The following is a 568,503-nucleotide window of genomic DNA, read 5'->3' as shown; positions in this document are numbered from 1 at the left end:
AAATATTATACGGCATAATTAAGTTAAATAACTTTTATTTAAATATCATTAAATTACTTTTATACACACAAATAAAATTTGAAAAACAAAATTTTATGAACGATGCGGGACTCGAACCCACGACCTCCGGCGTTCCGTGCCGGTGCTCTAACCAACTGAGCTAACCGTTCGAGTACCGCCTCGTTACAAAATCCTGTTTGGTTTGTTTAACTCTCAGGTTGTGGCTTCATCTACAGGATCTACTTTACAGTTGATAACCTGCTCAACTCCAATATTTGCATATTAGGAAATTGACTTGAGATGTCGCTCTTGTAAATCTAAACAATATGTTATGTTTTTAAAGTGATAACCCTCACTTCTAGGATTAATACACAAATAAAATTTGAAAAACAATTTTTTTTTTATGTTTATGTTGATTATGTTAAATACAATAAATATTTTTTAATTTAACTTAAATTTATTTAAGTCTCGTCCATTGGCTGTGGTTTATGTATAAGCACAAAGGATAGATAATTATGTATAAGGTATCGCGTTTGTCTGTCTGTGTCATCAGATTATTTTTCCCTAATACGCCAAAAGATGTTTTCAGGATCGTGTTTAACAAAAGAAAGGTCAGTTAGGTCACATGGTTTTTTGGCTTCCCTTTTGCTTCGCTGGAAAAGTTTTCGAACTACCATAGGGAAGGTTTTAAGTCGGTACGGGGTATCAAACCACCCGAACCCGACATATGGGCCTCGGTTGGATCTAATTACGTAAATGTATTTTCCTCTGAAAAAAAAAAAAGGTTTTTCTTAGCGGTATTAAGCCTCTGAAAATTTCACAATATGTAGGTAGATAAAGAATTTTCAAGTTAAAATTCTAATTCAAATATTTTTATTCAAAATAGGATATAAAATCACTTATTGAAAGTCAAAAACTACCAGCTCGTCCTGAGAAGAACGTGCGCAACAAACTTCTTTTTTTGTATAAAAATATGGTTACAATGTAAAATCGTACAATAAATTTATTATTTAATAGCCTGTGGGTGGTCGCTCCATTCCCAATCAATGGTATCACTCACAAAGCCATTTATGTTATAGTTAATTCTTTTGAACAACTGACTTACTAGCTCGACTTAGCCGAGTAGTAGGCATTATAAGTTTAGGTTTGTTCCTGGTGTTAACATTATGGGTATGACAGTTTCTAGCAAGTTCTCTAATGTGCCTATGTAGGTACTTCACTTTCTCGAATCATGAATCTCTTTTATTCTATGTTGCTGGAATCTTAATGTCGAATTATTCATTGTTTTTGCGGTAGAAGATCATAATTCCAGTTGAAGGTAACTTGGTCAGTCGGTCGGTAGTTAGTCTAGGTAATGATTTTCAGTTGTACATCGAGTTGAAAAAAACGTCAAGATTAAATGATTCTGACATTTAAAATGTATTTTTAATTTTCTAAATAACAACTAACAATAGTTAACAACTACAATGATTAAGTAGTTTTGAAAGTACAGCATTCTTCAATAGAATTATTTAAATATTTCTTTTATTAAATAATATTATAAAAAATGCTTTTTTTTAAACAACCGATCGTTTGTTTAATTACCGCCACCTTTGGTTTGAAGAACCAAAGGAATCACTGGAGCATTGCCGTCCTTTTAGAAAAGTGTACGCGCTCTTTTTGAAATTACACATGGGTTTTTAGGAATTCAATTTTATTGTAAATTCACTCACATTGTATTTAAAAGATATTCGAAATTAATATATTCATTCAAATACATACTTATTTCAAATTATTTACACATGACTTAATAATTAATAACACTATTTATATAAAAATTAATAAAAAAAAGGAAATTCAAATTCAATTTTGATTTATATCAAATGAAAAGAAAAATGCAAAAATTTTATATATAAGTTAGTTTAAAAAATATAGTTAAACAATGCTGCTGATTTTTCAGCTTAGTTTATAGGAGCATTCACGATATTCACAGTGATAAACTACATTTTCTTGTTTTAAGTGGGTTTTTCTTAATCCACCAGGTGTTAGGAATTATTATTTTTATTTGCAATATATATATATATTTATTTATAATCGCTTATAAAATGCTCAAAGAATACATTTATTTATTTACGGTGTGTGGATGATGCAGCTACTGTACTCAATAACTTTTGTATTAATTTACATTTACTTTTTTGACTTACTCGTGTAAGACATTGACTATTTGACGTTTGAGTGTGTCTGTTGCATCATTTTACATATTATATTAAATATTGTAGTAATTGAAATGATCTGTAAATCCTGATATAAAAGAGTGGAAATGAGTTTCTTGCTACTTCTTCTCATTAGCTCAACCCTTTACGAAATAGCGATAGATTCAATAAGATTTTTTTTTTGACATTCATAAGTGTCATTTCCGTGACCTATGTGAATAAACTGATTTTGATTTGATTTATAAAAGGGGTTATGAAATACTCTAATCGTATAATAAATACATTTTGAAAATATACGGAGATATAGATAGATCAAGACAAGGATACACAGAAAGCGTCACATTAATTTAATTTAAATTAAGCGTCATGTGAACATTATTCATATAAATATACAAATTATATTAATTAATAAAAAAATATTCAGAAACTTTTATAGCGGACTCACAATTAGCCCACGAGTAACACCGACATTATTGAGTCATGCACCCTGTGTCTACTGTCGTAGTGTTAACATAAATTTTAAGGTGCAGGTCAAGAAACTGGCTACGTCTCATGCGTGATGCGTCTGCCGGCTTGGCTCGAGCTGGTTTTGTTTGAGCAGCCGCTATGCGACCTCACACTGGCACGCGGCCGGCTTCCGGTGACGCACGCTCTCACGATACCTCCACAGCCTTCACCCTACGTAACAAAACATACATTGCCACTAATGCAACGTTGTTAGTATAAAACCCTTCAGTAGAACCAGTAATGTATATTGCTTTCGATATAAGTTCAAACTTCACCTATGCAAGGCATGTCCGGAGTAGCCCCGCCTGCGCTTTACCAAATACTTGTTTCACCGTTAAATATTATTGCATTGCATTGCACTATTTGTTGACACAACAGTATTCCAACTCCAGCAAAATGCAGCAATGTATAAAGTATGGTAAGTTACTGCGTTGCACCTTCGACCTAAATTCCCACCTCTTGATAACCTTAGTTTTTGTATCTTCTGAGAATTATTGCAAGATTTAAGTATGGAAATTTACCTGGAAACATTTTTACATCATAATAGGACCTTTCCCTCTGATGCCAGATTATATGTAGTTACATTCTAGGACACCCAAATATATTTTGGAAATAAAATTGGACAGAAAAAGTTTTAAGAGTGAAATGTCATATTCGTTTTGCGGACCAACAACCATATTAAACATATAGAGCAAAGAAAAGTTTGTATCCGTATTAAAACACAAAAAAAAACAAAATAATCACAAACGGTGAATAAACATTAATAATTCACAATCACACGAGACTTATAAAAGAATATATATTTTTGCGTGGATCGGTTTCACTCGTAAAGCATTTTGCAAAAGAAATGTGAACATATAAAGAAAACCACCAAAAAATAAGTAACACATGTTTTAGGAAAATAAAAATGATATTGTGGGTAGAGTGACGACAATAAGTTGGGGTCATAAGTGTAAAAAGTAAAAAAAAAGTACAAAAAAGGATAAAAATGTAACATAATGTTGGAATTCATTGTCGTGAGGACTTCCGAGGAAAAGTTGGATAGATATATTCGTTCAGTCTTGAATCGCACGGGATGTCCACAGTCATTGACAGAAAGTGTTGGAAACGAATTGGGGAGGCCATCATATTAAATAAACTACATTGTAATAGAATAGATATATATTCACTTACCATAGGGAGTGACAGTAAATGCAGTAGAAATGACAAGAAACTCCCAGCCCATCTTTAAAATCGTATAAAAACAATTGCAAACACCAAAATTGGTTAGCTTCTTAATCTTTCTTAATATATAAAATTCTCGTGTCATGGTGTTAAACATTGAACTCCTCCGAAACGGCTTGACCGATTCTCATGAAATTTTGAGTGCATATTGGGTAGGTCTCAGAATCGAACAAAATCTATTTTTCGTCCCCCTAAATGTTAAGGGTGGTCCACACGAATTTTTTTTCCTTTTTTTTTTAAATTTGTTCGATTATGAGTCAACATTAAAAAATACATACAACTTCAAATCTTCACCCATCTACGATCAACAGTTACTTTTGTATCGCGATTTTAATATCGGCAATACAACGTTTGCTGGGTCAGCTAGTTTTTAATATAATAAGGTGTATAATTTATAGTAGTATAATTATATAACTATACAATTTAAGGTAGGTTGCGCAGAACCAGACAAGAACCATGCATCTTTATCCACTATATAATCAACAACATATATCTTATAATATATATAAATTACGTGACACGTTGTTTGTCCGCGATGGTCTCCTAAACTAATGAACGGATTTTAATGGGGATGACTGCATAGAGTGCGGTTTAGTCCAACTTGAGAGATAGGATAGTTTTTATTTCGATTTGGGAGCAATAATTTTTTTTATTTTCAATATTTGTTTTGTATGGACATATTTTCTATGAAAGAATTTATTGACGCACGGTTTGACAGTTCCGCTGTGAAACAATGACACCAGGGAGCATCTTTTACGAAATAATTCTTGATGTTTTGAAATATTATTGGCAAATTATATATATAAAACAGCAGTTTTTTTACTATCTACAGAACAACGTCTGTCCGTCGGTCTAGGAAGCTTTAATATATCTTGGTTATGGTCATTTAGTGCTCAGTAAGTCCTAGTAAACTTATGAAGGCAGATACGTTATATTATTTCTTATTGAATTAAATGAATTCAAATCAAATCATTTATTCAATCGAACTAAGAGTTCAGTATTTTTTATTTGAAATAAAATCTAAATGTTTCATTCAAAGGATCAGTATATGTAGCCTGAATGCTTGGTACACTACCTCGTAATGACAGTTTTAACTTGATGTACTTAATCATAATATTAAGTATTGTAATTGAAATGTATGTAAAACATAACCACACTCGAACTATTATTATTATATTACGCTAGCGCTTATCAACTAGGCCAATTAGCTGGCTATTATAAGCATCAACGCTATAAGAAGACCTGTGTTACTGTGTCAAATTTTGCGAAAGTAGCTGCATTAAAAGTATATAATTCATATCAACATGCACAAGAAAGATGAGTCCAAAAATTGGTAGCAGTGTACTTACAGTTTCCTGAAATTCACTCTACCGGCGATCGCTGACCACAAAAGTGTGTTGAAGGCAGTCGTGCTTTCTAATGGTGGATTCTTTACCGTTTGTGCTTCTGTTAATACTTAAAAAAATTGCGAGATACATACACATTTCGGCAATATGAATTGGAAATATTCAGAATCTAATGATTCAAATTCAAATAATTGAAATGTAATACAAACGTCAGAGAACATATAAAATTATTCATACCTCAAACTATTATTTAAACTTATAATAAAAATGTAGAGATCGAATTTCTGTACAAAGAAAAGAAATGCTCAAAACCGAGTCAGGGGGATGTAAGAAGAGACATAGAACAAGTCTCGATTTTTTCAAATTTTTTGTTTCTCTGTCTGTTTGTACGGACTAATCTCTGAATGTAATGGACCGATTTTATAACCGGCCATACTAAAAAAAAGATGCGGCCGAGTATCTTCAATTTGCTCCTAATAATCGTGTCAGCCAAGATAGGTTTGTAACTACATACATAGTTATAGGTGAGATGTGCTTGAGTCGTGAGGCGAGAGCGGGTCGCGGCGGAAGGACACCGATTCCAAAAATAACAATAATCGTAACTAGAATTAGATTGTATTAAAATACGCAATAATTTTTATACTTTTTAGTGCATATTATATCTATTGTTTTGGAATAGCGTTTTATACGTCGGTTGTTTGTTTGTTAAATTTTATTTCATCTCTAAAAGTTAAAGAGTTCCCGTTCGATAGTTAAAAAATAAAAAAATAACTTCAAAAATAACGTCAAACATTATAAATATGTACATACATCGATATTCTATCTTAAAGCTTTCCAAAGTAGTATACATACATAAATTTAAGTGTTGCATTTTTGAATTTCAAATATTATTATTCAAAGTAGGATTTTAGATCACTTATGAGCGACAGATACTACCACCCATTCGACAATTTATGCCTCAGACCTGAGAAGAATGCGCAAGAAACTCGACGGGCTTCTTTCGTTCTATTACAATAGAAAAATATTATTAGTTCTATGTTCTCAGTCATGTGTGTACGCGGACGAAGTCGCGGATATCAGCTAGTTTTATATAAGTATGGACTGCAAGAATGTGCCAGCGAGGCTTGCGGACGCGTCATGGTCGGGACTTAGGAGATGTGCGCCTGATTTCTGGTGAACTAGATGCGTCAGCCGCGGTGCCGCTCGCCCGGTGGTCCGTCACCTGTCACCTGCCACGTCGCACCTCGCACCTGGCTGCGAGCGAGCGCCACCAGCATGTACAATGAAGCAACCCCACACGCAGATCTCTGTAAAGGAACTGGTGACTCACGATAGACAGGCCGCCGCGATTATGTAAATTGTCCGCAATTTCTACGAAAGGATGATACATTCAGACATAGCAGATCACAAATTAAACTCTGCAAGTCTTTTCAATTTCTAAAGCATTTTTTTTATTGCCACCAATATTACGTGTAAAAATTCTATATCGACAAAGTTTAAGAACCTTTGAACAATTGAACATCAAGTTAAGATCGAAAGTGACAAATACTCAACTTATACATATATTTAAATTTCGGAAAGAGTAACGTATTGTATTAAGTTGGTAGTGTATTGCCCATTACTTTACAGAAACAGCTTTTAACACAGTATTAGTCTTACTTGAATATAGATAGCACCACCCTTATTATTTTCTTAGATAATTTGTACTTATTCATAGTCCAGAAAATAAGATAAGAAATATATAAATGTTTCAACTCACTAATTGATGATTTATAGTTATATATTTACACTAGCGGAGCCAACAGACGATGTCCTAATTTAATTAAGTTTCTATATATCCTACTGCGGTGAATCTTAAAGACGTGCCAACTAGCTCCGTATATTTTCATAATCTTGTGCGCGTGTGTTGTTAAGAATAGTGAGTTATAATAGAAAAACGGGATAGAAAAACTTCAATAATCTATTTGTAAGTCATTTAAGTATGAATATATATTTTCCCTTTTTAAATTATTATAATATTTAAAAATCAGTCAGTGGATGTAATCAAAAGATATTGACATTCAACTTACCATTTTTGACCGCAATCAAAGTTTGAATGGTGTTCACATGTTTCGTATGTATTAATGAAGCACAGTGTTGTTTAGATTTTGTAATGAACTTATATGTTAAAGATCAGGGTGAAGTGGACATTTAATTGTTAAAACCAATAACATAACAGAAGAACGATCTCCAATCACTGCATTATACAAGTACCCTCATCTTTTTTTGTGATTTCAACACGAAGTGATCTCAACAAAGAGTATATATCGGAGCATTTATTAATGTGCACATCATATTAATATTAATATTTTATTTAGTAGGGCAGCATTTATAACTGTGCTTAGATAAAAAATTAAAGTTATAAAAATGAACGTGTGTGATGGCTGTAGAAAATCAGTTTTAGCCAACGAAAGTATTTCCTGTAGTGGATGTAAAAATATTTTTCATCATTGAGTCAATATTGCAAAAGTAAATTACAAAAAATTGTCTAAAGAAAAAAAAGCTGCATGGAAATGCCCTGCATGTAAGATTTCATCAAAACGACTTGGAGACAATAGTGAAACCCCTGTACGGAGTCAAAAACAATGGCACCAACGAGGACTCGGAAGAAGAAGAATGTCAACCCACAATTGATCAAGGCCTGTGTGATCTTATTCGAACTGAGATTAGGAAAACGCTAAAAGTTGAAGTACCGAGAATAATCCGAGATATACTGTCAACCGAAATAATGCCTCTTAAAAGTGAAATAACAACTTTGACAGAGGCAGTAAATTTTGCCGCTATCAAGTATGATGAAATGAAGTCGCTCGTAGAAAAAAGGGATTCTGAAGTCAAAGAACTTATTTTAAGTAATTCAATGTTAGATAGAAAGGTTAGGGACTTGACAGAAAGCCTATCAAACACTGAGCAATACTCCAGAAACACCAATATCGAGATACATGGTTTGCCTGAATTCAGAAATGAGAACTTACCTAAAATAATGTCACGTATCGGCGAAGTCGTATCCGAAAAAATTGAAGATAACGACATACTTTGCACCAGAGTTGCTAAACAAAACCCAAAAAATGGGCGGCCAAGATCTATTGTCATGAAGTTTCGTACTAATCGCTGTCGTGATAATATTTTGGCTGCTATTCCAAAATACAACAAAACCAACGCAAACAACAAACTTAATACACAACTGCTTGGTATTGGAGGAGAATCAGCTCAAATATATGTATCAGAGCATTTATGCCCTGATAAGAAAAATCTTTATGGTGCCACCAGGATAAATGTAAAAAGTTGGGCTACAAGTTCATCTGGGTTCGAAATGGTCAAATTTACATTCGCAAGGATGAAAAGTCACAGGCAGTACGTATATCATCCCTAAAGTTTTTAGATGATATTAAGCAATAGTGTCGGAAGTCACTTAGCCATTGATCCCTGAACGTAGCTAATCTTCATGCTTAATATTTACTATCAAAACGTCCGCGGTCTAAAGACTAAATTGACAGAGTTCTATTTAAGTATTCTGAATCAAAATTATGATGTAATTATTCTAACCGAAACATGGCTAACAGCTGATATACATCATGAAGAATTATTTGATCCTAGATATGCTGTTTACAGAAAAGATAGGAATTGCTCCCAAAAATCTAGAGGAGGTGGAGTCCTAATAGCAATCCTAAGCTCCTATGCAACCAAAATAATGATAAATCTTGAAACCAAAGATGAAAATTTGTGGGTATCCTTAGGCAGTCAATATAATAGTCACCAATCAAGTTCGAACCAATTAGGTATATGTGCTGTTTACCTTCCCCCGCCACTAAATAGAAGTGAAGTGAAAGATTTTTTTGAGTGTGCAAATGAAGCTGTCTACTTTCAGGAAGTTATAATCGTGGGTGACTTCAATGTGAGCTCAATATCATGGACTAACAGTAATCAACCTAATGTTTATGAACCCAGGAACTATGATAATTACTTTGGGTTTAATTTGGTCGATTTTTTATCATTAAGTGTAAAAACAGTAATGTAATGAATTGTAATGACAAGATTTTGGATTTGGTTCTTTTCTCGGGTAGAAAGAAAGCTCGGGTAACTAAGTCTAACATAATCATTAGTAAGCTAGATCCTTTACACCCACCTCTTAATATTCAAATAGATAAAATAAGCTTACAATTTATGAAAAAAAGACAAGAATTTAATTTCTTTAAAGCCTATTATAACACTATAATATCAAGTCTAATAAAGGTTAACAGGAGGGAAAAACTTTGTACAGCTAAATGCGTAAATGAAATGTTGAATATATTTTATCAAGAAATTAACAAAGTCATAAATGATAATGTGCCCACTCACACTGTTAATAATTCAAATAATTTTCCGGCTTGGTTTGACAGAAAAACAATAAAACTACTAAAAGAAAAAGAAAAGGTTAGAAAAAAATGGCGTAAATTCAGGAATCCAAGAGATAAGTATGAATATGATTTGCTCAGAAAACGATGTAATAAAATAATTCGCAATAATTATTCAGAATACTTTAAATTAACAGAAAATAATATATGTAATAATGTCAAATCATTTTGGAAGTATGTTAATGATGAAAAAGCTACAAAAAGTAATTTACCGCATGAAATGTATTGAGGTGATGTAAATGCCATTGGTAGTCTAGACGTAGCAAACCTTTTCGCCACACATTTTAGCTCAGTTTACTCAGACTCCACTGTTTCTTTTTCTCATTGTACCAATATACCGACCCATGAATATAACAATATGTCACTTAATACCATCAACTTTACAGAAAGAGAGGCCCTAAAAAAACTGAATGGCTTGAATTTTAATAAAGGATCTGGGCCTGATAACATTCCACCAGTATTTATCAAAAGATGTGCTATCGGTCTTTCATATCCACTAACGATAATTTTCAATAAATCTCTCGAAACAAGCACATTCCCGGAAGAATGAAAAAAAGCTCGCTTTGTACCCATTTATAAAAAGGGTGAGATTAACAATGTCAAAAATTATAGAACAATTTCAATTTCAAGTACTGGTAACGCCAATTGTCCAAATAACACACAACCTTTTCCTTAACCCTAGCAACTTAGCCGGTACAAGTTAAGAATAAAACGCGAGCAGCGACATCTATGGTAGTATGGCGTAACACACATTCCGTCAAGTAATCGCACGCGAAGGTTGAGCTCCCGCAACATTTAAGTATAAATCCAGGAAATCCTTGTATTCCTGTTGATTTGCCGCCGTGAGATCGTAGTGATTTCTTCGATAAGTGTCCCGCGATATATATATTGTGGTTCGCCAGCACACTCAGGCGAATATAGAAGAACCCAGGATCTTGCAGAAGAGGTGAGTACCGGCTATTCCCTTTACTCCAATAATTCCTGTTCTGTTCACCTGAGTACCCCTTTTTATTAATACAGTCCACTTTAAATTCCCTGGCGCAACCATATTTGTGGTTCTTCGAGCCCGATTTGAGGCTTTAGCATTTTATAGTTTAGGTTATGTACCTACCGCATAATCTTAAATCATACCGCGTTACAGCCGGTTATCGGCAATTATTCCGCATAAAACATTATAACCGCCCTATTGAGTACATTAAATAGGTCTTAATTAGTGATTTAAATAAGTTAATTTGATTAAATATCTATAGATTTCTTTAAAAGTTACAACTGTGTGCACACGTGTTTGCAATAGTATATTTAACTTCCCGCCGTGTTAATTAGTAGCACGTATCCCCGCATAATATTATATAGTTTATTGTTAATTAAATAGTAATTAGATAAATTGATATCAAATAATACCTAATTGCAATTTGCATACACATGGCACAAAATTCATTCATTTGAAGTGTCATGCATTATAATCCGCCCGCGTAAGGGAGTCGAGAGCAAACAAAGATTAAAAGCGACATACTTAATTTCGTCGCATTCTCATTATTAGAACTACCTTCAAATTTGATTTGTATTATTTTAGATTATAAACAATGCCACCTTAGAAAGATTTTCGTATATCTTCGGATTCCGAAGGCGAGATGGATTCGGAATTTGTCATGCTACAAGCTGAACGCGAATTTAGCTTTCAAATAGTACAAAATATATATGATTTATCACAGAAAAGTATTAATATTGATACCGCCGCTAGGGAAAGATTCCTAGATGAATCCGCGAATATTGACGAACTTCGTAATGAGTTTAAACAAACATTAAAGAAATATAACGCCCGCTTATTATATTTAACGCCATCCGCAAAGCCTGACTATAATAGTCTAGTAGCATTTGAATCTTTATATAGTCGCGTTAAACGATTACAGACTCAATACACAGTTCAATCGAGCGTCGCGTCGCGTTCTAATGATAATATGAACGTTATACATAAGTCTTGACCTAAGTTAGCGCCTATAGAATTACCAAACTTCTCGGGTGAAATTCGCGACTTTCCTTTGTTTTATGATAGTTTCAAGGCTACCGTGCATGACAATCCGTTGTTATCAGATACTGAAAGGCTATATTATTTGTTAGGAAAACTGTCATCAAAGGTTCTTAGTGTGAGTAGTTCTCGAGTATTTCTCCGAGCGCTGAGAATTATAACTTAATCTTGAAAACCCTAACAGACAAGTACGACGACAAGCGGTTGCTCGTCTCTGCTTATTTAAATCAAATGTTAGGATTTAAGACAATACAATCAGGTTCCGCGTTTAACTTTAATTCATTTAAGGCGCTATAGTCCTAAAAAGTAACATTTTTAAAAATCTACTTAAAATACTTCTACAAATACTACGGTTCCAATTTTTTGACATGTTTATCTTCATTTCTTTATCTAAATTATCGCTGTTTCGAAAACACGATTACGAAAAAAAATCTCGATAGATTTATTTTTTAAAAAATAGTCTTTTTTATTTGAATTGTTTATATTATCATAAAACTATGATAGCTATAAACACAAAACTTATTTTATTCGATAGTTTATTAGTATTTATAAGTTTTAACTGTGGGATTTATCAATACGCTTTGTGAATAATTTTTATATTAATTTTTTTCGTAATAAACTAAACGCGACGCCTGATAATTTTGTAAGTGCAGTGCGCGCCTTGCAAAACTTAAAGTTAGAAAATCTCAGTGATTTAATATTAGTACATATTGCATGTAAAAGACTAGATTATGAAACGGTGCGTGCATTCGAGACCCAGTGTGGATCCGAGATGCCTAGCTTTAAAAGGTTGGTCGAATTTATACATTCCCGCGTTAAAGTGTTGGAACGTTCGCAAGGTACTACGGTGACTGTTAGTACTTCGCGAAGTAATAATAATAACCGCCGTTCTAATAACACCGCCCCGACTTATCAAACGTATCTCAACACTGCCGCTGCTTCCCGCAAATGTTTGTGTAAGAACATTACTCATCAACATTTATTCAAATGTCAGGAGTTCGGTAAAATGTCTCCTCAGGAGCGATTTAAATTCATAAAAGAAAACCGGGCTTGTATAAACTGTAGTCTTAGCCACCGCGCTAGTAATTGTTCTTCTCGTACATCATGTCGCGTTTGTAAATCAAACCATCATACAATGCTACATTTTACCAGAGAAATATCACCATCCCAGCTATCAACGCGAGATTCGACACCCGTGGTGGCGAGCATATCGCCGTGCGTAACAATGTTGCACTATGTGCGAGAAATCATACATCCCGCGCTCAGAATATAAACACCGCTGTATTATTACCAACCGCTCAAGTTATTGTTTACGATATTAATAATAAACCGCAAGTCATTAGAATACTTTTAGACTCCAGATCGCAATGTCAGTTCATCACGCAGGAATGTTGCAATCGCCTAGGATATCAACCGCTAAGCCCCGAACGTATTATTGTGAAAGGGTTCGGTGGCGAACAAAAAATAATTAACAATTCGCTTATTAATTTAAGGTTTTATTCCCGCTTTGACAACAACATTTATTTTGATTTTTCACCGCTCGTTTTTGATCAGATTACTGATCTCTTACCTACCGCTGCGATAGACCAGTCCGTGTTATCATGTCCTTCGGAGTACCTAATAAAATTGATGCCTTAATAGTTGCTTCTATATACCCGCATTTATTTCTCTCTCAAATAATATCCGCACCCCGTGGCTCACCAAGACCTTCCGCGTTCCGCACGTTGATAGGGTACGTGTTAATGGGTTCCGTACCTACAATATCTACATATCATTCACAACATGTTCTGACTTGTTGTGCTGCTCAAGAGCCTGTCGCTATTGACTCCTTAGTCAAGCGAATCTGGGAGCTTGAAGATTCTCCCTCCACGCCGCCCATTCAACACCCAGAAGATGTTGAATACGAAATATTTTATAAAGAAACCACGATCCGCGATCCCAGTAGTGGGAGATACATAGTTGCCCTTCCGTTCAAAGGGGATGTGTACACACTTGGTGACTCTTTCGATATCGCACGTCGTCTACGGCACGTCGAAAGAAAATTAGAAGCATCACCGAAATTAAGATTGGCTTATGATGATGTTATACGGGAGTATATCGCGAGAAATTACATAGCACCCGCGCCGCGCTATGATGCTCACGGTCCGATTTACGTTATTCCGCATTTTGGTGTAGTGCGTGAAGACAAAATATCCACTCGTTTGCGTATTGTTATGGACGCCTCCACCCTTACTACTGGAAGTTAGTTATCGCTTAATGATATATTACATACAGGGCCGAACTTGCAAGGCGAATTAATAAAAATTATTTTGAATTTTCGTTTTCATGCTTTTGCTATGACGACAGACTGCCGCCAACAGTTCTTGCAGCTAGGAATGCGCGAATCTGACCGCCGCTATCAATGTTTTTTATACCGTTTTCATCCTGACGAACAGTTGCAGTTATATTGTTTTCAAAGAGCTTGTTTCGGCTTAGCGTCGTCCCCGTACCATGCGTTGCGTACAGTAAGGCAACTCATAGAAGACGACGGAGAAAAATACCCGCTTGCGAGTGCAATAGCGCTTTCATCTCAATATATGGATGATCACGCATTCTCGGTTCCCACTGAACGAGAAGCAGTCGCTACTGCACATCAACTTATTGACTTGTTCAAGGGCGCACAGTGGGAACTCGTCAAATGGATAGTAACAGTCAAACTGTTTTAAAACATATTCCCGACTCACATAAAATTCCCTGTGATGTTGAATTTGATAAATCCATGCAACACAAGATATTAGGCTTGCCTTGGCATAACGATGCGGATGCTTTCTATTTTAAAGTTACCACGACCGCCGCAGATGAGAAGTGCACTAAGCGCTCCATCTTGTCGTCAGTTGCCCGCCTATGGGATATAATGGGTTTCGTTACTCCCACCATTGTATACGCCAAGTTATTGATAAAAGAACTTTGGCAGCTCGGGCTCCAATGGGATGATGAACCGCCTTCTTATATTATAAAAAAGTGGAAACTATTCTGTTTAGAGTTGCCGTCTCTTAATGACATCCGCGTACCGCGACACATTGGTGTATTTATTGGTTGTAAAGTTACACTCTTAGGATTTTCAGACGCTAGTGAACGGGCTTATGGGTCGGTGATCTACGTTCATGTTAACGCGTCATCAGGCAACGCTGTTCGATTAGTATGTGCTAAATCTAAAGTCAGCCTGACAAAACCCGTCACAATTGCACGTTTAGAACTATGTGCTATGGTTTTAATGGCCAAGTTACTCCGCGCTGTCCTCGACAGTTATTCCAATTATGGTCCGATTGATGTATACGCCTTTACCGACTCTAATGTAGCGTTATATTGGACTAAAAGCTCACCGCATAAGTGGCAAACATTTGTCGCCAACCGCATTGTTCAGATTACGGAAAACATTCCGGCTGACAACTTCTATCATGTCTCAGGTATCGAGAATCCTGCTGATGTGCTCAAAATAAAATACTCCGCGCTCTGCAAAGCAAATATTTTGCAGTAGAATATAATAACATAAAAAATAATAAACCTTGTTCACAAGCTTTTAATCGCCTGAGGCCCTTCATTGCCAACGGTATAATCCTTGTAGGTGGTCGACTATCCAATTCCACTTTAGATTATGCTTATAAGCATCCCGTTATTTTACCGCGCAGTGATCATATAGTAAGTATGATTATCGACCACTATCACGTAAAAAATTTACACGCCGGACCAGAACTACTGATGTCTCTCTTGCGCCAAGAGTTCTGGATCTTGTCGGCACGCCGCATTGTGATACAACGCGTCCACATGTGCAATCCTTGCTTTCGCTTAAAACCGCGCCTCAATTACCCGCTAATGGCAGACTTACCCGATTGTCGTACACGCCAAGTTATTAACCATATTTGTGGATATTCCCTTTACTTCAATGATTCCTGTTCTGTTCACCTGAGTATCCTTTTTATTAATACAGTCCACTTTAAATTCCCTGGCACAACCAAGTACATTTTCAAAATTATTAGAATCTCTAATTTGCCCGGTATTAATGTCGCAATGCAAAAAATACCTCAATGATAAGCAGCATGGTTTTAGATGTGGTAGATCTGTAGAATCTAGTCTGTTCCATTATATTAATAACATCGCACAAGCCATGGACAATGAACGACAAATTTATAGCATATACATAGACTTTTCCAGTGCTTTCAACAAAGTGAACCATAAAATCCTTCTCTCCAAACTTTATAAACAATATGGCATTGGAGGAAACTTATTGAAATGGTTCAAGTTGAATCATATCTTACAAATAGGTATCAATTTGTTTCTATTAACGGCGAGTGTTCGTCCAAATTTATTGCTTATACTGGAGTGCCTCAGGGATCTAACCTCGGACCTCTACTTTTTGCATTATTTATAAATGATATAAGTTCATGCATTAAACACTCAGAGTATTCATTATACGCCGATGATATGAAACTATATAGAATAATCCAAACAGAGGACGATGCTATGTTACTTCAACAAAACTTAGACCGAATTCAAGTATGGTGTGATATAAATAAAATGATTATAAATGTTTCCAAGTGCCATCACATATCATTTACCAGAAAACAGTCCTCACTTCAAACAACTTATAGTTTAAATAATGTAAATTTAAGAAAAGTAGAAGAAGTTAGAGACTTGGGTGTAATTTTAGATTGTAAACTGAACTTCATTCCACATTACAATAAAATAATTTCTAAAGCTGCTCAGATATATGGCTTTATATGGCGAGTGACAAAAAATTTTAAGAGCACCAAACCTAAAATTATTTTATATAATGCACTCGTGCGGTGGATTCTCGAATTTGGCAGCACAATATGGAATCCATACTATTCGGTACATAGTGACCGAATCGAGAGGATTAATCGTACGTTTACTCGACATCTGTGTAAAAACAATAAAAACATAAGCAATAGAAGTGATTATTAAAGCAGGTTACAATTCTTTAATTTACAAAAATTAGCAGCTCGTCGGCGTATGCTTGACAGTACATATCTGTGCACAATTGTAAACAATAAAATAGATTCTGTGGACATATTAAATTGTATAACATTTCAAGTACCTCAACGTAATACTCGAAATAAAACAATTTTTTTCTATTTACCGGTTACTAATATATATAACTAATATTGGACGGAATGCACCTATCTATAGGATTTGTTCCACATATAACTCTATAATTTTGAATAATGCTGATGTAGATCTCTTCCACGACAATTAAGCGGATCTCAAACGAAAATTACTTGCAATTGCTTAATATTGTCATAAGATTTTCTTGTATATATTCATAAATTGTTAATTTCTATCATATTTTGTAATAAGTTTAATTTAATTTACTAGCATTTTGTTTTAATTTTTAGTTGTTTTTGCCAATTGTAAATATCTATTATGAAATGCTGTGAATGCCTTTAATTAATAGATATACTAGACTATATAGAATCTTAATATTGTGTAAGCAAATGTCATGTATACCTATTGTTGGTGTTCCAATAAATAAATATAAATATATAAATGTCCTGTACACACGAAAAGTTAAATTTGAAAAATCGGTCCAGACGTTAGGAGGAGATCACTAACATACGTAGGAGAATTATCTAAACCAATCTCAAATTCACTGGAACACAAAATCATCAAAATCGGTCCAGCCATTTAGGAGGTAGTTCAATTGTGAACCTAAACCATCCTCGAACCCACTTGAACACACACAGAAAATTTCATTGAAATCGGTCCAGCTGTTTTTGAGTTGACTGTCAACACACGTATAGAAGAATAATATTATATATAAAGGATTACAATATCGAATTTTATGCCCGTAAGAAAAATTGCAGTCTCAATCTATCCCCAAATGCTTAAAGATCTATGCTGTTTATACATACAGCATGGCTGGTAAGACATTAGCCATGTTCGAGGATATGATATTTGGCGATCATATATGAAAAACAAAATAATTCATTTTTTTTTTCAAATCAAAATAAGTTCATTCATGTAGGTCACGGAAATGACACTTCTGAATGTCAAAAAAATATTTTTCTTATTGAATCTACCGCTACTTCGTAAAGGGTTGAGCTAATGAGAAGAAGTAGCAAGAAACTCATTGCCACTCTTTTATATCAATATTTACAATTCCATCGATTTACAAATCATTTCAATTACAATATAATATGTAAAATGATGCAACAGACACACTCAAACGTCAAATAGTCAATGTCTTACACGAGTAAGTCAAAAAAGTAAATGTAAATTAATACAAAAGTTAATGAGTACAGTAGCTGCATCATCCACACACCGTAAATAAATAAAGGTATTCTGTAATAAATAAAGGTATTCATTAAAAATAAATATGAATAAATATAAGGAAATATGCATGCACTCGGTGATGGATACATATTTGTTCCCTTTGGGGTGGAGACGATGGGTCCTTGGGGTTCATCGGCACAAAAACTCGTAAAAGAGCTATCCAGGCGTCTAACCGATTTAACAGGTGACCCAAGATCTGGTACGTACCTCTGTCAAAGGATAAGTTTGGCTATACAAAGAGGTAACGTTGCCAGCTTCATGGGCACCTTACCTGCCGATAGCGATCATTATGATTTTTTCTATTTATAATTAATTAATTTGTTTGATTATTTAAGTTTTATTTTATTATTATTTATATATATATATATATTCTTGATAATGTTATGTATGTACAGACACATAAAGTGAATTTGCTAGAAACTTTCATACCTAACTATAATTTTAACACCAGAAACAGAGATAAACATATAATGTCTACTACTCGGCTAATGGCCGTTCCCAATATTCAGTCTATCTCTTACTTGAGATAAAAATCGTAACTAACTTTGACTTTTCTGTCCCAATAACCTTAAGATGGTAACTCACCTTATCGGTACACGCTGTCTGTATGACGACGTATAGTTGACCAGCGATAGAATTTTGTATGGAAATTCACGCAATTCACGCGTCCCAATGCAATAAGGATGACTTATCGGGTATATTGGGACAGCTTCAGATTATTGACAGCGAATAACTGAGAGTAGAAAGTATTAATTTATTATTATTAATATATTAAATAATAGAAAGAAAGTATTAATATATTATTAGTAGTAATTTATCTCTATCTGTAGATAGTATATTGGGAACGGCCGTAAAGAAGCGCGGTGATGTATCCACGATACATTTATTAGTCCAGTCATTTTAGGTTGTATCTGCGGAAAAATTCCTACTTAGGTGAATTTTTATATACGCCTTTATTACGGCGTTGTAATGAAGATTTGAAAAATGGATATGCTGACTAAAAAAGTTATAAAGTCACAAAAATCAGCGATTATTTTCAAGGAAATTTCTTCCACGTACTACATAGCTGTAGATACAGCTTTCTTGTGCAGTGTTTGTGTGACGATACGACATGGGTACCTTATAAAAAAGCACGTACCTACACCCTTCTTAAAGGCTGGCAATGCTATTGTAATTCCTCTGGTGTTATAAGAGAATGTAGGCAGCGGTGATCACTTAACACCAAGTACGGGTACGCTGGTTCGTCCTCCTCTTCCATGAAAAAAAGAATAACTTCACTCTAGTGCAGCATCCCAGTATTACCACTAGCAATTTATTTGACTGCGTGTAACGTACAGTTGCTGGTACTGTAGGTGATTTTTTTATGAAAACAAGGGATGAGACGAGCAGGAAGTTAAACTGATGTTAATTTATACGCCCTGCCCATTGCAATGCAGTGCCGCTCAGGATTCTTCAAAAACCCAAAATTTCTGAACGGCACTACAATTGCGCTCCTCACATAAGATGTTAAGTCTCATTTGCCGAGTTATTACCCAGCTACGTCGCCCTTCAGACCAGAACACAATAATGCTTACACAATACTGTTTCACGGCAGAAATAGGCGCCGTTGTGGTACCCATAATCTAGCCGGTATCCTGTGCAAAGGAGCCTCCCACTGGTAGGAGGACCAATTTACCAGCGCGGCTATAATGGGCGCACACCCAGTGAGTATAAGAAACAGACAGGTATTATTTTACTTTCAGCTCTATCAAGTGCTATGTAAGGTCATCTTAGATGAGCTAATGAAGGCCGACTCGACGCCATTTGTATGTACTCTGTAAATAGTTTACATCTTTTTACGGTTCATAAATCCATTCATCCACGTGTGTATGGCGCAGACCGTTCCAAAAATTATTAAATTATTGGATCTAAATCTATAGCCAACTTTCGGCATCGCTCCCCAAGACAGAAAGAATTTATACAATATCATCAACAGTGCGATACCATGGGCACCTCCTCAAATGTAAATGTTTTACAGGTTACCGGCAACCCCGGACGCCTGGCATCATTTCTGTTACTCATCTGGCTTACAAAGTGGACCGCATGTTCATTTCTCTCCACTCCATAAAATCCGACTCCTATTTTAGTTTGTCGTTAGTCAATACCGAATTATTATGAGCAATCTTTGATCCTATAAGTGAATCATGAGTAAAGTAAATATTGATGTTAGCGGGTGCGCCGTTCCTGGCGGATGGACTATGTGCGGCTACGGTATGCCGGATCACGGATGTTCACCATGCAGTGTGCACTGAAGCCTACGCCACACGACTGAATACTGCTGAATCATCGCACAATACGTATTTCTTGTAAACTGGATAAGTTTAGATGGAGCGCACAGCCAGCACATCAATGATGTGGTCCAAGGAGTGAAAAGAATTTAAGACGTATTTCTTGAATACAAAATTCCCAAGAATAGACTAAAATATGAAAACTTATTAATCCTATTAGAGAAAATTGACTCATCTTAATTGTTGTTTATCGTTGAATTCTAAATATCTAAAAGCTAAAAAGGAAGTAAGATAGTTAGCCGTAGACGACTAGATCCTTTAACAAGTATTATGCAATACATGCACCTGATGCATAATGTCTGCTAAACATCTCTCTCTTTAGTTTAAAAAAAAGTGTGTGCGTGTAATCTTTACGCGCGATTGAAGTAAATCTTAATTAAAATTAACTTTAGGAATAATTAATTAACATATACATATATAAATATATACTTTTTATGCTTATCTAAAAGCTCATAGACAAAATATGTTATTTTCGTTTGCCCTTGTTTGTCCCACCTATTCTAGGACATCCAGTATATAACAACTTCTACTTCAAAACCTATTAAATAGTTTTAATGGACATTTTTGATAAGCAACGCTACATGTTTGAGCGGCCAGGCTTATTCTGTGTTAGAGTATCTAGAGGTGCGTATCGAATCATTTTAAAGCGACTCAGCCATTGCTTTATGAGTGCTTTTGCTGACGGAGAATCCTCTATGAACTTCACATTCTATGTTTTAAGTAGCTTCTGCCACCTTAATATCAATTTCAATATAAGAATGTTTTAGCGTACCTACGCATGTCGCGACTCTATCCAGCAGTTTCCCAGGACGATATGACTGTTATAATATATTATATTATATTATGTAAGTCACTTGGCTCTTGAGCTGACACGTTAAGGACAGCAAGCTCTGCCACTACGGCTTGAAGGGACAACCACTCTAGCCGCAAAATTATGGCAATGGGAAAGATCAAGTTACCTGAAAGCAGTCCTTTGATAGTCGTAGGAGTTTTTATTTGTATAGAAGCTAGAACCGTGAAGTTATGTGAGTAGAAAACTTTTCGGAATTTGTTTCAAAACCTAAGGTTTAAGTCAACATATTCATCTGTACATACAATTTCTATGTATACTTAACGTCTTCGGTACAAACACTGACCTTAATTACGAGGAGATAATTTGTCCACACAGCTAGCCAATGCAGTGAACAGAAGATAGAAATGCTGATAAAGATAAATTTGAAATTTTGCGGATGCCTATGCCTTGACTTGTAAAGTCTGTAAATCAAAAGAGGGATATTAAATACTCATATTGCCTCCAATAGCGCCGTCATCTAATTAGCATATATTTAAAGATAAAATAATTGCTTTTTTAACAAGACTATCAATGGCCGATCCGAATGTGTGATTTATTTTCATTTCCTGTTGACATCACTAGAGAGCTTCTACTGAGAAACTGGCTCAAATTATCATGAGCAGCTTCCGACAACGGGCAAAACTTGCGCGTTCTGGACTAAAACCTGAAAGTTGCTTGCCGATTTTAAGGAGGTGCATGCATTTTGCTCAAGTGATATGCCACTTTAAAGTATCCAGTATCCGATGGCGTGGTTCTAATTCCTCTTTAGAACCTTGTAGTTCGTATCCTTTCTGCCAAGTCCTGCAACGCAAGTTTGATACGGCTTTTGTTTGTAATCAGCTGTTATTTGGATTTAAGCACTGAACCTGGGATGTCATCTGCTATCGATCGGTAAGTATCAAACAAACCCCACCTAGGATGTTAACATGTAGTGGTCACTGGTGTCCTGCGATGCGGACATCTGATTAGACGATGTTTTGAATTACTAAGAGGATCATCGATATAGATCTTCAAAAAAGAAGGCCTCTTCATGTCTGGGCTGGTACTTCATTTGGATGTATCTTATGGGCGGGTATTGACTTGGTCGCTACTTGAGGCGTTATTCCATGTTGTGGTACTAATCCTGTCGAGGATAGATCATTCACGCTGTCACCGTAAGGCAGCAGCGTTCTCTCCAACATATAAAAGTCCTCACACGCTTTTTACGGCACTGATAAACCTATTATTATTTCTTCTTTCAGCTGAGCAGGTAAAATAGATCGCTTAATCATATCCTTATCAGGTCTATGTAACAATTATAACAAGTCAAGTATGGCGTTAAAGAAGCTCTGTCTACAAAATTTTAGATAAGGGATACGGGCGTGGCAACAACGCGGCGTGAGCACGAGCCGGGATTCCCCACGTGCGTTTACTACGTCACACATAACATATACACCGAGCTCTGCAAATATATACTTAATATAATATGTATTCACGAGAGATTAAGTGCTCCACTTGTCGTCACTTCGCCGCTTCACTCGACATCGACAATGTTACTGCAGCGAATGTACAAATATTGCTTAGTCGTTTGACGTAAGTGGTTTTTGCTGATGAATAACTAAATAACTGAGAATTGTTTTGCCCAACTATTGACACAAATGAGCTAGTTCTCGTAACTCGTTGCCAATTAGAAATAAACGCTAAATAGGTAAGTTATACAAGAGGCGAGGTATTGTGAGAATGAGGTGCAAACTCTTTGGAACCAAAAATAAAATAAACACTGGCTGCTAAGTATTGATAAGTTTAAAAATGATCAATAATTAGAATATCTTTCGTTTTCATACATGGGAGAATTTTGTTTTCAGTTTGTCGGAACGTGGTGTCGAAAATGAATAAAATTGAATTCTGTGCGATTATTAAGTATTCACCAAAGATGACTCTCGCGTTGCTCACGGTCGCCCAACAATGGTTAAAATAGTTGAGGAAATTGCTTTAGCAGTTCGTCGTGTCACAGTAAAGAACGGTATCGACTGAAAGTATGCATAGCATATTACACGAACGTTTTGGGATGAAAATGTTACCTGGGTTCTCAGAATGTGTTCCAATGTATGACTTTTACTATATAAAAACGTTTGATTCGTTTTAAATTATATAAGTTGGTTTTAAACATAATAACAAAATTAAAGCTTCTTTCATTCGTCATTTTGAGAAAGGAAAACAATTACAGGATCTTTCCTTTAATTTTTTGAGCATAGTATAATGAAATCTTAATATATATAAATCCAGTGGCGTAACGTTTGTATGCAGTGAACTCCTAAACTAATTTTAATTGAAACTGATTTTAATGTAATTTTTTTTTTTGACATTCATAAGTGTCATTTTCGTGACCTACTTGAATAAACTGATTTTGATTTGATTTGAATGGGGATTTCACGGAGTGCAGCTTAGTCCAAGAGAGATAGAATAGTTTTTATTTCGATTTGGGACCCATTATTATTTTTATTTCCAATATTTGTTTTGTATGTACATAATATTTTCTATGGGAGAATTTATTGACCCGTGCATCAACAGTGACAGTTCTGCTGTGAAACAATTTCATTATGACACATAAGGAGCACATTTTACGAAACAATTCCTGATGTTATGAAATATTATTGACAAAATCATAAGTACTATATTTATTATGTACAGAAGAACATATGTCGGGTCAGCTAGTAAATTAATAAAACGAAGTGATCATGTTTTTATTGCAGTTAACTTCCTTGAAGAAGTTTTAAATAAGAAATTCTTTAAGTATGCACTGAAAATGACTTACGGCCGTTCCCAATATACTACTATATACAGATAGAGATAACTTACTACGTTCTACTGTCAGTAATTAGCTGTCAATAATCTGAAGCTGTCCCAATATACCCGATAAGTCATTGTTATCGCCTTATATTGGGTTGCGTGAAATGCAATTTCCATACAAACTTCTATCGCTAGTAAGCTATACGTGGTCCCATTGACAGAGAGCGTGTACGGATAAGGTGAGTTACCGTCTTAAGTTTATTGAGACAGAAAAGTCAACGATAGTTACGATTTTTATTTCAAGTAAGAGATATTGGGAACGGCCGTTTGATAATCTTCTAATGAAAAAGCTTCTTCCGTTCGGCCCGCTTAAGATTTTATTATCCACATTATGAACCGAATGATTCAATAATTACATGACAATGTGATTATTATATCAACAACAACAAAAACCTGTCCAAATTTTATGATTTACCTACTACTAGGTTGCGTAGTCCGACACACACTTGGCCGCTTTCTCTGTTTGTATTGTTCATAAAGATTGTAAATTTATCGTCTGCACTATTTCACTCCACTAATGACTTCAAAAAAGGGAGGAAATCCAAGAAGAGATCTGGAAATCTTCTTGGAGTTTTTTTTTATATTCTGAATATCGTAGTTATTATGTTTAATTTGGCAACAACTCCAAAATGTTGTTAAAAGAAGCCTTTATTGAAGTAGGCGTTACTTTGTGGAAATCCATAATTATACAAATTATTTGAGTTTTCTTTAGTGTTAAATCCGCCAATAGTCTCGTGCCAGATTTTGGCGAGACAACACGTCCTGAGGATGCCTCGTGTAGAGGCGAAACACGTGTCGAATTGTTTGAAGACAAATATTGGCGGAATTAACACTAAAGAAAACTCAAATCATTTGTATAAAAGAAGCCTTGTAAATGTAGGTTTTACGTCGGTTTTCTTTGTAAAAATTCCATCAGTTCTGACATAAGTGCGTGCAACACAAGCTGATCGAATTGTCAGGCATCTAGTGCTCTGTTAGATAGCTCTGTGAACGGTGAGATCGCCTGATCTTTCGTAGAGACGTGGATTCATTGTGTGACTTCTACCGCTTTTATCACGGGGAGTGTTTCAAAGAGCTGTTTCCCACCTTCGTATGACACGCCACAAATTAGGATATCATCGCCTTCTGGATGCGTGGCGTTTCTACACAGTGCGGTTGTCAAGGAACTTTCGTCAACGTACAACCAAACTACGGAATTAGCTGTCTTGTGCGGTGTTTCAATACGACATGGATACCTTCACCTTGGGCGCAATTGATCAGCTTCCAACATTTGAACATGTTTGTCCTCCTCTTCTATAAAAAATGTAAGTTTCTTAATTTTTCACTCAAAAGTTTTGCAGCAGTTAAGAAGTTAAGTTAAAATTGTTGATGTCAGCATACAAGAATCAACACATCCCTAATATCAAAATTAATTTTTTTAAGTGATTTATTTTTATTTCACAACATCGCTCAAATTATTAAGACCGCGACGTAACGTAGGATGTGTTATAACATATTATTAATTTTATGGACCCGATTTTAACATTTTTCTATTTATAGCTCCATATTATTATGTCAATGATATGTTGAGCTCACATGTCGGCGCGCCGGTCTTGTTTGTGTGTGTGGTCTGTGGTCTAGAGCACGCGCCGCGCGCCTGTGTTGGTACGTTGTAGATGCTAATAGCCTAAACACATGATAGGATTTGGTCCGGCCGACCATCGAACGTGGTCCGGTACTGGACCTAAATCTTTTTTTTTATTGAAAATAAGGGTCGAGACGAGCAGAACGTTCAGCTGATGGTAATTGATACGCTCTGCCCATAACAATGCAGTGCCGCTCAGGAATCTTGAAATACCCAAAAATTCTGAACGGCAATATAACAGCGCTCGTCACCTTGAGACATAAGATGTCAAGTGTCATTTGCCCAGTAATTTCACCAGCTACGGCGCCCTTCGGACCGAGACACAGTAATGCTTATACATTACTGCTTCACGGCAGAATATTCGATGGTATATCCCATCGCACTCAATTATTTTTACTACCGTCCGGACCGTACCGTGTACGACACCGGACCAATTGGTGCGAGGCGCCCATCGGACCGTCCGATGGTTCGGCGATACCAAATCCGACCATTTGTTTAAGCTATAATAAGTATGCGAGTAATGGGGATTTATCACCGACTCACAGATTCTCGTATCGCGAATTACATAACAGTGACACAGCCTGCCTGACAACTGTAGGTTTTCCCGGTAACTACGTGAACGCGTGCGCGCTATAGTTATTCAATCTTCATGTTTTGGTATTTTGAGGAAACGGCCAATACTGTATGCATAGTTCCGCAGATTGATAAATGAATGAATAAAATACGACAAAAATTAACGACAGCTGTCTTATAATCAACCGTAAAGTAGATCCTATAAATGAATCCAAAACCTGAGACATGAACCACAATGCATACAAGATTTATCAACGATACGTCACCCGAACGGAATGCGGGAACGCGGGTTCTAGTCCCGCATCGTTCATAAATCTTGTTTGCAAATTTAATATGTGTTACCAATATTTCTAAATTCTCCCTTCAATATGCAAGAACTACATGCTGTTTTAGCTACGGTCAAGGACTGTGAAGATGGTATTCCATATGCCATTTTAGCGAATCTTAGTCATACTTCTCTTCAGTACCCAAATCAGTACCAATTACTTGTTTAATAGACTAATACTAGTTAGTAGTAGTTGTTATGTTGTTCTAACTTAAAACATAAAGTTGAAAATCAGACTGACATGACAAGCACACGCATTCTATAGATGGACCCAATTAAAGATCCAAATTCAAACCCACATGCACACACTCAATCACACACACACCACACACACACAGTTTTCAGACATGTTTTCATTGTGCGATAATTGTAAAATTTGGTTTTCAATAATTACTGTTTATTTTTATATTGTTTATTAAATAATATGTATCTGCTAAGGAAGTTGCGAGTTATTCCCAATACAAGTGTCCTAAGACAACTTAAGTCTCTAACACTAAAAATGTATATGTAATCTTTGAAATAAACGAAATTTATTATTATTATCATCATATACATATGCACAAATTCATTAATGTTTTTTCGACAGCCAAAGCAATATTATTGATCAAGACTTGGAGTGACGAACATGTGAGTGAGTCACAGATTCCTTGACCCAGCGAATATAACGCAACGAAAGAACGGGAATCAAATAGAGCATAACATCCGACGATCGATCACGCCACCCTCGCGTGATGCTCGACACGACCACATTGTGGATATCAAGCAAATACATCACTGTAAGTCAGAAGTATATGAACACAAATTGAACGTAATTCCAGAAAAACGTTCCAAACCACAATCATGTTGAAATTGAGTTAAGAACACAAAACTAGTCAAGTGATTTATATTAACGGCAATTAAAATGGCAGCCCTACTACTGTCACTCTTTAAATGACATCATAACTTAGTATCCCAACCCACTTAGTATAGAATACACTAATATTTATAAAACTTTAAACATGAATTCCTTAAAATGTGATGTTTGTGGCTTGGAATGTTTTTCAGGAACTATGTCTCATTAAACGATCCATATAAATTTATCCCCTTTGAGCAACTAAAAATAGTCAAAACAGAATAGTTCTAAGACAATGAAGTTATAGTATTACCCCCTTATTCATAATGGTAGCCGCTTAGGAGTGTTTTTTCTCATTCTGACTTAGGTCAATAGAAGAAGACAGAGTGAGAATTAGCAATGCTTTAAGTTAGCAGACTATTATGAATAAGGGGGTAGTATACACATAAGGAGATATCATTCGCAGTCTGATATCGAAACGGCATTTTAGAGCACTTTTCCCCTTAGATGTTTGTCAACTGTCTCTGACTGAATCGGTTCTAAATTCAATTTACCTGAACTGAATAAATGTTTTAAATTACTGCTTTTTTATGAAAATAAGGGATGAGACGAGCAGGACGTGCAGCTGATGGTAATTGATACGCCCTGCCCATTACAATGCAGTGCCACTCAGGATTCTTGAAAAACGCGCTCGTCACCTTGAGACATAGGATGTTAGAACCATTTGCCCAGTAATTTCACTAGCAGCGGCGCCGTTCAGACCGAAACACAGTAATAATATCATAAATATACTTAGAAACTAAAGAACTACTCAAGATATCGAACTTATAAAAAAACGTAAATTAGTATTTGTACATACTGTTTACATTATCTATTTATTATTGGAAGATTCTGCAAATTAAAATGTTATTAAATACTTTCAGTGTATGTGTGCTCGGCTATTTTAAATAATGTTATCTTAATCCAATGAGCTAATGGGCTAGTGAAGAAACATCATCTACTTATTACCCAAATCTAATATATAAAATTCTCGTGTCACGGTGTGCGGGACCGAACTCCTCCGAAACGGCTTGACCGATTCTCATGAAATTTTGAGTGCATATTGGGTAGGTCTGAGAATCGGACAACATCTATTTTTCATACCCCTAAATGTTAAGGGTGGTCCACACGATTTTTTTTTTAATTTTTTTTGACATTTTTTTTTTAAATTTGTTTGATTATGAGTCAGCATTAAAAAATACATACAACTACAAATTTTCACCCATCTACGATCAACAGTTACTTTTGTATCGCGATTTTAATATCGGCAATACAACGTCTGCTGGGTCAGCTAGTTATTATATAAAAATCAGCTTTTATACTATGACGTAAGTAAACTTTTTAATTTCTTGAACATTAAGGGTGTCTGGCAAGGGGTTGCCACGATTAAGTGTCTGGTAATGAATAACGTGATTTTTAAAAATATTCTGAAGATAATACCAAAAAATCGCACTTTATTATTTCATGTATTTACATCGGTATTTTACACACCTTTAGTACCGTGTACCTGCCAAAGCCACTGTAACACAAACTCCATAATGGTCCATCGTTCTTACCTGTGGTGGGAAGCATGCGCTGATAAACTTTCAGCGTTTATAAAATAACGTAGGTCTGAGGTCCACGGGCTCTTAGACCACAATAAAAGTTGATTCATGCGAACGCTGCTACCCATTAAACTAGTAAGGCTGACATCTATAGCGTACTTAGACATTTCTCAGGCTTTACTTTGTTCATTGACATTGACATTGGCTGACATTAGGCTGACATTGTTCAGTACTTGGTGGAGATGATAAGTAGACTTCAACTCTTTTGTTGTTCGCATCCCGACAGAACATATACCAACCTTCCTGGACGTGCAGCTGTGGCCGAAGGGGGTCGTGTTCCGCAAGTATCGCGGACGTCGCCGACCGCCGGAAGTTACCGAACCCGCGCCTCACAATGCCGCGAAAATGTGACGTAGATTTAAGTTATATATCATATGCATATTAGACTATAAGGTATTTATTTTATGGGCCTTGTAGCCTGAAATAAAGGAATTATTATTATTATTTACTTACTTAAAACTTTGCTGATTGTGGTAAAAAGCGAACTTGACTTTTGTATTCGACTGTCTTAACTTAAGATCACAATAATTTCAGCTGTCAAATAACTACAAAAACGAAATAAGAAATTACGCTCAGAATACACTTGGCTATGTTTTACTTAAGTAAAGTCTGAGCAAAGTCTAAGTACGCTATATATATCTCTCAACCTTAGATCTTATCTTATAGCGTCAAAAGATACATAATAGCTTGAAGGGTATATGTATATTTACACATTTATAATAAAGTCTCAGCCACTGTTCAGGAATGCCTGAACAGTGGCTGAGACTTTATAGACTTATAGATAATGATCTTTAAATAAATTTAAATGTTTTATTAAAAAAAGGCTCTGTCGTAGATCCTATTACTCCACAGCTGAATATCTAAGTGATCGGACAGCCTGCGACTAGATTGTGATTATTATATAGCAATAGCAATGAAAGTACAATATTGTATATTTTTATTAAAAAGAGCGCAAAAAAAGAATGCTGAGAGAGTTTCTTGCGCCTCTTCATTTCTCTCAGAGCGTTATTTGTTTACGGTAGTAGTCTAGTATATTAGAAATGACATCAAAAATATTTCAAAAGGAATCAATTTTCAGAAAAAAAATTTCTTTAATGCCTTTATATGCGTTTTATCATCGGTATCAGTGTGGAGTATTTTAGATAAGAATATTTTTAATACTATTTTAATTATATATTTTATTCTTAAGTGTTGTGGACCTCTGTTTTTGTAAAATAATGTTTATTATATAATAATAATAATAATAATAATATAATAATATTGACACACTCTTACACAAATTATCTTGTCCCAAACTAGGCATAGCCTGTACTATGGGTACAAAGACAACGATATATTTAATACAATATACTTACTTAAACATACATAAATACATATAAACATCCATGACTCGGAAACAAACATCCATATTCATCATATAAATGATTGCACCTACCGGGATTCGAACCTATCATTATTGTATGAGTATTGTTTTACGTCAATCATGACCGCTATCTTTATGTCTTACTCATTTACAACATGATTGAATAAAGCGAAAAATTAAGTAATCTTCTACCGCATTTACCACGGGGAGTATTCCGAAGAGCTGTTTAACCTGATTCCTGCCACCGAATTCGACACGCCACAAGTTAGGATATCATCGCCACCATCTGGAAGTGTGACGGTTTTCAAGGAGCTTTCTTCCAACTACTACAAAGCTGTGGAATGAACTTCCTTCTGCGGTGTTTCCGGGACGATACGACATGGGGTACCTTCAAAAAAAGCGCGTACATCTTCCTTAAAGGCCGGCAACGCTCTTGTGATTCCTCTGGTGTTGCAAGAGATTGTGGGCGGCGGTGATCACTTAACAACAGGACCCGTACGCTCGTTTGTCCTTCTATTCCATAAAAAAAGTCTTTTTGGATTTCACCAACGAACGAAGCAGTTCCAATGAATATGTATTGGGTATTAACTTATTAATGATATACTGAATTACCGTTATGTTCGTATATCGGCTGTTTCACGCGATAGCTGACTGATTCATGACTCACTGGGAAACCTTCATTAATAATCCACCAATTGCTTGTGAAACACTCTCTAATATTATGAAATCATTACGATCCATCCGTAAAGGTGGATAATCATTATATTCTTGATAATGTTATGTATGTACTAGCTGACCCAGCAAACGTTGTATTGCCGATATTAAAATCGCGATACAAAAGTAACTGTTGATCGTAGATGGGTGAAAATTGAATGCTGACTCATAATTAATCAAATTTAAAAAAAATGGCAAAAAAAAAAAAAAAAAACGTGTGGACCATCCTTAACATTTAGGGGGATGAAAAATAGATTTTGTCCGATTCTCAGACCTACCCAAAATGCACTCAAAATTTCATGAGAATCGGTCAAGCCGTTTCGGAGGAGTCCAAAGTTTAACACCATGACACGAGAATTTTATATGTACTCGTATGTATATAGACATATAAGTGAATTTGCTAGAAACTGTCATACCTAACTATAATTTTAATACCAGAAACAGACATAAACATATCTACTACTCGGCTAACGGCCGTTCCCAATATTCAGTCTATATCTTACTTGAGGTAATAATCGTAACTATCGTTGACTTTTCTGTCCCAATAAACTTATCGACGGTAACTCACCTTATCCGTACTCGCTGTCTGTCAATGGCACGACGTATAGATTACCAGCGATAGAATTTTGTATGGAAATTTCAATTCACGCGTCCCAATATAAGGCGATAACAATGACTTATCGGGTATATTGGGACAGCTTCAGATTATTGACAGCTAATTACTGACAGTAGAATGTAGTAATTTATCTCTATCTGTAGATATTATATTGGGAACGGCCGTATGTTGATAAGTTATTGAAATGTAAGTAAGCGTATAAGGATAGTTTTGTCTACCTCTAGTAAGTAGTTAAACTAAGGATAGATTGGTTATTGAAAACGGCCGTAAGTAAGTCTTTTGTGGAGCGATGTTTCTCCTTTTACAACAAAATTCCAGAAAATGTTCAAAACAAATGTATTACGAAATTCAAAAGAATTTTTATAAAACGTTTGTGTGGTAAAGGTTACTATAACATAAATAACTTTCTTAATGATACCACAGATTGGGAATAGAGCGACCGCACTCAGGCTATTAAATAATAAGTTTAATTGTACGATATTACATTGTAACCTTTTAGGACATTTGAATACCAAATTTGCCCCGGACGATCAACCTTAAAAGCATTCATTATAGTCTATGATTTTAAAAAAAATTCTGCACTATGTTTTTTCACCTCTTGTTTCTTGACCATAAATCAATATTTTGTTATATCCAAAAACCCCCTCTTCATCTAGTTTCTCGCCTTCCCTGCCCAATACAGTATCTGGTCCCCGTCTGGTTTTTTAGATTGTATCACACCTCTTCCCACGTGTAAGGTGATTTTGCAGTGGTACTTAGGATCTGATAGTAGATTTGTTTTGACTGTAGATATTTTAAGTGAATTATGTGTTATGTAATTACCCTAATGCTACACATTACTGCTTCACGGCTGAAATAGGCGCTGTTGTGGTACCCATAATCTAGCCGGCAGCCTGTGCAAAGGAGCCTCCCACTGGTTTAGTCCTCAATGTTTGTACGTAAATAAAACACGGGACTATAAAGAACAGCCTTATAACAACGCTACACCCTCAATTATAACAGTCCTGTATTAATTATAAGGCTCATATCAATAAAACAAAAGCGCCAAATGGTATTACCCGCCGCGATGGCAAACGTCCTGATGGAATGACGCTGGTGGCTTGGCCACGGGGAAGGGCGCTGGTGTGGGACGCTACTTGCGTCGACACTTTGGCTCCTTCTCATGTCCAAGTTACGTCAGTTGGTGCTGGGGCTGCTGCTTCGACTGCCGAAGACAGCAAGCGTCGCAAATATGTTGGTCTCAGTGAGTCATACATCTTTGTGCCGTTTGGCGTCGAGACACTTGGCCAATGGGGCCCAGACGCGCGGAGAATGTTATGCGCTGGCAGCTATTTCGGTCAACGGATCAGCTATCCAACGAGGGAATGCTGCCAGTATTCTTGGTACGCTTCCACGTTATGATAGTTTTATTTTATGTAGTCATAGTATTGTAAATTTAGTTATAATATTTCAATTAGAAAAAAAAAACAAAATAAATGTGTATTCGTCGGTTTGCGAATATGTGGTCGCACTCTGTCTTTTTTATACGTACACATTTTAGTCACCGACCACTAGATTTATTTTTAAAATAGCAAAACACTTCTAAATAATTACGAGAACTTATCGATTGCACAATTTAACATATAACTTGTGTGAACAAAATGAAATAAATAAAACTTAGCTTTTGGCGATGCGCGCCATTGTTTTTTTTTTCAACTCGCGACAGTCGACACATCACATTTCAAGCACCGCTGAGTCATGACCCTTTCGGCGCTGTGAAAATCCCATTTGTTTCAAACTGTGTAAATTCTAATTTCACAATAAGTTAATTAATTGTAAAATACGTAAAATATATTTTTACATAAGTTATCTCTAGAATTACTATTGGAAGAAATAATCTTGTTTTAATGAAACTTAGACAAATTGTCGCCACCTGAAGGTGTTAGTAAAACCGGTGCAACGACCCACCTGTTCACGTAGCTTATATTACTGGTTACTATTCGTAAATTTATTTTTATAATAATAAGGGGCAAGACGATCAAGACGTTTAGCAAATTATAAATATACTTATAAAATCGACACGCCATAAGTTAGGATATCATATCATATCATGGATGTGTGGCGGTCCTCCACAGTGCGGTTTTCAAGAAGCTTTCTTCCACGTACTACAAAGCTCTGGAATGAACTTCCTTGTGCGGTGTTTCCGGGACGATACACCATGGGTACCTTAAAAAAAAGGGTGTACACCTTCCTTAAAGGCCGGTAACGCTGCTGTGATTCTTCTGGCGTTGCAAGAAAATGAGGGCGGCGGTGATCACTTAGCACCAGGTGACCCGTACGCTCGTATGTCCTCCATTTCCATAAAAAATATGCAAAAATAAACATATAGATCTTAATCAAAATATTATTAATACGTTGTAAAAGCTCTTAGGAGTTAGGTACTCGTATATCGTTAATTTGTACAACTACATACACAATACTTACTGCCGCATTAATTCATAATTATTAAAGGAAAGCATTGAACCCACCATGTTACTACATTGAATATATATAACATAGATATAACGAAGCGTCATTTTACGTCATTATTACGTGCTGTTCTCTGGTCAAGGCGGTTAAGTATTGGTGGAGCTTACGACATGCTGCTCTATCGTGACTCGTGAGTCACCAAAATATTAAATAATTGGTATCAACGATTGAATGTTCGAACTACTACAGGAAAAGGATTATAATACCGGTAATATATACACTGATTATCGGCAAATAGACATAGAATTGAAGATCTTGACAAACGACGTCATTTAATCTGTTATAAGTCTATCTGTAAGTTTCTGTAAGTTAGTGTCTGTAATTCTGTATTATGATAATTAATATTTATTGTTTCTGACATGTAGACATATATCATCTAATCTTGTTATGTGTTACTTACCTAATACTATTAACTGTATTAAATTAAATTGCATGCCTAGTTAAGCCTGGCGCAACATGTGAAACTGTAACATTATACCATCGTAACATACCATGTTTATACGCAAATAAAGAATTTGATTGATTGATTGATTATTGATACTGTTATTTTGTAAAAAATAATTAATAATATTATGGATTGTCCCTCGTTGTTGCAATGTATAAACATAAAAATACCTCGCCTTCAAAAACGCACATGTCATTCAAACGAATTATTTCATGTAAATTCTTGTTCTAGTTGTTATGTAGAAAATAGTTTTGTTCGTCGTGCGAGTATTACAATAATATTACGATTATAGTGTAGATTGTAGTGTGTATAGATTCCTGTTCCAGTTTTTCAAAATTTAAAAAACAAATTAAAATAATCTTATTTAAATTCTCATAGCATTTGTTTGATCTTATCTCTGATCTTAAAGTATTTTATATGTTTGTATAATTATAATAGATTGTTCGCTATTAAACTTGTTAATTAAGGAAACTATAGGTCTAGTATCTGTTATTTAATTTAGTAATTCATTTAGAAGACTGTCTGTTTCTGAATAAATAAATAATAATATAAAAGGATCGAGGCGAACGCGCTCATAATAAAAAAAAAGTTATAAAGCCAAGCGTTATCCGAAGCCACTTCCCGCCCATTTCGCTGGAAAAACCGTTGAGCTACGATAGGGGAGGCTTTTAGTCGGTAGGGGGTGTCAAGCATTCGGCCAAAATTAAAACTTATAACTTTTAGTATTAAAATTTGAAATATAATAATGTTTAAATATGCACAGAATGTACACATTGAACTTTTCAGTAAATCAATTTTACATCATGTACAGACAATTAATTTATTAATTTCAATTTATTCTTAAAACTTACTTTTCAATATTATACTAATCAAACAAATACGTTTTCACCAATGTTGCACAATACGTCCGCTGTATAGCTACAGATATACTGCTATAAGCATTTCGAAATCGCGAGATTGTACCCATTAAAAAGGGTCTAACTATATATTTATCTATATTTTTTTTAATTATTCACTTATCGCGTTCACCAGTCATGAGCACGTCGGTGACGCGAACCATAATATTGTCTCCTACCAAAAAATTGGCTAAAGAAATTATCACTTCAATGAAAGTTCAAAACCACATGTCGTGCGTCGCAGCTCGCGGCAGACAGCTGGGCGCCGCGATAATATGCTAATGCTCCCACTGGCCGCAGCCTTCGTAGCGAAAGCGAGCGCACGTGGCCGCGCATGGTGCTTCGTTGCGGACACATAGAGATACTCGTACATACACATACCGAACAATTTTTTTGCAATATAAGTATTTATTGATCGTAATACTATCTCGGCGTTTCCAGACGTGCAATGTCAATCGCAAGTGGCAATAATGTCGTAAATGGTAACATTTACAGGTGATATTTCTTGACCTACTTTTTTTTTTAATGAAAATAAGGGACGAGACGAGCAGGACGTTCAGCAGATGGTAATTGATGCTGCCCATTACAATGCAGTGCCGCTCAGGATTCTTGATACACCCCAAAAACTACTTGAGACATAAGATGTTAAGTCTCATTTGCCCAATAATTTCACTAGCTATGGCGTCCTTCAGACCGAAACACAGTAATGCTTACACATTTCTGCTTCACGGCAGAAATAGGCGCCGTTGTGGCACCTATAATCTAGCCGGATTCCTGTTCAAAGGAGCCTCCCCCCACTGGTAAATATTTAATAAGTACTTCAGTAAAATAAATGTGATTTTATGCTGATAAGCGATGATCCCATATGATGGAATGTCCTCTAATCGGCCCACTTTACCAACATAACATTACATAAACGATAGAAGACCGGAAAAAATATTTCATTTACCTTATTTTCAAATTGAATGGCTGGATAACTGGTTCGTATAGTTTCCAAGTTCCAACGCAGATTCTAACATTCCTGCTCTTCAGACGTTGTTAGTTACGTCATATCTAGCAAATGTTCTATACATACTAACGTCATAAAATAATTGACAGTAATTATTACATCACACATTACGGCTACAACTTTCCAGTTTAATTGAAATCACAACACAGCACATAGCTTAATATACGTCAGTAGAGATAACCGATGACAATGGATGACACATAACCTGATGACAGCTCCAATATATACTCACAGCATATCACAATTAAAAAAAGCGCCCGAGTACGAGTCGGACTCGCCCATAAAAAGGCATAAAAAGGCATTTATTTTCTCAAAATTGATTCCTTTAGAATTCTTTTTGATGTCATTTCTAATAACTACTAGATACTACTACCGCTTCGGAAACAAATGGCTCTCTGAGAGAGAAGAAGCGGCGCAAGAAACTCTCCCAGCATTCTTTTTTTGCGCTCTTTTCAATAAAAATATGCAATATTGTACAGTAATTTTTTTCGCTATAAAATAATCACAATCTAGTCCCAGGCTGTCCGATCATTTAGATATTCAGCAGTGGAGTAATAGGATTTACGACAGAGCCATTTTTTTATAAAACATTTAAATTTATTTATAGATAGTGCCTGAACAGTGGCTGGGACTTTATTATAAAAGTGTATACATTTACCCTTAAAGCTATTATGTATCTTATAAAGCCTACTAGAATTAGTTACAAGCAATCCCTTATTTCTAGTGTTATAATAATGAAAATCACTATTAAGAGCAAAAAGGTGACGATTTTTGTGAACATTATATTAACATGGAAGTGTCTCTCGCGCAAACTATTCAGTTTAGAAAAAAAAAGGATAGTGTGGTTTAATGAAACCACGGTAAAAGTAAAACTTTTTTTTCACATAATAGACATTTAACTAAAAATTTTTGGAATAATATTCCATTATGGGTATAAAAATCGCTTTATCAATCTTAATTTTATACTTGGAAAATTGGAATGATAATGGGAAATAATAAAAGTAGACTAAGTCTCCAACTAATATTTTTATTGAACTCTGTGTCTTAGCCCTGGTTAAAAAAATTTATTGAAAAGGATTAAAAATGATGAAATTTGAATACTTTTGAATACTTTCAATACTTTTTCATGTATATATAGATATACAGCTTACGACGGTGACTAATTACCAACACTTTTCAATCAATATTTTTAATCAGGGAGAGTGTGATATATATAATACTTAACAATTATTTAGATTATATACACATATTAAAAAACAAACAAAATAGCGTGGAGCACTGGCGCAAATGAGTAATAGTCTATACACTAAACGGTCAGATGCTGCGAACTATAGGCGCCGCTCGACCGTCACGCGACATGCAACATACAGACGAAAAGTTTAAGACGACGAACGACAGAAAGACGAACTTTTATTACAAGTTTCACATAAAAAAATAATATTAGAAACCTCAATATCATTTTTGAAGACCTATCCATAGATACACTTATGGCTTTGATGAAAAAAAAATTTACTGTTTATAACCCCCAAAATTAATTGTTTTTTTTTCTTTTTTTGTGTGAATATATTATTGGGGTTAGCAGAATACATCTTGTTAACAGTATAGTTGTTATAGTTTTGGAAAAAACTGGCTGTGACATACACGGACAGACAGATAGACATGACGTATCTATAAGGGTTACATTTTTTGACATTTGGCTACGAAAGCCTAATACGATTTATTTGGACCTATTCATCGTTACACAAGGATTCTCTTGTTCTATAATAAGATTATATTTTTCTTAGAATCTGTTCCATTTTTATCCATAACATCATTCTTAGTTTATTACGACAGTGTTGTAAGCGATATAGTCGATTTGCATATAAAATACTGTTTATATTGTATTCGTTTTACATTTTGCATATTTAGGTATAACTTTATACCAGTTTTTTTGTAAGTGTAGTAATCTAAGACTATCCAATCGCAGCAGGCGATATTTTAGTGTGTTTCGTGCCTTAGCAGTCCATTATTTATTACTTTAAACATCTCTTTTCTTATAATGCGGACAAACGAGAGCTGATGGTAAATGATCACCTCTTAATTTCTTGAGAGATGCTCTGTGAAAGAACAGACTATTCATAAAATTTAAGGAGATATAGTTCCCTGGACACACAGACCAGTAACCAAAACACGCTTGTTGAGCGTTAAGGCAACGTCTCCAGAGTGCAGTAATATTAATAATAATAATCATTTATTTCAGGCATAACCCATAGAAAATACAAATTAAAATCAAAATTACAATTAAATTAACACTAAATCCAATTAACTAACCATACAAAAAATTAAATTAAATATATTACAATTACTTACTAATATTAAATAGCTTATTTTCTATTTTTATCAAGATGGATGTCCATCCATCTCTTGAAAATATCGTTATTATATACATTGTTAGAGACAGTCATCAGAATTCCGTTGCCGGAGCGTCTCATTCGATCCCAAAAAGAAGCAATTCTTGTGCGAATTATTGCGAAGAAGTCGGGCACTCTCGCTCTCTAATGTCAACATCACATTTACGAACAAATCTTTGATTGGTGTGTCTATTCATAAAAATATTAGGTAATACGTAGTACATACTATATTTCACACATAATATTAACATGTTTAAGACATTATACTAAATATTTAATGTCAACTTAAGCTTAAGTAATTTGCTAATATGCTGCTTGGTATATTCTGTATATTTCACATTTCCCGCGTTGGCCGTATGGGACCATTGCGTATGGAATCCAGTCGCCAGAGTTAATGTATGTATACAAAAAATTCTTGTTTCATTTATAATTACCTAGTCGTACAAAAAGTATTGTATGCGACATGTATAACTAACTCAATTAACGCTCGTGGCGTCATTCATTGCGATGTTCGCAGCCCACGCCACTCCTGTTTTTTGACCCTCCGTATACAACTGTTGTTGTATGGTCACTATGAGATGTTGCTAGCCTTAGAGTTTTGATAATCCGTCAGTCAGTCAGTGACAAAATTAAGATACTTTGACTAGTTATAATTCTTAAGCTACTGGTTCAAATTGAATGAAATTTTAAAAATATTGTGTTTTTTCAATGCCTTCTTCAGGATTCTAGTTTTATTCACAACGAAATTAAAGTGGGTAATTAAAAAGCATAAAACAAAATTATTTTATTATTATTTAATATCTAATATCCGTAGGGGAACCAAAGTTACCGACATAGCCCAAATGATTGCGAAACTGAAGTGGCAGTGGGCAAGGAACATAGTTCGACGGACAGATGGCCGTTGGGGCAGTAAAGTTCTCGAATGGCAACCACGTATCAGAAGACGAGTGTTGGTAGGCCCCCCACAAGATGAACCGACGATCTGGTCAAGATCAACGGAATACGTTGGATGAGGGCAGCGCAGGACCTATCGTCGTGAAAATCTTTGGGGGAAGCCTTTGTCCAGCAGTAGACGTCTTCCGGCTGTGGATGATGATGATGAATTTAATAACTCTGAAGTGATAACCCCGACTGCCCTGCCATCCTTGGAATCGACCTCTGTCCCCCACCGCACCGGCTCTTCCCACTTGTGTCGCCTCACGCCTGAATATTTCGAAGATGTTCTACTTATTTAATTTTTCTTACTTTACCAGAGGTCCACATCGTCTACAGAATATACGATCCCCACAAGTCGACTAGATTAAAATAGAAAAATCTAGACTCCTCTTTAATGTCTTTCTTGACCAGTTTGTTGACCTAAGAACGTGCTTGAAAAGTATTCGCAGTATGCATAAAACAGTTCCTTGTGCGGTGTTTCCGGGACAATACGACATGGGTACCTTCAAAAAAAGCGCGTACCTACACCTTCCTTAAAGACCGGCAACGCTCCTGTGATTCCTCTGGTGTTGCAAGAGAATGCGGGCGGCGGTGGTCACTTAACACCAGGTGACCCTTACGCTCGTTTGTCCTCCAACCGATGAAAACATGCCAGGTTTATTACTTTAGTGTGCGTGACAAACAACGTATTATACTCGCGATTTGTATGTCAATTTGCGTTAGTGTACGTGCATTACTCTAAATATAGGTTAACTGTCAACTTATATATTTTTCGTCGTTTTCACAGCTATCACAGTATATCTAAACATATTAATGATCTAAGGGGTCAAGTAGGCTTAAAACATTTTTCGGAGGTTATTTTAAGTGAAGTTACATATAAAATATGATGAAAGAAATATTTAGGTGCGCGCAGGTTCGTAGAAATGAATCAGTACGCCAACTGTCTAGTGAAAGAGACCGCGAACGGAGAGCGGAGATGTAGAGTTCGAACACTCACGGTGGGAAACCCCGGCACACGCGCGCGATACAAGTCTGACGTCATCGTGACCGGGCATCGCTCACTCAAGTTGTATAATAGTCAAGCAGAGCTATTCTCCTAAAATAAACGAGAATAGGATCGGAGCGTCCTTGTCAAAAAGTATATTTTCTGATTCTTGTATCACAAATTGACGGTTCAGTACCAATAATTGTGATGAAGTAACTTCCGATTTAGGGACATATTATGCATTTTTTTGTGGAAATGGAGGACACATTTGTCCTTACGGTCACCTGGTTTGAAGTGATTACCGCCGCCCACATTCTCCTGCAACACCAGAGGAATCACAGGAGCATTGTCGGCCTTAATGGTAGGTATACGCGCATTTTTTCACTGAAAAACCGCACAAGGAAGCTCATTCCACATCTTTGTAGTACGTGGAATAAAGCTCCTTGAAAACCGCACTGTAGAGGACGGCAATACCTCCAGATGGTGGGGATGATATCCTATTTTGTGGCGTGTCATGCGAAGGTGGAATTCGGTGACAGGAATCAGATGAAACAGCTTTTCGGAATACTCCCTATGATAAATGCGGTAGAAGACTTAACTTTAGTATTATCTTAATAAGGTCGAATATCAATTTTTGGAAAATGCATACTGTACAATTATCGCGAAATATTTCAGATTTGTTAGAGCAATAGAGGTGCGAGCTTGTTGTTAAAATGTCGTTGACGTCGCGGCGTCCATTCAGTTAAAGTTCTAGGGAAATGATAGGAGAATACCAATCTAGAACAAAACGTGGATAGGATCGAAACTTGACTTCAACGATTTTGAATAGCGTGAATAGCACCCCAGAAGTACGACAATAATTGATAATGTCGTCGTCTGTATAATAATTTTTAAGCATCGGTCGCGATAGATTGTACCGTTGTCTCTCACCACGAAGCCCCTGGTTCGATCCTCTCCCACCACCGACCAGTATCATTTACCAGTGGGATGCTCCTTTGCACAACACCGTAGCTATTAAAATTACTGGGGAATTGAGACTTAACATCTTATGTCTCAAGGTGACGAGCGCAATTGTAACGCCGCTCATAATTTTTGGGCTTTTCAAGATTTCTGAGCGGCACTGCATTGTAATCGGAGGGCGTATCAATTACTATCATCTGAACGTCCTGCTCGTCTCCTCCCGCTTTTCAAATTCGCGCTATTACGCTTATTTGACACTGTATAAGCACGAAAAGCCCTTGTGATTCATCTAATGTTACAATTTATTATGAACTGTGGTGATCACTTACACTCAGGCGACCCGTATGCTCATATGTCCTCCTCTTCAATAAAAAAAATGTATTTACATCCTACAAAAGAAAAGAAAAGGAAATCATTTATTCAATAAAGTCAAAATAATACTTACAAATGTAAAAGGATTTACCACCAATTTGGAAAAGTTGAGCTTTAGTTTATTTGAGAATAAGTGGCAAGAAACTCATTGATATTGTTGTTATATTATATATTTGTATGTGTATAAATTTTATATAATATATATATATATAAACATATATATAGCCTATATTGTTATGACGCGATGTTTCCAAATAAAACACAAACAAATTTCAGTCTACTAAGAAAAATACTTATAGTTACTTAATATTTGTGCAACACAAATTTTTAAGACTCATATTTTGGAAATAGAATTTACATATCTAATCATCAACAACAACAATCTAATATAGAGAAACACTGCTTTTTAGTTAAATATAAATTTATATATTGTTTATACACTCATGTTTATAAAATACATAATACTTGAATGAATAATTTATTGATGAATAAGCAAATAATCTTACGAATTGATTTTGATTTTCCACAGACGAACGCTGAAATTTTATATTCGATTTCCCCAAAATGTTCAATGGCGCACTCTGCGAGCTCGAATACGATTGGAACTCAAGAGGTCACCGCTCCAAGATTTTTTCTACCAAGTAAATACTGCTATAAGTAATTACCGTCTTAGAAACAGATCACAGAACCGTGAGCGACTGGCAGACATTACCACGATTGACTCCTGGAAGCCTTATCATTTTCAAAGACAATAAAATTATAACGATGTAAGAATGAACACTTCATAAAATTAATCAGCTAAATGATGCCTGCCGATTACAATAAGTAGCCATCAAAAACATAATTTGCAGAAAAACCAAGTCTCGCAACTCAGTTTTTCTATCGTAAAAAGTTGTGATTCATGTAATACCGGTCAATTTATTGTCCTTCTTTCTTTAGAGTCTTTCTGTCTTAAGTTACCTAGCAACATCTTATGGTGTCTACATCAATTTTAAAAATCCTTTATGTAATAAATAAATAGATTAACTTGTTTATACAATCTTAATATATATAAATCTCGTGTCACAATGTTTGTCCTCAATGGACTCCTAAACTAATGAATGGATTTTAATGGTGATTACTTCATGGAGTGCAGTTTGGTCCAACTTGAGAGATAGGGTAGTTTTTATTTCGATTTGGGACCCATAAATATTTTTATTTTCAATATTTGTTTTGTATGGACATATTTTCTATGAGAGAATTTAGTGACGCACGGTTTGACAGTTTCGCTGTGAAACAATTTCATTCTAACAACAGGGAGCATATTTACGAAATAATTTTTGATGTTTTGAAATATAAAACAGTTGTTTTTTTACTATCTACAGAACAACGTCTGTCGGGGCAGCTAGTATCTTATATAGATTAATTAACGATACACACACGTTGAATATCGTTGATTGCCTTTAGTTTTGATTATCTGTGGTTGATTGATAAACGAATCAATACTCATACACACATTTGTAAAAATAATAAGACTAATGAATGTCAAATGTCAATCTATCATTTACTTCCATATTTTCGGTAAATTTGAGCTTTTAATAAGAAAAATTGGCAAGTAACAACTCTGTGATTACCTCACAGACAAACATTAACAGGTTCAGTATCTGATAAAACTTTTATTCATAACCTAGAGTAAGTTAAAAAAAACTTAAATATAACTATAGACAAAAATGTGTCCGATTTAATGTCACACCATCAGCTCTTTACCAGATGCACTGCAGGCTAGCGAAACTATCTAACGGCCGTTCCCAATATACTATCTACAGATAGAGATAAATAACTACCTTCTACTGTCAGTAATTAGCTGTCAATAATCTGAAGATGTTCCAATATACCCGATAAGTAATTCTTATCGCCTTATATTAGGACGCGTGAATTGCAATTTCCATACAAAATTCTATCGCTGGTAAGCTATACGTCCTCCCATTGACAAACAGCGTATACGGATAAGGTGAGTTACCGTCGATAAGTTTATTGGGACAGAAAAGTCAACGATAGTTACGATTTTTATCTCAAGTAAGAGATAGACTGAATATTGGGAACGGCCGTAAGAATAAAGCGGCTTACTCGATTGTATGAAACGTGCAGTCATTGTTCAATTGTCAGATGACGGCTATAATCTTGTAAAAAACGGAGATAGCCGAAATCCACTACGTTTTAAGCAACTGTTCGCTTTCAAACTTAGCCGGATTATACTTCGTCGCCAATCGCCATACTGCAATTACTACTAGGTATTTCAAACTTATGTCAAATCACTGGACGCTTCATACTAAACTAATTTACAATTTTTACTTAGGCATTCCTGTCTCTTATTAGGTGGCATTAATATCCTCTTTCATGCTCTGTGAATTAATAATTTTTTTTAATATTCAGGCTAATCCTGGAAAAGTATGACCTGTTTGTGACGGGACTTTTTTTGTTAGTCTTGGTAGATTTGGAAACCGAAAAATAATTCTTACCAATTAATTAACGTTTGAGTACAATTTTTATTGAATCATAAAGGTTTTGTAAGATAATCGTGGCTAGAATGGTTTTTCCCATCGCCGAGTCATATGTCATAACATAACCACGGTTCAGTTCAAGTGATATTTACCAAATTTTTGCTTTACAACAATACGATCGCAAGTTATTCCATTTAGAATTAATGCTCAGTTCTAACAATCTCGTTTCGTCTCTTACAGAATTTATAAAAGAACTCCTTTTACTTTTACACTCCAAATGAATTAATAGGCAGTTTAAATCCCTGCAGAAATCATATATTGTTAAATGATGATCCACATATACCTGTGTTGAGTTGCTAGTTCGACCCTGCTCATTGAGCCAGAGGTCCTGGGTTTGGATCCCAATAGACGCACACATATAGATACATTTATATGACGAATATTGATGTTTCTTTCCGAGAGTTTTCAAGGAACTTTCTTCCACATACCACAAAGCTGTGGTATGAGCTTCCTTTAGCGGTGTTCCCGGGACGATACGACATGGGCACCTTCAAAAAAAGCGTGTTCACCTTGCTTAAAGACCAGCAGTGCTCCTGTGATTCCTCTGGTATTGAAAGAGAAAATGGGCGGCGGTAATCACTTAACACCAGGTGACCCGTACGCTCGTTTGTCCTCCTTGTCCATAAAAAAAATTATGTATGTGTAAGTATTTTATCGTTTTCTTGAACCCTAGTCTACGGCTACGGTTATAGGCTAGGTCTAGTGTGGGGCATGATAATTTGTGTAAAAATGTGTTAATAAAAAAAAATTGTATTGTGAACAGATCTACTTTAATTATCAGATTGCCTGTGGATCACGGGATCCGCTCGTTGAATCTGACTGTGTCAACCACAAATCTTGGGCTAATAAAAGTTTTTGGTTGTAGGTTCTATGCACCGATCAAAGTTATAAGTGGACCGTTATAGCAACACAAAAGTAAGTAAAACTATATCTTAATATATATAAATTACGTGACACGTTGTTTGTCCGCGATGGACTCCTAAACTAATGAACGGATTATAATGGGGATTACTTCATGGAGTGCAGTTTAGTGCAACTTGAGAGATAGGATAGTTTTTATTTCGATCTGGGACCCATAATTATTTCTATTTTCAATATTTGTTTTGTATGGACATATTTTCTATGAGAGAATTTAGTGACCCACGGTTTGACAGTGCCACTGTGAAACAATTTCAATATAATAACAGGGAGCTTTTATTTTTACGATATAATTCTTGATGTTTTGAAATATTATTCGCAAATGCCTATAAAACAGTTTTTTTTTTATTATCTACAGAACAACGTCTGTCAGGTCAGCTAGTGCATATATAAAATAAAGTAAGAAAGTAAGTGTTAGTTATTGTTCGTATACAAAAAACGACAGCGAGCGAAAACTACCTAAAGATCTCCTTTCTCTATCACTTGCGTTGCATCACAAACTCTTTCTGTTTCGTTCCAAAGCTTTTTTACACCGATGCTCGCGTGTTTAGCCCGCCTTAGTTCCCAAGCTGTCCTGATACAACAATTATATTAAACTGGTTTATTATTCAAGGGTATATTAAAAGTATTATCTCTTAAGCTCTTCATAATATATTAAAATTACAAACCTCCAGATTATTATTGGAACCCAGATGCGCGGCGAATGTACCTTCAAGTTACGCGCTTCTTTGTGCCTCAATAAGGCTACTGGAAACCCAAGCGCTGGCAGCAATTTCAGTCAACAGATCAGCCTAGCTATCCAACGCGGAAATGCTGCCAGTATTCTTGGTACGCTTCACCGTATTGATAGTTTTGATTTTATGTTCTGTATGTTCATAAGCACATTGAGGAATTCTCTAGAAACTGACATTCATAATGTTAACACGAGGATCAAACATAAACTTGTTATGCCTACTACTCGGTTGGGTCGAGTTAGTAAGTCTTTTGTTGGGCGATGTATTTGCTTCTACAATAAGATCCCAGAAAATGTACAAAACAAATGTGTTACGAAATTTAAAAGAATTGTTAAAAAACGTTTGTGTGGGAAAGTTTATTATAGCATAAACGATTTTCTTAATGACACCACGGACTGGGAATAAAGCGAACACCCTCAGGCTCTTTAATTATAAATGTTTATTGTACGAATCACATTGTAATCCATATTTTATATAAAAAAAAAGCCCGCTGAGTTTCTTGCGCCCATTCTTCTCAGGTCTGAGGCAGTCTCTTTCGAATGGGTGGTAGTTTTTGACGTTCAATAAGTGATTTTTAATCCTATTTTGAATAAAAATATTTGAATTTGAATTTGAATATGTAATCATAATATTGTAGATATATTTATTTAAGATTTGTTTTGTTTCAATATCCACTAAAAGTAGGTTTATTAATGTTTTTTTGTTATTAATTTAGTGCATCCATTGATATAGATGTAGTATGTATGTATGTATTACCTAGCTGAGACGAGTATAATCTAGATACTGCAGGCTTGACAAAAAAGTGTAAGGCACGTAACAAACCAGCATGTCAAAATACAAAACCCACATCTGTATGGTATGTGTGATGACGAGCGATCTGGTAAAGGGACTTCACACAGCCCGTCCCCACTGTTGAAACAGCGAACTGCGTCATGTGCTAACAATTAGCATTCAGATCACAGACCGTGCTCCGAATGTGAAAGTGCATGCTCGGAATATTATCAAAGTAATGCATGACGCGTCGTTTAACTTCTGAGTAAAACAAACTAGCAGATAGCGGTTTTACCACAGTTTTCAACACACTACTTATTATTGTACTTAGATCGGATCGGATAGTATCGGGCAGTTTTTGGTAGGGGACAATCTCATGGGTTCGTGTCACTAACACGCGCATGGTGCACGCGATAAATAAATAATTAAAAAAATAAATATAAATATGTAAATATATATTACAGACTTATTGGATGGGTAAAATCTTGTGAGTTCGCGGCATTGCTTACAGCAGTATATCTGTAGCTATACAGCTGACGTATTTTGCAACATTAGAGTAAACGTATTTGTTTGATTAGTATAATATTAAAAGTAAGTTTTAAGAATAAATTGAAATTAATAAGGTAAGTAAGTTTTCACTTGTATCGGTAGTCTCTTCAACTTTTTAAATACCTATATTTTATTAAATTAACCCTCGTCATTATAAACACTTTTCTTGTACATGATCATGAGATATTGAAGCATTGGATCTGGAGAGAGAATGTTCTGGACAGACGCTGGTCCTCTACTGAATGCTAGCCTCTTGGAAAGGTTCCTGTCACCTTTGGCTTATTTTATCTAAGCATGTCCAACGCAACTTCAAAAGCAAATCATAATATTATAACGTCTACAAAAGACGACTATATCGATACCTCAGTTCCAAAATGTAACAAGTCTGAAATTCAGTAAGTTTGAGACAAGTATGAGAAATTGTTTATGGAACATAATGCACCATTACCACAGAGAAACAAATCTATACGTGAATTCAGTTTAGTTTATACTTTCAATATTTCTTCATACGTCTAGAATATTTTCGTTTCAAACTATGGTCCGTCCAATGGTTCTGTCGTACTAAGTTCGATCATGTGTTTATGCTATAACAACAGTTAACACATATATTTATTTCTGATTATTTTTTAGAAATTACATGGTAACAGTAAAGTGCCTTAATTTGATAAGGGACGAGACGAGCAAAACGTATACCTGAAGGTTAGAGAAGTGATACACCCCGTGAATTACAATGACCTCTGAATCTGAGAAAAAATTTAAAGAAATAAACATTTTGACTGTTGCTTCTCAATACATTTTTGATAATGTTCTATATGTTCATAAGCACATTGAGGAATTTTCTAGGAAATGTGACATTCATAATGTTAACACGAGGAACAAACATAAACTTGTGATGCCTACTACTTGGTTGGGTCGAGTTAGTAAGTCTTTTGTTGGGCGATGTATATGCTTCTAAAATATGATCCCAGAAAATGTACAAAACAAATGTGTTATGAAATTTAAAAGAATTGTTAAAAAACGTTTGTGTGGGAAAGGTTATTATAGCATAAAGGCCGGCAACGCTCCTGTGATTCCTCTGGTGTTGCAAGAGATTGTGGGCGGCGGTGATCACTTAACAACAGGTGACCCGTACGCTCGTTTGTCCTCCTATTCCATAAAAAAAAAAAATCTTAATGACACCACGGACTGGGAATAAAGCGACCACCCTCAGGCTCTTTAATTATAAATGTTTACTGTATGATATCACATTGTAATCCATATTTTATATTTAAAAAAAAGCCCGCTGAGTTTCTTGCGCCCATTTTTCTCAGGTCCGAGGCAGTCTCAATGGGTGGTAGTTTTTGACGTTCAATAAGTGATTTTAAATCCTATTTTGAATAAAAATATTTGAATTTGAAATAATTGATTAAACCCAAAATCTTGCGCTCGTCATTTTGAGACATATGATGTTAAGCTTCATAATCCCAGTAATTTTACTAGCTTCGGCATTCTTCGAACCGAAGAGAGGAGGACGACGAGTGATCACCCCCTCCCACATTCTTTTACAACACCAAAGGAATCACAAGAGCGTTTCGGGCCATTTAGAAAAAAATCCGCGCTTTTTATGATGGTACCCATATCGTATCGTGCTGGAAACACTGCACAAGGAAGCTCATTATTAGCAAACCGCACTGTGGAATAACGTCACACATCAGATAGTGGGGATTATATCCTAACTTGTGGCGTGTCGTACGAAGGTGGAATTCGGCGGCAGGAATCAGGCTATACAGCTCTTCGGAACACTAGTAGTGATAAATGCGGTAGAAGACACACAGCATAGTAATAAACTTAATATTTGCGTATTATTGCTTCACTGCAGAAAACGGTATTGCTGTGGAACCCACCTGGCTGCCAGTGGGAAGCTCCATTGCACAGGATGCCGGTTAGATTATGGGTACCACAAAGGCACCTTTTTCTGCCGTGAAGCAGTAATGTGTAAGTATTACTGTGTTTCGGTCTGAAGAACGCCGTAGCTAATGTAATTACTGGGCAAATGAGACTTAAGATCTTATGTCTCAAGGTGACGAGCGCGATTCTAGTGCCGCTCAGAGTTTTTGGGTTTTTCAAGAATCCTGAAAGGCACTGCATTTTAATGGAAAAGGCGTACCAATTACCATAAGTTGAAATACATAAAAGAAATCTGAGAAAACTTTCTCACTGGTTCTATTGGTGACGTATTATTTGATAGACGATGGTGTTCTGCTGTTGTGTAAGCTAGGACCAGGGTCATCACCCGCCGTCAATTAAGTTATTTTCTCTCACTAGTTCATTCACAATTATCGAGATCTATGTGTCATAGAGTGACCACTCGCTATCAATGGCGGGCCACTCAGGATGAAGGTATTTTCTACTTTTTATTGGCGTCTACGTAACTGAACACGTAGCCGCGGCCGCACTGACTAAGAAGTGTGGAATGTTGCCAGTCCTCGGGCAATCCAAATAAGGTGGCTTTTCGTCCTCTAGGTAACTATATATCTGGACTCAGCTCTGATATTAATCCATTCGATATTTTTGTATCAAAAGCTAGTTATTAAAGTGTAATTAATTGGGAGATTTTATGTTATCACACAGCGTTTAAGTATCATAATATAATAACAAAAATATATAACTTTACCCATTATGTCAATTTAGTTTTAAGTGTGTATATTTTTATAGCGCAATATATCCGAATTGTAAGCGAATAAAATCGTAAGCGATCTTCGTTTTGAACACAGTAAAAGTCAACCATATGACTATTCAGTCTCATTAAATTAAAATTACCGATAAGGAAAGCAGAGACGAATAAGAGCTAAAGCTGCATATCCCGTACGCAGCACAGATGACGCCACAGCACGCCATTAACCCGGATATCATTCAACACTATCTGGATGTGTGGCGTTCCTCTACACCAAACTGTGAAATGAGTGTCCTTTCGCGGTGTGTCTAGGACAATAGTTTATAGTCTAGCATAAAAGGAAATGCGCTCGATCTTCTGACTTCATATCTAAACAATAGAATTCAGAGGGTCGACGTGAATGGCAGGAGATCTCCTGGGACTCCTCTCAGTATGGGGGTACAAGGGTCTATTCTTGGACCGTTCCTCTTCCTTATCTATAAAAATGATCCTCCTAATCTTACAGAGAAAAAACATAAGGTAGTATTGTTTACTTAATTAATTTGTTTTAATACGACACTTCACTGATTTTCAGTGTGAAAATAAACCGAGCTATGTATGACGAAGTGAACGATATTTTATCTGACATCGTGTACTAGTTTAGCGCTAATAACCTATTGTTAAATAGCAAGAAAACTAAATACATTAAATTTACCGTACCAAATGTCAAAAATGTAAATGCAAATGTTTTATTAAACGGAGAGGTGATAGAACCGGTGGAATCTGCTAAAAAAAATATTTGAATTTTGAATTTATAGTGTAAGATGGCTTAATAATGAAACACGTTAACCCCTTTGTGGTTTTAGTTAAATGCACAATATAACTGCTGAACTAGGTAAATACTAATTTAAATGATTTAATATTTCAACACGTTCACTTTTTGTGTGGTATGAGTTTAATGCACAATATAACTGGTAATATAATATTGATACACTTTTTCACAAATTATCTTGCCCCAAGTTAAGCATATATAGCCTGTGTTATGGGTTACAAGACAATGATGTATTTAATACAATATACTTACTTAAACATACATAAATTCTTATAAACATACATAAATACATTTAAACATCCATGACTCGGAATCAAACATCCATATTCATCATATAAATGCTTGCACCTAACGGGATTCGAACCCGGGCCCTCTACCTTAGTAGGTAGGATCGCTAACCACTCGGATTTACAGGTCGTCTAACTAAATTAAAATTAAACTGGTAAAATACTTATACTTATACATTTAAGCTGAAATCTAGCAGACTGATCAGCACCAAATGTCCCGTGGTTTTGTCGTAAACTCCCCTTTATATAAATTTTGTGTTAATTATTAACATATATTACTATATATATATTCTATCTATATATTCAAAAACCTTACAATAGAATATAAATAGATACCTTCAAAAAAACCATGTGTATAAAGGTGACGAAAGAGAAACCAAGATGTTGTTACTTTAGCGACCAGATTTATTCATTCATATACTTAATTAGATACATTAATTATTAATTGTTTTATATAAAAATAAACATATGTTTTACACTACTCTGCAACGAACCAGGAAAAGATCAATAAATAATATTATACAAAATGTTAGTTATTCATTCAAAATTTTAAGTAACTTCAGAAATTATACACTTACATTTAAACGAATATTCCATTCATGAAAATAATTTTGGTCAGTTGACAACAAAAACAATTGTGCCATTCTAACAAGAATAAAAAAATAAAAGATTTAATTTGGAACCTTAAACAAAGGATAAATTTCCAGTACTTATTTTACTGTACGTATAGATGTATTAGTAACGTACCGACATCCGTATATTTGTCTGTCCTCTTCAAAATAATGTGCTTTCATAGCGCGACCACTGACGTGCCACACGCAATTTCTAGGAACAACACAAAACAATTGTAAATTCGAGCTGTATTATAAAAAACTTTTGACAAAGTTAAGCCGGCATTATAACTCAATTCTGTTATTTCAGCACCTTTACTATTGTACCGTTGTTGATTCTAAACAATTACTGCACAATGCGAATTGCTGTGTAGCCGATAGGTTAGCGCCGGCGCCGGCAACTGGCATCTCATTCACGAATTCCACTAAACGTAAGAACATCCGGCGCCCTATAGTCCCGCCAAAGACCCTTCATTCATAACTATTGACAATAGATCGCTCAACACAACACGTCCGACCGCGACGACATAATACCATCCACCGCCGCGGTTACCGTTCATATCCATTCATCTCTCTAGTCATTGTGCTCCTTCATGAATCATCAGCCCTGTATTGATTTAATACTATTTATTATTTATTTATTTGGGAACAGATACATCCTTAAACATTAACGATATAGTGAAAATAGAAATAACGACATAAGGATGTTTTAAACAGTTTTACTGAGTACACTTACACCCTTATTCGTAATGGTCCGCTAACATTAAACAGCCGCTTAGGACTGTTTTTTCTTACTTAAGTCAATAGAACGAGACAAGAGTGAGAATTAGCAACGCTTTAAGTTAGCAGTCTATTATGAATAAGGGGTTAATATTTAAATTTACACTTAGTAGCAAACAACCAGTTAGCAAAATTGAAGATCTTGACATTATAATTAAGATCTTATAATTATGTAAAATAATAAATAAATCTAACATAATGCAATTATACACGTTGTTACAATTTAGAAGAAAGGACAATAGCAGAAAATCTGTAGAGCGTTGCACGACCTATTAAAATTCGTCTTCAAGCATGCCAATGCAGCATTTAATAGCTGTTTTATAACTGATTACCTAGACATTTAAACATACGCCTTTTAAACTTGCGGTTTCTTATTAAATCTAAGTTTAATCTAGTTCTATTTGCCATCGTATACATCCCAAACCAGGACGCGATATGACATAAAGTCAATAATTACAGAAGTGTTTTCAGAAGACGGAGAATACTTATGACGCTTGAATAAGAAAACATGTGGCCCATGTCCTTCATTGATAAGTAACATCCTGCTTGAAGCACAGTTCTGAAACGGCACAGAGTAATGAATCGCGCGTCTCTGAATCAGCAATGACGCGGCCGTCGTCGGTAGTCAGAAGTAGGACAGGTCGTGGGCGCCGGCCGGTCTTCGCTAATACGCGTGTGTGACGTGACCCGACGTCATAGTTAATACGTTTGTTGCGTCACGAAAACAGCCGAGCCCGCCGCAGTCCGTCCGGCCGTCTCGGATGACCTTACCACATTCTAACCGCTAATAAACTAGCTGTTAGGCCTAATCTTGGCTGATGGCCCGAGAGCCTCGTTCACTTACATAGACATATTTTTATTTCACATCACACAAGCAATAATTGTAAAATACTTACTTTGTGTAACTATTGCACCCGCGACGTCGTGCGAGTGCAATAGTTACACTGGCATTCATTATTTTTAATATACTCATTTTGCAAATAATAAATACACTACAAACTGCTGTGGCTAATAAATTTTTATAAGTGCCTAATAAAAAAAAAATCATGATGTTGTCTTCGATAATGACGAACTTTGATACAAATTACCACCCCCTATTTCACAACGCCAAGATTTTTATTCGCAATAAAAGGTAGCCTATGTAATTTCCCATGCTCTTGTCTATCTCTGTACTAAATTTCATCAAAATCGGTTCAGTGGTTTAAGGGTGAAAGAGGAACAAACAAACTTACATTCACATTTATAATATTAAGTAGGGATTACATTACATTTGCATAATAAAACAAAAACAGAAAGGTAAATCACAAAAAAATTACACACAAAAAACGCTTATAAAAACTTAACTAATCATAAATTGATATGAGTACTATTAATGTAATTTTAGTGAAAAAATAAAAAAAAATAGTACGTGAACGAGTGATGCGAAACTGGGTATCGCTCAGCATATGCAGCATGGGAACAGCGCTGGTTTTCAGTGAAACCTATTGCGACGCAGCTCGCGACATGGTTCCGAGACGTTTCAGCATAATTTATGAAATACGGTAGGATAGTAAAACACACAATCACTCACAAATGGTAAAATACATACAGCGCTAAAAAGAAAATATACAAAAATTATAAGCAATATCTAATCTAACGGTAACAATGAACCATCAAATGCATATTAGTTGCGCTTAAGATATCAAATATAAAACAAGCCACATAATACAGAATTTTTGTGTTTCATAATCGAAGATTATGACGAGATCGATTTCACCAGTGGGAGGCATCTTTGCACAGGATGACGGCTAGATTATGGGTACCACCGACAGATGATGTCCACGTTTGAAGGGACACGTTATACGTATTTCATTCACTACTTTAACTAGCGGAATATATATTTTTTAGGCTTGCATCAGATGTTCCCGTACAATTTGCAAATGAGACTTAACATCTTGTCTCAAGGTGACGAGCGCAATTGTAGTGTCCTTAAGATTTTTTTGGATTCTCAAGAATCCTGAGCGGCACTGCATTGTAATGGGTCGGGCGTATCAATTACAATCAGCTGACCTTCCTGCTCGGTTCGTCAACGTTCGTCATTAAAAAAACACATATCTTAAAAATTCAGATTCATCAGTAGTCCCGTGATTCCCGGCATGTGCAGACTTCTATATGGAAGAATGGAATGAATGGAAGAATTTAGACTAATCGCATGGTTTTTGGCTCTACATAACAAAAAAATGCAAAACGCAAACTCTAGATTCATTTTTTAAATTGAACAGAGTCAAAGAGAGCCAGTATCACATTACGACTTAGTTTTATGTTTGTAAAGTTTTTTTTTTTTTTATGAAGATAAGACGAGCAGGACGTTCAGCTGATGGTAATTGATAAGCCCTGCCCATTACAATGCAGTGCCGCTCGGGATTCTTGAAACCCCAAAAATTCTGAGCGGCACTACAACTACTCTCGTCACCTTGAGACAAGATGTTAAGTCTCATTTGCCCAGTAATTTCACTAGCTACGGCGCCCTTCAGACCGAAACACAGTAATGCTTACACATTACTACTTCACGGTAGAAATAGGCGCCGTTGTGGTACCCATAATCTAGCCGGCATCCTGTGCAAAGGAGCCTCCCACTGGTAGTCGGAGCAAAGTGTAAGTACGCTTTATAAATATAAATGTCAGCCTTAGCCTTCAGACTTTCCTTGCATAAAACTTTGCTGGGTGTGATAAAACTCGAAATTGACTTTTGTATTGGTCTGTCTTAGCTTTAGCTCAGCATACTGACCTCTAGCACTGGACTGGCGGCTTTCAAAGTGCTTCTGTTTGATATTCGCCATTTTGGCGCTGTTTGCAATGTAGCGAGAGTCTGTTGTACTAAAACTAGTGATGAGAACCTCAGCAAACATCGATAATGTGAAACATTTCCAAAAAAAAAAGAAATTGCGTACTTTATTACGTTGATTCTTGAAGTATAAATAACACGGAAAACGAACGAAATTAATTAAAAATGCAAAAAAATTCAGAGTATTGTGTACATTCAGGATTGTAATCCTTCGCAGCCATTTGTATTATACGTCAAAATTAGTTCTCTGGACGCTCGCGAGGGGTGCTTCACATAGGCACGAAAAATTTGTTGTCAAACATATGGAACAGCCTGTCCAGTAGTATTTATACAGGTCAGTCGCTCAGCATAATTTTAGCTGTCAAATGACTACAAAAATGAAATCATAAAAAATTATGTGGTGTCGTGGGACACCAGGTAGGAACGAAGTTCCTTCGGCTAATGCTAAACAATACTCGCTTGTGTATGCGACTGTCGCGCCTGCGCACGTCTCATTTAACGGTTTTATTCCACGCACTTTTTCCACGGATTTTTTCATACGGTTTTACTATCACATTTTTTCAGTTCGGTCGCGCAGCAAAATCCCTATCCCCTCCAAGCCTGCCGTAAGGATCTTCATGCCAATTATAGGTACTAAGCTTACACTCAGCTAAGTATAACGTAAGTAAAGTCTTAGCATAGTCTAAGTACGCTCTATAGATAACCTTAAACTGCTGTGTTAATTACAGTTGGCATGTGGCGTCACGTAAACATTCACTTTCAGATAATCTTGCGGTCACTCTTGATTTTTAAATAATGCCTTAAACAAACATACCGCCTTCACTTTCCCTAACATTTAAGATAACATATTACACAGCATATAATAACTGAATATACAAATTAAAGTGAAAACCACAATCTGTATATAAGAGATGATCCCGACCACAATTTGACAAACTCTTGTAGAAGATGTGGAGAGAGCTGAGATAATTTGTGGTCAATTTACGAATAATTTATAAGTAACCGAGGTCGTAGCAGAGCGTATTTGTGAAAGTTTGTGACCTCAACATCTAGTCGTACCAGTCCATGTGGTTTACTGGCTCTTCACAATTACCTATTTTTCCTAAAGACAATCTCTTAAATAAATATATATTCGGGATCCTTTTACTAAAACTGCGTGGTTTGTTTCAGCAGTCTTTATACATATTATAAGCCGTAATAGACAGTTGAAATAATAAAAGATTTACCTATTTCTAAGGGGCTAATTCTAATCGTAACTGATTGTGTGCGACTTGTTAATCAAAATCATTTTTAGTCACAATAGATTCGATTGACCTGTGGGAGGCTCCTTTGCACAGGATGCCGGATAAATTATGGATACCACAACGGCGCCTATTTCTGCCGTGAAGCAGTAATATGTAAGCATTACTGTGTTTCGGTCTGAAGGGCACCGTAGCTGCAGCTCAAACTCCTGCTCGTCTCGTACCTTATTTTCATAAAAAAAAGAGTACCTTTTCTATCTTAAGTGATCACCGTCGCCCACCTTCTCTTGCAACACCAGAGGAATCACAGGAGCGATGCCGGCCCTTTACAAAAGTGTATACGCTTTTTTTTAAGGAACCTACCCATGAAGTATTGTCCTGGTATCACCGCACATGGATACCCATTCTACAGTTTGGTTGTATGTGGAAGAATGTTCCTTGAAAACCGCTTTTTGGTGGAATGCCATACTTCCAGATCGTGGGGATGATATATATTAGGCAGGTAAGAATAACAATAAAATCAATCCATTTACATATACATTGGCATTTAATAACAATAAGTTTTAATATATTACAAGTTTTAACATAAGACTACATTGTCGATGAATGGTCACACTAGTCGAAGACTATCGTGGGATCAAATAAATTTATTAACAATAAACCATTTAACTAACCAGTCATCATTTGTCATTTCTATGACTAATTTTGAAGAGACTCAAAGATGTAAATAAAAATATGGTTTCAAAACAATTGTAAGAAATTGTATGTTTGAGTGTTTGTGTGTGAGGCTGAGATCGCTCTATAGAGCTTAACTTAACTTAGAACTTAATCTTAACTTACGTAAAACTTAACAGAGTGTAACCTTAGCATAATCTTTTATTTTGTTTTTAAAGTTATTTGATAGCTGAAATTATGCTGAGCTTAGAATTAGCTTTTAAGTAAAATACTATTATTTTTATGTGCTACCTATTGATAGGTTTGAAGTCGGTGCCATGCCAAATCTAAAAGCAGGTAACTACTCGCCACACGTGACTTTGAGCGGGATAGCTTCGTCTAGAACCATACAACCCAATCGGGCAAGCACCGACTTAAACCCTTTCAATATGTAGCACATACAAATAATAGTATTTTATTAATATTAAAGATATAAAATTTGTATAAGAGGTGTATTAAATTATATCTGTATTAAGTTATTTTATGCGTTTGAGTTTCCGAAGTCGGTTTTTTAAACGTAAAATCTGAGCATTCTGAGTACGCTCTACAGATCTAGCCATTATGTGTGTGGGTGTGTGTAAATGCGAGAAATTGAACGAGAACATCTAATTCAAGACTAAAAAATATGTATTGCGCCAGTTAAAGTAGTGAATGAAATCAGTATGACGTGTCCTTTCCAACGTGGACAGCAGTCGGCAGGCTTGAATGACTTGTCTGTGGTGATTCATCGCGGGGCACGTCATCAGCTTGCAGAGCGAGCCTGCGTGTTACGGACATGTTTCGATGTGGGACCTGTCCGGACCTGCACCGGTCGCAGGTCCCGACTCCCGAGTACCGGGAACGATAGCATTGTTCGCTAATCACCTGTTTGCTAATCACATGCTTTCTCACTTTTATGAATGCGCAAAATACTCGTTATTATGGAAACTGTTACCTTTAAAGATAAATGTTGTGAAAGATATTGTTTACTATTTATTGAAAGCACGGTCGCGGCTTATCTTAATCCGATGAGTTCTGAGTTTTACATATTTCATATTCTTCGGTAATATTTTGATCTATTTAACAATTTTATTTTATTTTGGTTAAAACTTAGTATTCCTTAGCACGAATTTGGATGTAAAAAATATTGTAGTTGATAGAGCTTTAGTCCACGATTACAATGATACCACTCTTATTACAAGGTAATGCACCGTTTTCAAGAAAATAACAAAAAAAAAATCTAACCTAAAACAGATAAATCACGTAAATAAACACTACTGACATCGCGGCGGGAGGCTCAAAACTGTCATGAAATGATTTTGGTTTCTTCGTAAAATATTTGGACAGGCAAAGGGTTTGAGACCATACAGCCATAAATTGTATGAAACCAAAGTCGTGCTAAGGGATACTAAGTCCAACCCATTTTTATTTAGTTGTGTTAACCCGGATTTCGGGACTATGTATCAACACGGGGTGTGTGTTCAGGATTCAGATTCATAACGCGTTGATAATAATAGTAACTATTACACGCGCGAAGAATACTCTATTACCTCTTATACCTAACTATAAGGTTTCTATAGATAAAAATGTATCTCGTGTTTACCAAAACTGTTTATTCAAAATCAAAATCACATGAATGTCAAAAGTTTTTTTCTTTTAACATATACCACTATGTCGGAAAAAGTTGAGCTTTAATCAGAAAAAGTGGCAATAAATTATTTTAATTACTTACATATTATATGTACGGTGATCCAACAGCGATATTGAAACGTCAAGAAATAATGTAAATTATTTCTTAATGTAAATTATTAAATTTAAATTAAAAATTAATGTAATTAACACAAGAGTTATTGTGTACCTACACTATATAATTATACATTAATCAAAACACACACTATAAATATCTAAAGGTGTTATGCGAGTACTGACGAACCATATACCTACCATACCCCATGGTTAATGACCCTGACAATGAGCTTGTGGTCCCGGGTTCGAATCCCGGTAGGTGCAAACAATTAAGTTGAATATGGATGTTTGTTTACGAGTCATTGATGTTATTTGTATTTTTATGTATGTTTAAGTTGTAGATGGTATTAAATAATCGTTCTCGCAACCATAACTACTGGTTATGACTACTTTGGGAGATAATTTGTGTAAAAGTGTATCAATATTATTATTATATTATAAGCGATTATTACTTTTTAACTTTCCATCATCCAGTCACCAGAATTAGCGCCCATTCAAAAGCATGACGCAAGGACCAGCCATCGCCTTCTTTGACCACGTTTAGTGACCATGGTTTATTTACTATATAATATGAAGTAATATTAAAGTAAATTAAATAAAAAAAAGTAAAAAAAACAGGTTATATTATTAAACTATATTATATATGTAAGTATATACAATATTACTTTAAAAACTTAGCAGTATAACTGTATAATATACAGATAGGTAAGTATTCACATTTATACTTTACTGTCATTTGACTCACAGGGCTTAGGAAATGTTGTGAAAACGGCCACACAATGTTTATACACGCGGCCGTCTGATGAGTGATCACGTGGACGGATGTGAATATCTACAGATATAGTACGTCGGCGGGCGTAATAGCCTAAACACATTGTCGGACTTGGTACGACGGGACCATCGGATGGTCCGGTGGGCGGTTCGCACCAATTGGTCCGGCGTCGTATTCGTACGGTCCGGACGATAATAATAATTATTTTGTGCTATGCACAAAGCGACATAGTACCATATAATCATATATTTTCTTTCTTTTTTGAATAATCTCGTACGCGTTTTGTAACTGTATACACAAGCATTATAACTAAAACAAAATTAATAATAATAATAATATTGACACACTCATACACAAACTATCTTGCCTCAAACTAGGCATAGCCTGTACTATGGGTACAAGACAACGATATATTTAATACAATATACTTACTCAAACATACATAAATACATATAAACATCCATGACTCGGAAACAAACATCCATATTCATCATATAAATGATTGCACCTACCGACATTCGAACCCGGGACCTCTAGCTTAGTAGTTTTTAATTGTATTATTATTACAATTAAAAAAATTTACATTATAACCATCAAATATGGTGCACTACCAGACCGCGTCCGATGATTCGGCCGTATCAAATACGATCATGTGTTTAGACTATAAGCTGTGTCGCGACTTTCAGATCCCGTTACGTTGGAGATCAATATTATGTCTGTTACGCTCGTCGACAAATATTGCACAACAAAACACGAAATGTGAATCATATCATGATATTACCAAAAAGCTCGAAAACTGTTGCGTGGATTAGGATACGTGGTAATGTTATGAAGTTCCGATGACTACCTCACGGCATTTTTTGCAGATGGTAAAGTCCTCGAATGTAGGCCCCCCACAAGAAGGACCGACGATCTGAATAAGATCGCCGGAATACGTTGGATGAGGGCAGCGCAGGACCGGTCGTCGTGGAGATCTTTAAGGGAGGCCTTTGTCCAGCAGCGGACGTCTTCCGGCTGATGATGATGACCAAACATGGTTTCGTTTCATACCAGTTTCAAATTGATGTCAAAAATTTAAAATTTTATTTAACTCCTCTAAAATACCAAGCCATATCTTCGCCGGACAAAAATCTTGTAACTAAACAAGTGCATAAGTGATTTTACCTTTAGATTCAACAATATATAATGCCATTTCAAAGGGTTGCCATTATACGAAGACAATAACTGCGTAATACCATTATATAATCGAAAATTTATTGAATTAGGCGTTACTTTGCGGAAATCCATAATTATACAAATGATTTAAGTTTTCTTTGGTGTTAATTCCGCCAATATTTGGCGCGAGACCTGTGTCTCGTCCCAGATTTTGGCGACACAACACGTCCTGAGGATGCCTCGTGTAGAGGCGAGACACGTGTCGAATTGTTTTAAAAACAAATATTGGCGGAATTAACACTAAAGAAAACTTAAATCATTTGTATAATTATATAATCGATTTTCTTATTGTATCTACATTAATTAAAATATAGACGTGCTTTATAATAATAAAAGGGGCATAATATATTATTTATATTTCAATTAGGTATGTATCACTTGTCAAAAATATAACCTAAATTCGTGATTTTCTTTAAACTTTGATTCTATATATATATCTAAAATTCTATATATTATTATTATATTAATTCTATATATAAAATTGTACCGATGAAAAAGTTGTACCGATCCATAAAGGTCAATCAAAGATGGAACCCAGTAATTACAGGCCGATATCACTATTAGGGTCTGTCTCAAAACTATTGGAGCGCATTGTGAACAAAAGAGTAGTCGCTTACCTTGAATCTAACTCCCTTATAGCGAATCGGCAGTTTGGATTTAGAAGGGGCAAGTCAACAGAAGATGCAGTGACTCTTCTCACAAAAGTTGTTGCCGCCCATTTAGACGAAGGAAGGGCCTGTGTAGGAGTTTTCCTAGATTTATCGAAAGCCTTTGATACAGTTTCAATTCCCATCCTACTGCGAAAACTTGAAGCATACGGTTTCCGAGGAATTATACTGGATTGGTTTACCAGCTATTTGACGGATAGAAGCCAATGTGTTAAAGTTGGTGATAAACTTAGTGACCTGAGACCAATATCCTTCGGGGTACCACAGGGCAGCATTTTAGGTCCTACTCTGTTTTTATTATATATTAATGACATAATTTTTATCCCATTACAAAATGCTGATATCCTGTGTTACGCTGATGACACAGCTATTGTTTTTCACGGACTCTCTTGGGATACCGTTTACGAATATGTCGAGCAAGGTATGTCACTGGTATCATACTGGCTGAAACAAAATATTCTAACTTTAAATTCTTCTAAAACTAGATTTCAATGCTTTTATAAGACTTCTGCTTCATCACCAAGCCAACAGCAAAATCTTAAAATTCACAGTACAAACTGTACAAGACGTCCAGCTCAAAAGTGCACTTGTGACCACATTAAAAGAGTTAACGCAATGAGATATCTTGGAATAGTCGTAGACGAAACATTAAGTTTCAGAGATCACGTTGCTGCTGTCTCAACTCGTTTACGAAAATTGGTATACACCATTAAATTGCTTCGAGAGTCCGCTGAGCTTTCATTATTAAAAAGCATCTATTTAGCCCTCGGACAATCAATCATAAATTACTGCATTCTAGCCTGGGGAGGTACAAATTCCACCAACCTCATAAAATTGGAAAGAGCGCAAAGAGCTGTGTTAAAAGTCGCTTTGAGGAAACCGATTAGATACCCAACGAATGATTTGTACAGCGACGCTCAGGTACTCAGTGTTCGAAAGCTGTACCTGATAAGAGTGGCGATGCATGTCCACAAAACAGCTCTGAACTCAAAAGAATACAACACATTGCTTAAAAACCGAGTTTACAAATTGCCTGTTACTAATGTCAAAACTGCATTTGCATGTCGCTTTCCAACCTTTTTGTACCCCCGGATTTATAATAAACTGGTCCAGCTATGTAAATTTAAAGAACACTCCATCTTTAAGGCTAAAAAGCTTCTATCAAAATATTTAATACAACTATCCTATATGGAAACTGAAAATCTTCTTAAGGTACAATCCTAAAAAATACACACAATACATATACACAATACACACACTTTCATACACACAACACATATACACACAATTAATACTTGTATAGTTATTACTGTTACTTTATTTCTTTATATGATTGGTAAAATTTTAGTAATCAGCTTGTTGTCACTAGCCGCTTGTATATCTTTATTTTCTGTTAATTCTACTATTTCCCCCACGAGACAGGCAACGCCTAGTGTGGGGGTCAGTATAAAATGTTAATTTGTATATGAAAAGTGCGAAATAAATGATATTGTATTTTTTTTTGTATTTTTTTGTATATCACTATGTCCTTGAATTACTTTATAAAATTGTAAAGTTCCAGTGGCACTTTGTGGTGCATTTAAAATGTTATGAATAATGACCCTGTGTTAATTCCGCTAGGTATCACAAAATCACTTCGACAAGTGTATCACCTCTACAAACTGACGTTGTAATATAATTATTTTATTAATTTTTATACTTATGGTCTTCGTTACCAGTTCTACTGCCGATCAAATCAAAATCACTTTATTCATGTAGGTCACGGAATGACACTTATGTATGTCAAAAAAAAATTCTTATTGAATCTACTGCTATTTCGTAAAGGGTTGAGCCAATGAGAAGAAGTAGCAAGAAACACATTGCCACTCTTTTAAATCATAATTTACATTTTCTTAGTTAAGAATCCATATCCCCTGCCCAGATTAGAGGGAAAAGCTTTCGAACTACCAGCGTAGAGGAGGTTTTTCGTCGGTAGGAGATGTCACCCGAGCTCAACGTATGGGCCCTGTTTCAGGGCCTAAATACGTAAATGTTTTTACTCCTCTCAAAAAATACAAATAATCATACGAACTGATAACTTATTTTTTCTAAGGTCGGTTAAAAATTTAATCGAAATTGACTATGAATTTACATTTAAATGAATGTATGCCCAATACGTTTTAGCCTATTTATTTTAGAGCTTACTAAATATTCATTTGTAGATACGAATATATTTTGTGTAACTAATTCAACTGTAATAGTATTTTTCAACCTTCTTCTGTCTTGGCGTAAGTTCTATCACTATTATAAAACTATCTTCTAACATTATATTATGACCTATTCTGAATAAATTTAAATAAATCGAAATCGGAAATACTAATAACACAGCAAAGTCGTATATAAATAACTACTTGATAGAACTGGTTTAGTATGAAAATAACCCACATATAGATGCTATGTGGGTTATTCGCAGATTATGCAAATTATACTATAATATGTCCATCAGTACCAACCAGATGGGTTTTACGGCGCGTGCCGGTCTGTCCTCGTGTGCGTGTCGGTGATTCCCCGCGTGTCGTGTGACGGACGTGATCGTGTTTACTGCCTAGCGCCACACCGCATATACTTACTTAGAGTGGAGTATGTGGAGTCACGGACAACTTATAGCATACCTAACAGTTCATTAAAGAGATCGACCTTTGTTGAAAAGTTACGTAATCTTAGGTGTTTTTATACCAAAAACAGATTTTGTTTCACTTAATGTTACGGGTAAGGCCTAGTCAATAGAGAAAACCCTTATGGCAAGGGACGAGCAGGACGTTCAGCTGATGGTAATTGCCCATTATAGTGCAGTGCCGCTCAGTATTCTTGAAAATCCTCTGAGCGGCTCTACAACTGCGCTCATCACCTTGACACATAAGATGTTAAGTCTCATTTGCCCAGTAATTTCAAAAGCTACGGCGCCCTTCAAATCGATACACAATGCGTACACATTACTGCTTAACAGTAAAAAAAAAACGACGTTGTGGTTAACATAATCTAGCCGATATCCTGTGCAACGAAGAGTCGCTCCTTATGACACACGATTTGGTTCGAAAGTTATATTGCATCAATTCTTATATATTATTTTTCTAAAATTTTCGAAAATATTGGTTACACTGTAAATTTACCAAGATTTGTTTTTGCTCCAGTTTTATAAATGGGAGTTATTTTAGCAATTTTTTGATTTTTTGGAAACAGTCCTTCTGAAAGTAATTTATTTAAGAAGCTTGCTAAATCTGAATAAATTAAGTTTTGTATGCAATTGAGGGCTTTGGTGCTAGTTTAATCAACACCTGCGCTTGTATTTTGATCTAAGGAGTCTATAATATTCAGACAATTTATGAAGCTGTGAGTTTGGATTGCGTGTAGGTAAGGTAAATATCGCTATTAAAAAAATTTGCTGGAATATTATTTGCTAGATCTGATTTGCTTATATCTGTGAAGAAGTTATTAAAAAAATGACATATTTCTTTAGGTTAACAAAAACAAAACAAATTAAAACAGTTAAACAAAACAAAGTAATCTACACGGGCATAGCAGAAGGCTCTTAATAAATGAATGAAGTTTTATTATAGATATGTGCAAGATATGCACAATATTGTAATAAGTATCTTTTAGAGTGAGAAATAGTTCAGAGGCAACTCGGGTTACTGAGTCAGACACGTAAAGCTCTGTTCAAACTGAGGCGAATAACGCGCGGGACGCGGAACGCGTTTTATAGTAATTCGCTCGCTCGCTTAGCCTCTCAAACTGACGCGACTTCCCGCGTGTCATTTTTAGTTCTTCAGTGAAGAAACATCATGCATTGTGAGACTCACCAATCCCGCCGGGCGTCCCGTTCTTGTTTCGCTTCAACTTGAGCGACTACTCGCGTCAATTTGAACACGTCCATACAAGTTAGATGACACAATCGGCGCGAGCGACTTCCATCCCGCGTCTCGCGCGTTATTCGCCTCAGTTTGAATAGGACTTTATGCGACCGCCGACCGCATTATTAATTAATTTACTAGCGACGTGCTGTATCGAGCTTATCTCACCGCACGTTGCTAACAGTCTACTGAGTACAGAATGAACAGCTGATCCGCTGATAAGGGACACCGTACACTAAATTATTGACTATATGTGTTTTCTTGGTCCACTCCTTCTTAGCAAATACACATTAAAGTTACCAATTTGTCGTCGAACTTATGCTTTGAGGAGATCTCCCACCGACAACTGAAGTCAAAATATTTAAATTCAAAGTTCGTAAGAAGCACTTTCAGTTAGTAAATTGTACTTTAAGCACTAGTTGCAATTTATTCGCAAAACTACCTAAGTCGAGTACAATCGACAAAAAACAGCAAAAAAATTGGCCTTTTTAAAATCATATAATATGTAATATCAATAACATTAAGTAAAAGCCAAAATATTTAGTTTAATTTAATACATTTTAAACGATTAAGATGCATGTACTTGTAAATGTATTTTTACATAAGTTCTAGAGCAAACATCACCTCCGAGGCAACAAATGGCGCTGAGCGCACCGCACGATATACACACACACACACGTACTAACGTACTTGCGCACGCGCGTATTACTTATTAAATAGTGGTTTCATTCAATAAAACTACATCGTTGATTAGCAGGAAATTTAATTACATAATAAATTATTAACATCTTACTATCATCAACTGTGATCATCCTAATAACTTTATACAATACAAGATGCGAGTTATTTATAATACTTATATAAAAGTGTTTAACATTAACAACTCTCGATAAAATTATCACAAATTAGTACAAATGTACTAAGGAAAGAATTGTACTATATTATTACTTTTTAATTACTCACGTTGTATCGTGTAAGTCTTCATTATTACTATAACTATAAAAACTAATTGAAAATTCTTACTGTAACATAAATGGACGTAATTCCAGTTCCAAAAAACGTTCCAAACTACAATCATGTTGAAATTGAATTAAAAACACAAAACTGGTCAGATGATTGATATTAACGGACTGACAAAAAATGGTAGCCCTACTGTCACTCTTTAAATGACATCATGACTTGTAGCCTAACCCACATGTATGGAATACACTAATATTTATTAAACTTATAACATGAATTCCTTAAAATGTCATGTTTATGGCTTGGAACGTTTTTCATTAATATTATGATGTAATTATACTGACGCAAGTTCATTGAACAAGGCACGAGGTAAACAGTTTAGCAAAGGTAACATCTAATAAGTTTTCTTGTCAGAGGGAATTATGTGAGGAAAGTGGTGCCTGTAAGTAGCCGGATGACGCAAGCCACACGCCGCTGACGTCACAGGCGGGCGCGTCACATCAATGCAAGAACCAAGGTGCCCGTACTGGCTCTATGAGGATAACGGATTAACTGTTGCTACTTCCGACATACCAAACCAACCCACCGATAAGCTGGTATCTACATTACACGAAAATTGTAATATGAAGTACTACATAATATGGGAAAAAAACTTTTTTTTTTAAAACTAGATAATTTGGAGAAAACACTAAAACAGGATTTTTCAATTAACAGTATTTTTTCATTGTGAAAATAAATTCTAAAAGTGACTCTATTTTAATTTTTTACGTCGAGCTAGCTCCATACTGGATAATTAATTTGAAATAAAATTTACGTCTTTGTATATGGATTTGGAGGGAATTTAATTTGCTAGAATATTTGAAAAAATAAACTCAAATAATTTTTTTTAAAACAAAAACTACAAAATTAACCATTTTAACAATGCTGCGTGTTCATCTATAATGAAGAGAAATTGCATATTTGCTTCGCCTGAGAATCCTCTTAAACCAAAATGGAGCATCATAGTTTTAGCAATAATTTAATTTAACAATGTGTGGTCGTACGGAGTATGATAAGAACATAATAATAATAGCAGACAAAAATGAATCCTTATTCATGAATCTTATCTAGTACTTATCTAAATACTTTATTGTCTGTGTGCCTCTGGGCAAAAGCCTCTCCTATTCTTCTCCACTCTTCTTTATTTGCAGATAGTCTAATCCAGGTTCTTCCAGCCATTTTCACTATTTCATCTTGTCATCTTCTAATTTGCCTACCTCTATTTCTTTTGTAACCTCTTTGGTACCATGTAGTGATAGTCTTCCTCCATTTATCAGGTCCTATGAAAAAGAAAAATATTTATTTCAGTAACAAAAATGGTACAAACATAATAGTGGATGTGACCTTCTATTAAGTAAGAAACACCTGTACCAGAAGGCCACGCTCTCCATATCAATTAAAATTAACAGTACCAAAAACTAGGGATCACAAATTAAGTCTAAAAATATAATGTAACAAAAGAAAATTTTTATATAAACAGGATGTCTGTGTGTGTCTGTGTGTTTGTGTGTGTGTGTATGTGTGTGTGTCATTGTTACTTTTCGTAAAACACTTCTTATTGTACTATCAAGAAGGTATAATTAAAATTTACTCTGCGTAGTTAAATAGCTCTTCCATCTCCAGAATTTCCTATCATCAGGTGTCCAGCCCATTTCCATTTTAGTCTCTTAATAGCATGACCATCATTGGCTATTCTTTTTTTGTCTCTCAAATTTTTACCTTGTCTGTTCTCTTTTTGATTTTGATAAGAACACGGGTTCTTTTAAATTTAAAAAGCCAGCTGAAGACTCAAGTTTGTGCTTGGACCATTGAAAACACCCCCTTTGTCATATCACAGCTCGGGTCTTCAGCAACATCTGGCCTAGTGTCGGATCACTGAGTCTTGAATTGCTGATTCCGCCATCATCTGGAAGGCAAAGCCAAATTGATTCGAAACTGGTTGATCCTTTATACGATATTTTATATATTTTTTAATGTAAATAACGGACGAGACGAGCAGGACGTCCAGCTGATGGTAATTGATAAGCCCTGCCCATTACAATGCAGTGCCGCTCAGGATCATTGAAAAACCCAAAAATTCTCAGTGAAACTACAACTGCACTCGTCACCTTTAGACATAATAATAATATATTAAGTCTCATTTGCCCAGTAATTTCACTAGCTACGACGCGCTCCAGACCGAAACACAGTAATGCTTACACATGACTGCTTCACGGCAGAAATAGGCGCCGTTGTGGTACCTACCCATAATCTAGCCGGCATCCGGTGCAAAGGAGCCTCCCACTGGTATATTATATTTTTATATTCGTACTGTCTTATTAATAAGCGCAATGTAAAGTTATTGCAAGTTCAAAATTACTTCTCTTTGTCATGAAGTGACGAAAGTAAGTTAAGACAAAAAGTTTTGAATTGGGAACAACTTTACTTCGCGTTTATTCATAGCACAGTTAGTTACAATTAATTTTTTAGTACTTTTTATGAAGTATTTGATATTGTATTCATTTATTGGATGCAGTGCCTTACAAACTATATTTTTATGGAGATATATTAAAAATAAAAATACTCATTGATCTAAAAGAGAAACCGCTCTTGAGTTTCTTGTATGTGTGTTTTTTTCTTCTCACGAGCTCTACTTTACCAAACATACAGTAATCAAAATTAAATATTTATGATGACGATTCAAAAGCGCTTAGTTTAAGCCTGTTTGAATAAAGTTTATTTGACTTTGACTTTCCTTAAAGGCCGGTGACGCTCCTGTGATTCCTCTGGCGATGTCAGAGAGTGTGGGCAGCGGTGATTATTTAACATCAGGTAACACGTAACCCGTACGCTCTTCGCTTACAAAAATTTATACGAATACATAAGGAAAACAAATAACTGTAATATATCCCTTAAATGAATTATCAAATCACTGCATTCTAATGGGTAGGGCGTATCAATTACCATCAGCTGAACATCCTGCTCGTCTCGTCCCTTATGTTCATAATAAAAAATTAAATCTTCCTAGATTTTACTTAAATAAGTTCAAAATATGACACTTATTACTGTAAAAGTAATATATTCTTTTACCACCACTTCGGATAAGGTTGAGTTGTTATGAGAAGAAGTAGCAAGAAACTCAATGCCACTCCTTAAAATCAATATTAATACAGCTTTGTTATTTGACAAATTATTTTAATTACATTATTTGTGATGTGATGCAATTAAAATACTCAAACGCCCAGTAGGTTAGTTAAAAAAAGGAAATTTATTTAAAAAGAACACATTCAGATAGTAAATTAATAAAACCCACACCTTATATTAAAAAAAAAATCTTCGTGTTGTAATGCAGAAGGATGGAGAATAACTTGAAATTTACTACAACGTAAGCTTTATAGAAGTCGCAGCGCTTTTTGTGATAAATTTAATAAAAATGCATAGCTAGGTATCCAGTGGAAAATAATTTTTCATTGTATTCTAATGCCCATGTAGCATGGAGATATGTAGTATGTATGTTGTACTCCGACTAAGTCATACAACCAGCGGTGGATCTACACTAGGGGCAGTTGGGGCAAGTGCCCAGGGCGGCGAATTTTATAGGGCGGCAAAATTTTGAAAGCGAAAAAATTTTTTTTCTTAGTCTTATCAAAATTACTCAACGTTTAGAGTGCGAAGATTTAATCGACTTATTAGCAATTGAAAAAGTCAGACGTGTTTGCCTGTGAAAAAATTGATGTAATATAAATAGTGAAGAGTCACCCTTAGGGCCAAATTTATAATTGTTAGAAAAAAACAAATATTTATTCATGTTTTAAGAATATATAAAATATAATAAAGTTTCTGCAAAAAAATTGTTATTTTAGTTTTGAACAATAAAATATATAAACTATAAGTTAAAGTAAAATTCCAGTATTGGGACGGATTTTGTTCCGGTGCCCAGGCGCGGCATTAAGTTTAAATTCGGCCCTGCATACAACTATTGAATCAATTGCGCCCTCTTGGCTTTTTTTAAATATTTTATCAGAGTTTGTATAATAATGTCTTTTAAATCAACAAAAAAATTAATATGTACCTAACTTTTTCATCATTTAAAATCGTCTTCAACCAAATCTTGAAATGTTTACCAACCATTATTTTTATTTAATGAGTTAATCTTTATTTTATCTATGAATTACATTGTGAAATGTGAGTGTGAGTGCGCAAAGTTTAATAAAAATTGTTTTACTTTCGTTTTATTTACACCTTTGTAAATAAATCAGCAACTATCCACTTATTATATATATATATAGCTCTTCTAGCTACTAGTACGGATGTGTACTATTTTAATCATTGTGATCCTTATATCTGGGGGTGAGGTCCTGGTGATCTGTAATACAGGGTCAACCTACTTCAGACACCAGCTCCTCACAAAATACTATCTGTTAAAAAAAATGTAACACTACTGTACTGTTTTAGCTTTAAGATCTTTGTGAGGAGAAAATAAATAGATATTATTATTATTATTATTATATAAACAAACGGATATCATAACATAAACCGCGAACGCATACGAAATATTTATTTGTATAAATGGCTATTTATAATTGGACGTAATTCCAGATAAACGTTCCAAACCACAATCATGTCGAAAAAACACAAAACTGGTCACGTGATTCATAATAACGGACTGACAAAAAATGGCAGCCCCACTGTCACTCTTTAAATGATATCATGACTTAGTAGCCCAACCCATATATATGGATTACAGTTTACACTTATATTTATTAAACTTTAAACAAGGATTCCTTAAAATGTTATGTTTGTGGCTTGGAACGTTTTTCAGGAACTACGTCCAATTATAATCTACTACATAATTCGTTGGGCGAACAAAATGCATTAGTAACAACACGACATAATATTTCATCGTGTTTTCACTCGATACAACACAACTCACAACTCACAGCACACACAACACTACGAGAGTGCGCGACACGTGCGCACGGCTCGGCGTCCCCGGCGCGACAACCCGCGTCCCGCACCTGGCAACCGACCGCGGCCCGCGACACTTCCCGCCCGTTCGCGATGCTCGCCCGCCGACACTGTTAAATATGGCGGCTCAGATATCGCACCTGCTATTCGCAACACAGAGCTACCACAGACGGACGTTCCCAACCACCTCGACATGTCACTAAACAAGGTTATTGTACTCGTGGCGGGTGTGTTGGTGCTGGGAGTCGCCGCCCTGGCGCTGCCGGCGCCCGCCCCACGCATCGTAGACCTGGACGAAGTGCTCAACAAGACCGTGTGCCCTATCCACGTGGAGATTGATGAAGACGAGGCGCGAGTGCCGCGCCGCATCAAGATGATCAAGTGCGCAACCGCGACTCCGGCGCATCGCTGCTGCCACCACGCACACCGCCAGCACGTGGCCGAGTGCGTGGAGATGCGTGACACCGTGCTGGTGTACTACAAGGGGGAGCGTCGCCCGCAGACCTTCGAGGTGTCAGTCGGCTGCTCCTGTGTCGTGGAGCAGAGTGCCCGCGCTGCGCCGCACCCTACAGGACCCACGTGAGCGTGCGCCCGCTATCACCCGCACCGTGCGACATTCGGAAGGATTCGTAACAGTTCCGAGCAGAAATAACGGCAGTGACAATAAGAGCCACACAGTCCGAAAGACGTGAAAGACGACCCGCCCTGACGCCGCAAGGAGTTCGTCTTGCCTCAATATTTGATTGTGTTTTAATGTTCTGTTTATTTGACAGAAAATGAATCTTGTTTATTGTTATATTCATAATATATTAGAAAAACTTTTATTTTGATAATTTTATTTCTCTTCATTCAATTATATTTTTACATATTTGAATTCCTCAAACTCTGATATTCTTTAATCAAACAGACCTAAGCTAAGCTTTTGAATAGATATTACATTCATTTTCATTTCCATGCGAGGTATATTCCACAATTTAGTCGTACGTGTAAGATAGTCCGAGCTACCAGTGAGACGCTACTTTGCACAGGATGCCGGCTTGATTATGAGTACCACAACTGCGCCAATTTCTGCCGCGAAGCAGTAATGTGTAAGCATTATTGTGTTTCAGTCCGAAGGGCGAATTAGCTAGTGAAATTACTGGGCCAATGAGACTTAATATTATCTTATGTCTCAAGGTGTCGAGCGCAAGTGTAGTGCCGCTGAGAATATTTAGGTTTATAAAATCCTTAGAGGCACTGCATTGTAATGGGCAGGGCATCTCAATTACCATCAGTTGAAAGTCCTGCTCATCTCGTCCCTTATTTTCATAAAAAATAAATGGACGTTACCTCATGAAAATAATTACCATGACCCACATACTCTGACAATACCAGAGAAATTCACATGAGTGGCCGGCCTTTTATAACAGTGAATGCGCTTTTTCTGAAGGCACTGATATCGTATTGTCCTGGAAACACTACACAACGAAGCTTATTTCCACAGCCTATTTGAACGTGGAAGAAAGTTCCTTGAAAACCGCACTGTGGAGGAACGCCACACATCCAAATGGTGGGGATGTCATAATTTGTGGCGTGTCGGGCGAAGGTGGAATTTAGCGGCGGGAATTAGGTCAAACAGCTCTTCGTAACACTCAATTTCAATAAAAAAAAAAACAACATTATTAAGTATTTATTTAGCTACCGTGTATCTTCACATCAACCACATAAGCCGGATTTACATGCAACTCTACATTATTACCCGACAGCAGTGGTCGGCAAACTTATTACTCAAAGAGCCAAATATGAAAATTACAACATTTAAAAAAAATGGGAGCCAAATCTACTTGTTGAGTAAACTTATATTTATACATTATACTAGAATAAATAAGTAGTACACTAGATTTCATATTTAATAAACAAATATTAAATGAACAGTGTGCTTGCATCTCCTTGGAAAGTTTGAGCGAATTTTAATTTATCAAAGATGAAATTTTTTTGTAACCAAATTTTTTAAAATGAAAAAAATATTGCGCCTTACGTGGATATTCGTGCCAGAGCCGTATTTAAGGAGCTAAAGAGCCACATGCGGCTCTGGAGTTGCCGACCACTGTCTTACGGATCTACATCAATCGTACCTAGGTAAGTACAACCTCTTTACCTCGAATCTCTGTCGATAGGGTAAAACTGGGAGAAATGCCGCAGTGGGATAGATGCCTCATTTTCAAAAAACATAACTTCCCAAACTCACAACTTAAAAATAAAGTACAGTAGGAGCTGCATTGACCCCGCACCACAATCACTCTAAGTATAAAATTCATAGAAATCTAATATATAAAATTCTCGTGTCATGGTGTTAAACATTGAACTCCTCCGAAACGGCTTGACCGATTCTCATGAAATTTTGAGTGCATATTGGGTAGGTCCGAGAATCGGACAACATCTATTTTTCATACCCCAAAATGTTAAGGGTGGTCCACACGATTTTTTTTTAACTATTTTGACATTTTTTTTTAAATTTGTTTGATTATGAGTTAGCATTAAAAAATACATATAACTTCAATTTTTCACCCATCTACGATCAGCAGTTACTTTTGTATCGCGATTTTAATATCGGCAATACAACGTTTGCTGGGTCAGCTAGTTATTCATATAAAATTAATATTTTTAAAACTAGGTGGCTATTTAAAAAAATTGGCCATGCATCCCGGTTTTAACCTAACCTCCAAAAACCTGAACAATTTTTATTTCTTCTTCCCTTTAAGCCCCAAATACCACCATTTTATAATATCTAAGCCTCTATATTTATTAAAGTAGGTAATCAGTCACTTCTAACAAGTCATTTTAATATCCACCTGAGAAACGTCGCAGAAAACTCGACAGCTCGGAAAATATTATTTTGTCGAATCTTACTCATGAAACCTGTCTAACTCGAAACTCTTAATATGTCAAAATCTCTGTATCTAATACATTTTCTATGCAAACTCCCTTGAAGTTCGTTCTACAAACGTCGTATGTGTTGTGTGGAGAATCAATGTTGAAGACAATATACAATCAGTATATATTATAAAACAAAGATCTCCGCGTCTGTCTGTCTGTCTGTTCACGATAAACTCAAAAACTACTGCATCCATTTTCATGCTATTTTCACTAATGCATAGCGTGGTTCTCGAGAAAGGTTTTAGTATAGATATAATTTGTTAAGTTTTTGTATACATGAACGATATTTGTTGGATGTGTCAGAAAACTAACCTGTCTGGAAGCTTTTAACGAAAACGCTGTAAAACCTTTGAGATATAACAAAATAATGTATGGTGGAATTGTGTATCTTATATACTTAGGTGTGTCGAAAAGTCCGCGATAGCATGTGTCTATCTCTTAAGGAGAACATACTATTTCTATCTTAATACTTAAAAAAATTGGCAATTATAAAGCGGTATTGTAAAAGCTGTTTACACACATACGATATATATTAATCCTTATAATTTAATTAAGTTACATATAGGTACTCTTTTACACCAATAATATTTTCTTTTCGAGAGGAGGAAAATACATTTACATATTGAAGACACCAAAACGGGGCCCATATGTCGGCCTCGGGTGTAAACACCCCCTACCAACTCGAAAAAACTCCTCTGTGCTGATAGCCCTAAAGGCTTTTACAGCGAAGCCGGGTGGGGGCTTTGGAGGCCGAAAATGTAACTCACAGGCGCGGGGCGTCTCGGAAGTAGGCTCGAACCTCTGCTCATTAGGTTAGATGGAGAGAAAATCACTAACGATCTAATATATCTGTTAGTCCAATGGGATAGAGTCTTTAAAACTAGAGTTTTGAAGAGATTTCGCACTCGCCGGCGAGTGCGGTAATATATGTAGATATGTGTGTTTGTAAATATGTATGTGTGAATGTATGTAAGTGTGTGACTATTTGTGTGTAGTGTTATTGTTGGTGTGTGATTTGTGATGTGAGTTTGAGTGGTGTTAAACGATTACAGGACGAGGACTATCTCGTCGGGCTTCTAACAAAGTGTGTACCAACCAATAATAATTGCTTGATGCGATACTACCCTTCCCCCCGCCCCGTCTTGCCTACTACAAACAAGGAACAGTAACGAAAGAAGGGTATGAACATTCAAAAATACGTTTTGTTGCATTTTTAACTAATTAAACATGATTACACATTCCCAATGGCCTTAGACTACATTATTCCCGAATACTTTCTTTATATTCTTTTTCTATTGACAGAACAACGTCTGTCGGGTCAGCTAGCATTGAATATAGTAACATAATTGACTAATAGAGAAATCGTAGTCGGTGCGAGGTGTCACGTGAGAGGCGGGGCGAGAGGCGGTCTCCACGATGGCCCCGCCTCACCGCCTGCGCATCGTTCACGATAATATGTTCACGACTGCTGCAGCGATTATCATCAATGCAGTTGGCAGTGATTTAGTTAGTGTAGGTATGTCAAATATACCTACATTAACGCGTCATTGCTGAAGAGGTTGCGGGGTAGCCTTAACATCATTCTGCAAACCATTGCTAGTCATTATGATGCGCCAATTATAAAGGCATTTATGCGGCTTCATGTGCCTGTTTAGTATAGTTATACTAACATAATATAGGACATTGTACTAACAATTATTATGGATATTTTTTTCTCTGAATTAAATTATTATTATTATGAATTATTTTCTTTTTAATTGTGATTATCTTAAATTTTTATCTGTAATTTAATTAAAATGAAATCAAACTCAACAATGTAATGTAATTTAAGTTAATATTGTTTGTAAATCTATGGGTGAAATGCCTTAAAATAAATGATTATTTTTATTATTATTAACCTACTCGCCTTATACCAGGGGCATGCATTGCTTTTCTAGCGAGGTAGGTACTGTAGATACAAGTAAGTTGACGTTGTGATTTACTTTTGTGGTTTTAAAAGTAAGTAAGCTATAACTTACTGGGTTATTTAGCTAAGTTCAATAGAAATGTTGTTATAGAATGATGGAACTAAAATATTAGCTAACACTAGTGATATATATTCGTTTTGGTTCTTATTAAGGTAGACATTGCCTTAAAGCCTATAAGTATAGAATGCACGCCTCTGCCTTATAACCAGTGGGCTACAACGGAAGGGCACAAACAATCGGATGCCCGTAACACCATTCACAGGAACCGGTAATAGGTCCAAGAGTAGGTATTACTCAGGTAGGTTAAATTTTAGTTTATTGGTACCTATGATTTTCATTTGTTTTTACTTTGATTTGGACGTAGTTAAGCAGAAAGGACTCAATCACACAAAGGCGCTTTTCAGAAGTCGCTCGCGCCAATTGTTTCAACTTACTTGTATGGACGTGTTCAAATTGACGCGAGTAGTCGCTCAAGTTGAAGCGAAACAAGAGCGGGACGCCCGGCGGCATCGTTAGATCTCACAATGCATGATGTTTGGTTAAAACTTAGCATCCCTTAGCACGAATTTGAGGTTGGACTTAGTATACCTTAGCACGAATTTGGATGTAAAAAATATTGTAGTTGATAGAGCTTTAGTCCACGATTACAATGATGCCACTCTTATTACAAGGTAATGCACCGTTTTCAAGAAAATCACAAAAAAATATTACCTAAAACAGGTAAATCACGTAAATAGATATCCCATAGCACAAATTTGGTTGTAAAAAATATTGTAGTTGATAGAGCTTCAGTCCACGACTATAATGATACCAATCTTATTACAAGTTAATGCACAGTTTCCAAAAAAATAATGAAAAAAAATCTACTTTTTTACTTCCATTTGATTGTTGTTTGATTTTCGCTGTGGCTCAGGTACATAAGTCAACAAGAAATTTGCCAGAGACCCCAGTTGTTTATGATGAAGCTCCACCTAGTATTATGATGTTCGTTTCCGAGTCATGCATGTTTATAAGTATTTTAAAAATTTAGCGTAATAGTAGGTAGGCACCTACTATATTCAGCATTGGTATAAGCCAACTGCAAAAGATTTCATATTGGTACATAGATACTCGAAGGATCGGAAATTGTGCACTCGATGCGTATCATGTACCTACGTAGGTATGATTTAAAGGGTTATCCACCATAAAATACTGCGTTAAAAGGACTGCTGCAAAAACATAAAAATATTACTTATACAGGACTGTCATTGACGATAGGTGTAATTGTCTTGAGGAAAATTCAGTATACTGCTTTGAACCTGAAAGAAAAACAATTCGGTGGTATGGGTCATTCCTTTTGAAGGTAGGTAGGTACTTATATAAGATTACGAAATTTAAGAAAAATAGAAACATTGATAAGGATACGGTTGCTTTATTATTCGGCAAATCTATTATACTACAGGAAAACTACAACACCAAAGAACAGTTCCTACATTTTGCCAATTTTTATGTAAATACGTGCATAGTTTAGGAAAATGTTTGTGGGAAACAAGCTTCTTTCTTCCTTCCAGCTAAGTCGACCATATATTTTTTCCCAAAGATTGAACGAATGAGTTTTTGAACGCCTCAAATGACACATCTACCATACAGTTCGAAACCGAGTGCTTTTTTTTTAACATTAAATATAAGCCTAGAGGTATACGATTAAAAAGCCCTAATGAGAAAGAATGTCAATGTCAATAAAAAGCGCAATGTACTCAACTGACGAAATAATACCTACCTACTCTATTGGTATTTCACTACAAGCCAACGCCTGTATAAACAACAACTGTATAAAGTGCAAATTCGGCCTAACAAGGAATCTGTACCCACCTCTAGGCGGGCGCTCTGCAGTACCAGCTTCTTGTATCTTGAAAGAACAGCTTGAATCATCGACGATCAAGTCATCTCCAATTGACTAGATTATTTGGTTCCGATCCGATGTGAGTTCTCATTGCATTATGTACCGTATGTATGTATGTATCTAAGCGCTCATAGGAGTTGTTCAAGACAATACCAACAGCTGAATTCCAGCCGATTTATGTGGCATTCTTCAACCGCGTGTTTTGAGAATTTCTTGCCTCGCACAGCCATTTTGTGGAATCAAATACCGGCTACAGTTTTCCCGGACCGATACGACTTAGGAACCTTCAAGCATAGACTGTAGAGTATAGCGTACCTATACTCCAAACTTAAGCCGGCAACGGATCTTTTAATCCCTGGTGTGGAAGATGTCAATGGGTGGTTGCCCCACCACAGACACGTCGTCGTTACTCATCAATATTCTCAATAATAAAATCGCTTTATACATTTTAATAACTTTGTTATAAGAAACTTATTTAATTATTATCATCCAATATGACGGAGATTGATGATAAAACGCAGTTTTCCATCACGAGAACCTTTTGCCCGTTTTCTCACTCTTATATATAAAATAATGTGGCATTATTAATAAGAATTCAGAATGTCACAGTCTCGCCTAAATAGGTATGGAGGTATATTTTATTACATGCAGATACAATCTATTCGGAGTTAAATGAAGTTAAATGCATTTTGTACTAAAAAAACTAAATTTTTTGTTGACAGGTTAGGTTAGTTTATTTAATCGAAGAATAACCTCCCTCCAATAATAATAATTGATCACATATTTCTGCCATCTCATGAGAGGTTATCTAATTATATATGCATTTTGTATGAAACTTATTTTTTTATATTTTTTATAATTATTATAATTACAATATTAGGATATTAGTGATACCTTAGATCAATATGTTTCTTGGCAGAGATTATGAGCTTATTAAAGAGCAACAAAACGCAACACACGATAAAAGATTTATGTACGGCCTGGTAAAAATTTCAAATTTACTTCATATACCATACACACAAACATAAAATCACGCCTCTTTCCCGTAGAGGTAGGCAGAGACCACTTCTTTCCACTTGCTACGATCCTTACATACTTGATTCGCTTCGTCCACTTTAGGGTACTCTTGACCTGGCCTTTTTTCAAGTCGTCCCAGATTTGATCTTGAAACGTCCGCCTAGGTCTACCCCTTCCGACACTTTCATTCACACTGGCCTTATACACTTTCTTCGTCAATCGTTCTTCATTCATTCTCTCGACATGTCCAAACCATCTCAGCATACCTTTCTCAATCGATTACTACGTAGTAAAAAATCTTGCATGTTCAGATTTCAAAGATAATATATTATTTATATTAATAATATAATGTGATCATTGGTATTTGGATTTTCAGATTCGTTGTCATGCTCCCAATTACCTACGTAAAGGTAGAAAATTAATGCTGAAAACGGCAACTGTGTAATTGAGTTTTATAGACCGATATTTAATTAATTTGCTAGTTTTTCTGAAAATAAAGTTTTTCTATTCTTTAACGATATTATATCTTCTAATAGAGAAAATGTATCCATGATTGTAGTTACCAAGTTAGATATTTCATCTTTAATTGAAATCCTATTTTGGTTGATTTGTTTAAAGTCTAAGTAGATTGTGACAGCTGTGAACACGTCGAAAAAAATTGCGGCGAACTGTTAACCTCTATTTTCAGCAACGCACGCACTCTAAAACATAGTGACATACTTATCGCGAGTGTAAGACTTAGCTTGCCATGTACACAAAAGTAATGAACCTGGCCTGTTTGGGTTGCCTAACATCAAGAGGCTGTATCAAGTATTATCAAGTAAATTATCTAGTATATCATTGATTTTTTCGAACTGAACTGGGGGCCTACCATGAAATCTTATTGCGATTCAATTGACAACCTAAAATGTACTGCTTTGCTATTTCGTACCACGACGTGATTAGAGCTATCTAATTTAGGTTGAAGTCAAATCAACTGACTAAATCGCAATGATGTCAACTGAATGTCAAAAATGATATCAATTGAATCGCAAACTGATTTAGTTCGTTCATTCATTTGTACCATATAGAGGTAATATTTAAAACTAAACTGGATAGCTTATGTGTCAAAGTGATCGATTCGAAAAAAGTTGCTACTTCCTAAGAAGGAAGTGAATCGTGTGGATATTTTTTTTTAAATATAGTGAAAAAATACAGAAAAGGAAAATTTTATTGATGAAGGATGAGATGAGAATACTTTATTGGACTTTTTTGTAAAACAAAATACTGAAAATAAATACCAAAAATAAAAATACTAAAGACGAGGCAGTTAGGGGCTCGGGCTATAGCCTGTTCGCAAGAACGAATTAAAAAAATGTACTCTGTGGTCCTGTCAAATCAAACATCAATGGAGGTGCGTTCATAACTCGTTATTTTTACGAAAACACCTAATCAAACATTTAATTTGTAATTTAAAGAACTATATAGGGCTTAATGGTTTATAATTTGACGCTAAAGCGCAATTTTAAAATGAAGTTTTAGTATTTTCTACACAAAAAATCCGCTATAATCATGTCATTTTAGGTTTCGAAACGCAACGCATATGGTTCGAATAAGAGAGATTAACTTTTGCAACGACTGTAGAGCGTCATCTCTTTCTCACACCGCGGACCACAGACAAATTTATTTCTTTCATTCTTCATAAGCGATCCAAACGCCATTGAGTAAAAGGCACTTCATGGTACGAATTTTAGTGATTCAGTTTAGGTACCTAAACTGAACTGTATCGGAATCGCATCGCTTATTAAAAGTTGATGGTAGACCCTCTGAACTTAAAATTTTTCCATCATATAGTTTTACTATTCAATAATAGATGTCACTATTTAGATATCTGTGCTCAAACGCTGCCAATACATTTTCAGTGACAGTATATCTATACTCTATAGACATAGTTAATGTGTAGGTAAGGTTTATAGAAATTTTGCTGCTCACCAATAGGTGGCGCCCTCGTCCATATTCAGAGAATGTGTTCAAGTACAACTAATATATTAATAGTTTTTTTACTTTATCGTATTCAGAAAAGAAGTTACTCACACCTTGTACTTCCTTTACGTTATAATATCTTGTATTAATGCGTCACGTGGGAGCTATTTTACTGCCGCTCCGGTATGCCTCTGCTTTCTTAATTATTCACAATATAATTTATTCTAGGCTTGAATTTTTTCATGTGGTTTGGACGAATAAATTCAAGTCAAACATGCCATTTATTTTTTCAGTAAATATTTGAAAACATGTAAAAAATATGTAAGTATTTTTTAGTTAGTTTGCCTTGCCTATCACAAATTGGTATTACCATATCGCCTTTTCTTTGGAGGGATCAAAATCCTTCAATTATAACTTCATGTGGATATTATTAATCTGTCATAGCCATGAAATAACTAATTTTTATTTTGTTATCTAAATACTGTTATCTTAACAGCTGCTAAGGTCTGTTTATTTATTGTTTAATTATTAGTCAAATAGTGTATCAATCTATTTTTTTATGGATAAGGAGGACAACCGAGAGTACGTGGACAGGTGACCACCTGGTGTTAAGTGATCACCGCCGCCCACATTCTCTTGCAACACCAGAAGAATCACAGGAGCGTTGCCAGCCATCAAGGAAGAGGTACGCCCTATTTTTGAAGGCATCCATGTCGTGTCGCTCAGAGACACCGCACAAGGAAGCTCATTGCACAGCTATGTTGTACGTCGAAGAAAGTTTCTACAAAACGACACTGTCGAGGACCGCCACAAATCCAGATGGTGGGGATGATAGCATTTAGTATAAATATAATTTTTATTTATACAAATATACCTTGTCTGGCCATGAAATCTATTTAAAATAAAAATGTACATATTTATTTTTTTAAATAAAAATAAATAATAAACAAAATCTATTTGAAATGACGGTTTGCCTTTATTGCAGATTTGTATCTATGGTTTTACGCACTATTTCTAGGCCATGTCTTCTATAACTGAACATAATATTTTGTAGTTGCACGGGTTCAGATCTGGGCTAGACGAAGGTCAGTCTTCTAGAAGTCCAGAACATTCAACAGCCTAGAGACTCTCTAAAAAAGAGCAATTCACTCAATTGTACGAAACGTTCAGTCATTGGTTAGATACATACATAAAATCACACCTCTTTCCCGTAGGGGTAGGCAGAGACCACTTCTTTCCACTTGCTACGATCCTTACATACTTGTTTCGCTTCGTCCACTTTCATTATTCCTTTCATACATGCTCTCCGGTTTAGGGTACCCTTGACCTGGCCTTTTTTCAAGACGTCCCTGATTTGATCTTGAAACGTCCGCCTAGGTCTACCCCTTCCAACACTTTCATTCACACTGGCCTTATACACTTTCTTCGTCAATCGTTCTTCATTTATTCTCTCGACATGTCCAAACCATGACGGCTATAATCTTGTAAAAAACGGAGATAGCCGAAATCCACTACATTTTAAGCAAGTGTTCGCTTTCAAACTTAGCCGGATTATACATAGTCGCCAATCGCCATATTGTAATTACTACTATTTCAAACTTATGTCAAATCACTGCACGTTTTATAATTACCAAATACCAAACTTAATTGTAATTTTTAATTGGGCAGTGTCCCACCTCTTATTACGTAGTATTTACATTCTCTTTGACATTGAATTATAGCTAGTTTTTCACGAAAATGAATTTTTGAGATTCCTTGATAAGACACTATCCACCAAACCATAACTGACGCAGCATGATAACCACTTGCAAAGTTTTGTTATTTTGCTTGTTGCTCTTTATCTGTGAAAATTTTTTCATCAGTGGAAAGGATATTTCTGTACTTTTTACCCGCGTAGGTATCGGGATCGCGTATTAAATGGCACCACATTTTATTATTAAACATTCATTAAATATTAAACTCTTCAAAAAACTGTAGAATGGGGAAATGATCAAAGTTTCCAAAATAATTAACACATTCCAACTTTGGATTAAAGATAGAAGCTTTATGTTGTTAAATAAAACGACTTTATTAGTAAAAACCATATACTTTATTCAAAACATTATAGCTATAATATATTATTACTTAACACAACATCAGTTAACAAATATCTTACAAAACTCAGTCACCGACCAGCTCTGTGTCACATTCAATTTTTTTCTGAGCCGCACTCCTGCTCAGAGTCCGCATTCTCTTCGCCCTCCTCCTCCTCGTTCACTCCCTCTGCAATGACAGATCATCATTAGTACCAGTAGACAACAATGAGGTCTATCGACAGTGAAGCTAGATTATGAAAGACGTTTCCGCGCGCAGGTTTGTGTAACACTGAGATGTATAGAGCGTACTTAAGATTTTGCTCAGGCTTTACTTAAAACTTAGCTGAGTTTAAGCTCAACGTAATATTTGATTACGTTTTAATAGAATTTACATCTGAAATTATTGCAGAATTTACGGCTGAAATTACTGCAGAATTTACTGCTGAAATTATTGCAAAATTTACAGCTGAAATTAAGCTAAGATAACCCAGTGCATAAACCAAGTTCGCGGTTTATCATACTCGGTTAAGTTTTACAAGTCTGAGCAAACTCTAAGTTCGCTCTACAGATCTCAGCCTAAGAGTCCCTCTCCCGCTTTGCTAATCGCCAGTCGTGTGTAATGTTTTGATAATTTACTAGCAGAATTACATGACAGGAGGAAGTAGTTTTAATTTTCTAAGTATCTACGATGTCTTTGCATGTAAAATTAAGTAGGACAGGGAGATGTCCTTTAGTTTCACCATGTCTGTCTGTTTGTTCGACGGGTTGTCATGTAATTACATAAGATTCAGGCAAACTATTAGCATATTGGTAACTATTTCGACTCATAAGTATTTTAAATGCTGTTTAGAAGTTTTCATTCTGTTCTCATACAACGAACGCGGCAACCGAAAGACAGATACGTCTCTTTAACTCGCCTCGCTACACATACTGTTTCAACTCGTTGGTCAATGGGGGGGTGGGGGTTGTTCAACGTACTGTTCTTGCGCGTGTAGTGTCGCCGCACGGGCGGCGGCCGCTCCTCGGGCGCGTCCGTCATGAGAGCGCTGCGGTACGCCAGTAGCGGCGCCCACTCGTCGCCCCACTGCATGGTGGTGAAGCGGGACTCCAGGAACTACCGGATCAACCAAACTCAAATTAGCAAACACTTACATTTAGCAATTTTTAATCGCCATTAAACATTATGTTAGGAAAAAATAGAGCCCACATGAACAAAAATAAGGCCTCGAACAAGCTTAATGTACTCAGTAAGGCGAGACAGTACTCCATAATAAGACACCGCCTGCAACTATACTGGAGTACTGTTTTCACCTCTGGGCGGGCGCTCCCCAGTACCAGCTTCTTCCATTTGACCGCATGCAACGAAGAGCGGCTCGAATCATCGACGATCAAGTCATCTCCGATCGGCTGGATTCTTTGGCGTTCCGTAGAGATGTGGGTTCTCTCTGCATCTTCTACCGAATTTATCACGGGGAGTGCTCAGAGGAGCTGTTCGGATTGATTCCAGCGGCCAAATTCCACCACCAGACATTACGTAAAAATGCAAAATACCACCCGCATCACGTTTACTGGCATTCCACAACCGTGCGTTTCGCAAGAACTTCCTTGCCTCGCACAGCCACTTTGTGGAATCAATTATCGGCTGCTGTTTTCCCGAACTCCCCTTTGCCCCCTCTCATATAAAAAGAAAATACAACCGGAATTTTAAGGCCACTCAATAATAGGTTTCCGATAGTAGTATTAATAAGAATTAACGCGCTAGTTCATAAGGTATATAGATTCTTAATGATTGATTCCAATATACAGATTCTTTCAATTGTGAGTAATAATAATATATGATTGAAATGATTAAATATAATAGGGACACCAATTATTAACCTTTACAACTTCAATTCATTGTTTATTTAAAGATGTTTTTAAAACATGATTGTCATGATATTTACTGTCAGGATTAATATACAAGTTACATAAAAACCAACGTTAATTGTATTAACTAATCAGTGTTTCAAACCATTCAATAAAATATTACAAATTTGAGAGGCAAAACGCAAGTGGCTCTCAGGAATAATATAACCAGTTGGTTATGGGCATCATCAATACCATTGCATGAGCAGAGTATGCTCTAGGCTTAAAGGCCTTGAGTCATATCAGTTCGGGAATACTGCAGCTGGTAATTGGTTCCACAAAGTGGCTGTGTAAAGAAATTTCTTAAGAATTTGTAGAATGAAACACAACAATGTGATTTTTTTACGTAATGTCTAGTTGTGGAATTCAGCTGCTGGTCAATCAACCTGACCAGCTCCTCTGAACACTCGCTTAGAAGATGGAAAGAGAACCCACATCTCTACGCAACGCCAAAGAATCAAGCCGAACGGAGATGACTTGATCGTCGATGATTCCAGCCGTTCTTTGTTGTGTTGCGGTCAAATGAAAAAAGTTGGCACTGGGAAGCGCCCAACATGACCCTGAATCATATACTGCCCGATTATTTGATGCCAAGTTTACATATTATCTAAATACAAATATAGATCATACAAATAAAATTTGTAACCAAAATTTATGAATGATGCGGAACTCGAAGCCCCGACCTCTCGGGTTCCGTTCGAGAGTTCTTACCAACTGAACCAACCGTTCCAGTGACACGTGATTCGTAAATCTTGGTATGTCTTATTCAACTCTCAGGTTGTGGACTATAATATATCATATGTGGCAATGTGTTTCTTGTTACTTCTTCTCATTAGCTCAACCCTTTGCTTTGCTGTAGATTCAATAAAAAAAATTTTTTTTTTTGACATGCGTAAGTGACCTACATGAATAAAATGATTTCGATTTGATTATATAGTCTCGCATTGTTCATAAATTTTGGTTACAAATGAAATCTGCATAATTAATCCCGGAAGTGACGGATATCACTTTTAATACAACAAATTGTTTACAAATACAGATATTAGTACAGATTACGAGGGACCACCTTGAGCACGTGCCGTTTGTCCTGTCGCAGCAACTTCGGACAGAACTCTGCGAGCGGCTCCAGGAACAGCAGGTTGGGCGGCGGCGCGTGCGTGTTGCTCTCGAGCGCCGCGAACGAGATGCCGGCGCGGTGCAGCGCCGTCAGCGCCTCGCGGTTGCGGACGGCGTCCAGACCGAACATCATGGAGAACCGCTTGGCCAGCTCCTGAGGACAAGAGAGGTATCGTCTAATAGTAAAGACTGCTCATAGGTACGAATACTTTCAATGTAAAAATTTACATATTTGTTTATAATATACATACATACACACTCCCGCCTTGTTCCCGTCGGGGTAGGCAGAGACAATAGAATGCCAGTTGCTTCTATCCTTACAAACCTCACGCGCTTCCTCTACATTCATTACTCTTTTTATACATGCTCGCTGATTGCGGGTGCTTCGGATCTCTCCTTTTCTCAAAACGTCCCCGATTTGGTCGACGAATGTTCTACGAGGTCTTCCGCCACCGACCTGCCCATACACACTCACCTTATATATTTAATGCGTCATTCTTTCTTCACTCATTCGCATTCATTCATCAATTCTTCATTCATTCACATAATATACTACTATTAATAATAAAAATAATATAATATTATGCTTGTTTTATAATTGAATTAAATTGATATTTAGCTAACTATTGATTTAATAATGTATAATGTACTTTGTATAATTATAATATCAGGTGTGATCGACGGAAGCCACGTCTGAAGATACCATTGACGACCCTTCCAACAGTCTAAATGGCGGGGCTGCATTCCAAAATCTGCCCATGAATGTTGAAATAAAAAAAAAATCACAAAAATAAATATAGATAATGCTACCTCGTAGGGTAGGGTACAAGTGAGGTTGACAGATCGTCAGTGTGGTCACCTTCAGCTCGTGCAGCTCGGGCAGCGCGCGGGTTGGCACGGAGTGCTGTGCTCGGATGTCTGTGAAGAGCGCCTGCATGGCCAGCTCCATGCTGAGGGCACAGTTCACCTTGTTGATCTCACGCGCCTTGCTGAGCGTGGCCTTGATGATGTCGCCGTAATCGTTGTAGCACTGTCGACAATTGCCATGTCAATTTACTATATTATATTTGTCACGGACGAGTAAAAAAAGAACGACTCCGCGCCCCGATATTAACAAATGAAACACCTTTATGCTAGTGTGTGTGCGGTTGCGGGAGATATCAGTTACACAATTTTTTCTCCCTTAAATAATTATGTATGGCCACAAATACTTTTATAGTATTGTTTTTACACTTTATCACAACGCAGTCCTTCTTTTTTTACTCGTCCGTGATATTTGTATTCAGTACAATTCCAAATACATCTACCATACCCACTGACATGTATAAATACCACTAGAGCGGCTGTTCCATATGTTTGACTGCAAATGCGTTTGCGTCCAGAGAACTAATTTTGACGTATAATACAAATGACTGCGAAGGAACGTATAATACTCTTAAGTATTTTTACATTTTAAATTAATTTCGTTCGTATTTAGTGTTATTTATACTTCAAAAATCAACGTAATAAAATACACATTTTTTTTTGTAAATAATTTCCCACCATCTATGTTGTCATCACTAGTTTTAGTACCGCAGACTCTCGCTACATGGCCAACAGCGCCAAAATGGCAAATATTAAAAACAGACACAAAAGCACTTTGACAGCCGCCAGTCCAATGGTATACAGTAAAGATCAGTGACCATACCTATACCATAGCCTACTTTCAAAAATATTTCGTTTTAAAATAAACGAAAGTTCCTGTCAGTATATTTTCCTATGCACAATGTATTATCCACTATCCACAGAGTACTTCTTTTTTATATCCAGTCTACTTATAAATTTATAATTCTATCTCATATGAATTAATTGAACCGGCCGGACTGTCCTATTGTCATCTATACTAATATTATAAAGCTGCAGTGTTTGTTTGTTTGTTTGAACGCACTAATCTCTGGTACTACTGGTCCGATTTGAATGATTCTTTCAGTGTTGGGTAGTCCATTTATCGAGGAAGGCTATAGGCTATGTTTTTTTTTCAAAATTAGGGATCCGTAATAAAATTGCTATTTTCTAACACAAGGTGTAAAATCGAAAACCTATTTTTGCGTGCGCTGCAAAAACTATTGACAATAGAACAAAATGATGTACAGGTTATAATATAGGCAATATTTTATTATTTATAAAACTATCGCGTGAATTATACTTTATATGGCAAAACAACGTTTGCCGGGTCAGCTAGTTAAAAATAAAGTAATAGCATAGCAATATAAAAAATAAAGGAGAATAATTGTTAAGAGAGTAATGAAATACACTGTCTTTGACAAAACATTATTTCGCCATGTGTAATATTTTATATCATGAAATATCTATTCATATTCAATCTAAAATAGAAAACTACGAACAGCATGAAAAAATCTTGCAGCTCATCACGCTCTTACAAGTTTGTGACAGAGAAATATAATTAAACTAAATAAAAGATTGTACTCGTTTGATTTACAAAAAAAAAAAATTATATTGTGAAAATGATGAAACTGCTCTCAAATGTTTTTCCATAACTTTTGTGTGAAAATAATTACATTTTACTTATTATTTTATTTAGGATTAAATTTGACTATTGTCTGTCCAAAAAAACGTCAACGCTGTAGCAGCAATAAACATGTTTGTTATATTTTATAGGTCATATTTATTTTATAGTTTTAAAGTAATATATCCTCTTATTAAAATTTATGTTTTATTTTATAGTAGGATTTTAAATCACATATTGTGACTAAAAATAAAACAGGACCTAGATGGGATCCCTGAGGGACTCCAGATGGAGCCATGAATGGATCTGATTGATAGCCGCAAACCTCAACTTGTAGTTGTCTGTACGATAAAAACGACGAGAGCCAGGACAGCAAAGTTCCTTGAATGCCAGCGTTATGTAGTTTACTTAATAAAAGTGAGTGGTTGACCCGATCGAAAGCTTTACTAATATCCATATATATAGCGTCCACTTGGTGTCCCTTGTCTACATTATCGATTACTTGAGTTGTAAATTCAGTTAAATTTGTTATGGTAAACATTTTATTGCTGAAACCATGCTATGGAGGGACTAAAATAGATTTCAAATGAATAGAAAGGTAAGGACATATCAGAGATTCGAAAATCTTACCAAAAATGGACAATAGAGAAATTTGCCTGTAGTATTTTTGAACAATAACGAAAAATAGCGGCCAGAATTGTGTCGGCTTACCTTGATGTAATGCTTAATGGCGTCCACGGCGCGACGAATGGGCACCACGTTGTACACGATGAGCTTGCAGTAGGCCGCCAGGAAGTTGCGCCGCTTGTGAAGCTCCTCGATGCGTCTCTCGTCTTGTCCGTCTGCAACACGGCCACGCTTAGCGTCCACCACAACGGCTGTGACGTCAACATTGTAACAACGAACTACTCTGGCGTTTGTACATTGTAGAAAAACGCGTAAGTTGTTCGTTGTTGTTGAACATGTTGCGACTTTCACTCGTTCTTGCTGACATATTATTAGCTTCCGCGGAAGACATCTAAAGCGAGTACGCGGAACGCGGGGACAAAAGCTCCACCGGATTTTGGTGACTTGTACGTCAAGTAACAGTTGAAGAGGCTGTATTGCAACATTGTGGATTGTATGACACATTAGTATCTAAAATTATCAGCAAAAACACAGCAGAGCAACCGCCGCGCGACACGTCACACATGCAGACAACAAGATACTTAAAAGTTAATATTTTTAGGAGTAGGTAGATCTCGGTTTTTCTGATGTATCACAATGTACTTAATTGAAAAAATATATAGAAACCAGTACGTGATTACAGTATTCACTTAAACATCTCATTGCTTTAATTTGTGTTAAGTACTCTTGAGATATAATATATAGAAGCTTTCTCGGCCTGGCGGATCTAAAATTATCATAATAAAATTTATGGACACACGCTTCCAGAGCCCAACCCCTCTGGTACTCAAACCAACGTGCGTTATCGCTATACTAGGCGTCCGTATGACGCATCCTTCATAACTGTTGTTGTATGTGAGACTCATCAGTCGAGGCTCCATCTACTGAATCTACTTCATAAGTAAGCCTGCTCGACTCTAATAATTATATATTATTTTGAGGTGATATCATACCGAGTTAAGTCTCGAACATGTGTAACGCGTATAAGGACGGTTAGCATAGCCAGAGTCGTCGACTCTGGAAGCGCAAATTCGAAACCTATACGATACGTCGTCCAGAAATTTTGTACGTATAAAATTTAGATAATATATTTCCAGAAGTAAGAGAAATCATCAGAAAAAAATCGTACGATCTAACCAATGACGTTCTATACATATGGACATGTCATTCGCAGTCTGATAACGGAACGGCAAAAGTGTGCTTAAAGACAATGTAAGCACACTTTTCTCCTTAGTCGTGTGTCAACTGTGTCAATCAACAAGCCTAAGTGTGCTATAAAAAGTGCTTAAATAATACAATAACGACTCAAAAAAAAGGTAAGGTTATTTTATTGATATAAGATTGATATGCAAACAGCATAAGTAATTTAATAAAACGAATATTTTTTCATTAAATATGGTACAATTATTGACAAGTCCCAAGACAAGACCCGGTTGTCAGAATGGGACAGATGTAAGGACACAGTCAGAAATGAAAACAATAGAGTCGCTCTTTTTAGCCGACTTCAAAAAAAGAGGAGGTTCTCAATTTGTCTGTATGTTTTTTTAAATTTTTGTTACCTGAGAACTTTCCGATATGATGATCAATGGAACTCCTCATTCCGACTTCAAAAACACTATTCCAAAACAATAGATATAATATGCACCAAAAGGCATAAAAATAATTGCGTATTTCTCTATCTAATTCTAGTAAGAGATTATTGTTATTCTTGGGGTCGGTATCAGCAAAGGTAGGTTTGTAACTACAAACACAGGACATGAATGATGTTACTAGAATTAGATTTATTAATTAGATTGTATAAAAATACGCAATTATTTTTACACTTTTTAGTGCATATTATATCTATTGTTTTGAAACAGTGTATTTGAAGTCGGTTGTTTTTTTTGTTAAAAACTTTTTAAAGGCCTAGGGAACAATGATTAGCAATATTGTATTTTGTGTAATGTGAACGGCTTACAAGAACGTGAACACTTACATTCTAATGCTATTTATACGTTATCGCGGAAGTATGGTTACCTAGTGATAATTGATACATATGTATATCGCAAATATGTAAAAGCTAATATTTTTCAGCTTTCCCGTACATGAGATAATGAAAAGTTCATTGATTTACGTTTTTTGGATTTAACCACATTTAAAATTTGACAAAAGCTGTCATACAAATATTTATGTTGATGTCCGCTTACACTACATATACCAAAAATATACCCTGGAAAAGATATTATCTAACAGACTAAAGTCTGAAAGACAAATTTAATTTAATTGAAGGAACTTGAATTGTCAGTTTAACTAATTATTTTATGTAAATAAAAATATTATATTTGAGTATTAGTTTCTCTCATTAAAGGTTACCTTAAATTATTCAATTAATCCACTTCACTTCATTTATTAAATCACAACCAAATTCATTTAGAACGTTAAGAAGTAACAAGTATAAACACAAGATCATAAAAAATTTAACTTTCCCCTTTATAATATGAGTGTAATTTTTTATTAAAAACGAAAAACACCTCCGACTGAACAGATCTTGATCGGAAAATAAGGACAGACTGACGAACGTGAAACTTATAGCAACCCCTAGAATTTTTCGTCTGGGGTTAAACATATACCTAATTGCTACTCCACTGATGTCACTGTCCAAATCAGGTTCTAAATTCAAAATACGTAGCTGAAACTGAAATAGTGTTTAAATTGCCTGCCTATTGACCAATAATATTTTAAACAACTGAAGTAAACGCAGAAATGTATAGACATAGCTGTCCCAGGTTATTATGGTGTCATTTGGGGCATGTGCCATATTTCAGGTTTGATTTTGTATAGGTGTATTGTCTATACGTATAGAACGTCATTGGATCTAATATATAAAAATCAATGGCTTCATGCATAATAGTATAACAAAATCAAAAAAGAAGCTCTAAAAGGAATTAGTCGTGCAATTACAAGTGTCCAATTATTATTATTATAAGAGAAAATTTTGTCATAAACATAAGCAATATTCAGAAATATGAACCTGCAAAAGAATTAGGAAATAATACTGCATGCTCAGAACTGAAAAGATCACGAGTTAACAAAAGTAAACGGCGGCCCGAGACCGCGGTGCTCGGCGCCCGGCTCCGGCTCCGAGCGCGCGGCGGCGCGGGCACCGTCGGTCTCGGGCCGCATCAAAGCGGACGCGATTTTCCCTTAGTAATGTTAGATTGAGTTAGCACACAGCGGACGGAGGCGAATCGTTGACTTGAGATAAAAAATATGCATTATACCGGCCGGAGCGGGGCGGGACGCGCGGGCGGCGGGGCGGGGCGTCATTACTAAGGCAAAATGCGTGGCGAGAGATAAGGGGCTTACCGGCGCCGGGGACGCGACGGCCGCAGACGGGACATGCAACCAAACACCGCACGTTACGGCCCGCACCCACCGCGCCCGCCCGGCCACACAACGTTCAGTTAAAAAAATACATTGGCATCGTTTCAAGCGAGGGGCGGGCTGCGCATTGAATAACTTGATAGAAGTGATTGCGTTGCCTAACGGATGCCACGAAGAAATAGATCTACTACACGCTTCACGTTACGGGCTTCGAGGCCTTCGGGCTGGAGTCATTCTCCAATACACAATAAAATATTGGGATGAGCTTATTGAATTTCAAATAATCGTATATAACTTTCCCAAATTCGTTGCAAGAGAGCATGAGCGGTGGTAATCACTTCCCATAAAGTGAAAAATGCAATATAATAAACGTACATCAAAAATTGTACTTTGTATATACCTTTTATAAACAATACAGTCGTTTCTTCCTTAACTTTACTTAACACTAGACGTCCACGAATGACTGATAGCAAATTTATTTGATGTATGATGAAACACGATTCACCATCGATGACGCGGGGCACGAAGTACTCTTCTATATGATACGGAGGGTGTAAGACAACGCAATCATTTGGGTCAAAGTATGCGGGCGGGGAATATTGTAAGTCTTAACAAACATTTTCGATTCGTATTACACGTGTTATTGAAAAATAATGCATATTTTTTCTCAATTTAAATAAAATATAATAACTATAATGCTACATGATGATTAATATTCATGAGTAACATATTCACCTTAGTGCACAGTGTTGATATATTTATCCCATGAAAACGCGTGGTCAGAAACATAAATATTCCAGAATAAATTTGTTTAAATGACCACCATACGATTATTAATACTCCAGAGACAAAATTAGACATAATATTATGATAATCGTGCTGACAGTGAGCAGGGCGACCTCCGCCACCGCTCGTATGAGAGAAGCAGACACCGTGCTTGTTGTTGTAAAACCATACATGGCACGACGCTGTTGTCAGTATAATGCATCCTCCCGTTACCGTAGTTGGGGTTGATGAAGACGAACTGCTGCACGGCGTTGTTGAGCAGGTCGCACAGGTGCGAGTCGGCCTCCAGCTGCAGCTGTCGGGAAGGGTCGTCACCGCCGCGCCCGCCCGGCGTCTCTATGAAGAATATCAGCAGGTCGCACAGACTCACGAACGCCTGCAACACACCGCGCAGTGACGTCGGACTGTGCTGAGAGCGAGGGCGGCTGGTGACGCCATCTCTTTTGCTAGTGTAATCTAATAAGTATAGACGACATGCCTACAGTAATCGTCTGAGGGTCACCGCGAATGAAGGTCGATTCGCATTTTCTACTTTAATACTTAATTATTAAAACAAATGAACCACCAGTAACAGTAATTGGTATAAGAAGAAAGCTTGTGATGAACACTGTTTCGTCATCGTCGAGTCAGAACAGCAGGCGGCCAATTGACCTCGACGTGCACATCGTTAAAGGTAAGGCATGACTTCCTAATTCCTCAATCACTGATTTCATCTATCTGTTTCATATTCATATAAATTTTTATTCAAAATAGGATTCAAAATCACTTATTGAACGTCAAAAACTACCCATTCAAAATCTACCCATCAGCTCCATCCCCAGTTTATGGTATCATTAAGAAAGTCATTTATGTTATAGTAACCTTTACCACACAAACGAAAAGGAACTTTACCTTAGCGGCGTCCTTGACGGCGGCGACAGATTCATCAATATATATGGTTCTACAGGCGTATTACCATCCTCCTTCTATATACAGTCCACTTAACACCCACCTCCTCCCGCAGCTCCTGCGTCACTCCGTCCACCACGACCTGCTTGCACAGCGCCACGTAGCCGTGAAGCCGCTCCCGCAGCACGCCGGCCGCGTCGCCGTCGCCCGCGCCGCCTCGCTCCTCCAGCTCGTGCAGCGACCACAGCAGGGAGTAGAAGCACGAGCGGATTACGTACACCAGCGACTGAAATGTCACAGATATTATGTCTTTAACTAATATTGCTCTCTGTCCCTCCAACGTTTACCACTACTAACGAAATCAGGAATCATAGTCATTATGGCATAGTCACATATGAAATAATGGCAAAATGGCAACCATTTCTTTTATCAACGAATGAATAGTAAGTAAGTAACCGAAGTTCCACATATTTACATACCTTTTGAAAAGTACCACAAGGATTAGGTCAGATTTAGCTTTGTATGTCGGTACTTACTTAATGTGTAAGTGACATAAAAACAAAGATTCAGATTACATTATTATATAAAAGAAGACAGCCCTAACGTCGTCAGAATAGATAAGAATCACGCGATAGAAAGGGAGGCAACATCTAGATGAATTTATTTAAATGTAGGTTATGCGATCTGAATTGCTCCTAGTTGTATCGCGACTGGAGTCCCCATTTCTTTAATTGAATTTGCGGAGTGAGCCTTCTGTACTTGCACTATTATATTCTTTGGTATGAGCACAGATTACGGATCGATACTTGTATTGGTATGATTAGAATTTAGAACTAAATGATACTTAAAGCCAAAAACGTTGCCCGGGGAATCTAATATAGGTAACTTATACTGGTACCATTACAATCTGCCATTTAATACTGATTCGGTATTAGTAACAACATCTTCACATTTACGATTTACTTTTTAAGTCGACGGATTAGGTTGCTTATTTTTTACACGTAAATGTCGTTTTTCTTAGATCATTACAATATTTATACTAACGGCTGCGTGACTAGCGTATTTTTGAAGTGAAACTTCGTGATTCCAACCTCGATGAAACGAAAAATAAGTCCAAGATGGCCGCCGCGCAAAATTATGATTTCAACATTATGGATATCGTATCCGAGGTTCTCGAGGGTGCAGAGAACGAATTTGGGATCATTTTAGAGATCCAAGATGGCCGCCGCGCAAATTTATCATTTCAACAATATGGATATCGAATCCGAGGTTCTCGAGGGTGCAGAGAACGAATTTGGGATCATTTTTTAAATGCAAGATGGCCGCCGCGCAAAATTATGATTTCAACAATATGTGTATCGTATCCGAGGTTCTTGAGGGTGCAGAGAACGAATTTTTTTAAATCCAGTATCTATATGCGCCAATAAGTGTCACGAAAATGTGTATTTGCATGTGCATTTGAAACAATTTCCTTTACTAGGGGACGTTCAACAACAGATGCAGGTGTTGAGCTTATCAAGAATATTTTTGATACCTGGGAGGAATCGCAGAATGCACTTGGCATCTTCTGTGATTTATCTAAGGCTTTTGATTGTGTTCAACATTCAACGCTGGTCAGGAAGCTATACCACTATGGCATAAAAGGAACTGCGCTCGATCTTCTGACTTCATATCTAAACAATAGAATTCAGAGGGTCGACGTGAATTGCAGGAGATCTCCTGGGACTCCTCTCAGTATGGGGGTACCACAAGGGTCTATTCTTGGACCGTTCCTCTTCCTTTTCTATATAAATGATCTTCCTAATCTTATAGAGAAAAAACATAAGATAGTATTGTTTGCGGACGACACTTCACTGATTTTCAAAGTGAAAAGAAACCAAGCTATGTATGACGAAGTGAACGATATTTTATCTGACATCATGTACTCGTTTAGCGCTAATAACCTATTGTTAAATAGCAAGAAAACTAAATTCATTAAATTTACCGTACCAAATGTCAAAAATGTAAATGCAAATGTTTTGTTAAACGGAGAGGTGATAGAACCGGTGGAATCTGCTATATTTCTTGGCATAACTCTAGATTCCAAATTACAATGGGGCCCCCATATTGAAGGATTGGCGAACAGACTTAGTTCTGCAGCATACGCGGTTAAAAAATTAGACAATTAACTGACATAGATACGGCGCGACTAGTATACTTTAGTTATTTCCATAGTATTATGTCCTATCGTATATTGCTATGGGGCAACGCTGCCGATATTAATACAATATTTGTGCTGCAGAAGAGGGCTATTCGCGCTATTTATAACCTAGGTCCTAGAGAATGATTGAGAGCAAAATTCAAAGAAATTAACATCTTGACTGTTGCTTCTCAATATATTCTTGATAATGTAATGTATGTTCATAGGCACATAAGTGAATTTGCCAGAAACTGTCATAACCATAATGTTAACACCAGGAACAGACCTAAACTGATGATGCCTACTACTCGGCTAAGTCGAGTTAGTAAGTCTTTTGTGGGGCGATGTATATGCTTTTACAACAAGATCCCAGAAAATGTTCAAAACAAAAGTATTACGTTATTCAAAAGAATTGTTAAAAAACGTTTGTGTGGAAAAAGGTTACTATAACATAAATTACTTTCTTAATGATACCACAGATTGGGAATGGAGCGACCGCCCTCAGGCTATTAAATAATAAGTTTAATTGTACAATGTTACTTTAATTGTAAAACATATTTTTGATGAAGAAAAAAAGCCCGCTGAGTTTATTGCGCCCATTCTTCTTAGGCCTGAGGCATTCACTTTGGCATGGGTGGTAGTTTTTTTGACTTTCAATAAGACAACATCCTATTTTGAATAAAAATATTTGAATTTGAAAGCAGCATCTGACTGCAAAAAACAGGCGTATCGAACTTGGTTTGCGGCGCTGAGCTCAAAGGATCCAAACTGCAAAGTTCTAAATAGGAAATATAACCGTGCCTCCAGATTTTTGAAGCGGCAAATCGCCCGTGCGAAGTCGAAGCAACATCGGCGAGCAGCTTTCCAGTTACCCGACCGGAACATGCAAGTTCTGGTTGTTGTCGAAACTCTTGGTAACTTCAAGCAGCCGTGCCTGCCACCGTTGCACATGAGGAATGACACCCTGGCCCACACGGAAAAAGAGAAAGCCGATCTCCTGTGCGTTCTTTTTGCCTCTAACTCGACTCTTGACGACAATGGAAAAACACCACCGACCATCCCGTGGTGTCAGAGCTCTATGCTTAAAGTACAGTTCAGACAGAAAACTGTTAGGCGAGCTCTGTTTTCGTTGGACGTCAGGAAGTCGAGCGGGCCGGATGGCATTTCTCCAACAGTGCGTTGAACGTGTGCCCCTGAGTTGACGCCGGTGCTAACGCGTTTATTCCGGCACTCTTATTCAAAACGCGTAGTCCCTGACTCATGGAAGTCAGCCCTTGTCCATCCGATCTAAAAAAAAAGGAGACAGTTCGGATCCGGCAAACTACAGGCCTATAGCGATTACCTCCCTGCTTTCCAAAATCATGGAGAGCATAATTAACCGCCAGCTCTCGGTATACCTTGAGGGTCACCAGTTGATCAAAGACCGGCAGTACGGCTTTCGCCATGGTCGGTCCACTGGCGATCTTCTGGTATACCTATTTATATATGGGCGGCGGCTATAGAAAGCAAGGGGGAAGGCCTGGCAGTTAGCCTGGATATAGCGAAGGCCTTTGATCGTGTATGGCACAAGGCGCTCCTCTCAAAACTTCCATCATTTGGTCTTCCCGAGAGCTTATGCAAATGGACCTCCAGCTTCCTGACTGGGCGCAGCATACAGGTCGTTGTCGACGGTTATTGCTCGAATCCAAAGCCTGTGAACGCTGGAGTGCCCCAAGGCTGTGTGCTATCTCCCACGCTGTTTCTTCTGCATATCAATGATATGTTGGACACCTCCAACATACATTGCTATGCAACAGCACTGGTGATGCTGTATACACGGGCCATGCAGGTCTCTCTCGGGAAATCGCCGACCAGTGCCGGGAGAAACTTGTGTCTTCTATCGAGTCCTCTCTCGAGAAGGTCGCGGAATGGGAATGGAATCTTGTTCAATTTAACCCCCAGAAGACTCAAGTTTGCGCGTTTACCACTAAAAAATCCCCATTTGCCGTATCACCGCTTTTCGACAACACTTCTTTGAAAGCGTCGCCTAGTATCGGAATACTGGGTCTCGAAATCTCGAGCGATTGCTAATTCCATGGCCATCTGGAGGGAAAAGCCAAATTGGCTTCGAAGAAGCTGGGCGTCATTAATAGAGCACGGCAATACTTCAAGCCGGCCCACATTCTAGCGCTCTACAAAGCGCAGGCCCGGCCACACATGGAGTATTGCTGTCATCTCTGGTCTGGCGCACCCCAGTATCAGCTCGATCCATTTGACTGCGTGCAACGCAGAGCAGCTCGAATTGTCGGGGACCCAGTGCTCTGTGAACGGCTGGATCACTAGAGCGTAGAGACGTCGCTTCATTGTGTGTCTTCTACCGCATTTATCACGGGGAGTGTTCCGAAGAGCTGTTTAACCTAATTCCTGCCGCCGAATTCCACCTTCGCACGACACGCCACAAGTTAGGATATGATCCCCACCATCTGGATGTGTGGTGGTCCTCCACAGTGCGGTTTTCAAGGAGCTTTCTTCCTCGTACTACGAAGCTGTGGAATGAGCTTCCTTGTGCGGTGTTTTTGGGACGATACGACATGGGTACCTTCAAAAACACCACGTATAAGCGCGTACACCTACCTTAAAGGCCGGCAACGCTCATGTGATTCCTCTGGTGTTGTAAGAGAATGTGGGCGAAAAAAAAGCACATGGAACCGCTAGTAAGTAGAACAACCTCCCTACTAGAGTTATATTGTACAGATTCAGCGCGCGGCAGCGAAAACGTAGAACATCTTCCCCACTAGCTTTGTATTGTGCAGGTTTAGCGCGCGGATGCGAAAAATTTGAAACATCTTCCTTACTAGCGTTGTATCGTGCAGGTCTAGCGCGTGGCCGCGAGTAAGTAGTTGGTTTAGGGAACAGATTATTATAATTGATAGAAACGAGATTTAAAAATTAGTTTTCCAAGGAAGTTTCACTTCTGACATGTGTACTTTGTACGCACGACATCTTTTTCATTACCGGATTTACTTAGTTTTTTGTCATTATTAAAAAAAAAAGGCATAAAAAGGCATTTATTTTCTCAAAATTGATTCCTTTAGAATTCTTTTTGATGTCATTTCTTATACTACTAGATACTACTACCGCTTCGGAAACAAATGGCGCTCTGAGAGAGAAGAAGCGGCGCAAGAAACTCTCCAGCATTCTTTTTTTTTTGCGCTCTTTTCAATAAAAGTATACAATATTGTACAGTTGCTATAAAATAATCACAATCTAGTCCCAGGCTGTCCGATCATTTAGATATTCAGCAGTGGAGTAATAGGATTTACGACAGAGCCATTTTTTTATAAAACATTTAAATTTATTTATAGATAATGCCTGAACAGTGGCTGGGACTTTATTGTAGAAGTGTATACATTTACCCTTAAAGCTATTATGTATCTTATGAAGCCTACTAGAATTAGTTACAAGCAATCCCTTATTTCTAGTGTTATAATAATGAAAATCACTATTAAGAGCAAAAAGGTGACGATTTTTGTGAACATATATTAAATTTTCATAAATGTACTGACAATAAACAGTCATAATATTTATTTCTTTAAATTTTTCTTTGAGAGACTGTCTATAACCAAGCTGATATATAGCACGAACAGCTCTCTTTTGCAGAGCAAACACTATATCAATGTCAGCAGCATGACCCCATAGTAATATACCGTACGTCATGATGCTGTGAAAATAACTAAAGTACACTAATCTAGCGGTCGCAACATTCGTGTACTCTCTAATCTTTCTAACTGCATATGCCGCAGAGCTGAGTCTATCTGCTAGATGGGTAATATGTGGACCCCACTGAAGCTTTTTATCTAACGTGATACCCAGGAAGACCGTAGTGTCCACAAGTTCCAATCTCTGGTCATTTATAAGTACGTTGGTTTGTACCTCCGCTGTGTTTGGTGTAATGAACCGTAAACACTTTGTTTTTTTACTGTTTAAGTGCAGATTATTCGTCTCAAACCAACGCACTATCTTTGAGAGTGCATTGCTTACCTCGTCATCAATATCCGCACGTCGCTTCACTTTAAAAATAAGTGAAGTATCATCAGCAAACAATACAATCTCATGGCTATCATCTACCACAAACGGTAGATCGTTAATATATATAAGAAACAAGAAAGGACCGAGAATAGAACCCTGTGGAACACCTATTCCCACAGGTTTACCCGAAGACCGTTTGGCATTTACATCGACTATCTGAACTCTTTCGCTTAAATATGATTTTAACAGATTTAGGGCTCTATTTTTCACTCCATAATGCTTTAGTTTTAGGAGTAAAGTTTCATGGTGGACGCAGTCAAATGCTTTTGACAAATCACAAAAAATGCCCAATGCATCCTGTGACTCTTCCCAGGCGTCAAAGATGTGCTCAATGAGTCTAATACCCGCATTAATTGTTGATAAACCCCTAGTGAAACCAAACTGATTTTTGTTCATTAATTTACAAAAATGCATTTGTAGCTGTTGAAGCAAAAGTTTTTCAAAAATTTTACTAAAAACAGGCAGCACTGAAATAGGTCTGAAATTAGCAAGGTCAAAAGAACTGCCCGATTTAAACAAAGGTATAACTTTGCTGTATTTCATGAGGTCAGGGAACACACCCTCATCTATGCATTCATTAAATATTATTGCTAATTCAGGTGCTATAATGTCAAGTATGTATTTAACAATATTAGTCGAATGGCCCCATAGGTCTTTTGTATTTTTTAGGTTAATTAATTTGAAGATTTTTATTATATCGCTACCTGTAACATACTTAAATTTCAAGTCAGTAGAAGATACTGGTACGTGTAATTTAAGCATATCATATGCTGCTTTTGGCGAAGAGTTAAGGTATTTGGTCGTGACAATCGGGATTTCGGAGAAGTATTTATCAAATTCATTTGCAATTTCTATTTCCGAATTTATAACGCGATTATTAATATTTAAACAGATAGAGGTGTTACGGCAATTCGATCTACCAGTTTCATTGTTAATTACACTCCAAGTCGCTTTTACTTTATTATTACTGTTTTTAATTTTATCTGCAATGAAACGTGTTTTCGCTTCATGACAAACTATTTTAAAAAGCTTGGAGTATTTTTTTACATATATTTTAAATTCTTCACTATTGTTGTAATGTTTCTCATAATAAAGGTCATATAAGCGTTTACGACTTTTGTGGATACCCATTGTTGCCCAATCATTAAAACTATGTTTGTTGTTTACTGTCACCGTTACTGGAGTAAAAATCCTGTCAAATTCCTCACAGAAGGAGTTGAAGACTAAGTTATAGTGAAAATTAGCAGTTTCACCACAGTGTAAAAATGGTATCGTATTTACCAAATTATTTCTAAACCTCTCAAGACGGCTACCCGTAACTGGTATAATCGTCACCTTTTTTGGTCTGACATTGTCCAATCTTGTATTTACTTTTATAAGTTGCCCACTATGGTCGGACTGAAGATTATTAATTATGAGTTTACTAGTAATAGTAACATCTGTAAAAATATTATCTAAACAGGTTGCTGTTGTAGAAGTGATTCTAGTAGGTTCCCAAAATACATTGAACAAATTAAAACTTTGAAATAAATTTTTAAGGCTAGTACAATTGGCCGAAGGTTCAAGCAATTAATCCGTTACTATTCGTTTTCTTATTCAATTTTGCTGTTATTGTGAGTAGTTGTTTATTTTAACTATGTAATCACATAGCTGGGCAACTCTAGAAACCCTTTGAAATGTATCAATTTTTTTCAATATTCAAAGATATTGATGAAAATGTATTGGACCCCTGATACTTAGTTTACATTCTTTATCTCGTCTACTATACTTAATTTAAGAATAAATAAAATTTTCTAACAAACAGGACGTACCATTCTCCGCGGCGTCACCGTCTCGCTTGTCTTGAGTGCTAGGGGCAGGTCCTCGTACAGAGAGTCCCAGATATTGGTGTCATTGAGATTGTGGCACATGTACATGATGGACACCTTGCGCAGTGAGTTCAACACGTTGAACACCTCGTCCGCATTGGGGGTCTCGCCCTGCGCACCACACAGAAATCGTGTCCATTAGGGCTATAATTCACTGGGACACCATGGTGTTCGTAAACTACCATACTAGACACCAGAGTAATGATGTGTCCGACCTGGTCGCGCAACCAAACGGACACCACCTGAGTAACTTTTTTTTTAATGAAAATTAGGGCCGAGACAAGCAGGACGTTCAGGTGATGGTAATTGATAAGCTCTGCCCATTACAATGTAGTGCCGCTCAGGATTCTTCAAAAAGCCAAAATTTCTGAGCGGCACTACAATTTCGCTCGTCACCTTGAGACATAAGATGTTAATTCTCATTTGCCCAGTAATTTCACTAGGTACGGCGCCCTTCAGACCAAAACACAGTAATGCTTACACATAACTGCTTAACGGTAGAAATAGGCGCCGTTGTGGTCTAGCCGGCATCCTGTGCGAAGGAGCCTCCCACTGGTAAAGGTCCTCTATACAGCTGGATACTTTTTGACTGGTTGCGCCACCATGGTGTCCCGGTGAATTATAGCAGTTTAACACATTCGTGTATATATACAATGCCGCTATTGTCGAAAACTTAAATAATTTGTATAATTATGGATTTCCGCAAAGTAACGCCTTATTCAATAAAAAATCTATCAAAGGTATATACATTACAAGCTGTCAGTCAATATTAGCAAACTCTAGTAAAAACGGACATACAGATAAGGATAAGATAATGACATTTATAGAGGAGCACAAAGACTGGTCAACAAGCTGTGGAATTAGCTTCCCTATGTGGTGTTTCCAGGATGAGACAACATGATCCAACACTTCTCTAAAGGACCGGCAATGCTTCTGTGATTCCTCAGCATTAGGTGATCCGAACGTTCGTCTGTCCTCTCTTATATAAAAAGTGAAGTGCATAGTGTTTATTTAAGGTCTTGAAAGAAAGACCTGCAGATAAATTGATGTTTCTAAGTTTAGATGATCAGAGTAATGACTTATTCTACTCAACTCAACACAAGTCAACAAGTTGTAAAATTATTTTTTTTTAATTTAATCTACACTAAACCTTTTTTCTGTCTCAATTTTCGGACATATAATTAGGCAGTGCAATTGTAAATAGCCGCCTGCTTATTGTCAGGTATACAGTGTTATTTTTGCATTAGCAATTGAGTTTATCAAGATCCTCCCCAATACACGACATTGGGTTTATAAATATAGAAACAATTATATAAAATACAACTAAGCTTCGAAGAACAGCGGATATCAATACAATTGTATTATCTTTGATTAACGCGAGTGTTACACATTTAAATATAATACTTTTAAAGTATTAAAACGCGTGTAATTGTAATTGTGTGTAATAATTTTTATTATTTTTTTTTGCTAACCCGATGTTTCGAGATGTTTCCAGATCACATTTTCATGGGGCATTCCATCTTTTTAGTCTTTTAAAAGGTATTTTATATGAATAGGATTTCAGATTAGACAGATACCCCTTCAAGGAGCGAGCGGTAGTCGTCGATGGCCTCCTTGTAGCGGTTGACGCACTGGTCGGTGACCGTGGCCCGCGCCACGTTGCAGCGCGAGTACACGGCGCAGCACTCGCCGCGGCTGCACAGCACCTCCAGTGTACGCGCCGCCGTCTCCACCACCTCGGCCTCGATATGCGCGCCCACCAGGTCGCGGATCTTGTTCAGCAGCTGTGTAAGAAGATTCTCCTGCCGCTGCGTGGTGTACAGCTCCAGCTCGAAGTGCTGCGGGATGGACAGCAGGTTCGTCAGCTTCTCCGGGTCGGCGCTGAACTTGTCCAACAAGGCCGGCAGCGTCACCATGAAGTGGGATGTCATCTTCACGCGATCGTCGCTCACCACCTGCACGCATCCAATAACATGCTGACTACGTTTGGCATCCAGATATTTTTATGCAACGTTTTGAAACTTAGAACATTTATACATCTAGAAACAGACTGTGAAAACGTCGAAAAAAATGTAGTTTAAAGTCAACCTCTGTTTTAAGCAAAGCACACACACTAACACAGCGACATACAAAGCGCGAGTGTAAGACATAGCTTGTCACGCACACTAAAGTATTAAACCTGGCCTGTTTTTATCGGTTGTCTTACATCAAGAAACTCCATCTAGATTCTAGACTTATAAATTATCTAAGTTTTGAAATAGCTTGTGTTTTTTCATTTTGACAGTCCAAATGGCGCACCTTAGCTTGCTCCTTGGTAAGCATGTGATGGTGTTTCCTCGCGGGTCCACGGCCCACGGGCGGCTCTCCCGTGCTCGCCTGCCGCACGCAGCATACCATCAACTCGATCAGCGACGACTCCTATGGTTTGGATATTCATATTAAAAGCTGGTTAGTGGACAAAAATAACGAAATAAAATCAAAAATTCAAGATTACGTCCTCCAATGAGCATAAAAATCCAATCCTAAACAACAGCATACATACTTGTTGTGTGAATCTTAAGGCATTGAACATTAACACATTCAATTCTCAACTCTTCAACGAAACCGAATTCAAAAGAGAGAGACAGAAATATATTTATTTACCATCCATAACTTAAATATATTTTGAATTTGAATTGAATTTTGAATAGGGAGAGACAGTAACATAACATATTGAGACAACATTTGGTGAATGTCATGATAAGGCTATGAGAGGCTATGAGATGGAGAGAAGAACTGATAAGAAACTCCCAGCCCATCTTTGAAATCATATATCAACATAGCATTTTTAATATATTTTTAAACAATTTTATATGGCAAGAACCAACTCCATATAATATACTAAAGTATTATAGTAAGCTTTCTTCTATAGAAAACCAATCTATCTTTGAACTTTTCCTACCGTTAGATATCACAAACAAGTTTTGAGGAATGTTTGTGTGTGCTGGAGTTACCTGTCGGTTGTCGAGCGCCTCCTCACCGGGTCCCGGGTCCTCAAGCAGCAGGTCAGTCATGCACTCCCAGTCCTTCATCATAGCGTTCGACTCGATTAGCGAGTCCACCAGATATGCGCCGTGTTCGTGAAGCTGCACAAATAAATATTAATATTATATATATCTTGTGTTCTATGTGCCATAGCTAGAGAACGGCAACACTAATTTTATTATTTTAAAGTAAAACATTTATTATATTGGTTAGAAAATAGGTTCGAACCCCACACCCCTGACCAAGGTTTCTTATTTCATTATATTTAAATTTTAATAAAGAAGTTAAGCATTCGTTTTTTCTTTAGGTTATTCTGCTGTGTTATTACACAGCAATATGTTATTCACGAAAGTTTCACTTTTTTTAAATATTTAATTTCTTAGCTTCACATAATATCTATTTAGAAAACATTTTTTATTTATATTTTAATAAATATTTAGGTTTACCATACGTAAGTGCATGGTTAACCTAATAAGCTTTAATTGTTATCTTAATCTGTTAAATTATGATTAACTTCTGATTGTTTGAGCTCGTAGTGGGAATTAGTGATGACAACAGTAAAAGCTGGCAGCCAAAAAGAGCAAGAGCTTTCCTTCATCTTGTCTAGTAGAGGTTTTTAGCAAATGCATTAATATGAGTGAATAGTGTAACACATACAGAAAGCTCCATTTTAATCATTGGACGAAAAGAAAATGCATGTTACTACTTGAAAATAAAAATAAATGTGTTCGGAGAGAAATATGATATGGAAGTAGTTAGAAGAGAAATAGAATTAGAAATTTACTTTAAATTTTTGGCGACACAGCGTCGACGGCGGAGTCAGCGGTTTTGATCGTGGTGACACAATATTATCAAGAGCCGGTTCAGCAAATATGTGCCCCCAAGCGCGGCTGCGTTGGAAAGTCATTTCTTATATTCGCGAGTGTCCCTACGGTCCCCTCCTCACAATAATAAAATAGACATTGTAGAAAAGTAATTAAATTAAACGGTTGGTACAATTACAAATATGCCGGAAGCTAGACCACCAGAAGATTTTTGCTAATTGATTGATAATTTTGATTTGTGTTAAGTCTCTTTTAATGTCTGTTCAACATCAGTAACATCATCAAAATCATACCTTCTCTCAGCACCATACAACGTAATGTAGCACAAACTATAATTATTGTTGTTTATATCAAACAGTTTCGGTCGTAGGCCAAAAATATTTCCCTACAAAGTTCGAAAATCTTTCTACATGACCTAATTTTAGCATAAAACGCCATCCAAATCACTTTGGTGCCTCAAATATTCGGCTCTCATATGAGCAGCCAGGCCACTCTTTTAAATTCAAGCCTATAATAGCTTGCACATTTACTTTCCGGTATTGGTACACTTCGAAATAGTAAATTACTTGGTTGAGAATTCAACAATTTAAGAATTTTAAGTTGCTCATTAAAAACAACAGTCACTTTCATTGTCATTTTGGCCTGTTCTGGATTGTGGCCTCATGTTGTCCTGGATTGTACGTCGTCAGTAAATAAAGTTAAAATTTTTGAAAACAGTAGATTGGATAGCAAATTTCGTGATGAGGTCTTCTTTTGACTCTTCACTGCATATCAAATGACTGTATTTTTTTTTTATTTAGTATATTTTGAAAACTCTAACAACTACAAAACTCTATCGGCCTGACAAATAAACTTAGTATAGTCATACTTGAGAACAATCCAAGAATGTGCAAAATGTTTTCAAATAGACATTTTGGTTATGATTGGTTTATTTGGTTACGTTTAACGTTTCTCGCGTTTATTGACATTCGAAAAACTTCATTATCATTGTACCTACCGACATTGTTATCAATGCTATAGTCAACATTTTGCATATTCTCGGTTCATAACTTTATACCAAGTTTATTGGTACAGCCGTATTATTTTACAGCGAACAAGGCGGAGTGTGCCTCTCACCTCAGACTCGATGAAGAACTGCACGAGGTCGCGCAAGAGCGGTGTGTTGGGCAGACGCGTCTTGCCCCGGCGAGAGCGCGTCGGCTCCTCTTCGGTCGTGCTGGGGCTAAACAGGCGCACGTTGAGGAACTCGCCCGCAGCTGTGGCCACGGCGCGCGACGACGAGTACACCAGCTCGTATACGTTCTCGCAGTCCTTGTCCGTGAGCGTGTCCGGGTGCATCCTGCGACAACGACACGTTGCAATAGTTTTTATTTCAACCCACAACTTTTAGGAACACTCCTCATGATTCAGGAAAATGGTACTATTATATCATAAAATGAGTAAATAAATTTTATTATTCATTTCAAATGCCAACTTCATGTTACTAATGTCGTAACATAAACAATAGATACTGCGTAATTTAAACAAATTTCATATAAAGTAGGGCTGTCATGTTTTTTTTAGATTTACCCACAGATTACATTTCGATTATTACTAATGAATGTAGTAATTTTTTATAACTAAAACATATTTCAAAGTTACTAATTAGTAATAGAATAGTTACTAAAACATCATAGATAATACAAAAAAGAATTTTTAAATCGACTGCTACAGATAATTTTTACGGCTGACCGCATTTTGACGGCTTGTCGTATTTTACACAGATAAAGATTTAAAATTAAATATTTTTACTATTAAAATTAGTCTGTTAAATTACCTTTCTTATGGTATATCGTGTAGCTTTTCTTATTCTGTGTATATTTAACGAAAAATTATCTTCTACCGTTGAGTGCCAAGCAGACATATTATATCTGCTTGGTACCTCAGGGGTAACCTAACAAAGCGCTAGCGTTCGATCGTTTTTAAAAACAAGCCCAAACACTTCAAAAGCAATAAATTTTATTTTGTAACCCGAACCCGTTGACCTTGGCGTCGGTAAGACACGAATGGCTCGTGCGCCATCGCGCCGTGTGGCAGCTTGGTACGCGAGCGATTAAAAGAAGAGTCGTGACCACGGATTAGAAAATAAAAGTGGAAGTGCGCATTAATTTCTTAGGACTGAAACGATACGATTAGCAAAACCAATGCTGGACAAACGCTTCCCTAAAAGATCTCCATTATGATCGGTTCTGCGCTACCCTCATCTAACGTATTCCGTATTCAGTGGACGTCTTCCGGCTGATATGATGATAATGAGCAAAACCACACATAGGAGTGCCTCCTCTCCTAGGGATATTATTAGTTTCAATCAGAATCAGTAGGTCTGGTTGCAACATAAATGGGCGAAGAATAGCACTTATCCAATAAGAGTCGAGGTATCCCTCCTCCCAAACACAAATTATACTGCATGAAAATATATGTAATGTAATATAACCTCGTATAGCAAAAAAAAAATTGTAGCAAATTATATTGTATTTTCAGGATGCCGGCTAGATTATGGGTCCCAACGGCGCCATTTTCTGCCGCGAAGCAGTAATGTATAAGCATTATTATGTAGCTAGTGAAATTATTGCGCAAACGAGACTTAACATATTATCTCTCATGGTGACAAGCACAATTACTATAGTGCCACTCAGAATTTTTCGGTTTTTCAAGAATCCTGAGTGGCAGTGCATTGTGGGCAGGCCGTATCAATTACCATCAGCTGAACGTCCTGCTAGTCTCGTCCCTTATAATCATAAAAAAACATATAATATCATTGATTTCTGTCTAGCAAATGTATTTTAATTTGAAAATGTGTGATTTCGGCGACACTTTTTCCTATAATTAGACATTTAAAGGGCAACTGCACTTGTATTTTGTATTCCTTTGGTTGAACCACTCACAAGAGTATAGCTGTGACGAGTTTGACGGCATGCACTGCCACATCGGTCTCCTTATCCAACGTCATGGCGACGATGCGGTCCTTGAACTTGGAGGTGAACAGCTCCAACTTGCCCTTGAGGTCCTCGCACTCGTACAGCGGGTGCAGCGCCTGCAGACACCGTAGACGCACTTCGCCCACCTGCGACCAAGTTGGATGATTTTTATCACACATTTACTTTGATAGAGAGATTTTTTATAGAAGGAGTAAACAGGAAAGTGGCGAATTTGATAGATAGTATAACTTTCTATCAAATGCGCCAACCACTTAAACCAGTTGTTCGGCGGTTCTGCTTTCAGCAATACCAGGTCTTAAAATGCCTTATCGTTTGAAGTGAGAGTTTGCTCTAACCTTATCATGAAGTGTCCACCCAATATATTTGAGATATAGATCGTCCAGGAAGTGTGCTGGAAACTTTTCCATCCAATTTCCTATTTCTGACATCGTGATTGCTCTTATGTCTGGCAGAGTATCCCTGAAACAACCAGCAACAATGACATTGATACGATACCATTCACGAGAGATGACAAGTCAAACAGATTCAGATATATATGTTGTTTGACAAAGATAATATGTTCAACTTCATGGAAACATTGAAGTAACTTGCTATCTTAAAACACGAGAGCTGAGATATTATGTGCAAAACGGGCCTCACATCTGCTGCTTCGTGTTATGTTCGTATAAATTTTAAGGAAGTAATCAGAACTATTATCTCAAGAACACTACGTTCTTGGCTTGTCAGAAACGCATCGCTTTAAAACTATCTTTACTACAATTATGGCTCCGTACATATGCACAGTACAGAATTTTAATGGTTTTGAGAGAACTAAACTCCGATGACATTGTGAATACGAAACCTAACGCCTTCGATGCTTTCTTTATTATTGAATCCATAATAAAAATAATTATTTTGAGTCGAAGATAATACGTAAGTCTCTGGTGCTTTTAACCCTGCTTAGGTATGGGTTTTTTAAAAGGTAGTTGTGGATGATAGGGTAATTACATTTACGGCCGTTCCCAATATACTATCTACAGATAGAGATAAATTACTACCGTCTACTGTCAGTAATAAGTTGTCAGTTGTCAATAATCTAAAGCTGTCCCAATATACCCGATAATTCATTCTTATCGCCTTATATTGGGACGCGTGAATTGAAATTTCCATACAAACTTCTATCGCTGGTAAGCTATACGTCGTCCCATTGACTGACAGCGTGTACGGATAAGGTGAGTTACCGTCGATAAGTTTATTGGGACAGAAAAGTCAACGATAGTTACGATTTTTATCTCAAGTAAGAGATAGACTGAATATTGGGAACGGCCGTTAGAAGTCAAGGGTTATAGCGTACGAGCTAGCTCGCAGTGGGTTACCTGTATCTGTGCACGAAGACCGACTTGAACATGTAGGACAGCATGTTCTTGATCTCCTCCATGTTCTCCTCCAGCTCCTGCCGCTTGGCCACCAGCACCTCGAGGCGGTCGGTGGCGCGCTTGTCCCGCGCCTTCAGTCGCTCCGCCTCGTACTGGCGCAGGCAGTTGTCGCAGTTAACACTCGTCAGGAGCGCCACATCCACCAGCGCCGTCATCAGCTTCATCACTGACACCATCATCCATCAGTCAATACAACCACACTTTCAATACACTCATTGATTGATTTCAACACACCCCAATGACCGCTCTCTACCCAGGTTGCGAAGATGTCGAATATCAAATATTATTAACGTAATTTTAAGGTTTTCTAAAAACTTTCATGCTGATTTCGTGTTTAGTTAATAGGTTTTTGGGCCCAGTCTGAATAAAAGTTACATCTAGAAAATCAGCCAATTATTGGCTTATAAGCTCGTTTCGCCCGCTCAGTGGCGATTTTTCCATTGCATGATGAAGTCTGCTAAAAACTAAAAATTAATTGCACAGATCACTTGTAAACATAAAAAGCAACACATACTTGTATGCTTTACTAAACAAACAAGAGTTTCAATTCTGGCTCATTGCTTTGGTTGAGAATAAAGCTCAACACTCCATCTAGACAAGTTAAGAAACAAAGTTTGTTATGAATCAATAATTTGACTATGAATTAGAAATATTTCACAAACCTGCCAGAGTAGCTGTGTGTCTAAAAGCCCGAACTTGAGAGTCGGACAACCCGGTAAGAAGAGAGATGATGTTGTCCATCAGGTACTGGTCATAGATAATACTGTACTGGCACATCTTTACCAACGTCTGGATAAACTCACAGAAATTGGAACGAAATTTCTTCCATGTTTGCCCTGACATTATGAGTGGATACTCTCCACTTTCCTGTTAACAACATTTCTCATTATGAAAATTTTATGGGTAGCTTTATAAACAATTTGTATTTTTAAAGAATATGACATGATTGCCGAAATCCTGGAATAACTGGAATACAAGTTTTGGCCAGAGATTAATTCCATCTATGTAATAGGTACCTTTTCACTGACTTATTGCTTGAAATATGGAAATATCTTAGTTTATATTCATTCAGCACTTACACACAAACATATTTAATTCAAATTAATTTATTATTAAATTAAAAATATTTTTTTTTTATATGAAACTATCACCGGCCATATTCTCCAGTAGCACCAGACAAATCACAGTAGTGTTGCCGGCCTTTAAAAAAATATACACCTTTTTTTGACAATGTATCTTGTGTATACTAATCTAGCTTATATGTATAGTTCAATAATCTTCGTTCATTTCTTTTATCATGACTGATCCTCTCATACATAATACATACATACATACAGTATGTATTGTGTGAATTTTTGGTGCAAATAATATATGGTAAATGGTATGTCAAGACTGCTTCCATGTTTTATTTGTGTTCACTGTGTGACCCCTAAACTTTAAAGTAGGGTAGAAGACAGAATTATATTACTAATATTTAAAAATACTGAAAGGGGCAAATTAAAGAGCAATGTTTTAATGTATTTGGTGTTAAAACATGGAAATAAAACCTTTTTTGCACAGCTTGTTTGTTTTCTACACCATTACATACCACTAAGATAATTTTATACAAATGATAACAAAAAATGTGGAAAAATCCTGAATATACTATAATATAAACATTAATTTATACCTACAGACATAATGACACTGCAATATTCTAATTATTAATCAAATGGAAACTTACCTCATCAAATTCTTGTGTCATTTTCTTTATAATAAGGGTGTGGTCCATCTGTGCCATGTCCGGAGTGACTTTGCCACGACACCCTGAGGAGTTGATGAAGAACTGCATCAGCTGCACCAAGGCACTCTCCTTACTAGTCTTGTACTCTTCTATCCACATGTCCACCACTTGCTAGTTTTTTGGAACACAAAAATCCATGTACATAGAGTTTAACAATGTTCATAATCTAACAGTCAAATTATAATGTGCCAATTCTTTTAGCATACTGCACATAATTTCATTTTTAACACAATACTTGTCAACTTAATATGGTCTAGCCACAATGGAGTATTGCTCTAACCTCTTGCCTGGTGCACCTTGGACAGTTGCCGGCCTTCTCAAGCTCTAACCATTTGCCGAATGCAATGCAGACTGCTGCAATTGTCTTAGATCCAGTACTATGTGAATGGCTCAATCACTTGCCATTGCATAGAGATTTTGCCTCATTGAGTCACACAGAACTCAAGTGGAATCACAATAGCCAGCAACACTCCTGTGATTCCTCTGGCGCTACATAAGAGAGTTGTTGAAGGTGATATTTTAAAATCTGGTAGCTTACTGTAATGCTCATTTCTCCTCTCATGTATAAAAAAATAACATACTATGTATATACTAGCCCCCTTATTCATAATGGTCCGCTAACTTAAAACAGCCGCTAAGGAGTGGTATTTCTCATTCTGACTTAGGTCAATAGAAGAAGACAGAGTGAAAATTAGCAATGCTTTAAGTTAGCAGACTATTATGAATAAGGGGGTAGGTATATATGTATAATATATTAATAAGAGATTTCCACTTATCACAATATCTCTAACAACTTAATGAGGCTTGAAATTTGGTAGGCAAGGGAGGTATGTTGTGTAGGTGTTAACTATACATACAATGAAATCGTAACAAAGTAATAACTTTACATTGGATATTTGTTAAAAGAATACTTGCTATGTGTTCTACAAGCAATACAGAAAAAAAGTACTTCATATGATTTTTTTCTGGTTGTCCATTGGTCGGTTTGTTTGTATGACAGAACATATTCTTTACAATAACACTTGAAAATCAAAGGAAATGGAGAAGGATACTATATTGGTATGTAATACTTTCCCAGATTTTTAATTCTATAACAACATACACACTAATACACTGTCATCAGTGTAATAAGGACAATGTCAGCTCCAACTAAAAATATTGATTTTAAAACTGAAATTTCAGTTTAATTCTCGGAAATTCTGAAATCAGTTTCCAATAAGGAAATATTCAGTGTCCTATTGTTTTGAAACACTAAAGAATACTTCTCAATAAAGAATCCCAAATGAGTACATAATTCATTACATTTATTTTAGTCTGCTTGTGTGGGACCCAAATATCAAGTATTTTTGAGTACCTAGTTTTTAGAAAACCATGTTGTGGTTATGATCCATATTTGAATATTAGAGTACTGTCTAGAACAGGAGTGCTCAAGCTTGAACTGCTGGCGATCTACCACAAAATTGTTAGACTATGATCGATCGGCTCTGAGAGGCTTCAAGTATGTGTGATGATGGATTGTCGTCTAGGTAGAGTGTCAGGTTTTTTTTTTATGGAATAGGAGGACAAACGAGCGTACGGGTCACCTGGTGTTAAGTGATCACCGCCGCCCACATTCTCTTGCAACACCAGAGGAATCACAAGAGCGTTGCCGGCCTTTAAGGAAGGTGTACGCGCTTTTTTTGAAGGTACCCATGTCGTATCGTCCCGGAAACACCGCACAAGGAAGCTCATTCCACAACTTTGTAGTACGAGGGAGAAAGCTTCTTGAAAACCGCACTGTGGACGACCGCCACACATCCAGATGGTGGGGATGATATCCTAACTTGTGGCGTGTCGTGCGAAGGTGAAATTCGGCGGCAGGAATCAGGTTAAACAGCTCTTCGGAACACTCCCCGTGATAAATGCGGTAACTTCACACAATGAAGCGACGTCTCTACGCAACGCCAAGTGATCCAGCCGTTCACAGAGCACTGAGACCCCGACAATTCGAGCTGCTCTACGTTGCACGCGGTCAAATGGATCGAGCAGATACTGGGGTGCACCAGACCAGAGATGACAGCAATACTCCATGTGTGGCCGGACCTGCGCTTTGTAGAGCGCTAGAATGTGGGCCGGCTTGAAGTATTGCCGTGCTCTATTGATGACGCCCAGCTTCTTCGAAGCCAATTTGGCTTTGCCCTCCTGATGGCCACGGAATTGGCAATCGCTCGAGATTTCGAGACCCAGTATTCCGATACTAGGCGCGGCTTTAAGAGAAGTGTTCTCGAAGAGCGGTGATACGACAAATGGGATTTTTTTAGTGGTAAACGCGCAAGCTTGAGTCTTCTGGGGGTTAAATTGGACAAGGTTCAATTTACCCCATTCCGCGACCTTCGCGAGAGAGGACTCGATAGAAGACACAAGTTTCTCCCGGCACTGGTCGACGATTTTCCGAGAGAGACCTGCATGGCCCGTGTATACGGCATCACCAGTGCTGTCATCTGCATAGCAATGCATGTTGGAGGTGTCCAACATATCATTGATATGCAGAAGAAACAGCGTAGGAGATTGCACACAGCCTTGGGGCACACCAGCATTCACGGGCTTCGGGTTCGAGCAATATCCATCGACAACGACCTGTATGCTACGCCCAGTGAGGAAGCTGGAGGTCCACCTGCACAAGCTCTCGGAAAGCCCAAATGATGGAAGTTTTGAGAGGAGCGCCTTGTGCCATACATGATCAAAGGCCTACGCTATATCCAGGCTAACTGCCAGGCCTTCCCCCTTGCTTCCAATAGCCGCCGCCCATCTATGTGTTAGGTATACCAGAAGATCACCTGCCGACCGTCCATGGCGAAAGCCGTACTGTCGGTCGTTGATCAACTGGTGACTCTCTAGGTATACTAAAAGCTGGCGGCTAATTATGCTCTCCATGATTTTGGAGAGCAGGGAGGTGATAGCAATAGGCCTGTAGTTCGCCGGATCCGAACTGTCTCCTTTTTTTTGGATCGGATGGACAAGGGCTGACTTCCATGAGTCAGGGACTACGCCTTTGGAATAAGAGTGCCGGAATAAACGCGTTAGCACTGGCGTCAACTCAGGCACACGTTCTAAGCACGATTGGAGAAATGCCATCCGGCGCGCTCGACTTCCTGACGTCCAACGAAAACAGAGCTCGCCTATCAGTTTTCTGTCTGAACTGTACTTCAGGCATAGAGCTCTGACACCGCGGGATGGTCGGCGGTGTTTTTCCGTTGTCGTCAAGAGTCGAGTTGGAGGCGAAAAGAGCCCACAGGAGCTCGGCTTTCTCTTCTGCCGTATGGGCCAGGGTGTCATTCCTCATGTGCAACGGCGGCATGGACGGCTGGTTGAAGTTACCAAGAGCAGCTTTCGACAACGACCAGTACTTGCGTGTTCCGGTCGGGTAACTGGAAAGCTGCTCGCCGATTTTGACGACGTGCTTAGACTTCGCACGGGCGATTTGCCGCTTAAAAAATCTGGAGGCACGGTTGTATTTCCTCTTAAGAACTTTGCTTTTCGGATCCTTTGTGCCCAGCGCCGCAACCCAAGTTCGATACGCCTGTTTTTTGCAGTCAGATGCTGCTTTAACTGACGCATCGAACCAGGGCTGTGATTTGCCACCGATCGGAACTACAGAGCTTGGTATAAAAATATCCATGCCCTGCAGTATCACATCGGCTACTGCAATGGCGCAGGCACTAGGATCATCCGAAGGGAAGCAAACCTTGCCCAAAGGGTAGGATGCAAAAAAGGAACGCATCCTATCCCAATCTGCTGACTTGTAGTGCCAAACGCGGCGGGTCGCTGGTGGTCTGCGACGTTGGCGTCGGATAGGCACTACACTCCTGACCAGGCAATGGTCGGACGTTCCGAGAGGGGCGTCGACAAAGACCTGGTAACCATCGGGATGTGTAGTCAGCAGAAGATCCAATAAGGACGGCATGTGGCTATCCACATCCGGGAGCCGCGTTGGCGACTCAACCAATTGGGACAGACCATACGCCAATGCAAAATTATGCACAGATCGCCCTGCGTAGTCTGTGGTACGTGATCCAAGCCATTCGGCATTGTGCCCGTTGAAATCACCCAAGACTACGATTTCAGCGGAGGGGATCTGTGCAAGCACGTCGTCAATTGCCGCTTGAACGCAGCCCATGAGATGATCGGTTTCTGCGTTACCACTATGGGACCTGTAGACACACGCATAGATACGGACGCAGTTGTGCTCAATTTTGTACCCGGGGTACATTAAATATGACGTATCGCTAGGTCGAGATATCTGCGTCTCCGTAAGGAAACACAAGGCCGGCTGCGCCGTCTCAAGGTGGTGGTGGACGGCGTTTAAGTTGGAGTGAATTCCCCTGATATTGCAAAAGTCCACGTTGAGCGTGGAGCGGGGTGCCGTGGTGTTACTGCCTCGTTTGTCCTCGGTCATGCGCGGTTCTGTGCCCACCCCAGAATACGAAGGGCAGCCCGAGCGAGAGTGCTCGGGGAGGGATTCCAGGAGGGTACCGGCTCTGGTAGAGCCAGTACCCTCCTGGAGTAATATCTTTTTACGGACCGCTCTCATATTTTGCTGGGAGGAGGGGGATGTTGAAGCGTGACACTGCATGTCCTGAGCATACTTTTCATAAGATGGTACGTAATTACCGATTTTAGTTTAATATACCAGATTTTTTTCTCAAGATCGACTCAAAACGCACTCAAGATCAACCTGTCGATCCCGATCGACCGTTTGAGCACCCCTGGTCTAGAAACAGTGTGAAAGAGGATGTATGCCTTACTAGGGCTATTATTTCTGCTATATCAACTCCCAGTAAAATTAAAACATATTTGAAACAATGGAGGCCCCTTAGCAAAGACAGATGAGATGAAGTGTCACAACACTTATATAAGTTTTATCCACTTCTTATCATATATTTATTTGGCCAGGTTAAATAAATATAATATCATTATATATGGCAAAATTTGCAGGAGTGTGTGAGTAAAATAAAAGGAAAAGGTTGGTGGAGGCCTATGCCAATTGGCATTCAGCAGAAGACAACCTAGATTTTATATAAATTGTATTCTTTATAGTTGAATAAAAGGCTTGAAATATAAATGTGTTAAGAGTGTGCAAAGATGCTTTATGTCTTATAAGATTTCATAGTGGAATAGCTCTCTAGTTTCAAAAAAAGGGTTAAAACGTGCTGTGATTCCACTAGTTAGATCTTTTACTTTTACACAATATTTTAATGGTAACATTGATACTTACTGTCACAGTTCCAAATAAATGTTCCTGCAAAGCTATTAATGCCTATTATATTTTTTTAGTACCACTATCCAGGACTGATCTGGGTCAAAACATACATTTCCAGGTTTTGTGGGTGATATGGCCACATCAAATATTGTTCTATCTCATAATCTGTGTTGAAACATCGTTTAAAATTATGAAAGCAGTGGTAACTTGTAATTGGATTTTTTTTATGGAATAGGAGGACAAACAAGTGTATGGGTCTCCTGTCACTGCCACCCACAATCTCTTGCAACACCAGAGGAATCACATGAGCGTTGCCGGCCTTTAAGGAAGGTGTACACTTTTTTTGAAGGTATCCATGTTGTATCGTCCCGGAAACACAGCACAAGGAAGTTCATTCCACAGCTTAGCAGTACGTGGAAGAAAGCTCCTTGTAAACCGCACTGTGGAGGACCGCCACACTGGGGATGATATCCTAACTTGGGGCTTAACTGCTATTCATATAATACTAAATATAAGTGTGCCAGTAAAGAGTTGCATTTACTAGGTGCCCTAATAAATAAATAAATATCAGTACAAAATGTGCATCTCCCTAATATTTTAACAGATGTATAACAATATGATCCTTACATTGATAGCAGCTTTGTTGAATCGTAGCAAGTTGTAGAGACTGTTTTCATCATCGCCAGGCAAGAGAACCGGTGGCGGTGACATGGCAGGCGGCGGAGGAGCGCCCCGACCTCTGCCGCGACCTCGACCACCACGTCCGCGTCTCGGTCTCGCCGGCGGAGGAGGTGGTGATTCTGCCAGGCGGCCAACATATCCGCCGTCGCCGCCGCGATTCCGACTCCTAGTAATACGCTTCGTGGGAACTGGCGATGGGGACCTCGCCTCTTCTTCATGGTCTTCATTCTCATCTCTAGGCGCCTCCACTTCAGTAGAATTTGCTGCAGGTTCAGCATTGATTGCAGAATAATTTATAATGGCCGTATCGGGTTCATGGAGAGATTGCCCTCCATAATCAGTAGCGGGAGTGGCTGGGGTCATGGGACTCACATATTCAGGAGGTGGGTCATCCATTCGGATGCGTTTACCGCCGCGTCGGTGCATTTTATATTTTTAATAACAACGGGTAATAATTATAAAATAAAACATCTAGTTATTAAAGGCACACTTAAGTAATCATTATCACTTTTTAGTTAAGTTTACAGTCACTAAGAAACATGACTATCTTATTTATAAAAAATTAAACAAATTTTATAAAATCAATACCAAAAAGACGGCATTACGCATCCGCCATTACCCGTTTCACCAAAGAGAATTTAATCCACAGAATACTTTGATTTAATCAATAAATCTCTATGTTCTATCTTCACTCAAAGAGGATGTAAATTACAGATTTAATCTATAGATTATAGTCGGATGGACACTAAAATGTCAGCGTACGTAAATGAGATAGCAATAGTCTGTGATATGTGTTATGTTTTCATGATTTTGTTCTGAACAAATTGTAGGTACCACGTAATAGAACAACCAACAACGTCCCATATTTTAATAATAACCGAATTCACACCAAATCACTCATTTACGCAATCAGAATTAGGATTCAATATTATTACTGGTTTCACCACGGAAGCCATTGTTTTTTGGGAGGCGGGAGCCGATGAACTGGGTTCAAACAAAATAATCGCTTAAGCGAAAGGGATAGCACATACTATAATGTATCTTGCTTACTCTCAATACCAATCTAATGTATGTGTCTCCGTCACATTATTATTGTCATTTTAGTGACGCCTCTATTGTTCATTTTCCATCTACGATCTAAATACTACATAATAAGAGGCGGGACCACAGAACACTATTACCTACTCTAACGATGGTGGGACTGCTAAGTAAAATTTAAAATTTGGTTTAGTATCAAACGAGCAGTGAGATTTGGCATACGTTTGAGATAGTAACTGGTATCACTGCTAAAGATAATCCTCTTCTTCAATTACATTCAAAGTGAAAAGAAGCCAAATTTTATAATATAACGAAGTAAACAACTATTTGATATCGTATACTGGTTTAGCACCAATAACCTACTAATAAATAGTTATAAAACTAAGGGGCTGTTTCACAATGACCAAATAAAGTTATGAATAGGCTACTTGCTACTAACCTATCGAATAAAGACATCATGTGCGTTTCACAATGTACAAATAGTGTTATCTATCAGTAAGCGCCATTTAAATTATAGGGTGGATGAAGTAGCAGATATTATAAATATCTTATGGATCTCCTGACAGAATGACAAGCATTCGACAAAATCATGGCAACTTATATACTCAAACTGGGCACTGGATTGATTAAGTGAACTCTTTTGCAGCCAAAATTATGAACGATTTTTCAAAATTAAAAAAAAATCGTGTCCATGAAATCATAATCTGACAAATAAGTGGAAGAATTCCCATAACCTTTGGACGGTTTGAAATGTTTGGTTTGAAACTTTGCGAATTTCCCATTTTTTTATCTAACTGTCAAATTGTTAGATTATTGAAATGCAGACTTTACTGCATATAATCTTACCTTACCTCAATATTATCTGCTCAAGTTATTCTTAGTAACGATTTTTTTATTTATTATATTGTATCGTAAATAAATAATATTATTCTACCAGTGTGTCTTCTAAGATGGCTCTATTGTAGTTATTTTTCAGGATTCTGCACTCAGAATGCTGCAATAAATGAATAGTTAGTCCAGAAAAATAACTGCAATGTAATGTTATCGCAGACTGAGAATGGAGCGAACACCGACAGGCTCTTTATTAAAGTGAAACTTCTTTAGAATCGTTGTGATTTCAAACCGGATGCAACGGAAAAAACGACAGGTAAGAGACACCAATACAAAAATGTGTAGGATGAAGCTGGCAAAGAATGAGACAGAAATATGCATACTATTGAAGTGAAAACTTCTTTATCATCGTTGTGATTTGAAAGTCGATGAAACGAAAAAGCGACAGTAAAAAGAGCAGTCACATCAATTCATAATATTTAACATGGGAGATAATGAGATAGGAAGCATAATACAATGTTTTGGTACCAGGCGATCATAGTTAAAGAAGAGATTGTCTTAAATATGGCGGAAGTATATTCTGAGTCCAACCGCACGACATATTACTTCATAGACACCAGGAGAACATATTATTATATATATTAGTGGTGGTAGGAATGTCTTTGAGGCCGCTGAGTATTTTGAATGAGTGTTGTGAAAGGTATGTTTGGAAGTTCAATGAGTGAATTTAAAATGCTGTAAAGTGACCTTGCATTAATCATTAAATCACTACTAAGTTTTAATACAATAGCGCTAGCTCATGCCAAAAAAAGCTTTAGTTAACTCTTTGGTATTTATCATTTTTTATGACATATCAAGTGTCAACTGTCATTCCAATTTTTTTTATTTGATTTCTAAATCTTGTCCATGTCCTTGTGATCCTTGTCCCTTACTTTATTCTTGTTGAATTACGTGAATCAATAATTATTGTTTAGTTTTTTTCTCAACATTGAACATTCTTAAATTTATTCAATTGTGAATATAATGGCTAAGAAAACCTATGATCTTCTTTTTAAACTTCTTCTCATAGGTGATTCGGGTGTTGGCAAAACTTGTATTTTATTTAGATTTTCAGATAACCACTTCACCTCTACATTTATATCTACAATAGGTACGATGTGTATTTATAAGATCATAACATAATAATATATATATTGTATTTTTTTGTAAGTTCAAACAATATTACAATGGTTTGCAGGCATTGATTTTAAAATAAAAACAGTAGAACTGAGAGGTAAGAAGATTAAGCTCCAAATCTGGGATACTGCAGGGCAGGAAAGATTCCACACTATAACTACATCATACTACAGGGGTGCAATGGGCATCATGCTGGTGTATGACATAACTAATGAGAAAACATTTGATGATATAGTGAAATGGCTAAGGAATATAGATGAGGTTAATTACAGCACTTACATATTATAATAGCATATATAGTGTTTTACATATTGCTTAAAAAACTGTAGGTCAGTCATGACTATTGAAATTGTAGTGAATTTGAATCTAGTATCATTCCCAGGTGGATATCCAAACTTTTTTGTATCCAGACATAGTATTCAATGTTATCCATTAGTTGAAAAGGGGAGATTCATGATCTGACAGCAGTCACATAATGAAGTATAGATTTTACATTATTAGGACGTGTTAACAAATAATTTTATATTTCAGCATGCAAATGAAGATGTAGAAAAAATGATATTGGGCAACAAATGTGATATGGAAGAGAAGAGAGTTGTGAGTAAGGAGAGAGGTGAAGCTGTAAGTTTTAACTTATTTTTTCTTTCAATAAACCTAGAAACACTTTAAGAGCATAAAGTGCTTGAACATAGAAACATAATATTTTAATTTAGTGAAGAATGTGTTAATTTATCTTCCATTATTGTAGACTGAAGTGTATTTGTGTAGTAATTAGCATAATTTGTGTAGTGTATGAACATTGGTGTTATGGTGAGTCAGTATGGTGTATATAACCATCATGTGAGGTATTTCACACAAGTTTGCTGATAGAGCAAGAGCCCATGGACCCCAGACCTACATTATTTTATAAAAGCTGAAACTTCATATAATAGTATAAACATCAAATATATAATTCAATGTATTTAGATGGGTATTTTACACAACTTTAGTACTGTTTACTTGCCACAGCCACTGTAACCCAAACTCCATAATGGTCCATCTTTCTTACCTGTGTTGTAAGCATGCGCTGACAAACTTTCAGCTTTTATAAAATAACATAGTTCTGTGGTGCACGGGCTCTTAGACCATGAAATTTTGTTATTTTAAATATTTCAGTTAAGATGATTCTACTATAGGCATCCCCAAACAATGGCCACCAATCTGACTTGCAGCAGAGGGCATTATGACATAATATGTACCTTGTGTCAGACCCATTTTCCAATTTATAACAACAAATTTATCAAACAATGATTTATTCTGAATTTTATCATCCAAATTAGTAATTAATTTGTTGTTTTGCTTAGAGAATTTATAATATGTTACTCCTCATATTTATAAAATTATTTATATAAAACATACAGATTCAGCTCATTAACAATCTTGGTTTGATTGACTATCTGCTTACTATCAGAAGTGACTTAAGTCATCTTGGATGAGAATCACTGAATGTGTGTATAAATCAGGAAGGAGCTGGATTTATCCTCCTTGCAGGGATATGCCAGAAAATGATATCTATTGAAATAAGTATTCATATTAACTTGGTTCAAGTTAAATGCAAAAAAAAGCCTTTTAAATAAAAAAAAAATACAATTTTTTAAATTTATTTATTAATTAAAGACCAAATTCATATTATGGTTTCAAAGCAATAAAACCACTGAGGTTTATATGTGGGTAACACTGACAATGTTTAGAACTGGCCAGTGAGAAACATTGCTACTGAAAATATTTTTTGAATTTCAATTTTAGAACTCTTTGGTAACCTAATTGTTTTTGTGAATTTATTGGGCGGCAAATCTAAAACTCTTGTTACACATGAAAATGAACCTAACACAAGAAAATAATAAAATGTCACAAAATAATTATAATGTTACAAATAAAAAAGGAATTATTACAATGAATTGTTAAAAGTATTAGCTAATTAAATTTACCTGATTAGGTAGATCCGTGGTCAGTCATTTCTCAAAAAGTATTTTTAAAACTCTGTTTTTAATTTGTCTTAGTCAAAGAGTCGGTCAAGTCATGTGGAAATTTTTTAATCAGTCTAGTAACAATGTAAGCTGTTGTTTTTTGACCGAGTGTGCTATTGCACTAGGCATATTTAGAGCAACAGCGGACGTTATACACAGGTTGATTGCAATTTGCTTAAAAATTTTATTGGTAGCACTTTACAATCATTAAAAAGCCCACTTTCGTTACCCTGAAATTTTCATTTATTTCATACTATTTTTAACCGACTTAAAAAAAGGAGGAGGTTCTCAATTCTTTGATTTTTTTTTTATGTTTGTTACCTCAAAACTTTCGACTGGGTGAACCGATTTTGATAATTCTTATTTTATTTGAAAGCTGGTGCTTCCCGTGTGGTCCCATTGTAATTTGGTACAGATCATGGCATCCATGAGAAAACCATAAAAGTCTTAAATTGCTATACATAATATGTATAGCAAAGTGGATGATAAATTTACTTATAACTCAATATCGCGCCAACCGATTTCGATGGATCTTTTTTTAATGGAAAGGATATTATGTACTTCAAAGATAGTTTGGTGAGTGTTTGGTTAGGTTCTGATTATGTAATCGATGACAAAGTAACGGAACTCTTCAATTCTTAGGACCAAATTAACGATACTCGGCCGAATCTTTTTATGCTATTCGGATATTTAATTCATCTACCATAACATAGTTATGGTCAAGTAAATTGTCGTAGTCAAATATGATGATAAATGGGAATACTTAAAAGGCATAAAAAGGCATTTATTTTCTCAAAATTGATTCCTTTAGAATTCTTTTTGATGTCATTTCTAATAACTACTAGATACTACTACCGGTTCGGAAACAAATGGCTTTCTGAGAGAGAAGAAGCGCAAAAAACTCTCCCAGCATTCTTTTTTTGCGCTCTTTTCAATAAAAATATACCATATTGTACATTCATTTCTATCGCTATAAAGAAATCATAATCTAGTCCCAGGCTGTCCGATCATTTAGATATTCAGCAGTGGAGTTATAGGATTTACGACAGAGCCATTTTTTATAAAACATTTAAATTTATTTATAGATAATGCCTGAACAGTGGCTGGGACTTTATTATAGAAGTGTATACACTTACCCTTAAAGCTATTATGTATCTTATGAAGCCTACTAGAATTAGTTACAAGCAATCCCTTATTTCTAGTGTTATAATAATGAAAATCACTATTAAGAGCAAAAAGGTGACGATTTTTGTGAACGTATATTAAATTTTCATAAATGTTCTGACAATGAACAGTCATAATATTTATTTCTTTAAATTTTTCTTTGAGAGACTGTCTATAACCAAGCTGATATATAGCACGAACAGCTCTCTTTTGCAGAGTAAACACTATATCAATGTCAGCAGCATGACCCCATAGTAAAATACCGTACGTCATGATGCTGTGAAAATAACTGAAGTACACTAATCTAGCGGTCGCAACATTCGTGTACTTTCTAATTTTTCTAACTGCGTATGTCGCAGAGCTGAGTCTATCTGCTAGATGGGCAATATGTGGACCCCACTGAAGCTTTTTATCTAACGTGATACCCAAGAAGACCGTAGTGTCGACAAGTTCCAATCTGTGGTCATTTATAAGTACGTTGGTTTGTACCTTCGCTGTGTTTGGTGTAATGAACCGTAAACACTTTGTTTTTTTACTGTTTAAGTGCAGATTATTCGTCTCAAACCAACGCACTATCTTTGAGAGTGCATTGCTTACCTCGTCATCAATATCCGCACGTCGCTTCACTTTAAAAATAAGTGAAATATCATCAGCAAACAATACAATCTCATGGCTATCATCTACCATAATTAACGAGTTATAGTAAGGGTGCGATCTGTGGCAGAATTTCTAACTGTCTGTAATCAAATTGCGATGCGCTTACTTTCACTGCTGCATTGAAAAATTTAGTATATCTACACATATTTAGACGAATTTTTAGTTAGTGTACTTCAAATTCACTAAAAATCTAAAAATAAAAAATATTTTAACAAAAAAACAACTGACTTCAAAAACACTATTGCAAAACAATAATTGATGCACTAAAGAGTATAAAAATTGCGTATTATTATACAATCTAATTAATTAATCTAATTCTAGTTACGATTTTACGATTATACGATGAATCAGAATTCTCTTTCCACCATATCAATTCTAAAACAATAATCAGCGCCTTTAATTCTTTACAAAAAAAAATACTGAAGACCTATGGGGAATATCGGTAAAAGACCTTAGTCATATAATATATATCATTGCGCCACATCTAGTATTAATATTTAACAAGTGCATTGAAAGTGGCACATTCCCAAATTTGATGAAATGTAGTAAAGTTATTCTCTTATTCAAGAATGGCAATTCAGAGGATCCAACTAACTACCGACCAATTTCTATTCTTCCCGCTATAAGCAAAATTTTGAAAACATTTTATTGGACCAACTATTGAGTCACTTTAATAGAAACTCAATTATACATAAAGAGCAATATGGTTTCACAAAAGGAAAATCAACTGTAGATGCAGATGGGTACAACTTTTATGAAACATGTTTTTGATGCCTGGGAAAACATGAAAAACGCTATTGGTGTATTCTGTGACCTCTCAAAAGCCTTTGATTGTGTACAACACTTAATTTTATTAGAAAAAATGAAATATTACGGTATATCAAATAAATCAGTAGATTTAGTGTCATCCTACCTCAGTGAAAGATTACAAACTATAGACATAAATGGTTCTAGGTCAGATGGATCTTTAATGAAAATCTGAGTTCCATAGGGCTCTATTTTGGGTCCATTCTTGTTTTTAATATATATAAATGATTTACCGTTTTATGCTCAATCTTTTTGTGATATAGTACTATTTGCTGATGACACCTCTTTAATTTTTAAAACTGATAGGTGTAAACAAAGCTATAGCGATGTTAACAATGCGCTATCTCAAATAATGAATTGGTTCAGCATAAATAATCTTGTACTTAATCCAAAGAAAACTAAATGCGTTAATTTTGCCTTGCCAAATGTGAAAGACTATGAAACAATCATAAATATTAACGACGAGCCCTTAGAAATTCTTGATAGTACTGTGTTTCTAGGCGTAACAATTGATAAAAAATTCCAATGGGGACCTCATATAACAGCTCTGTCAACAAGGCTTAGTTCAGCTGCTTACGCTGTTCATAAAATACGACAACTGACTGACGAACCGACCGGACGTCTTGTGTATTATAGTTATTTCCATAGTGTCATGTCGTATGGTATCCTCATGTGGGGCAATGCGGCTGATATAAGCAATATATTTGTGTTACAAAAAAGGGCAATCCGCTCAATTTTTCAGTTGGGTTCCAAAGACTCTCTTAGACAGAAATTTAAAGAAATTAATGTACTCACAGTACCCTCACAATATATCTATTCAAATATTATGTTCGTATATAAAAATATTAAAAAATTTGAAAAGAAAAGTGATGTACATAATGTAAATATAAGAAGTAAGCAAAAATTAGTTAATCCCTGTTTTAGATTAACAAAAGTGAACAACTCGTTTATGGGGAACTGCATACGATTTTTTAATAAAATTCCTGATGACGTAACTTGCTTAACGCTAAATAGATTTAAATCTCATGTTAAAAGTAAACTAATTGAGAAAGCTTATTATAAGGTAGTTGATTATATTAATGACAAGAATGCTTGGTCCTAAAAATATCATACCTATATTGCTCTCAAGTGCCCTTGATTAGTTTTTAATATATATGTTTGACATTAATGAGTGTAGTCTGTATCGATATTGTATAAATTTTAATTTAATTTGTAATGAATGACATTCGTATATTTTATATACATATTATTTGTATTTTTTAATGATGTCGTATAAATTATTATTGTAATTATTTGACGAGAAAAAGTGTATTTTGAAATACCTACTTTCAATAAACTGTATTTGATTTGATTATTGTAATTTTTGGAGTCGGTGTCATCCAAAATGGGTTTGTAACTACATACATAGTTATAGGTGAGATGTGCTTGAGTCGTGAGGAGGCGAGAGCGGGTCGCGGCGGAAGGTAACCGATTCCAAAAATAACAATATTCGTAACTAGAATTAGATTGTATAAAAATACGCAATTATTTTTACTCTTTTTAGTGCATATTATATATATTGTTTTTGATGTCGGTTGTTTTTTTTTTTAATTTGTTTTTTATATATTATATTTTGTCAAGGTACTAATTGTAAGTACAACCATTATTTGATAACAAGAAGAATATGACCACAAACTGAATGAGTCTTTCTTTTAACATTTCAGATAGCTCGTGAGCATGGCATCAGGTTCATGGAGACATCAGCCAAGTCCAATATTAACATTGAGCGAGCATTCTCTGAGCTGGCAGAGGCAATCCTGGACAAGACGGCCGGGCGAGAGGCGGACGCAGATCTCGCTCGCATTGCCGTGGAGCGCCGGCCTTCCCGCGCACCGCCTGCACGCGCGTGTTGCTCCTAACTGCCTCTCGGTCTCTGTGTTACTCAATTGTTGGTTTACTGGATTTATGGGTAGCAGTCAACACCGGCAGAATATTTAATCCAACAACAAACACTGCTTACAAACCGTTACAAAACATATTGTACATCTCGATGAGACTTGACAAAAAAAAAATCTCACTAAAATTTAACAGTCTTACCGATGAACTTGGTATAAAGTTATACCTGAGTATAAACCAAAAATATGCAAAATGATACCAAGTTTATTTGTAAGGCAGTAAATGTTTTTAATAAGTCATTGGTTATGACAAATTTTGTTTTAATAATTTTTAAATATGTTTTATACAACTTTTTGTAGAAACAGTATGTGGATGACATACTCCCTCCAAACAGTAGTCTGTGGGCCCAGTGGTGTGCAGCCATATCATCATAATGTATACAATATTAAGGGAAGTTTCTCTTTATTCTTCATTAATATTTACTTCTTTCATCAATATCATATAGCATGTATAAAAAGGCATGATTAAAACTTCACTACAAATGCTATTACTACTTACTGTACACACACTTAACTCAAAGAAAACCTAAATATTTTGCCTTATCTTTTAAATCTAGTTTAACATGAAACTCCAACACTGTTACATAAAATATATATAATTCAATCTTTTATTACAAATAAAAGTAGAGAAATATGAATGGCAATCAAATTGGTAAAATCCAAACTGGTCACTAGTATGACTAAGCTTTATAACATGAATGAACATACTCACCACCCACCGAGGTTACTTAAACAGAGCAGATTACGCACATAGACAAACCAGGGTACATTGACTGCACTGTAGATCAATAGCACTTGATGACAAAATATTAATGTCATCTTAATATTATGGTTTGTAGGATAGTGTGTTTGTTATACAAGTGGTTTGAGTAGTGTTGCTGCTGTAAATTTGAAATTATACTTTTTCTGGCACAGAGCTGTTATAAGGATGGTTGCGGCTCTTCTACATAAATTCTAGTTAGTGAAGAAAGTTTCACTAAAATATGTATAAATGTGATCTTGAACTAAAATCAATTACAGATATTTTTATTTTTTATATTTATTAACTTTTTTATTGAATATATTTGCCAAGTATCAATTGATTGCATTTGGTGTAAGTACATAATGTTTTAAGTAATAATATACACTGAATTATTCACGCTTATATCATTAATTGTATCCTCTTGTACACAATAAAAGTAACAATATTTATGTAGATAATTTAAATGTTGTGTTATTATTCTTAAATATAATGTTATTTGAATTAAATGCAATTTAAACAAGTTACCTGTATATAGGTACTTAAATATGAACAACATGTGTATGTGTGTGTGATGTTGTTGAACTTACATAACACTACACTGATTATTAAGCTTTCATGTGTTTTTGCCTGTCTTCATGAAGAAACACACATGGTATATGGTCACGGTCAATGACTAGAAATACTTGCTGTTTCACATGTTGTAATATGTATATCATGGTGTAATACGTAAATGTAGTTGTCGTCACTTACAACCAGCTGATGCCCATATTTTTGATATCACAAGTTACTCTCCGATGTTGTCATACTCTTTCTTTTATAGGTTAGCATGTTCCGAAGTAGTTGTAGAAGTAGACATGTCATTTTACATATTATGTTGTTGATGTAACTGGTTCACACTGACTCGAGTCTGGTTAATGGGAAGAAAGATTTGGTGTCCACAATACCTCAGTGGATATTCTCGGCACATGTTTTGGGAAAGCACCTCAACGTCATCACACCGGGCAGCACTTGGTTGTAAGTGAGTGTCGTGCTGCAGAGTGCAGTAGATCTGTATCGGGTGTAACTGTGTCTGTCTGTATGTATGTACGTATGTAGGTAGGCTTAGGTTAACGCGGTGCGTGTATCTTCTCCACGTTTTTATCAGCTTTTTATATAAACATTGGCGTTGTAAGTATATTATGTTCTTAAATAAATAATCTATTGTGATTATTGTTTTATTTCATTAAAACTGCGTTTAAGCGATTCTACACAAGAAATTGATGAGCATAATTAAAGCAAGACAATACTTCAAGCTGGCCATTGGCTAGTCCTGCTACGTCCTGCCACATCACTTTTCTGGCTTCCTCCATTGGCATTGTGGGGTTTCCATCACCAAACTCATACTGTGTTATAAACGCGAAGTAAAGTTATTCCAAATTTAAAGCTTTGTATCCTTATCCTACCTTTGTCAATACAGAATAACGTGACGGAGCAGTACTTTTAAATTTGAAGCAACTTTACATTGCATTTATTAATTAGACAGACAGAATACAGAACAAACCAGGAGTGTTCAGACTTCAGTCACATCTCTTCGCAGCGCATTGTGTCCATAATATCGCCCCGCCCGCGCCTAACCCTTGCGCTCAGTGCTACCAACGCTTCATACATTACCGATTTTAGGGCTTATTTAATAAATTCAATATTTTAATAAAATGTTATTAAAATATGTAGATAGCATTCGATTTCTTCGCATGATTTATTTCTTGCTTCGTACAGGCATTTTGTGAAATCAGCGGCTGCTGTTTTCCCGAACCGCTACGACTTAGGGACCTTCAAGAAAAGGGCATACTCCCTCCCATACCTTAACGCCCGGCAACCATGGGCGTAGCTACCACCGTATCAATTATAGGGGGCCCCGACGTGCGTAAACAAAAATTAATGAAACATTGGCTGCTTGCCGAAATAAAGGCAAGGAGAGTATATATTATGTTTTTTAAATAAAAGTATTTATATATATATACAAGTTTTTTTATGTTTTATAGGCTATAACTATTAAATACGAATATAAATTGTTTTAGTTTTGTTTGTTAGTATTTAATAAAAATATAAAAAACATAATGATTTTCATTTATTAATGGATTTAAAATTTAAATATCTTTAAACAAATCGGAATCCGCATCGCAAATATTTGCGTCCGCAACAACCCTGCTTCTTATAATATATACTTATATTAAAAATAATGCTGGTAGCAGTTTTGCAACACAACGGCGTATTTTTTTTTAATTGACTACAGAAGGCGGGTCGGCCATTGCTAATTGACAATTTAACGAAATACACAATTCCAGCGTTGTTTAGGTACACCACCTCACTATTGAGCGCATTGTCGGTTTATCCGGGTTTTTTTGTATTCTGAGATCAAACTATGGAATAAGCTTCATTGAACGGTATTCCCAGATAGATATGACATGACGTAGAATATACTGGCGTATAGACGACCTGACAGTCCGAAAAAGCGTGAACAATTTTATTTAACAGTGTGTGCGTTAGATAGTGGTATATATTATGAGTACCTATATGGAGGACCATAATGATGACATACCTTCAAAAGCTTTACACCTATCCGGCATTAACGCAACTATGTTCGTCGGAGTGGTCATGTCGCCCTTTATATTATATGTTCAAAGTTTCATTTCAATTGGGCGAACGTTTCTGGAGTTTTTTGGTGAACATACATACACACTAACACTCTGTTTTATAATAAATCAAATCAAAATCACTTTATTCATGTGGGTCAAGGAAAATACTAGTTATTAATGTCAAAAGTTTTATTTTTCTTATTTCCGCCATTTGGAAAAGGGTTGAGCTTTAATCAGAAGTGGCAAGCAACTAATTGCCACTCCTTTAAATCAACATTAACAGCTTCATCTTTTTACGAATCATTTCAGTTACAATATACGAGGAAGTAAAAACAAGAGTTATTGAGAACCTACAATAGATGCATCAATCCACACACACCGTAAATAAATAAAGGCATTTTGCGAGGATTTTAACCATAACATTACATACATTATTGTTTTATAAACCACCACTGTTTGTGAGTTAACAAGACTAATAAACAGTAATTGATTATAACAGGCATAGGTAGTACCTATGAAGAATGGGTCATCTTTAATAGAGCTATATAGTATAGCTCTATTAAAGATGACAGCTTGCAACACCAGCCTTGTCACAATATGTGGTGTGCAGGTCAGAGGTTATCACAGCGGGGTCTGCGGTCAACAGCTCGGGCCGCGCTCCTATTCCGTAATCTGTCATATACACACAAACACATCGGTGCTGAAGGAAACAAGATGCGGATTATAGTGCTGTTCACTTGTTTTCAAATTGCTTTCCTGACTGAGGGTAAGTAGATATTTAGGACGAAAAACCTTCCGTATTTATTGTGCTACATCATTGAACAAAGCGATGTTTTCTTGATGAGTTGCTCGACTTTGTACGATGTACGTACCTGCACCCATTTGTCGGAGATGTAATCTGTATAGCGTCTACACTAAAGTGCATGTTGAACCCCTAATCCATCGTGATTATTAGTTGGTCCAACATAACTCTTAATCTAGAATCTGATTCTAGTCCAATCTATCCAAATTAAAGTACTTAACCTAATACGAGTTTATCATAGTCAATTAATTGTGACGCAGAACTGATTATGTGTTAAGGGTGTGATCCAATTTAATTGCAGACTGGTGGAGAGTATCAAGAGCTGTAAGTCGTTTCGGAGGAAGGACTGAAATAGAACCGTGCGTCCAGATTCTTTAAGCGTGAAAATGCCTGTGCGAAATCTAATCACGTCGTAAAATTAGTGAGCAGCTTTCAAAGTAGTACGGTTCTGGGCGTTGCCTAAAACTCTTGATATCTTCAGCCAGGGCATTCTCGCCCATACGGAAAAAGAGAAAGCCGATCTTCTGAGCACTTTATTGTCTTCAACTTCTCTTAACAACAGCGGAAAGACATCCCACGGTGTCTCAAGTGGTGTGCAGAGCTATATTCCGCAAATACAGTTCAGACATAAACTGTTCGGTGACACTCCTCAAAAAAGAGCGCAAATATTCAACTTCAGCGATTGCATATTCCGCGGTCTTCTGGAAGGCAAAGCCAAATTGGCTTTGAAGAATCTGGGGTCATACATTTATGACCCCCAGCAGAAGTATTATAGGTAATAGATGTCCGATGATGCGGTGGTACCCACATAAAATTAACTTGAATTCTAGCGCCATGCGTGATAGAGCTAAGCTGCCTAGAATGCGTGCCGGACAACATGCCGCTGGTGACTTCGCACCGTGCCGCCAACGGGTCCGTCGTGGTGCCGGCCGGCGAGCAGCTCACGCTGTCGTGTGGCGGCGGCCGGCTGCTGGCGTACCCGCTGCGGTCCGAGCTAGTGGCGCGCTGCGAGGACGCCCGCTACCGCCTGGCGCATGACTCGTCGCTGCGGCACCTGCTGGAGCTGGGCTGCCAGGAGGACGTGTTCGAGGACGTCTTGCACGACGTACGTACGCTTGCGGACAACTAGAAACACGATATGTGGTACTCGAACCCACGTCTCTCGGGTTTAGGCCGAACGCTCTTAAAAGCTGAACCAACATCGAGTCCAGCATGGTTCGTAAATATTGTTATAAATTAAATTTAAATATTTAATCCGAGAAGTGATCACTTAGCACAATGATGCTTGCACATTACTGCTTGATGGCAGAAAAAGGTTCCGCTGTGTAACCGGCTCTATGGTTAGAAGAATTTCGCTAGGTGTATTAGTTTTTTTTATTTTTATAAGATTCTATTAATATTATTACTTTAATGAAGAGTGTACAAATAAATGTACCCACTACGTATTCTTAGTAAGTCGTGTTTCCGCCCCCAGGTCGAACACTGCTCCGCGCCGTACCAGGGGCGCGCGTACCAAACGCGGGACGCGGCCCGCGGCGTGAGCCACCTGGCCGCGCTCTGTTTCGACGAAGACAGTTGGCAGGCGCGGTTCGCCCACGTGTCCAACGCGCCGCACAACGCGCTCCGTCTGCCGGCGCACTCCGAGCGGCGCGCGCCCCTGACGCTGCTGGGCAACTTCAACCACATGTTCGACGCCAGCACGCGTCTGGCCGCCGAGCACCTGTACTCCGACGAGGTGCGCTTGAACCGCCGGCTGCATGAGATGTTCAAGCACGATCAGTACAATTTCGCGGACCAGCGGCTCACGAGCGGCAAGCTGCTGAGCGGCCGCTTCTTCGATGACCAAAACGTGCGCGTGACGGAGTTCGTGTCGAACGCGGTGCCGGTGTGGGGCAGCGTGGCCCGCGGCAACCTGCAGCACCTGCACGCCGACGTGGCCGCGCTGCTGGCCGCCGCGCGCGACCACGCGCCGCTGCACGTGTACTGCGGCACACACGGCGTGGGCTCCCTGCGCACGGCCGCGGGACCGCGCCCGCTGTTCCTCAAGCCGGGCCGCTTCCCCGTGCCCAAGTACGTGTGGTGCGTGGTCCACGACGAGCGAGCCGCGCGCGCCCTGGCCGTGGCGGTCACCAACGACCCGTTCGTGTCGGTGAGCGAGGTGCGCGACACGGTGGCGTGCGAGAGCGCGTGCGGCCGTGTCCGCTGGCTCCGAGAGCTGCGCGCGCACCGCCGGTACGAGACGCCGCTGTACGGGCTCACGTTCTGCTGCGAGGTGCACAACTTCACGGCGCTGGTGCCGGAGATGCCGCCGCAGGTGATCCGGGCGGTGCCGCGCGGGCCCGACGGTATGCTCACCCACTCCTACCAGTGACATACTCGCTTCTTTTCAGCTACACATCTTGAAAGTCAGCTATCCAAATTTACTAAACCTTGAAAATGTAAACAATCATAGTAATTCGAGCCGTGAGTCGACGAAATGAGAAAGGTCTTAACATACTCCCCCTACTTTGCTTGCTTAGACTACGTTTGTCGTGGTTAAAATGCATAATTATAATGGCAATAAGTATTCCATCAAAAACAATTTCATCGTAACAAGGTACATCGATTGATACTTGTTTAAAATTAGGTATGCTAAATTTAATGCACTTCATTTAATTACCATTAAATTATAAGTTATTAGCTTCAAACCAATGTACAATTTTAGGTAAAGTATTGTTAAACATCATCAAAATTTTGTAAACAACGGTGTTTTTTAAACATGAGTGATGTATGATCAGCAAACACACAATTCGACATTTATCCTTTGCGATATAAGGAAGATGATTTATATAAATAAGATATATAAAACGTCCTAAAATCGAGCCCTGTGGGACCCCCATTTTAACGATTGATCCAGAGCATCACTTTCCATTGACATCTACCTTTTGTAGTCTACAATTTAAATAAGATGTCATTAAGTCCGATGCTATATTTCTAATACCGTAATGGTAAAGTTTTCTGACTAATGTTTTGTATTCAATACAGTCTAAAGCCCCGGATAAATCACTATAGATGCCAAGCGCATCACGAGACTCTTCACAGGCCTCAAATATATTATATAAGTATCAAATCAACACCAGCATCGGTAGTTGAACGACCTTGGGTAAAACCAAACTGTTTGAAGTGTAATAAATCTCGTCATTTTCAATGGATTTAATATTAATTTTCAAAAATCTACTAAAAGTGGGTAGTACAGATATTAGTGTGGTGTATAAGGGTGAAGAAATTCACCATTGAAATCATCAATATCAGGGACCAAATAATCTTATCTGTCACGATGATGATGACTGGATGATGTCGAAAAAGGCTCACTTAGCTACAATTATGATTTTTGGAAATTGCACAGTTAAAATTTTGTAATTTGAAAACATTCCACGTTATTTATTATAATCGTTCTTACCTATATTAGTTAAAACTTTGTATGTTAGGTACATACATAAGGATAGTTTTCTAATTTTAATATGTATTTTATTTCGTTCTGTTAGAACATAAAAAAAAATGCATAAATAATGTATATCTACATTTAAAATAATTAACTAAATTTCGAAAGTGTGATTTTTACTAGGTACCTATAGTAATAGTTCATTCAATCTACTCCATTAAATTTACATTATAATATGTAGTTAGGACTGATTATGTATCTGTGATTATTTTGTATATAAATGAGGATTATTTTAAACCAAATAAACAAATTACACTATTACAGGTATTTTTATTACTCCGGTACCTACTCCCCTGAGTTGTTATGCTCGTTAATGGAACTTCTTGTGCGTATTTACTGTGTCTAGTAGACAGACATACCTACGGTTTTAATATATTAGGTACTAAAACTTTTAACTACGCTATGAAATTCGATGATAATCAAAAAATTGGTAAGTATTCTTTTTTGTCCCAGTTTTTTAAAAATCAACTCTATCTCAATCATCGAATCTCCAAGAATTGAGATATGATGACTTTGCTTTGTTAGAAACGGCTTCACCTGATATAGGTTTTCAATACTATTTGAACAGTTTTGGACTGGTACATTTTGAGAAATCTCAAAAATATTTTTTTTGGAATTGCAATGACAACGATGCCGATTGCTACAATTTGCGTTGGTGCGTTGAAGGGCAATCTTTGACGAAAATATAGATAAAAAAGTTTATTTTCCGAATAACTTATATATTTATACTTAGTGTAATCTTATGTTAAAGATAGATTTTAATGGTTCGTAAAATACCCCGTAAATTGCGTGCGTTTCATCTGTTCCCAAGCAATGGTTGTCAAAATATTTAAGTGTCTTTTTCATATGACTACAGAAGACAAATTTTACTATTACCTAATATAAGTTTGTAAATATAAAAATTGTTATTTGGTCAAATTTTCTTGGCAGGCTTCGTCATGCTTCCTTTAATTTCATTGCTTGTGGTGACATCGTGGAGAGAGTCTTTTTATCACTCATATATGGCGACCGGAGCGATGGCTGGTCATTGCGTTATGGCTGGGAGCGAGCGCTACTTGGGGTGACTGTTCGGTTCTATCAGTGCATCTTCTAGCAGACGGCACTCGACGAGTCACTAACCCTGATGCCTAACACAGAATGTCTTAAATGCCTGTTGTTACACTCAAATGGTACTGGCCACCGTGACACCTAACCACCAGCTCAACAACTCTGTATTCTACGACAGAAATAGGACCGTGTATTCTATAACAGAAATAGGTTTAGTATAAATAATAGATACTTATGTTATAAAGAAAAAAACCATTAGAGTTTCATAAGTTTTTTAATTATAGAAACAAGCTCCCATTATAATTATTTGAACCAGTCCCCTCAATCCTTTTCAGCTATGGCAGTTAGATGTCTGTCGATCTCAGTTTCAGGCAAAATTCTAAAACAAAAAAAAAACTATTGAACATTTATACTTACTGATTGACAATGCTTATATTTGGTTAATTTATTTTAGTTGGATCTAAAGTGTACTTTTATTATTTAAAAAGGAACTCAATTAATTTCCAAAATTTTTTGGTATTGAAAGAGGTGTGGGAAAACATTCAACTGTTTTGAAGTTACACTTGTTTTGGTGTGTTAGTGAAACATTATCAGAGTGCAATGTAGCTTTTGCGATTTCAATATGCTGAGCCCACACAACCGGGGTGAGTGCTGGTAAGCTAACATGTGTATACAACTGTTGAACTATTGTATTTGAACATCTCATCACGTGTCACGTCATCATGACACTAGTGGGAGGCTCCTTTGCACAGGAAGCCGGCTAGATTATGGGTACCACAACGGCGATTATTTCTGCCGTGAAGCAGTCATGTGTAAACATTACTGTGTTTCGGTCTGAAGGATGCCGTAGCTAGTGAAATTACTGGGCAAATGAGACTTAATATCTTATGTCTCAAGGTGACGAGCGCAATTGTAGTGCCATTCAGAATTTTTGGGTTTTTCAAGAATCCTGAGTGGCACTGCATTGTAATGGGTAGGGCGTATCAATTAACATCAGTTGAACGTCCTTCTTGTCTCATCCCTTATTTTCATAAAAAAAAGTCTCATACAGTAAACAATGATTGGTCACCTGAACTTTGGTGCATCATTACTGACAACACCAACTTCAATTTCAGAAGACTTGAAGTCGACTGAGAGAACTTGCGATAGACAGGAAATTGCCAGTTGGATGGCTTCGTCAGTGCTCAGATCTGAACGCTTCTTGAGCTTCTTCTCCAAGTAGGCATTGGCATCCGTTGCTTTTGACCCTGCTGCCACCGCCTTGTATGAGCAGTAGTAGCCCGAGGGGTCTGTCTTGTATACACTTGGGCCACTTTCATCATCATATGCTATCAGCATCATACCTGTGAAAACGGAAATAAAAACTTTACTATATGGCTACTGTATTTTCAAAATATGTATGAATGTGTTGGCTATGTAAAAGCAAAGTCATAAACACTTATGAATTTCTCAAGAGTGATTTCGATTTAGTGATAGTAAAACAACTGTCAGTAAATTATTCAAATACAAGCGACATATCACAATATTCATCAATGTATTGTGATTATAATTACTGTACTTCTGATCAAATCCACTGCGAAGATAAATGTGGTACTGCAGATATCACTCACTCAGATAAAAATGCATTGAACACGGGCTAGATTGTGGGTACCACAACAGCGTCAATTTATGCAGTGAAGCGGTAATGTGTAAGCGTTATTGTGTTTCGGTTTGAAGGGTGCTGTAGCTAGTGAGATTACTGGACAAATGACAGTTAACATCTTATGTCTTAAGGTGATCAGCACAGTTGTGGTGCCACTCAGAAGATTTGGGATTTCCAGAAACCTGAGTGGCACTGCATTGTAATGGGCAGGGCTTATCAATTACCATCAACTAAATGTGCTGCTCAATTGTCCCTTATTAACATAAAAAAAAATAAGACTGGTGAGGAGTAGCGATCGTTCAACTTACTGCAACCTAGAGGCCTCATCTCTGCATTCTGTGTGTACACTTGGGAGATGTCAGCAATGCGACGACACAGAATGTGGACTGGGATCTCTGTGCCATACTTATATTGCCAGTTGGCAGCTTCATAGCGGGCACGTTGCACTTGAGACTTGCTGTCAGCTGCAAAATAAGCTATGCTTAGACATGCAATATTTAGTAAAATGTAATTTAAATTCTGCTTCCACACTATCTTATGCTTATACACCATTATTATATTATGTTCACTTATACTTAAAATACAAAACATAAAAAAATTTACCTGTCTCTTATAAAATGATGAGCAAAGATGCTAGCTAGGTAATAAAGGGTAACAATGGATGAATGATCTTGAGAATATCTTGTCTAATGAAATCTAATACATAAAATTCTCATGTCATGGTGTTAAACTTTGAACTCCTCCGAAACGGCTTGACCGATTCTCATGAAATTATGAGCGCAAATTGGGTAGGTCTGAGCATCGGACAACATCTATTTTTCATCCCCCTAAATGTTAATGGTGGTCCACACGAAATTTTATTTAATTTTTTTGACTTTTTTTGTTTAAATTTGTTCAAATTTCCACCCATCTACTATCAACAGTTACTTTTGTATCGCGTTTTTAATATCGCCAATACAACGTTTGCTTGGTCAGCTAGTAATTATATGATAATTACATGTTTTCACAATTTACTTTTATAATTGTAAAATTACTGATATACTGAATTACTTACAGACAACCAGATTAAGAAAAAATCGTCATGATGTTGTGTTGTCAACATGGCTATGTATTTAATGTGAATACATACTTAAGTTGAAATTTTGTTTGATCCTATATTGTAATGTGTGAAATAATAATTTGTTTAATTTAATTGAATGCATAGATTTTATTTTGAAAGGCCTATCAAAAGTATCAAACAGGTATATCAAGATTTTTGATAAAAGTCTCGGTCACATGGTTTCCCAAGATATAATATGTACATAGCAGTGATAACTAACATCAAAGGTCATGGGATCTTGAGAGTGCAATATATATGTCTCTGCCATCAGTACATATTATCCTCTCACAGGAACTAAACATACATAATACCTAATGGAATGTTTGGGTGTAACTGTTGAATTTGTGTAATAAGTACGAGGGTGGCACTGAAAATTTCGGGAATCTAGGAAGTGACACAACATTACTATTTAAAAATGTATTTATTGCTTTTCGAAGTATTCTCCCCGAAATTTGACACATTTTTCCATACAATGGAACCAATCATTGAAGCAACCATTCCATTCGGAATTTGGGGTCTCCAAAATGGCCGTTTTGTAGGCATCCACAGGCTTCTTTGTACTTCTTTTTTTAAATAAATAAATGGTATTCGATTTTTAAAACCAAGGAGTTAACAATTAAAAAGATTTTAATATGACGGGAACAGTGTAAATATTCCATTCCCAATACTTTTAGTGCAGCCTATGTAGCTAGTTGGAGTAACCGGCTAAATCTGCACATGAAATGAGGGTCCATAAGGAGGTCTAACTATTCCAAAGCACCAATCCTACACCAGCAGCAGGTATATACTAATATTTTCAGGTCACCAGTTTGGTTTTAAGAAGTTTTCTATTTCTGCATAAAATAAAACACTCCATTATATTTACATTTGTATCTACAAAGATATATCAAAAGGATTTCGAAACACCCCAACATATTGGGCTCGGCCCTGATCAGCAGCGACTGTGTTCAGTTCACCCAAATAAGGAGACATAGTGTGACTCGCTTGCAAACACATTTTGAATATATCTGCATAAAATTATCCCTATATTTGATTTAGCTATTTGAGCTATTGATTTAGTATATAAGCAAATAAAGTGTAAATTTTTTAGTGTAACATTTGTATTTAGCTATGTATCTAACTAACTATAGTTATTATTATTATACACACTAAAATGTAATATTATGAATCAAAAGATCTTATTGATAGCGTACAATAAACAGTCAGAAAGTGTCATAAGTTTTCAAAGGCAAAAGTTATTTGAAGTGGTAACTATGCAATGCAGCAAAAGTACTTCATAAATGGGGGTGCTCCTCCCTCCACCCAGCACAATAAAACCAATCATCACTCTAATTAAAAAATCAAGTGGTAACCAGTCTTAGAATATACTAGCATATAATTGACCTGACACCCACATAATGTGTGACCAATTGTGAATTGACAATGTGTGTAAGCTAGTGCTTCCATATTCAAAATACTAAGACTAAGACAAATGCCAAATATGGCTGACTGTTAACAACTTGCAAATCAAAGTTGGTTACAGTAACAATAGATCTGCTTACCTTTTCTTGCTGTATCTCCATTAAAGACTTTCTTCTCTCTCACATATGTTGTTAGTCTGTATGCTAGTATATTGTAAGTCTATGTGTATAACAAAACTTCGGATGTTAACAATATATTATATGTAACTATAACACCAAACTGTATTAAACTATTTTTATCACCACTTTTCTATATTGCCTACTACCTACTATGGTAGGAAATTTTAAATTATACTTTGAAAAATTTTATTACATTTGTAGATAGTCTGATTACTGAGAATTTACTCTACTTAGGATATTTCAACCATATTGAAAAAAGGGTTGGAATATCCATATCAAACTGAGGAAATATGTAAGAAACTATGAAAAAGTTACCAATCATTCCCGTCATCACACATCCAATGCGGTCAGTGAGGTTGAACAGATGAGTGACAGAGGCCGGGTCTAGCAACCGGTCGGGAACTTTACGCTGGGCCGCAACTACAGCAGCTTCTCTGCCTCGCAGGGCAATAGACGTAAGACCGCCCTGGTTTATTGCTTTCAAAGCATATTCTGAAATAAGATAATATTAACGATATAATACACGAGTAGTCAATTTTTCACAGTGAAATAACAAATTTTTGGTAAAGTTAATGAGATTGAAACTATTGATGATACTAACCCACTTGATACAATCTTCCCTCTGGAGAAAAGATAGTAATGTGTCTATCAAAACCGGCACTACTTTCGCGAGCCATTATTTAGTAGTATTTAATCAATTCTCTAAGTAAATAAATAATGTAATTTTGTAATATAGCTTAAAAAATATGCACAGGTCACGCTTCGCCTGAAAGCTTTTTGACAGTTAATTTTATTTACTCTGAGTTCTGACAGTTATTGAATTTCAATTTATAATACTCATGTGTTGGTTTCGTTATACGAAACCATTTGTTTAAAACACAAGTCATTTTACTTATTTGTAAGGAATATTATTAATTAGTTGGGATATATAGTACTTAATAAAAAAAACAAACGTATTGAAGATTCGCTACCGTTTTTTATTTTATTGTTGTAATAATGCTCTTTTTCAATTTCTATCAAACAAATATTACATAGCAATTAATTAATATTGCCCAATTTTCACCATCGATATGTTACTTCACTAACTCACTAACAAATCTGTAAATCTAGTACACATGAACGTACATGAAGGAAAGTGTTTGTCTTTTACGCTAACATACTAAGTTTATATTCAATAACCACCAAATAAAGTGCTCTGAGAGACAAAGTTTTGAGTTCAATATAAATATACAAAAATTATATTTAAAATTCTACCAAAACGGAAGAAATAGAGGACCTAAAAAACCACCATCATGCTTACCTAATTTACGCAAAAAACTAGTTTGGGTCATTTAGACTGGTATTTATACTATAGGCTCATAAGCACTTGGAAATACTAGTTTTACATTTATTTATTCGGCAATACTGTTTTGACATTTTCGGTAATCCCGTGCCACTAAATAAATTAAAAAAAAGTCTTGCTTCATTTTTCTTATCAGTAGGTAGGAGGAAAAGCGCGGGAACTCTTGATAGCTTAGGGCGGTCTTTTTAACTATAAAATTAAATATTTCTATTATATTGTATATAATCCTCATATTTTTGAAAAGTATATAAGTATTTGTGTATGTGATAAACATATAATTTGTTTAGTATAAGTAAAAGTCTATATATTTAGTGATTTAGGTTTGTGCTAAGAGATGTCGAAAAGGCGGAAAAAAACCAAGCCGGAACGAGATAAAGGTGAGTCTATTTTAGATTATACCTCTGAAAGTAGCGAATACTCAGATTCGCGTACAGTTTTGGAAGACCACGAGGACTTTTATTTGCCATATAGGGTGGCCGACTATTGTCGCCGATATCCAGAAGACACAGATGCCGGCCATGAATTTATTTACTTATAGAGAGTGTCACTGAACAGCCACTTGGTAGTCGTGACATGCTGACTCTTAGTAGCTACTTATCGCGCTTCATTAAAGGCATTAAATATCTTAAGAAACTCAACAAATATAAGATAGGAGTGGTGTTTGAACGACCCAATTTGGCTAATACATTCCTAGACAACACGACATTTTTAAGGGAACAAAATATTAAGGCGTCCATCCCAGCTGGTGCCACTGAATTGTTTGGAGTGATTTCCTCCGTACCCATTGATATGTCCAACAAAAAAAAAAATCAAATCTTTGTCAAGTACAAAAAAAAATTATTTCTGTTCGGCGTATAATGAAAAAAAAAACAAATCCGATGGTGGTTTTATATTACAACCTACACAGGCAGTCATTATTACTTTTGCGTCATCTACTTCACTCCCAGATTACGTTCACTTAAAGATGTGGCGTCTACCAGTGCGACCTTATGTGCCGCCAGTTAAGCAGTGTTTCCGATGCTTTAGGTTTGACCACTTGGCTAAATTCTGTAAGAATGCTCAGCGTTGCTCAATCTGCACTGAAAATTATTCATATAAAGAATGTACTATACCTATTGACAAAGCAGTATGTGTGCACTGTAAAGGTAACCATCTTGCAGTATCAGGTCAGTGCCCTATAAAACAAAAAAAGATATTGGATAGTAAAAATAAAAGTAAAACACCATTATCAGATTTATTTAAACATCCAACAAACTTTCCATCACTCAATAAGACAGAGAACACACAAGAAATCTTGAAAATTTGATTTTATCCAATCCAGCAGCAATGAACCTAATCACAGAATCAATAATCAAAGTCATTACACTAAATAAAACACAGAATCAAAGCATTAGCTCACACGCAATTAGTTCAGCTATTAAAGATACCATACAAATTAAAAAAAAAATGTCACATTCAACTGTCACAAACTTAACATAGTACAGTGGAATGCTCAAAGTCTGTTGAGTAACAGACTTGAGCTTCAAAACCTACTTTATGAGCAGGACATACACATAGCACTTATATCAAAACTTGGCTTAAACCAAATATACAGTTTTCTATCAGAGGTTATACAATACTAAGAAATGATTGTGGTAATGATCACAATGGTGTAGCAATTTTTGTTAGAAATGGCATTTATTTTCAAAAGTTAGAAACATTTTCTGATAACTCCTTGCAAAATGTAGCAATCAAAATTAAATACAAACAAAAAGACATCTCAATTGTTAGCTTTTATAGTCCTGGCAACAGTGTACCTAACTTTGACAAATCTAAATTTAATAGACTGTTGCATAGTATTCCAAAACCACTAATAATTGCTGGTGATTTTAATGCTCACCATACCATTTGGGGTTGTAATAGAACAAATTCTAGAGGTAGACACATCATGGATGTAATGGACGATAATGACTTAATGCTCTGAAATAATGATCAACCAACTACAGTGGGTACTAATTATTGGAGACCAAATGGACTAGATCTAGATGGCTGTGAATGGCAAGTTCATCAGGACTCTTTGGGCAGCTATCACTTGCCTATAATCACAAAATTTTCCATGGTAGTGTCGGAAACTGAATCTTCTTCAATTCCATCCAAAATTCCTCCATACAGTATTCTGAAAATAGTAAATTGGGACCAATATGAGAACTTAGTAAATGACTTGTTACAACAATTTGATAAAAATAATTGTAATCTACAGAAGTCTTACAATAACTTCTGTTCCATAACTCTTAGAGCGGTAGAAAATTCAGTACCTAAAACCAACCACCACTGTAACAATATTACTAATCTACCTAAAAGAAAGCGACAACTTCCCTGGTGGAATGGGCAATGTACTAAAGTGGTAGAAGATTGCAAACAGGCTTATCTGACATTCAAATCAAATTGAAATATCCAAAACTACATTCATTTTAAGCAAGCTCAAGCAAAGAAAAAATGTATATTAAGACTTGAATGTCGTAAATCCTGGACAGATTTTTGCTCCACCATAAATAGGTTAACGCCAATGATACAGATTTGGACAAAAATGAGGAAATTTAAGAACTTATATTCTAATAATAATTGTTTCTCTAGCAATAATTGGATATCCAACTTTTTACACAAATATACTCCAGATACACCAACACCAACAAATAAATAGCACCAACTCTTTTATGATTGCGCCTTTTACTATTGAAGAATTAAAAGCTGGTCTATCATCAAGAAAGGACTCTGCATGCGGTTTGGATTGGCTCTCCTATAAAATGTTTAAACTCCTAAACTCTTCTAACTTAAATAAGTTTCTAAAAATATTAAATCTCCTATGGAAGAACTCCACTATTCCAGAAGAATGGAAAACAGACTGTCTAATTCCAATTTTAAAGCATGGGAAAGATTCTAGTTCAGCTGATTCATATAGTCCTATCACACTAAGCTCGTGTGTTGGTAAAATTTTTGAACAATTAATAAAACAGAGATTAATATTTTATATTGAAAGTAACAACCTCTTTCCTAATAATCAATTTGGATTTCGATGTGGTCATTCTGCTTGTGAGAGTATACGGCATTTATGTCTTGACATCCATAGTGTCCAGATTGACAATAAGATATTGGCTGGTGTTTTTTTGGATGTTGTAGGAGCATTTAATAATGTTGATTTAGAACAATTATCATCCATTCTTCTATCCTTAAATGTCCCTGAAAAAATATTTAGTTGGATATTCAATTTCTTGCATGGTAGTAAACTTTATGTTAGAGTCAATAACCAATTAATAGGTTGTCAATATTCATATAGAGGTGTATCACAGGGCGGAATTTTGAGTCCATTGCTGTTTATAATCTACATAAATCGAATTAATATTGTTTTGGGTAATAGAGTTTCTAACCTCCAATTTGCTGATGATCTAGTAGTGTATAGTTCAGGACTTAATTTATCAAATGTTGTGTTAGATCTTAATGTAGCACTCAAAATTGGAGCTTTATTTTCAATATCTTAGTCTTGAGGTCAGTATTGATTTCGCACAGAATACCGGCGTGAAGTAGCGGCCTAGTGCCGCTATGTTTCGCATAGATTAGTGTCGAGGACCGGAGGCCATTCCCCCCCGTCCTTTCCCCCCCCCCCCCCCCCCAACAAAATATGAGAGCGGTCCTAAAAAATAAATTAACCCAGGAGGGTACCGGCTCTTGTAGAGCCGGAGAATCCCTCCCCGAGCATTCGCGCTTGGGCTGCCCCTCGTATTCTGGGGAGGGCACAGTACCGCGTATGTCACAGGACAAACAGGGCAGCAACACCACGGCACCCCGCCCCACGCTTAATGTGGACTTTTGTAACATCCGGGGAATTCACTCCAACTTAAACGCCGTCCACCACCACCTTGAGACGGCGAAGCCGGCCTTGTGTTTCCTTACGGAGACGCAGATATCTCGACCTAGCGACACGTCATATTTAACGTACCCCGGGTACAAAATTGAGCATAATTTCATGCCTCATGCCGGGGTATGTGTGTACGTTAGGGAGGATATCTGCTGTCGCCGTCTCGGCAATTTTGAGGGTAGGGGCCTGTCTACTCTCTGGCTCCGCGTAGATTTAGAGGACCGCGTCCGCATCTATGCGTGTGTCTACAGGTCCCATAGTGGTAACGCAGAAACGGATCACCTCATGGGCTGCGTTCAAGCGGCATTTGATGACGTGCTTGCTCAGATCCCCTCCGCTGAAATCGTAGTCTTGGGTGATTTCAACGGGCACAATGCCGAATGGCTTGGGTCACGTACCACAGACTACGCAGGGCGATCTGTGCATAATTTTGCATTGGCGTATGGTCTGTCCCAATTGGTTGAGTCGCCGACGCGGCTCCCGGATGTGGATAGCCACATGCCGTCCTTATTAGATCTTCTGCTGACTACACATCCCGATGGTTACCAGGTCTCTGTCGACGCCCCTCTCGGAATGTCCGACCATTGCCTGGTCAGGAGTGTAGTGCCTATCCGACGCCAACGTCGCAGACCACCAGCGACCCGCCGCGTTTGGCACTACAAGTCAGCAGATTGGGATAGGATGCGTTCCTTTTTTGCATCCTACCCTTGGGGCAGGGTTTGTTTCCTTTCAGATGATCCTAGTGCCTGCGCCGTTGCAGTAGCCGATGTGATACTGCAGGGCATGGATATTTTTATACCAAGCTCTGTAGTACCGATCGGTGGCAGATCACAGCCCTGGTTCGATGCGTCAGTTAAAGCAGCATCTGACTGCAAAAAACAGGCGTATCGAACTTGGGTTGCGGCGCTGGGCTCAAAGGATCCGAACTGCAAAGTTCTGAAGAGGAAATATAACCGTGCCTCCAGATTTTTTAAGCGGCAAATCGCCCGTGCGAAATCGAAGCACGTCGTCAAAATTGGCGTGCAGCTTTCCAGTTACCCGACCGGAACACGCAAGTTCTGGCCGTTGTCGAAAGCTGCTCTTGGTAACTTCAACCAGCCGTCCATGCCGCCGTTGCACATGAGGAATGACACCCTGGCCCATACGGCAAAAGAGAAAGCCGATCTCCTGTGCACTCTTTTTTCCTCCAACTCGACTCTTGACGACAACGGAAAAACACCGCCGACCATACCGCGGTGTCAGAGCTCCATGCCTGAAGTACAGTTCCGACAGAAAACTGTTAGGCGAGCTCTGTTTTCGTTGGACGTCAGGAAGTCGAGCGGGCCGGATGGCATTTCTCCAATCGTGCTTAGAACGTGTGCCCCTGAGTTGACGCCGGTGCTAACGCGTTTATTCCGGCACTCTTATTCAAAAGGCGTAGTCCCTGATTCATGGAAGTCAGCCCTTGTCCATCCGATCCCAAAAAAAGGAGACAGTTCGGATCCGGCAAACTACAGGCCTATTGCTATTACCTCCCTACTCTCCAAAATTATGGAGAGCATAATTAACCGCCAGCTCTTGGTATACCTTGAGGGTCACCAGTTGATCAACGACCGGCAGTACGGCTTTCGCCATGGTCGGTCGACTGGCGATCTTCTGGTATACCTAACACACATATGGGCGGCGGCTATTGAAAGCAAGGGGGAAGGCCTGGCAGTTGGTCTGGATATAGCGAAGGCCTTTGATCGTGTATGGCACAAGGCGCTCCTCGCAAAACTTCCATCATTTGGGCTTCCCGAGAGCTTATGCAAGTGGACCTCCAGCTTCCTCACTGGGCGCAGCATACAGGTCGTTATCGACGGTTTTTGCTCGAATCCCAAGCCCGTGAACGCTGGAGTGCCCCAAGGCTGTGTGCTATCTCCCACGCTGTTTCTTCTGCATATCAATGATATGTTGGACACCGCCATCATGCATTGCTATGCAGACGACAGCACTGGTGATGCCGTATACACGGGCCATGCAGGTCTCTCTCGGGAAAACGTCGACCAGTGCCGGGTGAAACTTGTGTCTTCTATCGAGTCCTCTCTCGAGAAGGTCGCGGAATGGGGTAAGTTGAACCTTGTCCAATTTAACCCCCAGAAGACTCAAGTTTGCGCGTTTACCACTAAAAAAACCCCATTTGCCGTATCACCGCTCTTCGAGAACACTTCCCTTAAAGCCTCGCCTAGTATCGGAATACTGGGTCTCGAAATCTCGAGCAATTGCCAATTCCGTGGCCATCTGGAGGGCAAAGCCAAACTGGCTTCAAAGAAACTGGGCGTCATAAATAGAGCACGGCAATACTTCAAGCCGGCCCACATTCTAGCGCTCTACAAAGCGCAGGTCCGGCCTCACATGGAGTATTGCTGTCATCTCTGGTCTGGCGCACCCCAGTATCAGCTCGATCCATTTGACCGCGTGCAACGCAGAGCAGCTCGAATTGTCGGGGACCCAGTACTCTGTGAACGGCTGGATCACTTGGCGTTGCGTAGAGACGTCGCTTCATTGTGTGTCTTCTACCGCATTTATCACGGGGAGTGTTCCGAAGAGCTGTTCAACCTGATTCCTGCCGCCGAATTTCACCTTCGCACGACACGCCACAAGTTACGATATCATCCCCACCATCTGGATGTGTGGCGGTCCTCCACAGTGCGGTTTTCAAGGAGCTTTCTTCCTCGTACCACGAAGCTGTGGAATGAGCTTCCTTGTGCGGTGTTTCCGGGACGATACGACATGGGTACCTTCAAGAAAAGCGCGTACACCTTCCTTAAAGGCCGGCAACGCTCTTGTGATTCCTCTGGTGTTGCAGGAGAGTGTGGGCGGCGGTGATCACTTAACATCAGGTGACCCGTACGCTCGTTTGTACTCCTATTCCATAAAAAAAAAAAAATTGACAAAAGCAAAGTAGTAATATTTTCAAAGCATTCTATAAGAATAAGAGATGCAAAAATATATTATGGTACTCAGGAAATTTCAATAGATAATTCAATAAAGTTTTTAGGGGTTATGTTTTTAAGTAATTTTAGATGGCACAAATATGTTGAAATATTAGAAAATCGAGCATTAAAGGCCTGCAATATTCTGAAATCATTAGCTGGTACATATTGGGGTTCAGATCCACGCATCTTGCTAACACTATATAAGTCATTAGTCCGTAGCCATTTTGAGTATGCCTTCTTTTGTTATGGTGGAGTAATTACATTAGTGAATAAATTAGAAAAAATACAAAATAAATGCTTAAGGATCATAACAGGCGCTTTTAGGTCTACTCCTATTATATCATTACAAGTAGAATGTAATATTCCCCCACTAGCTCTTAGATTCAAAAATATCACTCCTAATAAAGATACAGGACTATATTAACCAAACTGATAATAATTCCTACTATCAAGTAGAAGGCATCTCTGATTTGTTACATTTTTCTTGTGATCATAATCTATTTTCTAGTATTCTTTGGCCATGTTATTTAAATTCTTATAATTCAAAATATACACCTATTAAAATAATTATTAATGAATCATTAAAACATAAGGAAGATGTATATAGTATGCTATCAGATAGGCAAAATTATAACTAACTTTATACTGATGGATCTAAAAGTAATACTGCTGTCTCTATGGCAGTTTATGACATACAACTGCGGAGTGGGTTTGGTCATAGGTTAAATACCTTGGCTAGTATATACACAGCAGAATGTGCTGCCATATATGCTGCTCTAGAATATATTGGAGAACAGTCATATAATAATTGGATCGTTATAACAGATAGCATGAGTGTTTTAAAAGCTTTACAATATCCTAAATGTAACGTTACAACTAATTTCATCATTTACAATATTAAAGACAAATATCAATGCTTATCCCTAACAAAAGATATTGTTTTATTCTGGTCTCCTTCTCACACAGGCGTGGAAGGAAATGAACAAGCTGATTATCTTGCTAAATCTATTGTGAATAGTAATCAGATACATACTGCTTTGAACATTCCCATACCACACACAGATGCACTGTCTCATTTTAAAGGTACATTCTTGCAAGACTTTCAGAATTATTGGCAACAAGTTGTTCAAACAAAGGGCAAATGGTTAGCCGACAATAAAAACGAAATCTTGCCTCCCTGGTTTGTTAAAAAGAAAAAATACTTACACATAAAATTTTACACCACAATTTGTCGGTTACGTCTGGGACATTCTCGTAGTGGTGCTCATTTATTTAGGATCGGTGTTTTAGATTCTCCAACTTGTCAATTCTGTAATTTATCCATCCAAACTCTTGATCACATTTTCTTTGACTCTCCACAATATAATATTCAAAGATTTACATTGATAGACTGCCTCTTGGATATTTATAAGAATGCTGAAGACATCCCGCGCTCACTTCAGCAGTTATTGAAAACTTATGACTGCTTCTTTTTTTTTTTTTTTTTGCGCCCAAGCAAGGGAACGGGCTACCCTCCGGGATAACGACGGGAGGGAGGTGGTGAATGCTCATGCATACCAACGCAGCCTTAGGCTGCGTTGGTTATGTGGGACTCACGTGAAAACCTAGGTGCCTACCCACTAAACACCACCTGCAGTTGGCTTTGGGCAGGTGCCCTCTAAGCCTACATCGAAGGCGACCTTCTCACGGGGAGAGAGAGGCGCAAGCGGCACTCCCTATGGAGTTTCCGCTGGGATAGGTATGACTGCTTCGTGCCGCTTTACAAATTTATAGTTTCAACGGTAGGCGAAATTTGAATATACGGCTTGGCTTTTGACACAATCCCTTACACAGACTTAAACATATTCGTCCATAAATTATTATTGGACTTGTGTTTATAATGTAAATTTTAATGTATAAATGTAAATATTATATTTGTAGTTATACCTTAAATTAGTTTCATATTATCTTATAATTATATTCAACTAATATTCATCATTATTATTTATAATTCATGTATAATATATTTCTTATAACGTATATGAGATTTATATTTTAGTATTATATCATAAAAGTTTATTATTAAAAATAAGGGGCTAAGCTTGATCTTAATTGGAACAAGAATATTATCAATAAAAGACTTGGCTTCGGCCTTTCATGCGAACCTATATGTATATGAAGAAAATGAAACATGAAGAACACGAAATACTACTTTTATGGGAAATTGTACTATTTATGTTTGAAGTTGAAGATTATATAAATACTTAGCTTGACTTTGAACAAGCTGTGTAACGTGAAGAATAGAAAAATAAAAATGAAGACTTGGCTGTATGGGCTTTTGACCCCTTTGCCTGTCCAGATGGTCGAACAGAACCAAAAAAAAAATATCGGTAGGTAGACAGTAGCCAGTAGATAGTCTGTACTCTGTAGTTGATGAATGAAACTTGAATTGAATTGTTGTGAGAGCGGTGTTATGGATGGTTGTGTGATTTGAATTTGTCTTTATTATTTTTGCAACAAATCGACTATTATCAGATAGAGTAGTGTTAAATATTGGACAATAATTAACATAACTTTCTTACCACCTTATTTAAAGCATTTTAGTTTAAATTTTGGTCTGAACGGATTATATTTTATTTCAAAATGGAAGAAACCGTTACAAACTCGACTGAGAGAACATCTTTCTTTTCTTCATTCCTTGAATTGATGGATGCTCGGGAGAAGCAGGTAGCAGCCGAGCGACAGCTTCGAGAAGAAAAGTATCAAAGAAGAACTCAAAGGATTTATGACTTTCACGGTAAACGTTTTGTAATTGCTTATCCAGTTCTTTACTATAATTTATTACTTAATTTTGAAATAACACTTAAATCTAAATTAGTACCTTGTCCACCTAGTAAATTTACGAATCGATTTTAATTCAAAACAACAATAAAAAATACAATTGCATTGTAAGTTACTAGTGGGATTTGGCTTGAAACCCCAAGATCTAAATATAAATAAATGTAGGTATATACAAATCTTAATTTTACTAATGTTGTAATTATATGTCTTTCAACCTTTAATTAACTTAAATCCAAAGCTCCAAAAAATAGGACTTCATAGAAATAAGTTCCTTTTAGAGCATCCAATAGTCCACATCTCTACTAGTCACAACAACTCTGCATTTAAAATATATAGATCTCTGGTATTTCTAGGATTGGTTGATATGATGAATACAGTCTTACCTTAAATATATTTTTTTCAAGCACCTTTGTTATTTTTTATTTAAAACCTCACATCTATTTATACAGGCTTTTTATTATTTAATAAAAAATATAAAACTGGTCTAATTCTCAAAATTTATATGAGTTCATGGACTTGGTCATGTAGTATTTTAAGTTAAAGAAGAAATTAAAACCTATGTTTTACTTTCTGTGCTCTGTCCTCCTATTCCATAAAAAAAAGGTGGAACCATTGAATTTCGATAATAATATGCTTTAATCTGATGGAAAGTCCTTTTAGCGCCTACAATATTATTGATGGCATTAATTTATCACAAAATATTGATGCACACATTATCTTGCCTTGTACTCGGCATAGCCCCAATTGATATACAAGACAACAATATGTATAATAATTTTCTATAATATAAAGTTTTATTCAATGTACAAGCAGTCAAGAGTTTAATTGACACTTCGGTGCTAACCCTAGAAAGGTTGAATGATCGCCGCCACCCACATTCTCTTGCAACACCAGAGGATTCACAAGAGTGTTGCAGGCCCTTTAAAAAAGTGTATATGCTTTTGGAGGTAACTATGCCATATTGTCCTGGAAACACTAAACAGCTATTTGGAATGCACCCTGTGATAAATGCGGTTGAAGACACACAATGAAGCGACATCTCTACGCAACACCAAGTTATCTAGCCGTTCACTGAGCACTGGGTCCCTGACAATTCGAACAGCTCAGTGTTGCACGCGATCAAATGGTTTGAGCTGATACTGGGATGTAACAGACAGATATAACAGCAATACACCATCTGACTGACTGCAATCAGCAACATTCCTCGCAGATCGGCAGCGGCGTGAGGTGGCAGAGTTGCGGCGCTGCCTGGACTACGTGTCCCAGCACGCGGTTGTTTTGGAGGGTGTGCTGCGCGGCGGGGCGGAAGGAGCCGGAGCCAACTCGGTGCCGCTTGGTGCGGCGCTGGTACGACAGGCGGCAGCGCTGCAACGTTGCATGGCTCAGTGCGTCGCCAACGCGTCGCGTATCCGGCACCAGCTGGCCGCCTCGCACCGTCCGCAGATGGACTCCGTGCTCGCTAAGATGGTAATTACGTCGCCAGATCTATATTCTATGCCACGATGAGCTTCACCCGCTTTGCTGTTCTTAAAAAAAAAAAAAAAAAAACTTTAAAAAACCACAATCCACCATTTCGTTATGACTACATATGTCTCGTCTTTTGAATGACTACTCATTCTGACAGATCAAGATAGAAAGCTGAAAGATCGAGTTCTGTTCATGATTTTATTAGCTCTTTAAAATCGTGGAGAATTCTCGATAAAGCAGAGAAGCCAATGGCTTTCCCTGACTTATTTTTGCAGTGTTGTCGATACGACATGGGCGCACTAAGAAGCGCTGTAATAATATTTGCTAGCCTATTAGCTTCCTTAATGTTAGGAGTTAAAGTATTAAAAACTGAAATTTGTTTTTTTTTTATTTAACATATTTATTTAACTAAAATAATTAGGTACCATTATCATGTAAACATTGCTGCCATCTAATAGGAAGGTCATTGTTCAGAGTTCGGCTCATCTGCCGTTATTGCTTGACCAGATCGGAGAGGATATAGTGAATAACACCATGCTGAGACCACCAAACAATTACCATTAGATTTTTTTGGTAAGCTTTGCTTTAGGACACTGTTGCAGCGCTTGACTTTGGGTCAGCCATTGCATTTTTCGCTTAAGGTAAACGTTAAGAATCAACTTTTCATAGCATGTCACAATTCGGTGCAATATTCCTTCATTTCTGTATTAACTCAACAAGGCAACACAAGGTTCAACACGCGTTTCTTTCTGCAGATCAGTCAAATCATCCGGCACGAATTTTTCATATTTTTTTATTTTATTGATTTGCCGCAAATGAGTCAATTTTGTTGGTAAGGAAACGTTAAACCATGCCGCTAATTCCTGGGTAGTTTGGCTCGGATCGGCTTCCACCATATCATTCAATTCATTGTTATTCTGTACCTGTACCTGTGTTGACGATCTTCCACGTGGTTCGCTCTTCAAATCAAAGTTTCCATCACGAAAGCGTTTCAAGTAAATTCGTACGGTTCGTTCATTAGTAGTCCCCTTTCCAAACGCAACATTGATATTGCGAGCTGTTCCTGCCGCGTTAGTTCCGCGTCGGAACTCGTATTAAAAAATCACTATAATTTTCGAAGTATCCATCTTTATTGTACAAGCTGAATAAAAAAAACAACTGAAAGTCGATAATCGAATGTTCCACATTTTTTAAAAGAAGAACTAGGTAGAGTAGCCTGGGTACGGTTGTCACAAATTTACATAGGTACCATGTGACAAAAGTTTCACTCAAAAATCCCAAACCATGAAGGTTCTATGTTAATTCGAAGTACCTATTACTATTACCACCAAACGGCAATTTCATGCATTAACCACTATCATTATCATTATCAAATTCAATTTCAAATATTTTTATTCAAAATAGGATGTAAAATCATACTTACTCGTTATCTTTAGATGTAATGGACGTTTTTTTTTTATTGAAAATAAGGGTCGAGACGAGCATATTGATACATCCTACCCATTACAATTCAGTGCCGCTCAGGATTCTTGAAAAAACCCAAAAATTCTGAGCGGCACTACAATTGCGCTCGTCACCTTGAGACATAAGATGTTAAGTGTCGTTTGCTCAGTAATCTCAATAGCTACGGCGCCCTTCAGACCGAAACACAGTAATGCTTACACATTACTGCTTCACGGCAGAAATAGGCGCCGTTATGGTACCCAACAAGTCCTGTTCCTCATTTTTATTTATGATATCCACGATTATTAAATCAAAACAGCTCTGTTATGCTGATGACATAAGTCTTTTTGTGTGCATCAAAAATCCAAGCAATGCTTTAGCTCTGCAAATTGACCTGTCGCATTTGGTAAGTGTTTGATCTTGTCCTTCAGTCGAACGTGTTATACAGTTTTTTTTTTTCAGAATTTCTTTTTTCTATAGGATCAATGTAAGCACTGTGAATCGTCAGGCTTAAATGCTAAATTGCTTGTAAAAATTAAATGCAAATTCAGCAGAGCACAAGCTCGTGAGCTAATCTGATTTGGGATTTCATACTATAATTAGTAACAGCGAGACCCAATATAAATGATTAACAGTAAGAATCAATATAATTAATTAAGAGGAATCTATTTCACTGACAAGGAGCCTTATAATAAATGAAATCATACTTTTACAAATTCAAATTCAAATATTTTTATTCAAAATAGGATTTATAATCACTTATTGAACGTCAAAATCTACCACCCATTCAAAAGAGACTGCCTCAGACCTGAGAAGAATGGGCGCAAGAAACTCAGCGGGCTTTTTTTTTATATAAAATATGGATTACAATGTAATATCGTACAATAAACATAAATAATTAAAGAGCCTGAGGGTGTTCGCTTTAATCCCAGTCCGTGGTGTCATTAAGAAAATCGTTTATGCTATAATAACCTTTCCCACACAAACGTTTTTTAACAATTCTTTTAAATTTCGTAACACATTTGTTTTGTACATTTTCTGGGATCATATTGTAGAAGCATATACATCGCCCAACAAAAGACTTACTAACTCGACCCAACCGAGTAGTAGGCATAACAAGTTTATGTTTGTTCCTCGTATTAACATTATGAAAAGTTTCTAGAAAATTCCTCAATGTGCTTATGAACATACAAAACATTATCAAAAATGTATTGAAAAGCAACAGTCAAAATGTTTATTTCTTTAAATTTTTCTCTTAATGATTCTTTAGGACCTAGGTTATAAATCGCGCGAATAGCCCTCTTCTGCAGCACAAAGATAGTATTAATATCGGCCGCACTGCCCCATAACAATATACCATCGGACATAATACTATGAAAATAACTAAAGTATATCCAAAATTCGCCACTACTAAAGTATACAATAGGCGTAACTCGATTTACTTTTAACATAATGTTTAAATCCAGTTACAAATTTGAATATCATTCGGTATAGTGTTGTAAAAACAAATACAGTTACTATTAAACTAACATTTTACATGAAAAACCCGATTATGAAAAATTAATTGGACAATGACTTGTGCGGAGCGGCTAGCTTTTAAACGACTTCCAAAAGGAGGAGGTTATCAATTCGATCGGTATTTTTTTTATGTATGTACACCGATTACTCTGAGGTTTATGATCCGATTTACGTAATTCTTCTTTTGTTTGATGCGAAATAGATGCCATTTGGTCCCATAAAATTTTTATATACTTTGGCTCAGTAGATTTCATTTTATGGACATTTATATGAAAATTTTTCGTCTACGTGGATAACATAATTGATTTCTGTGTACGGTTTTTTTTGAGTTTTCATTCAGGTTGATTATATATTATTATTAACTGACACTAAAACGTATAAAATAACATAAAAATTACGTTTAAAAAAACCGACTTCAAAAACTGAAAAGTTTCAAATACTTAACTAAAAATTTAATTTAAAACACCTCTTATGCAAACCTTTACCTTTACGATTAATAAAATACTGTTATTTGTATGTGCTACATATTGATAGCTTTGAAGTCGGTGCCAAGCCAAATGTAATAAAGGTACCTACACTCACCACGCGTGACTTTGAGCGGGATAGCTTCGTCTAGAACAAAACTACCCAAGCTGTAGTAAGTAAGCTGTTTATAATCTTAAGTTTTATTTTGTTAAGGGCTTGGCACTGACTTAAATCCTATCAATAATCAATAATGGTAAAGGTTTGCATAAGAGGTGTTTCAAATTAAATTTTTAGTTATTTGATACTTTTCAGTTTTTGAAGTCGGTTTTTTTAAACGTAGTTCTTTATTTAAAGGATTATGTCTGCTAATTTTTTGTACACTATATCGAAATATGAAGGTGTTATACGGACGTGACGGACACGAGGCCGTTTCACTAGGTGGTCTATGGGAATGAAGTGGGTAGTCTCCTTTAGATGTTAATGGATTGATGAGCACTAGTTGTGCGGTGTGAGGCTACCGGGGCGGTGACCCCGCTCATTAGCGACGCGGCTCAGGCAATCCTCCACACTTACACCTCGTTAGTGTTCATTGGTGATTACCGCTTTGCTTTGTAATCGCCGCTCATTGCTCACTGCTCATATCATCCGTTTCATTGTTCAATTTAGCACCGATTTCACCTATGACACTTTAAACTGAGTTTTGTAAAACTTAGTTTTACTTAAATAAGTTCAAATGCCAGGGTTGATCTCGATTAAAGACAAACGCGATTTGACTAATACATTTCACGAAAACTGAGTTCACATGTCAGAAACAATAAAATGTATCAAATCGCTATATTATGTCAAGTTTTCTGTCATGTTAACGACAGTGACAGCTTTTAAAGGTAGGTAGGAACAATAGATTAAAATATTATGTTAAACAACCAAAATTGGGCTGTTAGAATTTGAACGCGTTTAGGCTATAGTGCGTTTAGTTTGTTGAAATGCGAATTGAATCTGTAAATTAGTTTACGGGCGTAAGCTTAGTTCAGTGTTCCAGTCGCGTTCTAGATGAATGGTGAAATAAGCCCTTAAACGTATTGTACCTATCGCAACTATCTAGCTAGCACGATGTCGCATCGTTTTAGTTGTTCTGTTTTCTGATAGTATAAGTAACAGATTACGTGCTCTCTACATGAAGCAGTCTAAGCAGCAATGTATGAAATTCAGGAAACTGACATACGTATTCATATAACGTTGTTAATTAATGATTCACTTTTCCGATTCCTCAACTCATTGTCTTTGGTTATTGTTCTCGTCACAAAGGGATAAGGAAACAAAACTTTATTATAATAATTTCTCACGAAGCCCGATTAACCCGCGGTATCGAGGACACGCAGTGTGTGGTCACTGCTCTTGCTTGAGTAGGTGCCACTATAATTAAGATATTGAGGGCGCTCATTGCGGATTGAGAGCGGACAGTGTGGAGAAAGTGATGACTTCATTGAGTTCAAATGTTATTCAACCTCTGCTCCAGTCTCGGTGAACGAACGTGTATGTCCTCCCCTTTCCTGCGCGTCGTGAGGCTATCAACTACCTTACTGGGATTACGTATTTCGATTACGACCTAATATTATGTGTTCCATCCACCCACCCCATCCATAGTTGTAGTAAATGATAACAATGTGTGTTACCCGAAGAAAACTATCTATCTCAGTGCTGGAGAGTGTCCCACTCGTCAGGCAACGAGAACCTTATCCTTAGGCGGGATACACACATAAATACTGACAAGCTTTATGTAACCTCATGGGTAAATGTAGTTATTGATATCTTTTTTTTACTCAAATCAATTTTAATATTGTTTACTCGTTGTAATAATATTTTCCTCTAAAGCTTATTATAAAATCGACCCCTAATGCTGATAAATAATCTATCATCTTTACTCAGCCTAAAGTATGCATTACAGTTTATTTTTGTTTTTATGTATTCGTTATGTACATCATAATATGTGTTCTTAGATTTATTGACATTTCTAAGGGTCATACCTAATATACTAAATGTACATAATATTATAATATAATTATAATGGTTGTTAACTTATTAACACAAAAAAAAAAACTTAATCTATCTTAGCGGCTCTCGTGGTCCCATATTATATATGTATAGCCCGGACAACTCTTTTCTGTCGGACAAAAATAGAATCAATATCTGCAGCATTACCCCACGATAAAATACCATATGACTAATGCCGTAATATAACTAAAATAGACCAATTTTGCAGTTGGCAATGTTCGTTTAGGAATGAATATTTTGAGAGATGAGAAGAACTTAGTACGTAGGTCACACTAAAAGTTTTGCGTAACTTAACAAAACAACATGTTATAACCAAAATATTTTGTTTATTGCTTTTCATGCGATCGAACCATTTTTTAAAAGAGGAGTAGAGATCTGAAGGCATGTTTTCTACGTGCTGATTAAACGCTATCACTGCCTCTTCGGAATTGGTAGAAGTTAAACCTCTCATCAAATCTTTGATTTTGGGGAAAAATACAGAAATCACAGGGTGATAGGTCGGGGCTATGTGCAGGATGAGTGACGAGTTGTACTTTTTCGGAAGCTAAAAATGACTTAGTTTTACTGGCCGTGTGTGAAGAAGCGTTGTGATGATGTAGGAGAACGCGGCTTTTAGGTCGTCTTTCGGGAACACCCTGGGTAAACAAATGGTAGAATACCACTCGGCATTAACACTCTTTCGATCTTCAAGTGAAATTGTGCAGATGGGACCCGTAGCTGAGAAAAAAATGCGACCATTTTTTGACATAAACAGCATTAGAAAGTCCGTGGTCGTACTTCATGAGCACCATTCCACGCGAGCCCGCTTCTGCTCCGCTGTCAGTTCATGAGGGATCCAACGACAACAAAGTTTCCGAACTTTAATTCTTCATGTAAAATTTTCTGAATTTGGCTTATACCAATCCGCAATAGTCCTCGAATTGTCTCATAGGTAATCCGCGGGTTTTCTTCAATTAGCCGCTTACCAGTAGCCACATTATATTCGTTGAAGGCAGTTGAAAGCCGCCCTCAACGAAATTCGTCACAGTCTTGCGGAGAGAGAGAGAACTTTTAAAACCATAAAATATCATCGCTCTAAAATTACTTCGACTTAATTCCATTTTCGTTGCGTACGTAGAACTTTGATCTGTGGTAAAAAACAATTGGCAAATGATTTCCCGCCAATTGTTTTTTTTTATTACTAAGAAGGTTGCAACGTTTCAAAAAATGTAACATTCGAAATTCAAATAGTTTCGATAAGCTAGAAGTGCAAAACTTTTAGTGTGCCCCATGTATGCTCGATACGCTACCTATATGCCCATTGGAGTTTGGCATTTAACGTTATTCCAATAAAAGCAACGTTATTAACTATATCTAGTTTCTTGTTCTTAACATTAGGTAAAGTGAATTTATTACACTTCGTTTTATTAGGTACCATTAAGTATAGTAAATTATTAGCTTAAAACCACTGTACAACTCTATTAAGAGCGTTGTTCATTGACAGGATTATTTGAAATTGTTTCCTTCTTTGATCGCTCTATAACGGATAGTAGGTGGACATTGTACCTAGCCTAGGTAAACCCGGGTGTAAGAACTGACTTATTGCAGTCCTATTACTTTAACTCTCTTTCTCTCCAATATGATGAAGCGTTTTATAAGCGCCAGTTGCTGGTACTCCTTCCACTTGATTGGTAGATCCGCGGCTTTCAAAAGCAAGGGAAAAAGCTTGGTAGTTAGGCCGGATAAAGGGAAGTCCTTCCACAGTAGATGGCACAAAATCCAAACTCTACACTCACCCTTATGAAGGACCTCCGAATGGGCCGGTTTTAGTCGGTACCAAATTAATCGTGAATCAACGACTATCAATCGAAGCGTGAGTAAAACCGATTTAACACAAAATAATAAAATAATACCGTGATTTTTACTTGAAACTTGAAGATTCACGATGTTTTTTTTTAAATCAAACATATTTTATACTGTATACGCCAAGTGACTCTTCATTTGAAAAGTGATAAAAGCCTGCCCATGAAGTGAAAGTGTGCTCTCTGAGCTTGAAGGTCACTCACTAATTATACGATTGAAAATTCTTGGGGAACTACGATTAATGTAAATGATTGTGAGGCAAAACTTGTCGAAAACAAGTCGTGTGATCCGAGGTCAAACTTCGATTAGACTTAAATACATACACCTCTATTAAATATAATTGGCATGTTATAATGGAGTCGTGAGAACAACACAAGGCTCCGTGCCCGACCTGGCCTGCGCCTTCATCACCACTCCAATGGACATCGGTACGCAAGAGCTAGACAATACCAGTGGAATGATCCATTGCACAGAATGCCGGCTAGATTATAGGTACCGCTACGGCGCTTTTTTCTACGGTGAAGTAGTAATGTGTAATCATTATTGTGTTTCGGTCTAAAGGACTTAACATCTTAATGTCTCAAAGTGGCGAGCGGAATTGTAGTGCCGCTCAGAATTTTAAGGTTTTTCAAGAATGATGGGCAGGGCGTATCGTCCCTTATTGTCAAAATAAAAAATACCACATTGACGACTGTAAAAACTTGAATATAAAGATGTTGACGTTGGCACCCCGTGGGACGGTCGCGCATGAAGTTGTTCGATTATTATAGTACGGGACATACAGCAAGATAGTGTACTCACTAATGTAGTTATAAGTATTTCTGAGAGTTCAATGTAATCGGGCTGTCCTCGTTTTTTGTTCACAAATTATGTTATACGTACATACTCACTTGTGCTGTTTACTCAAATGTTTTTGGGACATATACTTAACGGTGTTATTACAATCTGTGTACTCAATATATTTATTAACAGTCGTAAATTATTTTTGTAAAGGTGAGTGGGTACCATATAGGTCTTAATGGTACATGTACTACCGGAGAACGATGTGATGGTTAAGATTGGTAGTTGTCAGGTCAATCCTGATGACATCTCCGTTTTTCTACACTGATTGCGTTTTACGTACTCTTATCAAATTATTTTACCAGTGGAAGGCACCTTTGCACAGGATGCCGGCTAGATTATGGGTACCACAACGGCATTAAGGTGTAAGCATTACTGTGTTTCGGTCTGAAGGGCACCGTAGCTAGTGAAATTACTGGGCAAATGAGACTTAACATCTTATGTCTCAAGGTGACGAGCTCAGTAATTGTAGTGCCCGTTCAGAATTTTTGGGGTTTTCAAGAATCCTGAGCGGCACTGCATTGTGATGGGCAGGGCGTATCAATTACCATCAGCTGAACGTCCTGCTCGTCTCGTCCCTATAAAAAAAGCTCATGCAACACCTTCAAAACCAATTTGTAAGGAGCTTAATGGAAAACTTGTTTTTTGGAATGACTTAAAAGACGCGCGCAACTAGATTTTTATTATATATGGAACAATCACTGGATTTGGCTCCAACAACGACCTTAATATATCCTATATTATTTAAGATGATTATAATGAATGACTTATCAAATATATAAGGCAAGTCTGTATGGGCAAGTCGCTCGCGGGTGACCTCGTAGAACATTCGTCGACCAAATTGAGAATGTTTTGAGAAAAAGAAAGGTCCGATGCACGCGGAACCGGCGAGAATGTATGAAAAGAGTAATGAATATAGAGGAAGCGCGTGAGGTTTTGTAAGGATAGAAGCAAGTGGCATTCTATTGTCCCTGCCTACCCCGACGGGAACATGGCGTGAGTATGTGTGTGTGTTTTAGACAGCTGCAGGAGAAATGAGTGTTCAAAGACTCAATGTCTTGCTGCTTAATATTTTAAGGAACACTAATTTGACAAAATATTGATTTACTTCTATTTACACCATCATCTACCGCGTCGTTTTAAGAATTAACCACGTAACCCGATATATATGATTTAATGTGATCAGCTGCAATATAAATTTCTCTTCCGCATCAGACCCCTTGTCGTATAACCTGGCGGAGTGTCCGTGGTGATCGTTGGGTATGTTGCGTAGTTTTACCAGGCTTCCTAGCCCTTATGAGCATAATGGTTAAACGACCGTCATAAGAGGTTGTGGTAACATTTGCAAATTGCTCTCATGTATGACTAAAATGATAGTCGTTTGTTGCCGGCATTGTGAATTATAATTGGAGGGGGCAATTGTAGTGTACAACCAATATATATGAGGGCAGGCGTGTATGCGTGCACTTTGCGTGTGTCATCTGCAATTTCCCTTGATGGACGATGTATTGTATGTGTTGCACGCACACTGAGCCGATTGTGAAAGGCACCTTGTAAGTACATCACCAACCAAGGTCTTCAGTAGGCTCGCTAGTCATTGTAATGTCCGGCAGCGTCGCTTAAAGCCAAAACACATGGTCGGATTTGTTACGGCCGAACCAACGGACGCGATCCGGTACCGGACAATACTCGATGGTATGTCTCATTATCCATCGCACAAAATGTTATATCTTTAAACGAGCAATTCTTGTATATATAATCTGAAGCTAAGAAACGGCTCCAACGATTTTCATAAAATTTAGTATACAGGGGATTTCCGGGGCGATAAATCGATCTAAGTAGGTTTCAATTTGAAAAAAAGTAGTTTTATCCGTGTTTGAATGAGAAACAGCTACAATAACATTAGAATACAAAAGTAAATTTCGCCACTATATACAAGCCTATAATAGCTCAGATATTAGATATTTATTTATTATTATTATTATCAATAGGACATTGGGTGATCCGGAAAGCAAAAGACCCCGGTTCGAATCCAGATGCCATATTAGATTTTTATGTTCATGTTCATGTACATTTTTAAAAATCCGAGCAATGCTCGGTCGTCCGGATGTTTAATATTACTACCGTCCGGACCGTACCGAGTACGACTCCGGACCAATTGGAGCGGGGCGCCCATTCACGCCCACTGGACCGTCTGATGGTCCGGTCGTAACTAATCCGACCATGTGTTTAGGCTATTAGATCGGCCCCCCTCGGTAGGTACGTCTCCCGTAACACTTTAATATGTTAAATCTTGATCTAGTTCGAGTGTCGTCAGCTATCGTCGTACTATCATGGTCATAATATAGGATTGGTTTAAATAAACTTGCGTTAATCAAAGAGAATACAAGGATTGGTTTGTCATTATCAAGCGGCTTCATTTATTATGAAAAACAAAGAAACTGAAAATGTTATCGCGTCCGATAACATGCTTTACACCTATTATGTTTTTCATCTATGCACACATGCATGTTGTACAGGAGTCGCTGACCGCGGCGACCCCCTCCCACTCCACGTCTAGCCATGCTCTGATTGCTCCACAAGTCTACACAGTCACCCCGTCTGACCCTTTTTTCATGACGACACAATGGCTTCGACGTTGACGCTCAATATTATTAATTAGTTTGACGGACGAGACAGTATCACTAAGTACTAAAGAAATTATCACCGTAATTTATACTCATATTAGCGGACCCGACAGACGCTGTTCTGTCAATAGATTTTTTTTGTGGGTATTTGGAAATGTGTAGACACTAAAACGTATTTCTTAACCGCTTTATATTAGCCAATTTTTTATTGTATTAAAATTGATATAGTATGTTATCCTTAAGAGATAGACATATGCCAGCACGGACTCTGTAGACCTTTATAAGATTAACAATTCTACCATACATTATTTTGGTATATCTCAAAGGGTTTAGATAGCGTTTTCGTTGAAATCTCACAGGCGGCTTATTTTTATCCGACACCACAAACAAATATCGTTAATGGATACAAAACTTAACAAATTATATACTTAAACCTTCCTCGCGAACTACGCTATCCATCCAATAAATTAGCATGAAAATCTGACCCTTCCAATTAAAATTATGACAAACAATATAAGGCCCCGGCTCATGATCACCGGAATAGGTTGGATCAGAGCTACGCAGGACTGATCGTCATGACTATCTTTGGGGAGGCCTTCGTCCAGCAGTGGACGTCTTCCGGCTTTTATGATTAACTTATTAAATCAATTATATGGAGTAACATCTTCTTGAACTATATATAGGCTAACTATGACTTGGTATATTGTGTTATTGAATATTATGTTGTAAATCCGAATCAACCAACGTAAGAAAATATTGTTTTTATTTTGCAAATTTGCCACTTCAGATGATCTACATCAAAATCGTGATGTGCTAGATGTGAGAGTAGTGACGATGAAATGTGCAGAAAGAACAAAGTTAAAAATATTAACAAAACAATAACGAGGTTATCTCAAATGGTATAATATCTTATCAAATATTATATCGATCGGGAAACCATTCTGCGCAAGTATCGCCGTGCTACTCAGAATGTGGGCTGCGATAATGTTCTGCTTTTTGCCTCTGTGTCTACCGAGACGCCACTAGACAGTTCTAATTCAAATATTTTTACTGAATCTAGGATGTGACATCACTTATTGAAAGTCAAAAAATACTACATCCCAAAAAGAATGCCTCAGACCTGAGAAGAATGGGCGCAACAAACTCAGCGGTCTATTTTTTTCATAAAATATATGTTTACAAAGGAATATCGTACAATTTAACTTATTATTAGCCTGAGGGCGGTCGCTCCATTCCCAATATGTGGTATCATTAAGAAAGTCTGTTATAGTAACCTTTACCACAAAAACGTTTTTTAAAAAATCTTTTGAAAATCGTAATACGTTTCTTTTGAACATTTTCTGGAATCTTGTTGTAAAAGCATTTACTTCGCCCTACAAAAGACTTACTAACTCGACTTAGTACAGTAGTGTTAACATTATGGTTATGACAGTTTCTAGAAAATTCACTTATCTGCCTATGTACTAACATTACATTATCAAGGATATATTGAGAGGCAACAGTCAAGATGTTAATTTCTTTAAATTTTGCTCTCAATGATTATTTAGGACCTAGATAAATAGCGCAAATCTCTTCTCTTCTGCAGCACAAATATTGCATTAAGGCGACACTAAATGCCAGCGACCTTGAGCGATATGAGTTCACGGCTGCCGGCCCGCCATCTATGTACCAAAGCCAATATTTTCAAAATTCTTGCGTGGAAAACAGATATGCTTACAATCCTCGTTATTCACTACTAATCTGAATAAATGAACCTACACAAAAAAGTACAAGCTATAACAATAACTTTTCTGAGAGAAATACCAAAAAAGTGCGTCACGCCATGCCAAAAAACTTGATTATCTTCAAAGAAAAGTGGTAGTTCAAAAAGGCTCGGCAGTGTTAACTATAACCAACAGCAAGCATTAGCAACCTACAAATAAGACTTAAGGATATGTGTAACAGGATTAAGTAGTGTTCATAGCTCGAAATGCTATACTTTCACTACAAAACTTGTCTAAAAACACCATGCTTGCGTGTTTTCTGCTTACTCTTCGCCTTAATATTGGCAACGTTGCCCCGTTACAAAAATTTATTAATACATACCGGGACACAATGTATATACGCGCTTACATATACTCCTACATTGAAGATTAATTTTGCGTTGTGATCTGTCGCTTACTTTAAGATTCAAAATAAATGTTACCATAATCATTTTTGGTATAAAATCTACAAGCAGTAGTAGTTGAATAAAAAATAATTTTAAAGGAATCAATATTGATAAAAAAAACTATCAGGTACATTTACGATTATAACGAGGCGAGATCAATAATACGAAATAAGTACATTATTATTGCTCTGTATTCATAAAATAATAATATTTACATACTTCTAATAAATAAAATTCTCGTGTATGAAATTTTGTGTGCACATCGTGTGGGTCAGACCTACACAAAATCCGCCAACATCTATTTTTTATACCCCAAACATTTTTTTTGGCATTTTTTTATTCATTTATATGGCGATACAACGATTGCTGGGTCAGGTCAGTGTGATTATAATTTTGTGGATACGTTTATGCTCCTATTTTTGTTGCTGTTCTAAATGCAGCTATCGTGCGTATTTGATCGAAAGCTCCGTCTGGATCAGTTGAACGTAGACCTTTCGCGTGTGACTCAAAACAAACTTGTTTTTAAAGGAATCATATTATAGTCAAGGGCAGTAACTTTAGTCGCTAGTTTAATAATATCACTAATCAAATGGAATAAAAGAAAAGTGTATGTGTGTAGGTGTATAATTATTAATTAGTGATGAATATATTGATAAATGCAGTAGAGGTGATTGAACTATAATGTCAATTAGACGCCGCGTGTGTCGTGCGAGGTGGGGCTTGTCACCTGCCACCTGCGAACTCCCGCACGCGTGTCCCACTTTCACTCGTTAATCTTATTTGTTTAGTCGTCACCGTAACTGGCCCCACTGCCCCGCTATTGTGTACCATCTATCTACTCAACAACGTATGGGTTTCGGTCTCGTATAAGTGTGTTGTTACCTGTCCATATAATTCAGATATATATATATTTGTTATATATATATATACTAGCTGCCCAGACAGACGTTGTTCTGTAGATAATAAAAATGTGTAAAAATAATGTTTTATAGGAATTTGCTAATAATATTTCATAACATCCAGAATTATTTCATAAAACATGCTCCCTGTTGTTATAATATTCGCAGCGAAACTGTCAAACCGTACGTCACTAAATTCTCTCATAGAAAATATGTCCATACAAAACAAATATTGAAAATAAAAATAATTATGGGTCCCAAATCGAAATAAAACTAATCCTATTTCTCAAGTTGGACCAAACTGCACTCCATGAAGTAATCCCCATTAAAATCTGTTCATTAGTTTAGGAGTCCATCGCGGACAAACAACGCGTCACGTAATTTATATTTTATATTAAGATAAATATATATATCAAACAAAACAAATCTTATAACTATATTTACAATACTATGACTACATAAAATTAAAACTAACATTACGTGGAAGCATACCAAGAATACTGGCAGCATTTCCTTGATAGCTAGGCTGATCCGTTGACCTAAATAGCTGTCAGCGCTTGGGTTTCCAGTAGCCTTATATTCTATACAATATCCTAGATATATAAGAATAAATGAAGTAATATATGAAATATTGTTTTATATTTACAAACTCTTCCCATATAATAAAGTATCTAACAATATAACTTTTTAAAAGTAATGATCGGGGCAGTAATCTATCATAAAATTCGTGTGATGATTGTGATAGACCATCCAATATTTATAATCACGTCCTGGATGTGATTGATATTGTTCTACTTGACAGCAAAAGGTTTTTTTTATGACAATATGGGACAAGAGAAGCAGGTCGTTGAGCTGATGGTTATAACAATGCAGTGTCTCTCAAGATTCTTGAAAAACGTAAAAAATCATGAGTATTTAGTGCGAACTAGTTATAATTGCGCTCGTCACCTTGAGACATAGTGTTCAGTCTCATTTGCCCCGGTATTTCACTAGCTACGACTTCACAGCAGAAAAGGGGGCCGTTGTAATACCCATAATCTATCCGGCATCCTGTGCAAAGGAGCCTCCTACTGGTAAATTGGTAATCGCAGGAAATTTTGTAAACCACTATTCTGATATTAGGCGAAGCATTAAGGCGCCGAGTGTTGTCAAAAAGGGTATACGACAAAATGGAGCTGATCTTGTATTAAGGGCATACACAAAATGCTATACATCTGCATTTTAACTATATTATAATCTTTGAGTAGGTATATTAAAGAAGATGAAACACGATTATTTTTTTTTTATTGTAAAAAAACCAAAGTAGAGCTCTTGCGCAAGAGGATACACTTCAACTACTAAATTGTATGTATACGAGTATATTAATCCGTTAAATTTAATTGTTAGATTTGTACTGTAATTTAAACTTTATTCATTCATTTTTAACGGCGCTTACGCAGATGATACTTTTCTAGAGTGTTGAGTTACTTGCTCTCTACCTACCTCTTGCCCTAAACCCGACAGTGAAGCCGCATATGTCTTCCTGTCTGCTTCATGTTACAGTCATAACTTTGGCTACTTTGTTTTTTAAATCATCAACATCATATATATATTTATTATATTTATTGTAGCTTAAATTAAAGGCTTAGCCAATACTCCAAAGCCGTCTTTCGGACTTTAACGAATTTATGTCTAATTCTAGGAGAGACCGATGTTCGACAGTCAAACGCAGAAATCCAAATGCTGGCTATATGTAGACTTTGTAAGCTTACGAAATCCTAAATACATTTAATTAAGTAGCAATCACCAAATAAATAACAAAGAACTTTGTTCGAAAGACCAAAATACGTCACACAAAAGTTTATGTATTTTAGTAAATAATTATCTTTTAGATCAGAAAATAAATTGTAGAAGCAATGATCTCCACAAACCTTTTTCCCGAAAAACCGGGAATTCATAACTTTTGCGATTTCCTAGCGGGGTCAAGCCACACCCACATTACATAATTTATTTAGAATAGCCTTGACTTGGCCCACACCAGCTGAATCTTCTGGGGGTTAAATTGAACAAAGTTCATTCACTTACATTACGTATGGACCTGTTCACTATTCCTTTTCAGAACAAACGCAGTTTTTGGCCTGCGTATTATAGTTCTCAGTACTTATCGTTTGTAACAATTGACGTCTAACGGCTGTTCCCAATATTCAGTCTATCTCTTACTTGAGATAAAAATCGGAACTATCGTTGACTTTTATGTCCCAATAAACTTATCGACGATAACTCACCTTATCCGTACACGCTGTCTCTCAATGGGACGATGTATAGCTTACCAGCTATAGAAGTTTGTATGGAAATTGCAATTCACGCGTCCCAATATATGGCGATAAGACTGACTTATCGGGTATATTGGGATAGCTTCAGATTATTGACAGCTGATTACTGACAGTAGAAGGTAGTAATTTATCTCTATCTGTAGATAGTATACTGGGAACGGCCGTAAAAAACTCGATTTAGTTTGATGGGGTCCTATCACGACGTCCGCACCTCGCGTGTACACAAATGGTTGGAGATATTAAAATGTCCATCTGCAGGTAACATATTATATTGAAAAATACCTTTTTCTACCGTAAAGCAGTAATATGAAATCATTATTATGTTTCGATTGGCAGGGCACCGTAGCTGTGGAATAACTTGGTTTGAGAGAGAGGGACTTAACATATTATGTGTCAAAGTGACGAGCGTTATTATAATGCTGTAAGAAGTTTTGGGTTCATTGAATAATCTTGGTAAAACTTTTTGTTATTAAAAAAACTCCATACCATGAGTATAAATGCTGCGGCCGATACGCTGCATGATGTGGGGCCGGTGAGGGGCGGGAAGCGAGGGGGGCGGGTGCTGCCGGAGCCGGGAAACTGCGCGGGCGGGTCCTTAACCTTGTCCCACGCCGTGACCTAGTTCCCGGTGTGCTCTGGGACATTGTGCGCCCCAACATCGGCATTGACCCCGCTCCTTACGGTATTGAGTTAGATTATTTACTTAGAGCCTTGGTAACAAGACCATCAGCTCAAACCAAAATACAAAAAAAGAGGAATATTTAAATCATTTTTCAATACACCCGATTACAAGTAAAACCGTTAGGTTTATTGAAAAAAAAAATCTTGTAGGTTATACCTCCATATTATGACTCTTTCACGATATAAATTACAAATGACTATCAACTTAAAAATAATACACAGAAAGATTAATGACTTCTGCTTAATATATGACAATAAGGGACGAGACGAGCAGGACGTTCAGGTGATGGTTATTGATACGCCTGAAGTGTCGCTCAAGGATTCTTGAAAAACCCAAGTATTTTAAGCGGCATAATATGTTAAGTATCATTTGCCCAGTAATTTGACTAGCTACGGCGCCCTTCAGACCGAATCACAATAATGTATACACATTTTTACGAATGTTCGACGTGTTTTAGATCAAAATTTCAATGACGCGGTGATGATTATTGAGCCGTGACGTAATACTTAATAGTATTATTTACTACTAGAATTTAATATTTTTATTTAATTAAATATCTATCTTATTAAGCTCCCCGCTAATATCAAAACAGGTTAATTTACCGACCGACCGAAACACAATAATGTTTATACATTACTGGTTCACGGCAGAATAAAGCGCCGTTGTGATGTGATATATATATTATGTATTCGGTATCGCACATATCTTAATATATATAAATTACGTGACACGTTGTTTGTCCGCGATGGACTCCTAAACTAATGAACGGATTTTAATGGGGATTACTACATGGAGTGTAGTTTGGTCCAACTTGAGAGATAGGATACTTTTTATTTCGATTTGGGACCCATAATTATTTTTATTTTCATTATTTGTTTTGTATGGACATATTCTCTATGAGGGAATTTAGTGACGCACGGTTTGACAGTTCCGCTGTGAAACAATTTCATTATAACAACAGGGAGCATTTTTTACGAAATTCTTGATGTTTTGAAATATTATTGGCAAATTCCTATAAAACAGTATTTTTTTTTATTATCTACAGAACAACGTCTGTCTGGGCAGCTAGTGTATTATAAAAATACAAGAGTGGCATCTTGGGCTGACATTTCACAAAATGTTTACGAATAAAGATGAAAGTATGAAACGAATTCTTTAGTAAAGATTACCGCCCTTTCCGTAACTCCATTTCGGAGATATCGGGGGTGTGGGACGTGCGGCCGGGCGGGGGGAATATTGTTTGACATTGATCGTCCCGTACTATGAGTGTTTCGGAGTTAGGCTCCATTTCAACTTTACTGTTTTTCTGAATTAGTCAAACATTGAAAAAACTAACCAATAATTACTTTAATTTCGTTTGTTGACTTATAATCGATTACAAGTAAGTTTACAAGTTACGGTAAACGTAATGAAGCATGGAAACCAATGCTTCTTGACAATTTATTTAAACTTACATATTTTAATTATTGGTCAATGTTTTTTAAGGATAATAATTAACAAAACATAAATTATAAAATCAGTTCAACAGACGTAGATTACTTTTTATTAATTACTACTGCTAATTAATTAGTAAATTACCCATAATTCTATGACTACAGGTCTTGAGAAAACGACTCGACCTGATGTGCTATTGTTTTGTCGATGGACATGATATTCATGTGCTGAATCTGCGTACCATCGTCAGAAAATGAACCCATTGTCCAAATTGCTTACGTATTTAGCTTCACTGTACGCAATTTTCACTGGAGAAGTTTCGCCAAATGCACATACACACTTACTTTGCAAATTCGACTATTGTTGCAATTTTAAGTTTCTAGACCTGAGGGTTTGGCCTGTGCCTTTTTTTAAAACTTTCACCCCCTTAGGGGTAAAATAGGGGATTTTATCCCCCCCCCCCATTGGGGTTGAATTGACGAAACTTAGAAACACATAACTCATTATTTTTGTTATAGGTAGTTAATTCATACGAAATTTCATGCTAATATGTCCAAGGAATAAATAGTTTCATACAAATTTTATCCCCTATTTCACTCCCTTGGGGTTAAATTTTGGAAATTCTTTCTTAGTGCACATACAGTGTGGGATAATTTTTGTGTAAAATTTTGTGGTTCTAGACCCAGCGGTTTCTACTTTTATAGGCATATATAATAGATTGCTGGTATACGTAATACTGTAAGCAAGATTACGAGGCCCATTTCTCGGGCGATGCTACCGTATGAAGGTGGTGAACCAGAAGCACTCCATCGAGAGCGTCTGATGACGTACCAGGAGTAATGTAATCACCCAGGTCTACGCTCTCTTAACCTGGCCCGGCTGTCGGACGGAGCCATGAGCCATAGTGGCCGATGTATCACCACTATTATTAGTGTATCACGTCACCACAAATTATGAAGCGTGGTGTAACATGCGCGGGCGCCGGACACCTCGTCTCTCCCGCGGGCCACGGGCACGTCCTTGACCGCCACGCTATTTATGTTCGCGATCGCTATCGAGCGAGCGCGCCCACTTGGCGTTTCCTATCCGCGGTCAGCACTTGAGGAAGTGTTTCCATGCAGCGACTCCTAACTACGTTACCACTTTAAAAACTTTTTTTTAGATTTGAAAGAGCAATTATTGGGCTTGAGCAGGCTATCAACTAAAGTAGATCCTGTAGATGTAGCCACAACTATTTCTGACGTGAAGCAGTAATGTGTATGCATTAATGTGTTTCGGACTGAAGGGCGCCGTAGCTAGTGAAATTACTGGGCAAATGAGACTTAACATCTTACGTCTCAAGGTGACGAGCGCAGTTGTAGTGCCGCTCAGAATTTTTGGTTTTTACAATAATCTTGAGCGGCACTGCATTGTAATGGGCAGGGCGTATCAATTATCATCAGCTGAACTTCGAACTCAGTTGGTAAGAGCGCTCGGTCGGAACCCGAGCGGTTGCGGGTATAAATTTAATTTGTATAATTAATCGCAGAAGTGAGAGACATCACTTTAATTATAACAAATTGTTTAATCCGAGTTACCGTCAAACTTTACTGTTACTTCCATAAAAAACGCTGAAAACATAAAAAATCATTTACGGCGGAAATATGAGGTAAATAATGTAAAAAAGTACATTCAATTTGTATAGATACTATTATCCCCCTTATTCATAATGGTCCGCTAACTTAAAACAGCCGCTAAGGAGTGTTTTTTCTCATTCTGACTTAGGTCAATAGAAGAAGACAGAGTGAGAATTAGCAATGCTTTAAGTTAGCGGACTATTATGAATAAGGGGGTATTATATATATATCTCCTACATTCATTTTTGAGTCCTATAATCCGCGATGTTAGGGACTAGGGGTGGTCCGTGGTTAGGACCGTGGTGAGATTCGAGGTCCCCGGGCCAGTGTCCTCGTCACGGCTCGCATGCTGCGGACAATGGTCGCCGGAGACGCGACCCCGACTCTCGGCAAGCCATCGCCCTCGGAACTGTGGCTGGTGACAAATTCACCTGTTTCCTGTGACTATTTTTTGCACAAGTTTGCGATTCCTTTATGTATTTTCCGTCAACTTCTACTTAAGTCAATAACTAATGGTAATTGATGAGGACATTACAGTACATTCTGGTCAAGTCTCCGGGGTAGGTAGGTATCTAATCATCTTTATTTGCAAGATAAGGTGATAATAAGATGTTGTTGGCTTATAATTAACAGGTGCTCTTCTCCAAACCCATAAGGCATGCAAACTTATGGTGGAATACATAGTCAGTTCACGTTTTAATTTATGTAACAATTATAATATACTGTACTATACTTAAAAAGATATACATCCCAAGCAAACTTAAATTAACATCAATCATACAATAGTTATTATTTCATAGGCTTATTCATTTTAATTTATAATACAATGTCATTAGCTACACAAAATGATATTGAGTTCAGTCGAAGTTAATTTTTATTATTTACTATTTTATCGTCAAGAGAATCTTTTAATGAGTAGTATGCTTTTTTTTTTTAAGATTTGAGTGACTTTTTAAAGTAGAATAGATTTTCGCGCTTAATATTGTCCGGTAACTTATTGTACATTGTTGGTCCCATGCAAAAGATGCTGTTTCGATACAACTTTGTTCTGGACTTCAAAGGTCGTAATTTGTTGTCGTTTGGTTTCGATATTAGGGTTTCATATTTATTGATACTATTCTTTACCATAACTGCTACTTCATAAATAAATATTGATGGCATGCTAAGAATATTTAATTTAATAAAGTGAGGCTTACATGATTCGGTTGCTTTTAGTGAGCAGATCTGACACATTTCTTTTGAGCTTTGAATACTTCATAAATCCCTGGAGGAATTCTAGGCTTCTACTTGCAGTTATTTCCATTAATGATCGGTTAATATTCCTATTTATTAATAAGACCGACGTCCCTCCATCATCTCTGTCCCAAGCACCAGCTTAAACTTCCCGAGTTTTTAATTCATTTTATTAAATGACTTGAGAAGGTAATTTTGATCAAAAAACACCCGCTGAGTTTCTTATGACTGAGGGCTTCTTCTCAGAGCTGAGGCATACATTATCAAATAATGATGTGCAATAGCTATGTCCACACTCTGCCTTTTTCTTTGTTCAATAGCACACGTAATGCATGCTCGATGGCAGTAAAAGCGAAGCGAGCTCTCTTATTCAAGTTTTTCCCACGTCGGGTAAACTTCTGTGCCATAAAGCGTTCAACAACAAGATAGCGAAAGAACAAAAAGATACAATACTGCTGTTTATTGAAGATTACAGAAGATTTCCACCTTTGATATCCAAATAATATTTTTTTTACATAAATAAGGTATAGAGGAACGATGATTGGCAAGTTCTGGCTAGTAAATGTTCTCGTAGCACATGTTTTCTAAAGCTGACAGAAATTGGTAATTGATAGGCCCTGCACATTATATTATGCCGCTGAGGATTCTTGATAAACCCAAAAATTCTGAGCGGCACGAGAATTGGGCTCGTCACTACGGCGCCCTTCAGACCGAAACACAGTAATGTTTACACATTACTGCTTTACGGCAGAAATAGGCGCCGTTGTGCTAACTATATATAGCATTCAATTATTGAAAGCGCCACACGAAAGTAATATAGAAAGATGAAGAGGAAGATAAAAATGCATAGTGTGGATAAACTTTATAAGTGATTTCAAATCATGTTCTAATAAAAACATGAATTTGAATGAATATCATTCGATTGTTGCGATGCTCGTCAGTAAAATGGTGTGTTCGGTTGCAGGAGCGTGAGTTGAGCGCATGGACGGCATTTGTGCAGCGTGCGGTGGACGCCACCAACAACTCCGAAGTCGTCATCGACAACCTGCAAAACCTCATCGGTGAGTACTAAGTTCCAGTTGCCGGGTAACCGGCGCCGACTGTCCGGTAACACTTTCAGCTTTCACACGACCCGATTTTGTATCCAGTGACGTTCTTACCTTCGACGCTACTACAGTGGCGTACTGACTACGCATTCATAATTTAAGTTTCAATCTTCTCTAAAAATGGAACGTGATCAATTAATTCCCATGTGGATTTTGTACCGAAGATACTATCGCCGGAAAAGGGAGTCAAGAAATTATTTGGTTCACCCGATTAACATGAAAAGTGTGGAGTATTGTAGAGGATCCGTATGAAGAAGCACTAATGTTGCGAGCAAAAACGAGATTCGTTGTGTCTTCTTCTTCTAACGAATTTATCACGCGGATTATTCCGACTGTTTGACCTGATTTCTGCCGCCTAATTGCACCACCTTATTACATGCCATGAACTTCAATAATAATATCATCTTCATCACCTAAATTCAACTAGTCATTCAAGTATTTGATGTTTGAGTGTTTTTGTTGAACCGCTTTACATACATTGTAATTACAATAATTTTTAAAACGACGAAGCTGTAAATGTTAATTTAAAAGAGCGACAATGGGTTTTATTGCCACTTCTTCTCATTAAATCTGAACCTTTTTTGAAGTGGTGGTAAATGCTAAAATGTATTACTTTTATTTTTTTACTTTATTGGAGACAAAAACAGAAACAAAAGATTAAATACACATTCAAATTATAACTAACTATAATAATTACAATAATTGTTCCCTTGGAACGTCTCACTGAACGAAGAAGAATAGATGTTAAAGATAAAAGCGACAGTTGCTTAGGTGCAAGCGTGCACGCACAATTTACAATGTAAGTTAATCGCCGCAAATGTTTGATTAGTACTGAATATTTTTTTAATACTTTTTGACATTCATAAGTGTCCTTACTTTGACCTAAATGATGCGATTTGACTCAAGGATCTAGATCATAGGTTCTTAACGTGGGCGATAACGCCCCCTTGTGGGCGTTTGAGACTTTCGGGGGGGGCAGTGGAAGACCCAGAGAAAATTAGGGCGCATTGAGATTGCGCAGATGGGGCGTGGTTAGATTAAAAAATATAGTCTAAAAAGGCAAAAAAAATCACGAAAATACTCTAGAAAAAAAAACATATTCTCAAAGTGGGCGGTGAGCAAAATAAGGTTGAAAAACTATGATCTAGATGCTTTTGCAAAATGTTGAAACGTCGAACGACCAAAGCGAATGTTTGTGCACCGTCATCACACCGGAGACTTGACCAGAAAGTACTGTATTGTCCTCATCAATACCAGCAGTTAGACTTAAGTAAATACCTAAAAACATTGGAATTCCGGACTGGGCATATTTTTATCGATTATGCCACTACGTCACAAAGACACAGAATATCGCCAATAATTAACAGATAATGAACTATATAGATAAATTTTTTCAATTTAAAATTATGAACAGTAAACTTCTATCAGCATTCTTGTTAAGACTTATTAAATTTATAGCACCGCGAACCTTCTCTCATTATAAGATTACTTTTTATGTAACACCTTACAAAACCAATTATGCAAAAAATACATTTATGAGGCGGTCTTGTAGTTTTTACAATTTATATCTTACTGAAATTGATATATTTTCATTAAATATACAAAAATATAAGAAAATAGTATATAATAATAAAATCATTGTTGTTATGTCCTGTTCTTAACTATAATCCTGTAGCTGTTGAAATTTTCGTTTAGTTTATTGTAATTTTCACTTTTGGTTTAAAATATCTTTGTTGTTTTTTCATTACTGTCCATTGAAACTTAAAAAAATATTAGTATTTAATTTATGGAACTATTTCGTCTTCTAGTTTATGTATATTTGTAACATTACCATTATCCAAATGTTTTTAGTTTTCTTTAGTGTTAATTCCGCCAATATTTGTCTTTAAACAATTCGACACGTGTTCCGCCTCTACACGAGGCATCCTCAGGAGAGTTTGGCGAATCAACATTCGCCAAACTCTGGCACGAGACTGACTCAAAACCAGTCAGTCATAGACAAATATTGGCGGAATTAACACTAAGGAAAACTAATAACATTTGGATAATTATGGATTTCCGCAAAGCTACGCCTACTTCAATAAAATCTTACCTTTGTTTAAACTTTAAACCAACCAAAGACAAGAAGAAAACAAGAAAAAAATTCAAAAGATTGTTGTTTTGTTCCTGAATAAATCAATAAATAAAATAAAAGTATTTGTTGGTCGTTGTTGTTGCAGCGGAGCAGCGGCGTTGCGTGCGAGAGGTTTCCAACAGCAGCGTGTTCGTGTCGCTGTGCGGGGAGGGGACGGATGCGGATGCCGACACGGACACGGGGGCGGATGACAGTCAGGGCGGCGCGGATGTTACGCCCGGGTCGCCGTTGTCGCAGTGCGCTCTCAATCACCCTTGCAGCACGCCCAAGCCGTTGGACTAGCGCTCGTTATTGATGGCGCTGTGTTGTCGCCCGCCGCGCCGCCTTACACTACCCGACCCACATCGCTGTTAGGATTAGTGTGTTTGGATTAATACTGCCCTAAAACAGTGGATAGCGTGCCTCTGAAGCTGTGCCGCGACCTTGCTGACTATGCCCGTGTTATGTATGCGCTGCCAATTTTTATCGAGTGGCGCGCAATAACATCATATGAAACATCTTGTTATACTATATTAGTTAATCTCTGGCTGCCTTACTCTTTTATAATAATATTCGATGTTTATTCAGAATGTCGTGCTCTTCTCATTGAGAAATTATATTCTGTGTTATATTCTTCTAGATCTTTAGATGTTTGTGCGAGTTTCGTTTTTAATATTTAGTAAGAAAACGGGCGCGAAGTGTTAACCGACTGATCGTATACCACACACTACTTTGCATTTATCTATATTCCGAGTGTGTGGTGTGCTCTTTGGTGATTCGTACATATAAATATATATATACTCTATAGTACAGCTAGGATATCTTTATGGATGATGTTCGGATAGTTTGTGTCGCATGAGAAGCATTGCTATACAAATTTAATTTGTACCAATATTTATAGATTATGCGGGACTCGAAACCGCACCTCTCGGATGCCGTCCGAGCTCTGTTGCCAACTTAGCCAACCGTCCGAGTGACGCATCGATCAAAAATCTTTGTATGTCTTGTTCAACTCTCAGGTTGTGGCTCCATCTACAGGATCTACTTTACAGTTGATGAGCTGCTCAAACCCAATAGTTGTATATTAAGAAATTGACTTGAGATGTCGCTCTTTCAAATCTAAACAGTTTGTTATGACAAACCCATAAATTTTGGTACAAGTTTTAATTTGTATATTTAATCCCAGAATCATTTAAAAATAACAAGTATTATGTTATGTTGTGTCGAATTTTGATATATATTTACAAATGAATGTTATATTAACAACACGCATAATAATATGATGAAATGGGTCGTTCATTATTTAACGAACGTTGTACATAAACTATATAGCGTGGCGTTATAATAGCCAATGTGGCGGTTACTAAGCCGTAATCATAAACAAATCCATTAACTAAAGTACATAATTCATATAAGGAAATTTATTTACTAAAATATAATTTCGGAAAATCCTGTTAGTTAACATCTGCAGCGTAGAATTCATTGCGGCTGTTGGGATCACGGTTCATGCCGCTATTAGCAATGCCGACACGGGCGCTGATCGACACCCGGATCATAATCTTCTTAGTCTAAATGCGTAGTCTAATGTCACAATACTGTAATAGAAGTCATTTAACGTCATTCTAGGGCGATCGAATCATGGTACGCACACATAAACACGATTTGCACGGCCGCTAAGCAATTTCGGAGAGACAAAACTTGAGTGCCACGCCCAGGGTTGGGACAGACGCCTTAAAGTGAAGTTTTCAGAAGACTGTAGTGCCATCTGTTAGTTGGCCCGAAAATGAAAGCTTTGTCAGCTGTCACTCGCTTTGAAACCTTTCAACTTTTCTTTGTTTGTGTCACTGCCATAAAATGGCGGCTACTTCTAGCGTTTGCGCATGTATGTAGCTCTCATGTTCCATTTTGCATATTTACACTACTAAATCTATCCTTTATGTTCTATGTTGTGACAAAATTAAATAACTAACTCTACGCGCAATTTCATCATGATAAAAAAATTGCAATACCTACATTAAAAAGTAGAGTTTGCGTCACAAAATGAATTTTATAATTTCGAGCATATATATAGTTATTTTCGGGGCCAATCTCCAGATGGCGCTAGTTTTCAAATAGACAGCTTAAAATGCGTAGAGAGAGCTCTCTTTTCCCTATATATTATTATACTCTTTGGCCACGCCGTACGCCGCTGAGACTGGTCGCTATCCGAGTTAAATTAACTGCGTCGCGCCGTCCGCCTCGTCGAAGTTCGTTTTGTATTACTAATGTCTAGTGCAGTACAGGATGATGCCATTGACACCCAAATATTTGCAATATTGTAGCGCCACGTTGTATAAATAGCTAGTTGCGTGTGTCCGCTCTACCTCTGCTCAAAGACGCGGCCGTAGCCTCCAGCTCGTAGTACTGCCGCGGCTGGACTCTGCTCTGTGTTATACTTACTCTGTGTTCTTCTAGGTTACGTGTGGATATGCAATTGATTACTATACGCTTGTTAATATGTATATAAAATAAGGGAGTGTGAATCTTGATATATAGTAGGTAATCCCAGACACTATGTATATCTATTGTTACCACATCACAGTCAAATTCTTATATGAGTTGTTGTGATTCATGGCCGTAGGCATGCTTAGGTGATTTATTCGTCTAGATTCTCTTGCTGTTCGATAACTGATAAAAACTGCCCAGGATTAATAGTAAAGTGTGCGTGACAAGCTACGTCTTACACTCGAGATTTGTATGAGTTATGACACTGTGTTAGTGTGCGTGCATTGCTCAAAATAGAGGTTTATTATAAATTGAGTTTAGAAAAACTCAATTTATTTAGACGTTTTCACATCTGTCATAGTCTAGCTAGACGCATAATGATCTAAGTATCTACGTTACTGTGAGCTTGTGATACAGCCAGTTTGTAGCTCGCAACTGCGGTTATATTTTATTTGTACTCGTTGCACATATTTTATTAATCAAGAATTGTTAAATTTAGCCCGTTTTATATTTATATTTTAGGAGTGGTTACACTTAGCTGTTTTGTATGTTGGAAGAGCTTTACTATTGTCTTTTAAATAAATTAGTCGTATAAGTATTTGCCAAATGTTAGCAGCGGCCGACCTCCGAAACGATACGTCTCTCCTGTCATTGAAATGTCATGCCATGAAATACATCACTAGTTTTTAATTACCTACCCCAAAAACAGGCTGTCTACATACAAAGATTATTGTACTGGAAAAATTACAAATTTATTACAAAATTTAAATTTTTGATAATAATTATGTATTCATAATACTCACGAACAACATTTACTATGAAACTATATTGAATAAAGTACGTGTTGTTTTATTAATGAATGTGTATCAATGTAATAGGCTAAGCAAATAGTCGGATTTGGACCGACACTATCTGTCCATCGGACAAAATCTAGTACTTAGTAATAATAATTTTGTGCGAGCGACAATGTACATACCATTGAATATGATCCACTACCGGACCGTGTCTGATGGTTCGGTCGTACCAAATCCGATCATGTGTTTATAGCTTAAGAAAACTGCAGGAAGCGGGGACAGAATGGAGGGCGGGAGGTGGGCGCAAGGTAAGCTAGCCTACCGATTGACAAATTCAATAATTGTTATTATACAATAAGTCTTTGGTCAATGAATTGCTATTTTAGTCGGATATATTTGTGATTTTTTTTTTGTAACTTAATTTCGGTAATTATAAAATAATCGTGTTAATGTAATATTATGTATAAGCGACAGCTCTGCAGTGATACAATCTATCTCAATTATAAATGTTACTATTTTTATCTCAATATAAATATATTTGGTACCATTTTGTAATATTGAAGTCATTGTTAATTAAGACTTTGATCAATGGTTGTTAATGCTTCAGTTTACTGTAGTCGAATGTATTATTGTAGGTAAGTGTGGCCGGCTCTGTGTTCCGTAGAGTATCGAGGAAGAATTGGAAGGAACCACGAACGTTTTACAACGAACTAGGACCGTCGCAGGTTGCAAGTCGGAGTCGGCCACATTCAATCGTATGAGTACCAATAAAAGTGATTTGACAATGTTTCATTTATTTAATTTCCTTACATCTAAAAGCAATATATCCCGTAAATACGCAGTCGATACATTCACGTTAACGTTTTCAGACTCATATTGGCAAGGGGCGGGAGCCAGCTCGTGGGACGCACGCGCCACTCGCCGCTCGGCATGCGCTCTCGGTCCGCCCAAAGTGTCCGTTCACACATACCAGCTCGGAGAGAGGAGATTTTCATCACATTAAAAAAAGTTTTTAATCATCATCATAATAATAAGGTTTATTTTTTGAATTTCACTTCTTCTGTTATTGACAATGCTTGTTAGCAAACCTACGCGCTTACGGCCGTTCCCAATATACTATCTACAAATAGAGATAAATTACTACCTTCTACTGTCAGTAAATTCTATTCTTCTACTGTAAGTCAATAATTTGAAGCAAGCTGTCCCAATATACCCGATAAGTCATTCTTATCGCCTTATATTGGGACCCGTGAATTGCAATTTCTCTCCCATTGACAGACAGCGTGTAGGGATAAGGTGAGTTACCGTCGATAAGTTTATTGGGACAGAAAAGTCAACGATAGTTACGATTTTTATCTCAAGTAGGCGACAACCGGAGATGGACAATGTTGGGAACGGCTGTAAGTGTCTTGTAGATGACGTAATCTTCCGCGCTCACGTAGCCGAAGGGCTCTGTTTGCATGCTCCGAGCACATCCATGCTCTTCCAGCCGGTCTATGTGAAACGGCATGGTCCAGTTACAAGCGTATAACTCGCGCCGGTCTGTGTGAAAAGAGCCGGTCTGTGCGAACGGACACAGAGACGTCAGACTACTCTAGATATATTTTACAATACTAGAAAACAAAGTAAATCACAGTACATACATATAAGTAAAAAAATAACTCAAATAGACCTAGTGTTATAATATACAACATGTGGCTTGGACATATTAACCACTGGACAAGAAACCCAAGAAGAATATAGGTATAGTGGAAATGAGCACTTCAAGCTCTATGTGAAATAACAAAATGATTAGTGAATGAATAATCTAACCAAATTACATAGGTATATTAATATAACGTATTACTTTTTTTACATACCAAATTTTAATCATTTACAAAAAAATAAGTACCTTTATTAGGTATTTTATATAGCTTGAAAGTATACTCAGATATGAAAAGAAACATTTTTTAATTTTCCGCTATTATTTATAAATAACAAACTAATAAAGATAGTGTTTCACTTCTAGATCTCGCGTCATACTAACGACGCCATATTGCTTACAGAGGCTATCAGTCTCAGTATGTGGCTAAAGAGCTATCGTGACGGCTCTCGTTAATCCACTAGTTAATTCGTCCAAGGATATTGAACATATTCATTGCAACTCGATACAAGCCAAGGGGAAGGGGGCATGATGGGGTAACGTAAGATATTGAGAAATTCAAAACCGCTTAACAATATGTACAGAATATTTGAATAAAGTTTATCTGACTTTGACTGATAAACATATGCGTATTCGCATTTTTATAGAAAGCAATAAGACTCACTCGATCAGCGGATCAGACCATAGATAAATTATCGTACTGACATTAGTAAATTGGCAATGCAAATCATCAATAGAAACTAAAGGCTTCTTCTTGGATGAGTTATATCCAGGTACAGTACACGTAAAATTTTCAGACCAGTTCTTAATCTACGGAGTCTTTTCACAAATGCGAGATTTGTTTCGCTAACGACAAACATCAGGCGTGATAGCGTGTACGGAAACGGTCTCGTCTGTCTATCTCGCTCTAACACAATCTTATGCTATATGCTGTCTCTTTCGCATTGCCAAGCTCTTACTTCAGTTTAATACATCTATGGTAAGGACATTGTTGTTTGTTTGCCAACGGAAAAATAGTTGAACTCGTCCTTCTTATAATTATTACTCAGAAGAACATTAATAGAATAGTATCAAAATTTTCAGGGACAAGATTTTTTCTCTCTTTCCTTTATGTAACAAAATGTGATAAAGTTTATGAGAAGGAAAATACTATGCCAGATGTAGTTAGATAAACAACATATTTATTGTCATAAATAAATAAGAGTAGGAGACAATATTTCACATTATCAAGTTATTTTCGTTTTAACTGTTCAATCATGCCCCTTCCTTTCCATACGTACCTACTTACTGGGATCAATTAAAATATGGTAACAGATGCAGAAGAATCGGTCATCTTTCGACACTGCTGAAACAGTTTACAATGCCAAATAGTTCTATAATACTTAGATAATTTACGTTCATACGCTTACATGCCGTTATAAATAATAATTCATTTTCAAGTTTCATATAAATATACTCCTTTATTCCGTGCTACTTGTATAGGTAAGCGCACACGAATTACAGAGTAACTACTTGCTAAATTGCTTACAATGTTAGTGCAATCAGGCCACAGGTAGAGGCGCTAGTATCGCACCGCACAGCGCGCTCGCTCGAACTTCACATAAATAATTTAATCTAATACATTATATACATAAGGCACCATGAAGTCTCCTAGGCCTCTAGAACCAGCCTCCGGTTTCTACTACTCTTATTATAAGTCCCATAGGTACATTCTTTCTTCTGTTTGGGTTCCTTCAATTATTATCGGTGCCGTGTTTTAACATAGCAAATGTTCGTGTGAAGAAAAAGTCCTTACATTAGTTTAAAATGTATTATCTACTTTATTTAGGATAGTTTTTACGTTAATATTGTCACTGCTATTGGAAATTCGAGAAGAAGTTACCTTCTTAAACTCATCATGTAGATTGCCGCACCACTATTTGACGTTTCAAGTATATTGTCTGTAGGAAACCGCGTTATACCTAGACATCGTTTTAGTACGCCATATTACGGCCGCTTTGTGTTGGCCTCCAATTTTCTTGGAAATCATATAACAGTGGCAATAATTTCCGATGTTGACTGAGAACAGCAACCCGCTATTATAGAGTGACTGCTCTAGATGGGCGGCGGGGCAGGTGCGGGGGGAGGTGGTGGAGGAGCAGGCCGCAGGGCACGAGGCGGCGCCAACACGCCGTGCGGCACGGCCACGGTGCGGCCGCAGAGCTGTGGACACGGGGACACGGAGTCAGGCGTTTAATATGAATAAATTTAAAAATATTGACACACTTTTACACAAATTATCTTGCCCCAAACTAGGCATAGCCTGTACTATGGGTACAAGACAACGACATATTTAATACAATATACTTAAATACTTATAAACATCCATGACTCAGAAACAAACATTCATATTCATCATATAAATGTTTGCACCTACCGGGATTCGAACCCGGGACCTCTAGCTCAGTAGGAAGGGTCAATAACCACTGGGCTATAGGGGTCGTCACGTCATTGGTATTCGTTGACACTGAGTCAAAATGTATACACTTTTATAATAAAGTCCCAGCCACTGTTCGGCTATTATCTATAAATAAATTTAAATGTTTTATTAAAAAATGGCTCTGTCGTAAATCCTATTACTTCACACAATATCTAAGTGATCGGACAGCCTGGGACTAGATTATGATTGTTTTATAGCGATAGAAATGACTGTACAATATTGTATATTTTTATTGAAAAGAGCGCAAAAAAAAGAATGCTGGGAGAGTTTCTTCTGAGTTCTTCTCTCTCAGAGTGCCATTTGTTTCCGAAGCGGTAGTAGTATCTAGTATATTAGAAATGACATGAAAAAGAATTCTAAAGGAATCAATTTTGAGAAAATAAATGCCTTTTAATTGCCACGGCAATGAGGAGACCAATCGTGTAAACACGATCCTGCTCATGATCTGGCCACTAAAACTAAAGCGGCCCAAATCGGACGTTATTTGTATCGCAGGCAAAGGCAGTGCGACCGACAGTCCATAATATTGACTTTCAGTCGTGTCAACACTGTAATAAATACATCAGATTACATTAAATTTATCGAAATGAAGAAGAGTTCTCAATAACAGAATCATCCAGCCACCACAATTAGCGTCATTCATGAGCATGACGCGTGGACGACCCAACGCGTCCCTCGACCATAAAGAGAAGTGAACGACCCGCCCCAAAACACTGCCACAAACAATGACAAGGAATCATGATCAAGCATGCCACAAGAACTCAACGAAATAAGATAGAATGTGTATCTTTACAATATGTATTATAAAATGCTCATTAAATACCTCTACTTGCATTAAAAGTTGACCATTTTGGTTAAATTCATATAGTTAATATATTCATAAGTAACTAATGATTAATAATAGAAGTATGTACCTATCAAAGTGCTGTTTTAGCGTATAAACCTTTTTGCTGAGAGTTTTTTCACATGACAGGTAGAGCATTCTAGATTTCAAAAATGTACAACATGGGACTGTTTTACTTTCAATTTCTTTTTTATCAGCTTTAAAAGTAATTGTAAATGAAAACTTAAGTAATTTTCGAATACGAATTCCGGTAAGGAACAAATGGCAGAAAGAGCTCACAATATCAGTGCTGTATTTGGTTAGGCTTATGAACTCTCCGTGCCTTATTCGGTTAAATCGCTTCCGTATAGAATATACTTATATTTGAATAATAATATCTAATTGTATGTATATTGCCAGAAGACCAGGTGCGCTGCAACATCGACGTCTGCCACAGAACAGGTTGACGTCTGCCACAGAACAGGTTGACGTCTGCCATATGTAATGGGGAGAGTTCTGTCGATGATTAATTGTGATAATAATAATTGTTGTTTCAGTAATTTGACTCTAAGGTATTACTCGTACTAGAATACCCTTACCGGAAACTTGCTTATTCAACATTCTTACAGATTATAATTAAATTACTAATAAATGTAATGAAATGTTTAAAATATTACAAATTTATTGTTAAAGTGCTAAAGCTAAAGTTAAAAATCATGAAGAAAATGAAAAACCCAATTACACAATATAACGGTTTTTTTTAAATTGTTAGTGAAGAATAACTCAGTATGTATTTACATTCAACAGAAAGATTCGCGAAGAAGTTGAAGTTCCTGTATTGAAATGTATAACCCAGAAATGTATACTGTCTTCCATTTAAAAGGCATGCACGGAAGGGTATAAAATATTTGTAGGTAATGACGGCTGCAAGCATGCGCAGTTGAGGGTTAACATTTGAACTGTCTGGACTCTGTGGTGCTATACTCCCAGATAGAACGCATACCTGCACCGTGACGTGTCCGTCGGGCGCGGCGCCGAGTGCCAGCACAGAGTCTCCGGCTCGCAGGCGCACGCCCGCCTCGTCCCAGTCGGCAGCCACGGAGCGCAGCTGTGGGTAGCCCAGCTTCACGCCGTTGGACACGATGTAAGCGCGCGACGGGGGCAGTGGCGGTGGGCGCTCCTGTCACATTACAAGTTATAGCACAGTAGCGTAACTCAGCGGCCTCTTTGAAATTTATACCTACACAAATAAAATTTGAAAAACAAAATTTTATGAACGATGCGGTACTCGAACCCACGACGCTCTGGCGTTCCGTGCCAGTGCTCTAACCAACTGAGGTAACCGTTCGAGTGACGTATCGTCATAAAATCTTGTATGCTTTGTTCAACTCTCAGGTTGTGGCATCATCTACAGGATCTACTTTACACTTGATAACCTGCTCAACCCCAATATTTGCATATTAGGATATTGACTTGATATGTCGCTCTTGTAAATCTAAACAATTTGTTGTTTTTAAAGTGCTAACCCTCACTTCTAGGATTAATACACAAATAAAATTTGAATTTATACCTACATCTGGGCGAAGCGCTGGGGTTAGTACATACAAAAAGATTGACGGCGCCACGGAGCTAATTTAACTCGGATAGCGAACAGTCTAGGAGGCGTATAGCGTGGCACTCAAAAGTTTTGTCTTTCCCACATTGCTAAGCCTTAGCGGCCGCGGAAAACGCGTGTATGTTGTGTGTGCGATGATGAAGATGAAGATAAAGTACTGTTCTATTACTGAATTGTGCTCCTTTGCCATAGCGCGTCATCACACATAATATAAGAATGTCTCAAGCGAACAATTTAAGTAATATTTTAGTTCTAAGACAAGCAGTAGCTACTCTTAGGTATATTTTTAACAATTCCTATTACAATTTTCGGAACGGATTCTTATTTAGGACTAGCTGCCAGTTACTTCGTCAGCGTGGACTTAAAGGAGAATGGGACTTTTGGGTTATGGTTAACAAGTTGAAATATACTTTTAAAAAAAGGGTATATTTTTCTGATGTAAAATACAAAAAACTAGCTCATTTTGCAATCTACAAACCGAAAAAACGTTAAAATAAAGAAAAACGATTAAAATGACGTAATCGAATGAATATTTAATCGATTAAAATAACATTAAGACCCAGTTGTTTTATTTCAATAATATTAGTAAGGTGCATAGTTTATGTTCGAATTATTATTATGAATAAAATATATTATTTTCTCAGGAAAAAAACAGAACTGAGCAATTATTTTATTATCAATAAATCGATTTACATAAAAAATCGATACTAGTGAAATCCTTGTTCCTCAACGCTAACTTCACTTTGACAATGACAGTCTGACAGATCATTTCGTTTCTTCGTCATTGTCACTTCGTTTTTTGTTGTACCTATTCGTTGAGGAACCGACTTGTTAAAGTTGTTAACTCCTACCCAATTGATTTCCAAGGCAAGTAATTTTCTCTAGCAGGCTGTTTTACAGTTCATGTATGAGCTAATGAGTATATATTATTCTTATCTGAGCAAATAAAACTATCTTTTAATTTAGGTATACTATATTATATTGTCGTATAATTATCATAATGCAAAAAAATGTCGTTACAGTAGTAGATAGGTATACGTAGATAGGTAGGTATTTTTTTTCTAAAACAAAAAACAAGGTTATCCCCATATATATACCCATCTAATATAAGTGTGTGATAAATCCTTAGCAGCTAGGCAATTAATAAACCTAGCATAGGTGAGCTGTCAACATATAGTTTAAGAGATAACCTCATTTTTATATCTTCGATTACTCAGCTCCTAGACACAAATGTTGCTAAATTTTCAATTATGGATCATTTAAATGTTATCTTTTAAATGGTGCTACTTTCATCTTGTTATCACCTGGGCACAGGAATGTATGGAAGCGTTTCAATCTCCTTTAATAATACTTATTTCGTCATTATTGATATTAGGAAATACAAACACGGCTTTGTTTGTAGTAAAGCCATAAAGAAGAAGTAAATAAATCAATTCAACTCTGATTTGCGTTTTTCCAAAGAAGCTGTACGCTTCTGGACGAAATAACGTATTTTCGACGTTCGAAAATTAAACGATTTAACAATAGAAGATACTGACCCGATCTCTAATTTTATGTACGTATTAGATTAGATAGGGCTTAGTAAATATCTACTCTCGACCTCGCATCTGGTTTCCAGAAGATTCCCATAAGTTAAGAATACCGCACACCAAACCTTTGACGATGGCCAGCGACCCGCCAATTAGAATAATGCAAGTCACACTTGAGACGAGAGTACTTGCTACTCCTGTAATAGTTTCACACCACATATTAACACCAATCACATACACACACACATACAACATACACACTTGCTAACGCATTAACACTAACGTACAAGCACCTACTCACTCAAGCATACTCATATCTTCTGTACTTGCCGGAAGGTACGATGACTCTTCAAACTAGAAGTCCAAAGGACTAAGAGATTTATTAGAACTTTAGTGATCCTTTCTCCATCCAGCCTAGCACACAGTTGGTTCAATGTTCAAGACTGTGCTATTGCTGATATATTAGTGTGTAAAGAGTTATTTGTATCTAGTTAAAAGTAGGTTTTTTTATGGACTGGGGCGTGTAATATATTATTTTGCGGAATTATACTGGTGTTTTAAGGTTGCTGTCCTGACAGTTAAACTAAGATAATTTATAGGTTACGTCTTACACTCGCGATTTGTATTATTGTGCTTGCATTGCTAGTAATAGAGGTTAACAGTCAACCTCAATTTTTTTTGTCGTTTTCAAAGATGTCTCAGTCTATCTAGACGTATAAAATGATCTAAGCACGTAACACTAGAAAAAACAACTCTGGTAGTCAGACGCTGATTATAAATACCTAAGTATTATACATTAATAGTATTCTTACGTTCACGGGGCACACTAAAAGTTCACTTCTAGCTAATCAGAACTACTTAACTTTCGAATATTATATTTTTTGAAACGATGCAACCTTTTTAGTAATAAAGAAAATAATTGGCGGGAAATCATTTGTCAATGTTTTTTTTTCACACATTTAAGTTCTACGTACGCTGATAAAATGGACTTAGTCGAAAAGATTTTAGAGCAATGATTATTTATAATTTTAAAAGTTCTCTCCCTCCGCAAGACTGTGCCGTTCGTCTTCAAAATGATTGTCGTGTTTGTTTAAATGAAGGGCGGCCTTCAACTGCCGTCAACGAAAATAATGTTGCTACTGTTAAGCGGCTAATTGAAGAAAACCCGCGAATTAGGATATTGTTGCATATTATAATAACAATTACCAAGTCGAGTCCGAAAAGTGAACAGGTCTTCTTGACGAGCGCGGGGTCGCACTTGGCGGCGAGGGGCGGCGGTGGCTCGGGCGGTGGCGTGCCGGCGATGGGAGCGGGGCGAGCGCGGCGCGCGGGGGGAGCGGCCGGGGGAGCGGGCTGCGGCGCGGGGGCGGGGGCGGGCGGCCGCGCGCGGTGCCGCCGCCACGCCGACTGGACGCACAGGGCCGCCGCCTCGCGCCGCGACCGTCGCATGCGCTCCAGCACCTGAGCGTTGCATTGGATTACTTAGCTTATGGTGTCGTGTTAATTTTATTTATTTAAAAAATAAAGAAAGACAATTTCTTCATTTTGAACACGCTGGATAAGATTCTGGTTTTTTTTAACCAAGGACCAACTACTGTGTCCACGTAGTTGAGTTTTGAGAGAATTAGTGACTCAGCTAATTGAACACGTAAACTGTCATTAATGTAGCATCTTAAACGATACAATATTTTCAGCGTATAGGAGCAGTTCTCAACTGAGTGTGCAACATGCTTCTCAAATCGCAATTCACTGTCCATTATCAACGCTAAATTCTGTACTTCATATATTTGCTCAAAGCCTTTAAGCGTCACTTTCTCTACTGTACTGATTTTACTAACTTGACGCTTACCACATATCATAAACTTGGTTTTATCTGGGTTGAGTAGCAGGTCATTTTTCTCGAAGCACATGGCTATTCTAGCCAGGTCTACATTTAGCTTTTGTATAGTTTGATCAATTTCAGCAAGCAAGTAAGAGATATATACCTGTATACCATCTGCACAAATGTGAAAATTGCAGTACTGTATATTGCTTTTAATATCAGCAGCATATAAAATGAAAAGAATGGGACCCAAAATATAATCCTGGGGAGTACCCCAGGATTAAATATAAACCCCTGTTTATATTTACCTTATTTGATAGTTATGTAGTACCATCATTTTTCTGTATTTTAACATATTGAAAACGATTGCTCAAGTAACTATTAAACCATTTTTAAAGCACTGTTAGCAACACCATAATATCTGAGTTTGGATAACAGCAAAGTAAAATTAATTCAGTCAAATGCTCTAGAAAAATCTAGCAATACTAGTACTGTACACATCCCATTGTCTTGTACATGTAGTATATTGTCTGTAACATCAAGCAAAGCTGTCACTGTACTTCGACCTTTTCTGAATCCTGACTGTAGTTCAGGTAAAATATTATTCTCTTCAAGATATTTTGTAAATTGTGTACAAACAGCTTTCTCTAACACCTTTGATAAACATGGCAATACACTTATAGGCCTGAGATCTTTAATCTCACAAGGGTTTGAATTTTTTGGTAAAGGCTTCACAATTGCTGTTTTCCATATGTAAGGGCATGTGGATGTACTAAAAGACATATTTTTGGAAACAGTAGATACATATCTTAAATCTAGATTATAAAATAATATATAAAGTAATAAATATTTTTTTTTTCAGAATTTTCAATAGTTTAAATTTTTAGCAAATCCCTAAAAATTATCATTTCATCTAAACCTAGGTCTAAGACAATAATTTATAGATATTCCTAGTTCCTAGTAGATGACGACCTCTCTATCACCAGTCACCACCATTCCGTCGATCTACTCCTTACGGGATACGAGTAAGTAATTAAAAATAACATGTTTGTAATCTTGAAAATGACGTGTTTGACTCTTGCAAAAGAAATTTTATTTTAAGAACAACTATACCTAGTCTGTCTAGAAGTTCTGTTACAAATGAAAATCCATTTATTTATAAAAACGTACGATATGTATTAATTCATTGACGGCTCAGCAATAATTAAAAATAATTCTATTCGAATCAAAATCTATCGGGATACGAATTTGCCCTTCAGAAAGATACACTTTGGATAATTATATAATAGATATATAAGTGACTTGCAAATTGAAGATAATAATTGTAATAGCGGCACCTGTCGCATTCCCTCGGTGAGGAAGACGTGCCGCTTGCCGATGGCCCAGCGCACGGCGGCGGGCGAGCCCGGAGCCAGCGGCGCGGCGGCGGCGCCAGCTGCGGCGGCGGCGCCAGCTGCGGCGGCGGCGGCAGCTGCGGCGGCTCGCAGCACGCGCGCGGCCCACGCACTCGCCTCGCTGGCGTCGCGCTCACCTGCGCCCGGCGCCCGCCCGCGGCACAGCGCGCGATAGCGGCCGCTGAACGCGCGGAACCGCATGCGGTGCGGGTACCCGTTGGCCATCAGCTGCACGGTCTCCAGCACCTGCAGCGCGCGCACCTGGGAATACGCGGCGCACGATTGAGACTATACAAGTCACACTAGTGGCACATTTGTAGTTCATGTTATAAAATACAGATTTCTGTAGGTCATATCTGCCATTAACAAAGGAAGATGGCGAGAATGGACCCACATAATTTAAATATTAAGGAAGCATCGTACAAGTACAAGTTTATATTAATTATAAATATGAGTTTATACGATGTTTATATAAAAATTATTGAGGCGGTAAGATATGGGAGTCAAAAGACATAAATTATTATAATTTATTAATATATAAATCATCTTGTACTAACGGAACGTTTTGCGCAATTGTCACCTACATTATTTCGACATGATAGTCCTTGTGATTATTAATATGGATGTTCTGACACCATCGAACTATCTTTTCCTATTGAAATTAGTAGTATTTCACAATAAGATTATTATCGTTTATTGATACTAAAATCAGTAGGTAAGTATCTTGAGAAGATTCGATACGTTCTTGAAAAAAGAATAAAATTGTGAATGCTCAATGATTAGCTGCTGGCCAACCTTCCACATATTATATATTATAATATTATTTTTTAGCAGACAATAATTAGGCATAGACATAAGATACAAATTATTGATTGAACAATAGATATTGATTAATTATTTTCGGTTATATTTTACTTTTAGGTATATCTTTTTTTCCTATTTTTTGGACTTACTTACGATTTACTTTTTTCTTAGTATTGTTATGTTCTACAATTTTTAATAAGTTTCCATGATGTACGCTACTTCTTTCAGTGAGTCCCAAAATACATCCATTCTCGCCATCCCCGTTTGCGAAAGTTGTCTCGCTCTATTTATGGCACATAGTTTCTCCAAAGCCTGGGCTCTAAGTAATCTCTCTCTCCGAGGTAATAAGGTGTGAGTGTTGTTGAAGAGCGATGATACGACATATTGGTTGGTTTCTGTGGTTTACGCGTAACAATATATCAGATACATTATCTTAAAATGTATTTTCAAATAAAAAAAATATTTAAGTACCTCCACCTTTTAATAAAATACTACATAATAAAAAAAAGTAAAGTGGAGGAAGCGGAACAGGGAGTGCTCACCTGGGCGGCGACTGTCTTTCTATCGAAGAGCATGGGCGTCTCGGTACTGTTGGCGCGCAGACAGCGCACGAAGTGCGGTCGCGCGTGCACCAGAGTACGCAGCAGATTGTCCAACCGCGTGTGGAAGTCCTGCGTGAGCGTGGAGGAGCCCGCGCCTGCTGCCGCAGCCGTAGCGCCCGCCGCCGTGGGCGACGCGCGAAACCACGCACCCGTCGCGCCGCCAGCCGCAGCCAGGGCCTGTTGCAAGTGGATCATTCAGGCAAGTGGAAAAACTCTTCGTTCTGCATGATGTCAAATGTGAAGGTAAATTATTGAGAAAATAATAATAATGAGAATTTACCTTCAGTTCAGCCCCAAACAGATGTGTAGCAAACCCAAACTCGCAGTGCCTGGTGTCGAATGCGGCGATCAGATCGTCGGGCACGGCGTCGCGGTTGGCGTCCAGAAAGTCGCTCGCGTCGTAGGTGACTTCGCCCGCGTAGTGGCGCACCGCAAACCGTCGTCCGCCCCGCGCCTCCCCTAGCCGCGGGTGTCCTCTGTTCAATGGTGATGTTATTACTTGATGGGACCACAAACAAGACAATTAATAACGATGAAAAAAATGCCTATTTATTTTTATTACCATCATCGTCATTAGAATACTTACATTGGAATTCATACAATACATTAAGGGAACTGCGAATAAATCGATTTTTCGCAGTTTCCTTAATGCCTGAATTGAATGAATTTCCCTGTGATGCTCTCATGTCGTATCATGTAGGTATAGGTTTACGATGTATGGGATGTGTGCACGCAGTTGACTACGGTTACGGCATTGATATCTTTTAAAATGGATTTCAAGAAAGTAAGGTTTTTTTTGTTTAATACAATTAACATAGTATTTGGTAACTTTTTTATAAGCCTTTTTAAATGTTTTAAGAGCACCTCCTCCAAAACATATCTTAATAAAAACCATTTAATTATTAAATTAGTAGGTACATTTTATAATATTGTGTTTAATCTTAAAAGTGCTACTGACGCTAAGTTTGGATCATCACTAACCACGAGATAGTCACTCACTCACCTGTGCGCAGCTTCAATCCTAGCGACATAGTGCTCAGGGGAGCCACGGGCCGCACACTCGGCGTCGAGCGTAGCCAGTAGACCACTGCGCAGCGATGACACCAGGTCTATGCATGGCACGTTATCTACGTACTCCACCTCCAGTGCACCGGTAGATGCCCACACGCCCTCCTCGCGACAAGCCTCCGCCGATGACTGGAATTAAGTATATTATGATACTGAAATGAAAGGAATTCCCCATATGTGGTTGCATCTATTTATGATCCGTTTTCTTGTAGACAATAATAGCTTTATTATGGTTGAGGTTTCGAAATTAATTATTGGTGGATAACCTATACAATAGCTTCGCTTTCCAGTTCCATGAAATTCCCCGTCGTCACTTACCCGAAATTTTGAATCCTGTATTAGAATAGGAGGCAAAAAGCCGAGGTTGCAAGAGGAGTAAAAGTAACACTAAAGAAAACTCAAATCATTTGTATAAGAGGAGTGTTGTAAAAGACCTTAACAAGTGGGGTTTTCTTAGCATCTTCTGGTATTAAACTGAACAATGTTCATTTGCTTTTATTCCACCATTTTTTTATGGAATAGGAGGACAAACGAGCGTAACCTGTGTTAACTGATCACCGCCGCCCACATTCTCTTGCAACACCAGAGGAATCACAAGAGCGTTGCCGGCCTTTAAGGAAGGTGTACGCGCTTTTTTTTGAAGGTACCCATGTCGTATCGTCCCGGAAACACCGCACAAGGAAGCTCATTCCACAGCTTTGTAGTACGAGGGAGAAAGCTCCTTGAAAACCGCACTGTGGAGGTGGGGATTGTGGCGTGTCGTGCGAAGGTGGAATTCGGCCTTGTGCTATATTCGATCAAAGGCCTAAAAAACTAGCAAACCCCCTTGTGTTTATGACTTAGGCAATTATACTAGAAAATCGTTAGCCAATCTATTATGGCAAAAGCCTTTTTCGGCCACTGTTCACCTATGTTCACTGTGATTCTCGGATCGGAGGCGGATTTTCTTTGTGAAAGGTTACCTTCCATTAATTAATTTCAAAACCTCTATCATAATAAAGCTCATAATAAAGGATTACGAAAGATATTAATTGGTTTCATTTAAACTTGATGTAAATCGTACTTTAAAAACGTGTGTATTGTAAAAATGCTGCATCGTCTCCGCGCAGAGGTTGGCACACAGATGCTCCAGACGGCTGGGTGCGGCGTCCTCAAACCCGAACATGTCGAGGATGCCCACGAAGCCGTCGGTAGCGTGCCGCACGGCGTCGTTGAGCGCGGCCATTGACCTCGCCCCCGCCGCCCGCGCCCGGGCACCTCCACCCGCGCTGCTACCCGCCGTCGACGCGCGTCGCGACGCCGCCGCCAACTGAACCTAACACGTTCCACATTCATTTAAGTACTACCCTCGGTATAATTTTTTGTATATAAATAAATAATCATACGAATGTATGCATAACTAGAACTTGCTTAAATGATCTTGTATCGACTTGGAAAGACATTTATTCACAAGGAAACAATACGTTATATAATTATATGATGTAAAAACAACAACAAAAACAAGTTCATGTGACTGTTTGGTTGCTCGGGGAAGAAAGTTTCTTGAAAATTTGGTAACCATATGGTGAGGATGAATTAATTTATGGCGTGCAAATTAAATTTGTAATAATCTAATGAAGCAACGTATCTACGTAATGCAGAGCAAAATATGAGTGCTAGATCCCGACAATTCTAGCATACACTAGACCAGAGAAAGATGAGAGCAATTATATATACCGCCAAAACTGCACCATTATATAATTAGGTATCTCAAAGCCAGCTATTGGTATATTTATATCTATAGAAATAGATCACAGATTGAGGCACACGCTGATACTAGAACAGTTCTTTTATATTATACATATTTCGCCTAGGCTACACCTATGACGAATATCTTATGACTTATCAAAGGCGTTTGACTGTTTTGTTTATACTACCCTTAAAAAACTCAAACACAGTATGGTGTTTAATATAAAGTTATCAATCTTATGACATCATACATAGAAAATAGAAGACAATCTATCTATATAATGGAGCGAAAACCATCTGCTGTCGTAATGAAATTGTTTCACAGCAGAACTGTCAAACGGTGCGTCAATAAATTCTCTCATAGAAATTATGTATGGACACATCAAGGGAAAAACAAATTTGTTGTTTTTATTTAATTTAGCAGCATTTTCCTATTTATTCACCTTTTAAATCTTCTCTGGACTTCCACAAATAATTCAAGACCTAAATTAGCCAAATCGGTCCAGCCGTTCTCGAGTTTTAGCGAGACTAACGAACAGCAATTCATTTTTATATCTATAGATATAGATTAGGGATGTCAGCAACTGCCCACAGTTATCTACTATAGATTAATATATTTTGTGAATAGTAGTTTTAAAATTTAAAAAATTTAGAATATTCAATCAACTTTAAACAACTGCATACACATTTATTTTGAGAAATAGGAATGAATCTCTGGAGCCACTATCATACCGATTTAAAAATTAAAATTTTAATATTTACTAATCAACTCATTACATTTAGGAAGATAACTTATATACCATTGAATGTTTAATAAATATAAAGAAGTTAAATTATTTTATTATTTTAGTTTCATTTTAGCCAGCCACTATCGATGCTTCTACGTTAACTACATAATATATTTAAGGCCCGAGATCTGCATTGTGATATCTCTAAGCTTTTAGATTGTATTGAATACGAAACATTGGTCTGAAAATTTCACCATTACGGTATAAGTAATATAGCATTCAACGTGATGATTTCTTACTGACACTGTAGATTACAAAATATAGACTAGAATGGGAAAAGGTCATCTGGATCAATAGGTGAAATGGCGGTTCCGCAAGGTTCAATGGGAGTACCCGTCACTGGCAGATTCTGTCACATTGGATTACAAGACAAGTATCATCGGTTCAAGGCAATTATGATTTATTTGGTAACTATAATCGTTATGGCCTCTGACAAACATGACCAACGATTTGAAAAATGGCGAAGAAATCCTCCGGTTGTGAAAGGTCTGACATAGACCACGTGGACCCGTCCTTGATATGCGACACTCAGATGGCGACAGAAAATTGCGACTATTACCTATTATAATAGATTATTAATAGTTGTAGCCACGTACTGATTCATTAGAGTCCGAAGATAGCGTTCCAAGCGTGGAGCCGAGCCGCTTGAGCGAATTGGCGCGGCGCACAATGGTGGCCACGGTGCGGCAGTAAAGTGCCTTAGCTAGCGCGTCGCGTGCACGGGCTGCCGCCGCGGGCGTGGCGGGCGCGCGCGCCGGAGACCGAGCCCCGCGCGGGGCCACGCGCCAGCCTGCGCCTCGCACCAGGGCCGCCGCCCCCACACCCAGTAGAGCACCAGCCGCAGCCAGCTCCGCCTGGACATAACATTTGTATATAGTACCATCGCACTCTATTATAAAAAATCTATTACTGAATGTACATTTTGTCAAATTTGGAAATCAGCTGACTTTACACCAATACACAAAGAAGGTTCTTAAACGGATGTATTTAACTACATACCTATATCTAAGCTATGCCTAATAGCCAAAGTCTTTGAGACATAATACACACCCAGGTTTACGACTCATTAAAAAACTTCTTCCACACATCTCAACATGGATTCCATAAAGGGAGATCTACTGTCTCCAACCTTATATTGCTCAGTGAATTTCTCACTGAAGCCATGGATAATAGTAGCCAGGCATATGTAATATATATCGATTATAGCAAAGCCTTTGACCGAATAGACCATAAGACGCTTTTATAGAAAATTCAACTTTTCGGCATTGTCGGGGACTTGCATCAGTGGTTTTCATCTTATTTTGACCAAAGGTCACAAGCTGTGGTAATCATTAACTATATCTCGAGCTGGGTAACCATTCCCAGTGGGGTTCCGCAAGGATCATTTCTTGGTCCTATTTTATTCACCATCTTTATAAATGATATTTCCATCTGTTTTTGTAACACTCGCTTGCTCTGTTTTGCTGATGATATGAAGATATTTAATACCATTGCAACTCTTAATGATGTTGTGAACCTTCAAGCTGACTTAGATCGACTGGACAACTATTGACAAACCAATATGCTTGATCTTAATCCCTCCAAATGCTGTGTAGTTACTTTCACACGTAAATATAACATTATACCATCGGATTATAAATTCAAAGTCAAACATCAACAAAAAATACTGTCGTGCGTGATCTTGGAGTTTTATATGATTCTAAACGGTTATTTGATGATCATATTGAACATATAGTTAATAAAGCTTCAAGCGCCCTGGGATTGTACAACACACATGTGCTTCAAAACATTTAAAATTCTTTACTGCACATTCGTACGCAGTGTACTCGAATATGCTTCCCAGGTGTGGAACCCATAACACGACACATATCTTAGACGAATTGAGAGAAGACAATTAAAATTTATTAAGTATTTATGTTTTCGACTGAAAATTTCTTTTAAATCAGAAAACTATTATAACCTTTGCAAACGATTTAATATACTCCCTCTCTCCATGAGAAGAGAAATAGCAAATATATCTTTCCTCTTGAAAATTACTTCCAATTTATTTGACTGTCCCGAGCTATTAACTTCGATTAAATTAAATACCCCTGTTAGTCTTTTGCGTTTCAATCCTCTTATACATACACCATTAGTTAAATCCAAATACAGGCAAAATTCCTCCTTGTGGCGAGTGAGCAGTAACTTTAATAAAATCGATTAGCGAGTAGGCTTAGATCTATTCTGCACAAGCGTAGCATTGGCCAGGCACAGGTCGAGTAACGAATTCTTTCATTGAATTGTTAGAGAATAAGTATGTAATTATGATATAAGTATATCTATCACAATCATTGACAGTTTTAACTTAAGTGTTCGTTACTATTCTAAACTAATATGTTGCTATCCGTGAGGGCGTTTAATTGGCTTTTTGTCACTATTAGATTTTATTTAAAACTATTATACGCTGTTGGTCTTCCTATATGAAATAAATAAAGAATGGAAGGTTATAAAAGAGTTTTATAATAAGGGACATTAAAACACATGTGTTTATGGGTGCAGTTTCATAAACCACTTTATGTACGCTAAAAAATCTCTAATTTCATAAATAAGTCTAAGTTCGACTTATAGAGTCGAAACTATAAGAAACTTTGTAAATAAAGGGACGAAATTCTGACTTGCTGAGTTAACTAACCATTTTGAAGGTATACTATTACATTTTTAGAGACCATTAGTTCAAACACAAAAAAAGATATTTTCAATAGGATTGGCCACATTTGGTTATAAATTGAGCTGATGGCATGCGCTGATGTCATATGTAGCAATTAATCTTAGTACGAAATACCTAAAACATTTCTTAAAATTTTCAACAGGATTGTCTACAGTTTTGTAAATTCTACTTTAAATAATTCTTTAAATTTTTTACCATTTGCTAGGGACTTAACATTTCGAATATCACTTCGTATACTCAACAAATTGTTGAAGAAGCAAATACGTTTGTCTACTATTTTTAGGGATGACAAGCCTCTCAGTCCTCTCAGCGCAGCCAACTCTATTTGCTACTAGGGCCAAAGCATACATAACAGTAAAAGTACCGACCCTAGAACCTACACTTATAGGTATGAAGTCTATTGTAATAAAGTTGAAATGGTTCAAAAAAATATCCCAAAGTGTGGTGGATTGTCCTGAACTCCTCAGCATGATTGCGTTATGAACTCCAAATCGAACAGAAAGCATGATTTACTTTACGTACGTACCAGTCATACCTAAACAGTTACATACCATGCGTCACCAAACTATTCAATATGTATAATTGCGATAGCCGAATTCATCTATTTATCGGTACTAAAAGCATAAAAAGTGTATTCGCAAAAGATTTTACGAAATCAAAAAATGTATCACAAGTGTATCTTTATATTTGTGTATGTATAAGTGTTTCTATTCTAAATCTATAGTTATAGTTAGTTAGACTAAGCAAATTTCTTTCTATATTTGGAAGCTTGTAATCGGCATTAAGAATTATGTTTACTTGACTGATTTGTAAGTGTTGCTGTAAGCTCCCAAAAAAAAAAAAATCAATAATGCTACCTCGCCGCCGGGATCGGGCGCATCTTCGGAGAAGTGCACGTTGCCCAGAAGTAGCACGGCGGCCAACACGCGCACTACATCCAGGAAGGGTATCCCCAGCACCCCCAGGCAGGATCGCCACGCCTGGAAGCGCGCTGCCTGTTCACCGTCCGGAGCCAGCGGTGCCAACGGCCCGCACGCAGCACCCGGGGCCGTCGCTGCAAGGTATCTGTCGGCCGAAGGCACATATATATTATCATAACTGTTACATATATACACACACATAGTCTGATCACAAATAGCGGGCTGCGGTAGTCTCACGCGTAGCCCTTCCCCGCAACATCACCCGTCACCCGCTGACATCATATGTAGTACCCCGTCCCGCCACCGTCTGTCACCCGGTCACGGTCGCGCACGTCGCAAGTTGTCGGACTACAGATTCAGCGTTCCATATTAACAGAGCTAAAGAATATGGCATTAGTAACCTAATACGCTGTCCTATATTTTTTCTTCTTATTTTATAAAAGTACTTATTATAATAATAGACAGAATTTTGCTTTCTTTTAAGGTTTAGTTTCGAGTAGGGGCATTGAAATGTGACCTCGTAAAATAACAAGTAAACTAATAATATAAACAATAATAGAGTTAAGAAATTCAAAAGAGCCAAGTAAATAATATAATAATTTAAGCGCAAATGTTTCAAAGAAGATAGTTTTTCTACTCCTCCATTCTTTATATCTGTCATTTAAACTGGCCGTTTAAATCACGATCGATCGGCCATCACTAATTTAAGTATTTACTTTATTGAGTCTTTGAAAAGTCTATACAGCTATGGCGTAGTATATTTTTTACAATGGCTTTTTTAATATTATATTGCGTTTTTATCCCCCTTAAATGTCGCTAAAAAAGCACAGTTTTTTGGTGCCACAGAGAACTAAATTGAGGTTAGGTAATGTAACCGTATACATATAAACGTTAAACATAATACGTGGTACATACATATTTTACTAGTGGCTTCTTTGCACAGGAAGCCGCCTAGGTTATGGTACCACAACGGCGCCTATTTCTGACGTGAAGCAGTAATGTGTAAACATTACTGTGTTTCGGTCTGAAGGGCGCCGTAATTAGTGAAATTACTGGGCAAATGAGACTTAACACCTTATGTCTCAAGGTGACGAGCACAATTGTAGTACCGCTTAGTATTTTTGGGTTTTTCAATAATCCAGAGCGGCACTGCATTGTAATAGGTAGGGTGTATCAATTACCATCAGCTGAACGCCCTGCTCGTCTCGTCCCATATTTTTATTAACTACTACTTACTATATTACATACATAATATTTCCATGTTTAAATCCTTTTTTAAATCATAAAACTAACCATTTTAATTTCAACTTAATTCACCTGGTATGCATATTCTGTAATAACCACATTTCCCGCGGTGGCTGTATGGTTGTACTAGGTAACTAGGTAAAAAAACGCTCGTGGCGTCATTCATTGGCATTATAAAATTAATATTGTGTATTAGTCAACTATTGAGTAGTCAACAGTTGTATTACGGCCGGCCCAATATTCAGTCTATCCCCGATTGTGGCTTACCTGAGATAAAAAATTGTAACTATCGTTGACTTTTCTGTCCCAATAAACATATCGACGATAACTCACCTTATCCGTACACGCTGTCTGTCAATGGGAGGACGTATAGTTTACCAGCGATAGAAGTTTGTATGGAAATTGCAATTCACGCGTCCCAATATAAGGCGATAAGAATGACTTATCGGGTATATTGGGACAGCTTCAGATTATTGACAGCTAATTACTGACAGTAGAAGGTAGTAATTTATCTCTCTCTGTAGATAGTATATTGGGGGCGACCGTTAGTCATCTTGGGAACGCGATTGGTTTTGTGGTCACAAATTATGTTTTAAAATTTACCGTTAAAATAAAATATTCCCGCCGGTAGCAATTTGCCTTCGTTTAAGAAAAATTACCCTAATTGGCAACGTCGCGTCGGCTTATTTTCCGGTACTTACGTTTTTGCAGTTACAAATTCTTCAAAGGCATTACAAGTATTGTATAAGTTACACAAGTAGCTGTCACCTTAAGTCTTGCGGCGAGTAACCATCGAGATGCAGCTGCGAGCGTTCATCAGCGGTCAGGCCGGCCAGCATCTGGTAGAAGATGTGGTAGTTCCGCTCCCCCGCTGGTGGTCGCACCACTCGCGTCTGGTCAAGGAAGTAGCAGTGGATCTTGGTGCGGTAGAGCGCACCATCCGTTACCTGAACCTCTATAAAGTGGCCCTGAAACCCAGTGGTTGTGTTTAATGGTTAATTCATAACAGACCGTCCGCGTCCTCCGCGACTGGAAGATTGTGATTTAGCTTGAGATTGTCTTATAATAGTTTAATTATTGATTATTTTCGTAAACGCCTTTGTACGTTCAAATATCTACTACAATAATAGATAAATAACAACAATAGTATGAGATGGGATGTTATCGCGAACCCACTGCACTTCTCCGAATTGTCCGAAACTAGTCGGGACCCATACCGATAAAACGTGAGTAAAGTCGTGTTAATAAATAATGTCACACGAGAATCTTAGTAATTTTATAATAGAAAAAGTATAATGCTAATACTGAAATATATTTAGTGAAACAAAGCTTGGCTACGTTAGTTAGGAAAACACCTCGCCTTCGTGTATCTGGTAACAGAAGGAGAAACTTTGAGGAGAGTTTGTATCCGTTTGTATCTTGACCTGATTGCTAAGAATTCTCATTTATTTATCTGACCTCTTTAGACGATAATGGAAATTCTATTAGCATCTTCTTTCAAATTCTTATTATACCACCATTTTCATAGTGCGAAGCATACGTTAAGTATAGGGGATTACCCTTATTATTTGGAGTTATTGCTTGAATTTCCAGACCATGAAATCTTGAGGTCTACAGGCACACGAGCCTATTGCTGTTTCTGTAACATCAATTTGGTGGTGAGGTTTACCTTGGTTCTTTAGAACCAAGTTGGACATACTGTCTAAAGTGTACAAAAGAAAGAGGGAGTGAAAGGGGAGAGCTGTGTACGTTAGATGTGGGCGTACTTACGATGCGACTGGAGTTGGAGTTGGCTCTAGTGGCGGCTGTACCGAGTGATCGCAGCACGGTGAAGGCTGCGGCGAGGTGCTTGAAGGCGTCCGTCTCAGGACCGCCGCCCGCCACGTCGAACAGGCGCCGCAACAGCGCCATGGACGCGTACGTCTTGCCGGAGCCCGACACGCCTGCACCACACGACACATATCAATACGATCCTTCTTTGTGGTAACATCATAAATATTGCCTATCGTAGCTAATATACCATTGACTACTTTATGATTATGCTCACTTCCGGTATTACGTGGTTTTTAGTTCTTTACATACTCTTGGTCTTCCGCATCGGCCATATCTTGACAGTTCATAACAGTCTTTGTTATATAGTGCTCCTAATATTAATTTGTACAGTATATTATTAAGCAATAAACTTAGTGGAAAAATCAGTTTTAATTAACACAGTTCACTCTATCAAGTCTCAGTGACAATAGTTGTTAAGTGAATAACAAACAGTAAGTAACATCTGATTCTAAAGTTGAAATAAGTTACTGATGGAATTAGTAGGATAAACGAGCTTTCGGGTACTTGGTGGTAAGTGGTCACAACTCTTTATAAAATATATCCATTGCCTTGTATGAACTTTTCATTAATAACAATCTCATAAAAATATAATTGGTGGCCGAGAACAAATTTGTCATCATTTTTAATTAAGTAATGTAAATTTTTTGTTAAATGAATAATGTTTACTTGTGGTGTTTGTTTTCTCGGTGTGCCGAGATATTTGTCTTTTTTTATTTTAACCTCAAAAATGTTTGCATATATATATATATATATGTTTTTTATGTAGGTACAATTTTATAACAATCTAAATTTACAGTTTTAATAAAAAACGAATACTGCGAAATTATAAATAATAAACCGCATTAAGGTTGCAATCTGCAGGTAATGTGCCCAAGAACCTGACAACGTTGCCTCTTTGAATTGCCAAACTTATTCGTTGGCAAGGGTAACTCAAAAATAATAAGTTGTGAATAAATACGTAGATAATGACCGGAGACGTGAAGGCAGGAGCGTACCAGAGAGTATGATGGCCTGCGGACAGCCGGTGTCGCCCTGGTGTCGCACGGCGTCGTGCACCAGTCGCGCCAGCTCGGGTCGCTGGGCTCGCGCTGCGCTCGGAGTCAGCGCGTTCGTTGTGTCCGTGTACGCGTTTAGAGCCAGCACTATACTTCCTACACACGTCTGAAACATACATCTGTTTTCATACATTTTTGTACTACTGTACAGTTTTTGCACATTATCTTAATAAAGATTGATATTGGTTGATAACACTACCGTATAGATATAATATATATAATATTGTCTGATATTGTCTTATCAGACAATATTATATACCTACCTGCGATTTGAGTAAGGCATTATATAGAACTCAAATAAATAATTAATGATAATTTAGAAAAAAGTATGTTTACCATGGAAGACTTAAGCCATATGCTCGATGGCCGCAATACAGCTTCCCAAGGAGTAGGTTTAAAAATTAACATGGACAAGACGAAGATCATGTCAAATGTCCATGTCGCACCTACTGCGAGATCCAATCAGAAATGAGGAGATCCGTAGGAGAACCAAAGTTACCGACATAGCCCAAATGACTGCGAAACTGAAGTGATAGTGGGCAGGCACGTAGTTCGACGGACAGATGGCCGTTGAGGCAGTAAAGTCCTCGAATGGCGACCACGTACCGGAAGAGGCAGTGTTGGTAGAAGCACAAGATGGACCGACGATCTGGGCAAGATCACCGGAACACGTTGGATGAGGGCAGCGAAGGACCGACTGTCGTGGAAATCTTTGGGGGAGGCCTTTGTCCAGTAGTGGACGTCTTCCGGCCGATGATGATGATTTTTACTATTTTTACCATCGATCGACCTTTGGAAAGAAACAATTGGCTTGTTTCGACTTTGTAGAGCGCTATCACTGTCGTACACTACCAATATGTAATGTGACTGTGTACAGAGTGCCAACTGTGAGATTTTTTACATATTCGATCTCGTAAAAGTTAACGACGATTTGTATGGCACCGAAAGAGCGCTATGATGTTTTCCTCTACTGTCACTAGATGGCAATGATGATGGCCACTCAAGCAAATAATGAAAAGCGGTCATATCTCCAAACAAATAAAGACAAAAGTTTAATAATACGTGTATACGGTCATACATGACTTATGGGTGATAAACTGGGTCTCTCACAAATAAAAATTCAAACAAATTAAGTAAGCCAACACGGGATTGAGCGCAGTATGTTGAAAATAAGAAAGCAAGATAAAGTAAGAATAACAAAAATAAGAAGGAAAACAAAAATTGAAAGTGTGGAAAAAACAGTAAAACAGCGAAAATGTAGCTGGACAGGACTTGTGATGAGAAGTAAATAAGGTAAATGGCCAAAAGATATCATAGAGTAGCATCCAAGATATGGAAAAAGAAATAGTCTCCCTCTATTTATTCCTATTAACAATACGATGGAAAGACGATTTCACATAGCGAGCAATGAAAGAAGAATAAGAATGCAACAGTTAACTTTTTTTCTCTTAATGATTCTTTAGGACCTAGGTTACAAATAGCGCGAATAACCTTCCTTTGCAACAAAGATGGTATTTATGTTGGCGTCATTGCCCCATAACAATGCACCATATGATTGTTGATAGATACATTGGATAGTGACAGAGATATTGGTATCATGAAGAATACAGCTAGTTAAATGGGAAATGAGAATTTAGGTTATTAAAAAGATTTTACCAGTGTTTATTGAAAATCATAACTGTTTTAACATTTCTTTATGTATACTGGACAGCTATTGTTTCGTACTACAGAAACAAGACTATACGAAGACAAAAGTAGCTTCTCTTTTCAAAGTTTTATGGCAAACTATTTTTGTAGTAAAAATAAGCGCTGAGAAGGACCGACTGATATATTTTATATATTGACACACTTTTACACAAATTATCTTGCCAAAGTAGGCATAGCCTGTGCCTATTTACTGATATATTTGCCACAATATACTTAATTAAACATACATATATACTTATAAACGTCCATGTCTCGGAAACAAACATCCATACTCATCATATAAATGTTTGCACCTACCGGGATTCAAACCCGGGATCTCAAGCTCAGTAAGCAGGGTCACTAATCACTGGGCTATATGGGTCGTCAAATGTTTGATTTTTGTGATGTTTCTATCTGGAGCAGACCAGGTAGGGGTTTTGGCGCCACGATTGTACCTAATTGTATTATGTACTTAAGAATAAATTAAAAAAAGTAGAAAGCACTCACATAAAATTTGTTTTGATAAAACCTAGCCTGTAGAGTCCTGACGAGTGCATCCTCGGTGAGAGGTCCTCGCAGGTGGATGAGATCGTCTACGTCGCCGCCCCCCGCACCACGCCATCGTACCTCTGGAAGTTGTTAAATACAGGCGCAAAACTACACTTCAAATAAAACACTTATTAAAGGATTAAAACGATTATTGTTATTTTTATATTGGGTTTTTGCGTAGAAGTTATATTTTTATTAGATATTATTTCATTTAACCCAACGTTTAGTGATCTTTGCAGAACACTTATCCAGGGGGACCGCAGTGACAGAAGTTGAGAATAGTATTTGTCAAACTGTGAATATCATGTGAAGTTTAGCGCCATTTGTTGCCTCAGACTTATTATACGCTTTATATTAGCTTCACCTGTATGTTTGTATGTTTGTAACCGACTTCTTTGGGCGCGATTTTGACCCACTTTAAACGGCTAGATTTCGTTTAAACTTTGTAGATTTATCGAGGACCGATGACATTACACTAATTTGACTAAAAAATGAAAAATAAATAATAGTTAAAAAAAACTAAAACGCACGCTTTATATAAAATTCAACTAAAAAATAGAAAATAAATTTAAATTGAAAATAGTGTCAAAAAAATATATTTTATCGTAAAAAAAGCGTGGGGTGCTTTTTAAGATATTATTAAAATAACGCTTTTTTTTTACTATAAAATATATTTTTTTTACACTATTTTCAATTTAAATTTATTTTCTTTTTTTTAGTTGAATTTTATATAAAGCGTGCTTTTTAGTTTTTTTTAACTACTATTTTTTATTTATAGGTTAATCTTATTTTTCTCTCACCAAGGGATGTGACGAACATTCCTGCTCGCAATAGTAGGTACATCCTGACCTACCTAAATCGTTTCGGTGGTGATGTAGTACGAAAAGGACTTAGGTCTTTACGTTTTTACAAACATGTATTTTTCATACAAATTCAAAAAAAGCCATCCAACGAAATTTCACGACATTAATTCTTGGCTTTTGCACCCCATATTTCTAATATCAATAATTACCCCAATCAAAGGATCTAAAGCGTTAAAATGTTTGTAACCAGCAAAAACTACCGCGCACCATTTATCTTAAAATATTATGTTCGGTATAGTAACATGCGATATCTTGCTGAAAAATATTTGTTTAGCCGTTCAAGGTGATGATATCCTTGACATTGTATAGAAAATCATCTTCCACGTCCAATATTCCCCTAAAAAAATACTGGCGAATGATCACCTTTTAACAGGATTGCGAACTCGCTTAATAGTTTTATTATTAATTGCTTATAAGATCCTTTTTAAGTTAGTTTATTTTGGATTTTCCAGCATTCGTTTTGTCTGGTACCGATTTGGAGTAGTATTTCAGGTCGATCAAGTAGGAAAGAGATACTTCTTCGGGCGCACTGTGCAACTCATAACATATACAAACACATAAAATACATTTTACATTAACATGTATATGATTTTAAATTGCCCATTCGAATTAGTAAATGAGGTCATTGGAAGATGTAGTATAATAATTTATAGGATTAATCTACTGATTTTTATTAGTTAATAGGTGGCACATAGTTCAACAATGTTCGTTGGGGCAGTAAAGTCCTAGAATGGAAAAACCACGTACCGGAAGACACAGTGTGGGTAGGCTACCCACAAGATGGACCGATAATCTGGCCAAGATCGCCGGTATACGTTAGATGAGGGTAGCGCAGGACCGATCGTCGTGGAGATCTTTGGGGGAGGCCAGTGGGGAATGTGCAGCAGTGGATGTCTTCCGGCTAATATGAGGTAACAAACCGATTATGTAAATTTGAGGTTCGACTAGGGAATATAGGAAGGGAGTATAGGAAGGAGGTTGGTGTTCTTGTATAGATTGGTAAGTGAAGTGAGATGTGTACCTGGTGGTTGTGGCGGCGCTTGGGGCTGGTGGGGGAGCGGCGGCGCGGGCGGAGCTAGCAGCAGCGGAGCCCGGGGCGGCACGGCCGGCTGGCAGCCGCTGGGGCCTGGAGCCCCGGGCGGCACGGCCGGCTGGCAGCCGCTGGGACCTGGCGCCCCGGGCGCCGCACCAGCTCCCACGTGCAGGTGGTTGCGGAGCGTCACCAACTCGGAGCTGAGGCTCAGCAGCCGCCTCTGCAGGTGCACCGCCTCGTTAGACGATGACGCGTCTGTGCCAACAAACAAACAGTTAACAATCAAATACAGGTATTGTGCTTCCAAATGTTCTAGAGATGCAACGGAGAATAAAAGAAAAAAGAGAAGAAGAACACGAGGCAATGCCTGTTACAGTGCCACAATTGCAATAATATAAAAGTCAGTGGTAGAAATCACTTTTTACAATAACACATTATATGTATAATTGACCCCACCACCAGGCATGGAAGATCGACAACCTCATTACATCTGATGGTAATTGATACGCATTATCTGCCCATTACAATGTAGTACCGGTCAGGATTCTTGAAAATCCCAAACATACTGATCAGCTAGTCTTTCTAGTCTAAGGTTTAGCTTTCTTTTCCAATGCTTCTTACGTGATTGATCACACACAATTATAATAATCAGTTAATCGCCACCTCACCGCACTAATGGCGTCGTATTGACAATCCAGACTTTCTTTTTCTCATCATAATTATTATTTCAATAATTAATTTACTCATTGACAATGGGCTGGCTGGCGAAGTAAAGAAAGAGGCAAACGCATTGCCTACATGCATGTTAAGTTATCAAATTCAAAATACATTTTAATTTTGTTCATAATATATTTTTTTTCAATTGGCTGCTGGGGAGTAGATCCAACCATCTGTTCAGGTGGATTAAGTTCTTAACCATTTTGTAAAAATTAAGTCAAGATTTTGAAAAAAGTGGACTTAGAAGAGCATTGTTCGAAGTAAATCCATCGAACAGCATTATATTACAAATATTGCTTAGTAGATAAAATTAATTGTAATAAAACCATGTGTTGCCTTTAGTAAGGCAGTACGCGGGTGACCATTGATCGGGCCGGTCCTGGTTACCATTGACCATTACAGGACCGGCCCGAGTAACCATTTTAACCATTATTATTTATTACCAATGCATAGTAGAGATGCAGTACGCGAGTAACCATTGATCGGTCCGGTCCTAGTTACCATTAACCATTTGCCTATAACCATTACAGGACTGGTCCGAGTAACCATTTTAACCAATTAATAGTAGAGATCCGCGTACTCCAGTTAATATTTAATTTAATAACCATTAAATATAGTAATTTAGCAAGTATCATAGATAAGTTTAATAACTTAAGTAAATAAATACTTTTACCATAAAACCAATCTATATAACTACCCCAAAGTGCAACCCCTTTTCAAGCATGATCCACAGTGCATCTCCATCGGGAAAAGTCCTGAGCATCTCCCTTGATTTCAATCCAGGTCTTTCCGATCTCTTTCGCTTCGTCAATGACAGTCCATCTCTAGGTTTGCTTTGGAAGGCTGCCTAGGGCTTGCCTCGGCATATGGTTGGAATCCCTTAGAAGTGTGCCTATGCAGCTCCATTTACGGCGTTTAATCATTGGCAATTTTGTCGGGCCAGTAAATACCGAAAATATTGCGAATGCATCTGTTAATGTTAACCTGACTGACTTGGTGACCTTCCACGTCTCACACCCATACATCAATACGGTCTTCACGTTGGACCGGAATATCATGAGATTAACTCTACGGTTGTCCGTGATTGCCATACGAGTCGAAGCCGTGCAGAGATTCCTCGTGCTTTGGCGCTCCGTCAAGTGGTATTCTGTTCAGTCCTGAAGAACGGACTGAAGAGGTTATGTCATAGGATATGAGGATACGTGTTAGAAAAAGTCGATCCTGAGACAAATAATATGTAATAGTACAACCATAGATAAGAAAATTTGCGGACGCTCTCCACTACCTCTGCGCCAATGAGCAACGGGCCTGAGCTCGATGTTTTAGGAGTTAACCTATTTAGGATTAGCGTAGCAATTTTTTCGATGGAAACAATCACGTCGCGAATTAAGTTGGTCTTGTAATACTCGATGACTGTACGTATACATAAATAAATTTAAAAAAGGTAAATCATCGATCTTCTAGCAGTAACGTCCACCTGCCGTTACTCTCCAAATACTACAAATAATTATAGATTTGAATTGCGAATATTTTCAATATACTTTATCAAAAATTTGCAAAAATCATGCCATGGCATCATCTAGCTCTCATCCGGCTCTCGTAAATCAAGTGGTATACTGTCCGAGCCAATCGTTTGCTCGTTTTGTCGTCTTCTTATATTTTATTGGAAAATCAGTTAATGGGTTAGTCCTAACAGTTGTGACGTGTGCAAATGTATTTATTTTGTATTTTATTGTAAAAGGCACTTAGTTTTTCTAATGATTATTGGAAAGTTACAGAAAAGCTTTAAAATTTAAGGTTGATTCTTGGAGAAAATCTTTAATTTCAAAATATGGTTTATTCGTTCTACCGTTGCTAGTGTAAATATTTACAATTTATGTACCTGTTCCTTCCAATTAGAACAGTCATATTAACTCCCTTATTTGGGTGCGCTAGAATTTTAGAAAACTTTGTGTGATTGTTATGTTATATTGCCAGATAACATATATGTTCAGATTTAAATTTAAATTCAAATATTTTTATTCAAAGTACAATTTTAAATTAGCTATTGAACGTCACAAACTACCACTCTTTTGAAAATTTATGCTTAAAACCTGAAAAGAACGGTTGCTAGAAACTCAGCAGGCTTCTTATTTTTTTTGATAAAATTTCATAAAAATAGCAAGTAGCCTGAGAGCGGTCGCTCCATTCCCAATCTGTGGTATCACTAATTGGTATAATTGTAAGCAGCAACTGTGAGTGTTGTGTAAGTACATCTGTTATTGGTACTCGCATCAGTAATGTAATTTCCTAGATAGTGTAGTGTAATTGTTGTGTGTACTGTTGATGTATCATTAAGAATAAATAAATCACTAAGAAAGTCAGTCATGAGAAATACCTGTAAAAGTTTTGTTTTGTTCTTCGCAATTATCACACCAAAATGTAAATTATTTTATAGTATCGTATTTTTTTAACAATTTGGTATGTCAACGGTAATGTACTGACCCCAAATTAAATGTTGTGAAAAATTATTCACATTACGTTTTCATTGTAATAAACCACGCTTGTTGGGCGTCCGTCGTTAAGATTTTCTTGTAAGTCGTGTACAATGTTCACAGTTTCTTTTATACTTTAGGTATTACATTGTCTTTTTCTTTCAAGACATATCTCATTGTTCTTTCATTAAATGTGAAATAACAAGCCAAACTTAAAGGGAATGAAAGTCATGTATTTTCTCAAAAACACAAAAACATTCAAATTCTTTTCTATGTCAAATAAAGCACTTCTACCGCTTCGAAAACAAACACTACACTACTCTTTTTTATTTCCTGATTTATTCCTTTATTTAACAAAATACAATTTATATTACTTGTACTGTGCCAATCCAATTGCTATTTATACATAACAAGTGCTGATCCGGCAAACGTTGTTTTGCCATATAAATTAAGTACCCTGTGCCCGCTCATTGTATATCATATCGTAAATTATTTATTCAGGCTGCATCTTATGGTACAAGTATCATTCCGATCGGTTTTATACTTTTCGCAGTATAATCAAAGGAAAAAACCATCTCTCCGTTTATTAGAGTAGATAGATTGTATATGCAGTTGTAGTTACAGTATAACGTAGTTTAAATATGTAGGTTCCAATAGTCTTACAATAAATGCACAACATTTTAAGAACGTAACAGCATGTGAAGGAAAAAGTAACATGCGTTAATTATTAGTAATAAAACGAATATCTAGGTGCACAAAACATAATATATAATTTGGAGAAAGTGAATTCACTCGTTCTCTCTCAACAATCTCAAAACAGAAGAATTTCGGTGATATGTCAACAAATATGATATTATGGTGGAGAATTTATATATTTTTAATGCTAAAATCATTTTAATTTAATTACTTATAGTAAACGCCTAAACAGCAGCTGTAACTTAATTACAAAAGTATAGATTTACCCTTAAAGGTATTTTGTAAGCCTGCTGGAACTAGTTATAAGCAATTTCATATTTCTAGTGTTATAACAACAAAGATCGCAATTAAGAGCAAAAACAGACTGGGAATGGAACGACCACCATCAGGATATTTAAATTATTTGTTTGTAACGAAATTAAATAAAAAAAGAAGCATTCGCCCGTTCTTCTCATTTCCGAGGCATATATTTCGATTGGGTGGTAGTTTTTGACGTTATCCTATTTTGAATAAAAATATTTCAATTGTTTTTAACCGATTCGTTTGTATTTATCACGGAGAGTGTTCCGAAGAGCTGTTTCACTTACTCCCTGCCACCCAATTCCAGCTTCTGCCGACATGTCACAAAATATTATACACTGACTACATATGTGTTAGTTGATTGATAAATTGGTGTGGTTTTGTTTGTTTGGTGGAAGCACAGGTTTTTTTCACTGAACGAGGTGTATTGCCTTGTCGTGCCCTGATTACAGATTCTAATCGGTTTATGTGTATTAACTAGATTTTTATCCTAAAACATTATTGTCATATTAATTAACTCAAAAGTGTTAAATTAAAAAGAACGGGTCTTCAAACTTACATACATCAAAAATATAGGTAAGTACAAAATAAAAAAGTTGTTGGTATTAGTTGCCTCAAGCTGAATATAATTCGTATCGACATAACATTGTATTGAATTGTAATGTTTAACTTGGCAACAACTTCAAATTTTTGTAATGAAAATTTATTTTTTATGTTTAAGTAAACGAGTTTTAAAGTTATAATATGATTGAAGTTGGTAAATAAACGGTTTTTGTAAATAAATATTCAAGGCACATTTGATTCTCATTCAGTCGTGGCAGGTTCGGATCATTTGATACGAGATTACGAGGGAAAATTGACATTTTATTAAAGTGACACTTTTATTACATCGTCTCAAACTTTTTCGTCTGTGTGTTGGATGTCGCGTGATGGTCGGACGGCGCATATAGTTCGCAGCATCTCACCGTGCAGTGTATAGACTATTGAATGAAACATTTATAAAATATTGGTTTCAGTTTATTAATATGTGTATATAATCTAAATAATTGTTAAGAATTATGTATGTCGTACTCCCCCTGATTATATTGATTGAAAAGTATTGGGGATTAGTCACCCCATGTAAACTGTATCCCCCTTATTCATAATAGTCTGCTAACTTAAAGCATTAATGCAAATTAATGACCTAAGTCAGAATGAGAAAAAACACTCCTTAGCGGCTGTTTTAAGTTAGCGGACTATTATGAATAAGGGGGTAAATCTATATATAGGTACATGAAAAAGAATTGAAAGTATTCAACAGTATTCAAATTTCATAATTTTTAATCATTTTCCATCAATATTTTTAACCAGGGCTAAGGCACAGAGTTCAATAAAAATATTGTTATTATATTAAATTTGTAATTGGAAAACAGGTTATAATTAATATTTAAACGTCTGAATGTGAAGTGGACGCGGCTTGGAATCAAAACCGCCCGTCTTTTATTATGTATTGTGTTGTATTTCCAGCATATTTGGCATCGCGAAGACAATCTTCCGTTCGTCGACATTTCTGAGCTGTTCTTGCTTAGTCCATAGAGCGGAGGGCGGGCGGAAGGGGTCGAGGGACGCGGGAACCGGTTACCGAAGTATTTCCTCGCGCGGAGCCAATAGCGACCTTGTCCCACTGATCGTAGAACACACTTCGCTCAAGAATTCCAAACACGTGCCTTCAACGTCAAAAACCTTTTATTGTTGCGCGGACCAAGGACGCGTCTGCCACTGCACGCAGCGCACTGCTGGCAGCGGTAAGCGGACGATCGCTCGATCTTATGAATTTCAAATCGTATCTGAATAAGTAAGCGTCTCGTGGTCGGGTTTTAGAGAAATTACTACCGCTGTCGAAGTCTCGAGCGCCGAAATATAGTGTGTCCTTGTGTTATTTCCAGGTCTTCCTGTAGGTTACATAGAAAATGGAGCTTCGGAGTTTACAGACCATATATATTATATTCAATAAAATGCATAAAAATCTAAATTATATCTCTAATTTCGGAGTGCCTATTGGCAAAGGCTTCCTCTAATTCTCTCCAATGTACTTTATTATTAACATTTTTGTAAATTTTCGGAGAAATAAAGGCTAATAAAGGCTATTTTATTTTTATATTTGTAAACAAATACAGATAGATACATTTTTAAACACAAAATAGATATAACTTTATATTTAATTTACTTTTTATTATGGTTAATACATTTTATAATAGATCATATACACTATACAGAAATAAATTTAAATTGAAAATAGTGTAAAAAAAATATATTTTATTTAAAAAAAAAGCGTGGGGTGTAGAAGAATTATTATTTTAATAATATCTTAAAAAGCACCCCACGCTTTTTTTACAATAAAATATTTTTTTTTTACACTATTTTTAAATTTAAATTTATTTTCTATTTTTTAGTTGAATTTTATATAAAGCGCGCTTTTTAGTTTTTTTTTATTATTTATTTTTCATTTTTTAGTTAAATTTTCTATAAAAGCGTATTTTTAAAACTATTAAGTACTTTAACATCAATTCCTGCCTTATAGTAGATATAATTATATATTATATAATATAGATTAAAATTATATAAATTAACAAAAATCATATTTTGCAAATTGAAAAATTGAATAATTTTATCAAATTAGTGTAATGTCATCGGTCCTCGATAAATCTACAAAGTTTGAACGAAATCTAGCCGTTTAAAGTGGGTCAAAATCGCGCCCAAAGAAGTCGGTTACAAACATACAGGTGAAGCTAATATAAAGCGTATAAAAAATATACTCAACATTATATCAATGAACCTAAAACTAAAACCCTTAAAAAATATAATTAATAAATTTAAATAGATTGACATTAAGTCGGCGAAGTTAAAGATGTAGCCTTATCTGTTCTACGTTTAAAATGGAAATGGACTAGACATATGCAAAGAACAAAAGACGAAAGATAGTCCAAAGTAGTAATTCACTGGTACGCGATAAATAGGAAACGAAATCGAGGCAGGCCTACTAAGAGATGGACCTAACAAAACAGCAGGAAAGTTGTAGACAGGATTTGCAAGAGATAAAAACGGCCGGAAATTAATGGAGGAGGCTTTTACTGCTAAAGGCGATCCTTATATCGTAAATAATGGCTAACCATACGAACAAAATACTTTATTTAAAACAATGAAACATTAACACATTCTAATACATTCAATTTATAAGTAAATACCTAAATGTATAGATGTAAGGAAGTAAATATCTAAATAAAATATAATATAAGGCGACGAAGTAAAGCCATGTACAAAAAATTTTAGAAAAGTAGGTGAAATCATCTAAAGAATTTCATTGAAGTCTAGAAGCTCCTACAGCAGGACCCCAGAAAATGTAAAAAAAAAACATTAAACAACATTGTATGGTAGCTTAGTTGTTAGAAATTCTAAGATGTAAAGATATTCTTATGTTACACTGTAATAAAACAAAAATCTCCAGGGAAATATCGAGACAGTTACGAACAAACTGCATAACTAATTACTGTACGTTTTGTTGGCGATATAATTCGTATTAAAAAAACGATAAAAGCAAAGCTGAAAGAATTCAAACAAGTCCTGTCCGAAAAACAAAAATAAATTCAGGACTTTTTTTTGTGGAATAGACGGACAAACGAGTGTTCGGGTGACCTGGTGTTAAGTGATCACCGTCGCCCACATTCTCTTGCAACACCAGAGGAATCATAAGAGCGTTGCCGGCCTTTAAGGAAGGTGTACTTTAGATTGAGATTGTCATAACTAAACCGATATTTATTACCATAGGGGAAAATTTTAACAATCAGAATTAGGAAGTTCAAAGCTCTTTCAGGACTTCTGAATTAGTGAGCAGAGCACAACGTGGGCACTATCCGACTTCAGTAATGGTTTGCAGCGGTGGTAGCTAGAATATTTGCTTTATTTATTTATTTAAAGACAAAAAAAGTGAACACAATTTACACCCTAATTTATAGACTAAAACTCATGGCTGGTGATTGCTACTGGCAGTCCAATTAGATCGTAGCCTGTGCTAGGGCTGTTAAAATATTCTCGGCGCAATTGTATTGAATTTTTAGTAAAGTTTTAATCTAAATTTAAATTTTATGAAATATATACCTAACTAAAACTAATTATTATTAGGTTTTCTTGGATTATCATATATACTTATACTTAAACATAAAATATATGAAAAAATAAATAAATAAGTACTTAAAGTTAAAAAAATAAGTAAAGTTACACTAACTTAAGTTTGTGTTACTGTACTGATACAGTATCAAATCTTAATTTGAAGTATAGTTACTTGTACATATTAGATATGTTAAAGTGTCCGTTAAAATGGAGTTAGCATCAACAAATCTTGTTATAAGACATTCAAAGTTTTCAAAAGAGCATTCTAGCAGATATTTCTTTTAATTTTTTTTTTACAGAAAGGTTTCGGGCACACAGAATTACATTAGATGCCTCCGGAGGAAGGCTGTTGAAAAATAATAATAATATATTCTTTTAGGTACCTAGCGTACATAGCCTCAGCCATATTTTTGTGAAAAAAAAAACAAATTTGATACATTTGTGCCGATTTTTGGACTACAATTTCGATTACAATTCTTCAGGAGGTCCTTTAAGGCCGGCAACGCTCGTATGATTCCTCTGGTATTGGCAAGAGAGTATGGGCAGCGGTGATCACTTAACATCAGGTGATGCGTACGCTCGTCCTCCACCATTAAGCCACCCAGGCGTGCTGCTTAGGTGGGCATTATTGTGTTTCAGTATAAAGAGCGCCACAATTGAAATATATGGGCTTATGATTCGTATATTCGATTCATATATTGGATGAAGCACTTGCCAAGCTAATTCGTTTGTATATTACAGCTATTATATAATACTATATTGATTGAAAAGAGTGGCTGTTGAGTTTCTTGTATGTTCTTTTCACTATCTCTACTTTTTCCGAACATATGTTAGATTCAGTAATATAAAAGAAAATTCTACGTACGCTCGTTTGTCCTCCTATTCCATAAAAAAAAAATTATATAGTGACAATTCAAAAGCGCTTCGTTTAAGCCTAATTGAATAAAGTTTTTTTTACTTTGACTTTGAATGGTTGCTGCTTGACCCGTCACTTTGTCTCAGAAAAAATCAGAACTAAGGATGACCGTCATCTAGGACCGATTTTAATCCGCTGGATTGTTTTTTTATTGATTTTTGGTTAGTTTAGAGAGCATGTAAAGGGCGGCTTTCAACTGCCGTCAACGAAGATAATGTGGCTACTGTTAAGCGGCTAACTGAAGAAAACCCGCAGATTACCTATGAGACAATTCGAGGACTATTGGGGATTGGTGTGAGCTAAATTCAGAAAATTTACACTAAGAATTGAAAGTTCGGAAACTTTGATGTTGTTGGATCCCTCATGGACTGACAGCGAAGCAAAAGCGGGCTCGCGTGGAATAGTGCTCACATATGCTAATGAAGTACGACCACTGACATTCTAATACAGTATATGACATTGTCACAGCAGACGAAACGTGGATTTATTGTTTTGAACCCGAGAAAAAAACAGCAATCTTGTGAACGGGTGTTTGAAAATGAGGACAGGCCAACAAAAGTGAGGCGGGCGAGAAACGTTGGTAAAAAAAATCGCATTTTTTCTCAGCTACGGGTCCCATCTGCACAATTCCACTTGAAGATCAAAAGAGTGTTAATGCCGAGTGGTATTCTACCATTTGTTAAAAAAAGTTCGCGAAAGACTACCAAAAAGCCGCGTTTTCCTACATCATGAAAACGCTTCGTCACACACGGCCAACAAAACTAAGTCATTTTTAGCTTTCGAAAAAGTACAACCCATCCTGCACATAGTCCCGACCCTATGATTTCTATATTTTCCCCAAAATCAAAGATTTGATGAGAGGTTTCACATTTACCAATTCCGAAGAGGCAGTGATAGCATTCAATCAGCACTTAGAAAACATGCCTTAAGATCTGTGGTACTCCTATTTAAAAAAATATTAGAGTATTTTGAAAAGGAATAAACATAATATTTTGGTTATAACATGTGGTTCTTTTAAGTTACGCAAAATTTTTAGTGTGACCTACGTATAAGCTACCGCGCACTAAACGCACATAAACGTTCAATGGTATAGCAAAAAAGGATATTTCCCTTATGACAATTTTTATCGTAAGACTAGGTGTTACTATTATTAAAATCTGACCCCACATATAGCGTAATTTTTATTGCTGTCGCTACTTCTTAAAATAAACATATCCTGAACAGAATGTAGAGCAATGAAATGTAGAAAAAATGAAATTCATTTATTAAGAGGTAATATTTATTTATATATAATTTCTGCTAGAAACTTGTCTAGAGAGGTCTGTTATAATACATATAAATATTTATATATTTTTACGTTTTGAGTTACGTTTGATAGTAGGTAATGTAAGCTGCCTGGAATTAATTTAAACTTTAAATGGAAACTAAATTTGGAACACTTTTAAAAATTCACATAACTTTCACAGTTTATAATAATGACGATAATATCGTTTAATGACAATAGAATTAAAATTATTTCTAAAAAAGTAAGCAATACTTTAATTATTGAACGGGATTTTTAATAGTAATAATCAAAACGCTATTGCGATTAATTAGGCGATACCATGAAAGGGATGAAGGATGATACTAAAAATTTTGTTGAAGTAGAAACCCTAGAAAAATCTATTTGCCATGATGAAAAATCAAGGGATCTCTACTGAAAGGCATTTTGTCATTTATATAAGAAATCTTTCGCAAATAGATACTAAAAATTGGAGAGAAATACGGCAGAAACTCAAAGAATTCTTTTACCAGACTTTTCACGGGTTGCCGGCTAGGTGGGTATCACAGCGACGCCTTTTCTGCCGTATCAGCAAGCAAGCAGTATTGTGCAACCACCCTGTTTCGGTTTTCAGGCCACCGTAGTTTTCAACTATTGGATCAATGAGATTTAACATATTACGTCTCAAAGTGACGAGCGCAATGCGATGCCGCACATATTATTGGGTTCAATCAGACATCCTAAGCGGTATAACATTGTAATAGGCAGGGTTTATTACTTACTATCAGGTGTTACTTCTAGCTATTTTTATCATTTTAAAAATATGTACACTTTTTGTAGAGTCCACTTATTAAAAAAAAAAGAGATAGAGCTTTGATTTCAAATCATTTTGTCTTCAGAAGTAGTATCGATATACGTATACAACTAAAGATATTTGTGATTTAAGTTTTGGAGATTATGAGAAATGTTATAAGAAAACATTCTATATAAATAAAAACAATCTACGGAATGGGTACTTTAATCTCTTTATTATAATATTACATAAGCGGCCAATACTTGCTTGTCAGCGATGATTTTTTGCGAATTGGGAGTAAGTTCGAAAACGCTAGCTGGTTCAATTCATCTACTTGGGAATTTACGTCACCGGTTCTAACAAAGATTTACCGACATTTTTGAATATGTCGAGTAACCGTGGAGCGGCACCTAACACACTAACGGCGAGGTATTCTTAGCAGGTATAAAACCAGTTTGGCCGGAACATGTCTCTGTAGAAAAGTATTACGAGTTATCCCAGGCTTTTCTTAAATTGTGTCCGTAAATAATGAAGTATTCACGTTCGTTGTTTTTATATATCTTATACCATATCTTATTCTCTCGACCCAATGAGTGCTAAGTGATGCTTCCAAGTTATAAGTTATCTTAATACAACTAAACTAAATAACTAAATGATAGACTACACCCGTACTACTTCTTTTATTTTGTAAAAAGTTTCTGTAGCAGATCGAAAAGTGAATAACATTTTCTACTGTGTGTGGTCGTTCCGAAGATAGCTCCGATATTAGCAATTTGACTTTTATTCTTTTAAAAAGAGGTTCTCAATTCGAGTGTATTTTTTGTATACTTGATACTTTATATCTCCACCGTAAATAAACTGCATTAAAAATGTTTAGTTTTAAAGTGTCCGCATTGGTTCCATTGTAAAAAATATGATCTATGAGAAACAGAGGGAATTTCGAAATTTATATGCATATACATACTGCAGTTTTTTATATAGTGCTTTAAGTAGAGTGTAACTGACGATGAAGAAGACCACATATGGTCTATGTAAAATTTAAAAGGTGAGAATTTCATGTCTTATGGCAAGATGGTTTAATATATTCATTTTCAGAAGGATTATACTAATAAAAGTTCTATGACGATGGATATATGTAACGTAGTGTTTAAATTCTCTTTGTATGTATCCACTTAATATTGTCGTATTGGCACATATTTGTATCTGATTTTTTTTTTCAGTTTCCGAAAAATGTAATAAGTTTTAGATCTATTTAAATGACTAAACTTCAATAATCAAATACATGCAAGTCTGTGTGCAACCCATAAGTTAGATATATAAGTATTAAATATAAGAAATATAGAAATATGCATAGTCATAGTAATAAGGGAATATCTAGTAGGTAAGCCTTTTTTAAATAAATAAATATCACGGTCAAGCATTGTTGTTGTAACGCAAAAGTATTTACAATAAAATGCAAACAAAAAATTTTCTCGACACATAATTAAAGTTGTGGTAATTATTAATAACCTAAGACTTTTCTTATTGACATTACATATAGTAGAAAATTCTATTTTAAATTAATTTAGCAATGTCTACTGTAGGTAAATTTTGTTCCCACGAACTCAAAATTGCAAAAATAAGGATTTTGTGTCATTAATTGTAAAATCGATTAAAAATAAATAATAAATTAACTTTACTTTAAAAATTGTTGACTAATACAATTACTTCATTTTTGTGATGTTTGAAATTGTGAAGACACAATGAATTTAGATTATATATAGATAGATATAGAGATAGATTTGATACAATGAATTTAGCAATAGGTACCAATGCGAATGAATAGAACAGAGGAAAATTTAGTTTTGATACAAATAAATGTTTATAATAGACTCAAGGTTGCAGGATAATACGAGCGTTATGCTAAGATCGGTCAACGTCCTCAGCGACATTTTGTTTTTATATAACTTTTTTAGACGTAATCAATAGTTGACGTATGTCGTTGATACCTCAACCACTTCGGGCGCTCAATAGGATAGAAACAGTAAAATAAAATATAAAAAAGGAAAAATCTATATATATAAAAATGAATTGCTGTTCGTTAGTCTCACTAAAACTCCAGAACGGCTGGACCGATTTGGCTAATTTTGGTCTTGAATTATTTGTGGAAGTCCAGACAAGGTTTAAAAGGTGAATAAATATGAAAATTCTCGGAATTAAATAAAAATAACAATTTTGTTTTTCCTTTCATTCATAAAACCGAATCGAAAGAATACTTTAACATGAATAACTTATTAGAATATTTATATTTTTCTAACTTTCTCAGGAGGTATAAAACAAACTTAATTTTAGCTACCTATACTTGGTAGATTAACTACAGTTGTTAATTATGATGGCAATACAACGTTTGCTGGGTCAGATAGTTATCGATAAAAAACGATTAGTTGGTTACGTAAGCATAAAAAAAAGAAGTCCGCTTAGTTTCTTGCGCCCGTTCTTCTCAGGTCTGAGGCATACATTTTCTAATGGGTAGTAGATTTTGACGTTTAATAAGTGATTTTAAAGCCTATTTTGAATAAAAATTTTTAGATTTGTTTGGATTCGATGAATCGGTCATTAAAGTTTATATGAAAATTAATGGTTTCAATATGAGCAAGCTGCATGCGACCAAGATTCTAATAATTCAACAGGAGTTGGCAACAAGAATGAAATGAAATTTTTGAAGCATGTTTTATTAAAACGTAAGTACTACAATTACTTATTTGATAAATATAATAGACACTATTATTACGGCGACCCCGAATTCCGGTAGGTGCAAAACTAAACATTTATATAGTGAATATGCATGTTTATTTGCTTTTATGCCTTGGTAGGAGGAATATCGCATCGGTACTTGGAATTTTCTTGGACTTTTGCAGGCTGGCACGCTTACCATCATGGAAATGGAGACCGAGAGGTGCCGCATATCTATTTTGGGACTAAGTGAAACTCATATGAGGTGTCAGAGGCACTTTACCACAGCTCAAGTGCAGCCGCGCAGGATTCTTGAAAGATGAACACCGGAGAACGTCAGTACAATTATAAAGGCTGCATAAAAAGGCATATATTTTTTATCAAAATTGATTCCTTTAGAATTCTTTTTGATGTCATTCCTAATATACTGGATAGTACTACCGCTTCAGAAACAAATGGCGCTCTGAGAGAAACTCACCCAGCATTCTTTTTTTGCGCTCTGTTTAATGAAATATACAATATAAATAGGATAAATATACTACCACAACTTAGCCGATATCCTGTATTAAGTAGCGTCCCGCTGGCATCGCGGGGTGTTCACCAGTCCAATGATATACCTACTGGTAGAAATGAACAAGTATAAGACAGGTTCTCAGGCCATTTAATAGTCATCTAAGACATTAAAATTTGAAAGATAGTATGTGTACGGTTCATTGACACAGTCGGCACTCGACACAAACATGAGGGCGTGTGCGAGTTGCTCAGAGCGCAGACGGCGCTGACTGGGGGCTAGGTTACGTGTTTAGTGGTGACTTATCTAGCTTATTATAAAACAAAATGTAATTTAGATAAATTTAATTACACATTAAAAAGAATTAATGAATCCAAGTTGGTTTTGTAAATAGATAACAAATACGTCAAGAAAAATAAACAATAAGTATTATTGGTACATAAATACACATGTCATATTTTTTGAAATATTTGTTATTTAAAAAGCTTTTCACTTTGACGTTTCATATATTGGATGCAGCACCTTTTGCATATTATATGCAGCAATTGTTATGTATATTACAGCCATTGTAAAATACTCTATTGATTGAAAAGTGTGGCCGTTGAGTTTCTTGTGTATTCTTCTCACGAGCTCTACTTTTCCCGAACATGTGGTGGATTCAGTGTTTTAAAAGAGATAATAGTTTTTATAATTGTCATTATTATAAACGCGCTTAGTTTAAGCCTAATTGCATAAAGTTTATTTGACTTTGGCTTATGTAAATGTATAATTAAAACACGCCAATAATATTTTCATTAAACTAACTACACACTAAAAGTCAACATTAAATTAATAAAACATTTTACTAGATATTTAACTTTATTCTGTATTAATTTTGAAACATTTAATAACACTTATACGTTTAAAACATAGATCATTCTATTTAATAATAATAATTTACCTTTAAAGCATATGTATGTCAAACGTTAAGCGCGCGTTGATGTCTTTTATACGGCGTTTGCTCGAGTGCAGTGTTAATTGTGAACTATTATGTAGCATAGGCATTGCCGTGTTTTCATGTCGGTCTGTTATTTACTACATAAAGATAAAATATTATACTCGAGAAACAAACTACAGCGCATAGCATAAACATATTTTCCACATAAACATATTTTGTTCTTCAAATCAAATTGAATTTTTGAGCTTTTTAAAACTGTTATGATTTTGAACACTATAAATAAGATTAATGATATATGTGACTAGATTCCTGATTAGTTATAGTATATATTTGTGATATATAGAGATGTCTTAAGTGATAATTCCGTTAAGATTTGTGTTTAACCAGTTCGATACGCGTTTCCCATCTCCACGAGGCATCCTCAGGGAAGTTTACTCGCCGAACTCTGGATCGAGAGATTTTTGTTTGAATAATTCAATATTTTTTTATTGTAATAGGTATTATTACAATAGGTAAAATATTGCGCTACCGATATTTTAAAAATTTAATTTCATGTTTGTTCAGTAAGTGGGGCTTTCTTAATATGAATAAATTTTTATACAAGTTAGAAATTAATATTTATAATAAACTAGCTGACCCAACTGGACCCAATTGTTCTATTCAGAATAAAAAAAACGAATTTATTTACTATCTAAACCTAGCAGTGTGCGATCTGTCTCTTACTGCCAACAAAAAAAGGTAGTCGTTAAGGTTTTTCTAGATTTCGCCCAATTTTAATTTTTTTTAAACATTAAAAACAACTAAATAAAAATGCCTATAGTCGTTCTCAAGTTATCGCGTGACCAAGAAAAAGGGGTCCCTTTTTATATACAGTGGGAGGCTCCTTTGCACAGGATGCCGGCTAGATTATGGGTACCACAACGGCGCCTATTTTTTCCGTGATGCGGTGTAAGCATTATTGTGTTTCGGTCTGGGCGCCGTAGCAAGTGAAATTTCTGGGCAAATGAGCCTTAGCATCTTATGTCTCTAAGTAACGAGCGCAGTTATAGTGCCACTCATAATTTTTGGGTTTTCAAGAATCCTGAGCGGCACTGCAATGAAACGGGCAGGACGTAACAATTACCATCAGCTTAACGTACTCTCGTCTCGTCTCTAAATTTTCATAAAAAATAGATATATTATATAGATTGGAACTATTAGGTTGACATAGCGCCCGAGGCGAGAGTCACACTGAAACACGTCGCTCATAAGACAATTTAGCAGAGTTGAATTTCCGTGATATGAAACAATTAATGTTGTGAATGACGATCTCGTTATTGTAACAGTTTTTAATGGCGGGAGACTTGCGTTCACAATGTAACGTAACGTGCATGCTGTTGTAGATGACGGCGTCTTAACATGAAGCTCTCTCTGATTGCAATTCTGTGGAGGAACAAATTAACTTAAATCACTTTTATAATTTGTTGTGATACACACACGCACATTTTTTTATGGAAGAAGAGGACAAACGAACGTAAGGGTGATCTGGGGATAAGTGTATACACACATTCTCTTGCAATACCAGAGGAATCACAGGTGCGTTGCTGGCCTTTAAGAAAGGTGTATCGTCCCGGAACCACCGTACAAGGAAGCTCACACCACAGCTTTGTAGTACGTGGTAGAAAATTCCTTGAAAGTCACACTGTGGAGGAACGCCTCATATCCAGACGGTGGGGATGAAATCCTAATTCGTGGGCGTGTGGTGTACGAAGGTGGAATTCGGCTAACGACTTATCCTTTAACAGAGGTACGTACCAGACCTTGGGTCACCTGTCAAATCGGTTAGACGCCTGGATAATGCATTATACATTTTTTTTAATATTAGAGATTTCTGTAGATTTTGGTTAGTTAATATACAACTTACTTGACTTTCATTTAGCCAAGTTTATGTATCTGTTATTGTTGCTGTTATTCATATACTTTCTTCGAATGAGTGACCAGTGATTAATTTTCAACCAATATTCAACATTTATTAAATGCGTTCAAAATTCAATTAATTTCCTTAAATATTTCGGCATACATACAGTGATGGACTGGATCTTTATATCGTTGCATAGAGCTTTATTGTTTTTGAATGGAAAAGGTCACTGTTTATTTATTGAAAACAAATTATTGAAAGCGTAGGTTTATCAATGTTGTAGAAAGTTGTAGTTTTTTGTTAGTAACCTTATTTTCATACATTTTCGAAAGCGTTTGATAAGAGGTTCCTGCTACTGTCTATATCTAATGATGATATCTATCTAACACGATCGAAAAGCATGTTGTTTCATCTAACGCATAGCGCACAAGCAGGAGAAAGTGATAATATTGAACACACAGTGTGCAGAAATTCCGTAAAACTTCTTCCAGCAAATATATGTTTTTGAGTAATATTTACAAATTTGTGAAATAAAAGATTACCATATAGAATCTCCACTACATGCGAAAGTTTTCTGTGACAATGCTTTCTTTACTTTTATAATTTATGAGTACATCATGAACGGTAAAGATATTTGGAGGGTTATAATGAATTTGTACAACCTAGATACAATACTTAAGATACCTATTAGTAAATGGGTTGAAACGCCATAATCACCTACAAGCGTTTGTAGGAAAAATATGACGAGTTGGCTTTATATAATTTTTTAATTTAACACTTTGCAGTAACTTAAAAAGCGTGGCTATGGCAATTTGCCGTCATTTAGCAGATTCAAGGACGTACAATAAAAATGAATGAAGCAGAGCAATCATCTATAACGCAGGGTATTTATTATATTACCATTAGCATTATATTCAAATTCTAATTTTTTTATTCGAAATACGATTCAAAATCACTTATTAAACGTCAAAAACTAGCACCCATTCAAAATAGAGTGCCTCAGACCTGAGAAGAACGGGCGCAAGAAACTCAGCAGGCTTTTTTATAGCCACAGTGCTTCTAATTTAAAATTCTAGTAAGCGCAAACACGGCTATACAAGGATTTATTAAGGAGTTCAAGTTCTTCGTCACCAGAAAAATTGAATGACAGAATTCTTAATTTTTATGTTGATTATAATAAATTTAAATACACCTTATTCAATTAATTTATAATTTAACAGATCTTATTCTTAGAACCAGAACTTTTTTTATCAGAACTAATTCTTGTGAATCAGAAAGTAAACCCATGCAAGTATAAGAATAGGAGACTTGAGAATGGAGAAAAGAATTTAAGCCATACTTGAAAGAAATGGAATGAAATGGCTACCGTTAGTTTCACAACTCACAAGTACATGGCTAAATAAGCTATGCGAACATAATATTATTCTATATTAGGTAATATAAATATGGAATAGAAAAAAAAAGTAATGAATTAGCCGTTATTAATATGTTATCAGTTTATCTTAAGTGTTGTAGAGCAATGCGAAACACGTGTCGAATTGGTTTTATTTATTTAATGGAACGCCATTACTTTGCATCATTTATAGAATCTTACTGTTCCTATTAAAGACATGCTTTGTGTTACAAAAATTATGAATAAGAAGAGTTTTACGGTACCGGGGATAGAGAGGAGTTAATGTTATTAAGTTAACTACTTAGAGGGCAGCACAGGACCGATCTTAATGGCAATCTTTGGGGGAGGCTTCTTGTCCTGTCTGTCTTCTTGTTGTTGTCTTCCAGCAGTGTACGTCTTCCGGCTGATGATGATGATGATACGGTAGCAACTGCCGATTAAACCGGTCGTTCAGTCGGGGATTCAGCGGGGGTTACGTGCATTGTGCATGTATACCAACAAATCTTAGTATACTATATATATTATATACACTTAGATAACATATAAAATTTATGCAAATTAGAAATCCAAGTTCGCAACAAAAAAATGCAAGATAATTAATTACTCGGATATCGAGTTGACTTGTAAAAGAGATGACATAGATTCTTCATTATTTGATGTTCCTCAAGATATTTCTATAATTAATAACATTTTTCAGAGAGATATTTTTATAACCAATAAAATGAAATATTACTAGTAGTTGGTCGTCAAATATATTGACTACATCATTACCAATGATAAACTCGACTCAATCCTTTCAAACTTAAAGCTTAAAGTTGGTAGAGAAACTAACATGGTAAGCGGATATCTTATCTTCTATGTTCACGAATATACTCCGTTAATTAGAGTAAAATAGTTCAATTAACATACAAAATTCTCTTTTAACACTCCATACTATACTTCTCTTCGACCACTCGAAAGTGGTCGCATTTTTAACTCATTTTTGTTGGTAGGTTTCTGATTTTTTCTTTGATATGCGTTCAATGACCTCCATTCCGTATTTATGTCCGTTTCCGCGAATATACAACACGTTTGTCGATCCGACACATCATTGGTCTTTACTAATTTGTGACTTCCTAAGTCACCAGCTAAAAGTTTATAATCCTGAAAAGAGAGTCATAGGGTGTTTCGACGTTATAACCTGATGAAATCTTAAGGGTTTTTGTATTGAAATTTAAGTTATGGTAATTAAGTAAAATTCTAGTAGACACACAAAATGCCTAGTATGTAGGTGAAATAGGTTTTTAAGTTTTGAGGGACTCAAAAGAGGTCCAAAGGGTACGTACACGTGAACGTGCCGGAGATTCCTTTTGTATTTCATGTGAATTCTCTGAAAGACGTACTGTTTGATTGTTGGTGTTTACTGCAGTCTTTAAATTAAAAAAAAAAACTATTATATTATACAATTTATGTAGCTAGTAGGTACCGGCTGATATTCTTATGAGGTATGTCATTGTTACCAGATGATACCAAGGAGTTTTACAATCTAAACTCTTTAAATCATTCATTTCAAGCATTTAAAGCCTTAAGATAAACTTTTGTAATGGAAGGAGAATGCAATCAACTGCAGTTTGAATATTCTAGTCAGATAGCTGTGGACGATATCTGGGGGGGATGCGGCGCGGGGTCTGCACAGATCACAGGTATTTGAGAGTGAGCGGCGCGGCCAGAACCTGCTCCGGGGTGTCGGCCGCGCGGGCCCGAATTGCTCGCCGTGTATACCTGCGCCCCCCGCCCGGGAACCTCTTACCTCACCTATCATTACCAAATGCCAATGAATCATTGCGACTCACTCGTGTACACAGGTGGTCAGCTCTGTGTCGCCTCCACTCATCACAGCCGGCAGCCCTGTCTCCGCTTACTAATCGAAAAGGCTTACTAGAGTCGCTAGCAGCAAGGAATGTTAACTATATCTAACGTAGCCCGCACTGTAGAGTTCCAATGCTTTGTTTCGCAACAATCAACACACAGCTAGGCATGTAGGCTTCGGGAATTCGTAAACAGAGCGGTAGTGACTACTCTGTGAGAGTAAAGTTCTGTTTTATTATTTTTCCCGAATAACGACATTAGCTTTTTTAATATTAAAACGTATTGTTTTCTAAAGATTATTATTTATTATTCGATATGAAGTAAATCGGGCGCTTCACGACCAGTGTAACGGACTCTGTGAGTCATCATAACAAACTCTCACCTTGCAGCTTCTTCTCGGTCTCCCAGAACTTCTGCAGCTCGGTGAAGTACTTGTCGAGGATGAACACCTTGGAGAGGCCGAGCGTGGCCATGGCGTGCGGCTCGCTCGCATCCCACTCTGCGGCCGCGCCGCTAACACTCGCACACACTGGTACGCACTCGCACGCACTCGCACTACACTCACAACCACTCGCGCGCACGGCTCCCCGCGGACTGGCGGCCGCTCCCCGCTACGGCCACGGTACCTACTACTACCGCTTAGTCTATGGCAGCCGCAACGATAGCGCCCGCACAGCTCTTTCTGCTTCCAAAGTACCACTCTCTCTACTCTTTACCACCAACCACATGTCGACTAACACGATAAACACCACCCGAAATTATATTATAAGGATTTAAAAGGATGGAAAAACAGTAAAATTAAAACACCTATTTTAGTGTTTTTAGTACATTAATATTTGACAAGAAAAAAATTCATGTATTCATAGAACATAATATATTTTGTTTGAAGTTTTTTAAAAACATAACAATTTTCTTTTAATACGATACGTCGATCGACTTTATAGGATAGAGCCCTTTTAATGTTTAATTTCAGTAATTTATATTTCATATATTTTATACTCATATGAGTATAAGCTAACAAGTCATTTTTTGAAATGTGAGTGTTAATATCGGTTATACTTTATGTATCATGTATCATTGAGTATTTATTACAATTGTGAATACTCTAACCCTCTCTCAACTCGAGACCACGGCCTGCGAGGCGACTCTCGATTCCTGCTAGACTGCGACTGGAGTTCTACAAAACAAAATTATTTTTAACAGCTGTTATTATTCACCAGAGTTTGCGGGGAGTGAATATAAATAATTATTTTGAAGCCTGTTTTATTAGAACACAATATGAAAAAATAATCTAACATTAATTGTCCGTCGGAGAAAATGCCTTACTAGCAGCTATCCTGTATGTATAATGTGATTTAGAGCGCCATCTGTGTAGCACGGACAACATGATGATGCGGTAGAGTGAGCGAGCCTACTAGGGAGGCTTCTGTTTTGAGTCGGCAAGGTGCTGCCAACTGTTTTCATTTACAGTTAGTCACTATTGTTACCCACGTGGCGTGGGGGCGCTGTAGGTACTAAGCCTCGCGGAGTAATCTCTATTTGACTATTCTATTATATTAATCTACTTGACTTTTTGCTAGGAGGCAGGTATCGAGTGCTATTACATCTAAAATGGAGTTATGTATAAGATTCTATTTAAAATAAGAGCCTTCTGAAAAGTACCTACCTATTATCATCTTATAATTGTAATGCTTGTGATTCATTTGTGGTACCATGTGTAAAAAGGCAGGCCCTGGTAGCTCTTATATCAACAAGTACATAATCCCTGGAGGTTATGGTGACCACTTCGGTTGTGGATGGTGTCAATGATAACTTACGGTTGTGTGCACGCGGTAGGCGGCGTGGGCGGCAGGAATGACGGGGGCACGATGCGGTGTCACCGGGCGGTGGCTGTGACCTGCCGACAGGCAGACAGACACACGGACATTACACAACTACTGGCACCACGCGCTACCGCCGACCGCCGATAATCATGAGCGCGGCGCAGCGCAGATGGTCTCATGCAAAACAAAACAACAATTCAAGTGTGTGATGGTTTATTTATTTGGCCTTCTCAATTAAATTTAGGTACGTCAACTTAATACTCGCAGCATCATACTTATTCTACCATCTTCACCATTATCTGTTGTTCGCTATACTATGTTTTTGTGTGAAACGCGTGATCACTTTAAAAATTAAAAAAAACGACAAGCAATTTTAAAAATCTCCGAGTAAATTAATACGCTTCATATGAGCTCATTTCAATAAAATGGCAAGAAAGTGCCCTAGCCAATTACAATTCAGTTCTGCTCAGTTGCCATCACAAAATTTCGCTAGTCAATTTACATAAAACATTAAACCGTGTAGTCATTAGCCCAGTAAGAAATTACTACTGCTAGTGCTAATGTTAGTGAATTAACTATAGCGCCATTCAATATAAACCATAGACGTATTATAAATAACTAGAATCACCTATTAAAAGGTCGTCAATAAATGTCCAAGCGGCGCTGTATATACGTACACATTAACTTATACAGATAACATAAAACATTTATTCAAATTAACACCTTATTTCGTGGCCGTAATTTTCAAAGTCAATTATATACGTTCATTAGAAGCTCGGACGCGAACACGAGGCAAGAATATTTTGTTTTAGCAATTGAAATTATTTAGCAAAGTGATTAAAAATGTAAAGTTAGTTATACAATTTTGTTAATTAAAAGGGGAACTTACCCCTGCAATATCCATCCATCATTTTTAAGCTTGGATATGCTGTGATTTGGACAGTTTTTTACTGAACACTTTATCATTGCTTGGACTTGTATTCAAAGCAGAGTATTGCTTCAGACAATTTTTGAGCTTGATTGATTGTACGTCAATGAATGATCACTTAGCTGGCTTTTGTCCTTAGAAGCCTCCCAATGGTATAATCAATTCAGTATAAGAGAGAGACAAAATCGAGCTCTCAAGATATTTTATACTCTAGCGCCCAAATTTAACTCAAAAATCCACACCTAATAAACCGATCGGATAGTGACAAATAGTGATTTTGCTTAAACATATTACATGTGCTGTTAGTTTAATAAAAAAAAAGTTTACGATATACATTTACATACTTGTTAAAGTGACGCGGACAATAGGTGCAGAAGAAGTCGGGGCGCACTCGATGTGCGATCAGAAGCCTGGCCAGATGGTGGTGGTGTTGGTACTGGTGGGTCACCTCGTACGTCTGATCCGGCAGCAGCATGCCTTCCTCCACACCTGGTTTATTGTACTGCACTATAACATGAAACAAACTTGCTTGTAAAACTGTTTAAACTCTGACAGACATTTGTATACAAGTTAATAATTGTTTACATTTAGTCAAATTATACGATGAAGTGTACAATTATAGTAATAGTGCTGTATCCCTGTAGTGTTACAGCTTACTCACCATTCATTATCGGACGCAATCTTCTAATGTAAATAAAACGGCCGAGGTTGTGTGTACGTAAGTATCTGTTGATCGGTTGAGCAGTGTTGAAGTGAAATGTTATCTATACTATATATAAAATATATTTAATATTTTGTTTTGATAGAATCACAGTGTGTTAGACGCATGTTTGCACTGCCGCTAACAGAATTGAAATGAAATTGAAAGCATGGTTGATTCGTGAGTGCAGTCTCAACCTCAAATTGATTCGACAGATCGAGTCTGAAATTGAATAGTGTAGAGGCCGTACAGCCGGGAGATAGAGGCCGCGACATGACCGCAGTCTAACCCTCGTTACTCGCCATGACTCCACACTATTTTCACAGATTAATCGTTTTTCTATTACCTCAGTGTCTTTCGTGTGTACCGACATAACAAATCATCACGTATTTTACATAATTGGATCGGTACTGCGGTGCGTAGTGCCGAGCCTGTACACTCGATAATTTCGTGCTACAAAGTACGTACCCTATGCGGCAAGGAATGTTGTATGCACGCTACCAAAGTCCTTCTTTTTGCTGTACTCGGGAAGGTCCACGGTCAACGAAGGAGACACTGAGGCAGCCGCAGTCGGCTCGCACTGTGCACTGACCACTGGCGACTGGAAGCTTGCCGCTCTGCGGTTTCGCGGAAGCCACTCCAGATAAGGTAGAGCCGGACCGCATAGCGCACCGGCGCGTCTCGCGCGTACAGCCCATACTATGGCCTAAAAAAAAAAAACAAATATGGACTAATCAATATCAGTGAACCAAGTTAACAATGATTGGATTAGCTAATTTAATAATTTGTAATACTGTTTGCTATGTCCAGAGGTAACTTGCCACGCGCAGTAAACTAATATGACGTATAAATAATCTAAGCCTACTTACTTACTTACAGTCTTGGGCCCGGGAAAAGGAGCTGGTGTGGGGTGCGACTTGCGTCTACACCCAGAATAGTTCAGGTGCTGCGGTTGGTGTTTCGACTGTCGAAGTCATTAAATATCACAAATATCATAGAACTCAAATCGTTAAAATCCAAGTTAACAATGATTGGATTAGCTAATTTAATAATTTGTAATACATGTGAAAATCCTATACGTTTTATCATTCTGCACTTCTTCACTATGTAAAGGTTTGGTATGGCCACAAGTTACTCCACGGGTAAGTTACCCTTTTTAAGAATGTTGTCGGCTGACCTGATGGCGAGTGCTCACCGCCGCTCCTACTCTCTGGCTAAATCATAGAAATCATAGGAGCATTGCCGGCCGTATAGCTGATAGAGATTTACGTGCTTTTTGAAGGCGCCCATAACATATCACTGAAAACACCGCACAAGACAGGTCATTCCAAAGTTTGGTTGTACGTTGTAGAAAGTTCCTTGAAACCACGCTGTGTATGTGTGTGGTAGGTCCGAAGGCTAATCCGAACACTCCCTGTGATAAATGCGGTAGAAGACACATAACTAAGCGAAGTCTCTACTGAGCTAACGTAGGTCAAAGTTTTAGTTTTTAATTTCAAGGTTCTAATGTTTTCGTATCACGAGTTTAATAATATACAGGGTTATTGGTAGTTCGACGTATTTCAGTTGATAGGGATAACTCTCTGTCAGATTTCTGAATATTTATTATCTCAAAAAGAATACAAATTCACTTACTGAGATATTTAAACTAGCTTGATACACATATTGAGCGGCATACACATAATTTTAGTCGTTATATTTAAAGTTACAATAAATACTAATTGCGTAGTTACATTAATTAATTAATAACAAAAAAGGTGGGTAACGTATAAAACGGATTTGTGATAATTTAACCTCCATAACATGCATTATACAAAAGTGATTTTAAAAAAATCATTAATTTAAGTCTCATTTTTTCTTCTGATTTGTAAAAACGATTAAACACTGGTTATTTATCAATATTAAAACAACAATCATCGGTACAAATTTTAAAAATGCGAGACGAATAACAATATTATTTCAATATTTTTTTGAGATTATGTTTTCACTAATATGCCTTAAAAACAAAAAAAAAACGTTATGTAACTTGGCTTGTAGATTATTTTTAAAACATAACCGATTAGCTCTCCAACAATGCATAGCAACTGGGAACTTGTTTCAGAGAAACTGAAAAATAAATCAGTCTCGTTCCAGAATTAAATTGGAGAATTCAGTGAGTCAACATGAACATGTTGAATTTAAATTGGTCAAAGCTGAGGTTTACGTTGCCAATTGGATTAGTTTAAAAGCAGTTTTACGTTGTCAATTAAATAGTTTGTTTAAATACTTTTACGTTGCCACTTGAATTGGTTAAAGTAGAATTTTTTTACGTTGCCAGTTAACTCAGTCGTTCGGTCGCGGATTCATCGTGGACCGATTTTGTAACTTTAAGACCTCACGTAGGGCGTTAGTTTATTATTCTACATGTAGACTAATAACTTAATTTTATAATCCTGCCTTAAATCGGAATACCGTATGACGCATAATATCAGTCATCCGCAGGGCATATCTATATCGCTCTTAATATACCAGCTATTTTAGAGCTAAGTGGCCCTTCGTAATTGTCCTGATAATATCAACCTACTTCGTCTAATACTACTACGTCTTAGATCATTTATATGTCTAGATAGATGGAATATAATAAAATCTACACGGAGCCAGAGAGTAGACAGGTCCCTACCCTCAAAATTGCCGAGACGGCGACAGCAGATATACTCCCTAACGTACACACATACCCCGGCATGAGGCAAAAAATTATGCTCAATTTTGTACCCGGGGTACGTTAAATGTGACGTATCGCTAGGTCGAGATATCTCCGTCTCCGTAAGGAAACACAAGGCTGGCTGCGCCGTCTCAAGGTGGTGGTGGACGGTGTTTAAATTGGAGTGAATTCCCCTGATATTGCAAAAGTCCACGTTGAGCGTGGAGCAGGGTGCCGTGGTTTTACTGCCTCGTTTGTCCTCGGACATGCGCGGTTCTGTGCCCTCCCCAGAATACGACGGGCAGCCCGAGCGAGAATGCTCGGGGAGGGATTCTCCGAGACTGGTAGAGCCAGTACCCTCCTAGCGTAAAATCTCTTTCAGTTCCGCTGTCATATTCGGAGAGGGGGAATGGCCTCTGGTCTTCGAGACTGCGAAATGCGAGACAAAGCGGCACTAGGCCGCTACTTTACGCGGGTATTCTGTGCGAGTGTGGTAAGTAACCTGGACGAGTCGAGAGATTAGACGGCAGCGTGACTCACCCACTTCTAAAAAACCCTTAGTCGCCTCTTGGGCCTGGGACTCCCCTATTCTTGTTACACCCCGGGGAAAGTACCTGGATGTGTGGTGGTCCTCCACAGTGCGGTTTTCAAGTAGCTTTCTTCCACGTACTACAAAGCTGTGGAATGAACTTTCTTGTGCGGTGTTTCCGGGACGATACGACATGGTTACCTTCAAAAAAAGCGCGTACACCTTCCTTAAAGGTAAGCAACGCTCCTGTGATTCCTCTGGTGTTGCAAGAGAATGTGGGCGGCGGCGATCACTAACACACCAGGTGACCCGTAAGCTCGTTTGTCCTCCTTTTCTATAAAAAAAACCTCTCTTCTGAGCAATTCTCGCACACTAACACTTAGTGTCATACAAATCGCGAGTGTAAGACGTTAACTTGTCACGCACAGTAAACTAATATTCCTGGCCTGTTTTTATCGGTTGTCCAACAGCAAGAGACTCTATCTACACGTATAAATAATCTAAGCCTACTGTCTTGGGTCTTGGGCGCGACTTGCGTCAACACCCAGAATAGTTCAGGTGCTGCGGTTGGTGTTTCGACTGTCGAAGTCAGTAAATATCACAAATATCATAGAACTCAAATCCTTGAAATCCAAGTTCATTCATCGAGAGCACAGCCAATATCGATGGGGGTACTCAAGGATCTCACTTGGAATGACTATTTTTTATCATATTTCAAAATGATTTAGCGTGTGGCTTAAAATGTAATTTTGACATTTTTGCCTTAAATGTATGCTGCTAATTTAAAATTGTACACGAATATACACAGCAGGATGAACTGATGAAAGTTAACAGCTGGTGCAGAGTTAATAAAATGTTGTTGAAGGAAAATAAGTGCTATTGCATATGCTTCTGGAACAAGAAAAATCGTCCTCTAAGATTATTGATTAGTCTGTGATCCCGCAGATAGATTACAATCTAAAGGAAGTAAGAGTAAGAGAGAAGATAAATACACACATCAAAAATTCTAAGCAATATGTACTAATTTAAATTTTAGTATGGTTTTTCACATTATAACGTTGTATTTTATTTTTAAAATGATATTATTAGGGTCCTATGATATAAAAATAACAGCTGTTGTTTTTATAAGTTCTTTTAATAACAGAAATTAACAATATTAGTATATACTGCAGAAACTAAGGTACATAAGCAACTAAACATTTTTTTAACAAAATCAAATTTCTAAAGAAAATGAATTTATTCTGAAAGAATAGGATAATTTAATACAAAGTATGGCCTTGTCGGCAACGATTATTCATTGAATTAATGAGACTGTTTATGTCATCTTGCGGTATTCGCTCCCAATGGAATTGCAAATCCTTCACCTGTTGGGTTGTTGTCACTCCGTCTAAGTCCTTCAAATCACGTCTCTGCGTGCTCGATAGGATTGAGGTCTGGCGATTGTGCAGGCCAGGGCAATACCCGGAAGTTCTCCGTTGCCAAGTATTGACTGGTTCGCCGAGCTATATGTGAACGCGCATTGTCATGCATTAAAGTAAAATCGGAGCCAAAGGTTTGTGCAAATGGATGGACATAAGGTCTGAGAATATCCTCAACGTAATTTTCAGCGTTCATGTTTCCATTTATAAAAACGAGCTCAGTTCGCCTGTTCTTCATATAACCCGCCCATACCATAACTTTTGAGCCGCTGTATGGATGAATTTCCTGAATGCACCTGAGCCTTTCAGTATTTCCAGGCCGATGGTACACTCGCACCTTTCTTGTATCAGGCCTAAACCCGAATCGCGACTCATCGGAAAACATAATTTTATCCCATTGTTCCTGGGTATTGCCGTAACGTATCGGTGGGCACCTAATTGGGCGTCGAGCTCGTACGCCATATGCTTATGCACGTTATGTTACGTATGTGTATGCAGTCGATTTCGCACAGTTTGGGGACTTACATCAACACCACTTGAATTTTGTAGCCTCATACTTATCTCTCGAGCGGTTAACATCGGCTGGCGTCTTGCAGTCAGTTGTATGTACCGGTATTGCCGAGTGGTTGTACTCCTTTTACGGCCTGAATGTTGTTCAGAGGGTTCCCTTGTATTATTGTAGCGCTGCCAAAGACAACAAATAACATTTCTATGAATGCCAAAATGCCGAGATACCTGAGATTGATTACTTCCCGCTTGCAACATCCCTACAGCTCTTTGCATTTCATTTACCGTCAAATGACGTCGCTCCATGACGTAAAGAATATCTAACAGTTCAATTTTGTCGCTAACTTTATTTAAATGGTTGGTAAAATTAAAAAATCAAGACGAAACGAACGAAGCAATAAAAACGCAATTAAATTCAAACAAATTCCCTTTCATTTAATTTCATGAAAAAAACAAAACCTAATCGATTTTTTTTTACAACCAGCCAGCATATCATCAATAACAAAAAAGTTTACATACCTATGCACTTTGAGTGAATCAAGACTTAGAAATTAATTAATATAAATGGTAAATTTGTAATATCATGCATGTTGCTTAGACTTTATTGATGTGTGTAGTTGGTAGGCCATTAAGTTTCGGAGAATATTTTGAGCAAACAACAAATTAAAAGATCTTCCAAACTTTCTGGTTTTATCTTCATACTTATAAATCTTTATAAGGACCCGCAGCTCTTTTTCAAAAACAATCTTTTCAAGCATCGCCAGAAGCATATTAGAGTACAATAGTTGTATATGGTCTCCAAGGTAAGTACTTGATTGAATATGCAAGACTGGAAAAAATTCAAAAGAAATTATTGTCCTAGCTATCTTTTGCAACAATGGAGGATGCGTAGATGAAGTAATTGCGCTTTACTTCATCTATGGCGATAGCAAGAACTGCGATGGACAAATTGAAAAAAATATGGAAGAACAGAAACATTTTCAAAAGCCACGAAAATCCGGCTCGTCAAAACACTTGTTTTTCCCATATTTTTGTATGCTGCAAATTTTGATGCTCTGGAGATGTGGTGCTGGAGGAGAATGCTAGGATTTTAATGGACCGAGCTTTGCACCAACGTCTCCATTCTCCAAGAACTTGGCATAAAACAACGCCTTTCGGTGTTAATACAGAGTCGCATTCTTAAGTTCTTCGGACACGTCTACCGGCGCGAGACTGAGTGCATTGAGTGCCTTGTCGTTCAGGGCAAAGTGGAGGGCACCAGAGGGCGGGGTCGGTCGCTCATGCGATGGACCGACCAAATTAAGTCCGCTGTGGGCGGACCACTGAATGAGAGCACCAGACTGTCAGCCAGCAGGGAAAAGTGGCGAAGTCTCGTGGGGTGAATTCCATTTGCTCCAAAAGATTTCACTTCGTGATGACCACGACTGCTCTGTCAAGAGTGTTACGACGAAGAAGAATCTTTTGCAAACAATAAAATATGAAGAAGCTTACCAAAGTACGAAAACAGATTAGTATATTTTGAAATGGAATCGCTAAGCGCTTGTCGGAAAATCTTGGATTTACCTAATATACTTATTTGAACTAATGCATGGCTTTGTGGATTGGAATTGCTGTGCCGATACATGTTCCACTGGACAGCTGCCGACCCATGAACCGGATAAAAGCCATTTATTTTCTCAAAATTAATAACTTTAGAATTATTTTTGATGTCAGTTCAAACACTACCACCGATTCGGAAACAAATGGCGCTCTGAGAGAGAAGGAATGACCTTTCATTTACCGTATCGTCGAACTAATGTTAGTAGGAACTCGCCCATTTACAGGTTCTTATCTTAAGCTAAAACCTATAATTTTATTTGATAAACATAAATGTAACCTTATGTACTTGTATAAAAGTAACCCAAAACAATTTAAATACCTACTGTTAATTTGATTTTCGTGCTCACCGTTTATAGGGAAGACTGTATTATAATAATTCTATTTTTTCAAATTTGATTTATTTTTATGTATGTATTGTGTTTGTCCGAATTGGTGGACAAAATGGAAAAAATGGTCCGTCTCAGTCAGTGTTTGTGCCGTTTGGTATGGAGACACTTGGGCCGTGGGGCCCTGATTCGCTTAGAATGTAAAAAGTACTATATCAACGTACTGTTACATACCTATTATAAGTATTGTTTTGTATTGAGTTAGTGAATATATTATGATAGGCAATCTAGTGTTTCACCAGTAGTCTGGTAAAAAGGTAGTTTTGTATATAACGAATTCAGGGGTAGGATGACGACCAGGTCAATGTAGACAGCGAATCTCTCATACAAAATTAAGATGATTTAGTAATCATTCAGTCTGGTATAAGGGCGGTGTTGAATATAACGAATTCCGGGATAGGATGACTACTGTCAAAGCTCTGCGCATCTCTCATACAAAATAAGGTGATATAGTATTTATCAGAAGTCTGGTAAAAGGGTAGTGATCTATAGTATTTAATCGAATTCTGAGGGTAGAATGACGGCCAGGTCAGTGGTCAGCGCTCAAAATTAAGATGATCTAGTGTTCATTAGTTATCTGGTAAAAGAGCCGTGTTGTATACTAATAACGAAATCCGGTGGTAGGATGGAGACCAGGTCAATGTTCAGCGCATCTCTAATACAAAATTGAGATGATCTAGTATTTATCAGTAGTCTGGTAAAAGTGCAGTTTTCTATATAACGATTTCTGAAGATAGGAAGGTGACCCGGTCAATGCTTGGCATATCATTATTACAATTTATAAAAATAAGATTCAGTCACCAAATTAAACAACACAGAAATTAGTAACTCAAAATATAGTCTCTAGTTCGATGTCTGGGTAATACCAGCGTTGAGAAGCAAAATTCCATCATAATGCCAATTAGACACCATTTTGGTTCTTTAATGTTCATATTGTTATTATTTATAAGATTTCTGTAAACTTTTTGAACCAAATAAACGTTTTAGTTATTATTATTATAATTGAATTCAAACTTTCCATTCCGCGTCACGCCGTGTTAACCTATAAAGTGTAGTATCGCTTTTGAGAATGAAGGTATTGTTAGCTATGTTGTAAGTGAAAATATTTGGGCCTAAAATCTACTTCTTAAGCGAAATTTTAGTATTATCTCCGTAATTGAGGTCATCTGAGGTTCGAAAACAAGTTGCCATGTCAAAATAAAGTAAAGAGAAAGGGGCCAAGGTGTTATTTTTATTATAACCTGGAGTAAGGGTAAAGGAAGAAAAACAACTAACAAGACGTAAATCCCTTCAAAGCCACTACTTGGTTTCGATTGGTCAGATAAAATAATTTTATCCATTTGAGGAGGTCGTCGGGTATACCGAGTATAGGTATATTTAATAATTAAGTTGGTATGATTAACTATAAAAACATTTTGACAAATTTGTATACACGGCTTCCACTCGCAATCCAGAAGAAATTGTATAACTACATTATTTCATTCACTTTATTTAATATCTATAAAGAAATGTTTAGGCACTTAATTTCATAATGAAATAAAACAAGTTTAAAAAGAATGTACATTTATTTGACAACCAGAATTTCCGGTCCCGTCGCGTCCTTCATCGAGCACACACACACACCACACACACCTAACTGCTATATATACACGATATAAAGCGAGCCACTCTTACTCCTACGGAATATTATATATCACAGGCGCACCAAACCATGGAGTACGTCATAAATAACAATAGAACAATAAATTAGCTATCAGTAGTGGTCTCGTGGGCGGCCCGCAGTAGCGCGGACACGTGGCGGGCGATGTGCGCGGCCGCGTCGCCCGCCAGGATGGAGCGGTGGTCGGCGGGCAGCTGCCGCGTGCGCAGCTCGCCGGCACACACGTCCCGCAGCCCGTAGTCGGCGGCCAGCGGCACGTAGTTGTCCCGCGCCGTGAACAGCGTGACGGGCGCCCGCAGCGGCGCGCCGGGCCGGTAGGCGTCGCCCACCACCAGCTTGCGGTAGAAGGCGCGCGCGGCCGCCGCCAGCTGGTCCGCCGAGTACCCGGCGCCCACCAGCTGCGTGGTGCGGGCCACGCGCTCGTCCCAGCTGGCCAGCGCCTCCAGCTCCCGCGACACCTGCGACGCCGCTCATTAGTGACAGGTGAACATACATGTGTTCTGAGACTTAAGCTGATTAGTTACAGCGGAAAACGCAACACAACATTATTAACAACAGTTACAGTTAGAGCGGTTTTATCGCTTGAAACACAGTTTTAGAATTTGAATATAATTAGACTCTCAATTGTAAAGGACCCACCCAAAAGCGTATAAACAACTGGGATTTGTTTTCCGAATGTCTAAACTCAAAGCCTTTCGAGTCTCCTTTGACTCATAAATTATTATATAACAGTATTGTACGGAGTCAGCTTGAGTTCGCTTATACATTCTCGCATCCTTTTAGTGCGACGGAATAGAAAGAATTCAAAAAAAGTTTTAAGCTCTCTGGATTATAGGTTTGGTCACAAATATGTGGACTATGAGCCTTCAATCAAAAAATACAAAATGAAAAATATTGAAAATTAGAAAATATACCTAGTAGCATCTTGGCAAATTATATTAACAAGTTTTTTTCTTAACTTGAAAATTGACATTAAAATGTTGACTCTTATGATTTAAACATGAAAATATTATGTATGTAATATAATATTGAGTACTTATTACCTAATATTTCTACAAACCTACCGTACCCAACCTAGATTTAGTTGTCTGTGCCACTAAAACAACTGTGCTTTTTTAGCTACATTATAGTACGGTAACAATGCATTTTTAGACCATAGAGTATAGAATTTATCAAAGACTCAACAAAGTATGTACATTGAGATCGTGACTGTATAAGTGACAGATAAAAGTAGAGGAGTAGAAAAATAAATAAACATAGAATCCATTCAACAGTTGAACTGTGCGCTGCACAAACCAAAGCAACCAAGCCCAGCACACAGTACTCACGAGAACTGGATCCATCGGCGGCTGCGATGCGGCCGTGCCGCGCCCCCTCTGCGGTCATTATTAATTGTGACGTGGGTCATAACAACGATACACCCTCAAATTAACTCAACCCTAAACTTCTAAACTCTTTTTTTCGTATTCAAAATCCAATATCGTGTAATGGTGAGACAATGACAATACTCGAAACAAACATAAACTCGCAATTCCATCCAGGCTCCGTAAAATCGCTAAATCTTTTAAAGTGGATTGTGTTATATTTTATAATCAACTCCCAAATGAAATTAAAATATTACCTATTAAAAAATTTTAACGTATTGTAAAAAATAAATTAACATCTAAGGCCTATTTATTTTGTTAATCAATATTGTTATACTCATTTGAATGCTATTGTAACTTTTGTACTTCATCCTGACTTGCACTAAATAACTTATAAAGTTTTACAGTGAATAAAGATTTTTTTGACTTTGAATGACGTTCTATACATAAAGACATAATATCACGTCGTATAAAAATAAAGGTGAAACATGGAACATGCCACAAATTACATCATAATAAGCTTTGCCTGCTGTATCCATACATTGCCGCATTTACTCCAGTTGTTTAAAATAATATTGGTCAATAAGCAGCAATGTAAAACAGTTATTCAGATCAGATTTCATTTGGAGAGTGACAGTTGACACACGACTAAGGAGTGTGTCAAAAAAGTGTGCTTACATTGACTTTAAACATACTTTTGCAGTTCCATTATCAGACTCCGAATGAGATGTCCTTATATGTAGAACTTCATTGGGTGAGTATTAAAGTATATCAAAGATTAGTTTTTAGTTATGATATTATAATGTCTTACATAGGACACATTCACCTCCAACGTTTCTAAACCTGAGTTTGATATCTAAAAGCTATAATGCAAGCGGCACAATATTTACAGACCGCGTTATAAAAATGTACTTTCTTGTGGAGGGAATCGAAGATTTTAGAGAAGACACCTATATCGGGACATATTTAATTTAAATAATTAAACCCTAACTAAATTCAAAGTTGATACTTCCTCCTCCATTTGTGTGGTCGCTTAAAAATCAAATTAAGTCAGATTATCATCGTACTTCAACTTAGTAACTCAAATATCATAAACCCTCCATGTTGCGTTCAAGAACTGCATATTATGACTACCATAAAAAGTCTATTCTGTTAAAACTAATTTATTATCTGTAAAAATGTTATTATTGCTAAATATTAACATCGATGACAGTTGCCAGGAAACTTTTTATTACCGCCATAACCAGTTAAAAATTATGGTGGTCATAACATGCGGTTCCTTAATGCATCGTGGAGGCTTATGATATGTTGGTAGATAAAGAAGTGTATGTAACTGTGCATAATTAGTCATTACAACACTCGCGTTTAATGCCCTTCATTATAAACAGTCATATAAACTCCTATTACACATGAAAAATATAACAGAATATAATCTGTCAATTTTAAGAGAGTAAGTGAAATGTAATTTTTGGAGTTCGCCCACCTTGGCCGCGTCGACGTCCTTGAAGAGTTGTGCGAAGTATGCGAGCGCGTCGGCCTCGTCAGAGCTCTGCGAGCGCTGCACACGCCGCGTGGTGCCGCGTGTGGTGTGTGTGGCCACGAACGCGGGCGACCCGTCCACCAGCACCAGCTGCGTCTCGCAGCCATCCTGCCATACAAAAGACAATTACTTTACGTCCGTTTGACTCGTTATCTACATTATTTCGATTTCATGAGAATATATCATTCAGTTTTCATGCGTTCACGAAAAATATCCTGAAAACTGAACTGTGCATATCATAGTAGTAGCAGAGAGCACTACTTGATATACTCAATAGTAAACATTGTGGCTTATAACGAGTCAAGTTGATATTCTTTCGAGGCCTGTAATACAAACTGCGGCGTAGGAAATATTTGTTAATTTATTTTACGATAAAATATTGTTGTGTCTTCTGAGGGTTAAACATCAGCTTATATGCAAAATTAAGGCTCATAGGTTACATTTGCTACAGTATGAGCGTACGAACACAATCGAATTGGGTGAAGTATCACACGCCCACTTACAACGGAGTTGAAATAGAGGCATCGCCGCTGTGTGTCGTTCAGTCAATGGACCTACGGATAGCAGGCGATGTACAAGGAGTGTCGTACCTCTTGCAGCTGCAGCGCCATCTCGAAGGCGACGGCGGCACCGAACGAGTACCCCAGCAGCGTGTAGGGCGGGCGCGGCCGCAGCGCTCGCACGTGGCGCACGTAGTACGCCGCCAGCGACCGCATGTCGTCCAACGGCGCGTCGGCCGCGCACTGCAGCCCGAACACGACGCCGTGCACGAGACGCGCTACGCCGCGCAGCGCGTCCGCCACGCCTTCGATTGGGTGCACCTGGGGGAGTAGTCTCTGATGAGAAGCTGCCCGGTCACACATTGGTGAAAACAATTCAAAATATTAGAACGTAACGCACAGTAACGTTTCATACTCGTGATCCATCACAGACAATTCAACCTAAAAGACCTCGCTTTCATGAGTTCTAATACGAAAATAAAATTACCAAACCTGGCGAGTCGCGGGGAAAGCCAGGTAGTTTTAATTGGATTGTTCAGACTTGTCAAAGTGAACAATCCAGTGACAACCACGTGACAACTCATTGGTGATGGGCGATACTCATTATCTATAACTGAGTAGATTACGGTATAATGGAATAATAAAAAATCATTTTAATTAATAAACGTATTTTTTATTTTTACAATGTGTCTCATAGCTAGTCTACGAGTGCCAATGATAGATCAAGATAATACAATGTGAATTTATCTACGACATAAAGGGATGTGAAAAACGACAATGCTACAAGAATACGCGTGCTTTTTATATTTTATTTTTCTGTATTAACTTTTTCAATTATTAATGATAGAATAATTATTGACCTATGTAATCTAATGGCATCTTTTGGAAACTTACAGCTAGCGACTTTGTAATATCAAGGTCAGTGCAATTAACAAGGAAGGCCACTTATAAGTAACCACTTCTATACCTATCTTTCGTGAGACTAGATATTGTACTACACATTCCACACCATTTCAATGAACAGTATAGTATTATAACGAACAATGTTATCACTATGCCTCTCGGCGGCGAACTGAGAAACGTAAAGGGACGGGGCCGGCTATTATGCAGTGTCACAGCCAAACTTGTGCTACTTTCAGGTTGAATTGTGTGTGTGCACCGCTAGGCACACTTACCATAAACACGGCGTCGGCGTCTGTGTCGTCAGCCACCGCGCTGGGCAGTCGTACAACGGTACGCTTAGGTACCAGCTCACCCAGCGTCGCAAACTGCACCAAGTCGGTGGGTGAAGGAGGGGGTCGCGACACGGCGGCGGGCGGGGCTGCGGGAGCAGGGTCTGCCTGCGCCGTGGCCGTCTTCTCCCCCTGGCCCTCCGTCGCAGCAGCGGTCTCCGTCGCGTCTTCGCCGCCCGAAAGCGCCTTTAGCTTAGCAAAGGTGAGCGCTCGGATCTCCTGCACTCCCAGCACCACGTCGTATCCCCGCTCCAAAGTCTGCTTGATCTCCGCCCCCATCAGGGAGTCCATGCCGAGCTCGGCCAGGTTCGCCGACTCGGACACTTTGGATGGATCTTTGATTCCTGAAACGACGTATTAAGTTATAGCATTAATGAGAACGGTGAACGCCATCTAAGTGGCGAGATTGACGTGAAATTGTAGGTTAAGGTGAAATTCATAAAAAAAAAAACGAAAGACGAAGTAACAATGGTGGAGCATACAATTCCACCTAAGACCTTAGTGTCGTATGTACAAATTATGTTGCTTTATTTTTTATATAACCGAAATAAAAGTATTCTCAAACATGAGAGAAGCATAAAGCAATTGATAAACATATAAATATTACTTTATTACATTATTAGGCAAAGTAAGTGGGAAATTCTTTCTTCAGTTCCTTGGTCCTTGACTTTAAGGCCACAAGTGTAGCGTGAAAATCGCACCTGCTTGTGTCCTTCGCGCACTAGCCTCAGGGTTACTCAGGTAGGCATTCAATAAGTACGAATAGATCGTAGCGTGTGGGTATTGTGTATGTATAGGCATCCCATAATAATTGGACCGTCCCTTCGATGGAGTGTGATGGAGAAGTGCAGTGATGGAGGAGGGCGCTGTGTTTTGGCACTTGTTGTGGATCATTTCCAAAACAATTAGAAACGATGTCAAACATCTAAGAGGCGAGGGTACATACCCAGGATGTTGGCCACGGCGTGCACGAGTGAGTCGGCGGGAGGGGCGGCGGTGCGGCGTTTGTCAGCCAGCACCATGCTGGCCACCACGGCGTGGGGCCGCGCCAGCAGAGCTCCCAGCGTCTCCAGGCAGGACGCCATACGCTGCGGCACGGTGCCGCCCACCACCGTCTCGTCACCGCCCATCGTCTCCACGATCAAGCCCACCTCGCCTGCAATCCACCACGATTCGACAATAATTAACTAGACTCATACAGGTGACTTTATATTTTTATCAAAACTCTCCATTATCAATATCTAAGTGGCAGTAGAAAGGGCACATAGTTCGACGGAAAGATGGCCAGTGGGGCAGAAAGTCCTCGAATGGCGACTACGTACCGGAAGACGCAGTGTTGATAGACCCCCCACAAGATGGACGATCAAGATCGCCGGAATACGTTGGATGAGGGCAGCGCAGGACCGATCGTCGTGGCGATCTTTGAGGCAGGTCTTTGTCCAGAAGTGGACATAAGTGGATATAACTACAGACAGATAAAAATCTGCCAGATGGTACAATCAAAATTGAAATAGTTGACGTGAGAATAGCCAGCCGAATCTACCTAGACATATTGTGATATCTTGAATTGATTGACTAATACTGCTTAGGCTATAGCCTATGAACATGATAAGAACTAGCGTATAAGATATATACTATGAGAACAAATCGGAACGGAATGAAACTGTGACCAACTAGATTGCATGCTGTACTCTAGTAAACCGGCCGCGGCGGCATCTCTCACCGTCATACAAATATTATTATGGCTATTAAAGATTAGAGATAACTGTAACTTATTTAGGTATAAAGGTAGCTTATGTTCCGGTTTGAGTTAAATCTGATATAGATTTAACAAATTATGAAAAATGAGACGGATTTAAGGAAACATAAAATGTGCAAAAAACATAATATAAATGAGCAATTTTTTTGCTAAACTTGTCAAAAGCATTTGCGCTTAAATTATCAGGCCCAGCCGGCTTTAATGATTGAGAAAAATTAAAAACAGAGGTAAGTTAATACATAGAACGAATGTATATACCTATGGCGCCCCACTGCACGGCCAGGCCAGGCAATCCGTCGGCTTGGCGCACCTCCATGATGCGCTCCATTGCGGAGTTGGCCAGCCCGTAGTTGCTCTGGCCGGGGTTGCCGCGGCCGCACGACACGGACGAGAACACCACGAAGTGCTCCAGCTCGGGGCACAGCTCGCGCGACGCCTCGTCCAGCGCGCGTGTGCCCTCCACCTTGGGGCGCGCCACGGCGCGGAAGTCGTCAGGCGTGAGGTTCTCGAGGAAGGCATCACGCAGCACGGCCGCCAGGTTGAAGATGCCGCCCACGGGCGCCAGGGAGTTGGCGTCCCTCAGCAGAGCACGCGCCCCGCTCGCGCTGCACGCGTCCGCCGTCGACACCAGGACCGTCGCACCTCGCGCACGCCACCTGCCGCCCACGATAGCGTTATTATATCGATTACATCTGGCATTTCTTATTACAACCACTATCAATTCCCTTGAAAAAATTATTAGCAAATAGTTTAACATTTAGCTCTTGGTGAAAAATTTTATGTATAAGTTATTATTGAGTTCATTTAATTTTCTTTCATGTTCCTTATTATAAAAGTTATATTAAAATTGATATATCATTGAATATTGAAACACACACGACATACCTGCTAATACACCATGACTGATACCCGGTGCGCACTCCGGACCGGGAGTTGAGCACCAACGCCCGCGCCCCCTGCTTCACCAGCCAACCTGCCAGCTCCAGCCCGAAACCGCCCAGCCCACCTGCAGGTCACACAGACAAACAACGATATTAACTGTATGTTAGTTATATCACTGTAAGAGGCTGTAAAGAAACACCTTTGACATCCAGGGGCCTCGGTGTCGGTATCCAATTCTTGAATAAGACGAGCCAACGCGTAAGTGGAACAGCTGATGAAAAGTAAAAAAACTGTAGCTCACCGACGAGCACGTAGCTCTTGGCGGGGTGCATGTAGGTGCGCGGCAGGGCAGCCACGAGCCCGGGTCCCTCGGCGTCGTCGTCCCGCACTCGCAGCAGCACCTTGCCCACGTGTTTGCCCGTCGCCATGAAGCGGAAGGCAGGTTCCAGCTGGTGCGCGCCGAACTCGGTGGCGGGCAGTGGTCGCACGGCGCCGCTCGCGATGCCGTCCCGGACGCAGCGCACCACCTCCTCGCGCTCCCAGCTCGACCCGTCCGCCTCGAACAGCGCGTCCAGCAGGATGCCGTGGAACGTGGTGTTCTTCAGGAACACGGCCATGCCCTACAACACGCGACAAACGTGATACACTCACACGCTACGCATTGGATGTCTACACATCGGCGGTAGCGGAAGTAGTTAGCTTACCAGGGGAGTGTTGTTTGAGAGGTCCAGCTTGCCGATCTCGAGGAACCGGCCGCCGATGGCCAGGCAACGCACGGACGCGGCCAGCTTGTCGGCCGCCAGCGAGTTGAGCACCAGGTCCACCCCGCGGCCCCCGGTGCGCCGCAGCACCGCCTGCTCGAAGCTGGTGTCTCTGGAGTTGGCGATGTTCTCGTCGGGCAGCGCAGGGAAGCGCTCCCGCAGGAAGGCTCGCTTGTCGGGCGTGCCCACGGTGGTGTACACGGCGCAGCCCGCGTGCAGCGCGATGCCGATGGCGGCCTGCCCCACGCCGCCCGAGCCGGCGTGCACCAGCACGCTCTCGCCGCGCCGCATGCGCCCGCGCACCACCAGCGCGTAGTACGCCGTCGCATATGCTACCGGCACCGTGGCCGCCTCGGCCAGGGTCCTGCAACCAACCATCACCATCACTACACTTCGCATCGGAAAGGTGCATCGGCCTTAAGCCCAATAGACGCCTAATAAACGACGAACGCTTTCAGATACCACATTACAAACGCAAATCTTATATAAATCTATAACAGTATGTGACGATTATCTAACTAAATACGATATGTTGTGATCATCGTCATGGACCTAAACTACGTCATTAATAAAAACTACAAACAGCAAAGGCCCTAGGAGAGATACTTGGGGTACGCCAGAAAATGTAGTGTAACACGTGGAGATATAACCTTTCGTGATGACTCTTTGAGACCTACCATTTGTATGTAGGGGTATGACTTAAACCTTAACCTAAAGATAATAGAGGGGTTCGAGATGCCGTAGTTGAAAAACTTAGTAAGGAGTATATTAAATATGGTCGACTTTATCAAACGCACTACTGAGAACCGTGTAGATGACATCAGTGAGCATAGCGCTGTCGACGCTTTTAACCAAGTTATTAACATTGCTCATAAGATATGTCACTGTAGATTAGCCACCAATAAAACCATGCTGAGTGCTAGAAATACGTTCTTTAAATTGCGAAAACATAAATTATGAATATATGGATAACTTTTTTAAACATTGATACGACATTACCTAATTTCCATTTAGGGAGAAAAGTAAATATTAGTAAGGAATGTGAAAATATAATTTTTAGAAGCGCTAGTTGTTTTGCACATTTTTTGATAAATATTGGTGGGATTCTGTCAGGTCAGACACCTTTGGAAGGATCGGAGAGACAAAAGGCTTTTAATTATCAAATGTTCATTAATATAGATATTACTCAAAGTTGAGAATTTTCCCGTGAGCTTTAACTACACTATCATAAGATTAATTAATAGGGGTTTCTAGAGGTATTTATCATATTATTATTTCTCCTCCCTATATTGATATATAAATAACGTATAGAAATAACCAGCGAATAGATTTACCATATCTTCACCCGTGTCAGCCGTGGTATATATGTGACTTATTTTGCTGGGAAGCGATGACGAAGAGCTCTTACGATTTATGACAAATGACCAAAATCTACAAAGATTACCATGAATACCACTATCAATATCCCCAATGTGTCTTTTGTAACAAGTTGACATGAACCTCTCAATTCTGTCTTTAAGAGTTTTGTATTCAAAGATATCTCTTGGATTTTTCTATTTTATAAATTGTTTTTTTTTTTTTTTAATTTTTCCTTTTCGTTAAACATACGAATAAGGGGTTTAGAAAATCAGATGGGAAATTATTAGGAGTGTATTGTGTAAAAAGGGGGGGGGGGTTTAATACCTAATTATCAACAGTTGCATACAAGACTTTATCTACACCCAGAATATGAATCCTGTAAAAGATTCTGAAACATTGGGTGTTTTAATGTTAGTAATAAGCTAACTGTTTCAGAATCTTTAATAGAGGATTTAAAGCATGGGTGTAGATAATAACCATTACATCATCCAAAAGAGTGTTGTAATGTTGTACTGAATGTCATAACAACACTCCTGTTTTTTTTATCCCTTCATGCGCAAAGTTTCAAGAGATGCATGGTATCTGTATGAATTTCAAAAAAAGACCATTTACGTTTACGCGCGTTCCACACTACCAGAACGTCGCGCGCCGTAAAAAAAAGACGGTTATTCGAATCCCCGCCATTTTTCTTCGATATTTTTATTGTTTTGCTTACAAAAAATGAGCTATTCATTTTAAACGCTACAAAAGAACATAAAATAAATAATTGTTTCATTAATACTTAGTTTATTTGTATACAATCAGTAATGAGTGATAATAAGTTACAACTACAACTGGTGTTTTAATGTTAGCAGATAGCTAAATGTTCCAGAATCGTTTAGAGGATTCATATTCTGGGTGTAGATAAAGTCTTGTATGCAACTGTTGATAATTAGGTATTAAAACACGAATGTGGATTTATCACAAGAGGCGAAGCCGAGTGTGATAATAGTATCAAATGAGTGTTTTTACACAACAGTTGCATAAATAACTATAAATTATCGTCTAGTTGAGACGATATTCACTGCAAACATTTCAATAAAAACCTCTACAGTATCTTGCGTCTATCTTCCAAGTATTGCTTACATTATATAGAACCAGTGGTCTGTTCGTTATAAAGGAAAAAAATTTGGACAAATAACAAATAGGCTCTAGTTAGTTTCTTATTTATATTTAGGTTCACAGTGTAAATCTTAGGAAAATGTTGCAGAGACCACAACCTGTCAGTCAACAAAAACGTAAGTGGTAATTAATGTTCACAAGCAAAAGTTCTTGGTAACTATAAATTTTCACCTCGAACTCGAAATGACAAGCGAGATGAAAAATTGGGGCGCCGAGAGACTAAAATATATATGGCAACTATAGTTTTTGGAATTGCCATATAATGATAGGTAAGTACCATTTAATTGCTTAAACAAATCACTCACTTTCTACATGTTGAGTTTGTCTATACTAAAGTTATTATACCATCTGTATTTTTTTTTATGAAAATAAGGCACGAGACGATCAGGACTTTTAGGGGGTGGTAATTGATATGCCCTGACCATTGCAATGCATTGCCGCTCAGGATTGTTGAAAAACCCAAAAAGCAACCTTGAGACATATGATGCTAAGTCTCATTTGCCCAGTAATTTCACTAGCTACGACGCCCTTTAGATTGAAACACAGTAACGCTTACACATTACCGCTTCACGGCAGAAATAGGCACCGTTGTTTAGGATCATAGCGTTAAATCAGTAGGTAGGTAGGGTAGGTTCGTAGGAGCAAAATGTAGACTGTACCAGTTGTCGGGCACGTCCCACAGGAAGGCGCGGTCGGCCACCACCGTGGTCGCCAGGCCGCGGGCTGCCACCATGCCCATGACGCGAGCACCCGAGCCCACACAGCGCCCGCTGAACTCCAGCCCCAGAATACACTCCTACAAAAAAAAACACCCGGTTATAGTTAGTGCGGGGATGGGTCAGGTCGAACCGGGTTTTATTTCTTGGTTACAATACATGATTCATATATTGGATTCAGCACTTTACAAAATATTTTTTTATGGATTTACAGCCATTATAAAATACTACGTTTGATTGAAAAGAGCGGCCATTGAGTTTCCTTTATGTTCTTCTTACGAGTTCAACATTTAAGAACATATGGTAAATTCAGTAATTTAACATAAATATTTGTAGTGACTATTCAAAAGAGCTTAGTTCAAGCTTAATTGAGAAAAGTTTATTTGATTTAGAGTTTGACTATGAAACCGTACCTGTCCTGCCAGGTTGCCGGGCAGCGCATCTGGTGGAAGCTTGCCCGTGGCCAGCATTATGTCGCGGAAGTTGAGCGGCGCGTAGTGCACGCGGCACAGCTGTTGGTCAGCCCTCGGCGTGGCGTGACGCAGGTCGCTCTCCACCCAGCGCAGTGAGGCCAGGTCACCCCGGGTCAGAGTGTTCACGTAGGCATGTTCCACCTGCGACAATGTTCACACACACGTGTGCAGTAATTAGGTTGCACATAACATCAAATACTTAAATATCTATTGTGATTCCAATGATGTTGCAGGAGTGTGGGCGGCGGTGATCACGTGACACATATTCCCATACGCTCGTTTCCTCTTCCAACTTTTCATCGACATAAAATAATGTACAGCGAACAACTATGACTCGTAATTCATGTAAAGGAAATTTTTAAATTGGAGTGTTATACTCATAAAATTGATCGCAAATTGTACAAGTATTTACTGTAACTTTTTCTATACGGTATATTATGAAAATTATTGAAGTACTTTGCGGAAATCCATAATTATCCAAATGTTTTGAGTTTTCTTTAGTGCTAAGTTCCGCGAATATTTGTCTTTTAAACAATTCGACACGTGTTTCGCCTCTACACTAGGCATCCTCAGGAGATGTTGAGTCGCCAAAATCTGGCATGAGATTAAGTCTCAAATCGAATTGTTTAAAAAATAAATATTGTTGGAATTAACACTAAAGAAAACTCTTAATATTCGGACGGTATATTATGTTATTTATACTGATTTCGTTCTTGTTATACAGACCAATATCCGGTCATTTTTTTTCCATTCATCTCAGGAACAAGTGAAGAAATATATCTATTATATTATAGCACTTTGATGGAAAGAGTGTGCGATTATTAACGCGAGCATGTAGACTTCCTCAAAGCTCACGTGGCAGTAGATGTAGACGGCCATCTTATAAATTCATGATCGAAAAAATCACCTGCAGCGTGGGCTCGGTCGGGTCGTCCAGTAAAATGTGTCGGTAGGAGCCCCAGCGATCGCCGCGCAGCACGTTGACAGCGAGGTCTCTCTCCACTTGTGCGGCGTACGCGGGCGCGTCGGGCGCGAAGCGCGGCGCGGTGGCGGCCAGCAGGTAGCCCCGCAGCGCGCGGCCGCCCGCCTCGGCCCGCAGGCACGAGCACAGCCCGAGCAGCCCCGACGCGGGCGCGCGCGACACGGCGTACACGCGCAGCGGCTCGCTCTCGGCGCGGTGCAGCGCGGCCCGCAGCCGCTCCACCCAGCGGTAGGCGCCGTCCTCCTCGTCCAGCTCCACGACCACCGCGGGCGGCAGGTCGCGCCGCGCCCGCAGCAGCACGTACTCCTCGCCCGCGTCGGCGCCCGCCAGCCGCGCCACCACCTGCAGCCCGGCGGCCTTGAGGGCGGCGCCCCCCCGCGCGCCCCGGGCCGCCCCCCGCGGCTCCCGCAGCAGCAGCATGCCTCCGTCGACGAGCGCGGCCGCCATATTGGCGAGCACGGTTGCCGCCGCCTCGCCCTCTAGTACGTCGGCACCCATCACGAGGTGACAATCCTCATCGGGGGCGCTGTTGTTCACGTCCTTTTGGTTCACCTGTAAACCAAAGAACATGTCTGGTTCAAAATCAAAACGTTTATTGAACTCATAACATTGATTTACAATGGCTTAAGTTCAGTCATACACTTAATTTCATAATAATAAATAAATAATATCAAACAGATAAAACTAAAATCAAATAAGTAATATAAATAACATCAAACAATTAAAATCACATAAAAGAAATCACACTTAAGTTGACCAATTCAATTACAGGCTGCTTTATCATTTAAATAATCTTGGATATTGTAACAGCATTTGCTGCTTAATTTACATTTTGTGAAGGCTTTGAATTTGTTTATAGACATATTTGCTATATGTTCGGGGAGTTTATTATAGAAGCGAACACACTGACACCTAAAAGAATTACTGACTTTATGGAGTCTTGGGGCAGGCATGACAAGTCTACCCTTATTTCTAGTATTAATACTATGTAAGTCACTTAGTTTTCTGAACTTATTTTTATTATTTTGTGCAAATATCAAATTCTCGTAAATGTATTGTGAGACCACTGTCATAATACCTATTTCTTTAAACTTATTCTTTAACGAAATTCTAGATCCCATGTCATAAATGGCTCTAACGGCTCTCTTCTGCAGCACAAATATCGTATTGATCGCAGCAGCATTACCCCATAAAAGGATATCATAGCACATAATGCTGTGGAAGTAACTAAAATATACTATTCTGGCCGTATCTATGTCAGTCAGTTCTCTTATCTTCTTAACCGTATATGCTGTAGAGCTTAATCTGTTTGCTAAGGCAGATATATGGTCACCCCACTGAAGCTTCTCATCTAGAGAAGCACACTGATATGTACAAGATCCAAAATTTCTCCATTTAATTTAATATGTGTGTTGATCTTTTTTACATTTGGTAATATGAATTATAAGCATTTCGTTTTCTTACCATTCAAAAGAAAATTGTTTACATTGAACCATTGTTCTACCTTAGAAATAGCATTATTTACATCTTCAATAGTAGTTGCATGTCGATTAACTTTAAATAATAGTGATGTATCATCCGCAAACAATACTATATCATGTGTGTTCTTTATAAGATAGGGTAGGTCATTGATATAAACTAAAAACAGAAATGGTGCGAGAATTGAACCCTGCGGGACACCCATTCCTAACACGGAGCCTGAAGACCTTACACTATTAACTTCAACATACTGTATCCTGTTATTAAAATATGGGGTTAATAAATTTAAAGCGCTTCCTCTTATGCCATAGTGTTGCAATTTCCTGATTAGAATTTCATGTTGGATGCAATCAAACGCTTTGGAAAGGTCGCAAAAGATTCCTAAAGAATCTTGTGAATCCTCCCCAAGCACTAAAAATATGTTCCATTAATGAAACACCTGCGTCAATAGTTGAACGTTCCCTGTAGTGAATCCAAATTGTTTATCATGTATAATTTTATTTATGTTAAAATGTTATGTTCATAATTACTGTCGAAAAAAACACTTTCATGTAGGAAATCCTCTCTAATCTTATAAATGCGAATGTGTATGTTTGTTATGTTGCCACGTCTAAAGAATACCACCCATCATCATAGAATTATACACACGATTTCAGGTGTACCGAAAATGAAATAAGTAGGTATTTTTCATTGAGAAAATTATGTAAGAGTTCCTGAGGGAACATTTAAATGGTTCTCGGAATGGTGTAGAACAAATTTATTATTTATTATTACAAAGGATCATTTGTGAAATCCAAAATGGCGGCCTCGTAAACTTTTCAAATATTAAAGATTTTTTTTTTCATGTTCTTGTACGAAACGACTTGACGTAAAGTATGAATTTGGCCGAATTTTATAATTAAAGCCAAACGAAAAGGTGCTCGGTGCGCAAAATTATGATTTCAGCAATATCTATATCTAATCTTATATGCGACAACTGTAAATGGTAAATTTTTTTTTAAATAGTAGGATGATAGACGTAATAAGACACGTCATTATAATTGGAATCGGGTTTATGTAAAGACACCTACATAACAAAAAGTGATCATCAGAGAGTTCAGCGAAGTAATTTCATTTGTTATTTTGAAGAGGCTTTCCACGTATTTTGATCAATATTAGATTGAATAATAGCCGGTCTAAGTTAAAATAGGACGGTGTTAGAGCACGACTCACCTTCAGAGCCAGCTCTTGCGCCAGAGCCGCGTACGCCGCGCTCTTGTCGGCGGCGGCCAGCGTGGCGTCCACCCGCACCTGCGGCTCGGCGTCGAGTGCGGCCAGCAGCGGCGGCGTCAGCAGGCCGTCCGGGCCGCGCGCGCCGACCGCCTCCGCCACGCGCAGACGCAGCGCGCCCGCGTTCTCCAGCAGCAGCTGCGCGGCGGCCACCAGCGGCGGCCCGCGCTCACGCCCCGCGTCCTCGGCCTCGTACGGCACGAACGCGTGCCGCTCCAGCTTGGGCGGCGGCTGCGGGTTGGCGCGCCGGGGCGCCAGGCTGGTCTTGAGGCCGCGCAGCTCCACCCCGCCCGCGGATATGACGTCGATGTCGCGCCGCATGCGCACGGCCACCGCGGGCCCGGCGGCCAGCGCGGCCGCGTGCGCGCGCGGGTCGATGAGGGCGCGCTGCAGCCGCGTGGGCAGGAACAGCTCGCGATTGCTCGTGCCGACGATGCTGTACTGGAGCATGGTGTCTATGAACGCGATCCAGTTGTCGTTCCAGGCGAGCTCGCCGCTCGTCCCGCGCGGCTCGGACGAAATGACGCCGCGGAAGACGCCACTGTAGTTGTAGCCGCGCAGTCTGAGCTCCTTGTATATGTCGTCGGTCACGAGCGGCAGGCGGTCCTCGGCCCCGGGCGCCGCGGGGGGCTCCGGTGACGGGGGCAGGCGCTCGGCGGCGGGGTCGTCGGTCAGCCGCACCAGGCCCGTGACGGCCACCGATCCGCCCTCGCACACGTCGAACTCTCCCGTTCCCTCGAGCACGTTGACGAGGAACCGCACGGGGCCGTCGCGCGACACTATGGTGGCCCGTCTGAACTGAACATTCTCCAGCACTATCGCCGTCTCCTCTAGTTTCTTATTGTGAAGTTTGGCCATCGTTCTCCACACCAAAGTCTGGAACGACAGATTTATTTATTTATTATAGACACACCAACAAGTTATTCTAAGCTAAACAAAAATAAGAAAAATATAAAACGAACATTATGAACAAATAGCTTTCTTACAGGTATGTACAGCTCTGGTGTATTATTAAAGATAATGTTAGTACAAAAAGCGCAAAATACTTTAAAGATTAATATAATTAAAAACTATTAAAAATAACACTATTGCAAAGTCTTTTAAATTGTAGCACCGACATCCCAAACATATCCATGGAGTCAAAATTATTATTAAGGAGCTCATTAAATGATCTCATAGAGTGCTGCAGTGGAGAGTGAAGACCAATATTAGTTCTCGGAATAGCAAGATGAAAGAATTCACGATTAATAAGCCTTGCACCGGGGCGGGGTATATTGAAATCAATTTGTCGTAATATTTCTGGGGCACTAACAATACCATTACATAATTTAAATAAAAAAAGCAAATCTTGAATACGACGACGATTTTCGAGAGATTTTAATTTAAAAATATTTAGCCTCTGGCTGTATGATAAACATGAACCGCTATGTTTTGTGTCTTTGTATACCAGAAATAAAGTAAAAGACCTTTAAATTTTTTCCAACCTATCAACATGAATTTTGTAAAAGGGGTACCAAATCACACAAGCAAAATCCAAAATGAATTGTTTAAACACATGACAGAAATAATCTGTTTAAAATCTTTGGAAGTACGTTTAATAAACCCAACCATTTTCGTCGCCTTTCCAACAACTTCATCTATATGTGGTTTGAATGAAAGTCTAGTGTCAATTAAAATTCCTAGATCTCTGGCAGTATGTACTTCATTGATGGCAAGGTCATTAACAAAATATGTTGTGGATATTACATTTTTCTTCCGCGTGATTTTAATATGAACACATTTATGAGCGTTGAGGATCATTTTGTTACTTCTGGCCCAGTCACTAACAGTCTTCTTCTTGTAACAACGCTCCATCATTATGCGACTAAATTAATCTGTACAACCTTAAAATCATCAGCATAGAGTAGCGCTTTGCTATGCTTCACAACCGAAATTACGTCATTAATAAAAACTACAAACAGCAAAGGCCCTAAGAGAGATCCTTGGGGAACGCCAGAAAATGTGGTGTAACACGTGGAGGTATAACCATTCGTGATGACTCTTTGAGACCTACTACTTAGGTATGACTTAGACCAAGATAATAGGAGGTTAGAGATACCGTAGTTGAAAAGCTTAGTAAGGAGTAGATTATGGTCGACTTTATCAAACGCACTACTGAGATCCGTGTAAATGACATCCGTTTGCATACCGCTGTCGACGCTTTCAGCCAGGTTATTAACAAAACTCATAAGATTTGTCACAGTATATTTGCCACCAACAAATACATGTGTTAGAAATATGTTCTTTAAAATGCCAAATCATAAATGTATGTAGAATTCTTTCAAAGACTTTTGGAAATATAGATAGTAGAGAAATGGGGCGATAATTAGAAACATCAGATATCTCCTTTCATAAATATTGGTACTACATTAGCCGAGCCGGGCGAGAACTCACCAGGTAGCCGGTGGCGGGGAACAACACGCGGCCGTCGATGTTGTGGCCGGCCATGAAAGCGTCGTCACTCTTGGACAGGTCGTACTCGATGACGTTCTCTCCGGAGCGCGCCTGCGCGTAGCTGGCCACGCTCCACTCGGCGGAGTGGTCCCAGCGCACGCGCGACGCGAGCGAGGGCGTGCCCCGCGGGACGGGCCAGACCGGCGCGGGCGCCAGCGCGGCCAGACGCGGCTGCGCGCCGCACGCGTGCAGGCGGCCCAGCGCGGCCAGCAGGTGCGCCGCCTGGTCGCCGCGCTCACGCCGCAGCAGCGGCACGTGCGCCGCGTGCGGCCGGGCCCTCTTCAGCACGGCCTGCAGCAGGGCGTGGGGCGCCACCTCCACGAGCAGCGCCCGCGCCGGGACCGCGTCCAGCGCCTCCGCGAACCTCACGGGCGACAGAAGATTGTTCACGTGGTACGCTGCGTCGCTCAGCTTCGCTGTACACGTAAATTGTTTTATTAATTTTGAGCAATATCGACAGCCATTATTACACAGAATTTCCACAATCATCGAGTTCAGTTTCATTAATTCTTTAATTGAAAAAATGAAATACCCCTGCAACAAGTTTACGATATTGGGCATGAAGTATTGTTGAGCAAAGCAGCTCGCTGCAGAACACGCCTTTCTCATTATAATTCGAGCTATAATGTCCAAGCGGAAACAGCCTATTGGGTCCGCGTTTATTTCATCAAATACGATGATAAACAGCTCGCTGATTTGATTCTGAATGCCATAATAGAGAGAAATGCGTATGAGATAAATTGATGAAAAACATTTTCGAATACAATAGAAATCCGTTGTTTGGGCCAACAACCTAAATGTTCTGAGGAGTTTAACAAACTAAAAAAGAGGTCTGCTTGTTATCAAGATAAGCCTCGGGTCTGAGGCTCATCTTTTCGAATGTGCGGTAGCTTTTGACGTTCAATGAGTTATTTAAAATTATATTTTGAATATAAATAAATTACGTTCACAAAAAATTCAGGTAGGTCTTTCGAAAAACATAATTTTAATGGGTGTTACAAATATCAACATTATTGGTAATGTACACCCCCAAGCAAATGATTACTTAGCAATATTAGCCCTTCATAATATAGAAGTTGGCATAGACACACCGACTAGGGAAAATAGTTGCATTGATCATTGCATGTATAGACTAAAAAATAACAAAACTGCTAAATTTGCTGTGTTAAAAGCTGATTTTACGGACCACTATGTAACTCTTTGTAGTGTGTACGCAAAAGATAAATACTCTTATATCGAAGAACAAAAACCTCATTTTCAAAAACGATGTATTGACTATGAACAGCTCCTCAAAGATATAAGTAGTCAATCATGGGATGTAGTGACATCCCATGATTGACAACAGGTTGGCAAAGGCTTTCAATTATTTCATGACATTATAGGTACACATATTAGAAATAACACTACAGTTCAAAGCATTCCTCACTCTAGAGTTAAATTAAAACCTTAGATTACGGACGGGCTCCTCAAGTGTATATAAAAAAGAAACAAACTTTACAGATTATTTAAGAAATATTCTAATGATCCTATTACTAAATCTAGTTACTTAAAATATACAAATCTATGTAACCGAATAATAAAAGATGCTAGAGAAAAATACAAATTTTTGAAATATTCTGGGGATTCTAAAGAGAAATGGAAAATTTTGAATGAAGCTTCTAATCCAAAGCATATACAAAGTTTACTATAAAAGAAATGTTAATAAATAATAAGTTGTAAATTACCGCCCTATTTCACTTTTGCCTATTACTACAAAAATAGTTGAAAAAATTATGAGAATCAGAATAAAATCGTACACCTCCGATGTCTTGCATAATAATCAATACGGGTTTAAACCCTCTTTAAAGAGGGAATAGGACCCAGTGATGCAATTGCTGATTTAACAAAACAGATAGTCTTGAATCATGAAAGTAAAAACAAAACAGTTCATTGATCTAGCTAAAGCTTTTGACACCATTTCACATCAGTTATTGTTAACAAAAATTTGAGTTATACGGATTCATGGGAAATGCATTAAACTGGTTTGCTAGTTATTTTAAGAATCTAAAACTATTTGTACGGATCGGAAATCAAGTTAGCGCTGAAAATGGACAGAAATTATATTTGGTGGACACCTGAGGGACCTCAGGGGAGCGTGCTAGGCCCAATTTTGTTTAATATTTATCTTAACGACTTCTGTTCTTTACTGATGGACAGACAGACAGACTCTAAGTCATTGTGTTTTGCCGATGATACTGTTTTGTAATTCACAGGCTCGACATGGGATAATGCCTGACTGTCTGATTTTACACAAAAATGCAAGACATTATCATGCACCCAAAGCACCACTTATCTTGGTATTATAGTTGACCAACATCTTAGATGGGATATGCAAGTAGATATGCTAACAAAGAAATTTCGAAACTTGAGCTATATATACAACAACTTAAGAAATATTTTGAGTACTGACCTACTATTAAAAGTGTACTGTTCCTTAACTCAGTCGTTAATCTTGTATGGCATTATAGCATGGAGTTCATGTGGCTCAACTATATTAGACAAACTTAATAGGGCTCAAAAACTTAACCTCAAAATTATCTTAAAAAAGAATCGGAGGTTTCCAATGGAAGAGTTGTTTAAACTGAGTGAGGTACTAACTCCAAGAAAATTATATGTATGGCAATTAGCAATATATATGGCAAAATATATTGAATATATTGATGACTTTCCACTTCAGCATGTTCACCTTAGGCAAAGAAAACAAAGATGTTTGGTTCCACTGCGAACGTCAGGATTCGCAAAAAGACATTTTTCAGCTGCGGCGCCAAAATTATTCAACAACCTCCCTGCGGAGGCATCAAATGTAATTGTGTCCAAAACCCTCCACGAAAAAAAAAAATTAAAGTTGGATATAAAGAAATATTTGCTAGTATGCTCTTTTGAAAACTTTAAATGTCTTTATGACAAGATTTGTTCATGCTAATGCTATTTGTATTATGGTCACTATCATATTTACTATGCAAGTACTACTGTAATACTTCAGACTTAATCCAGTAACACTGTTGCACTAATATTACTTATATTTTTATATATATATTATTCTTTTTTTAAAACTTTTCTTATTGTTTCTTATATATTTATGTCTATATATATATGATAATCCAAATAAAAATAATAATAATTAAGTTTATTTGGGTACATAATTCATAAGATTAAAATTTTAGATTAAATTAGAAAACTTTAATATTTTATTTTTTTACAATTAGGCCGAGGATATTTGGACAGCCCTAGCACAGGCTTAGGTCTAATTGGGCTGCCAGTTGCAATCACCAGCTTTAAGTTTTAGTCCAATGCTTTGGTCTATAAATTATGGTGTAAATGGTGTTCACTTTTTAAGTCTCTAAATAAATAAATAAAAAAATATGAATAAAAAAAAACTGTTTAAGAGGTGAAATATTTTCAAAAAACACTGGTAAGGGATATGTGACCAAAAATTAAAACATATGAAAATATAAGTAATTATGAATATCAATTCGATTCGTGAAATGCTTGTTAATGATTGGTCCGGTATAAAGTCATTTCGCTTAAAGTAAGTCTACCTAAACTTGTAATAAAATCTCACTGGGTGTTCTATTTGTATCTGGGTGGCTGAAATGTTATCTTTTTAATGTTATTAAAGATAGAAAAGGTAACAAAAAAAGACGTGGGGACTGCTGCGGTAAAGCTATTGCATAGCATTTTTTAATAACTTATGCAATTATAATTATTTATTTATTTTATTTATGCGGTATTTTTTTTTTTTTGATAAAATTAATAAAGCAAACGGGAAGTGAGTAAAATTTAACTTGCAAGATTTTTTTATGGGAGAGGGGGCAAACGGGCAAGAGGCTCACGGGATGGGGAGAGGTGAGGCAACCGCCCATGGACATCCGCAACAACAGGTGTGTCAAGAAATGCGTTGCCGGCCTTTAAGGTGGGAGTATGCTTTTTTCTTGAAGGTCCCTAAGTCGTATCTGTCGTATCGGGAAGACCGCTGCCGGTAGTTGATTCCACAAAGTGGCTGTGCGAGGCAAGAAATTCCGAACAAAACGCGCGGTTGTGGAATGCCAGACGTCTACGTGATGCGGATGGTACTTTGCACGTAATGTCCGATGGTGGAATTCGGCCGCTGGAATCAACTCGGACAGCTCCTCTGAGCACTCCCCGTGATAAATGCGGTAGAAGATGCAGAGAGAACCCACATCTTTACGCAATGCTAGAGAATCAAGCCGATCGGAGATGACTTGATCGTCGATGATTCGAGCCGCTCTTCGTTGTATGCGGTCAAATGGAAGAAGCTGGTACTGGGGAGCACCCGCCCAGAGGTGAGAACAGTACTCCATGTGAATCCGAATTTGCACCTTATAAAGTTGCAGGCGGTGGCTTTTAGTGAAGTACTGTCTCGCCTTACTGAGTACACCAAGCTTTTTAGAGGCCAGTTTTGCCTTCTCTTCCAAGTGACCACGGAACTGAACGTCGCTCGATATATCGACGCCAAGTATGCCAATACAGGCTGTGGTAGTTAGAGGAGTGATCTCGAATCGAGGGGATACGACAAAGGGAGACTTTTTAGTGGTGAACGTACAAACTTGTGTCTTCTTGGGGTTGAATTGGACTAAATTATGTCGGCCCCATTCCGAGCCTTTGCAAAGCAAACCTTGATGCTCCGATCAGCCAAAAAGCCATTTGCACAACTTCTTGGGAAGCCCATAGGATGGCAGTTTCGCTATAGATTTGATTACATAGAGACAACGGGACATGTGAAACTAAATAAAAATGCTTCTCATAATAATAAAGATTAAAAAAACGTGATAAAAAAAAAGAAATTAAAAAAAATCAAGATGTACCCTTCGGTACCCTGAGGGACCTTCTGCACAAAAAGCATACGAGATAACCGCTGTTCCACGGCAACTGTAATGACCGTGCCGAAATATCTATATACATCTAGTAAGTAAGTGTTAGGTTATTTTCGTTACGGAATTTCTGGATTCGGTCTCCACGCTCAAGGACGGTGATAGAAGCTATGCAATAGCTTAAAAATAGGTTTGTGTTGTTGCCACGACGCAATATTATGCACTTAGCTATGACAGTTTATTCGTTACGAAATATAGCATATGTGTAAAAGACACTTTCGTGAATCTCTAGCATATCCAAACTTACCGAGTTTAGAGCCCCATTGGTCTCGTGGTAGCGACGAGGACACCCAGCGCTCGGAGCGCGGTTTGGGCTCCGGGATGACACGCTCCAGCGAACGCCGGAGCAGCGGCGCCGCGGCGGCGATATACTTGCTGTGGAACGCGACGCCCGAGCTGTTGACTCGTCGGGCGAACACGCCCTCGGCGTCAAGCGCGGCCACGAATGCCGCCACACTGTCCGTGGGCCCCGACACCTGCGGCGACCGAACGGTTACCTCGGGCTCGATGTGATTCAATAATATTATTGAGTGAGCTCGGCAGAGACGCCGCGTACCGTGACGCTGTCGGCCGCGTTATGGCACGCCGGCACGACGTCGGGCGGGCAGCGCGCGGCGCACTCCTCCCACGAGAGCCCCACGGCCGCCATGGCGCCCGCCGCCAGCTTGGCGTCCACGATGCTGCGCCCGCGCCAGTACGCCGCCAAGACGGCCTGCTCGCGGCTCAGCGTCTCATCCGCGTACGCGCAACCTGACATCGAACACGATATCGGTTACATTCTTTTAAACTTCAATATCAATCCGAAACATTAAGCAATACCTTATTAGGATATTTTTAAGTAATGTGTGTGGAGGTGTCTTCCATCGGTTGTAACTCACCAATCTCGCCGACGGAGTGGCCCACGATGCCGGCGGGCTTCACGCCCACGGCTCTCAGCACGTCAACCAGCGCCACCTGCACGGCCGCGATGGACACGAAGGAAGCGATGACGTCGTCGAAGGCGGCATCGGGCGCCTCGGTCACGATGTGCACGAGGTCGACGGCATGCGGGCGCAGCGCGTCGGCGCAGGCGTGCACGGAGCGGGCGAACACGGGCAGCCGCATGAGCTGGCGGGCCATGCCGGCCCACTGGGACCCCATGCCGGAGAACACCAGCCACACGGGCCGCGCCTCGCCCTCCAGTTCCTGACGCGAACAAACAGACACTACTTAAAACCCTTTATTTTTAAATGTACCCGCGAAAGTGTAAATGAGGTATGGAATAAGGGATTGTAAGAACAATCCCATTGTAAAAATTTAGGTGAACAAAAAATTTTAGAAGCTGTCACTATGTGACGAACAACAAAGAAGAAAAGGGGCTGGTTAAAAAAGGAATAGTGGCAACAATACCTAAGTTTTCTGGACGATTTCTAGGATTTAGTGATTAGCTAGCCTTATGCGGGTTCCAAAAGCAAACGGCAGGATTCATTTGACTCTGTACTACCAGAGTGTTGTAGAGCAACCAAATATATTGTGACAGTTACTCAGCTCGCATCACTTGTGATGCTTGCCGTCTCTTAAGTATTCTCCGATTAGACGCAATAAACCGCGTGCATATCCTATGGCGCTTTAACATTTAAAAAAAACTTATACTCAATCCTTCCGGAAATCGAAATATAGAACTCTGGCAGTCAAATTCAAATTCAAATATTTTTATTCAAAATAGGATTTAAAATCACATATTGAACGTCAAAATCTACCACCCATTCAAAAGAGACTGCCTCAGACCTGAGAAGAATGGGCGCAAGAAACTCAGCGGGCTTTTGTTTTTAATATAAAATATTATTTATTTAATCAAAACAAATCTTATAAAATATGGATAACAATGTAATATCGTACAATAAACATTTATAATTAAAGAGCCTGAGGGTGTTCGCTTTATTACCAGTCCGTGGTGTCATTAAGAAAATCGTTTATGCTATAATAACCTTTCCCACACAAACGTTTTTAAACAATTCTTTTAAATTTTGTAACACATTTGTTTTGTACATTTTCTGGGATCATATTGTAGAAGCATATACATCGCCCAACAAAAGACTTACTAACTCGACCCAACCGAGTAGTAGGCATAACAAGTTTATGTTTGTTTGTCGTGTTAACATTATGAATGTCACAGTTTCTAGAAAATTCCTCAATGTGCTTATGAACATACAGAACATTATCAAATATGTATTGAGAAGCAACAGTCAAAATGTTTATTTCTTTAAATTTTTCTCTTAATGATTCTTTAGGACCTAGGTTATAAATCGCGCGACTAGCCCTCTTCTGCAGCACAAATATAGTATTAATATCGGCCGCACTGCCCCATAACAATATACCATAGGACATAATACTATGAAAATAACTAAAGTATACTAATCTCGCCGTATCTATGTCAGTTAACCGTCTAATTTTCTTAACCGCATATGCTGCAGAACTAAGTCTATTCGCCAATCCTTCAATATGGGGGCCCCACTGCAATTTGGAATCAAGAGTAATGCCAAGAAATATAGCAGATTCCACTGGTTTTACCACCTCTCCATTTAATAAAATATTCGCATCTACATTTTTGACATTTGGCGCGGTGAATTTAATATATTTGGTTTTATGATTATTTACCAATAAGTTATTGGCGCTAAACCAGTACACGATGTCAGATAGAGCATTGTTTACTTCGTCATACAAAACTTGGCTTCGTTTCACTTTGAATATAAGTGAAGTGTCATCTGCAAACAATACCACCTTGTGTTTTTTTTTCTACAAGGTTAGGTAGATCATTTATATAAATTAGGAAGAGGAAGGGTCCAAGAATAGACCCTTGTGGTACCCCCATACCGAGAGGAGTCCCAGGAGATCTCCTGCCATTCACCTCGACCCTCTGAATCCTATTATTTAAATATGAGATCAGAAGATCGAGTGCAGATCCTCTTATACCATAGTGGCATAGCTTCCTGACCAGCGTTGAATGTTGAACACAATCAAAAGCCTTAGATAAATCACAGAAGATACCAAGTGCATTCTGTGATTCCTCCCAGGCCTCAAAAATATTCCTGATGAGTTCAACAACTGCATCCGTAGTCGGGCGTCCCCTAGTAAAGCCAAATTGTTTTATATGAAGTAACTTATAAGTGTTAAAGTGAGTAAGCATTTGGCTTAAAATAATTTTTTCAAAAATTTTACTAAGGGTCGGCAGCACCGAAACAGGGCGATAGTTATTCGGGTCAGAAGTGAGTCCCGATTTAAATATTGGTGTAATTTTACTATACTTCAGAAGGTCAGGAAACACGCCATGTTCAATACAGCTATTAAAAACTAGTGCTAGATATGGTGCTATGACGTCAATAACAGAACTTATTATTTTTACAGATATGCCCCATATATCAGCAGTTTTTTTCCATTTCTAAGGATCTGAAAGTTTTAATTATTTCTGCTGGGCTAACAACACTGAATTTGAAATTTTGTTTACATTCCTTAACATTTTCCAAAAGAAGTGACTTGGCAACACTGGTGGAGGAGACAAGGGTGCTTGAGATGGAAACTGGAATGTCAGAAAAAAAATTCTCAAAAGCAGAAGCTACTTCCTGCTCAGAGTGGATTTTTGTATTGTTTATTATTAGATTATATTCAAACTTGCAGTCTTTCGCTCTTCCAGATTCCCAGTTAATAACTTTCCAAGTCATTTTTATTTTATTTGAAGCATTTTTAATTATTTCTCTAATATGCATTGACTTAGCAATAGTACATACTTTCTTAAATAATTTTGAATAATTTTTCACATATATAAGGAAAGATGCATCATGATTACATGATGATCTCTCACTATATAGTTCATATAACCGTTGTCCGCTCCTATGAATACCAGCTGTAGCCCAGTTGTTAAATGACAAGAGACCACCAGAGTTGACTGTCTTTGAAGTAAATATAGAAGCAAACTCTGTTTTAATTATTTTAAATAACTTACCATACATCTCATTTGGAGTACTGTTATAATTCAAATACAAGTTTGAGAGTTTTTCTGAAACATTGCCTCTATATTTCTCCATTCGCCTATTGTTTACCGGAATAAACATAAACTTTTTAGTTAAAGTACATTTGTTCCCTTCAATATTAAAAGAGGCTAATTGACCAAAGTGGTCTGAGCTCAGTTTACTAATTATTGATTGAGAAATAGGTTTATTAGTAAAAATATTATCAATACAGCTTTTAGAGGTGCTGGTTACTCTAGTAGGTTCTAAGAAAATATTTGATAAATTATATGATTTAAACAAAGATTTGAATCTAATACTTGTGGTGGATTTTTGTAATAAGTTAATACTAAAGTCACCACAAATCATAATATATTTCTTAGATTCTGATAATTTTGATAAAACCTCCTCCAATACACTCTCAAAAAACTCATATAATGCATCGGGGGTCTGTATATGCTTACAACAATGGCACACTCAAGCTCTGCACAGGCTATTTCAATGGTACGTTCAACAGAGAGGCCCACAATATCTTTACGGTCTTTGAATTTAAGTGATTTACTTATAAGTATAAGAGAGCCGCCACGTGTTGCCTTTTCTCTGCTAAACACACTTGCCACCCGATGACCACTGGAGTTAAAAATGAGCTCATATTTTCTAAGCCAGTGTTCAGTAAGACATAAGATATCAATATTTTCATGGTTCATTAGTAACTCCAGCAGTTCCAGTTCTTTACCTAACAATCCTTGCATATTTTGGTGCGTCAGGTTTATAACTTTACAATTATTATGCTTACTATTACTTGTACATTGTGTATTTATATTGCTAGAGGAGTCCCCTATTGTCTTATTGACTAATTTAAATAATTTGGAACATATTCCAAACCAGAAACTAAACTATAAGACTGCTCAATAGAAGCAATGTTTATCAAATAATTACTTTGCTCAATAGGAGCAGAGTCCAACAAGCTATTACACTGCTCAATAGAAGCAGTGCTAATCGACTTACTAACCTGCTCAATAGAAGCAGGGGACCGGGTTGCCAAATAATTGGCTGAGTTATAAAATAAATAAAAAGATAGCGATTTAGCTATCTGTCTTTTATAAAAATTAGATAGGTGTAACCTATCAAATGTCAACATTTTACATTTATGTTTAATTATATTATTAATGTTAATTATGTGTATGTTACTACATAATAAATTACCATTACATGTCACATAATTTGAATGAGACAATAGGGTTAACATATTATTCAAATTGTCTCTTGCTTTGTTTTCCTGTGGCAAATCCTGTATGAATGGCAGTGTGAATATTATAAGATTTTCTATTTTTAAACTATTTAACTCATTGTATAGTTTTTGTAGAACATTTTTATTTAAATTCCCTCTTCTCGCAGTCAAGACATAGTCACCAATATTGAGTTGGATGGATCTGGTGGTCATTTAAAATTGTTAGAATACAAATATACATAAACAAGAAGTATATATATATTTAACCGACTTCAAAAAAGGAGGAGGTTCTCAATTCGGCACCTTCCGACCCGGTATATTATTTTCATGACCCTGCAATTGGGAAACACTGCACTAGACAATATTTAAAAAAGAAAATTGACGTATTTATTACAAGTAGTTATCAAAGTGAATTTAAATACTACGTTCAATAGTTATATTATGGAGTAGGATACAGCGATTAGAATTATTTACATAATTATAATTAGATTAAAATTAAAATTATGTACAAATAAGTATCTCATCGCCAACAAGTTTTATATAACGGTATATCTATATCTAATGTAATTATTATCAATTCCATTGTCATTTGAATTGTAGTGTTTTAGAACGAGAGAAGTTTCATGGTGTTTTTTTTTTTTTTTTAGATTTTATAAGGAGGCTATTTTAACTGTAATTATCATTATTTTAATAGATAGTTTTGGTCCATATGATTTCTCTATTAATTAGTGGCTTTTATTTTGCAGTGGGAAGCTCCTTTGAAATTTGAATTATTATTGGTCGCCAGACGAGACCAGTGACTCTGGGCGCGCACGAAAACTATATACTTTCGTATCGTGATGTAATTAACAATATGGCATGTTTTCATTAGCAATCACGAAATGCTTAGCCCCGGGGGGACGCACATTCCGGATGTCTGAAGAATTAAACAATACTACAAGAAAAAATAAACAAAGAAGCACGTTGAGTTTCTTGCGCACGTTTTTGAGTCATACTATTTCGAATGGGTGGTAATTTTTGACGTAGTAGGTAGGTTTTAGTAGTAGTAGGCGTAGGAGTTTTCTTTAGTGTTAATTCCGCCAATATTTGTCTTCAAACAATTCGACACGTGTTTCGCCTCTACACGAGGCATCCTCAGATGTTGACTCGACAAACTCTGGCACGAGTCTCCTAGCGGAAAATATTGGCGGAATTAACTCTAAAAATATTGAAACGGTTGATATCATACATACTATTTTGAATAATATTTATGAATTTGAATGAACCGTGTGTCTACTAACCAGGATCTCCCGGCGAGGCGAGGTGGCGCCATCTTCGAGCAGCGTGTAGCCGCGATACGAGTGGCCCGGGATGTCGGCTGCGTGCACGGCGTCCAGCAGCGAGAGCAGGCCCGCGTCTCCGGGCCGCTGCTCCGCCAGGGCCAGCAGCTCCTCCACGGCGGCCTCGCTCCTCCCCGAGGCCACCACCACGCGGGGGAGTGCTCCCTCTGCCGCAGCGCCCTCGCCCGCGGCCGGGCCGCCGCGCGACTCCAGGATGACATGCGCGTTGGCGCCGCCGAAGCCGAACGAGTTGACGGCCACGAGACCACCGTCCCACGGCGTGTTGCGGTCCACCACCTGCGGCACAAGGCTCGTGGATCACCACCAAGTTTAAAAGACATTTATTTTCTCAAAATTGATTCCTTTAGAATTCTTTTTGATGTCATTTCTGATAACTACTAGATACTACTACCGCTTCGGAAACAAATGGCGCTCTGAGAGAGAAGAAGCGGCGCAAGAAACTCTCCCAGTATTTTTTTTGCGCTCTTTTCAATAAAAATATACATTATTGTACAATCATTTAGATACTCAGCAGTGGAGTAATAGGATTTACGACAGAGCCATTTTTTTATAAAACATTTAAATTTATTTATAGATAACGCCTGAATAGTGGCTGGGACTTTATTATAGAAGTTACCCTTAAAGCTATTATGTATCTTATGAAGCCTACTAGAATTAGTTACAAGCAATCCCTTATTTCTAGTGTTATAATACAGTGACTCTTCGGCAAAACATATTTTTACATACACTGAAAAACGTTTCAAGCCACAAACATCACATTTTAGGGAATTCGTGTTTAAAGTTTATTAATTTTAGTGTATTCTATACATGTGGGTTCGGCTACTAAGTCATGATATCATTTAAAGAGTGACAGTAGGGCTGCCATTTTTTGTCAGTCCGTTAATATGAACCACGTGACAAGTTTTGTGTTCATAACTCAATTTCGACATGATTGTGGTTTGGATTTTGGAACGTTTTCCTAGAATTACGTCCATTTATAAGTCTTGAATCTAGATAGGCTGTGACAGCTGTGAAAAAGTCGATTAAATTAAGGTTGACAGCTATATTTTCAGCAATGCACGCACACTAACACAAAGTGACATACGTATCGCGTGTGTAAGATGTAGCTTGGCACGCACACTAAAGTAATAAACCTGGTCTGTTTTATTATGTATTTATTTCTTTCATTACATAAAATTTAAGAGATTCCCGAGGGATTAAAATAATTTAAATTTAAGGTCTAATATCTTCTATGTGCAAATGTGCTAGTTTGCATGTACAAAGTAAATTTAAGGGCACTTCCACATGTTTTAACCATTCCGTGTATGTACGAGAAAGGACCCAAAGTAAGAACAACTCTCAATAACGATTAAGTCCAATCTGACTTGAGCGTGGGGTATGATTGTAGGCCATTAAAACCGCGGCTTTCTTCGAAATCAAAGGAGTACAACTTCTGTTATATAATATTTGTTCTGTGTTTCAACATAACCCTCTCGGAACTCTGGGGTCCTTAGCTACACTCAAAGTCTAATATTTATTTTTTTATTTATTTTGATTAAAACGGTTACAACACCAATTACAATAATCAAGTAATTATGAATATGATGCCACTGACGTAAGACGGAGTATCTATATTTCGAAGGTGCATATCAATCGATTATTTAACTTTTAAATATTAAGTTATTCGATAAAATTTTCTAAATTAATTATTATACTTAATATTTACCATATCGTATACTTTATACTGGAAAATCTAATTAATACATGATTTATGAATAAGTTAATTATTATTTAAGTCGGTAATTTGTTTTGGAAGGTCACCAGTAATTACTCAGCCAAGTATGACTCTTGAGTATAGTATTTATGGTATTACATAATATCTCGTATTATATTTTCATGCGATATATTGACTGTTAGTTAGATATTTTTACAAGATTTAACCGATTTTAACATGCCGTAAGTACGTTTGGTGCTACCAAAGGACAGGTGTTAAAATTAAATTAAATTTGTAACCAAAATTTATGAACGATGCGGGATTCGAACATCTCTCGGGTTCCGTCCGAGCACTCTTCTAACTCAGCCAACTGTTCGAGTGACGTATGGTTCGTAAATCTTGGTATGTTTTGTTCAACTCTCAGGTTGTGGGTTCCACTCTCGTATCATTTATACATTTTGGCTACAAATTTAATTTAATTAATCCCAGATGTGAGGGATATCACTTTAACAATAACAAATCGTTTAGGTGTTCAAATACTGTCAAAGCGTGTCCGATGTCGATGATCACGCAGCTGTGAAGAAGCACTAACTTCTGACTCCTTTTAAAATATCTTTTATCAAGTTAAAAAAAGGTATAGAATTAGTTTTAGATTTGTTGCACGCAGCACTACTTCGCTTGTGTTATCTTTCGGAGGCAACATACAGGTGATCAGATAGAGTGAGTTACTTAGTCGTAGCAGTCGAGGACGTACCTTTATCCTTCCGTCGCTGAGCGCGGGGATGTCGGGGTTGGGCGAGCGGTAGTGCAGGTTAGCGGGGATACAGCCGCGCTCCATGGCCACCACGACCTTGGCGATGGAGCACAGCCCCGACGCAGGCTCCGAGTGGCCCATGTTGGACTTGACCGAGCCCACCAGCAGCGGGGTCTCGCGCTCGCGGCAGAAGAACTCTGCGATGGCGTTCACCTCCTGAGGGTCGCCCACCTGTAGACACGCATTGCACGGTCAGCACGGGCCGCGTGAGCAGTGCGGGGGAGCGGGGGGAGCGAGGGGAGCGGGGAGCGGGGAGCGAGGGGAGCGGGGAGCGAGGGGAGCGGGGAGCGACGAGTACCTTGGTCCCGGTGCCGTGCGCCTCGACGTAGTTCACGTCCTGCGGGCGCAGGCGCGCCTCGGCGAAGGTCTCCTCGGCCAGGCGGCGCTGCACGTCCCCGGAGGGGAACGTGATGCCCTGCTCCTTGTGGCCGTCCGTGTTGGTGCGAGCGGCCCGCACGGCGGCGTACACGCGCCGCGCGGCCGAGCGGCGCTGCAGTAGCACCACCACGGCGGCCTCCGAGCGCACGTAGCCGCGCCCGTCCGCGTCGAACGCGGCGCAGCGACCCTCGGGCGACAGCATGCCCAGCCGGTGGAAGTTGAGCGAGTTGGCGGGCTTGAGGCACAGGTTGGTGCCGGCCACCACGGCGGCGTCGCACTGGCCCGAGCGCATGGCGGCCGCCGCCTGCGCCAGCGCGAACATGGAGCTGGAGCAGGCCGTGTCCACGGCGTACGAGGGCCCCTGCAGGTCGAAGGTGTACGAGATGCGGTTGGGGAACATGGCGCGGCAGCAGCCCGTGAGCGCGTACCCGTTGATGGCGTCGGGGTCGGCCGTCCAGCGCTCCTCGGTCTCGGAGTTGGACACGCCCACGAACACGCCGGTGCGGCTGCCGCGCAGCTCGCCCGGGTTCACGCCGGCGTCCACTATGGCCTCGTGGGTCAGCTCCAGCAGCAGCCGCAGCTGCGGGTCCATCAGGTGCGCCTGCTTGGCGTGCACGCCGAAGAACGTGGCGTCGAAGTGCGCCAAGTCTTTCAGTTTTCCATTGCGCTCGGGCAGCCCGTGCAGTCCTGCAACAAGCGGCACGATGACGACACGGCGACAGTCAAACACGTGTCACGTCGTATAACTCATGTTATGGTCACGTTTAGTACATCAAGCGAGCGAGAGTCACGGACGACTAGCTTTAGGTAATCAATAATGTTTTTGCAAACGTCCGATCTATGCAGCAAAAACCTCGCAAAATTATGTTTAAAAGAAAGGATAATTGTAAAAAGATTACGAACTTTAACATTCGAAGAGATTAATAATATGAATATTAATTGCTCAAAATACAACGTAGTAATATTATTCAAAACATTATTAACAACAACATTAAATAATCGGTATAGTTAATCTTAACAGAAAAGAACTAATTGAAAATTATAAGATTATTACGATATAATATGATCTTTACAGACGTATGTGATTTATTCTATTTATTTATTTCAGGAAACAAACAGCCATATTCAAGAATAATTACATAGTGAATAGTTCAAACAGACCTAACAATTGCATTAATTATTTAGTAGTAATGTAAACACATTAGACATACATACTAGTAACTTAAAACATGTTTGGTGACAAAGTAACAAAAATGTGATAATAATTAAAATTAAAATATTAACTAAGAAAGATTATTTATATAATTATTTACATGTACATTTCCGAAATATTCTTTTAAGACAGTCAAAAGGGTAATACTGATAGGTAATAAAAGATGGCATTAGTTTGGTTGGAGCAACTGTTTAGCAATATGGTATTTATATTTTGAAATGGATAACAAAAATATGTCAAAGCTGCTTAGTTACTATATTATTATAATAATCACAATTTCTTCTTATAAATGTGTTTCTAGCATAGTTTGTACTACAAAGTTGTATGTGTTGTGTTCTACGCGAGGAGGCTCGAGGAACATTCAACAGCTAAACAAACAACGAGAGAAAAGAGATATTTTCTAGAAGGCTGTCAGATTCTATGTGAGGTTAACTTGATTCCTCCAGGCGGTTTCGATATGAATGATTTTTACAAAAGTATGTGATATTAACATGGATCCACCAACCTGTTCCGATATAAATGAACTTTACAGACGGACCTCTAAAAACTTATTTTCATCAAAAGGTACAAAACTCACCAAACATTTAAAAAAAAAATGTTATAATCTGTTCTCAAAAACATATGTTTTTTCTCAATATTAGTGAGAAATTATGATTTTTTTTTAATTAAAATTTAGAAAAGTGTATTTTTGAAATATTTTTAATTTATATTTTTTGAAATGTAGTGTATTAAATTCTCAAATGACGAGTTGCATATTAAAATGCCACATGTTATTTGTAAATATTAAAATTTCCTAATCTTAAATTAACAAAATGATATCAAATATATATCTATACTAGCGGACCCGACGGACGTTGTTCTGTTATAAAAAAAAACTCTTGCGGATGGAATTTCTTTAAATCCGTTCTTAGCTGATCTCTACTCGGTATCCGGAATATTCCTACTAAATTTCAAGTCTCTACGCCTTATGGTTCCAGAGATATAGTGATGAATGACTATATACGTGGAAATCTCTTATATACATATAAATATATATATATATATATATATATATATAGATTACTTACTCTGGACAACTGACAAGTAAAGGATAATTAATCACAAAATGTTTATTTATAAATGTAACCTACTGTTTACCCACTGTATACATAATAATGATAATGTAAATAAATAAAAAAGATCTGCGTTTACTGTAGTAGGTAAAAGATGTTATGCAACAGAATTGCCATATAAAGTTCTAATATTTAACTATTAAACGTTAAAGGCATAAAGGCATTTATTATCTCAAAATTTATTCCTTTCGAATTCTTTTTGATGTCATTTCTAATAAACTAGATACTACTACTGCTTCGGAAACAAATAGCGCTCTGATTGAGAAGAAGGGGCGCAAGAAACTCTCCCAGCATTCTTTTTTCCGCTCTTTTTAATAAAATAAACAATACAAATACGCTCCGTCCCTTTTCTCTCCCCATGGCTCATTCTCACTCTCTCTCAATCGGTCTCAATCGCTCTCTCCCTCTTCTTGGACAAAAACGTGCCACATTTTCGTATCACTAATATTATTATTATTGCTTTTCATCCGTAAAAATAGACTCATGCGCGCAAAGAAGTTTAACTTCAAAGAAATACATCAATTTTTAATTGATTACAAGTTAACATAAAAATTAAAATGAATATTTTGAATTCGAATTTGGTGCCAATCTAAAAATAAATGTCTACAATAAATGTGTACGAACACGGACATAGTGAATGTGATCATACTATGATATGAAATAATTATAAAAAAAATTAAATCATAATTGTAATTATGAAAGAGAAGTCGATGCTTGAATACATTTACAAATTACTGCTGAGACTGTTCGAGAAATAATATTAGAGGTAATAATTATGTTGAGTTGGTATCAATGCCCTTGTGATTAGCATTTTAAAGTAACTTGATAAAATTATTTAAATAAATTTTAATAAAGTAAAAAATGAGAGGTTTTATTATTATCTCACCTGCCTAGCTAACTTACTTCATAAAACACGTGCGTTCTAATCATCTATCATCTATATATATATATATATATATATATATATAAAAATGAATTGCTGTTCGTTAGTCTCGCTAAAACTCGAGAACGGCTGGACCGATTTGGCTAATTTTGGTCTTGAATTATTTGTGGAAGTCCAGAGAAGGTTTAATAATAAATAGGAAAATGCTGCTTAATTAAATAAAAACAAAAAATTTGTTTTTCCTTTGATGTGTCCATACATAATTTCTATGACAGAATTTATTGACGCACTGTTTGACAGTTCTGCTGTGAAACAATTTCATTACGACAGCAGGGTGCATATTTTACGAAGTAATTTTTGATGTTATGATATATTATCGACAAATTCATATAAAAACATTATTTTATTTATTATATACAGAACAACGTCTGTCGGGACAACTAGTAATATATATTTATTTTGTGCGTCTGTTGTAACTGAACTCCTCCTAAACGGCTGGACCGATTTTAATGAAACTTTCTGTGTGTCTTCCGGTGGATTCGAGAATGGTTTCGATTCACAATTGAACTACCTCCTAAACGGATGGACCGGTTTCGATGATTTTTTTGCGTGTTGGTTGGTTGAAATTCTCAATCCCGTCCATATAATATAATTCTCCTGCTCATGTGTATGTTAGTGAACACCTCCTAACGGCTGGACCGATTTTTCAAATTTAAGACGTGTGTACAGGACAACGTCTGTCGGGTCCACTAGTAAATATATAAATGAAATAATCATATCTCAACAACACCTTAACTAATCATGAAAATACACAATAATATTATCTAAAAAAAAAGTTTATGTAGGTATGTATGCACGCACGCAAGAATACGTCTTTGGCGTAACAACACAAAAATCCATAACTTTTTTTTTTAATCATCATGCTATTTTCCGTTTGTAGAAATAACAATACAGTAATAAAGAAGATAAAACATTATTATACCGCATTGTTTATTTTAATATCTCTTAATTATATTTATGCAATTAGAAAGAAATGATTTTTTAAATTTACAACTTATACATATTATTAAAAACAAAGGACATTGATCAAAGTGGTACCAAAAAGTCTTATGCATCATGACCAAAATAATAAATCAACTAGCTGACCCGACAGATGTTGTTCTGTAAATAATAAAAAATATACTATTTTATAGGAATTTGCCAATAATATTTCAAAACATCAAGAATTGTTTCGTAACATATGCTCGTTGTTGTCATAATGAAATTGTTTCACAGCGGAACTGTCAAACCGTGCGTCACTTAATTCTCTCATAGAAAATATGTCCATATAAAACAAATAATGAAAATAAAAATAATTTTAGGGCGAAATAATAACTATACTATCTCTCAAGTTGGACCAAACTGCACTCCATGAAGTAATAATCCCCATTAAAATCCGTTCATTAGTTTAGGAGTACATCGCGGACAAACAACGTGTCACGTAATTTATATATATTAAGATAAATATATATATCAAACAAAACAAATCTTATAACTATATTTACAATACTATGACTACATAAAATTAAAACTAACATTACGTGGAAGCGTACCAAGAATACTGGCAGCATTTCCTTGATAGCTAGGCTGATCCGTTATTACGTGTCATGGATTTGATGTTTGAAAAGGGAATTTTAATTTAAAGTATAGAAGAATGCATATTAAATTATTCCCTTTACATGACATTCACACATCCGGTCATGGTGATGTAGAATGCAATTGTAACGTTCTTTGATTAATTGACTTATCCCCTTATTCATAATAGTTGGCTAACTTAAAGCATTGCTAATTCTCACTCTGTCTTCTTCTATTGACCTAAGTCAGAATGAGAAAAAACACTCCTTAGCGGCTGTTTTAAGTTAGCGGACCATTATGAATAAGGGGGTAAGTCATTCCAATCGTTTCCTATTTTTTATACTCAGTTATACGTTTACTACAAACACATTCCACGAATTATATGTATTAGGCCTGTTTTCTTATATGGAATAACAGTAACAGTAGTTACTGAGTAGTCCCTTATTTTCATTAAAAAAAAAACAGTACACGAAATCGAATTAGTATTGCTAATTGACACTAAATCGATTTTCTTGCATTTTATTTATCAATCTCATCCCTTCGCGCAAGTTCATTTCTGACACTTGATTGATTTGTCAAATTGTCGCTTTGTGCGAGTTGAGGTTACTTTTATATTTAGGCATTGCATTGTGTTTAGTGTTATTAGTAGAACTTGTCTAAATTGTTGTTTTAATGTCATCCACTGTTTGTGGTTCGGTAGACACCTGAAGTATGATATGGTCTAGGAACTTAGTGTTTAAATTTTCTTTGGTCTAGGTGGCTAACTAATGTCAGGGTGTCGAATTTGGGTTTCGGTGTGCGCGCGCCCATCGTAAAAATACACTCTGATAATTTTTCCCTAATGCGCGAAAACAAGTAATAAATTCAATAACAAATTATTTAACTAAAAATTTTGACGAAAATATATTTCAATTTATATAAAAAAAATGCGAAGAACAATTTTTTTAAAGGTAGAACAGAATTAATTATTAATAATGACTTTGTTTTGATAATGATTATAAATGAGCTTACTTTTGTTAGTCGATAAATCTGGCTTTCAAACAGTTACTAAGAAAATCGTTCAGGTTCTATATTGGTCGGGGTGTAGTCAATTTCTTACGGTCTGACCGCCAAAAAACGGCTCTATTTCATAAAATATGCTTCTGTATTTGCGAAATATTGCTTAATTAATGCTTGAAATAGTTGTAGCGTGGTGATCCTTATATTATTTATTAGCTCTCTTTGCCTAACCTGTACCACAGTCTATATTTCAACAAACAGTAGTACGACGAAGCCGTATATAGACAGGGCAATCGTGCGGGGTGAGACGCGAGTTGCCCCCCGAGTTGCGTACCTTGCGGACGCCCGATTCCCGAATATTAAGCTCTGTTCAAACTGAGGCGAATAACGCGCGGGACGCGGGACGCTAAGCCTCTCGAACTGACGTGGGGAAACATCATGCATTAGTGAGATCAAACAATCCCGCCGGGCGTCCCGTTCTTGTTTCGCTTCAACTTGAGCGACTACTCGCGTCTCTTGAACACGTCCATACAAGTTATCTGACACAATCGGCGCGAGCGACTTCCGTCCCGTGTCCCGCGCGTTATTCGCATCAGTTTGAACAGAGCTTTAGATAGCAACTCGGGACGACTTTAAGGGCTAACGCATGTTTGTTTTAATTTGAAAGCAATTGAAATGGTACATACTACCTGTAGTGTGTTTTGTTAATATCTATATATTTTTTTGATATATTTAAAATAAATTCTTTTTTTGATACACATGAATGGTAAATGTTTTTTTTTTAATATTTATTTTGCAATAAATTTTATGATTTTTTTTTGATTTTTCATTGATTTTTTTTTAAATATTGACGGGAAACTTTGGTATAATTGTTTTTAAACTTTGTCCGTTGAAGTTTCACTTCTACTATAATCTTAATAATAAATTACACGACAGATATCATTCTGTTATAATTTTTTCGAGGTTTTAGTGATCAATTTCCAGTACCAAGATGGCGGATGTGACTTTTTCAATGAAATCAATATGAGTATCATTTAAAGGTATTCGGGAGTGTCAATTACAAATATTACATCTATTTTGAGATCCAAGATGGCGGATGTGACCATTTCAATAAAATCAAATATTATGGTCATCATTTTGGAGGTTTTTGGGAGTGTAAATTCCGGATATGACATAATGATATCTGCCTTATTCGTAATTCGCTCCCGTCAAAAGTCAGTTTTGGAAAAGGGGCAATATTAATTATCTTCTCTTCAAATATCGGTTCTTACGTGAATAAGCAAAATTAAAATCCTACTAACTTCATCTAGCGCCGCTCCCGTCAAAACAAGTAGCCGTACAAATTTTCATCCCCTATTTCATCCCCTTCTAATCCGATATAATTTCAAATCCGTAATCGTAACCGAAACTGGTGAACAATTTTTTACTATCCATATCCGAAATTTCATATCCATAACACCCTAGGACTGAGAACTTTTGATTTTTTGTAAGTATTTGTTTCTTCTAATGAATGACATATTAACTTAATAAATAGTTGTATTATTAATTTTCCTAGTACCCTATACACATTCTATCAACAGATAGAAAAAAGGAACAAACAAAGTAAAAAAATAAAATAAATGAGACAACCCTGACAGCGGCGGCATTTCACAAAACATCAAAGGCGTATGTGTAGGTGTAAACATCAGTGTGTATTTACACTCTGACTGTACCTGACAGGTGAAGGCAAAGAGAGCAATTTGTAATATATTTCAAAGATCCTTACAAAATTCAGTAAAATCTTATTCTAATAAATAATTTTTTACAACATATAAATATGTATAGTAGGTATCGAGAATTATGTATTTCAGAGAGACAGTGTTCGCGATACAATTAATATAAAGTCAAGGAAGTGAAGTACGTTCACTTTTTATTTTGTTTCGATTTAAGACAAATGCTATATATATTATATTGAAAATAAGCTGAACATGTGCAGTGTATTTTTGGTGATGCGAGTTAAGTTTGCTCATTTTCAGCAACTATTAAAATAATATAGGAGAAAACTAAACATTCCTGTAAAGAAGCCATGAAAAAATACCGCAAATTCCCGGAAGCATTTTTTATACATATGGTGGTCACAGCGGGTCACGGGCGATAGTTTTCCGAGAGTCTTCCTCTCAGCGGACAAGCCTCAAATCGCGCTGCAGCCACGACACCAACCCAGTGTGACAACAACGTCACCCCTATCTAATTTGAACTAAACACGTGACTTTATTTTGCTGAAGAGATAGTGCTCTTACTATACTAGGAACTTACTGTCTAGATCTAGTGAACTAGAGTAAGTTCTGCATGTACATCTATGAGTCCATGTTCTCAATTTAATTTTAATTCACAAATTTACACATTAGCTAAACGCATTCTAAAGATGAAACAATTTGTTTCATAGCATTAATACCACCAAATACCACAACGGCGGCAACAACCTGAAGCAGTAATACGTAAGCATTCTAGTGATTCGGTCTTAGGGGCGCCGTAACTAGTTAAATTTCTGGGTAAATAGGTAAGGCTTAACGTTTTATGTCTCAAGTTGTCGAGCGCAATTGTAGTGCCGCTCAGAATATTTGGGTTTTTCAAGAATCCTGAGCTGTACTGCATTGTAATGGGCAGGGTGTATCAATTACCATCAGCTGAACGTCCAGCTCGTCTCGTTCCTTCTTGATTCAAAACAATCTTCTTTTTTAATAAAACTTAACGAGTATGCAGAATACCTAATGGGATATACTCCTGCTACATCAGGTTATTGACAAGAGAGAAAGTTGCCTGTAGGTGTGAAAGAACATGATAGCATAACCCACGCACTGATGAGCTGTTGCTCATGTTTGGGGTTCGGTACAGCCTGCAGTGGCATGCGATTTATTTATTTATTTATACTTTAATAAAACGGCGTAAGCCAATTACAATATAAAAGTAAGAATTAATTACAAACTAAACATATTACACAAATAATAGTTAATGAATACAAAGTTTACTGTAAATAACTAACAATTAATTAACATTCAAATACCGTTCATCCATTCCTCTCACAAAAACCCAAGCACTCTGTTAAAATCGTCTGCCATCCATCCGCAAATAAATCACAAGCAGGGTTGGCTTCGAGAAGCGTTGAGAGCAGAGAGAAACCTCGGAATAGGTGAGTTGGTGCGAGCCACAGTACGATGTGTCGGACTCGCGAACAATCTATGCCTGCGCCTCGAACAGTAATTGTCCGGTACAAAGATTCTACATAGCTCAACATGCAAACTCGGCGCTTCTATATCACCTCTGAGAACTCTGCACATAACTGTGAGCTGCTGTCGTTTTCGCCTATCCTCGAGGGAGTTGTAGCCTAATGATGCGAACTGCGTATGGAGCAGGGTAGGAATAGATAGAATAGCCTAGACCTGATCAGAGATCCGGGACGTCTACGGGACTAATTTACAGATCCATGCTTACACAACTCTTTGTGTTACTCCAACTAGTGGTTCACGTTCCCAGTTAGTAAGTCTTTTGTGAGGCGACCGCCCTCAGGCTATTAAAAAATAAGTTTAATTGAACAATATTACTATGTATACATAATTTTAGATGAAGGAAAAAGCCCGCTCAGTTTGTTGCGTCCATTCTTCTCAGGTCTGAGGCATCCTTTTTGGAATGGGTGGTATTTTTTGACTTTCAACAAGTGTTGTCACATCCTATTTTGAATAAATATATTTGAATTAAAAAAAAAGTATAATGACACGCGTTTACCATCTAAAAAGGATCAATGAACACTAACATCAGGTGAGCAGTTGCCATCTTCCATAAAAATAAAATACATAAATTTATGATAGAGGAAATGAATTAACATCGTTTGAACACTTCTAGAACAAAACGCATTCTATAAATAACAGCTGTGTCGAACACATAATACCTACGATCGACCATATTATCATGAATGCATTTATTGCTTTATTTGGTACGATAAGTAACTAATTAATCTATATATTTTTCCTCAATTGCAATTTAGTTCTTTTACAGTTTCTTTATACTCTTAGTTTCCCTAAGAGATTTAATCAGAAATGTGGAGATCCGTAGGAGAACTTAAGTAACCGACATAGTCCAAACGATTGCGAAACTGAAGGTGCCAGTGGGCATAGTTCGACGGACAGATGGCCGTTGGGGCAGTAAAGTCCTCGAATGGCGACCACGTACCGGAAGACGCAGTGTTGGTAGGCCCCCCACAAGATGGACCGACGATCTGGTCAAGATTGCCGGAATACGTTGGATGAGGGCAGCGCAGGACCGATTGTCGTGGAAATCTTTGGGGGAGGCCTTTGTCCAACAGTGGACGTCTTCCGGCTGATGATGATGACATTTTCTTTATAGAGACAACAAAGTTTCAAGTATTAAAATAAATAATACTTAATGAAGTCGAAACGAAATGTAGTAGAAATGGTGCCGAAGTCACCAAATTAATTGTTACCAAAATAAAATAAGCATTAACATGGACATGCGCGTAATGGTATTTATAAAAGCCTTAATTTATAAGAGCCTTCAATTTTAATTATTGTTATATAAGTGTATACTAACATAAATTTACAATAAATTTAAGTTATTTAACTGACATATCTTGTATTTTGTATGGATCTGTGTCTGAAATAAATAAATTATTATTATTAACTTCTTATTTAAACTGAACTAGCGTCAATTTGTCAATTATTAAAAAAAAATATCCCGTCCGAAAAGGCAATATAAAAATAGCGCACGTTACTTGCGCCAGACAAAAAAAAACAAATGCAAGAAATACTTTTTCTACATGTCAGATTGTTAAGAAGAAAACTGAAACGGTTAAAAAGAAAGAAAATTGTTTTAAGAATTTGACCAAGGATTGGGAAATAAAGAAAAAAGCATTGTGTGCTTTTATGAAACCACGGTAAAAGTGAAACTTTTTTTCACATTATAGACATTTAACTAAAAATTTTTGTGTAAGGGTATAAAAATCGCTTTATCAATCTCAATTTTATACTTGGAAAATTGGGATGAATAATGTGGAATAATAAAAACAAACAAAATAGCGTGTTAGCACTGGCACAAATGAGTAATAGTCTATACACTACACGGTCAGCCGCTGCGAACTATAGGCGCCGCCCGACCGTCACGCGACATGCGACACACAGACGAAAAAGTTTGAGACGATGTAATAAAAGTTTCACTTTTAAAGGCAGAGTTTTATACGATTCTAGCACTAGGGAAGATTGGTTAGCAGTGGAAGACGTGTCAATGAGTTACCAAGTTGCCTACTGGCGTTAGAATTATTAATGCTTTTTAACAAAGTAGGCCAAATTTCTCAAATAATTTTACCTTTTCTTAGTATTTTACTGAAAACAAGGTCAAAGGATTATTACAAAACAATGAAATAATATTTTTCATCTAAATAAAAGATCGTGTATCAAATTTAGATTTTAATGTCACTGGTACAGCTATAGCTAGCCTATGAAGGATTATGTATCGTGTGATATTTGAGTGCTGAATGTTTGTTCGAAAAAAATTTTGCGAATTTAGTAAACAGGAAAACGGTTCTCTTTTCCCATCCAGGGACCCCACCAAACTACAAGTACCTTGCTGTAGAACTACATTATTTCAGAGAAACTGTTCTTGTATGTGCATAAAAATCTATAATCACATCCCAAAAATAATAAGAGAGGTATCGTCAAATAGGAATTTCTTATCTAAATTGAAAATATACCGTAGTAAAAACTGCTTATATTCATTAGACGAATATTTTCAACTAAAACCTTGACTATATACTATATAATACTACTACTAATCTTTTGTTAAATTGATATTATTGTTACTAATGATTTAGAAATGTATTTTATAAAAATTTGCACGTCATAAATGTGGCAAACATGTACTTTATAATATTTATGTAACATCAATCTAACATGTTTATGCAAATAAAAACTTTGACTTTGATAACACCCAAAACAACTTACAATTCCTTTTTTAGCAGAATTGCATCTATAGGAGGTTAACGGACCTATGCATAAAAGGGTGCTGGGTTTACCTGGAGAGTGTGGTTAGAAGTGGAAAATATTGATCAAATTTTCTCTATCGTGCAGACGTAGCATTACCGACAGTTTTCAAACAATCAAATTGAGGAAAATGAAAATCTATGTGAGCCTTACGAGTATAATTTGTGTACTCATATGCTTCATAATAATGATACTAGCTCTTTTGTTCCAGTTAAGTTTATGACAAATCAAGTTAAAATATATTTTTTTACGTAATACTTAAGAATATAAATAGCTTAGATCATTTATACGTCTAGATAGACTATGACAGCTGTGAAAACGTCGAAATAAATAGAGTTTAGAACTAACCCCTATTTTGAGCAGTTCACACACCTAAACACAAATGGTGATACAAATCTCGAGTGTAAGACGTAGCTTGTTTGCACACTAAACTAATATTCCTGTCCTGTTTTTATCGGTTGTATAACAGCAAGAGAATCTATCTAGACGTATAAATTATCGAAGAGAAATAGTTACAAATGTTATTAAATAAATTTTCTATCAGTTTTTTTATGAAGATTTAGTAATTAAAAAAAACATTTAATATAAACTAATAAATATAATAAACCTGGCATTTTTACATCGGTTGCCTAGCCGCAAGAGGCTCTATCTAAAGATATAAATGATCTATGGTCGTATTGGTCATTATATTTAAATTGGCACCAACTTCATAGGCCAGCTAGTATTCTATTTAAGTGGGATAAAGTTCTCCATAGACAAAGTGACAACTGCTGTTTATAATCGCTTATAAAATGCTCACAGAATACCTTTATTTATTTATGGTGTATGTGGATGATGCAGCTACTGTACTCAATAATTTTTGTATTAATTTACATTTACTTTTTTGACTTACTCGTGTAAGACATTGACTATTTGACGTTTGAGTGTGTCTGTTGCATCATTTTACATTTTATATTGTAATTTGAAATGATTTGTAAATCGATGTACTTAAATGTAAATCTTGATATAAAAGAGTGGCAATGAGTTTCTTGCTACTTCTTCTCATTAGCTCAACCCTTTACGAAGTAGCGGTAGATTCAATAAGATATTTTTTTTTTTACATTCATAAGTGTCATTTCCGTGACCTACGTGAATAAATTGATTTTGATTTGATTAACTGCTAGTTGGGTCTGTGTTATCGACATAAATAATAAGTTATAGGCAATGACTTTCTATGCATATAGACAACTCAAGTCATATAAAAATAAAGTAAACATAATATACTTCACCATAAGCTTCGACAGCTAGAGCGAGACAATACTTGGAGTTGGAGCGAACATAAAACATATAACTCGAGAGATTAGCATATAGTGGGAGTGCTTGGCTCGGAGGGAGCTGTTGAAATCTAAGCATCGGTGCACCAAAAGTCAGTTTTTTTTAATAAGGAACGAGCCGAGTAGGACGTTCAGCTGATGGTAATTGATACGCCCTACCCTTTACAATGCAGTGCCGCTCAGGATTCTTGAAAAACCCAATAATTCTGAGTAGCACTAACCTACAATTTCGTAAACATAACTTGTTAATTGTCATAACATGTCTCATTTACCCAGTAATTTCACTAGCACTACACATTACTGCTTCATGGTAAAAATAGCCGCCGTTGTGGTACCCATAATCTAGCCGGCTTCCTGTGCAAAGGAGCCTCCCACTGGTGAAGTGGTGCAGTGCGAGTGCAATATGCTCGTGCAATCAGGAGCTGTGGTGTGAAGTTGACGTACAACGGTAACAGTAAAACCGTTGATGTTTTGATTGTGGTGCGGAGTGCGACAATGTACAGAACATTGCCGCATTTACTCCAGTTGTCTAAAACATTCTTGGTCAATAAGCAGTAATGTAAAACATTTATTCAGTTTAGATTACGTATATTGAATTTAGAACCCTATTCGGACAGTGAGAGTGGACACACGACTTGGATCGCTTTAGTCTACACTACGTCCGATCTTAATCCGATCCGTGTCCGTGAAAACACGGTCCGGTGTAGTGGAAAAGCGCTCTAAGGAGAAAAGTGTGCTTACATTGTCTTTGAGCACACTTTTGCCGTTCCGCTATCAGACTAGTTGTATCAGACAAGTCGTTGGTTATAGGCCAGGCTTTATGGCGGGTGCCTGTGTGCCGAAGGAATCTTTAAGGGGGACTTCGTGTGCTGTTTGCACAATCTCAAACGAGGATAATGTACGCCGTATGTAACCACAGGATTAAATGTATTGATAAGTTGAAGTGCCTGGGCTGTCCCAGCATCCATCTTCCTGCTGGTTTACCTTGTTCCAATGTACTTGTGTTAATGTAATTAATATAATATTGGTGTCTGTTTATTTTTCAATATTTGTCATTCGGAATTCCACGTTACTTACGCACGAAACCATATAAACACTACACGATCGGACGGAAGGAAGGATAATTAATATTGTAATGTCGCACTCCGCACCCACAAACAAATTTCAACGGTTTACTGTTACTTCACACCACAGCTCCTGATTGCACGAGCATATTGCAATTGCACTGCACCACTTCACCAGTGGGAGGCCCCTTTGCACAGGAAGCCGCATAGATTATGGGTACCACAACAACGGCGCCTATTTCTGCCATGAGGCAGTAATGTGTAGTGCTTGTGAAATTACTGGGCAAATGAGACATGTTATGTTTACGCAATTGTAGGTTAGTGCTTACTCAGAATTATTGGGTTTTTCAAGAATCCTGAGCGGCACTGCATTGTAAAGGGTAGGGCGTATCAGTTACCATCAGCCGAACGTCCTGCTCGTCTCGTTCCTTATTAAAAAAAACTGACTTTTGGCGCACCGATGCTTATATTTCAACAGCTCCCTCCGAGCCAAGCACTCCCACTATATGCTAATCTCTCGAGTTTGATGTTTTGTGTTCGCTCCAGCTCCAAGTATTGTCTCGCTCTATTGATTCATGTTGAAGAATCTGGGGGAGATATTAGCAGGTGGCTTGGCTTTGCTTTCCACGTGACAGCGCAATTGGCAATCGCTCGAGATTTGGAGACCCACTACCTAGTATACCACCGTAGACGGGCTAGTCGTCTGAGCAGCGACCATAGACAACGACCTGTATGCTACCCTGTGAGGAAGCTGGTGATTCACTTAGTAGGTTCACGTGGTAGGTGGTTCGGTGTATTCAGATAAATGGTATTTAGTTACATTAAACAATTAACAGTAAGAGGCAAAAATATTGCAAAGAAAATTGGCTTTTTCCTTTTCCGTATAGGCTACGATATCATTCTACACGTTTCAGTTTGACAATGTACTTAAATTTTGCCGATATCCGATAGCAACCTTGACCTTAACAAATTAACGAAATCGACAGATAAGCAACATGAAGCATAAAATTATGCACAATCTTGTACCCGGCATAGGCCTTAGAGATCATATTTTATACGTCTAGATAGACTACTCGTATGAAAAACACTAACACAAAGTGTCATACAAATCGCGAGTGTAAGACGTAGATTGTCACGCACACAAAAGTATTAAACCTGGCCTTTTTATCGGTTGTCTAACAACAAGAGACTCTATCTAGACGTATAAATTGTCTAAGTTAGATACGCTGCTTTGCTTCGTCAGGAATACCAAGGCCATCTGTAACATCTCTAAGTGTTGGTAGACGGGGTTTAAGAGTTCCCTTATGTTAAGAAATGTTAAGTCTACTGTCCTGTCGGTGTCGGTGTCTACTGTCGGTGCATTCTTCCACTCTTGTAGTAAATCTCTTGAAATACCGTAAGGCATAATGGGCCTGGACGACACCCATGGACATCTCTCTTCTTTTTCTCCTGCCTCCTCCGGACGGCCAGAGAAAAAAAAATTATAGGAATGGCCGTCGCTCGACCGATCAGCTCGGAGCCCCACAAATATATATGTTATATTCTTTAATTGAACTTCACCAGTGGGGAAGGGAGAGACTGCACTATTTTGCGTGGCAATTTACGCTCCTACTTTTGCCCCACACATTTTGTAGGATGTCGTAATATTTTCGGCGCACCAAACAAGAAAATTAAAAAAAATAAGTTTCTTTTTATTATAAGTGACGACGGAAAAAGACTTAATTATAATATTAAAATATTAATAGAGGAACATTATTTCAGAACTACGTAAACTCACTCGTTTAAGCAAATAATTAAATGGTTTTTATGTCTAGAGTCGTGATTGGGCTTGAGTAAAAACTTAAGTATTTTACATAATATTATTTATACATAAACACATCGACCGTTCCGCGTACGTCAATGTGAATACTTATTACATTCAGAGTCTTTATGATGCTTTGACTGCATTGAATTTACTAAACTTTTTTTACAGAGAGTTAATATTCTACAATTGTAAGTGTACAACATTACGTTACTATATGAGGGGCGAGTGAGTTCCTTGGATGTTCTTCCTGCAGATTCCATATTTCCGAACTTTACTGTTATTATGGTAGATTTAGTTATGGTCTTAAAAAAATATTATGACAATGCAAGAGCGATCAATGTAAGCCATTTTACTTTAATAATGATTAAATTACAATAATTCAGATGGTGGTCGTCACCATCTGAATTATTGTTAGCTAGAGTTCAGTGAGGTTACCTGGAGTCCACCGCCTGTCGTCGGCGGTGACGAGGTCGACGCCGTCGAACAGGTGCTGCGCGAACTCATCAATGTTGTCGGAGTCGGGCAGGCGACCCGACAGCCCGGTAATCACCACGTCGTCATCTCTCGCGGGCGTCTCCCCGCCGCCGTTCATCATCGCTCCCGCGCGCCTCATCACCGTTGCGGGCACGCTATCTGCGGACAACAGCTCGTTCAGTACTCGTTTCTCGTGCACCGCGTCCATCGTCACGATGCTACTGGACACATACATTCAGGTTACTGTTACACAAACTGTGACACTGCGGGGGAAGCACCGTGGCGCGTGTCGGATGCGTGTCTGGGTGCGTGCGTGCGCGTGCGTACTTGGTGCGAGCGAGCGCAGGCGCGGAGTGACTCCGCGGCGGCGGCGCCCGCTGTTATAACCGCGGGGTCGCGCGCTTATCGCAAGGACGGCCAAGGTCGTCCTCGACGGCAGCCGCACTCGCAGCACCTGCACACCCGGTGGCAGCGGCGAGAGCTCGTGCTCTCCCGGGACTCGAGGCGGCCGTCCGCTTCGACCTCTGCGGGGTCGAGCGTCACGCAGCGCCGATGGCAGATATGATCGCGCCCGAGTCCCGACCCCGTGCCGATAGCGATCGCGTTATCTCGAGCACGCCGCGTCCCGCGTCCCGCGCCCTGCTCGCCGGACGCTCTTTGTGTGCCAATCTGGCCCAGCCATTGTATCATCATCGTGAGAGCAGCACCACTGACCCGCCAGCCCTTACAATTGCACCATCATCAATAACATGAACTACTGACGGAACACTGACCGGGCCCCAGCCACTCGGAGCGTCTGACGTCAGACGCTCCGAGTTCTTGTTTGTATTGTTGATGTAATTCTCTGAACTGCCAACCTCACCTCATTTGTTTGACTTGTGACGGCTTCGGTGAGCGCCCAGCGGTCAGCAAACAATAACTTCCACCGTAAACCACTACTTGTCTTGGTATTTTATATTAAAGCAAAGTAAACTAGGGAACCAATCACAAAGAGGACACCCATATTTGGAATTAATTTAGGATAACCCGAATTCCAACACTAATTTATAGGGGGTACCTATCGAGTGTCAATTATACAAATAAAAATAATAAAGAGGGTGACAGGTGGCAGATGCCAGGTGAGTGGGAAGTACGTGGGTATCATCAAAGGCAGAACAATATAAGATGGCCTCCAGCAGTTGGCTCGCGTTGCGACGCTACTGTTGTCTGTTTCCTAAAAATCAAGTTCAAATCTCTCTGTGATTTAACTGGAATTATTTTTTAGTATAAATTTCGTTCCTTGGATTATTTAAGGTCGTGTTTACGTGGACGCGGCTTAAATAATTAATTTAAGAATTAATTTTTAATTACACGCGTTTTAATCATTCATTTAAGCTGCCTTTTTTTGTTAGTTTGTTACTTAATATATTTCGTTTAATACGTTATCACGTATGAAACTCGAAATGATATTCCAGATTAGAAATTTAAAAAAATACAGATCTGCCGATGGATGGATGGTGTCCACAAGTACCTTGCGATGATTTGAACAATAAGCCTTTGTTGCAACAACGAATACTATTTTTACCAATTATATTATATTTTTTTGTGATTATTTTTACTACATTATCTCTTAGCATTTCATTAATTATTGTAATTGTGTATTGTAGGGTCGTTTAGGTATGGCTTTATGTTGGTCAAATTAAATGTAGCCGTAATTATTGACTGTTAGGTTTATAGTATTGTGAAGGGAAACCACAAAAATATTTACATGTGCCTGCTCTTGAATTTGTAACAACTTTACTTGTGAATGTTTCTATCAAAAGAAGAACTTTGACTTAAAGTATAATATATAAAAGAAGCATCTTATAAAGAGTGTGTGTGATGAAGACCACAAATAGCCTACCAAAAGATAGTTAAGCCAAATTAATACCTAGAGACTCGGAATTTTAAATAGAACGATGAATCCTAGCCATATTTAAGATAATTCGATTTTTTTAAAACAATAGGTTGTTTTTTAAGGATTAAAACACATGTTATTTCAATTTAGAATTAGGTTTTTGCGTAAAAGTTACATTTTTATTAACATTTATTTTACCCGTTTGGTGACCTTCGTAACAAGAAAACGAATGTTACATAGGAAGAAAAGGAAATATATAAAATTAACCGTACCTACCAAATATCAAAAATGCGAGTGTTTTATTAAACGTAGAGGTGAAAAATGGTGGAATCTGATATATTCCTTGGCATTACTCTGGATTTCAAATTACAATGGGGCCTCATATTAAAGGATTGGCTACAGTTCTGCAGCAAACGCTGTTAAAACGATAAGACAGTAAAAGGCATTTATTTTCTCAAAATTCATTATTTTAGAATTATTTTTGATGTCAGTTCTAATATACTAGATACTACTAACTTAACCACAACTACTTACTACCTTAATAACGAAATTCAGAAGAATTTCGTTACAAAACTTTTCTGTGGTAAAGGTTAGGTAGGTGCTCAACCTAACATAAATGACTTTCTTAGTTGGGACATATTGGGAATGGAGCGACCGACCTCAGGCTATTAAATAATTCTCTATTGAATTTTTTGTAGCAATGGTGTCACGTACAATGAGACAAGTAACGTACAAGAAGAAATTTATTTTCTTTTGCCAAAATTTTTGGTTGGTCTAAGCAGATGTAGTGATATGATGTGTTCACAATTGGACAGAGTTACGTCTGTCCTTGGTATCCGCAATGTAAGTAGTATATGGAAATTTTCCTTATACAATTAAAATAAAAAACAAATAAAAAAAATACTGACAGCAAGCATGAATACCTGTACTATAAAGCAAGGTAACCAAAAAGTAAAAAATATTGTGTCTCTACAACATTTTTTATTTTTATTTTTAAGTAATGAAACCTGAAACCAGTAAGTACATTTCGTATCGACATTACATCATATATAATATATTTATATATACTAATATTATAAATGTGAATGTAAGTTTCTTTGTTACGCTTTTACAATCAATCAATCAATCAATCAATCAAATTTTTTATTTGCGTATAAACATGGTATGTTACGATGGTATAATGTTACAGTTTCACATGTTGCGCCAGACTTAACTAGGCATGCAAATTAATTTAATACAGTTAATAGTATAAGGTAAATAACACATAACAAGATTAGATGATATATGTCTACATGTCAGAAACAATAAATATTAATTATCATAATACTAAAAAATAATACAGAATTACAGACTCACATAATAATAAAGTAATAACAGACTAACATAATAATAATAAATATTGTCTAATTAATTATTAACAAAAAGTTTCACATTTTATGTTATGACATTACTCGCGTTCAGAAATTCATTTATCGTATAAAATAGTCGCTCACTTAACCAGTGTTTAAGTTTTTTCTTAAAAAGTATTTTATTTGATAATTTTAAATTAATGGGCATTTTATTGTATATTCTGACACTCATAGCAAGACAACTCTTGTCATACTGCAAGGTCAGTGGGATTTCGTCGAAAATTAGTCTATTTGGATCCCGGCGGTTTCTTTGAGGGTTAGTGTCACACATTCTTGGATAAATCACTATTGAATTTCACAAATACACACAGTTCATAGATATAAAGACAAGCAAGTGGTAATAGTCCAAGTTTTCCAAACAGAGGTCTGCAAGACTCATCAGGTGGCACGTTGCAAATAGCTCTCACACATTTTTTTTGCGATATGAAAACCCTAGAAATATTTGTACAATTACCCCACAAGAATAGTCCGTAACGCAAAACAGACTCAATGTAAGCGTGATAAGCTAATAATGTTGTTTGTAAACAAGTAACTTTTTTTATTTGCCGAAGAGCATAAACAAATTTGTTGATCTTGCTACAAACGTTAGAAATATGTCATTCCCATCTAATGGTGTCATCCAGGAGCAATCCCAAAAACATTGTTTGATTTGCTGTGTTACGCCATAGCTATCGAACCGATTTTGATGACATTTGGTACAGTGATAGACTAGAGATTGGGAACGGACATACGCTACATTTTATCCCGGAAAAATCCATGGCACCCACGGGATTTGTGATAAACTGAAATCCACGTCCATGAGTTATAGCTACAATATACTATAAGATTCATATAATATGTTGTGAACGGGAGCGAAAATGGGAACCGGAACTGGAATAGGACATGATAATCTTCAATTCCAAACTTGCTTATTATTCAAGCCCTTTATCTACGCGGACGAAGTCGTGGGCATCTGCTAGTCAGATATATATAATTATAAGTAACTTATGTCGCAATTTTGTTTAACTTGGCACTTCAAAATGATGTTTGGAAATTACCACTAAAAAACCCCATATAGTCGTCATATCGTCGCTTTTAGAAGTACACTATCCTTATTGCCTCGGGTAGTATCGGGGCCTCGAAATCTTGAACGATTGCCAATTCCGCAGTCATCTGATAGGCAAAGTTAAATTGGCTTGGAAGAAGCTGGGCGTCACAAATAGAGCACGGCAATACTTCAAGCCGGTCCACGTTCTAGAGCTCTACAAAGCGCAGGTCCGGGCACATATGGAGTATTGCTGTCATTTCTGGTCTGGCGCACCTCAACTGTTTGACCGCGTGCAACGCAGAGCTGCTCGAATTGTCGGGATCCAGTCGGGTGCTCTGTGAATGGCTCGATCACATGGCGGTGGTTAGAGACGTCGCTTCATTGTGTCTCTACTACCGCATCTATCACGGGGTGTCCGAACAGCTGTTTCCTAATTCACTGTTCACCTGATTCCTGCCGCCGCATTCCACCTTCGCACGACACACCACAAATTAGGATGTCTTTCCCACAATCTGGATGTGTTGCATTCTTCCACAGTGCGGTTATCAAGGAACTTTCTTCCACGTACAACCAAGCTGTGGAATGAGCTTCCTTGTGCGGTGTTTCCGGGACAATACGACCTGGGTACCTTCGAAAAAAGCGCCACACCTTTGTTAAACCGCTCCTGTGATAGCTCTGGTTTTGCAAGAGATTGTGGACGGCGGTGATCATTTACCACCAGGTGACCCGTACGCAAGTTTGTCTTCCTCTTCCATTAAAAAAAAGAAAATTTATTTTTACTTTTTTGTTTTATAGTATAGGCGGCATTATCTTCATTAACTTTTTTAAAATAATTATACATATACTTATTGTGATACTCGCGGTAATAAGACAAAAAACAATCACAGATATTTTAGCCGGTTTTATGAAGGCCAAACTCCATCCCCCGAACTTGTGCTGTGTCCAAATAATTTTAACAATCTATTAGTTTCTTTTTTTACTTCGCTTTAACGTACAGCTAGGCCGAGGTCCGAGTCTCGCAGTAGACGCCCCTATGCTGTACTCAAATACACGCTTAACACTCGGTTAAACTGGAAATGCTATTTTGAGATGCCAGCTATAGAGCACATTTGTAAAAAAAATGTTTCTTTTGAATTAAGAATACAATCGGACCAGCGTGTTCATTCTACAAACCAAAGAGGATGTAAATACTACGTAAGTAACGTAAGAGCCCTCCTCTCACTGCTTAGTTTAGTGTGAAACGTGCAGCGAGATTTGACATAAGTTCGAAATGGTATTTACAATAGGGTGACGAAGTATAATCCGGCTAAGTTTGAAAGCGAACAGTTGCTTAAAACGTAGTGGATTTCGGCTATCTCCGTTTTTTACAAGATTATAGCCATCATCTGTCAAACGATCGATCATTGCACGCTAAGAGAGTTTCGCTAGGCTGCTACAAGCCATCAGCGAGGACTCTTTAGGATATAAAATGAATATTATTATATTTCTAACAACGTCAAACAAAAATTCTAGTCACTATCAAGTACATAATTACAGAAAAAACATTTGTTTTCTCAAAATTAGAGAATAATATAAAAATATTTCTGATTTGGACTCTTTATGAGCGATAATTTTTTCGCAATTGAATAGGCAATTTTGAAGCCGCGCGGTCAACTACATGAAACAAAAATTCATTTCTGTTTTGCGATATGAAGCCTCCTAAAAGGAGCGCGGACGCAGGGGCGTTGTTTCACTTCTTCATACAGCCACCCTCACCAACACTAACAACTTAGATAATTTATAAGTCTAGATAGGCCGGGTTTATTACTCTACGTGTGCGTGACACTCTACGTTTTACACTCGCGATTTGTATGTCACTTTGTGTTAGTGTGCGTGCATTATCAAACTCAAGTTTTTTCAACATTTCACAGCTGTCACAGTCTATCTAGACGTATAACTTATACCAGTGGGAGGCTCCTTTGCACCGCATGCCGGCTAGATTATGGATACCACAACGGCGCCTATTTCTGCCGTAAAGCAGTAATGTTTAAGTATTACTGTGTTTCGGTCTGAAGGGCGCCGGTGCTAGTGGAATAACTGGGCAAATGAGACTTGACAACTTATGTCTCATGCTGACGAGCGGAGTTGTAGTGCCGCTCAGAAATTTTGGGTTTTTCAATAATCCTAAGCGGCACAGCATTGTAATGGGTAGGGCGTATCAATTACCATCAGCTGAACGTCCTGCTCGTCTCGTCCCTTATTTTCATAAAAAAAAATGATCTAAGACTAACAATTACATAATAATATTGTGTTCGCGTCATATTATGAGCACAAGTATAAAATATATTCATCTGCGGCTTTCCGCGACTCACTCGTAAACAGATAACGCAACATAATTAATTAATTTATGTTATTGTATATTTAATAGCAGGAAATGTTTTAGCGAAACAGAGGACAAACAGGGTCATCTACTGGTAAGTTCTGCGATACCAGAGGAATCAAGAGATTTACAGGCGGGCCTTTCCAAAATCTATCTATTCTACTGGCTTCTATTATAAGCTTATTCGGAACTAAGACGAATTCTATAGAAAGTATATACATAATCATTCAACTACTTCAGTACTCGGGGTGTTTATTAAAGGATTCTATTTGAATCATTTTTGATGTTTCTACAGAGAGAAAAAAAAACGTGGCGCCATCTGTTGATGAGTAGTAGATTTGAATTGAATCTAAGTTGCAATATCTATCTTTAATCAAGTGTGTTGTTCATATTACTATGCAGTAAAGAGATAACATACGCTGATAACAGTTTCGTATTTGAGACGATTTCTGGAATATGGACTTAGGATTTAATTTAGATTGATTTGTGCTTATTTTACATAATATCCAAACCACACTGATTTTATCTTTTACGTCAACATGTAAATCCTTATCGCAGTTAGTTCTTACTACGACGAACGCCATCTATTGACTCATTTTTGTACTATTTTAAATGTACGGTTATTTGTACTGTTACATATTCTTTGGTACGGTTAAGAGATGAATTTAAAGCGCTGTATCTAAGAGATTTGATAATCTCTTGATTGATTGTTACACACACACACATAGGAGAGTGCGGTACGGTGCGGGTGCGGTATTTGTGCGGTTAGCGGTGCTCGTAAGCAGATATCGGGCGACACATTTATCCACGACATTGAAAATAGGGTTTGATTCTTAATATAATAAGTGTCTTTAAAAGAATGGATCCTTAATTAATTCCAGTGATTGTGGCGCGGGAACTCAAAAAATTACCTCCCTATTTTATTTGATCATCTCGATTGCACAAAACTATTAAAAGATCCCACTAAATTAAGTTCAGATATTGCCGAAATTAAATCTACATAGGTATTAGACTATGCGTCAGTTTGAAGAATTAAGAGAGATAAATAATTTGATATTCGCCTCACTTCATCCAGCTTTGAAATCGACCATGTTAATACAAAATGATCTGAGACCAGCGTAATACGATTATTTATATGACAAAATTATAATAATAATAATACAGAGGCATTTTCAAGGAATTCTCCCCTCGAATTTGTTAGCCCCAAGTCCCAACATTTAGGCTGAGATCCATAGAGCGTACATAGACTTGACTTTGCTCAGACTTATAGCGAGTTGAGTCGAAGTCCGTATTTATAAACATCACTTTGAGTACGCGCTAAGAAGCTTAAGTCCACCATAACGACGACTTATGAAAAACTTAAGACTATAAGCCGAACAAAAAAGAGATCTACAATTCCTTGCATCATCACAACTGTTTGTCGTTTTAAAATACCCGTATAATACGAGAATCAGTGATGCCAATTGTATCTAGGGGTTCAAATTTAAATAAATGATAATGATCTAATTATCTTATATACTGAAAATACTTAGATTATATTATATTAAATAAGATATTTGGAATAATGTCAGTATATGTAGCAAGATTTTAAATAAATTGAGAATCCTTTCTCTTGTCAAACTCTTAAGAATAATCGACTAATAATAATTAATTTTTGCCTTATCTCAAAGCTCAGCATAATCTCAGCTGTCAAATGACTATAAATACCAAATCAAAGTTTGTGTTAAGCTTGAACTCAGAAAGTTTTACATAAGAGCGCTTCCGCACTACGTCGGATCCGAATCCGATCCGTATCCGTGAAAACACGGTCCGAAGTAGTCGTAGAACTATTTCTATGGTACCTAGTTTAGTGTTTACGCACTAGTTCCGGCTTCCGTCATCCGATTTCTTTCCGTCCACCGTTAGAAATAGTTCTACGATGACACCGGACCGTATTTTCACGGGTACGGATCGGACTGAGTGCGAAAGCGCTCTAAGTCTGAGCAAAGTACGCTCTATAGACGTCAGCCCAGGGGTGGGACAGACGCCTTAAAGTGACGTTTTCAGAAGACTGTAGTGCCATCTGTTAGTTGGCCCGAAAATGAAAGCTTTGGCAGCTGTCACTCGCTTTGAAACCTTTCAACTTTTCTTTATTTGTGTTACTGCCCACTGGTCATAAAATGGCGGCTACGCCTAGCGTTTGCGCATGTAATCATGTATGTAGCTCTCGTGTTCCATTTTGCATTTACACTACAAAATCTATCCTTTATGTTCTATGTTGTGACAAAATTAGATAACTAACTCGACGCGCAATTTCAACATGGTAAAAAATTGCAATACCTACATTAAAAAGTAGTTAATTATTTAATTGCGTGAGAACATTAAAAATGAATTTTATAATTTCGAGCTTATATATAGTTATTTTCGGGGCCAATCTCCAGATGGCGCCAGCTTTCAAATAGACAGCTCATAATGCGTAGAGAGGGCTCTCTTTTCCCTATATATTATTATACTCTTTGCGTCAGCCTTAGTACAGACGCGACTCCCACGCCATTGCATGATACCACGGCGGGTCCCGTTCTGTGCCGTTCACCATAGAATATTTTAGTGTATAGTCGGAATTATAATTCCAGATCAAAAATGTAAACAATGGTGCTGCCAACAACAAATAATTTTCAATTGTGGGTGTTGAAATATACTAAAATATCATTTTAAAATTATAAGTGTAGTCTATATACATATAATTAAATACTGCACAACGTTTTCTCTTTGTAATATAGCATTAAATACATCCAAAAATTAAAATGTAAATTTATTGTGCAAACTTTGCTTTGAAGAAGCTCTAAACATTTGGCTCGTCTATAGAAGAAATACGTAGATAATGTTACAATAATCTTGGTCGTAGTGACAGGTATGACTGGTCGCCATATTGTTTTGTTCATTCGGTTTCTGACCGTTCGTTATGATTGAATGTGCTCTTCTTGCTTTACCGTTGTAGTTGTTAAGTTTTTGTTTGTTGTTAAGTTTTCTTTATTTTGTTTTATTTCGTTGTTGTCTATTTAACAAGATAGTAGGTATCACATAAAATAAGTTGACGTGTTTAAAAAAAAACTATTTAATGTGCTAGTGACAAAATCGTACTATTCCATAAAAGACTTCTTTTCAGATATAACACTCAATTAACATTTTTTTTAAATATCATTTTACTTAATTCAATTTCTTTTTACCAATTTCACTTGTTATATTATGTTATTTCAAAATATTCAATTATTAACTGTCATTGTGTATATATATATTTGTTTGACTTGTTATTAATTACTATTTGTACGCCACAGCATGCGGGCAAGGAATGGAGAACCTTTATTGTGATTTCAAAAACATCTATGTATACCCATGACTACAAATAAATGATCTTATCTTATCTTGTCATAACATAACGAATCATGGATGCTGAGTCAGGTTCGTCGACCAAATAGGACATTCTGTCACCACTGAAAAATGCGCTCAACGCACTCCTATTTCTGTGTCTGAAAAGGTTATGATAATGAATGCCTTATAGACATTATTCATCAAAACAACATGTCTACAAAAATTGGCCGAAGCATCATTCTTGTCTTCTCTTGTCTTCATCAGGCGATTGCGTAAAGAATACCGCAGAGATTATGGGTATTTCTGAGATGACAGTGAGCAAAAGTATTAGTTGAAAATAAAACCACTGAAAAATTTAAAACACCCCGTAAAACCAGTCTTAAAAAGAATATTCCAGACAAATTTGATGAAATTACTTTTTCAGCAAAACACGAAAAGTGCATGCGTTCTTTTACAAAAGTACTGTACAAAAAAGGTAAGTATGTTAACAGTACAAATTTTATGTAAAACTTAATCTGTAATGATATTATTATGTTATCTTGGATAATTGGTTGTTTGTATGTATATTGGCTACTCTTGCACTCATAAGTTATTTGATATGGGTGAGTAAAATATTTAAAATTATTGTTATAAGTTGTAGTGGCACTCAGAATTTTTGAGGTTTTGCAAGAATCCTGAGCGGCAGTGCATTGTAATGGACAGGGCATATCAATTACCATCAGCCGAACGTCCTGCTCATCTCGTACCTTATTTTCATTAAAAAAAATTAAACTCTTAAATAAGCATGTAAATAGAGCATTATTAATGTTCGAATCCAAAAAAAAAACACTGAAAATTCACTAATTATCAAAAGTGGTTAAAGGGCATTGTTTAAGATATTTATTTTAATAAAGAATTTTTACAATTCACTTATATGAGAAATTAAAATTTAACAAAGTTATACTTAATATTCCCATAGACAGAGAAACTTATTGAACAAGATGGTAAAGACATTGGGCGTAGATGTAATTTGTGCCAAAGTTAAAGAGTACTTCCGTAACACAAGTAAATTTAAAAACAAATGGATTGTTTTATTATTATTATTATTAGTCAACTTATTTCCAGTATATTTAGAGCACGGACTAGTAAAAAAATAAGGACACCGTGTCACCTTACATAACAGTGTAGCACCAAAACAAGCCGATTAACGTGTAAATACATAGTCCCATGCACACACTTAAACTAAAACAGGCCGATAGGCGGCCATTATGACAATTGTCATCGTCTGTGACAGATCAGTTTGCGTCTCAATAAAATATTTTAAAATGTCGTCTTGCGTTGTGAAAAAGTGTAAAAACGATACTATATAAGTATTTGTGGCCATATATGATTATTTAAGGGAGAAAAAATAGTGTAACTAGTAATCCCTGTAACCGCACACACACTAGCTTATCGGTGCTTCACTTGCTAATACCACGGCGCGGAGTACCTACTTCTTTTTTACTCGTCCGTGGTTTAGGGTATAGCTTACATTTTAACTGGTTTTATATTAATTTGATTTCTTTGGGAATATTCTTTTTTCCGTAGTTGGTACTTGCCGGAGAGATTGATATTATGTCGTTAGTGTTCCTTAGTTTCATTTTTGGTACTTGTTTCTTAGTACTTTACTACTAATTATTATTATGAAGCAAGAACATTAGTTGTACTTGCTTCATAATATTAATTAAAATAACTACAATTTAAATAATAATAACTACAAAACAAACAGTCAAAAAAATTACACTTATGCATGTCAAAAGTTATATATTTTACTATTTAATACTACATCGAATGTTGAGCTTGAATGACATTCAAGTGGCAAGGCACTTATTGTCAAAATTATAGTCGGTTGGGACCTGGTTTGGCAAGTACGGAAGATTTTCTCGAGCAGTATAAGACCCTGCCAGAGAGCAAGGAGTAAAAAAAATGGCAAAGATTGCTTGATGAGTCGAGGTTTCTCACTGGAAGTATCGAGGAAGCTATTTATCGATAATATCCAGCATATTTTAGGGAAGGGAACGACCTGTCTCACAATGTCGCCACAAAGACATTATTAAGCGAGCGCGAAGTAATGAGAGGTGGTTTATTGCAAATAAACTTGGTAAAAATGAAAAATAAAAACAATTTAACAAAAAATATCCTACAGAGATTTAATTGAAGTAAAAGAAAAACAAAACGTAATGGAATTATGAGCTATAAGATACCATAAAAAAATTAAATCTTAACACTATAAGAAATATTAATCATGAGAATGTACAGACAATGTATTGAGTACATAATAAGACATCTGAAAAACTTTTTGTAAATACAATAATAAACAACATGTTCAAAACATCTTTATACGCATAGTATCTTTATTCTATACTAATAAAAGATATTATAAGGAGGAAAAACTTTTTTGTGGTAGTCGGATTTGCTTAGTCAGAGAAAAAACGATCGAACGAAAACATTTCTTACGAACGCTACGTTAAGGCGAAGAGTAAGTAGAAAACACGCAAACATGGTGTTTTTAGATAAGTTTTGTGGTGAAAGTATAGCATTTAGAGCTATGAACACTACTTAATCATGATATCCTTAAGTCTTATTTGTAGGTTGCTAATTCTTGCTGTTGGTTATAGTTAACACTGCCGAGCCTTTTGAACTACCACATATTTTTGGTACTTTTCTCAGAAAAGTTATTCTTATAGCTTGTACTTTTTTGTGTAGGTTCATTTATTCAGATTAGTAGTGAATAACGAGGATTGTAAGCATATAAACTGTTTTCCACGCAAGAATTTTGAAAATATTGGCTTTGTTACATAGATGGCAGGCCAGCAGCCGTGAACTCATATCGCTCAAGGTCGCTGGCATTTAGTGTCGCCTAGAAATATGTGATTGTTTTGTATTGGCAGTATTGAAACACTAACTGACATGGTGTATACGGACGAAATCGCGGGTTACAGCTAGTTATTAATAGTACAACTTATTTATTCAAACAAAACAAATCTTATAACTATATTTACAATACTATGATTACGTTAAATTATAACTATGATTAGGAAGAAGCGTACCAAGAATACTGACATTATTTCCATGTTGTATACAACATATAGCTATAGCTAGGCTGATCCGTTGACCGAAATAGCTGCCAGCGCTTGGGTTGCCAGAAGCCCTATTGAGGCGTGAAGATAGTACTTTGTCCAGACTCCGCGCCTCTGGGCCCCACGGACCAAGTGTCTCGACACCAAACGGCACAAAGATGTATGACTCACTGAGACCGACATATTTGCGACGTTTGCTGTCGTCGGTTGTCAAAGCAGTCGAAGCAGCAGCCCCAGCACTGACGTAACCAATTGACTATCGATAATTGTATGTGCACATAAATGTCTGTGCACTCTTGACGTTTCTTGGTCCTAATAAAGCAACTTCTGATGGCAGATATTTATTTGCCTTTGAATTGAAGGGACGCTAATTGATAAATTGATTTGAATATTAACGTGTACTTTTTGATCTTGGAATTTATAGAACGTAATCATTCTAAATTTATATTTATTGCGTAATTGAAATTTTTGGTAATAATAATTTGCAAATTGACATTTATGGAAATTAAGAACGTCTTTGAAACAAAAGAGTTGTCTGAAACTTAAACTCTGCACTGCAAAAAAAAACAGCTTTAAGATAAGACTTGTATCTACTTATTGTATTTTGGAATGTAATATTTCTTGTCATCATATTAATTATTAGCACCTTTAAATGCTACACAACGTTTACTCAGATATTCGGATCTGCTGAAATGTTCTTGAGATATCTAGGATTTATTAACCGTATGGAGTAAATTAAGTAAAGAGCCACCATTAAAAGGACTCTATATATAGATCATAGGACATTAAACGAAAATTGTTATACTTTTTAAAACTTCAAACATAATAATTTTCTTACATTTAGTACATAATATGTGATTTTTTTTTCAAAATAGGTTAATAACACTGAAGCAGGATAAAAAAAAATATGGTGTATAAATTTCTGAGTAAATTTTAATTTATGTCGAGCTAACTCCATACTGGATAATTAATTTTAGAATAAAATTTACGTCATTGTATAGAGAATTTAACAATCTAAACACTGAAGCAGCATTATTTGAAAATAGAACCAAATTCGAATCATTTTTAAACTAACAAAATCTACAAAATTCACCATATTGCTGCTCTCGAATGCTCAGTGCGGCGCGCTCGTCTATATGAAGGAAACTAGCTGACCCGGCAAACGTTGTTTTGCCATATAAAGTATAATTCACGCGATAGTTTTATAAGTAATAAAATATTGCCTATATTATAGCCTGTACATCATTTTGTTCTATTGTCAATAGTTTTTGCAGGGCGCGCAAAAATAGGTTTTCGATTTTACACCTTGTGTTACAAAATAGCAATTTTATTACGGAACCCTAATTTTGAAAAAAAACATAGCCTATAGCCTTCCTCGATAAATGGACTACCCAACACTGAAAGAATCATTCAAATCGGACCAGTAGTACCAGAGATTAGCGCGTTCAAACAAACAAACACTGCAGCTTTATAATATTAGTATAGATTAAATGCAATTTCATATGGCACATTTTTTTTTTGTTCTGCCATAATATGAATCCTCTTGATTAACCTTTGACTTAGTTTAGTTGTCATTGAATTTAGATAACAGGTTCTGCCACGAACTGGAATGCTCAGTGTGTGTGATGAGTTAATATTTACATAAACTTATAAAATTAAGTTATCGGACTGCCTACATAATGATTATTTTTTATTTTGATGACCCATATAGGCCAGTGGTAAGTGATCCTGCCTCCTGAGGTGTTCCGCGTTCGAATCCCGGTAGTGCAAACATTTATGTGATGAGGGTGTTTGTTTCCGAGTATGTTTTTATAAATTACTTAAATGATATATTGTGCCTTGAATGTTGAGAGTATAGCTCAATGAAAATAGGGGAAATAGATAATAAAATTAGCAAGTTTAAAATATAGTGATTTTAATTTCAATCATGTATGTTTAATAATAGAACTTATGTAGGTTTTGTATTTGTACTATGTATGGAGTTCGACTTTTTTTTATGATCCTTTGGTATCAGATCTGACCACAGATAATCTATTGACTATGCAAGATACGTCAATTAAAAAAAATCATACACATTTTTTTAAATAAGAAAGAAAGAAATTCTTCTCTAAGCGAGGTGTAGACCGAAACAAGCAAGAAGGATAGGGTATATTGTATACCTACTTGTTTAGTTTGCCTAATCGGGGGTTCACAAAATAAACACTGTTCAATGCGTCACTATATCGCGTGCGCAGAAAATTTTTCTTACCTGCTAATCGTTTACTATTGCACACCTATTATTAATTACGATTTCAAAACACAACTAAATGGCCCTTTGTTAGGTTTTTTTCAACCGACTTCAATAAGCCAGTAAGAAATACAAATCGACGGTATTTTTTTTGTATGTTTTTATATCAAAGCTCCGCTGTTTATGAGCGAATTGAGAATATTGAGAAGAAATTGAGGGTTTTAGGATCAAGCATCAAGTGGAGCTGATGAAGAAGACCACAAATGGCATCCAGAACTTTATAAAGGTGAGTGTTTGTGGTGACAAGATAGTTAAGCAATATAACCAACCAAATTGGCGGAAACATAATTTGCCATATTTAAACTTTCTCGACATTTTTCTCCTTGGTTTTTCACTCCAGATCACAATAATTTTCAAATAAGATAAATGCCATCATTATCTGTGTCTCTCTGTTTTGCTTTTTTTTACTTTTTCTTTATATAAGTGCTAGACTTCAAAAGTACTTCAAAAGTGCTCAAAACGGTTCTATCGTAAAAACAAAGAATATATTATAATAGTACACGTACAGAAATGTCACTCCGAAAAATCAATTAAAGAAATAGGGACTCTGGAGATCATACAATAAGGTGTAATTCAGATCACACAGCGCTACTAACCTACATTTTTATTCACCTAGAAGTTGTCTCTCTTTCTATCGCGTGACTCTTACCTCTTCTGACGACATTAGGGTTGACTTCTTTACCTATCTAATACTATCGAATATGTTGAAGAATATACATATTTGGGCCAAATCATATCCCCCACAAACCTCATGGACAAGGAAATAGAGCAAAGAGTGGCAAGTTCTTGGAGAAGATACTGGTCTTTAAAAAATATAATGAAAAATAATGAAATCTCGCAGAAACTTAAGAGCAAAGTTTTCAATCTGTGCATTACACCTTGCATGACATATTGATGCCAAACATGGTCCTTAACAAAGAAAAATATGCAAAAATTAAAAGTGTGTCAACAAAGCATTGAAAGAAGCATGTTAAAAATCAAAAGGAAAGACAAGGTACGACTAACATAAATCAAGAAGAAAACGAAATTAGAAAGGATAGACAACACTATAAAAAGATTAAAATGGCGATGGGCAGGACACACCTTGAGAAGCAATATAGATAAATGGCCAAAAAATAGTATGGACTGGTATCCAAGACAAGGGAAAAGGAATCAAGGAAGACAACCCATTAGGTGGGAAGATGATTTTAAAAAAGTGACTGGACCAACGTGGAGACGATCTGCTCTGGACAGATCACAATGGAAATTTATAAGAGGCCTATGTCGGAAGACAAGCGAACGATATAGAAGATTAAGAATATCACTTATATTAGATTATTACTTAGATTATTATTACTTAGATTAGAATATTACTTTGTTTACAATATTATTTAGATTAGAATAATACTTAGTTTATATATATTGTACGAATCTTACATTGTTTGCAATAAAGGCTTATTCATTCATTCATTCTTTACCTAAAATCGTCATCTTATAAAAATAGCTCAATTTTTCAATAATATAAATAGGTATGTTATCGTAATTTTAAATCGATATTCTTTCGCTGTCAAACCTACAATAGTTGCAGATAGTAATGTATACGTTGGAACACGACAACATAGTCAAACCTACTTAGTATATAGGAAATAAATAGGTAGCTATCATGAATGTAATTTTTTATTTATAAAAAAATTAAAACAAGGAATATTTCATTCCTATTTAGTTTCCATAATTTCGTTTCGATTGTTTAATTTTTATAGGAGGAAATTGCCGAGGACATAACTGTGGTTTTTGAAATTTTTACTCATAATTTTTAGTCGGAGCTGCAGTAATTATGTTTATCGCACTGATGATAGTCTCGCCTGCGTTACCGCGATGGTACGTTGTTTGAGAATTCTTAACCCTTAATTAGGCGCATGGGGTCAAGGCAATTTATATTATTATTATTGACTAGTAATTGCCAGTTGCATTTGCAACTAAAGGTTTAGAGAGAACTGTCATACTGAAACATGCAGGGCAAGCCTGTCAGTCATTAAGTTGGCATAGCGACATCTCATTCTGCACGGACGCTCGCCAAGAAAGATATCAGTAGGATAATTATTTTAAGAGCTATTGTTTAGAAGATTATATAAGTTGTTATATATTTTCAATTAATTTAAGTGAAAGTTATGTTTTTATATTTTATTTTCGTTTCAATAAGCCATTTTATGATTTTTGATAATATTAAATATTTTATTTTTTTAGTTCCTTCCACTCCAAATTTATTCGTAACATTGGGGTTAGATGTGACCCCATGCGACCATTTGTGTGATTTTCTTAATGCGCATAATTACGGGTTAAATCTAAAAGGCCTCAGCTAATGTTTCCTCTGAATAGAACCATTTAACCTAGCCGTGTTTGGGGTTATGCATATTCTATCTATATATAAATTCTCTTTCTTTACATGTTAATAATATTGTTCCGCATTACAATACCTATTTGTTAGCGCTACTCGTCAAATACTCGTATATATGTAAATGTTTATATCATGTTTGGACTTGATATCCTTCATCAATATCCTTTAGTATTATATAATAAAAATAAATGCGTGTGTACAAAGTACACATGTCAGAAGTGAAACCTGCATTGTGCATGAACCTCTAAACTGCATATGAAGTCCTGGTACATGTGCTAGGATGACACATGATTTAAACCGCTATGAAAGACATTACTAACACCGCTACCATATTTATGTTCTCCTGGTGTCTATGCCTATACCTACTCGCGTCATACATAAAAATAAAATAGTATGCATATATGTGTCTCATTCTTTGCCGGCTTCATACACATTTTTGTATTTGTGTCTCTTACCTGTCGTTTTTTCCGTTGCATCCGGTTTGAAATCACAACGATTCTAAAGAAGTTTCACTTCAAAAATTCAACAGTAACCGAAATCAAACATGCGTGTTAAAATTTAATTAAATCTACAATATTTTGATGTTGGTGGTAACCAAGCCTTACATCTATAGAGCGTATTTAGACTTTGCTCAGACTTTACTTACGTGAAACTTTGCTGAGTGTGATAAAACATGAACTTGACCTTTGCATTAGTAAATAATTAATTAATATTTAAATTATGCTCAGCTTCAAAGACAGAGTCTAATGACTAAAAAACGAAATCAAAGATTATGCTAAGCTTACACTCAGCTGTGATTTTCTTAAGTAAAGTCTGAGCAAAGTATAAGTACGCTCCATAGATCTCAGTAACAGAGAGAAGAATGTATTTCATGCTGACATTTATATACCTACATAACCTACCTATTAGGTATATTAAGTAATGTTAATATTATATTGAATGCCGTTTTTTGCTAAATGTAATTTTCTTATTTCATTTTTTATGCATACATGCTTAGCATATATCAAATACATGCGCATGTCTGTAGTCTGTATGTTTTTTGTGGAAAGTTTTTAGTGAATTATATAAAATCTCCTTCGTTCAGTCAGTATTATATAAGCTAGCTGCGTGTACAAGTAATCACTTATTAAATGTTTTATTTGTATTTTTTTTAGACTGATATTGATTACGCCAGTGCAAACAAACTCACGGAACAATGTTGGTGGTGCTGATCTTGTAAACAATGCTACATTTTCAAGGCGAAGTCTTTAATTACGTTTAATTATGTTCTCTTGGTTTTTATAATAATTTAATTTAATTTGTTCTTATTGTCGTACACGTGTCCCGGTTGTTTCTTCACAATGTATCTGTGTATCCACGTAGCTAATGATTACAAAGGTTGAAGATCCACCTCTGAGTACTAAACTTAAATGTTATTTTACCGGAGTAAGATATAATACTGACCGCGCTCACTGATTTGGTACCCCACCATGAGAGTCGCGTTCGGGGCAATACTCCAGCGAGTATATAAGGCCCGGTATCCACCAAAGCGGAGAGGAGAGGAGATGTATTTTGATATTCAATCAGATTTTGTTATATATCCACATCTCCACCCCGCTTAGCCTCGGTGGAAATGTATCAAGCGGGGAGAAGAGGAGATGTCTCATTTGTTAAAGAATTTAGTGCCGCGTCGAGAACACTCGAAAACGTTACTATAAACACAGCTCACATCTCCTCTCTCTGGTGGAAATAACCTGACAGCTTCGTGGCTTATCCTCTCCTCTCCGTTTTGGTGGATACCGGGCCTAATGGTGATGATCATAAAAACACAATTGCGCGTGTTATTTATTAGCTATATAATTAGCAGATGACGTCAGAGCTCTGTCGATTATGTCCGATATTTATGTGATATTCTTTATTTTAATATTTCATACGTAAAACATATATTGGATTCATATATTGCATGCGGCACCTTAAAAACGAATTTGTTGTGTATATTAAGCCATTATAAAATAGGTACTCTATTTGATTTAAAAGGGTCTCCGTTGAATATCTTGTATGTTCTTCTCAAGAGGTCTACTTTTTCCGAACATAATATGGAATATAGAAGAGTAATTTAAATGAAATATTTAATGACTCAAAAACGCTCAGTTTAACCATATTTTCGAAATTATATTTAAAAAGTTTATTAATTTAGGTGATTTTTTAAAAGATTACGTGTAGCACCTGTAGATTCATTTAATGTCGATTATAGCTCCAGGCTGTATACGGACGATGAGATTAGATTAGATATACTGTATATTATCTGAGAACGCACATCTTATATTGTTCTGGTCTGTTATTTGAGATTGCACAAGTGAAGGAGATTAGAAAAAACTTCAAGACATTTCATTGACGTTCCTGATGAATTTGACTCATAGGCCCACGTTTATTATAATATATATATATATATATAATAAACTAGCTGACCCGACAGACGTTGTTCTGTATATAATAAATAAAATAATGTTTTTATATGAATTTGTCAATAATATATCATAACATCAAAAATTACTTCGTAAAATATGCACCCTGCTGTCGTAATGAAATTGTTTCACAGCAGAACTGTCAAACCGTGCGTCAATAAACTCTCTAATAGAAATTATGTATGGACACATCAAACGAAAAACAAATTTGTTGTTTTTATTTAATTTCGCAGCATTTTCCTAATAATTCAAGACCTAAATTAGCCAAATCGGTCCAGCCATTCTCGAGTTTTAGCGAGACTAACGAACAGCAATTCATTTTTATATATATATCGATATGCGGACGACCGAGCCTTGCTGGGATTTTTAAGAATGTACAAAACATAAAATAAATCTAATAGAACATCTGGATTCAAACCGGGGCCGGGTCGTCTGCTTTCCGGATCACCCAATGTGCCATCTGAGCTATTACACTCTTTTTTTTTTACGTTATTGTAGCTGTTCATTAAAACACGGATAAAACTACATTTTTAAATTTAACCCTAGCTAGATCGATTTATCGCCCCCGAAATCACCTGTATACTAAATTTTATGAAAATCATTGGAGCCGTTTCCGAGATTCAGATTATATATATACACAAGAATTGCTCGTTTAAGGATATAAGATAAAGAATATATTGAGGATAAAGAAGTTTGCCATACGATTACTTGCACATCGCGAGTCTCTGCGACCCCCGTAGCATCCACTACTTATCTATGTATTTTATTCCTTACGTAATTTACTTATTGACGCTTTTAAGCACTTGTTTTTGTAAACATTTTATGACTTTTTAAGCTTACGCAAATAAAAAAATATCATGCTTCAAATGCGCACATGGTTGGGGCAACTGCCAACTGAACACAACTGTATTCAAGTGAGTTCTGTGATTCTGAATCACAAAGTGAACTTAAATCTTTATCAAGGAGGATTATTAAGAAAATCTTGCGAATAGTTGATGCTTCCGCCATCTGAAAGTGCAAGTCAGGTCTATACCTGACCTTGCACTTTCAGATTTCCATCTGGAGGTCTATTACCAAAATCGAAGGCGAAATTTCGGCCCGAAACGAAAGAATGACGAACTTCTAATTAAATCCTATTACCAAAATACTTCGAATAATAGTGCGGACGAATTTCGTTTTGAAATCATATACATAACCATAAAAAGTGAAGTTGTAGTTACGATCATAATAATGTCTCAAATGAATTTGGGAATAAGGTAAGCGAAAGACAAAACCTAAGTCTAATCGCGAACTTCGTATCGATCTTCGGATCCGAAACACTTTCGTAATAGGAAAATGGATCCGTCAACTGAAACTTCGAATTTCGATTTTGATAACACAGCTCCTGTTTCGATCCCTTCGGAATTTTATAGAAAGTGTAAGCTTTCATTAACATAAAAAGAAGACCGCCAAAGCTACTTTTTTTATGGAAAAGAAGGACAAACGAGCGTTCGAGGGTCACCTGGTGTCGCGTTTTGATCAGAAGTCCCATATTTCTACAGCAACGGCATCATGTTACGAAGTACTTATTAGGTGGCAGAAAGTAACCGAACAAAATGCCATAAAATATATAATGTAGGTATTTAAATATGAATAAACATAAAAAAAATATCTACAGTTTTCATATTAAATGCGAAAAAAAGTTCCCTAACCAATTATGACGTTAAATTAAAAGTAGAATTTGTTGTTATTATTTCATCTCTTTAAAATATTGGTCTCAGTTCGATTTTCAATTAGCGAAGTGGGATCAGAAATTAGATAAAAACAAAGAAGGGTTAGGTTAATGTGGTCGAGGGAAGCGATGGCTAGTCAATGCGTCATGCTCGTGAACGGGCGCTGCTAGATGGATGGTCCTGTCAACGAGAACCCATATTTTGTAGCAGTTAATTTTAAACATCTTTTCATTAAATGCTTCAATTGTTTAAAATGTTCGCATAATAGGTACATACATACCTACCTTTTTTAATTGCTGTGTGTGTGAATTTATGCGTCCACTGTCACTACTCAATAACTCTTGTGGTTTTTAATGACTTAGGTAAGTACTTGCAGTATAAATTTTCCACTTGTAAGTTGAAAAATTTGAGTACTTACCTATATTACATAATTTGTTTCGTAAATTACAGGTCTTGTAAAATACTCTATTGATTGAAAGTGGTCGTTGAGTTTCTTGTAAGTTCTTCTCAAGAAGAACTTACCAGTCTGAAGGGCGCCGTAGCTAGTGAAATTACTGGGCAAATGAGACCTAACATCTTATGTCTCAAGGTGACGAGCGCAGTTGTCAGAATGTTTGGGGTTTTTCAAGAATCCTGAGCAGCACTGCATTGTAATGGGCAGGGTGTATCCATTACAATCAGCTGTACGTCCTGCTCTTCTGGTCCCTTATTTTCATTAAAAAAAAATCTTTAACGGGCCATTTGGTAGATTCAGAAATATTCATAGTGACGATTCAAAAGCGCTTAGTTAAAAGCTAATTGAATAAAGTTTATTTGACTCTTTGACTATCATTGCATCACCATAAATAATATAAGTATTTAGTACCTAATACCTATAAAATAGTGGCAAAGAGTTTCTAGTCCTGTCAATTTAGACCAAAAAATGAAAGTGAAGTTACATAAATTCCCAACAAGCTGAAAATCAATGAAATTGTTCAAAACATAATTATAAACAATGTTTAAAAGTTCTCCGTCATTCCCATGTATGGATTTTTTTTTATTCGAGGTCAAAGGTCATAAAAATGAGTTTTTCCGCGATTTTCAGTAACACGGTAAGTTTTATCATAAAAGTACCAGTATAAAAAACGCGCTAAGTACACTACCTCATAGGTGGCGTGGAAACGTGTGCATATTATGACGATAACAACTTTTTATAACTTTTTGCATCGTTATATCTCAGAAACGGTGGCTTGTAAGAAAAAAAGTATTTATACATTTTTTATAGATAATTTTATGATCTACAATTTTAGTCCGAGGTACTTTTATGATAAAACTTACTGTTTTGCTGAAAATCGCGAAAAACTCATTGTTTTGACCTTTGACCTTGAATAAAAAAAAATCCATACACGGGAATGATGGGGAACTTTTAAACGTTGTCTATAATTATGTTTTGTACAATTTCAATGATTTTCAGCTTGTTGGGACTTTATGTAACTTCGAATGTCTAAATTGACCGGACTATTCATGCCAATTCTCATTTGACCATAACTTTTGATATAACTTATGATCAGAGAAGTCTAGGTAGGTAAATATTCCAAGTATTAATGAAGTATCCACGAAGTATGTGACTAATTAGGTACTATATTTTTTAATTATTTTTATTTATTAATACTAAGTATATATATTTAATTACTGATTACAAGATACATCATATGCGGTGTGTTACAACATGTATTGATAATTAGGCTCAATTAATAATGCTAACAAACAAGAAAACATTCTGTGACGATACGGGAAAAAATTATCAATAGGTAGGTTTGTAATTTTTTTGCGTTGACTTTGTGTAATAAATAAACAATGAAATTAATTGGCCGCTACTATAATACAGAAACACAAAGCTTACAAATCAAATAATTTACTTACATTGGTTTATATTATGAAGCCACTAAATGGATTATTTTCTTCAAAGATAAATGGCAGTGTAAAGTTTAGTTGAATGCACGCGCCGGCCGGACGAATCACGATTAAAAAATTTCGAGGTCGGCCACGAGTTAACTGTATCAATCTTCGCACCGCGGAAGCAGAATATTATTTGAGTTATCGAAATATATCTTAATGAATAAGTCCCAGTGCTCACCGTGTTAAATAAAGTCTTAAGATTGTGGCGTCGCGCGAACAGCGTGCGGTATCGACCGGCTCCGGATATTATTTGTTACGCGTTTAACTGTTGACAATAAATATCTCCGTCGCGATCTCAGCTGAAATGCGGTTCGACTACAACTGTGCTCTGCGAACGTGATTCACACACTAATGAATAATGATTGTAATTCACCGACTGATCACTCTGCAGTCAGCCACAGCCTAACCGAGCGGTGCCTGTTCAGTTCAAACTTGTGCGAAATGCGAATGTTCAATGACAGGTGCGGGGTGGGGTACGCGCGGCGGGGCGCGGCGGCCGCTTTGCGTTGCCATGGTGCGAGATCAGGCCACGTGCATGCGACCAATGGCGAGCGCCGCCTTGCCAGTTTCTACTCACTGCATTAACCACTCAATACTCATCAATGTATAGTGTACATGTCGCATGCAGCCATCACCATGGGTCACTGACTCGCTGTGCAGCGCACTGCTCAACTGTTGTTCCTTGGTTGTGCTCACTGTGTTCACCTACCAGCACCTAATATTAATAAATCAATAGGCAGCAGCACGAGGCCGCCGCGTGCCCGCTGCGTGCGAGCTGGCTGCTGGCTGCTGCAGCCGACACAGCTGACCCCGCTAACCCCACCTCACTCATTAAACATTATCAACATCATGGAAAACTATTTAAATGAGAAACTGCAAAATCTGCTACTACCTAACAGTGACAGATAATTTTGATCCAATCTTTAGAAAACAGCAATAAGTATAATAATTCCAACAGCGTATCAGGCACTTCAAAAGTTATTTTTGCACACTTTTTTCAGGTACCTATATATCTAAAGATCTAAGATTTACTTTCCGTAAAGCAGGGCTCCTTAGTTTAAACAAAAAGGAGAACGATACCCTTTCATACATTGTTGGGCATTGATGTAAAAAGATGAAATTGATATGATTGAATAGCTCATTAATTAACAAAGCATCACTGAAAATTTGAGAAATTCTAGCAATCTGAAAGCAGAGTTATAGGAAGTTTTGTAAAAGTGAGGTTATGCAATATTTTGGCACCAGCCTAGTTTAGTTTTAGTTAGTTACTACTAAACAGTCGATTTTTGAAGCCAGATTGTTATTTTCTATTTTACAATACAGTAACAATTATATTTAAGTATTGATTCACTTATTTTTCGAGAGCTGTCGACTAAAATATAAACAAAATAAGTTTTTTAACTGATAATTCTCGACTGAATGCGACATCTCTATACTCAATACTCATTCACATTAATCGATTATAGTAATCGATATTCTTTTCTATTTATGACTAGAACGAGACTCACAATCGAATTTAAGATTTCTATTGAATTGTTGATATTTATTTTTAAACTACAGACATTATTTTAATTGTAATGTATTGATTTAGGCACTTTTATTGAATTAATTTTGTGTTCAATTGGTTAAAGTCATATACAATAATCGATTATAGTAATCGATATCCCATTTTATTCATGGCACTTAATTTTAAGATATCTCGTCTTTTAGATTGTCAATTATCTCGTATTTTTTATATTGAGAAATAGAAAAATATGACGGTTTTTTTTAAACCAAATCTCAACTTATTACAAATTGGCCCCGAAATCCCCGTCTCCTTTAGAAAAAGAGGTATTTAATTTAAGAAAGAAAGAATTGTACGGATTTGGATCTATCAATTTCTTTTAATAAAAATATTTAATTAATAATTTCAAACAACAGTACTGACCCTGGTTGCAAAGCTGGACAAAAATTATCCGAACTTCAAAGTTCTATTGAGGAAATATTATAACCGTGTCTACAGCACCTACAGACAATTTAAGTGTAAATTCGCTGCTGCGAAATCTATGCACTTCGTCAATGATGCACTTGGTAATCCTAGCCAGCTCCACTGCACATGGGAATAACACCCTGGTCCATGCAGCAAAAGAAAAAGCCGATATTCTGGACACTTTTTTGCCACTATCTCGACTCTTACCGATAACGGAAGGGACACCGCCGACCATCACGCGGTGACACTTGAGGGAGCTCTATTCCAGTATAGTTCATAAAGAAAACTATTCAGTGAGCTTTATTTTCTTTGAAGCATCTACTGAAATCTTTTGAAGTTTTTTTTATGATTAATCATGTTTTATTTTTCTTTTTTTTATCTTAGACAAGTAAATCAGTACGTACCTACCTATTAATTTTGTATCACCTTACATACATTGTAAAAAATATATTTAATGTAAACTATTAGATTAAAAAGGGTAGTAATGAGTCGCCACTTCTCATTACTCAACTTTTCCCAAGTGGTGGTTCATATCTTTGACGTATTCAAAAAGCTTAGTCCCGGAAGTCAATAACATTACATTTAGATTATTTTTATTATTTTTCACAGCTATGACGCCGCGACGGTTTAGTACCTACATATTATGTCTACTGTGGTTTAGGTATGTAGAACACACAGCAAGTTAAAAAAATTCAATGTACAGTTTTTACTTTGCTACGATGTTATTAGAAGTGTGTGTATAAAAATAGTTTTTTTTCCTACAAGGTAAGGTAGATCATTTATATATATAAGAATCAGTATATGTTGTGTTGTTTACATATTTAGAACAAGAACATGTTAATTAATATTAATTTAACTATGTTAAATATATTAGGAAAAAACGTTATAATTACAAAAAATATTGTTAACCATAGTAGAATATTTTAGTACGTTTTTATGTAATATATATTGTAATATATATGTAATGAATATTTTAAGGCCTTTTGTGAGCTCGTTCAGTGTAACAGTGTTTTCAATAATTGCAAAGACGAGCGGCTGGGATTTTAAGATATCTCGTCTTTTAGATTGTTTAGAAAATTTTTAGAAATTTAGGCTAATTTTTATATAAATAAATAAAAAATATTTTGAACTGAAAAATATGACGATTCTTTTAAACAATACCTCAACTTATTACAAATTGGCCCAGAAATCCCCGTCTCCTTTATTAAATAAAGCCTTTTAGTGTAAAGAAGTATTTAATTTATGAAAGAAAGATTTGAATCGATTTGGAACTTTCAGTTTCTTTTAGTATAAATATTTAATTAATAATTTTAAACAACAGAGAGAAGACGAGGGGCTGGATCTAATGTTTAACGGACCAGGTCTGTTGGAACTCTGCCGAGCCGATGAGGCTGTAGACCACTACCAGATGCTGTCAGACTTTCTGAAAGAAGACTTGCACTCGTTGACTATGAGACTCTTGAGATATAAGTTGGACTGCTCGGAGGCGCGGGTTCGAGTCCCGCATCGTCCATGAATTTTAGTACAAATTAAATTTGTATAGAAGTGAGGGATGTCACATATAAATAACAAACCCTTCAGATCTCTTCAACCAATGGAATTTTAATAAAAAATGCTGACTTTCAATAGTCATATTATTTATTATTTCATAAGCACGATAGGCTGGCATGGATTATATACTCTAGATAGTAATTATACCTAAGCATCACGTTATTTTCATATTTTCAGAAAAGGAATAAGTAGGTTAACATATGATTTAATTTAAAATATTAAACTTCATAAGAAATATAAAAAAGTAAATACTCTGACACTGTAGCTTTTCCTCAGTGCAGAGCTCAGGGTTCAAAACCCCTTAGCAACGGATCCAAAAGCATTTTCAAGTTGCCAACTACCTATTAGTAATAAGTAATTATTTTGTGACTCGCGTAAGTCATTACGCCTGAGTACTTGTGTTGCATCAATTTACACTAGTAATAAAAATAATTTGTTTTGAAAAAAGGATAAAACTGTAAGACTTGTTGATTTAAAATAAGGGCAATGTGTTTCTTGACACTACGTTTTCATTAGTGCTCAACCTGTTTCGAAGAGATGGTAAATGGTAAAATTCTAAAATATACCTACCATTTGATATTCATGAGTGTCATTTCATTGAACTTAGTAAATAAAGTGATAATGATTTGATTTATCGGTGTACGCAAGGGAGGATAGCTCCCTGAACCGTCTGGGTAAATTTTAGGGTGGGTTGTAGGTAGGATTGCCAACTTTTTTTACAAGAAATAAAGTATATTCAGGTCTGTGAAGAATAATAAACAGTATTTTAGAAAAATGAACAGTATTTTATTTATTTATTGTTTTAAATACATATTTTTTTGAACTTCTCGCACTACTTACTAATTTAATCTTGTTTAAAAACTTCATACGCCTCACCATAATTATAACTAAAATTAAAATAAATGAGGTACTTCACGGTCCACGTAAAAAAAGGTTAAGTACCTATATGTCCTGAGAATGAGAACGAGAACGCATACACTCGCATGTCTGTCACTGACACTCTTGAATATTTGACATTGACAGATTCGTTCAGAAACTCGGTGTGATTTGTTTGTGGCGACGCTCACGCTGTGCAGCAGTGAGTATAACACATGATGTGTTTGCATGCTGAAAACAGTACTTTGTATACTTTATTTTTGTTCAACAGTAAAAAGTATAATTTAGTGAAAAACAGTATAATACTGTTGAAAACAGTATAGTTGGCAACCCTAGTTGTAGGCTTTGGCTGCACGTAGATTTCGAGGACCGCTTCAAAATGCTCTGGAGAAAATATTTTTACTTTGACGTGACTTACGTACAAATATGGGGAGTCTTCGTTCAAATTTTTATTTTTTGAGTGAATAACAACAAAATCAGAGGCCTTCAAATTTCGCTAACCGGTAACCAGACACACTAATTAGGTATGGTTACATACATGGCTATTGTTAATGTTGACACCACAGGTGTTGATACAATGGTCGCATTAACTTTTATTTATTTAGTGTGTGTGGATTGAAGCAGTTTATGTACTCAATAACTTGCGGATTTTTTGAAATAAATTTACATTTTTTATTAAGTAAATCGTATGGAATTTCCGCTTTGTAATTAAAAATTTGGAGTAGGTTGAAGGAGGGCAGTGCAGGACCGATCGTCGTGGAGATCTTTTTGGCAGGCCTTAGTCCAGCAGTGGACGTCTTCTTCCTGATATTTTTGTCAAATTCAAACATTTTTATTCAAAATAGGATATGATATCACTTATGGAGAGACAAACACTACCACCCATTCGAAAAGATATGCCTTAGACCTGAGAAGAACGGGTGCGAGAGACTCAACGGGCTTCTTCTTTTTTCATAAAAAATATGATCACAATGAAATATCATAAACGGGCGGTCGTTCCATTCCCATTCACTAAGAAAGTCATTTATGTTAGGTAACTAATGTAAGGTAATGTTTTTAACAATTCTTTACGATATTCCACGTAATACATTTGTTTTAAACATTTTCTAGTATCTTTTTGTATAAGCATATAACATCGCCCCTCAAAAGACTTAGGTAGTAAATCGACTTAGCTGAGTAGTACTTAGGCAGTATATGTTCCTGGTGTTCACATTATGGTTATAACAGTTTCTAAATATGATGACATTTTTGTAAGCTGGTAAAACATGTTTATTTAATCGAGGTAAAAATGTAAATAGCTCGGAAACCTCTTTATCTGTACATTTCCGCTATCTCACGGGAAGGTCATAAACGTTAGCTAGCGATTAGCTCTGGAAACTTAGACTCGTCAACCTGTGACTTAAGCACATTCAAATTAAAAAAATAAAACTTCTTGGGAATAATTTTCATAAAATGGGAGTCGGTTGGGGTCAGGTCAGGCGAGTAACAAGTTAGTGGAGGTCTTGTTGAGTTGAAACGGTATTAGCAGAGCAGTTCTTGCATACAATAGACGTATATTTAATTATTTGACCGAATCTAAAGAAACTATAGAGAATTTATTAATTTGGGAGAGCCAATAGTTATACAATCATCATACAACCCATTAGGACCTTTTCAATTTGTATATAAATGACCTGATCTCTGAACTGAGGAGGACCGGAGTCGGATGTCATATCGGGGATTTGTGTGTAAATAACCTGAATTACGCTCACGATATGGTCCTCCTCAGTCCATCGATCAGAGGTCTCCGAAAACTTCTTGGTGTATGTGTTAAATATGCTGAATCACATGGTCTTAAATACAACGCCAAGAAGACAGAAATGGTGATATTTAAATGGAAAAGAGGCCGGAGAGGATACCGGAAGTTTGTTTAGATGGCACGCCAGTGCGAGTTGTAGGGTCCTTTAAATACTTGGGGCACATACTTACCGATGATTTGAAGGACGACCAGGACATGGAACGGGAAAGGCGAGCCCTGTCAGTACGGTGCAACATGCTCGCACGGAGGTTCGCCAAATGTAATGATCAGGTTAAACTTACTTTGTTTACAACTTTTTGTCAAAATTTTTACACCTGTCAACTTTGGTCATCATATAACAGAAAATCATATAGCTCACTCAGAATACAGTAACGCTTTTCGAATATTAATGAAAAAACCTCCCTACTGTAGCGCATCGGGCATGTTCGCCGAGGCAGGAGTTGCCGATTTTTTTGCGATAATGCGTCTCCGCATCGAGTCGTTCTGGAGTCGTGTGCGCGGCGCTCAGAATCGTATCCTTCGAACCATCGGTGATTGCCCGGATAGTCATTTCTTCAGGCATTGGTTGTCCGTGTAACACAGCGAGAACCAAATATGACCGTGTGTAATTTTATTATTTTTAATTGTACACTTTTGTTTTATATTTTATATCTCATGTTTTAAACTTCACTTATATTTAAGTATATCTTATTTGTAATTTTATTTTGTGATATGGACTTGCTCTGAAATAAATGATTTATTATTATTATATTATTATTATTAGGACAGTTGCACAATAGTAAGTACCTAAGGTTATCATCAATTTGGTAAATAACCTAGTGCTGCTAGTAATTCGCTCCAAAATCCCAGGGTTCGACATGATACAAGGCAAGCTTTACCACCTGGTTGTTTCTGTGATCAGGTAAATCATGGGACACCATTAGCTCAAGCCTTTTTATTTTATCTACCGATTTGATTGAAATGAGTCAATATTATGGTCGTGCTAACAGAGCATGTCTCTCAATCTAGAATGACCAAGCTATATGAAAAAATATTAGACTTTCACTCTGAAACTCTCACCATGGAAGTTATATTATTTTATTCCAAAGTGAACAGTACGTACCTAACTTTGAAATTTAAACCAACATTATTTGCATAAATTAGAATTCAATTATTTCTATTACTATAGTAGGATTATTTAAATATGGGAGTTTTTATCAGTTCTTCTCCCCATGTCAAAGCCCCTTTACGCACTGATATAGCTTCATGGCGTTTACCGAGTGTTGTTGCAATATGTTATTGTCATGTAAAATAAATATATTTACATTTCTATTTCTATGAATGACATATTGAACGTCAACATTTGCCGTTTGGTGTCGAAACACTTGGCCCGTGGGGCCCAGAGGCGCGGAGAATGTTCAAAATACTATCTTCGCGCCTCAATAAGGCTACTGGAAACGCAAGCGCTGGCAGCTATTTCGGTCAACGGATCAGCCTAGCTGTCCAACGCCGTAATGCTGCCAGTATTCTTGGTAAGCTTCCACGTAATGTTAGTTTTAATTTTATGTAGTCGTAGTATTGTAAATATAGTTATAAGATTTGTTTTGTTTGATATATATATATATACTCCTAAACTAATGAACGGATTTTAATGGGGATTACTTCATGGAGTGTAGTTTGGTCCAACTTGAGAGATTGGATTAGTTTTATTTCGATTTGGGACCCATAATTATTTTTATTTTCAATATTTGTTTTGTATAGACATATTTTCTATAATCTTAATATATATAAATCTCGTGTCACAATGTTTGTCCTCAATGGACTCCTAAACTAATGAACGGATTTTGATGTTGATTACTTCATGGAGTGCAGTTTGGTCTAACTTGAGAGATAGGGTAGTTTTTATTTCGATTTGGGACCCATAAATATTTTTATTTTCAATATTTGTTTTTTATGGACATATTTTCTATGAGAAAATTTAGTGACGCACGGTTTGACAGTTCCGCTGTGAAACAATTTCATTCTAACAACAGGGAGCATTTTTTACGAAATAAATCTTAATGTTTTGAAATATTATTGACAAATTCCTATAAAATAGTATTTATTTATTATCTACAGAACAACGTCTGTCGGGTCAGCTAGTAAATATATATAATTTCACTTAACATATTTGTTTTGTATTATTTCTGGGATCATGTAAAACATATGCTTCAATCGTCCAACAAAGCGTTTAGTATCAAACTACTACCCAACAAGTTTGTTTGTTTTTGGTGTTAATATTATGATTAACAGTATTTAGATAATTCGCTAATTTGCCTATGGACATTGTACTAAGTATGTACAAACATTACATAATATTCAATATTATAGTGACAGGCATCAGTTAAAATATTTGTTTCTTTAAATTTTACTATAAATGATTTCTTAGCGCCTAGGTTATAAATAAATATCACTTTAGCAGTTTCCCGCTACTTCATTCATTACAGCTCAATCTTTACCTAACTGATTGCTTTGCTGCTCTTGTAAATGCTTTTTTGATTTGATTTGACCACAAGCGTGTTAGACGGTATTACCCTGTTGGCGGAAATGGTAAAATTTACCCTACGGCCGAACCCAAATCTCGTACTGTCTTATTAATAAACGCAATGTAAAGTTACCAAGTAATTACTTCTCCCTGACATGTACCTACCTAATTCTGAATTCACAAAGGTAAGATAAAAACAAAAAGTTTTAAATTTGGATTTTAAAAACTTTAATTCGCGTTTAATAATAACACAGAACGTGTTGATGTAATTATAGCTAAGTAGGTATTACGTTTTACGTCACTAAGCTAAAAAAACTTTCCGATACTGAAGCGGTAAGCTGAGCGGCCGTCAAATGTAAACTTGACTCTCGTTTGGCGATTATTGCATAATAATTAGTGTGTAATTCAACTCGCTGAAGTGGAATGACCGGTTTGCTCCGAACTCGTCGCACGCGGCCCGCAGTCGTGCTTGTGTGACGTCCGCGTCGATCTCCGAGGTGAAGGTCGGCGCCCAGCTGGTCCGGTGCTCCGGTTGGGGGTTTCGCATAATCTGTATCAGCTCACTATCACTATGGCTACACTATATTTTCAACTACAGTAAGTACTTACTTTTGAATTCGTTTCTATGGCATTGTACTCCTCTGTTAGGCTAAGCCAGGGATTTTTTTTAGCCACTCCGCTCCCCATAGTGGCTATCGAATTTCATTTGTATTTGATCACTAACTCCTACAGACAAATCTTTTCGGCTTCATTGAAAAGCTGTCTTTCAGTTGCAGTCATTTTAAATAATTGCTCAATAAGAACAACACACGATTAAATTCACTTGTATACTGCGAAGCGAACAAAATATTTTCTTCTCCAAGCCACCCACTTCACAAATATCACAGTATTTTTTGCGCAAAACATGGGTTTTGTTTTCAAGTGCATTTAAGGAATTCGAATTACGCTGCGTTAATATTTGTTTATTTATGTGTTCGCTTTCATTTGACACTTCACTAATCACTTGACACAAGAAGTTGAAAGCCACAGATAAAAAATCGTCAATAATAAGGTTAGCATTCCTCCAAACGATGACGTAATTCATGAGTTTTACCTCGACTCACACTCATTCGAGGAACCTCATGAATTCCTCAAACTGACAACTATGAATACCAAACTTGAGTTCCTTTCAAGTCATTCCTTGAGGCCTCCTCGACTGAGTTCGAGTCGAGGAACTTTCGAGGTAACGACTTAGAATATGGGTGTTTGACTTTCAATACCTTCTCCTCGTATTAATACCGAGATTAGATACACTCTGTATGACATTACTGTAATTGAAAAAAATATATTCCAAAATGCGAACTTTTTATAAAACAAATAGTATATTTTAGTAAAGGTACCTAGAGATAAATCGACGGCGGGCATTGAAAGTAAGGAAGGAGACTTGCAGTTAATTTTAATAAAGCGAATCGTGTATACACATACAAGCACAAGGCGGTTCTATCAAAACTTCCATCATAATATGGGATTCCTCATTCCTGAGTATATTTACAAGAGGTCGAACGACGGTTACTGTTCAGGGTTCAGTGTATGCTTCTGCATATCCTATTAAAAAACTCATACCTAAGCAGGGTTGAGAGCACCAGAGACTTACGTATTATCTTCGACTCAAAATTATTATCTTATGAGCACGTGGATTCCATTACAAAGAAAGCATCGAAGGCGTTAGGTTTCATATTCAGAATATCATCGGAGTTCAGTTCTCTTAAAACCATGTTTAAAATTATGTTCTGTGCTTCATATGTACTGAGCCACCTCGAATACGGTTCACAAGACGTATGGAATCCCGATTATAACGTCTACATTAAGCGTATAGAAAGAATACAAAAAACGTTTGCGAAATTCCTTCAACACCGAGCTGTATCGTTTTCACATACCTAATTTCATAGGTGTAAAAAAAATTATCTGCTACCGCTTCAGCAAAGGCGTCGTACAGCAAATTTGGCGTATTTATGCAGTATAGCGAACAGTAAGATCGACTGTCCAGAGTTAGGTACTTAGCATGCTAAGGATTAGTGTCTCATGCCTTTCCAATACGTAATCGTAACGTTTTGCATACTCCCAAGGCGAGGTGTAATTATCGTGCAAATAGATCATGCAGAAGTTATAACGACTTGTCAAATGACGTAGATTTATTTTCTATATCTAGTACTAAATTAAAAATTACCTTAACCAAAAGTTCTTCCAATTTAAATAATTGTATTAATATAGTTTTAAAGCGTAAAATTAAATTATATCAATAGTTCTACATAAATGTGGAAACTTTTAAGTAGCCTTCATTAGTTTTAATTATTTCATAAGTTATAATTGTAAGCTAGCTGTATTTCTCCCAAATATTAATAAATAAAATAAAAATACTCCCATGGCGAGGTGTAATTATCGTGCAAACAGCATCATTACTAGATCATGCAGAAGTTATAACGACTTGTTAAATGACCTAGATCTAGATATATTTTATACATCTACCACCAAATAAAAAATAACCTTATCTAATAAGTTCTTCCTGTGTAAATAATTGTAGTGAAGACAGTTTATTAAATCATATCAATAGTTTTACACATATGTGAAAACTTTTAAGTAGCCTTCATTAGTTTTTATTATTTCCTAAGTTATGATTGTAAGCTACCTGTAAGTTTCCCAAATAATTATAAATAAATAAATAAAAATATCAATGATATGTCGGATCCCTCCAACACGCATTGTGATGAAAATGACAGTACAGGAGGATTTAAGGAACCCCATTTTTCGTAACACTGCTCTTAGTCAATATTCCCCTTAATGCTGGGTCGCGAAATCTCAAGTGATTGGTATATACATATAGAATCTGTTATTGGACGTCCACAAGCAGTACCTGCACCTTGCATATGCCTGGGCTGCCCGTGTAGATACTCAGGAGCAAATCCGTGCTAACAACTTGATGATGAGGCAAATGAAGCAAGAGGCTCAAACCACCCCCATCCTCCCTCCAACTTAACCTATAAGGCCATAAACGTTGTGTCTGTGTGCGTACTATCTCATAAAGTTATTCTTCCAAAGTTTCAACAAATCGTCGCCAACATGTGTAAATTCAGAAGTTGACGGCAACTTGTCCGTAAGTTAGTGGCAACATATCTGACACCAACTTGTTGAAACCCAGGCTATCAGGAACTTCCGGTAATTTGTATAAAAGGATTTTTATGCAAATTACCTGTACCTACATGATAGTTTCGATGTTTCACATATGCCAGGCTCCCGCGACGGCTCACGTTTTTTTTACTAGTTACAGTTAATAATATTATTATTATAGTTACAGTTAATAATATTCTGAGTCATATTTATTTTATCAAATTTATCTCTAATAATTTGTTCAATATGCACTAATTTTGCAACAGAAAATTCAATTTTGAATAATTTATATAATTTTTTCACATTAGCGAGAAAAGGAACATCATGATTATACATACAATTAGAAACACTATCTTAAACATTATACAAGATTATTTGCAGCAACAATTTTTATTTGGAAATGAAAATTAATATAAGTAGGTAAAAAAATATGTTCAATTTATTAGTAATACAACTAAATGTCTTTTAAGGTATCAACAGTGATGGACAGCTAATAATAAATAATAGAAACAATAGAAAAATACATACATATAATTTCATATAATTTATAAGAATAAGTAATCAGTCATATATTATTTACATAATACTGTTCAAAGGCTAATAAATTTTGTTATAATTAATATTTAATTGCGTAGCCTGCAACGACGTCATGTCAGACATTTTTCGACATGAACATTTTTTTTTTGGGATTGAGTTCCATGCTTCGACAAAAGCTTCGTAGAGTTCTTCTTGACTGGAGTTGTGTTTGTTTGAAAATCCCTTTTTACAACGACATACCACATACCACAGATTTTGAAAAGGGTTTAAACTCAAACTTTTTGCAGGCAAGTCTAAGACGGAAATACGCTGTTCCCTAATATGACTTCTATAATAAATAAATAAGACATTTGACACTGTTGGCCGCATGTTTAGGGTCATTACCGTGAAAGATCCAGGTTACAGGTCGTCAGGGTAGGGAATAATTATATCCTCTAATATGTTTTGGTATTGCAATTGATCCATTGCACCTTCAATATTTCGAACAGGTGCAACTCCACATACGGAAAAACATCCCCACACTTTGATATTGCAGTCACCGTGCTTAACTATGCTCCTTGTGTATTTATAATTGAAAGCATGGTTTATGAGGCGCTATCCGTCTGATTTTATCATGTTTATTTTTGTAGCATCTGAGATAACACTTCTTTTCATTCTCGTACCATCCAAGTAACATATCTTTTCCCCATTAATAAACGCATCTTTCGATGTTGCTTGGTAAGAAGCGGTACCTTTTGAGAAACCTTCCTAAACAATTTAGATTCCACGAATCTTCGGCGTACCAGTTTTGACGGGACGTTTCTGGTGTCATCAGGCGAAAAACCTTAATTTTTAATGTTCATGTTTACCAACACATACGATAAGAATATCTTCTCTGATGGATGTTTTTCTCGGTCGACTCATTCTAAGAACGTTTTTATTGTTCAGTGTCTTCTATAATGGTCAATAGCATTAAAAACGTTCCTTACAGAACATTTCAAATGGTCAGCTATTCTCCTGTACGTCCACTTTTGATCGAAATGCAAATTAACAATTAGATTAGTCTTGTTGAAGCGTCAAAATTGTTATTTTTGCCCATTTTTAACATAACTTATTGTCAGGGCCGGATTTAAACTTAATGCTGCCCCTGGGCACCGGAAAAAAATCCGCCCAATACTGGAATTTTACTTAAACTTATAGTTTATATATTTTATTTTACAATTGAATTTCTTCAATTATCAATTAAACCAAAAATTTTTAATTAACAGAATTAATTAATTACTGAGCAATCTTGATAAAACATAATTTTTTTTTGTATTTTCAAAATTTTGCCGCCCTGGGCACTTGCCCCAACTGCCCCTAGTGTAAATCCACAGCTGCTTATTGTACACAAAATTCCAATTTGATGTCCATTTGCCGCCAAATCGGTAAAAGAAGCGAAGAAAGAGGTTTTTATACAATTCCAAAGATAGAACAAACCATAGATGCTTATATAAATTGTTTCTAATTAGCCGTCCAAGCGGTCAATAACATAAAATACACCAAGAAAAGTTTAAACTCTTTTTGTGATTAAACTTATAAAATTTGGTTTTTTTAAATATTTTAAGAGTATTTTAATTGAGTGGCTATATTCTTGCATGATTATTAATTATTGGATTTACATATTTTTCACGAATATTGCACGTTGATTTTATACTTCCAGAATTCTTATGAAGTTTTTTTAATATTATGTCCACCACTGTATATCAATAAACTTAATAATTTGCACATATGAATACCTGCTGTTGCCGAATACCCGAGTTGACTGTCTTAGGAGTAAGTATAGAAGCAAATTCTATTCAAATTATAATAAAACATATCTACCTAATCTCATTGGGATTGCCGTTATGTATTTGAGATACAAATTCAAATAACTATTTGAGATACAAAAAAATATTTGAGTGTTTAACAGAAAAATTACCTTTATAGTTCACCATTCACTTATTATTCACAAAAACAAATACTTAAAGAGGCATTATTATTGACTGTGGTCTGAGCTCCGTTTACAAATAAATGAGTAGGAAATACGTTTATTGGTAGTAAATACATTATCACTAAAGCTTGTAGAGGTGCTGGTTACTTTAGTAGCCCCTAAGTATAATATATATCTTAATATATATAAATTACGTGAAACGTTGTTTGTCCGCGATGGACTCCTAAACTAATGAACGGATTTTAATGGGGATTACTTCATGGAGTACAGTTTAGTCCAACTTGAGAGATAGGATAGTTTTTATTTCGATTTGGGACCCAAAATTATTTAAATTTCCAATATTTGTTTTGTATGGACATAAGTTCTATGAGAGAATTTATTGACTCACGGTGTGACAGTTCTGCTGTGAAATAATTTCATTATAGTTAACAACAGGGAGCATATTTTGCCAAATAATTGATGTTATGAAATATAATTGACAAATTCATAAAGAAACAGTATTTTATTTATTATTTATAGAACAAAGTCTGCCGGGTCAGCTAGTATATTTACATATATATTGCAAGAATATGATTATTGAAACAAATAGAAATAAAAATTAAGTAACTTTATAAAATATATTCCATCAATCACACATATTTACATAATTATAGTTTAACAGTTCACGGTGGCTCACACTGACACAAGTCGATAATCGGATCACAACCTGTCACGAAGATACTGGTGTAAAGTGATCGCTGGCATGATCCTCCTCCTGGAAGCTGCTCCTCCTGCTCCCCCTGTTTACCGAGTACGGGTCTGCACGGACCGCGACAGCATTAATTAATGTTTTTTTTTAAAGAAAATAAGGGACTAAGGACTAATAAGGTAATTGATACGCCCTGCCCATTACAGTGCCGGTCAGGATTCTTGAAAAACCCCAATAATTCAGAGCGGCACTACAGCTGCGCTAGTCACCTTGAGATATAAGATGTTAAGTCTCATTTGCCCAGTAATTTCACTAGCTACGGCGCCCTTCAGTAAGAAACACAGAAATGCAACTCTTTTTAGCTCCGTTATCCATATATATTTGACCGAAACACTGTAATGCTTACATATTGCTACTGCTTCACGGCAGAAATAGGCGCCGTTGTGGTACCTACCCATCTAGCCGGCATCCTGTGCAAAGGAGCCGGCTAGATGGGTAGGTTGGTAATGTAAATCGCTTAACACGGCCATCAAAATGTTAGTGTCAACATTTCAGCGCGACCGTCCACGGGTTACGGCAGCTTTTAGTACACCGTCCCCGCCACCGTCTTTAACCCCATGGGACGGTCGCGCATAAAGTTTTCGAACCATAGTGTGACCTAACACTATTTGTTTTCCCAATATCTGTTCAGTTCGTTTATTCAATCATACATAATATAATCACTACACAATGATTATTATGTTATTGTTTGTAACTATGTGATATGTGGAGGTGTACCATATATACTATAGGCTCCTTTGCACAGGATGCCGGCTAGATTATGGGTACCACAACGGCGCCTATTTCTGCCGTGAAGCAGTAATGTGTAAGCATTACTGTGCTTCGGTCTGAAGGGCGCCGTAGCTAGTGAAATTACTGGGCAAATGAGACTTAACATCTTATGTCTCAAGATGACGATGGCGCAATTGTAGTGCCGCTCAGAATTTTTGGGGTTTTTCAAGAATCCTGAGCGGCACTGCATTGTTATGGGCAGGGCGTATCAATTACCATCAGCTTGAACGTCCCGCTCGTCTCGTCCCTTATTTTCATAAAAAAAAATGATATTTGTATTTGTATGAATGTGTGAAATAACAATAGGAAGTGTGACAATGATGTGAATGAGGTGAATGTGCGAAAAAATATTACAAATGTTATAACAGGAAAAATAACTTTAAAATTATTTTGTTGTTTTGTTGTATTTACAAACCATAGTTATGTAGGTAATATATTTAAACTATATAGTAGGTATGTATAGCTATAGCGTTAAATAATTATCAAAACACGCTAACAGATGGCGGTACTGCTGCGTTTCCCATTTTATCAGTTATATCTCTATTACTAATATATACAAAACTCTGTGGTTATAAAGCGCGTATTTCGTCAACAATCCTGTCTTTCTTATGAGATGGTCCGTAACCTCCTGAACATACATATCACACCTCAGTAGAGGACGGAGTCACCGGCAATCAGCTCAAAACTTTTTACAATAATTCATCAACTAATCAGCTAAGTACTCCATACCGCGGTGGTCACCATCGATGAGCTGGCTTCAACTGCCACATTCCCGGTTCCTACAAACAAAACCAAAAACGGAACCTTTTAGCTACACACAGCTTTATTGGTCTGTTTTACTGACAATGTATTCCTGAGCCCAGGACATCATCAGGGTCTACAATCTTACAACATTGATACTGGGTAGACAATTTTAATTCCCACTCACGAATATAGATGGCGTTACATACTATAGACTCTAATAAAAATTTAAATTAATCGAATCCCGATATTGACAAAAATTTATATAAGTGTAAATATAAATAGGTTATGATAACACCACCCACTTCTGCTATACTCTACATTTTAATTGTGGTAACTTTATAGGTCAATGATTTGTATTTTATGTTTTGTTCTTGAAGTGTGTTAATTTGTACTTGTAACTCTTAGTTACCCAGTAATAAATATAAACTAAATAGGATTGATCCAGAAAGGTCAAAAATATTTCGTATTCGAGCTACATTATTGACATAATACGTATCGGTATAGGTCTCTATAGCTAATTAAAGTTCCTACTTCAAGTAACAGATGGCGCCAAATGACCTTCCCAGCTTGACGATAGAGATTGATCTCTATTTCCTATATACAAATATACTCTGTGAATATCATTCTTGATTTTCTGCCAGTCACTCGGAAGAAAAACACGCTTCACGTGTAGTAACCCGCGCGCGGGTCAACGGAAACAGCGTAGCAACTAGAGCATGGGAGACCTACTGTTTTAAGAATATTTGGTCGGCATCAGCAGTAAACATTCTTAAAAGAAATGTGTCCCAACCACAACTGACATCCGAACTGTGGGCAATAGCCCGTAAGTATATCATAATATGTCAGTTTTTGATGAAATATCATTAAATACTGATAAAAATGTAAACAAACCAATGAAACCCTACCGAAAAGAACGTAGAACATCCGAAATAGATTTCGAATTTAGATAATTTATACGTCTAGACAGAGTCTGTGCTGCTACTCAACCGATGAAAGCAGGCCAAGTTTATTACTTTAGTAATTAGCGAGTGTAAGACGTATCTTACACACGCAATTTGTATGTCACTTTGGTAGTTTTCCAATTACAGACCATAATGCGACTCAGTGCCGCACAATGCCGAATGGTGCTGATGCTTAATTGGAACATGAATTAGTTTTAAAATTGACCAGCAGAGTGCGTGTATACTAAGTTCAGTGTTGAAAAAAAATATTCATAGAGTTAGCAATCTAATAAGAAAATAAGATGTTGTCTTTTTCATTTTGATGTGCATTTCCACGAAAACATTTATGATGTCTGATTCATTAAATTATTCAAGCCATTGCAATGTTGACAAAAGTATATTTCTGTTCAATAAATTTGTGTATACTTTAGAATTCTAAACTGAAATTGTATTCACATTTTAAATGTGGTATATAAAATTAAATAGACAATGTTTGTACCTTCATTAGTTTTAGTTTTATTTATTTAGAGCATTGGTAACAAGACCATCGCCAAAACCAAAGTACAATAAACGAAGAATATTTAAATCATTTTTCGGTAAATTTGTATGGATAACATACTTACATTTTTTTAACACAGCCTAAATTAACTTTTATTATTTCTAAAAAACTACGACGAAACGAAAGCTTTAAATTTTTTTTCAACAATAAACAATATTACTACCGATAGTAAATAAAATTTGGATTCTACGCATCACGCGCATGCAGTACTTTTGACAGTGCTCGATTGTGCGAAGCGTTGCTGTAGTTGGAACACTCAACGTTGAGCATTGTGCCGCATAATGCGCTCTAGTGCTGTAATTGGAAAACAGTCTTTGTGTTAGTGTGCGTGCATTGCTCAAAATAGAGGTTAACTGTCAACTTTAATAACAGTCTATCTAGACGTATAAATGATTTGAACGTACTCATAACGAACATATATTCAGCGGGTGCTAGAAGCTTCTGGCTCCGTCAGACGGGGGCGCTTCCGCGGTGAAGTCGAGCACCACCTTCCCACGCGCGTGTCCTCTCGCCATGCGCTCCAGGGCGGCCGTCGCGTCCCACCACGGGAACACTTGTTCCACGCACACCGTGAACTGTAAGAAAGAAAGAAAGACAAAATGTTTATTGACGTCATTATACATTCTGATAATAGTTCTTAAATCTAATTATGATCTAATGACGCCAATGGGCCCCCAACTCAGCCTAGTTTGGTTTCGAAAGAATCCACAACGCTGGTCTTCCGTGGAAACCCATAGAGCGCTACTAACGCACAGTTCTGTCACACAAAGGTGTACAAACTATTAATTCTCTATGAGCACAGAGCACAAAAAATAGTGAAACTCGGATCTAAAATTAAAACTAAAGCAATAGTTTTTTTCCGGAACAATACAATTAAACTTGATTTAAACTTGTCATTGCCACACAAAACAAACAATTTTTTTTAAATATTTTAAATTGATTTTTGGACATTAATGATATTCCTTGTTTTTAATTTAAATAGCCCTAAAAACTAACGCAGTTCCGTATGGGAAGCGGAATATTATTCCAACACTTCGTGGAAGCATACCGAAAGCTGCCACGAAATGCAGTTGTACGGTGTTTTGGGCAAACCAAACGTGTAGCCCTACGAACCTGGCGTCGTGAGTACTACAATGTTTGGAACAAATAAGGTGGTGTACGAGTACGGATAATTTTAAAACCAAAGTGGCAAAATGAAGGCACCGGCACGAATTCATGTTTATTTGGTTACTGCACACACACACACACACATACGTCCACAAAATACATACCACCGCCTCACACAGTTTCTACAACATCACTAGTAATTATGGATCTACATGTTGGTGAAAACGTAGATGACTTATTGTAATTATCCAAATTAAGTTTAAAACTATGTAAAATGTATTGCTGTTTGTTGTCCAAAATAATAAAAATCGAGAAACAGATCTTCCGATCAGTCTGCGTGATATATACAATAGAAGGGAGAAAAACATTGAAGCGACGTCTCAACGTAGTGACAACGAACTGTGGCGTGCATCAGATCAAAGATGTTAACTACATATACTCTAGGGTGCTAAAATGTAGGCCGTCTTGAACTTTTGCCAGTTTCTTGAGACCCAATCTACCTTTGCCTTTGATGGTCATGTAATTGGCACTTGGGCAATTTCGAGTATCTTACGATACTAGGAGAGGTGTTAAGAGGAATAATTTATAAGTAGTTAGAGCGCGAGTTGAATGCAGTCGGAGCCTGAGGTAAAGAGCGGGAGCATATCCCCCCGCTTTCCGCACGGATCGCCTCGGCCTAGTGTAGTGCTGTGCCATACTCGTCGCTTACCGTGTTATCGCGTTAATTATAACGTTGCCTGATCCGGGTCCATTGGTACCATTCCAAAAAAACGAGATTTTATTTATGGTTAAGCACGAGAAATGACGAAATATGTTTTAGACATGTGTGTTGAAGAAATGCAGAACAAAAATTTCAAATTTAATTATAAGGTTAAAATTATAAACTTGAAGCATTGCTTAAATTTATCGACACACTCGTGATTATCGTCATCAATTATAATTAGGTCACAGCACTACAGCATTCCTGAACTCTGCATTCAACTCTGACTTTTGTGAACGTCCGAGAGACCGCTGCAGCCTGTGGTGCTATTTTTTTATGAAAATACGCTTCAACATGAGCAGGACGTTCAGCTGATTGTAATTGATACGCCCTGCCCATTACAATGCTCCAGATTCTCGAAAAGCTCAAAAATTCCGAGCGGCACTACAATTGCGCTCGTCACATTGAGACATAAGATGTTTAGTCTCATTTGCCCAGTAATTTCACTAGCTAGGCGCCTTTCAGACCGAAACACAGTAATGCTTACACATTACTGCTTCGCGGCAGAAATAGACGTCGTTGTGGTACCCATAATCTAGCCGACATCCTGTGCAAAGGAGTCTCCCACTGGTAAACATACAATGTGATGGCCGGCGGGTGATAACGTTATGTCTTTACTGTCGGGTTTCGCCCACCTGGCCACGGTCCGCGAGAGACTTCAGCAGCGCGATGTCATCCTGCGCGTGCTGTTCGGAGAAATACGCCCACCGCACGTGAGGCTCGCACGAAGCGGTCACGCCCTCTGTAATATTAAATATTTAAGTTTAAAGTTTCACACATAGCTGTACAATGGTCTCTGTGGTCAAGGTGGGTTGACTAATGTGACTCAATAACTCTTGTATTTTTATTTATTAATTTACGTTTATTTTTAAGACTTACGTTTTTTTTAGTGAAGGGCGAGATATAGAATAGAGTATTTAAAGTTTGAGTATTTTTGGCGCAGCACTTTAAAATATATTGCAATTAAAATAATTTATACAACGATGAAGCTGTACCTATATTATTGAAAAGAGTGAAAATGGCTTTCTTGCCACTTATTCTTATTAAAGCTCAACCGTGTCAGTAGTGTCATTCAAGTCAAGACATTTCCTTGAACTAGATGAGTAAAGTGGTTTTTTTTCTTTTTTTTTGTTATTAGATTCACTAAACAGGATACACTCTAAATATTGTATAAAACAGAAAAATACGTTAACATGTAGGAGCGAGTGCCTCCTTCTGTGAAAGTGAACAAAGCATGCTTTTAAATTTGTTCTAGATTTTATATAAAACTAAAAAAATAACTTATGCTACCTATAGATGAACACAATTCAACCCAACAGTAACCAAGCCAAATAATCCGCTTTTTCTAGCAGATGTCTTCTGAACCCAGGGACTGACGGATTGAATATGTCTTCTGACATATTCAATCCGTCAACCTTCTGACAGACTTCATTATACAGAGAACAAATGCGATATAAACTAGAATGTTGACCATAATTTGTTCGTGTTGTGGGTAGACTTAACGTTTTCCTATTAATAATACGGCTGCAATGCCGTGGAACAACCAAGTTAATTTTACTTAATAATAGAGGACTGTCTATGTGGCCATGAATCAGTTTGTGTCAAAAGACAAGGTCTAAATCTTTCCTACGTACTGCTGTACAAGAGGTATCATGTTAAAATGCACAAGTCTAGATTCGACAAAGATGAGAGATGATATTAAAACTTGGATTGTACATGTTCTAACCTCTTAATATGAACTTTGTAAGAGGGTTTAAGTTTTCTTTAGTGTTAATTTTTAAATTTCTGGCACGAGACTCAAATTCAGTCTCGTGCCAGATTTTGGCGAGATGACACGTCCTGGGGATGCCTCGTGTAGAGGCAAAACACGTGTCGAATTGTTTTAAAAACAAATATTGGCATAATTAACACTAAAGAAAACTTAAATCATTTGTAAAATTATGGATTTCCGCAAAGTAACTAATATAATTCAATATTTTTTTTTGTAAGAGGGGTTCCACAACCGACTGCTATACTCTCAAAGACTACGCAAATAGCTGTTAAAAAGTATCTTTGACACATCGTCTTTGAAAAATTTACTTTGTCTTACCATAAAACCTGAAAAACGAGATGCCTATTTGGAAATGTAGTCAATATGCTCTATTAAATCTAAACGTGTCAACCATGACGCTTAAGCCTCGCATTGTACAAACTTCTGTTAGTGGACACGCATTTATGATGTAAGTTAGAAATGATGAATTTTGTTTTCGAGAAAAGGTGAAGTAGAAACATTTTGAGGAATTTAAGACCATCCTATTATTAATACACCAATTGCAGATCGAATCAAGATCACTTTGTAATATGATCGTATTTTATGTAGATGGAATTTCTCGATAAATTTTTAAGTCGTTGACAAAGACCAAGAAAAACAGGGCCCCAAAAGAAAGCCCTGTGGAACCCCTGATGGCACGATTCTTGTAATTGATTTATTGTAACAATCTGGGAACGGTTCTGTAAATAGGATTCGCACCACCGCAGTAGAGAGCCACATATTCCTGCGTGACCAAGTTTTTCTATAAGCAGTTCGAGGTCAACCACATCAAAGGCCTTTGATAAATCAGTGTAAATAGCATGCAATTCGTGGCCATCTGCGTAAGCTTGAGTAATGTCACTAACAAAATCCACAAGATTCGATGTAGTTGATCTACCAGGTATAAATCCATGCTGTAGGGGTATGAGCAAGGGTATAAAGTGGACTTTGGATTTAATTTACTATCCTCTGCCTGTTAAGTCCATGCAAAGGTCTTTTGCTTCTTGATGGCAGCTCACTTGTTCCTTTCTCTACTAGTCTAGGTCCAAGTATTCATAACCATCACCACATTTTTTAAGAGCATTATGAGTTTTAACTAAATTAGGAAAGACAGTAAGTATGTATGCGGCGAGTATAACGAATTTTAATGAGTATTTCATTAAAATTCGTTATAATCGATTGAAATATTCATAATTATAGCTTTTAAGTAAACGCTTCCTCTATTCTAAATCCAATTAAAATTAACAAATAAATCAGCTTGGTTTTGCATGGTTAAAGTATTGATTGGTTAGTACAATTTTCTACATTAACCAATGATTAATCGAATCCAATCTCATCAGTTCTAATACATATCAAAGGAATATACCGGCACGTGCTACCAAAAGGTTAACAACTAAAGCTAATTCGGAGCCGCCACGGCATTCTGATCCAATTTTTTTGTTACGCTGTGCATGGTTCCCTGCGTTGTGCTTAAAAGGTAGTAGACGGATAGTCCTATGTAGATATTCTTGATCGAAATAATATTAATTTTTAGTACGGCATGCCAAGCTTCTTATTATACCTTGTCCAGTTTTAAGAAGAATATTCTAACTGCTAAGAAAAAGTGAGATTTGAACGATTATAACTATTTAACAATAACATTTTTATAATTTAGTAAATAAGTAATTTAGCAAATCTTAGTTTATTATTAAAATTTTTTTACTAGTACCTCTTTTTATTTTTATTTTGTATAATTTATTTTTCTCTGTTGTACTTTAGTTTTAATTGTCATAAAATATTAATTTTAAGGAAACTGTAGGTCTAATTTCCTAGTAACATATCTTTGTAAGCCTGAATATGTATGTGACTGTTTGTTTCCAAATATATAAATGATATAATATGAGAGTACCGCAGCACCTGCGGGTTGAGCGCGGCGCAGTGCCAGATTCTGCGCGGCGAGGTCGGCCAAAGCGCGCGCTCCGCCCGCCAGCAGGCCGCGCGCGTCCGTCTCCCGCAGCAGCGGCGAGCTGAGCGTGACGTAGCGCGCCAGCCGCCAGCGCCGCTCGCTGGCCGCCCAGCCGCCCGCGCCGCTGCAGTCCAGCACGAGCGCGTAGGGCCCGCCCTCCTCCAGCGCGCGCTCGTAGTCGGCCGCGTGCCGGTCCAGCGCCTCCGCCGCGCCCAGGCGCCGGGCCAGCTCCGCCTGCTCGGCCGCGCAGCCCGCCACCACCTGCGCCCCGCCGGCCGCCAACAGCTGCAGCGCGGCCTGGCCCACGCCGCCCAGCCCCAGCAGCAGCACGCGAGCGCCTCGCGACCGCGGCGTGTTTAGCATCCCGCCCGCCCGCAGCGCGCTGCACGCCGTCAGAGCCGCGTACAGTGCGCCGCCCGCGCTCGTGGCGTCCAGTGCGCGCGGCGCCTCGCCCGCCTGCGGAGTGGCAGGGAGCGTGAGCTACAGCGGCGCGCCACACGCCGGGCGCGGCGCCGCCACTCACCCATGAGTCCCGCAGCACCACGAACTGCGCCAGCGCACCGGGCCGGTGCGGCGGTAGTGCGGCCCACACGCGCGTGCCGGGCCTCAGTCGTGCCGCGGGCCCGCCCCGCACCACCGTCCCGCACAAGTCGCGCCCCAGCACCAGAGGGAATTCCATCTCCGAGCCCTCCAGCTGCCGCAGCATGTTCAGCACTCGCGATCCGTATCCTCCTTACAAACAAGTATTTTGCCACTGTCAAGTAATGAGTTCCACTGTGACTGAACAGCATGAGTGTTACGATAACTTATTACATCCACTGGCATACAATTATTTCTACAAACATGAAAACTATAAGAGTTGATTAATATTGAACTTTATTAGAAACTCTGTGGACCACCTTAAAGAAAGAAAGAACACCAGCTCTCTGAGACCTCTGCGACCTAAGCTGGCTACATCTTCCGAATTCTCTCCGATAGTATGGCGATGTTAATAGCGCCAAAAAATAACACATTTACCAAGTGTCATAGCGTGGGTTTTAGTCGCACGGAAACTCGCCACCACACAAGTTTTTTGAGCTATCCATTTGATAGTAAATTTAGAGGTCCTACATAGTTAAGCAGACAGAAATTCATGCCTTGTTAAGTTAAATTACTTCCTTCCACTTTCTGACGAAGCTGTTCACTAATCGGGATCGAGGCATACCGTCTAGCTGCGGGATCGAGGCATACCGTCTAGCTGCGGGATCGAGACATACCGCCTAGCTGCGGGATAAAGGCATACTAGCCAGCTGTAGCTGTAGGATCAAAGCATACCAGCCATGCCGACATCGAGGGGGTTGAGCCCGGCCGCGTGCACCTCCACCAACACCTCGTCCGTGCCGCGCAGCGGAGGCACGCGCGCATTATCCAGTCGCAGCTCGCCCAGGCCTCCGTAGCTGTGAAGCCTCCACGCCAGCATGCGCCCTCCGCCTGCAGCCCGAACGCCCGCTGCCACCTTCATACCCGCTGCCGCCGCCATTAACTTATGTCATTCTGCATCAGAGTTATCAATTTATGCGTATTCCAATGTTGTAAAAATATAGGGACTTCCCTATATTTTGGGCGGCATTTTTAAATTTTTACCCTGCTGCGAAAAAAATTCAAAATCTAGGGCTGCAAAAGGGTGATACACAGCCATGAGATAAACAAATTGATTTAAAAATACCTACTATTATAATAATTTTTATCTATTTAAAACTGCACACTTGAACCAGTTATTGTTCTACCGAGTAGCAAAGAGCATAAATTAAAAACTAACTTTTAAAATCTGAACAACATTATACACACACAAAAGTGCATACATCCAAAAGATTAACTCACAGTGACATACAGACACACACATCTCAACCCTCATTAGTTGTTCTCCCCCTCAGAACTTGCCTATTTATTGCCTACTTGTACCTATTCTTTGCTATTACGAAAAAAAACAGAAGCTGTAAAAACAGAAGGTATACAAAAGGCACGGAACAAAACTAGGTACTTAGGTATTTTTAAAAAACTATTTATTAACGCGGGTTGTTTTGGAATTATAAATAGTTTTTATGCTCTCAAAAATTTTATTACTACTCTTATAATTAAAAGGCAAAGGCATAAAAGGCATTTATTTTCTCAAAATTGATTCCTTTAGAATTCTTTTTGATGTCATTAAAGCCGTTATATTGCTATATGTATCTAATTTTCATTTGTTATGAAAGTATTGTGGTTGTCTTAAGGTTATGGGTGCAGTGTGTTGTTATCGGAGTGATATCATAACATTATGGTTTCTGTATCAAAAGGTCTATCAATACCAATCTATTTGAGCACATCGATAATTTGGCAAATGCACTTGACAAGGGTTATCAAATTGATTGCATCTACACAGACTTCTCCAGTGCATTTGACAAAGTCAGTCATCTTGCTAAAAAGCTTGATTGTTTATATGGAATAGGTGGAGAGTTACTTAAGTAGTTTGATTCTTACTTAACAGAAAGAACTCAGTTTGTATCAATCAATGGCTTTGACTCACTACCATTTATTGCTACCTCAGGAGTTCCCCAGGGCTCCCATCTAGGCCCGGTTCTATTTGTGTTGTTCATTAATGACATAGGCTCTTTTATTGAACACAGTTCCTATTCTTTATATGCTGATGATATGAAACTTTCTAAAGAAATCCATAATGTTGATGATATGGCATTATTACAAAGTGATATAATGTGTGTTCAGATGTGGTGTAATTTAAAAAATATGTGCTTGAACGCCTCTAAATGTTACCATATAACATTTACCAAAAGAAAAAATCCTCTATCCACAACTTATGTTATTAATGATGAACAACTGGTGAAGGTCACTGAGGTGAGTGACTTGGGGATAACACTGGATATGAAACTTACCTTTAAACTACATTATAATAATATAATCAGTAAGACTTCCAGAGTGTTAGGGTTCATAAAACAAACAACAAAATGTTTTAAGAAATCAAAACCTAAAATTGTGTTATTTAATTCCTTGATCCGCAACACACTTGGATTTGGTAGTGTTGTCTGGAACCCTCAGTATTCTGTCCGTAGGGATCACATTGAACTAATCAATCGCTCATTTACCAAGCACATATGTTTTATGAATAGAAATATAAGCAACAGAAGCAACTATGAAAAAAGATTAAAGTTTCTTAAAATGAATAAGCTGTCTGATAGATGTTGTATGCTTGACCACTTGTTTTAACAACATGCTAGATACAACCAATATCCTGAGCAAAATAACATTACACATACCGAGACTAGGGTCAAGAAGCAAACACAAACTTTTCTATCTACCCACCGTAAGAACTAACCTTGGCAGCAACGCGCCACTATGTTGTGTCTGTCATACATTAAATAATATTTTGGAGACATCCGGGGCTGATCCATTTTGCGATAGCCTCATAGCATTTAAACATAAGGTATTGCAACTATAGTATAGTGATTCTATAATTACTTACATCATATTTTTTTATTACCATATATTTTTTTATATACTGTATAAGTCTCTGTGTTATATAAGTGCCCAATAGAAATGATTCTTATTTATGTTGTGTGCACCTGTAATTGACTCATACACTGGAACTATTTTCGTGCAATATTTAAGGTAAGAGTGTATTGTGTATGTGTTGTTGGAGCACCTTTAAATAAATAAATAAATAAATAATTATACCTTAGGTTATTTTGTACACATACACACACAAACACACAACACACACCCTAAATTATATATAAAATAGTTTCTGTGTTCACAATTTGTTGCATAACTTCCATTGTTAGACCTTAAAATATGTTGATCTTTGTTATTTGACATTTTACAATGCACAACTGGGAAGAGACTGGCCCCCATGTCACGGGGTGTCCTAGTTTGGGGGTCGAGGGTAATTTTAAGCAAAATTGTATTTTTTTTTTGCAACAAATAAAGATTTATTATTTATTTATACAACACTGTTATGGAGGGTATGCTTGACATTATTTTGCATTTTTTGCCATAGGTTTTACGTAATTCTTTTTGATTATACAGAATACCCCTATTTTTATTTGATGCGGTTTATGTATATACCTAGTGAACCAACTACATATCTTATAATTATGCTATGGAAGAGTGTAGTCTCCGAGTCTGGAGAACAGGCACTACAATAATTGAAAGGAAACTCACAAATATTGTGCACTTATTGGTTATGATAACATACATTTAGAATTTTTTGTATTGTAGTTATACATGAGAACTGCTACTGTGATTTAAGGAACTCCTAAAGAACTTGCTAAAATTTTATCCAAAAAATTAGTTTCTTGCAAGTTTTTCATTATTATTTGGTAAAAATATATATATCTGTCTGTAAAAATAGGAACAAATAAAATTTTCATTAAATTATGCTTGTAGTCTGTAATATACTTCTTAATATGCTAAAACCATTTCTGCACCAATTCTCACTTACAAAGTAGAAGAAGGTACACAAAACTTTAATAGTTTTACGTCTAGACTCTAGAAATGAAAGAGCAAAGCAAGTTTGTTGTGCTCAGAAGTGTTAATCTAGTGTTATATCATAATTGCTGTAAATCAATTGTTATAACTATAATGTCTCATATTAATTACTCTGAATAGTAAATAGCTCTGTCACTGGCCTACCATCTCCAAGAAATCAAGTAATTTATTGTATACAGCAGTTTACTTTTATTAAAAATAAATATTGTGTTTACTGTTTACTACTACGGGGCTACTGACCAGTAACCACTTACCGACAATGTTGTATATTCTACTAGAGAATAAAGATGTTTATTAGGATCCAACACACATGTGTAATGAATTAAATTGATTTTAGATTTTAGAATTAAAAAATCCGACAATTCCTAAGAAAATAAATATTTTTAAATTTTTTTTTCTTAATTAGCCCAATGAGGACAGGCTAAAGGCTATAGATCATACCGCCTTAGTCTTTCATATAATTTATTTCCATGAGTGCGCTGTGTTTTTCTTCGTTTTTCGATTTATACCCAATAATCGGTGAGTTGCTATTATTTTAATTTATAACCTAATTATATTATGTGAGTACCAGTAAAAAGTTTTGCTTTTAATTTATATATGTATAAATATTTTTCGTGACGTCACAAAATGGCCCAACGGAAGACCAGCGTTGGTTTTCAAACCAGCAACTTGCTGAGTTGGGACCATTTTTTGAATCGTATATAAATAATAGAAATGTTTCAGTCTTTTTGTTTTTTGCTTGTTTAGCAATCTTAAGTTTATATTTATTTTTATGTTATGTCTTTGTATACTACTTACTTATACGTTTCAAAATTAAAATTTTTCTTTCTTTCTTTCTTTTCATATTATATAATTATAAAAGTATGATAAATAGTATTATTTTGCTGATATAAATTAGACTTGAAATAGAAATCCATTCAAATCGAATAACGACTTGGAACTGTCGTTTCCTTTGTCTGTTTTTTACTTTATATACATATATATATTTATTTGTAATATAAATTTTAGTTTGGTGAAAAGAAAGAACATATAAAGTTGATTATAAAACAATAAACACTTACAAACAAAACCAATTGTTTTCCTTGAAAATCCTCGTTCAATCCAAAATCTATCTGTATTATAACTTTTGTCGAAAGAACAATTTCATCCAACAAGGTTCTTATAATTTTGTCTACAACAAGTTTTATATCTTTGTAAGTATTTTGAAAACATTTCATAAAAGTTTTATTTCGAATTTGCAGGAAACTTGTGAAATACATGTATAAATATATAAATACATTAGTGTAAACGAGGGGTTCGAGAGTTTAGATAGGCTGCCGATTATACCACACGAACAATCGAGTAATTGGAGTCAAACTCAAAAATCAAACTATAATTTTTATGTCAATAAAATATACTATCTAGTACCTACTCAATCGATCTAGTGAATCGATATCTCATCTTAAGAAATGGAGATTCTATTTTTATGGTTCGGTAAGAACCAATGACTTTCCAAATATGTAGACAACTCACGTCGTATAAAAACAAAGCCGAAACATGGAACACAACTTACACCATAATAAGCTACAATGTTTTATCTATACATTGCCGCGTTTACTTTAGGTCTAAAATATCCTTGGTCAAAAAGCAGGAATGTAAAACATTCAATAATTTTTTTATTCGTCAATATTTTAATGACATAAGTCTAATAGTGGTGATGGGTTATGATGGTTGAATAATTTGCATTGAATTTAAGTTGGGTTGTGCTATTCTATGGCTTTATTTTTTATTATTTTTAAGGTTGGATTTGTTCTAAGCACACTAGCTTTTCGCCAGGTAGAATTATGTAATCCAAATATTGTAATGTCATATTAGTATCCACTACCCCACAAAAAACAAAATGAAAAGAGTAAAAAACACGTACAAACTGTATCATTTCATACAATGGCTAAGTCCAGCCTGCAATTGCTTTTCGTGAACAACAACGTTTCGTCGACAACTATCAAAACTGTGAAAATGTATATATAGCTGAGAATGGTGCTATTAAAAACGTAGATCATTGAAAAGCAGCTAATAGTTAAAAGACTGCCATATATTGAAACGAAATCAGAAAATGGAGACGTTAAAAAATACGGATACCAAAATAATAAACCTTGAATTGATTTTTGTGTTGAGATTTAACGGGTCACGGATGCTGGTGGTAATAAAAGATTTCCTAGTATTCCAAAAGTAACTGTGTGTTTCGTCGGTACCTATATCTAATGTAGTTGCAGAAAGGGTTTTCTTGCTACATTCAGTGATCTAGAATAAAATAGGATATCAGTGCCGATACAGGGTATCATCCCTGACCTTAAGATACACTACACTTAATATAATTCATAAATCTTATGTCAATTTTATACTGACAAAAACATTGTTACCGAAATTCAACAAAAACGTGTGTAGATCGTGATAGTGATACAGAGCATGCAGAGAAAACTTTTATTGTTATGTGCCAATAATAAATAATATTTATTTTGGTTTTATTCAGTATGAAAACACTGAAGGATATTTTATTTGGGTATTTTTTTTAATTTTACAGAATCTAGGGTAAATTGATATAAAGCATAGGTTGAAAAAAAAAACAAAAAAAAGAAAAAAACCTGTTCCCAGCCAATAGACTTGCATCCCGTGCCATAAAACAAAATTTAAAAACTACACATTAATAATGTAAAAGTTATTGTAATATATTTTACAGCTTGAATTCATTCATAGGGATAGGGGGGGCTATTGGCCTGGGCTCTGAATGAAGCCATTAATTAAGAGTTATTATTTTACAGTTTTCGGTAGATGTCTCTAACGAAATGTTGTTTAGCAAAACCACAAAGTAGGAATGGATTCTTAAAACTAATTTAATAGAGGCCCTAGAAAATAAAAATGTATTTCATGTATTGGGGTTTTATTTAATAAATTGTACCTTTAGTTAATTCTTTACTTTAAGTTTTCTTGCAGTACTGGGTAAAGTACATCACAACAAGAAAATTAGACAAAATAACGTGGTACTGGGAAACGAGTCTAGGAATTAGTTCAACATACTACCAGTATTAATTAAAATAAGTATATTTAAATAGCACACTGACTGATTGGTTCTAGTAAATAAATAGAAATGACGCTCCAAAGTTAACTAGAGCAACGAAAGGGCTTTTTTGCCCTAAATATTATTATTATCTTACTTTCCGAAGTCGTGGCTGTATGAGCTCGAACTCTTTGCCTGTCTCAATATTGGAACAAAAGAACTTCAATTTATTATTTACCAAATTAACACAGACTAATATATTATTTACTGATACTAAACGTAAAACGTAGTGTTTAAATTATCTTTGACTCTAACGACAACGAGTTACGAGATGTACTTGTGTTTATTGTTTGGGAATAATAAATAATCACATTTTCAGATACATATTAATATGTTCAGATATGATACTTAGCACCACTCAATAATGAAATAGCCTATTAAAATTGAGATGAACTCGGCTTTAAGTAGAAGTCGAGTGAGCCCAGAGCAATTAGACACACTACTCTCTTTTATGGAAGAGCATCCAGATTTCGCTGCAAATAAACAGTCTGTGTATTCGAGATTTAGTTCGAGTAAGTTGTGGCGTTTGCTGGCCGAAAGATTAAACGCTGTCGCTGCTGATACGTGCGGTGCTCGAAAGTCACCCGATAAATGGTGCAGAGTAAGTCTATTCGAATAAGGTTTTCATTGGCTCTGTTTTTCAGGAGCCGCTCTCATGAGATTAGGCAACTATATGAGAATTATAATAAAATTCAGTAGGTAAAGCCTTTTATGTCCGTTCGAAACCTCTTAGATAAGTTGCTTACTTTATGTGAACCAAACCATATACATGTAAAATGATGAAATATTTTCAAAGTATACATTTACTTTATTCACACCCGTCTCCTAGAGGAGTAAGCCAACATTGTGGACCTCCATTTGCCACTGTCCTGATATATTTGCATTGCTTCTTCCACTAGCACTTTATATGTCATGTACTCCTATTTATGGTACTCTTTTTTAATACACCCAACTTGACCACGGAATTCCAATGACCTATCATATCCTAATCCTAGGCATCTAGACATATATATTTGTTAAAGTTTTATCCACATTAGCTCTATAAATTTTTGGTGTCAGTTTAATTTTATCCATCCTATTTCTATTAGGTACATTTATTCTGCTTTCATCTGTCATACACATTAAAAGTTTTTGTTGTATTTCTAGTACTGGGCAGATATAAAATACAAAGCGAGAAAGAAGTATGCCTCAGTAGGTGATCCTGCAGAGCTATCCAGTGTTGAGGAACGGTTGCAGAATATCATCAATCACAAGTCTAGTGAACGTATGTCATTTTTTCTTACTATTACTTCTTACCTCTTTTTTTAACTTTTTGTCTTGATACCTACTATTAATATCATTCATTATACAAAAAGCCAAATACACTCATTCACACATATTATACAGAAAATAATTAGTAAATACTCTGACATGTGCTAATTTTTCTATCTATGCCTTACATAATGTTATCTTAGATTATCTTTGTTACCAGCTCATTGTTCATCCAGAAACATTCTCAAATACTCATTCATTAGGCCTCCATGCCCAGTGATGGCATGTCCAGAGTCCAGGTTCCATTTTTGCACTTGATTACTAGTCCTACAAAATGTGTGGTTTGATCAAACAGTCCCCTTGTATCCTACACATATCACTAACAAAGAAGGTAAGTAATAAGAAGTAGATAAAAATGATTATTAGCCAGCTGATTTTTTTACTTAGTGCAAAAATTGATCTTTCACTATCATGTTTGTTTAGACAGACATTAGATGCACAGTGAGGGCCCATTTTAAGCGGGTTTTAGGATCTCATGTCATACATTGAAATTTGTACTGTTTTGTTAACTTTTCTATTGTGTGTTAATGTATAAGTACAGCCTTAAGTTATCTTTGGCTTACCTTTGAATTTTTGTTTAATGGGTATTAACAACCATTCATTTAGTCGAATTCGCAAAATGGTGGTTATTATATTTAAATTTAAATGGACTGTATATAGGAGGTTGTTAATTTGCCTGTAGAACCATACATATAGATAGATGCAATCAGTGAGTGAGGAATTAGGAAGAAATGCCTTACGTTTAGCAGTGTACCAATGTGGTCATGGATAATATAGCATTCTTCTTACACCAATCACTGTCGCTCACTGGTGGTTCAATTGTCTTAATAATTATAAAAAAGTAGAAAACAAGCGGTTAGGCATAATGTGTAATACCTTCATTTTCTATCTTGCTTTGACTTTGCTGGCGCCATGAAATGTTTTCACCATTGGTGATAAGAAGTTGAATAAAAACACAAACACATGTCAAATTTGTGGAGACAACTAAGCGTAATTATCACTCATGAAACACTCAGATAAGAATATTTGAATTAAAACTCAATATAACATGTGCTATTTTATTCCTAAAATTCACTTAAATATGTTTTTGGATTCCAACGGATTTATAAATATTATTTTTATTTTATTAACAGGAAGCGGGACCTCGGGGGCGGGCGCAGGCTCCAGCGGCTGTGTTTCTGACGACGCGGACGACAGGAGGCCGGCTGACGAAGACGACATGGCGTCCGAGGGCTCCGGGCATGGTGAGCCGCGACTCAGCACCGAGGAGCTGCTGGCCGAGGCCGCTATGCGGACTGCGTTGGCCGCCGAGAAGCAAGCCGAAGCCGTCGTGCAAGCCGTGGATCTACTGCGAGAACTGGTAGCAGCGATGCGAGAGCGCGCACCGCCACCGCAGCCTCCGCCGCAACCGCCGCCGCACCTCGCGCCGCACGATCACGCGCTTGCTATGCACCATCACCACCGGCTGTGAAGCTAGCTGGGCCGACGCTGCGCGGCTGCCGGGTGCTGGTGGACGGCGGGCGCGTCCACTAGCGCGAGCGCATTGCTCACGTCGGCGTACACGGCGTCAGCGCGGCGACGCGCGCGCGCTGCTCCGTGACGCAGCACGTCGCGGAGCAGGCGAGGGCGGGCGCGGAGGTCCGAGGCACGGGCTCGCAGCGGCGCGAGCGCGGAGCTCAACGCGGACGCCACCACGCTCTTATACTGTGCCGTGGTGAGCCCCTGCGCCTCTAACACGGCCTCCTCGTGCAGCAGCCCGGCGGCCAGGCAGTGTAGCCGCACCAGGTTGGAGACACCCGGCCGCCGTGTCGGATCGTAGGTCACCTGGGGGGATCCAATCGATCGATGACTGCTCTCGCATTGCTGGTTTTGATTTTATTTTGTAAGCCTCGTTTGTACAAAACTATTCAACTTGTATTTTATGTACATAAATTTTTATAAGTGACATGTCTGTATTTTTATTATAATACTGGAGCTGTACAAATATAATACTTCCTGCGTTTGTGACACAGATCATTGAGGTGCATTAACCTCTATTATCTCAAATAATACTTTCCTGTACATAAACTACCGAACTCTCACTTAAATGCCATAGCTGCGATACAGTTATAGGGAGTTTTCACACGACACCGCGGTGGCAGCATTGTGCGCCGCCGCGGTGCCGCAGGAGCTGCGTCGTTTCACCGCAGAGCCAGCGACACAGACCAGTCTCGCTCGATCAGTCGGACAGAATGGACATGGATAACAGCGACGTTTCTTTGTGTTCTGTGCCATCGGCGTAAAAAGAGAAAAACAAGAACTACATATTTGTACGCCAGACCAGAGATGACAGCAATGTGGCCAGCCCTGCGCTTTGTAGCGGTAGTATGACCGCTTTAAGTTTTGCCGTGCTATATTTATGACGCCCAGCTTCGAAGCCAATTTGGCTCTGCCCTTCAGATGACTGCGGAATTGGCAATCGCAATAGGTAGGTGACAGACATATTTATTTATTTGAACAATACTTATTATTTTCCCTTTTAATGTATTTGGCATTAATAAATGGTGATTAGGTAGATACCAACGACCGAATCATGTGATGATTAAGTCAATTAAATTCACGATTTCGAATTTGTATTAGTATTCTGTAGGGCGGCCACTGGAGACTCGCACTAAACACGTATTCGTTAAACTTTATTGACATCGCCCCACATGCCAATAACTTTTACTATTGGGTTTAGAGAAGTAACAGTTTCTAATTCATACTACATTTTAAGCCTGGATAATATGAAAAAAGAGTTATTAGCAGAGTAATTACTCACAAGGTATCAAGAAGAAAGGAGTAGCCGGATTACAAATGTGTTAAAGTGATAAAGAAGAAAATAAAGAATGCTGTGAGCACACACTGAGTTTTAATTCTAAGTACGAAGCTGCCTAAATATTATTTTAGGGTCTTTGACACGGACTAGTAAAAAAACAGGACACCGTGTCACCTTACATAACAGTGTAGCACCATAACAAGCCGATTAACGTGTAAATACATAGCCCCACAATCTCGAATTTTTTTTGTTAAATGTCCGCTGGATTTGTTCATAGTTTCTAACATAATAAAAGTTCCAAATTTAAATTAATATATAAATGTTTTTGAATTGTAACAATATTTGCCAGATACCAGTTATATCCCCGGTACTACATATAGTTCAATGACTTGTTATTACTTGCAATTTTTGTTCTTGTTATTGTTATTAGTACGGTAGATTTAGATTATTGAGGAAAACCGAGCGGAGCCTCACACATTGAATTAGCTCGCTTTTTTATTTTGGTTAGTGTAAAATTCACTAAAACTGTTTATGTGCATCTATGACAATATAATATCAAATCGTCACCTACCGTCAATAAGAATTATTATAAGCAATAGAGCGTCACGAAAATTTGATACGTTTTTGTTCAAGGGAGAGAGCGATTGACACCGATTGAGGAAGAGTGTTACTCTCGGTCTTCCCTACTAGCCTTGTATCGTGCAGGTATTTTTTTAAATTCAAGATGGCCGCCGCGCAAAATTACGATTTCAACATTATGGATATCGTATCCGAGGTTCTGGAGGGTGCAGAGAACGAATTTGGGATCATTTTTTTGAATACAAGATGGCCGCTGCGCAAATTTATGATTTCAACATTATGGATATCGAATCCGAGGTTCACGAGGGTGCAGAGAACGAATTTGGGATCATTTTTTAAATCCAGTGTCTATATGTGCCAATAAAGTGTCACGAAAATGTGGGACGTTTTTATCCAAGAAGAGGGAAAGGGAGATTGAGATAGAGCGAGAAAGGGTGAACGTAGCATGAAGCACATGGCACCGCTAGTAAGTAGAACAACTTCGCTACTAGCGTTATATCGTACAGGGTCAGCGCGCGACCGCGAATACGCAGAACATCTTCCCCACTAGCTTTATATCGTACAGGATTAGCGCGCCGATACGAAAAAGTTGAACATCTTCCCTACTAGCGTTATATCGTGGAGGTATAGCGCGTGGCCGCGAGTAAGTAGAACATCTAATCATTTTTAATATTGACAAAAAACATTTGGTTTAGAGAACAGATTATTATATCAATATATAAACGAGATTTAAAAATTAGTTTTCCAAAGAAGTTTCACTTCTGACATGTGTACTTTGTACGCACGCCATTTTTATTTATCAATCACCTGCGCATCGCAGTCGGTGACGGCTTTTCTGATCTTTAAGTTGATGTCGTCGTCGGAGTCAGTGAGAAGGATCCTGGACTTGGGGTCGGGGTCCGACTTGGACATCTTTTTGGTGGGGTCCCGTAGGCTGCGCACTCGGTCGCTGCCGTCATCTACAAACACAAAACCTTGATTGAGTACCGGTTCGACCGTCTTCCGACCGATTCTTTGCCTATATTAGCCTGTTTTTAGAGACCCAAATTATCGTGGCGTTTAGAGACGACTATGATCGGGACTAGGTAAGTATTTAGCTGTGATGAAGCCGGAAATTTTTATGGTAATAAAAATATAAGAAATTTATACATAATATCTGAAATACATAACTACGAAATACGGTAGTTAATAACAGTTGCTTTTCTGATTGAATTGTGTCTGACTAGTTAGGGTATTGTACCGGGTAGCAGGGCTCGCGGCGTCGGGAAGGTCGGTCCGTAGCGGTGGTGGAAGGTCTTCACGAGCTGCGCGGCGACCTGTAGGTGCTGCAGCTGGTCGGCGCCCACGGGCACGTGCGTGCCGCGGTAGACCAGCACGTCCGCCGCCTGCAGCACGGGGTACAGCAGCAGGCCCACGGGCACCTCGCGCGTCGCGGCCGACTTCTCCCGGTAGTGCGGCAGCTGCGCCAGGCGCGCGTGCGTGGCCAGGCAGGCCAGGAGCCAGCACAGCTCTGCGTGACGCGGCACGGCCGATTGCGTGAACAGCACGCAGCGTTCTGGCTGCACGCCGCCCGCCAGCAGTAGCGCCGCCAACTCCAGCGACCGCTCCTGCAGTGATCCCTCCGCCGGGACCTGCCGCGATACATCATATAACGCATATACATTATATGCGTTATATGATGTATCGCGGATTGCTTACAGTTTCACATTGAAACTAAGCAATCAAATTTATTGAAACTATTGTAAAAATATCAGTATTAAATTGTATGCAAAATACTATTGTATTTAACCTCAAATTATTAATAATAATAAATCTTTATTAAAAGGTATACACCCAGTTAAAATTACAATAATATATGTATAAAGTAAAATAATATAATACTGTTAAATTTAAAAATTAAAATACAATTCTGTATTCAGGTCCATTTATTTCCTATAAGACCTTAAAAATGTGTGTACACCTTCCTTAAAGGCTGGCAAAGCTCCAGTGATTCCTCTGGTGTTGCAAGACGATGTGGGTGTTAGTGATCACTTAACCTTAGGTTCCCCTTACACTTGTTTGTTTGTTTGTAAGAGGGTACCTCTTCCATAAAAAATATCTTTAAATTTTAGGAGAAATAGATAATTACCTGTCTTGTTGTTAAGGCATGCAGATCTGCAATGAATACCATCACATCTTCACCTTTATCTTGTAGTTGGACGCAACGCTTTATGGCTGCGAAATAATTTCCAACATGGAGGGATCCTGTGGGCTGCAGCCCTGTGACTATTCTCCGAGGCCACTGCTGATCTTCATTGTTAGTATCTTCATGAGTCCCTTCACTTGACTCTGTCTCTGCCACTGGTGCACTCTTACATTATACATTTTATTAAGTCAGCATTTACATCACATTGGTTCTATTATATTTATTTAATAACACAATATTATTTGGCTCTATTGCGAGATGATGGATCATTCCATAGTTTGATTTTTTATTAAATTTTTGTTAAGAAGGTAGTAAGCCTACGCACCTTCTTGGTAAACGAACGACATAATTGTCAAATGTTTTATGTGTTGACATCTGTCTCAAAGATTTATGTTTCGATTCCGTATTTGTTTCATATTGTAATTATATTATAAATATATTATACTCGTGTTTACTTCCACATCAGTTCATTAGTCGTTAATGTGGTACCAGAGCGTTTATAGATTGGTATAGTTCTAATAATTTGACAAAATTGGACCTGCAGTCAAGATGGATAAATCTATTGCAGACTTAACATAACATAACAAGACATAATGATATTATATATAATAAAGAGGTAGATATCGCACTAGCGCGCGCAAAATGTTGCAGACAAATTCAGACAATTGTCGTAATTTCATTTAGTCGGCTAATAGCAGCGAGCTAAGCGGAACGTTTTCGTGGCGTGACAATAATAATCTAAAATGCCAACCTGTGTGTTAAGAACATGTAAAAACTATGTTTGTAAGATATATAAGAGTGAAGGTATTTCATATCATACGAAATTATATAAAAGAACGTCGTATTTGTATTTTATCATGATTTTATTTCTTATTTACAAATAAATCTCGAATTATTAACGTGGTGGTTCGAGCAAGATAGAAAATATGATTTCAACTGCAGCGCGACAAGGACAAATAGTATGTGTCATAGATTAATCAACCAGAAGTGAAATCGTAGGCAGAATACATAGCGTTCGTAACAGCTTGATTGCGGAACTTGAGTTTTCTTGTTAGTTAGTGAGCGTCTTTCTTAAATAATATTATGATGATTATAATAAGTTCTGGCTTTCAAAGTCTTATAATAAAGGTGGTATAGAATGAGATTAGTAATAGCAGGCTATTTGATATTTTATTAGTACTTAATCTTGGAATTTATGTAACGTACCAGGTCTACTCGCAAAATCGACAACGACACATTTGGGTCGATACGATAATACTCCGAATATACCGCAACTACACTGTCTGCTGCGGGATGATCGAGGTAGTATATTTTAGGACAATTTAGGAAATGTAAAAAAGGCGTTGTTGCAGTGAATGTAATATGAAATTTAATATTTTTTAATAAACAAGTGCGTATAGCTGAACTATCAAACTACAAAAGCAAGTTTTAGGGTAGGTAGCGGACGTAGACAGTAAATGCTATCTGCTTGGGTAGGAGTTTTTTCAGTAACACTGTCCTTTCGGTATATCCCTTGCTAACTGCAGAAGAATGGATCATTTTCTGTTTCTCCCATTATCTTATTGTAATAAACCCTCAACAGAAATACATTCATAAATAATATAATATACAAGAAATAATAATTGTAAACTTAAAACTTTTTGGGAGCCGTCGTTAGTAAAATTGTAAAAATGGAACCCTTATTGTTAACATTTCGGTTTTGTTTTATATAATATGTCTATATGTTTTTATTATTTTATGTACAAAAAATTTATATTATGAACATTATGGCTATACATTATAATCAATATTAAATTATTATTTTTTAAACCAATAAACACCTAATTTACCTGATTCAAATGTAGTTTTACTACTTTATAACTTTTATTACATGAATTCATGAAGTAATCGTATTTTATTCTGTGTTTTTGCTATGCAAATACGAAGCAATTAGCAAATTATACTTATCTCTTTTTCACTTGCGATAATTGCATTTACTATCCTTCTTTGACGTGTAATCGTAATGTAGTGTGCTATTGCAATTTTAAATTATTCATGTGTGCGTTTGTGTATATTTACACACACCGAATGTTGTCTAGGTAACCTATCTATACTTTTAAATATCATTGATTGCAGAGGTTTCCAAGGTTCGAATTGGGGATTTAGATGCCAAAAAATTAAATACGTGGAAGTTTAGAGTTTTCATGGTACTAAAGGGGCTACCAGGGGCAAGAGATGTGCTGGAAGGAAAGAAACCTAGGCCAACACTACTGCCTAGTGCCACACCAGAAGACAAAAACGAGGTATGAAAAAGAAGTAAAGGAATACGATAAGCTCGACAGCGTAATTTCCGTCCTGTTGATGTGAAATCTGCAAGATGACATACTTGAGAAAATGATGCGCTTCAACTACTCAAAAGATATGTGGGATTAGTTACACAGACTATTCGGAGGTTGCACAGTAGATAAAAGCTACGAGTTGTGCCAAAATTTCTTCTCATACACGAGAGACACTACGCATGATATGGCAAGTCATATTTCGACGCTCAAGAATTTATGGTATGATGAATTTATGGTAATTCTTGATACGTTACCACCGGAATACATGATGTTCAAATCAAGCTCGCTGTTGATGACGAAGAAAGAACGCACAGTTGACAACTTGACTGTCCAGTTGTGTTCTCATGAGAAGGTTCTTGTGAAAGTAGAAGAAAACGATGAATGCAGCAGCAATGTTGACGCATTGTGGGTAAAAACAGGAAAGAAGGAAGTCAAAGCTAACAGCAAAGAAGAAAGCAAGGTAGAGACGCGAAAAGATAATAAAAGGTGCAATTATTGTGGCAAACTCGATCACTTTGTAAGGAAATGTGAGAAATGGATAAGTGATGGAAGGCCAAAGAAGTCAAAAAATGACAATAAGAATGTCAACATGATTATGTTGTCCATAACTGCTAATGAAAAAATTTTTATGTGAGCAATGTAGCAACAGTTCACGTAACAAATAGAGACGATCTTTTTGTGGAGTTTAACCATTTCAAGAGCAAGCACACAGTACGAGGCGCTAATGGACAACAAATTCATGCAGTAGGGATTGGTACCATTAGAGCAGAAGCACATGTAGATGGTGAAGTACATCAGATTACCTTAAAGAACATATGGTACGTACCCACCATAACTCGAAATCTTTTCTCAGTCCTTGCGGCACATGATATTTCGAAAAATAGCACATTTGAGTCAACACCAACAACGTGCATATTTAAGGTGAACAGTGTAAAGCGGTTAATTGGAAAGAGAGAGAAGCATGGTGATCTCTATTGCCTAGTAATGAGATGCTTACAGCCTGCAGAAGTAAACCAGTTATCGACGCTGAACCTTACCATGAACGATTCGGCCATCAGAATAACACGCATGTTAAGAAAATTTTAGAAAAGGAACTGCACATCAAAACACAGACTAACAAGGAAATTTGCGAAGGTTGCACTTACGTAAAATCCCACAGACTTAAATTTGGGACCAGAGAGAAGGCAACCCGACCAGGTGAATTAATTTGTACTGATGTTTGCGGCCCTTTCCCCTTCTCCTATGCGAAGAATCGCTACTTTGTATTATTCAAGGATGTCCATACTAAGTATCGTTGGGTATATGTAATGCGGGAAAAGTCAGAAGTCCACCTAAAGCTTTATTAATGCTAGCTGAAGTTAAGGCAGCCGGTGTGAAGGTGAAAGAGATTTTGAGTGACAATGGAGGTGAATTTGACAATGCTAAGGTTCGAGAAATACTGCAAAAATAAGGTATCATACAAAGGCTGACGATGCCTTACACCCCTCAACAGAATCCTACTGAGCGTGAGAATAGGACTGTTCTGGAGATGGCAAAAGCCATGATGTACGCACATGGAAAGATGCCAGCGCCGTTATGGGCAGAATTAATTCTAACGTCGGTGTATATCCTTAACAGAACAGGACCAGGACCTGATGGAAAGTCACCGTATGAATCATGGCATAGCAAGAAACCAAGAATAAAGCACCTGCGTGTAATTGGGAGTACATGCTATCCTCATGTTCCAAAAGAGAAACGGAAGAAGTTGGACAAAAAGGCTCAAAAGGGATTACTAGTCGGATATGACCATGATGAAGGATATCGAATTTGGGATGAGGAACATCACAAATTGATTCGGTCACATGATGTCATTTTCAAAGAATATCCTCTCGTTGGGGAAGCGGAAGGATTTGGAAGAGACCAAATTAGAGCCGCAACGTAAGGCAGAGAAGCCAAATATGACAAACACTCAAAAAGATTGTAACCAGTCACAGTACTATAAATTTAACCTTGATTTTTTAGGATTTCAGTATGGATCCAGTAAAGACTTTGTTGTGGGAGAAGAATCAGTCAGTAATAATGAACGAGAACTCAATGGCGAAGGAGTTGTCAGTGATGAAAACACTGATACTGAACAAGGGTTAGAGATGATAAATACTGGAGTAAATGACGAAGATTGCGACATAGCACACGGAATTCAATCTGGTAGTGAAACTGCTTACGATGATGCAGAAGATGTTGAAGATGATGATGCACAGATCCCTTTGACAGAAATAGAGCATGAAGGTATAATGAATGACTCTACGCAATCGTGGAAATCTTAGACCTCCAAATCGATACAGATATTTTGTGTGTAATATCTGTCATGCACAGTCCAAATCAGATCGGCCTATAATAGAACCGACCACATACAAGCAAGCGATTGAAAGTGCTGAAGCTGACGAATGGCGTAAAGCAATGGAAAGCGAAATCAACTCTCTTAATGAAAATCAAACGTGGGATATGGTAGACTTACCCAAAGATAGAAAAGCGATCCCTTGTAAGTGGGTTTATAAGATCAAGACCAATCCTAATGGCACAGTTGATAAATATATAGCACATTTGGTAATAAAAGGTTACTCCCAGAAGAAAGGACTGGATTATTATGAGACATTTAGTCCTGTAGCAAAGACGAGTACAATAAGAGCAGTTTTGAGTGTCACTGCGCACGAAAATCTAGTTTTGTCACAATTCGACGTTTCGACCGCGTTTCTATATGGAAAATTAAATGAAGAGATTTACATGAAGCCTCCAGAAGGCTATAATGTTAAATCAGGTAAGGTATGCAAACTCAAAAGGAGTCTATATGGTTTGAAGCAGGCTCCTCGGTGTTGGAACCATTGTATTACCGAATACATCCTAAAGATAGGATTTAAACAATGTGAGAGTGATCCATGCCTCTTCGTAAGAAACAAGGATAGCAAGGATAAGAAACTGATTCTGGCATTGTACATAGACGATGGGTTGATCGCTTCAGCGAACCAGAAAGAGGCTGAGAGTTTTTTATATCAATTGAAACAGTAATTTAAGATAACAACAAAATCTGCCTCATACTTTTTAAGGATAGAAATTGAAAGAAAACATGATGGATCAATTAAAATTGATCAAAAGAGGTATGCGAAGCGTCTTCTAGAGAGGTTTAACATGCAGAACTGTAAAGCTGCTGTGACACCGATAGTCAAAGACGCTACTTTACAAAATAATGAGAAACAAGCAGCTCCATTCCCTTATAGAGAAGCAGTTGGGGCACTTTCTTATTTAGCTGTTGGGACAACACCAGACATAGCTTACACTGTTAGTGTTGTCTCAAGAAAATTAGATAATCCAAATCCCGAAGATGTGGTGAGAGTGAAGAGGATCTTTCGCTACATAAAAGGGACCATTGTTTATGGTATAATATATAGACATAATTGTCAAATGTTTTATGTGTTGACATCTGTCGGAAAGATTTATGTTTCAATTCCATATTTGTTTCATGTTATAATTACATTATAAATATATTATACTTGTGTTTACTTCCACATCAGTTCATTAGTCGTTAATAATTTTAAGTTCTTATTAGCTAGGCCTCTTTTGCTCTGACTCAGTAATATTATTATACTGTGTTCTTGATTTTGTTAGGCCTATCAAACTGTTAGATTCACACCACTGTGGTAATTTGTGTGGAACTCCTTGAATTGAACTCAGGTAGAATGATGAAACTTAAAATTTTGTAATCCTGAGTGGCACTGCATTGTAATGGACAAGACATATCACTTACCAACAATGTCTTGCTTGTTGCATCTCTTTTTCTCAAAGAAATGTATAAAATATATAACACCATAAAATATTATGAATACTTTTCTTTGAAAAACCTTTTAGTAGCTCATATTGCCCCATTGATCATACCTTTAAAATAAATCCTCACTAGTGGAAGGCTCCATTGCACAGGATGCTGGCTAGATTATGGGTACCACAACCGCACCAATTTTTGCCATGAAGCAATAAAGTGTAAGCATTACTGTGTTTTGGTCTGAAGGGAACCATAGCTAGTGAAATGACTGGGCAAATGAGACTTAACATCTTATGTCTCAAGGTGATGATTGTAGTGCAACTCATAATTATAGGGTTTTTCAAGAATCCTGGGTGGCACTCCATTGTAATGGGCAGGGTGTATCAATTACCATCAGCTGAATGTCCTGCTCGTCTTGTTCCTTATAAATAGTGACTGAGCATGATATTCCTGCAATGGGCAACTTTTTGTATACACATACTACATGGGTCTTAACTCTTACCTAATCTCTGTACATATAAACAATTGAAGCAGTTACTGCTACTATACGTTATTACTAAATTATGATACATTGTTGTTATGTAACAAGGGTGTGTAGAAGTGTAAAGAATTGTGTGTATTTAATTTTAAATAAGATAAACATACTTCATCAAGCTTCTTATTACTTACCCTAATTTGTGTGTATTGTCTTGATTCATAGCGAGCTATTTTTTTTAATTGCTTAAAAACTGTTAGAGTTTTCGTAAAGATATACATTGTAACAATCTAGCAGATACAATAGTTTTTTATTATAATAATCACCAGACATCAACTCTCCTCCTAAATGACTTATTGGACATATTTATTTTAATAGCACATCCACTATTATTTATTTATTTTCAAATAATATAATACTTAATCTATATTTTCCATTCTAGCACTAATAAAATAATTAACAACCAGAGAATCTTATTTACAATTAAATAAATAAATTAAGTAGTCTAACAATACATAAACATAACCTCACAGAGTCATAAGTGACATTAGAATAAATATTATAATTATATTCTTTGAGTTGATTGACACTTGACAGTCAGTACTTTTAGTTAACCCTAACTACACCCGACAGTCATAGGTGAATGATGACTTGAGGCGTGAGCCGTGAGGCAACTATTTACAGAACATTCGTACCAAATATTATACCCATAACAAATTAAACCTATGTCTACTCATATAATATTAAATTATTTACAAGATTTTGTTGTCTAACATCTATAGGCGAGGGTACATCAGATTTTTGACGTGGCAATACAGGCTGTGACGCTACGCTTGATAGTGTCAGTCTGTCAATTTATCAATGACTGCACGTTTAATACAATCGAGTGAATCGCTTCTTTCTTAGAGAGTTGCGCTAGACTGGATGGAATATAATTATTTTGGATTTTTTTTAAATAAATTTTCAAACAACATTTTATTGGATTTTTTTTAAATATTTTTAAGCAGCATTTATTGAATGTATTTATATATATATATATCTTAAATCGTTCACCTATTAACTTATTCACTTCCTTGTTTTTTTTTTAGGAAATATTCTATTTGGAAATCCTTTTTTTATATTTTTCTTTGAAAATATTTTATATAAGTCTATGGATCAGAGAGTCTATCTGTGTGTCGTTGTGTGTCGTTGCCATGGTAGCAATGTTTTATGTAACGTTGCTATTAGCATGTTCAAGAATTATAGTCCCTGAAATTGCAATTTGAATCCACTACTATTATAAAAAGAAAATATTATTAAGTTTCGATATATGTTATAAAATGAAATAGTATTTCACATTAAAAATATTATAAGTATGTGTTGTGGTTGATAGTGTCGTAGTAACCGAAGACTGAATATGTTTTATGTGAGCATTATAAAATAAGATTTCTTAGTTTGTATTAATATATGGATTTATATATTAATCGTTATGATAGGTACTGAACAGAACCTTGTGAAGAATATTATAAAAACAATAGCCCAATGAGATATTCGTGACCAATCACCGAAATGAATCGCTACATCGTGCTGCAGCAGCTCGGGGACGGCACTTACGGCTCTGTAGCTCTGGCGCAGCGCCGGGACACGGGTGAGAAGGTTGCCATAAAACGAATGAAACGCAAGTACTATTCCTGGGACGAAGCCATGAACCTTCGGGAAGTAAAGTCGTTAAAAAAGCTGAACCACGCCAACATAGTAAAGCTGCGCGAGGTGATTCGAGAAAATGACACTTTATATTTTGTGTTCGAGTACATGCGAGGCAACTTGTACCAGCTTATCCGTGACACTGACGCACCTTTCCCCGAGTCCGTGCTGCGGAACATATTGTATCAGGTTCTTCAGGGACTAGCTCACATGCACCGCCATGGATTCTTTCATCGCGATTTGAAGCCCGAAAACTTGCTGTGTGCCGGACCGGAACTGGTAAAGATAGCAGATCTGGGGCTGGCGCGTGAGCTGCGGTCACGGCCGCCGTACACAGAGTACGTGTCAACGCGCTGGTACCGTGCGCCCGAGGTGCTGCTCCGCGACCCACGCTACGGTGCGCCCATCGACTTGTGGGCACTGGGGTGCATCATGGCCGAGCTGTACACGCGGCGCCCTCTCCTGCCCGGCCACTCCGAAATCGACCAGCTGCACAAGATGTGCACGCTGTTGGGCCCACCACCGCGCGACCGCTGGCCCGAGGGCTACGCTCTCGCCGACGCACTGCGTTTGCGCCTTCCGACTGGCGGAGCGCCCGTGCCACTAGCCAGAGCGGTGCCCGGCGCCTCACCTCCAGCACTGGTGTTGCTGGCCGTGCTGCTGCGCTACCCGCCGCGCGAGCGGCCCACGGCCGCCCAAGCTCTCAGGTTCTCGATTATTATTTCTTCAACATGCATATTTGGGACACGATAACAGCTGTCAACGGTTCCAACGTTTTTTATTGTTTCTTGAGTGGCTTTTCGCCGGTAGCTCCACGTCCAGTGTGCCAATAAGAATTGTTAAACATTTTCCGTTTCTATTTTCAGATTTCCATACTTTGCCGTCGGTGCTTCGTTAGTGGTTCCTGCCCCTGTCGCGAACTCTAGAAAGTACGTAGATAGTTACTTTCTCTATTTAAAAACCAATTTTTGTAAAAATTCTTAATTTTTAAACTTCGGAAACAGCAGTAAAACCTAAACATTTTTTTCGAGACTAACCTAAATATCAGATATATCACAAATCACAAATAGGTAATAATAATAGACTTACAGTTTCCATAATGTTAATATTAAATACAAAAAAAAACTATAATTTACACAACAATAAACAATAATAAAATTTAATATTTTATAATGAAGATAAGTAAATAGTAAGCTTAGTTGTTTATGTACTAAATATTATTAAATAATAATATTATGAAAGATCATATCTCACTTTTATTCGCAAAGTTAACATTTTTTTAAACTGTATAAAATTTCTTTAAAAAACCTATGTGGGCAAGTTTGCCATGTCAAGTATGAACTCGTGTACGCGAACCCACCACACTCACCCTAATGAAGGACCTTCGAATGGTCCGAAACTAGTCGGTATTCACACCGATAAACCATGAGTAAAGCCTTGTTAGTAAATTAAATTATAATATCTTATGAAAGTTTTTACAACATTAAACAATATGGACATGTAAATTGATTACTTTTGTACAATTTTTACAACATTAGTACTGGGCATTCCATGCTATTTTTTTCTCTATATGTTACTGACAGAAGTATCAGACTCTCTTACTAAGGGCGCGAATGTAAAATATTCAAACGGGTTTTCTAGTAGTTCAAAGTAAATTTTTATTTTTTTTTTCATCCTTCCCAGAAGCAGTTGCACACGAGTGGAAGTTGAGAACGTCCCTCCGAATGGCTTAAGTCGTTTAAATAAGGTTTCAAGTGAAAAGTCTCATCACGATCAATTTGCAGACATTCTCGGGTAAGTCGCTCTGCTTTGTGGTGTCAGTTTTCAACTGATTTAACATAAAATTATATACACTATGCTAGTTTTTGGGCCTCATATGACAAAGGATAAGAAAGTCGATCTTAATATAAAATGAAATATAATAGATAATTATGGATCTTGTTTATTTTTAAATTATTTATTAAAATGTTCACTTCGGAAATATGAGCTTTAATGAGGAGTGGCAAGAAGTTCATTTACGCTTTGTGTGCAGCGGAACTTGTATTATTACATATTCTTTGGCAGCGGTGAGGTGATTCACTCCGCGCGGCTAGCGAGTGGCGTACTCGGACACGGGCGTGGCAGGAGCGTGCTGGCTCCGCTGCAGTACCCATCAGAAGGCGAATCGGCTCAGGGGGGTGCCCCGGCCGCTGCGGGCGGCGCTGCTCGGGTGTATCTCGGCGCGTCACGGTACGTGGCCGGCGCCCGTATCGACACGTCGCTATTCCGTTCGGTGCCTATGCCCGTGCACACCCTCCATGGTATGATTTGTGCCATATCAGCCATTTCTTTAATACCCTACCAGTAGGACTATTAAGTAGTAGTTAAAGAAAATATTAATGTGCCGAGATGAAATACCTGAGGGAATCCGGATATGAGACTCTCGTTAGAGTAAAAGTGATCTGTGATGAGACTCGTCGCGAGCAGAATCCTTTCAAAGCCACCAATTGACGGTTGAATAAATATGGCGACTTGTTTTCCTTTTAAAATCCTTGTTACTCCTAAGTGATACGTGTGAAATTAGTGATATAACTGGCCGTAAACTAAGGAATCTAAGGTTTTAGCAATACATTATAAGATGCTTACAGGCATACAATACTGGCATAAAAATACAATACAGTCACATGCATCGCCCGAATAGTTGTAAATTGTTATGATGTACGGTACTTTTCAAATATGAGGTTAAACACTACTCTGGGTTACAAATAAATTGACTCAGCCAGTGCCTCTTCACACTATTTGATAATGAAAGGAAGAATGGTTCCTTGTCCATCTCCTTTAGTGATACCTAATACAGTGATGCTTTGGACAAAATATTTCATATTTATGAATTTCACTTTATTTATAATGCAGAAGTCCGTGTAAATGGTACATAAAATAATACATCTTACAGAAGCGAGCGCAGCGGTCGCTAGCGGTGTGGGAGCGGGTTCGTTGGCAGCGGCGTCGCGCGTTGATTGGGCCTCCAAGTATCTGCGGTGAAGCAAGCGCCTGTGCGTCCTTGAATGCTTATACAGGCCCAATAACTTACATCAAAGACTTACATTCAGTATGAGTAGCCGCCACTAGCCAGAGTACAATCATTGAAAAGATTACGATGTAAATATTATGTGTAATTTATTGCCACCATTTGTTTTTCTTTTTCTCCTATAAATATCCCACACTTTATCATTCCAATCACTGTGATGAAGAGTTTAGGGGATAGAGTAGTTAGTAATAATAATAACTGTTTTAAATATAGCAACAGTTAGGTACATTTAACATTAACTAAACAAGATCATCTGACTATCCTCCTAGAGGTTGCCGCCTGTTTATGTGGGATTGCCTTATGCGATTCGGATATGGTAGTTAAAAAACTAAAACTCACTGTTTTTTTTATTTAGACCCATAGCCGCTTTATACTTTTAATACTAAGTATTAAAAAGTAGAGTAGAATTTAGAGCATACATTTTTCTGCATCTTATGGCTATATTTAGAAATAAATAATTATAATGTTTGATCAGATATCTGGTAATATGTAACTCAAAATTATTATTTTCAATTACATATTACCAGTTATCTTATTATAATTATTATTTATTAATAGAAAAATGGTTCTCCTAGATTTATTGTTCCGTGGATTTAACACAAAACCTACTTGATTATTCAAAGTTAAATATTCCCAACAATTAAGGACATTTTATTAGCTGTCAGCCTAAAATACAATAAGCGAAAGTTTGTATGTTTATTTATTGGGTTGTGCGTATATTTGTTACTCTTTAACGCTTTAAATGTATTTCAATCTAATAAGTTAAGATAACCTATAATGAGAGAGACAATCACTCGAAATAAAAATTGGTTAAATTTTGTCTTTGAGACATATCTACACATCTTTTCCAGGGTATCTTCTTTGCATTTGTAGTGTAAGCGGACACCAACATATCTTGGTATGACAGCTTTTGTCTAATTGAAGTAAATAAATGGCTAATTGGACTTTTGTATGTGCGTCAATTATAATTTGACTACATTGACAAAATATATTGACTTCAGAAAGAGAAATTAAATTATTATTTTTTGTTTAAGTAGTAAACAGATAATAATTATAAACAAAGAAGGAATAAACAACTTTTTTTAATGTCTAAAATGTTCTAACATGTACAAAGCAATCTAATTTTTAAAAACCGTACCAACTTACTCGTTGATATTTAGGTTTTTTTTTAAACGGACAATGAGCGTACTCGACACCTGATTTTAATTGATCACCGCCGCCCACATCCTCTTACAAAACCAAAGGAATCACAGGAGCGTTGGCGGTCTTTTAGAAAGGTGTACAGGCTGATTTTTAAGATATTCATGTCAAGGAAGAAAGTTCTTTGAAAATGGCACTGTAAGGAAACGGTTGAAATGATATCTAAATTTGTGGCGAATCGTGCGAAAATGGAATTTGGCGACAAGAATCAGGTCAAGCAATTGGTCGGAAAACTCCCAGCAACGCCAAGTGAATTAGCCGTTCACAGAGCACTGGATCCCTGACAATTCGAGCGATGCATTGCACGCGATCAATAACACCAGCTGATGCTGGGGTGCCGCGGACCAGAGATGACAGCAATACAGGCAGTATGTGGTGTTCCTGCGCTTTTGGAGAGCGCTAGAATGTAGGTCAGCTTGAAGTATTACCGTGATCGGTGATCTATTAATGGCCTTAAGACCAATTTGGCTTCCTTGAGACTTTCCAGATGATCTGACGTGGCCCTCAAAATCTAGTCGTAGCCAGAGAGTACACCCTACCCTCGAAATTGCCGAAACATTGACAGCCGATATCCTCCCCGACGAACACACATACCCATATAATTAATAACGCCGTTTTTTTGTGCGAGTGAGGAACTTAATCCGAACGAGTTTGGCCTGATTGTACTGTCGTCATAGTACGACAGCATGACTCGGCCACATCAAAAGCCCTTGTATTCACTCACAAAACACTTGTTTCGTAAGTTTAATCGTAAAAAATACTTTGTAAAAGTTCATTAAAGTTGTAATTTGTTAAAATTATTATAACATTTGAATAACACAAAAATAGTTGTATCCTAGCCTTGGGTAGGTATTTGGAAACTTGGAACTTAAACTTTAATTGTGAGGTATTCCCTATAAAAGACTTATTTTTTTCGTTATTTGAATGTTCACCACTTCAGTCATCAGTGACCGGTGTATCGCGAGTCTTCTGGGCGAATAGATTATGTGTTTGCCTTTCGAAGGAATCAAGCTGAAATGGACACTTACTACCACTTTATGTACATATTGTGTAAATTGTGTTTTTGACTTCGAATTGTTAACGCCTTTACTGTGAATTTGTGACATTTATTTTTGGAGTTTACTTCTTAAGAATCGATTTTCATATAAGGCGCCCGGTATGTGAAAAATATGGAGGGTAAAACCTACTCATGAAATGGCATAGTAACGATTTTGTTGCTCATCATTTCTCGCGCACCTTTCACTTTCTTGTATTTTGAAGCTCTTTCATATTATCGCAATTGATTTATTATTATACTTTCATAAAGTTAAGTGAAAATTCTATAAATTATGGAAGAAAGTGGTGTAAATAATAGTGCCGGAAAATCTGATAAGCACGTACTAAGTTACAATTCATACATTAATATGACATGTATTGTATATATAAACATGTTTGCTTTGTATTTATTAAATATTGAATTATCAATATAGTTGATACAAATTTATATGAGCTATGCACATAATTAAATGTTTAATTTAATATAAAAATAATTATATATATTCTTTTAGAATTTTCATTAATGCGTTTATTTACCCTTACATAGTATGATGTCGATCTTTTTTAATAAATACGCTTTTATTAGCTTCTGCTGTATGTCTATTTGTAACCGACTCCATTCGACTTGATTTTGTTTAGTACCTGTTCAAAGACAATCGTTCTTGAGGTGTAAACTCCAGTCCTGCGTCGGAGCTGACACGTGAAAGCCCTGGATATAGGACCTTAAAACCCTGCCATTTCGATTGTATTTTTTTAAGGTATTTCGTAAAATTTAAATAGTGTTACTTTTGTAAATCAACTTATGTATTTTCTTAAAATTTCGTTTTTTTGCTTATACTTAAATAGGAAAGTGTTCGTAAGAATGATCATAGTGTATTCTTATTTCGTCGCAAATAATCAAAGAAATCAAAGGTGAAGCCGATGATCCAGAGGTCAATGTACGTTGTATGTACAGTATTGTTAATACATTTATTTAAATATTTATTTTGTTTGAAAGTTTCACTTTTTCAATTTTAATTAAATAATTAATTTTCGTTAGTTCTGTGGACTAGTTTTACTAATATTTTTATTTATTTCAAATATATGCAGTCCATACTGTATAAATCATTCGTTTGTAAAATTCTTCACATTTCTCTCTTGCTACCAACTGGCGCCTCTTCTCAATTCCCTCTAGGTATTTCGTGGACGGAAAAGCTGAAAAATATTAGCTCTTACAGATTTGCGGTGTTAATAAGTATTAATTATCACTAGGTTAAGATACGTTTGTGATACCGTGTAATAGCACTAGTTTGTAATTAATTGTTCGCGTTTTTTTATTTACGATTATTTACGCTTTTTGCCAACCCAACTTATATAAATAAAATAAACTTAGCAGTGATAGGTCACACCATTTTTTTTACGTCGTTAAAGTATTATTCAAGCACTTTTTTATAGCATACCTACTCAAGACTTGGTGATTGACACAAAACTAAGGAGAAAAGGTGTGCTTACATTGTCTTTAAGCACACTTTTGCTGTTCCAATATCAGACTGTGAAAGATATTACCTATGTTCATAAGTATAGAATGTCATTACACAATACTTAACAAGTCAATGGGTGATAACAACTGTGTTTTTATTCTTGTTTAAATCATCAAGTTTTATCAAAATTTAAGATAAATAAATGTCTTAGAATAATCTAAGATTTCATATATGCTGAAAGAGTGAAAAGTGATGTGATGTTATATTACAACTCTGAAGAAAATGACTTCATAAAACAATAATAACATTCAAAAAATTGTATTGTTACTTTCAATAACAGTACCAGACCTAGAGTAAATTATTAATTTTTTTGTATGCTTAAAAGCTAGGAATTTAAAATAGAAGAATGAATATGTCATATAAGTTTATATTTTTTTATCAAAAAGATACAAAAACCTTTCAAGTGTATGTTTAAGTTCTGGCCGATGCATCACTGCTTAGCACACTCGGCTGACACACTGCCTTGTGTCTTAATGCAAGATTCAGTACCACCAAACATCTAAACATCCTCTGGAAATTGCTATGCTATATATAATTAAATACACAAATGATGGGGAGCTGTTATAAATCATAATCAGTAAATAATTGAATTATAAACCTGAAATATGCCATAGATTCAAAAACATTGACAAAGTCCAACTTATTAGCCAGCTTTATTTAAATAAAAACAAAATAATTTGTGTTACTTCTACAATAATTAGTTCCACATATTATTGCTAATGCTTTAGTTAGACAGAACAGACATGAACATTCACCAAAGGAATTTCTAATTTGGTTTGAAACAAGGCACAATTACTCTATTCATAATTTACCTACATAATATAATCATATAACATTTCTTTAAATTAGAGCTCTAGTGATTAAGTAAATTGTATAAGTTAAAAATACCAATAAATAAATTATACTATATTATTTACACATTACTTCTGTATAAAATTTGAATCATCAACACATTGCAATAGCATCAATCATATTTGAGGTAGGGCTTTGTATCAGGTATAGGGGCTGTGTGTGTGTGTGCCGAGTGTGCAGAGTGCTGCCACGCATCAGGAGGCCAACTGTACACTCTAGGCGCTCCGTTGTCTAACAAACCCCAGCCCAACAGCTGGGATCTTGCACTGCGGTCTTGTTTGGGGGATGCTGTTGATATATTGACAGACACCCCCTTGATAATATGATCTTGGCCACACAATGACTGTGCAACTTCCGGGTCTAAAAAAGTGACAAAGCTAAAAGCACGAAACGGTTTTGGAACAAACACATCAGTCACTTGGCCAAATGCACCAAAATATTCCCTGAGGTCATCTGCAGATAGGCTCTCTGTACACCGGCCCACAAAAACTTTGCGGTGTGCTACAGATCCACCATCCTTACTATTGGGTATGCGCACATCACACCAGCGACCATCAATCATATGCCTTCTTCCGAGGGCTATCAATTGAGCTTCATAGTCTGCAAACTTAATAAAACCGAATCCTTTTGATAGACCCGTCTTCATGTCTCTCTTGACTTGAACCATCAGTAGATCACCGAACGCTGCGAAGTATTCTCGTACAGTGTCCTCTCCTGTCTTCCATGGTAACCCGAGAACAATAAGGTCGGAGCATCGAGGACGGGGCGACTCACTTAATATGTCAGAGCGAGGGAACGCGCAGAAATAGCGATAAGCCGACCAACCCTCGGCGGGTGGCAGCACGCGATCCTCGACGAGCCGCAATCCTCTCAACCTGCCACCAGATCTATACTTGAGGCCGCTGGCGTCTGCATACTGGCCTGCGATGGTGCTCAGTAACAAGGATCCGTCTTCCTCAGTTGGCAGCTCAATGGGCTCATCTTGTTCGCCCTCGCTTACCAACACGTACTCTATCGACATAGCGTTTACAAAACGATACGATAATGGCAGCTCTGCATTGCGAACACCTCATAGAATCAACTATGAGATAAATGAGTTATAAAAAAGCATTTAGTCCTTAATTTTAATTAAAATAAAATAAACGAATTCACGTATATAGAATATATACAACTAAAATACACACTAGAAAAATTGTAATTCATATGAGTACTAAGTTGTGAGCACTCAGCAGTCAGCACATATGACATAATATTTTGTTGAGTTTTGACAGGCGACACACGACAGTTGACATGTTTCTTTTTCTTTTCTTTCTAGTTGCTTCTGTGCAAGGGGCACCACAACCCGCCAAGACATGTTTCTTAATTCACCAATTATGGGTAGGCTAGGCAGTGTTTTGACATTCTGCCTAGAGCTAATAGTATACTTTTTTACTATTAAAAAGGCTTACCAACTAGATATTCAATTAATATTATGATTACTTAAAATTTAAAATGTATTAATACTTATATATCTAACTTATAGATATGCACAGCGTTGCCTTCATATTTTGTTACTGTAAGTTAAGCAATACTAGTACTATTGTACGTTTATTATTATATTATTTTATTATTAGAGTTAGTTTAAATTGCAATTAAAATTAGAGTTAGAGAAAATAATATATTCTTTGATATTTTCTTATAATTTTTGATGGTTCTTTAGAGTTGACAATTTAAACCGACGGCTAGTACACTTAATAACTGAAAGTGCGTCGCCGAAGTTAGACGTCACTAAAAATATCGAACCGCACCGTATTATCAGCTATTGAAACAACCGATATACTTTGTACTCAAATAGATATTATCTGCGTTTAAGTATAGAATTCTGATCGAAATAATCTGTATGCCTGAAAGCAAAGAATTTAAAAATAAAAGAATGAAAATAATATGTACGTAATATTGCACATTTTATTAAACAATTTGTCTCTCTGCATTAATGTTTACATCATATATCAATGTAAAATTCAACAATAATTTTGATAAATGTACATGGAAAGTTATCGACATACTTAACAGTGACAAATTTCATCCAACTTTTAAATTCATTATTTTTGATAACTTTCTTTATATATTTTTCACAGATTTTAATGGTACTAGAGAGTACATCTGATGGATATGTGACTCCACCTAGGTCTATCAGTTTTATCAAAGTGAAATGTGATTGTTTTTAATATAAAATAAACTCTTTAATAGAAATTGGCATATTGTGTACGATTATTATAGTAAGTCAGAAAGTCATTATATATTAAATTCTTTATAAATCAAATTATTTATTTTCGTTTTGTCCTAAGGATGTCCTTTCCCGGACAAGGAAAGGCATCCTAACCGGAATTGATCAGCAAAAATAGAGATGGACAGGTGATTTGCTTCGCTGCAACCTGGAAAAATGGTCCAAGTAGGCTACTCTCTGGTACCCAAGAGAAGGCAAACAGCTCGGAGGATGGCCCCCAAAAAGATGGGAGGATGAAATATATCAGACTTTAGGCCTATATTGGACCAGGGTTGCTCTGGACCGGAAGTACTGGAGAGAATTTGTGGAGGCCTTTGCCAATAGGCACTTTGAAGTCAGGGACATCATAAAAATGTTTTATGTTGATTTTAGAACCAAACCAAATTTGCATTGCAAACTTGCATCTTTTAATACTTCAGTCGTTTAATTATATAAGCTAGGGTAATTGGTAGTAGACTTTGAAAGAAATAAAAGCTATTTTAATTTTATTTATTCTAGAAAGGACAGTGGGCTTGTGATAACTAAAATAATAATATTTATTTAAAGTGAGGTTAATTATATACTATATATATTTTTGTGTAAAATATATGAATATATAAACATGAAGTGACTTACAAATACGATTGAATCACTATTTATAATAAGAATAACAATAATTATGTTTATTATAATGTTTAATGTTTACAATGTTCTTGAAGTAAAAACTTCATTTGGCGTACCACAAACACATTTTTTCGTAGTTAGTAGTAGATTACCCATCATGCTCTTCGCTGCTGAACGGTGAAAGGCTCGATCGGGTTAACTCGGGACCGCCGTGTGTACGCGAGCGAGAAAGATACAGTCAGCTGCTCTTCGCTGTGTTTAATATATTCAATTCATACGTAATAATTGTCATAACTAAATTAATAGGTATTATTTGTAGGGGAGAGCAGGTAGGATTCGTACACTTTTTACTCTAAGGCTTGTAAAATGTTATATAAAAGATATTTGAAAATATATTTAATACTGCTATATTACTAGCATATCTGGTTATAATAATACAAAGTTGTATGTTGATACGAAGTATTATAACCAAGTTGTGGTGCTTTTTCCAAGAAATGGAAATTGTACGAATGCAACCCCGACGCGGGGTACCTTCGTACACAGTGTGGGGCACATTTGTACATAGTGGTGAGCCTCCGTACGACGTGATTAAAATGCCATTTATACTCAACGTAAGCTTTATTGAGATCAAACTTAACTCAGAATTGGCCTTAATGACAGTCATAATTAACAATATTGTTTTTTTACACTTTAGTAGTTATTAATATGAAACAATTGAACCCTTGTCGTTAACTCAAAATAGTAAAACAATTTTTATAAAGTTTTCTTATTTCCTTAATGAATCAATCAATATTAATTATCAATCATCAAGACTACGAATTGGCACTCAAACAATAGATAATGGATCTTATATTGCACATTGTACACACACCGGTTTTCCAAGTACTTTGCTTTGATCTCAGTACTTAAATTTTGTATTCAGTGGGACTATATTATCTTACCACCTGTCCAATATAATGTAGAACAGTTTTTTTCTATTCGCATTTGACCGGTAGAAAGCATCCTTTTATGTTTTCCGTCGTAACAGGATTTTCATTGTTAATATCAAGCTCTTCAGACATCTGTTCTAAGGAAGAACAAGAATTTTCTCTTAACTTATATGAGTCTCGTTCTCACTATCTGTCGCTACAGTTTTCTTTGGTCTCGTTGGTTTAGTTTTGATATTTGTGTTTGTGAAGTGTAAAGCGCGTTTCATCTCCCTGGTTCTTTGTTTCCTCTCATGCCTTTTTCAGGTCTTTTGCTTTTTCTGTTCCAATCTGTTCTTTTCAGGAGTATCAACATAATATATTCTTGAATTTCCTGGCAATATTCCATTCCTCGATGTTCTCCATGTATTTCCGTCTAATTTAGGGTCAGATAATTTCGGGTGTTATTAATCCTATAGTTGATGAAATTAAGGCAAATGGCTCTGACAGCAAAGAGGGTGATACAGCTGCTGTGTTGATTAGGATCCATTTCTTCAGGTATTGCTTGTTGTTGTTTCACATATACGTCTGGGCCTCATCTTCAACTACCTCTCCCGTTAGTAGGAGACTTGTCCCTTCACATATATGCGTGGTATGATTCTGTAATAAAATAACGTCTTAGTAATCACATTACCTGACCTCAAGGGGAAGCATTCGTACAGTATGAATCTACCCCATTCATAACTGTACGAAGGTGCCCCAACCCAAATATTTGACAAACCAATCTATCTAATATATATAAATTACGTGACACGTTGTTTGTCCTCGATGGACTCCTAAACTAATCGACGGATTTTAATGAGGATTATTGCATGGAGTTCAGTTTAGTCCAACTTGAGAGATAGGATAGTTATTATTTCGATTTGGGACCCATAATTATATTTATTTCCAATTTTGTTTTGTATGGACATATTTTCTGTGAGCGAATTTATTAACGCACGGTTTGACAGTTCTGCTGTGAAACAATTTCATTATAACAACAAGGAGCATACGTTACAAAATAATTCTTGATGTTATGAAAAACTATTGACAAATACATAAAAAACAGTATTTTTTTATTATCTACAGAACAACGTCTGTCGGGGCAGCTAGTTTAATATAAAAATAACCGTCAAAGTTAGCCCAAAATGAACACTGACATTATAAACTACGGCATCAATTCATGAGCCATAAGAAATTTTAGCACAATTTGATAAAAAAAAAATTGTTTATTAAACACGTTCAAATGTACATCGAAAAATTACGGGGGAGTCACGCACATAAATACAAACGCATCAGTGTGTCGGATAGTTATAATATGACCACTGCACGAATGCTCCCTCTGTACAAATCCTACCTGCTCTCCCCTACATAATAATAATTATTTTAACAATTATTTGGTTTACATTGTGAGGTTAGTGTGTGTAGGTAGTGGTTTATCGTGCTAATATTATATAAAAAGAAAAAAATAGATTGTGTGCTAAGGACCGAATCTATTTATTAGTGTCATGTAAAGTCAAATTTATGTGCGTAGTAGGTTGTGTACTGAATATATCTAAAAATAAAAGGAAAAACATCGCATAAGATTATAAGATAGCCAAATCTATAGCGATGACCAAGAGGCACAATACGTGTGAGCGGACGCGTATAGAGGCGAACGCGACCACAAACATCACATAATAGACACAGGTCTCTTGGGTCAACTTGTGTTTTGTATCGATTTGTCTCTTGAAAATGTCGCTGAATAGAGTGAAATGACCACCACTAAAAATACTCCGTTTGTCATATAACCGCTCTTCGACTATACTCTCTTTAATGCCTCACCTAGTATCGCAATCCTGGGTCTCGAAATCTTGAGCGCTTGTCAATTCCGCGGTCATCTAGAAGGCAACGCCACATTGCTTTCGAAGAATTGTGGATTACAAATAGAGCAAGGCAATTCTTCCAGCCGGCCCAAATTCTACTATTTTAAGAATACAATTGATTATGGTAGGTATCGGCAATCAGCCATTTTCCAGTAGTTAATCTAAGCTATAAGAACAGTAAGAATATAAATATGTTGTAACTTTTGAGGATGCGTACGTATCTTATACTGTTTATTCAGTTTGTATTATTAATTATTGAACGCCCAAAATAGCATATTATGTAAATACTTATTAAAATAATAATCTCCTATCGCCATTTTAGGATAAGGATTGAATTAAGGTTGTATAAGATATAACTTAAAATGGGTCAAGAAGTAATAGACAAAATTGGTTTCGCTTGTTTTATTTCAATCATTTGCTCTTACAAAATATCAAGTTCAATGCAAAGGAACATGACTCGTCACAATAAAACATGCTTCTTAGTACCATTTTCATTTATTTTATATATTATTTTAGTTTCCATTCAGCATAACTATAATTAATGCGGCTCAAGTAATGCTCATAGCACTATATAGAAACTTGCAAACACCTTGTAACAAAATAGATACATAACTTTTCATCTGTCTTTTCTCTGCGAGAAATGTTTTACACTATTATCATAGTTATGCCAAACCACATCATAACAGAACGAAGCAACATGTCCCTTAAAAATACTCTTTCTTACCAACAATTTCATCTTTTTTTTTACATTTTATGAAATTTTTATTTTTTGCTTTTCGTATTCCTAGGCTACCTAACTAAATTTTATCTAAACTATTCTACTCTCTAGACTAGTCTGCTGGGTAGAACACCACACTGTAATAATACACGATGGACAAATACGTTCGTACTGACACCCCACTGTTTTATCGTTCTCTGTTTTATACTTAGTCAACTACATAACAAAGGAGGTAAAAGCAAACATGGTCAACGGAAACTTATCGAGAATGTTCGCTAGGTCTTCCCTTCGATCTCCCTTAGCGCTAGAACGCATTTGGTGCGCGTGCGCACCTTGCCGACCTCAGTCAATTAAATTATACAAATAACAAAAGAAACTACCCTAGCGCCACGATCACGCACGCGTCACCTTATCCAAAATATATTATTCTAAGTCGCTAATCTATATCTTAGCATCGAAACATTTTTTGCTATTCTAACCTATCTATTTAAGCCTAGTAACTATTCCTAGCCATCATTTCACCATGCCTTGTTTATCATTCTCATTTACAAAACGTTTCTCGCGCTTATCTTATATCTATGACTTATATTATAACATTTACTTAACACTTGAATTCTTCGACATGTAATATTTCAATATTCCAATAGTAGTTTTGGTATTCAGGAATTGGTTCCTTTTGTGCTTGTGTAACATTGACATAAACGATCTAACTAAACTAATACTCATCGCCACTTATAATCTCACCGTAACCTTTATTTATCACACATGTCAGAATGTCGAAGCGAGTTTAACTAGGAACTTCTAACATATCTTCCCGAATTCAACCTTAACATCATGTGTGAAAATGCAACGATAAGACAGCCATATAACTTCCTTCCAGTTGTTCAAACAGAGTATCAAAACATAGCTTTAACATTAACCTACATTTACGAATACGGTAAGTTCTCTTTACTTGTAAAAATATCTCGTAAGCACACACAGCTGGTGTATGGTATTCACATTTGTTTATCATAAGCTGAAGGCACTACCGTAGAAATTAATTTATTGCTTTCAATGGAAAAGAAGCGTCTTGAAGAAACTCGTGCTAAAATAATAGTGCAATTAACGGCAATATATACGGTTCGTGCAACCCTACGAATCCTACATCCATAAACATCGACTCTAGGTTTGTGGTTGGGACATAAACACAGGAAGGTAACTTAGGATCAAGGAATTATCTCTACTACAATTTATAAGGACATCAATAATATTATATTGTTTTAGACAAACATTGTGAGTGTGGCACAACGTTTAAAGTATTATTTTCCATACAGATTGTGTATAAATACAACATCGACTTTAAATGCAAACTTAAGCAGAAACATCTATCGGAAGACTGCTATACCAGGAAGCCACTGTGTAGTTCGAACACTAGATCGAAACTCTTAATACTTAATACCGCAATACGGTACGTACAATACACTTCATTGATCAAAACTTTCACAAGAATCAAACGCGGTCTTATTCAGTTCAATAATTTGGCATGATCAACAATTATACAAAATATAAGTGTGATCTACGGAGTTTATCAAAGGAACACTAATAAAAATCTCACTTCAACTAAGGCTGGTGAGTTTCGGAAGCGATATCGATTGATTCTAACAGTCAGGCAGTCAGCTCAAATACAAACATTGATAAGATGTTACGCACTTCTCATTTGGTTAATTATCCAATTACAAAGTACTCAATTTTGATTCGATACAAGCAATTAATTGAAAAGATACATTTTGAAAATGTACAAAATTTATTCAAAACCTGTTGTTATCTAATATCAGTTCCTGTATTGTTATAAGTCGTTCACAGGTTTTGAACAAAGAACATGTTAACCACTTCCAGTTAAAGTACAGATATATCAAACATTAACTAGTCTTCAGTCCTTGTAATATAAATATCTCCCCTAGCTCTTATTTGACTTTTAATGATTGTATACTTTGGTTCTGATGAAATCCTGACGTGCCAAAATAGAATTAAACAGTGGCTTTCTCTCGTACTCATCAACAATGTGTATACATGTATACATATCCATGTATAATTTATATATATTCAATATAAAAATATTAAATTTTATATAAAGTCGTAAAGTGTACCCAAAACCTACGATGCAATGGTACAAAAATGTTCTCACCTAAAGGTGTTCTTACGCTGGATTCCGAATCCTTTAAGTTAAACAATGTGGAAATCAACCGTGGAATATGTGGTGTTCACGTGTGGAATGTGCCGACCGCCTAAGTTATGACAACTCCTGATTCAGTACATGATTCTCAAAAGAGGATCACTTTATTCCGTGAATTAACGTACAAAATTTTGTATAGACTCGTAAAATGTATAAATAGACTTTAATACAACTGCTTATTGCTAATGTTTCTACAACTTTCCGCAAGGGACACGCAATTCCCAACGATTTAGCACCCTAAGGCCCACACTCGCCGAACGAACTCTAAATCGTATCCAATCTATCACACAGGTATTCCACGCTGGATTACACTTGTCAATTTTGTAAACAAACAACAAAGCAATCTCACAAGTTCGGTTAGAAAAAACGAAGTGAGTATTTGACGAAATTTAATCAGTTATCAAAAAGAAATCTATGGATTTTTTATTTGAAGCAATATTTTTCTGGATTCAATTTGTTTACAAAAAAGTCAAGCGTCAAAAGCGAGATATACCATTGCTATTATTGTATGAATACTATTTAAGGATCAAAAGTTGGATCAAGAAATAAATATTTGGAATTTTCACGGTATACATAAATTCAGTCTGTATTCGGGTTTTGGCAACAAGTTAACAATTGTTTCATTAAGTTACTCAAAACATGTATTACAAAAATTAAATTAGATATAAAGCTTCATTCGTTTGTTACCCAATGTACCTAATCGTTGCTATGGTCTACCTGAAATTATGTCGCTAAGAAGCCCGTATACTGGGCGATACAACTAAACAGCTTGTTAGGTACAATACTTTAATTATTTGAGTTTGGAAGACTGCACCATACCTGAGACTGTGTAAAATAATACTGTATACATAATTAATAGATTTAGTACCTTTTTCAAACAAAATCACTAAAGCACCACGCCGAACATATTATTTAACATACACAATACATTAGTACCACAAGAATCCCTCGTGGTGGTCATTATCTCCAACCAGATCGAGATCTCAGCTCCTAAACGTTGGTTACTTGACATTACATTTTCGACTGTATTTTAGAAATACATGGAAGATTTAAAATCTTCAAAACAATTTACAATTTATCCCCAAATGTTCTAACTGTTATACAACTTTCTATATTATCATACATAGGGTTTCAATTTGTATATATTTTAGGATTTTCTTTTGATATGACCATATTAATCACCGCCTCATTATCGCCGTCGGATATTGCTTCCTCTCAATCAGTCGAAACAAAATCTAATAAAATTATATCATTTAAAGAAATTAAATAAAACCTCTTCTACAACTATTCGTATAAAATTTGAATACTTACTCTCTGATTGCACGATCTTATTCGATATAAAAGTTATGTGTATTTAGTTCAAATTACTTACAATAATTATGACACAGAAATAAATTAATTTAAATTTGCAAAATAAAATTTTCTTTTATAAAACTCAATCAAGAATCATACTAAGCTAAAAATAAATACCTAACTATCTTAAATAATCGTGTTAACATGATCAAAATCTGTGTCTAAATTCTTAAATATAAAAAAAATTGCATAAAACAATAATAAAACTATGATGTAAAAACACATTCTAAATTGCAGCTAACTCTATACATCAAATCCTCTCCCGAACCGTTGAAAGACCTCATCAAAACATCACAGCAAATCGAAGGTTCAGCTAAGCCAGTAAAGCATAATGCGAAAACTAGGCTCATTAAAAGGCGCCCGCTTAGCGGAGTTTTCGATGAAGTCCATTACGGCGGCAAATTAAAACTAAAACAAATTAACATCGTAAAAAGTCACAGTTGCTTTGATTTTTGGCTCGTGTTCAGCTTGAATTGTAGCATGGCTTATCGTCTACTTGGGAGGGTACGACTGGTAAGCTTCGTCGGGAGATGCTGCGGTAGACGCGTGCTCGCTGTCCATTGGCATCTGGATCACCGGAGGAGTAGGCCCCGCGAAGTATTGGTACGGGTGTGAAGCGAAGTACTGGAAACAAGAAAAAGGCTAAGTCTCCAACCACGATCACAAAACAAACGTAAGCCTAGCGTTGTAAATACAAAGCGAATGCGAATTTAACTGCATTTATGCAACAACACTCACGAATACTTCATTTTCCGGCCTTAAGCTGTCCCAGTTCACCTGGAAAACAGAGAAAAACCTTCATTTGCTACGATTCGTTTTATTCTGTTTGTGCTGAGATTTAGTGAATTCTCCTATCTAAAGTAAGTTATTATGAAAATGAGTGAGTGTATTAGCATAAGAGGATTCAGAACTTCATACATTATTTCGATTATCAGCTACTGATAGATATTAACCCTACTTGGAGTACCAAATGTAATTGTTTACGTCTAAGTATTTCCTAACCTATATATTTATATAAGAGGCGGCAAACGGGCAACAGGCTCACGGGATGGGGAGAGGTGAGGCAACCGCCCATGGACATCCGCAACAATAAGTGTGTCAAGAAATGCGTTGCCGGCCTTTAAGGTGGGAGTATGCTTTATTCTTGAAGGTCCCTAAGTCGTATCGGTTCGGGAAAACCGCAGCCGGTTATTGATTCCACAAAGTGGCTGTGCGAGGCAAGAAATTTCTAACAAAACGCGCGGTTGTGGAATGCCAGACGTCTATGTGATGCGGGTGGTACTGTGCGCGTAATGTCCGCTGAAATATAAAATATATTTAGTAAAACTAGCTTTGCAATTGTGAAACTCTACATAAGCAGCGTTTGATAATTTATGCTTGCCTCATGTTGCATTGTTATAATAATATCGACTGTTTTTAAAAGATCTGTGACGAAATGAGTCTTAGGAGACATTCGCTACGCATTTTGTAATCTAGGTTGTTCTGCTTTTTTTTAAATATCGTTACAACCAGATTTAATATTTATTACGATGTCAGTTGGAGAGATACCTACGTATAGTAAGTAAATAATATCATTATGGTTATTGAAAACTTTCTTATAATGAAGCACCGTCTGTAAATTATGCAGTGCACTAAAAGCCTGTATAGTAGAGAAACTTCTGTAGACGAAAAATACAGATGGTAGTTGCAAAAACTTTCGGTTTAATTTTTAAAGTTATGAATTAACTGTCTTAAAAATTGTCCTATTACATCCTATATATCACTTAGATTATAAATATTAAAATTTGAGCAAAGTTCAAAGAAATTAACATCTTGACTGTTGCTTCTCAATATATTCTTGATAATGTAATGTATGTTCATAGGCACATAAGTGAATTTGCCAGAAACTGTCATAACCATAATGTTAACACCAGGAACAGACATAAGCTTATAATGCCTACTACTCGACTTAGTCGAGTTAGCAAGTCTTTTGTGGGGCGATGTATATGCTTTTACAACAGGATCCCAGAAAATGTTCAAAGTAAAAGTATTACGTTATTCAAAAGAATTGTTAAAAAACGTTTGTGTGGTAAAGGTTACTATAACATAAATGACTTTCTTAAAGATACCACAGATTGGGAATGGAGCGACCGCCCTTAGGCTATTAAATAATAAGTTTAATTGTACAATGTTACTTTGTTACTTTGTAAATGTTATTTTAATTGTAAAACATATTTTTAATGAAAAAAAAGCCCGCTGAGTTTGTTGCGCCCATTCTTCTCAGGCTTGAGGCATTCATTTTAGAATGGGTGGTAGTTTTTTGACTTTCAATAAGTGATTTCACATCCTATTTTGAATAAAAATATTTGAATTTGAAAGTTTATTTTCTTAAAGCGTCTTCGTTTGTACACTAAGCGTCTGTGTGAATTTATTCAGAGAAAACAAGGATATTCGCTATTATTATTTCGCTAAGTAATTCATCAACGGTCATGATACTCTGCCAAAGATGTATCATACAGCGCTGGTCTGTTTCCATTTTTTGAATCAACATCGATACATCGATGTCTAGCGCCATGATATATGCCAACTATTAGCGAGTGCAGACTACAGACTAAAGTGAGCGTCGTCTGCGTTAGCGCGTGTAGATGCGAAAGTTATTTTTGTACGGCGCGGTCTGTCAGATCTACGACATTTTTTTGTGTGTGCGATTTTGCGCGTCGTATGCGTTACTGCACATAAATCTATCGGTTTTATTATCACAGACTAAAAAATGCGCCACGGATAGTCTGTCGTCTGCAATAAGCCGAATAGGGTACGAGCGGAACTTAACTGTTACGGATAGTATTAATGCGCACATTTTTCTTTTTATAATATTTTACCAGACCGACGTCGGACCGCGAACGAACCGTGATCGATCCTATAGTGTGAATCCAGCCTAATGGGTAGCCGATGTTGTTTTGCATAAGCATTTTTTTTATGAAATTAAGGGACGAGACGAGCAGGAAGTTCAGCTGATGGTAATTGATACGCCTTACCTACTACAATACAGTGCCGCACAGGATTCTTATAAAACCCAAAAATTACTGCACTACAATTGCGCTAGTCAACATGAGACATAAGATGTTAAGGTCTCATTTGCCCAGTAATTTCACTAGCTGCGGCGCTCTTCAGACCGAAACACAGTTATTTTTATACATTACTGCTTCCACTGGTGAAAAAGAGCATAAAGGAGGCATAACTTACATATTGGCTAGGCACCGCATCGATGGGTATGTGCGTGGCATGCGCCGGGTGCGGTGCGTGGTGCGTCGGGTGCGCCGGTGGGATGAGCGCAGCGTAGGGCGCGAGCCAGGCGGCCGGGTGCGCTGCGTGCGCCGCGTGGTGGTGGTGCAACTGCGGGTGGAAGGCGGCCACGCCGTACATGCTGGCACTGCTGCGGTACACCCCCGCGCACTCCGCGCCGCCACCCGCTGTGGCCACGCTGCCCGCGTACACACCGCTCACGCTCATGGCCTGCAATACCAACTCCTGTTCTTAAATCTTCTATAGAGTTCATTTCGAAAACAACTGGACGTAATTCCAGAAAAACGTTCCGAACCACAATCATGTCGAAATCGAGTTAAGAACACAAAACTGGTCGTGTGATTCATATTAACAGACTGACAAAAAATGGCAGCCCTACTGTCACTCTTTAAATGACATCAGGACTTAGTAGCCCAACCCACATGTATGGAATACACTTATATTTAATAAACTTTAAAAACGAATTCCTTAAAATGTGATGTTTGTGGCTTGAAACGTTTTTCAAGAAATACGTCCAAGTTTTGAAGTTATACTTCTTTAAGCGCGTTATGAAAAAAACATGAGAGTGAAATTATAAAATGCGCGCGCATCACGGTAACACAAAAGTAGCAGGGTGAAGTTGGTTCCTAAAATTTTCTGACGTTTGCGACATTCGTTATGTTTTTTTGGTTTCTTCGTCCATTGTTAGGACAGGCAAAGGATTAAAGCCCATACAGCCGTATTCGTTATTTAATAATTAATTGTCAAAGCCATCTTTGCAAGAATTTTACAATATTCTTTCTAATAATGTTAATGATTTTTGCTTTGTTACGCCAAACAAGTATAACTTCTTGGATGCATACATAAGTACGCACACTGCTTGGAGACAGAATATGGCTAGATAACATGACACTTGAGCAAATGTTGCCACAAATACTTGATTGTGTGCGTAATATTTTATTGCATTAATCAACGGAATCACTTGATGGTTATTGTCATCGCTGCCAATACAGTTTTTGCGATAACTGTTCAAATTTACATTCATCTTTTTCAGGCCTTTTGAACTTTGAGCGTGGTGGAATGTATCGATTAAGCGTTCCTGCCAACCGAATGTCTATACATAATATAATAAAATTGTTACAAAGTAAGAACTGGACAATAATAAATATTTATTAAATAATACTTGTTGTGTGTTCCAAAAAGTACATATAATTCCTGAATAGATTTAATTCTAATCTTTTACGAATATGAACAACAGATTGGGACAATATAATGGCTACATCAATAATTCACAGGCATTAGCCAGTACTTGAGTAACGATGTATATATACCCAGACGTGGAATTATACCCATTGCTTGATAGGCTCACCTAAGTATATATTCAATGTATTAATACCTGATAATACAATTTTTTAAAAGCGCTCTTCGGAAACTATTGAAAATTTCGGCATAAAGGGTTGGGTACCTTTTATGCCGAAGTTTAGGGCCCTATATCATTTTATGTACCAAGTCCCTCCCATTCCCTTTTCACCCCCTCCCGCTCGTCTTGTTGCGTCAGTACGGTTTGCAATTTCAAAATAGTAGATTACGATACAAGTGCGCAAAGTATACTATTCTTCTATTAAGTTGCCAAAAGTTCGACCACTATAAGTATTTTCAAACATTCCCGCACGCTCATCACGCTCTTGTCAAGGTGTGGGAAACTAGTACTTTGCGAACGCAAATGCATGCGCAAAATCGAACTTTGCGCACGATAATAGGAAAAGTCAGTTACAGTGATGTGATATTTTCGTGTTTTGTTTTGGAAAATTTCATTGTAACGTTTTCCCTTTTGCTGTTAATAGTTGTGTAGTTTATTTTTGTGTGTCTGTGTCGCTATAATAGTTCTCTGAAACATAAATACGTACTCTTTGTACGTAACCCAGATTCTTTCATCTACTTTTCATAATTATAATAATAATCAGCATTACAACATCAATCAATAATACGGATAAAATAAATCGTTTTATTTATTAATAATATCCTAGTGATGCTTGTTTTGCACACCGTAACAAAACGACTGTGACGTCATCATGTTAAAGCCAGAGATAATGTAACCGGGTACTACATGTATAAATCAAAATGAAATCAAAATCACTTTATTCATGTTGCTCACGGAAATGACACTTATAAATATCAAAAAATATATTTTTTTCTTATTGAATCTACCGCTACTTCGTAAAGGGTTGCTAATGAGAAGAAGTAGCAAGAAACTCATTGCAACTCTTTTATATCATAATTTACATTTTCTTCGATTTACAAATCATTTCAATTTCAATATTATATAATATGATGCAACAAACATACTCAAACGTCAAATAGTCAATGCCTTACAAGAAGCCAAAAAAGTAAATGTAAATTAATACAAAAAATATATATATAATAGGTGCAGCGGCGGAATCTGCCGAAAACCTAAAGCGGAGGAAATATGCATCACTCGGTGATGGATACATATTTGTTCCCTTTGGGGTGGAGACGATGGGTCCTTGGGGTTCATCGGCACAAACATTCGTAAAAGAGCTATCCAGGCGTCTAACCGATTTAACAGGTGACCCAAGATCTGGTACGTACCTCTGTCAAAGGATAAGTTTGGCTATACCAAGAGTAACGTTGCCAGCTTCATGGGCACCTTACCTGCAGATAGCGATCTTAATGATATTTTCTATTTGTAATTAATTAATTTTGTTAGATTATTTAAGTTTTATTTTATTATTATTTATATAAATAGCGTTATTAATTATTAAGTCATATGTAAATAATTTGAAATAAACATTTATCAAAAATATATAAAAAATATATATACATCGCTATATAGAGTATTTTTTAACTCGAAGCACGTCAAACATAATCTGCCGCAATTCAATACGTTATTTGGTCTTACGTCGAGTCGTCGTGCTAAGAATACCGAGGCTTACCTGAATCGAGTCATTATTGTCCCTCCAACCTCTGCCGTTGTCGTTTTGCTTATTGTACGAAGCCTTTTTCTTATTGCCACCATCAGCAAACTTCACCAGCAATGGCTCCTTGGCACCCGGTATCGGGTTTCCGTTGAACATCTGATATAAATCGTGAGTAAACATGAGCTAAACGCTGTTTCACACACATGCACTCCATATATGGAAATAGACTGTAACGGAGACAATAAATCTGGGCCTACATAATACTCGTATAGTAAGATTTACAGGGGATTCGGAGTCGTCTTTGGATCTAAGCCAAGTCGAACATATTGTAAAATTCTCAATGTGTACATTTAAAATTTAAATTGTACTTTCTAGATATAAACAGAGCTTACGTATTTACATCATGGTCTCAACATGGTGGGAGGCTCCTTTGCACAGGATGGCGGCTAGATTATGGGTACCACAACGGCGACGATTTCTGTCTTGAAGCAATAATGTGTAAGCATTACTGTGTTTTGGTCTGAAGGGCGCCGTAGCTAGTGAAATTACTGGGCAAATGAGACTAAACATCTTATGTCTCAAGGTGACGAGCGCAGTTGTAGTGCCATTCAGAATTCTTGGGGTTTTTCAAGAATCCTGAGCGGTACTGCATTGTAATGGGCAGGTCGTATCAATTACCATCAGCTGAACGTCCTGCTCGTCTTTTCTCTTATTTTCATTAAAAAATATATAAATCGCTTTTTCAACTCGCTTAATACGCTTTAATTAGCTTCACGTACGTATGTTTGTATATAATGGACACTTTGAACATGATTTTCACCCACTTTAAAATTTTGGATTGGAATAAATTTGTAACCAAAATTTGTAAACAATGCGGGACCCAAACCAACGACCTTACGGGATCCGTTGGGGCCGGACATAATTCATAAATTTTGATTACAAATTTAATTTAGAAGTGAGGGATCACTTTAAAACAATTTCTTTAGATGCTGGCCTGAAATGAAATTTTGCTCACTTATGACAATACATTATTGTTTGAGTAAGCGTCTGTTTTACTTTTATTAGCTTGGTATGTTTGTAACGAGATTTTTGAACGTGTTTTTCGACCCCTTCCAAACCTAGGATTACTTTGAAACTGGCCAAGGATTGGTATCTTCAGAATGACTCTACTTCTACCAATATTTGTGAATAAAGCAAAGTGAGATAAAACACCCCATGCTTTTTACTATAAAATACAGCTTTATTATAACTTAATCACACTATTCATAGTTAATACTTATTAAAAATTATTTTCTACCATTTAGTTGGGTTTCCTTTAACAGTGTGTTTAGTTTTTTTTAATACTTATTATACTTGGTTTGCTATACCCAATCCCCAATATGATTGTGGGACGTACACGTAGGCTGATCTGACTTTTTTTTTAAATGGAAATAAGGAACGAGATGAACAGGACATTCAGCTGATGGTAATTGATATGTCCTGCCAATTACAATGCAGTGCCGCTTCTGGAAAAACCAAGAATTCTTGTTCTGATTCATGGAAGTCAGCCCTTGTCCATCCGATCCCAAAAAAAGGAGACAGTTCGGATCCGGCAAACTACAGGCCTATTGCTATTACCTCCCTACTCTCCAAACTTATGGAGAGCATAATTAACCGCCAGCTCTTGGTATACCTTGAGGGTCACCAGTTGATCAACGACCGGCAGTACGGCTTTCGCCATGGTCGGTCGACTGGCGATCTTCTGGTATACCTAACACACAGATGGGCGGCGGCTATTGAAAGCAAGGGGGAAGGCCTGGCAGTTGGTCTGGATATAGCGAAGGCCTTTGATCGTGTATGGCACAAGGCGCTTCTCGCAAAACTTCCATCATTTGGGCTTCCCGAGAGCTTATGCAAGTGGACCTCCAGCTTCCTTACTGGGCGCAGCATACAGGTCGTTATCGACGGTTATTGCTCGAATCCCAAGCCCGTGAACGCTGGAGTGCCCCAAGGCTGTGTGCTATCTCCCACGCTGTTTCTTCTGCATATCAATGATATGTTGGACACCGCCAACATGCATTGCTATGCAGACGACAGCACTGGTGATGCCGTATACACGGGCCATGCAGGTCTCTCTCGGGAAAACGTCGACCAGTGCCGGGTGAAACTTGTGTCTTCTATCGAGTCCTCTCTCGAGAAGGTCGCGGAATGGGGTAAGTTGAACCTTGTCCAATTTAACCCCCAGAAGACTCAAGTTTGCGCGTTTACCACTAAAAAAACCCCATTTGCCGTATCACCGCTCTTCGAGAACACTTCCCTTAAAGCCTCGCCTAGTATCGGAATACTGGGTCTCGAAATCTCGAGCAATTGCCAATTCCGTGGCCATCTGGAGGGCAAAGCCAAACTGGCTTCAAAGAAACTGGGCGTCATAAATAGAGCACGGCAATACTTCAAGCCGGCCCACATTCTAGCGCTCTACAAAGCGCAGGTCCGGCCTCACATGGAGTATTGCTGTCATCTCTGGTCTGGCGCACCCCAGTATCAGCTCGATCCATTTGACCGCGTGCAACGCAGAGCAGCTCGAATTGTCGGGGACCCAGTACTCTGTGAACGGCTGGATCACTTGGCGTTGCGTAGAGACGTCGCTTCATTGTGTGTCTTCTACCGCATTTATCACGGGGAGTGTTCCGAAGAGCTGTTCAACCTGATTCCTGCCGCCAAATTTCACCTTCGCACGACACGCCACAAGTTACGATATCATCCCCACCATCTGGATGTGTGGCGGTCCTCCACAGTGCGGTTTTCAAGGAGCTTTCTTCCTGGTACCACGAAGCTGTGGAATGAGCTTCCTTGTGCGGTGTTTCCGGGACGATACGACATGGGTACCTTCAAGAAAAGCGCGTACACCTTCCTTAAAGGCCGGCAACGCTCTTGTGATTCCTCTGGTGTTGCAGGAGAGTGTGGGCGGCGGTGATCACTTAACACCAGGTGACCCGTACGCTCGTTTGTCCTCCTATTCCATAAAAAAAAAAAAAAAAAAAAAAACCAAAAAATTCTGAGTCACCTTGAGATATAAGATGTTAAGTCTCATTTGCCCAGTAATTTTACAAGCTACGGCGCCCTTCAGACCGAAACACAGTAATGCTTACACATTACTGCTTCACGGCAGAAATAGGCGCCACACTAACCTCAACATTTTCCTTATTCAGAACAGGGCAGACAATCTACTTTCATACAGCACTATCATTATCACCTAATATTTTTTTTTGCCCAACAATGAACTTTATATAAAGGTAAATGATATTTACTTGGATGATCTGCTCGCATTTCTCCCTTGACTCCATCCTCGCGAAGCCGACTCCCTTACTATGGCCATGGGTGTCCCGAAGAATCCTTGTTGACACAACTTGTCCAAACTTGGCCAGTAGCTGATCAACATCATTTTCCTTAAAATGCGGCGGCAAATTAGCCATGTACAAGTTGGTTGGATCCTGTTCTTGTTGCTGTAAAACGCAATAACACAAATTAAACTCGACCCAAATGATGATAAAAATGAAATCAAAATAAGTAATGTTCATAAATATTACGGATTGAATGAATCTTTAGAAAAAACTTTAAAATTTATATATGTACCTACTAGTAAAACAATAAACAGTTTTACCGAGAAAGTTTACCTAAAATTTAACAGATTCACATACAAGAATTTAAAAAAATTACAGTTTTTAGTATAGATATTTTGAAACATTATTTAATAAGTACAATAATTAGCTTGAAGCCCGCTTATCTAGACAATTAAGCCAACTCTGACGTAATTCAGCAGATATTAACTAAAGTGCTATCAACGTTGTTAGTACTTTACATGTTATCATTGTGGTCATAATATTATATATCAGCATAAAATTATGAAGCTTGTCAAAAGTCGCATACATACTAATTGAATATTGAAAGCATAGAAATACCCAGAGCCCAGTAGCAGAACACATTATTATAATGCTGAAGCAAACGACAGTACAGAATTAGGATGAAACAATGTCTGAAGTTAGTTAGAAAGCTTTGTCATTGCGTGGAATTTGTAGACCACAAGGATTGCTTATACTTACAACACAACAATGTCACACTTCTGTTTAAGTGAATGCTGACATAAAAATCACTCGTGTCGGTCCCCAATACTGATTAAATGATACATACTTTGATTGAAAACAGGCTGCCAATGATCGGGAACAAGTACTCGAACTAGATACAATTCACTTTTAATTATGATTTACATTTCTAATTAGTATCCAAGTTTGATGCTACATTATACAATTATTGTATTTCTAGGAAACAGATTGAGTTTTGTGAGACCAATTTCAATAAAAGCACTGTCTTTTAACTTTATAAAGTAAATACTAAAGCTAGTAGTCTATGGATGGAGGGGAACTAAGGAGAATTCTTTCCAGTTTAATTTATGATTTCAAATAAAAAAATAAGTTTAAGGGATTGAAGAGAGATAAAGTATAAATAGTAATCTCTAAAAATTTCTATTTGTGTCATTGTTGAAAGCGATTACTTTTAAATAATATAATGTTAGGTCTGTCCAATGAATTAATTATTAAATGATTCGATTTATTAGAAACCAGGATGAGGTAGGGGTATGTGGAGCAGGCGGTTAGTCATAATAGTATTACTTGCATGCACAACGTACACGGTTCAGTCTACGCAGGAACCAGATACCCACTTTAGCCATCTGGGCCTGAACACCTTTGGCCTGTAATCCTTTAACAGCTGCCTCCGCTGACGCGATCGTTTCAAAATCTACAAAACCATAACCTGCGAACACATAATTAGAATTGTATATGCATACGACAGTAAGATGAGATCATTTGCGTGAAACAATGTAACAATTCATGCTCAATCATCCAGGAAAATTGAGAGTTTAGAAAACTAATGTGATTCATGACCAAATAAGAACGAACAGAAACCTTGTAGCGGTATGGAAATGTAAACACAATAATAATAATATGTTGATCATAAATTTAATATGTGAAATATTGTGCACAATTTTATTGGTAATGAAATGATTTAGCTGAGGTGTTAAATAGTGCTTCAGTGCATAGTAATACATGAACGCTTATGTTTTAAACATAATAAAAAGAAATGTTAATAATATACAAACATACTATGTTCGTGCAAATATTGGAAAAACTTCTCACCATAGATGATCTATTTAATGAAGATTTTATGGTATTCTAGAAAATTTGAACATACTTCAGTACCTACCCAAATTAATTTTGGAATACTTTGTAACAATTTTTAAAGAAATTCGAATTTAAATGGATACAAATACATCATACTATAGTACATCACGGACGAGTAAAAAAGGAAGGACTCTGTGTCACCTTACATAACAGTGAAGCACCAAAACAAGCCGGTAAACGTGTAAATGCATAGCCCCACGCACACACTTACACTAATACAAGGCGATCAGCTATTATGAGATTTGCCATCGTCTGTGACAGATCAGTTTGCGTCGCAATAAAATATTTTAAAAATGCCGTCTTGCGTTGTGAAAAAGTGTTAAAACAATACTATAAAAGTATTTGTGGCCATATATGATTATTTAAGGGAGCAAAAATTGTGTAACTGGTATCCCCGGAACCGCACACACACTAGCATAAAGGTGCTTCACTTGTTAATATCACGGCGCAGAGTCCTTCTTTTTTTACTAGTCCGTGTAGTACATGTGATATTTAACTAAAAAATTGATATTAAAACTCGTAGGGAGTTAGTTCACTTAAGCTGTATTGAATTTTGTTTACCTTTACATTTATTCGTGTTTTTGTCCAAAATTGCTTTAGTAGATATTATGTTGCCATACCTGAAAAATATTTGAAATCATATTTGATTGTTAAGCATTTTTAACTAATAAAATATAAGCCTTGATAAAAACACAAGAGGGAAATTAATCTGCAGAATGCGTGATTATATCGACACAGTGTTCGAAGTTATAATAAACTTCATCAGCGGCGCAGTATTACTGCTTTATTGGGGTGGTTATCGCCTTTATAATATATATATTCTTTTTATGAAAATACGGGACGAGACGAGCAGGACGTTCAGCTGATGGTAATTGATACGCCCTGCCCATTAAAATGCAGTGCCGCTCAGGATTCTTGCAGAAATATGCTGAGCAGCACTACAATTGCGCTCGTCACCTTGAGACATAAGATATTAAGTTTCATTTGCCCAATAATTTCACAAGCTACGGTGCCCTTCACACCGAAACACAGTAATGTTTACACATTACTGCTTTACGGCAGAAATAGGCGCCATTGTGGTGCCCATAATGTAGCCGGCATCCTGTGCAAAAGGAGCCTCACAATGGTAAATTGCCTTTATATATGCGTGCTCATCTTTTCCTTTTATCAATTGGACAAGCAAATATAATAGGGAATCGGCCTTAAAAGTGGTCTATGGGTCAACTCGTGAACGGGTTAAATTTATATTGTAATACTTTTTATGAAATAATTTATATAACTTAAACAAGATTCATATATTGGAGACAACAGTCTTTGTAAAATACTCTATTTTATTGAAAAAAGTGGCCGTTGTGTTTCTTATATGTTCTTCTCACGAGCTCAACTTTTTCCGAACAAATCGTAAATTCAGTAATTTAAAAGAAATATATAAGTGATTTAGTTTAGTTTCAGCCTAATTGAATAAAGTTTATTTGACTCTGAATTTATAGCTAGAGGTGATGCAAAGAAAATCTGTAAAATTTGGAGTAGCTTACATTTGGCACATTTGCACCAGGTCCTTGTCAGTGGTGTTTTGGTTGAGTCCTCTTATGTAGAGGTTGGTGCGGCTGAGCTGCTCGCCCGAGGCTCCAATCGTGGAGGTGGAGGACGCGGGCGGTGGAGGAGCAGTGCTCAGGCTGGTCGACCGAGTGCCATTGGCCGAGTTTGATGACGAGCTGGAGGCAGTATTGGCCGGAGACGCCGCTGTGGGCACCCGAGTGCCAGCTCCTGTGCATCCGCCTGTCATCGCCGCGCCCGTGTACTGCAAATAAAAGCCCTAAATTACGCTTTAAGCAGTGCACATACAACAATTTTATTCTTCAAACAATCAAAAACATAAAAAAAACAAACAAAAGAGAATAAAACTGAAATCAAAATTTTATGAACGATGAGGGAAAAAATATAAAATATTGTTTTCAGTTTTATTTGTGTAATTAATCTCAGAAGTGAGGGTTAATTGTTAAAACAAGAATATCATCCCACGGCTATGCCACAAGAAGTGGAAGTACCTTATATATGGCAGATTTAAAATGTTACTGAAAAAAGACTTTTAGTTTTTTTTTAAATAATTGCCTGATTGAACTGGGAATCGAACATGATAATGTCAGTTGTTTATCCCTACAGTAATTTCAACTTTAAATTTGTCTGAAACAAATAATACATAAAAATGTAAAATTTTATGGTGTTCCTTTCTAATGCTATAATATGTAGCAAATAATAAGCATTTTGATGAAGCCTTTGATTGGTATTATAAAACTACAGGGTATTTTTAACTTCCCGCTAAGAAAAATTAAATTTTTCAAAAATTCGGTAAGTTATTGGATTTACCCCGTTATTCGAAAATCGAGTTTTCATCAGATCTCGATGTTTTAAGGCCCTAGGAAGCTTCCCTGACTATTCCCGCGATGGTGTCTATACGTCTGTATGTATGTATTTATGTGTGTGTGTATGTATTATTTATGTGTATATGTAAATCTCTTATAATTTCTGCACGGCACGACCGATTTCATCGCGGTTGGCGCCATTCGAAAGAGCTTGACCAAACTTAGATTTGGAATACAATTAGGATCGATTCGGACTGGTAGATTTTGAGAAATCTCAAAAACACTACAAAAAAAAACTATTTTTTAAATTAAAATAAAGCCTTCTTTCAGTAAAATGTTACATCTACAATATTTAAGGTACTTCCTCTCCTTGTGGCGGCATAGCCGTGAGACGCCCTATATTTAACCTTTAAACATTTTATCTACAACCATTCTGAAAAAGTTAATCATAAAATAGAAAAAGCAGGACGAAGTTCATGGCGACTCTTAATTCGCCAAACACTTGAACCATCATTAGAAAACAATATTTATATGTGGGTATAATGCAAGTAAAATATACAATGAAAATTTAAACTGTGACTGGCTCCAAAACTACTTTTTGTAGCTCCGTATAACGTGACTGAGGCAGTAAGGGGATAAGTCTATAATCCGCTTAGAGTGCGTGGATACAGCTCTAAAGTATTAAAGAAAGAATAGGAATAATAGTTAGAACTATTGATGATTTTTTTGCCCTTCGTCTAAGATATAAACCACTGAATAAACTCTATATTAGTATAAATAAAAATAAATTTCTATTGTGTGTTATTGTAATATTTTCGGGCTTTAGACTATGTAGGTAGCAATCTCGATTTGAAAGGTGGGGTCACTTAAATAAAATTGGCACAGGCAAACCAGTGGGAGGCTTCTTTGCCCGGGATACCGGCTAGGTTATTTATTAGTAAAATTACTGGGCAAAAAACACTTAATATCTTAATCTGTCTCAAGGTGAATCGCGCAATTGTAGAGCCGCTCAGAATTTTTGAGTTTTTCAATACTCCTGAGCGGCACTGCATTGCAATGGGCAGGGCGTATCAATTACCATCAGCGTTCAGCTGACCAGCTCGCCTCAACCTTTATTGTCATAAAAAATTGCAACGAAGAAACAAATTCCGAGTTATAAAATGGATCTAATAATTGTGTATTGGGGCGTTCCACGTTTCAAACAAATGCTTCAATGAAAACATTAACCCATTACTTACACGTTATAAAACAATCACTAAATTAGATACAAGAAGCGGTAAACGTCTTCATTTCGTATAACTGAGTTCAGGATAGCGCGCTAAGACGAATGCTATTAGTTATTCAGACTGTTTTAATGAATAGGGGAAATAATGAACGTATGCCCATTCGGAGCACGTGCTCTTAATCGACTCATGCTAAGGCTGTGGGCATACCAACCAAGTAAACCTCATCATTCAGGCTGTCACCAAGATTTTTGGTAATTGCATAAAAGTCCTCTGTCTTATCAATAAACGCGATGTAAAGTTACTCCGAGTATAAAATTACTTCTACCTGTAATGTAATTCTGTAGTGTTTGTCACTAAGATAAGAACAAAAATTATATGAATACGGAACAAATAAATTCATTCGCCTTTATGAAGTTTTTACTTCTGCCACGTGGTGTTGGCACACACAATTTTATTTTTCATAATTTATGCTCGAATTACAAGCAATGGGCTACCCCTAATTTGATTATCACTATCTAATTATATCTAACCGCTATATTCTCCGCGGGTTGAGAAGGAGACACGCCGCCATCTTAGTGACGTCAAGGTAACGTTAAATCTAAGCAGATCGGCCTGCTTACATCTCACAGATGTGTTTATGCACAGTTCCGTTTTCCAACGCGCAGGTTTTATTTAACGTCGCACTTTAATACTTAATACTAGTATCCCAAAAGAAGCCGAAAACGACAAAGGACTGAATGACTGACTAGCTACTAGCAAGGACACAACGAAAAAAAAAACACAAAAAAATTACAACGTTATGTTCCAAGCGAATAGCGCCACAATCTTATTAACTAAGGACTCTCTCAACGTTTTGGGAGAAGACGCCCCAGGGTATAGGGCTCAGCCCTGACACCCTCCTTCCGCCTTCACACAGGGGTGAGAAGAAAACTCGTAGTCTAATACTAGCAGACTTTAGGCAGAAGCTTCCAGTAGACTTTAATTAATAATGTATGATCATGTACGGTGGGAATATCGTTGGAATCTTTGGGGAAGGCCTTTGTCCAGTAGTGGACGTCTTCCGGCTGATGATGATGATGTACGGTGTAATACCGGCAGACTTAGCCATGTTTATCATCATAGGCGATTAGATTGATTGATATATTTTTTTATTGAATGGCTCCGTCGATCGGGTGTCGACGATTCTGTCAACATAGGGGGGGAAGGAAAAATATTATATTTTTTAACCAAGTGAAGTAAGGAAAGAACTAAGTAAAAAGAAATGATCAGTTGTCATAACTGTGGTTTCCTTTTTGTGGGCTGAGGAATCGGCAATGAAACAGTTAGTACGGTAAGCTTTGAATACACCAAATTGGAAGGAGAAAAGTGTGAATGTAAGTGGGAATAGGCACTATACAAAATTAAGAAAATTTATTGAAACTATTGTGTTTTAACGTTATGGCATCAGAAAGAGAACACCTATCAAGCGCTTGTAAACTGGGCCTTTAAATTTCCTGTTAAGGCTGCTATCCCAAGAAATCGCCAAAATAGCGCATAGTTGAAACTATTTCTCGACTGTTTATAAAAAGCTTATATTTTTAACAAAAAATAATTATATATATAAGAAAATTCATTTTTCCATTACATTTCTATTTTTTACAAACAGTGCCAAAAATCACCAAAATACCCCTTACTTTTACAGTTGGAGCCATGCTAATCACACAATCTAGATACAAATTGTACACCAATACTTTTTGTTAGTTTTGTATAGAAAATTGTATTGTGTATGTAATAAATTAAAAATGCTTCTAATTCCGAATTAAAACTATGGCGATCTTGCACAGGACCCTAGCTCCGCTCGATTCCTCAAGGCCGTTGGCTAGGTCCCCAGCCTTAAATCAACAGCTGTTTCATATTCCACAAAAATGATTCTATACATAAGTATATATTACATATGTTGAAACAGGCGAATGTATTAATGTTATTTGCATGAAGTTAACATATTAAACACATAAAGTGCGCGTGTCGCTCGCTGAGCAAGTTGTAGAGCGATAACTTACCAACAAATTGTTACTTAACTCTTAATTATACGAGAATGAAACTATAATTACTTTCGCAGTGAGTTTGACGTGATAGTTTACTAAGGAAGTGCACACGTGTTATATTTAATATCTTAATATATATAAATTTCATGACACATTGTTTGTCCGCGATGGACTCCTAAACTAATGAACGGATTTTAATGGGGATTACTTCATGGAGTGCAGTTTGGTCCAACTTGAGAGATAGGATAGTTTTTATTTCGATTTGGGACCCATAATTTTTTTTTTTCAATATTTGTTTTGTATGGACATATTTTCTATGAGAGAATTTAGTGACAGGTGGCGCACGGTTTGACAGTTCCGCTGTGAAATAATTTCAATATAACAACAGGGAGCACTTTATTTTTATTGTTTACGAAATAAATCTTGATGTTTTGAAATATTATTGGCAAATTCCTATAAAACAGTATTTTTTTATTATCTACAGAACAACGTCTGTCAGTTCAGCTAGTATAATATTGAGTTAAAGACGAGCTGTTCCGCGCGGTTATCCCCGCGAATATGAATTAAAAAGAAGTCGCTGTTTTAGTGTCGGTCTGCGTATCGGTTTGCGTATTTCAATTATTTCCGACAGTAATTTTTGAAGTGATAACTTGTTATGGGAGGTTGAACCACTTCGTTACGTAACGCGATACTTCTGTCAGAAAATAATCAAATTAAATGGCTTTAAAATGGTTTAAAAAAATTGCTGAGTAATATTTTTTGAAACATTTCCAAATGTAATTTTTTATTTATTACTACTTTTTTAATAAATAATAAATCAAAGTTTTCAGAAATTGCGACATGCTTTAATTTTTTTTTGTTTTCTTCGTCAATTATTAAGACAGGCAAAGGGTTCAAGCCCATACAGCTATATTCAATAAATAATTGTCAAAGCCGTGTTTGCTAGATTTTTAGATGATATACAACTAAAAAGGTTGGTTGCTTACTATAGCTACGACTACCATATTAAGCCATAAATAATGAAACTTTTGTACATACATAAAATTCTAATGTATTGTATATTCAAGAATAAAATATATTTCATAATTCAATTCATAAAATCATAAAATATTTTATTAATAAATAATCTTTCCTTACATTATTATATTAATAAACATAAAATTTTAATAATAATAAGCTTTTCTCAAGTTAAACAACTCCAGTAATAAATAGTTGAACTTAGATAAGGTTTTTTTTATGACAGTAAGGGACGAGACGAGCAGTATGTTCACGTGATAGTTATAACGCCCTGCCCATTAAAATGCAGTGCCCCCCGGGATTCTTGAAAAGACCATAAACTCTGAGCGGCACTACAATTACGCTCGTCACCTTGAGACATAAGATGTCAAGTCTTATTTGATCAGTAATTTCATTAGCTACGACGCCCTTCAGACCTTAACACAATAATGCTTACACAATACTGCTTCACGGCAGAAATAGGCGCAGTTGTGCTAACCATATTCTAGCCGGCATCCTGTACAATGGAGCCTCCCACTGGCGCCCACATATTTTCAGACATATTCTGTATTAATAAAAAATGGCACGTTTTCTTTCTTCTCTCAATGCGAAATTTGTTACTGTAACTTATCACTTCCCCTTTATTGTGTACAATATTTCTGTACAAAATACATTATTTTATTAGAAATATTTGAAACATAATATTATATTATTATGTAAAATAAGTAAATAATTTTACATATCTTAATAATATCAAAATTTTACCGTTAATTTGATCCATGCAAGTAATCAGGTTCTGTCTGATACAACAATACAATTACTACACAGTACAATTATATTAGTTTAAATGTGTTAATAACAAACTACTTGTATCTTAAGAGACCACAATTATTTTCCTTAACGTGGCAATTTCTATTAGTTAACTCAACAGCAATCAAATACAATCGCTATCGATGTAAAATAATAGAAATATTGATAACATTAAACGGACCATTTCAATGATTCACATACAAAAACCGCAGCCGGAAGCGTAACGTACACTGTTTATGAACTGTGGTTTGCTATGCATATCGGTTGTCCGCAAAATATGTCTGAAAATATAAAATAATCTCATCGCTGCGGTATAACAATTTGTCAAATAACTGTTATTTTTGAGTGATTCTATTGTGGTTAAAAATATTTTTTAAAGTGAAACTTTTATTACATCGTCTCAAACTTTTTCGTCTGTGTGTTGCATGTCGCGTGACGGTCGGGCGGCGCCTATAGTTCGCAGCAGCTGACCGTGTAGTGTATAGACTATTACTCTTTTGTGCCAGTGTTCCACGCTATTTTGTTTGTTTTTGTCAGTGTTTAATGTAAATGTTGTTATTTATAAAAGTGAAACTTTTATTTGCTTTTGGTAAACAACGACACAGCTAGTGAGTCCAAAAAACTGATCAACGAGGGAAAAGCAAAGAATAGTGTTTAATTATTTAGTTTCACTTTTACGGTGTTTTCATAAAACCACACATTCCTTTTTTTTTAATATTGGCTGATTGTGTTTAAACTAAACAAAATTAACTTTATTAATAATAACATAAAAACACAAGTTTACATTTTTTTTGAGACTTTCTTAGTCTGGTCTGTATGTCCACATTTACTTCTGTTTGCTATTATCATAAAAGTTAGGGTGACCACATTAATATAAGCTAATAGTATAATAATGATTATTTTATAATTTTTATGTTATTAAATTTGTAATGGCTTTAATGATTTCTGGTCAAATAAAGATTATAAAGATGCTATCAATAATAATAATATATTTATTTATAAAAAACTCATAAAGAAAAACCAGCAAATAAAGGTTCCTAAAATTGTAAGAAAACTTTGTTATCAAAACAGCACATAAAGAAGAATGCTATAATGAAGGTAGTGTTAAATCTATATACATTATATAAATGTAGTAAGTCAATCCATCATAATAGTCAATCATAAATTACTGAATGGATTTAGATCGAATCGAATATACACATCACCGTTAACTATTCATGTTTCTGTCTCAAATTGTTTGAAGGCACTGACAAGTTTATTTAATTATTTTGTTTTAATGTACATACTTAAATCCGACATGGTACAAATAAATGAATGATGTGCATGTTACAAAATAAATATAACAATAAAATGTATAGTATATTTCGTTCACATCCGTAATTTGATTTTCAATATTGCAGTGCTCTCGGAACTTCACAGACTGTTTCAATACTCGGTAGCTTCATGCTCCTTGAAGCAATATTTAAAATTGAATTTAAAGCTTTAGAAATTGCAAGTCCCATTTAAATTTATAAACTCAATTATTTATCCTTTAATCCGCGTAATTATTGACTTTAAAATAAAACAGACATTCTCTATTTAATTAACTCACCCTGGTTAGTATGAGTTAGCTATTAGTTGAACACGGAGTTTAAATTTTAAATTAACGGAAAACTTATATACTGACTTAGGCGTTGGTTTGCTTCAATCATTATTATTTAAAGCGCAGGCTACAACTTGCCCAATAATTAACAAACACCAAAACAATGGTATAAATTGTCAAACGACAACAAATAAATACATGTGCTGCATTTTAACTTATTTTAAGATGCCAATTTACCACGCTGAAGAAGCGGCAAGCACAGCTTGTATTAAATAAATTACAAGGTCATTCCATGCCAATTCTGTGATTTCATTCGTAGTGCTTCAATAAAATTACTTAGAATAAACTGCCTAGGAGCCTTAGATTCAATATTAGAAATACAAAAATCTGCATTCAATATAATATTATGTTTGCGACTGAATCTTAAATCACAAAAGTTTCCGAGTGCAATGCAGACTTCTACGTCGATAGATAGCCAATTTGTAACTTTCCATCGATTTTCAGACGACCAACGATATCGGAAACTCTACTTTGGTTACTCTACTAGGTACCGGTGCTGATACAAACGGTTATTAGTTTTATGAACCCTGAAATCACTTTCGGTGAAGAATAAATGGACTGTAAATTTTATACAGGGGGTTTTAATAAAGCTGAGTAAAAAAGGGTAAATTAAATATTAGGTGTATACGCGACACAGTATAGTCTCTCTCTTCTTAGTCGTTTCCCTCACGGCTGAGGATCGTGAATCCTTCTGATCTTGTCCAGTAGCTGTCGCCATTGGATGCGTTCCGTTGCCTGGTGTATTGCAACATTCATTGGCATCTCCAGCTCTTTGGAAATTTGGCCAGTATGGGACTCCTGCCTCTCTGTCTCTTTCCTTCTACCTTCCCTGTCACCATAAGACACTCCAAATTAATGGCATTTCTGCGAGCAATGTGGCCAAAGTATCGCACTATTCTTTCCAGGCAGATTGTGGACAAGCGCTGAGATTTCTCTATTTTCGGCTCCTTCAGTACAGAAAAGTTTGTGCGGTATGCTGTCCAAGGTATCCTCAGCATCCTGCGCCAGCACCACATTTCGAAGGCGTCGATTTTCAGCCTAAGGCGGCATTTATTGTCCACGATTCCACACCATAGAGAGCGATGGGAAAGACAAGTGTGCGAACACAGTATGGTAGTTAATTTAAATTTCAAACTCCCTTTTTCAATTTACTTATAATATTATTTATTTGAAGAACTAAAATATACTATTACTTTTAATAGTAAAATAATGAAAAACAATTTAAATATATAATCTGTTTATAAAAATTCACTATATAAATTAAAATCATGCGCATCCTAGTTTTCACGCGAATTTTTCGGCGAGGTTATGATGTAAGGTTATTTATCTTATCGATAGCTGTATGGCTCGACACCCTATCGCTCAGTTGTTTATTGAACTACCTCGTGCATCTAGTTTTTGTGATACGGTGGCTAGGGTGATAGACTGATGATTACCGCGCGATGCGTGTGCCCAAAACAGATACCTTCTTTATATGACCCTTAACTCAGTCAATAAACGGGAGCTTCTTGCGATAATGGTCGAGGCTCTCAATAGTTAATTAATTATTATGATACATAAACTCAATCCACTTTTATCCATCCTCTCTCTCCACATGCTCAAATCACCTCAATATAAAAAAAAGATAATTAATTTTGTTTTCCAAAGCCGTGATAGTTTAGCAGATAGTCGTTTCGTAATTCATGACTTTAAATTAATTAGTTTTGGATTGTAATAAAGTTTCAAGGTAAAATTGAAGATAAAAATTCATGAAATAATATTGTGAAATATTAAATATTGTCTTATTAAAAAATGTACTTGTTTACATCGTGAAGTACCAGGGATAACTACGTAAGGTACTGTTTTCGTAGGCTATTAAGTAAGGACTCTAGAGCACAATACAAGTATGGGGTGACAGGGCAGTCGTAACAGGTCGTCGTCGTTTGTAACCAGACAAGGGTCTACAAGTGCCCTCACGCGCTTTAAGGGTTTTATCACCGTTTACGAAGGGCGAACGGCGCAAATGAAAACTAATTCGTGTGTTAAAACGAGTTCGTGACTTGAGAGTTCATTCTAAGTCACTTATTAAAGTGGGAATGAGATTTGTTACGGAAATATACTGTTGGAACTTTATTATGATTGAAAACGTTAAGACTGACAAATGCGTTTGGTTTATTGATATTTTAAAATATCAATTATATTCGATTTAAAGTTTACATACATTTATACAATAATTTTAGCTTTCGCTTAGTGATAAAGTATTTCGAGTCGACGAAAGCAATATAAATTGTTTCTTTATCACCTTTTTAAATCCTGATAGACATTAATTTGAATTAAAAATTTACTATCCATCAATGACGCTTTACATTAACGGCCATTTTCAATAGCCTATCCATTCTTAGTTTAACTTACTAGAGGTAGACAAATATATCCTTTTACACTTACTTACTTATTACAATAACCTATTGACAAATAGCATTGGACCATAACTATATTGCACATAACTATGGATAGATAAGATCTTGTCATCAAATGGTGACAGCAATGTATCTGTAAGTTAAACTAAGGATGGATAAGTTTTTGAAAATGGCCGAGTCCTGTGTATTATTTATATATAAATTGACTATATGAAGATGAAAGCTAGTATTGAATAGCAAACCTCGTATAGTGGTTTATTGTTAGTAATGACAAGCTTGTGAGAGGAATATAACGGGCCTTTACATAAACATCTATGATTTCTACGAAACCGCAACATCTCTGTGGGAAAGTGAATACTGCAGTTTGTAATTGAGTTCAAAGTATGATGATACTTTGGTTCATTTCTATCCGGCTTGCAAAGGGCCTTTATTGAAATCAATACATAATTGCAGTCTCGAAAGAGGGGTCTTTTCTGTATAGGTTCAATACAAGACAAGTTCAAATAACACTTCTTTTAATTTGTTTACATTTTAAGCAATGGTTATCGATAGTGATAATATAAATGCGAATATTGTCAGCACTTAAATCTTAAGAGGAACTTTTTTTATGATAAAAGGGACGAGACGAACAGGACGTTCAGCTGATGGTAATACGTCCTGTCCAATACAATGCAGTGCCGCTCAGGATTCTTAAAAACACAAAAATTCACTACAATTGCGCTCGTCACCTTGGGGCAAATGATGTTAAGTCTCATTTGTCCAGTAGTTTGACTAGCTACGGCGCCCTTCAGACCGAAACACAATAATGTTTACACAGTGCTGCTTCACGGCAGAAATAGGCGCCGTTGTGGTACCGATAATATAATCTAGCCGGCATCCTGTGCAAAGGAGCCTCCCACTGGAATCAGTATCACTGACCTGAGGACACCGATCTTTCTAAACTAAGTCTACTAATGTAAGTTATGCTTATGCTCTGAAACTTGCAATGCTTAAAATTTTTATACGGATACAACCAAATTAAACCAACCCAGTTCTAGGTACTTAGTTAAAAGCACGGACGAGTAAAAAAAGAAGGACTCCGTGTCACCTTACATAACAGTGAGACAAAACAAGCCGGTAAACGTGTAATTACATAGCCCCACGCATACACTTACACTAATACAAGCCGATCGGCCGCCATTATAAGATTTGCCATCGTCTGTGACAGATCAGTTTGCGTCGCAATAAAATATATTAAACGCCGTCGTGCGTTTTTAAAAAGTGTAAAAACAATACTATAAAAGTATTTGTGGCCATATATGATTATTTAAGGGAGAAAAATTGTGTAACTGGTATCCCCCACAACCGCACACACACTAGCACAAAGGTGCTTCACTTGCTATTATCACGGCGCGGAGTCCTTCTTTTTTTTACTATTCCGTGGTTAAAAGTAACTTAAAATGAAATAAAATATGCCTAGAAGGAGAACTAAACAAGATTAGAAATATAGGCCTGCAACAAACAGGCGTAAAAAACTCGGGGGTTTTTTCTTAATATCGGTGAGTTGGTTTATTTTTATTATGATGTAAGCCACTGTTTATGTAAAAATATTTATTTTTAGTAGTAGAAGCAAGATGCTTTTACAAGATGATCCCAGAAAATGTACAAAACTAATGTATTACCAAATTCAAAAAAATTGTTAAAATTGTTTGTATGGTAGACGTCACTATAACATGATTTACTGAATGATACCAAAGACTATAGAGCTAATGCCCTTTGGCTTTTTAATTCAAAATTCTATTTTACGATACTATATAATATATTGTTATTCAATTAAGAAGGGGTACCCATCCGGCACCCTGTGTATAGAGGTATACGTCTGGTAAAAATCTAATTAATCTCGAGTATCTTCATAATCAAGAATCCAGTGTCAAGTCTATCACTTAAACGTTAAACTAAGAGTGTTTACACTGAAATCGCTATTAAAACTGCTACATTCCAATTATGCACTTTAGTACCGCAATATCTGCGAACACTGAGAGCGTTGTGGGCGAATGTGACGTCAGTCAGATAGGCGTAAGGCAATATTCCCACCGCCGGCATTGAACGAGATGCGAGTAAAGCTACAGATTATTTTTATAGTTTATTCGGTGGACTATAAGTGTGGACGAGACGGACGGCGATTACTCGCACATCAGTAGATATTGACCGCTGGGACTCTCTCGGCGAGTGTTTCCGACCACTTAAGCTTCGGTCACACTTAGCGAATACTCCCTGCGATTTGATACTCGCAGTGAGTGAAAAGCCAATCACTACGAATCAATTCATTCGATGCGAATTGAATTTGCCTTTATTTGAAATGAGCATGTTCAATTCTACTATCTGCGAATGACCATTCGAGAATTTCCTGCGCGTGACAGGGTACTCGCTGTACTGTAATGCTGTTCATAGGCTCATTCAGTTCTACGTATACAAAGAGTCAACCAATAAAATGTTGTTTAAAGTGAAGAAAATGTTGACCTAATTAGTTTCTTTGATGTGAATAGACGACTTTTTCATTTGTAGTACCAACAGGCTTGTTAAATTCTCGTAACCCGCTGTGTGTGACGGACAAGCAGCGAATACTTTCACAGCGATTATTTACTGTGTGTGACCGAAGCTTAAGCGACAATCGCTCAGTAAGTATTATATTTGTCCACAACTTAGTGGAGAGTACTTGCCGGACAATGCGACCAACTATTAATTTGTTTGTCTATGAGAAAATAGTTGAAATATGGCGGTGGGACAAGTGCCTTAAGGGGGGTAAGGGAGGCTCCGAGCCTGGGTGGTAGTTGGCACTCAACAGTTGGTCCTATCGATACCGTGGTACTTGCGTGTCTACGTCATCACTAGTTAGTATTCTTATAATCTGAGGCATAAAATTTATTCAGCAGAGCTTATATTGCTCACATTTGTATTTAATTAGAACATGAAACGAACAATCGTTTCGAGTTTAACGATGAAATATATTTCCAGAAGCTAAATTAACGATTTTGTTGATAAATATGACTAAAGCTTGTTTATGTCTTATTCAGGCGTACATTTCGAATTTACGATCCTGAATCGTTCGTCTACCTCCGTAAGAGATGAAACGATAAACTTGGACAATATAGGCCTCAAGAACGACAGTTTATTTAAATATAATCCGGAGCCTTCAAACATTAACATAATTCAACAAAAAGCGAGCCACGAAATGTAATCTTTTCGGCGAGATCGGCCGCTGCCATCAACCCTCGATTTACAATATGTACAACATGTTCCCCGAACGGTTTCTGTAATATGTAACGCGCAATATCCCATCCCGAAGGGCGACGAGTGATGCTTTTTAAAATATCTTTAAGTTGAGCAAATTAAGTGTAACATTATTCTGACAGAAGGATGAATTACGGTCTCTATCCTTATCTATACTAGTCTTTGGAATTCTGGAACCCTTACATATTACTGGATATATCAGCTTAGAAGAAACATAACCCAAGCGATATTTCGATATTCTCCTAATTTTTAGAATCTCTCGAATTTGAGAACTTTTTTAAGAATCTTTCTACTTTACTAAGTAAATTAAGTTAGAAACAAATTGTTTGATATACATAAGCTAGATATAATGATAAGTACCTATACGAAGCAGGTTAAGATTATACTTAAGCATAAGGATATTGATTGATTTAAACACAAATTTTAAGATTATGTTTGCTAAAAAGACTAATATTTTAAAATGATATAGTTTTTAAAAAAATGGGATAAATTTACAGCGCAATCTATTGACAGCAATAATGAATTAACATGTAGTATGATTAATTCAGGATTACGGGTGTTTTGTATATTGTACTACACTGGCCTTCAAAAGTAAGTATCACACCTTTAAAATTGGACTCTCGAACTAAAAAGGACTCCAAAGAGAATTTAATTTTGTACATAAAAACTTTATAGTCGGTAACCTTCTTTTAAGAATTGGCTGAAAAAAACTTCAAAAACAAAACCATTCCTTTTTCAAAGTGGACGTTTCCGAATTACAATTTTACCATTCACATTTTTCTTTCTGTTTTAAATGTTTGCAAGATCGATGGGTCTTGTTTTAAAAATTTATGCTAAAAAGCACATAACATTTATTTATCATGCCTCTTTCAGTTGAAGAATGTGCTATGATCATGGCTTTTCTGGAACTAGCCATCAGTATGCGTCGCACTGCAAGAATGGTGGGTGTGACGGTACGAACGGTCCAGAAGGTAAAGCGAAGGTACGAAGAGACTGGACACCATCTGAGGAGACCTTGTAATGGCAGACCCAGGTGTACCAGTGCCCGAGAAGATCGTTATATTATTTCCACTGTGTTAAGATATCGCCACCAAAATGCAGTTGAAGTCCAGCAACAGCTACTTCAGACCCGGAGGGACTACATTAGTGACAGTACAGTGAAAAGAAGACCAGCGAGTGGCCCAAAACTCGAGAGACAGCATCGAGTAGCGAGACTGCGATACGCCCGTGAACACATGCAGTGGGATGAAGAAGAATGGTCAAGAATTTTGTTTGCAGATGAGTCTCGATTCTCCCTTTACACTTCTGATGGAAGGCGGAGTGTTTACAGGCGACCTGGTGATCGATAACTTCAAGCCTGCATCTCAGAAAGAGTCCAATACGGTGGAGGCAGTGTACATGTATGGGCTGGCATATCTTCAGAAGGTCGCACAGAGCTAGTAGCCATAGAAAATGGCACCCTCACTGGGCAAAGATATGCTCAAGAGATTCTCAATGAGTATGCAGGGCCGTATTTAGCAAATATGGGTGATGGATCGATGCTGATGCCTGATAATGCCCGGCCACACACGGCTCATATCGTACAAGAGTATATTCAGGAGGTCGGTATCAGCGTGATGGCTTGGCCATCAAGTAGTCCTGATCTCAACCCGATTGAACACGCCTGGGATGAGCTTGGGAGGCTAGTCAGAAATCGCAGACCACACCTACTAACCTCAGGGCACTAAAGCAGGCCCTGGTAGAAGAATGGGAGAATATTCCCCAACATCGGCTCCGAAACCTAGTGTTCAGTATGCCAAACCGGCTCGAAGCTGTAATCAGAGCTCGAGGAAGCAATACATTTTAGTTGAAGTTTTTTACAATAAACTAAAAATGTCTATTTTCATTATTTTATCTTTTTTAAGTTAAAAATGTTACTAATGTATAATTTTAGTTTCTAAGAATTAACGCCTATAAAATTTGCAACAAAACGTTTTTAATCTTAAATCTCTACCTTCTATAGTTAAGAAAAAGAATTAATTTGAAAAGTGTGATACTTACTTTTGCAGGCCAGTGTATTACTACCGTTTATTAAATATAAAGTACTCTCAGTTGTCACCTCAATAGTTATAATTCTCTTACGGCCGTTTTCAATAACCTATCTATCCTTAGTTTAACTTACGGATACATTGCTGTCACTGTTTAATGACAAGATTTTATCTATCCATAGTTATGTCCAATAGTCCAATGCTATCTGTCAATAGGTTATTGAAATGTAAGCAAGCGTAAAAGGATAGATTTGTCTACCTCTGGTAAGTTAAGCTAAGGATAGATAGGTTATTGAAAATGGCCGTTAAGAGTTTGGGAAAACATTCTGAATTTTAAACATAACCTAAAATGAGAATCAATATTCAAAATACCGTTATTTGACTTTAATATGATTTGCAAAACGGCTAAGAAATCTAAGACATATGAACACAACAGAAATTAATATAACCGCAAAAGACACATCACCTGACGCTTCTCAAAAATATATTAAAGTGAGGCAAATTATCTGTAACATCGAATCTCAAGTTGGGTAAGGAACTTCGCGCTCACGTGAGGTAGGGTAGGGTGCTTCACCTTCCGCTACGGTAGAAATAAATCTAATTCCTCGGATGACAGATATCAGCAAGTCGTGTTTATTTATACTTTCACCCCAAGTTACGAGGGTCACACTGCACATATGTGAGACGTGCCTTGCTTCATTGTACTAAAATAAACTATTATTCCCGCCGTCAATAAACGTATGAGTGGCAGTTACGAATCCATTTCCTTATCCCGAAATAGACCTCACGCTGAAGACGTATTACGTCATTAATTGAATAGGCTTACTGTTAGTTAAATTCTGTTTTATACATGGGGCAAACTAAAAGTTTTGCACTTGCAATCGGAACTATTTGAATTTCGAATGTTATATTATTTGAAACGTTGCAACCTTCTTAGTTCTAAAAACGATTGGAAATCATTTGTCGATTGCTTTTTATCACACATCAAAATTCTACGTACGTAACGAAAATGGAATTAAGTCGAAAAGATTTTAGACCGATGATTTTAAAAGTTCTCTCTCTCCGCACGACTATGCCGCTCGTCTTCAAAATGCTTTTGCGGGAGAAGCACCTATCTTGAGCACCGTGAGGCGATGTTTTGCTGAATTTGAGAGAGGTCGGGTTTCTTTTCATGGCGAATTTCGTGAAGGGCGGCCTACAACTGCCGTCAACGAAAATAATGTGACCACTGTTAAGCGGCTAATTGAACAAAAACCCGTGGATCACCCATGAAACAATTCGAGGACTATTAAGGATTGGTATGAGCCAAATTAAGAAAATTTTACACGAAGAATTAAAAGTTCGGAAACTTTGTTGTCGTTGGAACCCGAAAAAAAAAGCAATCTTGTGAATGGGTATTTGAAAATGAGAACAGGCCAACAAAAGTGAGGCAGGCGAGAAACGTTTGTAAAAAATTATTTCATTTTTTATCATCGAATATATAAATTATGATGAGTTTTCTGTAGCTATACATACTACAAAGCGTTATAAGTATCTAGTTAAAACCAATTATTTAAAATATTTAAATTTAACACTTTTTAAAGGATTAAAACACGTGTAATTGTAACAAATGGCGCTAAACTTCAACTTCTTCTGACAATTATGACAAATTCTATCTTGACTCATTTTAACCGCAGTTCCCCTGAAAACGTGCTCTGGAAAGGTCAAGAAACGTAACGTACGCAAAAATAATATAAAAACACAGTTACAATTTCAAGCATATTAATTCTTTAAAAACTGTTTTTTTTAAGTTTAACACTCGCGTTCATCAAAGAAAATACAGTTAAAAAATTTATTGTGTGGCTCCAAAAAATAAATCCTAAAGTAATCTTCTAATAAAAATTCATAATGCCAGACTATTATGTCTTCAGAAACATAACCCTTGGGTGAATTAAGCACTTAGCTGGCTACTTATGATAAAAAACAGAGTTTCTTTCACAGCAAAGTAACCTCCATTTAGGGCAATGCGAACGCTTGAAAGGGCGCGATGTATCTCGCATGTTGAACCGTTGTGACATCTCTGACAGTTGACAGATAGCGACCATTAATCAACCGTATACAGATACTCAAATATGTTGATGTAAGCCTCTCTTCCCAATCGTGTTGACCATTTATTTTGGTGCGCATTTGTTGTTTTTCTCATTGGTATAAATAAACAAAGTTAAATGTTTAATACTGTGGATAAAATCACTCTTTTAATGCATACTTGCTATGTTATAGGTTAATAAATATTCTACATATAATAGACGCCCAACTGCAGACGATAATTTGGCAATGGAAAGTGCAAAGAGCGTAAATGTAACAATGAATCATATTTCAAATATTGTAAGCTTTTTTGGGTCTTGGTAAAGGGTCTCCCTATGTAGAATAGTTAAGAGATCGTTAATGTGGAGTAGGTTTATCTATTGGAGAAGGATTATTACATATAAGGTTCTAAGATATTAAGCTTTACAATTAATAGCCTGCCTAAAGTAATGGACTTTAATAAACATGTTACTACAGTTATGTTACAAAATAGTAATGATGGTGTATCCTACCAGCGAAAGAGAGAGTCTTGAAACATCGGGTAAACTAAAATAATAATAAAAACTAAAAATTTACGCAAAAATCTAATGTAAAAACATAGTTACAATTACACGCGTTATAATTCTTCTAAAAGATTTTTTATTTAAATGAAAAAATTGTGAATTGAACGATATATGTCAATGAGTTACTATTTTAGTGAGATGACGATATATTGTATTGGTAGCTAGCTGCTGTTCATATACATGAGTTTACGGAAATATCAGTAGGTTTGCTATCTAAAACTCAAGCTAAAACATTAAACTTAACCTAAAAACAACTATAAATGTCGTTCCTATAACAAAAAACGTTAATGCTGTACGGAGTTCCATGAATTTCAGTTAAAATTGCTGTTAAGTAAATTAAACCAGATGAATGCAAAATGTTTAAAAACACACTAATTGTATAAACAGCGAGTAATGACTACAAATGAGACATAATCTTCAGTTCATTTATCAAATTTAACTTTTAAGCTTAAATATGATAGCCGGAATAAAGGAACTCTTCTTATTTTGTATGTCCGTCTATAAAGACCCCCTTAATATCCTTATACAATTAATCAATTCAAAAATTAAGATTGAAATTCTATGAAGGTACGGAATTGTTCGTGTAGGAATGAATCGCAGTTTTTTTTTTTAATTTGCAACAAATCCTTCAAGTATTTATTGTATACATCACTAAACATTCTGTGAGTGTACATTAACCATAAAGTTATTCCGGTGCAAGTATATACTAAAAACTAAGTTTTGTTTACAAAATATTCTCAACAGTTGTTAAGCATGACCAAGGCGGACGTAAACAGATGAACACAAAAACTTAAATAAAACAAACAACTAAAATTGATAGCTTCAAGCCCACGAGCCATTATTTTATTGGAGTGGATGAACAAAAATATTCCATCATAATACCATATGTTAGGAACTGGGTTTTATTTGTTGAAATAATAAAGCATGCTATATTTTAGGGGTATATTTACTACTTGTATGATTTACGAGGGAAAGTAAAGGAGTACGAGAATGGCGTTATATACATATAATTATTATAAGGACATATCATTTGCAGTGTGATGACGGAACGGTAAGCACACTTTTGTTCTTAATGGTGTCAAATTTCACTGTCCGAATCGGGGGGACTACTGTCTTTCTCCGAAACGAAACTTCGTTAACGAACGAAATTTAAACGAAGTTTCGGTTGTGACCCTACTCTATTTTGTTTTCGGACACACTGACGAAGTTCGGAACAATAGACAATATTCGTGAACGAATTGTGAACGATTGAAATGAACATTATTTTAATCCAACTAATTTGAAGAGTTCTATTTCACTTGCTTCCATTGCCAATGTTGGGTAGTAACTTATGACGACCAAAACTATCTGTATTACAGACGCAATGTAAGCATGTCAAATTAGTACTTATATTTTTATTGTTTGAATTCTGTAAAAAGTTCTCTAAAAATAGTTCTCATTATTATGGTGCTCATAAATCATCTTTTATAGTGCTTTTTAACACATCTCGCAATCGCGATACCTACTCATTATATAAGAAAGTTTTAAGTAAATATCAGTTATATATTTATTTGCTTCTTTTTTCACTAAAAATATTGCATCTGCTATATAAATATAAATATTGTAGGATGAGTATACTTATAAAAATAAGTACATCTTTTGCTGCTGCACATACGATGATGAAGCTATACTTTTCATTTTATATGTCTGAGTAGGTACTCTTTGTTAGCTGTAAGTTTTCCTGTTATAATATTTTTTTTTTCTTTTATTAATAACAAAAATGAAACTTATTATAAATGTCACTAAAGATAGGAATACTACTACTGTTAGAAAGGAATAAGTAAGACGAAAGTTCTATCTTTATCTTTTTTAACAGTTTAACTAATGCAGCTCATGTCCGACCTGCCTGTAAAGCTTGAGGTAAAGACGCAGCATTAAGAGGGAACCTACCTGCTTCTTTCACATTGGAGTTCATCCTTAACATTGCTCTTTATTGATCAAGAATATTTAAAATTACTGGAGTAAATGCGGCAATGTATAGATATGCAGTCGAACATTATTATCGTGTAATATGTGACATGTTCCATATTTCGACTTTCTTTTTATACGAGGTGATTTATCTATAAGTATAACGTCATTGTATCGAAGTATGAAAAGGGTATTTTACTATGAATGCAAAATATTATCAGGGTCTCGTTGTTTGGTCATATAAAGGGGATGGATGCAAGTAAATTAATTGACTTTAAAGACATTGATAGACCTTCAAGCTCACAGCATACTTCCAGCTTAAAAGCTGTCATTTGACCCCTGTTACGGATGTCACGTCAAATAAAATAATTTCAAATTCAAATCAAATTAGATTGATTCAATTAGTACAAAATAATCTTAAGAATATTATAAGTTATACATCTTAGCATTTACTACGACTTCGGGATAGGTTGAGCTTTTATGAGAAGAAGTGATTAGAAACTCATTGCAATTTGTTGAAATCAATTTCAACAGCTTCATGATTTTAATATTTATAACGATATATGCGATGCGATGCAGCAATATGTTAACTTATCTCAAGCATTCATCTACTACCTTCATCTAAATGTGTGTTATAAATGGTTTTTAATTTACATAAACTTAAACAAGTTCTCTTATTAGCTATAAATCTCAACATGACCCAAGGAAACGTAATGTAAAATTATCTTTATTTATTTCAGTAAGTGACGTTGTACAGTTCACATCTAGACATCATAAGAATTTCTGTACACGTTACAACCGGAGTGAAGTGTAGATAACATTTTTATCTCTTACAAAGTAACAGGTAAGTAAAAAAAAAACTTGAGCAACGTCGCCACTATGAACGGAGCGAGGAACGTAATAAAACACGTACGCCGACAAGGGGCGCTACATTTTATTTCAGAAAGCGATAAGGACGCGAGAAATTCCTTTTACGAGATTCCTGTGGAGGGGTGGATGGGGGTGTGAATACTGTTTTTGTGCGACATCTGGTTTATGTAGCTTCGCAAACGCGCTTAGGGCGGTACCCAACTCGCCGACACCACTGTCTAGCCGCCAAAATCGTAAAACAGATTGATATGGGTTAATTACTTTATTCCGGAAAATCGTATTTTATCGATTTGAAATTGTTACATGCATTCGTGAATTTATCACATAGTCGTAATCTGGGTGTACGCAAATACAATTTTAATTTTGCAAACATAATAACAGTATTTTTTTGACGTGAAACAACATGAAAATCATAATAAATCGAACGGGTATCTCATAACATATATATGCATGACAACGAATAGATTTGTAATGTTAATGTTTCCAAAACTATTACGGCCTTATAAATAGACTTGGTATAAAGATGTACATGTCAATAAACCAAGAATATATAAAATGTTTACAAATAGACACTTTGCTTATTGATTGATATTCGGACGTATATACTCGTAAGTATAACGTTTCCCGCGTTTATTTGCATGGCTGCCTGACATTTTCAAAACTTCAGAGTTATCCTTGCATTGAAAGTGTTGTCAGCCATATAGTCAAGATTTTGCATATTATTGGCTTATGCTCAGACATAACTTTATACCAAGTTTATTTGTAAGGCCGTTAATGTCTTTTAACAGATGTAAATGTGGTGTCATTATTTTAGTCATTCAGAAAACTCGTTTATTACGATCATAAGATTAGTTCGCGGTGTGCGGGTTGTATATATTATATTTAACTGTACCAGGGTACCAGAATGTAAATGTGTACTAAAATGAATAGATATATTATATAGTCCTGGCTTAGTGATTTCATAATTACTATTTGTGATAGGTGTAAATATTGTGTCATTGTTAGATATTCAGAAACCAGCTACTACAGGCTCAAAGCATGAGTTTTGTTCGCTGGTGAGCAGATCTTTTTTAGGCATAGTCAAGCAGTTAATGCCTGACCATGGCTATAAGTCTTTCAGTCGTAAAGATCTATTATAATGTTAAATAGTGTTGCCTTAATTTTAAAGCCAGTTGAATTAATTTTACAATTGAAGAGTTGGTTATTATGCGTCATACATAAATTCTTAAAGATTTCCATTCTCAAGTAAATATTGTTAGTTAATAAGGTGTAGAATAGAAATAAAATATGCTGAGATGGTTTGGACATGTCGAGAGAATGAATGAAGAACGATTGACGAAGAAAGTGTATAAGGCCAGTGTGAATGAAAGTGTTGGAAGGGGTAGACCTAGGCGGACGTTTCAAGATCAAATCAGGGACGTCTTGGAAAAAGGCCAGGTCAAGAGTACCCTAAACCGGAGAGCATGTATGAAAGGAATAATGAAAGTGGACGAAGCGAAACAAGTATGTAAGGATCGTAGCAAGTGGAAAGAAGTGGTCTCTGCCTACCCCTACGGGAAAGAGGCGTGATTTTATGTATGTATGTAGAACAGAAATAAGTGCTACAACGGACATATATATACTTGTTTTAAATTAACTGCTTGAGTATGACTGATTGTCTTTCATTCGTGATCTATAATGTTAAATAGTGTTGTTTTAACTGTGAATATGCCAATTGAATTAATTTAAATTTTCAAGGGTTGGCGCCCATATTGTTGTGACATTTTTTTATTATTAAGTCGTCCTTATTATCGTTTGTTATGTGTCATAAATAAATACTTAAAGATTTCTTTATTAAAGTAAATATTGTTAGTAAAGGACATTATCAGATAACTCGCTGATTTATTTATGTGTTTAGTTATCCCCAGCATGATCACTAATAAATTAATTAATAAAAAAAAATACTTTCCACACAGGCCATGATTTCAGCATAAAACGACCCAACTAATAACAATCATAATTTACAAGTCCTGTTGATAACTCGAATAACGTTTTAACAGTTAATTAATTTGAATATGGACCCGAATTATGAACTAGTTTCACGCAAATCACGGTCGGTAAGTGCTTCAAGGCACTATTAATCATGTACATAATATTGTTTGTATTATATTGTGCATAGCGACGTAGACAGGCTTAGAAATTGATGAAGCGGTGTCAACGTACTTACATCTCAATTAATAATCCTTTAATAAATTGAGAGTAAAGGCGGGCGGCGAGACGCACGAAATTCGTTTATTAAATTTGCTTAAATTTAGGATCATAATTGTATGACTAAAATATAATTGGTTTATTGTTTTCTTATTGACGACCCATATAGCTGATTGGTTAGTGACCCTGACTACTAAGCTAGAGGTCCTGGGTCCGAATTCCAGTTGGTGCAATCGTTTATATGATGAATATGGATGTTTGTTTCCGAGTCATGGATGTTTATATGTATTTATGTATGTTTAAGTAAGTATATTGTATTAAATTTATCGTTGTCTTGTACCCATAGTACAGGGTTATTCCTAGTTTGGGGCAAGATAATTTGTGTAAAAGTTGTGAATATTATATTATAAAGATTATATATTTTATACATATTTAGGGTTCCATATCGTAACGGCAACCAAGGCTTGACTGACAGCGGGGTGTATCACATAAAACCACACTAATAAACATCTATGGTCTTAGAAATAAACTTGGTATAAAGTTATACCTGAGAGTAAACAAAGAATATGCAAAATGTTTATACTCGTAAATAGACATATTGCTTAGGATTGGTTTTTCGGACGTATAATGTTTCCCCAGTTTATTTGCAAGGCTGTTTGAGATTCGGCATATCTACTTTAGAAATATCATTTTATTGACAGTGTTGTCAGGGATATAGTCAATATTTTGCATACTAGTGGTTTATTCTCAGGTAGGTATAACCTTATACCAAGTTTAGTTGTAAGACCGTAGATGTTTATTATTGCGTCATTGCGTAAAATCAAAATGGTGATTTATTAAATAAATCAAACTTAAATCACTTTATTTATTTAGATTGTAGGTTAAGAAAATGATGTATATGAATGTCAAAAGTTTTTTTTAACACCATTTCGGAAAAGGTTTTGCTTTAGTGAGATGATGTGGCAAAAAACTCAATGCCGATTCTGAAATCAATACATCTAAGCTACATCGTTTGACAAATTATATCTACATCTATATATTATGTAAAGTGATGCAACAAAACTCTCAATGCCAAAAACGAGAAGTTAAATAAATAAATGTGAATTTATAAATAAAAACACAAGAGTTATTGAGTACAGTATTGTACTGTAAAATAATAAAAAAACGAAACTTACCATCTTGTGTGATTGTAGAGAAAGACTCGTATTTTGCCTTTTTGAATTGCCATTCAAGATTTCGCGTGTGGAATCGAAATCTTCAGTTTGAAATAAGTATTTTATTTACTTCAATTAGACGTTATTCCAGAAAAACGTTCCAGTCCACAATCATGTCAAAATTGAGTTAAGAACACAAAACTGGTCACGTGATTCAAAATGGCAGCCCTATTGTCATTCTTTAAATGACATCATGACTTAGTAGCCCAACCCACATGTATGGAATACAATAATATTTACTAAACTTTAAAGACGAACTTCTTAAAATGTGATGTTTGTGGCTTGGAACGTTTTTCAGGAACAACGTCCAATTCACTCACATCAAAATTAAAATGTTTGTAATACCTGGTGCGGTGTGTAAGGACTGGGTGCTGCCGCGTAGGGCTGCGGCTGCGGCGGCGGGTAGCGGCAGGGCTGCGGCGCGTACGCCGTCGCCCACTGCTGCGTGCCGCCGCGGAACTGAGCGCCCGCGCTCGCCATGCGGCCCGCGCACGAGCCCGCGCCCGCGCTCGCTACCGTCACCGCGCCCGCTACCGCGACCGCTCCGCTCGCCGAGCGGCAACCGCCGGTGTTCTGGTAACAACGAAGCTCATTCAATAACTACTACATTATGTCATCTACTACCGACGACCTGTATAGCCCAGTGGTTAGCGATCCTACCTACTAAGCTAGAGCATTTATATGATGAATATGGATGTTTGTTTCCGAGTCATGGATGTTTAAATGTATTTATGTATGTTTATACGAATTTATGTATGTTTAAGTAAGTATATTGTATTAAATATATCATTGTCTTGTAACCCATAACACAGGCTATAGATGCTTAACTTGGGGTTAGATAATTTGTGTAAAAAGTGTGTCAATATTATTATTATTACTATCTACTATCTCTATTTTAGCTATTTTCATTTATATTTCCTATTTCTGCCGTGAAGCAGTAATGTGTAAGCATTACTGTGTTTCGGTCTGAAGGGTGCCGTAGCTAGTGAAATTACTGGGCAAATGAGACTTAACATCATATGTCTCAAGGTGACGAACGCAGTTGTAGTACTGCTCAGAATTTTTGGAGGTTTTTCAAGAATCCTGAGCGGCACGGCATTGTGGCAGAGCGTATCATTTACCATCAGCAGAACGTCCTGCTCGTCTCATCCCTTATTTAGAAAAGATGTCGTATGGCATTATACTATGGGGTAGTGTAGCGGAAGTAAATAATATCTTCATACTTCAAAAAAGTGCTGTATGTGCCATATACCAAATGAACCCACGAGAATCTCTAAGGGAAAAATTTAATGACCATGTACGGCCAATATATGTTATAGCAATCTCCTGCACGTACATAAACATTATAATTTACACAGTAAAATAAGCGATAAACATAATTTGAACACTAGAAATAACTACAAGCTTTTAGTGCCTCCTACTAGGCTCTGCAAAATAAACAATTCTTTTGCATGCGATGGTATTAAATTTTACAATAAATTACCTAAAACTGTATCTGAATTATCAATAAATAAATTTTAATCTTTTATTAAACGCAGACTTATGTCGAAGGCTTATTACAGATTACGTAAACGATATTACAATATGGAATTGAATAGTATTACAGTTGTTTTTTTTTTTATGGATTTTATGGATCACCCTGTATTGTTTTACTGGATTGCATTATTTTAAAAATAAGTATATTTAAACTTTTGTGTAATTAATGTGTATCTGAATGGTATTTTAAGTGATTTACGTTGACGAGCAATCTTTTGATTTTATGTCAATAAAATATTTTCGACTTTGACTTTGACTATATGTGTCTAATAAATGTAATAATTTAAACTAGTGGGTGAACAATCTTTTGTTTCGCCGCAAAAATTCTACATAAATGTCTCGACATCTAGTCGTTAAAAACAAGCAAGGGTTATATATACAGGGTGGTTTTTTGAGATCGGCGGTGATGGCCAAGTCGGAAACTATGACTCTTATCAGTTTGATCCTTATCAGCAACAGAATCCATTGGTTCAAAAATAGAGGATGTATTTTTTTTTGAAAAATCATTTGGGTCGATTTCCGTCAAAGGTTCAAGAAAAGGTTTTCTTATAAATTGAAGGCATTACTCCTTTCATGAATTTTCTCTAAGACTCGTAGTTTCCGACTTGGCCATCACCGCTCTTCTCAAAAAACCATCCTGTATATAGTAATGCAGCAGTTGGAACGCATATTTAAATTTGAAAGATTAAATAAAATTTAATAAAAAATCACTACTTGAGTGGTAATATAATATTAGATAGGCATTATAGATTTTTTGATACGAATGCAAGTTTAGTTACAATTACGAATTTTAAAAACCTTTAAAAACAACGAGAAGTAATATGTTATAAAACTAGTTGTAGTGCGCTAAAGTTGTGGAGCAATTTAAATAACATGTTCCTCATGGATTTGTATATCTCGTTTGCAGAATCGCACGTACTAATAGCGAGACTATCTCGGCGACTTAATAGACGCTTGCAACACCTCGCTGACGTAGATATATTACTGTGCGAGATTGGCATCTGTCGAGGTCTGAGCCTCGACTTTCGCAAACATCTGCTTGTGTATTCATGTATTAGGCTTGGATACAGAACATAATAATACAACGAGGTTCAACTCTCGCAAAAGATTTCTATAATCTTACAAAACTATGCAACTCATTGGTTCTATTTAAAATTATCCATTATATAAATCTCATTAAGGATAGGTTTTTACATTTTATTCATTACAGTTCCTGGATTACACTATACAGAGCTCTATTTTTTTTCATTTTGCAATATACGGATAAACACGAGGAAATTATTTTGCGTTGTAGACTTTTGTAAATAAAATGTTATCGTTCAAACATTGGGGATTCTTGTATACAAAATTTTAGCATTGGGTAGTTGCAACACAATTTACGTTGAAGGACTACTTGGAACATGGAGTTCCAAGAAGACCTTCAATCTGCTATCTAATATATATGCGGGAAGATGTCAAAAGGAACTGGCCTTGGGACCAATTATGACCTCAATTTTACTATCGTAAACTACTGATATAATTTCTATTTAGCCTGGCTTCAATTTTCATATGAATATTTTAATTTCGTAAAACTTAGAGGTTTTGTAAAAAAATAATAATAGCCGATTAACGCATTCTGCTGCCCTCATTAGTGAATTTGATATGAATTTTATTCCATTCATGTTCGAGTAGAAGATATGTAGTAGGAATAGTTCGTTATCTGCAATTTTACAATTGAAGCACCCTAAGAATACTCGAAAAAATATTTTGTTCATTATAATTATTTATTTGAAACAACTGTTAAATAATAATATGATGACTTCACTCCCACCAATAAACCCAGCGGTATTCCGTTTCCGAACATCGAATACATTCCAAATGCGATTCTAGAATCCCAAGTCCTAATGTGAAATGACGAGAAATATCAAAACATAAGAATTATTATTCTGTGGCAGTGCTTTCATAGAAATGAGATTTATAGTAGCAATAACAATGTAGAACTTCACAGGGCGACCCCCGTCTCAGACTTAATTATTTGAGTCACGGAATTCGAAAAATCGGTCAGGAATGCCTCAGGGATTGGTTCTTTGTTGTCGTTTTTTTCACGACTTAATATCGGCTTACTCTCCATAACTACTTTTTTGCTACTGTGAAATATAGGTGACTGAGGCAGTAAGAGGATAAGTCGACAATCCGCTTAGAGTGCGTGGGTTCCAAGGTATTAAAGAATGAATAAAATCCATGATAATTGCTATTGATAATTATGTATGCGTTGGTGATTTTATGTTATTAATAATCCCTTAAATTTACGTGAAACGTGTGGCAGCCCGTGACTTTGTTCGCGTAAAACAGTGTTAAGCGTTGCAAATGACGATCAATTCGGATTTTGTATATATAGAAATCTTTTTAATGAACTAAAAATATAGTAGGTACCTCCTATTGCTATGAATGACCCGTTAAATATGATTCAGCGGTTTATTTCAGAGTAAGACTGAAAAAAGGCTACAAACAGGCAGACAAAACTTTTAATAATTGGCTTTCTAGTAGTAGAACCATGTAAAATTCATTATATGGAATTAACAATAGGATTTTATTTCAATATAAAAAACAAACACTTCACTTTTATTTATATATGTATATATATCGAGATGTAATAGAAAAAAAAGAAAATATCAACAGCTTTTCGATTCAGTTTGTGATTTACCCCACTACTCAATTTAAAAGTAAAATAAATTGTCCAGTTAGTTCAGATGCTAAAATAAAGCGATCACGTGTGCATATATTTTTCTTAATTAATAGCACAGGTAACCGAAAATTTCAACAACATTCCGTTCCAGTTTGTGATTTACCCCAATACTCGATTTAAATGTAAAATAAACTGTCCAGTTATATCAGATGCTAAAATAAAGTGATCCCTTGTGCTATATTTTTCTTCATTAATAGCACAGATAACCGGAAATTTCAACAACATTTGGATTCAGTTTGTGATTTACCCCAATTTAAATGTTAAATAAAATGTCCAGTTAGATCAGACGCTAAAATAAAGCGATCACGAGTGCTATATTTTTCTCCATTAATAGCACAGATAACAAAATATCAACAACTTTTCAATACAGTTTGCGATTTAACCCAAAACGCGAATTAAATGTAAAATAAACTGTCCAGTTTGATCTGACACTAAAATAAAGCGATCACGTGTGCATATATTTTCCTTCATTAACGGCACAGATCCGATTATCCAATTATTAAAAAAATTTCGTTTCCGTTTGTGATTTACCCCAATACTAGATTTAAAAGCACAATAAAATATATAATATATAATGTGCATTGGCTATATTTTTCTTCATTAATAGCATAGACAACCAATTATTACCAGGTTATAGTTTTCCTTTGAGATTTGATGCAAGAAAATAAATTTAAAATAATCAAAGCACCATAGTCACGTAAAAAAAAAACATAAGTTACATTATACTCCGACATATTGTTGAGACTCGTAACGCTTATTTCGGAAGCTTCCAATATCCATCCGGCAATCGTTGAATTTGCATTACCATACGATAATCTCAATTTCGAAATCCATATAGTATAGAAAACGGTGATCTGTCACATCGGAATACGCATACCAATAAAAAAGTACCAATTAGCCCACTCAATAAATCAGATCAACTTAACAATCAATTAGAATTGCGGTTCCATAAAGGACGGGGCCGAGAGTCGAATTCCACTAGTGTAAAAGTATAGTACTTGTAGTAGACTTTAAAATTAATAACTCTATAATTTCATTCTAGTTTTACGAACATGTAAGAAACTCACGTGGCGTATTGGGGGCGCTGGGCAATGATGATTCAGCCAATTATACGTAATTGTAACTAATAACCTTAATGAGAGTAGGTATACTTTCCAGATGTGAAGCAATCTCACTGCATGCACCGCTGCATTCACCAATTACGGCTTGGAAATGTACAGCAATGTAGGTTTGTATCGTTTTAAATTTCATTCGATTTGTGACTATATTCGAGAGATATTTTTTTCTTTTGAAGATACCAATGTTATAATCATGTAGCTGCATTGATGGCTTTTTACCTACATTAAGTTTAAGTATACAAATAAAATTTGAAAACAAAATTTTATGAACGATGCGGGACTCGAACCCACGACCTCTCGCGTTCCCAGAAGTGAGGGTTATCACTTTAAAAACATAACAAATTGTTTAAGTTTAAGTAGGTAAATAATTTATTTATTTATGATACATCCTTCTGGAATGTTTTCAGATGCATGTTTGCTTGCGGTCTACATGTTGCATCACTTATATGGAAGCATACTAAAGATGATTTACACAAACACTGGATACAGTTAGGTCTAGGTATATAAATATATTTCGTAAACTTCTACACAGTCTGTAAGAAACATTGTTACTAATACAATTATCATTAAGGAAGTTTCGCTGACAAAAATAAATAAAAAAAAAATAGCATAAGAAAAGAAAATTTAAGAATAGAAAAAGTACATTTCATGTACAATAAAAGTACACTCATGACATTTGGAATTGAAATCAGGAGAATCCTAGATCAATCTCTGATTGTCAATGGGTTCACAAAATTCGTGAACATCACAATCACCTTAGTAAAAAATATGTTCTCGAAACAAATATAAAATACAAGTCTTCTTTTATCTATAATGGCAGACTACCGTGCCGTTTAATATCCATCTTCTACAATAAAAAAAACCTTAAATAAACTAGCTGTTGAATTACAAAAATATATCGTATATTTCACAACTACCAACATTTCTCGTTTCATTTTTTTTGCTATCTGTGCGTTTGATTAATTGTCATTTACCTATTTAAGCACGATGAACTAACAACATTTAATTAAAGTAGATTATTACAGTCCAAATGTTTATAATTTTCCATGAAACTGATATATTTATAACAAACACTCATCGAAAAGTAAAAGAATCACTTCGCCTTTAAGTGTTAGAGCCTTAAAAGAGACAATACAATGTGGTTTTGTTTGTACTCACTTCGGATTGTAGAATCGGCGACGTCGAGTCGCGTATCATGACAGCGTCGGCTGAAATTATTTATCACACAGAATATTCTAGACTTGCCTTCCCAATTGCAGTCTTTTAGGGAGTAAGTTACAGTAAGCGCTGTGTAATATAGTACTGAATCACAAACAGCGTCGTTTAAAGATGACATTTTTACGAGACTGTTTATGGAGATTATTATTCATATTTAACTGTTTTTCATTATGAAGCTCGCTTTCTTGTTGTTTTTGTGTAGTTTCCGGTAAAAATGGTTTTGATCGTTGGTGTATAATAATTTTAAATTATGATTTATTTACATGGGTACTAACTTGATGTACAATTTATACTATAACTAACATATAGTATTGCATGTTTGCGAATAATATTAAGTCCAATTCAAAAGGGTTTACAGCTCATATATATTTCAAATATACCTTATGTATTAAAATGTATAACTGATTCAATTGAATTAACTGCTAAAGTTTTTTTGTAAAAACTTTAGTTTGAACCAAAAATATTAAAGAATTTATTACCTTAATTTATTTATTCATTTATTTACAGTGTGTGTGCATGACGAAGGTATCAATAAGTCTTGTGGTTTTTTAACTTACTCGTGTAACTGAATGATGTAGTATTTGACGTTTGAGTATTTTTGTTGCATCACTTTACTTAGATTGTAATTGAAATGATTTGTAAAGAGTGGCAATGAGATTCTCGTCACTTCTTTTTTAATTAATCTCCACCTTCTCCTAAATAGTGGTATAGGGTTAAATGTATACTGAATCATTATCCTTTTTACATTTATAAATAGTTTTGATTAATTGTAATCTATATTTTTGCTGCTACGAATTAACAGGTAAGAATTCTCTTTGAACAGCCTTTTGATTGGCTTAAATTTTACGAACATTTACTATAATTATGTATTTTTTTTACACCAAAAAAACCTGATATTTCTTTTTCGATATTTGAGTAAAAAGATGGTGAAAAAATTAATATTTCAAATAAAAAAACCAATGTATTCGGGATATTAAAAGGTAACTTTAATTTTAATAAAATAATGGTAAATTAAAATAAAGAACCAAAAAAATGATTCTTGTACTTTTCACATAAAGTTTGAGGTTAGGTATGTGAAAAAAGATTGAAAATAAAAGTTGTAGATCTTTTTTTTGCCTACAACTTTGCTATTGAACTTTCTCGCATAGGAATTGTAGTTTCGCCAGAAATCGAGATTAACCATTTTTTACCCTTAAACTGGGGGTGTTTATTTTTAATTTTTAACTTTCCGACCTCAGATCGACCGTAATCTATTTTTCTTAAAATTTTTGTTGTCTCTCTTCCGTTTCCAATGGGTTTCATCCTACTATTATATTTTTTTAAGCTATTGCATACCTTCTATCGCGGGCCTTGAGCGTGGGGACCGAATCCAGAAATTCCGTAACGAAAATAACCTAACACTTACTAGATGTACATAGATATTTGGGCACGTTTTTTACAGTTGCCATGGAACAGCGGTTATCACATATGCTCGTTGTGCATCCATGGTTCGAGCCTTTTTATCACGTTTTTTTAATTTTTATTATTATGAAAAGCATTTTTATTTAGTTTCACCCGTCCCGTTGTCTGTCTGTAATCAAATCTTGCAAGTTAAATTTTACTCAGTTCCCGTTTGCTTTTTTTAAATTAATTTTCTTAAAAAAAATACTGCATAAATAAAATAAATAAATAATGATAATTGTAATAACTTGATAAAAAATTCTATGCAATAGCTTCACCGCGGCAGTCCCCGAGTGCCACACGTCTTTTTTTGTTTCATAAATTATGGACTCTGCTCTATGTCATTTCTTTGATCTAAATGAGTGAGGTGATATCTAAATTATTACACGGATATTGGATGCAAGTACATATATTCCTCAAATTCGACTTATAGGTATGTAGGGATCGTTTTGGCTTTGGATTGTGAAACTTCACACTTCTCAGTACCTATTTGACTGAATGAATGAATGAATGAATTAAATTATATAACAACGATTCAAAAATGTTGAAAGAGAGAAGTTTAAATCCCCACATTCCGCATCGAATGGTAAAAATCGAATCCCGGTACGCTCAGATGTTTTTGTTTGAATGCGCCTGAAAGAAGTCTTTTTTTTTCAATAGACTGCTTCATGTCGTCAATAAGATTATTTTCATGGCGAATTTTTCAATTCATCTCATCTATCACGGTTCATGTGATGGTTTGTAACAAGCGAACCACTGTGACCACGAAATGTAATAATTTATCAACGTCAAAACAACATTTCCTTTTTCGCTGAGTACCTAATGATTTATTAACTATGTCTAAGCAAATTATTATAAGCACATTTCTGTTAAAATCGTACAATATATTTTTAACTCCTCACTTGAACGTATACAAGTATTGGACACAAAGAAGTATTATTTATCTTGACGATCATGCATTCGATCTCTTTATGTTGACACTTTAAAGGGAAGCCAATGCACATAATGTGGCAAAGGTTTTGCGCCGTGCAGTCTTGTCTATGGATTTACTGTATTCAGCCCTCATTTACATTTATTTTATCGCGTGCTCGGCTCTGTATGTTTTATAATTATCATAATTAATGTTGCTATACAGTTACTGCTTTGAGTGCGCATTGATAAGGGCTATCTCACCGTAGCGTTCAGATATGTTTTTGATAATTCAAACGCAGCCATTTTAACTGAATTGTGACTTAACGTGGTGTTAAATTAACAACGTTAGGTAAATTGTTGCGTGTAGACTGTAGCTTATGTGAGAATAAAATTAATCTTTTATCCAGCTTAAAAGGATCTGAGATTTAAATCTTTCATTTATTCTCAATAAATTACACACTTGCGCTGTCAGAATGTTGTCTAAAATAAGTCTTGATAAATAGTCGTAATCCGTTCTAACAGAAACTGGTTTAAACCCCTTTTTCGCACTTCTTATTTGTAATAGCAGAAATAAACTCGGTGGCTATTTTTATAGCTGTGAGCAAGTGTACTGCGCATGCGCTAGTCCTGAGATAATATTAAAAGCTTGAGCTCTTATTAGGTTAGAGTGTAAGTCGTAATGAAATTGGCCCCATATTGAACTCAGCTCTCCAAATTATCGTTCAGATATTTCCCCTCTTCGTCTCTTGATTGTCAACTCATCGCCAACCTCAAACAAACCGCTATGACGCGGATGCCTTCTTGGAATATCAAATACCGCCCACAAATTGTTTGACAACGATGTAAATAATTCGCAGAGAGTATCTACAAAGCAAGGAATTTCTAGATAGTTCTGTGTTAAAAATACTTAGACTCTTACTGGATTATAATTTTCTCCAGTTTTCATACTAACCTAGCAAAAATTTGATGTAGTTCCTGAAAAATGTTCCAAGCCCCATTCATCACATTTTAAGGAATTCGTGTTTAAAGTTTAATCAATATTAGTATATTCCATACATGTGGGTTGAGCTACCAAGTCATGATTTCATTTGAAGAGTGACAGAAGGGCTGCCATTTTTTGTCAGTCCGTTAACACGAATCATGTGACCAGTTTTGTGTTCTTAACTCAATTTCGACATGATTTGGAATTGGATTGAGTGGTTTGGAACGTTTTTCTGGAATTACTTCGATAAATGTCGCATTCGTAACAAAAAACATTTTTCACATGTACAATCACGGCATTGCGATCTGGTTAAATTATTAATAAATTATTTTTTGTTATTTCTAATTATATTCAAGATTTGAGGTGAGAAGTAATATCACATAAAATGCAAATGAATAAAAGTGTTAATATTAATGAGCTGAGTATATGTGAGAGAAAATACAGTTTTATGTTAATTACAAGAATTTTAGTTGCTTATTACTTAAATCTATTTATTTTGAATCTGGTAGGCGGCTGGGTGTGTACCATTAGCAAAGTTTTTACATTTGCATTATGTATAATGTGTAAGCGAGAAGACCAAAGGCATCGACTTAAATAAAATAGAACCTTAAAGATGAGCCGTGAAAATTTTACAAGACTAACATTATTTGTTTAAATAAAACACATTTAAAGGATTAAAATGCGTGTAATCCTAACTGTGTTTTTTACATTAGATTTTTGCGTAAAAGTTACATTTTATTTTAGTCAACCCGACGTTTCAAGACCTTTCCAGATCTCGTTTTCAGGGGCAAACAATGATATTATAAAAGAGAATTTAAACACTACGTTCATTCAGAGGGTCTGCAGTTGAAATGAGTCAAATATAGTATTTGTCATAGTTGTCATTATGAAGCTTAGCGCGATTTATTGCCTCGGAGGTGGTACCTATTTGCTATAGACAGATGGTTTTTGGCAAAATATACCTCCTCCTCTTTTTTGGTATGTGTAGTTGTGTGTTTTAATTTAGAGATTATTGGATCCCAAATGTTAGATAATTTTAGACCGTCTTCTCTATTGAAATTTGAATCTTAAAAAGTAACATTAACATCAAAGATGCAAATGCTATTATTGTATATGTGGTAAACTGTTAGTTTTCAATACAGTTGTTAAATATGGCGTACTTTTAGCGGTTATAATTATTATGATTCGAAAATTAAATTTGCTTAATAAGATCTTGGCGATTCCTTTAGTGTTACTTAATCGTAAAAGAAAGGATGGCCAGTGTGAAGTTATCATTAAAACTCACAAAATATTGCCTAATATCCTATGAGCTAGAAGAAATTATCTGAGCGACTGCTAAACAGCGATATTCAGACAATCTGTAAGTATAAGATATAGGAATCATTCGTCAATATGTGTAATACGTATAGATTCTAGCCAGTAATATAAGTACTGCAAATTTTATTACTTATGTTACACTGCGGTTACAAGAGACCTCATTTAAATCATACAACAAACCAAAGCCACGTCATACAAATAGGATATTTTCATTTGGTAGTTTCTCATTTTAAAGATTTTATTGTCATAATTTTTTTATTTTATGAAAAATATGGGACGAGATGAGCAATCCTGTTCAGTTGATAATCATTGGTACGCCTTGCCCATTACAATGCAGTGGCACTCAGGATTACTGAAAAACCCAAAAATTGCGCATTGCAACAGTTGCGATCGTTGGCTTGAGACATAAGATGGTTAAGTCTCATTTGCCCAGTTATTTCACTAGCTATGGCGTCCTCCGAACCGAAACACAATAATGCTTACACATTACTGCTATAGGACAGAAAGAGGCGCCGTTGTGGTGCCCATAACCTAGCCGGCACCCTTGCAAAGGAACCTTCGACTGGTAAATATTAGGCACTTCAACAAAATGCTTATAAAGTTAACATTATTTCCAATTGTAATTGTACACCTATGAGAGAAATGCACAGCATTGACCAATAATAATTTGAAGTAAGTGTTTTTTAAATAAGTACAAATTAGTTACAGTGAAAATTAATTTAAGCTTATTGGGCACATAGATTGACGGACAGATAGCCGTTAGGGCAACAAAAGTCCTCGAATGGCGACCACGTACCGAAAGAGGGGGGGGGGGGCCCACATGATGGACCGATGATCTGGTCAAGATCGCCGGAATAGGTTGGATTAGGGGAACGCAGGACCGGCCATCGTGGAGATCTTTGGGGGAGGCCTTTGTACAACAATGGACATCTTCCGGTTGATATGATGACTTAATGTAATAAAGGTTGGTCAGTATAGAAAAATTGGTTCACTTGAAGGTAAGCAAAATATCTGATCAAAAACAGAGATAGTATAACGTGATGAAAGCCTCAAATAGTATACCTTATATCTGATGTTTTTTAATGGGACAAATGCAACAGAGAATCACAGAAGTTTTGCCTGCCTTATGAATGGAGACACGATTTTTTCTGAGGGTCTACGTGTCGCATCGATTCGAAAATATAGCACTACAAAGTTCTTCCCACGTTTTTTATCCATAGAAGAAGGTTCCTTGAAAACTGCCCTGTGTAGGAACGCTACTCATACAGATGGTGGGGATGATATTTTGTTTTGTGGCGTGTAGTTCGGTACTCTCCCTAGAATATCTATCATTCGAATCCCAGAGTCTATATCCTCAATTCGTTGATTGTCATATTGTGACAAATGAGGTGGATGGGCGCTCTATAAGCCTTTGCGAAACATAGCTTCAATTTCCTGCTACTTCACATTGGTTTTCTGAGCAAGTGTGATGGATGACTCTAAAACATCAAAAGATCCTCAGTCGCCTCTTACAACACCCATAGGGCTGGGATCGCCTTATTCTTTTTACTCCCCATTGTCGGAAAAACTAAGGTTGTTTAGTATTTAAAAGAATCAAATAGTATACAATCTCTGTTAACTATAAAGGCATTGATTTTGGTAGTTTCGCAATCAACTCGATTCAAATTAATATAATAAGTTAATTTACGCAAGCCCCTTGATAATTTTAAATTAAAGCTTTGTCTGAGAAGTGCATAAAATATGTCATTATTAATTAATTTTATAACATGTTTTTACTTCTCTCATTGTGTTAATAAACTCGCATTGCAACCAACCTTAAATTAATAGGGACATAATGCGCTCATTAAAACCATTTATCTTCAGTTTTAATATACGATGTATAAATAAAAAAAGTAACCGCGTGAACAATTAAAGAGATTGGAATGAACCGAGGCTTGCAACTTTCATGCGATATGCGCACGTGTTGTAATTATTTACTTGTGTTGTGTTGCGATCGCGTGCTTTCCAAGAGTTATTTGTTTTTATGACGAAATCATAGAAATGTTACTAACTGTTCTAGTATTCGATTTACGAACTCAGTTACGATGTATCGAGAAGTTTCGGTTGGATTCTATTGATAACTACACGATTGTTTAAGTATTATTAATAACCATGTTAGAACTGTTAAAAACAGCACCTCTAATGCCATACAGCCAAACACAATAAAAAGTTCAGATATAGAATTTGTTATTTTATAATATTTACTTTAATTTATTTGCCTCATGTGTTTTTTAAGACATAGAAGATATTTAAAATTTTAATTATAATACGGTAGGTTATTTAATTAATTAAAAAAACATTTATTTTACAAAATTAATTTAATAGTAGGCTAAATAGGTGTGGAGCCCAAGCCTAATATCGATCTCGTAAGATTAAAAAAAGAAAGCGGCGGGAAACAGGTCTTGTTTTTTCGTGCGTTTATAAATTTCTTCAAATTTGCTAAAATTGTTAAAAATGTCCATGTTATACTACAGTTTTATTTCCTCGCATTCGAAATGAAAATCAGAGTTTATAACTCGTCCACAAAACCATTTTATCCTCGACATTACTATCATGCTAAAAGTCTCGGACAAAAATGGTTCGTTTTGTGCACACGTTGTAAAATATACTATTTATCGATAATCATATAGAACGTCATTGATAATCATACATAATAATATATATTATAGTATTCTTAATCATAAACAAATAACTGACATATCTGATAGTCAATTAAATCAATTTTACGTAGATTTATCTGTCGTCATGCAATAAATCATAATTGCTCAATCAATGATTAATTTTATTCTTGGTTTTAACTAAATGTTCATGACTGTTCGATATTATACAGTAATTATAGTATTTTTATGTTAATGTTCAAATAAAAGCATGAAGTTTATTTTATAACATTAAAATCCAATTTCTTTCATTCGTCATAACAACAAAATACAGAACACATAAAGGCCGATGATATTAGAGAGATTGGCGGAACTAACTGGCTCAAAAAAGGAACAAATAGAAAGGAATGCAGGAGGTCTTTACCCAACTGGGATCCATTTGAAAATTATGAAGAAAACTAACATAGTGCATGCATTATAACTTACTAACATAAAAGTTAATAATAAAATAATCATGTTTGTCGACTAACCGTACTAACATACTAACACTAAAATGTAGAAAACCTAATTGAAAATCATTAATAAAGGCTTTATTATTTTATTATTATTAGAAATAGTGAGATAAGAAAACGTTGTGGTCTGAAAGAAGATGCTGTGACAAAAATTGAGAAAGGTATGCTGAGATGGTTTGGACATATCGAGAGAATGAATGAAAAACGATTGACGAAGAAAGTGTATATGGCCAGTGTGAATGAAAGTGTTGGAAGGGGTAGACCTAGGCGGACGTTTCAAGATCAAATCAGGGACGTCTTGAAAAAAGGCCAGGTCAAGAGTACCCTAAACCGGAGAGCATGTATGAAAGGAATAATGAAAGTGGACGAAGCGAAAGAAGTATGTAAGGATCGTAGCAAGTGGAAAGAAGTGGTCTCTGCCTACCTCTACGGGAAAGAGGCGTGATTTTATGTATGTATGTATGTATGTATTATTATTATTATTATTATAACAAAAATAAACAAATGTTATCATGGTTTTTCTACTGATAGTTACTAGAACCCCCGACTTGCTGCTGGTAAGACTAACTACATCATAATGTGGTTCTGGTAATACTAACCTACATCATTATATGGTACTGGTAAGACTTACTTACGTTATTATATGGTACTGGTAAGACTTACTTACATCATTATATGGTGCTGGTAATACTCGCAACATTAGAGGCATTATTCAGTTTTTTACAGACGCAGCGGCAGTTGTAAGCGATTCGCATCGCCTACCACGCCTGTCTTAGAGATAAGCCGCGCGTATAAAGTAATTAATCTCATATTTAATTCATTTTACAACTAACTTCCAAGACATAACAAACACAGTTTCAACAGCCTGTCTTTTAAAAATGAATAATTTATTTACTTGTTTCCTATCAAGTATTACCCGCATCATTCTAAATATAATTGAAGTGTTCGTCTTTAATGTAAATATTATACGTCTAGATTGAGTCTTATACTAGCGATACGGCAGTCACTTTGATTTCTTGCGCGTGCGTTGCTCAAAATAGAGCCTAACAGTTCACCGCTATTTTTTTCAACGTGTTCACACCTGTCTTAAGTCTATTTAGACGTATAAATTATCTAAGCTACTAATTAAAGAAACTTTCAGAACACTTATTGCCAAAAATTGTGTCACTGACTTGTGTAGGAAGTGCTTTACATTTTGGTTGATACAAGTTAAATTTGAAAAAAAAAATTTATGAACGATGCGGGACACGAACCCACGACCTCCGGCGTTCCGTGCCGGTGCTCTAACCAACTGAACCAACCATTCGAGTGACGTATCGTTATAAAATCTTGTATGCTTTGTTCAACTCTCAGGTTGTGTCTTCAAAAAAATAACAATAATTTTTTTTTTCATATTTTATTTGTGTATTAATCCCAGAAGTGAGGGTTATCACTTTAAAAACATAACAAAATGTTTTGATAAAAGTTGTTTGTTGTTTTACAAAAACTAAGACATGCACACAATCTACTCGACCGTTGGGCGTCATCCTAACTACCATTAGTGGAACAAACAGAAGAAGTTCTTTCTAACTGTGAGGTATTTAGGAGTAACGGTAGTAGTAAGAGGAGGGTTGTAAGTAGCGTTGCAATATGCACGTATTTGCGCGTGTCGGTATGTGTGTCAACTTAGTTAGTCGTGAGTATGGAATGCGGTCCCGTCCTTCACTTGCCGGCACAAGACGTACCCAGCCTCGAGCAGACGTTTTATAGTTTCCCAATTTAACGTTTCTATATTATGTATAGGGTTGTCAACGACAGTTATTATGCTACAATAGATTTTAAATACTATTAAATATTAATATTAAGTAGACGCCTATTTCTCCCGTGAAGCAGTTATGTGTTTAGGTATGAAGGGCGCCGTAGCTAGTGAAATTACTGGGCAAATGAGACTTAACATCTTATGTCTCAAGGTGACGAACGCAATTGTAGTGCCGCTCAGAATTTTTGGGTTTTCCAAGAATCCTGAGCGGCACTGCATTGTAATGGTTAAGCTGAACGTCCTGCTCGTATCGTCCTTTATTTTCATTAAAAAAAAAAGTAGATGCCAAGTAAAGAAAAAACAAAACAGCAGTCCTTTTATATGTTATGTAATGTTATTGTCTCAGATGGTATATTTATATTTTGGTTTCACTTTATCGCAAAAACACAATATCCCTCACTCTTCAAATGACATCTGCGAATACTTATAGTAAGATAATAGGTAGTTAAACTTAATCGCAAATTTATATGGATTAGTTAATTTTTTTTACCGGTTATGAGATATTGAATGCATTGCATTTTCAGAATGTGTTTCTAATTTAAAAGATAATGAAACAATTTTAAATAATCAGAACTTAGGTCTCTTCAACAACATTTTAATAGAATCTCAAATTTGAAGTACTTTTTTTTATTATTGGAAACACACAGTACATATTTTTTTTTTAATCTATATTTATTGTGATTCCAAATTCTTTTTCTATAGGCACTCATAACATAATAGATAATTTGCAAAGGAGACAATAAAAACAGTGGAATGCATGTCTTGGCCTTTGGGCCTAGAGTCTCAGAGAATGTACATTTAAAGTATTATCTACGCGCCTCAATAGGGCTACTGGAAACCCCAGCGCTGGCAGCTATTTCGAGCAACGGATAAGCGTAGCTATCCAACGCGGAAATACTGCCAGTATTCCTAGTACAATATCTCGTAGAGATAGTTTTTACTTTTTACCAGTGGGAGGCTCCTGTGCACAGGAAGCCGGCTAGATTATGGGTACCACAGCGGCGCCTATTTTTGCCGGGAAGCAGTAATGTGTAACGGCAGCAATAGGCGCCGTAGCTAGTGAAATTACTAGGCAAATGAGATTTAACATCTTGTATTGTAGTGCCGCTCAGAATTTATGGGTTTTCAAGAATCCTGAGCGGTACTGCATTGTAATGGGTATGAATTACCATCATATGAACGTCCTGCTCGTCTCGTCCCTTATTTTCATTAAAAAAAAACTTCGTGTAAATAAAGCATTATAAACATGATTATAAACTTAAAATCGTTTTGTTTTGAATATATAATATAACATAATGAATAATTAAAAATGAAAAGAGCTTTTTAGAAATAGTTGAATAAAAATAATTAAAAGTATATAAAATTGACAGCCCTATTGCATTTGGTTTTATAGTCTCGTTACAGCCAATCTGTTTCGCCGATTGTAAAACGCATTCATACGAACATGGTGTTTCCATTCTTTTGAGTCGACGTTCACATACGGCGATATTAAGATTTATTGTATACAATATTGCGAAAAACGTTCAATTTTATATCAATTTGCAAATAGACATTTACTCTTTATTTTTAACGTTTGAAGGTATCGTATTTTCTTTGTAATGGTAAGCGATATAGTAAAACATCCAAATATTTTGAGTTTTCTGCCAAAATCTGGCACGAGACTCTTAAGGCCATTAACAATATACTATCTACAGAGAGAGATAAATTACTACCTTCTACTGTCAGTAATTAGCTGTCAATAATCTGAAGCTGTCTCAATATACCCGTATACTGTCTCAGATAAGTCATTCTTATCGCCTCATATTGGGACGCGTGAATTGAAATTTCCATACAAACTTCTATCGCTGGTAAGCTATACGTCGTCCCATTGACAGACAGCTACAGTGAGTTACCGTTGATATGTTTATTGGGACAGAAAAGTCAACGATAGTTACGATTTTTATTTTAAGTAAGAGATAGACTGAATATAGGGAACGGCTGTTAGTCTCGTGCCAGATTTTGGTGAGTCAACATGTCCTGAGGATGCCTCGCGTAGAGGCGAAACACGTGTCGAATTGTTAAAAAGACAAATATTGGTGGAATTAACACTTAAGAAAGCTCAAAACATTTGGATAATTATGGATTTCCGCAAAGTAACGCCTACTTCAATAAATTTTCGATATAGTAAAGTTTAATAATATCTGGATGGATTTCAACCAGAATTTCTATATAAGCAATGTCTAAAGATTGTTGAACGCTAAACAACAGATAGACACAGATTTTTAATAGAACTTTTATGAAACAAGTGTTTGACATTATTTGACATTATAGTTCACGATATGTGATTACGTTTTGCTTAAACGCTTCAAACATATCTGTTGGCTAAGAATTAGAACGGCTCCTAGCCAGTACCGACTTACGTAGTAGCTACGGACCCTCTGTTAGTGTGTGTTAAAGTAAGTGCTAAACAGTTAAGCACATGTTTAAATTTTGTATAATAACACAGTTGGTGTTTTAATCTATTTTGGACCTATGCCCTTAACAGTAACAAAACAATATTCATTCCATGTTTGGAAGACATTGCAGTATTTACAAAGTATTTCTTTGTTTTCATCCTAAATTATTCATCGTCCAGTTGACCTCGAGTGAGCTACACCTGTATTTATATGAACGATCAATGAATGCACGCCTTGTCATTACTATCAAGAATTTATATGTCGATATTTAAACACACAACGAGCTTTTGTTTACTAACTTGGATAGACTATTATTCGAATTGATTAATGAAATTGTTTCACAGCAGAACTGTCGAACCGCGCGTCAAAAATACTCTCACAGAAAATATGTCCAAACAAAACAAATATTGGAAATAAAAATAATTATGGGTCCCAAATCGAAATAAAAACTATCCTATCTCTTAAGTTGGACTAAACTGCACTCCATGAAGTAATCACCATTAAAATCCGTTCATTAGTTTAGTAGTCCATTGAGGACAAACATTGTGACACGAGATTTATATATATTAAGATGTATGTCTAAAAAACATGCGTGGTGAAGTGAATCCTTCAAAAATGTAGGCTTCAAGATAATGAGACGAATGTAAAATTTCGGAATGATGATAATTGTAGCTTTTAGTAATGATCATAGTGATACAAAGTTTGATAATTATTTTACATTTTATTCGTATATTTTAATATATATATATATATTTTGCGTCTGTTGTAACTGTTTTTTTTGTGTTCCAGTGAATTTGAGATTGGTTTAGATTCTCAATTCCGTCCATATAATATAATTCTCCTGCTCATGTGTATGTTTGTGAAGTCCTCCTAATGGCTGGACCGATTTTTCAAAATTAAGACGTACAGGACAACGTCTGTCGGGTCCACTATATATGTACATATAAGAGATTTCCATCGATAATTGACTCATCATGATATCTCTGAAACCATATGGCGTAGAGACTTTTAGTAGGAATATTGCTTTCGCCGAGTTGAGGTCAACTAATAAAGGATTTTTACGAAATTTCATTCGCAAAAGTTTTTTTTTAATTATGAACAGAACAACGTCTGTCAACGTCTGTCTGGGTCAGCTAGTATCACATAAATTTATTCAGACTCAGAGCTTACACTTTCGATAAATGATACAAGAGTGGTATCTAAAGTATGAAATAAATACTTGTCTTAATATGGTCAATATAACTTTGAAATACTGCGTTAATTACTGTTTTTGATCTTGTTGTTGATACAGTGCTACTGATGCACATTTTCTTTGATAATATACTCTTCTTTAACTATGATCACCTGGTACTAAAACACTGTATAATGCTTCCATCTCATTCTCTCCCCGGCTGAATCATATACATTTATTTACCTCTTTGTGTTTCTACCGTCTCGCTTTTTAGTTTCATGGAGTTTCAAATCACAACGATCAAATCACAAAAATTGCATACGTCGATATAAATCACTCAATATATTATATACTTGTAACGTTAAAAACTTAATTATTTACATTTGCGATTTTTGGGTGTTTTAATAATTGTAGTTTTTTTAATTTACTTTGAATAGAAATTGTGAAAGAATTTTCTACTTTTCATGAAAATCAAACAGCGTTGTATACCTAAAAACCTTATGTAGTAAGAACGTATTTACGCAGTAAATCTTCCCTATTTAAAAGTCTTTTAGAAAAATTATTCTGTAATTAATAAAACGTTATTCCGCAGCAAAATCTATTAAAAATTAAAGATCTATCGCATGCAGACGAATTAGTATATATTATGCCTTTCTCGATAAAATCATTGGTAGTTTTTTATTAGTCGAGCGAATCCATTGTTATAGCTTAAAAATATTTTATTATACTCTAAATACCTTTCTTTTTATATCCACATACTCGTAAAATTTATATAATCTAATGCGTGTTTAACTTCGTGTTACTGAAAATCAAAAGTCAAATTTGTTTTTGACGTGTTGTTCAAATTAACTTATATGAACAATAATTCCGTACAAACTTTTAATATGGCATATTAAACTTAATGGGAGTAGGTAGGTATATTACCATATAAATGGATTAACCATCATCTGATATCTACTTGTGAAAAAATTTACGATCTGACTCTTAAAACCAGCCGCCTAAAGGCGCCGAGTTGGAGCTCAAATCTCCCGTTTCTGCAGCACAAAACCGTCTAGGTTTGTCAGCAGCATTACCCCAAATTAGAATACCGTTGGTCATTACACTATGAAAGTAACTAAAATAAACTATCCTTGATATATGATATGACGATTTCTTTACGGCAGACCTAAATTTTGTAAGTTTATCAATGTGCGGTCTCCACTGAAGCTTAGAATCAAGTTAGGTATAACTTTAACTAAGAAAAAAGGGATTTCACTAACTCGAGTTTTTCTTCATTAATGTTAATAATAATAATTTGACGATATATACAGGCTAATGGTTAGCGATCTTGCCCACTTAGCTAGATGTCCCGGGTTCGAATCCCTATTGTTTGTTTCCGAGCTATGAAGTTAAGTCAAGTTAAGGAAAAGGTTATTTCCTTCAAACCACCCTAGAAATTTCCAGATTGCCTCACTTCGGTTTTGCAATCATTTGGGCTATGTCGGTGATGTCGCAGAGAAACTCCGAGCATAGCCCTCTCCATTGCTCTCTACTGACCGATGAGCGACCATGAGTTTTCTCATCAGGTCCTTAGTTTGCTACCACGTCTGCGTACGATTTATGTTAGTATTCAATTTAATCACGGTTATACAAAGTACTGGAGGTAAAGGTAAAACGCGGAAAAAAATATCAAAGAAAAGTTATTTACTAGTGTTTACAAGTCTTTTTTTTTTATAAAAATAAGGGACAAGACGAGCAGGACGTTCAGCTGATGGTAAGTGATACGCTCTGCCCATTACAATGCAGTGCCGTTAAGGATTCTTGAAAAACCCCAAAAATTCTGAATGGCACTACAACTGCGTTCGTCGCCTTGAGACATAAGATGTTAAGTCTCATTTGCCCAGTAATTTCACTAGCTACGGCGCCCTTCAGACCGAAACACAGTAATGCATACACATTACTGCCACATACACTCACCGCAGAAATAGGCGCCGTTGTGGTACCCATAATCTAGCCGGCATCCTGTGAAAAGGAGCCACTGGTAAAATTCTGGTCTAAATTTTGTTCCTAAGTCTCTATTGTGGGTCTCTTTTTTGTGGCGGCCCCGGTTGCCCTCGCGAAAATCCGGCCCTGAGGGCTAATTAGCCTTAACATCTTATATCCCTTGACTTAACATGTGATGTCTTATGAGCAGCACTGCCTTATTATAATGGGCTGGGCGTCTAAAATACCAATACGTGTATATCTTTCTTGTCTCGACAGTTTTCTCATAAAAAAATCTCTGATTTTCTTATTTGTATTTGTACGTCATATATCACATTAACGTTTTCTTTTAAAGATTACAAACGTGATATATGTTTCAGTTCAACAAAGGGTTAAATAAGCAATGTTGTTCGTAGAGAAAACCAGATGGATCCATAATAAGATGCGAGCGACACATATCTTTGTAATAAAATGTGAGAAAACCTTGCTGCGAACCAACTTATTATCATGACAGGATATTTCTTTGTATTTCAACAAATATGTGAACACGTATAAGGGTGACGTCAGAGCATTATTCACGAATTATTTATAAATGAGATAATAATTAACAAGTGCACAGACATGAGACGCATTTGTTTTAATTGTGAATGTAGGTTTATTAATTACGGTTAAGTTTAAAAAAAAACCGGACAAGTACGAGTTGCAATCGGTAGAGGTTAGGTTAGGTTGGATTAGAGACTACCTCTACCGATTTCAACTCAGTGCGAGTTACGACCGTTCCCAATATACTATCTCCAGATAGAGATAAATAACTACAATTCTACTGTCAGTAATTAGTTGTCAATAATCTGAAGCTGTCCCAATATACCCGATAAGTCATTCTTATCGCCTTATATTGGGATCTTATCGCCTTATCGCGTGGATTAAAATATCCAAGCAAACTTCTATCGCTGGTAAGTTATACGCCGTCCCATTGACAGACAGCGTGTACGGATAAGGTGAGTTAACGTCGATACGTTTATTGAGACATAAGTCAACGATAGTTACGCTTTTTATCTCAAGTAAGAGATAGACTGAATATTGGGAACGGCCGTTAGAGTATCATCTCATAGGGAAGAAAAGTTAAAAAAGTGTCCAGCTTATGTAGTAATTTATAACAGCTCAAAAACCCTCCACAATGGCGCCGGTGTAGGTACAGAATATGGTTTCATACCATATGGTGAATGTTGCAATTGTAAATTGAAATTCAAATGTTTGTTTTCAAAACTAGTTGACCCGACAGACGCTGTTCTGCATATAATAAATAAAATATTTTTTTATGAATTTGTCAATAATATATCATAACATCAAGAATTATTTCGTAAAATATGCTCCCTGTTGTTGTAATGAAATTGTTTCACAGCAAAACTGTCAAACTGTGCGTCAATAAATAAAATATGTCCATACAAAACAAATATCGGACGACGGGGGATAGATCAAAGGAAAAACAAAATTGTTGTTTCTATTTAATTCCGAACACTTTCATATTTATTCACCTTTTAAACCTTCTCTGGACTTCTACAAATAATCCAATACCAAAATTAGCCAAATCGGTCCAGCCGTTCTCGAGTTTTAGCGAGACTAACGAACAGCAATTCATTTTTATATATATAGATAGATAGGATGTGACATCACTTATTGTAAGTCAAAAACTACAACCCATTCCAAAACGAATGCCTCAGACCTGAGAAGAATGGGTGCAACAAACTCAGCGGGCTTTTTTTATAATCGAAAAAATATGTTTTCCAAGTAATATTGTACAATTAAACTTATTATTTAATAGCCTGAGGGCGGTCGCTCCATTCCCAATTTGTGGTATCATTAAGAAAGTCACATATGTTATAGTAACCTTTACCACACAAATGTCTTTTGACTATTCTTTTGAATAACGAAATACTTTTGTTTTGAACATTTTCTAGGATCTTGTTGTAAACGAATTGAAGTATGCTGAGTTAAAAAATTTAATATTATTGTCAACTAAACTAGTTAAATAGTGAAAATTTTAACAACTTACACTGTACAAAATAATGTGGTAAATATAACCTTAAAGAGTTATGATGAGAAAACGTGTAGCTACAGTGATAAGTATTATTCTAAATTTGTTTTTTTTTTTTAAGATTTCCCTGATACTACTGCAGCGCCACCTTAATTTAATGCATTTTGACGGACACTTTTTCATATACACAAATGAATCTCCTGGCCTTTACCCTCCGTACTCTCTAAACCCTGTAACGCGTGAACATTTCTGTGACACCTGGGATCGTAGAATAATGTAACAATATCCGGACGACCGAGCCTTGCTCGGATTTTTAAGGATGTACAAAACTTGAACAAAAAAAAAACTAATAGGACTTCTGGATTCGAACCGGGGTCTTCTGCTTTCCGGATCACCCAATGTCCCATCTGAGCTATAATAGTCTTGTATATAGTGGCGAAATTTACCTTTGTATTCTAATGTTATTGTAGCTGTTTCTCATTCAAACATGGATAAAACCATTTTTTTTAAATTGAAACCTAGCTAGATCGATTTATCACCCCCGAAATCCCCTGCATACTTAATTTTATGAAAATCGTTGGAGCCGTTTCCGAGATTCAGACTATATATATATATATAAACAAGAATTGCTCGTTTAAAGATATAAGATAAACCATCTTTTTTCTATATTTTATTGAATTGTTGTTATGATATACGTTTATGCTATACTATTTTGTGGTCTTTATTTATTTATAGGGTAACCAGTAGTTATTACATTCTAAAAACGCTTAAAATATATCAAATATTAACAAATAATGAGTTGAATGTACAACAAATTAAGGTGTCACAACATGCACAGTCTTTGCTTCCGTGACACCAAGAAAACAATTATATAAAATAAAACAAAAATTATAAAATCAAGATACATGCGAATTTAAAAAGAAGACGAACATCAATTATTTGGCGCCTAACAATCCCGTAATATTTTTTTTAAACGCCGGTAAAGAATCTTTAAAAACATCCACTTCACCACAGATGGAGTTATAAGTCCTTGATAGACGTGGTATGGGTTAGTTTTTTTTTTAATGGAATAGTAGGACAAACGAGCGTACGGATCACCTGGTGTTATGTGATCACCGCCGTCCACATTCTCTTGCAACACCAGAGGAATCAAGAGCGTTGCCGGTCTTTAAGGAAGGTGTACGCGCTTTTTTTGAAGGTACCCATGTCGTATCGTCCCGGAAACACCGCACAAAGAAGCTCATTCCGAATGGGGGTGAGGTGGGGATGACATCCTAACTTGTGGCGTGTCGTGCGAAGGTGGAAATCGGCGGCAGGAATCAGGTTAAAGCTAGTTTTGGCAAATGGTGGTATGTTTAATATAAGGCTCAATGTCGAATGTTCTAACTTCAGCACTTCAAACAACTTGTTATTGGGTTGAGTTCTTGTGACAGGCTTCGTGCTGCGGATCATTCCATTTCCTAAAATAAGGTCGAGGGAGGCTGGTCCATGCGTTATGCTCGTGAACGGGCACTACTTTTGGTAGCTGGATGATCCTGTTATCGAGACATCTGCTTCGTGTTTTTAAGACTAAAGTTATTAATCAGGGGCGTGCATTGGTTTTCTAGCAAGGAAAGCACTGTGAATCTAACTAATCGTAGTTGAGCTTTAGAATACGCAAGATTGCTTACCGTAGGTATTTAGTATCTAAATCCGTAAGGAAAAAAATTCATGAGTGGATGTTCAAAAGATTGTTTTGTAATAAAATAACGGAACCAAATTAAACTAAATCAACTTTAACACTAGTGCTATATTTATCAGAACGAGGTAGGCACTGCCTAATTGCCTATATGATATGCACGCCCCTGTTATTAATATATTTATGTATTTACAATGTGTGTGGATTGATACTGTACTCAATAACTCTTGTGGTTTTATTTATTATTTTACATTTATCAATGAGTTGTGCACGTCATTAGTCATACTCGTGTAAGTCATTGAGTACGTGACGCCAAATGCTCAATTCCTGAGTAATTAATGTCGAGTTTCTTTGTTCATCACTTTACACGTATTTTACTTATAAATATTAGTATTTATAAGTAAAATTGCTCCTTAGGAGCTACTTCCACGTGGCTGACAGCTTACGACTTGTCAATAAAAATGGGTTACAGTAACAAAACTTTCGTTTACCTTGCTGTATTTCCGTTAGAGATGCTCTTCTCTCTTGCACTCTTTGTAAGTCTATACCCTAGTATATTGTAAGTCTCTGTTGGACAATTTTAAATGAATTTAATTCTTATTCAATGAGCGTGACATCTTGCTTGAAAAACGTTTATTATTTTTTTACTGTCATTGTGACACTTTGCATTGCGAAGAAGTGTGAAATGGAAAAACGAATAAGATTGTAATAGCATGTATTGCGTAGATTAAGGATTGGACTATCTAAGAACAATAGCTTTTTTATTACGGCAACTATTAGATGCTTGTGTGCATGGCATTTTGACACTAAAATGCATCTTTCAAATTTTGTGACATACGCTTCGTGTTATTTTAAATTGATGATATGTGATCCAGCGTCTTTCTCATTTCTTGTAGTATTAGGAACTCTCACAAAGTTGTACTACGCTACCCGGCATTTTAGTTTCAATTATTAGCAAAGTTTAACGTCAACGTCACAGATTGTACGAGACTGGCTCGAGCACGCCCACTTGGGCGTAGCATTAGTTGCCGCACTTTGCGACTACGCCTGCGGTATTTAGTTGGAGCGCAGCAGAGACCAATCCTTAAGCTAAAGCTATTGCAAGTTAACATTTTTTTTTATAAAACTGACTTAATTATATGTAAGTAGGTACTACCAAAATTTTTATGAGTCTCTGTACCTTTTGTGAATGTGAATGTATATATAATATATATATGTGTGTGTATATATACAAGCTGACCCAGCAAACGTTGTATTGACATATAAAGCAATAAAAAAATTTGGGGGATAAAAAATAGATGACGACCGATTCTCAGAACTACCAAATATATCGTACATAAAATTTATCATACTACAATAATCATTATATGCAATGGCCATCTTGCAACTCTATTGCGTATCTGTGGATGGAATAGAATAATATTAAAATCTCGATACAAAGAAATATTGATCGTACACGGATGACAATTTAGGGTTGTATGTATTTTTAATGTTGTATCATAAAAAAATAAAAACAATCATAATTAATCTAAAAATTAAAAAAAAAGAATTGGGGTGGACTACCCTTAACATTTAGTGGGATGAAAAATAGATGTTGTTCGATTCTCAGACCTACCCAATATGCACAGAAATTTCATGAGAATCGGTCATGCCGATTCGGAGGAGTTTAACTGGCGTTGCGTAGATACGTTGTTTCATGGTGTGTCTTCTACCGCATTTATCACGGGGAGTGTTCCGAAGAGCTGTTTAACCGGATTCATGCCACCGAATTCCACATTCGCACGACACGCCACAAGTTAGGATATCATCCCCACCATCTGGATGTGTCGCGGTTCTTCCTCGTACTACAAAGCTGTGGAATGAGCTTCCTTGTGCGGTGTTTCCGGGACGATACGACATGGGTACCTTCAAAAAAAGCGCGTACACCTTCCTTAAAGGCCGGCAACGCTCTTGTGATTTCTGGTATTGCAAGAGAATGTGGGCGGCGATGATCACTTAACACCAGGTGACCCGTACGCTCGTTTGTCCTCCTATTCCATAAAAAAAAACAAACACCGCGACTCGAGAAATTTATATATTGGATATTTATCGTACCGCTACTAATCTTTCCATCATTGAGCACCTCAGTACAGTATGCAAAACTCGACAAATCAACATTTCAATAGCATAGATCGTATCCTCAGATAATTTTACAAGATAGCCTCGCAAAAGTACATTGCCTCTTTTAGTTCAACATTTTAATGCTCTAAAGGCATTTAAAGGGCAATATATACCCTTTCAGAATTTATTTATGTTAAGAAAAGAGTAAGATCTACAGTATATCCGGTTGTGCAGAGCTTTACAAAGTTAGAAACGAAATTTCAGAAGATCTTGTATTTTTTTTTACTACACGTTACAAAATAATGTATATCTACAATACTAATATATAATATATTAGTTGACTAGCTGACCCGGCAAACGTTGTTTTGCCATATAAAGTATAATTCACGCGATAGTTTTATAAGTAATAAATAGCCTATGTGTTATTCTGGTGTATAAGCTATATTATTGTAAAGTTTCAACAAAATCCAATCAGTAGTATTTGCGTTAAAGAAGTTCAAACATACATCCAGACATACAAACTTTCACATTTATAATATTATTATATAATAGGATTGTCAGTACTAGTATGAAATATATACAGCGAATACTCATATCAATATTATAAATGTGAAAATAGCTCTGTCAATCGGTCTGTCTATTATTTGAATGCAATCTAATAGAAATAGGTCACAATTAATGTCAAGATGTCGAAGTATCCCTAAGAAAGAGTAGGATAAATCGCGGAAGAAAACTTATTTAACACAGCATAAGGCATCAAGTGATTAATCATAACATGAATGGTTGTTTCCTAACTTATACTTATTTTATATAAATATTTACACATAATTTAAGCATGCGGTATTCACCTTAAAAGGTAATGCATTTAGTAATAAGACCCTTATAAATTAGCATAACTATTAATAATATTGTTATTACCACTGGTGAATCTAAATAAATATGTACATAAATAAACATTGAATAGATTTTAAGTCCTATAATTTTAATAAAAGGATATTATACTAACAAAAAAATTAAAAATATAAAACTAATATTTACCACAGGGAAATTTAAAATAACATTTGAGATAACAGATATATATTTATAACAGCTACAGAAAATCATACAAAAGCTCTCGAAATCGGGACGACAAAGAAAGTAATATTGTAGCAAATGTTTAGTTCAAAGGTAGTAAGTACGGTATAAAACCTACTTACGATATTTTTACACAAATCCCTATCTCTACAGGGACCTCGGCAAGCGGACAAAGAACTAAAAATAATTGTAAAAGACTCTTTTAAATATCAGCCGTCCTTTCGTCGAAATTCTAGAGGGGAGAGAGGAGAGAGAGAGCGTCTAGACTGTGTCTGAGCTAAGTTTTATATTTTAAGAACTATTTCTCATTTCTTTGTTGTCAACGAATAACTGATGGATTCTGAAGACGGCTTGGAGGATCTTCTGAATGTAGACATAAACTAAACATCGCATTGAATTAGCATAATACAAAAATTAATAAAAACTTAATCACATATTAATCTTATATATTAAAAAGGAACAGATATGTTTATGTGTGACTCGATAATATCGTAATTGGGACGCATTTTGACATGTGTGTTAAATGTTTGTTGACATAATTCAGTACGTACTAAGCAATTGAAAATGTTATTTTTCACTGTTAATAATAAGTATAGTATAAGTATATATAGGTTATCTGTTCATGAAAATTCAAGAATATATCAGGTTTAAATCTATTAGTCAAAAGCCTTGAGATTAAATGAAATACGTAGGTCACACTAAAAGTTTTGCGTAACTTAAAAAAAACAACATATTTTAACCGAAATATTATGTTTATTGCTTTTCAAAATACTTTCCTTTACATATAAAACATATTTAGATGCGATCGAACAATTTTTTAAAACAGGAGGACCACTGATCTGAAGGCATGTTTTCTACATGCTGATTAATCGCTATCACTGCCTCTTCGGAATTGGTAAAAGTGAAACCTCTCATCAAATCTTTGATTTTAGTGAAAATACAGAAATCACAGGGTGCTAGGTCGGGGCTATGTGCAGGATGGGTGAACTTTGATCTGTGATAAAAAACAATTGACAAATGGTTTCCCGCCAATTGTTTGTTTTTATTACTAAGAAGGTTGCAACGTTTAAAAAAGTATAACGTTTGAAATTCAAATAGTTCCGATTAGCTAGAAGTGCAAAACTTATAGTGTGCCCCAATGTAGAAGAAACCAATATCGTAGTAATATGATCACTATTGTCCCATTTAAGTCGGGAATGCAAAAAAAAAGGATAACACATGGCTAATAGTTGAAACTCATCTATCTTTTCTTGTAACTCGTGATCATAAAATTTAGACAAATCGGTTATAATCCGCACGAGCAAGGATTAACGACAGTACAACAAACGCTGCCAAAGATAAGGGTCGGGACACAATGGATCAAATAACAATACTATAATGTGACGCATATGGTTATTGATTCCTAATCGACTAAAGTCCGCCCCCGTGGCTATGACTACGACAATAACGCCACGTCAGTGCTATAGTGCGTTTTTACGATATCTCTAATATATAAAATTCTCGTGTCATGGTGTTAAACATTGAACTCCTCCGAAACGGCTTGACCGATTCTCATGAAATTTTGAGTGCATATTGGGTAGGTCTGAGAATCGGACAACATCTATTTTTCATCCCCCTAAATGTTAAGGGTGGTCCACACGAATTTTTTGATTATGAGTCAGCATAAAAAATACATACAACTTCAAATTTTTACCCATCTACGATCAACAGTTACTTTGTATCGCGATTTTAATATCGGCAATACAACGTTTGCTGGGTCAGCTAGTCTTCATATATAAAACTAGCTGATACCCCGCAACTTTGTCTGCGTACACAAAGGAAAAAAGAAAAAATAAAAGAACAATAATAACATAATACGCTGTCGCAACACTTTTTGTAAAAATATAAAGCCATGAATACGCAGCACACACATTATATATTACCTAAAATATTTTTTATAAAGTCTTGTATTGTTGTTGCAAAATTTAGTTTTCGGTTTTATTAGTTTCAGAATAACTTCTTGTGTGCGCACAGAAGAACACACACATATTTTTTTTCGTAGATATAGAAGAATAGGCTACGTATTTATTACGATTCGTATGCTTTTGCATACACTAGTGAAACTTCTTTAGGCGTGTTCAGCAATTTATTTTGTTGGTGATGAATGACATTGATCCGTCATGCTCGAAAAAGGACCACTCCCGTGCAATTATTGAAATGAAATGAAATTTTATTTGCAATAAACATTGTACTTAAGATGTTAACATAGTATTATTGATAATACAATATGTTTCGTTAATTGACTTGCAATTCATTTGATAGTATGGTAGGCCGCGGATCTTTTAATTGAATTAATTAATTCTTTAAGCGCATTAAGTGATGTTATAAGCATGCTAATGTTAATATTTTATAGTATATTTCTAGCTATTATTATGAAGAGCCCTTCTTGGCTAGGAATGATAGTATATCGTTTACTTATTATAATTTAGTTTACAGATTATGAAGCTTTAAGTTATCGTACAAAAGATTAGTAAAAAAAATGAAAAAAACTATGTTTTTATTTTACACTTTTAAGTTTATGCCAATACGGGACGAAACGAGAAGGACTTTCAACTGATGGTAATCGATACGCCCTGCCCTACAATGCAATGCCGCTCAGGATTCTTGAGAAACCCAAAAACTCCGAACGGCACTATAATTGCGCTCGTCACCTTGAGACCGAAACACAGTAATGCTTACACATTACTGCTACACGGCACTGTATTGAGGTAACAAATAAATAATCTTATAAATTTTAATATTGTGTAAAATAAATAATATTGTCAAATTATACTTTAGACGTACCTACATAACTTTGTATTTCTATAAATTTTATTTGGAATTATAAATGGTAAATATTGCCTCAAATTATTAAGATGCGAATGCGTCTGTCCTGTGCCATTTAATGTAAAGTGTATACATTTACCCTTAAAGCTATTATGTATCTTATGATATATATATGTATAATAATGCGTTATTTAAACGATGAACAATGGTTTTGATACGTTTACCAAATACATACTGTGCCTTCACAACCTTAATCGCTTGTAACAATTATAAATGTCTTGTTTTGATTACGTCTTAGCTTTTGGTGATGGAACTGTACCCTCAAAACTTCATATGTGATGCCAATCCTGGAATACGTTGTACTATTTTTTTAATCAAAATTAGGGATGAGACGAGCAGGACGTTCAGCTGATGGTAATTGATACGCCCTACCCATAACAATGCAGTGCCACTCAGGATTCTTGATAAATCCAAACATTCTGAACGTCGCTACAACTGCGCTTGTCACCTGGAGATGTCTCCAGAAGATGTTAAGGCTCATTTGGCCAGTAATTTCACTAGCTACGGCGCCCTTCAGACCGAAACACAGTAATGCTTACACATTAGTGCTTCACGGCAGAAATAGGCGCCGTTGTGGTACGCATAATCTAGCCGGCATCCTGCAAGTTGGACATTACTAAAGGTAGTTACTATAAAGTTAGATAGAGAAAAACATATCCCTGATTTGATATTAATAATTAACAGAAACCGTTGGGGGTATTCGCTTCTCCGTTGCTGTGTTATGCAATGTATCTACTGCAGTATTTCCCTTGAAAATTTTAGGATAATAAAAGTAATGTATGTAATAGGTCTCCTAAGTGCCTTGCCAGACAATTGCTTGGCGAAAACATTTTTGGCGGCGGTTGTCGGCGATGTCTTTATTGCACATAGAAATGGATAGCTTTTTAAAATTACCCTTCCACTCAAGCCATGCAACTTCCACCATTAATATAACATATTTTATACTTTATCGTGTTTGTTTAAAGTGATTTACGTTTTGTATAGTTTTGTACAAGTATTTATTTTGTTTAATGCCTTATATAGTCTGCTATAGTGGGCTATTTTCTATTTAATGTCTCTGAATTTTTAGATCACGAAATTGAGGAAACATTTACTCGTAATTAAAAAGTCAATGAAAAAAGCCGCCAGCAAACGTTTGCAAAGAATGACACTGACAGTTATGTGCGAACACAACGACAAACGTCAATCGTTCATCTGTGCTGCCATACCTAACGCGTTAGTATGAATGGAAGGATAGTTATTTTTGTAAAAAAATGGGACATGCGCATGACTTTCAGCTGATGGTAATTGATACGCACTGCCCATTACAATGCAGTGCCGCTAAGGATGCTTGACAATACCAAAATTCTGAGTGGCACTACAACTGCGCTCGTCACCTTGAGACATAAGATGTTTAGTCTCATTTGCCCAGTGCTTTTACTAGCTATGGCGCCCATCAGACCTAAACACAGTAATGCTTACACATTGCTGCTTCACGGCAATAATAGGCGCCGTTGTGGTTCCCATAATCTAGCCGGCCTCCAGTGCAAAGGAACCCACACACCCAAAAATACTATTTTATTCCAAAGATACTCCAGTTTATTAATAACCACTTCAGCACGATACTATTACTTTTATAGTCAGGGAATAACTAGCCCGAGTGTAACTTAAGAGTAAGTAATGGTCAAGCCATTTTTATAAATAAGACGGTAGGTGTATTACTTTTTATTCTGTTTATGTGTTCATTAAAAAAACAACATGAATAAAAAGCGTCAATTTATACTACACCTAGCAGTCTGAAAAAGCTTTTGGTGATGTTGCCTTTTCCATGGGCTGCAGTGATCACTTAACATCAGGTGACAATGAGTTCATCCTGTTATTGCAATAAAATAAATATTTATGAAATTATTTACAAAATGTGAATTACTGGTTACGAACGAGCATTATTGAAAATATAACGTGTCGAGGTAGTTTTTGTTAATACATTTGAAAAATGGAATATATTAGCATTTCATAACAACGGACTAGTAAAAAAAGAAGGATTTTAGCAAGTGAAGCCAGATACACAATTTTTCTCCCATAAATAATCATATACAAATACTTTTATACTATTGTTTTTACAATTTTTCACAATGCACGACGGCATTTTTAAAATATTTTATTGCGACGCAAACTGATCTGTCACAGACGATGGAAAATCTCATAATGGCGGCCGATGAGCTTGTATCAGTGTAAGTGTATGCGTGGGGCTATGTATTTACACATTTACCGGCTTGTTTTGGTGCCTCACAGTTATGTAAGGTCGGGCGGAGTCCTTCTTATTTTACTGGTCCGTGTTCATAACTGCAAAATTTCACCAGTCAGTCTTAAACACAAGTACCTTTTGACAGTTAATAACCTTGACAGTCAGGAAGATAATCGGTTTCAGTCGAGTCATAGCTACAGCACGAGGTCGGTGACATCTGGTAAACTAGAAGTACCCAGAGTTGAAAATTATTATGGCGATAGAACTTTAAAAAAGCGATTACTGTATTGACTTTATAGTTTTCCTATGGACATCCGCCTCGAGCCAAATAAATCTAGGTTTAAAACTAAGTTAAAAAAAATTTAAGCAACCATCTTTAACCTCTGTAAATATTATTATGATTGTATCTAAAGTATTAAATTAATTATATAAAAATGTGTAAATATCTATATTTAAAGAGACGCGCAGTCAAACTCTCAGAACAGTTTTGCAGGGTTTTTTCATCATTTGAATGTTATTTAATTAATTTAATAAATAATTAAATAATTAAAAGGTATTCTTTTCATTAAGTTCTTCAACGACAGCCATAAACACAATATCATATACCAACTATAGCTTTCAACACGGCCCCACAGCTGGTCATATCTGTCAAACAATATTACGACCTAACAACATACGAGTCATTGTGTTAAGTAAGATACAAGGAAATTTGATATACATCACGTATTATGCTAACAATTTGTGATTTTACTATATCAATTGTGTTATCATACATTATTATAGTAGTTATATTAAAATTTTCACTTGTATGGATGATTGTTACCCCTAAACAATTAATAGGGTTAGTATGTTACAGCATAAAATGTATGATATGCACCATAGATTTAGAATATATTACCGTATACCTGATAGCTCGATAATGCGTGATCAATTTTGATTATTATTTTTTGCAGAGGGTGGCTATATGCCTAGTCCTGATTGGGTCCTAGTAACACCGCGTCCAGAATTGAACTATTGTGTTCGCCACTCATACTTATAGCTCGTCGTCATGCCCTGCCGCGTTTATGAACCGAAGTATCTTCTTGAGGCGAGTATTGCAAACAGCATCTGGGAGTAGTGTATAGTCGCCAAGGATGGTGTTACGCTTATGCATTAGTGGGCCGCAATTGCAGAAGAGATGAAGAGGCGTTTCATCGGCCTCAAGGCAAAATCTGCAAGTTCTTTCGTTTTTTATTCCGACCACACTGATTGGTGTCGGTGGTGGTGCTTATTTAGGCGACAGTGCCCAGTTAGTTAGTTTAAGGGCTATATTTCACCGGGACACAATGGTGGCGCAACCAGTCGTCGCTATCAACAAAATGTTAACAGCACTATAGAGAGTTACTCGCCTGGTGTCCAGTTCGGAAGCGTCTGTATTGTGTCTAGTTTGGTAGCTTACGGATGCCACGATGGCGCAACCAGTCGCGCGAATATTACGAAGGAAAAAATTGCAAGCGTGACTGACTATTTAGGACTTGTCAATCAAAACTGGTTACATTTACTTTACATTCGCTTTCCTTTTCTATCTTGTTGTATCTCAGTGAGATGTTCTTCTATCTGGCACGTAAGTTTGTAAGTCTAGTTGTCCAACAATAGAACTGAGGTAAAATAAAAAATATGTTTCCGTCACCGTAATTTATGAGGGAGTTAAATTATATAGAGTTTTATTTTAACAAACATTTATATTCTTTTACTTCGATTCATATTCTCTCGTTTGCTAGCGGTAGATTGTCTCGTTTGTAATTACTGGCTTAACTTTCTTAATCATGAATAATGTTTATCCTATGGTAGTGGAAGCTGGTCATCCTAGTTCAATGAATGAATGAATGAATAATAATAATAATAATAATAATAATTATATAAGTTCCCACAATGAACAATTCTGTGCAGTTGTTATTTTGGAGAATATCACGACACGCATTGCAAGCGATAGAAACAAATGTAAAAACCTTGAGGGCTTAGGGCGGTATTGATAACAATAGACATGCAAACATTGTAGAGGTAAAGGACCTAAAGGAGGTTAGGTTTTGACAAATAAACCCTTTTATAGTTCAATCTTAGAAATGAAATGATTTATGGCCTAATTTCAACCTCTAAGCGACCACTATACCTAAACAATTAATAAACATTGTATAGGTGAAAAAATGAAGAAAAACAACATAATCTAGTAACCATACGGCCCAGAGGAGGAAAAAACTATATAGGCAAAGTAAGCTAGCACTTTAAATATGAAATTTTCGATTAAATAGCAATAATGTGCGTTGATTGCTCATAGCCGTTAAACATATTATTAAGTTAAATATTTTTCCACGAAACAACTCGTTAGAGATTGAAAGGTTATCTAAAATGAGGATCAGCTGGGTGAAAATAAATATTGATGTGGGCTCTGAGGTGGTTTGTATTATTACTTTTATGGGGTTCGAGCTGTCACGCAAACCGTAAACCCCACGAAATATGTAACAAATGCAGACGGATATTTCAATAAAACTAACCTTTGTCGAAATAAATTCAAAGATTATTATTGTTGTCAGTGTGAAAGTATATGCACTAATATGGCTTTGGAAAACAATAAGATGCGAGAGAATAAGAACAATAGAAATTGGGAAGAAAATAAATTTTTTTAAGTGAAAACTTCGCAAGCGAACAACTTATTTTGTGGGTGTCTAATGAGACTGAGCCATCATACTCGGCTAAGTAACGAGTCGACAGAGGAAGACTCGCTGGGTGAGCATACAGTCTGACCAACAAGTTGAAAGACGAGATAATTCTTTACAAAGCGCCTAAAAGTATAAGAAATGAATCATTCGATTCGCAATGAAATCTAGAAAAATGTATCGAAAGTATGTAAGAAATTGCAATAGTAAATTATTTATTATAATATATATGTAAGGAATTTTGAAAGAAGAATTTCCAATGCTAAATAACCGACTCCTGGAACCCTGTCTCTAATTATTTATAATTTTAATTCAACGACGAAAATACCAAAAAAAAAAAAAAACTAAAAAATTTTATAAATAAGAAAATAATGATCTGTAAGTAATTAACTTTTACCGCATGATCTTGATAAGTATACACGTAAAAAGGGCTCTACGAAAGGGGTCTAGTTCGTCTTGCAAATACAAAGATTTAATTACTTTGGTTTCTATTAAAAGACATTACAATTCTTCTTTTTTCTTTCTTTCTCTTCTTGAAAGTTATACTATATACTTCATTAAATCAATTAATAGGGTATCTTATCCTAGTGTTTAATTAAAATTATAAATTCACAAAAAATTAAAATAATTAATGTTTATTTCATTATAACAATCTCTTAATTAGTTTTTTTTATACATAAAATCTTTTAGATACAAATAACCATTGAACTCACAAAACTCTGCCTATGTGTTTATAAGGCAGAGTTTTAAACATTAGAATGAAGATTACTATCTCGAAATAAGGTGATAGTAAGAATGAATATTTTATTTTATATAATATATATATAAGTTAATTTGCAAGTGTATACATTATATATACCACGCCACTTGGACATTTATTGACGACTTTTAACGACGATTAGGAGTCAGTCATTTACAGTACATCAATGAAACAAGCGTAATTAAACTGCAAGATTACACTGTGGCAGTTGAAAGAGAATTTACTACGTGTATGTTACATTGAAAACAAAATTGAACCAGTAAACCTGAATTTGTTTTCCCAGCCGCTTTTAGAACTAATAGCGAACTACAAACGCTAAAACAAAAAAGAGATTACGTTAGTTGCAGCGTCGCAGTGGACTTTCCAATCGGTAACTGCAAAGGGCTTATAACAAAATGATGTGTAGTGCAATAGGGTGGGGGTAACGACGTCGGTGGGGGGAGAAGGTAGGCTTTGATTGATGATGTGGGGTCTGTATTGTATGTCGCTCATTGTCCGAACTCCGAACAACCTAGACGAAACAACTGGACAATTGTTAAAGAGTTTTTAGTTCGAAGTTTATATCGGGAGCTTGTACATCTGCAAATTAGGCATTCATGTTCGATTGAGGGTCAGCCACGGTCAAAGATTGGTATTTACTGTAGCATTTGGACTTCCACTCAATAAATACGAATACGACTTATGTGTTGTAGACTGTTTTAAATGAAACAAGTACTAAACTTTACTTTTCTGAGAATAGTGTGCACAAACAGACAGAAACATAGTTAAGAACTATTCTTTGACTTTTCTTACATTTTTGTTAATATTTATTGCACAGCCACGGCACTTGCCACGACCCTTACAATTTATTAAATTTTATTATCGTCTCGTTTTGTCGTCGATAACTTTGTCACGAAGTAAAACAACGAAAAACAATTATTTGCAAAGAAAAGAACAAGCAAGTCGCAACAAATAAATGAAGTGGAAAGAGTTTGTCGAGGGCACAAACAATGCTAGTACCTTGTGATGATTTGAAGTCGTAACATATAAAGGCATTTATACATACGTGTGTGCCACCGTTTACAGCAAAGTATTATAAAATAAATTGCCTTTATTATTGAGGACTGGAGAATTAACTAACAAATTTATACTATATATATCAATAAACTACTAGACTCACAATCACGCTCAAAAATTATCTACGCACATAGGCAGAGTTTTCGTTCAATTGTGTTTCGACCGCGCTTTGAATATAACGCCACGCAATGACAGTGTTCATTGAAAAACTGTCTAAATAACAGCATATCAAAATTTTAAAAGGATGAAGTGTAGTATTTCAGGTAAGTGCCTTTAAATTAATATAATTGTATTCATATACTACGCCGTTAGGACACTTTTTGACAACCTTTTAATAGGCGATTGGACTTCCTTTGGGAATTCCTTTCATTGTATATCCAAGTTGATATAACTTGTTCACTTAAAAAACATTTACTCTCACCTTTGAAGCGTAACATGCTGTAATTCTAGTAATATTTATATCTTTATAGAAATAAAGCAAGTGTTATAGAGCTGAGATATTAAGATATAGATCGCAGTTTTCCGATACTCAAAAAGTCCAACAAAGTAATTTATCAAAGCAAACCCGAGAGTCGTCAATAAATTGGCATTATATTAAAATACCCTTATTTGTCAACACCCTAACAGAACTCCCCGAGCAGGGCTGAGATTCAATCAACTCTGATTCAGAATTTTGGAGTTCGTTTACCGTTGTGTATAAGCGGAGAAACGAAACCGAAAGCAAATAAAGCAAAAATTGAGTGTATGGAATGGAAAACGGAATGGTCTCTTAATCGTTTTCCTCGCTACGTTTAACATCCAGACGGGACCTTAATCACAATTAAATCCCTTATCGCATACACTCTTCAATTTCTTTCGGCTCCTCGTTTTGGCAACTCGTCATAATGTTTTTGACGGGAATATTTATATGTGAATTTAATTTGAAAAAAAAAAACATTTAACAAAAATACAGCCTGTCAAGTACGTCACATGTTCCGTAATGAATCAATACCACTTTATTCATTAGGTCAAATGAAACAACACGTATGACTCTCAAGTTTTTTTTTATGAAAGTAAGGGACGAGACGAGCAGGACGTTTAGTTGGTGGTATTTGATACGCCTTGCACAATGCAGTGCCGCTCATGATTCTTGAAAAGCGGCAATATAATAGCGCTCGTCACCCCGAGACATGAAAGGTATAAAAAGGCATAAAAGGCATTTATTTTCTCAAAAATGATTCCTTTAGAATTCTTTTTGATGTAATTTCTAATTTAATAGATACTACTAACGCTTCGGAAACAAGTGGTAATCGGAGAGAGAAGAAGCTAAGTTATCATTGGCTGTTTTAAACAATTGTTTATTACAGCAACTATTAGATGAAATTAATTAAATACCTACAAAATACTTACTGATGATATGTGATGTCTTTCTTATTTCTGTCAGGTTCTAAGTATATGGCTTTCAGAGACCGTCTTTGTATACATGCTAAATATGAGGTGCAAGCAAGTCAGGTGCAAAATTATCCAAAGCTTAGCGTGTTGGCTGCTTGCTAAGTACATAATAAATCGTCCTTATCTAATACACCGTAACAGTAACACAGGATTTGAATTGCAAATATGTAATTCGCAATGGACTTCCCAATCACGGCTGTTTATTACATGGGGGACTGCAATCACTTGTTTTACGTTCGCTTTACTACGTATATACAGATAAAAGAGGCTCTATAATATGATACATTTAATCGCTGTACTAATAATCTAATAGCTTAAGGCTTTTATTTTTATTACTTATAAAAACAAATCGTATAAAATTATGCAGAGGCGTTTTTGGTTTTGTTTTATTTATTTATTCATATTTTAATAAAACGGCGTGAGCCAATTACAATGTTAAAGTAAGTAATTAATTACAAATAAATAAACTAAACATATAACACAAATAATAGTTAATAAAAACAAAGTTTGCTATAATTAGCTAACAATTAATAAACTAACAAATATTGTTCCTCCATTCCTTTCACTCTCACTCACGCACTCTGTAAAAATCGTCTGCCATCCATCCGCAAATATATCAAAAGCAGGGTTGGCTTCGAGAAGAGCAGTGAGAGACCTCGGTATATGTGAGTTGGTGCGACCCATTGTAAGATGTGTCGGACTCGCGAACAATCTATGCCTGCGTCTCGAACACTAATTGCCCGGTACAAAGATTCTAGATAGCACATCATGCAAACCCGTGCATCTTTATCACCTCAGAGATATAGATGTGCCGATTACCTTATAATTCACGCATAAACTGAGAGCTGTTTCTCCTGATTCCTGCCACCGAATACCACCTTCGCACGACACGCCACAAGTTAAGATATCATCCCCACCATCTGGATGTGTGGCTGTCCTCCACAGTGCGGTTTTCAAGGAACTTTCTTCCACGTACTACAAAGATGTGGAATGAGCTTCCTTATGCAGAAAAGAATTATCAAAATCGGTTCACCCACTCGAAAGTCCTGGGGTAACAAACATAAAGAAAATATACCGATGAATTGACAACCTCCTCGTTTTTTGATGTCGGTTAAAAAGATGTTGTCTACTTATGTAGGTATCAATCAGCTGTTTCCCAGCTGAATACTCTTAAACAATACTGAATAATGAACGCAAAATCAACAAAACAATTCAATCAAATCAAACAATTAAAAAAAAATATGGTTTTAACGGTGAGTTATTTCATGAATCATGTTTTTTTCTTTTTTCTTTTCATTTTTCTGTCGCGTATGAGAAAAGGTGTCCTACTTACATTCTCGTATTAACTACTACCATTTCGTAAAACATGAGTGTAAATGAAAAGACAAGAGACATTAAAAATAGATAGTTAACGAATTTAAATTACATTTACTGAAGCAAGTTGTCGACGAAATTTTTCAAGAGTTTCATAAGAAAACTCTTATTGGTTCTCTGTAAATACAAAATGAAGGGTGATACCACCAAAGTAATCTTATAAAGAGGACGGGTGAATACAAATTATTAACGATGAATGTTCAACAGTGGGGCAAAGGTCAGTGACGCATATATCGAGTCAATTTGACAACACACACTCACATACGCAAACGCATTTGAGTACCTACATACAATTTCAACAGAGGAGGTGTCTAGACAAAGTTATCGTTTGAACGTAGGGTGAGGCGAGGCGTGTGAAACTTTGTCAAACAAATATGTATTCGATATAACAATGGTTAATTTCCTTTTTACTGCTTTCGTACGTTCAGCAGATGACAGAATTGGTAGTTTTGCTGAGTTAGAATCACGCTTCGTAACAACGTTAAAACCGTAGAAAACAGGCCAGGTTTATGACTTAAGAATGCGTTACTAACTACGTCTTACACTCACGATTTGTATGTCACTTTTTTATGGAATAGGAGGACAAACGAGCGTACGGGTCACCTGTTGTTAAGTGATCACCGCCGCCCACATTCTCTTGCAACACCAGAGGAATCACAAGAGCGTTGCCGGCCTTTAAGGAAGATGTACGCGCCTTTTTTGAAGGTACCCATGTCGTATCGTCTCGGAAACACCGCTTTGTGTTGGTTCGCGTGTATTGCTCAAAATAGAGGTTCGCTGTGTGTATAAATGATAAAATATAATATGTTGTATTAAGGTCTCCTTGCATTTAATATCACGGAGATTGTTATTACTAAAGTTTAATAAGGGAAATTCTCAGCAGTAGGACAGTCTTGAATTTTAACTGTTATACGGTAATGGGCTGATCCCCCTTTACATCATACCTATATCGGCGAAATGTGTATGGTATATCTCTACCTACTATTCCGGGCTTATACAAGCTGACTTGCATGACGTCCCGTCTCATGCTTCGTCACCGGTAACACACTTTACTCACCCTAATGAAGGACCTCCGAATAGTCCAAAACTATTAGGTACTAACACTGACAAACTTGAATAAAGTCAAATAAAGTTAATATTGTCTCACGAATGTTAGGCTAATATAGAAAAGGCTTAAGTCTATAAATAATAATAATAATAAAGAAGTCGAGTTAAACCGAAACCAATTTCGGGCGTCCTACAAATGAATGATTTGCATGAAGCATCTTATACCTTTGATGTTTCATCTAAAGCCATACTCATACTGTCAAATAATAGTAAATCGATACTGATCGTACTAAAAAACTTGGAGGAAAAAAAAATAACAGCAGTAAAAGTTTTTGGCATCTTTTCGTTTCTGCATGACACGTCAGAGATTTGAGCATAGTAAGAAAGAGTACTATTACAAAAAAAATAAAGATTAATAACTTTTATTTCAAAAGCAAAAAATTGTTGCAGCACAAAAGCATAGCCTTATTCCTTGAACTCTATGCTATTCACGTAGTGCAGGTCCAAACAAAAGTCTAGCAAACGGTCCGTTAGTTCGTTATTTTCTGCTGTATAATCAGAGACAATCGTAGACGTGTAGCCGAGGTACAATCAATAGCATAGAAAACAGCGACCATTTGACCACGGATGTCGGCTGAATGGAAACGGACAGATGCGTCCTCATCACTCAATGCATACTGATGACTACAACTATTATTAGAGACGAGTAAAATGCGGGGGAGAATAAATTTTATGGCAAAAGGGCGATTTTAGGTTGATCTGTACAAGTATACAAGCAAAAATTTCTAGCAATCAGTTATAAAAGTACGAAGTATTGGTGATCCTGTCTACGCTAGGGTTGATTTCTACAATATAATTTGATGTTTAAAGGATTTTGGGTGTTGAAAACGCATTGACTACGGCGTGACTGAGATCATTAGATGGTAGTTATAGAAGGCAACTTGATCGCGATGATAAAGCTACCTTCAAATATTTTTATTCAATTCTGTTAGGTTCATAAAAAATAATTCTTTTGAATCAATAATTACAAATAATCGGCAACTTGTGGCGGGGCCAATCAACACTGCGTTTTCCAGTACGTGGTCACCATTAGAAGACTGTACTGCCCCAACGGTCATCTGTCCGTCTCCTGCCATTTCAGTTTCGCAATCATCTGTGCTATGTCGGTGCTTTTGGTTCTCCTACGTATATCCTCATTTCTGTCCGTAATCGTAGGAGATACGTAATCTCGCAGGAAAACTCCGAGCGTAGCCCTCTCCATTGCCCTCTTGACAACCAGGATGTTTTATAATCTGTTTTGGTTTGAGCTGGTCACCTCGATGCCAATGCTTTTTATAAATAATTTAATATTAGGAACTGTCAGATCAAAGATGTCAATGTCACTCAATCAGATTTATACCCTTTTAACGATTTATCAAGATCAAGAAGAAAAAAGTCAGTAGGCGAAAGGAAAACAATTAATCTATCCGTTTCCCGTAATTAATGTGCTATTGACACAAGTTACTTAAGGATCTGTGAGTAATCTGTACACCGATGCCGCACCAGTACTGCCTTCTATATACTGCCCTACTTTCACTATGCCATTCGTGTTCACTTTGACATTATATCGTTATTACTCACAGAACAGTTTAAAGTAATTTACCTGTTCTGTGATTTTATTTATTGCAATGTATCACGTGGGGCGCACTAAAAGTTTCCGGAATGGATAAGAAAAATGCTATAAATTTATATTAAATATATTAAATTATAATAAAATTTATATTGCTATAACATTTCTCTCATACGTCGATAAAGAAGTTTCACTTCAAAAGCCACGGGTCATATTTTAGTAAAAATTGAAGCAAACATCCTCTTAGAGTCACTTTCACGCGCACCTCTTTGGTTGTCTTCGGTTTATCTTGAAAGACCGAAACGCTCGATTACTGCTGCAAATACTGCAAAATGTTTATATTGAGCTCGAAATATTTTAAAAGCTTATTTGTATTTGTATATTTTTTTATTGACTGACTGTTACTACAATCTAATAGTTGTATAACTTACACATCCACGCTATGTTAAATTTTATTTTTTCTTTAACAACAGGTTATCCATGACGCAAATATTATGCTGACTTGCTCTTTTCAGTATTACAAACGTGCAATCAGAATCACTGAGATTACATGTTTTTCATTTTAGCCATAAAGATGTAAAAATCTTTACCAAGCAATAGCAGATCTTAAAGTTGTAAGCAATACAATAAATCTGTAAATTCAAATGAAAAAATTAAACAACGATATCAAGACTTTATCGTCTCAACCCGAAAACATCGCAAATTTTATTAAGATTATCATCACAAGTAAGCTAACAATTTATTATATTTCACTGCAAAAAGCTTTTTCTTTAACTTACCACCAGTGAGAGGCTCCTTTGCACAGGAATCCAGGAAGATTATGGGTACCACAACGGCGCCTATTTCTGCCGTGAAGCAGTAATGATTAAACATTACTGTGATTCGGTCTGAAGGGCGCCGTAGCTGGTGAAATTACTGAGCAAATGAGACTTAACATTTTGTCTCAAGGTGACAAGCGCAATTGTAGTGCCGCTCAGAATTTTTGGGTTTTTCAAGAATCCTGAGTGGCACTGCATTGTAATGGGTAGGGCGTATCAATTACCATCAGCTGTATGTCCTGCTCGTCTCGTTCCTTATTTTCATAAAAAAAAAACTTGCACGATTTCAAAGAATACCATTATATAAATCGCGGAAATGGGTGTTCTATGAAGTCGATCACAACACTGTTCGCGTTGTCATTTTTGTTTATAAACAACAGTGTTTCAGATTCAAGAATTCAAAACATTCCTTAAGGCAAATGAAAACAAAATGCAAGTTTTAAACAATGCGTTGATAATGTTATTCGAGTAACTATGCGTAATTTTTAATTGTACAATACGTTATCGAGACATCATAAATATTTAAATTGTTCCGTTAATGTTAAGCTGGGGATACACATGCACGTAGCTTGCACACTAGCATACCAGTTCCTTGCACGTGCCAGCTACTGTAATGTGTATACTGCAACTGGCATGCTTGTAACTGACATACATGTAGCAAAACGACATATGATTTACTTGCATGTCGATTGGGGGTTGCCAAACTGGCATGTGTGAACAGACGCGATAGCTATGGGCATGCCAGTAGCTGACTTGTTGATTTCGTTTAATTCAATTCGATTGTTATCCATTAAAACACAAGAATAGGTACGAATTCACTCACGAACTGTCCAGTGTATACGCGATAGTATTACTAAGTTGTGCCCTTGCATGCCAGTATTACTTGCAAATGTATCCGGAGTGTGCTGGTTACACGTAGATGCCAGTAAATTTCATGCCAGCTACTTTCCCGATTTACTGGCATGTGTATCCCCGTCTTTAATAACAATAAACTTACAATTCTCTACCGAATATTGACCCTAATTGTAAAATATCTAGTATTTGTATATCTGTTTGTTCTTTAACAGATATGTATAAAAGAGCGTTTTGTTCACCTGACAGAAAGTGTTGACTGCAGTCTGCAGACAAAGGAGGGGTTGGCTTTCTGCACTTGTTTATGCTAACCTTTCACTATCCTAAGACTCACGCTACCATGTACTGATGTTATTCTTAAAAAGGCAAACATTCATTGACATTCTTAAAAGCAACCAATATTTCTGTATTACGTGCTTCCTATGTGGAAAGCGCGTACACCTTCCTTAAAACGCTCCCCTGGTTTTGAAGGAGTATAACTTACATACATATTAAATACCCATATACCTTTTTGTTATGTTTTTTTTAATGATAACCCTCACTTCTAGGATTAATACACAAATAAAATTTGGAAACAAAATTTCATAAAAGATTCGGGACTCGAACCCTGGCGTTCCGTGCTAGTGCTCTGCCAACTGAGGCAACCGTTCGAGTCCCGTATCGTACATAAAATTTTATTTGTGTACCCAATATACCTTCGACCACCATACCTACCGTAGACTTCAGTAAGTAACAAAAATCCTTTTTTGCGTAATGACGAAGATTATACAATGATTCTTACTAAATATAAACTGAATTCTAAATTTAAATTGTTTACGTACAGTTTTAGGTTTTTTGGGTAGCTTGTCTTTCGACAAAGATTTACTCTAAAACTTTCTACACCTCTCTGTCTATCACTATTTGGGTCCATGTAGACTCAGAGACTCTTTTGACTTCCCAACTTTTCATCAACGCGCTTTTAGCCATCTCTTGGAGACTAATAGGTAAATAATTTAGTCCATTTTTCTTATATTTCACTCAAGATGTGTCTTATCCATTGCTATTTCAGTGTTCTACATTTAGATAATTTAAACGTCTAGATAGAGCCTCTTGCTGCGACACAACCGATGAAAACAGGCCAGGTTTATTACTTTAGTGTGAGTGACAAGCTATATCTTACACTCGCGATTTGTTTGTCATTTTGTGTTAGTTCAAATATTCAAATTCAAATATTTTTATTCAAAATAGGATATGACATCACTTATTGAAAGTAAAAACTACCAGCCATTCCAAAAGCCTCAGACCTGAGAAGAATATGTTAACAAAGTGTACAATTTTTATTTAATAGCCTGAGGGCGGTCGTTCCATTCCCAATCTGTGGAATCATCAAGAAAGTCATTTATGTTTAGCCTTAATAACCTTACCAGACAGACGTTTTTTAACAATTATTTTGAATATCGTAGTACTTTTGTTTTGAACATTTTCTGGTATATTGTTGTAAAAGCTCATACATCGCCCCACAAACGACTTACTAACACGACTGAGCCGAGTGTTAGTGTGTGTGAGCTTAGTTAGTGTGCGTGCATTGCTCAAAATAGAAGTCCAATAACTCAGTTTTTCGACGTTTTCACAGCTGTCAGAGTCTATCTATAAATGATCTATGGTTCTACATATTGATATGAGTCTTTGAATATAGTCATACTCTCCTCAGAGGGTGTAAGCTTTAACGTCAATAAGTAAATAATAATATGCAAATCTTGTCACCGTTGCTGCCAAAGATTTATGATTCCGGAATGCCCGAGACAGTTTCTTGCAAATTTGAGACAAATGGAGTCACTCGCTGTGAATATTCATCAAAGGTCTGCGCTGTTGTATAATAAACATCTGGAGCGCAGATAGACGATAATTTGTCGAACGAACTTGTCATGTTTAAGCCTAAATAAGTTTGTTTATATATAAATATCTTAAATTGTTGTCAACATTTGATAGAAGTACAATCAATCAAGGCTGTCTACCGCAGGGGTGGTGCCACAGTGATTGCGAAACTTCATTTGCTGTCCTGACAATCTGACATACTTTTTAGGGTTACTGTCCTATTAATGAGACTAACAGCCGTTCCCAATATTCAGTCTATCTCTTACTTGAGATAAAAATCGTAACTATCGTTGAATTTTCTGTCCCAATAAACTGATCGACGGCAACTCACCTTATCCGTACACGCTGTCTGCCAATGAGACGACGTATAACTTACCAGCGATAAAAGTTTGTATAGAAATTGCAATTCACGCGTCCCAATATAAGACGATAAGAATGACTTATCGGGTATATTGGGACAGCTTCAGATTATTGACAGTAGAAGGTTGTAATTTATCTCTATCTTTAGATAGAATATTGGGAACGGCCGTAAGCTGATAAGGGTTGGAGCTCTTAAACTGTAAACCGTTCAACTTTAGACCTACCATATTAATACTAGAGTACAGATAAGCAAAAGCTTGCGAGACAGAAGAAAATCTCTTACGCAGGTACAGCAAGATAGAAAAGAGGAATCTATTGTAACTGTAACCGATATTGATTAACAAATCGTTTACATTTAGCCACGCTTGGCATCAGCTCCTTAGTATTTTGAATATCATTTAAAACTCACATATTGACAAATCGAAATCGGTCACGCCCAATTGGGCTGGCAAGTATATACTTTAGTATTATATAAGTCTAATGAATAAAGCTGTGTTTGTCTTATAAAAAAATAAACTACGTTTAAAAAAACCGACTTCAAACACTAAAAATATCAAATAACTAAAAATTTATTTTAATACACCTCTTATGCAAACCTTGTGTACTACTTATTGATAGGTTTTAAGTCAGTGCTAAAAAAATACCTATCCAATTGATAGCCTCCTCCTCCTGGAAGTCGGTTAAAAAATGGCTGCGTTGCAAATAAAAAATATTGGCAGTTGTAGAGTGAAACAGAAGTGAAAACTTATTAGAAAATAAATAATATAAAATTTTCAAACGCCAAAATAAAAATAAGGCTTAAAATAATTTTCTGTTATTTCTTTACACTTATAAGATATACACAGTACTAATGTACACACAGATACACTGCTATAAGCATTTCGGTGACGCAAACTCACGAGGTTTCACATATCCAAAACATTTTTAATTATTTATTTATCGTGTGCGGCAGTGATGATAATGTTTATTTTTATAAATTGATTTAAGGCGACACTACATGCCGGCGACACGCGTTCACAGCTCCTATGTAACAAAGCCAATATTTTTGAAATTCTTGCATCGAAAATGTAACATTTTAACAGGCGCAATCAGCTTAATTGCTTACAATCCTCATTATTGATTACTAATCTGAATAAATGTACCAACACAAAAAAAGTAAAAGCTATAAGAACAACTTTTATGAGAGTAGTATACTAAACAAATGCATCATTCCGAGAAAAAACTTGTTTAACTGCAAAGAAAACTGGTATTTCATAATAGCTCTGGAATATTAATTTAAACCGCAAGCATTAGCAACCTACAAGTAAGACTTAAGGGTATGTGTATCAGGATAAAGTAGTGTTCATAGCTCCAAATGCTATATTTTCACCACCAAACTTGTCTAAAAACACCTTGTTTGCGTGTTTTCTGTTTACCCTCCGCCTTCAAAAGTAACATAAAACTATATCTTGTACTGTTTTTTCAACACGAACTAAACCCTTGTTTTTATTAAGTTAGAATGTTCGCTACAGAACACAAAACATATTTTAATATACGGCACAGCCCACAAAGTACAGAAATTGAGGAACACATCCATAAAGGAGTTTGCAATGTAATATATGTATTTAGATTTACATTACCTACGTTTTAAACAAAGGGATTTGTTTTAATACGCAGCGCTCAGCAATTACTTTTAGTATGTAACATGCATTAGTGAGTGTTTTACGTCGCGTTTCACGAACAACGTTTAGAATGCGTTCTTTGTTTTAATGCTAAAATTAATTTGGACTTGATGAAAACGAATTAAACAACGCAATTAGACTCCTCTTTGTGAACAATTTTACTGGCGGTATGACAGAAATGTATTAAATTGGTTTGTATTTGTATTGAAGGATTGGCGAATAGGCTTAGTTCTGCAGCAGATGCGGTTAAGAAAATTAGACGGTTAACTGATATAGATACGGCGAGATTAGTTTACTTTAGTTATTTTCATAGTATTATGTCCTATGGTATATTGTTATGGGGCAGTGCGGCCGATATTAATACCATTTTTATGCTGCAGAAGAGGGCTATTCGCGCGATTTATAACCTAGGTCCTAAAGAATCACTAAGAGAAAAATTTAAAGAAATAAACATTTTGACTGTTGCTTCTCAATACATATTTGATAATGTTCTGTATGTTCATAAGCACATTGAGGAATTTTCTAGAAACTGTGACATTCATAATGTTAACACGACAAACAAACATAAACTTGTTATGCCTACTACCCGGTTGGGTCGAGTTAGTAAGTCTTTTGTTGGGCGATGTATATGCTTCTACAATATGATCCCAGAAAATGTACAAAACAAATGTGTTACAAAATTTAAAAGAATTGTTTAAAAACGTTTGAGTGGGAAAGGTTATTATAGCATAAACGATTTTCTTAATGACACCACGGACTGGTAATAAAGCGAACACCCTGAGGCTCTTTAATTATAAATGTTTATTGTACGATATTACATGAAACTGCAAACCGTACTGACGCAACAGGACGAGCGCCAGGGGGTGAAAGGGGAACGGGAGGAGGCAGTTTGTGAGATATATACTAGTGAGATACAGATGGACAGACAGACAGCAGCGTCTTAATAATCGGTTAATATTAGGCAAAAAGCACAAAAAACATTTTTAGCTTAGGTAAAGAGAACAGGTCCTCTAAAATACAAAAATGCAGACTTTTTCCATCGTATAAATTTGAAATATAATATCTCAATATTGCAAACTAGTTGAACAGGAAGTGTATCAACTATTTACCACGGGGATCAGTTCATTACGTACGGTTCGCTTCACAGGATAATATAAAGCAAAACTTAAAACTTCATTTTGTTGCGAAAAATTGGTGGTAACTGCATAATAAAAAGATAATGATCGAATTTGAAATAACAGAGACAATGATATAATATTTAAGAAGACTGTAAGCAATTGTTATATATAACAATAATAGTTCGAAAAAAACTAGAAAAAACACGCTAAAACGCACAAAATTCTCTTTGGTATTCGAAAATTGCCTAATATTTTATAAGAGCTGTTTTACCTGATTCCTGCCGCCGAATTCCACCTTCGCACGACACGCCACAAGTTAGAATATCATCCCCACCATCTGGATGTGTGGCGGTCCTCCACAGTGCGGTTTTCAAGGAGCTTTCTTCGTCGTACTACAAAGCTGTGGAATGAGCTCCCTTGTGCGGTGTTTTCGGGACATTCGGGACGATACGACATGGGTACCTTCAAAAAAAGCGCGTACAACTTAAGGCTTAAGGGCCGGCAACGCTCTTGTGATTCCTTTGGTGTTGCAAGAGAACGTGGGCGGCGGTGATCACTTAACATCAGGTGACCCGTACGCACGTTTGTCCTCCTCTTCCATAAATAAAAAAAAATAATGCTAGATAAATCCGTTAAAGATAATGGTTGAAATTTAAAATTTACATCATTTCCTGCCTTATCAACGATAGATTTAGAATTATATTATAAATTAACAAAAATCTTATTTTGCAAAGTGAAAAATGAAATAATTTTATCAAATTAATGTATTGTCATCGGTCCTCGATAAATTTACGAAGTTTGAACGAAATCTGGCTGTTTAAAGTGGGTCTAAATTGCGCCCAAATGAGTAGGTAACAAAAAAATATACATACAGGTGAAGCTAATAAAAAGCGTGCAAAATTAGAAAAGTCCAATTTGTTGCTAATACGTTTATGTAAAGATTATTGATATAAACAGGTTAATATTCCATCTATTATCTACGACAAAATAACCATGGTTAATGAAGTTTTATGAGAACATAAAAGCCCCTGGCGAGCAAAGGGTCGCGAGGTCAATTCTCGCTTCTTATTTAAGGATTATTCTAAAAAAATGTGTAATTTAATAAACAGAATGCCGGCTAGATTATAGGTACCACAGCGGCGCCTATTTCTGCCTTGAAGCAGTAATGTGTAAGCATTATTGTATTTCGGTCTGAAGGGCGCCGTAGCTAGTGAAGTTACTGGGCAAATGAGACTTTACATCTTATGCGTCAGAATTTTTGCGTTTTTCAAGAATTCTGAGAACTTCATTATAGTGGGCACGGCGTATCAATTACCATAAGGTTCCGTCCTGCTCGTCTCGTCCCTTATTGTCATAAAAAAAAAGATATTCAGATTGCAGACACGTTAGTTATTTGGCTCACAGCCTGTATATATAGCAAGAATATTTAATATACACCTAACATGCATTGCCAGGCAGTTGCCAGTTTATTGCAAATCCTAGACGTTTTATGGCCAATAAATTTTACGCATATTTACAATACCGTTATAAATTGTTGTTATTAAAATAAAGAAAACTGTTGTTTTCTTTTCAATTTATTGCCTCATTAAAATCACATAGGTTTGCTGTAGTATATTTTACAAGTGTGGTTTATGAAACTGGAAATAGAGATATTCTTATAACAAATTTCTTCTTTGTTCTGGTCTGACACGTACAATATTCAAACAGAATTCTTACTGTTCAATATATTTAATATAAAATAAAGATAATATTATATTGTGCGTGTGTATATTATTTAAGTTAAAACAGGGCTTTTTAAGCAATTAAAAAAAAATATTCTCTCATCAAGTATAGCCGAGTGGTTAGCGATCCTACCTACTAAGCTAGAGGTCCTGAGTTCGAATCCCGGTAGGTGCAAGCATTTATATGATGAATATGGATGTTTGTTTCCGAGTCATGGATGTTTAAATGTATTTATGTATGTTTATATAAATTTATGTATGTTTAAATAAGTTTATTGTATTAAATATATCATTGTCTTGTAACCCATAACACAGGCTATATGTGCTTAACTTGGGGCAAGATAATTTGTGTAAAAAGTGTGTCAATATTATTATTTTTATTATCAAGTGTGAACAATTTCTTCCCTTAATAAATAAAATAGCTAAATAAATAGGATGATTCCAATTTTGATCGAATAAAATGCCTAATATTCATGAAGCTATAACTAACTATTAAACCATAAAAGTAGGCAATTATTTGGTTTTTCAGAACTATAATATTCAAAACGACATTAAAAATATAAATTAAACTCCTACGAAACAAATTAACTAAAGCTGATTCGAAACTACTCCTACCAAAATATTTCCTAGTAAACAGATTTACAGCCGTTTTCAACAACCTATCAATCCTTAGTTTAAATTACTAGAGGTAGACAAATCTATACTTTTACGCTTACTTACATTTCAATACCCTATAGATACGTTATTGAAAACAGCCGTAATTAAGTAACAATGATTTCTTAAAATGCAGATAATATCAACAGTAATTAAAACTATATATACATAAAAAACTAGCTGACCCGACAGACGTTATTCTGTTATTATATTATTATATACATAAAAATAATCTGATAGATAGTTAACAACTGTAGCTATTCTATCAACTATAGGTAGCTGAAATTAAGATTCATTTATCCCTCCTGAGAAAGTTAGAAAGATATAAAAAATCTAAATAATTATTCATTTGAAACTATGCTTTCAATTGGATTTCTGAACGACGGGGGACACATCAAAGGAAGAACAAAATTGTTGTTATTATGTAATTCCGAGCATTTTCATATTTATTCACCTTTTAAACCATCACTGGACTTCCACGAATAATTCAAGACCAAAATTAGCCAAATCGATCCAGCCGTTCTCGAGTTTTAGCAAGACTAACGAACAGCAATTCACTTTATATATATAGACTAGTGGACCCAACAGACGTTGTCCTGTACACATGTTTTAAATTTGAAAAATCGGTCCAGCCGTTAGGAGCAGTTCACTAACATACACATGAACAGGAGAATTATATTATATGGGCGGAATTGAGAATCTAAACCAATCTCAAATTCACTGAAACAAACAAAAAGTCATCAAAATCAGTCCAGCCGTTTAGGAGGTAGTTTAATTGTGAATCTAAACCATTTTCGAATCCACCTGAAGACACACACCAATCTCAAATTTACTGTAACACACAAAAATATCATCAAAATCGGTCCAGCCGTTTAGGAGGTAGTTCAATTGTAAATCTAAACCATTCTCGAATCCACCTGAATACACACAGAAAGTTTCATTAGAATCGGTCCAGCCGTCTAGGAGGAGTTCAGTGACATACACACACACACAAGAATTATGTATATAAAGATAACAATATAATTGACATAAAGAATTAATCATCACTTGAAACAATTGATGGATGACATCAAGCCTAGAAAGTCAAAAAACGGTGTGGGAACATAATTTAATTAAATAACATGTAGAAGTGATTGTATGTTTCAGCATATGTACCTATATATGCCTCAGCATACCTTTTTAAATATACATTTTTAAAAGGTATGCTGAGGCGATCAAGTGACAGGCGAATTAGCAATCAGGCTGATTCTAATTTCCGCGCGGATGTCGGTACAATCATCGACGTAATTAATATTTCCGGATCCGTCTGAACCCCCTTCATTGGATCCCGGTCACGGGAAGGGGTACGCTTCTTAGTTCGGTCACAGGTAGACATTCTTTTCTATTTATTTATTCTTGCTATAGTATTGTATTTTTACCAGTTTATTCTGTTTAGTATTCTGTCAAGGTGGTTTCTACTGAGGCGCCTTTTTTCGTCGATTAGACAAAGTCGTTTCGTTTTGAAGGTCGCTGTAGCCAGTGAAATTACTGGATTAATGAAACTGTTATATCTGTACATTACCGTAGTTACTCCAGTTGTTTAAAATAAAATATAAGCAATGTAATTTATTCAGATTCTAGAAGCATGTAAATATGTTAAAAAACATTCGGTTTATACTCAATATTACTAAATAAAAAGCGAAATAATAGAAATTAAAAAAAAGTACCCCAAACAAGTCACTAGTGTCATCGAGCCCTCACCACATGGCAATAAAAATTTATAATCACATCCCAAAGGAAATTAAAAATATAGAGAAGCCTTCTCTATTTAAAGGAGATCTTAACAAAATTTGAGTTTTATAATGCTTCTACGATTTACCCGAATTTTCTAATTACACTAAGAGTGAGAATTAGTTTTAATATAGAAATAATTAGTTATACTCATAATAATAGTTGTATTGTCTGTTATATTATGTATAAAACTTATTTATTTTATAAAAACATTGCTGTGCCCTTGCAGGGCGCCACATATTGTATACCCATATTATATACCACCCTTTTGTAAAAATGTGACCTGCAATAAAATATTTTAATTTGATTTGATTCTGACAGTGACAGTTGACACACGACAGAGGAGAAAAGTGTGCCAAAATTGTCTTCAAGCACACTTTTGCTGTTCCGCTATCAGATTGCGATTGAATGATATGTCCTTATTGAGTCCTTCTGGAACGTCATTGATCGTATGTCTCAAAGTGACGAGCAACACGTCTCGTCTTTCTTCTTATAAATTAAACAAAAAAGAAAACTAATAAATCCCGCATATTTACCTACAAGCAATAATAGCATTTATCGTGTTTTGTTTATGATTTAAATTCATTTTCTGAAATAAAAGTATGTTACTCTTTATAATAAGAACTATCTCTCAATAAAATTCCCGCCAAAATATCATATCATCATCAACATCAGCCCGAAGAATTGTTTTTAATAACATAATATTTAATGTCTACATTCCTGAATAAGTAATATAAGATATAATGATATGAAAAACCCTTACTTATGGAGTAGAACTGTCCTCACTCACTTTACGGTTTTTTAGTCAAGTGTAAGTTGCTCAAAATATCTTTAGTTTAAATAACTATGCAACTCACACACACTATTATAACTATGCTAATACAGCTACACTATTTAATTGAAATCACAATGTTAATTAACATTACTCTCGTAGTTTAGATATCTTATAATTTAATTTGATTAAATAAAAACGCAATTAACACTAACAATACCCAAGTTTTAAATTGAAATATAAAGAAAATACTAAACGCACATGTAATATAATTATATATAAATAAATAAATAAATTTCGTTAATTTCAAAGATTACATAATATCCATTTTATTGGTGGACACTTCCCAGTAAGTCATCTTAGGACACATGTATTGGGAATATCTCGCAACTTCCTTAGCGGATACACAATATTTGATAAAAAATATAGAAATAAACAAAAATGATTAAAAAACCAAATGTTATAATTATCGCACAATTAAAACCAAACCTATATATATATACATGACAATTTTATACTAATTCTTTTATGACTAATGTTAAATGTACGTCAGTTGAATACATTATCAACATTAAGAACCTGTTTATGTTGTTCTCATTGTCAATAATTGAGATGAGTATGTACTATGTAAAGTTAAGCATCTCTAAATAATATTGAGCTAATCATTATTATATATTAGGCTTAAAAACGACAGCCGCTAATTGTGGTTTTTATAGATCTTTTCATCAGGGCCACGGACGAGTAAAAAAATAAGGACTCCGTGTCACGTTACATAGCAGTGAGGCACCATAACAAGCCGGTTAACGAGTAAATACATAGCCCCACGCACTCACTTACACTAATACAAGCCGATCGGCCGCTATTATGAGATTTTCCATCGTCTGTGACAGATCAGTTTCCGTCGCAATAAAATATTTTAAAAATGCCGTCGTGCGTTGTGAAAAAGTGTAAAACGATACTATAAAAGTATTTGTGGCCATATATGATTATTTAAGATAGAAAAAATTTGTGTAACTGGTATCCCCCGTAACCGCACACACACTAGCATAAAGGTGCTTAAATTACTAATATCACGGTGTGGAGTCCTTCTTTTTTTACTCGTCTGAACTTTATTAACGTTAAATCATGTTCTAAAAACCTAAATATAGATAATAAGGCATTCAGATAATAGATATCTTGATTCTCCTGCACATTAACTTCTACTAACTGTTCTAACAGTACACCAACTTGTTTTCGACGTCATAAGGCATGGCGGCTCGTACACGCGCCGATGGTTTTGATTACAATTGCAATACGACGTCGTAAATCTCAAGTTTTTAATCTTTACTCGGTAATCTTGAGATAAGACTTATTTCGAAATGAACATTGTTAAAAATTTTAAAAATATATTCTCATTTTAGTTATAATACATTTAATATACCTACAACCGCAACAAATTGAATAAAATTATCTATTTTTGAAGTGAAAACTGCTCGTAGCGTGCTGAGCACATTAATTTATGGACATTGAAATAGACAGAACTGTCACGGTCCGCATGGCATGGTAGAGAGAGAAGAACGTGTCTTTTTTTTGTGAAAATAAGGGACGAGACGAGCAGGACGTTCTGCTGATGGTAATTGATACGCCCTACCCATTAAAATGCAGTGCCGCTCAGGATTCTTGAAAAACCCAAATATTCTGAGCGTCACTACAATTGCGCTCGTCACCTTGAGACATATGATATTCAGTCTCATTTGCCCAGTAATTTTACTACCTACGGCGCCCTTCAGACCGAAACACAGTAATGTTTACACATTACTGCTTCACGGCAGAAACAGGCGCCGTTGTGGTACCCATAATATAGCTGGCTTACTTCGTAAAGGAGCCTCCCACTGGTAACGGATATACAGCAGAAGAGAAAAGGTAAGCGAATCTTTAATTTGTTACTGTAACTGATTTTAATTGATAAGTCGTAAACACTCAACTACGCTTGGCATTAGCTCTTTAGTATTTTGAATATTAAACCATTAGCTAACACACACATTGACGACAGTGACACGTTACAGGGCTGTCACGCGAGTGCTACACATTTATATAAAATACTTTTTAAGCTGAAACATAAAAGTTACATTTTTAATAACAACATTTCAACTTTTATGCAAATACCTTATGTAAAAAATGCAGTAACAAATACACGCGTTTTAATCCTTTAAAAAGTATTATTTGCACTGTTGTCTGTTCTTAGACCAAACCTAATAGTATTAAAGTTCGTATTTAAAAAAAAATATTTAGTTAGTACAAATTACTGTAATAATAGAATTTAAAACATTTTAATCAACCACCCCGTACCGGTGCTACAACTTGAATGCCAGTATTCGTGGTCAACTGACGTCACATCGGTGTTGTCAGTTGACTGTCTCTATTTTACATTTTAATAGATTATTAAAATTTAACAATAAGATTCATTATTAAATTAATCATGCAAATTTAATTAAATTAACGAAATATAGAATTTTAAATGAATTAAAATTATAAATATTTTGTTACGATTACAGTATTTTATTTAAATATACAATCCAATCATAGAATGTTATAAATAATAACCAAATGACGTACTCAATTATTTAAAATTTACGTAATAATTTCTAACGACAACATAGATTATTATTTTAAAAAATTACATCGTACAGAGACCGCCTGGTGCGTTATATTTTCATGCAAATGCTTGAAATTGTCACTAGAATTCTTTTGACAGCATGGTTATGATAGGGGTTTAGTGTTGCTTAATCAGGCGTAAATATACTTCTGCAGAACTGAAATACAACAGAAATTATACCAATGATCATAATAGTTAATTTGCAGACGGGATAGTCCAGCAGTTTTTAAAGTTATAGGCAGGTATTTATTATAGGGCGTTTGGGAAAATGTGTTCATGCGATTTTCGCGTACAGCGTCACAAGTTTACGACTACATATGAAATTATTACAGGAAGACGATTTACCAGTGGGAAGCATCCTTTGCACAGGATGCCGGCTAGATTATGGGTATCACAACGGCGCTTATTTCTGCCGTGAAGCAGTAGTGTGTACGCATTACTGTGTTTCGGTCTGAAGGGGGCCGTAGCTAGTAAAATTACTGCGGAAATGAGACTTAACATCTTATGTGTCAAGGTGCACGAGCACAATTGTAGTGCCGCTTAGAATTATTGGGTTTTTCAAGGATCCCGAGCCGCACTGCATTACCAGCAGCAGCAGCAGGGCGTAATTACCAGCAGCTGAAAGACCTGCTCGTCTCATCCCTTACTGATAGGTCTCCCACCAGATGGACCGATGAGGGCAGCGCAGAACTGGTCGTCGTAGAGATCTATGAGAGAGGACTTTGGGCATATTTCGGCTGATATGATGATGAAATAAATCAACAAAGCTCCCTTTAGTATAGTGTGAAGGTATGTTGTCAATATATAACAATAGGTAACTATGGCAAGACGTCAGAGTACTACGGAGTTTTGTGTTGAAAATAGTTTTTACATAGGTAGAGTCTATTGTGTGATAACGTCGGGGATGTAAATATATTATTACAAGTTCACGTTGTGGACTCTACCAGTGGGAGGCTGTTTTGCACCGGATGGCGGCTAGATTTTGGGTACTTACAACAACGGCACCTATTTCTGCCGTGAAGCAGTAATGTGTAAGCATTACTGTATTTTGGCCTGAAGGGCGCCGTAGCTAGTGATATTATTGAGCAAATGAAACTTAAAATCTTATGTCTCAAGGTAACGAGCGCAGTTGTAGTGCCACTCAAAATTTTTAGGTCTTTCAAGAATCCTGAGCATTACTGCATTTACTGCCTTTACTGCATTGTAAATAGGCAGAGCGTATCAATCGTCCTTTATTTTCATAAAAAAAGGTAGAATTTACTGTGTTATAAAGTCGAGGATGTAAATATATTATTACTAGTTCACGTAGTCTAATTTACTACATTAAAAACAAGCATAATTTCTTATAGACTGTATAAGTATAATTCCAAGATGGACCAAACTAGCTCTCACAATTCTCTTTGACCATTAGCTCAAAGTAATTACAAAGTATGATACCTATCTTGGAAAGTAGCTCAGCGGAATTGCAAGTATTCTCATAATAATTCCGCCCTACCAACTATTCCGTCTTGCATTATAATTTAACAAATTGTAATAGCACTGTATAAATTGTACACTTTGAGGAGATTGTATTGAATTCTATTACGTTCAGTTTAATTATGACCACTCTTCTTGATATTTACTTATAAAATAAAGGGATTATGTTTTTATATGACGACCTGTATAGCCGAGTAGTTAGCGATCCTACCTACTAAGTTAGAGGTTCCGGGTTCGAATCCCGGTAGGTGCAAGCATTTATATGATGAATATGGATGTTTGTTACCGAGTCATGGATGTTTAAATGTATTTATGTATGTTTAAGTAAGTATATTGTATTAAATATATCATTGTCTTGTAACCCACAACACTATATGGCTATATATGCTTAACTTGGGGCAAGATAATTTGTGTAAAAAGTGTGTGTGTCAATATTATATGATTCTTCTTACTTTTTATGTATTTTTTTATGGAAAAGGAGCACAAACGAGCGTACGTGTTAAGTGATCACCGCCGTCCACATTCTCTTGCAACACCAGAGGAATCACAGAAGCATTGCCGGCCTTTAAGGAAGGTGTTTTTTTTGTATGTATGTTGTATTTAACAGTAGTTATATAATCAAGAGACATTCCACAGTAAGTCTAAAGTTGTGATCGTGTTCAAATCGAGGTACGCTACGTCTTAGGTCATTTTGTTATGAGTTACAAAACAAAACATATTGTCACTTCGCTCCCAAAGTTATTCCCATAAAATGGAATGAACGCTATATGAATCAGCATATTATCACACTAAACTTTATTAGAGAAGTCATTTAATTCTTCAGTAAGATTAATTTAAGCTTTGTTAAATTACATACCTATTACTTACTTGAATAACTTATGTTTTAATTATATATTCCCATCTTTTGTAGATACGTACCTGAAATTAAAAAAAATCATTAATATTTTATATAAAAAATATTGTTAAATTTAATTTTATATATTATTTAAAAATCGTAACGTAACGCACATTTTTGTAAATAATATTAATAAAGAAAGGAAAAGACTTAACAATAGATATAGTGAACCATATTAATTGTTATACATTTTAAATGTATGATAAATATTTTCTGCGTATTAAGTCACTTATACACCATCAACAATCGAACATTGTATCGTTCCAAATCGTGTATTGTGTAACTCCCTTATTCATAATGGTCCGCTAACTTAAAACATCTGCTACAGAGTGTTATTTCTCATTCTGACTTAGGTCAATAGAAGAAGACAGAGTAAGAATAAGCAATGCTTTAAGTTAGCAGACTATTATGAATAAGGGGGTAAATCGCTTATATATCTACGACCGTTTTCAATAACCTATCTATCCTTAGTTTAACTAACTAGACGTAGACAAATCTATCGCTACGCTTACTTACATTTCAATCACCCATTGACAGATAGCATTGGACTATAACTATATTGGAAATAACTATGGATAGATAAGATCTTGTCATTAAACGGTGACAGCAATGTATCCGTAAGTTAAACTAAGGGTAGATAGGTTATTGAAAACGGCCACTAATGATCCAAGTTCAAGAAAAATTAACCGTTTGGAATAAAGGTTACTTCACTCTGACACTCTCTTATTCAATTCTACTATTGTTTTGGGCTTATAAAAATCAATCGAATTACAATCGCATCGCGAAATATCGACAATCCAAAAAAAAATATTACAGTTTTCACTTATTAAATATTTAACGCTTCTTCTACATTAATTAAAGAATAGAATAGATTAATATTTATTTACCATAGGGAGTTTAAATAACATACCAACAACACTTGGTATGCGCCATGAAGCTACATCAGTTCGGCTTTAATATGGGGAGAAGAACTGATAAGAAACTCCCAGCCTAATCTAATATTATACAATTTTAGGGTGTGTACAACAAGAATAAGAAACTCCCAATCATCATTATTCTCTATATAATATACTATACTATCCTTAAGCCTTCTTTGTCAAGGAATCTTTAATATATTTCTTGAATTTGTGCTCAATGAGTCCTAGTTTAATTACACAATAGTTAGCTCGCTAATGCCAGAATTTTAAAATGCTCGGGTTTAAAAGGCATAAAAGGCATTTATTTTCTCAAAACTGATTACTTTCGAATTATTTTTGATGTCATTTCTAATATACTAGATACTACTATCGCTTCGGAAACAAATGGCGCTCTGAGAGAGAAGAAAGCGCAGCATTTTTTTTGCGCTCTTTTTAATCAAATATAGAATATTGTATTGTCATTGCTATTGCTATTGCTATAAAATAATCATAATCTAGTCCCAGGATGTCGGATTACTTAAATATTCAGCTGTGGAGTAGCAGGATTTATGACAGAGGCATTTTTAATAACAATATTGACACACTTCTACACAAATTCTCTGCCCCAAACTAGGCATAGCCTGTACTATGGGTACAAGACAATAATATATTTAATACAATATACTTACTTAAACATACATATAAACATCAATGACTCGGAAACAAACATCCATATTCATCATATAAATGTTTGCATCTACCGGGATTCGAACCCGGGACCTCTAGGTCAGTTGGCAGGGTTACTAACCACTAAAACATTTAAATTTACTTATAGATAATGCCTGAACAGTGGCTGGGACTCTATTATGTATACGCTTAAGATATAAATCCAATTACAAACTCCTGATTGCCATCTGCGTAGGTCAGAAATAAAAGTAGAACTATCTAGAACCTTTCAACATTAATTCAAATCCATCAAAAGCAAAATATGCCAAAATAATTTACAACCATATAAAATCTCGCAGGAAAATTAGCCGTTACATAAATTGTAAAGACGATTCATGTTTTTATACTAACACTTAATTAGCATATCTTTGTTATAAATTAACAAAACTCTTGCAAATTATTGTTGTTCAAATGTAAGTAACAAAAAAATATTAAAATTCCAATTAGAGCCGTTACATTTTCCCGATCTTTGTATTAATTAACATTTTGAATGTTCATTTTCATATGAAACTAAATGACAAAAAAAATCTATTTTTGATGTTTTTATAGTTCGTAGCCCCTTTATGGAAAAGGAGGACAAACGAACGTACATAACGTAACCTGATGTTAAGTGATCACAACCGACCACATTCTCTTGTAATACCAAAGGAGTCACAGGAGCGTTGCCGGCCTTTTAGAAAGGTGTACGCGCATTTTACGGATAAAACGGTGGCGCGACTGGTTGCGCAACCGGCTCTTCTCATATGTCTTGAAGAATCTTTCTTATCTGAGATTCGTTTCTTACGTTTAACATCGATAATGACAGGGCATTATGAAAATCACACACGTGAATATAAATAATATAATATAATGTTATATTTAATTTCGTATCGAACAATAGCGCTCCCTGGTGGGTATTAATCATAATTGCAAATTGGTTATTAGCATATTGGCTTTGTGTTCTTTATAGGCAGCTCAAGGCAAATTGTGAAATCCTTATAAAAGGAGTTGATGTCACTTAAGTCTATACGTATGAAATAGAAAATAAACTAGTACCTACTATTATAATTTTGTCCAGGGACGGACTGTTATTTTGGACTATAACTATATTGGAAATTACTATGGATAGATATGTCATCTTGTCATTATACGGTGACAGCAATGTATCCATAACTAGAAAACCGGTCCATTACCATCCATTTACCAGTGAGAGGCTCCTTTGCACAGGATGTCGGCTAGATTATGGGTATCACAACGGCGTCTATTTCTACCGTGAAGCAGTAATGTGTAAGCATTAAATTACTGGGCAAATGAGACTGAACATCTTATGTCGCAAGGTGACGAGCGTAGTTGTAGTGCCGATTACAATTTTTGGGGTTTTTCAAGAATCCTGAGCGGCACTGCCTTAAATAAGATGTGTAATAATTATTTTAAAAATTAACTAATTAAGTTATAATTATCCTAACTTAAGCCGTAAAAAGCTATTTTTATAGCCTCCTTACAAATAAATATTTATATGTATTTCATTTTGAAAAAAAATTCACTGCCACGGAACTTGGTGGTAAATTATATTAAATTATGTACCTTTTGTATCATACTTACTTACGAATAAATATTTGGATTTGAAAAAAAAAATGTACTTACACGGATTTTGTTGGTAAATTATATTATATTACTAGCTGACCCAGCAAACGTTATATTGCCATATAAATTAATAAAAAAAAATTGGGCTATAAAAAATAGATGACGGCCGATTCTCAGACCTACCCGATATCAACACAAAATTTCATACAAATCGGTTCAGCCGTTTTGGAGGAGTTTGGTAACAAACACCGCGACACGAGAATTTTATATATTAGATGTACCTTTTGTGTCGTACTTACGAAAAAATATGTACGTAAAATATATATATATATATATAATATTTCTTCCAAGAATTCTATAATCTTTAGCTGTGGAATAAGCTCCTTGTATCTCCGGGACGAACCGATATGGGTACCTTCAAAAAAAGCGCGTACGCCTTCCTTAAAGGCCGGCAACGCTCCTGCAATTCCTCTGGTGTTGCAAGAGAATGTGGGTGGCGGTAATCACTCAACACCAGGTGACCCGTACACTCGTTTGTTCTCCTATTTCATAAAAAAGAGAACATACCGACGAATTGAGAACCTCCTCCTTTTTGAAGTCGGTTAAAAAAACTAGACATGAGGATAATATGAAAGCAAAATAGCTCGCAAACCAATAATATATTCAAAAGAAGTTTCCAAAGTAAATTTTCCAGTGTTACCTTACATAGAAACGGAGATGAATTTACTGTCGAAAGACCATCACTAGAAGAATGTAATATCTTCCAGCTCTTGATAGTTCTTTATTAGATTTCTCACGTTCCGCAGCCGACATGTTTGATAGCCGAGAGATTCTTTACGAACCTCTCCGAACTTATTAATGCCTTCGACATTTAGCGCTGTTTATAAATACTTTGTCGAAACTTAGTTAATTGGTGTCAGAAATATGCTTTTGAATGAATAAAGCGAATGTTTTTCTGATGGAAGTCTCAAAATTAAATGTCGAATAGTTTATTCAAATTGTAAAATATGAAGGTACCTATCTATACACATAAATGGACCATTAAAATCAGTTACTTACTAAGAAATTTTGAAAATTACATGATATAAGTCAACGTAATTTAAAAAATACATAAGTATCAAAGTTTAATTAAAATCATATCAGAATTTAAAATAAGTTAAATTTAATTACTTACAATTAAATAAAAAATATTAACAAAAATAAATATAAATAAATTAATAAGACTACCCCCTTGACGTACCCTCATTCGTTTCCAACACACACACACACACACAGACAGACAGAAAGTCTCTGACATTGGTTATTTGGTATGTATGTACCTGTGAAAACACATTAATTATAGTTAGTACTTCTCACTAATTGTGAAAGTCATGACATTAATACCAGGAGCAAATATAAACTTTTCAATCCTCTCTCAGCACGTCAAACTCGGCTAAGTCAAATAATTCTTGTCCATCCCAATTCCAAAAAATAAGGACAAAAAAAAAGTTTTGTTACTGTTACTTTCACACTGGTTTTATTATTTTTATACGATGAACAAATTTTGAAATCTTTAATGCAAGTAGCATTATCAAATTGGCATATAAAACTTCATTTTTTTATATTAGAGGAGATCTTTCATATTGACAACATAACTGCATAATTTAGAGAAATTCACACACTCAAATATGCTGCTTCTAATAAATTATGAAACATTTAACCATGTATCTCGAAACAACAGAAATAAATGAATAGAATCTACGTATCGTAAATAGAAGGTCAGACGATTTCACTGACGCCGTAATAGCGCTCGGGACTGCCAGTGTCACGAGGTCGACGAAAAGTGGTTCTCAGAAACGTCAACTGAAAGGAAAAGTGTCTGTAGGCCGCAGAGATCAGAGGGGGGACAGCCGGCGGGGAGGGGGGGGGGCAGCCGACAGCCACGCCAAGTCATTGACACATGCAAATTCGATTTGGTGTTCGGTCAACGAACTCTCCATTCAGCGACTATCGAAACTTGAAAGTATGTAGCCTACAAACGGTCGCACCACCGCTAGCTGAGTTACCTCAATGTCATTACTTGACGCCACTGAAATCTGAAGCGTATTACGATGTATTTATGTCAAATTTTCAACGGACAGTAATCGCGACGTTCTGTGCATATCTCTTATTAGCATTGTGAATATCATCAGGCCTCGATGCCTAGACGTGCGCAAATATGGACGGAATGCAAATTTCACATCTCGAATGACATTTACACGACTTATTAACGGTTTGAGTTGATGGATTTTAAATCGTCATATTTTCAATATTGTCAAAATCTCAGTAAACCTACTGATGGTATTAAAATGGCTTTGATTACATTATAATCGCATCAAAACCGGATTTAAAATTAACTTCTAAAAAGGGTTTCATGCTAAAATCTTACGTCAACATCGCAAGATTGCTAACATTATCCTGTTTTACCTTTTTGGGTTAGAAATAATAATAATGGTATTTAGGGTACTATTAAATTCAGAAAAATGCACTATATTGCTTGAGTACTTATTTTAGAGTGCAGATACCTATCACAGCTAAAGGAGAGGTGGACGCTGAGATTCCAGGACAACGTAAGCAAAGTATTAATGAATAAAGTAAAAAAAATGGAGATAGTACTTGGGTCCATCAAAGCAGTTAAGTTAAAAATGAGGAAAAAGTCAAACTCACGTAACGATAAGTTTAATATACAAATAGTTGAATATTCTCCTCTAACCATCTACTAATAAAAATAGGCTTTTTGTTTTTTTTCGCCATTTTCAGAGATTCGCGGGTCTTTCTTGATATTCACAGTCTGAAGTCAAAACGTGCAATCCTCACTTGATGCGGCCCTAATTTGTGTCGTGTATTTTTCGAAACAAAGTATGCCATTCCACCGCGCTTAAGAATATACATTATAGATAGATCATTTATTCGTCTAGATATACTGTAACAGCTGTGAAAACGTAGGAAAAAAATATGATTAACAGTTAACTTCTATTTTGAGACGATGTTAACTTCCTGAGTATCCTTAGAACCTAACATAATATCTAACTTAAATTTCTCCATTACAAGATGTTTACCAAGACAACCGATTAATAAAATATTTTCAAATTTTTACTCTAGAACGAATGTGAAACAATACGGTCCTTATAATAGAATATCTACAACATACAATGATATCGACGATCATGACGTTGACATTTTTCACGACACGTTTAAGTCATTTAGAAATAAAGTTTTAGAAAAAATAACGACCACGGTAGATAATAGTTTGTATTCGATTGTTAATGACTTATTAATTCTTACTTTTATTTTTTGTAATTTCACACTTACCACTTTATAATTATTTACATTGTATAGTTTCTAGAATTAAGATTTATTACTAAGTCAGGTACTTAATTTTTTCATAATTAAAATGTTGAATGTACCTAATTAGAATAACTAACCTAGAATTAATATGTAAGTGCAAATCAATTGTTAATGTTAAGTTGAATTATTGTTGGTACATCTTAAATAAATAAAAAATAGTATTGACGTAGCTTGTCAAGCACACTAAACTAATAAACCTGGCCTGTTTACATCAGTTGCCTAGCAGGTTAATAATATATATTACCAGTATCTATTATAGTTTAGTCACCTTGACTTATGTTTTATAAAACTCGTCTCCACAAATGACGTAACATTTACCAGCATAATATTTACAAGATGTCAGGCGATGTTAATCATGCGTCGGAGCAGAGATCTGAGAGGCGACGCGATAACAAGACGGCCTTGCGTTAGAAAACTATCTCGGGTGACCTGAATATACATTAACAACGACCAAATGAAAGGGGAAGCTGAAACGATAGAGAACATTATGAATTTGGCGCAATGTATATCTACATATGAGATATCAACGCCTTAACCACTGAGCTACGACAATTGAAAATTGCCATGTGAAATTCTTGTGCAAGTTTGTGTTTTTAAAGAGGCATTTTATTCACACAAATTGTTTTTTATAATACAATACTCCCCTGACTTTTCTATATAAGACAAACTTTTTGGTGAAAGTATGTTCTCAAACTCACTTTCACACAATTTTTGGAATGAATAATTTCTAACAACGCAAAAACTTACATAATAACCATATGCATAATATTAGAGTGTATGCATATTATAATTACAAAATAAATACTTGTCAGTAGAAAAAAAAACATACCGAAGAATTGACACCCTCCTCCTTTTTTGACGTCGGTTAAAAAAAACACCAATGTAAAAGGGGATGATCTTTGAATTGTTTGAACATTGCAATATTTGACACTTAGATCAATTATACGTCTAGGTGTATTGTAACAGCTGTGAAAACGTCGAAAAAAATTGCGGTTGACGTTTACCCTCTATTTTGAGCAATGCACGCACTAACACAAAGTGACATACAAATCGCGAGTGTAAGACGTAGCTTATCACGCACACTACAGTAATAAACCTGACCTGTTTTCATATGTTGTCTAACAGCAAAAGGCTCTATCTAAACGTATAAATTATCTACTTGAAGTTTTAACTTTAGTAAGTAGACGCGTTCTGTCCCAAATTTTTACGTTTATTCATTTGTGAAAGTATTTTCTCGGTAGAAATTACTTAAATTTGTAAAGAGTCAATTTAGACGTACGTACAACATAATCATCGTCATTTTACAACAACAGTACTTCTTAGAAACTTGTACCGAAGTAAAAATTTAGTTAATATTTCCTTTCGCTTTATTGAAACACCATCTTGTACAAGTTCTACATTTAATACATACTTTTCTTATATTAGTATGATCCATCAATGCGATTATCCTTTAACAGTAGCCTTGCCGATGCGAAATAAAGATTATAGAACAAATACATATTAACTATTATATATATACAGAATTTTATAGCGAGGCGGTACTCGAACGGTTAGCTCAGTTGGTTAGAGCACCGGCACGGAACGCCGGAAGTCGTGGGTTCAAATCCCGCATCGTTCATGAAAATTTTGTTCTTCAAACTTTATTTGTGTATTAATCCTAAGAAGTGAGGGTTATCACTTTAAAAACATAACATATTGTTTACATATTAACTAGTTTAATCTAGTAAGTTAGTTTATATACTTTGAGTTATAATATTAGATATATTTCTTAGACTTCCAAATCATTATCAATAAAGCGTAAGTTACCGAGTAATGATGTAAAGAATTCTGGGATTAATTTCACAAATTAAATTTAAAATCAAATTTTAAACGATGCGGGACTCGATACTGCGAACTCTCGCGTTTCGTGCGAGCGCTTTTCCACTGAGACAACTGTTCAAGTGACCGAAGGTTCATGAATCTTGACATATCTTTTTTCAACTCTCAGGTTGTGGCTTCATCTACAGGATCTACTTTACAGTTGATAACCTGCTCAACCCCAATATTTGCATATTAGGAAATTGACTTGAGATGTCGCTCTTGTAAATCTCAATTCTGGGATTAATTGAATTAAATTTAAGAGTTCGAGGGTTCGAGGCCCGGATCGTTCATAAATTTTCTTTCTAAACTGAATTCGAGTGATAATATCTATTTCAAAATGAACTTTCAAAGTTGGTATAGTAGTTTAAAAATATATTCATTAAAAAAATACGGACTCTTTTATTTATAGTAGGCGTTGATAGTAGGAAGTGACTCGTTTATTGTAGTGCAGTCTCATTAGGTTTCTAATTAAACTAGTTAAAGTGCCCTTCAAACCTTAAAACAAATATAGCTCTGCGAATAGCCTACAACAGGGGTGCTCAAACGGTCGATCGCGAGTGCTGTTTGAGTCGATCTCGAGAAAAAAATCCGGTACAATAAGCTAAAATCGGTAATTACGTACCATCTTATGAAAAGTATGCTCAGGACATGCGGTATCACGCTTCAACATCCAAAGTCACTATTTAGTTAAGCTTAGAACTTTAGAACGCGTTTGTATTGTAAGAACCAATAAACTCGCAATTTTGAATAATAATTATGAGTTTTTTCATTGACATTTAAGAGCAGACCTACACTTACCTTGCCTAAATAATACATATTTTGTGCAAAACTAATATCTATGTCATCGTGACACTCTACCTAAACGACAATCCTTCATCACACATACTTGAAGCCTCTCAGAGCCGATCGATCGTAGTCTAACAATTTTGAGGTAGATCGCCAGCAGTTCAAGCTTGAGCACCCCTGGCCTACAATTACGTCCTGTGTATAGGAATCTCCCATCCGGAAATTATAGGGACTTTATATTATTGAAGTGAAAAATTGTTTAAGTGAAAAATTATCAGTGTATTTTTTGAACGTGGTCGCTCCATTCCCAGTCGATGGTATCATTAAGAAAGTCATTTATGTTATAGTAACCTTTACCACACAAATTATTTTAACAATTCTGTTGAATTTCTTAATACGTTTGTTTTAAACATTTACTGGGATCTTGTTGTAAGAGCATTTAAATATCTTACTATATATACATGGCTAGCTGACCCAGCAAACGTTGTATTGCCATATAAAGTAATTAAAAAAAAAAAAATTTATGGTATAAAAATAGATGACGACCGACTCTCAGACCTACCAAATATATCATACATAAAATTTATCGTACTACAATAATCATTATATTCGATTGCCATAATATTGCAACTCTATTGCGTCTGTGGATGGATTAGAATAATATTAAAAACGCGATACAAAAGTAAGTGTTAATCGTAGATGGGTGAAAATTTGAAGTTGTAGGTACATATTTTTTAATGCTGTATCATATTTAAACAAATTTGAAAAAAAAAAATGTAAAAAAAAAATACTCTCAACATTTAGGGGGATGAAAAATAGATGTTGTCCGATTCTCCGATTCCCTAGCCGATAATTACGATCATAGTTATGACATTCTAAATATCAATCTATTTCCGAAATATAATGCCTAATTCTATTTTTTTAATAATAATACAATGTTAATAATAAAGATATATATAAAGTATAAAAGATGGTAGATCATAATAGGCCTTGGCAACGGTGCACCAATTCATCACAGGTGATGTCATTCTCGCACTAGCGAGGCCAGACGGCCTGTAAACTGAACGTTTTTCGACTGATAATTAGTCAAACATTAACTGCACATATTTAGCCTTCAAATGCGTCCAGCATTTTATATACAGTATAGTTTAAATAAAACACTTTTTAAAGGATTTAAGTGCGTATAATTGTAACTGTGTTTTTACATTAGATTTTGCGTAAAGGTTAAATTTTTATTATTATTTTAGTTAACCTGACGTTTCGAGACCTTTCTAGATCACGTTTTCAGGGGGACTGAGAACACAGTTACAATTACACGCGTTTGAATCCTTAATTTTTTTTGAAGTTATACTTCTTAAAGCGCGTTATGAAAAAAATGATGAGAGTGAAATTTTAAGATGCGCGCGCATTGTTGAAGTTGGTTCCTAAAATTTTCTGACGTTTGCGTCATTCGTTATTTTTTTTGGTTTCTTCCTCCATTATTAGGACAGGCAAAGGGTTCAAGCACATACAGCTGTATTCATTATTTAATAATTAATTGTCAAAGCCATCTTTGCAATAATTTTATAAAATTGTTCTTTCTAAAAACGTTGAATAGCACGAGGAATAAATCATTTTAATGATTTTTGCTTCGATAGGTCAAAGAAGTATAATTTCTTGCGAGCATACATAAAGTACACACACATTTTTTTTATTTAAATGTGTAACACTCGCGCTAATCAAAGAAAATACAATGTAATTCCATAACGAGCCACCGCCCGCGACTTCGTTTGTGTTTACGTTGCTATATGATCATTGAAATGGATTTTGTTCTGAATTTTATATGCTTTAGTTATATTCCGAACCCTAATTCATATCCAAAACGAAAGAAATAATATAACTTACTCTTTATAACTGGAGCTATCAAACAGTGAAAGTCGAATCCAAATAGAAACAGACATTTCGGAGATAAGGATTACATTTATAAAAATTATATTTCTGGTAAAGTATGTAAACATTCACAATACGCATTCAGAAAAAGTTTTTATAACACTAAGGTCTGCGTGACGTCAGCAACAACGTACAGTCAACATCAGAAAATTTAATTCCTTAAATAAATTTCATTATTTTGTATAATACCACATAATACTCAAATGTTTTTTTTTCTTTTTTAATTAACATATTGATGATATTATAAATTTTAATTTTATTGCTAAGATGGCGGCCTCTCCTTCTATCAATTTGCGGGACTTATAATATATTTATGGTGTTTGTACGCATTTCTATAAGAAAATATGATATATATGAAAATAAACAAAATGGAAGCAACTTCGTACAACAATTTGGTTTTAAGTAGAAAAAAGAATATACTTTAACGGCCTTACAAATAAACTTGGTATAAAGTTATACCTGAGTACAAACTAAGAATATGCAAAATGTTGACTATATCGCTGACAACACTGTCATTACATTGATATTTCTGAAGTTTTCCAAATGTCAGGCAGCGTTGCAAACCCGGGAAACGTTATAGGTACGTCCAAATAAACCAATCTGTTTGTAAACATTTTGCATATTCTTGGTTTATTGTTAGTTATAACTTTATACCCTGTTTATTTGTAAGGCCGTAAGAGTTTAACCACAGAGAACGATTCAAGAGCCTTTTTTTAAACTTTATTTAAATTTCACTCACACACAAGTCGCAACACATCCCTTAGAAGACGTTACACGCATAATTTTATGGCCACCTACGACGGTTGTATCTAAAAATAGAATTTATCCAACACCTCGGAAAATGTCTTTGAATGATGATAACTGGGTTGCAACTGCGTCATCATACAAATGCAATGCTCACGTATTTTTCACATATCTTATATATTACTAGCTGACCCAGCAAACGTTGTATTGCCGATATTAAATTGCGATACAAAAGTAACTGTTGATCGTAGATGGGTGAAAATTTGTATGTATTTTTTAATGCTGACTCATAATCAAACAAATTTAAAAAAAATGTCAAAAAATAAAAAATAAAATTCGTGTGGACCACCCTTAACATTTAGGGGGATGAAAAATAGATGTTGTCCGATTCTCAGACCTACCCAATATGCACTCCAAATCATGAGAATCGGTCAAGCCGTTTCGGAGGAGTTCAATGTTTAACACCATGACACGAGAATTTTATATATTAGATAAAACAAAGTCCTCTGCCCAGTTTGTATCTCAGTCTGTTCGCGATAAACTCAAAAACTATTGCACCTATCTTCACATTGTTTTCACCAATGGATAGCGTAGTTCTTGAGGAAGCTTTAAGTATATAATTTGCTAAGTTTTTATATATACTTTTGTTGGAGATGTCGGAAAAAATAAGCCGTGTGGGAGCTTTGAACGAAAACGCTGTCTAAACCCTTTGAGATATAACAAAATAATGTATTGTGGTATTGTGTATCTTATATAGGTCTACAGAAAAGTCCGCGATGGCACATGTCTATCTCTTAAAGATAACACACTATATCCTTTTTAATATTTTCAAAATTATCAATTTTAAAGCGGTAATGTTAAAGCCGTTTGCACAAATACGATATAAATCCTTATCATTATCTATTGGCAGAACAGCATCATTTAGTCATATATAAATATACAAGAACAACAACACTGCCTGTACAATTTACTAGGTGTAAATAACAAAGTATGCCAAAGTGCCTATTAAGAAGTATTTAAAAAGATTTTAAAAATCTCCTCTACTTGGGATTATTGAAATCTAAGGAATTTTTCCTTCGGTGAACAAAGACCTATTTCGTTATCTTCAAGATTTGACGAGCTTAGTCAGTCTGTGTGTCTGCGTATTCATTAACTGTCTACGGTTTCTATGATCGCTACGAACATTTTTATTGAAGAGGAGGACAAAGAAACGTACGAGTCACCTGATAGTAAGCGATCACCGCCGCCCATGAGGAATCACAGGAGCGTAGCTGGCATGGCGTATAGTCCTGGAAAAACCTCTCCAGGAACCTCATTCCATAGTTTTATTATTTAATTCATTTTTAACATTGCAATTTTTAACTGTTTGTATTTTTTAAGTTATATCCCCATTCCTGGGATTAATTTCTCGGACGGTTGACTCAGTTGGTAGCTCGGACGGAATCCGAGAGGAGTTCGAGTCCCGCATCATCCTTGAATTTTGGTACAAATTAAATTTATTATACACATTATATTATTGTACAAATTAATATTACAAGTTATTCTATTTCTGTAGGTGTAACATAGTATATTTCCAAATGATTTGAGTGTTTCGCCTCTACACGAGGCATCCTCAGGACATGTTGAGTCGCCAAAATCTGGCACGAGACATTAGAATCTCGAAACACGTGTCGAATTGTTTAAAGACAAATATTAGCGGAATTAGTAAGAAAACTCAAATCATTGGGATAATTATGGATTTCCGCAAAGAAACGCCTACTTCAATAAAATTTAGTATATTTCCGACAAGGCCTACAATTAATGTGATCGTGAAAAGTGTATTACAGTTCGCATTCGTTCATTCGTGAATTTCGTCAGGAATAATATATAATAAATAATAAATCTAAAATCTCTGGATGAAAGTTGGTTTATACGCTATTTTTATTTCATGACTAGGAAAACAGCACTGAAATTGAAACTAGGCAACTTCACGCCGAATCGAACACATACAGATAATAAATTCAGAACATCAGTGGAATTAGAGTCGTAATGGAAGTTATTAAGGTGCGTTTTTCTGTGCTGTTAGGTAGCAGACGTACCTAAGCACCTAAGCGTCTGGGTGCGACTCAGACGTAAGACGCTGGACGGTCATTGGCCGCATTCCTAATTGTTGAAAGTATTACGCATCCGGATATATATGGCAAAAATTACCATGTAGGTATGTAATATATATATATATATATATACTAGCTGACCCAGCAAACGTTGTATTGCCGATATTAAAATCGCGATACAAAAGTAACTGTTGATCGTAGATGGGTGAAAATTTGTATGTATTTTTTAATGCTGACTCATAATCAAACAAATTTAAAAAAAATATCAAAAAGTAAAAATAAAATTCGTGTGGACCACCCTTAACATTTAGGGGGATGAAAAATAGATGATGTCCGATTCTCAGACCTGCCCAATATGCACTCAAAATTTCATGAGAATCGGTCAAGCCGTTTCGGAGGAGTTCAAAGTTTAACACCATGACACGAGAATTTTATATATTAGATAACAATTCTTCCTGAGCTTTATTGATTTTGTTCACTTCAATAGTAAGCTACGGTGACTGTTACACTAAAATAATAATAATAAACTATGTTTAAAAAACCGCGAATTAAAAACTGAAAAGTATCAAATAACTAAAAATTTAATTTAATACACCTCTCATTCAAACATTTACCTTTAGTATTAATAAAATACTATTATTTATATGTGCTACCTATTGATAGGTTTTAAGTCTGTGGCAAGCCAAATGCCAAAGAATTACGTAAATCGGATCATAAATCTGAGAGTTGTCGGATAAAAAAAAAACCGATCGAATTGAGAACCTCTTCCTTTTGAAGTCGGTTAATAAGTAATTAATTATGGGTACCACAACGGCGCCCATTTCTGCCGTGAAGTAGTAATGTGTAGGCATTCGGTCAGAAGGGCTCCGTAGCTAGTGAAATTACTGGGCAAATGAGACTTAACATCGTAGGTATATCTCAAGGTGACGAGCGCAATTGTAGTACCGTTCAAAATTTTTGGGTTTCTCAAGAATCCTGAGCAGTACTGCATTGTAATAGACAGGGCGTATCAATTACCATCAGTTGAAAGTCCTGCTCGTCTCGTCCCTTACTGTCACTAAAAAAACTCATCGATTTCCCCAACATTCACACTAACTAAAGAACTCAAACAATATAAAATATTTCTGGAATATTTTCACATAATATAAAAATCCATTATTAATCAGAAATGCCAACAAACCACGCTATAAAGAACCTACGTGAAAGTAAAAACCCTTAGCGAGCTGTCAGAACAAATTATTTTTCACAAAGTTCAAGACGGTTCAGAAGTAATAAAAAATGAATGGCTTATATTTGGAGATCCGACTTCGTGGTAAAGTTAAATTAGTATTCGCGGCTCAAATTCCACTTTCTAAAGGCGATAACCGAACGTTGCATAAAATGTAAATGCCTTCACTTAGATCAATACGTACATTCAGATAAAGAATATAAATTATTCTCATTTTATTTTATTCCACCTGATACACAGATGGTGTGCCAGCTAGCACACCTGACTGAGCACGTTGTGCTAAGAATAGTTCTTGTTCTAAAAACTTTAATAACTTTTTCTTTAATGAAGATATCGCAAGTTTTTTTAGATACTATATTACTAGAATAATAAGATAACTTTTGTACTAATTTACATTCATTTTTTTGCTTACTCTTGTAAGGCATTGACTATTTGACGTTTGAGTATGTTTGTTGCATCACTTTACATATTTTATTATATTGTAAATGAAATGATTTGTAAATCGAAGAAAATGTAAAAGAATGGCAATGAGTTTCTTGCTACTTCTTTTCATTAGCAACTTTCAACCCTTTACGAAGTAGCGGTAGATTCAATAAGAAAAAATATTTTTTGACATTCATAAGTGTCATTTCCGTGACCTACATGAATAAAGTGATTTTGATTTGATTTGATAAGATATTTATGACAGACAAAGCTACAAAACTTACACTTATCTGACTATATTATGAAATAACAAAGTAACAAATTGTAGACTTTCTGATGTTGGTACCTAGTTAGCGATCACTACTACTTTCCAATGCATTACGATTAGATCTAAAAATAACTGAGTCTTGTCTCGAAGGAAAGAAAGCCCGTTCGCTTTTAATAGCATGTTCTGTTTGGGCGATTTTAATAACAAAATTTTACATGGTAGGTATATTGATATTACGAATATAGATTAACTACATAAAATACCTAACCCTTTTTATGTGTAATTGATTTCATTATCGTATTGAGTTGTAAGGCGGATGTATATATTTGAAATCATAACTTGTTTTGAATTTCCTTCCGAAGTTCAGGGACCCTTAAATAAAACAAACTTGAAGAATACACCTTTATTTTATAGGCTATGATGGATATGAGAGTTTTCCGGTATCCTGTAAATAAACAATGTTAAAAAGATCTCAATTCTAACACATGACATTTGAAACGTCACTTTTGACATGTGTGGAAGCGGCTATAGTAGTAAAACAATACCATAGGATGTTTGCTAAGCATACGTTGGCATGTGGTAGAAAATGGAAGTAATTGTTTATAACATTTCACTAATTTTGGTTTAATATATTAACGCTGGGTGCACCAACTAACTTTGCAATAACAAAAAGTACCGGTTATGCAAAAAATTCGTTGCACCGTTTGACAACTTTTAGATGACGTCATAACATTAACTGCTAACCGCAACAATCTTCGCCGGTTAGAGCTATAGTTTACGTTACATAGCTAAAAAGCGACCTGTCAGAGGTTTCAAATAAATATTCGATATTTACTTGATATTTCACTTTTTAAAAGTTAGAATGTGGTAAGTTGTTTTAAAAATGTAAGAATGTTAAAAGAATAGTTACTGTTAACGTTAAATTTGACTTAAACCTTCACTATAACAGCTAATATGATGCCACCGAAACTTAGTGACATTGTTTACACAAAGTGTCTAGCGTAATTTATTAAATGTATTCAATTATTATAGCTCGCTTATAAGAGGATACTATTCAAATAATGTACTGCATAATAACGCTAGAAGCGCCCCCATGTATTTGAATATTACATATTATTATGATGATCAATACCGAATGAAGCTTACCCGTTCAAGAAAAATACAAACAGTTTCTAAGCGAGGTCGCCGCTTTGTGTTTTTTGCTCGTCTGCCGCACAGGTGTCCTGACATTCGCGATTTAAACGCTTTTTTAATTATTTTCGACCTTCCTCAGAATCCGTTCTTTGTTTTTAACCTTTTTTGCAATATCTCAGGCGCAACACTATTGGAATTCAATGATCTCGTAGTCTGTGGAAAAGGGCGTGACCTTGCAATATTAGTGCTTACCTGTATGTTTCTGAGAAGCTAATACAAGAATGCTTACGATTCAATAGCATTGGATTATGTGTTGAATATGGGCCTGATGAGAAACCTCATGGTCGCTTAGAGGGCAATGGAGAGGGCTATGCTTGGAGTTTCATTGCGATATCGAATCGGGAGGAGATCCGTAGGAGAACCATAGTCACCGAATGGCCGTTGGGGTAATAAAGTTCTCGAATGGCGACCACATACCGGAGGACGTAGTGTTGGTAGGCCCCCCACAAGATGGACCGACGATCTGGTCACGATCTCCGGAATACTCCTACTAATGAGGGCAGCGCAGGACCGATCGTCGCGGAAATCTTTGTGGGAGACCTTTGTCCAGCAGTGGACGTCTTTCGGCTGATGATGATAATTTATTGAATACCTTTTTGTACGTACGGCGCAGCGAAATGTTAGTTATTGAAGCCACAACCTGAGAGTTGAACAAGACATACAAAATTTATCAGCGATACGTCACTCGAACGGTTATTTAAGTGGAAAGAGCGTTCGTACGCGAGAGGTCGCGGCTTCGAGTCCCGCATCGTTCAGATTTTTTTTTTTAAATTTAATTCGTATAATTAATCCCGGAAGTGAGGGTTGTCACTTACAAAAAATTATAAATGCAATCACATTTAGCATGATATTCAAATCAAATCAAAATCACTTTTTCATCTAGGTAAACTCACTCTTATGCGAGGGATCACTTCGGAGAAGGTTGAGTTATAATGAGAAGAAGTTGCAAAATACTCATCGTCACTCTTTAAGGTAACAATAACAGCTTCATCGTTTTACAAATTATTTTAATTACTATTTAATATATATAGTTAAGGTGCGGTCAGAGAGTTATTTTGGACACAAAACGCTGCCTGGAAATATAATTGAACCATACTTCTGGTTTGTTCTGTATTTTCAATATAAACAATATATTATGGTGTCAGTAGATATTGAAACCAGATAATGTTTAATTTTGGAACAAGTTTGCGACGTGAGAGGATAGTAAATTTATTTAACGGCCCTTAGTAAAGTGATTACTTTGCGCGTGAGATTGCTAATTATGAATGGCTTCTAGGGTTGTCAAAGCAATATTTTCAAGGTACCTATAAATATTTTGAAATGTTATTACTTTGTGTATAGTTCTGTATTGTTCTGTTTATATCTTACGTGATTACGTATTAGATCAGTGCGTAATCCGTTTCCATCGCTTGGTCCCATAATTAATAATGGATAGATGGAAGAAGGCGCTTAAATAATATGTATAAAATTTTGTAAATTTAGGATTCGCCATTTTAGTTTCAATAGTTATTCTTATAGCGGCAATCGTATTACACATTCTGTCAAAACTTCAGCTATATAACGAAAGACAGACTTATAGAAGTACGTATTAAAGCTAAATTTAATTGAAATCATACTAAGGACATCGACCTGCTTATGACAGAATAATCATAGATCATAGTTTCACAACCTTATTATGCTCAACAACCACTTTGAGAATATGTTTTTTTCTAGAATATTTTCGTGTATTTTTTTGCTTTTTTAGACTATATTTTTTAATCTACCCACGCCCCATCTGCGCCATCTCAATGCCCCTAATTTTCTCTGGGTCTTCAACTGCCCCCCCGAAAGTCTCAAACGCCCTCAAGAGGGAGTTATCGCCCACGTTGAGAACCTATGTCATAGATGATTAAATAAAAAATGCAGTTGCATGGTGGCAACCCTAGCATTAGCTCCCATCACGGAGTGAGAGTAGGGTGGGCCTCAGTGGTATTGAGTTCCGTTATCTTACGGTCATCAGGCCGCAGCCGACTCGTGGACTCCGCACCGGAACTTGCGTATACGGACTTACAACTGTTTGCCGTAACTAGAGAGCTACAAGAATTTTGTCCGTAATTATTGTATTCCGGTATACAATTTTGTAGGTTAGATTTATTATTCTGCGCTTGTGAATTATTTCTTCTTCCGCCTTTAATTTTGTTCAATTATTACTATTTTGTTAATTTAGTTTAATTTTGATAAATATTCGTTTTAGTCTTACCGAAACATATTCATTGATTTTTCTGATTTTGAAGTCATAAGGTAGGTGGAATTTCACTCATCGAAAGAAGGAGGGAAATTATGAACTGTAATGAATTATTAGCAATCACTGATTACATCGACTTGGTGGTTTTTAAACGGAAGGAAATAAAAAAAAAAGATTTCGAGTTGTGGGAGTTCTTGACATAACGAGGTTCACATACAGAGGTTTAACTGTATATTTATAATGACATATATCTATTCAATCTATTACTAAATGCATGGGAGTGTTTAATATCAAAATTATGGATACTTCTCATTTGATTTTTAAAAGTTATAGATGTCATTTAACTGATTAGGTTATTTTTTAATATCAGTTTAAAGTTTTGTGATAACTGTAATAGTTACGGACTAATCGCCAAGTCACACTTATCGATTACATCAACATTGATGACCCCTATAGCACAGTGTTTAGTGACCCTGCCTACTGAGCTAGATGTACCCGGTTTGAATCCCGGTATGTGCAATCATTTATATGATGAATATGAATGTTTGTTACCGACTCATGGATGTTTTTATGTATTTATGTATGTTTAAGTAAGTATATTGTATTTAATATATCGTTGTCTTATACCCATAGTACAGGCTTAGTTTAGGCTAAGATAATTTGTGTTAGAGTGTGAAATATTATTTTTATTATATATAACTACATCCTGTACATACATGTAGTTGGCTACTAGTGTCTGGGTCGTAATAACCACAAGCAAGCCATCCACAATGTCAAGTATGTCATATTAATATTATTATGAACTATAAACATGATTACTCGTGTGCCCATAAATATAAATTGAATACAATTTTCCGTACGCCGGGACACAGTGTACAGTACATTTTCAATCAAGCTCGCTTGCATTCACAATTTCAATTTCATTACAGCAAACGCCGGGAGATATTGCAAACATCAAGCTGAAAAACGTGTATCCTCCACTATTGTGCTATTGTAGGGAGATAATTCTCTGACTACAATGCATTCAGCCGACGGCTAGGACCCCGTTTACATTTCAAGTATGTCCTTTAAGATATATTTATGAAAAAAAACAAAATATACCGACATACGTACCAAGTAGATAGCAAAAAGTGTGTCTAGAACATTTTGAAGTTGGGAATAAGTACCTTTTTAAACGACAAATCATTTACAAATTTGTGGGAGGCTCCTTTCGTCTTTTGATGCCTCTGATGTTTCAAGAGTGTATGAGCCACGATATGCTACATTGTCCTTTTCATCCATAAAAAAAAATTACTAGCTGATGCCCGTGACTTCGTCCACGTTGATAAAGGGTTTTTAAAAATAATAAGCAAGTTTGGTAATGAAGATTATCTCATGTCTGATTCCAGTTCCGGTTCCCGTTTTCGCTTCTGTTCCCAACATATATGGATCTTATTTAGAGGAATTGCAATGGCAAACCAAACCTACTATTGGAATAGTTATAGCTTATCGACGTAAATTTCAGTTTATCACAAATCCCGTGGGAACCATGGATTTTTCCGGGATAAAATGTAGCCTATGTTAGCTCTAGCCTATCGTTGTACAAAATTACATCAAAATCGGTTCAGTAGCTTCGGCGTAAAAGCGTAAGAAACAAACTTATATTCACCTGTATAATATTAGTAGGGATAACGGAATAGCCCCTAATGGGCCTTAAAGACCAATATTGCCATTTGAATCTGTCTCATACACTTATATCCATCATTAACAAGCGTAAAGCCTACTTGTCCATTAACGGGGCCTCGTGTGCGTAAACGCTATAAGTAATAGCAATTATAATGCTAAAACGCACTTTTTTAATTTCCAACAAGATAAGTTGGGTGTGTTTTATAAATTCATCGCTAACAATTACGATTAAGTAGCAACAATAAAAAGTGTGATTAATTGTGTGTGGATGGCAACAATGGGATTCAATCAGAGTTTTTAATTCGTAATATTGTGCGCCCGTATAATCTCGGCGTGCGGGTTCAATGATAAATAATGCATAGGAGATAACAGAGCTATTCCTGTCAGTGAACAACATGAATTATCGAAGGGAGCTCATAAAAAACATACAATTGAATATTCAACAGAAGTCCTTGATTAACTGTAAGTGACCATAATTGGCAGTAATGATATGTGGAATGACCGTCGTATATTATTTTTAGTATGCCTCTACGGATGTTAATTTGTCGCTTTGAATGACTAAATTTTGTTGTGTTGTGTCTGTTTGGAAGCAACGTAGAAGGCGGTTCTTATTTATAATATAGTTTTTAATGAATTGATATCTTAAGTAATGATCCAAGATTAATATTATAATTGATTTACGGCGGTTTTCAATAACGTATCTCTAGTTCCGGATAGATTGCTGTCACCGTTTAATGACAAGATCTTATCTATCCATAGTTATGTCCAATATAGTTTGTTATGAGTTATAGTCCAATGCTTTCTGTCGATAAAAGGATAGATTTGTCTACCCCTAGTAAGTTAAAATAAGGATAGATAGGTTATTGAAAACGGCCGTAACTGCTTTGACATTTAAATAAGCGATTTATTGAATGTGGGAATCTCTTTTTCAATCCGTCTATGGGATGACTTAAGAGGGGCCCTCTTCTACCCGCTCCTGTCTATCATCAACGTGAAGATGGTCAAAAAGCATGTTATTTCGTCGAACGAATACCGCTCATTGACGACAAGCAAGAGAATGCGCTAAAACTAAACGAAAAATAGTGTGCAGAAATTCCATAAAACTTACGAAATACGTTTCTTTAAGTAATCCTTACAATTTTGTGAGTTAAATGTTTCTCATATAGAATCTCCATTACATGCACGAGGTTTCTATCGCAATGTTTTCTTCCAAGCTTAAACTAAATAGCAAGCACTTAAATAATATTAAATGTTAATACACACGTTTACTCGAAATATTAACTATCAGCTGGCTCAGTACTCTTAGTCTAGAGTGGTTGATACACTTAACAGAACAGGGGTGTTTTAATTAAGAGTCCAGAAGCGGAAACCACAGACGATGGTCGGGACTTGGGCCCGAGGGAACGAGCCAGGCTGCATGCGAATATTAAACATTGCATTCGTTGTCTAAATACTTAAAGACATAATATACAAATACAGAATATTATAAAATACTATCAAATACCTCCGACTTCATCCGCGTAGATAAAGGGTTTTTAAAAATAATAAGAAAGTTTGAAATTAAAGATTATCTCATGTCCTATTCCAGTTCCGGTTCCCGTCCGTTCCCAACATATTACATCAATCTTATTTCGATATATGACTTTATTTTTCATGATATATGAAGTACCTTAGGCAACTTTTAATATAGTAATAAATGAGGGTGAGAAAAATTTAATCTATGAAATTATGAACAAAAACAAATAAATATTGTTTCGTAAACCAAAACACGAGAAGCTGCTCTATAAAGATAAGAATCGAAAGATCAAAAGCTAATTTATGCTTACAATTGCTACGAGATACGTATTGGAACCAGACACTATTGTCTCCAATGACATCGATTGAGTGCCTAAGGCGGTTTCCTATTTGGTCAGTGGTGGTCCATTACCTTCAAAGAAATCGAATTGAAAAACGATATATTTGCAATCAATGCACTAAATGCTGTCAGTATGAGCATCTCAATGTGCTACTGTAAAAGTATTTCATGCAATATTATGGACACACCGTTGTTGTCTTTTTTTAGACACATTTATTGCCATTTTTATCGTATTAATATATCGGCAGTCCTAACCAAAATTTCTGCCATCTTGTTAAGCCATTTCAATCATTTAAAATTAAAACTTTGCCTGACTTGCCTAAATTGTATACATTTTATCAAACCTATTTGTAGAATTGTAACATATATTATTATATATATAACATTTATATGATGAATATGGATGTTTGTTTCCGAGTCATGGATGTTTAAATGTATTTATGTATGTTTATATGAATTTATGTATGCAAATGATTTAAGTTTTCTTTTATAATTAATTTATGTGTTAAATAATTAAAATGTTAATTCCGCCTATAATTGTTTTAAAAAACAATTATTGGCGGAATTTACACTAAAGAAAACTTAAATCATTTGTTTATTTATGGATTTCCGCAAAGTAACGCCTAATTCAATGAATTTATGTATGTTTAAGTAAGTATTTTGTATTAAATATGTCAAGATTTAAATAATAATTAGATTAGATGCTTGCGGTCGACTTAATTCAGGGTCGTAGAAAGTTAAAATTATACAAAATATTAACGCAAAATTAAGTTTTAAAATGGATTCATAAAAACAGTTGTAGTTTTAAACTGTCAATCGGATCCTAATAATCATACTGTACAATCATGTATATACAGTAGTAATCTTCTATATATATAAAAATGAATTGCTGTTCGTTAGTCTCGCTAAAACTCGAGAACTATTGAACCGATTTGGCTAATTTTGGTCTTGAATTATTTGTGGAAGTCCAGGGAAGGTTCAAAAGGTTTGAATAAACATGAAAATTCTCGGATTTTAATAAAAACAACAATGTCCCCCGTCGTTCAGAAATCAAATTGAAAGAAAAGTTTAAAATGAATAACTTACTAGAATTTATATCTTTCTAACTTTCACAGCAGGTAAAATATAAACTTAATTTTAGCTCAAATAAAATTTGAAATTCAAATTTTTATGAACGATAAATCTTAAGTTTTGTTAAGAAACAAATATTTTTATAAGTACTACGTGCTTAGTCATGTGTGTACACGGACGAAGTCGCGGGTATCAGCTAGTAAAATATAATAATTAGATTAGATGCTTGCGGTCGACTTAATTCAGGGTCGTAGAAAGTAAAAATTATACAAAAAGTTAACGCAAAATTAAGTTTTAAAATGGATTCATAAAAACAGTTGTAGTTTTAAACTGTCAATCTGATCCTAATATTCATACTATAACATCATGTAGATACAGTAGTAATAAAATATATATTCGTCTAAGAAACAAAATCCGGTCAATTGAACACGAGCTATAGTCTCAATCAGCTGTGTTTTTCTTTTCTGGAAGCGTCCAAACACCGTCCCTGCGTTGTTGGACTAACAAACCGAGTTGTAAGCTCTGAAAGCGCAATTTATATAGTCTAGACGTGATTCTTGATAAATTAGAAACACACAAAGAAATAGCTAGTTTACTTCGCAAACCACGACGTAAATATACAAGTACAAGAGCACATTATTAAATTATATTTAAACTAGCTGACCCAGCAAACGTTGTATTGTCATATAAATTGCAGATTTCTTTTCTACTTACCCAATTCACGCTGATTTTATATTTCGGATAATTCACACTTGATGAGTTATTCTGGTGTGTAAGCTATATTATTTTAATGTTTCATCAAACTCCATTCAGTAGTTTTTGCGTTAAAGAGGTACAAACATAAATCCAGACATACAAAATTTCACATTTATAATATGAGTAGGATATATAGTCTAGCATGGTTATGAAAGTCATGAGTATGTGGCACGATTAGTGAGTAATTATGTTAATAAAAAGGATAAGTTGGTAACTTAAAGCGACCTATCAGTAAAAGTGTGGTAAATACTATCAATTGTAAACAGAAGGAATCGGAAATGGAAAATGATATTAAAATTTTAATTTTATCAAGCTACTTTATGTACCAGCCAAAATATTTTTTATTGCTTAAGATAAGGCACGTCACGGCAAAATTTTTATAAACGATGCGGGACTCGAACACACGACCGCTCGCGTTCCGTGCGAGTACTCTTCAAACTGAGCTAATTGTTCGAGTGTCGTATCGTTATAAAATCTTGTATGCATTGTTCAACTCTCAGGTTGTGGCTTCATCTACAGGATCTACTTTACAGTTGATTACTTGCTCAACCCCAATATTTGCATATTAGGTCATTGATTTGAGATGTCGCTCTTGCAATTGTTTAAATAGACAATTTGTTATGTTTTTAAAGTGATTTTTAAAAAAATTATGAAAGACGCGGGACTCGAACCCACGGTCTCTCGCGTTCCAAATTTTATTCGTTTTTTAATATCAAAAATGAGGGTCATCACTTTAAAAACATAACACATTGTTAACATAAAATTCCATTAGAATAATTAAAATTAGATAATAGTTTCTTAGCTAATTACGTTAATTAAAAATACAAACGATATAGATAACTTAGCTGATAGACAATTAATAGTCTTAGATTAAACATTTACATAATACAACTTAATACAATGAAAAGAACCATAATACACATGTATCGAAGTAATAAAGTGTTTATGCGTTATAGTTTTTACACTGCGTGTAATAAATACATGTGTTAATCACGGATGAGTAAAAAAAGGACTCCGCGCCGTGATATTAGCAAGTGAAGCACCGTTATGCTAGTGCGGGTGCGGTTACGGGGGATACTAGTTACACAATTTTTTCTCCCTTAAATAATCATATATGGCCACAAATACTTATATAGTATCGTTTTAACACTTTTTAACAACACACGACGGCATTTTTAAAATATTTTACGATGACAATTTTCATAATGGCCGCCTATCGGCCTGTAGTACTGTAAGTGTGTGCGTGGGGCTATGTATTTACGCGTTAATCGGCTTGTTTTGGTGCTACACTGTTATGTAAGGTAACACGGAGTCCTTATTTTTTTACTAGTCCGTGGTGTTAATATTAACTTTGAGATTGTAAAACACATAAGTGTACTTACAAACGCTACACGGCACGGTTGTATGTTGTTGACGCTGTAACTAGCAGAATTACAGCTTTTTGCTCATATTGTACGCGGGAGCGTAAAAACTGTGTCAAGATGGAAATAATGTTTAAGTACTAGAATTTTCACTTTACTACATACGAAGTAGATTCTTTATAATAAAAAAGTTGTTTTGTCTTCGACATTAAATATGACGTAGCAAAGTTCGTTGTTGACTTCGACAAAATACTGACGTCTTATTGTTAAAATTAGATTTAAATTAATAATATTATAAATAATTATTCTGATCGTTTTTTTTATGAAAATATGGGACGAGACGAGCAGGACGTTCAGCTGACGGTAATTACCCATTACAATGCAGTGCCGCACAGGATTCTTGAAAAACCCCAAAAACTTTGAGCGGCACTGCGCTCGTCACCTTGACATATAAGATGTTATGTATCATTTGCCCAGTAATTTCACTAGCTTCGGCGCCTTTCAGACCGAAACACAGTAATGCTTACACATTACTGCTTCAAGGCAGAAATTGACGCCGACCCTTCATCAGCATTTGTTGCAGTTATAAACCGCAACTCTGGTTTTCAGAAGGCCCAGAACCGTCAAACTCAGCCTGAATGAAAGTTATTACTATGCTTAAAATTAAAATTTAATACAAAACCATCTAATTAATATAAGCTATAACTATAAGAGAAAATTTTAAAAAATATATAAAACTACATATGCTACAATAATTTAAACTTAAAACAATCTACACCACTTACTTAATATACTTAAACGTAAATTATAATAAATAGGAAGGAACTCTGGCACCCAACGACAAGTTCCTTCTATAATTTTATAAGAGTACTTAATAGTGAATTTAAAGTGTTGGCAGTGCCTATTGTTGTTTTCGCGTTATATGAACTTTGTAGCCTCCGAAATAGAAAGACGAATATTTGCCAAAAATTTTATCAATGTACACTGTATATCTTTGTCCTAAAAGTGCATTGTTGTACAGATTGTTAGAGTTGCAGACTGCGCAGGCGGCGATCGGCCCTGACGCAAGGTCAATGGCACGCGCCTATCCCTCTCGCACACCGGAATTCCATATTTAAATCTCGCCCGCAGAAAAATGGCGGTCGGCTCCATTCCACGGCCGCGCATGCGTACGCAGAATTAATAAAACATGCCTTTTACTTTTTTTACTAACTTTTTCCGTGTATGTAACTGTTTACAACTCACTAGCGGCGATCTGCGGCAGTAATACGCACACTAAACCGTAATAGGTGAACGAGAAAATTTATCGTAATTTCCATCTTGGTAAGAACGCCGAAATTGGTCCCCGCCCAGAATTTACCGTACTTGCTTGAATGGCTAACGGTATAATGCAATTTCGTAGCGTACAAATTTGTAAACATTATGTGACATACTGAGTATACACAATTAAGGGGTATAAAATTAAATTGTACATTCTCTTGGTTTTGATAAATGGGAATACGATTGTACGAGGTTACTACTGCCGACGGACAATTGGACGTAGTTCCTGAAAAACGTTCCAAGCCACAAACATCACATTTTAAGGAATTCCTGTTTAAAGTTTATTAAGCATTAGTGTATTCCATATATTTGGGGTGGGCTACTAGTCATGATGTCATTTAAAGAATGACAGTAGGGCTGTCAGTCTGTTAATATGAATCACGTGATCAGTTTTGTGTTCTTAACTCAATTTCCACATGATTGTGGTTTGGGACGGTTTTCTGGAATAACGTCTAATTTAAGTTGTGTAAAGCTTTTTGTTGGATCGATAGTTCGTAGATTGTAGAGACATAATTAACTAGTGGTGAATTGCAAGTCATGATTAATGCTGGTGGGGTTTCAGAATGGAAACTTTGGAGGGTGTATCGTACAACTAAGCATGATAATGTAGAAGTAATGTAGGATATATTTAACTGCAATTATAAAATATTGACCAATATGTATATTTATTATCCTTTATATAATTATAGCTCTGGCGTGTAATTAAAGATTACAAGATTACAGTCTCGAGTGAGTGAGTCTCGAGCCAGCATTGTGCGAGTCATCATCTCCTGAGGATGCCTCGTGTAGACACACGTGTCGAATTGATTGAAGACAAATCTTAGCGGTATTTCCACTGAAGAATACTAACAACATTTGGATAATGATGGATTTGGGCAAAATATCGCCTAATTCAATTAATGTTCCTACAGTTTCGTGTTCTTTTCAGATCTGAGGCGTACTATTTGAAATGGGTGGTAGTTTTAGACGTTTAATAAGTGATTTTAAATCCTATTTAGAATAAAAATGGGCAGGGCGTATCAATTACCATCACCTGAACGTCCTGCTCGTTATGCCCCTTATTTTCATTAAAAAATAATTGGTATATTTTAGGGGCGTCCCCCTGAAATTGTGATCTAGAAAGGTCTCGAAACGACGGGTTAGCTAAAATAATAATAAAAAAGTAAATTTTACGCAAAATATAATGTAAAAACACAGTTATGACACGCGTTTTAATTCTTTTAAAAAGTTTTTTATTTAAATGTGTAACACTCGCGTTTATTAAAGAAAATACTATTTGAATTTAAATTGTTGGAATGTCTTGTAGTATAATTAGATGAATAGGCATATCTTCTTTATTTATGAAAGCAATACTATGTTATTGGTTTTAAAAAATATATATTAAGTGCTTATGCTATATTTACAATACTATGATTACATTAAATTAAAACTATCATTACGTGGAAGCGTACCAAGAATACTGGCAGCATTACCCCGTTGGATAGCAAGGCTGATCCGTTGACCGAAATAGCTGCCAGCGCTTGGGTTTCCAGTAGCCTTATTGAGGCGCGTAGTTACATAGTATTTGTACATTCTCTGCGCCTTAGAGCCCCACGGGCCAAATGTCTCGACACCAAACGGCACAAAGATGTAAGAATCACTGAGACCAACCCGAGTGAAGATTCCAGTTATAGTCCCTCTGAAAATGTGCTCTGAATAGATCCCGAAACGTCGGTGTAGCTAAAATAACAATAAAAATGTAACCTTATCGCAAAAACTAATGAAAAAACACAGTTACAAAGCGTTTTAATCCTATAAACAGTGTTTTATTTAAATGGTACAAACGAACAAATGGTACAACCTTAAAAGAGTATCATTATTATCCGAAACCTCAAAAACTATAACAATAAAACTTGGCAAGAAACTTGAGTTATTGAAACTCAAAACAAATATTTTTCTGCTAAAACATAAATTTCGTCTTGGACTTTGTTTTCCAAGTTACGATAGAATTGCAAACATTGTTAGTAACACTCCGCAACATTTATTCATTCAAATCACAATACCTCCTTTATTTCGATTAAAAGCCAAGACAACTTGATTATTAAACGTAAGTTAATCAAATAAAATCGAAAGTCAACTATCAGGAATGCTAAAAGATAAACGGGTGGGCTGAGTCGCGCACAACAAAAAGGGCTATAGAACACTCTAACTCAAATTGAACGCACGAGCAATGTGGCAAAATTAATTAATGTCCTGAATGCACTGGAACGTTGATATGTATATGCTATAGAAGGGTGGATATTGGCATTGAGACTGCAAGTCATTGGTGCCGCTTCGGCGCGACGCCGACGGAATTTACAACGCAATAAATTTAAAGACGAGCCCGTAGGCCGAGCGGTTTGAATCTCAGTCTATCACACGACGGGTCGCGATTCTAAAGTAAATTTAAAATTTAATGGAATAACAATAAAATTACGATAGGGCAACGAACCACCAACAAGGTAATGAAGTTCAACTTTAGATTGCGAATCTTTTCAAATCTACATTGCGAGTCGAGTTTTGCAAATGGCGAGTTTAAATTTATCGATATTGTTCTACTATATATTACTATATAATTTGGGAACGACTAATTCTAACGAGGCGACAAATCACCTATGAATGTTATTGCGAATTGACGTCTTACAAATTTAAATGTATCAAGTTACGAGCAACAAATCCATTAAGGACAATTGCTATAGCCTATCTTTTATATCTGTTATCCTTTAATATCTTTTAGTCATTCTGAATGAAGACTTATACTTCAAATAATATATTCTCAACAGCAACATAACATGCAAATTCTGCCATAAATTGTTCCAATTAGAAAACTATAACTTTATAATTATAGTTTCACTTTTAAAAAAAATATAATAAATAAAATCTCCTAATTCAGGCCTCCTTTAATTGTGTTTTCACTATAGGCCTGTCTAATCCGTACATATTAATAAAAAGGTTTCCAATAGGTGTCCAACCTAACAACTTTTGTAAACACTTCACAAGTGGACTAATAAAAAATAAATTTGCCCTTATTAAAACCAATTGAATGAGCTTTTAAAAGCTGCATAGCGAAAAAATTACAAAATTCTTTAAACAACTTCCGAAGCTTGAAGATTATAATAAAGCAATATGGTGAAAAATTTGAATTAAATTGTTTTTTTTTTATTTTGTCACCTAGGAACGTATCCAATATAATTGCATATAAATTACCATTCCATATTCGCGGTTTCTGTATTCGCAGAATAATTTCGGAACTTACGACTAAAGAACTTTAACTGTATTGTAAAAGGTATCCAATATAAGCCAGTAGTCCCGTGCTGACACCAGATAAATAACAAGCAGTAAGACACTGCATAACTCTCTTTAAATGTAGCATTAAAATTTATTGAGAGGCAATTTCTCAACATCTGGGTGATGTTGAAAGCAAGCGATGAATAAACTTAAGTATGAGAGTAAATACTTTAGGTTTTCTATAGCTACGTAGAGCCAATGAAGTACGGATCAGTAATATCTTATAACACTTAAAGATGCGAAAATTCTATGTGATTTTGACTTGAAAACACAAAATTACGTAGCTACTGAAAAGGACAAATTTAATAAACGCAATGTAATTTAAAATTGAACATAATTACAATTTAATTTGTTTCATTTCAATAGGAATAATAATAATCTACATGTGACTTAGAGCACAAAAGAAAAAAAGAAAAGGAAGCAAGCAGAAAAGTTGCATATAGATCTATTTGTATGGTTCCCGAAGAAAGGGATTATACCATACCGTTACATTACATATACATTAACTAAAATATAATTGCTAGCAAACGAAGGAATGAACTGCCCTTTTTTCAAGTCGGTACAAAATGGCGTGCCAATAAAACCACTTACATCTACTGATTTGCAGGAGAGTTTAGGTATTGGAGATAAGTTAACACCAGAAAGATCATTTTGTTTTTATGAAAATAAGGGACGAGACGAGCAGGACGTTCAGCTGATGGTAATTGATACAATGCAGTGCCGCTCAGGATTTTTGAAAAACCCAAAAGTTCTGAGCGGCACTACAATTGCGCTGGTAACCATGAGATATAAGATGTTAAGAAAGATTATACAATAGTTTCACCTCCTATTCTAGTAAAAACCTTGAATTAGCAACGTTTAAATTAAATAATAAATCAATTTTAATAATATAATAAATTTTCAATATACAAGAAGTGAAAGGCGCGCGAGAAATGATGCGCTCCAAAACGTTACTATGCCATTTGATGAGAAGGTTTTACTCTCCATATTCTCGATTCTTAAGGAGTTAACTCCAATAAAAATCATGCTATCACTAATTTAGTTATTTAATTTACGATAGAAGTTAGAACCCGTGCTACCAAAAGCCCAAAATGTTTTTCTAACGGGCAAGTATTTTCAATCGGCACATTGCCAAACTAATTGTATTAGTCGTTGTTAGATAATTTACCAAAGCTCTTTTATTCATTTACTTCTTCCGTTCGCATGGCTGTTACTTAGTATTACATATAGTTGATATTAATTCTTGGAATACTTCTCGTAATACATAATACTGTTTATGTGTTTTCTTATCTGTGATATTAATTGTTATATTAAAAGGAATAAAAGGCATTTATTTTCTCAAAATTTATTCCTTTAGAATTCTTTTTGATGTCATTTCTAATATACTAGATACTACTACCGCTTCCTGCCGAGAAAAAGCGGCGCAAGAAACTCTCCCAGCATTCTGTTTTTGCGCTCTTTGCATAAAAATATACAATATTATACAGTCATTTCTATCGCTATAAAATAATCATAATCTAGTCCCAGGCTGTCCGTTACTTAGATATTCAGCTGTGCAGTAATAGAATCTACGACAGAGCTATTTTTTTATTAAACAAGTTTTTTTATTATATATAAGTTTTTTTTTATATAGTTATTGTAATAATCACACGATCTTCCTATAAATGTGTTTTAAGCATAGTATGCACTACAAAGTGGTATATAAAAGGTACGTTGAGAACGTGAGGAGGCTCTAAGAACATTAAAAGAGATTTTATCTAGAAGGCTGTCAGAGTCTATGCAATTATTAATTAACTTGAACAATTACATCTCATCTAAGAAGGTTCTCCTGTTTTTAAGATATATGAACTGTAAAACATTGCAGACACGCGAATCGTTAAGGTTACCAGAATACTAGTTGTATTTGGAATTTAGAGTAGTGATATGTGGTATGGAGGTGAGCGGGGCTGCAATCGAAGCTTTACTCAGGCAGGCAACATTAAATACCAACGTTAATTGAACTGCTTCCGTGTTCGCCCCTGCAAGTAAATAACTTTCCGGAACAATTCACCACACAATCCGCCGTTCTAAGACTAAAAGATATAAATAAATACTTTTACGTAAAATAGTTAAATTAAAGGAAATTTTTGCTCTAAGTATTGTGATGTTTTTGTAATAGACAAACATTTAAAGACAAAAAAGGCATATATTTTCTCAAAATTGATTATTTTAGATTTTATTTGATGTCATTTCTAATATACTAGTATACACTACTACCGGTTCGGAAACAAATGGCGCTCTGAGAGAGAAGAAACGGCGCAGGAAACTCTCCCTTTTAAACAATTTTTACGATGAACATTTGTTTCTTAGGTCATTTATACGTCTAGGTAGATTGTGTCAGCTGAAAAGGTCGAAAAATTTTGAGGTTGATAGTTAACTTCATTTTTGAGTAATGCACGCATACACATACAAATAGCGAGTGTATGACGTAGCTTGCCACGCACACTAAAGTAATAAACCTGGCCTGTTTTCATCGGTTGTCTAGCAGCAAGAGGCTCTAATTAGACGTAAATAAGTTTTGTTGCAACAATAGATATAAATTTAGTCATAACTTACTTGTACATTAAATTACTTCCGAGAAGGGGAGAACATAATAATGACTAAATAATATATTTGGTCTCAAATGTCTAATGCATTCAAAACACTATATCATTACATCAGTCGGAAGACATCAACTGCTGGACAAAAGCCTCCCCCAAAGATTAAAACGATATTTGCAGAGAATTAAAATCTTGTTAATACCTACAGTCAGTTATACTGTTGATCAATTTAATTATTTTTACTAAGATCACCATCTAAGTATTGTAAAGTTTTTCGAAATTAACTTCTAACGGCCGTTCCCAATATACTATCTACAGATAGAGATAAATTACTACCTTCTACTGTCAGTAATTAGCTGTCAATAATCTGACGCTGTCCCAATATACCCGATAAGTCATTCTTATCGTCTTATATAGGGGCGCGTGAATTGCAATTTCCATGCAAACTTCTATCGCTGGTAAGCTATACGTCGTCACATTGACAGACAGCGTGTACGGTTAAGGTGAGTTACCGTCGACTAACTTAGTGATTATAGTGCCAATATAACGAGGGGAGTTCCCCAGGGCTCTATTTTAGGGCCCCTAATCTTTATTCTATACATTGCTGACATAATTCAAAATATAAAACACTGCAAATATCAGATTTACGCTGATGATATACAGTTTGAAATATATGAAAAAGTTTGGTAAGTAAATAATTTATTGTCCCATATCACACTTAACCTTGGCCCTAAAAGCGTGTATCGGTGTATCAAATTTCATAAGCCTCGGACAGGACGTTAGAAAAATTATCGTGTAAGCGGCTTATGTCTATAGATATATAAGTCGAAAAATATATTAATCTTGCCTTTTATTAAGCGAAATTATCAAAACTTGACACTCTTATGGATAATGGAGCTAAACAGAGTTGCATTTCTTTCCTATAGATACGAGTGGGAGGCTCCTTTGCACAGGATGCCGGCTAGATTACGGGTACCATACCCATAATCTAGCCGGCATACTAACGGCGCCTATTTCTGCCGAGAAGCAGTAATGTATGCATTACTGTGTTTCTGTCTGAAGGGCGCCGTAGCTAGTGAAATTACTGGGCAAATGAGACTTAGCATCTTATGTGGAATCATGGAATATCAAGGTGAACAGCGCAGTTGTAGTGCCATTCAGAATTTTTTGTGTTTTTCAAGAATCCTGAGCGGCACTGCATTGTAATGGGCAGCTTGCATATCAATTACCATCAGCTGAACGTCCTGCTCCTCTTGTCCCTTATTTTCATAAAAAAAAAACAATTTGTCATAACAATCAACGAATCAAATACGAACATGATAACGCACGCTCTCTGCTAACATTCATCAGAATTTTGCATATGAATGTATGTACTCGTATAAAACACAAAGCAAAATGAAAATTTGAATACTGACAAAGCTCAAACGAATGCCGTGGGTTGAGATGTTCTCAGAAGCTTAAAATAATATTTGGGAGGGCATCGCATTGGCCCGATCCGTGAGGAAATGAGAATCTCTGTCCCGCCGGGAAATTGTTCCTCCCAATCATAACGCTGAGTAAATCTCCTCTCTAAGAAAGACTTTAAAAATGATAGCTCAGATTTATCTCTTAAAGTACAAGGAATTTGTTGACACAAATCTTATTAGAGCAAAGTTTTAAGTTGAGCGAGAGCTTGCAATTTTATGGGTAAAGGGAACGAATTTAAGTAATATAATAACTTTTAAAAGTATGAATCTTAGATTATGGATTGGTTTCCGCTTCTGGTGCTTCAACTAGATAGCGCAGGCGTACCTAGTCGCAAAGTGCAGCAACTAATACTACGCCCGTATGGACGTACTCAAGCCAGTCTCGAACAATGTGTGACGTGCCACATATTGTTAAACTTTGCTTATAATTAAAACTGAAATGCCGGGTTGCGTAGTAAACTGCTTTGTATAAAGAATACTTCAAGAAATAAGGAAGACACTGGGATCACATATTATCACATATTATTAATTTCAATGTAAAATATCACAAAGCGTATATAAGTTACAAAATCTGAAAGACGCCATTGAGTGTCAAGATGCCACGTACACAAGCATCTTTACAAGTAGCCAATACACACTACAATACAAAGTTGTCGTAATAAAAAAGCTATTGTTCTTAGGTAGTACGGTATCTAGTTGGAGCGCAGCGAAGACCAATCCTGAATCTAAGTGATGAATGATTTATCAAAATAAACTCGATGGAATATTGAGGTATAAAACACGCATTTAAAAACTTATAAATTATATTTTTTCATAAACTAAATAAAAGGATAAAATAAATTTTAAATCTGGAGTCTTCGATTTATAACAATATGACATCCTTTTACAGACATTTTAAATAATAATAAACCAACAAGGAACCTACAAGAAACCTATGACCTTTCTAAGGTTTGATTTTCTAACATCGTATGTATCGATAGGTTTTTCAATTATACTCATGATCCTCTTTAGGATATAAGAGTCAATAGTTGCCTTGAGCCTTGATACGCAATTAAATTTTCAAGTACATATGGAGAAACAATCGAAGCGTAAAAAAGTATTTATATTTAAATGTGACACTCCCATTAATCTTGCAAAATTGTATGGGAATAAATCTGCTGTTGGGAAGGACAATTAAATTAAATAGAAGCCTGTGTTCTGTTATCGAGTTGATACGAATGGAGTGAATCAATGATCACGCAATTTCCCAAAAGGTCCGGTTGGGGCGATATATCCGGTGAGAGAATCTGATTGAATTTATCTCAGGAGCCGGGATACACGATAAACATTTACATTCAGCGTCTGAGGCAGGTATCAGATCCGGATATTCTATCTACAGTAAGAGGGGATTACTTTCTCACGGCTCAAGTGAAGCAGCACTTTGCAGTTAAAAGTGTAGTTTGTAAATCGCACTAAGCTGTTGATCTATTTCATTCAATACGTGTTTTAGTTTCAAGAAGTTAATCTTCCTTATATATATATGGAAAATATACAAATCTTCCACATATATAGTACCTGGACGACTAAGCCTTGCTCGGATTTTTAAGAAGGTACAAAACTTGAACAAATAAAAACTAATAGGACATCTGGATTCGAAACGGCGTCTTCTGCTTTCGGGATCAACCAATATCCCATCTGGGCTATTATAGTCTTTATATAGTGATGAAATTTACCTTTGTATTCTAATGTTATTGTAGCGGTTTCTCATTAAAACACGGATAAAACTACATTTTTTAAAATTGAAACTTAGCTAGATCGATTCTACGCACCGAAACTACCTGTATTCTAAATTTCATTAAAATCTTGCAAATCATAAATTGCTCGTTGAAAGATATCAGATTATTATTTGTTTTTGCATTTTGGCCGGACATGAATACAGACAAACAGAGATAAACAATGCTTAAAGTTTTTTTTTGGATTCGTTATTGCCTGTAGAACATACAGCAACTAAAAATCAAAAGATCTATGAGGGAATTGTTAAAGTTTCTATAATTTCATAAAAAAAATCGCAAATGTCGTAAATGAACATAAATCGAACATTAATTGGCGTGATGAAGTCATAAAATTCACTCTCGTGTGAAGTGCAGTGCCGTTATTTAATAGAAATGTTGATAACATTGTGACATTGTATCAACCCTGGAGTCGACACTAATTAGAAGAAGTGACTCATTAGTATTAGTCAGTCGCGCTATTTATCTATTTGCGCGTACAAAGCAGTGATGCATTAAATGACGCTCATTATATCAATATTAAATTGTGATATAGACATGACTGTGATGTATAAAGGTATAGCACGATATACACGTTAAATTTATAACCAAAATTTATGGACGATGCTGGCCTACCAAAGGTTGGCTCAGTTGCTAAGAGCGCTCGGAACCCGAAAGGCGTTATAGTTCCGCATCGTTCATAAATTTTGATTCCAAATCTAATTTGTTTATTGATTCCCAGAAGTGAAAGATTTCACTTTAAAAATAACAAATTGTAAAGCACACAATGAAAATAACTTGATGGAATAACACCAACCACCTTAATATATACCTAGTCTTGCCATAAATACTGAAATAAAATTCTATTGCAAATAAAATTTATTACTTCTACAGTGTGTTAGTTTCATACATAAATATAAAATAATATAAAATATAAAAACCTTATTTGAAGTGGTCTCCATTGGCAATACAGTCCTTTAAGCGTTGAGGCCAGTTATCAATAGAAGCACGCACTCTTTCCATGGAAAAATTATTCACTGCCAATCGTACGGATTGTTATAGGGACTCCAGATTATCGTGGCGTTTGGAGCAAGCTGTACTCTCTTAAACTGACCTTAAAACATAATCCAGCTTTACTAGCAATAATAGCTTTCGAACTGTTTGTTCCTTTCTATCGAACGATGTTAATACTTGAGAGAAGGGGACAAATTAAACAGTTCGATAGTACTATGAATAAGACGGAATTTAACGTTTTAAAACGGAATATTTCTGAACTATTACACATATTGTTACAATGTTCATGTAATAACTTTATTCCTTCTTAAAGTTTTTTGTCTCTTGGATACAAACTTATAACTATGTTAATGCTTGTGTTGTGTATATCTATAATATTGATTAAGTAACAATGTGTGTCTATATAAATAAATTTATTGTAGAGTATTGGCTGATGATGATAATTTAATTAATAATAATTATACAACTACAGTAAATAAGGGAATGTACAAATATATCAGTCGAAGCTTATCTTAATGTATATATTTCTTTTGTGCGTCTGTTGTAACTGAACTCCTCCTAAACGTCTGGACCGATTTTAATGAAACTTTCTGTGTTGAAGACACATAAGTGGATTCGAGAATGGTTTAGATTCACAATCGACTGGACCGATTTTGATAAAAGTTTTATTATTTAAATTGTTCCAAAATATAAAATTCAACTAAAATAGATAATAAATTTAAATTGAAAAAAGTGTAAAAAAAATATATTTTATTGAAAAAAAAAAGCGTGGGGTGTAGAAGAATTATTATTTTAATAATATCTTAAAAAGCACCCCACGCTTTTTTTACAACAAAATATATTTTTTTTACACTAATTTCAATTTTTATTTATTTATTTTCTATTTTTTAGTTGAATTTTATATAAAGCGTGCTTTTTAGTTCTTTCAACTATTATTTATTTTTCATTTTTTAGTTAAATTTTCTATAAAAGCGTATTTTTAAAACTATTAAGTACTTTAACATCAATTCCTGCCTTATCGACTATAGATGAAAATTATATAAATTAACAAAAATCATATTTTGCAAATTGAAAAATTGAATAATTTTATCAAATTAGTATAATGTCATCGGTCCTCGATAAATCTACAAAGTTTGAATGAAGTCTAGCCGTTTAAAGTGAGTCAAAATCGCACCCAAAGAAGTCGGTTACAAACATACAAACATACAGGTGAAGCTAATATAAAGCGTATAAAAACTAGGAAATTATATCAGTAGCGTGGCATGTGTAGGCGTAATAATATTATGAGTGTTTTTGTATTAAAACTATCATAGCCCGGCTTTGAATCTCGAGATGAGCGGTAATAAAGAATGAATGGATCTTCAATTCGGTTCTAGCGTGGTTTCTATTAATAGATTGTTCAATGAGTAGGGAACTGGGAAGCGATGAGGCGAGCACAGCGGCGCGTTACACAAAGAACCAATTGACTGCGTCTGACCAATCAGCAGTAGTATGGAGCTATGACGTGTCGGAAGGACGAGCGATTCTTACAAATATGTCTTGCGTGAAAGGCGATCGAACCCTCGTGTTTGTAGATTATTAGTTTTTAAGTACTTTACGTGATCGTTGCAAGAAATATGTATCTGAATACCTTCATAGTCTTTACAGCTCCTACATAGTATTGTTGGCTATTTATTTTCACAAATAAAATTTGAAAACAAAATTTTATGAACGATGCGGAACTCGAACCCACGACCACTCGCGTTCCGTGCGAGTACTCTTCCAACTGAGCCAACCGTTCGACTGGCGTATCGTCATAAAATCTTGTATGCTTTGTTCATCTCTCAGGTTGTGGCTTCATCTTCAGGACTTACTTTACAGTTGATAACCTGCTCAACCCCAATATTTGCATATTAGGAAATTGACTTGAGATGTCGCTCTTGTAAATCTAAACAATTTTCTATAACAAAGAAGAGCACTAGCAGGGAACGGGAGTGGTCGTGGGTTCGAGTCCCGCATCATTCATAATATTTTGTTTTCAAATTTTATTTGTGTATTTATACCCAGAAGTGAGGGTTATCACTTTAAAAACAACATTACAAATTTGTTTTTTATTTCTTTTACTATTTTACTTAGTCATATAACTGTAATCAGTCCTTAACATGTATACACACATAATATACTCACTCATCCATCTATCATAACACCCAAACTGAGAATCAGACCGCAGACCACTATCCCACACCATTAGTGTAAATAATATATTAGGATATATACATGCAAACATATAAGTAAATTTTTAATTGTGATTCGAAGGGATTGGCTCTGTAAGCCGAAATACAGGTTCTTCCTAGATCGGCTTCAGCTGCTAAAACTTTTTTGTAAATCCTTAACTTTGTTTATTGCATTTATTTCTTATTAATTAGGATAAATTTGTGTGACAAATAAATTACTATTACTTTCCATGCTACATGTTCACGTCAAATGCCTTCGTATTGATGTCGGCCAGAAAAGTACGAAAATCTGACTATTTACGACATGTCAATCAAACAACGACACTTATGAATGTTAAAAGTTTTTTTTTTTTTTAATATTTACCGCCACTTCGGAAAAGGTTTAGCTGTATTGAGAAGAAGTGGCAAGAAACTCATTGCCACATTTACAGCTTCATCTTTTTACAAATCATTTCAGTTACAATATATGTAAAGTGACCCAACAAAAATACTCAATCCCCTACACGAGTAAGTTAAAAAAAGCAAATGTAAATCAATACTTAAAAACAAGAGTTATTGAGTACAGTAAATGCATCAATCCACACACACACTGTAAATAAATAAAGGCATTTTAGTAGCGATTTAAAAAATATAATAATTTTAATTTTGAAAACATGAAGCAGAGTAAAATTTTTAAAACAAAATTTTATGGACGATGCGGGACTCGAACCCACCACCTCCGGCGTTCTGTGCCGGTGCTAGAAGTGAGCGTTATCACTTTAAAAACATAACATATTGTCATCACAAGTAGCGCCCGTTCACGAGCATGACGCATGGGCCAGCCATCTCCTCCCTGGACCATATTTAAGGAAAGGGAACGACCCGTCTCACTTCACCGCCACAAGTAATGACATTTAAGCGAAATCGCGTTCCTTTTCCATCTCGCTGTATCGTTAGAGATGTACATATCTCCCACATGCTCTGTTTAACATTAAATCCTAAAGTAAAATGAACTCTTATTAAACTGAGAGGTATTTTACCAGAGCCGCACCGGCTTTCTTATTTCTTTCTTTTAAATCCTGCGTTGTTATAAAACTTGTGAGCTGCGGCAATCACCTACCAATTAAGAAGCAAGTTTGGTTATAAACTTAAAAATATTTTCTCTTTTTTACAGTCGGAAGAAAAATTCTTATGTAACATCGATTCCGTCTTTAATTTCCGTGTTGATAAAGCCAAAAGTACTTTATAGTAATACGAAAGAATTCCTACAATCTTTCGATACGAATTATAAACATTTATCGCTACTACGTATAAGGCACCGAAGAGAATATATTTAAAATCAACGCTCAACTCGGCTACTGTTAAATACAAATGAGGGATTGTAAAAAAAGAATGTTCACATGTCCAGATGGCGGGCGATGAATGAGCCGTTAATGAGAGCGGGCCACCGCGGCTGCGATGCCAGATAAAGCTAATCTTCCACCGTCACAACAGCTATAAACATATATTACAGCTTTTAAATTAACTTATTTCCGCATCGTCTATTTACGTTTGAAATAGTTTTGTTCGGTTTTTAATAAAATCAATTGTTGATAACCACGATGCAAGAGGATTTTTTTTCGAAAGAGAAAAACATATAGTAATAAAAAAACCTTAGACAATATATACGTGTAGGTAGAGCCTCTTGCTATAGGCGACGCATTACAACAGGAAGGGTTTATTACTTTAGTGTACATGACAGCTACGTCTTACACTCGCGATACGCGAGTCAACCTGACTTGAAAGCAGTAGTTGAAAGCCAAAAACATTATGACCGTCGCGAAATATCGAATTGAATTTGACAGAAAAAAATGTATATAAAAAAATTGATAAGAATACACAACAGACTTTCGTGAACTTTCCTTTAACTCTTAAACAGGAAAACTCAGCTATCATTATTTTTTCTGCAAGTTTAAGTATAGACTTGTACGTATACCGAGAACTCTCAAATTGTACTTTTATTTGACTCTTTTTTAGCCTCAAACTACTGTTTATATAATTCAGTTCAGTTATGTTATTGTTATTTATTGTCCAATAGACTGATATACATAATTAAGTCTCAATGGAGCTCTAGAAAACCTATATCGCTGGGGTCTAACTATAGCATTAATTACATTATTAGTTCACATTTTGGAAAAGCAGAACTATAAAGCAAAGTAATAAACAATATAGGGCTGATGATAATTGATATGTGAGGATAAACAAAGCCTTAAAAACTGTAAGGCCTTTAGAAGCTCTTGAAAAACAGTATGAAAAATTCGTAATTGGGTTCTCGAAAATATTAGCTTGAATTTATTTAGCGAGGAAGTGGAAAGCTACCCCAATGTTGCTGCCAAACTAAATGCAACAACCGTACAATTATTGCAATATTTGCGGTCATGCGAATCGAAGTAGAATTAAGGTTGTACATTTAGTATTGTTTTCAAACTTTAATATACGTTTAATATAGGTTTGATATAATTTTCTTGCGAATTAAAAGAAGCATCGGGTGCAATCGTATGTTATTTTTGTTTTCACTTCAGAACACTGATTAAAAAATTATTTTATTATTCGATAGGATATTCTATCTCATATATTTATTCACCTCTCGAATAAGCTTTTTTTCAAAATAGTTGAATACCTGAGATGCCTATGGATTTCATTCAGGCTTAAGACAGCTGTTAGATACGTAGATACATTTTGATAAATACAGCATGTAACAGTTTCTTTTATTACTTTATATAACAAAATAACAATTCACGGTGGTAAACTAAGATCAAAACTTATTTGCAGTTTTAAAACATCGTAGGTACATATACATTTATATAACAAAATAACAATTCACAGTGGTAAACTAAGATCAAAACTTATTTGCAGTTTTAAAACATCGTAGGTACATAAGTAATTTCTTATTTTTATTGTTGTAGTTAGAAATATAGAGGAACAAATACTTATCTAAGGCGGCACCTCCGAATATGAAATTTGTATATAAAATACTAGCTGACCCGACAGATGTTGTTTTGTTAATAAAGAAAGCTATTGCTGGTGGAAATCCATCTTTAGCTAACCTTAACTCGGCAAAAGGAATATTCCTACCAAATTTCAATGCCTAATGATTCCAGAGAAATCGTGATGAGTCAATACATAGGTGGAAATCTCTTAATATATATCATAATCGTACTTAAAATAAAAAAAAAATGTTTAGATATGGAGAACCATAAATTTTTATATGCAGATATTGTGATTGAGTTATTAACTGTTAAGTTGGTCCTACAGACGAAGACAAAACTCGAGGTTGAAACGGTGTAATATAGGACAGTTGGCTTGGTGGTAGCACCGCGTTACCTCCGGAGTGCGGGTTCGAATCTTCGACCATAACTTATTTATGACGACAAATAAAATTTAATCTTATACTATACCAGACTTTGCGATCGATCATCAAGGAAGCGAAACTTTTATTAAGTCACTCTTTTATAGCGTATATAACTTCTATTATGACTGCGTCATAAAAATCCACCTGTTATGAAAAAGGATGCGGATTTTAAAAACTTTGCGCGTCTGAAATGAAACTTGTTTTTATTAAAATCCAACGTGAATGAAACATTTACTCCGCCTCAATTGCGGTTTAAGTGTGGCCTTTGAAATTCACATTTTTATCACAGTCATATATTCTTCGGCTAAAATGCGGTAACTATTAGTGATTGTTTTTGAATGCTTTATACCCGACCTGTTATAGTCAATAAATTATTGTATTTGTTGGATGCAATTAGCAATTCTTACAGTAATCACGACCATGTGTTATATTTTATAATAAACTGCCAAGTGATATTAAAATATTACCTTTTAAAAAAATTTAATGTATCGTTAAATATAAATTTACATCTAAGGCCTATTATAATGTGAAAGATTATTGGAATGATAAAGATAGTTGGAATTAATGTTCTTAATTTTGTTAATGAATATTGTTATACTCATTTGAATGCTATTGTAACTTTTGTACTTCATCCTGACTAACACTAAATAACTTATAAAGTTTTCGTTCAGTGAATAAAGATTTTTTGACTTTGACTTTGACATCATGTTCACGAAGCATAAATAGACAAACAAAGACTTTAAGCTCTAAAAGTTTGCGCATCCAATATACGATAGTATATATTTATATAGTTTATTCTTTATTATTCTTAATGAAACAATTTATATTATTTAAATACGATTCATATATAGAATGTAGTTTCTTTTATATATTACTTTACTACTCTATTTGATACCAGAGTGGCGGTTGAGTTTCTTGTATGTTCTTCTCAGGAGCTCAACTTTTTCCGACGTTAATTTGTGACCCTTAATTTACGCCTAATTGAATAAAGTTTATTTGAGTTTGATATATGTATGTATGCCTTTAAACGTCATTTTCACCCACAAGACGTCCGGTTTACTTAAAACTCCCTTGTATACTAATCAGGTTTACAGTATGATTTAAGATATCGATTCACATGCGATGTAAGAAGAAATGAAGCCTGTTGTTATAAGTTACTTTGATTCTGTTTTTATAACTAAAAGTAAATTTAAGTTTAGATACTATCTGTTCGATGTAACAATTTCATTTAAATAATAAACTGTGATGATAGATAACTTGAGTGAATTTTGGAAATAATTTTATTCCGGGGCGAAATGTGTTTTCTTTATAAATCTTCGGTTTTGTTTAAGCGAAAACTATAGGTGCAATATTTGAAAAAATAGAAGAGAAATCCATGGATAATTTATACGTGTAGATGGACTGTGACAAAAATGTTAAAAAAAATAGCGGCAACTGTTTAACCTCTATTTTCAGAAACGCACGCACACTAAAACATAATGACATACGTATCGCGAGTATAAGACGTAGCTGCCATGCACACTAAAGTAACAAACCTGGCCTGTTGTAATGCGTTAACTAAATTATATAAGGAGAAATCAATGCTCCACAACTTGTTGGTAAAAATAACAATGGCGTGTCTAAGTATTCGGTGAGGTCAACAGATCGAGGGCGGTAATTGGCGCGAATTGGAAACATCCCGGCTGTCCGACCAAATCACTACCAGCCCTGAACGAGCTCATTCATCAACAGATTACATTCCATGGATCAAATTTTAAATTGTTTTAGAATTTTCTAGAATGTGTTGTTGTGAGAGGTGTCATGTGAACATTGGTTGACTCTGACATCTCGCAATAAGGAAATTTGTTTTAATCGAAAAAAGCCAATTCGCTCAAACGTAAAGTTGATACTTAGGCTGAGATCTATTTTTTTTATGAAAATAAGGGACGAGGCGAGCAGGACGTTTAGCTAAAGGTTATTGATACGTCCAGCACTACAGCTGCGCTCCTCACCTTGAGATATAAGATGTTAAGTCACATTTGCCCAGTAATTTCACTAGCTACGGCGCCCTTCAGAATGAAACACAGTAATGCATACACATTATTGCTTCACGGCAGGAATAGATGCCGTTGTAGTACCCATAAGCTAGCCGGCATCCTGTGCAAAGGAGCCTCCCACTGGTAATAGAGCGTACTTAGACTTAACTTACGTAGAACTTTGAGTTCAAGTTTTGTATAATCTTTGATTTTGTTTTTAAAGGCATTTGACAGTTGAAATTATGCTGAGATTAAACTAAGACAGCCCAAGCAAAAGTCAAGTTCGCGTTTTAAAACACTGAGCTAAGTTTTACGTAAGTAAAGTCTGAGCAAAGTCTCAAACTTAAGAGTTTCAGGGTATAAAGCGTATTAAAAAGATAGAAAACACAAATTCGTAACAGGGACGTAGAACAGAGCTATCGACTCAAAACGTTTTTAAACACGGTCACAACTTTTCACTCAATGTTGTTCAGCCGGGGAATTGTTCGACGTCCAGCCGGAGAATTGTTCAAAATAAAACAATATTTGTTGTTTTTGTTTTGAGTCCGACAGACGAGTATGTTAGCGTACGGTGAACTGAGTTTATAAAGCTGTAAAATAGTGTTAAAAGCGTTATTTAGCTAACTTTAATCAATACTATTGACTTATTTTTGGCTTTATTTTGTTTCATTATATTCTAATCTATAATAAATTATGCATATTGAATATGTTACTAGCTGACCTGGCAAACGTTGTTTTGCCATATAAATTATGTATGTATACCTTCCTTGAGCTCCGACGAATCTATTACATAAGATTTCATTGAGATCGGTCGAATAGTTTAGGAGTTATTAGGGAACATATAAACATACATTCTCTTTTGTATATATATTTTGTGTTTATGATTAATTATATACTATAACTAGGTATATTAATTTTCGAACTATATTGAAATAATAGCAAAACTGAATTAATGTCTCGTGCCAGATTTTGGCGAGACAACACGTCCTGAGGATGTCTCGGGTAGAGGCGAAACACGTGTCGAATTGTTTTAAAAACAAATATTGGCGGAATTAACACTAAAGAAAACTTAAATCATTTGTATCAAACTGAATTAGGTAATTGTAAAGGTTTTTAATTACACTTTGTTGGGAAAAATGTGATGAGAAAGTTCATGGTTGCTCAGAGGGCTATGCTCGGAGTTTACCTGCGATATCAAATGAGGAGATCCGTAGGAGAACCAAACTCATCGACATAGCTCAAATGATTGCGAAACTGAAGTGGCAGTAGGCAGGGCACATAGTTCGATGGACAAATGGCCGGTGGGGCAGGAAAGTCCTCGAATGGCCACCACGTAAAGGAAGACGGTAGGCACCCTGGTGGAGGATGAAGATGGACCGACGATCTGGTCAAGATTGTCGGAATACATTGAATAAGGGCAGCGCAAGACCGATCGTCGCGGAGATCTGTGGTGGGAGGCCTTTGTCCATCAGCGGACGTCTTCCAGCTAATGATGATGATGATGGGAAATTTATACTTCACAAATCTTTAGACTAACTATGACATATACTGCTTTAATACATTTTTTTGTCTGTCCGAGAGTTAATAATTCTTCTACAGACCAAGAACGGCTCGAGCAATACTGATCAAACTTTGTACTTAGTAAAACCTATGGACATGTAATTGCATAAGAAATGGCTTTTATTATATAAGCGCTACACCTTTAAATATAATATTACTAATATTAGTTGAGGACAAATTAATTTGTTTTAACATCACTACATATTATGAAACAAAGTCCTCCGCCTAGTCTGTCTGTTTGTCTGCGATAAACTCAAAAACATTACATGCTGTTTTAACCGATGGATAGCGTGGTTCTCAAGGAAGGATTTAGTGTATAATTTATTAAGTTTTCGTAAACATATTTGTATACATTGACGATATTTGTTGCAGGTGTCGGAAAAATATAAGTCGTCTGGGAACTTTCTTTCATTAAACGAAAACGCTGTCTAAACCCATTGAGATATAATAAAATAATGTATGTTGGAATTGTGTATCTCATATAGTTCTACAAAAAAGTCTCCAATATGCCTATCTCCTAAGAAAAACATACTTCATCCATTTTAATACTTAATTAAAAAAATTATTAAGCGATAATGTAAGAACTGTGTTAACACAAAAACACGATTTTAATCTTTATTGTAGTGTACTGACATCTAGTCTTAACAGAGTATGTGTTGACTATCATTGTCACTGTCACGACATCGGCAGTGACGTTAACATTTCATTACTACATATTATAAAATCATTCAGAAACATTTTTTTATTTCATTATTCCCGAATACTTGCATCATTTTATTTCTATTGGCAGAACTAAGTCTGTCGGGTCAGCGAGTTAGTTAATAAGATTCCCTTCGGCAATGTATCGAAAAAGTTGTATAAAGAGCTCGTGAAACTATTAATCGCATTATGTCTACATACGCAGCGGTCAAAGCCAATTCCAGAGTGAATGACGTCATCGCTCAACTACGTGACCTCACCGCCAGTGGGTCGCCGGTAAATGATTCATCGGCCGCAGAGTCTTGCATAGCTCCGGAGAACAGGTAATGGGAAATGCCGAGACATTTCAAATTATACCCACGTATAAATCAGCAATTTGACGTGAATACCACAGATAACAATTATAATGATAACATCAAGTAACTTGTAAATATTGGGGTTGAGCAGTTTATCAACTGTAAAGTAGATCCTGTAGATGAAGCTACAATGTGAGAGTTGAACAAAGCATACAAGATTTTAAGACGATACGTTGAACTCGATACTCGAACGGTTAGCTCAATTGGTTAGAGCACTGGCACGGAATGCCAGAGGTCGTGGGTTCGAGTCCCGCATCGTTCATAAAATTTTGTTTTTAAAATTTTATTTTTGTATCAAGTAACTTTTCTCAAATATTTACTAGTTTCTGAATATCTGTTGAATTTGGTACTAATTATAACAAGTGTCCATAGTGCTGAATAATTTTGTAATAACTGATGGTACCTATATTTAAAAAAGTATTTTATCACGCTTCACCTGTTTATTTTGTGTTTAAAAAGTACATTTCAAATGTTGTTAGCATTTTTAAGATATGTGCAATAAATAGCGTTAGCCTTTTTCAAGAAATGCGCAAAATATTATTGAATTTAACGTTATTTTCAACATAAAATGTACATTTTAGTAGACACTTCTTTATAGGATGTAAACTGACTTTAGAACTGTCTGACTTAAATATGTAAATACACATATTATGTACATAATATGGACATAAAATGTATACGTCTAGATATAGCAACTTTCTGCTAGACAACCGATGAAACCAGTCCAGGTTTAATAATTTAGTCTTACACGCGCGATTTGTATGTCACATTGGGTTAGTGTGCGTGCATTGCTCAAAATAGAGGTTAACAGTCGACCTCAATTTTTTTCGACGTTTTCACTGCTGTCACAGCCTATCTAGCCTTCAGACCGAAACACAGTAATGTGTACACATTACTGGTTCACGGCGAAATAGGCGCCGTTGTGGTATCCATAATCTAGCCGGCTTCCTGTGCAAAGGAGCCTCTCACTCAGCTGTGTGTGATAAAACGCGAACTTGATTTACATTGGGCTGTCTTAGTTTAAGTCAGTAAGTGAGTCAAATGACTACAAAAACGAAATCAACGATACAAACCTTGAACACAGCTAAGTTTTACTTGAGTTAAGTCTGAGCAAAGTCTATGTACGCTCTATTACCAGTGGAGGCCTCTATAGCACAGGATGCCGGCTAGATCATGGGTACTACAACGGCGACTATTTCTGCCGTGAAACAATAAGCATTACTGATAATATTAATGTCAAACAAAAAAATTTTCAATAAGTCAGATGATACACATTTGTAATAATAATAATAAATAAAACTCTATAGTCCGCCGTTTTATGAACCCAACTTCTTTGACAATCCAAGACGAAAATCGTACCAATCATCATTCATTAACACACGACTCATCAACAGCACATCTTCATACGCAAAACACTTGAACCAAGTAACTTGGCATATGCCCGTACTTAAGTTCATTACCGACCTAAAGTCGAGAACAAAAATCTGTTAAAATAATAATAATAATAATACTTTATTTCAGACCCTTGATCCATAGTACAGACACAGTATAAAATATGTAATTAAAATAAAGTCAAAAGTATAAATTACAAATAGAAACTAGGTTGCAATATTTACCCAGCGTCGATACATTGCTGAAAGCATCAGCCTATCAGACAGACTTCTGATAATGCCGTTATTACACGTCTCAACCCTGGACAAAAATTAAAAAACATATGTAAATGTAAACAAGATTATAATCAAGCTCAGATTGATAAACGAATTCTACACGCGCAAATTCACAGTTTGTCACTCGTCTTAAAAGAACAAGATGCCAATGAACAGTTAGTTGGGACAATAACATGCAAGGAATTCGGTAAGAGTTGCCACTTGCATTCCAAAATCCTAAACGACGCGAATTGTTTTACAAATTAGTAAGCTTTCGAATAAATTCAGCGGCGATGTCGGTATATTCACGGACCATTTCATTATCGTTCCTCGTGCTGATTCATACAACTCGAAACATTAATAAACATTATTTCTCGGACTAAGATGTTGTTAAATCACTTGAGCGTATAACGCATACATAGACGACAGAGATAGGAATGAAAAAATGTGGTATATGATACTATTTTGTTGGAATATATCATTTGAATTTGTTATATGTGAAGCAAATTGAATTTCGGACAGTGAACTTATATCTATTGCTAATTTATATGCTCTCATTTTAGATAATTTATTCGTCTAGATAGAGCCTCGAGAATAGAGGTTTATTACTTTACGGCCGTTTTCAATAACATATCTATACTTAGTTTAACTTACTAGATGGAGACAAATCTATCCTTTTACGCTTACTTTCATTTCAATAACCTATCGACATAAAGCATTGGACTATAACTATATTGGACATAACTATGGATAGATAAGATGTTGTCATTAAAAAGTGACAACGTATCCGTAGAGATACGTTATCGAAAATGGCTGTTAATGTACATGACAGAACTGAATTTTAAATAAAACAAACTAAGGAAGATATAATTGCAGTCGAAACCTAAATTTTTAAGATGTAAATGCGAATTATTTCATATTCAGGTGTAGCATTACCCATGTTAGTAATAGATACGGAATTAAAAAAAATATTTTACACTTAAAATGGTATGTGCTTTTTTTTAATGAACAAAATTATCTTAATATATATAATAATAAAGACATACTCGCAAAACCTCTAAGGTTTATGTGCGAGCGGTAAGTTCGCATTACAATACAATTGTTTTAATTACTTAAGACTTAATATAACATATAGTAGTATTATTAAAAATAAACATCATAGGTATTCCTGGTTATTAACTTCTAGATAGTATTACGAGTACTAAATACGAAATACCTACAACTATACCTTTATTAAAAGTCCGGCAACGCTCCTGTTATTCCTCTGGTGTTACAACATGGTGATCCGTACGTTTGCCCTCCTATTCCATAAAAGAAAACTATGCAACCGAGCGAGTGTCGTCAGTCGACTTGAGCTGACTTCACCTTTGGGTATTACTGTTACAAAACCGAGCATGACAGTTCAGTTTCATTCAATACAAAGGTACAAAATAATGTGCACAGCGATCTTAAGGAAGTTTGCACATCAATTACAAATATATATCTCATCTTAGCAACCTGGCATGAGTAGATGAAAAACGCAAAACACAATGGTTGTAAAAGAACTCATTCTTACGAGATATTAATTATTTGTTAAAAAAAAATATGGCACGTGCTCTGTGAATACCGGAGCTGGTTTTGTGTTCGCTCTGTTGCACTTCACAATGCGAGGCTATCATGTGCTATCATGTAGACTTCTGCTAGGGATATCGAATTTCCACAAGAGTTGAATATAACCAGAGAAACACTTAAATTTTTATTTTTACCGTTGATATTTGACGGTGTAATATTTAATTGAAAAAATATGCGAATAAAAATCGATTATTTCATATATTAGAAGGAATTGCATTTGCATATTATGCAAACTTCTATCGCTGGTAAGTTATACGTCCTCCCATTGACAGACAGCGTGTACGGATAAGGTGAGTTACCGTCGATAAGTTTATTGGGACAGAAAAGTCAACGATAGCTACGATTTTTATCTCAAGTAAGAGATATACTGAATATTTGGAACGGCTGTTAGAGAATAAGACAGAAAAGCGTGTCAGATCCGTGGTAAATATACGTCAGAAATATCTGTGTACCTCTGACAGACTTGAGACTATGGCCTAAGAGATATGCCGAGTTTCACATTGAAAAATCAATCTTGTTATGTTAAAATGGCTGCACTTGATATAATTAATATTGTATAAACAGACTTAGTTGTACGAATGTTATAACACGACATCGTTACCATTTAAGTATATACTATTTCAGTATAAGGATGCTAATTTTGACAGCTTCCATCAGCACAAATCATAACGCGGTCTCTGCTAACAGTAGCTGAAATACAAATATAAAAAAAAATAGAACCCAATAATATTTTGCGTTAATCTCTTTTAAATAATACAAGTGCTGACCCAGCAAACGTTGTTTTGCCAAATAAATATGTAGGTATAATTATTAATCTGATCGGTCCATTCTATTTTTTGGGGCTATACTTCATTAGGCGCGTTATGAAAAAATTATGAGAGTGAATTCAGATGCGCGCGCTTCACTTTAACACAAAAGTTGAACAGGTCCATTATTAGGATAGGCAAAGAGTACAGCCGTATTCATAATTTAATAATTAATTGTAAAAGCCATCTTTGCAAGCTTCATAAGATACATAATAGCTTTAAGGATAAATGTATACACTTCTACAATAAAGTCCCAGCCACTGTTCAGGCATTATCTACAAATAAATTTAAATGTTTTATAAAAAATGGCTCTGTCGTAAATCCTTTTACTCCACTGCTGAATATCTAAATGATCGGACAGCCTGGGACTAGATTGTGATTATTTTATAGCGACTGTACAATATTGTATATTTTTATTGAAAAGAGCGCAAAAAAAAGAATGCTGGGAGAGTTTCTTGCGCCGCTTCTTCTCTCTCAGAGCGCCATTTGTTTCCGAAGCGGTAGTCGTATCTAGAAGTATAAGAAATGACATCAAAAAGAATTCTAAAGGAATCAATTTTGAGAAAATAAATGCCTTTTAAAAAAAAATCTTTCTAAAAACATAGAATAGCACGAGGATTAAATAATATTAATGATTTTTGCTTCGTTACGCCAAAGAAGTATAACTTCTTGAGTGCAAACGTAATTACTCACACACGTTTTTTTTTCTATTTTCGCAGTATAACCGAAGGAAAAAAACGGCTCTCCTTCTATAAGTTAAGATTGAAATTAACAGCATCAAAACTAAGCAGGCGCCCCATGCATAACCGAAATACTTTAAAAAGAAAAAATAATATGATAATTTCTGTAATACAAATACATAAACATTTCATTTATCATGTTCAAAAATGGTCACGGGAATCTGCGTGAAATTTCATTCAACCCAGAATATTCCATTAAGCAAATAACTACTGAAGTTTTTTGCCTATTGGAATCTTTGATTGGTCTTAATGGCAGCCCAATGATGGCATTCCACTGAATCGCTTTATATCATTAAGCTCTGCATGATATATAAACCTTTTTTTAGTATTCAAAGTTGATTTGAATAAGGTGCTTATGAAACAAATATAAATTTTTTAACTTCTTTGAACTAACTAAACAAATTGTTATTTTTTTTAAAGTGATAACTCTCACTTCTGGGATTGATTACAGAAATTAAATTTAAAAACAAAATTTATTAACAAGGCGGCACTCAAACCCGACCACTTCAATCACTTAAAAAAAAATAACAAGTTACTTAGATTTTGAAAGAACGACATCTCAAGTCAATTTCCTAACAGTTAAAACTTTACGTCACTCGTCGTCGCGAGTTCGAGTCAAGCATTGTTCATAAATCTTGTTTTTAAATTGAATTAACTGTCAGTGATAAAAGCTAATCTCATAGGATTTTATTATATTCATTTATAACTATTAAAACGATTAAAAATACATACATTTCTTAGACTAGATCTCTCTGTTTAATAAATACTCTGTAGACAATAACGTCGACGATCGGTTCTCGGTAAATATTTACTCCATAAGATTGAGTGGGGATGAAGAACATTGTGGTCAATACAAATACGATATCCATGAGCCACTCATATAGCTTGGAGACAGAGTAATATCTTTATTACTTCTCTATTAAAAGATGAAATTTAATACGCTTCCTGATATCGGGCAATTTGATTGGTCGAATCCTGAAAGCTGTAATATGAAGCCGTCACCGCCGACTATGATCTCTAATACTGTTACAGGAATAATTAGAACATTTCCGGTCTTATATGTAGGTTTTTTTCAAAGTACCCACACATATCGACTTACAAACAAAGGCTTAGAAACAATTTTAAATCGTTTACGTTTACGTTTAAAATGTGTTATATCATTTCATTCGGAGTGATAAGAGAGTTTTTATAGTCCTTGAAAACAGGGTATTAAAAACCGTAAAAAACAGTGTATATAGAGACACCGATCTCGTTTCGTGCGCTTTTTTACGTACGTATTAGAAAATCTCACTTAATTTTAAACTGTACTGAGCTCTAACTGCTGCACAAATGTGATTAGTAAAACGATCTAGCCGGGTTTTCAACAAAACCTATATGATGAATTTAAATAATTTTCATAAAATGTAAAGCAAATCCAAGTAAAAAATAATGTACAGTGTCTATAAAATGTAAACCGCTTATAAATTATTTCGGTGAGCAAATCTTCCTGCCAAGACGATGGAAATTAGTTGGTTCCACAAATCTTTGATAGTCTGCAACAGGAAATTCTTTAAAATACCGTAAAACTGTACTTAAGAAACTTTATTTATAGAAGAAGAGTACGAACGAGTATACAAGTCTCCTGGTTATCTCCTCTCCTGGTGGAATCACAAGAGAATCGAACCGGGGCTCCGTGATGACAGTCGTGACAATTTGATTGAAAAAGACATCCCTTCTCTTCCATTTGTCTCATCACACAAGCCCTTACTTTTTCGCTGCATACCTGTCTTTTGCCGAATTCATTACGCCATGTGCGTACGTAGCTTATATAGATTTAATTTAATGAAACTCTGTACTAGAAAGTACTACGACAAAGAAAATGATAATTAGCTGGATAAAACATTTTCATTAAACCATATTCCTCTTAAGTGTTTGAGGTGTTAACAAAACAAAAGCTTAGTCTCATTGTTCGAGCTTTCACAAAAAAGGGCAAAGTGTTTGCTGAAATACGACTTTCTTTTCCTCAATTAACATTTCTTTTTCAAATACGTTCTAAATCTGAACCGACAATTAGTTAACTGGCTTAAAAGGACAATGCTGTTAACCGCAGGGTAATTATTACTTTCGTGCGCTTAAATCTACGTACACACTGTACGCTGTTGAAATTATCTCATATTAGCTGTTGATATATTATACTGAAATGGCGGCTTGTTATTGCGTGCATTACTAGAGAGGTTTAAAGTTAAAAGTGCATATAAAAGGTAGAACTTTTCTAGATAAAATAATCCACAGTTTTGTTTTCTTTCTTAATTTTATCAAACAATACATAGATAGTCATATTCCAACGCTTCATTCTTAATTATAAACATTAAGCTAAGCCACGGCAAGCAAATTCATCTGTTCAAAAAGACTTCTTCATAAATAAAGTTAGCTCTCTCGCGGTGCCCGGTAGATATCTCAGCGAATATTTCATTTCAATAAATACAAACATTAAACCAATAAGAATATGGAGAATAATTAAAAATAAATACCTCACTGGTTTCCAATTTGATGGATTACTTTCTTTCGACTTCATTCGCTTATAATACGCTCCTTCGGGAGCTCTTAATTTCCGGATTCCTATTTTTTATGTGTCTTTGAAACCGTTGTGCCAAATTTCACGATAATCAGTTGAGTGTTAAGGCTTGAAAGCGTTACAAACAGACTAACATGCACATTTACAATATTAGTAATGATTTGTTATTATGAAATCAAATATGGTCGTTGAATCTTGCTATTTGATTGGCTATTAGCTATATTATGCAGGTTTGAACACAGTATTATTACATACTAGCTGACCCGGTAAACGTTGTTTTGCCATATAAAGTATAATTCACGCGATCGTTTTATAAATAATAGCCTATGTGTTATTCTGGTGTGTAAGCTATATTATTGTAAAGTTTCATCAAAATCCATTCAGTAGTTTTTGCGTTAAAGACGTACAAACATACATCCGGACATACAAACTTTCACATTTATAATATTAATAATAATAATAGGATAGGATGTCTACTATGATAATACCCAGTTAGTCCTTACAATGACATCTATACTTTTATATATACTTAAACCAGGGGCGTGCAGTAGTTTTCTAGCAAGGTAGGCACTGCATGTCTACTAGTCGTTGTTAAGCTTTGAAAAATGCATCCTAGGGATTGCTTACCGTAGGTATTTAGTATCCAGCGTAAGGAAAATTCTTATAAGGTTGTTTAATGTTTGGTTATAAAAATAACAGAAATAATTTAACGAAATTAACTTTTTTTTGTATGACAATAAGGGACGAGACAAGCAGGACGATCAGCTGATGGTAATTGATACGTTCTGCCCATTACAATGTAGTGCCGCTCAAGATTCTTGACAAACCCAAAAATTCAGAGCGGCACTGCAACTGCGCTCGTTACCTTGAGACGGTGCCCTTCAGACCGAAACACAGTAATGCTTACCTACACATTTCTGCTTCACGGAAGAAATAGGCGCTAATAATAATAATAGGCCTAATTAATTTGCCTGCTCTAACACTTTGCTAAATACCTATAACAAATAATTATACGTATCTCAAAAAAAAAAAAATCATTCAGATTTCGTACGAAAAATATTTTCCAAACAAACCATTAATACCTTAAGCCAGGGGTGCTCAAACGGTCGAAGTGCTTTTTGAGTCGATCTCGAGAAAAAATCCAATATAGAACTATTCACAAATTTTGATTTAGGAAACTAAAATCGGTAATTATGTACCATCTTAAGATGAGTATGCTCAGGACATGCAGTGTCATGCAGACTCAGCATACAAAATCACTATTTAGTTAAGGTTAGAACTTTAGACACTAGAACGCGTTTGTTTTGTAAGTACCAATAATCTCGCAATTTTGAATAATTATGACTTTTTAGAGTAGATCTAAAAAATGCATATTGTTGTGCACTAAACTAATATCTATGTCATCGTGACAATCTACTTAGGCGACAATCCTTCATCACACATACTTGAAGCCTCTCAGAGTCAATCGATCGTAGTCTAGCAAATTTGAGGTAGATCGCCAGCTGTTCAAGCTTGAGCACCCCTGCCTTAATCGTTATAAAAAGTTGAATTGAAATAAAACTTGAGAATACGTACCGAAGCGAAATGGAAATACGAAGAGGTCAACGAACTCTTAAATAAGAATGTACATACCTGAAAATAAAACAAATATTTGAAACAAAATTCAATACAAAAATAAGATCAGACAAAGCCCAATAAAAATACAATCGCTCGAGAGTTTAAATCTTTCTTATAAAATGTTAATAGCGTAGTTCCGACCCTTGTACGAAACTTCGGTGCAAATTCTTTGGCTTAAAACTTTTAAGACTACATTTCTGTATCGTTCATAATAATATTTTGTCGTTCGGTGACAACGGAATTTTATTTTAGAGAGTCGTATCATGGAGGGACAAATATAAAAACTATCTGTCTATTATGTCGTCTTTCGTTGTTTGCTAAATGACTGTCTAGAACAGCAATTTATTCCAGCTAAGATAAATAACTATAATATTAATTGTTTTCATAAAGTAGGTATGATTAAAATACTGTTTGAATCTTAGATTAGGGATTGAACTTTACTCCAAGTAGATACCCCAGGCGTAGTCGCAAAGTGTGGCAACTAATAGTACGCCCAAATGGGCGTACCTACTGGAGACAGTCTCGAACAATGTGTGTAGTTGACGTGCCACATGTTCTGTTATACTTTGCTAATAATTAAAATTAAAATGCCGGCTTGCGTAGTAAGACTTTAAATAAGAAAAGTTGACCCAACAGACGTTGTCCTGTACACATGTTTTAAATTTGTAAATCGGTCCAGCCGTTAGGAGCAGTTCATTAACATACACATGAGCAGGAGAATATATTATATGGGCGGAATTGAGAATCTAAACCAATCTCAAATTCACTGAAACAAACAAAAAAGTCATCAAAATCAGTCCAGCCGTTTAGGAGGTAGTTCAACTGTGAATCTAAACCATTCTCGAATCCACCTGAATACACACAGAAAGTTTCATTAGAATCGGTCCAACCGTCTAGGAGGAGTTCAGTGACATACACACGCACACAAGAATTATATATATAAAGATATCCAAGAAACGGTCTAACTCTAAAAATAATTTATATGGCAAAACAACGTTTGCCGGGTCAGCTAGTATATTATCATAAAACTTCTTTATTGACAGCGCTTTTAATTTGATACGACCTTCAATACCAAAGAAAAGAACAAGTCTTATGATATTTCTGGAGTTGTAACAAAGCATGTTCAGCGGTGATATCATAACATAGATATCGCTTCAAACCTAGCATTTCATAGTAACGTATCATATCTTACGAATACTAACAATGATATAATCTGCGAAAACGTCATATAAAGTAATAGTTTGAAATATAAATATTTGTAGAAAGATAAATAAGCTTATATAACACTACTACAGAGTCACAAAATATTCTTTATCAACAGAACAGCATTCACAAGCCGCGTGTCCAATCTGTACAGTTGTTTACTATTTAATTACTATCACCATTTGTACACATTACTCACAAATATGCGTAGTTCCTTTGAACTTTGAACTCAGTCTGTTACAGTCAAGGATATTCAATATTGATATTCCTAATGATTTATTTGTCAGTTTATTATTGTCCCTACGGTTATAATTATAAACTGATCTGGCGGGTCAAAATTAATTAAGTTATTTACACACAGTCTATCAACAGTTGTTTTGAAAATACAACTATATTTCTTCCTTCGATCGTTTCTTTATCTGTTATATATCTGCTTTTAAATATAGTCAAAATTGCGAATCTGCTTTTCAGTCACTTTCTTTCAAATTTCAATGTTATATGTCAAATAAAATCCAAACTTCCGTCCACCCAAAGACGAAGAAAAATACTGACTTCCAACAGGCATCAAATACTCTAGAACAAAGTAACTAAAAAGAAAATAATTATTTTCTCTGATAGATTCTGCAGTTCGTACCAAGATAACATAAAAAATAAGATATTCGATACTACAAAGAGTGTTAAGAAATAGTGAGAATGACTTGCAAAATCTTTGGAACCGAAACAAGAAACAGGCTGGTAAAGCTGGAATAATGATAGATTAGATTATTATAGATATAACAAAGAAATAATAAGAATATATTTGGTTTTATTCCTTTTATCCATTATCAACAAGGCTTAGAACGCGTTTGTTTTGTAAATTCTCTACTAATAAATTCTATACTTTAGGTGCAAATTCTCCTAACGCTCTTGATGCGCTGAATATAAACGTGGAAGAATATCCATCCAGCATGACCCTTATTCAAGTCGACAATGGTACTGATTAACATGTGGTTAATAAAGTTAATAAAAATAATGGCACTCCGGGAGTGCCGACAAAAGTGGAAACTTAAATTTATTATCGAGGAAATACTTTTAAATGAAGTGTTTTTGGTAACGATAACAGTGTTATATGTTCAATGGTTGTTTTTTAATCTCAAAGAGTGCCAACATGCTTGTATATCTATATTACGTACGTACATAATATAAATACATACTTATAAACAACGTCGGTAACGGTAACGGCAACAGTATCGCGAATTCAATGTTTTTTGTCTCCATCTCAAGAAAAACCCATCGCACCTAAAGTAGTTTTGACTTCAAAAGTTTTTTGCAGATCACATAGCAGTTCGTTTTATAGCTGATGAAACAAAGATTTGTGTGTAACAGAATGGCAATACATAGCATTCTTCAAAATAAACGCTTCATCATCATCATCATGATCATCATCATCAGCCGGAAGACGTCCACTGCTGGACAAAGGCCACCCCCAAAGATCTCAACGACTATCGGTGCTGCGCTGTCTACATCCAAGGTATTCCAGGGATCTTGACCAGATCGTCGGTCCATCTTGTCATCATCCACACAAACGCTTAGGGAGGAAAAATATTACCACGCGCTGAGTTCCCAGAATGTTTACCAATATTCTCGAGCTTCTTTGGAAATGTGACAAAATCCTGAACATTTCTTAGTTCAATTTATAACCAACGATGAAACGCGGCTTTACCATTATGACCCAGAAAACAAATAACATTCTTTAACTAGATAATACCATCATCTCCAACCCCGAAGGAATTTAAGGCGAGTCATTGGGCCGGAAAAAAAAGACCTCTTTATTATCATTTACTTAAGACTTCCCCAAACTAACATTGACTATAAAAGAAATACTTTTACTTGGGTAGCAAGCAATAACTTTAACAATCTGTTAAGTCGCGGTCATACGGCATACCTGGTACAAAAATTGGTTTCTTAGAGAGTCGATTACAACATAACGCAATGAAAATATTACGACGCAAAAAATACAGTAAACAAAGAAGAACTTAAAGAAAATTTTCAACCGAATAGAATATTTATATCTTCCCAAAAATAAAATATAAAAACATTCTTTTATTAAAGAATTTAATAGATTTAGTACTTTTATGAAACTTAAACCAAACAATTGTTCAATTTAAAATGAAAATTTTAAATAAACAAAAGAAAATCAATTAAATAAATGCCCATTTGCAGCTTAGCCACATGATAAACACAAATATTGTAGGGTTGGTTGAAGCGTTTACAATCCTAGTCAGTCCGCGCCTTAAATAGGGATAATTATCTAGATCTCTTCTGCTCAATCGTAGGCTATGCAAGACGAACCTTAGCCAACAAATTCTTTACTAATAACCCTACATAGTCCTAATTGATGTTATGTTAACTTTAACTTTAATGATCAAGTAAATTGTACTATTCAAATTGTATATATACTCGCGTTTTCTGGTTAATTTTTCTACTAAGTTCTTACTTTAGTTTATATAGCTGTTGGTTTTCCTGGTAAATAAAATAGTAAAGGGGAAGTCATGATTGAATATCTCAACAATACAGCTACAATTACTTATATGCAGAGCAAACAAAAAAATGCGTAACGAAGCAAGAACAACTAGCAAAAGCCGTAGTTGCTGCAGATTAGGAATTTCTAGGTGTGCAGGATTGGAGAGTTTTAAAACAAAGGAATTTCAAATTAAGAAAAAAATATTCCAATTAGTATTAAATAGGCAACAACATCGAAAGCCGACAACATGTACACATTCTCATTTTGAATGCCCTGCGTGCATCATCTAATGATATGCTAATATGAAATTTATTGGTCTCAGAGAGTAATTACCACCAAATATTTTATGGAGATGACATTATAACGCACTGTAATCCCCAGCTTACATCGAAGGCTTCATCATAAATACTTAAGCTTATTTAAACATTAATTATATAAATGATGAAATTATAACTTTTGATAGTACAATTACATTAAAAATTCAAAGATAATCCTCATTATTTCAGAGCGTTATGTTTTCAAGTCTCTCGGCAGTCCTCACTAACTGATTTGCATTTATATCAACGAATTAAAATAATTTTCTGTTACAGTATCATGAAATCTAATAATTATATTAAAACAAGCCGTCGGGACGTTTAACAGTAGAGCCTGTATTATAATTAAATATAATTATTATGACTTAACATATAATTGACTGTATAATTTTCTGTTTGATGTCTTGCGTTAGGACTTGAAATAGTGTTATGTTTTAAAGGGAAACCGCTTCAGTTGAGAAGAATTTCAGAATGCAATTCTTCGCAAACCCAAAAGGAGAATAAAATCCAGTATAGTACGTCTTAGAAAGTAACCGATTAAAACAGGCCTGATTACTTATTATTGTAGTGTGTGCATTGCTCAAAATAGAGGTTAATTATCCACAGCTCTCACAGAATGACAACCACGTACCGCAAGATGCAATGTTGGTAGGACCGATGGTCTATCCAACATCGCTGGAATAGGAGATCCCCGGGGCAGGGTTTTGTCCAACAGTGGACGTCTTCGGGTTGAAATGATAGTCCGTAAGATATGGAATACTAAAATTTTTAATAGTAGAAATATACCAAACAATCAAATGATTAATATACTTAAACATAACGCTTATGATAATATAATATATATATATATATATATATATATATATATATATATATATATATATGAATCATAATCTTTAAAACGATTCTAGGCAATAAATGTTATTAGAAGTTAATAACCTATGACAACATAAAGTATCGTTCTGGTCGTAAATACTTAATGCTCGTAATCTTGATCTTGTATCTGTCTCAAAACTTAATTGGTGTTTCAGCTTATTGTTGGTATCGTTCCTTTAACAGTTGTCGGAGATTCTTCTTAAATTGATTATTTGACTGTTTTATTGATAGTTAATTGTCTATCTTTAAATTGTAAATTGGCTTAGCCAATGTAACTGTACATTGAATGTTTTTAAAGAATACCAATCCAAAAAAGTTTCTTTCTATAGAATTTTTGTCTGTTTGGTAAGACACATAATCTATACAATAGACTTAATACAAATTTGGATAATTAACAAGAGATCGGGCAACTTATGGGTTACATATTACTTTCCTAGATGCAGGTATAGTTTTTGCTGCTTTATATCGTAAAGTCGACGTCATGGGCAGCTCATTAGCAATAAACACTAATATCGATGTGAAGTAAAACTGATAAGTCGTGAATGCAGGATCTTTAAATCCAATTAAAATGTTTTTTACAGAGCCATTTTTATGACGGAACAAATTCCTTATATAACAACAAGAATTCTTATGGAGCCAATGTTGACAAGTAATACAGCGACAGGAAATTTCAAAACAATGTTTCTTACATTTTTAACTATCAAATGAAAGCTTAGCTGATAGAAATAATAGATAATAAAGATAGAATAATAGAGGTTTTTTTAAAATACATGTCAATTAATTTAAAGGTGCAAGTTACTGGTATTAATAGACATTATTCCAAGTTTGAATTTCTTATCTTTTTAAAATGAACTCAGTGAACTCAATAAACGAAAAAAATGTTTACCAAAAAAAAACGACTTCAAAAACACTATTTCAGAACAATAGATATAATATGCACTAAAAAGTATAAAAATAATTGCGTATTTTTATACAATCTAATTAATTAATCTCATTCAAGTTACGATTATTGTCATTTTTGGAATCGGTGTCCTTCCGTCGCGACTCGCTCTCGCCTCTTGCCTCCTCACGACTCAAGCACATCTCACCTATAAATATGTATGTAGTTACAAACCTATCTTAGATGACACCGACTCCAAAAAATTACAATAATCGTGATAGATTTTATAAAATACGCAATCATTTTTATACTTTTTAGTGCATATTGTATCTATTGTTCTGAAATAGTTTATTTGAAGTCGGTTGTATTTTTGTTAAAAATAGTGAATTTGAAGTACACTAACTAAAAATTTGGCTAAATATGTGTAGATATACTAAATTTTTCAATGCAGCAATGAACGTAAACGCTTCGCAATTTGATTACAGACAGTAAGAAATTCTCCCACAGATGGCACCCTTACTATAAGTCGTTAAGGAGTCTTCAGGAGGAGTGAGGAGGATTGATCATCATATTCGACTACGACAATTACTAATATAACTAAAGTTATTAATAACTATTGGATACCATAAAAAAGATTAGGCCGAGTATCGTTAATTTGCTCCTAAGAATTGAAGAGTTCATGGATTCCTTAATCAGTACCTAACTAAACTCTCACCAAACTATCTTTGAAGTATATTCTTTCCAATAAAAGAAGAATTATCGAAATCGGCTAGCGCGATATTGAGTTATTCGTAAATTTACCATCCACTTTGCTATACGTATGTATAGCAAATTTAAGACTTTTATGGTTTTCTAATGGATGCCACTGTCAGGTCTGGACCAAATTACAACGGGGCACCAAAAACACACGGGAAACACCAGCTTTCAAATAAAAAAAGAATTATCAAATTTGGTTCACCCAGTCGAAAGTTTTGAGGTAAAAGAAAGTAAAGTTTTGAAGTAAAGGTAAACATAAAAAAAACATACCAACGAATTGAGAACCTCCTCCTTTTTTGAAGTCAGTTATAAAATCCCTTAAATAATGTCGATAAGAAAACACAAAATATGTAAAAAGGTTCGTAATTCTGGTAGCAGCATGCGTGTTATTTTGCCAATCTCAAGATTCTAGGACAGACAGGTTTTACGATTTATAGTACGTGTTTATAATTTTTAGAGCCAGCGCATATCCCCAGCCATAGACTAGAATGTAACAACATACATACTCGTAAACCGCGAACACGTAAACGTGATAATTATAATTATTATGGACGCAGACATTACACAGCTTTCATATCAACGCTCCGGCGACAGAATGGTGGAATTTAATGCAATTTTGTAATTCACTCACGTAAATATATCTTGTTTCGCGTTAATTTTTTCTCTATGTGGTCTGTGCACAGGTTTGGTATTTTATCATATTAATAAGAGATTTCCGCCTATGTTTTGACTCATCACGTTATCTCTGGTACCATATAGCCCAGATGTGAAATTTGGTACAAATATTACTTTCGTGGAATAGTTGTTGGTTAAGAACGGATTTAACGAAATTTATTAGAGTTTTTTTAATTACGAACAGAACAATATCTGTCGCGTGAGCTAGTATTAATTTTGACTGTTTTAATCAAAATAGGGCTGGACATATAGCAAGATGTAGAGACAATAGATGGACCTCAGAGGCATCTGTGGGGAGGGCCTATCGGAAAAAGGAGAATAGGACGTCCTAGCAAAAGATGGATAGAAGACATTCAAGCGACAGCAGGATACTTATGGAAAAGATAGCAATGAACAGAGAGGCATGGAACAAGCTGGAGGAGGCCTATACCAGAGAAGGGGTTACAATCAATAATGATGAAGACAGTACATAACAACAGACAGTTAATATAATTTATTATATATATATTTTTTCTTATCTGTGTAAATAATAGTAACAATAAGTAATATTTATTATAATAGATGTAATCATAGATATAACTGTAATATAACTGCTGTAAGAATGTAATTTAATAGTAGATTGGAATTAAATAGCTTTTATTATTAGTATTATTATTAATCAAAATATTATAACCGAGAAATTAGAGCCAAATATTACAGAAAACGAACATCTCCCAACTCTTCTAGCTGAACAGACTTTTGTGTGAATATTTAACAGTTTTATTAAACAAAACAATCATTTTTAGTTTGCTAGACTTACATCATTTCACTAAAATTTTAATATTATGAAAATAAATTTATTTCTTATTTATATTATTATCTTTTCAGTCATTTAAATAAAACAATATTATATAGCGCTTATCTTAAATGATTTTGAACGATTTTGCGGACCACGCCTGTACCGTTTTAACTTTTCTGGAATAAATGCCCTTAACGCAAGTTGACATAAAATATTTTTTTGTTTGAGTGGAGTTCGAGTGACTTTCTCTATCAGTTCACACTAACATCTGATCTCATGTCTGTGGATCCGTGGTCAGCATTAGGGCTCTGGAGCAGAAGATCCACCTGCACCGGATTCTGTCCAGTGCATCTCTTACAACCGTGGAGTATTTGGATAACGAGTCTTTGATTTGGCCATTTTGTTGGAGAGAGACCGTAGGTTCTTTTGCCTTCGGTATTTTCCTCTAACATAAGCAATGTCAAAGGAGTTTTTTTCGAAAATTTGCCACAAAACCGCACACAACTTACAAAATAATACAACTAAAACATGATGTACAAGTTTAAATTTATTATTTACACCGACTCCGTTAAAATTTAATTAAAAACTTAACTGTACCACGTTTCAGTTGCACAGAACATCATTAATTATATGTTGTTAACTGGAAACTTGTAAGTGCAATCTTAATTAGATATTATGGTTTGCACATGTCGAATTTAACAGCATATTGTATTACTACAGACTATTATTATTTCAAGGAAAGTTTGGCTTGTTAAGGTACGTAGCTGACTGTTCAATGAAGGGCATCAACAATGTTTGTTTTGTACGATGTTGTATTATAAAAAAAATATTTTGGCCAATTTTTTTACTTTGCAGTAAAATGGTAAAGTTGTAGGTAATAAAAAGATCTACAACTTTGCCATTAAATTTTTTTTCTTTGGACTTGTATTTTTGCAGGAAATCGAGATCGAGATAAACCGTTTGTTTCCTTCCCCCCCCCCCCCCCCCTTCCGAGCCGGCGCTTGCCCATAATTTACTTTTCCTTTCATTTTTGTCATATTCTCTTCCTTTTCCAAAAGGTTTCATCCTACTATCATTTTATTTTTTGTTTCAAATATTATCGACCCTGGTTCTGCGGTTATCGTTCATAAATTAAATTTTTCTTTAGATCTATTCGGTGTTTAATAGCGGTTGCCTTTCTTCCGAGAAACGTTGCTTTGAAACCCCTCGTACATTTTCCCAAGGTGTATTATCAATTTTGATAAAAAAATATATAATATAATATAGCGTATGTTATATAAAATATACCACGGAACGCGAGAGGTCGTGGGTTCGAGTCCCTCATCGTTCATAAAATGTTGTATTCAAATTTTATTTGTGTATGTTTAATTTCTATACCTAAGTAATCAAACATTGTTAAATCAGATAAGAACAATAATTTCAATAGCACTCTTTATGCCTAAACAAACGGAAGATATAGTTATAACACGAACTGTGACGTCAACTATTCATTTTTATATTACACAATCCAAATGATAGTGTTCTTATCTTAGAGATATTTCAATTTATTGTTGTTGAAACATTTTTTATTGAATGCAAAACAGTACTACAACTTTTATGAAGAAAACTTTTATGTAACTAACAGTTCACAATTATTTTCACACATAAGTTCTTCTTCTTTTTTTTTTTATGGAAAAGTTGGACTAACGAGCGTACGAGTCACCGAGTTAAGTGATCACCGCTGCCCACATTATCTTGCAACACCAGAGGAATTGCATGAGCGTTGCCTCCCTTTAAGGAAGGTGTACGCGCTTTTTTGAAAGTTTTTTTTTTTTAATTTTATGAGAAACAGTAACTTGATGTTCACTTCATTAACGACAGTTAATACTCAATGCTTTAAACGAGTAAGCCAAAAATATAGCAAATGTAAATTAACAAGTAAAAGTACAATATTGTAGTATCGTTTAAATATAATCATACAATCAAAGTATAGAGAGGAGTATGTAATTTGATCAGCTAATAACGTCACTTTGTGGGAGGAGCCAACTCGTGCAACGTTCCAAGGCCGTAGCCATCCATACAAATGAGACTGTATTTAATAATTATGCTTGGCAGACGCGAAGCCTTACAAAAACCTAGGCTGAAAAGCCTGAAATTACGTCACTCAGCGTTGAATAAGACGTCTATATGATATGACAAAGCAACAGAGGACCGATCAATCTAAGGTCTAATGGAGACGTCTGACCGAGCTGGCGCCACAGCGGCCGACGAACGCCAGAACCGCCACATCTAGGGCTGTCACCTACCCAAAAAGCACACAAGTGCGATTCTGACCTACGTTCTATAGATTTCGTACGTGCAATCCGAGTCATTTTTAGGGTTGCGTATTCCGCATGCTTCATTATCCGTCTGTCTGTCAAGATACTGTATACTTATGATGAGCATAAGTCGCAATAGTTAGATGCACTATAGCAATATACTATGTATAATTAATTAGACAGATTGCAAAGAGCTGTCATGCAAATAAAAATGTTACTTTAAAATAAATAGTAAATTAATATAATTAAAAAGTATATATTGTTGTATCTTATGTCTAGATGGGTGTGTCAAGACGATGCATCAATCTGCAGATTCAAATTTACAGGCTTTGTGTTAAATACATCAACCCAAGCAAAAAGAACTAAGAAAAATGTTATGTGACAAGTTGAGTTTAATAATATGACATACAACAATTTTTTATTCATAGACATCTACAATATATATAATTATTATGGTTTATGAATTAATTTGGTTGGTTTTCCTCTAACAGAACGCGGTTCTGACTGTACTCGAAAGAACATTACTTAGTCGAGCGCGATAACTCATACGAGTACAGTGCTGATTCTCTATACCAAAAGAGGCCAACGATTTTTAAAAAGTTTTCACTTCAAAAAATTAAAAGGTATAACTATATATGCTCCATAAATAGATTTATTTTTTGATTAGGTGAATTTATAAGCTCGAGTCTTTAAAGGAAGGATTCCATCTTGAAATCTTGAAGCGTGAGAAAATAGGTTTTGACATACTGACATCCAAGTGATAATATAAAGGTAACATGAATACATCAGTTAAAACCCCTGGAATATTATAAAAACACAATCTCATTTATAAACGTTGTATGTGGGTGGTAAGTGGCAACCCTAAGCGGATTGTAATATCAGCTCTTATTCTAGGGCTCATTCCTCGCCTACACATCGCAATTTGTTCAAGGCTAGCCGTTGTATTCATTTCGATTCCTGCTCCTTTGTATTATGATTATGTGTTTTGCATGGCTGTGTCTTTAATATATAACATGAATATTACATATCATGCTTACTTACTTCAATGACTATTAATTATTTTTACTACAATGCAAAAAAACAACCAAAAACTGGCTCCATGGGCTGAATTTCCATGAGACCGAGAATTTTACACAATAAAACAACTTAATAAATCATAATAACATATCTAAACACTCACTCACACACACACACATTCTTAGAAGTTATACTTTTATTTTATTTGATTGATTATTTATTATTTGATTTTTTATTTGATTTGATAATTTGATTGACTATGTAGGTAATGATGTCTTGTACCGAGAAGTCCCTGACAGCTGAAACACAGTTCATACTAGTTTAGCTGTCTTTGCTCCCTGTTTTGTATGTAAATAATTAATAATATAATTTAGAACTATTTGTAACTTGTAACTACTAACTATTATTAATTATTGTAATGTTTGGGAAATAAAGTTATCATTATTATTATTTTTGGAGTGAAAACTTCTTTTACGGCGTTATGCACTTTTCTTTGGATGGGTATAAAATGTTAAACTCGCGTTAGGACACGTGTCCTGATCCGAAATTCGTAAGACAGTCGTTGAAATAATGTTCAGCTATTTAAACTTAATGATCAAACGGTCATAGGACCAGTGGTTGAATCATTATGATTGAGAAGCCGAAACACCGCGAGGTCGAATTGATTCTCAACCGTGAAATATTTTTACAGTTTAATTATTTGGTTTGTAAGCTTTTGCATTAGCGAAGACCCACCTTAAGGCGATAGTTATACTTGTATTTTTTTAATACTTTTTATTTTATTTTATTTTTTAAATTTATTATTTTATTCTTACTACAGCTACCATAAGCTGCTGGTAATGAAGATGGTGAAAAAAGTCGTTGAAATTATGGACGAAAGTCGATTTTTCTGAGAGATAATTTTTTAATGTAAAATAAGATAGCTTAATGCTTGGCATTTAAGTATCTACTTTTATACTAAAAAATAAAGCAATTCGTGCCAAATTATTACCTAACCATTCAAAAATGCACAACGTTTATGTTCATGTTTTCACTTCTGTCGACACTCCCGGAGTGCAACCCATTTTTTTATTTATTATTCTTAATTCTTATTACCTTCTAATACCATAAATTAAAAGGCATAAAAGGCATTTATTTTCTCAAAATTGTTTCCATTAGAATTCTTTTTGATGTCATTTCTAATAACTACTAGATACTACTACCGCTTCGGAAACAAATGGCGCTCTGAGAGAGAAGAAGCGGCGCAAGAAACTCTTCCAGCATTCTTTTGCGCTCTTTTCAATAAAAATTCATGTCAGTCATTTCTATCGCTATAAAATAATCACAATCTAGTCCCAATTATTTTTGTAACTCTATCTGTAACTACTGTTGTAATGAAGTACAGTAAAGGCTTTTGACTACAATAACTTTAATTCTCATACCTACATGATAATTTATACAACACCTACAATAAATAAATAATCCAATGCAGTTTTGATCACTATTTCAAAATTTCAATGATTTTTGTTTTATCTTCTATCTGTCTATACTAATAAATGGAGAGCCGGTAATTCTTTCGGTTATAATGCTAAAACCACTAAGCCGATCGGAATAATACTCATACCAGAAGACGCGGCGTGTTTCGGAAAAGGTTTTAATATAATCTATGGTATGGTATTTAAAAAAATAATCCACGGTGATTACTTATACGGAACCTATATTTTTTTGTCTTAGAAATACCCATACATTCGTAATACAAATAATTTAGTAAATGGACATTACATATGACAATTTATACAATGAGTACGAGCGGGGTACTTCATTTATATAGAAAAATAACGTTTATTGGATCGGCACTTGTATATATAATAATAGCTCTACCTAGTTCTACTTATATATTATATATATATCAGTGAGAGGCTCCTTTGCACAGGTTGCCGGCTAGATTATGGGTACCACAACGGCGTCAATTTCTGTCGTGAACCAGTAATGTGTAAATATTACTGTGTTTCGGTCTGAAGGGCGCCGTAGCTAGTGAAACTACTGGGCAAATGAGACTTAACATCTATCATCTCAAGATGACGAGCGCAACTGTAGTGCCGCTCAGAATTTTTGGGTTTTTCAATAATCCTGAGCGGCACCGCATTGTATTGTCTCGTCGCATATATTCATAAAAAAAAAACATGTTAAGTACATAATATGTGATCATTGTTATACACATAAGTGAACACACAACACGGCACTCCGTTATTTATAGATTATTGTGAGTTGTGACGTATTTCATGGTGAAACCATACGGTAAACAAACACTAACACGTCAAAGCTGCTTAAATTGAAGACGCTGTATTCCCACGAAGTGACAATTATGTGGGGCGACAAAAACAAAACTGTCGTAACAACCTTCACCTCTGATCCTTCAATTTTAAACATATTATTGCTATACGATTACAAAATGTTCGCGCGTCGAATAATATCGTATTAGAAGTCGTAAATGGAACTTCACTTTACCAATGGGAGGTTTTTTTTTTTCACAGGATGCCGGCTTCTGCCGTGAAGTAGTAATGTGTTTCGGTCCGAAGGGCGCCGTAGCTAGTGAAATTACTACGTAAATGGACTTCACATCTTATGTCTCAAGGTGACGAGCGCAGTTATAGTGCCGCTCAGATTTTTTGGGTCTTTCAAGAATCCTGAACGTCCTGCTCGTCTCGACCCTTATTTTCATAAAAAAATATATTTCCATATGCCGTTTAAATTACTTTGATCTTTAATTTTTTACTGTGCTTGTAAGACCTAGCCACTGCCTTCCAAGGTTCTGCTAATTCAAACTTATCCTCATTGGTTTTATTCGAATATTTTTCATTTCTATAGCTTTAGTCGGTAAACTAAAATCACTTTTGGGGTACATGTTTCGAGCTACATTACCAACAGGTAATTTTAGCTACATCAATACATTTCACGGATTTAAAAAAAAACTCTCAAAGTACTACACAGATTAGTCAAACAAACAGTTCTTTTAGAAAATATCAACGATTAAAACATAATATGACGAAGGTCTATATTATCGTTGAAAGCTCAAGTTAGCAAAGATAACGGCGGCATCGCGTGACCGCATCCTAAAGCAACAATCCGCAAGGTTATCTAGAGCATCCTGAGCTGTTCCGAGACGAAACTGTGACAGTGGTATTGCGGTAGGTCAGGCATCTACTGGCTGCATTCCGAGCCAGTCGCGGCAAACTCGATGCGAGCGATGAACTAAATTTAGCGCCGGAGTGAACGTACGCCGAACGTACCGCCCCGCTATTCTGATCCGTTTCGCGTGCGCTACCCCTTCTGACTATAATTAACCCGTGCCGATGAGCGAAATGCTCGCCGCAATACTCACACGTTTTCGTGTAGAAGTCCCTTCCAGTGATATTTTTTGTCCATTACCCTGTTTACATGCCACTTCTAGTGAATTATATTTAATACGTTGTTTTGTACAGTAGTCACTTCTAGTAATTATTTTCCGTGACTTACTCATGTCACTTCCAGTGATTCTATTTCTATTTTTTTAATATCACACTTTTTATTATATACAATATTTAAATATTCACATTATTGTATGATAACAAATAAATTCAACTACAAACTAAATTATACACATAAATATTATATATTTAATAATATATAATGTATTTACAATGTTGTTTTTATAACATTGAATGAATTTACAATCACATTCATTTTATTCTTTTTTAATGTTTATCTGTTACAAACGATTTATAAGCTTATTAATTACATTCATAATATTATTAATGTTAATAATCACTTTCAACGTTATAACAATCAATGATTTAATTGTTTTTTTATTAATAAACCAATAAACAATATTGATCGATTGAACTTAATACAAATACATTTTTCTTACAATATCTTTAAATGTAAATCACTTGTTTTTAATTATTAAAAGGTGTGAATTTGATTGAATGTTACTTATTATAACTAGTTTATTTTTTTACACGCTTTTTATTAGCTTCACCTGTATGTATGTTTGTTTGTAGCCGACTCATTTAGGCGCGATTTTGACCCACTTTAAACGGCCAGATTTCGTTCAAACTTCGTAGATTTATCGAGTACCAAGGACAATACATTAATTTGATAAAATTATTCCATTTTTCAGTTTTCAAATTAAGAATTTTGTTAATTTATATAATTTTTTTATCTATCGTCGATAAGGCCGGAATTGAAGTTCATTTTAAATTTCAACCATTATCTTTTCAACCCAAGCGTGTTTTTTAGTTTTTAAAACTATTTTCTAGTGAACTCCAACAAATATCGTATATTTATACAGATTTGTATAAAAAACTTAACTTATATACTAAAACCTTCCCCGAGAACCGCTTTATCCATGGATGAAAGCACCAAGAAAATCGCTGCAGTAGTTTTTGAATTCATCGCGAACAGACATACAGAATACAGACAGACAGACGCGGCGGAGGACATTGTTAATATTTTTTTTAATGAAAATAAGGGACCAAACGTGCCTGTCTGAGCTCAGTTGGTCCCGCATCGTTCATACAATATAATAAGGGACGAGACGAGCAGGACGTTCAGCTGATGGAAATTGATACGCCCTACCCATTACAATGCAGTGCCGCTCAGGTTTCTTGAAAAACCCAAAAATTCTGAGGGGCACTACAATTGCGCTCGTCACCTTGAGACATAAGATGTTAAGTCTCATTTGCCCAGTAATTTCACTAGCTACGGCGCCCTTCAGACCGAAACACGGTAATGTTTACACATAACTGCTTCACGGCAGAAAAAGGCGCCGTTGTGGTACCCATAATCTAGCCGGCTTCCTGTGCAAAAGGAGACTCCCATGTATTGGAACATTGATTTAAGCCTTGAGCGGTGTATAAAAACTATACAAGCAAGCATTACAATTGTTAACAGCGACGTGATTTCCGACCGCAAACGGGACGAGTCCGTACCGTCGGGTATTTATTTAGTTATCGGACACATAAACGCGCTAACCGCACACGATAACGGAACAATGACTGTAAAGTGTAAACTATGCGAGTACACATTTGGTACCTACGCTGAGATACGCTTATCGTCATGTCAATACTGCTTTGTGCGAGATATGGTAGTCTGTTTGTTCTAATACGGACGCATTCTTTATCCTGAATAGCTTTCGGACAATGCTTTCCATTAGCTAACCGAGTTTTAATGTTTTAAACGATTTAAAGATATATTTTGTTTATCTGCACTTTACAAGCCGACTGTCTCTACAAATACATTACGTGTCTGAGTTCTGTTTTGTTTGTGTGGCTTTTAACCAGTTGTGGTCATCATAAGATACATAAAAGCTTTATGCGTAAATGTATACACTTTTATAATAAAGTCCCAGCCACTTTTCAGGCATTATTTAAAAACAAATTTAAATGTTTTATAAAAAAATGGTTGTGTCGTAAATCCTACTACTCCACAGCTCCTATATAATCGGACTGCCTGGGCCTAGATGAGTACAATATTGTATACTTCATTCAAAAGAGCACAACAAAGAATGCTGGGAGATATATATGTATGAGCTAATGCCAGCCTTGAACTAGATATAAATTATCTTTCTTCGAACTTTATATTTACTGCACTAAAAAAAACCTACTGGGACGTTTATTTACTATTTGCTATAATATTCTGGGTTTGCTTAAAATATCTATAATTTGAAGATTGTAAATTAGAGCGCTTTCGCACAACGTCGGATCCGAATCCGATCCGTACCCGTGAAAGCACGGTCCGGATTTGTAGAAATATTTCTATGGTAGTTTACATACTAGATCCGGCTTCCGTCATCCGTTTATTATCCGTTTAGTATTTTCACGGACACGGACCGGATTCGGATCGGACGTAGTGTGAAAGAGCTTTAATTGTCAACGAGTCAACAACTGCTATTTAATCATTATTTTCGTGTAACTAACCTTCAAAATTGACACAAAATACGACACGTGAATTTTATCTTTATAACGCATCAATGATTAAACGACAAGCCTGTTAGCGAAATGGTTTTGATGACGCAACCATGCCTATCAGATCCCCACAGTCTGCCGAGTTTCATCACTGTTAGCGTCATTGTCACAAACTTAGAATATGTATATATTTATAGAACAAACTGTGCGAGAGAGAAGAACTGCTCTAACAGAGGGAAAAAAAATATTTCGAATAAGGACTACAATGCTTTAACTCAAATCAAATCAAAACCAGTTTATTCACGTAGGTCACGGAAATGACACTTATGAATATCAAAACAAAAAAAAAATTTTTATTGAATTTACCGCTACTTCGTAAAGGGTTGAGCTAATGAGAAGAAGTAGCAAGAAACTAATTGCCACTCTTTTATATCAAGATTTACAGATCATTTCAATTACAATATAATATGTAAAATGTAAAATGATGGAACAAACTCACTCAAACGTCAAATAGTCAATGTCTTACAAGAGTAAGTCAAAAAAACTTATAAGTATTTCATCTAAAATAAAAATCTAAACCTACTTTACACTACTACATATGGAAATAAGGGACAAGACGAGCAGGACGTTCAGCTGATGTTAATTGATACGCCCTGCCCATTACAATGTCTTGATAAACCCAAAAATTCTGAGCGGTACTACAATGATGCTCGTCACCTTGAGACATAAGATGTTAAGTCTTATTTGGCCAAAAATTTCACTAGCTACAGCGCTCTTCATACCGTAACACAGTAATGTTTACACATTATTGCTTCATGGCAGAAATAGGCGCCGTTGTTGTACCCATAATCTAGCCGGCTTCCTGTGCAAAAGAGCCTCCCCCTGGTAAAAGTTATTCCAAATTAAAAAAAAAATCTGTGTTAGTGATACACGTGAAGTAGAGTTATTCCAAATTTAAAACTATTTCTCTGTATCACTGTCACTACAGAATTACATGACAGGGAGAAGTAATTTTGATCTTGGAGTAACTTTACACTACGTTTATTAATAAGACAGATAAAGATCATAAATAAAAACTTTATTCTCTCTAATTATTGTTAATTTTAATAGAAGAACAATTTCAGTTATTTTCTTCACCATATTTTGATTAATTCATTATTTATTTAACTTATTACAGTAACTACATACATAATTGTTTAACATTGTAATATTGTTAAATATTTCATCATTTGTAAAATCTGCTTATACCTATAAACACATTATGTTATGTTTTTTTAAGTGATAACCCTCACTTCTAGGATTATTACACAAATAAAATTTGAAAAACAAAACTTTATGAACGATGCGGGATTCGAACCCACGACCTCCGGCGTTCCGTGCCGGTGCTCTAACCAACTGAGCTAACCGTTCGAGTACCGCCTCGTTATAAAATTCTGTTTGCTTTGTTCAACTCTCAGGTTAGCTCACCGTTCATAAAGTTTTATTTTTCAAATTTTATTTGTGTATGAACACATTTCTTAATGTATTAATTATCCCTTATGTACTTACTTAAATCATAAGTATATAATGATGTGTTTATGGTATAAACTGTCTGAATAAATAAATATATTAACGGTATTCAAAGGGCGTAGTAATAATTGATGAAAATATTCATATTGTTGAATCATAATAATATGTAAATGTTGTGCGTAATGTTCGCCTTTGCTCTATGGTTTTAGTTATAACTTATTTTAATTTATAATTTTTATTTGTGTCGCGTATATAATATTTCATACACATGGTGAGCTCATGTTACTGTTAAGCCTGAAGTAATTAAAATAATAGTATTTAATAAAGGAATTTGGAATGGATTAAATGGAATAATTCTTGTAGGTGGTCATGAAATTCCAATTTCTACATTGGGAGATAAACTACTATGGAAAAATGCTCAAAAAAATTTTTCAGAAATAATAAATAAAATTATACCTCATCGTATATCACCAGGAGTGTTCTTGATAATACCATTGTATCCCAAAACTAACCATTGAATAAGCCTAACGGAAGAATTTTCTAAATCTCCCCTTAGAAAGAGTTTTTCCTTGGAATATTAATTTATAAAATACCACATATCTCAAGTATAACATATAAAATGAGTCACTTTAAGTATAAGCATTAAACTGTAATCTTTCCATACCAGTTTAACAAGTGGGAGGCTCCTTTGCTCAGGAAGCCGGATAAATCATGGGTACCACAACGGCGCAACATATATTAAAACCTTTTCCGAAGCACGCTGCATCTTGTGGTATAAATATTATACTGATCGGTTCAGTAGTTTTTGCAGTGTAAGCGAAGAAATGGCTCTCCATTTATTAGTATAGATTTCTGTAATTGGCTTAGACTTTCCATTTTTTAGGTTTTTTTTGTATTATGAACAGAACAAACGGTCCGCTAGTTGTGCATTAATAAGCGTGCTAAGTTATTCATTGTCAGTACATTTATGAAAATTTAATATACGTTCACAAAAATCGTCACCTTTTTGCTCTTAATAGTGATTTTCATTATTATAACACTAGAAATAAGGGAGTTACAAGCAGTAACTAATTCTAGTAGGCTTCATAAGATACATAATAGCTTTAAGGGTAAATGTATACACTTCTATAATAAAGTCCAAGCCACTGTTCAGGCATTATCTATAAATAAATTTAAATGTTTTATAAAAAAATGGCTCTGTCGTAAATCCTATTACTCCACTGCTGAATATCAAAATGATCGGACAGCCTGGGACTACATTGTGATTATTTTATAGAAATGACTGTACAATATTGTATATTTTTATTGAAAAGAGCGCAAAAAAAGAACGCTGGGAGAGTTTCTTGCGCCGTTTCTTCTCTCTCAGAGCGCCATTTGTTTCCGAAGTGGTAGTAGTATCTAGTAGTTGGTAGTAGTAGTAGTAGTAGTATTAGAAATGACATCAAAAAGAATTCTAAACGAATCAATTTTGAGAAAATAAATGCCTTTTATGCCTTTTATTGCTGTGACTGATCGGGTTTTTTTAGTCGACTTAACTCCGTTAGTAAAAAGACCGTATTTATCCATATCCGACCGTTTTTACACGCTTTTTATTAACTTCACCTGTTTGTTTGTAACCGACTCATTTGGGCACGATTTTGACCTACTTTAAACGGGCAGATTTCGTTCAAACTTCATAGATTCATCGAGGACCGAATACAGTAATTTGATAAAAATATTACATTTCTTAATTTACAAAGTAAGATTTTTATTAATTTATATATATTTTTTTCATCTATCTTCTATAAGGCAGGATGATGTTCATTTTAAATTTCAGTCATTATCTTTTCAACCAAAGCTTGTTTTTTAGTTTTTTAAACTATTTTTATTGCAAGAAGGAGGAGGACTAACTAGCAAACGCCTCATTTTATGTTAAGTGATCACCGCAGCCCATATTATATTTCACCGGAGTGACAGCTCAATCTCATTCAATATCCTCACAATAAAGTGCTCACCGCACCTAACTCACTTCCTAGTCACAACTCACAACTAATTTGTTTTCTAAAATGACGCTCATTGTCAACTTCCCATATTACTATGCGTATGGGTATCTATGTACCGGAATACCGTAACAGGTTACTTCCGGCGATATAAATTATTGTCAACCATAGAGGCACGAACTCTATTAGACTCTACTTACTTTTACGACTCTTATCTATTCGGTTTTATGACTCGAAATCTCTGCTAATCGAGTTTTAATTAATATGTTTCATTCAGATAATATCTATCAATTATCAGTAATAATCACATATCATTTAAATGTGTATATAGGTTTTTATATTGCAGTTATTCAACGACTTGCTGCAAGTTTCATGTACCTTTTATCGGGATGACCTTCAGAAACATTTTGATAAGAGATAACAACTTGTAGCTGTAAACTCTTTCTTAATTACCTTTAGATGACTGAAACAGTCTATAACTACACAGAGGTAGACTACTCAGGGTTTTACCAAACCCAGTTAATATTCAGTAGTATTATTTGACGGCAGATGCATTTTAACAGTTTGAATGAATTTAAATAAAACAATTTTAAAGGATTTAAACGCGTGTTTTTGTAACTGTGTCTTTATATTAGATTTTCCCGTAAATGTTACATTTTTATCATTATTTTAGTTAACCCGACGTTTCAAGACCTTTACAGATCTCGTTTTCAGGGGGACTGTTTGAATGAACACGGAAATTTTACAGCGATCGAATTTTCCACAGGAATACCTGAAACCTCACTGCGATGTAAAATGGATGTGTTTATCAACAGGTCTGTTGCATGCGGCGCTATTTTAAAACATCGTCGCAATTACAAATTGTAATTGCGAATTCTTAAAATGCTTCTGAATAAATGATTGTATTTAATGATTGAACTGTTCAGCCAATTTGTCGGACACTATTAAGTATCGCGAGCGACTTAAAATAGACAGTATGTACGCGTGCATACATCGATCGCACTCACCGTGCGTTGAGGCTGATTGCGCGCCGGTCAGCTGAGCCGGAGGATGCGACGTAGCAAATTGCACAGCACTGGTTTCCGGTACCTGTATCCCGCTAGCGGCGCGGTGCACGACAGAATCCTGGCACTACACGTGTAGACCGAGCTCGGCTGAATCACGGGGTTACACACACTTGCACCGAATGCGTCAGGAGGCAACTTGCGCGTCTCTCGCGTACTGGCGGCGAGAATGTCGGCGAACGACTGAGTGCCGACATAGAGCGCGGGGGCAGACGCCGACACCCGCGCCTCCCCGCGCCGCCCACTTCCTCCGATGAATGACAATAATGGAAGACGTTCAACTCGCCGCAAACCGAATAATATGAATCATTGCATTAGGGTGCAGCCCCGCCCGAGTCCGGTGCAAGCAAGGCGTAGAGCTCACGACGCACACAAACGACTCTACGTGATAGCTACGCACAGCAAAGGCGACTGCAGCTGTCTCTCAGATGCTAGATGCGATGCGAGGGTGTCGCAACCAGACGCTATGCGGTTATTTCGTATACGATAGTAAGGCAGCCCGGCGGCGTACAATTAGCGAGTCTACACGGCCAGCGTACGATGCTACGCCACTAATCTCATCAGAACCAACTAATCTAATCCAGCACGAAGCCCTCTAGTGTTTTCTTCCAATTGTGTCCACTCAAGGTGAATTAGAGGTTCTCTCTGGAGAGTCTACAGAGCATGTAGTCCGGTGCAATGGCGATTAATTTTTAAACCGAGTGTAATGGTAGAACATTTTTATGGTTTCTAATGAAAACCGTCAGATTTTTCTTACTTCAGTCGTAATAAAGGAAAAACAGTACATGTTTAAGAGAATACTTGCTGTGAGTTCTACAAATATTATGTCTGTTTGTCTATATATGTACAGGTAAAACGCATAAACTAGTACAATAGATCTAATTATAGCTTTGCATGTATTATGTTTTTTTTATAAAAAAGAGGTCGGTACAAATATTCCCCAGTGGGAGGCTCCTTAGCACAGGATGCTGGCTAGATTATGGGTACCACAACGGCGCCTATTTCTGCCGTGAAGCAGTAATGTGAAAGCATTACTGAGTTTCGGTCTGAAGGGCGCCGTAGCTAGTGAAAATACTGGGAAAATGTGACTTAACATCTTATGTCTCAAGGAGAACAGCGTAGTTGTAGTGCCGCTTAGAATTTTTGGGGTTTTCAAGAATCCTGCGCGGCACTGCATTGGAATGGGCAGGGCGTATCAATACCATCCGTTGAACGTCCTGCTCGTCTCGTCCTTTATTTAAAAAAAAAATACATATATAGGATATATATGCTAGAGGCAGGCATTGGTATTTTTACTGATTTTGAATCGTCACTATAATTTTTTTTTAATTACTGGATCTACCATATATTCGGAAAAAATAGAGCTCGTGAACAGAACATACAAGAAACTCCTTTAACGTGAACGACGTCACTTTTTTACACGCTTTTTAATTTTTCAGTTTGCAAAAAATAATGAGATTTTTGTTCATTTATATAATTTTAATCAATCGTTGGTAAGGCAGGAATTAATTGAATTAGTTTTCTATGGTAGCGTGTTTTTAAGTTTTTTTTAACTACTAAATAGTAGTTAAATTTATTTTATTACTATCGTCGACTCTGACTTAACAAATGAAATTTGTTAAATTGTCGTTGTTTTTTTTTATTTTATAATATTGACACACTTTTACACAAATTATCTTGTTTCAAACTAGGCACTGCCTGTACTATGGGTACAAGACAACGATATATTCAATACAATATACTTACTTAAACATACATAAATACATTTAAACATCCATGACTCGGAAACAAACATCTATATTCATCATATAAATGATTGCATCTACCAGGATTCGAAACCGGGACCTCTAGCTTAGTAGTCAGGGTCACTAACCATTCGGCACTATGGGTCGTCAAAGTTAAGTCCAATAGCCAATGTTTTTAGCTGGTTACGTTATGGGTACCGTCATGTTATGAACCATATTGGGTTTCGTGCGCCTCTTCACAGAATGTGTTCATCATTGGATTTTCACATTAATGTCGACCTGTTTTCGCACTCCTCTAGTGCTGCATTTAAGACTAACTTTAAACAACAATTACTGTCCTTACTTTAAACCTTGTATCTTTATTCATTATTATATCCCTGTCTCTGTCTTGATTTATATAATACTGTGTATTCGCCTAAATATTCTATTGTTTACTTATCTTATCGTTCTGTTGTCATGTCTGTAAAATTGTATTATTTTGTGTTCTCAGTGAAACTATTCTAGGATATATCCAATATTGTAATTTGTATATTTATTTAACTTGATTTTGTACTAAAGTGATGTATCTGTTTGTTTCCTTAATAAATAAATAAATATGTTTATTCAATGCTGCTTGAAGCTTTCACGGCCGTTCACTACGCTTAAACGGTCACTTACGCGACCTCCAAGTTGTGGGCTTGCTATGAGCTTAAATTTTGGCACTATTGTAAGTGCTGCGTTCATTTTATATTTTTATTTCATTACCGATTTACAGATTTTACTTTGTGTATTTGATTCATGTTGTCAAAGTCAAAGTCAATGTTTTTATTTGCATAAACATGTTAGATCGATGTTACATAAAAATACATTTCTATATCATTAGTTACAAAATATCAATTTAACAAAAGATTAGTAACAGTATTATATAGTATATAGTCAAGTTTTTAATCTCTCTTATTATCGTGTCCACCGATCTTTATTCGACCACGTTACTTTCACCATAATATCTCTCAACACCAAATGAATCGCAGTGGATCATGGTTATCCCTTGAGATGGATATGTGCACAATTTTTAAGGAACCATAGAAAATATTTAGTTACATATTTTTTAAATCTCAATCTTGTATAATATGTATATTTGTGCCATAATTATTTATATTTTGACTCCTAAATGTCAGTACAGCTCCAAACGTCACACAATGGGGGTCATTGAAAATCAGTGTTGTTCTCATAAAAGTATAGGCACAACTGTTACTGAGTAGACGCCAGTTTTGGAAGACCAGTGCAATATAGATTATTTAGTATTGTTATTTTTTTCTTTTTTGCTTTCGTATTTAAGATTAACGTTAGATGTGTGATCATTGACTTATTTTGATTGAATGTGTGGCAAAGATTTTCTTTCAAATGAAATTCATTTTCATTTCATTTGATATCGTAAAGGCCATCCCTTAACTCTGATGCTACGAATGTTCTTCCATCGCGTGAGCCTCTTGCCCTTTTGCCCCTCTTTCATATAAAAATATTACCTCGGAAATAATGCCCAGTGGTAATCAAATCACACTTCGGTTGTAAAAAGAAGAATACAATAATGACAACAGTCAAACCAACTAAAAATTTTCTTTAAAAAAACATACACACACTGTAGTTACCATAATATTATGCGAACAATTTTTTTTTTATCTCTTTGGTATATTATCTATTTTATCTCAAGTAGGTTATTTATATATTTTGTTGTTTTGCTTATTTATTATAAAATCATTGTTGGCCAATGTTTTGTACAATATTATAAACCTATTAATAATTGATGTAATGTGCGGTAGATTTCATGAAATAAATAAGTAAAAATAATACTGAAACCTACTTAGCTCGAGTCATGACAATAATTCAAACGTATCTCATTTTGTTCTCTATTCTAGAGTTCTTAATTCAAAATAGGATTTTGAATTCAGTTCCGGAATGCCAAAACGTAGTACCCATTCGCAATGAGAAATATGCCTCGGCGTTAGAAGAACGGTCGCAATTAAAATTTTATTACAATGAAATTTATTCATTACATCGCCTGGGGCGGTTCTATGGCTAAGTTGTGGTATCATTCAAAAAGTCCTTTATGTATTTTCCTACATTATCTGGGATCTTGTTGTGAGATTTACCCGATTTACACGTATAAGTTTGTTCCTGTAGTTAGATTATAAATGTATTAATTATTATTGAAAAATTGAATTATACTTAATGAGTCTAGATTATCAAGAAACTGAAAATATCATTCAGACAATTTTATAAAAAGGATTGAAACTCTCACACACAATCACTGACACACACACACACACACACACACACACACACACACACATTTTATTTTCATTGATTTTACTAATTTACTATTATTTCTCTACCATCTCCATGCTATGTTCCGCGAGTCAAATAGAAGTGTCTTTTTTTAGTAACTGTGTTTCCCGGCTTCTGTGTCACAAGCACCTTGCTTAGTGCAGAGCCAACACTCAGTACATATAACATACAAGGTACTCAAATATTCACAATTATGTTAAAGTGTATTGTGTTAACTTTAATTACTTTGTATGTGTCTTAATTCTGGTAAAATTTATTATTATATTAAGAAATCTCTGGTCTAAAGTAATAAGTAAAGTAAGTAAACTATAAATAAGTATATAAAATTCAACTACTATCAAGTATGTGAACGTATAGTGGCACCATATTAATTTAAAAAAAAGGTGTGTGTGTAGATACCCTTTGTATGCACGCAAGAAGATATAATTCTTAGGCGTGAAAAAAAAAAATTGAAGGCCGCGTTACTTTGCGGAAATCCATAATTATTCAAATGATTTGAGTTTTCTTTAGTGTTAATTCCGCCAATATTTGTCTTTACACAATTCGACACGTGTTTCGCCTCTACACGAGGCATCCTCAGGACGTGTTGTCTCGCCAAATTCTGGCTCGAGACAGATTTTTTAAAAGTTATTGTTTAAAGACAAATATTGGCGGAATTAACACTAAAGAAAACTCAAATCATTTGGATTCTTCGGAGTTACAAAGCAAAAATCCTTAAAATTATGTATTCCTCGTGCTAATACTGAATACTGCTGAATATCTAAATGATCAGACAGCCTGGGACTAGATTGTGATTATTTTATAGCGATAGAAATGACTGTACAATATTGTTTATTTATATTGAAAAGAGCGCAAAAAAAAGAATACTGGGAGAGTTTCTTGCGCCGCTTCTTCTCTCTCAGAGCGCCATTTGTTTCCGAAGCGGTCGTAGTATCTAGTAGTATAAGAAATGACATCAAAAATAATTCCAAAGGAATCAATTTTGAGAAAATAAATGCCTTTTATGCCTTTTAATCTACGTTTGTAGAAAGAATAATATAGTAAAAATCTTGTAACGATGGCAGAAGCGGCGTAAGAAACTCTCCCAGCATTCTTTTGTATACGTCTTAGATAATTTATAGTTCTAGACAGAGCCTCTTGCTGTTACACCACCGATGAAAACAGGCTAGGTTTATTCCTTTAGTGTGCGTGTCAAGCTACGTCTTACACTCGCAATTTCTATGTTTCTTTGTGTTAGTGTGCGTGCATTGCTCAAAATAGAGGTTAACTGTAAACCTGAATTTTTTTCGAAATTTTCACAGCTGTCTACATATCTGCATGTGGTCGTTGTCGTTGGTTGTTAGGCCAAAGAAGTATAACTTCTTGCGTGCATAGATAAGTACCCACACACTTATTTTTTTTTTCTACTGGTTAAAAAAACCGTTATAACTTAAACCTATGGGGCGTCTAGTTATGGTAATAAGTTATGATATTTATAAGTTATCTAGTTTCAAATAAGTCTATTTCAGTTTTTAATGCGGACTGTAATACGAGCTGGAATATCTCAGGGGTATGAAACTGACATGCGATGTACGTAATTATCCTATTAGTGATTGTTCCATATAAGTTGCAGTTAAACTTAAATTCAAGTATCAATTGCCTATTTTTGAAAATAAATACAGTAGATATTCGCTTATGCGGAATAAATATTATTCTGATCCATTCCGATACTAAAAAATCCATTTTTTTTTTATGGAATAGGAGGACAAACGAGCGTACGGGTCACCTGTTGTTAAGTGATCACCGCCGCCCACAATCTCTTGCAACACCAGACGAATCACAGGAGCGTTGCTGGCCTTTAAGGAAGGTGTACGCGCTTTTTTTGAAGGTACCCATTTCGTATCGTCCCGGAAACACCGCACAAGGAAGCTCATTCCAGAGCTTTGTAGTACGTACCATATGAAAACAAAATTTTATGAACGATGCGGGACTCGAACCCGCGACGTCTCGCGTTCCGTATGAGCGCTCTTACCAACTGAGCCAATCGTTCGACTGACGTATCGTCGATAACATCTCGTATGTTTTGTTCAACTCTCAGGTTGTGACTTCATCTACATTGATCATAAAATTCTGATTTTGTGTGTTAAAAATAAAACTTTTATTTTGTGTGATTAAGCCCAGAAGTTAGGGTTATTTATCAATTTAAATCATAACAAATTGTTATAAATCCAGATAGTTAAATATTTGCAAGCGAGCTATTTTTCTTCGTATTATTTATTTCTAGATAGATAAGCGTGTGTTGGTACACATAGGTTAGGTCTATATGAAATAACAGAAGAAAAAACTTTAGAACACACGACCGAAGTAAAAAAAAATATTAATTTTTAAGAAAATGTTCCTAAACGTAATGAAATAATCATGAAATCACCGTTCGCGTAACGCTAGCGTTCGTTCGTAACGCTCTCGTCATTTATTCACCAGGTTATTCCCCATGTCAAGCGTGCTTAAATAACTTTTTACCAGTCAGAGTTTACCTTTCCGTAGGAAATGGGTACAGCGATACCTTTTCCTGTGTTGAAGCGGTACTGCGCCAGCATCTTGAGTTTTGACGCCGTAGCTAATAGAATTACTGGACTAATGGTAATGATCATCTTATATCTCAATTCGACGCGCCTGAATGTGGAGTGCCACTGAATTGTAATAAGCAGGGCGTACCATTTACCATGGGTGAACGTATTCTCGTCTCGTCGGTTTTTCTCATAAAGAATAATAATTAATTAACTGATTCATTTCATAATTCTTACTCTTGCAGTGAGCCGACAGCGACGTATCTCAAATGGTTGAATTGGTCTTCCCAAAGAGATGCTACATTCCGCAATAATAGACGACATTGAGAAAGGATGTGCAATGAGGTTTCATATGCACTATTACAGAATCTACACCCTCTGCAATATCTGAAGTCTAAGATTGAGAGGTGTTTGTTTAAACTGCAGTGTCCCGATAGTGTTCCGGTTAGAATGACTTTCCTATCTAGCTTCCAAACTCATCACATTAGAATATGAAGCAGTCCTCAAAGAGATTTTACCCCAGGAGATTACCGGCTCTGCCAGAGTCGGAGAATCTCTCCGCGAGTATTGGCACCCGTGGTATACTGGGGAGGACACAGAACCGCGCTTCCCGAGGTCAAACGAGATATCAACACCACAGAACCCCGCTCCACACTTTATGTGGAACTTTGCAACATCAGAAGAATCCACTCCAAGTCAAACGCCACCCACCATCACCTTTACCAGTGGGAGGCTCCTTTGCACCGGATGCCGGCTAGATTATGGGTACCACAACGGCACCTATTTCTGCCGTGAAGCAGTAATGGGTAAGCAGGTAGACGAATTAACATTATTTAGAAACTTATTAAATTGCGAATTTGGTTAGAAATTCCAAAAAGAGGCCTAGATACTATATTTCTTTTAAATCGCCTTCAAACTAGCCAATTAAACACTTCTTAAAGAAACAACACATGAATTGCACGGAATGTAGCTTTAAATATTTTTATTGAGGGTACTACGAGAATTGATATAATGTACGCACTGAAAACTATTTCAATAGCAGTATAAAATGTTATGTTATGCTGTAATTCCGATACTTCGAATACCATTTTAGTTCAATAAATAACTCAAGTATAATATGATACAAAAATCTATCTATACATATAAAAATGAATTGCTGTATGTTAGTCTTGCTAAAACTCGAGAACGGCTGGAACGCTTTGGCTAATTTTGGTCTTGAATTATTTGTGGAAGACCAGAGAAGGTTTAAAAGGTGAATAAATATGAAAATGATCCGAATGAAATAAAAACAACAATTTTGGTTTTCCTTTGATGTGTCTCCCGTGGTTCCGAAATCAAATTGAAAGAATAGTTTAAAATGAATAAATAGTAAATTTTCAGGAGGAAAAAAATAAACTTAATTTTTGCAAACGTTAGTTAGTACATTAACTACAGTTGTTAACTATCTATCAGATTATTTTTATGTAGAATGATAAATCTTAAGTTTTGTCAAAAAATAATATTTCGGAACCTAACCGCATAAAATATATAGTTTATCAGAAAGCTTTAAATTTTTTTTATTTTTTTTTGTTTTGATAACTTTTTACACAAATTATCTTGCCCCAAACTAGGCATAGCCTGTACTATGGGGACAAGACAACGATATATTAATACAATATACTTACTTAAACATACATATATACATATAAACATCCATGACTCGGAAACAAACATATATCATATTCATCATATAAATCATTGCACCTACCGGGATCGAACCCGGGACCTCTAGCTTAGTAGTCAGGGTCACTAACCATTCAGCTATATGGGTCGTCTCTAATTGAGTAACAGACTGTATCATAGCCGGGTGTCTGTCAATATCAAATTGAAACCTTATAAATTTATAATTGTTTATTTATAATAATTATTATAAATTTATAATAATTAATAGCCAGTATTTTAGGAAAACTCTGTTTTGTAAGTAAGCAACATCATGTGTAATAAATCGAAAATAATTATAAAGTTTCATTCAAACAGAGCATTTCTTTATTTGTTAAAAAAAAAACCTTCCTTTTGTTTGTTTTAACTTTATTTTATACAAAAGTTTAGGACTTTTATTGATCCATTGAGGCAGTACAGTCTGCCGTCTGGTCAGCTAGTTTAAAATATAATATATCGAAACGAATTTGGAAACCATTTTAGACAAACAGATATGTCCATATGTTTATATATGTGATACGTCTATGAAGCGATGACTTTCATCGAATGTAGGGAAAGGAATATGTACTTTTATAAATACCTGGTATAACTATTGTTTTGGCGATGTTGCAATAAGTTAGTTATCATTTACTTTCAAGTGACATCACGGTCCTCTTGATCCGTAAAATGAATATAATATAATCTGATTTCGCTCTCCATTTTCGCAGACAATAAAAATTTAATAAGTACGCTGGCGATTTTTCAATGCTTCAAGAACAGTGGGAATTGAAACAATAGTATCTCGGATTATTCCTGGGGTCGCGATATTGCAATTTTTATTTTATTTTCTCAGTGCCTTAAAGTTCATCTTGTCAAGACCGGTTCGCCCACAGATACACCGAGACTGCACAGATTTCTGCGTCTTGCGTTCCACCCGCCGTACAAGTCAGTTTATTTCCCTTTTTATCCTTTTACGATTCATGATACTGACTCCAGCGTTAATGTTGAACCTAGACATCGTTTAAGACCTTTTTCATATATTGGAGCCCCCATAAAGTGTTTAATTTAAGTTTTGAGATTTTGTGCTTAAGATAATATTACAATATTTTATGTTTTAAGGACTCTCACACGTTACCGCCGCATCGCATCACATCGCATTTCCCTGCTGTTTTCCCTGTGCCTCCCCGGGGCAAAAATTTAATAAGGAGTCCCAGGCTCAACGGTGTACGTATAAGGTGACCCGTATGGGCTTTTAGAAGTGGGAAGCTCACGCTTCCATCCTATGACGCCGGCACGAATGGGCCATTCTTGTCCAGATTAAGTACCACACACGCACAGAAAACCGGCGTGAAATATTTGCCTAGTACAGTTATATTACGCTTTGGTTAGTATCGAGTACCGGAGCCCATCTCCCCGTCCGTCGTCAAAGAGATCTTACCCTAGGAGAGTACCGGCTCTGCCAGATTCAGAGAATCTCTCCCCGAGTATTGGCAACTGTAGTGCCGCTCAGAATTATTGGGGTTCTTCAAGAATCCTGAGCCTGACGGCCTTACGGCCTAGGACGGACGAGATGAGTCCTGCTCATCTCGTCCGTCCTCTTCATAACAAGAAAAATTGTTGGAACATACAGTATGATAAAATATTATTCACCATAAAAATGCGTCAATTCCTCTAAATAAAGTATTCAGTCATTCTCAAACATAATATTGAAGCTATGGAAAACAAGACGTCTATTCTTTATGAGATGAATGAATGCCTTAGAATTTTTTACGAGTTCTTCATTAGCCACTACGGAATGTTTGTTTGCTAGAATTTTAATTACAAAGTAATCATGAAAGATGTATATTTACTCAAGTTGTACATCGCTATATTACCTTATTCAAATAATATTTCATTGTTGATTACTTATTATGAATTACTTTTTATAGAAATTATCATAAATAATTCCTTTGAGTTTTAATTTAAAAAAAATCGGTATTTCTTCTACTCGGCAGCGTTGTTTATTACGAAATATTACTTATATGTACCTATCGATATTAAATTTTAATACTGATGAAATTTCAGTCACTACTTCATCTAGGATAGTGTAACTTAGCAACAATAAGTGTTTTATCCTTAGTGATATACTAAGGGCGCAACGAACACACAAGAGGCAAAAAATTATGCTCAATTTTGTACCCGAGGTATGTTAAAAATAAAACTGAAAACAAAATTTTATGAACGATGCGGGACTAGAACTCGCGTCCGTGCGAGCGCTCTTTCCAACTGAGCCAACCGTTCGAGTGACGTATCGATTATAAAATCTTTGAATCTCTGAAGCCACAACCTGATAAAATGTTGTTTTCAGTTCTATTTGTGTAATTAATCTCAGAAGTGAGGGTTATAACTTTAAAAACATAATAAAATTGATATGTTAAATGTCACTTAGCCGAGATATCTGCGTCTCCGCAAACAAGGCCGTGACACAAACAAACTGTATGATGCGTGCACAAACAAACTATATGATGCGTGCACAAACAAACTGTATGATGCGTGCACAAATTAATACTTCTATCATTTTATTAATATAGACGAAGGGCAAATTTCTTTTAAAGTGAAAACATCTTTGGTTGCTTTTTCTTTTGTGTGTTGGACTGACGGTTTATAAAATGGACACTGGGGACTGTAAATTTGTCCGAAGTTATAATCATATAATTTAATTAATTATAATACGTAAATGGTCTTTATTTATTTATTTGGACATCCAGTTGTTGTTACAATTTTACGTACATATAAATTTATATCAATAATCTTACGATTAATGCACAACATTTTAGGAATGTCCAATGTTTATGAATATAGAAGAATAAAATTATTTGTATTTCGTGTTATATATTATAATCTTCTAGGTAGATAGGTCTTTCTAATGAAGGATAAAACTAAAAAAAATATATGATGTACATTAATTTGCAAACTTCCATCGAAAATTTTTTTTTAAAGAGATCTAGTAAGTAGTTTTTTTTAAACGTCATAAATCAAGTACCATGGTGTTTTCGATTTTCCGAATGCATATGTACGTAATACAGTTACAGCGAAAGATAATACTGTGCTTAAACCAATTTTAACCCAAGGCGTTTTCACGCAAAATAGACGGGCAGATTTTAAGCCAGTTATAAAAATATTGTACAGTCATCAGTACTTCATAAGTGTACAAACAAGTAAATCCGACATCTTGATTTTGGTGAAAATTACTTTGAAAAGATTCCGTTACCAAGGTCTGGCTTTATCATGAAGTAATATTTTCAAGATAAAATATATGTATTTATTTATTGAAGTTACAGGAATGAATAAAAATAATTCTACTCGAAACGTCTAATGAATTTTTTAATCTATTGGATTTTCGCACTGTGTCTTAAGCTACTCGATGTCGGCGTGTCGTTTAGAGTAGGGCTACTAGGGCTCGTATCATACTATCTTCTTTCATCGTTTATAACCCAAGGGGTTCAGATCTGGGCTAGGCGAGGGCCAGACTTGAGCTTTACAAACTCCTAAACGTTATACAATTTACACCTTTGCTGAGCGCTCTCATCGACTGAGTCAGAGTGACGCATTGATCATAAATCTTTGTATATCATGTTCAACTCACAGCTTACGTTCTTAAACGTTGACTTCAGCCAGACTTGAGTATTTGGTGCAAAAAAAAGGTTGTGAGAGTTTCTTGCGCCGCTTCTTCAGAGCGCCATTTGTTTCCGAAGCGTTAGTAGTGTCTACTGGTATATTAGAAATGACATCAAAAATATTTCTAAAGTAATTTTGAGAAATAAATGCCTTTTATGCCTTTTTATACAGAAGTTCTTACTGAAAAGTCTAAGGTACATTTTTTAAAAGCATACTGCTAAGGGATATCCCAACATGATCTAAGACAGTCTCTTGATATACTTTGGCTGAGATATCAACTCCGTTTTCACAAACAAGAAGCTTTGTAACTCCTTGATGAGGCAGCCTCCATGAAACCATGACTGGTGCAGAATGATGACCAAATTGCAGTTTCCTGACCATTTGTGAAACTTTTCTGGAGTCATTGGCGTACACTTAGTCATTTTGCTTTTGTAGCGCAGTACAATTGTGAAGTATTTTCATCAGTGGCAAGAATATTTCTGTACATTCACCCGTGTAACGAAGGGATCAAAAACTATTGGTTTTAACACCATTAACAGCCTAATTTTTAGTTTTAAGAGCATGCGGTCACCTCGATCTTTATTGTTTTTTTTTTTCTGAATGAAAATTAGGGACGAGACGAGCAGGACGCTCAGCTAATGGCAATTGATACGCCCCAACCAGTATAATGCAGTGCCACTCAGGATTCTTGAAAAACCCAAAAATTTTGCTGCACTGCACCACAATTGCGCTCGTCGCCTTGAGACATAAGATTTTAAGTGTTATTTGCCCAGTAATTTCACTAGCTACGGTGCCCTTCAGACCGAAACACAGTAATGTTTACATATAACTGCTTCACGGCAGAAATAGGCGCCGTTGTGGTACCCATAATCTAGCCAGCTTCCTGTGCAAAGGAGCCTCCCACTGGTAAATTTGTCTTCGATAGACTATGAATTTGTATACTCTGTCTGTAGGTAGATAGATACTCGATAGTACGATAAGAAGATATCGTGGCACCGCACCCACTTTGTGCAAGGCAATCACTGCAATTCTGTTTTCTTAAGCGCCCTATTTCATTTTTGTCATATATATATATATATATATATATATATATATATATATAGAAATAAATTGCTGTTCGTTAGTCTCGCGAACGGCTGGACCGATTTGGCTAATTTTAGTCTTGAATTATTTGTGGAAGTCCAGAGAAGGATAAATATGAAAATGCTCGGAATTAAATAAAAACAATAATTTTGTTTTTGATTTCTCAAATCTAAATTTGTCCCCCGTCGTACAGAAATCAAATTGAAAGAATAGTTTAAGATGAATAACTAATTAGAATTTTTATA

At 36.1% G+C, this 568,503-nt stretch overlaps 13 protein-coding genes and 3 long non-coding RNA genes across 30 annotated transcripts; 5 read left to right on the top strand and 11 right to left on the bottom strand.

Annotated features, from left to right (window-relative positions):
• Positions 1-66,683: 66,683 nt before the first annotated feature.
• Positions 66,684-71,978, bottom strand: LOC126976550 (uncharacterized). Of its 3 annotated transcripts, none has more exons than XR_007731936.1 (3): positions 71,856-71,978; positions 68,528-68,842; positions 66,684-68,216 (listed from the first exon to the last, which is right to left on the bottom strand). It is a non-coding gene; the product is annotated as an uncharacterized LOC126976550 (long non-coding RNA). The 3 variants fall into 3 exon arrangements; XR_007731935.1 differs by lacking the exon at positions 71,856-71,978 and adding an exon at positions 70,988-71,134; XR_007731937.1 differs by lacking the exon at positions 71,856-71,978 and adding an exon at positions 70,993-71,134.
• Positions 71,979-83,693: 11,715 nt separating this feature from the next.
• LOC126976524 (cohesin subunit SA-1) lies at positions 83,694-119,639 on the bottom strand. 2 transcript variants are annotated; one of them, XM_050824899.1, is made up of 18 exons: positions 118,938-119,639; positions 113,012-113,182; positions 111,951-112,155; positions 111,229-111,454; positions 110,209-110,332; positions 109,820-109,998; positions 108,012-108,234; positions 106,041-106,172; positions 105,346-105,465; positions 104,625-105,002; positions 102,991-103,158; positions 95,036-95,218; positions 94,258-94,420; positions 89,941-90,062; positions 87,583-87,753; positions 86,674-86,877; positions 84,681-84,816; positions 83,694-83,889 (listed from the first exon to the last, which is right to left on the bottom strand). In XM_050824899.1, the coding sequence occupies exons 1-18, from the start codon at positions 119,415-119,417 to the stop codon at positions 83,816-83,818; spliced, it is 3,459 nt and encodes a 1,152-aa protein (XP_050680856.1). In that variant the 5' UTR covers positions 119,418-119,639; the 3' UTR covers positions 83,694-83,815. The 2 variants fall into 2 exon arrangements, with proteins under 2 accessions (XP_050680856.1, XP_050680855.1); XM_050824898.1 differs by having other exon boundaries at positions 89,941-90,071; positions 118,938-119,638.
• A 2,099-nt stretch (positions 119,640-121,738) lies between these two features.
• On the top strand, positions 121,739-130,552 carry LOC126976542 (ras-related protein Rab-10). Its single transcript, XM_050824934.1, has 4 exons — positions 121,739-122,010; positions 122,098-122,297; positions 122,568-122,657; positions 128,374-130,552. Exons 1-4 carry the CDS (start codon positions 121,884-121,886, stop codon positions 128,566-128,568), a joined length of 612 nt encoding a protein of 203 aa, XP_050680891.1. The 5' UTR covers positions 121,739-121,883; the 3' UTR covers positions 128,569-130,552.
• A 2,064-nt stretch (positions 130,553-132,616) lies between these two features.
• Positions 132,617-136,518, top strand: LOC126976534 (uncharacterized). Its single transcript, XM_050824924.1, has 3 exons — positions 132,617-132,727; positions 133,594-133,868; positions 134,238-136,518. The coding sequence occupies exons 1-3, from the start codon at positions 132,676-132,678 to the stop codon at positions 135,132-135,134; spliced, it is 1,224 nt and encodes a 407-aa protein (XP_050680881.1). The 5' UTR covers positions 132,617-132,675; the 3' UTR covers positions 135,135-136,518.
• A 1,028-nt stretch (positions 136,519-137,546) lies between these two features.
• Positions 137,547-142,399, bottom strand: LOC126976539 (proteasome subunit alpha type-6-like). Its single transcript, XM_050824931.1, has 5 exons — positions 142,214-142,399; positions 141,928-142,104; positions 139,242-139,397; positions 138,361-138,634; positions 137,547-137,670 (listed from the first exon to the last, which is right to left on the bottom strand). Exons 1-5 carry the CDS (start codon positions 142,287-142,289, stop codon positions 137,613-137,615), a joined length of 741 nt encoding a protein of 246 aa, XP_050680888.1. The 5' UTR covers positions 142,290-142,399; the 3' UTR covers positions 137,547-137,612.
• Positions 142,400-152,226: 9,827 nt separating this feature from the next.
• On the top strand, positions 152,227-182,486 carry LOC126976540 (uncharacterized). The gene is made up of 4 exons (XM_050824932.1): positions 152,227-152,579; positions 153,834-154,090; positions 176,167-176,263; positions 178,528-182,486. Exons 1-4 carry the CDS (start codon positions 152,426-152,428, stop codon positions 178,722-178,724), a joined length of 705 nt encoding a protein of 234 aa, XP_050680889.1. The 5' UTR covers positions 152,227-152,425; the 3' UTR covers positions 178,725-182,486.
• A 10,245-nt stretch (positions 182,487-192,731) lies between these two features.
• On the bottom strand, positions 192,732-231,067 carry LOC126976555 (unconventional myosin-Va). The gene is made up of 14 exons (XM_050824939.1): positions 230,868-231,067; positions 209,873-210,139; positions 207,947-208,068; positions 205,694-205,859; positions 204,636-204,808; positions 203,634-203,833; positions 201,558-201,765; positions 198,590-198,847; positions 196,541-196,792; positions 195,413-195,606; positions 194,690-194,885; positions 194,350-194,586; positions 193,121-193,249; positions 192,732-192,740 (listed from the first exon to the last, which is right to left on the bottom strand). Exons 1-14 carry the CDS (start codon positions 230,956-230,958, stop codon positions 192,732-192,734), a joined length of 2,502 nt encoding a protein of 833 aa, XP_050680896.1. The 5' UTR covers positions 230,959-231,067.
• A 458-nt stretch (positions 231,068-231,525) lies between these two features.
• LOC126976552 (uncharacterized) lies at positions 231,526-234,524 on the bottom strand. Its single transcript, XR_007731939.1, has 4 exons — positions 234,405-234,524; positions 233,581-233,743; positions 232,303-232,382; positions 231,526-231,662 (listed from the first exon to the last, which is right to left on the bottom strand). It is a non-coding gene; the product is annotated as an uncharacterized LOC126976552 (long non-coding RNA).
• An 8,077-nt stretch (positions 234,525-242,601) lies between these two features.
• LOC126976522 (fatty acid synthase-like) lies at positions 242,602-315,875 on the bottom strand. Of its 4 annotated transcripts, none has more exons than XM_050824894.1 (23): positions 315,397-315,875; positions 291,522-291,719; positions 274,976-275,742; positions 274,618-274,848; positions 272,111-272,446; positions 266,495-266,801; positions 266,173-266,366; positions 265,864-266,092; positions 260,626-261,101; positions 258,136-259,068; positions 255,370-255,996; positions 254,403-254,603; positions 253,933-254,069; positions 250,697-251,117; positions 250,294-250,612; positions 249,996-250,116; positions 249,369-249,766; positions 248,298-248,507; positions 247,295-247,695; positions 246,210-246,440; positions 245,563-245,727; positions 244,044-244,091; positions 242,602-243,173 (listed from the first exon to the last, which is right to left on the bottom strand). In XM_050824894.1, exons 2-23 carry the CDS (start codon positions 291,697-291,699, stop codon positions 242,802-242,804), a joined length of 7,302 nt encoding a protein of 2,433 aa, XP_050680851.1. In that variant the 5' UTR covers positions 291,700-291,719; positions 315,397-315,875; the 3' UTR covers positions 242,602-242,801. The 4 variants fall into 4 exon arrangements, with proteins under 4 accessions (XP_050680851.1, XP_050680852.1, XP_050680849.1 ...); XM_050824895.1 differs by having other exon boundaries at positions 315,611-315,875; XM_050824892.1 differs by lacking the exon at positions 315,397-315,875 and adding an exon at positions 291,794-291,927.
• A 14,489-nt stretch (positions 315,876-330,364) lies between these two features.
• Positions 330,365-344,107, bottom strand: LOC126976536 (reticulon-4-interacting protein 1, mitochondrial). Its single transcript, XM_050824927.1, has 7 exons — positions 343,887-344,107; positions 340,440-340,658; positions 339,649-339,857; positions 339,077-339,581; positions 336,027-336,133; positions 333,929-334,099; positions 330,365-332,059 (listed from the first exon to the last, which is right to left on the bottom strand). The coding sequence occupies exons 2-6, from the start codon at positions 340,642-340,644 to the stop codon at positions 333,956-333,958; spliced, it is 1,170 nt and encodes a 389-aa protein (XP_050680884.1). The 5' UTR covers positions 340,645-340,658; positions 343,887-344,107; the 3' UTR covers positions 330,365-332,059; positions 333,929-333,955.
• LOC126976551 (uncharacterized) lies at positions 330,365-549,580 on the bottom strand. The gene is made up of 2 exons (XR_007731938.1): positions 549,422-549,580; positions 330,365-330,718 (listed from the first exon to the last, which is right to left on the bottom strand). It is a non-coding gene; the product is annotated as an uncharacterized LOC126976551 (long non-coding RNA).
• Positions 346,983-349,522, top strand: LOC126976541 (uncharacterized). The gene is made up of 3 exons (XM_050824933.1): positions 346,983-347,341; positions 347,887-348,004; positions 349,185-349,522. The coding sequence occupies exons 1-3, from the start codon at positions 347,129-347,131 to the stop codon at positions 349,520-349,522; spliced, it is 669 nt and encodes a 222-aa protein (XP_050680890.1). The 5' UTR covers positions 346,983-347,128.
• Positions 349,096-360,741, bottom strand: LOC126976535 (tryptophan--tRNA ligase, mitochondrial). Of its 2 annotated transcripts, none has more exons than XM_050824925.1 (5): positions 360,390-360,741; positions 353,556-353,777; positions 352,668-353,058; positions 352,235-352,386; positions 349,096-349,875 (listed from the first exon to the last, which is right to left on the bottom strand). In XM_050824925.1, exons 1-5 carry the CDS (start codon positions 360,474-360,476, stop codon positions 349,525-349,527), a joined length of 1,203 nt encoding a protein of 400 aa, XP_050680882.1. In that variant the 5' UTR covers positions 360,477-360,741; the 3' UTR covers positions 349,096-349,524. The 2 variants fall into 2 exon arrangements, with proteins under 2 accessions (XP_050680882.1, XP_050680883.1); XM_050824926.1 differs by having other exon boundaries at positions 353,556-353,767.
• LOC126976533 (serine/threonine-protein kinase MAK) lies at positions 361,444-365,035 on the top strand. 3 transcript variants are annotated; one of them, XM_050824922.1, is made up of 6 exons: positions 361,444-361,600; positions 361,682-362,585; positions 362,745-362,807; positions 363,562-363,672; positions 363,943-364,178; positions 364,811-365,035. In XM_050824922.1, the coding sequence occupies exons 2-6, from the start codon at positions 361,744-361,746 to the stop codon at positions 364,897-364,899; spliced, it is 1,341 nt and encodes a 446-aa protein (XP_050680879.1). In that variant the 5' UTR covers positions 361,444-361,600; positions 361,682-361,743; the 3' UTR covers positions 364,900-365,035. The 3 variants fall into 3 exon arrangements, with proteins under 3 accessions (XP_050680879.1, XP_050680880.1, XP_050680878.1); XM_050824923.1 differs by having other exon boundaries at positions 361,671-362,585; positions 363,565-363,672; XM_050824921.1 differs by having other exon boundaries at positions 361,671-362,585.
• LOC126976538 (TAR DNA-binding protein 43-like) lies at positions 369,048-370,784 on the bottom strand. The gene has a single exon (XM_050824930.1). The coding sequence runs from the start codon at positions 370,571-370,573 to the stop codon at positions 369,665-369,667; it is 909 nt and encodes a 302-aa protein (XP_050680887.1). The 5' UTR covers positions 370,574-370,784; the 3' UTR covers positions 369,048-369,664.
• On the bottom strand, positions 375,618-555,458 carry LOC126976532 (protein alan shepard). Of its 6 annotated transcripts, none has more exons than XM_050824916.1 (10): positions 555,169-555,458; positions 416,874-417,101; positions 392,465-392,730; positions 391,491-391,549; positions 390,377-390,501; positions 389,001-389,195; positions 385,729-385,869; positions 382,736-383,020; positions 380,252-380,290; positions 375,618-380,137 (listed from the first exon to the last, which is right to left on the bottom strand). In XM_050824916.1, the coding sequence occupies exons 2-10, from the start codon at positions 417,006-417,008 to the stop codon at positions 380,006-380,008; spliced, it is 1,377 nt and encodes a 458-aa protein (XP_050680873.1). In that variant the 5' UTR covers positions 417,009-417,101; positions 555,169-555,458; the 3' UTR covers positions 375,618-380,005. The 6 variants fall into 6 exon arrangements, with proteins under 6 accessions (XP_050680873.1, XP_050680874.1, XP_050680871.1 ...); XM_050824917.1 differs by having other exon boundaries at positions 382,736-383,005; positions 555,169-555,457; XM_050824914.1 differs by having other exon boundaries at positions 392,465-392,745; positions 555,169-555,454.
• Positions 555,459-568,503: the final 13,045 nt, after the last annotated feature.

This window comes from Leptidea sinapis, chromosome 41, assembly GCF_905404315.1.
Source record: "Leptidea sinapis chromosome 41, ilLepSina1.1, whole genome shotgun sequence".
Taxonomy (NCBI): domain Eukaryota; kingdom Metazoa; phylum Arthropoda; class Insecta; order Lepidoptera; family Pieridae; genus Leptidea; species Leptidea sinapis.
The sequence above is the reverse complement of the archived record's forward strand: the minus strand, read 5'-3'. Positions and strand labels throughout refer to the sequence as shown.

What these genes read in the sequence shown, in the direction of transcription:
- LOC126976524 (XM_050824898.1), bottom strand. Translation starts at nt 119,417, where the DNA reads ATGCACCGACGCGGCGGTAAACGCATCCGAATGGATGACCCACCTCCT. An exon ending in TTACCAAGGAGCAAGCTAAG is followed by an intron (nt 105,003 to 105,345) that starts GTGCGCCATTTG and finishes GGATGCGTGCAG; the next exon opens with GTGGTGAGCGACGATCGCGT. An exon ending in ACAAACGGCACGTGCTCAAG is followed by an intron (nt 84,817 to 86,673) that starts GTGGTCCCTCGT and finishes TTGATCCGGTAG; the next exon opens with TTCCTGGAGTCCCGCTTCAC.
- LOC126976542 (XM_050824934.1), top strand. Translation starts at nt 121,884, where the DNA reads ATGGCTAAGAAAACCTATGATCTTCTTTTTAAACTTCTTCTCATAGGT. An exon ending in GGCTAAGGAATATAGATGAG is followed by an intron (nt 122,298 to 122,567) that starts GTTAATTACAGC and finishes TTTATATTTCAG; the next exon opens with CATGCAAATGAAGATGTAGA. An exon ending in GTAAGGAGAGAGGTGAAGCT is followed by an intron (nt 122,658 to 128,373) that starts GTAAGTTTTAAC and finishes TTAACATTTCAG; the next exon opens with ATAGCTCGTGAGCATGGCAT.
- LOC126976534 (XM_050824924.1), top strand. Translation starts at nt 132,676, where the DNA reads ATGCGGATTATAGTGCTGTTCACTTGTTTTCAAATTGCTTTCCTGACT. An exon ending in AATTGCTTTCCTGACTGAGG is followed by an intron (nt 132,728 to 133,593) that starts GTAAGTAGATAT and finishes CTTGAATTCTAG; the next exon opens with CGCCATGCGTGATAGAGCTA. An exon ending in TCGAGGACGTCTTGCACGAC is followed by an intron (nt 133,869 to 134,237) that starts GTACGTACGCTT and finishes TTCCGCCCCCAG; the next exon opens with GTCGAACACTGCTCCGCGCC.
- LOC126976539 (XM_050824931.1), bottom strand. Translation starts at nt 142,289, where the DNA reads ATGGCTCGCGAAAGTAGTGCCGGTTTTGATAGACACATTACTATCTTT. An exon ending in GATGAGGCCTCTAGGTTGCA is followed by an intron (nt 138,635 to 139,241) that starts GTAAGTTGAACG and finishes CCGTTTTCACAG; the next exon opens with GTATGATGCTGATAGCATAT. An exon ending in AATGATGCACCAAAGTTCAG is followed by an intron (nt 137,671 to 138,360) that starts GTGACCAATCAT and finishes TTTTTGTTTTAG; the next exon opens with AATTTTGCCTGAAACTGAGA.
- LOC126976540 (XM_050824932.1), top strand. Translation starts at nt 152,426, where the DNA reads ATGGAAGAAACCGTTACAAACTCGACTGAGAGAACATCTTTCTTTTCT. An exon ending in ACTCCGTGCTCGCTAAGATG is followed by an intron (nt 154,091 to 176,166) that starts GTAATTACGTCG and finishes GTTCGGTTGCAG; the next exon opens with GAGCGTGAGTTGAGCGCATG. An exon ending in CAACCTGCAAAACCTCATCG is followed by an intron (nt 176,264 to 178,527) that starts GTGAGTACTAAG and finishes TTGTTGTTGCAG; the next exon opens with CGGAGCAGCGGCGTTGCGTG.
- LOC126976555 (XM_050824939.1), bottom strand. Translation starts at nt 230,958, where the DNA reads ATGGCCACGCTCGGCCTCTCCAAGGTGTTCATCCTCGACAAGTACTTC. An exon ending in TACTCGCCGCAAGACTTAAG is followed by an intron (nt 201,766 to 203,633) that starts GTGACAGCTACT and finishes TTCGGCCGACAG; the next exon opens with ATACCTTGCAGCGACGGCCC. An exon ending in ACAATACACACGTTTTTAAA is followed by an intron (nt 195,607 to 196,540) that starts GTACGATTTACA and finishes ACTTAATTCCAG; the next exon opens with TCATCGGCGGAGGCTTGTCG.
- LOC126976522 (XM_050824894.1), bottom strand. Translation starts at nt 291,699, where the DNA reads ATGAGGCGCGCGGGAGCGATGATGAACGGCGGCGGGGAGACGCCCGCG. An exon ending in CGCACGGCACCGGGACCAAG is followed by an intron (nt 274,849 to 274,975) that starts GTACTCGTCGCT and finishes GCGTGTCTACAG; the next exon opens with GTGGGCGACCCTCAGGAGGT. An exon ending in CAGTCATGGTGTATTAGCAG is followed by an intron (nt 249,767 to 249,995) that starts GTATGTCGTGTG and finishes CGTGGGCGGCAG; the next exon opens with GTGGCGTGCGCGAGGTGCGA.
- LOC126976536 (XM_050824927.1), bottom strand. Translation starts at nt 340,644, where the DNA reads ATGGCGGCGGCAGCGGGTATGAAGGTGGCAGCGGGCGTTCGGGCTGCA. An exon ending in TGGTGCTGCGGGACTCATGG is followed by an intron (nt 339,582 to 339,648) that starts GTGAGTGGCGGC and finishes GCCACTCCGCAG; the next exon opens with GCGGGCGAGGCGCCGCGCGC. An exon ending in CTCTCGCGGACCGTGGCCAG is followed by an intron (nt 334,100 to 336,026) that starts GTGGGCGAAACC and finishes TCTTTCTTACAG; the next exon opens with TTCACGGTGTGCGTGGAACA.
- LOC126976541 (XM_050824933.1), top strand. Translation starts at nt 347,129, where the DNA reads ATGAACTCGGCTTTAAGTAGAAGTCGAGTGAGCCCAGAGCAATTAGAC. An exon ending in CACCCGATAAATGGTGCAGA is followed by an intron (nt 347,342 to 347,886) that starts GTAAGTCTATTC and finishes TTGTATTTCTAG; the next exon opens with TACTGGGCAGATATAAAATA. An exon ending in CAATCACAAGTCTAGTGAAC is followed by an intron (nt 348,005 to 349,184) that starts GTATGTCATTTT and finishes TTTTATTAACAG; the next exon opens with GAAGCGGGACCTCGGGGGCG.
- LOC126976535 (XM_050824925.1), bottom strand. Translation starts at nt 360,476, where the DNA reads ATGTATATCTTTACGAAAACTCTAACAGTTTTTAAGCAATTAAAAAAA. An exon ending in GACAATACACACAAATTAGG is followed by an intron (nt 353,778 to 360,389) that starts GTAAGTAATAAG and finishes GTATAATGTAAG; the next exon opens with AGTGCACCAGTGGCAGAGAC. An exon ending in GCCGCGAGCCCTGCTACCCG is followed by an intron (nt 352,387 to 352,667) that starts GTACAATACCCT and finishes TTGTGTTTGTAG; the next exon opens with ATGACGGCAGCGACCGAGTG.
- LOC126976533 (XM_050824922.1), top strand. Translation starts at nt 361,744, where the DNA reads ATGAATCGCTACATCGTGCTGCAGCAGCTCGGGGACGGCACTTACGGC. An exon ending in CCTGTCGCGAACTCTAGAAA is followed by an intron (nt 362,808 to 363,561) that starts GTACGTAGATAG and finishes CATCCTTCCCAG; the next exon opens with AAGCAGTTGCACACGAGTGG. An exon ending in CAATTTGCAGACATTCTCGG is followed by an intron (nt 363,673 to 363,942) that starts GTAAGTCGCTCT and finishes ATTCTTTGGCAG; the next exon opens with CGGTGAGGTGATTCACTCCG.
- LOC126976538 (XM_050824930.1), bottom strand. Translation starts at nt 370,573, where the DNA reads ATGTCGATAGAGTACGTGTTGGTAAGCGAGGGCGAACAAGATGAGCCC.
- LOC126976532 (XM_050824914.1), bottom strand. Translation starts at nt 417,008, where the DNA reads ATGGCGAGCGCGGGCGCTCAGTTCCGCGGCGGCACGCAGCAGTGGGCG. An exon ending in AAACACGAATAAATGTAAAG is followed by an intron (nt 390,502 to 391,490) that starts GTAAACAAAATT and finishes ATGTGTTCGCAG; the next exon opens with GTTATGGTTTTGTAGATTTT. An exon ending in AATGCGAGCAGATCATCCAA is followed by an intron (nt 385,870 to 389,000) that starts GTAAATATCATT and finishes GATTTATATCAG; the next exon opens with ATGTTCAACGGAAACCCGAT.